The following is a 540,502-nucleotide window of genomic DNA, read 5'->3' as shown; positions in this document are numbered from 1 at the left end:
CACAACCACAACTGCAGGAAACATTTTATTTCTCTATCTCATCTTGGAAGCAGCTGAGATCTCCTCTTGCTGGAAGAACAGGGAGCAGTATTATGAAGAGAGAGAAAAGGAGGAATGGGGCCTGTCTGACACACACCCATGGCATTTTTGTCCTAATCCAGTATTTCTGCTACATTTTTCCCAAAAAACCAAATCAAGAGGAGCATTTCTAAAATTTTTAGTAGTATTATGCAGTTAGTCAGCCAGTTAAGAGCTATTTCTAAATGTATTTATAGTCCTTTGTAAATACTTGACCTTTCTTCTGTGTTTGCTTGCTTTTTTTCTTTTTAAACTCACACAGTTTCATATAATGACCCTACAGAGTCACTTCATATGGGTTGGCATGGCTGCAGTTGTGTGAGTAGGAACAAATGTGCTTACCAGGAATGACAAAGAGAATGTTTTGTTCACCACTTCTGCATCACAAGCATCTGGCTTGTGTGGCTGCTGCAGCTGGATCTAGACCAGCTCCTGGTGCTGCACAAGATGGTTTTGTAATGCACCTTACCCCACAAAGGTCCTCCCTGCTGATAGATGCTGGGAAGGTCTTTTCAGCCCCCTGAAAGACAGCGCAGTGGAAAGGCCTTGTTGTAGCCCAGTGTTTGAAAACTCCAAGCATGTAATTAAATTCCAATGACTCCCAAAACAGTCAAGGTTCAAGGTGAGGAACTGGTCTCTCTGGCCTCAATCCAGCAAAACACTTCAGTGCATGAGTAAACCTCCTTTGAATAGTCCTATTGGCAAATTGGTGGGAACTACTCATTGCTGCAAGTTAGGGATATGTTCAAGAGATTTGTTTGATGTGGCCACAGTGCCCCACAGTAAGTGCTGTTTGAACCAGAGCCTAAATCCAGTTTACCATGTGGTGCCTTTTTGGCGAGAGAATTTACAGGATTAGAAAAATATCATAAACATCTGAAAACAGTGCACATGCAGTTGTACTCAGGAGATACAAAGGTCTCAAAAACTGCCAGTAAAAACGGTGTGTTTGGTAAAAGCCTTATCCTTTGTCTTCATGTCTCACCTTTAAAAACAGTGTAACTAGAATTTTACCTCTTACTATGTTTCAGACAAATGGCAAAACATAAACGTCTTTTTATTAACTGAAGGTGAATTCTGAAGCAGCTGAAGTTGAAGACCAAAGTTAGCAGCATGCTTTTTCTGCTCTTTTACCTTTCAGAATGTTCTAGGGACTCAAATTTTCCAGAAACAAGTTTGCTCAAGTAGATGGTGAGATGTGCAAGAGCCACTAAATTCATTACTGGTAAAGCAGTTCTAATATTCCAGCACAACCACTTTGGGTTGTTGAAACTCAACCTGTGGTTGGAACCTTGCCCATGCATTAGGACACTCTTCTGAAGCCTGATACTTCCCCTATTCAGATTACTTAACCTAAATACAAGGAGAAAAATAGGAAGAGAACACTCGTGCTTTCTTTTAGAAATGGGTCACTCATTAATACCAGAGTGTATGAGATTTAAGGCATATTCAAATTTACCAGCAAAAAAGAGGCACATTCATCAGTACTGTGTTATTTAAAGCTTGTAGGACTCTTAGTTATTGTACCATTAAATAAGCACTGCAAAGTGCCTGCAGTTGGTCAGTACTGTCTAAAGCCATACAGGCCAGATTTCTAGGTATGTAAATCCAGCTGAACTCCAAAAGTTTGAACAAACAATCACATACTTGATAGAATCATAGAATGGTTTGGGTTGGAAGGGACCTTAAATCTCATCCAGTTCCACCCCCTTGCCATGGGCAGGGACACCTTCCACTAGACCAGGCTGCTCCCAGCCCCATCCAAGCTGGCCTTGAACACTTCCAGGGATGGGGCAGCCACAGCTTCTCTGGGCAACCTGAGCTAGGGCCTTACAACTCTCACAAGGAAGAATTTTTTTCTGAATAACCAATCTAAACCTACCCTCTTTCAGTTTCAGCAATAATTTTTAATTCTGAGCTCTCTCAGCTTTTGTAGGATGCCAGAACTCATGTAACTTGGGTGCCTCCTGTTAGGTGCTTTCAGCGTTAGGTGTTGAAAACTACACCTCCATTGGAGTATCTCTAGTATCTTAAAAATATTGGGTACCACTCTTTGTGTAGTTTCAGATAGTGATAAATTTGCACACTGACCTTTACCTAGTTATATAAAAATTATTTGCTATAAATAAGTAAATAAAACTCCACTTGGACAAACATAATTGTACATTTTTAGGTATCTCTGCTTTGTAATAATAATGTCCCATTACCCACCAGAGGGAGCTCAGTCAAATGTAAGGGTCTGTTCCACCAATGTAAATTAGTGAGAGATATTTGAAGGGTTATAAATAGATTTAAGCACAATTTTAGCAGTTAGTGCATAGCTGGATGTAATTTATATTAGCTGGGAACTAATGTGGGTGGTTTGGGTTTTTTGCTTGAAAGAATCTTCCTTTTTTGAAATTATGTCAAAAAGAAGTGTTCACATTCTTGGCACAGATAATTTCATCAGAAAGTACTTCTTCATATGTGAGTTTCTGGCTTTTATATTCACAGCCATGGAGGGAACACCTTGAGTAAGTCTATTTTTTAGAACGGCATTCATGAGAGTATGTCTGAATGTGCCTCTGTCTTCCATGAATATTAACATTGGCATTTTTTGTACTGACGTCTAATCAGGAAACATCTCTACTGATGTACTTGCTGACCAGGAACACAAAAGGGTCTGACCACAAGACAGTCCATTTCCTTAGCAGATAATGTTAAATGATGCATTTGCTTCTGACTGCTTCAACAAGTTCAGAGTAGTTGACTTATTTCAGCTGTCCACGCACAGCAGAGGAATGTGGGAGTCAAAGACCCAGGCTGGGGAGAGCACTGTGATGAAATGGCTGTGAAGAAATCTGTGGTCACAAGGCAATCTGGGTTGTGCACTGACATTTGTCATACACTTGTAAGAAAGTTAAAATACTGACGTGAAAGTTTTTCAATCACACAACATCACACTGCTGCCATTCCTTCATGCGGGAAACTGGGGATCTAGTTCATCAAAGTACCAAACTCTGCTTGTGCAGTGAAAGCAGCAAAAGACCATTAGTGTGGCTGCAGTTATTTTAGTACTGAAGTGCTCTGACTTCAATGCAGTTTTTACTTTACATAGGCTATTTATCAAGGTTTTATTTATCTTTAATGCAAATACAACAGGGTTTTATTTATCTTTAATGCAAATACAACAGTTGGCATAGAACTGGGCTCAATGACCCTTATGGGACCCTCCCAACTCAAGATTTCCTATGATTCCATGATTAGCACAATAGTCATATTCTCATACTGGTTATTCCTCTTTCTGGAGAAGAACCATCTGCAACACTGTGACATCTGTATCACATCATCACTCTGTTAATTCTAGACAGAGCTGACAAAAACATTACCTTAATGAAGTAAATATTCCAGTATAAAATTTTAGTGTAAACTAGGCTTGGAAAGGTGCTGGGATACATAAAAAAAAAGCTTCTTAATGCTGAGCTAAGGACAACAGCCTATACATTCTATTGGTGCAAGCCATAAGCAGCCAGAAAGCAAGCAGTTAAGGGAACAGCTCACTCACCAGTTCCTCTTCCTAGCTGTACCTACTTCCTTTCCATCACTTAAAGTTCTCATATCACTTAACTCATTCCTTGCACCCAGAGCATGGTTTGGCATCTGGCTGCACATTTGTTACATCGGCACACACATCCTCATTTCGTTTCCCTAATTCCTGTATTAAAATTTAGTATAAGATTAAGACAAATAACTAAATCCACAGACCACCTACTCTCATATTTTCTAACCAGTTCAAGGAAACCAAGCATGTCTCACAGCAGACACCTGAAGGCTGGTAGAATTCCTTGCTGCCACATACCAGCACCGAACCACAAACCATCACACACAGCACTTGGAAACCACCTTAAGCACATGGTGATCATCAGACTATGTCATAAGATTGTCAGACAACTGGATCTGAGCTCTGGGCTGATGCTGCTTACTCATTGGGGATGGATTGTGGTCAGGGGGATTGAAGGAACTGAGGTTTAGAAGGGGGAACTGATAATTGGCGTGTAGAAAAGCAAAGTGACTCATCTGCTAAATCTTGTGCTTTCTGCAGAATAAACCATTCAGTGGAGGAAGCCTGGGCTGAGGATAACGGTGATTTGTGAATGGTTGTCATCTTTCATTCATATGGCTATGAATAACATATGACATTACTTGTCAGGAGCACTGAAAAACCTAGAGTTGACTGGCACTGTCCCAAGCAAGGTAGATTTTTCATTCTTATAAAACAATCTACTTTGAATTTGAAGTGTCAGCCTCACAGTTTTGGTGTGCACCTGAAAGATCACCTTGATAACTCCCAGTTTAACATTGCAAAACCAGTGAAGGAAATGGTGAGGCTGAGGCAGCCCCTCCAACTCTGCTTTGCTACCTTCCCTTCCTCCATAGGGTGCCCCGTGGTGCAGTCATGCAGTTGGTGTCTGGTGTTGTTCCACAGAAGAACATCAAGATGGACAGCAGGGCCCAGCTTTTTGGTGCTTGTTCAGTCCTAGTCTTTCATTGCTGCACACCTTCCAGGCTGTCACAAAGACAGTTAATAGTTTCATGGTGGGTTTTCCAGGGATATGTATCACCGTCTCATCCATGCATCTGCATGCCATGACATCCCACCAGGAGGGAGAAGACCTTCAGATCTGTGGGTGCACAGGCATGACTGTGGAAGTGTGAAGATGGGAGACAAAAGTCATGGCAGCATCCAGGTTTTGCCAACTCTCCTCACATTCCTGCTGGACAGGGCCAGTGCTCTTCCTGTTACATCACTGCCTGGACCAAACTTCCTTTCCCTGCAGCCCTGTTCTTCCACCACTGCACATCTTGTACCCACCACAGAGAGGCAAAACTCTTCCAGAAAAGTGGTGTTCACAGGGGTCCCAGGATGAGGGAAGAGATGAGAATCTTGACTCCATGTTTCAGAAGGCTGATTAATTATTTTATGATATATATTATATTAAAAGAAAATTATATACTAAAACTATACTAAAAGAATAGAAGAAAGGATTTCATCAGAAGGCTAGCAAGGAATAGAAAGGAATGACAATAAAAGCTCGTGACTCCCAGAGAGTCTGAGCCAGCTGAAGGTGATTGGCCATTAATTAAAAACAACCAATATGGACCAATCAAAGATGCACCTATTGCATTCCAAAGCAGCAGATAATTATTGTTTTTATTTTCCTCTGAGGCTTCTCAGCTTCTCAGGAGAAAAATCCTGGCAAAGGGATTTCTCAGAAAATATCATGGTGACACAAGTCTCTCCTGTTCCTTTAGACACTTCCACTTTGTGCGTTGATCAGTAAAAGAATTTTAGATAGGGAACACCACCAAGTGGCTTTGTGGTTATTACTGTGACCAGCTAATTTCTGCAAGGTGTCCAGTGACTGCAGATGAAGCAGCAAAGAGTCACGTGGCAGAGCTCCCCAAGCACACAACCCAAAGGAAGGCTGAGAACACCTCTCTGTCCCACCTGTCCCCATAGGTAACAGTGTGTAATCTTTACAAAGGCCTGGATGATGGAAGCCTCTGGTGGGAGGTGACACACTTCCAAAGATCATCAATTCACAAAATCAGACAGAATAGAGATAATCCTGAAAAGGGAAACTTTTTTTTTTAAAAAGGCAGCGAACTCAAACTCACATCTCCTCATCTTCCAGACGTTCCAAGCGTCAAGTCACCCTTGGCTCTGGCTGTTTCAAGCCCGCATGAGTCATATCCTTGCTAACTGGAAGCTTAAATTGAGTTTGTTCAGCATTCTTTACGACGGAAGGAAGTTGTTTAGCAATGATAGAAAATGGAAAGCACAGGTCTTGTTTTTGTTTCAATCCCATGTACTTCACTGTGCCTTAAGTGGTTTGAAGAAAATGAATTTATCATAGTAGTGGCATGCTTACTTTTGCTAACCTGAATAACCTGGATAACAGCAAGAAATACACTTTGTCTGCAATACAGCTGCAGTTCTCACAGGTTGTAGTCACATGTTATAAAATTGAACCTTTCATTGGTACTTGATTTCAAAAACTGGCTTCTAAGTTTTTGAGCTTCTAAAATCATCTGTGAAGTAATTGTATAAAACTTGTTTTTATAGTGTGATAGATACAACATGACCTAACATGCAGATCACTTCAATCAGAACACAAACCATATTGCCTACATGGAAAATAGAGGATCAGTATGATAAATACTTTATTAAAAGCCTAATTTCAGCTATTTAGTCAGCAGAGCTCCATTATATCTAGAGAAAAATGCAGCATGTCCAAATTGGAGACTTATTGAATGTGAGAATATTTTTCACTATTATGCTCTTGATAAACAAATCAAGAGATGGATGATAGATACAGCAGTTACCTCTCAGAAGGTTGTTCCAGCTACCTTTACTCTTTTCAACACCTGGATGATTTTCTGCATGATGTAGACTATGCTACATTTTAATTTAACTTGCCTATGAATATTTTTGGAAAATTCCATTTCCCTACCTTCCTGCCTTTGAATCCCACTTCCCCAAATATTAAAAAAAATAATTTTCAAGATACACTAATTTTTCATCCTTGGTACTTCTGTATCAGTTCTACTCATTTGTATTGGGAAACAATTTCTCTGATCTCCTGCTCTCAGGCTCATGAGCATGTATGCAGGCAAATATGTTCATACAAAGCTGTTATTTTTTACTTTAACCATAACTAAAAGCAGGAGGAAAATTTGATTGCACATAGCTAAAGTCCAAGTTGAATATAAATCTTTGACTTAAATTAGTTTGGGATGGTTTAAGAATTTCATATTAATCCAGGCTTGTAGGCTGGCCCACATAAAAAATTTGGCATCTGCACACCTGTAAAATATTTCTTGAATTCTTCTATACTGGTCAGTACCTACAGGTTAAGAAAAACATATTCCATGACTATTCTCCAAGAGCTGATTGCCACAAATGAGGTCCAGCTTTCCTCCTCCACCTGACTGTGGCTCTCTCTCAGGTTTTTCTCCCAGCATATGGTCTGTAATTTTTCTGATATCTAAAGCATGGTGACTGTACTTAAATAGAAAATTTCAAGGTGAACACAGTTATTTGTAAGTAAAGGTCTGCTGTCTAATCCATTTGCATCCAAAGATAGTCCGTCAATAAACTAATTTTATGTACTTTATATGGCTTTCAATGAATTCACTGAAATCATCTGACTGCATGATGTTTTTCAAGGCTAGATGGAAAAACCTTTGACTAAAATGACAAACTATTTTAAAATGAGAATTCTCTTGTTCAGAACACACAAACACAGGCAAAAAAGGGTAATTCTAACTTCTGTGGTGTTCTGTGCTCAAAGCAAAGCTCTGATTTCTCTTCAAGTTATGCTTCCCAACAGTGCAAAACTCAAACAAGACTTCAAGACTTTTCCAGCATTTTCAGGCCTAATATTCCAAGTGGTTTTTATTAACTATGTTTTTTTCTCTACAAAGTACAAGGAAAATTGGATGCTCAGATAATAAGAGGAATAAATACAGTATTAAACTGCTCAGGGAGCATTCCAGCAGGAAGCCCATGCCTCAGGAGTGGTGATATCCCAGGTACAGCAGGAAGAAGTGCCAAGTTTGAATGCTGACAATGCCCTGGTGGCTCAGGAGGAGAAGTGGAAACAAGGTTGTCCTCTCCTGCTACCTCTTCATGCTCTCCTGCTGCAGTGCTTGGAGTATCACAGAGCCACTTTTCCCACCTGTGCTGCAGGGAATACTGTAGGCAGTTAGCACAGATAAATTACAGGCAGCTTGTAGTTCTTTTTTTGTCCCCTTTGCTGCCAGGAATTGTTCTGGTTAACATGAAGTTCTGTTTTCATGGAAGATTAATGATAATAATCAAAGCTAAAGTCCTGGTGCAAGTCTTAACTTCATAGTTTTCAATTACTAAGACCCAGTACTAATAACACATTAAGTTGAATTCTAAGCTCATGAAGATGTAACAAGCAGCATCTGACAAGCAGAGTTTAAAATACAGGGTGATTTGAGAACATTTAGAACAAGTAAAATGTCAGTTTTATTTCCCAGTTATTTGTGTATCACAGAACTCCTGTCCCTACTTACAGCCACTTATGTTTCAAAATAGACCAGAAAATAAGAACAAAAGAGCCTTACAATAATTTTACACACATAGTCTCAGTTGAAAGTATGATGAAATTATGATTCTTATATTAATTTTTCATTTCTTGCATGCCTAAAAGTACAATTAAAAGGCACTCAAGTAATCTTTACACTTAAGGCAGGAAAGTTTGATCTCATCTGTTTCCTTTTAATTTTATAACTTGAAAATTACCACTGGCAGTGCACTTGTTTGATAAAAAATAATTTTGTTACTTCAGTTTTTAATGTGCAGTTTTTCAGATTTTATACAACAGTGTGAAGTTGACATCGAGTATGGTTTCTACTAGTGAGGACATCTGCTTCAAGATAACTTCCAAACACTTTATGCATGAGGAAAATAATTTAAAAAGAATTTACCAAACTAAGATTAACATACATGTATTCCATATATTAACATTGTCCCAGTCCCTAGTATGATCCAAATTTCCAACACTATTTATATAATTTTCTAGTGTGTCCATATCTTCTTAAATTGGAAGAAATATGTTTAGAAAAGAAACCTGATCCACTAGAACATATAATGGGGACAGATTAACTTCAATTATGTTACTTGAAATAAAACATTCATTATATAATGGATGAAATATCCATTATATTAAGCTACTGGGTGGCAAGCATTAAATCAAATTCAGACTTCTACATACTCTGCATCCGTAGTAAAGTGTTGTAACATATGAAACAGATCTTTATTTTAAAATCTGTTTTCCATTCCTGTAAGAAGTGCCTCCCATGAGCTGGTTGGGAGTTATGAGGAGCCCTGTCTCTTTTGGTACTGTATCCTGAGCTTTTCCAGCTGCTCCACGCACTGTGTCTGGGCCAGCTTCAGCGTCCGGTTCTCCTCTGTCAGCTGTGCGTACTCCTTGGCCAGCCGAGCAGCATCCATGCTCTCTTTCTCCACTTGCTCCAGCCTGGCAATCAGCTCCTTTCTGATTATTATGAAAAAAATCCCAATTATTACAAGTGGCAGTAGGCAAAAATTTGTTGTCCTGTGTTAGGTCAAAGGTGGGCTGTGTGTTGTGAACTTAGTTTTTATTACTTGAACTTGTGTGAAACGAGGACATAGAAAATGAATTTTTCAAAGTTCTATTTTTTCCCTTTGTGAAAAATGCCAATTACTTGTTTTTAAAATTTTAATAGTAATAAAATGGTTATAGAAATAGCAATATAATTAGAGTAATAAAAATTTGGACAATTAGGGTTAGGACAATATGAGACTATAGGAACAAAGAGTTATGGACAGTTCGGGTACCTCTTTCTGGGCAAAATAAGCCCGAAAAAGGACACACATTAACAGAGGATTAACCCTTAAAAACAATAACCTGTTGCATATTCATACACCTCATACATGATGCATAAATTCCATTCTAAGAAAGGATTCTGTCTGGTCAGTGACAACTTCTTCCTCTGAATCCTAGGCAAGGAAGAAGTTTGTTTCTTCTGATGAAGAGCAATAAATTCTCTTTCTCTGAAAGATTTAGGTGTCCTGTGGCTGCTATCTCGCTGCAAGTCCTTTCTTTTAAAAAATATCCTACATAGCATAGTTTCTATTTTAACATTTTTTTACAACCTAAAACTATATTTAACACTTAAGAGAATTCATACAGCATAACTTTTGAACATTACACATATAATATTTATTTTAATATCTGCGCAAAGCCAATCATAAAATACACTTTTTTCATACCTTTAAAAGACTAAGCTTCCATAATCTCAGATTAGTTTGCTGTTCAGTGAGCAAACCTGAAAAATGCTGTTTTCATGTGTCTGTATTTGGGACTGTTCAGCAGAAGAGAAGGCTTTGGGGAGACATTAGAGCCCCTTCCAGTACCAAATGGGGCTCCAACAGAGCTGGAGAGGGATTCTTGACACGGGTGACATGACAAAAGAATGGCTTTAAACTGAAAGAGAGCAGGAAATGGGATATTGGGAAGAAATTCTTTCCTCTGAGGGTGGTGAGGCCCTGGCACAGATTGCCCAGAGAAGCTGTGGCTGCCCCATCCCTGGAAGTGTTCAAGTCCAGCTTGGATGGGGCTTGGACCAGCCTGGTGGAAGGTGTCCCCGCCCATGGCAGGGGATTGGAACTGGATGAGTTTTAAGGTCCCTTCCAATCAAAACTATTCTATTGATTGCATGATTCTGTGATCTCTAATTTCAGCAAGAGTTGAGTGCACAATTCATGGTGGAGAATCAAGTTTCTAGAGATGACTTGCTAAAAGATGACTTGCTTCTTCGCCAGAAGAATAACAATTTATTTTTCTCTCAATACCAGGTATCACTGAAAGAGCATGAAGTGTTCTTGTTTGGCTGGTTAGATTTAGAAATAAATAAAGTTTATTTATTTTGGTTGGTTGGTAAGTTCTGTGAAGTGCGCCTGGTTTCCTTTTCTCTACTACAAACAAATCCAGTAAGTAGTGGGCACTGAATCTGAGCTATATATATTTCTATAATGTGTTTAGACTCAGATCTTAGCCCTATTGCTGAGGAAGAGTTGCAAAGCTGACCCCTCCTGGTCCTCTTAAGTACAGACACAAGAGGATTTAAGCTGTGACTTCTTCTGGATGGAGTCACACAGTGCCCTGTATTCCCAGAGCTGGCCAGGAGCTGGAGTTTCCTGTATAGTATCAACTGAAATTACCTCAGCACAAGTGGAGATAAAAGAGGTCTTAAAACACGCTGAAGGCATGAGTAACTCACAGAGAATCTAATTACTCTCCCCTTAGTCACCTACCAGGCCAGCCTGGCCTCTGGGTTTCTTTTTCCCTTTAAGTCAAAAATTCACCCATTACAGGAAGTCTCTTCTAAAAGGTTCTTTTGATCATTCTATCTCAGAGATTAGTTAATCTTTTAACTGTTCATAGCTCTGTGACTTTATGTCTCAGTCATGTCAAAACAGCGCTGGTAGATCATCAGTGGGAAGTTGTTCATGCCTTCACAGTGGATAGATTTCACTGCAGTCCTTAAAGGAGCCCACTTGTCAGGCTAGACCAGTGCTTTCAGACAGGAAATTCCTAGAGATCAGCAATTCCATTCCCACAGGTCAGAGTGTTCATGAAAAGATAACATTTCTGTGTTTGCTGATCACTTATGTTATACAGAGCAGCAAAACTGTAAATCTGCCTTTTAGAAAAACACTTCTGAGTGGCCTTCATTTAGGATCAGGTTAACCTTCTGTCTTTGCTGCAGCTTTCACTGATAGCAGAGTTTGCCCATGGTTTAGTTGACTGTTTACAGTCACAGTTACTGCAGTTCAAGGAGTCACAAGTTAGAACAGACCTTTGGTACAGCCATTTCTACCAGCTGTGCTTCCCATAGATTAAAAAAAAAAAAAAAAAAAAAAAAGAAAAAAAAAAAAAGAGAAGAGTTAGCAGCTGTTACAGAATTTTTAAATCAGCCAAAGAGGCAGCACATAGGCATCCTCCTATATGATATCTTTTTTTTATATTACTGAGGTAAGGCAGAGCAAAGCCTCTTCTGTTTCCTTTCACCAGGTGACAGGTGCATTCAATCAGGCCTTTGAGAGGAAACATCAATACATTCGTATTTTTGCTCAGTAGAATTCTGTTTACATTTAACACGAAATAGCTGTACAAGTTTTAAACACAGCAAGACACTAACAGGTTCATTTCTCTGTGCCTGGGCCATTCTAGATCAACCAGTTTTCACAGAAGCCAAGACGATCTTGCAAGACAGCTCCTATTCATGGGCCTGAAACCATGGAGGAATGATTTCATGTGAAAAATACATTCATGGACAATGAATTTTTAGAACTCTCCCAATGTTTGGTTTTTTTTTGTTTATTGTTTGTTTGTTTGTTTTTGTTTTTGTTTCTCCCTGGACTTCCTCTGGAAGACTTTTATCTCTGGAGACCCAATAAGAACTTATGCAATATTTCTTTGCAATTATTCTGGTGTAATGTTGGACTGAAGGGCTAAATTAACTCTTTCAAATTACAGACAGTTAAATCAGAAGTGTCCAAACAAATGAATTCAGAATCATTCTTCCTTACTTTTCTTACGCTCATGAGCTTTTTGAAAGGGAGATGCAGTGAACCCACTAGTAGGGAATCAGCATCTTAAAAGCAGGTAAACCTTTTTTGTGGGAACTTTCAGTACTTGAAAAGGAATGGCACTGACTCTCCTGGACTTGAGCCAGGAGAGGCACAGACAGACAACATGCAAACTCAGACAGCTCCAGTAATGAAGGTCAGTTCTGATTTGATGGCATTCTCTGCAGGCTTGTCTTTCATGCTGCTCTCCAGTAATATTCAAGCAGCACAGAAAACTCCTCTCCCCCCTCCCCAGGATTTAGATTCTCTATCAAACAAACTATAAATGCATTAAAATCAAAATACACTCATTGCTGTAGTCCACACTCTTGGACCTCCCTCACAGAAAGCAGTTTCCTTGCACTGAGGTAGTAAAATTGCCCACTTCTGAGTCAGCAGAACCTACTTAGTCCTTTCCCATCAGGATCAACACCTGTTTACAGGATAGGGTGATGTTTCAGGCTAATACTGTCAGCCTGCCACAGATCTAAAATTAGAGTACCAGGGAATTGCTAAATGTTATGAATGGTGTAGTTTAGGAAGCTCACAAAAGGATGAGGACAGTAACTAACATTTACATCTGATCTAATCCTAGATTTGAACTTAGCTTTCAGAGGTTAAAGAACACCATGCTAAGCTCTTGCACCATCTAGACCTTGTTGTGGATGCTTAATAAATAGATGTAGCACTGTGTAATCTGTGCTTTCTGTTAATGGTTACCCCAAGTTTAAACATTAACAGTATTGATAAGTTATTTTCAAACTAGTGCTGAGGTACTCAAAGCTTTGAGCCAATCTGTAATGGGTACTTGGAGTGTTCTTTTTTGGGGAGGGGTTTGGGAGGCAACATTAGTGATTTGCATCATAAACACATCAACCACAAGCAGGAGAAAAACATAGCACTGTCTTAGGGAAGTTATTTCTCTTGTTCTGGCCTTAGTGACTAAACATGCAGAGAACACAGCTCCTTGAAACTCATATTCACAAGGAATAAATACAAAGAAAAGTGACAGACTAAGCAGATAAATCTGCCTGGAGATAAGTGTATTTAGAGATGGACTGACACAAGGAGAGCAGTTTCCAGAATACAAAGACTCAGATTTGCCTTTTCCCCATTGTGAACAAGGTATTCAGGATCATGCATCTGTGGCAGTACAGTAACTTCTCCAACAACTGCTGGGCACTGGTGGCCATAAGGGCATTTTCTCTTCCCACATTTGCCATGGCTTTCCTATCAGGGGGAATTATGAGACCCTGCAAGGTAACTGCTGTCTTGAGGCAATTGTTCTTGCATAAGTCTACTAATAAATTAAAAACCAGCACCATTAAAGTCTGCTTTAACATAAATGAAAATGTGTCTCAGATGTCATAAAATGTCATAGAATGACAGAATAGTTTGAGTTGGAAAGGACCTTCCAAAGGCAAGGACACTTCCTCTAGAAGAGGAGGTCTCTCTTTGTATTAGAAAAGCTGTAATTTAATTTCTAGTATTTGGCAAGTAACATATTCATACATGTGAGATGATGAAAAAACAGGTCTAGAATGGGAAAATTATCGAGCTAAAACACTGCCTTTAAGGTTTACACCAATCTTTTTCTGAAGTACCTAGAAGTCTGAAAACTACTTGTCTTCACAGTGTTGGGAAAGTCACTCAAGAAACAATGTACCTGGAGAAATCCTCTGGACTAAAAAGCATAGAAATAGTCCTATGGTCATGAGAGCAAGCTAAAACATAGGAAAGGCTCCCACAAAATGAAGCAGTCGTCTCCACTGCATGCCATTTGCCAGGAGGGGCAGTGGGATGCTGGATTTTATCATCAACAGCATGTCCAGCAGGAGCAGGGCAGGGACTGTCCCACCGTGCTGGGCACGGCTGAGGCCATTCCTCGAGTCCTGAGTTCTGGTCCAGTTCTGGTCCTCTCCCTACAGCGAGGGATTGGAGTGTGTCCAGAGAAGGGAACACAGCTGGGGAAGGGTCTGGAGCACCAGGAGCCACAGAAGGAGCTGGGGGGGGGCTCAGCCTGGAGAAAAGGAAGCTCAGGAGGGAGTTTCTCACTCTCCACAACTCCCTGACAGGAGGGTGCAGCCAGGTGAGGGTCGGGCTCTGCTCCCAGGGAACATGGGACAGGGAGAGAGGAAATGGCCTAAAGTTGTGCCAGGGGAGGTTCAGATAAGATATCAGGAAAAACTTTTTAATGGAAAGGTTTGTAAAGTACTGGAATGGGCTGCCCAGGGAAGTGGTTGAGTCACTATCCCTGGAGTAGTTAACAAAACATGTGGAGGTGGCAGTGGAGGACACAGTTTAATGGTGAACAGGGAGGTGGTGCTGGGCTGGTGGTTGGACTTGATAATCCTAAAGGTCTTTTCCCATCTTAACAATTCCATGATTCTCTGTCTACTCTAACGTGTAAAAGAAGGAAAAGAAATCATATCCATGGCCAAGAGAACGAGTGATCCTAAACCAGGTGGTGATCAAATGATCTTTTCTGTAGAGTTATATTAGAATTGTCTGGGGGAGGAAAAGGAGATAACCATGCAGTGCTAAGAATATAAGATACAGCCAGCAACCATGGCAACTCTAATATTTAACTACATAATCCAGGGTCATTATCTAGTAATAGCAATATAACAAGTGCTCAAAATAACCAGCCATCTCATCCCTTTCACCCAAAGTTAGATACCCAAAACCATCTGTTATGGAAATACGTGTGTGTTTCTGGAACATAAATTAAATTACATTCTGTGCCCTAAATGTGGTGTGTTCTTGCTTCCACACCCTTTTCTTTATTTTCAATCATGTCTCCCATTCCAGAGTGGTTTTTTCCCTTACACCACGTATTGCTGGCATAAATGTGAAGAGTGTGAGTGAAGACAGCAAATGACGCTATGATTAAATTAGCAAAAAAATCTACCCAATGTTCTTTCAAATTCTTGCTTCCTTTTTTATTCCTGAGTAACTTCTTTTCCCATCTTTATTTGCTTTGTCCTTTGATTTCCCCTTTTTTGATATTACAACCTCTTTTTCTCTCTCACATTTCCCGTTTTCCTTTGGAACACTTGTCATCTTCTCTCCCACTGCCATCCTAGTACGTTCTCTTGCCATCTATATTGCACAAAAGAGAACAAGTAAGTTGGTTCTCACCTTGATGAAAAGCAGCCCTTGTCATCTCACTTCACTGACTTTTTACTTTGGCTGTACTTGATGCTCACATTACACATCAAGCTAAGCAGAAGTAAAAGCCTTTGAAAAGTTGTAAAAGATTCAATGTTTTTCACTGTTGTTAAAATAATGTTTAAAGCAGAATTGACTCTATAGTTTTGTTGGGTTTTTTGTGTTTTTTTGTTTGGTTGGTTTTTTTTGTTTGGTTGGTTTTTTTTTTGCTAAAAGGCTCTAATACCTGTAGAGATATTTTTCAGGTTAACATTATTTCTTTCTCCTAGCCAACAAAGAAAAAATATTTGCTCAATCAATTTTCTGCTTTTTTCTGTCAGTCATAGCCTTCAGCATCCTGTATGCACTGTCACAGGCACCACAGGTACAGAAACTGCCAGGTGAGCCTTGTCATTGGAATGACACAGGAGAATTGATCTGTGGAGAGGAGTTGGGAGCACTGGGAAGGATACCATCCAACAGCATTTGTGATTGCCTTTGGTAAAAGTGTACACTGAAAAACACTATAAAAGCTGTTTGTTCCCATTACAAGGGATGCAACTTGATCACTGTCCATTTTATCAAAGTATTTAAGAGAAATAGACAATAGATAGTAGGTGTAGTAGACAATTTGGAATCTTCATTTCCATACATTCAAACTCAAATGTAGAAGAAGAAACTCACAGCAAGGGCAAATTTTAGGAAATTGCAACTCTATGTTTTCAGTTTGATTTTAATTGGTTTTGAGGCTAAAAACTTGTGCATCTCATCAGACTTTTTAGACAAGTGAAAGCATTCTTCCCTTTTTAAAATGGAAGACTCAATACTTCCAGTGATGGGGCAGCCAGGGCTGTCTGGGCAACCATTTCCAGTGCCCTAACATCCTCACAGGGAAGAATTTCTCCTTTTTATCCAATCAAAACCTTCTCTCTATCAGTGTAAACCATACTGCCATGTCCTATCTCTACATGCCCTTGTAAATAGCCTCTCTCCATCTTTCTTGCAGGCTCCTTTCAAGTAGCGAAAGGCCACAATTATAAGGTGCATATATAAGTGTATACATATATAAGAATATACACATGTATTTATATATATATATATACACACTTATATGTACACACACAATACTTGTTTTATGCATGCCACCCCAGCCATTATAATCTAATCTTCATTCAGTATATGCTAGTCCCTAAACTGCTTTTAACTCCCTTACTGTAAGTGCTGAGAATGTTTTTAGACATAAATTAGTGAACATGACAGCAAAACTCCCTTTTACTTCTTGCTTATTCCTTTGCCTCCACACTTATACTCCCTTTCTGTCTAGTTTTAGATAAAAATCAAGGCTGTCACGTTCAGGTTTGTTTGCTTACATGTGTGCAAATTTACATGTGTCCTAATAATTTCTAATCCACCTTTCCATTTCAACCAAACCATGTGGTAAAGAGGTCCCAGTTGGTTTCTGGAGGGTTTCATAAAAACAGACTGCTCCAGAAAGGAAAGATACACAATGGTGGAAGGCATGAGACCCGTTCCAAAATACTACAAAATGGAGAATCTTCTTGGAGGAAGGAGTTATAAACAATCTACATCTCGAGGAAACGTATCCTAAATTTGTACTTGCAGCTTAGTAAACCTCAAAATCAGGCAACCACAGTGCAGCAGCTTGTAAGGAAATGAAACATCCTTGATCCCAGTGCTGAAGGATCACTTTTTCAGATTAAGACACATGGGAGGTGTGAAAGGTGCTGCCCTGATATTTGTTATGTTTAGACATTTCACAGCTATACAGCATGTGAACAAAAGGCTACAAATATGTAATTAGAAAGTACATGTAAGTATCAATAATATAATTCCATCTGTTGCCTTACACAGCCACTCAAACATCTGTTTACTGGGGCATGGTATTCCCAGAACAGGTTCAGCACAGACAGCAGTGGTGGAAGCTTCCTGACATTGTTCCACTGTTGACATCCACTGGTGGAATGAAGGAAAGTGCCAGCCTGAAGCCCTTGAATTCATCCAAGATAAGCACCTCTGAGAGGCTGACCTCTGGGCTCAGAGGTTGATTAGGATAATTGTGAGTTCAGGTAAATAACTTCGTGCATGTACCTGCCATTCTCAAGAAGCATTTCTAATTTAGCTAGTACCACAGATTTATAGATTAAAAATTTGCATTCAAACAGCAATTTTTTAATTCCAGAAAGTGCAAAAAAATATGTGAATGTCTCATTTTCATGGGTTCCAAGCATTCTTCATAAATAGGCATAACTGATTCAGGGTTGTGCCAATAATAATGAAATTGGATTTATATTAGTAGACTCTAAAACCAAAATGATTGAAGCCTACCTTTGGTGTTTATACAACTAAAGTCAAGCACTTAAACAATCATTTAATATTTTATATTGTGCTTGGATTTTCAGAGTAGACGGACACATGGTTTCCACTGAATTGATTGCTAAATATGTAAGCAGCTTGTATCAGACAACCAAATTTGAAAAATCATTGCAAATTTAAAACAAATTACTTATCTTCTAATCTTTTTAAAAATACTAATTACTTTTGATTGACCAACTTCAATTAATGGTGAATCAAATGCAAATACTGCAAATATGAATCAAATGCAAAACACATTTTCCCATGACATTGGTCATCATCTTTTTTAGCTTTTGTTCTAATCTGTCAGCATCTGAGTGCCACACTGATCTTCCAGTGGAAGGGGATTTGCAGGGAAACTTCAACTAGCTTTGACACTTTACGCAAAAAATAACTATATTGTGGCTCTAGCCATCAACCCAGATAAAGACATCTCACTTTCTTACCCTGCATAGTTTGGATTCAGGGAGTTCTTTGGCTGTCTTGTAAGACCTACAGGATTTCAAGTTTCCCTCTTGCTTCTGCAGCTGAAGATTCCCATGGATGCAAACTTGGCTGAGCTGCAGGGTCAGCTGGGCAGAGATTTCACTATTCACCGTCTTTCCTCTCTCTAAATTTCTTTTTCAGATTTCTTGTGGAAAGGGACTGACAGCCACAGAGTGCACTTTGCCATTTAATAGTCAGGCAAAAGATGACAGAGCTGTGAGTACAGGCCATAGACAAGAGAAAAATCCTCCAGCTTATTCACTTTGGGTATGAACAGCTGAGATGCCAGTGTATATTGAACCAGTGTACACAAAACCAAAGCAGCTCACAGAAAGATGTTTACTAACATTGTCAAGGATTCTAAGCCTAAATAAGGATCCATTTTGTTCTTCATTAAAGCGTGCAATGTTTATTGAAAAAACTAGAATTGAAAAGGAACCTACACCAGATGAGCTGGATTGTTATGTGACCTGGAGGCTGCCAGTGAAGCTTTTAAGGGACACCCACAAAGCTGAACTGTGACAGCCCTTAGTGGCCTCAGTAGATCCTGTAGAGCAATGACCAACTTGTGACCATCAGGCAGAGGCATGAAATCATGGAATCATAGGATGGCTTGGGTTAGAAGGAACCCCCAAGATAACCCAGTTTCAACCCTGTGCCACAGGTAGGGACACTTTCCACTAGGCCAGGTCGCTCTAAGCCAAGCCCTGTCCACCCTGGCCTTGAACATTTCCAGGGATGGCACACCACAGCTTCTCTGGGCAACCTGTGCCAGGGCCTCACCACCTTCAGAGGGAAGAATTTCTTCCCAATATCCCACCTATCCCTGCCCTCTCTTTCAGTTTGAAGCCATTCTCCTTGTCCTGTCCCTCCAGGCCCTTATAAATAGTCTCTCTCCATCTTTCTCCTAGGCTTTCTTCAGATACTGGAAGGCCACAATTACAATATATGTATAGATACATATACAAGCATATATGTATAGAAGGTCAGAAAATACAGTGTTAAGCTTTCATGTTTCAAACAGGGTTTTGCAAAGAGAATATAGGACAGTAAATACTTTGGGAAAATTACTCACTTTCTTTCTTCCAGTAGAGCAATTTCTTTCTTGACCTCGTGGTACTCTTCTGCTATTTTGCAGTGCTGTTTATACACCTGCATAGATTCCTTAGAGTCATGACAAGGAGGCAGAGGCTTTAAGAAAAAGAAGTTTTTAGAATGAAATATTAGTTTAAACCCCACATATTTTGAAAGTTACAATATTTATCTAAATTCCTGTGAAAATACCTAAAGAATTTTTTCCCTTAACTGCAATATATGTCCAACTATTCCTAGTGAAGGCCTTTCAAAGAAGGAAAAAACCCAAAACAGTTCCCTGCATAAGAATATATGTAAAATTTCAAACATATGTGTAAAACTTCAAACATTGTGAGAATTTTCAGAACTCTCCTTGTCAGCTTTGCAAAATATCCTGAAGATTTTTCAAAGAAGGATTTCTCCCTTGCCACCCTCTTTTTCAGTAAGAGTGATATGGAAATCCTAAAGCTGATGCACTGATCAGACCTATCACACACATCTTTACACTGCCAGGAACTGACATCATTGCAGCAACATCATCTTTTTTTTCAATGCATCCTGAATGTAATAAATATGGCAAATAAAACCAAGCTGTCCTAGGACTCCTTATGTAAATTTCATCAAAATTCTTGAAAATACATTTTGGTTAAATGTAGGTGCTTTTTGCTCCTTAAAAAAGAATGCATCTTAATTCAGGCTTCAGGTTTGACTGTCACATTTTGGTTATAACACTTTCAGGAAGTATTTTTAAGTTATTAGCCATGAATCTATTGACTGTAAATGAACTCCAAATAGCAAGCTTGAGCCACCTGTTTGAAGTAAAAGGAAACACTTAAAATAGTTAATTTACTGCCCATTTAAATAACACCCAATTGCCTTCCACAATATTAGTAGATTACTTTGCATTTCTTGCTGTCCTCCTACCTTGACTCTTGTGTGTAATATAATATTCCCTTAATGGCATTATTAGGAAAAGAAAAGCCCAAGTAGGCAGACTTTTCCTATTTATGATCTTGTAATCCTTTTTTTTAATCTAAACTGAAAATTTAAATTTTACTAAACATGCTCAGAGACAGAGATGTAAAACATTTTTGTTTGGGAGACAGGGTGAGCTGGCTTCAGACATAACCCAAAGCACAGATGTAAGCAATGTATGGAGCTTGCAAGTACTTGTGGTTGGTATGTGATTCCTCACTGAAATTTTAACAGACACTCATATTCCATAGTCTAAATTTAAAACTGCTGCAGCAGGATTGTTTCATAGCACATTGTTTAATTCTCCCTGATCTTGGAGATTTTGGGAACCCAGGGAAAGGGCAGCCCAATATTTGATGAGTCTAATCCCTAGAAAAGGGCTTTTAATTGCATTTCAGTGAGGATGAGCAAGAGCACCATTCATATAGCCACCCAAATAATAAGCATAAATTTAGCAAGACTGAATATAGAAGTCTCAGTGCTCTAATCCAAGAATGTGTGGATGAGCCAAAGCAGCATCTCTGCTATCTACCAGAGATCAGCCACCAAGTGTGTCACAATAAAACAATTTCAAACAGTATCAAGGGGAAAGTCCCCAAACAGTGATACTTCAAAAGAAAAACACAACAAAACAAAGCAGAAAAGACCATTTGCATTTGCTTCCAATTTAGTTTCCACTAATCTAGCTGGTTTAAACCAGTTTAAAAATTAAAACAGTGCTCAGTTTCTATATTCCAGCTTCCCACTCAAAAGATATATATAGAGAGCTAAAAATTATCAAGTCATGCTGAAACTTAGTATCTAAGGCTCACTTAGAACCAGTTGCTGACTTTTAAACCCCTTCCTATTATTGTTTCCTCTTCAGTGACATTTTCTCTTACACTGATATTTTAGCACTTAAATTAAACTTAAAATGAATTAAACAATCAGTTTTCTAATTTCTATTCTTAAAATTCTTCTCAATTTGTCTGATGGTAGTAAGCACTATACAAGAATATTTTAAATTGTTAGTGTATTATTTCTTTAAAACATTAATGTTACAGTGTTTTCAAATGACTAGATAGAATACCATTGGATCATGTCATAGAGTGGTTTGGATTGGAAAGGACCTTCAAGAGCATCAAGTTCTAGCCCCTCCACCATGGGCAAGGACACCTTCCACCAGGCCAGGTTGCTCCAAGCCCTGTCCAACCTGGCCTTGAGCACTTCCAGGGATGGGGCAGCCAGAACTGGAGAATTTGCTTTACTCCTCTGTAATTTGGAAACTACTAAGAAAGGCTCCAGAGATATTATCTACAGCATCCATGAGCAGTTTCTGGTCAGTAGCATGTGAAACAGGCTTATTTAGCAAACACTTTCTCCTGCAATAACATGGGAAAAGGAGAGATACAAATCTCCATTCCATGTGGAAGGACTTTTTTAACAGTCTGTGGCCAGGCAATGGGAAGTACTGCAGATACTGCACTACAGAATGCCCAATGGCATTCCATGAAGTCTGCATAACATCTTTATGTTAAGGGATTGCTAGTTTACCAAGGTGACTAATTTTAGAAGGCCTTAATGAAGTTCAATTTGCAGTATGCTTTTTTTTCAGTCAGAAGTAAACAGCCATACTTTACTTTCCTCTTAGAACAGCCTGAGCTTGCTGTACCTTACCTGTCCATAAATTAATATAAATAAAAGTATACCTACTAGACAAGCAAAAAACATCCCTGCCAAAGTAGGTTACATTTAATGGCCACAGTTTCTGCTTTTAATCCTGTTTACTTCAGGCTTCAGTGTCATCCACCCTCATTTTCCTGTGCTGGCAAAATATGCACATGCAGCATGTCTGATCTTGTTCACAAAGCTAGTACAAAAGCTACAGCTGTAAGTTATATTGGTGGTCTGTCCTATTAAGCCTGATTTTCAACAAGGTCTTTTTCCTTTTATTTTGTTGAGTAATTCACTGTAACATTGAGAAATGTTCTACAGAATTCAGCAAGTAGACACTAAGAGATCCTTTTATAGACCATCCTGAAACTGTACATACATATGTAGATCTTTACAAGACATATGTACTGTTTATTTAGACTTTTGTTCAGAATCCAGACATGAAAGATGTTGGAAGCATGCAAAAGCAGTTCATGAAGAAACAGAAAATCACAGAAGGTTTGGGTTGGAAGGGTTGGAAGGGACTTGCTTTCCTTGCAGGAGAGGGGCTCCATTCTTTTAATCATCTGGGTAGCCTCCTCTCTGCCTGCTTTTTAAGGTACATTGAAGGAGATCTTCTAAAGAAAATCTTTTCTGGGGTGACACAGAATGAAAGTTTTCAGGTTTGGGCTTTTTTTTTGCTTCACTCACATGACAAGTTCTTTTGCCTTGCCATATGAAAATCAGCATTACATATCCACAAAAGCTGTAGAGTTGGCAGTGCCACTCAACTGTTCCAAAGCTTTAAAACAGTTGATTTTTTAATTCACCATCATTGCACTTATGTGTTTAACTGTGAAAAACATTTAAAACTTTCTCCTGAAAAAGTTGAAGCTTCAAGAAAAAAATGTATCAGGCAGTTTTTCCAGCTCATGTGAGCTTGTCTAGAAGTCTTCAGCACTGATCTAATTTAAGAGTGGTGTCTTGCTTTTTGTAAATTTGGTAACTTTCAGCTGAACTCTTCTGGAAAAGTGGAAATCCAATGCTAATATTTTGAATGTGGCCTATGTTCATTATATGGCCTTGTGCACTTTTCTACGATAGAAAAACCCACATTTTGCCAAGTAAAAATAGCACATTGCAGTTACTTTTTGTTGTGCAACTGGAACTCTCCCACCAGTTTCAGATACCCATCTTAGGGTGCATCTAGTCTAGTCTGGTTTTACTATGAAAGTAAACAGTTCTCTTTCTTCCAAACAATTCAGATCAACTGGATGAGAGCAATTGTGAGTTTTGCTCTCCTTTCTGGGAGATTTTCCATTCTTTTCTAACCTTAGTATGATGCTCTGACTTGGTGAACATGCATACATGTTAACATACATGCATAAAACGGTCTTACATAATCTAAGACCAAAGTTATCACAGCAGCATTACAGGAGACTGATCAAGTTCATAGGCAATCTGATCTAATTATAGAGCAGCAGAGTCCTCTAGGAATTCTCATGGAAACCAATACATAGTAAAACAATTGCAGCATCCTCTTAAGAAACACAGTATGCTTTTAAACTTTCTAAATTAATTTATGTGTCCAACAAAAATCCTGGCATTCAGTAGAAGCAATTAAAGTTCCAGAGTAAACAAGGTTTCTGCTAAATGCTTATATCACACAGACCCCACTGCCCCTTTCATAACATTTCCATTACTTCTTTTGTATGAGTATTTTCTACTAAAGTGAGAAAAACAATACTTTGTCTTAAGGTTGGATGTTATAAATAGTTGGGGCTTTTTCTATGTTGCAGCAATTTTATAGTCATCTAATGACACAGATTTGTAGCACGAAATATGACATAAATGTCTCTCCAGCTCACAATTTCATGAGAGAAGATCACAGAACCATTGAATTGTTTTGTGTTGGAAAGGACTTTAGAGACCATCTCCTTCCAAGCCCCTGCCAGGGACACTTTCCACTAGACCAGGTTGCTCAGAGCCCCATCTAACCTGGTTTTCAAAGATAAAGCACTATAGAACACCCTGTAAAAACATCCATATGTGATTTGTGTTCTTTCCTCTTCAGGATCAAGATCTCAGCTGGAATAAAGGTTTTGATGGGGAGCAGAGAGATGAACTGAGCAAGTCCCAGGAAGTGTTGGAATGGGACAGGGCATGAACAGGGCATAGCAATGCAGGTATGAACACCAGATACCCCCTGTCCATTACAGCACATAACCCATAGCAAAATTTCTGTCAGAGGGTCACTGTGCAGCTCATCAAGGAAGTGCCTTGCAAGGACCCATCCAGACAAAGCAAAGGTTAAATTTTCCCAGTGCCAGAGTGCCAGGGGTAACCAGCCCACCCTTGCTGCACTGCCCACCACATGGCACACACACATGGGACAGAGGAAAAACACCAAAGCTCAAATAAGCAGTATTGCTTGTCAGTGGGAAGCAAAAAATTTCCAATACTGCAAACAAAAGGAATTGAAAACAAGAAGTTTATTAATATGAGTTTTGTTTCACTGATAACTTAGCAGGAAGTTATTTTAGTTGTGTGTGTTTGTTTTTTTTAAATAATAATAAAGCTGCAAATATAGCTCAAACTGACCTGTTCTCATATGAAGGGCTTTCATGTCTGGTTGACCACAGATCACATATAAATTTTGATTTAAAATAGTTATTTTTTTACAAATTGCTTCTCTGAATGTGTAGAAAATGTAACAAGTAATTTGAAAATAAATTTTCAAGTAATTTGAAAATAAAACACATTAGTCTGAAGATAGCCAGTACATTAGAACACACAGACTGATCATTTTTATTCTTTGGAAAGAAACTGCAGGTAGAACTGTCCTTTACTAGGAGTCCTTACAGAGAATTAGCTTTTTTTGCTAAGTCTCCTAGAAAGACCTTCTCTCCAGGCAATTCCACACGGACCTCTGTAGAGCTTGGCCAGCAGGGTTTGTTACCCTGCCGAGGGGAGGCTGCACTGAACTTTGCCCTGCCATTTGATACTGCTGCCCAGGGAATAGGTATGGAAGAATTGTGGGAGGAAAAGTGGGACCACTAGGTAATTCTGCCCAAATAGCCAAGTTGTCTGCCAAGGCCTAACATAGGAGGACGAGAGCCTGAAGCCTAAAACAGAGGTGCAAATTGCTTGGTACTCAGGCTGTGGTCTGCTGCCTGCATGCATAGAATTCTAAGGCTCTGATTTTCCAAGTGACTTGCTGAACTTACATAGCTTTCAAGCTGCTTTCAAAATCCAGCTTAAAGATCAGCTAATTTAGGCTTTTTGTTTGTTTGTTTTTAAAACAGGTTTCAAAATTTTCCTTTGTATGCTTGAAATCTGTAAAGTTATAACTTTTTTTTTAAGGTGCCTGTTACTATACAGCCACATAACCTGCATTTATAGTTTGCTTCTTTAAATAAAATTCAAATGTTTTTGACTATATTTATGGCACACTGATGAAAATCTTGTGGCTCTCAGATATGATATTTTTATTATGAACACATGTACCAGCATTCTTGCAGATTCAAGCATTTCAGGCTGCTATTGCCACAGTTGATTAAAAGGTTCATTTACACGACCCTTCATGTGTGTGCTCTGTATTAATGCACTTCAGGACAGAAAAAACCATGGATGGAATGACAAGGGACACCACCATTCACTACTTCTGCAGGTCCTGGTGAAGCCCATTTTACCTGTTTCTGTAATACAGGAACTACCTGTTTCAAAACTGGCATGAATTGCAAGCACATACCATAGAGTTCTGACAAACCCACAGCAGTTTGGATTGCAGCAAATGAAAAAAACACAATTACTAAGAAAGGTAATGAGGTAAATAATAACTTTGTAACAGGTATTGCTTGTTTCAAATTTTAAAGATTAAAAATACTGTAATTACATTAAATAGTTATCACATGAAACTGTAATCCAGATTGACAAAAGCAAGGAAATTCAAGTTTTTATTGCTAAATTTGAATGCAATGTTATCTTTGCATCAGCTCAGATCCCTGCATTAACTTCACTGCCCTTGGGTTAACATAAAGGCATTGCAATATAAACATGCACATAAGCTTGAAAACAAAAGGATTAAGTGCTACCACAAATTTTATACTTTTAAGTGGTTGAGTCAGCCAGGTAGTTCTCATAAGTTATCCTTCCACCTACCCTGATATTACTGAGATTATGAAGGATAATAAAAAGAAAATTACATTAACCAAAGCCTTTGATTGTTTCTTTGAATTTGTTATCATATTGAGATTATGAGAGTAAAGAAAGGCTTTCTGAAATAAATGCCAAGTACCTAACAGACCAATTGGGTACACTTAGAGGGATTGTGCTAGAGTGTACTTAAAAACTTTTACTGAAGGGCTATTATATATCCAGAACATTTGAATGCTTCCACAAGAGCATTTTCAGCCTATCATGAAATCCCATATTTAGAGTACATTATAGATTCCAGAAATGTAAAAGTAATAAAAGTCTTAATAGAAAAAAATCATCACTTGTCCTTCAAAGTACTTATACATAATGCTAGCAATATTGTTTTTATGTATCAATAGCAGCAATAATAATCATACTTTGCTCTTTTAGAGCAATCCTTACTTACTGGTCTTAATGATCTTCAACAAAAAAGGTAAAAATTATTAACCTAATTTCAGAGATGAACAGAGAGATGAAGCAACTCCTGGATTAAGCAATGTGTCACTGAGAGAGTTGGAAACAAAATGCAGATTCTTTACTTTCATTTCAGTGCTCCAGCCATGAAACATGATTGCTTTTCTCAAACTGAATTTTTCTAAGGAAAAAAAATACCAATCCTGCTTGCTGCACTGGAAGGTTAGTGGAACAAAGAGGTTAGCATACTACCTGGTTCCTTAATTCCTATTTATGCCTAAAGAACCTGCCCATATCCTCAGGATGAGAGGGATAGAGCAAGAAGAGTATCTGTCATCCTCCATTCCTTTCTCAGTCATCCTTTTGGTGAGAGCAGCAGGACAGAAGCGTCACCCTTGAAGCCAGCAGCCACCCCGTGCTGCCTCACCAGTTGATGGGCACAGGAAACATGACATTATTGCATCAGAGTGGTCTACTAATGCCCTTCTCAATTTACAGTCAGGAAACAACTGCCTTCAGAGTGAAATATCAGAGGAAGTCTGAATGCTCCTGGGAAAACAGATGACCTGAAGTAATCTACCAAAGCCAGCAAACACTCCAGAACCAGCATAGAGGAAAGGGAAATAATCCCTGGATGCAGAACTGGCTTTGTGCCTAGAGAACCATGGAGTTGCCATCAATTGCTCACTGTCCAGAATACTGGAGGCCCATCATTCTGTGCTGACAAATCAGACTGGCCACCAAAGGATTCTCTTGGAATGCATCTGAGAAAACTGATGACATCAGTCATAGCACAGCCTGCAGGCATTAGAGTGTATAATGCCCCTCTCATTCCTCCTCCCATCAGTTGAAAATGAACTCTCTTCATTGCAGTGCAGCAGCACTGCAGGAATTGGATGGAAAATCTTAAAAGCAGGCAAGATTGTTAAAATAATAATTTCCCTGTGGTTGGACTAAAAATTTTCTGTAGATCTTGAAAAAACAATGTTTTCTTCTATGGATATATGCAGTCTTATTAAATGTTAACAGGCTAGAAAAGTACCAAGAAAACCTTCCACTATAGTGTAGCAATCAGAGTCTTTTAAATAGTAAATGTGAAGTAGAACTGTCATAAGAGAAGAAAAGTTTACCTGCAGCTGCTGATCTAGTTCTGGAAATGCCAAAGAGAAGTTTTCAGGGGAAGCATCATCTAAAAGGTAAACACAATGTTAAAAGTTGTTGTCTAACAAAGAGGGCATTTCAAGGTATCTGTTTCATGAAGTTCTATACTGCATATATGGACAGTAATATTGGCATCCTGAAAACACGCCCACATCTTATCTTTTACACCTCAGTAGAATCCTTGAAAATACTAGTGGATTGGTAATAAGAAAAGTTTATGTTCTAGAAATATAGAAAGTCTATTTTGCACTGCAGTGATTAAGAAACAAAGGAGTTGTTCCAGTAGAACATGTGATATTTTAATAAAACAAATAAATCTAAACTGTTTTTCTTCCTGAGCTCTCTCCATTACACTGCTGAGTAAAGAATTGTCTTAAAGGACTTTACCTGTCAATTACAAACCTTATGGGCTAGAGTTAGTTCCATCATGACAACAAACCAAGCTGTGTTTTTATTTATTTGTTTGGGATTTTTATTTTTGTTTATTTTTAGAACAGGCTTCCAGCAAAGGTGGGGGACAGATTGCACCAGTTATGTCAGGGTTGTGATGTGGACACCTGCCCACTAGTAGCTGGCCTGAGATCAGAAATACGAATCGCACTTGGTAGCGCCAGTGCAATATTTCTTTCTCAGTGACTTTCACACTCTCAGTTTTGCATTGGACTGTGATGACTGTTTATTCATCGTACTACAGGTTATGGGAGGTGAGGAGAGTGTTACTATTAGCTTACAGTCAGTTATTTGTAATGTGTCAAAATTAAATAAGGATTTCTCCTTCTCTTCCAGGAGAAAATTGCTATCACAGTTCAGATCCTGCAACCTGCTGTGTACTTGTAGGCTTGAACACAGCAACAAAACCCCAACAAGACCAAGAGGACCTCATATCAAAGAAGTATTCTAAAAGAATATAGACTAGGATCTAAATTATTTCTCTAATATTTGATATATCTTTCTCCTGGCCTCTGTGGTTATACAGCAAAGGAGGTTGGGGGGAAAAGTAAAATAAGTCACCTTTGTCCATGAAAAATAAACATACTGGCTAACACATGGTCAGAGCTTTACTCAATAATATAGCTAGAGCTGGGCAGCCTCTGAAAATAGATGCTCAGAGAAGAAAAGAAGTATAGTGATACAAAAGCAAAAGCTCTTCATTTTCCTCAGGAAATAAAGTGAAGTTCCTGTTATTTTCATGGAGTAGTTGTCTTGCTACATTATCAAAAAGTCATACCCGTGTCAGGTGAGTGTCACCCTTCTTTCTTCACACCATATGTCAAGCATGCCCATTCTGGAAAATACTTAAATTGCTTTAATTGTACAGAATTGTATCATGCTAGTATGCAAGTGTTTATTTTTAATTTGCTATTGCTTTCTCGTACAATATATAAATAGACTAATATTCTAAAAGGAGAAAGATGAATCATATGGCAAGGCTAAAAGGAAGGACGGAATAAGACTCGGTCTGACTAGGGCTACAGCTGCTCTGCAGGTATTTGGCTGAATAGCTGTTAAATATTCTGACAGAGATATTGGACCAGAGTCATGGATGGCACTTAAACTGCTATTTGATTTGGCAATTCCAGCAGTACAATCTTTGCTACAGGAGCTTTACTGAGGGATCTAGAACATCTTTAAAATTCAGAAAAACACAGCAAAAGCAACACTCCATATGATTAAAAAAATTTGAAGAAACATCAGAGAGTAATTACATTTTCACAGGATCAGCTATTAATAAGAAAATAAAATTAATGCAGTGTCAGAATATTGGAAAATAATACGCTGAAAGGAACCAGTTAAAAAGTTTGGAATACATTATAAAGGATGGAATAGAGAGAGAAATTAATGTAGAGGAAATCCTTTCAATAAACAGATGTTCCCTGCTTATTTTTTGAACTCAAGTGACTGAGTCAATGGTACTAAAAATAGAATGCACTGGTATCCTAACCATTATGACATACCATAGTACATTTTATAATGGGCTTGCCCTAGCATCTATTGAACAGCTGCTAGGGGTTTTTTTTAGTTATACTAGTTTAAGACTTGTTTAGATCATCATCTGATGTGCAGAACATCATCGAGAAATGCTGCAGGCTTCAGTGTTTTGAAATTATCCTGAGTTCCTAATTCTCTTTGGCTCTTCTGAGAATTTCAGCTGAAGTATTTAGTTTACAAAAAATAACAGAAATCCTCATAGCTAACTACAATCTTGTTTTTCACAAAAAGAACAACAAAAGGCTTTCCCCACAGCTTTCAGCGAAATAAATTATTGCCCCAGATCAGTATTTCACTGTTGTCAAAGTAACAACCACAACAATAACAATAAAAATCACTTGGTAATAATGAAAACTTAAATTTCACACAAGGAGAAGGCAAATGAAAGCAGTCATTCACCTCCTAAAACATTTTTGAGGATGTATTCAGGATGTCAAGAGGAAAGATAGAAACTCTTGCATTTTTTTCAGAAGAATTGCTATTGCCCTTACCAGCAGAATACCAGTCAAAATCACATTGACTTCTAGTCTTAAAAATATATTGACTCTGAAAATCAGATACACAAATGTCTGAAATTCCAATGAAATTATTCTGAAGATCAAAACATTCTCAAAACTATCTCCTGATCTGTGTTTATTTTCTACTCTACCTCTCCTTAACTAGAAAACAGAACTCTGAAATACCTCTTTTCTCCCTTTTCTCAATTAACTATCAATTTTTAATTAAAATCTAGATTATTATAAGGAATCACTTATATAATCAAAGACCTCTTTTATAATAGAGTTAGTGGCTTCTCTGTACCACAAATCTCTGAAAATATCTAGGCTGATTCTTCACCAGTTACAAACAACATGTTATCCCTATAGTCACTATAAATAAACACATAAGGAAAAATTATTTGTAATTCAAGCTGGACGTTGAAAACTTATTTCGTTTAAAATAAAAATATATTTTAAAAGGAGAGACAGCAACTCACTGCACCTGAAAATGAGTCAAGATTTTGGTCAAAAGGAAATAAGAAAGAAGGAAAAATGTACATGTGCACATTATGGCCATACCAGCAAAGTCAGCAGCACTATCCTGTGATACGAAAGAATCAGATCAGGGATTTCATTACAGGCACCTAAGTTAATGTATCTGTCACATGATTTCTAAATGAGTAGCATTTCCTGATTTCCCATAGATCCCACATCTAATTTTGAAGTTCTATATTTAAAAATGCCCTAAAGACAGGTACCCTGATTAAAACCCATGTGGTTTTAGCCAAAGACTCAGTTTGTGTGCTTGAAATAGTGTGATTTTCATGTTTGTTTTATCAGGTTCACATGCTCACTTGGCTTGCTGCTGAAAGCTGTCATTTGCTACAAAGAGTATCTGAACTCTATTAACTCTGAGATTGGCTTTGTACAAAAAGCTCACTACTAGCCCTGAGGCAGCTGATTCATGCTGAAGTTGCACATTTGAGAATGAAGCTTGATTCTGGAAAGCTTCACTTATTTAGTCGTGTTCTGGGCTCCTGGAGATTCCAATATCCCAGACCTCCACCAGGTAGTCAAATGAGAGAAATCCTTCACATGTTGCTGAGAAAAGATTTGGGTCTGGCACAATGAAGTGTAGTACCCAAATCTTTTCCTATATGGCTGTTCCATTTAACTGAACTGTGAGCTAAAGGCAGTAAATCCTTTAAGAACAACATCTGATTCACTTCCAGTATAATCTTGAAAATTAGTTTCTCTATGATCTTCACTAAGATAGACAGAAATAGAATATAAAAAATTTAAATGTGTTGAAAGCACATTAAGGTTGCTAAATCAAGCACTTGAAACTTAGGAAATGCCAATCACAGCTCTGCTTCCTTGAGTAACTGAGTTATGATCCAGTATTTAATTATACAGTCAGGTCCTATTTTTTTCCTCCTACATGTGTGGGCCAATGTATTCAGATCTCTTCCTCCTAAATTAAAGAATTAAATTGGTAACATAAGTAGGCTGCTATCCTGTAAGTGGATCAGCCCTTGCACAGGAAAAGTGCTCAAACTGAACTGCAAGCACCACAACTTGCACCAACAACAGTGGCAAAGCGCCTGTCAGGGTCCAGCCTTGGCCCTGGGAGGACTGTGAGATGCAGCAGCTCTGGGCCTGGGCACTGGCAGACAAGCACAGACTCATCAGATTCATCCTGGAAGGCTGTGTGGCTAAGTGACTGCAACTTGGCACTGCTCTGTGCAGCTCCAGGGCTTCTATTCCCAGCCCTGCCTGCCACGACCTCGCACAACCTCACAGTTACCTCACTGGTAAAATAGTGGGGAACGGCCACTGCCCCACCCAGGAATAGGATGTGAAGGCTTGCTCAATAATGAGAGTTGTGGACCTACAAAAATAGAAACAGTCCATAACAGAAGAGGTAAGAGCAAAGTCCTTCTGCTTCATATACCTTCACTGAAACCTAAGCATCCTCAGATGAATGTCCCTTTGAGGCTGTCTCACCTGATTTCCCATCTAATCCCCCAAGAACCAAGCCCTGTAGGTTGGGTGTAGATTTATGAAATTAGCTCTGTAAATTTTAGCCATATATATTCAGCAATCCTGGTTGTCAATCAATGTGCTGGAAAACCCCTGGAGCCATCACAACCAATATGAGAGTGGGGTAGGAATTTGAAGGTTGCTTTTGAGGAAGCAACCACTGCAAAACAGTCTAGCATGATAAACCAAAAAAGCAAAAAATTCCTTGTAGTCACTAGTATAATGAGCATAAAGAAGAGTAAAATGAGTAATTTTGCCATGCTTGCAAAAATATGACGCTGTTCCACTGTCTGATAGGTTCATTAGGTTCATTGGAAGATCTATGTTTTGCCTTTGTTGTCAGTGATTTTTCAGTAAAGTGCTGTCAGAGGTAGACTAATTTCAAATTAAAGAACTCACTAACAATTTCAGACCCAGTCATTTATCACCACATACCATGAGCAGAACTTTTCAGCTAGATTCAAGCCTTTATTTGAGAAAGCAAGGTAAAGACAGATGAACCTACAAATCTTCCCTTTGAACTATTACACAAAACAAACCCAGCTGTCAAAATCCCATGAAGTTCATGTATTTGTAAGATTGATAAAAATTAGGACATATTCAATTTCATGGTTAACATGAAATTGATGCTGACAAACCACAATGAATTTTCAACTTTGGAACACTTATTTGAATCTTGGAACACCACATTCAGTTCAAGCTGCATTAGTTTCCAAGTGATATAAGGTAGGTTGAAACAGTATGTTTCCAATTCATTACTTTAAAATGGTACCTTAAGTCAAACTGCTGTGATAGAGTGCACAGACACATCCTGGGAAATGTGTTAGTGAACTTGAGTGAAAGGGCCAAACGTAGACATTTATATATACAGGAATAAGAGATACACAATAAAACTGTCTTCTTATATAGCACCCTCTGATGGGCTGCTCCTGAGACTTTTAAGGAACTGATTACTCTAGTATCACATTAAAAATACCTCACAAAGCTGGCCAGAATTTCAGTCATCAGGTGCTGACTGACAAATAATGTAAGACACATTATTTCTTGTACACTCAGAACAGGCCAGCTCTGGTTTTGTAGGTCAGTTAACACAAAGTAATTTCTTTTCATAAGCTGGGAGTAGTTTTGCCTTTCAGTGCTCCTCACACCCACTGCTTGGTTACAATCCTAGCCAGTGAGATAATCACCACCCAGAAGAAACATTCCATTTCCTCTTTTTATATCCAGTTATGCTGTCAGTTCCTCCTAGTAAGCAGTTGCACAGCCCCCGGAAGGAGAATGCAGCCTTTCTTGGCAAAATGTGTCACTGTGCCTTTCAAGTGAGGTAGAATTTAAGGAAAAGCTTAAGTCAGAGAGATTTCCTCACCACTTAGCCCTTGCCAAGAACTTATTGTATCCTAGCAGTGCATGAGCTTCAGCTGATGCTTTACTATCACACATCAGGTCACTCCTGTTTGGACTGAAAACAAATATCACATCAAGGAGAAAAAAAAGGTGAAAAAATATAAAAGAGTAAGGGAAAAAAAAGCACCTACTACAGAATACCTAATTGTCTATCTTCTGAATGTTTTTGTAGCTCATCTTAAAAAAAATGTGTTAAATACTTGTTTGTACTCTCTTGATTCAATTATGGTTTGCTGGAAATTTTTACACCTATTAAAAGCTTATTTCCTTTGCCTTCTTGAAATATACCTAACATAAAAGCACTTGAAATTCTTATGGTATGGTAAAGCAATAGTGTTAGCACTATTGTTAGCACTGGCAGCCCCCAAACAGATGTGATGCAGAGGGGAGCATGGCACTCACTCTACTGGTTGCTGTTCTTTTTTATCAGTACTCATGAAGATTCTGGATAGCATACTGTAGGAATATTTGGACAATACAATAAAGGATTCAACATTTTAACAATTTTAACATTTGGAACAATTTAACAATATGCAGAAGAAAAAGATTACCTTTCCCTAACTGAGTTTATTTTTGTAAAGGTTAAGAAAGAGGTTGGAATTATTAGCAGGATAAAAAGGTAGAAAATAAAATATGATGCAATGTTAAGGAAGTTAGGCTTCCTGCCTTTCATGTTCCCTTCTTGCAAGCTATTCACAACCTTGTCATTTCCTACTGCCGTCTCTTGTCACAAACCACTCTGCTCTCTTTGATTTTCCCATGGTCTCAGCTTTCCCTGACTTGTTTTCAGTGTCTCACATTAGCATTCTTTTTTCATCATTTCTAAGAGCGTTCCCCTTTCTTTTACATCTCTCTTCAAGACCTATCTATGCCATAATTCCTGCAAGAAATTTATCATGTGACTGTATCTTGAGAGATTTGAATGATTCCTTACTGGTCTCTGTAATAAAAATATAATTACCAGGTTATTTTAATTTATGAAAAAGGCACATAGATTATCACATGTTTCTTTATATTCCTTGTCCTAATCTTTCTTTGTCACTCATTTTTATGAATTGAAAGTTAGGTTCAATAATATATGAAGATGTTTGGTTTTTAATTCCCTTGCTTAAGGGATGAGATTGTATTTCAGTATTGTAGCTGAAAATTAGTAGTACACAACAATTAGCTAGGAAAGATAATGCATATTATAAAATATTTTTAAAATAGCAAATTGCATTCAAGCTGAGATTCTGTTCACACAAACCTCAGGCACCAACCATCACATTATCCTACAATGCAGAGTCCCATAAAGCTCTCAACAGCATAGGTTTCAGTTGTCCTTACACCTCATGCCATAAACACATCTCAGCCCTGACTCCAGGCACTCACCTTTAGCAAAAGCAGCAGCCCACTTTTTTGGGATGCTTTTAAGCTTCCCCTTTGATTTATTTAATTTTGACTTTCAGTGTTTGGCAACAGCTCCCTGGTCCTTAATAATATTGAAGGTCCAAACCAATAATATTTATCTACTCCAAAGGGTCCATGTGTGTACAGGGTATGTTTGGGGAAATTAATACTCCCTCAGCATGAGCTGATAGGATAAACATCAATGAAATTCTGCTGCTGTCTGAGAGAACGTGCCATGTGGGGCACCTGTTTCCTGAAACCTTTCACCAAACTGGGCATGTGTGGCACTTTCCAACCTTCCCCCTAGGAAAAGTCTCTTCCTCCTCTAGACAAATTTATCCTTTTACTTTTCCTGTTTTGCAATTCCACACAATAAGACGTACTGCACATGCAGGTAAATTTGATAGTTAATTACCATCCTAATTGCATTCCACAAACCACTGAAAGAAAGTAAAGATTGAAACTGTCAATCTAGTGGATTTAGTCTAATGAAATTGTTAATGGAAACATTAAAAGTTATCAGACAGGAAAACTGACCACAAGATACCACTCATGAAAAAAAATCCATCCATTTCACTGGACTACATTAGATATTGTAAACACTGGTAAGTTAATGTAAAATTTAAAAGCAGTTGTGGTTTAAATTTAAAAGCATTGTGTTTTACTCCATAAATTGAACTGTACCTGGGGAATCATTAAGGCTGAAGGCAATTCGTACCGGCTTATCAGCAGGTACCCTGGCCGTGGTGATCATGTGGGCACTTGAGTCAATGCTTTTACTTGTTTGCTCCAGCTGCAATAGTACAAAAAATATATTTATTACAGAGCATGTGACATCATTCAACAAATGAGTTTTAATGCTTTTCATGCACTTTCCCATCCTAGCTAGATGTTTAGAATCAAAGTCAAGGGAGCGCCATTTCTCTTTTCCATTTAAAAAGAATTTAAGTGAAATTCAGTGCAGAATCTGCTTTTATTTTTGCTATTTATAGATTAGAAAGAACAGTGGCAAAGGAAGCTGCCTCTCTTCTCACCTGCTTGCTCCCCGCCATTGCCCCTTCAGCCAGCCTTGACTCGTGGCAATACTGCCTGGTTCTGAAGGTGAAGAAGGAAGAAGGGGTGGGGAGTTGAGAGTAACATGACCCCAAGGCTGCCCTGTGATTGGAACCGTGCACACCACTCCACATGGTGTCAATGAGGAGGCACTCATCCTCCTACCTTCCACCACTCCCCAGCCCAAGTGCTCCTGCAAGTCACACACTTCATGGCCAAAAATACATGGGGGTCTCCAAACCTTGGTGGTGATTCTTCAGTGGAAGCCTGTGCAGGTGTAGGGGTCTGTCTGCATGGATTTGGCTCCTGGGTTGGGACCTTACTCAGTCCTCTGCCTTTCTTCTGAGACCATCGATTCCCAAAAGTGATTTTACTGTGATGAAACCCTGTCCATTAAGAAAACTGCTAGTTCATTTCAAATATGGCACTAAAGAACTGTTGAGCAATAAAAAAATTAGCTACTAAGAGTATAATTAAAACATCTCTGTGCCCACAGAAGTTGTACTCTGAGCTCTACTAAGTAAATTTAACCTTTTGAATGAACACTTTTGGCTAAATTCTATTGAATAGCTGAATGCAAACAATCCCTTTGATTATCTACCACAAAGCTGCTGAAATTCAAAGATATTAATCTTCTGATTAGCACCATGTGTGGAGAATGTGAAGTTAGTGGGACTTTGTGCATGCAAAAGATCTGCCCATAAAGAAATTATTTTAGGACTCTGGACTGCTATCCAGCAGTCCACCATTGTATTCATACCAAATGGGTGGACAATTATGCTTTCAAATTACCATGCAAACTTCTTAGGGAATTAGAAACCAAATTCATCAGGAAAATACAATGAATTTACTAACTCATTGTGAGCAGACAACAGAGCATTTAGCTGGTGAAAACAAGAGCCAGTTTCCCAAGCCAATAGTCTTGCAGTTTTACAGTAAAGTAGCTATTGTACTGCATGAAAATGCTACCAAGTCATTCAAATTCATACTGAATTATTTGGCAGTCTCAAAAAGTCAATAGAACAGAACACTATTTCAGGAGTATAATCTTCCTTGGTGGTGTACAAGTGAATCAAAGACTTCTCTGGCATCAATGCCATGCAATCAGTGGAAGGGGATCAAATTTGCACTGGGTCCATTAATTTCAGCATTTCTTGTTTATTTGCTTTGTCTCTCTTTATATTTAGCTAGCAGAGTGATACGATTACTTTTTCTTTGAAGTGCATAATCTTTTCTTACAATAACAACAAATAATCTAAAATCATTACTTTGAAAAAATTTTATTTGAAGTTGAAAGTGTCTGTTTCTGCTAGTATATGAAGGATATCAGGGAGTGCTCTTAATTTCCCATTACTAGTATTCAAGACCCACAAAAACAGATCTGTTATCTGTGGAGCAGAGGCAAAGAAAAGCCAAATAAATCACAGCCGCGTATATTTTAGATTCAGGAAAAGACCCTTGGAATCAACTGAAATATTTTATTTTGCATTGCATCAGTGTAAATAATTTTTACCTTCTGCTCATTCTTGATCTCTTCCCCACCCTCACTTCATAAGAAACATCTGAGACATCTGATTGTTTTTAAAATACAACAGAATTACCAATGCAAAATTCATAAACATATTTCCCTTCCTTACTTCCCAATACAAGGTAAAGAAAATATCCTCTCCAAGTGAAGAGATTTTAAGTGGTAAGCAAATCCTTAAAAGAAGGCTTTTCATTGTTCTGTGCTGTTAGTACACTTTCTCTGACACTGACTATCTCAAGTGGTCTTCCACATAAGAGTATACTTCACATTTCACATCATAGCCTAAGAAATTAAAAGGATGCCTTCTGCTAGAGTTTTTAAAGTTGCCACAACAACATTGCTACAAGACTGTTTTTTATCCCAATCACATACTCTGTGGTCTGCAATGTTCTTAAATTAACCCTTTTAACCATCTACTCTGTGAGGGCAAAAATCAATACCCTTTCAGTAAAAAATGATGAATTCTATTGAAACACAATAGAAAATTTTCATTTTATTCTAATTCAGAAGAAATCTTATCCTTATACACAGCATTTACACTGTTATCATGTTTTAATGTTGCATTTATCCCTTCTCTCCTTTGCGAAATCCTCAAAAAAGGATTTTTCTTTTTCTCTTCATCACAAAAAGCAATCACACAGAAAAGAGAGGAATGGAAAAAGTCTGTGTGCAAACAAGGTGATACTATGAAACATGCAGACCAACTGCCCCTAATTCCCCACATCCTTTCCCCATGAATGAAGAACAATGTCTCTGTGGACAGAGATGAGAGTGAGTAGGCAACCTGGAACTTAATCAGATTTAATGAGCAGCTCTCATCCTCCCAACAATTGCCTATAGAGCTGGCTGGCTGCTGTTCCTCTGTAAAAAACCTGCAGCAGAACTCAGATTAAATGCTCTAGGTTAGAGCTCTATGGATTTTTTCACACCTGTTGCCTTACCTCACTTAGCGGAGTGTCTGCACTTGTATAATCCAGGGCCAGCCACTGCCTTGGCTCGTCGTTGCCTTTATGGAGTAAAGCTTCAATAAAAGAAAAGGCTGCACCTGCTGCATAGCAACAAACTGACAAGGTCTGAGGAGCTGAGACAGCTGTCAGGGCAACATGCTGCTACCTGCACTTCCCATAGGCTTTGCTGTCCCAAAAGATAACCCTTTTCCACAATTCTGATTTTCCTTCCTCTCCTTGCCAGGGATGAGAGATTATGATGCTGTCACACTTCAGGGAGGAAAAAATCCTTCTGTTACAGGCATTATTAAACAGCAAACTGTGGTGAGCCCAAGATTTTTAATTCATTAGTCCTGGCAAACCTGAAATACAAACAGACTTGCTTCATAGGACAGGAATGTTTTCAGCATGACCCAATCAGTGTCTGTGTCTATTCCAGCAAACTGGCAAAGATAGCATGACTCCAGTCAGCAAAAATGTCTGCAGCTCCAATCAGCTTGGGCTGACTCTGCCAACTTGGACTGGCTGCAAGCACACTCTCAAATGATAGCAGGGACTATCAAAGCTAACAACAACTGATGCACTCGGCCTCTTGGGCTTAGGTTTGTGTTGGCTTTGACTGAGCCAGGCTTGTTGAAGAGAAGCCACTAGCCCTTCTCTTCTGAGAAGATAACAGGCAAATCTCAGAATGTGTAGACTGTAAAAGCAGATGTATTTATAGAGCAGCCAGTGATGGCTGTGATAAATGAAGCTGACTCAGAGATTTGACTGAACTCAGAGGATTTCCCAGTGTGATTTCAGATAGCTTTTTTTTTCAAACTACTGGCAAGCAATTTAATAGATAAATCTTGAAGTATTGCAAGAGATGAATTTCTTCAGTTTAAAGTTTTATTTTCTGTTGTCAGAAAATAAAAGTTTAATCCCTGTCATGCACATTTACTACCTACATGACTTCTTTGATTGAGTGCTACCACTGTCATTGAAACAAATGGAGAAAAATGGAGAACAATTACAGAATGATTTTACAGAATATTGTTTTGTGCTTGAAAAGGGGGTCTCCTTCAAAATGTATGTGAAGGTATATTCCATCTTTAAATTCCTAATAAAAAGAGCTCATCTAACCCAGATCTGTATAGACACATTCCTAGATTCCCTTGGCTCAGCTGATATATAGAGAGATTGCTGGACAAATAAAGACGTGAAGGGTTAAAGTAAAATTTTCATCCTTCCTCACTCTCTCACCTTCTGACCCTAGACCAGGACTGATCTCACCGGGGCAAAACTCTGGAAGCTGCTAGTTGCTGTTATGGCCTCAAAAGACCTTTTTTATACTTCAAAATTAGTGAACTGCAAAAATATCCGACCCACACTACCTTTACCCCAGGAATGACGTGGGAAGGCATTGGACAGCTACACCATTAGTTAGGTATCTCCTGAGGCTGCCTTTAACTGCAGTGGGATTTCAGAGCTCTGGCCCAAACAGCTGGTGGAAAGCTGGACTGCACCTATGACTACACTGACCATTTTCTCTTCTCTCAATGTATTTCTGAAAAGATTGAGGGTTCCTCCCGAAATGTCTCCTTTGGAAGGGGCAGAAGACAGATTTGCCTCTGATCACAACCATTATAGCAAATAACATTCTACAGCTCAATATTATCAGCAGCTGGTATTGATGTCCAGCTCCACATCCAATTACTGTGAAAGTATTGGAAGATAAGAAAATCCTGGCTCCAGTGGAGTCACAAAAATATTCTGCATCAGTTTTCATGGAGCCAGGGTTTACCCCAAATTGTAAAATATTGCTTTGTATGGACAAATGGTACTTCAGATGGTGTTGATACTTTTGTTACATGCCATTACAGAAAAGCCTAAGAAAGGCTCCCTACATGAAATCTTAAGACAGGCAAAGTTTCCAGTAGCCATGACAGTAAGGGTCTTGGACATAAATGATGTCTGAATAGGGCAGGGTGCTTTTCACCAGATGGCTCTGACACTCCACATTTCCAGACTGACATTTCAGTTGCACTCACTTTAAATAGCATGTCCACTTGCAAATTAAGTAGATCATCATTTTATGTGTTGCAGCCACTGTGTCCATGTTTTTTTGAATTTCACTGTTTCTAGTTAAATCTGTATTATTCACAGACTCATGGAATCACAGAACTTTTAGGCTTGGAAGGGACCTCTGGAGATCACCCTGTCCAACCCCTCCTGCCAAGGCAGGGTCTCCTGGAGCGGGTGACACAGGAATTTGTCCAGGTGGGTTTGGAATATCTCCAGAGAGGGAAACTTCACAAGACTCCTGGGCTGCCTGTTCCAGTGCTCTGCCTCACTCCATGGAAAATGTTCTTCCTCATGTTTGGGTGAAATTTCTTGTGCAGTTTATGGCCATTGCTCCTTGTCCTGTCACTGGGCACCACTGACAAGAGCCTGGCATCATCTTCTTGTCACCCTCCCTGGAAATATTGTATGGGTTATTGAGATCTCATCTCATCTCATCTCATCTCATCTCATCTCATCTCATCTCATCTCATCTCATCTCATCATCTCATCTCAGTCTTCTCCAGTCTAAACAGGCGCAGCTCCCACAGTCTCTCCTCCTAAGAGATGTTCCAGAACCCTCATCAGAGACCATCTTTGTGGCCTCTGCTGGACCATCTCCAGAGGCTCCATGTCTTTCTTGTCCTGAGGAGCCCAGAACTGGACACAGTTACACACTTCTATGAAATGTGCTGCCTCTGAATTGTGAGCTAAGATCCAAAACTGCACAAAAAGGCCCCCAATTTGCATTTAAATATCAGCTCTGTGCTATACTACTGAAACTGCTACTTTATGGGAGGTGGCATATTTTTAAAATGTGAGACTGTTATAGCATTCTGCATACAGAAGATCACAGCATCAGGATGAATGATTTGACTGTAATTGCTTTATCAACTATCTATCCTTGGGATAATTGTGCTAAAACTCTCAACAATATAGACTCAAACAGCATATTTTAAAAAGTTCTTTAAATTACTTTGTAAGAGTAAACTAGGGAAGATCTTAATTTTAAACAATGGGGAAATTGAAGTCTAGGATAATACACGTTGTTGACTGGCTCAAATTAATAGTCCAAGGCATTTGGGTAGAGATAAATCTCACAATTCTTACTTACTAAAGAGATGATTAAAATAATTGCACCAAAACAAATTAATCTCCAATTTCTAGCAACACAAAAAAATACTTCTTCCTGACAGACTGCATATACACCTTACAGTCATCTCTGTGAAAATTACAGAATGCTGATTACTCCAGGGTGTTGTGGGGGTTTTTTGTTTTTTTTTTTGTTTGGTTTTGGTTTGTTTTTTTTTTTGTTTGGTTTGGTTTGGTTTGGTTTGGTTTGGGGGTTTTTTGTGTGTGTGTGTGGGTGTACAGGACAGCCTGCCCTGTTCCTTTTTCAGAATACTCTTAGTAATCAGGTTCCTAGTATCCAACCAAAAGTCTTTAAGTCCTGCATCACATTATGAAACTGGTGATGTGCTAGAGGAGGATATCACATTTTATTAGTCAAAAACACCTTAAAGGAATATATACTACATTAGGAACAATGGGACTTACTGATATTCAGTAGTGGAAACATGCAAATTTTCAAAAAGTTTTAGGATGAAGCAGCAGTTATTTTACAGATGTTTAAAAAGCCAATATCTGCAATCTAATAAAGCACCTGTTGCCTTCACTTTTTAGCTGTGCTACTTTCAATTCATCTCAGTGTCCTAGTATAAGTATATTTTAGTAGCATATTATCTCATTGAAGCTAAAATGGTGTTTTGCAGATTGCCAGTCACTATTTAAAAATACACTTTAAATATTCTAGCATATGGAAGATGTTCCAAGAAGAAATCAACTAAAAAAATATATATATATTGCCTGAAAACAATCCAACATCCCATATCCTGACAACTGGAGCAAGCAACAGAGCATTTCCTTAGTTTTCTTGGGTATAACCTCCAGTGTCCTTGCCTAGGTAGTGTTTTAACACAGGTGAAATAATGTACTTTCACCAAAATTCTATTCTCTGAAAGGCTGACCCCCATCAGATCAAATTAAATCATTAATACCAGCAGGAAAATACATTGTGCACTTACTTACAAAATTTGCTTATAAATAAGCAAATTTATAATTAATGACAAATTGATATGCAGTGGCTGAATTCACTTACATAGTATCACACAGGTTTAATAAAGGATATCATTGCCAAGAAATTAAAGATTGGCTTAATCAAGGTAATGTGGATTTAAAGGAGCTGAACCCAGCAACTCAGCAATTTTTACATCTGCCTTAAGATCATCAGCAAGTAACTACACTGTGAATTATTTGAAAACCTCAGTGGTGAAAAACTCTATCACTTCCACAGCAAATTCCAGGTAGAAACTGTGAAAAGCTAATTCTGCTGAAAGAAAACTGAAACCTTTGAGATATGATGCTGCCAAAGACCCTTGAGAAACTCTGCAGGGAAAACAAGACGAAAGTTGAAGTTAGAAATATTACTGGAAAAGATTCACTATTGTCAGAAATCAGCGGGTGCAAATTTACACACTTTATTCACATCAGCATAGAGATGCTGCAGGGTTATTGACAGCTTGGCATTAACACTCTCAAACATATGATTTACCTTTGAAAACCAATTATTTCAGACAACAGAGAATAAGCTCTAACTTTTTAATCCCTTCCTTACACCTAATCCCTAGTATGACTAGAAGTAGCTGTTTACAGAAACCTGCTCTTCAATGCTGCCCCTCAGAGGGCACATTCTAGAAATTCACAGTATCACAGAATGGCCCGCGACGCCGGCAATTTATTTACAGCCTGGGTTGGGAGAGACCCTAAAGACCCTCTGGTTCCAAACCAGGCATGGGCAGGGACACCTTCCAATAGACCAGGCTGCTCCAAGCCCTGTCCAGCCTGGCCTTGAACACTTCCATGGATGGGGCAGCCACAGCTCCTCTGGGCAACCTGTGCCAGGGCCTCACCACCCTCACAGGGCAGAATTTCTTCCTAATATCCCATCTAAACATCATCTCTCTCAGTGGGAAGCCATTCCCTCTTGTCCATCACTCCCTTGTCTAAAGTCCCTCTCCATCCTCCCCGCAGATTCCCTTCAGGTATTGGAAGGCTGCAATTAGCTCACCCTGGAACCTTCTGTTTTTTCAAGCCGAACACTCCCAGCTCTCTCAGCCTTTCCTCACAGCAGAGGTGCTCCACCCTCTGTCCATCTCTGCAGCCCTCTCTGGACTCATTCCAACAGGTCCAAGTCCCTCCTGTGCATTTGAAACTTACTGACCGTGCTGCTGCTGACTGCTCACCAATATGCACATTAATGTAAAACTCCTTAATTGCTTTAAAAAAATTGCTTTTGCTACAGCAATTTTTGTCCAAAAAAGAACCTTGATGCCCCATTCCACATTCATGCCAGCCCCTAGTGATAACCTTGTTTTGATTTTATGATTTTCCTCATATTATCATCCGTAATAATCTAAAACCAAAATGAAATCTCCAAACTAAACCTGTAATAATTTTTTTAATAAGCTCCACTGGCAGTACCAGCTAATTGTTTTAAGACCATGAATTAGAGACAGGCTGCTGTAGCTCTGTTTGAGGCATCTAAACCCTGTTTCCAAAAAAAAAGTGTGCACATATATTTCTTGGGAAAAATTGTATGTTCCAGGTTACAATTTAGATGATCAAATTGTCTGTTACTTGGGAATTTCAAGTCTTCAAACAAAATTAGAAAATTACTACTGAACTAGCTAAAAGAGAAATAGCTCCCATCCCAGTTACCTAGTTCTTAGTTTTACAGCCATAAATAAAATCAAAGTGGTTTAAAATGAACTTAACCAGCAATTAATATAGCTCACAATTCTTGGAAAGTTTCAGAGTGCTCTTTGTGCAGAGAACTGACAGTTTGTATTACCACAGCTTAGCAATTGATGATATTTAACTTTAAAGCATTACTTTCAAAAGTTACAAAAACTGTGGCAAACAGACATGACAGACTGGTTTTGAATTTTAAAAATTTCAAAAAACAAGTATAAGAAAACAGTTTGAAATATTTTTCCTTCTGCAAATTTTTTACAAGCCATAATTTGTCATTAATGATTACAAAAAAGTGAAAATTAGGAAACATTGTCTAATTTCTTGCTGATGTACCCCCTTTCTTTAAAGTTCTGTATACCCATATATGAGATGGTTTTGCTATTCCTCTTCACACCACCATTCAGAAATTTCACCATAAACTCACTTAAGCTTCCTTAAACCAAGAAATAGACACAAAAGGTTATAGCAGCAGGTTTCTGTGAGACTGTTAGATGCTGTGTGAAGACTCCTTGTTTTAATCTATTCAGGGAGAAACATCTAAAGCATGTGTCTGGAATCCTCTAACACAGGCAAGTAGAGATATATGCCGAACTGAAAATAATCTATTCTTCAGACTACTGAGAAGTCTGCAGAACATTTTCAGCCTTTTGGAACCATACATCATGCAATGGTGTCATACAGCTGGTAATCCCACTTGTTCTAAGATCTCCCTTATTTTTACTCTATTGATGGTCTGGGATATTTTATTATAACTCTAAATTTGACAATGGATTAATTGAATAAGCCACATTGTTGTTAGTAACTTAATCTACATCATCAGTGAGTAAAATCATTAAAAAAATTTTAACAGTAAAAATATTGAACATGGCACTCTTTCATTGTTTCAGCTTGGAGTGTGATTCTAGTATGTAATATCAATTACTAGCTTTTAAATTCATTTTTCTTTGTAAGTCTCATAAGAACAGAGCATTTTCTTTTGTAGTTTTTTTGTACATGCCAGCAGTAATAGAAATTCAACACTGAAGACAAATTGATGATTACACCGTATGGTAGAGAACTAGAATCATGGAGGCACAACTTCAGGGAAAAGACAACTTTCTAATATCCAGCCCAAACCCTCCCTGACACAGCTTCATGCCATTCCCTCAGGTCGTCTCACCAATCACCAATCGTCAAGAGAGAGGTGCTGCTTCTCCACTTCCACTTGATTTGAGTCAGCTGTAGACTGTGATGAGGTCTCCCCTCAGTCTTCTCCTTGATGCTCACATTTTAGTCACAGAACTCAGAACCTGAGGCATAAAGATGCATAATAAACATTGAGACATTCACTTTACTGTACTATGTTAAAAAAAAGAAAAAGAATGCTCAAATACATCATGGATAAAACCTATTTTTGATAAGCAATGAACACCTAGCCTGCAGAGTTACTAAGATAAGCAATACTGATAATGAAAAAGAGTTTGGAAAATTATCCTTCAAAAGAAAAAAGGCAGAGATTTCTTTATGGCTCAATTACTGTTTCAAGAATCTTAACCCCAATACAGGGTTTGAAATGAAATCTACCAGATACTACTGAGTCATGGAATCATTAAGGTTGGAAAAGAGCTCCAAGATCATTGAGTCCAACATTTGACTGAACACCACCATGTCACCTTCGCCTTGGAACTTCAGTGTCTGGTGACATCCTTTAGCTAATATCAGTGAGCTTGGGGCTTAACAGCAGGATGTCAACTTTTTTGTTGTTGTTGTACATATTACAGCACTGGTACATTCACAATGACCTGTTTTGAAGGTATATTAGAAAATGTTCCCTGCTCATTCCTTATATGTAAAGTGTACTGCAGTACTTAAAGGATACCTTGGTTAACTGTCTGTAATGATTTTATTTATTTATGTATCTATATATATATATTTATATTTTTATAGAGGTAATTTTATTTTTAAAAATACATAGTACAGTCTTCAACATAACATGTTTTTTAGGCAGTGTGTGTGACAGCTATAGTGGGTCTATAAACTGCAGAGATTATTTGGTTTAACAGATACCAGCTTGACTAGCTTAGCTGGAAGTAAAAAGTCCCAGGACACAATAATGAAAGGTCAGATTCAAACCCAAACAGAACAACCTCAGCCAACCCCTCTGAAGCACAGATGCACCCATATCATTAACCAGTGAGCTAGGTGGAGCTGAGACCCTTAACCAATCATGTCTGTAAGGGAGGGAAATTTGAAAGCCCTATAAAAGGAGCTGCCCCATAATAAACTTAAGCTGTTACTGCATGAACCTTGTTGTGTGCCTGTCACTTGCCTGTCTCCAAAACTGTAACAGTGTGTATCTACTGTTCAAACACTAAATCCACTTTGGGGATTTAGCGTGCAAGGCTGAGAACAAGTCCCATGCGATAGTCTCAACTTTGGTAAGAATCCATTCTGTGGCTTTTGGCCCATACTGCATTATGGCATGATTCCCTTATTTGTGCAACATGGTGTAGTATCTCCTGCTTTGCATAAGTGCACAGCGTTTATTCATTAACATTTCCTTAAACACCTCAAGAACCATGTAGGAAAGACTATGCATTTTCCATAGTGTGGGCTATCGTAAAAGCAGGCAACCCCAATATCTGGGAAGAATGATGCATCTGACTCCATGATATCAGAAGGGTAATTAATTATTTTGTTATACTATATTATTCTATACTATATCAATTATTCTATACTATATTATGCTACATCAAAACTGAAACTGCGCAAGAACTCAACTGAACAAAACCTTGTGACTGTCTGACAGTCTGGACATGCGCTTGGCCCTACAGGCCAAGGAAACAAAACACCATCACTTTGGGTAAACAATCTCCATGTTGCATTCCACTTTGGCACAACACAGGCACAGCAAAGGAGATAATAATTGTTTTGATCATTCTTTTCTCTGCTTCTCTCACTGCTTCTCTCAGGTTCAGAGAATGTGAATCCCACAGTGGACTATGGTTCTTAGTTACAACTGGGCAGGATTTGCAGTGCAGAAATGAGAGCTGCAGGAGTGTGTTTACAGTTCTTTTGATTCACAACCAGGCACAGATTCAGGCCAATTTCTGGGCTGCTGGCAGATACATGGCTGACAGAGTAGCCAGGAAATAATGGGACACGCTGAAGTTCCCTAGGTCACGCTGGTGGGTCACATTCTATGCTGGCAGCAAGAAGGACAGTGTCCTTGCATACCCTGGGCAAGAAGACTCCCACTGACCTGAGTTCTGGAGAATTAATTAATTTCTCAACAGGTATAGTCAGATGACACATGATGAACAACCCTAAAATTAATCCTCAAATGATAATGGGGACAGAATGAGAAACAAAATTTTAGTTATTTGGGGAAGGCCTTTAAAATTATTTAGGCAGATAAACAAAGGACTAAAAACTGGAAAAGCCTCTGTCTCTATCCTGAAGATCTAGTACTGGTCTAGACCATCCTTAGAAAATTCCAAGATGAGCATCAAGGTCAAAATATGACAAAGTGAAGAAGGAAGACTGCAGATGTCAGTGGCTCAGGCACTAGACAGCATAAGCTGTGGTCTTGATCTCAGAATCCTGCCTTTTTAGCTACTTATTTTTTTGCTTAGTGTTTTCAGAGGTGAAAGAACTGCAAATCAGGTGTGGTAGCAGCTTGTTTCCAGAAGGCTACAGATAGGTGTTATTTATTCTACTCTTCCTTATTTCATTTGGGTATTATTTCTGCAGAAATCTTCATTTATTCAATGCTGGGTTTGCCCCTCTCTTCCACTGTTTTCTATCTTTTCCAATTACAGCCTAAAATTCCTATTTCCCTCATTCCTCAGTTTGGTGTTCTCCAAGTTTTCTCACCACACAGGTCCTGGTAAGTCCTTCCCACATGACAAGAACAGCTGAACTTTCAGGAGCAGTAGGCATTTATTTCCAGGTATTTCCAGGCTTCTGTGCATCCTGTTGGATAAGAGTTCCCATACGACCAAGCTGAAAACTGAGGAAAACTTTTTGATCACAACAAATGCACCCTTTATTGAGTGCCCACAGCAAATGCAATAGAAGTATCAGAAAGGAGATAAAGGATAGAGAGAGATAGAGAGAGAAAGGGGAGGGGGGGTATAGCTACCTATAGACAGACAAAATCCTTAAGGTCCAGCCAACAGACCTGTCTTGTCTTGTTGGGGAGAATCTCAGAGTCTTTGGTTAACTCAGGGGTCTGTTATAGTCCTCCAGGGGAGGGGAACAGGTACAGGACAGTGGAGAATAAGTCCATTGAGAACAAGCACAGACAGTCCAGTTCTGAAACAGGACAAACCAGTCCCAGCAGTGAGCAGGACCCATTGTTTCAGCACTGGTTTCTATGGGAAACCAGTCTTGGTCCAGCGAACACATCTGCAGGTAACATTTGGCAAACATCCTGCTTCACTCAGCCCAGCACCCCCATGTTAGAATTATAGGGGTCTCAGACTCAGTCTTGGGGGGGCCTTCAATCTCTGTCCTTGACGATAGTTGTGAGGCAAAGGAGGGATTTTCCGTGGGGGAAAAATTGCCCCAGAAAGTCAGACTTTCTCTACAGCGGCTGGCATCTGACCAATTTTTTCAAAAAATCAAAACAAATCACAAAAATCAAAAATAATTTTCACAAGATTACAAAAATTATTTCAAAACACACATCCAAATTTTATAATCTATTTGTAATCCATAATTATGGCTCTACTCATATAGTTTGCCTTGCATCAATAGCCTTGGGGAATATCCACAGGGAAGAGGACATTGGCCAGGTTACAGATGGCATTAATTATAGATGTTAATACTGTTAACTGTTTCATCATTCTCCAATTCATAACGAATAAGATTGCTGATAAAACAAAACCAATCAAAACTAAAATAAAAAGGACAATGATGGGACGATACAATTTGCTCAGGACACTGGCAGTAGGTGACCACCTAAAAAGAGTATCCTACCACCTGTGTGTGGCATCTTTTCTTACCCTTTCTATAACACAATGTGTTTCTTTCACGTTGTGATGAACAGTTACCAGGGTTTTCTGTCCATTTTTCTTGATCTTTTCCAAAATTTCGATGAAATCTTGATGAAGCAACAATTACTTTACCAAAGTAAGTTTCATCCCAGTGGGGGTCGGCAATAGTTTGTGAATCAGTGTGTAATTGGATTGTAAAAGATGACAAGAAGTAACTGGGGCTTCACAAGAAAAATCACATCCTGTGATTTTAGTAAAGTTACAAGCACATAAACTTGAATGATTTTTAGTATCCACTACTATGTTTTCTACAAACACAATATCACAAGCAGTTCTAAGGCATGCACAGCCATTGCCTACATATACAAGGACTGTTTCAGAAGTCTCGTTAGGATGAATTTCAAAATGACAGATATTTTGCTCTGTGTCCAGACTAACATCTTGAGCTATAATTGCATTACTTTCACAGATGAACCCCTATTGTTCTTGGACAATACAAGTTTCTAAATTAACAGTTTGCCACTTTTCACTAATTTGATGGGCTCATTCCCTATGCTCGGAAGGACAGAAAATAGCTCCATCATGATTCAGCCCTAATGCAATAACAGGAAAAATCAAATGCACTGAGGCATTACATATGGTTAGTACAAAGGCTATCGCTGTGTTTGTGATGGGGTGGTAAGTAAAATTCCCTAAGTTCCACCAGGATTGGAATGCTATTTCAAACCAGTGCCACTGACCCAAATTATTTTCCAAATTTCAGTAGGAAAAGTGCCTTCTTCACCTTCTCTTATAATTGAGGCAGCAACTGACTGCATCCACAATTGAGCCTGGATACAGCTAAAAGCCAAAGAAATGTTGTTTTGTGTAGCACCGAGTGCATCAATTACCAATTTGTGGTGATTCATATTTATCTTTTTCCCAGTTCGGTAATATGTTTGATAGCAGCCACTGGTGCGTTCACAAAGTCAATAAGGATGACCGCAGTGGTTGTTGTAATTTGGCCAAATCTCTAGTTGTGGCAGCCAATTAATTCACTGATACTTCTGAATCAATACTATTTAGAATTCCCAAACCTGTTCCCACAACACCAGTTATGTCTCTTGGTGTCTGTCTTTTAAAAGGGTTCTGCTTTCACAACCAGGTTGTCCAGCTCTAAAAGGAAGTTTGCAAAAGAGGTGAGCAAGGTGGCTGAATTTCTGAGACATTATTTTGCATCAGCAATTTGACTTGTTTAAGAGACCATGCTGCATTGAACAATATGTGTTGTTAACCTGTTTTCCTGATTATATATGGTCCAATTAAAAAAAATTCTCGGGCTTAGCATAACTGGCGGTTGGGTGGTAGGTGTTACCATAAAGGGAGGGAAAACATTATTTTTGTCATCCAACACTAGTGTTATCATGGTTTATCAGGTCTTCATGCCCCTTGGAATTCTTCTTTGAAAAAGTAAACACAACAGAATTCTGCCACCAAGAGACAGAAAAAGTTAGAATGATGGAATTATCCAGTGTGTGTGTATTTATCTGATGCTTTCCCCAGAGCATTAGAGGCTACTTATGCAGGTTTATTCTGAGGGGTTTTTAAAACAAGTGGTACTTGCCCTATAGTAAGGGAGGTCCAACAGAACAGGTTGTCCAGAATAATGTGCTGGATTCTTAGGATCATTTGGTACACAGCATAGGAGTCAGTGTAGATACAGAAAAGAGAGGTATTCTGTGCCTCAGGTTGGAAAACACTGCAAACAGCTATCAGCTCCCCCGCCTGAGCACTGCCTTCTCCCTCAGTAATAATTCCTTCACCAGAGGAAATGTGGAGGGCTGCTGCCCTGTACATCCACACCTTTCCCTCTCGTTTAGCAGAGGCATCAGTGAACCAAGAATTTGCTGATTGTTTGGGGGAGAAAAGAGGCGCTACTTTAATTACAGAGGCAGGTTTGTCACGGCTGCTACCCAAGCTCTCAGTTTCTTGTATCACTAAATTTTTTACAGCTCCTTCTGTTATTGAGAAGATGCTACAGTAATGTTCCATCTGAGCATACCACTTTCCAACTGAGGCCCTCTGGCCCACTCTGTCAGGTGGGGGGGTCCCAGTAGTGACTGTCTTAATAATTTTGAAAGGGCCTCTCAACACAATTGGTTGTTGTCGTGCAGTTTTTTCCACTCCTGAGGGAGTTAAGCAATCCTTTTTCCCAGGTAGTGTATCTTTTCTCAGCATCTCTGAAACCACAGGAATAAAAACCAAGAGGCCTCATCAAACACTTAGGACCCCGCTGCCATATGTGTACTGACAGCCTTGAGGACGCAAATCCCCATTCCACCTGGAAAGGATCTCTGGGATGGATAGGACTCAGTGCTTGATGAGCTGCTGCTTCAAAAATCAGCAATTGCAATGCTTTCTTGTGAGAAGGTGTTCAATCCCATTTCACCCCTTTGCTCAGCAAATCATAAAGGGGAACAAATGGGTTGTTCTGGTTACTAAGAAATCTGTCTGATCCTTCTACAGGAGATATAGCTGCTATGGTTATTTGAAGGAGAATTTGCTGTGGGTTTAAGTGATTCTGGAAGGCCTCAAATTAAAGGGGTCATAATTTCAGGTTTTACAGGTAATTGCATGGGTGACTCATAGCCTGTAGTTAATTTTCTTTCATGCATTATTTGCAAGCAGGCAGCTTTGTGAATGCTTGCCAGGAGTTGGTTGGGGGTACCAACTATGGCTCAAAGGTCTCCCCTGTCCAAGGGGCTCATTCCCCTGGCCCATAAAGCTGTGCACTGTGTCAGGGACCATGTGTCACGCTTATCTCCTGTTGTTAAGTAAACTCCATGGCCCCAATATCCACTGGCCTCCTGTTCAGACAAATGAATTTGATGTTCCCCAGTGAGAGGCACTCAAAATATGTATTCTGTCTCAGATTTGTGAGGGAGACTCCCATGCTCCTTTTTTATGTGTGGGTCATGACCCTTGTCATCAATATGGCTGTATTCTGTTTTAACCAGAGGTCTCAAGCTAGAACAGCAGTGTTTCCCACAATTTTTCATCAGAGCTAATTCTTTTTGAGGGTAATTTTGATTAATGCGAGGAGTCTCCTTCTCCTCTGCCTCTGCTGAGGAATCAGCATTCTGTGAAATTTTAAAATATTCATCTCTCAAGGCAGCCCGTAATAAATGATTTTCATTTCTTTCTTCATCTAATTGCTTTTGAAAAATTTCCACTAAGTTTTGAAGGGAGTCTATTGCTTTTTCCTCACTTCTTCACTTAAAGTGAGTTTCTATAGCTGCTGTAAGACAGGCTCCCAAAATTGAGCATAAAAAAGTTTTATTGTTGCCTAGTTTAAATTTTGTTTTGTGTTGTAAAGAACATACTCTATCAATAACATTTTCCAAATTAAACCAGTTACTTTGTGCCCATTTTTCTCCTCCTGGAGAAGGTTTGGCATTATGTTTAACTAGTGGAGCATAAAATTCAGCTTAACTTTTGCGCTGAGGTTTTCAGTCATTTTGTGAAGGGACCAGAAAACCACTACAGGGAAATATAGACCTAAGTTACACAACCACACAGCCTTTGCTGTGTTTCCCTTCACTTCCCTGGGTGGGAGAAGAGACCAAATCTGCCTGGCAGGTACTCCTTAGTTTACTGGTTGTCCCTTCACTTCCCAGACAGTGCAGATCACACATACACAAAACCAATTTCCCTTTTTTGCACTATGAGTCTCTTACACCTGTTCAGCTTGCAATCCTCTGCACAAGTGAGAGAAGCCCAGGATGAGGGTAGTGTTTAGCCCAGGACCTGTAGAGCAATGACCTAAGTAGTACTTAGCTGAGTGGATGTACTCTAGTTGATTAGTCTGCTCCTTCCCATTACATTCCAAATGACAATCTGGGGGAAAGCTAAAGTAACTGCTGCTGCTGCTACTAAGAAATTATTCCAAATGTTCAGCACTATGTGGTTCACAATTTTCTTTTTCAGGTTTAAGCATGATTCTCTGCAAACTCAGCATGACCCTTAGCCTTCCCTCAAGATACCACTCACATTTTTTTCACTGACCAGCATTATTGGTGAAACACAATTGTTCTACTCACACTTCAGCAGATGCTTTTCAAACCCTTCTGTTCCACAGCTGAATAAGCAAGCAAAAATTAACATTCTCTCCTTCTTATGAACTTCCCAAGACCGTGTTAAAATTTTACCCTCCTAGAATTTGACAGACAAGCGCCTACAGATAAGCTGGGGATTTCCATGTGCACAATTATAGATTTTGGGTGGTGAAAGTGCAGCCAACGGCCAATAGCCAACCCTCTGACCTTGGCATGGTCCTTTAGCATGTCAATGTCTATGCAGAAAATAAATGGTGTAGATGCATAGCTAAAAAAAGATCAAGGCCAAGTCAAAGTTGTGATTAGACACTCCCAAAGAAATCCGGGTTGTAACATAAAGAGATGTTTTAGTGTTAATTCAATACAGCTTAATACAAAAATATTCTCTATATTCATAGTCATAAGCATACATATATATATATATTATGGTTTTAGTGGTATTCTGGCTTTAAAAAAGGTAGGTAGCACAAGCTTTGATAAAAGCACTGTGCCAAGAGGGCAGTTCAGAAATCATAGCATTGAAGAGTATCCTGAGTTGGGAGGGATCACTGAAGTCCAGTGGATTAAGTGCTGTGGAGGGAGCAGTCAGGTATTGTCTGCTGTTGGGGGGTTTCTGTGTCGATTGCTGATTTCCTCTGTCAGAAGTATTGTTGCCGTTAGTGCTTGTTTTATAAACTCATTGGTGTTCCAGTAAATTGTTCTTACCTCAGCCTGTGATCTTTACCTTTTATGCTGCCTGTTCTCCTCTCCAGCCCACCGTGTGGTGGGGTAGGGTGGGAAGGAAGGACAGTGAGTAGTGCATGGTTTTAATGGAAGTGGGATCAATGAACTGGGGAGTACCATTCCTAAATGGCAACACTTCTCAGCCACCTCTCCTTCAGGCTGGACAAGCCAAGTGACTGCAGCCACTCCTTGCAGGGCTTCTTCTCAACACCCTTCACCATCTTTGTAGCTCTCCTGTGGATGTTCCCTAATAGCTTTATATCCTTCTGATATTGGGGTGCCCAGAACTGCCCCCAGCACTTGAGGCGAGGCTGCTCCAGTGCAGAGCAGAGCAGAGCAGAGAAGAGCAGAGCAGGACAATCCCCTCCTTGGCCCAGCTGGTGATGCTGTGCCTGATACCCCCTAGGACACAGCTGGCCCTCTTGTGAATCATATCCAACTTTCTGTAGCCCAGAATCCCCAGGTCCCTTTCCCCAGTGCTGCTCTCCAGTGTCTTGCTCCCCAGTCTGTCCATACATGTGGGGCTGCCTCATCCCAGGTGCAGAATCTGGCACTTGTATTTGTTAAACTCCTTACAAATACCTGGAGACCGCAGAATACAGCAATGGCACAGAGAGAATGTAAATTATAATGAGAAAAAATTATACAAAGACTTGTAGAATTAGGGCAAAGTACAAAGAGTTATTCAAGCTGTATGCATCAATTAGCAGACAGACTAGCAGACATTCATCAATTCATAGAATCTAAAGTTTTCTGTGCTGACTTAGAAATACCTCCTCTGGTCTCCATGGCTAACATTAGATTAGGGAAGTTGCTTTATAAAGTGTCTTCACCCTAGAACAGGATGGATATTTCCCTCTTCCCTTGCTGCAGTGTGGTTCAAGATACACTGGAAAAAAAGAAGAGAGGGATAAATGGGGTTGTTCCCCAGAAAATCTTTTTGGAAATCCCCACATTCCTTGGTCATGACAGACATGGCTGAGTAAGTTCCCTCTTTTGCTTCAAGTGGCATCTACCTCCAAATACTTCTGGCAAAACTGCATACGGAACTTTTGAAGTTAATTTGTGGGGCAAGTTACGTAGTTTCCCTCTATCATTATTCTTTTTAATACTTCTGGGGCAGTGTACAAAACTGTTACCCTGTTTTACAGGGTGAAACAATATAATTTTAAGAATTATGGGACAGTAAAATTAAACTGTGTTTTTCTGAGGTTACTTAAGCAACACATATCAAATGATTTAATGAACCTTGCAGGCAGCCTGCTGTAGAGGTGGGGAAACAGTCTCTGTTGGCTTATAGGCTCAGGTACTGCAGTATTATTTCTAATGCCCTGAACTTCTGGTCTTTAAACAGTGTATTTGATTTTGTGTGGCACAGAAGCAAAGTTAATAAACTTGTCAAACTTAAAGGAGATCTACTGTCTCCTGGCAGGACCTCAACTACCTGCAGAGGTGTCCAGGTGGGCCTCCAAACTGCTCTTTGTCATATTTGCAGTGAGCATATCACTTGGCATTACCCTGGATAACAAGTACTGCATCCAGCTCTGGGATCTCCAGCACAGAAAGGACAGAGACCTGTTGGAGTGAGTCCAGAGGAGGCCACCAGGATGATTAGAGGGATGGAGCACCTCTGCTGTGAGGAAAGGCTGAGAGAATTGGGATTCAGCCTGGAAAAGAAGCCTTTCAGCACTTGAAGGGAGCCTACATGGAAGATGGGAAAGAGATTATTTACAAGGGCATCCAGTGACAGTTCTTCAAAACACGGAATATATAAAATTCTCATAAGAAAGGATATTCCTTCATATTTGGGCTTTGTATACTTTCAAGCTGAATCAACAAGAAGGGAGATTTAATCCCTGAAACAGGTAACAGCTAACAAGCAAGTTCTCAGTGATGTCCAGGTGTCAGAAAAGCAAATTATTTGTTGTTAGAATTGCCTTGTTAATGTTTAGGGCTTGACATGCTTTAATGAGCTCAGATGTAGGGGAAGGAAAACAAAGGGAAGAAGGATAGCCACTGATACTGGACACAAAAATGCAGAATTTATGGGCCAAAAAGGCAACTGGCAGAAAAAACCCAATAAAGCCAATTCAGCAATTTTGTGGAAATCAGCTCGAACTGGGTGAAGGGTAAATCTGGCAGGAGGAGATCATTACTCATGGACCACCAGCTCAAGAAACTCAAAGACTCAAAAGACTAATTGGCATGAGAAGCAAGAATCATTAAAAAAAAAGCAGATAGGATACTAATTAATAAGAGAACTGTGTAACTTGCAGCCAATGAACACTAACTCCCTCCTTTGTTTGCTGAAATGCATTTATAGTAAAAAGTTTTCATAGTTAGCATTCATTATTTGTGGAAGACCATTGAGCACCCAGGTTTGTGCAATTCTGAAATAAATTGTCGATCTTGAGCGTTTAATTATTGGCATGTGCACACCAAGTAACGAGTCTGATTTTTGTGGACAACAACAGGACAAGGGGAAATGGCTTTGAGAGGAATAGTGGATTGGTCTTTACAAACAAGCTGTGGGTCTGCCGGTAGATAAAACTAGCCCTGAGAGATAAAAGAAACAATGGGAAGAATTCCACTGATTGATGAATGGAAAAAGATATTTGCTTTTACAAATAAACTTTAGGTTTGCTGATAAACGAAATTAGACATTAAGAGATGAAAGAAACAATGGGGAAGAAAAACCCCTAAATTCTGTAAGAATTAAAAATTAAAAGGGAGGGTTATACATTAGAGGGGAATCTCTGGTATCAGGTGTTCCAGGAAGTCTGTATCTCTCCAGCACCTCAGCCAATGGGAAAGAGAGAAGGGAAATGTGCCCAGCAAATTAGGATAAAAAGGAGGTTGCATCCTCCAAAAATTTGAGAGACCCCAGGGGAATGCCCATGGCCTCTCCCTTTATTTGAATAAAGCCAGAAAGGACTGCTCTGCCTCCTTTTTGGACATAAACCTCTGGTGTTTGTGGATTAATTTTCCTAACAGCTTCAAAATGAAAGCAAGCAGATTTAGATTTGGTATTGGAAGAAATTCCTCCCTGTGAGGGTGGTGAGGCCCTGGCACAGGCTGCCCAGAGCAGCTGTGGATGCCCCATCCCTGGAAGTGTTCAAGGCCAGCTTGGACGGGGCTTGGAACAATCCAGCCGAGTGCAAGCTGTCCCTGCCCATGGCAGGGGTTGAAGGTGGATGAGCTTCAAGGTCCCTTTCACTGTGTGGTTTTATGATGCTTAGTTTTCCTATCTGTGCATTGCGCTTCCATTGGACAAGTAGGCACTAAGCGAAACGCTTGACAGGAGTCGGCTCAGTTTTATGACGTTTATCATCCGTGGCCATGAAAACTCCGCACTGTTCCTGTAACTTCCATCGCAAAGTGTAGCAAGGAACGCCTGGGCGACAGTCTCCTGAACAGCACAGGGACAGAAAGATGGAGCCAACCGGCGAGCCCAGCCCGGCCCGGTCTACGGGGGCCCGCTCGGCCTGAGGGGCGGCCCCGTCCCCGTCCCCGTCCCCGTCCCCGTCCCGCCCGCCCCGCGCCTGCGCGGCCCCGCGCTCCCGCCGTGCCTCGCGCGCTCCCGCCGCCGCCGCCGTAGCCGCGCACGGAGCGGAGCGGAGCGGAGATGGCGCTGCACGTCCCCAAGGCCCCGGGCTTCGCCCAGATGCTCAAGGAGGGGGCGAAGGTGAGGCCGCCTTTGGATGGACGCGCGGACAAATGGACGGACGGGTGCGGGAGGAGTCTCGGGGTGGCGGTGCTGGAAAAGCCGCGGCGGGCCAGCAGGGCCCGGCGGCACCACGTGTGCCGCGGGGCGGGGGCCGGGGGTTCGGCCGTGCCCCGCTCCCGGCCCGGGCTCCCCCCGCTCCTTGCCCGGGGCGCTGCGGGGATCGGGGCCTGCCCGTCCTGCGGGGCGGTGCCCGGAGCACGCGGCCTTCCAGAAATCTCTGCGGGCCGGGATCGTGTGCCCGCCCTTCCCGGGGCCCGGCCCTGCCCTGCATGCCGGCCTCGGGGATGCGCCAGGGCCCGACGCTGTTCCCAGAGCTCTGGCAGGGGCTGGGCAGCAAACGTTCAGCCTGTAGCTGAAGCTGCTCAGAGGTATCCGGGTCGTTCTGCTTGTATTTTTTTTCTGATACCTTTGTCAGCGATGCAGAACAATGGAATGTTTTCTGTACATTTCCTTTCCAATAAATCCGTTTTCACTGTATTTAACATGAACGTAATTAAGGTTTTTGTAGAGTTGAAGGACTGTGTGTTACTAAAGGAGAAGCTTATTTTGAAAAGTGGGCAGAAAGCGAGAAGGTGTGGCATTTTTTCTTTTTTATTCATAGAATCAATAGAAGAGTTTGGGTTGGAAGGGACCTTAAAGATCATTTAGCTCCAAGCCCCATCTGGTCTTGGACGTTTCCAGGGTTGTGCATCTACAGCTTTTCTGGGAAATCTGTGCCAGAGCCTCACTACCCTCATAGGGAAGAATTTCAGGGCTTCCTAACAAACTAAACATACTTTCTTTCAATGTGAAGCCATTGCCCCTTGTCCTGTCTCTCCAGGCCCAAAGTCCCTCTCTCCAAGAAAGAGGGGAAATAGGAAAGTTTTCCATTTGCTGCTACTTAATAGAAAGAAGAGTGAAGGTAGCAGCTCTGAAAGCCCTTTGTGTTTCTTTTTAGAATCCTTCTTGGAGCCAAATAATGGCATACATTCAGGGCAGGGGCAGAACAGGGAAGCATAGTGGCCTCAGTGTTAGAAAATTCAAGGCCAGAACAGCAAGGGTTGTCTTCTGCAAAATGAGGAGGCAGCTGGCCATCTGAGATGTTTGGTTATTACTACTTTTCTCCGTTCTCTAACAGGCTGCACAATACTTTTTATCCTGCTTTTTCTTTCTTAAGACCCTTTCTGGGGATCCCATGTTGTCTCAAGGTTTTCAAACTGAAGCCAGGCTGATTGCCTTCTCAAGCACAGATATTTTGCTTAATCATTCTGCTTCTGAATTTTCAAACTGTACGTTTTGAACATAGAACTGAGTTAAATTATTTTTGTACCATACAAAGGTGTGAGTAAAGAAGCATGTACAGAAACCCTTGCCCCTCTCCAGCTGGGTCTTGGTTGTTTTCTGCTTCTTTTTGGCATGTCACAAAACTTTTTTAGAAGGCTGAAGGGATGCAACCTGTATTGCAAGTCAAGTCACTGTTCAGATTTTCTCTTTGGAAGCTTTTTGTGCCTGCTGAGCTGCCTAGTTGAGAAGGTGTACACACTAGTTCTTGCTGTCTTTGGGTAAGGTTTGGTGTCTGTTCAAACTGTATGTGAAATATAAAATGTATATTAATAAGGATTAATAACTTTGAGGGACTCAGTAGATTGACACTGCTTTGATGAGAAATTGCTAGTTCATCACTTTTTTTTTGTTAGCCTAATTCTGATCAGTCATTGTTCTCTTTAGCATTATTCAGGACTGGAAGAAGCTGTCTATAGAAACATCCAAGCATGCAAAGAACTTGCTCAAACCACCCGTACAGCATATGGACCAAATGGTAAATAAATCCTGAAATTATTGCTGCATTTTGAGACAGATGTTATGTTTGGAGGCTAAACATACCCTGACAAAGAAGCAGCTGTTTGTTTCTGGGGGAAACACATTGGACTTGCTCTAAAACTGCAAATATGTGACCATTTCTTTGTGACTGTAGAAAACAGATTTTTTTTTTGACAGCTCTGGAGTTATGCTCAGTGTCTGCTTTTGCCAGGTTGTTGTAGCAGTTACTGTATTCTCTTTGAAACATGGTATAAAATATATGAAAAAGCATAAAAATTAAAGGAAACATGATAACATTTTGGGTAATCATAGTGAACATAGTCTTGTTCAGTCAGATATATGGAAACAAGATATTCTCCTGTATCATTTAATTAAATTATGTGCTGATATTTCAGAACAGAAAACTGCTTACTCCGAAATTACTGATTTCTCCTTCATGTCCTACACTTCAAGTATTATTTCACAAAAATGTTTTGAAGTTCTGAAATTATAAACAGAGCTAACCATTTTAATGTGTAAGATACACCTGAAAGTTAGGAAACAGTTTCTGTTTCCTAATATTCATAATATTGTTTGCATACGGAATTATTTTTATAATTTTTTTGTTTTCCCATTTAGGAATGAACAAAATGGTTATCAATCATCTGGAAAAGCTTTTTGTTACAAATGATGCTGCTACTATCCTGAGAGAGTTAGAGGTAAGTTTTCTTGCTTCAGATGATGTCAGTTGTGGACCAGTGTTTCTGCTCATGGGCTGTTGTAGTTCTGACTGTCAGTAAGGAAATGTCACTCTGACAGATTATTTACTTATCTCACGTTGGAAGTCATTTACCTTTTCACTGAATTTGAGGTCCACAGTGAAGAATACAATTCTTTTGTGAAGCAGCTTGAATAACTGTAGGAGATGCTTAATAATTCCTTACTTTCCCCCAGAACCAGTAGGATTAAAAGAGGATATGTCTAGAAATGCAGTGGTTTGGAAAAGTCTGCATGACACAGCTGTTGAGTTCATCTCCCAGTGGTGTTGCTTGCCATGTTCTCCTGACTGGTAATTCAACCCATCAATTGCATTTAAGAACCTGAGGCTCTAGCAGCATCCTTCTGTAGATACTGTGAAGGCATGAAAAGACTTTCCTAGTTCTTCCTACGACTTCAAATTTATATTTGTTACATAACACAAATAATATTTTACTGAATTTTATACTTCGTTATAGAGATTATGTAAGTATGAAGTATTTACTTATTGAATACATTGCATTGGTGTTCATTTTGAGTAGAGTAACTGTGGAAGTCTCAGTTCTGTTTTTAAAAAAATATAATCTGCATACTAGTAACCTAATCTAATATATTTTGCATGTTACTTTCTGGTATAAAATGGCAGGTATAAATATTCAGGAATGTGGTATTTTATTGAATTATTTGAAAGAAAAGTGAAGCAGTGCAATCTTTAGGCAGAACCTCCCACACTCTCCCCCCTTAAAATGAAACTGTTATTTAGATGTGTATTTTGTGTGTTACACGTGAATTCAATCTGAAGATCTAAACTCCAGAGTGTTTTCCCGTCACAGAACTCAGTTGTGGAGCCACTGCATCCTGTGAAAGTAGCTCAGAACCAATGTCAAAGGATATCTAATTTATGTTGTAGTGGCAACGTTCAGTTCTCTGATTTTTTAAATATGTATTTCTGGTTTTTCCTACTAGAGAAGCTGGCCAATTAAGAATATCTGTGCTGCTTTCTTTTCCAATTTTGTGCATTCTTCATATCTCTAGGTACAATTTGAAATAAGAGAGCTTAGAAAGAAGCATAGAAAATGCCTGAAGCTGCAGTCTTAGGTGGTGTGTTAGTCACCAAGATGTGGAACTTCTTTTAAAGGTCCAGCATCCTGCTGCAAAAATGCTTGTGATGGCTTCACACATGCAAGAACAAGAGGTTGGAGATGGAACAAATTTTGTCCTTGTTTTTGCTGGAGTTCTTCTGGAGTTAGCAGAAGACCTTCTGAGGATGGGGTTATCTGTCTCAGAGGCAAGTTACATTCTCATTACAGTTCACAGAGCTTGAATCCAGATTGCTGCTGATCAGTGTTCTTGGGTCATAATAATATGAAATACCTGCTTTCTTCCCTCCTCATTTTTACATAAGGATGTTTCAAGGGAAACCATGTGTGATTGCTTGCTTCCCTCGTAAACTTTTGCATCTGTTAAAGTTTTATGGCTATTTGAAAAGCAGTTAAAAAGCAGTGTGAAGTCTTGTAGTGAATATTTACTGTTTGCTGCACAGGTGATTGAAGGATATGAAAAGGCTTGCAAGAAAGCCCTAGAAATTCTTCCAGATCTGGTGTGCTGTTCTGCAAAGAACCTTCGAGATGTTGAAGAGGTGGCATCTTTGTTGTACACGTCAGTCATGAGCAAACAGTATGGCAATGAACGGTTCTTGGCAAAGCTCATTGCTCAGGCCTGTGGTGAGTGGGGCTGGAACAGCTGAACGCTGAGTGGGTTTGGGTATGGTCCTTACATTTCATGGAAGAATGGAGGTAGGGTTAGTTCAGCAGGTTGGATTGGATAGAATACCTCTGAAATGAGGGTAATATTCTTCATGTTGAACTCTGCATTGGCATTGTAGCTCAGGAAAGGTTTGCCTTTCCTACCAGGCATTGCTGGAAATAGCTTTCAAGTCCTTTTAGTACAGAAATCTGTCTTTCTCCCTCTTATTATATTATAAGGTGGACGTATTGTGCTTCACATAAACTGGTTTTAGTCTCAGGCACAGAACAATGCAAGTAAGACTGTAGTTCTGTTGAATTGTTATCCCTTTAGATTTTTGGGATAAAACCTTCATTTATAATTCCAGTGATTTCTCTAAATACTCTGGATTAGATTTACCTCTTGACTCCACCTGTATCAGTGCATATTTGAACTTAATTAACTGAGCAGCCTGAATAAATGTTTCATTCTGATTATTACTTGGTAAAAACAAAATTTCTCTTTCTCTTTATGCCAGTTATTAGCAGGTTGTATCTTGAATTTAGGCACATATCTCAAACTACTGAAATTAAAATTTCAGAAAAATTCCAGGCATTATTTATGGTGTCATTGTTCTACTTTAGTCATAAGGCAGGACATATTCATTATTTTTCTTATTTTTTTTCCCCAGTTTCTATTCTTCCTGATTCTGGTCATTTCAATGTTGATAATATCAGAGTGTGCAAAATTGTGGTAAGTTTGAAGTAGCTGACTTTACTGTAATTATTAAGGTAAATAGTGTAATGAGGGTTAATCTTTGAACTTCCTGAGAGTCTTTTCTAATGTTGTTGTGGCAGGTGTATTAAATTTTGGAAACTAGTCTTTCTCTTGTTTAGTGCCCAGTAGCAGCATTCAGAAACAAAAGTCATTAATATTGGAAGTAATCTAAAATGGGAACCTGTTAGACAATGTTTGTTGTTGCTGAATGGGCTGAAGGCTTATACCTAGGGTGTTAAATCCAAATGCTAGTGAGGTCTGCTTTTCAGGCAGGGTAGTGAAGCTTTCTGACCACAAATGGTCAGTAATACAATCTTCCCCCATTCGTAGAATCAAAGAACAGTTTGGTTTGGGCTGGAATGTGTCTTAAAGATCACTCAGTTCCAGTTCCAGCCCCCTACCATGAGCAGAGACATCTTCCACTAGACCAGAGCGCTCCAAGCTCTGTCCAGCCTGGCCTTGAACACTTCCAGGGATGGGGAAGCCACAGTTTCTCTGGGCTGCCAGGGCCTCACCACCCTCACAGGGAAGAATTTTTCCCTGATATTTATCTAAACTTACTTTCTTTCAGTGAGAAACCATTCTCCCTTGTCCCATCACTACTTGCCCTTGTAAAGAGTCTCAGATTCCATTTATTTCCTTTCAGGGTGCTGGTATTTCTGCTTCCTCAGTACTGCATGGCATGGTTTTTAAAAAAGAAACTGAAGGAGATGTTACTTCTGTCAAAGATGCAAAAATAGCTGTGTATTCCTGCCCTTTTGATGGTATGATAACTGAAACTAAGGTATGTTATAGCTCAAAATAAGTTACATCTCTATTTATGCATATGTGCTCTTATTTTTAGACTTAACTATAAATATTGTTGACACTTGGTGATTGAGATACTTTGGTGAATATTGATTTTCTTAGTATAGAAAAGTTCTGAACCTTGATTGCTTCACAGGGTTTTCAAGATAGGGGAGATGGTTTTGATTTTTTTGGGTCATTTGAGCCAAACTACGGCTTGAATTTCTGAACCCCAAGGTTGTCTAGAATTGCCTGGTGATTTCCTTTTTTTTCCCCCTCTTGTTTTACCCTGTTGCTTGGGGAGCATGTCAGTATTACAAAACAGGATGACTTAAGTTTTACAGATAGGTTGGGAGACAAAATGGTTTGTCAGAAACTTGTAGCTATGTGGTTTAATGCTGAATTTTAACAGTGTATGTGTTTTACTAGGGCACCGTCCTAATAAAGAATGCTGAAGAACTGATGAATTTCAGTAAAGGAGAAGAAAATCTAATGGATTTGCAAGTCAAGGCCATTGCTGATAGTGGTGCAAATGTAGTAGTGACAGGTGGCAAAGTGGCAGATATGGCTCTTCATTATGCCAACAAGTACAATCTCATGTTAGTAAGGTAAGTACTAGGAGAGCATTAACACATCTGGACTACCAGATCTATGAAATGTACTTGCCAAGTTAAGACAATACTTCTGCATGTGTTAACATTGTTATGGAAACTTTTTTTTAAAGGTTGAACTCCAAGTGGGACCTGAGAAGACTGTGCAAAACTGTTGGTGCAACAGCCCTACCCAGACTGGTATGTACCTCCCGAATGAGGTGCAGGAGGATGAGAACTGATGAGCAGGTTCAGTTCTTAACTCACGTTTTTCTTTCTAGACTCCCCCCACTCTTGAAGAAATGGGTCACTGCCACAGTGTGTATTTATCAGAGGTTGGGGATACACAGGTTGTGGTGTTTAAGCATGGTATGTATGTTCTGTAGAACTGCTCACACTGCTGTTCTAAAGTGTGATTGTATGTGTTTTGGATATAAGATTAATGAATTAATTCAGTAATGCATGTCTCTGAACAGAAAAGGAGGATGGAGCCATTTCCACTATCCTCATTCGTGGATCTACAGACAATCTGATGGATGACATAGAGAGAGCCGTGGATGATGGTGTCAATACTTTCAAAGTGCTCACAAGGGTGAGTAATGAGAACACTTGGGTTATCAAAAGTGAGCAGTAGGTCAGTTTGAGGCAAGGCTTGAGCCTGCTCTGAGCTCATTTGCTACCAAAGGCAGGAGATATTAATCTGCCTAGGTGCCTTCTGGAGCTGGAGAGTGGCTGTGTGGTACTGAGGTGTGGAGGGCTGTGCAGGGAAACAGCTCTTGTTGTGAACACAGGGGGCATAGAAGGTGGTGTTTAACATGGACTGCACTCAGTTTTCCACTAATGAGTGAGTGCTTGGAGGTGGATTACCTTTACCACTTTTTAAAGACAGTCAGCTCTTTTTTACTTACTCCCTAAATGCTTTGTGATGTTCCTTGGAAACCAGGCACAGAAGAAAAGCTAGATAGCTTTGTCACTTGGGATCAGGAGAAACTGTTTGGTTGCAGACTCAGTTTCTAGTTCATTGGTGATAATTCATGCTTCCTCCACATAATGCAGGTAGGTTTTTATGGATGGAAGAACTCGGTTTTACAGAGGATTTTTTTGTGTGAACAGATTATGTGGTCTTAAATATTATTATTTAATTTTTCTTCTTTTTATACAAAATGAAATGTTCCTGTATTTACTTGGAAAACAGCATGCAAAAATTGTTAAAACTGTTAGAATCTTAATATCCTCTACATACCAAGACATGGACATTGGTTTTGAGTACAGAAATGCTGTGCATTTGTGATTGTCTCCAAGAGTTGTCCTGTTTTAAGATTTATGATAATTACTTTGTGGGCTGAGAGACCAGTTAATATGTAAATTCTGGTTTGCCAAAGGATGTACAAAACGTTTAATTTAAAATGCAAGAAAACAAAACAAAAAGTCCCAACACCTTGTAACACCTGTTGAGATATTAAACTTAGTGTACAGTGGATTGGTTTCCTGGATGATATTTCCCACAAAAATAATGGAAAAAATGAGAAAATCTAGGAATGCTGTTACAATTAACCGGGAGTTGAAGTTTTTTTTTTTAAAAATCTGATACACAAAACCCTCTGCATTATTAGTTTGGTTTTTACAAAAGAAGCTGTTTTTCTTGAAAGACATTGGAGTGAATGAGTAAATCATGGTAGATTTCCCTTATAATGCATATTTGTTCTGAAGTGGATTGTTAACAAGTCTGTGTGGAATAAAGTTCTGTTGCATTCTTGATAGACTAGAAAAATCCTAAAAAAATAAGAAGCAATAGATGCTTTAAGAAAACATTGTGTTTGGGTGTGGTCTTTCCACAGGATAAACGTCTTGTTCCTGGAGGTGGTGCGACAGAGATTGAATTAGCCAAGCAGATCACATCTTATGGAGAGGTGAGGCAAACAGGCTTCTTGGCTTTTCATCTTCACACACACATCTTACCAAAAATACAAATATTATTTCATACCAACATACATATGTGTATAATAACAAGTGGGGGGGGGGAATGCCTCCCAGTCTTACAGTTTTTGAAATGCTAACGTGGTTTTCACCTTCATTTTAGACTTGTCCTGGGCTTGACCAATATGCCATCAAGAAGTTTGCTGAGGCATTTGAAGCCATTCCTCGAGCACTGGCAGAAAACTCTGGAGTAAAGGCCAATGAGGTCATCTCCAAACTTTATGCCATGCATCAGGAAGGGAAGAAGAATGTTGGATTTGATATTGAGGTAAATAGTCTCTGATGTTACTTGTTGCCTTGCAGTGCAGGGTTGTACTTTATAGTACTTCTATCAGTATGAAGTATTTATAGATTATTTTAAATTGCTGGGAGCTGTGTGTTGCACAGTTTAGAATAATAACTTTTTGGAACTGAAATCCTTACATGTTCTTTTTATCAGCAAACAGTTCAGTCCAGTATAGTATAATGGCCTTATGTCAGAGGTGGAATGGGATACTGAACTAATGTGACAGGCAGTAGGTCTTCAGAAATTACTGACTCTGTTTTCCTCCTAATGGTTTAGGAATGAAGGTTTTCTAAAGAGAGAGGATGAGATTAGAAAAGTGATACCACCTTGCTAGGTGAAAGCCTGAGAAGGTTTTGAATGATCTTTTTTCCCCATCTGACAGGCTGAAGCTGCTGCAGTGAAGGACATGTTGGAAGCTGGTGTGTTGGACACATATCTTGGGAAATTCTGGGGTATCAAGCTAGCTACAAATGCAGCAGTAACTGTCCTAAGGGTTGATCAGGTAAGTTTATGTGCATTTAGGTGCTGAATTAATACCTGGCAGAACCCTCCTGCAAATAGGTGGAATCTCCTGCAAATGCAAGGTGTAAACATAATGCTACTTGAAAATGTGGTTTGTTCATTTCTGGAAACCAGGAAGGCATTTGTTCAAGAGCTTGTAATCTGGAATGTGGCTGCTTCTATTGCAGTACAATTAATGTTTGTTAGGATATTGTTTTTTAAAGATTTTGTTGGTATTTTGAAGACAGTTTATATTTGTATCCAGAGAGTGACCCTAACTTCTGTAGGAACAACCTTTAGTAGAAGAAACTTCTCTCCTATATTTTTACATGAAAATCCAATTTTTAGGAAAAATAGAGGTTACAGTCTCGAGGATAAAAATCTTTCATTATTTTGTGAAACTTCAGCAAAAATGAATTTGCATGTAAAATTTTTGTAGATTATTATGGCAAAAACAGCAGGCGGTCCAAAAGCCCCTAAGCAACAAGGACATTGGGATAAGGATGACTGGAAAGATGAGCCTGAAAACTAGAGTGCAGTAAGCTCTGTGTCTCTAGCAGAGAGGTATCTGTGAGTGCATGCATGAGTTCATTGACAAGCACATGGAGATTGTATGCTCCTTGAGAACACCTAACACTGCTGTCTTCTGCTGTGTGCTGATTGCTACATCCTGTATTTGTGCCCTTTGCTAATGGATTCTGCTCCTGAATCCAGATTGTCATGGAAGGGATGATAAGTGCAAGTTCAGATTTGCCTTACTTGTCCATGTAGCCAGGGCAGATAATGAGCTTTAACGTGGTGGGACTGATGGACTTCATGGTTTTAAAGTGTGATACTTGGAGACAGTAACTGAGAACAATGGCTTTGATAATCCTTGTTGTAGTGTGCACCCTGTAAACTAGTCTGCTGTTGGCCTATTTAAGCACTCACTTTCTGCAGACTAACTGAAGTCTTACTTTGCATGCAAAAATGAGATAAAATACCTTTTTTACTGTATCAGGGCTCAGCCTCTACCATTCTCAAAAAAAAAAAAAAAAAAAGTTATTTGTATGTCAGGTAGATGGATATTCACTGGCTTGGGTTCAGAGTAGGGAAATTGCATGGATGTAGTGAATGCTAGCAGTCAGCATTATGCAGCTGTAGGAGAAGGGTGTACAAGCCTGATTTTAATATTAGCTTTTTCTGCTTCTCTGTTCTCTTCAAGATCATTATGGCAAAACCAGCTGGTGGCCCAAAACCTCCATCAGGAAAGAAAGACTGGGATGAAGACCAAAATGATTGAACAATTTAACTGTATTTCTTAAGTGACATGACTTTGTGAGTTTTTTAATATCCCAGTTGGAGCCTGTCACAGTGTTTTGCTCTTGCCTTTAAATTATGAACAGTGTCCACTGGAGTGCAGAACTTCAAACACCTCAATAAACATACTCACTGTTAAAATGTTGACTTACTTCATTTGGAGCTGGCATGACCTGTCGTTCCCAATTTGTGAATGTGTAGGGGATGAATGACACTGTGGGTGTGATGGGCTGACCCTTGGCTGGCTGCCTGATGCTCTCTCCCCATGAAGAGGGAGGCAGAACTTCTCAGGAGTGGCAGGTCACATACCAATTCCTGTTGCAGGCACAAGAGACTCAATGTGCAGGGAGGGTGACCATGAGCCTGCTGCAGAGAGCTCATGAGCCACAATTGTGGCTCTTTGTGCTCTTATTTGTGCCAGTACCTGAGTGTAAACAGTCAAATGGATGTTGAAATAATAAGTGTTGGCAGCAGGTCTCCTGCATTAAGTATCCCCTTTCCTGAGACCCCACTTGGAGCACTGTGTACAGATGTGGTGCCTCAAACGTAAGAGAGACAGAGCACTGTTAAAAGGAGTCCAGAGGAGGGTCACCAAGTTGATGGGGGACTGAGCCCCTTCCCTATGGACAGGGGCACAAAAAGTCAGGGCTGTGCAGCCTGGAGAAGAGAAGGTTGTGTGGAAACCTTACAGCACCTTCCAGTGTCTGAAGGAGGTTACTGGGAAGCTGGAGGGGGACTCTGCATCAGGGAATATAGTGACCTTACAAAGGGGAATGCCTTCAAACTGAAATATAGGGGAAATTTAGGGTTGATACACAAGAAGAAATTACCCACTGTGAGGGTGGTGAGGCCCTGGCACAGGTTGCCCAGACATGCTGTATCTGCCCCATGCCTGGATGGGGTTTGGAGCAACCTGGTCTAGTGGGAGATGTCCCTGCTCATGGCAGGGGTTTGGAACTGGATGATCTTTAGGGTCCTTTCCCACAAAAACCAATTTATGATTCTATGATTCATTTTTTTGACTTGCATCTCTCACCTCACTCTTTTAATTCCCCATGCTCTCAAAAGGGCATCCTGGCAGCAGTGAACTGCATCACATTCTAATGACCTTAAAAATAAATGCTGAGCAGCACTAGCCAGCATGATGCAGAGGACTGGAATCTTTCAGCTGAAGCCCTCTGTTAAGATTAATCTTAGGAAGTAAACAGCTTATGTGTCTCCAAGTAGCTTGAAAGGAGAACTGCACTTGAAATCCAAGCCACTTCAATAATTAATCCTTTTACTACTCTTGCCAATGCTACTCTATCTCACAACCAGAAGGGAGTGGAAGGCTAAATCAAGTCTGGAGCTATCTTATGCCCAAATAAGGCTGCCATACAACAGCTCTACTAATGCTGGCTTTATAGTCAGTTGTTGGTGAGGCTGAAAAATAAACTCAGCAAGTTTTCAGAAGGATTGGCATACTGCTGTAGTCAGCTGCACAAGGGCCACTGCTCATAGCTCAGGGTTACAAGAACAAGATGCTCATTTCTTAGTAAGGCTGTTGTGAAAAATGCACTGAATGCAAGCAGCTGCTGCTCTAGCGTGGCAAACAAGATTTTATTCACATGAAAGCTAGCATGAAGCTTGTGGAGAAGGGAACTTCCAAGTTACAAGTCAGTGCAGGACTACTGGTCCTTATGCCTGCTGTGTGGAAAGGTTACATGGGACTCCGTGTAGTGAGAGTGGGCCAAGCACTCAGCCTTGCCAAAGCATCGGCAAAAGAATTCCTGGAGCATTTGCAAACTTGAGAGCTCCTCTATTGGACATAAACCAATAGTGAAAAGAGAGCTGAAGCTGCAACTTTTTTGGCTCTTAAGATGAAGATACAGCTTCTTATGCTTGGAACCCAGGTCTAAAAAACGCATGGGAACTCATGACAGCCAACATTAACTACAGTTCAAAAGTAGAGCCAGTTGTTTTAAAGTGAAAAACCAAGATTTATATCAACACTAGCAATTTGCATGTTCCTTCTCAACGATAAATATATAAATGTAAATATAACATCAGCACAATATCTCAAAGTGGCAGAGACTCTGTTACAGCGAAGCATTTCCAGCTGCAGTTCTGACTGACAGATGTTCCAGGACAGAAGGCATTTGCCAACCTACCCTCTTCTCTGTGCAACCTGCCATTCGCAGTGCAAATATTTTCACATTCTTTCATTGTCACCATGTCCAAGCAGCTAGAGGTCACACAGGTGGAAGTGTCAAGGGAGATGTTCTCAAAGCACTTCCTTTTCTTAACAGCTTTAAACTGCACACAATGCTCTGTATCTTCTTTCCCAGATAGATCTGCTGTCACTTTTTCACTCTCATATTGGAATATTTACCAGTATAGTCAGATGGGACGTGCCTGAGCTTGTCTGGCCCTTGGTGCTGAACCAAATAGCAGCACTTTGGTGTTTTCACCTCAGAGACACTTTTGGTGAGCTGTGTGCTGCAGTTGAGCACGTGGAGGCAAGTCCAGGCATGCAGGAGCTCTGGTGGTGGCGGGATGGAGCTTCCTCTCGTGAGGTTTACCTCCGATGGAGAAGCTTTAAGGCCATGGTGAAGGAAAGGAGTCGGTTCTGATGGAGGGTTTGGATCCAGAGCTTTATGCTGGCCTACAGGCCTCTGAATGCAGCAACAGCTCCAACAGAACTCTCCGGACTGCGTGGTTGCTGTTCCTTTTAACTCTGGGGAGAGGGGGAGGGAAGGGGTAGGAAGCCACCAACCAGATACATGAGAGGAGGTCTTAAGGGACAAAGGACACCTGGATGGCCCAATGCCCCCCGCCCCAGGGGTAGAGGGCATCCTTTGAATCTGCCTTCTGGAATTCTAGGATTGACAGACAGTGCTGGGAGGGGAAAAGAGAGGTAACTGACACACCTGGGAGGGAATTATCAAGGGAGGGACCCGAGGTTCTGAGGTAAACCCTGAAATCACAATGCAACACTCTCACATCTTTGTTGCAAATGTCCAGCAGCTGTTTGTGTAGAAAAAGGCTCTAGAAATAAAAGCCAGTGCAGGGCTGCACTTTCCACATGGCCCATCTAAGCCACATCAAACTCACCAGTGCACTCTGTCCTTCCCTTCTCCACTGCATCCACCATTGTGTTCTCTGGATCTTGGAACCTTAAGGCAGGCACAGTTTTCCCACAGAAGGGTTGGAAGGGCCATAGGTAGCAGCACAAGCAGCTCTCACTGAACTTTAATCCTTACCACTGGCACCGTGAGTTTGGTTGGTGACCAGTAACAGCCACGCTCCTTTTACAGCTGCAGCCACCAGCCCAGTGCTCTGTGGCTTCATTCTTCCACTCTTGTAACCAGTCCTGCTTTTACTCTCCCATCTATTTCTCATGCAGAAATAAATGAACTTCAAATATGGGATTATTTCCTATTAACTGTGTGAGTCATAGGGGATGGATTTGTAAGAAGTAGTTGTATTATTATTGTTTATTATGTACACATAAGGTTTTTTTCCCAAAACAAATCAGATTTTGACTTCTGATACTAGCTGTTTGTTTACCATAGGGGAAGTATTAAGAATAAAAAAAAAGGCAGCTGGAATGAATCTATGCTTTTTGAGAAACCTTACCCCTCAGTTGAATGACTGTTACCCTGAAGCAGGACAAAAGATTTGAACTGGTTTTACCTTTATGGAGAGATAAAACCTAAACCCAAAAATTTTTGCCAAATGTCTGGGGAAACTGCAGTGCAGTATTTGCATTCATAGAAACTACAATGAAATATATGATGATGTCAGTTCAATACTTTTCCATATCTTGAGAGGCTGGACCTTCAACCATCTACATTTCCATAACAAAAAGGAGAAAAAGAACCTATTTTATTTGTTCTACACTGCAGTTAAAGAGCGGCCTATGTTCTTAACAGAAATTGTATAGATTGGTTTGGACTAAAATGAAGCTTTAAAGATAATAAAAAATATGTCATTTCACAGGGACAAAAATGTTCAAGGAAATGACATAGACAAAGCCATTGAAACAGCATGGCAACCAAGTCAGATGCACTTTAAGATGAAAAGTAGAAACTTCATTTTCTCCTTCATTATGAAATTAAGGAACAGTTGATACCGTATGGTATTATTTCATGACTCATACAGAACAGTCTGAGTATCAAGAAGGGATGCATCTGATTTCAATAAAAATTTCAAAAGAAACAGGGTTTGGGTCCAGTGTAGATACTGGTCTGTACCTGGCAGTACAGTTTGCCCTACAGATGGAATAAAATGTTTGACCCTCTGAAATTCAACAAAATTCATTTCAGTGCAATCTAAGAGTTGTGGGAAGTAAGATAACTCTATAGACAAACACATTATTCATGGTTAAAGAAATCGATTTTGATGCAGTTACATGTTATTGTCTGTAAGGGACACTTCTTTGATCTCAGGCTTTGATAGGTTAGATAATAGGGATTTTTATGTTTATTTAAATATCAGTGAACTTTACCTTTGAAGAAATCACAAGTTTTGATTTAAAAAAAAGAAAAAGATATGTGTGGGTGAAGAGTTAAAGTAGTCTGTCAAAAAAGACTAGTTCTGTCTAATAGATAACCTGAAAGGACACAGATGATAATATTATTCCATCTAACTCAAAATCATAACTGCATTTTAAGCTTAATGGGAAGTATTAATATTTAGCAATACATACTCCCAACCTATACTTACTAGAGATTAATGAGCATTCAAAGAATGAGCAAAATCTGCAATTAGAAATCATTGGTCATTTGGATGGTGTCATTGATCAACATCAGCTTTCAGTAGTATTTTCATTTCTATTAAAAATTATTTATTTTCTATTCTTAGTAAATATCCACAGGAAGATCCTTCAGCTCCCATTCATGTGCACACCCTGTGATCATAGGCCAGACAGGGGTTGTCCATTTCTGAGGTCCTTTCTTGATAAAATTCGCATGAGCATGCTTAATCATGGTGAGAAAACAGTGTATGCTTGGTGTCCTAAAAAGAATTTTATCTAAAAGTGCAGCCCAATACTTGTACAGCCAGCAGAGAATTCCTAGTTTGTTAATCTGATATGTTAGTTTGTCTCCTTTGATTCTTCTGGGGAGCCTGGTTTGATCATGTTTCCAGATATGCCAGGTGCCTAAAGTGAGATTGAAGGTTTCTACATTAGGAAAGACTGTGGCTACAACAAATAGAAAGATGTTTGTGTCACTAATGCTTTTCCACTCTTTTTGGAAGAAGTCAGTTTTTATAAGTAATAATAGTAATGGGGAAAAATTCTCTCAAGTCCTCAAGGAATGGAGTTGGAATTTTTATGCAAATTTTTCATCTTCACATGACTTACGCAGTGATGGAAAATTGTGCATTGCCTCACTGCATTATCACAAAGCATATTTATCATGATTAATTTGAATGACAAATTTGCCATTTCTTTCTCTGTTATTAAGATTTTAAAAACTGCAAAACCTAAACCAAAATCAAAATAAAGATAAAATAATGATGTGAAACAAGCAAAGTAGTGTAAGTAGATGTACTGTTTAAATAGCGTAATTAGATGTACTGTTTAAGGAGGTATATTCATTGAAGCAATGAAATTATGTTGCCTGAAGAGAATATAAATATTTTCCCATTAATCTGCCATTTTTAGCTGTTTTTAACATTCAAAAGGATCTGGCCAAAAAAGCACAGGAGCAGTTTTGAGAGCTTCAGTGTCATGGAGGAGTCTTCACAGCTGTACACCAGTAGGGGATGCCAAAAGAAAATATAAAAGTCATCTTGTCTCATGAGCATATACCTCATACCTTGGTCTTTGAATTCTGAAGCCAGAAGGCTAAAAAGAAGAGTATTAGGAGAAAAAAGAATCACATAATAATCACTACTATGTAGTGATTACTAATCAAGATACAATAAAACTTTTTAATTGAAGAAACAGACTACATTATCGGTATGCAAGTAGTGCTCTGAAAAATTTGAAGATAAGACGACTACTACACATAATAAATAGTAGGGTTGTAATGAATCAGCCAATATGTATCACCATAGGAAATATATCCTTTTATTTTTTCTTTAAGGAAGTATCTAGGTTTGTATTTATGAGTTTAAGCCATCACAAGTATATATTAATTCATTGACATTTCTCTCTGAGTTTGGCAATTGGTTTATAGGCTCCCCTATGATTTATAATTTATAGCATATCACTTTTAATACATTTTTTCTAATTTAAGTTCTATTTATATACCATGTGGTAATTAAAACAATTACTTTTATTAAATGACATATTGGGTTGAAATGTCATTTTGCTTTATGAATTCCTATTGACTTGTTTGTTGTTTTTAACATAGCTTTTCTTTGCAGCATTAGCATTGTGCGGTGCAGTTGCATTAAACTAACAGAGCTAGGCAGGCATTCAACCAAAAGACTTCAGTGATATGATGCTCAAAATTGTGAAATGTCACTGCTCAGTTCCAGCAGCAGAATTTACAATGCAGATGATTAAGTTTGCTTAAACACTGATTTCCATAAGCCTCTTTGAATATTGGAGAACTCCACATAGAAAACAGAAAATAACAAAGGGATAGACTCAAGTGGGTTGCCTAAACTGAACTGGCGTGGTCTGGGAATCCCAAGACATGAAAGATATGAACCCATTGAACAAATCCAGAGGAGGCCATGAGGGTGATCAGAAGTCTGGAACACCTCTCCTATGAAGGTAGGCTGAGAGAGTTGGGTCTGTTCAGCCTGGGAGAACTTACAGCAGTCTTGAAGTATCTAAAGGGGTCTACAAAAGGAACTTTTTCCAAATGCACGTAGTGGCAGAACAATGGGGAACATCCAGCGAATTACAGATCCATCTACTTTCTACTGATCTTGTAAGACTAATCACCCCAGCTAGCATTTACACCTCTAAAATTATGGGAGTTTCAGAGAAGATGCAGCCACAAAGAAAAGACAGCTTTGGGAAAGAATGTAAATGAAAAAATGAACTGGTGTCCATATGTATATATTGTACAGCTATGTTCACTATGGCTCAATTTGTTCAGCAGAGAGCTTTTTATAGTGTCAAATGACATTTTTTATGGCTTGTAACTTAGGTTTCAGTGCTGTGCTAATCAGATCTTGGTGTCATAAATACTTTGCAGAGAGTGACATATCTGACTTTGACAGAATAGGGTACTGTCACCTTGACACTTCATCTGCCTCACATATATGTGTCCTGATACTGCCTTAAATTTAGCACAAGAATCTGAAAATTACCAGGAAGTAGAAACAGATGAAACTAAATTGGTTATACAAAGGATACCAAAAATATTTTTATGTTTTATGTAATATGGTATCTTTTCAGAAATAAAAAAATAAATCCTGTAACTAGCAATTATATTCTCTTCCACAGTTCAACAGGCTACATTAAATTATTATTTCCATTATTCAAATTATATTTCTTGAAGAAAAATGCCGAGTATTTTGTATCTACAAGGTTATTCTTTTCTAATCATCTATTGCACAAATGGTAGTTGGTTGTGCTGCATTGCAGCATCAGTTCAGTGCATCAAAAATCTGTGCATAACAGGGAGACTCCAATCTTTAGGATTTCTGCTAGCTTTTATCATGATTAATTTGCTTCATAATTCATATTAGTTTCTTTCTGATTTCTTAGAAGTTGATAAAGAAGAATACACAGACTACTTAAGTAATAAAAGTGCAGAACCATTCTTCTATACAAATTAGCTCCTGAAAAAGTTGCCTGAATTCTGAATGTGGGTTATTGCCGCTTAAAAATAAAAATAATATTTTTGCTTTCATATCAGCTCAGAACCTAATTATTTATACAAAAAACCCCCACTTTATACTATGTATTATGATGAGAAATTATTTTACATTTATTCAGTAGCATATCTATTTTCAAATAAAAACTATTTTCAAAAGACCTCAAAAAGAAGCACACCATAGACTTCATATGCTTCCTACTAGAGAAGGAAAGTGCTATTGCCTGGGAAGTGTCAGGATCAATCCAGTGTTTTCCTCACAGGCCCTTAACTCACCAGTGAGGATCACACGTGTTACATAGGGACAACTCAACTCTGGTATGAGCCTGAAACTTTAATATTATACCACTCCCCCACAGGAAAAGAATACACTTTGCCCAAGAGCTCAGCATTATCAAATTGAATTAATTATAGAAAATAATCTTTCAGCAGCTGAGAACACTTAAAATTACACCTGACACATTCATACTACATTTACTTCTATGACAGAATCACTGTCACCTATTAGGTTGGTGTGGGAAGTGCTGACAGAAAAAGTAAGTTTCAGGGCAAGTCTCAAATTACAAAACTTAGCCTATTTACTTACACTGTGTGAGACATTCCATTCCAATCAAACCCTCAAAAAGCAAAGAAATACAGAATGCCCAACAGGCTTGTGCTCTGCCTTCTCATTTTCTTACCTCCCTTTGAAAAGCAACTCTTGACCTTGTTGGTTAAGACTTGGCTTTCCATTGGTTGCCTGAGGTGAAGTTACAAACTTAGAAATCTGAATGATAAATTTCTCAAGCTACAGCTTAAAATCCACTGGCACACTTACAGCTTATACATATGTCACAGACATATTTTATGAAAAATCCTTTTGTTAGGATCTTTTCTCCTGAGAAGCCGAGAGGCCTCAGATACGAAACGTAAACAATAATTACCTGCTGCTGTGGAATGCAACAGGTGCATTTGTGATTGGTCTCATGTGGTTGTTTCTAATTAATGGCCAATCACAGTCAGCTGGCTTGGACTCTCTGGTCAGTCACAAGATTTTATTATCATTCTTTTCTATTCCTTGCTAGCCTTCTGATGAAATCCTTTCTTCTATTCTTTTAGTATAGTTTTAATATATCATTTTCTTTTAATATAATATATATATTAAAATAATAAATCAGCCTTCTAAAATTTGGAGTCAAAATTCTCATCTCTTCCCTTGTCCTGGGACCCCTGCAAACAACATCACATACATGTGTTAAGCAGGTCTTGTATTTAATGAATTTTATCAGTAACAAGAACATGCAGAGATAAAATCTTATCCACAGCTTTTCTTCTTAGCTCATCAGCTTCATTCAGGATCAATTTTTATTAATTGCACAGCCAGAAATGACAATGCTTGAGGAAAACCTGCTCAAAGGCCTTCCATGATCATTGCTGGGCCTCATGTCAACAAGCTTAAAAGACAGAAATCTGACCGTAAGCACTGGTGTAAGGTGTAGATGACGACTCACTGATTATTTTATTAGTTTTAGTGATTCTAATTTCAATTTTTGGCTGTCCCACACCGGGATGGCACCACACAGGCCACCAAAGCCAGCCCATGCATTCAGCTGTCATCGAATTCCACAACTTGGGAGCACACCCTGCCACCCAGCAGGATGAAGTGGGTGGCAGTGCCTTTCCTTGGAGCGTGTCCTTGGCACCCAGCACTGAATCCCTCCTTCTGCCCAGTGCTGGGGTCACGGCCCTGCTGTCCCCTGCTGCTGTGACAGATTGCCACACAGCCTCTGTGGGGAGCAGGGTTATTAACTGCAGATGTTACCATTGTCCTGAGCTGCTGTGAAGCCTCTCTCTGCACTGTCACTAAGTGCCACATTTCACCTCAGAGGCAGCACAGAAGCTCCACACTCTCCCCACTAATTAACTGGTTATGATAACCACTGCTATGGGCAGGTACTACCTTCCTTACTTTTATCTCTTAACCATTCTGGTTTTTGGACATATTTAGTTTTCCAGTGTTTTCAGGTTCATTGTCACTTATTATTCAGCCCAGAGACAGCCCATGGATTCATACAAATTATCTGAGAAATCTCAAGATCTTTTAACCTAATCTTAAAGCCTGAATCCTCCAGCATTATAACTGGTGATGCAACAGTCTTCATTACAGACAGGAACTGCCACAGGGAAAAAAGCAAATAACTTTGGGTTGCTGGGTTTGACACAGTAGAAAACTTCATTTTCTTCACAAGCTTTTTTAATTGTTTCAGTTTGAGAGGGATAATTTTAGGCACTTTACTGCAAAGGGACAATAACTGCAATTGCATAGGAGTATAACCAAAGGGCCTCTTTTCATCTTGTTTCATGCTGTGTGTTTTTATTCACAGAGTACATAGTACGTACTCAGTAAATACTAGATATTTTGGTTAGAGCTCTCTGAAAAATAAGCTTTCTAGGGTATAAGCTATTTTCACAGAATCACAGAATGTTCTAAGGTGGAAAAGACCCTTGAGATCATCAACCAACATGTGACCTAACACCACGTCATCAACTAAACCATAGCACTGAGTGCCACATCCAGTCTTTTCTTAAACACATCCAGGGATGGTGGTGACTCCACCACCTCCCTGGGCAGAATATTCCAGAGCCTAATCACTCTTCCAGTGAGGAATTTTTTCCAAACCTAAACTTCCCCTGGAGCAGCTAAAGACTATGTCCTCTTGTTCTGTCCATTGCTGCCTGGAGAGAGAGAGCAACCCTCACCTCACTGCAGCCACCTTTCAGGAAGTTTTAGAGGGTGATAAGGTCACCCCTGAGTCTCCTTTTCTCCAGGCTAAACATCTCCAGCTCCCTCAGTGGTTCCTCACAGGGTTTGTGTTCCCAGCCCCTCTCCAGCCTCGTTGCCTCCTCTGGATGCGCTCAAGAGTCTCAAGGTCCTTCCCAAACTGAGGGGCCAGAACTGGGCACAGCACTCAAGGTGTGGCCTCACCAGTGCCCAGGGCAGGGGCAGAATGACCTCCCTGCTCCTGCTGGCCACACTGCTCCTGACACAGGCCAGGAGCCCTTGGCCTTCTTGGCCACCTGGGCACACTGCTGGCTCATGTTCATGTCAGCCAGTGCCCCCAGGGCCCTTTCTGCCTGGGCACTGTCCAACTGCAGTGTCCCCAGCCTATAATGCTGCAGGGGGTTATTGTGGTCAAAATGCAGGACTTGGCACTTGGATTTATTAAACTCCATCCCACTGGACTCTGCTCATCCATCCAACCGATCCAGGTCTCTCTGCAAAGCCCTCCTGTCTTCCAACAGATCGACACACTCTCCCAGCTTAGTGTCATCTGCAAATTTACCAATGAAGGGCTCAATCCCCTCATCCATACCATCAATAAAAACATTGAACAGAACTGGCCCCACACAGACCCCTGAGGACACCCCTGGTGGCTGCCCCCAGCTGGATGCAGCACCCTCACCAGCACTCTCTGGGCCCGGCCATGCAGCCAGTTCTGAACCCAGCACAGAGTGCTCCTGTCCAAGCCCTGGGCTGCAGCTTTTCCAGGGCTGTGCTGTGGGAGACAGTGGCAAAGGCCTTGCTGAAGTCCAGGCACACAACATCCACAGCCTTTCCTGCATCCACCAGGTGGGTCACCTGGTCATAAAAGGAGATCAGGTTGGTCAGGTGGGACCTGCCTCTCCTAAACTCACGCTGGCTGGGTCTGATACCCTGGCCACTCTGGAGGTGCCATGGGATGGCACTCAGTATAAACTGAGTTGTTTTCCTCATTGGCTCATCTTTTGACACACGGGGACAGTCTGTTCCTGTGCCTTCAAGAATTCTGTTTTGAAGCATGTCCATCCTTCCTGGACTCCTTTGTTTTTAAGGGCTGCTTTCCACGGAACACTCAAAATAAGTCTCTTGAATAAGCCAAAGTCTGCCCTCTGGAAGTCCAGTGGGGAAGTTTTGTTGATGCCCTTCCTTGCTTCACCAAATATTGAGAACTTTATAATTTCATGATCACTGTGCCCCAGAGGGCCTCCAACCCCATGTCTCCCACCAGCCCATCTCTTTGCAAACAGCAGGTCTAGCATAGTCCCTCCCCAGGCTGGCTCACTCACCAGCTGTGACAAAAAGTTGTCCTCCACACACTCTAAGAACCTCCTGGATGACCTCTTCTCTGCTGTGTTATGTTCCCAGATGTCTGGTAGGTTAAAATCACCTACAAGAACAAGGGCTGGTGATCCTGAAACATTCTCCAGTTGCTTACAGAATAAGTTGTCCATCTCTTCTTCCTGGTTGGGTGGATGATAACAGACTCCCAGTAGGATGCCTTCCTTGTTGGCCTTCCTCCTCATTCTTACACATTCTTACTTGACTTTATCATCAATAATCTCAACTCCCACAGTGTTGAGATCCTCCCTAAGACAAAGAACCTCTCCTTCACCTCTTCTCTCTCTCCCGTCTCTCCTGAGAGCTTGTAGCAGTGCAGGACTCCAGCCATGTGAGTCATCCCACCACATTTCTGTGATGGCAGCTACATCACAGCTCTGCTGCTGCACCGTGGCCTCCAGCTCTTCTTGTTTGTTACCCATGCTGTGTGCACCAGTGTACACGCACCTCAGCTGGGCTGCTGATTTCACTCCTGTCTCAGGCTTATCACCCTCGGGCCTGCTTCCAGACAGCCCAGCTGCATCCCCTTCCCCCTTCTAAACGAATTTAAAGCCCTCTCAATCAGCCTTGCTAATTCATGGGCTAGAATCCTTTGCCCTTGATAGATGAAGCCCATCTGGCTCTAGCAGGCCAGGTGCTGTGAAAGTTGCCCCATGATCAAAGAGCCCAAAATTCTGCCAATGACACCAACCCTTGAGCCACTTGTTGGTAATGTGGGTTCTCCTGTTCCTTTCATCATTTATCCCTGTGACCAAAGGGACTGAGCAGAACACCACCTGTGCTCCTGCCCTATCAACCACTTGATCCAGTGCCCTTTTAATTACCCTGACACTCTTCTTTCCAGTCTCATCACTGCCAGCCTGGAGTATCAGCAGCGGGTAATAATCAGAGGGCTGAATCAGCCCAGGCAGTCTCTCAGTGATATCCCAAACCCAGGCCCCAGGGAGGCAGCAGATCTCCCTGTGGGATGGGTGTGGTTGACACATGGGGCCCTCTGTCCCCCTCAGAAGGGAGTCATCCACTAGGACTGCCCTGCTTTTCTTTTTAATGCTAGAGGTAGTGGTCCCTCTGACAGACCAAGTGTAATTGGGAGGCTCCCTGGACAGATAATTTTCTTCTACATCATCTGGCTGACTCTGGATCCAGGGCCTCAGACCTATTCTGAAGTGGCACCTGGGTAGGTGATGGGGCCGAGAGGAATTTTTGTTACATCCTCGAGTAGGGAGCCATTTCCACTCCCCTGCATCCACCAGGTGTCCTCCTTCTGCCTGATGGTAGGAGACAGGGAGTCCTCTCTCTCCTGGTGGGCTTTTCTCAGGGATGGAAAAGTGAAACTCCACCAATCTATTTCCCTTTCACTTTTCCTAATACTCCTTGGTCTTTCTACTTCCTCCTTTAGTTTTCTCATTCACTCATGAACGTGAGCAAAAGCAAAACAAGCCCCACTCTTCAGCAAACCCTGCCTGGCTTCCGTAACCTGAGGAAAAACCAGGACCCAAATAGAACAAAAAATGCTCCACAATCCCTCTTTTGGAAATAAGAGATCACCAAATTGAAGGCAGCTGCCCAAGGCACTCCCAGCTCATAACCAAATTATTCTTGGAATTGCAGGGAATAATACAATTACAGAGAACCCAATCAAAACACCTTAGCTCAAAAACTATGCACTGTAGCTCAGACTGCACTGAAAACCACGAGACTTTTCCTTAACTTGGCTGCTGCTCAAAATCATATGGGCTTTCCAGATCATGTGTCAGAACATCCCATCATCTTGAGCAGCTCAGCCAAATTTCTTTGCCTCCCCGCCCAAGAGCAGCACCAGTACTTCCTCCCCTTCCGCTGTTCCCCTCATTTTGCGGTTTCCCCCTCATTTTGTGGTTAGAGGTTTTTCTCAAATCAGCTGTTTCAAACCTACAGCTCCCAGTGAGGATAGACAGCACCTTCTTATGTGACAAAAGCAAATGCTCTCTCCTCTTTTAGATCTAACTCAAATCCAAATTGCTCTGCAACTTCTCTTTATATTATCAAGGCTCACAAAGCCCTCCCTTCCCTGAGCTGCCATCTTTGGCTTTAGAGTTTCATTTCTCAGAGGAAGGAGAGGAAGATTTTACACTGCAGTGCATCACTACAATAAAACTATCCAAACACTAATATTAATAATCTGCATGTAACACAGTTGTTAATATAAAGTAGATGCAGCATGTAACTAATTTTTCCAGATTTTATAGGTCTGTGATCATGCTAATCTATTTCACATGGAGGATTCATCCCTTTATTTTTAGATGAAAGCAAATGTCTGTGATTAGAAACAGAAAAACCAACTTAGGCAGACAAATACTGGACATATATTCATGAGACTGTAAAGCTTGAAAAAGGCTTGGAAAAATTCTCTGACTGAAGTGCTACTGAAATATTTTGTAACACCTGATTCATCTTCATGTCTCTCTTTCCAGATATAGTTATACCCATTAATGAAATTTAATCCTAAAAGGAGCTGGCAACCAAAACCACTACAACAGTTTTGACTACACCTCCCTGTAATTTAGAAATGAGATTTAAATTGCAGATATGTTTTTCATAATAATGGTTTCTTATCCCCTCCAGATATTTTTGCCATAGTTAAAAACTGAACTAAAGCATCCCAGAAGATGCTCCCACATGTAATTGCCATTTCCAAAATGATAAACAAACACCAGAAACATATATTCTGTTTGGCTTATCTATTTTAGACCATTTTTACATATAATTTTAGATTACATCTGTTAACAGGAATCCTTTGTCCAGTTTTCCATTTACTAAATATCCACCCACTTCCTCCCCCCCCAAAAAAATTGAATAAGTAATGCCCTCCTTTGTTTATCTGTTCTAAGTAAAAAGATGAAGAAAACAAAAAAGCAAACAAACAAACAAACAAACAAAACCAAACAAAAAACCAAACCAAACCAACAACAAAAAAAAAAAAAAAAAACCCAAAAAAACAAAAAACCCCTCACACTTTCTAGTACTGTCAGCATCTATGACATCATTAATTTAATTTCACCAAACCTAAACTTCATTTCTGACATGCATCTTTCTTTTCTTGAGAGTGAAGGAAATGGCAAAATTTCACTTAGCTCAAAGGGACTGAAAATGCAGCAATGATGCAAGATGAGGCTTTAGGTAGCTGAAACAAAAGAACCAACAATTTAGTAATTTTGCTATGTCAAGATATTACAAATAATGGTAGTTAATATTTTATGGCTTTGTGTTGTAGCCCCCATGGTGCTGCTGTTAAGACTTTTCAGATACATCTCAATGTCATTCAGAAATCGTAAACCCAGGCACCTTTGCACTGAGTTGTCAAATCTACATAAGTCAGTCTCTCTGAGAAAAGAGCCCACTTACTTACTATTGGTGAAAGTATGATTAATAGATAAGCTAATTAAAATTCTATTTTGGAAAGCTTTACCAAGGCATTTTTAAAATTTTTTTCTCTTTACTCAAGACACATAATTCTTAAAATCAAATGCCCAAGGCCAAAGCAACACTGTGACAAAGACACAGTACTGGTCATAACACTCCAGGTATTCTGAAAGCAGTTTGTACCTCAGGAAAAGTGCAACATCTTTGGTTGCTTCAAAACTCTGCCCTCCAAACCTCAGTGTTGCTTTCTCTGATCCAAGTGACCTAATGATTTCCTAATAGTCAGGATAAATGAATTCAAAATCCCACTGTATATTTGCCTGGACCTGTGCTTCCTGCTGCTGTCAGCAGCTGAGAAAAGGGGACAATCCCCTGGGACCTGGCACAGTGAGGAGCAGTTCATGATGGCTTTTACCATCTTTCTGTTAGCTTAGGCCAGTCCTTCAGCCCAGCCTCTCACTTCTGTTCCAGCCCCTGCACGAAGGAGAATATGGCAGCAGAATAAAGGAATTCAACAAACATTTCATGTAGATAGAGGAGTATTCCCAGTGTGAGGAGCACACCTGGAAAGCTTTCTTGAGAAGGTACAATTAATTGTGCCAGCTCTGGCACAGGGGCAGACCCACAGTGTGGCTGCAGCACTGGCACAAAAGGAAGCATAAAAAGATTACTAACACTTATTTTCCAGCCTTTTGAGCAAGGCAGATTATGTCTGCTGGGAGGAATTAATCAGACCTGCCATTCCCATTGCTCTGGTGTGGGCAGCACCACCCTGACCCAGCCAGACACTGCAGAGCTTCTCAGAGCTAACAACAGAAACAGTTGGAGCTGAAGCAGCAGCTTCCAAGGACATAGTTCAGAGGGTACCAGAAAGATGTAAAGAATGTTTAAAGCTGTGGTAAGATGAAAAATGGCATTTTGGGTTTATAAACAAAGTCTAAGACAACTTCTGGAAAACCAGAAAGACTTGTTTGAAGACAGGTCTTCTCTATGGAGGGGTTTGAAGACAATCTGCATTTCAAGAGGAGAGGTTCCTGCAAAAGCCTCTCAGAGATAATGGGCAAACACTACTTGCTGGGCTATGTTTTCTGGATAGCTTTTTTCCTGGTAGATACTGACTCATTGAAATGCATACCTCATCATTCATCTCCTTTTACTAACTTTTTTACCAGATACTTAATGAAAAAATGAAATCAGTGACAATTACATCGTGACTTAGCCACCCCTATCATTTCTTGAAAGTCAGTTTCTCAGACAATGAAATAAAAAAGAAAGAGAAAGAGAAAAATAAAGAAGTTACCATGGTCTGTTAGGAGCCAGAAAACAAGTTCAGCTTCATCAGGAAATCCCATCAGGACTTTCCAGAGAGCTGCATGGGATTACATTTTCTAAAGGACTGAAAATATTTAGGAGCATGTCCCACTGATAAAAGTGATTTAAACTAACAACCTTAAGCATTGTTGCATGTCCTGCTTCATGCTCTGTCTTGCCCAGCCCAGTGAGGGGTGGGGTTCTTGCACAGCTCCTGACAGATCCAGTGCAAGGAGCAGTTTCTGCAGCTTCAGGGTGGAGGTGACTGTCCCCAAGCAGGAAGAGCAGAGGGGACAGGAACCTTTCCTGCCCAGCACAAAGCACTGGTGGGGCAGGATTGCCCTCCCAGGCTGGGCTGGGAATAGAGCAGCTCCCCTTCTGCTGCTCATGGCTCAGCTCCAAAGCAGAACTTAAGGAAACTGCACCTTCTGTGCTGCCAATCTCTCTGGCAGGGGCCATCTGTCACAGGTCACCACATGCCCAGCCCCAGACACTCTCAAAAGCAGATGTCTTGACAGTGGCTTGCAGACTCCCTGTGCCACATCCCTGCTCCAGTCTGTGGTTTCTTTCTTGTTCTAGCAAGAAGGCTTTTTAGGAGAGAGGCAAGGCACACAAAATACTTATGAAAGTAATTGAAAGTCTTTTATTCCACTTGCACTTCACACCTACCATGGTATGCTTGACCTAAATTCTTCAGTGCTGTTCCTTCATTTTGTGAGACTAGAAATAAGTCCTAAATGTGTAAAATTTTGAACATGAAACATAAAAATTGATGAACCTGGTCATGAACTCCAGTGTTCACTTTAAATGGATGGATTTTCTGGTGTTTTGTTTTTTATTGACAATAAATTACCATTCTGTGTCATGTAAGAACGCATGAACTTTCAGATGGGATAGGTAGGAGTGCAATTTTGGCCTAACACTTAAATTAGGTAGATGGTTCTGCTAAAATGTTTTGCATTACAGGAGCTTTTCATTTAGGAATTCAGTGGAACCATAATTTAAAAAAATGCAAGTAAGTGATTGGATGCCCTCCAGCTCTCAGCTGCTAGAAAAATCAAATAAATTTGGTCTAACCAAACTCTGAACTCCTGATAAATGCCCTGTATTCAACCACAAATCAGGTGTCAAACTGGAGTGAATGCACTGATATAGACTGGTTGTTTTTTCAGCATAGCTGAAAAAGGTATATAAAACCCAAGCCAAGCCATCAAGCACATGTACGTGGCCCACAAGCAGATTTTAGCAATAAGTTCTACCTATTCAAGCTTTTTGTTGGATCAAGACTCCAGTTTTTACCCATCCAAAGCTCCATTCCAGTTAAGAGAAATGTTGTCTGAATTATGGGGCTGAATAAGAAATTAATATGGAGCCTGACTTCTGGCCAGACATTGGCACCACATAATTTCTTTGCCATTGCAATTCTAATCTGCTGTGCTATCTGCTGTTTGAAACCCATCTCACTACAAGTTTCCTAGGAAACAAATTTAGGCTCACATGTACATTAATGAGAATGGCACGTCAGGTAATTTGGTTTCAGATGATGGACTAGCCCTGTCCTTCACTTTGCTTACATTCACCAAACCTGACACTGAAAATGGTCCAGAGCTCAGGGGAAAAACTGAAAGGTCTGTGCTGCACCTTCTTTGTTCACTGCACAGTTCTGTCTCTCTTCAGAAAGGTGAATCTTATTGCTTCTGAAAGTATGTTTTCTTCTTCCTGAGCTTTAAGTGGATGCCAGTTATGACAAAACCTGCCAGGGTTGCTGCTGTGCCAGAAACCAGGTAGGCAATTCCCAGGAATGGGTTACTTCCACCACTCCACACCACGGTTGAAAGAATCACATGCTTCCTCCCCTTGAATTTGGTAACAGGAAAATCTGAGAGAAGGATGTTAAGATTTCACTAACAAAGTGTACATTAAATGTTCAAAAAGCTTTCCAAGGCATAAAGAGTTTTGAGGTCTGCATTTGCTGCCAAAACTCCTTTAACTCATTGGTGATGTTTCTGCTATTCTGGATCCAAAAACCCAGCTGGTCTTTGGGAGGTGGTAGGCAGCTGGTGGTAAGAAACCCAGTTATTTTAGATACAGTCTTTGTGTGCATGTGGAAATACTTCCTTTTTCAAAACATTGTAAATTTCAGATTCATAATTTATAGGACTGCTACTGCATTAATTTGCTATGAAAGCTCAGTTGAAAATGGGCCTTTTGGGAAGCTTATCATGATACTCCACATAGTCTCTGTCAGGATAAGTGCTCAGCTCTACCTAATATGTTGTAGCCAGAATGTTATATGAGTTTACCTTTCATCTCTCCCATGGAAGCTTTCAGAATAGAACCATGACAGAACCTTTATAACCACATTTCTATCAGTTGAGAAAGAAGAGGAATTTATGGTCATGTTGACACAACTCCTGCTGACAAAAAGGAGTGCTTTAGTCAGCAGAGTTCCCACTGTTGGCTGTGAGGGGACAGATCACCAACACAAAAGCTCTTGTCAGTCAGGACATGGCCCAATCCCTTGAGGGCTCTCCTGACACAAGAGTGTTCTGCATGGCTTCTTTGCCAGTTGCCCACACAAATCCTATTCACCTCCATGTCACTGTAACTCTCTGGGAGCCCTGGGGAATGTAAAAGGATACTGTAGGAAATCTTGAAAGTGTAATTCCCTGCTGGCAGGCCCTCAGCAAAGCGCCGAATGCGTCTGAGGCGCCGGTAGAGATTCCGGAACGTGGCGAAGGCCGACACTCGCATCCAGATAATGAAGTCATCGTTCACATAACCATTGTTCCTCTCATCTTCCTCATCCAACAGGTACGCTGGCTTCTGCCAGTAAGGAGGTCTGGCTGTGCCTGGTCACAAAGAGAAAAAGCAGGGAAGACACTGTCAGTAAAAACGGTGGTTGCTGAGATTCTGGGCCTCACACAACCAACACGGAATATGAGCTGTGGAAGAGACATGAGATACTGTCCAAAATTATATATATACCAGGTAACATCATCTCCAAACATGTCCACTCACCTCAAACATGAATTTACAGTTTAACAGTACCCAGGGGCTGCTACACATTAAAACCTTCAATGCTACACACTAGAATCTTCTCCTGCAAAGGAGAAACAAAGTGACTTGCACAAGTGAAAACGCTGTTTACTCTGGATTCTTTTCTCTTCAGCAAGCAATATGTTCTCTATAATGAGGAGCTTGCCTTCATTTTTACACATTAATATATTCCTGTACAACCAGAAAGGCACCTTTTTGCAGCCTAATGGCACATGAAAACCACTTAGATCATTAGTTCTTGCATATTGCACCCAGCTCAGCACTGCCCTGATCCACAACAGGCAGGTTTTAGCCCCAACTCAATAGAGATCAACCATAACAAGGAAGCAGCCCTAGGAAACAAGTCTGAAAAAACAAGTGACAAAGGCAGCCTCTCATGTCTCACAATTGCCCAAGAATCTGCAAAGGCATGAAAGAAAGATGGGATGTGCAATTCTCTTTCACAGATGTTTTCAACAGCACCCTTGCTTTCTCTGGACAGATTAAGCATTACAAGAAAGTATAAAGAAGGGTGTTGATGTGGGCTAACTTCAGTCTTCCAAAGCCATTTTTTCTCAATTTCTATGGTCGCTGATTAAAGAAGTTAAAAGGTGGTATTTTGGCTAAATGTGCCTTCTGCTATCAGTCACCCTCTAAATCCTGCTTCTTCAACTTGCTTTCTTGCTATTTCTCCCAAAGGTGATTTTTCTGAGAATGGGAGACATATGAAGGGGGAGATAGGGAAGCCATTGAAAGATGAGGACCACCGGCAGAACCATTCTTACCTGCAAATGCAGCAGAGAGATTGGATGACTCAGGATTGCGAAATTTCACATTTTTGTCTGTCCACCAACTGTTTCCAGTCTTCAGCAGTGGCACTTGAATCACAGATGAGTTATAATTATAAAACAGATCAATAGTATCTGCAGGGAATACAAAAATCAACATCTGTGAGTCAAAGACAGTCATTCTAATTCCCAGCATGACTAAAAAAAAAAATGGCACATTGAAGCATCTTTCAAGTGGATAGAAAATCTGAACAACCCAGGTGTGAAGGAAGCACTGCACATTTCACTAGAAGAACTAAGGTACCAGAGTCTTAGAACTACTGAAGTTTTAAAGACTAAACATTTCCTACCAATCTCTCTGTATGTTGTGCGTGCTTCTCATGTCCATCAACTCCTGTGGGACCACCTTCTTTGCAAATCACTTTCTGAGCTCTCTAGCTAGTTACAGAAGTTACTGTTCCAGTTTCCCCTAGAATTTCTTTGACAGTTGTCCCAAAACTTTGCTGCACATGTGTTTTCAGGGACTAGGGTAGAGATAAAAGCACAATCAAGGGAATCCAGTCCTTTGGAAATAAAAATTGCTTTAGTTTTATGCCAGTTAGAGCTTGCTTACCAACTTGGACACAAATATTTTCTTCAATAAAAAACCATTTAGTTAAAATTGTGCCTAACCATGCCATCCAGTTTCAGTGGGTGAACAGCACTTGTTTTTATCCATTACTATTTTCCTACATAGATTAGTTTAACATAAGGGAAAAACATTATAGGATGCATGAACAGCTCTGTAAACCCCCAGGCGGTCAATGGGATGATGGGCAGGGACAATCAGATGATACAGATGGGGAGGGGTTGCCTTCTAGGAGACATGAAAAGCACAACTCAGCTGCATAAGCATCAATGAAAACATACTTTTTCTTTTGTTTCCTTCTAGAAAACCTATGTTCACACAGCTCCTTAAAACTCTTCTGGGAAATGCTCATTTTGTGGCCCACCACATCCCCAGCTATTTGTCACCACTTCATTAACAGGAATTGCAATGCTCTGAGCTCTGCCTGCTCAGTTGCTTGTCTTGACTCTCCCTCCCAGGCTCCAGAACAGTGTGAGCTGCACACAGCTGGGCTCTGCTGGCCTGAGTCCAGGTCTGAGCCCAGCCCAGTAAATCCCACTTCCAGCAGCAGGTGGGTAAGCAGGCAGACAAAAATCAAATGGATCTAGAAGTTACTGAATGCAACTGGTGTTCACAAGTCCCCTGGTATGGGTGGTGCAGCTGCTTGGAAAGAGCTGCTGCCTTCTCAAAACCTGCTGCATGGAACAGGTTAAAAAACAGGTGAGAGCAAGGAGTGGTAGAAACTGGAAGACAAAAACAATGGGGTAGTGGAGAAAAGCCTGTAGTTTTTTTGTTGCTTTTCCTTCCAAAGATAAATTCTGAATCTCCCAAGTGTATTCAGAAACCGATTATGCCCACTAGATTACTACAATGATCAAATCCATGATCAAATTAACACTATGTATGCTTCCAGCATTCTAGAACAAAAATGAAACTGAGTAGATACAAAGATCCAAAGTAAAGTGGAGAATGTGGAGAGTCCCTCCTTCTAAGCCCATGATGGTGGGAAGGCAAAATCTGGGCTCTCCCATCATGGTATAAGAATGTACTTTTTAGCACATTGTATGGAGAAAAGACTCTTTTCCCCACATGAAAGTATGGGGAGATCAAAGTGTTCAAACTGTAGATATCAAGCAAATGCCTCCACGCTAAAGTAAGCAGAGGTTAAAGTAGTTGTGATCCTATGAGAAGTTTGAACAGAGAAGGAGACAAGAGTGATGAAGATCCTGTGCTGCCAGGAAGAAGATGATTTCAGATACAAATAATGAGAAAATTTGCCTTTAAATAGCTCATCTTTAAAACAGTACCCCATAAGTTGACATGGCCCATAAACACAGCTGTGGGAAAAGCTTGTGGAGAATGGGAGGGATCTCATGATTGCAGATTTCCCCGGGCAGCTGCTATTCGTAGAAATTGAGAGCCAGGAGAGAACTGTCTTCTTGTAGAGAAGTCTCCATGACATTAACAACAGACGTCTCTCCCTAAGTGAATGAAGAAAGACTATTCTAGACAAGAAATCTCAAATTATCAAACCAAAACCACAACACTCTCCTTCTAAGAACATGATTGTGGGAAGGCAGAATCTGGGCTCTCCCATCACTGTACAGGAATGTGCTTTTAACAAGGAAGTACATGAAATCTGTTGTATCCTTGTTTCAAGAGGGCCTAAATTCCTCACTCCTGCTGTAGACTCACATGGAAGAGGGCCTTAGAAAATGAGAAATCTCCCTGAGTTTCCAAACAAGGGCCAAGTTACTAAACAGTAGGAAGCAGAGCCTCATGTTCATCAGAGCAGAACCACCAAACAAAGCCTTTTATGGGAGAAAGTGGAGGCCTTGCAGTAGCAGGTCTGCCCTGGCCTGGGGAAGGGAATAGTCTCCAGAGGGAGTCAGGAAGGGGCAGAGGAAGGTCCCACGTACCATTGAACATGCTGTTGGCAATGGCCCCGCACGGCGCCATCGGGGTCCCGTTCCTGTAGGTGCTGAAGGGCGCGCAGTAGCTCCTCTGGATCTGCATGCAAGCCCACACAACAATAAGGCACAGACCTGGGGTTTGCTTTTAATTGGTGTCCTCCCATGCCTTCTTCTGAAAAGCCACTGAACAATTAAGTCTCCAGTACCTTTTGGTCACATTAGAGAGACATCAAATGAATGGGGCTGTAGTTCAGGAACACCTTCCATATCTAGGCACAGAAACTTAAGGTCTTCACCAAATTCTGCTGCCGACTTGTAAGCTCCAGACTACAAAAAACAGGTTTGGGGATCTGCTATTGTAAAATGGCTACAACTGAAAATGTTCCAGTGAAGCCTTGGTTTACCTTATTTTACCTTCTTTTTAATTCTGATCTGGGCTCAATTAGTGCTGGAGAACAGCAGATGTAGTTGGCCAAATTACTGCAGGTCAACAAGGCCAAATCTTGATGTATGAAGATACAGAATGAAAATCAGAAGTCCTCAGCCTTACCACATCTTTCCTACCCCATTTCATAAGAAGCTATAAATCTTCAGGTTTGAACATAGAAACATTTCCAAGTAACTCCAATGAGCTATGTATCTGATTGGCACAAAAGCCAAAAGCAGCTGCATCTTTATGCAAACAAACAAGCTTACAGGACACCTGGAGAGTTTTAAGAAGCATTTTATAGAAATGAGAAACATGTCTTGAGAGTTGTAAGAAGTATTTTATAAAAAAAGATTACCATGGCACTACCACCACATATACTGAAAGGACATGTGGACTATGTGTATATTAAGAAATGCTACTTTTAAGCCAAGAAAATATGTTTTAGATTTGTAAGTAAAAGCCTGAATGCCATGATTGCATTCTCCAGTTTCTTTATGCAGGTCTGCTGCAGGTGATGCTGTCTACTCCCTCTTCAGACTTCTGAATTGCATACTTAGAATGCGACATGATCACTTCTTTCAGAACTAACCTCTTCCTGCTCCTTTTCCGCTTCCAAAGCCAGATGGAAAAACTAAAGACTTAGAATAACTTAATTCCCTAGCACAGCTTAAAACACTTCTGGCTAAGAAGACTGACAACACAAGAAGGAAAAGTTTTCTGCATATTTATTTGAAAAAGACAATGTATTTTTAATCAGCACTAAAAGGTGCAGGTTTGAAAACTGCAAGACAGGACTGACATCTTTTATTTACCCCCCACCCCCTTCAACCTTCCTCTCTTATTAACTTATTAGGCATAATGGCCCCAAAAAGCATAAAAGCCATGACCAAAGACTGAAAATCTGTACTTTATTACTCCCTAGAGCCACTTAAACACACTTATGGTTCTCCATATGGTCAAAGGCACACCTGCTGCAAGTGCTGCTGATCTCACAACAGAAAAAGAAAACTCACATTTACATTTCGGCCCAACAGCTGCGCGTCACTTCTTGATTTCACATACCGACGGTGGTTCTGATAGAAGTTTTGCAGACCATAGTACATAAAAACATCACCCTAGAATCCAAGGATAAATCTCTTCAACAAGGAGAGTTCATGAAGGCTATGAGAAATCTTATTAGTTGCTAAAAAAGAGGGGAGGAGAGTACTCATATTAAAATGTCTGTAACTACACCCTAAGCAATACAGCAGTCAGGGGCTAGAATCTAATCTTTACCCTAACTGTAAGTTTTTATGTTTTGGTACAAAATTGAACAAAATTTAAATCACCAAACAAAGCCTGATAATTATTTTACTCAAAATGGCATGGCTGGCCATGAACTTGCAATGACTATGAATCATATTGCAGAGACAGACATTCATTTTCCATTAAAGAAGGTGCACAAAAACCTTCACATTAAAAGAAGAATGGTGGACAGGCAAATCATGCATGAAAGGTAATTATGCAACTATAAAAAAACCCATTACTCAGTTAAATTAACTTCTCATCTCAAACATCACTGTAATCTGAAGAATTACAAAGTATTTTAACAGCCTTCTCAATACTGAAGAATCCTAAAGTGACTTTAAATTACACTGTCATTTTAAGGGATCATTTATTCAGTACTAAGTATAAAATCTCTTTGGCAGAATGTGAAGCATTTTAACAGTCTCAATAACATGACCTGGTAGTTTAAGGAAGGAAATTAGGGATATTTTTTCCAAAAGAAACTTCAGAATCACATTGCTAGAACTTGAATTATTTCAAGGACCTTGGGGATTAGCAGCACAACTCTTGTAAAAATGACTACAGGGGTCTACTTATGTAAAGTGGTCAGAGCTTCAGATTTCCTTCTCACTTGAAAGTTTAGCAGGGCAGCAACAACCAATCTCAGGCCCAGGGCAAGGCTTTGCCTCTGATTCAGAGAGAGACAGACAGAGGTCACCTCCACAATCAAACACCATTTCCTCCACCCCCTTCTTCTCCTTGGGCATCTCCCAACCAAGGGGCCTGGTCTTGATTACAAATACCAAAATGAACAACACAGGCAAAAGTGTACAATTTTGAGCATTACATCTTCTGAAAAAGTACAAAGCAAATTTAGTCAGGAGCTCTACAGAACAGAATTACTGTCTTTTATCATTTAGGGATATAAGTAACAGGTGGTACACAGCAACCTGAGCTGGTTTTTGCACCCACTTACCAATATATCTTCCTTTAGCGTGAAATTAATAGAACAGTGGCATTCCTTATTCCAGTTAGAGGAGTTTTCACGGAGCTTTGTGCAATCTGAGCATTTATCTGAATAATCTATCTGTCAGAGAAGTGAACAAGCAAAGATATTGCCATAAAGAACATGCTCATAGGGAAAGGTTAGTAGTTTAGGTTCCAGGCTTCTCAGAGCTGTTCTCTTCTAAGTGACCCTGGACAGCCAAAAACATTGTTGAAAATGAAGAGGCAGAGTGAGGACTTGGCCTCAATGAACAACCACAAAATGTATCCCTATTTTAAAGCTGGTTTAAAGCCTTTTGGTTTGCAGAACTTTCACGTCTGCTCCTCGGCAAAGGAGTGCTGAGTGAAGAACACTCCTGCACCTTGGGCTGGCTGACCAAGCAATGCTTGACAAATCCCCATGTGCATCATGGCCCATCCCACTGAACAGCCTGGGTGTAGTGCTCAGTGCTGGCTCCAAACAGGAGTTTATTCACAACACCACAGGTCTGAATAATCTTTTCTGCAGGAGGGATTTAAACATTAGGGCTCCCTGTATTTCAAGATTTTGCCCAGCAAACATGTATGTTCTCATAATGTCAAACACTCTCTGAGGGATTTGCTTATTTCCCTTCAAAACCCCAGAAGATAATAACAAGATTTTAGCAGTAATTATCACCCACATTTCAGATATTACCACCCAGTGCTCAGATTTTATTGATGCCTCTGAAGATTTGTACAGGAATACCAGCTGCTGGACACATGTCCAAGGCATAAAGCCATTGCTATCATCTTTATTCAAAAACAAAAACTCAAAGCCTTTTCTCTCCAAACCTGGCCTGGTTTCTACTTTAGAGAATATCAAAGAACAGCACTCCCAAACCAACCTGTACTTCTCTGACGCTGTTTGCAGACAGGACAAGGCAGACTCCCACAGTGAGGCAGAATGCCCCTGTCAGAAAGAAGCTGGAGAGCACAGATCCAATGGTGAGCTGGGGCTTCCAAGCTGGCAGCTTCTGCTGTTTGAATGCACTGTTATCTGGACACCTGGAAGGTTGGGCTTCTCCTTCTCTGGGAACAACACTTGTCTTGTTTTTCATTTTCTTCTTGGTGAGAGAAAGGAGTAATATCCTTGTGCTGGAGAGTGTTTCAGCTGAGATACTGTCTTTATTGTTGGGAGACAGTATTCGTTGCTCAAAGTTGCATTGTGGTGAGGAATTACTTATTAACTAGATCTCTCTCTTCCTTGTTTCCTGTACTTGTGCCTGGATCCCCATGATCAGCTTGTACCAATCAAGTGATTGTGTACTTTGATCAGGGTGTCCAGTTCATTCCTCCTGGAAAAGCTTAGATATATTTTTCCTGCTCCACAGCTCATTAGGATTTGTTATGACTTATTCCTTTGCAGGGATACTGGCAGCTATACTGGGATTTCTGTGTAATTTCAGATGCATTATTTCTTATCCCTTCACTTCCATAGCTGCCCAGCTAACAGGCAGGGCATACAAGGATTTCACTAGGGAAGGACTGAGACAGCACTGGACAGAGAACATGGCTTTGGAAGACCAAACCAATTTTTTTCACCTATTACATTCATTGCTATTGACTGAGATGCAATTAAAGGTTGTAAAAAGGTTGTGTGTTCTTTATCATAGAAGGAAAACTAATTTTTAAAATATCCAATTTGGATCAATGGCTTTTCAAGATACTGATGATTTCTTCATCTCTATTCATCTCATTCTCTGAAAAAGAATCCATCCATTCCCTACTATCTGCAATAACAAAAGAATCACCCAGAGACATCTCCTTTTAATTTAAATGGACAAACATAAGAATACTTTTTGCACACTTCAACAGTTTAACCAAAATAAAATCTCAGTATAATGCACAGATAATTTATCATGTAAGAGCAAAAAGCAGCATTTGGTTAGCTTCAGAACAGATAGGTGAAAAATACCTTTTCAACATGTTACTGAATTTCATACAACTTTTTCAAAGACCCCCCAAGAGCAAGTAGATTACCACTCTCATGAGAGAAATACACGTCTCATTTGGGACAGCACAGGGAGGGAACAGAAAACTGAGCTGTGCAAAAACTTTCACACCCATATTTGCTCATCTTCAAAGTCTTACTTGTGACATGTAGTAGTAAATCTAGCAGGTGAAAGCAGTGTAACTCTGGTTTCAGTATGACATTGCTCCTGCAATAAAAATAATAGAACTACAGACAAAACATCTAGGTTTTTATTAAAAGAAAACTCAGAAAAAGTTGCAATGTGCCTTCTGTATTGAGACCTCTGAAAAGTCAAAATTCAGTTGCAGCCAGGATAATAGTAAAATGCAGCTGCAAATTACTTCCTTGATTGTAAACTATTAAAAGAGTCCCAGCTTCACAGATCCATCTCTGCACAGCTTTATAATACTCTTCTCCAGTAGGTCAATTGTTTCTTTCTTTATCTGAAGAAAACAAAAATCCAAGAAAGCATAAGAAGTTACTGATAATGCTACCATTATTTATTTACTCAGGCACCTTACTATAGAAATTAAAGAAGAGATTCCTATACAAGGTCCTCTAGAACACTGCCAGTTTTTAAAAGACCCATCATTTGCCCTGCAGCCCTGAAGTCCCATTTCACATGGCTACAGAAAGTTTGTCATTGGCAGAGTTGATAAAGCACACCACAGCTAAAGGCCCATCCTGGGCTGCACAATCCCCACAGAACTTTGCAGAGCAACAATTGGCATAAAGCAGATGAAGAGCAGTGCAAGAGGCACAGCCCTGTCTGTCTGAGACACCTGAATGAAAGTGAGCATGAAGGTCAGGTCTGCTGTGCTGCAGTACAAAGTACTTTGGTTTATGACACTGATATGGCCGTGGCTTATGGTTTATCTAAAGATAAAACAAATGTATTACAGAGTAAATATTGACTTCATACTTCAGAGGGAACACAGGATTCTTTATCAACATGCTTAGTCCAAAGTTTCCTTATAGCTCCCTCTTACCACCTACAAATCCCTTGTTTGCAGGTTTTCTCTCAGAATTATATTCTTTCATGCCTTCACTTTGCAGAGGAATAAATGATGTAAGAAAGCCCAGCCAGCCTCAATTTCAGACTGGATGTGCTACATGAAGGTGAACACAGTTGTCTTTCTATCACAAGTCATTTTCTCACAAACCTTTCATTTTCATGACGTGTGCAACTTAAACTTAACATATTTTCAAATTTACTGAAGGCTTGGTGTGTGTATTGTTTGCAAAAAATACAGTATTGGGTTTTGTTCAAAGGAAGCTTGTTCTTTGGTCAGATCAAATAGTATACAATCCATTTTTATTTACACCTTTATGCTTTACTTCAACTCCAGTGTGCCAAGACAAAGTCTGATAAACTCATTCACTTCTCCTGTGATTTCTTTGGGAGCTTTCATCTCTTCCTCTCTCCATTGTTTGGGATGAATGAAGTGGGACACACAGGAACAGAGAATGAAAAATTCCAGCACCATTAACTAATGAGATGCTGAGGGAGCTGACAGCAGTGGATCAGGGCACCATGCCTTGTGTGGATATGATGGCATATAGAACTGCCACGTGGGATGATCTATGTGCTTTTAAATTCATATATTTATTAAAATATAAATACAATATTATAACAATTATATTATAATGTTATATATTATAATATTCTAATATATTAGAATATAAATATAATTCTGTGTACATAATTCTCCACTGAACATCATGTGACTACCAAAACAGCAAGTACAATGGGCGTGTGCTTCCAGTTGTTCTTGCTTTCTGGTTTAAAAATAATAAAACTCAGCAAAATTCTTAAGTATGCAAAGAAATTATTGATAATTGACATTTGCACTGAAAATAGGCCAGTATGCTGAGTTTCTAACTTTAAGTGTACAGTTTTGCCTCCATAACTAACACAGGTAAAATAAATTAGTACATCAAATAGCCTACTCTAAAAATTGCCTTTGCTACTGTATTTCCTCTCTTTGAGACAACTTATGAGTATTCATAGCATGTATTTGACATTTTTCTATACAATGAGAAAGGCTGACTAGGACTGTATTCCATATTTGAAGCCCACAAGTTGCTAGAACATCCCATTGGTTTATATGTGATGTTAAGATATCACCAAAACATTATTTGGGTGTCTTTCACTTTTGACATTCCTTATACACAACTTTAAGGAATCTGCCTGATGTCTGCAGTGGGATAAATACCTGCTAAATACTCCATTTATAAAGCCCAAGATGTTAAAAACCTTCCTTTATAATGTGTTCCATGAGCCAAGAGCAGTTTGAAGACTTTTCTGTTATGTATTCACTATTCTGTAATCACACACAAATATCTATTGCTTATCCTAACACAATATATGATGGTCCAGTGTTCTTACTTACCCAGGTTTAACTTCAACTAAGCTTTAAATTTTTATGCTAAGACAGCCTTAGGATTTTGCCTTCATAAAACAGACTTGGAGTCACAACTTTAGGCCTATATTTCTAGACAGACACACAGAACTACTATGATGCTGCCTACAGTGAGCTGAAAGATATACTTGAGGTTTGCAAGAGCCAAAATGAAATAGTGGCAACATAATTTCATTTTTTGGAGGTGGATCACCTATGATCTACTTTATTGATGTTGACTTCAGCTAACTTAAAAAATCCATCCCACTGCCATCAACACCTTTTGTACTGCCTGTGATTTTGTGTTGTACTGTCTGTGATTTCATGTTTTCTATTCTTTAAAAAACTTACAGGTAAGTGCAAGCCCCATACAAAAAAAGCCTTATGTATTATACAAAAAAGCCTTATGTATTAGCCACAAGAGGGAGCCTCCTTGCCGCCAAAAAAGCAAAGGCAGGGGATTTTTTGCTACTTCATTTCTTCAATGTATTTTTTTAGTTTTGTTTTGTGTATGTGGGGCTGTAAAATGCAGCACATTCAAATACTTAGACAAGTACATAAATGGATTAATGACTGATAATTTGTTTCACTTGTGAAACAGCTTAATGTTTATATGCAAAAGAATATGCAATCTTTTTTAATGTTTATATGCAATCTTTTCCCTGGAGATTCCTTCCATGTATGGGCCTGCTCTAAACGGACAAAACCTCAAGACACTGTGCAGGAAATTGGGAGCTTTCTAACAAGCATTAATGGAGGAAACTGCCTCTTCATCTGGCTAGAAATAGGTGATGCCCCCCCACAGACTGTAAACACAGCTTGCTACAGCAAGAAATATAAAAGCTGGATTACAGAACTGGAAAGAATTGGGAATTATCTTAGAAGGAGTGCACAAGTGATGGATGGGTCTAAGTTGTTTGTATCCTACTTCTTGTCAAAAGAAACAAAGAAAGAAAAGAAAAGAGAACTGTCTGCAGATTTACTCATGTGATGTTATTTTGCTCTCAGGTGGAGAAACATAGACGTTTGGCCATAGTTTTGTTTCGTTTTTGAGGAAACTTTTCACTGAGTCACAGCATATGCCGAGTTGGAAGGGATCCACAAGGATCAAGTCCAAATCCTGGCCTTGCACAGGACACCCCAAGAGTCACATCCTGTGCCTGAGAATGTTGTCTAAACACTCAAAGTCTGTTAGGCTGGTGCTGTGACCACTTCCCTGGGGAGCCTTTTCCAGTGTCCAACCACCCTCTGGATGAAAAACCTAATATCCAACTGAAACCTCCCCTGATACAACTTCAGGCCACTCCCACAAATCCTGTCACTGTCACCACAGAGCAGAGATCAGTGTCTGCCCATCCTGTCACCCTCACAAGGAAGCCATAACTGCAATGAGGTGTCTCCTCAGCCTCCTCTTCTCAAGGCTGAACAGCCCAAGGGACCTCAGCCTCTCCTCACAGGGCTCTCCGTCGAGGCCTTTCTCCATCCTCATGACCCTACTTTGGACACTTTCTAACAGCTTTATACCCTCATTATGTTGTGACCAGAACTACACACAATATTCCAGGTGAGGCCAGCCCAGCTCAGAGCAGAGCAGGACAATCCCCTCCCTGCCTGGCTGGCAATGCTGTCCCTGATGCCCCCAGGACAGGGCTGGCCCTCCTGGCTCCAGGGCACTGCTGGCTCAGATTCAACTTTCCATCAACCAGGACCTCCAGGTCCCTTTCCAGGGTGCTGCTTTCCAATGTCTCATTCCCCAGTCTGTCTATACATCCAGGGCTGCCTCATTCCAGGTGCAGAATCCAGCACTCCCCTTTGTTAAATTTCACACATTTGGTGATGCCCATCTCTCTCATTTGTCGAGGTTTAGGACTCTGTACAAAGTCCTCCTGCTGAGGAACTTCCTAGGGACAGGTAGAATATCCATGGAGCATAACCAGGTGAAACTCACAGCACAACCATAGAAGTCACAGCTGTGACTTGCAACAAAAAAGGAAAAACTCTTTTTCAGGAGATAATTTTGAGACCCAGGAGTACAGACTTCTCAGTCAATGTGAACTTCTTTGTGTTCCTTTCCCACTGAAGACAGCTTTACAGAAAGAAAACTTTACTGACCAAGACCTGAGAGCTACCAACTGTGTACTTAATACACAGAATAGAACATATACAATACCTCAGGGATGTCCATCATTCTCCTCAGTTTCTGATCTCTCCAGTTCCAATCCAGAATCATATATTTCACAGAGTTTAAGCACAGGGCATCTAAAAAGGCAACATAATTTTTATTACCAAGATAATATTACATGTGCTTATCAAAATGATTTTTGGCTTTTACATCTTTTGCTGTCTGTTTCCAAGGAAACTAATCTTTGAACACTTAAGTACTGCATTTGCTGCTTGGAAAACTAATGCACTGACACTGCAAACTCCCTTAGCCACATAATCTCATGCCTTTTTGGAAGATAAAAACAAAAGCAGAACAACTACTGCTGCCAGACTTGTCAAGAGCTTAACATCCTGCCAGAAAGTAATTCCTCAAGCTTCCTTTTGATGAAACCACAGCAGTTGAATTTCCACAGCTGATGTCACCGGTAAGTTACAAGGACCCTAACCTGAAAATTGATGTTAACAGGAATAGACAGTGTTCAGCAATTCACAGGACAGGGTGCTCTGTGAATATGAGTCAGGTCAGTGGTGCTGTTGAAGAATTTCTTTATCCTTCAAATAAGTGGTGGTGAAAAAGAAGGTCCTTTCTGAACTTGCTTTTCAGATGTTCTCCTATTTTTTCCCTGGTCTTCTACATGATGCTCACCATTTTTTCCCATCAGTTTTGATTCTTCTCCCTTCCCTAAGTGTCCCAGCACTGCAACACTAAACTGTCAAAAAAGAACTAGAACTTGGGATAAAATTTAACATTTCCAGGCATGGGCCATCCACAGCTTCTCTGGGCAACCTGTTCCAGTGCCTCACTACTCTCATGGCAATGTGCTGATGTGCTGAGCACCAACATTTAATCTTGGTGGAAGCAACAAAACATTACTCCTGCACTCTTTTGGAAGGAGCAGTAGAGTCCCAAACCCACTGCCTGATGTCCCTGACCAAGAGACCACAGTCAGAGCAAGACAGTGTCTTGCATATGAGGAATAGAAAGAACTGCCTTATCATCGTGTCACTTTGTTGTTTCTTTTTCTTTGTGTACATGCTGTCTATTGAGTAAGTAAAAATACTCAAAATTTAAAAGATTTAAAGAGAATAATTACTTTTATTACAGGCAAATGAGAAATAAGATCAAATCAGCAAGCAGATCTTTCCTACACCCCTCACAAAAGTTTACACTAAGCTCACAGTAACATATGATACAGTGACTTCTGCCACTGTTCCCTTTTGATCCACTTGCAGTGTTTGGTTTCCTGGAGCTTTAAATCTCACATTATGGTTTTGCAATCACTTTCAAGTCAGCATAAATCAGTATTTCTGCCAAAAGAGGAAGTCCCCCACCTCTGCCTGCTCATTACCTGGTTTTGGTTTAATCAGGGTAATTTCACTGAGCTGCCACACAGACTCTTGGGCTTGCACAGGGAGCAGGAAGAGGGAATAAGCACTGACTGGCAGGTGAGAGGAAGCATTTCTCTGCCTTTCTGTGCTAATACTGGCTTATGCCAGCCTAAAGTGATCATAAAACAAAATACCAGAACCCTGATCTTGTTTTGACTGACATAGCACAAGTGAAGAAACAGAACCATACAGTTTAGTACCCAAATCTACACATTCATGTCAACCTCAAAAAAAGCAGTTTAAGTTTCACTTCTCATGAGACCAAATAGAAAATGCCAAGGGAGGAAATCCTCCTTGTTCTCCTACCTTGCTCCACTAGTGCCTTTACTCTCCCAGGAGTTCCAACCCCAATGTGGAACATGCCTTTCTCCAACATATTCATTTGTTCCTTTATCTAATTTGAAGAGAGAAAGAAAAATCAACAGTAAACCCATAATTGTCTTAAAATTTCTTCTCAAGGAACTGGAAATAAATTCAAGATCTCATTGTACTTCTTTCTAGAACACCATCAAGTAACAAATGATATTTGCCTTTCAAACTATCAGATGATTATATCTGGAAGAAAGTTTAAGAAATATAGCAAGCCAGCTGGGCATCACACTTCTCTAGAGGTTCAATCTTTTTTAACTTTAAAAATCTGCTATTGCACCAACTATTTTTGGAGGTGAGAAGAGCAAGAATCCTTCAGCATTTAAACAAATGCTCTGGAATACTGAAAAACTTGAAGTAACTCAAAAATCCTTCAAGATGAAGATACTGGAAAAAGGTGAAATAAAGCAAATGACATTTGTGTGTTTGACAGCATTTATATCGAAGGCCAAATGTTCATTCATTATTCTCAGTAATTTGTGCTTTTTAACAGGTGTGGATACTGGGGATCCAGGCATTCAATTTTCAGAATCCAAGAGTGGGTGGTGGACAGTTTGCTTGCACAGAGCTGTGTGTGTGTGAGCCTGCTGGCACTGAAGGAGCACCTGATGGGGATGTGAACAGTGGAACTCAGCAGGTGCACCAGCATCTGCATTCTGCACAGGGTTGCACCAGAGCTACTGGAGATGGTGCTTAGTGAAATTCTTCCCACTGCAGCAATGGGCTACCAAAGGAAGCACTACCTAAAGCAAGGAACTTCATATGGACACTGTATGAAAGGCACTACTGCCAAAGGATTTAAAAAGAAAATCGTATCACTCTATTTAGCTGTTTATTTGCTCTATTAAAGTTGCCTACCTTTATGTGCTTTGCAAACAACTTGATGACTCTGCAATCTCCTTTAAAGGCTGTCATTGACCTAATAACAAAAAAAAAGAACGGTGAAGTACAAGAAGCAGGGCTGGGCTTAAGACCACACATGAGGAAAGAAAAACCAACTGGCATTTCTCAATACATTTGAGACACACACAGTCCCCCAGTGAACTCTGGTTGTACTCTGAACACTGTGTACATTCTTGTTTGCTACTCATCAACAGAGATCAACAACTGAACAGACACAGTGGAAGATACCAGGGCAATATTGTTTAGATAGATTGTCAGATAATATTTAATATTACGGCCTGTGCTTTCACAGCTAGCTTAGTTCAAAACTGGTTAATCACCAAATCCTAATTAAAAACCAATTCAGTTACTGAGATAAAGGCATTAATGAATATGAGTGTGTGTGCAGAAAAGGAAGGATCTGTGTATGGACAAATCTACATTTCAAAGTCTTCCTGCAGCATTGCCGCTGGGACAACCTAGGCTGCCACTGTCTTTACGGCAGACATTGTCCAAATTCCAATTAACCAAACTAATTTGTTAGAAACCTTGACTTGTTTTTCTGATACTCCTTTTGGCACACCACAACAACTCTATGTTCTGTATTCACCAAACAGGAGACAACATATTCAGTATTTGCTAAATGTCAAATAAGGCAGCTTGTTCTGTGTGCCTCTTGCAGTGCAACAAATTTTTAATTTGCAAAGCTAAAGGTTTATCTGCATCTAAACCCCTAAGTCTCCAGTGCTGGTCTCTGCATTCATGACTGGCACTTATCTGCCTTATCTATGCTTGTATCTGTGTCATGGAATCAAACTTCCCAAATCTCCATCTCAGTTTGTACTGACAGTTAAGTAGGGTCAAGACATAGAAGACAACCGTGAAATTTGTGAGGTATCCATCAATTCATCAGAGTCATCAAAACTCTTGGTATGAGAAGTGGGAAGATAGAGAAGGGGAAAAAACAGGGACAGGGGACACTGAAACTTGTCATCTCTGCCCAGCAGTTTAGCCAGCTTGAGCCAGCTAAGAACACTGACACAAACCTGAAGGCACTCAGGCCAGACACACCTTGGCATCTGAAATTCCATGTCCTCACTGCCTTTGATGCAAAGCCTTGACTTCTAGTGGTGGATCATGATGCTTTATGGGCTTACTCTGTTCCCAAGTATAACATGTTCCATGTTTCCCCTAAATTGATTACACTTTACTTTTGGTTTTTAACAAAAGTAAAGCTTCCCAGGCAACTGAAGTCCTGAGCATTACTTGAGTCCAAATCCGAACACCATGTTCCCAGAGTTTAAAGAAGGAAGGGATATTGCATCAGTTGGAGGCAGTGAATTTGCTGGCTAGCAGAGGACAGTGTCCCAGTTTTGCCTTTTTGCCTGTGGTTCCAAGCCAAAACTCCTGACCGACTGCCAACCTCAACACAGCCCTTGCTGCTGACATACTTGATGAGCTCCAAGGAGCGCAGGGCAGAGCTGCAGAGAACCAACATCACCACTGACTTCTTCTCCTTGTGGTTCCTCCGGAGCTTCGCCCACTTCGGACAGACTGCAATGGAAAAGCCCTTGTAGCCACACAAAGTACTGCATGCCACAGTTTTAAATTACTAGAGTACATGATGAATGGTAGCCAGCAGCAAGAACACACATGCTGACTCCTCTGAGGTCTGGAACTTTGGCATCGCTTTTGTATTTAGTCATGGCTGAGAAACTGGAAAATGGAATGCCCAAAATAAATAAAATACAGAAATATCACATAACTGAAAAAACTAGATAAGCATTAACAATCAACAGTTTTTAAGGTGATGAGCTTATTGTCTTCATTTGCCACATATGGCAATTTGTATCAGAGAAAACCATCTGCAAAGATACATTTACCAGACCAGAAGTTCTATATAAATATACAAAGAAAAAAAAAATTCACTTGGTTCATGTCAGCAGACAGCTGCAGGACTTTAATTCTAAGATAATACATACACCTACTCATGAAGCCACAATAAATTACTGACAAATAATCCCTAGAAATTATGAGAAAGCCTAGAACATTTTTGATTAAAAAAAAAAAAAAGAAAAAAGTGATAAACTAAATAAGAACCAGAAAAAAAAGACCTGTCATTAAAAAAAAATTAAAAGCCTTAAAGTAATTAATATTTCATAATAAGCAATATTTGGAGCTACATATAAAATTGCAGTAATATTGTCTTAACTATATTTTTCATACAACTTTTATCCAGACCAACATTTAAACTCACTTTCCTTCAGGTATGAAGAAAAACTGTGGGTAAGATCATTGGCTGGCAAAAAGCAGGAATCTGCAAACATAAAGGAAAAAATATTTTTGTGGTGTATTTTAACAGCAAAGGGAGAACATGTGTTTGCAGTAAAACCACTAGTTATGTTGATGGAATCCCACCTTCATAAATCCATCATCAATAAATTACCATTTCTGAAACAAAAATTAATGTAGAAGAAACTTTGTATGGGTTAAATCAATGAAGGTAACACCTCTGAATTGCAATTTCTTTTTTTTCACCCAGCCTGAAACCTTGAATACTGGGCTGCTGTACAGGTGTGATCACATGCTTTAAAGAAAATTTTCATATGTCTTTGCCACAATGAATCAAAGCCTCAGCCAAAAGCCTTACACCCCTAGACCGTTCCTCCAATGTACCTGAGATGAAATATGTTTGTACATCCCTCAAATGATTCATACTGTGTAAATGCAAGAATCTACCAATAATTTACTTGTCAGTAAGTTAAGTTTGTTCACCTTCTGGTCTTTCATATTGTGGCAATCCACCTAACTATATCAACCCTAAAGGCAACACCCCCACAGCATTTTCAGTGCTTTTCTCTTTCTCCATTTCTTGCTGACTTCCTTTTCTCTGGTCACTGTTAACAGTGTCTTTTAAAAGCACTCTGTGGCAGACATGCCATTTAATTTCATATAATGGCAATGGAGGTCCTAACAGGTTCTTTGGAAGGTCTGTTCTCATGCCTATACAGAAAATCAAAGTTCTTAAAAAGGTGATTAAAATTCCATGGTCTGAAAACTTGACACTGTTGTTAAGGGCTCTTTCCCTGATGGAACAACATGCTTTTGCAGAGCATTAACAATTCTTCTGTCCTTAAAGACTTACATATTTGTCACCATCTTGCACCAAGCACAGTCCCTCAGGGTGCCCATGGATGTTTGCTAACACATTTTCTAAACTAAGGAGTTTTCTTCAAAGACATTATTCATGCTCACATGGATGGTGTACTGTGCTAATGCTGAGAGCATCCATCCAAGATCTCCATCAGAACAGACAATGCAACAAACTTGCTTTGTAGCCAATGCCTGGCTCTAAGTCCCGGCTTGCTAAAACCTTTTATTTTGCACTGATTCCTATTAAATCCTGAGGCTGACATTTACTGGAACTTGAGCTTCAAAGGAAATAAGTATGTACAACTGAAGCATCAGCAGCTAATTTACTTTAAAAATCATGTTTAAAAGATGCACTTGATGCTGGTGGGGATGGGCAGGGGCTGATCTTCTGAATACATGTTCTCATTAATGACTGACAGCTCAAGAGGTCCTTTCTGAAGGACACAGCTTCAGTCACTGACTCCTCACCAACACTGCAGTATTCACAACAGTTTTAAATAGAAGTTTCAGAAAGGGGGGAAGAAACACACAGCTCCAGACTGCAGCAAGAGACCATGCTGACTTTCTGACCAACCCTGACCTTCTGCACTTTGCCAGTGAACAGGGACACACCACTCCAAAGTAGCTGCTTGTTATTTACTCGGTGCTTTGATGTGAATGACTTGACAGCTGTACAAGTTCATAAACTCCTTGGCACTCTAAGCCTTCAACTCCCAGCAAAAAAATTAAGGAAAAATATAGCCATCCAACACGTATGGAAATGGGTGACTTCAGTAGCCCAAAGGGCTCTTTTAACAAGAAAGAAACCAAACCAATTTATTATTTCCTAAAAATCTTATATACCAAAAAATTACTTAACACAAGCTTTTCAAAGAAATCTATATGGGATTTTCCCAGGTTTTTTTGATCCAGAAACAAAGCTGAGACTGCCCCACAGAAATAATGAAAGGTTCACCTAGAATCATGGGGATTAAGGAAGAGCACCTAGAGAGACAGGTTTATGCATTAATAAAGCAAAAGCACTGCTGGACTAGAAGGCTCCTGCATTGGGCACAGGTCACTGACAGTTCAAGAAGTCCCAAAGGTGAGTGCAGGTTGGTTACCAGGCTGCTGCTGTTCATGAGCTCTACCAGCAAATAATGGACAGTGTCTGCACAGGAGAGGCAGAGAAGTTCAACACTGCCATCATCTCCAATGCAACCTCCAACTGACAGAAGCTAAGCCTGCTCTGTCTTGCTTTTTGTCTCTTGTATCAGGCTTTTAACTGGAGGCAGGATACCGGGAACAAAAAGGGTGCCCATGGCTAAAATTTGGTCACTTCACACACAAACCAAAATTATCACCTCAATTCATGCCACTCCCTGAAAAACCACTGCATTCAAAATCTCATACCCATATGAGAATGATGCCTCATTATTCCTTTGTCTATTTCTGTCAGCCCCTTATTATGCATTGACTCAGATAATCCCAGGAACAAAATACATCTCTCACAGCAACTTGGGAGCTACTATTAGGAATCTTAAAATTATTATCAGAAAAGTCAGCTTCAGAAATGAATACATTATAATAAAAAGAGATATTTAAACAATGTTTCATTTCCATTCCTCCAAGAAACCTCGCATTTATTCCAAAGAAACTAACATTTCAACTTAAACAGCAAATTAATATACAGTAAAAAAGAAAAATAAGAAAATATTTTCATTAAAAAGTACAACTCAATTATGCCCCAAAAGTCTTCTTTCCTCTGCAGAAAAAGAAGTCAACAGTATCATGAAAAAACCCCATTATTTACATATTAAATAAAGGATAAGTTACCTGACAGCTTTAATTCCTCTATTTCAATCACAGAACGGTTTTCACCAAAATGTTGACTAAGCAGATTTTGTAGATCTGCAGGGACACCAGGTTTTGGAGCAGATTTTTGCAGAACATCAGAAATCTTCTTCTAAAAAATCCAAGTAAAATGGATTAATATGGTATTTTTTGTATAGCTCTTTGGCTAGCTAACAACACTGTACATAAATGTTCTTCATATCTTTATACAGCTATATCAGTTTAATTATGGCTTAATTGGGAAAACACCTTACAATGGGACAAGATTCCCTTTGTCTTCAGGGGGAATGCAGAGTTCAGATGCAAGCTGAGATACCTACACAGGATGGTCTGTGAGCCTGAACATTAAAAATCTTGTGCACTCACCTGAAATGCTGCTGTAACAAAAACACAACTGAAAGCTCTTTTTGAGTTTTGCTATTGCTACACTTTAGTATCAGATTGAAAGTTCAGGCTTTTTTCCCCCTAATTTGTTTTAGTTTATTATTGTTAAGGCATAACAACAAGAATCAAATGATGTGATGTGGTTATATTTTGATTTAAACAGGGCAACCTTCTATCTATATTTGGAAGGGAAGATGGTTAGCTATATGCACAGAATACCACACCAGGGTGATGAAAATTAGTTAAAACAGCAGAACCACAGGTCAAACAGCAGGAACTCACAGCTGCTTTGCTCTCCCACGCTCTAAGTTTTTTTAAAAAAGTAATAATTTTTAGAGACTGAACATGAGTTCATAATGATTGTGTTCTGCACCTTAGGAATGTTACCAAGTAACAGGTCTGAATTCTCACTGAAGCGACAGGATTGCTGTATTTTTTGCCGTAATTAAATGGAATATGTGGTTAGAATAGCCCAAGGTTCCCATTGCCAGCACTTAAGAGAAGCAAATGATAAGTATTTTAGAAAACAGCAAATTTGCAAGGACAGAGGCAGTCTGGAGAGAATGACAACAATGTGATGCCTCTCTAGTTCTTGCTGAGATGTGTTTAGATTTTGAAAGGACAGTTCAAGGTTTCTCAGCTGTGTAAGCTCAACTGAACTCATCATCAAGGGGACACGTGGTAGCATAAGTAGAGATGAAAAGGAGCAGAAGGGTGTGCTGAGGATGGAACAAAAGGGGCTGTATTTTTGAGGCAAAGTGGGATTTCACAGAGATGAGGTGGATCTGGAAAAATTTTTGGCAGCTTTGGAGGGACGGTGGGTACCTTTAGTTTGGCAGGCTGAGGTTCAGGACAGCAAAGATCAATCAAAATTTTGAAGAGAAGTATGTCAGGAATTGTAATGTCAGGGACAGACCTTCTTCCATCCATTCTTTCCCTCACTCCCTCTCAGCACCTACTTCCTCCTCTCTTCCATCCCCCATCATTCTGTCTGTCCCTCTTGCCCAATACACCCCAAACACTCCAATAACAGCAACATGAGGGGCAGAATGCTGAACAGGAAAGGGCCATCTGGGGGCTGCCAAAACAGCAAAGGCAAGGCAAGCACTGCCTCTCTCAGCCTTTTCCACTTTGGCACTGCCTGCTTCAGCCCTGCTAAAAGCCACATGTGGGTTTGCAAGACCCCAGCTTTGGCAGTGGGAGACATGGAGATGAAGTGGTTTTGCCTTCCTCTCAGTCTAGCTCTGGCCTGGTGCAAAGCCCTCTGCAGTCCCTGGAAGACTTTGTGGAGGACCTCTGGCTGTTCTGCAGGTTTCTGCAGTGCTTCCATCTGCAGCATTCCTTCCCAAGATTCCCCTTCACTTTCCACTGTTGTATTTTCCTGCCATGGAACAAGTGCCTTCCCAAAGCATGACCACAGGCTGTGGGAGCACAGCCAGCCTCTCTGTGAGACCCACAACCAAACCTCTCCATTGTTCTTCCCAACAACCCCAGACATTTCTCCCCAGCCCTGCCTCACAAGCTCCCTGTGAAATGACCCACATTTGGGAACCTCTGATTTAGCAGACAGCAAGACAGATCAGGCTCATTTTACCTGGTAATTCAGTGTAATTCACAGGACTGATACATTATTCATTGTGCCACTTGGTTCCTTCAAAAAATTATTGCCCTCTGGAGGGGAGAAGCCTGATAAATGAGAAATTTTTTAAGAGCAAGAGCAGGGACACCTGAGCAAACTCTCTTCCTTCAAGGAGTGCTGTGGGGAAATGTTCCTCATGCAGGAAGTTTTATTATTTTTCTTTCAATTCATTCCAGATGCTTAAAAACAAAAGGGCTTTCCCCCCTTTTTCGTTACTTTTGGAGACGGCACTTTGTTTGGAAGCCACAGATCAACATAATAAATGTTTCCTGATGGGATTTTTTGACAAGCTGTGTATGTCAGCTCAGTGGCCCACTGAAAGCAAAGGTGTAAGTAGGCAGCTGCTGTTGGCCTGAGAATGGGGTTCCTTGCTAGGTGGGTTTGCCAGCCCCTGCCATGGCATGCCTTCTCTCTGGCTCCAGTGGAGTGAGTGCTGCACTCACTCTGCCAGAGCCACATTGACAGCAAAATCCCACTCTTCCTTCTTCCCATTCCCTGGATGGTTAAGAGGGCTAACATAACATAAAAAGGCCACCCCTCAGCCTTGTGAGGGTGCCAACTATGCATAGTCTGTCCCCCTACAGAAAGACAATTAACTTGCCTGGTGCCAGATAATCTCCATTTAGACTGCAGGGTGTGTTTGTTGTTGTGGGTGAGGATGGAGCATGGCCAGAGGGACAATACAGAGTATTTATTTATATACTTATGCAGAGAGGAGAGGAGTGAACAAGGACAGTCCTTGGCTCAAAAGATGGAACAGCAGCTGGAGCCTGACCACACTGTGGGAATGGGTCACATTCTGCAGCAACTGAAGTTCCACCTTTCTTCCATACAGTCACCCTTTCCTGGTGGGCAACAATTGCAGGTGGGGTGTAGACATACACAACCTGTGGCAAAACCAGCTGCTGGTTTCTCTGGGTCTGGATTGAAGGCACTTGAGATGGCAGGTCATGTTCAGACTCAGGTGTTTACTGTTTCTTATCAGTAAAACAGTCTCACTACTGTGAGTTTGGCAGTTTTTCATTAGCAAAGCACAAAATGGGTAACAATCTCTGGTTACAAGGTCTTTTAAGACTAAACTATCCAATTAAGAACTGACACCTGGATTATTTTCCTTTTTAACCCAATAACTGATCCCAAAGAGCCCACAATGGGGACTTTTCTGCCCAATCACAAAATGCTACACAAACCCAAGAAGAAGAAGGAAGAAGCAGCATGAAGAAGAAACCCAGGACAACACCCTGTGCCCCTGTGCCCTCCATCTTTCTTCCATCCACAGCATACTAAAAATCCCAAAACCTAAGTTTCTCACCAAGTGATACACCTACACTACTCTCTATAATCTATTGCACACTTTTGTGGATTCTAGTATATCTTGAAGTCTAGGAAACTTTCTCCATTAACGAAGGTCAAAGTAGTCAGTGCTCCCCTGGGGGTCAAGGCACTCCACAGCAGACAGAGAAATATTCCCAGTGCCCTGGGTTTCCACAACAACCCTTGAGTGGAACAGAGACAATGCCACAGGTCAGGTTGGGAATAGGTATCTCAAGTAAGACTTAAAAATTAGGAATTTCTCTCCTTCTCTAAAAGAGGCTGCAATATTATGACCATGTTACTTCTCATCACCACGGGGTTGTCCCCATTCTCCATCTTGTAGCAGCATTTAAACCCACTTGCTAGACCCCAAACACACTCTGGGACACTCATACCTTCTTCCTCTTCTTTGCCTTCACAGCACTCTCTTGCTTTTCTTCAGGCTGACTTAAAAAACACTCTGTAGGCTGCAAAACACATTAAAAAAATAAGTAAGGAAAAAAGTCACCAAAGGAAGACAAAGGAGGTAAGAGGAGATACAGAAATGATAATGCTGGGCTAGGAAAAAACAATTAAAACTGAACTTCCCCACCCTTAGAAGGAATCAAATCCTTACAGTTATAGTAATTTTGTAAAGTAAAGTAATTTTGGCGTTGAGATTGCTGTTGCAACCAAGAGAGGGAATAAAAGAAGAGAAAATTGAAGCAATCAGGGTGTAGTCATAATTCCATAAAATGGTGAAAAGCAGGTTTTGATACATCAAAAAAATCACGAGGAAAACATGAACAAAATTGACTACTAAATTTATATTTTTTAATCTCCGCTATTGTGAATGATAATTTTTCTAAACTTTGCCAGTAGTGTTCTAAAATAACTGGGTCTAAGGTGATCATCCAGACAGTAAAAATAACATGGAACTGGGCAAGATTAATTAGAAACAATCATGCTCTGAAGTTCCTTCTACACTTGTAATACAAAATTTAGGAAAACATCTTTCAAATTTGTCCTACCCCATTCTTGCTTTGACTTTTCATAGCTGGCAGGGTCAAACACACACAAGAAAAATACATGGTGCTATCATTAACCCTCTTTTGTGCTTGAGTGCACAGGCTGAATTGGTCCATTTGTACCAGAGTCCCTGTTCACATAATCCAGGGCTAGGATTTGACCATAACCACCTAAAATTGTCCAAAACAGAGTAAACAAGGCACAGACTTCTTTTGTTTTGAGTGTAGCAATTCTCTTGCCTTTTTAGGGCCTTCTACCTAATGGAAGTGTACATTTATCTACATAGACAGACTTTGGAACTTAGTAAGTGACTTGCTGAAGAGCAATGGGAAAATAGGCTGAGCTGCAGGAAAATGCTCCACGCCACGATGATGCATTTGGCTGCAAAACTCTGCTCTTGTGAGAAAATGTGGAGAAGACTCATCACATGGAGCATTCCAAAGCTCAGGAACAGCAAATCCAGCACTCCTCCCTGGGGAAAGCCTGAAGGAAAAGTATCAGCAGGAAAGGGAGCCTAGCTGAAAGCCAGAGAAGCTGCTCCTGTGTTGCCTTGGGAAGGCAGCTTCAATCAGGCCAAGAGGGACAAAGGAAAGCAAAGAGGAGTTCAGAGTTTCTGGGCCTTTCTGAGCCCTCCCTGCACTGCCCCACTTTAGCAGGAGGACACTTCATGGCAACTGGTGCTAAATGACCCAACCCAGCACACTCCTGCCTGTCCAAGCCAACTCTCACAGCCTTATCAGGAGCATTTTTTTTGGGGTTTAATTGTTTATATTATGTCTTCATTTCTCTTTCCCCCCCCCCACTCCCCTTGCTAAATCAGCTATTAAAACAGGTAACCACCATGCTCAACACAAATAAAGAACCTCTTTCTGTGCTGTGATGCAGCCCCAGCCACTGCCCTTGCCAAGGAGGGAGTGTTGTACAGCAGTGGCTCTGAAACTGGTTGAGGATTGAAATGAAACTTAGGAATTACCAGAGAAGGTTTGGCTGGGGACTTGCTACAGCTAGCAAACCACCCTACAGCTACAGCTGGAATGTCATGCAGCCTGCATCAAAACCCATGAGAAGCTGTGATACGGATTATATCTTGTCTCAACAACAGAATTCCGCCCCTGTGATTTTCTCAGCTATAAACAAAGATTATCTTCACTAGAAATGAAGGGAATGACTGCAAGTGGAAACTCACTTTAATTAACAAAAGTCTTCCAGAGTTAATATAAGTTTTCTTGCTTTATTTTTGGTTTGTGGCTATTTTAAAAATCTCTGTCCTGACTCTGATTCAAGTGTTTTTAAACCACTACCATACGTTTCTTCATTCCTATCCCTATACCATTAGCATTCCCAGACACTGAGACTGAAACAGAGCTACCCTCTGCTCTACTCTTACACATCCCAGCTGTCCAGAGATACTTAAAGACCATTAGCCAGGTGTTTTAATCATAAATTTTATGTTCAGCACCATCTTTTATGCAGAGAACAAGCTTTTGCATTGCTTCAATCAAGGGCTACCTACAAGCAATCAAAAAGTCAGAGAAGGGCCAACCTGAAATTCTGTCCTCTAGTAGAGTTTGATGGTTCCCTATCCCAGTGCTGCTTCCAGCATACTGAAAAATGTCACTCATTCACTTTGGGCCCATTTCTCCCTTCTTATACATCATGACCTGCTTTACATAACTCTGCAAACACTCCCAACTCGTATCAGTAGGAGCAAAGAATGAAATGTGCCACACAGCTGAAAAAATTTCTCTGAAATAAAAAACTTCTCACTGTTAAGCCTTCATTCAAATATTTGAAAGTACCACCAAATGCCATGGCTTCCTTTTGGAAGGCAGTATGCAGCCCTTTCTTTCAACAGCCACAGAAACAGCAGGTATCACAAGCACACAGCAGGCTTGTAGTCAAAGCTTTGCTTCCTTAGAGAGAAGCATGTTAAGACTCAAAATTGCCTCCTTTACACTGCATATATATATTTAGGCATAGTATAATATGCCTAAATTATTAGCCCAGCAATAGTAAATCCATGTTATTCAGACATTAAAAATAGTGACATAAAAAGAGAAATTTTGTGGTGGTGAATGGCTGTAAACTTACATATCTTTGATGATCTGCAGTCTAAAGTATTTTTTTTCAGCATCTGATCTATCCTGAACTTCTGACCCTTATCCAAGCATTAGTTGTCTACCTACTCATGCAATAGCTCTTTGCATGCCACCCTTAGGAAAAGGTCATTTGCATGCTTTTCTTATGCAAGACACAAAGCAGACAACCACTGGTTTTTGACACTGCTCCCTCGTGCTCTGTGTTTTTATGCTATTTTTACATGGAAATTCTTAAAATGCAGAAAACAGGAAATTTGTGCCGAGACCGGTGATTTATGAACTAAAATGTCATAAATTCCTTGTTTGTTAATCATACACAGAGCATAAAATATTTCCTGTATTATATTTCTAACAAGCTTTTTTTCTTTACACGTTGCCAAAGTGATGGGAAATTCAAATGTAGAGTGAAAACAGTCTTGCATGTGTGTGAAAGTTTACATTCCAGGTCAACCACATACTCTGACTTTTGGGGTTTGTGACAAAGTAAACACATCACTGCATCACTCAGACTGGAGAGAGATCACTCACTTCACTGTAAGCCCGAGGACAGCCTGCAGACATGGAACATGGATGCTCATTACTCTGTTGGGGTGTCTCGTGACAGGCTCTGAGGTGCCAAGTCCATTGCAGAACAACTTCTAGCCTCTGAATAAGGCAGTGTGAGTAAAATGGGTTTTGTTATTTGCACCAGAACTACAAAACCACCAGCTTTCCATAAATAACTCTGATTTGGTATGTCTAAAAGACTGGCAATAACCCATCCATGACTTTGAGCTCCATAAAGCATTTCCCTCTAGCAGTTTCACATCTAAACATCAAATCACCTGATTCCAACATGCAGGCTGATATTCTTTATGTGACAGAAAGAGCAGTGGCAGGTGTTCTGCTACAGCTGAGCAGTGCCAGGCTACCTTGGTAAGTAACTTGTGTTGGCTGTCCTTCCTAAAGTTCTCATAAAAAGGGTCAAGCAACCCTTCCAAACTAAGTGTCTTAACCCACTTCTAAATGACTAAGTGAAAATGGTGATAAAAGGTGGCCCCATGAGAATTCTCACCCCTCAGCATCTGACCCCCTGGCAGAGCATGTACAAAGGTGATAGAGCTTTCTCCTGTATTGCTTGGTTCTCTTTCCTAATCAAAACATTGATCTCATTCAGAATATTTGGATCGCTTCACCTTTGGTCTCTTTGGAAAGACATCCAAAACCATAGTGATTGCTATCACGTTGTTTACACTTCTCTGTTACAAAAAGAGAACATCCCTGTAAATGGCTTTCACTTGGGCAGTTGCCTAGGCATTACAGAGTGAATTTACTATTGACCTTGGGGTCAAAATTGATATCCATAACCTCAAGGAGAAAGAGCTTCCAATGTAATTTTAGCTCTCTGACAGCCACTCAGTCAATTCTCCTGGGTGGTATGAGAAAGGCAGAATAAATTTACCTTCAAACATGAAATTTCATAAAATCAGCCAACCTCTAGATGACTTTTTCCCTCAAACTGGGGTGATGCTGATGTTCCTTGGCATACTCCACGTAATGCTGAACAACACAGTTCCTCTTGGCATTAAATGAAGATTTTAGCAGTGCAAGGGTAAGAAAACATCAATCCATGAAGACCTAAATTCTTTTTCACTTGGACCTTGAACTGGGGACATGCTTGGGTAGATAATCTGTATAACAAATAAATATGGCTTTCCAGACTTCATGTGTGCAGGGAAAGGGAAAAATTGCAAGGGAGGATGCTCAGTAGCACCATCCAGGCTTGTACCACTGGACAGTCACTTTGTAGGACAGGCCTGGCAATCTCAACTAACACAAAACAAGCATGAAGTTCTTGCTGAAATGTACTAGAATGTGATCACTTCCAAATAAGGCAACATAATTTAAAAAACCCCAAAAACTGAACAGATGAGACAGAACAGATCAGACAGAAGAAAAGGACATTATATTTCCCTATGCATTATCATTGTTGTGCTAAACAATTACTTAATTTACAAACCTGCTTTCTTTTCTTTTTCACAGCAGGTTTGGAATCTGAATCTTGACGTGTTGCTGTCCTGTTTTCACTTGCTTTTTCAATAGCTTCATCATCTGAAGGATCTAATCAAAAACAAAGAAGAGTTCTTGTTACTGCTTTTCAAATCCATTCACCCATCTTTGCATTCAAAACAGGTATAAAATCTCTAGCTGAAAGGTTGTCACCATAATACAATCTCACAATTGGCAATAAATACCAGATGCATTCTTCTTACTAAGTTCGCTGATACTTCTTTCAAAATAAAGTTATTTCCTCCTACTAAAACAAGTCTTGCAGATGAAGGAAAAAAGATCCAAGCAAACACATGCACAAAATCCCTATTCCGAGTTCACAAATGCCTTACTGACACACATTAAAGAGGAAAAATTACAAGGCAGGTATAATGTTCTATTGTATAAAAGATATGCACACTTCCTGCAAGTACATTTGAATTGTGTCTCTTACTTCAGCAATAATTAGACAAAGGCACCACTCCCAAAGTTTGAGCAGAATGTCCACAAGACTAAAACACACTTATGTTTTAAAAGACAACTAATAAAATTCAGGTGTCTCTACCCATTCTCTTCTTCATCTCTTTTACCTACAGAGAAACTTTGGGGAAAAAATAAATGCACAGCAACAGCTCCCTCCTACAGTGTTATAATAGTGCTTTAGATGTATTCAAACATAGACTTTTCTATTAGGAATTGAGTTACTTCCCTGATTATTGCCAGAAGTGTTTTCATCCATCAAACTGAATTAATTCAACTTCTGTAATTGGAATATATCTGCCCTACAGGTATTCAGTCATTATTGCAACCTCCTGTATTACAAAGCTGTAAATTCACAGCTTCAAGATTAAGTTATTTATTTTGAAAAGAGAGGAATAGAAGGATTTCTTAAGTATCACCTGAAGTATAGATGATATATCTGTGCATCACTAGTTGTGAACAGAGTAAACTGATGGTCAGAGAACACGAGAGAGAGAGAAAATCAGTTATAGCTGGTATTTACAAATTCCATGTTGAAATAGCTATCTACTGAAAAAGGTAAGTGAAAGGATACGTGAAAAAATGTGTGAAAAAATAAGTGAAAAATAAGTGAAAAATATGCAAAAGAATTTTTAAGCAAAAGGTAAGTAAAGGCATGAAAGAGGGGAGGGAAGAATCTCTATTAATCAAAAAATGTAGCATTATATATTATATGGCAATCAGGCACTGGCTTTAAAAATCTTAATGTGACAGAATGGGTAACAAAATGGTACATATTTATTCCTAGAAAAAGATACCATCTCATAATCTTCACTCCTTTTTTCCACCTTGAAAAGCCTGTGTAACTGTCAACACCCTAAAGTTGGGGTCTGACAGCTCTTAGGAGTTCAAGAAAGTTTAGGAAGTTGAAAGATAGTAAAGAAAATCAGCTTTATTTTAGGATGTTGGATGCCATTTGCCATGAAATCTTACTTGGTATAGACTAGATTCTTGGCAAACCACAAGAGCTTTAGAAAGAGAGCAGCAACTGAGAAGAAAATTTGTTTTCTGTTCAGTAAGAGACTAAGAGACTCCCAAGTGAAGAGGGTAGATAAATACGTTAATGAACTTAATTAAAACCAAAATAAATGCCATGGAAGAAATGACAGCACTTGTTTGCATCTCAGTATAGGATCAAATCATTCTGAAATCTTAAAATAGGAATTCACCAAGAAAAGCCCTCACTTTCCAGCTCTAGAGCAAATGCAGGAATGTGTGCAGCAAGTGAACATCACAAGCTCAGCTGACCTGTGTGTTTCACTCTCCTTGCAGGCACAGCCTCAATCAGAGCTGAACGGACTGTGGCCACACGAGTGCCAGAGCCCAGGCAGAAACGATGTGCCTAGTCCTGTACAGCCCAACACGTGGCAGCAGGTGAACAGGGCAACAAAGAAACCTCAAAGTTTGTTGGACAAAGCTTTTCCTTGCATTACAGAGCAAATATCTTTCTCTCGAGGATGTCCAAGTGCTCCTGTACCATTGTTCCACATTGCAAGGCAAGATGTATTCTATTACCATCTGTATGGGGTTGTCTTTTGTCAAGTGGGCAGTTTTCCTTATCTTTTTCTGAATGATCACAATCACTCCTCCCTCTGGGGATGCATCTGCTGATAACAGCCTATTGAATGTCACTGCATCACTGATAAGAACTACAGCATCCCATTGTGAGATGCTCTGCCCAGAGGGAGGAGCCAAGCATTCCTACCCAGATATAATCTGGAGATTCTGGAACACCAGCACGGCTTCTCCACTGGATTCCCAGAGGAACAGCTGCCTCTTCCACTGGATCTTCAGAGGAGGACTACACCCTTTTCTACAGGATTCCTGCTCCAGCAGAACCACACCTGACACTCCAGGAGTACTGCAGCCACAATTCCAATTGGACTGCTACCAACACCCTGACCAACAGGGTGTCAGGTTGTGTTCTGACTCTGTCAGTGTTGTTCTAGTGTACTGCATTGTTTTATTTTATTCTTTTATTTTCTTCCCTAATAAAGAACTGTTATTTCCTGCTCCCATATTTTTTGCCTGAGAGCCTCTTAATTTAAAATTTATAGCAATTCGGAGGGGTGGGGAGGGTTTACATTTTCTATTTCAGGGGAGGCTCCTGCCTCCCTTAGCAGACTTTCAGACCGAGACAACCATATGGCTGTCCCTGCACAGCAGCAGATCTTTCCTGCCTATTCCTCCCCAAAGCCACTGAGCAGTTATGTCCCCCGGCCACTTTGGAATCTCAGATACAACACTTTGCTAGAAGAAGCTGAAAAATCACATCATTCAGCATACTCCAGAAAGTTCAAAAGGTGTCTTGGCAATTCAGTGTTACCACTGGCCATTACCATGGCCTTGTTGCCCTGTGGATCACCCTTTCTCTGGCAAATTTATTGAGCTGTATCTTGGTAGAGCAGCTTCTGTATTTAAGGGATCCATCACTGACTTCTGTCTCATTTGCTCTGACTCCAGAGGTACTGAAAGAGCAGCCAACTTTAACACACACCAGCTCCACACCCCTGGGGTCTTGGACACACTGCATTGAAGCAGGCTGTGGAGAGATGATATAAATGAAGTACATCCAAGAAATCAGAATTGCCTCTTCATCCCTCTTTCTCACTGTGCTTGAGCCTCAAACACCCATTCCAAAATGAATTTGCGGATATTTCACTGAACTGAACTGCTGTGTGAGCTCTTTCCAGTGTTTCACATTGAAAATAAATTAGAATTGCATCAAATAGATTCAGGGGAAGCTGCCTGTGATCTGCAAGCATTTCTTCTGAAATCCCACTTGGCATGCTCTGAAAGGCAAACAGGAGTTGTGTAAGTCTTAAATAACCTCTTCTCTTTCTCACAACTGAAAGACATGCTGCTAGCAATAGCAATCTAAAACTGGACAAATGGTTTCCATGATCTGAAATAGCCTGACAATGTGCCACCTGTTCACTGCTCATTTGAGTTTTGGACAGCACTTCATGGTGCAATGTCCTCTGCTCTCAGCAAGAAGTGAGAGAAGAGGGCACAGACTCAGACTCAACAAACATCAGATCAGATTTGAGCATCTTTCTGCAGTATCTTTATTTCAGACAACTGGAGAACTTTCTATCTATTCCAGAAACAATCACCCACGTCCCAGTCAGGACAGCAGCTCATCTCAAGCTGTAATTGCTTGTGACACCATGTCAGCTCCTTTGATGACAGCAGCATTTTGTTACAGGCATCAAAGTACCACAGGCCAGACTCCGCCAAGCATGCTCACATTAAACTGTGTACCTTTCTCTGCAAATAGTTACCTTCATGTCAGTGGGATTACTCACAAAATAAATCATAACTTGATGCAAATCTATGCAGAAGCTCAGAGTTCACCAGCATGTCTGTAACAGACCAGCACTGTTTGCCCTGCTCTGAGGTGTTGAGCTTCCCAGGAGACCTCTCTCTGCCAGAACAGGAGAATTCACAAATCCTTCCTTAATAATAAGCTGGTGAAAATACAGAACCTAACTGATTAATACAAAGTTGACTTTCATCTGGCTTGAGGTGCAAAGGAGTGGGCAGGCAGGCGCTGACAGGACACACTGCTTGCAACGTGATGCTGTTGAGCACAGCAATTCTCTGCCTCTGCTTCCCTGAGACTTACACCATTTACACAGCCACAAGGTTGTCCAAGGCATCAGAACAGTCACAAAGTGCTCTCAATAAGGAAAAATAAATGGGAATTCCACAACTCTCCATGTGTTTTGCTTTGGTATTACATCAGCAGCATGGCACATACTAACAGGCTTCCCAGTCATGAAGCATTTATATTTGATCTTATTTTGAACCATGCAAAAATGGAAAAAAACCATTTCTGCTTCACAAATGCACACACACACACACACAGACTTTTTCATTTATATCAATCACTGTTTAAAATCATCCAGTGCGCTGGTTTGTAACTTCTTTCAAATTTAGTACTAACATATGCATGTAGTCTAAGCACATCAATATGTGTACTAATTATACACATGTAAACACTCCTATTAATACATACACATCTGCATGTTTATACACATTCACATAAAAAGTACAGAGATATTTGGATAATTTAACAGGTTCCCTCTAATAATCACCTTTATTAACTAATATATTCACAGCGAATGAATATTTTTTCATTATTTACTATGGTATTTTTAAAGGCAAACAAGACCTTAATGATATAGGATGTAATGACATGTGCTTTGATGTGAATGCAATTTTGTTCATACTAAATATCTGGTACATACAAATTTGCATTTGCTAGGCTGATTCACTCCTTCTGAGACTTTTGTCCTTAACATGCCACTTTTCGACTCTGAAATTATTAACACAGGAGTTATAATGACAACGACATAAATAATTAATTCCTGTAGGAACCAAGACTGACTGAAAAAGTGAAACTCTTCTAGGCAAGACACTTTCTAATGCCTCAAAATAAACAAAAAGTTATGACTGAAAATAATCTTAAAATTCTTTGGGAAATGCAGCTTGTGGTTCAAGCCAGCCTATGTCTGAAATAAAGATAAATGCAACTCACAGAAATTATGCCAGCCATGGGAAGTCTGTTACAAGACAGGAATATGAAGAAAACAAAAGGAGATTTTTGAGGGAGGAAGGAGGTAAGGTTCTTAGAACTCTTCATAATGTAGGAACAACCAACATGTAATTAAAAAGAAAACTTGGAAAAGAAATATGTTGTTTTGTATACATACCCAAAGATAAGTGAGAGAATAATTTCTGTTAGGGTTTTTTTTTTTAAATTTGGTTTTTTGTTTTGTTTTGTTTTGTTCTGGAGCTAAGCAAGATCAGGCTTGATTGGAGTCCAAAAGGCTCCCAGTGACAGAGGCCAGTACAGGACAAGTTCAATTCTTACCACTGAATTATTCTCTGTGACAAAATTTGAAGGGAACCTGTTTTACATGCCCACAAGGGAGAATCCCTCAACTTTTATTTGATGTATCTGTCTGCAATCAGACATATTCTGGGCCAGAAATCCCTGTTTTTTTCCTTTGTGCTTTCATCAGGGCATAGTATCAGTACTAGACTAGAATTGCATGAGAACAAAGTTTGTACAAAATTTATTATGCCTCTCCCATCCCTTCTCCCCTTTCTGATTTCCATCCTTCTCTGCCTGTTCTAAAACTGTCTCATATCTGAAACCACATTTTAAATAAAGCCTCTGTCCCCTAATTTTTAACCAGAAGTTCAGTACACTGTGGATACAGGTTTTGTATTTGTTATGCTCTCTTTCTAGTTTCAGATATGTTACAGGAAATTATGTGCTTGTCATTATTCTGCAGGGGCACATAGTTCAGTTTGGGTGTGCTGTGATGGATTAATTTCAGGCTGATTTGTAACTGGTATTTTTATTTACTGGTTGATTAAATTGTACTAATATGTGTTCAATAATCTGGGGCAAAATATTTAAAGTTCTCCCACCTCTAAATTCAGTAGATTGAAACACATTTGATGCCAATTAAAATGCCAAGTGTGTTGGGCACATCTTAAAACTTTTCCTAATTGCCATTCTTCTATGGGAGGAAGGGAGAAGAGGAGCAGAGAAAAAAATACTCTGATACTTCCTTATTATTCTCAGTTTTGCTATTAAAAACTGGCCTCAATCTTCAGTGAATCAGATTAAGTAATCTCAAGGTCAATGCACTACTTGAAATTTTTCTCATTGCATCTCTCCAGCATGTCCCATCAGGTACACACAGTGCAAGGTCAATTAAGTTTCTGTAAAATGTAACAGCTGTCAGCAGAATTGGCTCCCAAGTCGCTGTTCATCCTTGCTCAGCTGAGAGGGCTCCTGTTGCCAGCAGAGTTGTGCTGACCACAATAGCTGGGCTAAAAGTGGCAATGACAATATTTTACAGCACACCCCTCTCCTGGAGGCAGCAGACAACTCAGGGCTCAGGCCCTGCCTTGCTGCCCTCCAGTACTCAAACAACAGAGGAGCTCTTGTAAATGCAGCAGGCTTGGCTGGTGGGCTGGCTAACTAAGAAAAAAGGATTAACATACTTGCCTGACAAAAAGGAAAGGTTCTGCATAGGAGTGGGAGAAGGAGGAACAGAATTCAGCACTTCACACAGTCCAAACCTAAATTACTCAGCTGTGTGTCACCAGCACAGCTAACGCCAAAAGGAGGATCTCTTTCATGTCTACCAGGTCAATCCTCCCTAAATTCCCTCTCTGTAGGCAGTGGACAGCTTTGATTTTCTCTGTTGAGAAGGCTAAGAATAGCTTAGATACCCTGGAGCCCATGGTGTAAAGCCAACTGGGCAAGCAACAGCCATGAAGCTCTTCTGGGGACTTCCAGATCACAGAATGGCTAAGAATGCAAATTTTGTTATTAATATGGTTCTTCAGACAAATTGCTGGCTATTTATCATGGCAATACTTTAGAAATTTCTAGTAAATAAAATAAAAAATGTTAGATACAAAAGCAATCTGTCCTTGGGAAGATCACCACATAACCATTGCATCAAAAATAGCCATGACAGTGTCAGCATCCTTTTCTTTTCTCTGGCTAAATTAGAAAGGGTCCCCTGGCAACTCAAGAAAAATAAGTAATTCTCCCCATCACAGACATGCATCAAGTGCAGTGAGTGGCACAACTGAGAAATCCAGATGACACATTACAGAAAAAAAATCCCCAAACAACAAAACATCTCCTTACCTCCTTGACTAAGGATTAGCAAAATAATTTAAAGCAGTAAAGTAAGACAAGATCTAGTCTTAGAAATCAATACAAGAACATATTCTCACAAGAAATGAAAAAATAGTATTTAATTGTATAAAAAGACATAATATTACAGCTCAATGGAAAACTTAGGCAATTTTTGCAGTTTAGCTTTTGCAAAATGGTCACATGAATCACATGAAACGTCTTCATTCACAGGGCCTTAAAATATTTGGGTATTTTGACCATTTAGAACTAAAGAGGGAACACTGAAGGCACTGGTACCTGTTGTCGTCACTAGGGAGCACAAAGCTGCACAGAAAGCTCTCTCGCAGGTTATTACCAGTTAGCAACCATTCCTCTGACTTTACCAGCCTGCTGCAACAGAGACAGAGCTGCCTTTCTGCTCAGGCTGAGACAACCTCCATAGGAATTACACATGGTGCCAGGCTCCATCCTACCAAGCCATGCACAGTCCCCCTGGTCTGGGCAGTTCTGCCTTCCAATCACTACAAACTAAGGAGACCCTTCCCAAAACAGGTGCATTCCAGCACAGCAGTGAGTTTTGATGTCTGCAAGGATGCCTCAAACCTGCCAAAGTATCTGAAATAAGGTATTTCCAAGTGTGTTAGTGAGGCACACCTGAGGGGCAAACAGTGTGGGACTCAGCACAAACAGACACAGTCCTATCAAAGATTCAAAGGAGCTTCAGCTTTGTCCCCACAGGTAACATTCAGATAAATAAACTTCTTCACACTCCAGCCAGGCTAAGCCTCTGCCAAGCCACTTTATATGAATTCCTGTAACAGCTCCTAAGGACTGGCAAAAACTTGCACTACAAAGTCAAAGACAACATTCTTCTGGAAATGCAGATCCTTTCCTGGGGCAGTTCTAAAGACATATCTAGCACAAACAACTATTTTTGCCTGATAAATCCTGTGACAGGATATTCAGTTAGGTCTCTCTTCTTTACTCTGATGGATAATTTAAATTAAAATCACTGTCCATTCAATCAAAAAAAGAATAGGTCTTAATAGAATAATATCAAGTTTATTTTCATTATACTCTGATATGATAAAAAAATGGTTTTTTATCACAGACATAACTATCTGCAATGCAAGGGATTTCCCATAATACATTTCTAACAATTACATCTCCCCTTTTTTAAACACTTTTACTTTAATACTCAAAACAGGTACTTACAAACTAATTTCTGACATGACTTGCTGGCTGGGAGCGAATTAAGAGACAAAATACAGGGCATATCAGAGAATAACATCAGAGGAAATCCTCTGTTGCATATATGTAAGCACAGGAGAATAAATTTCATATGATCGAGACTAAGCCCAGCTTGTAGGATAGCTACAACCTCACCCTCTTCATAACTTATTCATTGTTATATTTTGCCTGTAAGACAGAAAGATGGTAGAAAAGCCACAGAACATGATTGATCGATCAGAGGTAAAAAGTAGTAGGCCACTCCCCTTCTAATAAGAATTAACTTTTTCACCTGCTAAGTAGAGGTTGAATATCCCACTTATGCCTTGGACAATGGAAAACAGCATCACCAAGATGAGCAGAGAGAACTCAGTATTCATTTAGTCACTGGAGTTTTAAAACCCATGGTTAGAAAGGACAAACATGAAGATCTGACATGACAGAACATGACAGGTCCTTTTACTGTTTGCCATCCAATTTAATTTCTTCATTATGAGCTTGCCAAAAAAGAGCAACCAGAGACTTCAGCACAGGGTACAAATCATATAAATCAGTTCTGTTCTTTTGTACCCTTCACCAATGGTATCATGAGTGAAGGCTGACATAACATCCACAAATCACTTCAGTCTACTCTTTTTCTTTTGTTCTCTCAAAAACTATCCTTCAAGCTGAAACTTCCAATAATCTCCTTATAACTCCAAGTTTAATTCAAAAGCATTTTATAGAGAGATAGGGAAGTGGGAGACTGTTTTGTTTAATCCTGTCCAACAGTTTATGCTCATACAACAACGTTGTCCAACTCTGAAAAGCAGAGGAACAGGACAAGCCAGGATACAGAGGATACAGCTGACCACACTGGAAATTGTCTGAGTCATTATGGTTCACAATCTCACCTTGTAAATGCTCTGTGGGATATTTTAATAACTACAAATGTCTAGGAATTTGGGGTTAATCAAAAGAAAAATCAGCTCACACATACTAGTTACAGAATGTTTAACAGTGTTGAGGGAGAATCCCACGAGCCTGGCTTGAAATAAGTCTCAACCTCAACACAGGCATTTGGGATAGGAAACTGCCCGGGCTCTGGAAAAGCCAGACCAAACTCATTCCACAGGAAATGCTACCAAAGAAAGCTGGACAGTTAAAAACTGTCAACAAATATGCAGAAAACCCATTCACAAGGAAAACACAAGAGCTCAGGAAAAGCTAGGCACAAACTAGGGGCCAGACTCTACTGCATTTTCCTCTTCATGATGCAGACAGAAAAATTAAAGTCATCCTAAAGAAAACTTGAGTGTATACAGCTGTCAAACCAAGCACTTTTCCATCCATCTTGATGAGCACATACAACCACTTTTAAAGCTTTTCCCCTTCCTCCAGGAAGTTTGCATCACTGGGGTTGGTCATGCAACATTTAGAGCCCTGTACACATGAACAGGGCCACTCTATAAAGGCCTCCCCAAAGATTAACTCCCTGCCCAAAGCCAACCAGTGTGTTATTGGTATGAGCAAGAAATCACTCCTTCTCCACAGTATTCCTATGGGAGAAGTGCATGGCCCAGTTCCTGCCAAAGAATCACTAAGCCTGTGCTTTAACACCCACCAAACGCTGTGATTCCTTCTTTTTTTAAGACCCATGAAGCTGCTGCTTGCTGCAGAGGGTGCAAAGCTGGTGAAAAAGAGGGTGAAAAGTATACTACTCGTGCTGGGGAGGAGTATATATTCCCTCCTTTATCCTCACCACCTTCCTGGTCTGAGTGAAGGGATCTGTGGTGAATTCAACATCCTGGCACTAGAGAGAGGGGTAGAATTGGCAGTGGCACTGTGGAGATGGAACTGGTAGGGTTGGTGTGGCTCTCATGAGGGTACCACCCTGGAGCACAGGCAGCACAATGCTACCCATGTTTAGTGATGCTGGTGACCTGTACATTCAGAATTTCACCACTTACACAGTGCTATTCAATATACATCTATCTGGAGGTGGATTTGTTCCTTTTTCAGGTCCTCTCTTCCAAATCAAACACCAGCATTCTTCATTTGTTAAAATATTAACTTCTGACAAACATTTATTTGTGTTAATGGGGAAGAAATAGGTAAACTGGGAGGAAAGATGAACTTGGATAAATCCATAAAACTACTTAATGGGTGGGGTCTAGCCTAGGTCTGTCTGTGACTGAGTTTCAGGCAGGAATGTAGCATGGTCCCAGATGTGATGTCTCCCTTAATACTGCCAGAGATTTGTGCTTTTTTACTGTTCTCTGTATTGGGAAGCAGCTGTAGCTCACAGCTGCAGTTCTTGCTGTGAGGGTAACACAGAGAGTCTGGCTGATGCTGTGCACTTCAAGTCTATAGATCATGATAAAATTACACAGTGGAACTTGCCAGAAATAGTAGGCTGCAATTTAAAGGATATATAGCACACGTCACAAAAACTTAACAGCAGAAATTATTGTTCACAGAGACACTGCTACTTTACTGACTACTGATACCCACTGATTCCCACTTTTTTGGCTCATGGATGTTTTGCAGATGCACACATCTGTAGTATGCAGTTATCACAGTCCTGACTTTTCTCAGGTTTTCTCTGTACATGGAAAACTGCACGCATGCATATCATGTAGCATACACTCACACAGATGTCAGCACCAAATAATACATCCCACTGAAGAACAACACTGCAAACAAATAAAGTCTTTTATCCCAGCTCTCCTACCCATCTTTACACACAAAATGAAATGACATTTTGAGCTGCTCTGATTTCTGAAGCTTTTTTTATTTAGAAGCCTTCATATGACATAGAAGTATCAGATCTCCATTTGACAGAGTATCAGGTTGACTGATATCAAGTTAAACTCTCCTTCAGGCTAAGAACAAAATACCCTGACATGTTGCCACACAGAGTTAGAGTGGCAAATTCCCCAGATTATAACACATCTGTTGAAAACCAGTTCCCTAGCACAAGGGTTATGTTTCTATGCCTCTTATGTTTTGCTTTCTCCTTCTCTGCATATACTTCACATTTCTCTGCAGTTTGATTTCTGATATTGCAGCTTCTCATCCCCTTTTAAGCTATCCTAGCATCCCAAATATATACAGTACTAGAATATACATTTGTAGATATAACTCACTTTTCCAAAAAGTCTTACTTATTATAAGAGCAAGTAAAAGAACGGGTAATTTTTTATAGTGAGAAGCATTTAGGGCAATACTGCACACTCTGACATGTTAAGGTTTTTGAGAGGAGGAAATGCATCGGGCTTGTCATCTATGTCAGTGCTCTGTATTTGAGACTAACAATTACAATGCAATCTCGCATCTGCACAGGCCTTTTGTGAACTGACATGCAGCTCATTTGTATAAATGATCAACTAAAGCACATTATGAGACAATCAGCTCTAACTACCAGGAAAATAAGAGCCCATACCTAAATTCATTTGCTGCAGGCAGATGGTGGATTGCTTTTCTGTCCCTTTATGCTGCAGTCCTGCTCCCTTAGATCTTCTCTCCTAAGAGGGGGACATACCAGGAGGTCAGTTTTCTGACAAGGTCATCTGCCTTCAGAGTATGAAGAGAATTGCACAGAAAGTGGGTTGGGCTATATTTAGAGTTTGGTCCAACTCCGTGCCAAGGTCCCCCCCGCTGTCTCTCTCTTGCAGCACCGTCTCAGGTTTATTCTTGCAGATTCTCAGCCCACAGAACACACGAGAATAGAAAAGTCGCTCTGAGCTACTGCTGGATTGAGGGTTTTTTGCAATTTGCTAAAAACAAGTGGATCAGCAGTTCAGATGAGAACTCCTTAAATCACTCACTCTTCCAGTTCTTATCTTTATTTAAGTGGATTTTCCCTTTTCAGTTGAATAAGGGGAGGAAACTGCCTGGGATAGAGCAAAAAGACTCTCCTGAGCTAAGGTAAGGTTGCTTCATTTTTGTATTGTCATTGTAATTACAGCTCAATTAATGATTTGGATCAGATATGCTTCTTCTGCTACACCAGTTTTGCATGTCAGTATTAAGAGTATTTTTAGATAATGAAATTCTCCATGTAGAAATATCAATTCTCATTATCACTGTCCATAAGAAATGGGAAAATAAAAGGTTATCAGCATGTGAAATAGAATATATACTATCTGATTTTTACCTGCTTAAATTACTGTAAAAAGCACACAGCTATGCCAATAGACTATATCATTCTGAAAATGAGAGAACCCCAAATGTGTGGCTATTTGCACATGATTACATATACAGGCATGCATTTAGATGTGCTGAGTGATGTTTCAGCCACATTTTTTTGCACAATATGAGCAAGCATGGCAGCAAGTTTGTGATATAGGGCTTGCTACAAATGGCACAGATATGAGTAAAAAAAATAAAATTAATAAATGAACATGTGCTCAAATCCCTTTATAGTTCCAAAGTTGCTCAGCTCCAGAGTACAGGCAGTATTACAGATCATATTGTATTTGATTTCCTTTCCACTGTATGCTATACACTGCTTCAGCATTGCTTCTCTTTTTAAAAACACATATGGCTCAACAATTTTCCTCATTTAAAAATGCTGTGGTTCTTAAGGGAAAAAGCCTCTGGGCAGAATACATCATTGCATACCTGTCTGTTAGGAGATCCTAACACACTTCAGGTCACATGGCCATCATGATACTGTAGTGTGGATCCAACATGAGGGGAATGTTGTCATGTAAAGACACTCTGGAGCCATGGATTTAGCACTGGCACACACACACACTTTCTAATGCAACATGACCTCAGCGAGACCACAGGAATGGTAACATGAAGAAACTGGGTAGGAAGGTCCACTTGATCCAAAGGTCCAGACACGGATGGGACAGCACCAACTCAGTGCACAACATAGTCACTGTGTAAAAGCCTTAGCAGAAGCAACTAAACAAAGGCAGATGGATTCTGCATTAAAATTCAGCAAAGAACAAGAGAACTCACCGTGAGTTCAGCTAAGGTGACTGGGTGAATTCCTGTACTTATTTCAGGTTGTCTTAATACAGCTGCTGGCTAAACAATGCCATGCATTAGGCTATAAAACATTCTAAGTTGGCAAAAGTCTTATCTGCTGAAAAACTTCTCATTTTGCTCACTCTCAACTATGTATAAGATCTTCTCATCCTTTGCTTCTGATTTTGCTTAGTAATTTATGCTTGGAGTCTTGAGTGTTAAGTTTATTTGACAGAAGTAATAAACACAATCCATTTCACACAAAATACTTCCTAGTAGTGCTAAGACTGTTTAACAAATGAAAATTATGGTAGCATGCCATGGAACCAACTTGGGCTGTGTTGCATGTGATAACTGATTCATCCAGAAGGTTTATATTGAAGAAAAGGCTGTTAAAGGAGGGTTGCTGAAATACTGCAAATGCATTTATCAAATTTATCAGCAAGTAAAAGGCGTCACAGTATAAAAGCACCTAGTGCAGTCTAAGATCCGAAGATCCGAAGAATCTTTTATAAACAGTTGTTTTACACTGATAGAAAAGGGGAAAAAATACATTTAAATAAATTTTAAATGTTCATTTTAAATGTTTGCCTGATGAATCAACTTAGTTTTTGTGACACACTGTGGTACTATTCTCCATCTGCACATGGGAAAATATTACTTAATCCCCCACCAATATTAAAGACATCAGGGATTTTTTGGCTTAAAAAAAAGCAGTAGTGCTGTCACTGAGCTTCCTAATGCAGTGCTCCCAAACACCCCTGGCAGATGGACAGGAACTGCTGTGTCAGTGGCAGACAGGACTGGCTTGTTTTGAAGGAAGGGTCATCACACCCTCCCCACAGTAGCTGAGCCTAAAATGTGTCTGTCACCCAAACTGGTGGGAGGTTTGTTGACATGGGGATGACAGGATGACAGCTTTGGAAAATGGCAGTAGGATGATGAATATGGGCATGGCAGTACCAAAAGAAGCTAGAAAGAAGCATATCTGAGTGAATAGGCCTCATATTCTAAGGTAGACAAACCTCAATCTGCTTCTAACCTTTTTCTGGAGCCAATCCTGCTTGGTGGGTTCTTCCTCCTCCTATTCTCTCCTCATAAAACTCCATTAAAAAATTCCAGCACAGTGAGCTAGCTTTGTCTTGCTAAGGTGTGGTCTCCAATGGGCACAATATGTCCATTCTAGTAGAGACCACTATACAAGTGAAAATAATTTAAACATAGTAAATTAAAAGGAGATTTTTTTTTCCTCCTTTCATGTAAGAAAGAAAGAAAGATTGAAACCCTTAATTTCTATTAGAGGGGCTGATGGGGCTGAAACCCACCTTCCTCCCTTGTGGTGGGAAGGCATGGCCATACATACTGAATGACATGTCCAAGGCTGTGGAGGAGGAGGAGGAGGAAGGGAAAGCTTGGCTGATGATGCGTGCTGCCAGCTGGCCAGGCAAAGCTCCAAGAGGACATTCACTCACCCCTTGCTTTGGCACCGTCCCTCTCAGCTGACAGGTGTAAGCAGGACCAGAGCCAGATGGGTAAATCCAAACAGCACCAGGGGGACAAGTCCCACCAGCATCAGATCCCCTGCTCCACTCCCTGTATTTACCTTCTGCCTTGGGGGCTTTCTTCTGGTGCAACCAAACAACAAACAACCCTGGGATTTTTCTCCCTCCCTGCCAAGCTCAGCTGACAGAAACAAGCTGGGATTTTGGGGAGAGTCAAAGCATACCTCAACAAAGACCTTTAACAAGAGGTCCTGCCAGCAGCAATGCTACACAGCTCTGCAGTCAACCTGCAGGACCCAAGACTCATCTCCAGCCACCACCACCAATGCATAGCTGGTGCTGCAGCTGGCATCGAGGCAGGGACACCCAAAAGGGGCTTGGAGAGTGTGAGAAAGGCAAAGGGAGCTCTTGAAGCCAGTCTGTGAGTACTTGGGTACAGCCCTGTGTGTATATCTGCATAGGGGAGGAACACAGAACTTGGTATGAAGACAGGTGGCTACAACTGCTGAAGGAGATCTGCCTTAAATCCTGCACTGAAATTTTCTTTCATAACCTTTAGTGACTATTGACACATATTCTGAATATACTTTCCAGAAAGGTGTGGATGATGATGTGCCAATATATGCTGTATAGGAAAGAGAGATACTTATAGACACAGAAAAATTTCAAAGCTTTAATTAAGCAAAGGGTTAATTAAAAAATTATAGTCATTCAGCTAAGCAGTACTTTCCCCTGAGACTTACTTGTAAAAAGGACAGGGAAAGAAATCAAAGTTTATACTCACAACCAGGCACATAACCCCAGTCTTTATCTGACCTGATTTCAGAAATCCATCTTTCAAAAATAGGAGGGGAAAAAGCCCCAACAACACAACTTTTCCATAGGGTGCCCTGCTGGTAGAGTGATATGTCTTTGTAGAAAACTGTCTGCACTGAGGATAGGAATAGACCCATCATTTCCATTTTCTTTCTTCTCCAAGTACAAGTGTTGGGACTGACAGAAAGATCTCCAGCACTGGTTTTCATGCTTTGCATTACAGAATATCACTTTTAACTGTGGCAAATTGAGTGTTGTCTACTCAAAGCACAATAAATCTTCATGCTCGCAGTAAGGCACAGGACAAGAAATGCACTGGAACAGTGAGGTACTCTTCAGGCCTGCAGCACCACACTGCTTGGCAGCTGCAAATGCCAGCCCTAAATTCAGGAAAACTGCAGGCAGACCACAATCTGCTACACCCAGTGCTCTACTTCTCACCCAGACAACTTTGTGGTCCTACTCAGTAAAATTTTCTATTTCTCAGTCCTTACTTTGGTGATTATTCAGGATGGGTATACAACCCATTCATTTGAGAAGATGAAGGTTATCAACTTTAAAACAATTTCCACTGACAATCTCACCTACACAGTGCAGCATTAAGCTATGCAGGAAGAAACAGTTAAAATTTGGATTGTACAAAACTGACACAAATTTCTGATTTTCCATTACATAAGCCCAAGTTCTTTCAACTGCAGCAAACTCACAGTGACCACTACTGATGCTAAAATGCCACAGAAAGGAATCCAACAACACACGAGTTCTTCTGTGTCAAACATCAGAGGGTGAAAGTGCATATAGACAGCTGCAAACCAGTAAATTACAATTTTACATAAAATGAAACATAGTCCTGTTAAAAGAAATCCTTGGAAGTGAACTTTCTCACTTTTCACTCATAGCCAGCTTTTTAGTATACCAATCTGATCTGCAGGCATTCACTTCAACAGGAGAACAGAATCCAATCCCAGCACAAATAACATTGCAAAAAAAGCCCCAAAAATCATTATTTACAACACGGTTGTATTTTAGCACAGTCGTCATGCACTTTTCTAATCACAAATAATATTATGGGTGAATATAAGAATGAAGGAGGGAAAAAAACCTCTAAATGGATGTCAAATAATTTAGATACTCTCCCTAAAGATACAATGTAAAAATCATGTACAAAGTACAGTAAAAATAGGCATTTTACACCATCTTGTCTGTCTTTAAGAACACTCAATTTAAATAGCAAATGAGCAGCAATCACTCTTCCTGTCACTGTGTTTTCCTCTGCTAACACAACCCTTAGAGATGCCATCCAGTCCAACTTGATGCATGTCTGCTCTCACAACACCTGCCTGAAAGAGGGGGACAGAAAGGAAGTCCCCCTTGGAAGAAAGTGAGACTGTACAGCATGAGCTTGTCAATATATGGCAAAATGAAGGGCTGAGATGATGTGTCAGGGCTCGTGCTGCTGTGCAGTTCTTCTCACCCAGCCAAGCCAAGGGGCTGCACGTTCCTTGCTGTGCATTCACCCACTCACCAGCACCAACCCACTGAGAAGGAGACACAACCAGGCTGTGTGTGGAAATGTTCCTCACTCGGGGTTCACCAAATGTGGAATTTTTCTTCACTTGGGGTCACCAAATGTGGTGGTGCTTGCAGGGGTCCCAGGGCAAGGGAAGAGACGAGAATCTTGAGTCCATGTTTCAGAAGGCTGATTTATTATTTTATGATATATATTATATTAAAGGAAAATGGTACATTAAAACTATACTAAAAGAATAGAAGAAAGGATTTCATCAGAAGGCTTGAAAGGAATAGAAAGGAAGGAATGAATAACAAAAGCTCGTGACTCTCAGAGAGTCCAAGCCAGCTGGCAATCCAATGTGACTGGCCATTAATTAGAGACAACCAACATGGACCAATCAAAGGTGCACCTGTTGCATTCCACAGCAGCAGATCATTATTGATTTTCTTTTCTCCTGAGGCTTCTCAGCTTCTCAGGAGAAAAATCCTGGCAAAGGGATTTTTCAGAAAATATCATGGCAACAGCTGTGATGGAGTTTCTCAACACAGACAAGCAGAGACCAAGAGTTCGAAATTATATGACCTTTTTTGCATCTTGAGGCTCTTGAAGGGGGAAAACCAGAGCCTTTGTTCCCCCTCACACTAACTTTCATCTAACTTTCAGCTGTCTGAAGTGCAGACCATGGAGTCTAATTATAGGTTCATTGAGTCTTCCCAGAGATTGGCTCCTTACGTGGGCAAAGAATTTCACAGATCTCTTTGGGAGCCTGCATATTCCTCCATTTTAGATTTCCTGGTCATAAATGTACAAGGTGGGTTTCTCATCAAGTTTGCTCCTTGACACTGCAACAAAAGGAAGAAATTCCAGGTTTCATCAAACACTACAGGGCATGGAGTGATCACTGCAGAAGGCACAGCTGGACTCTTCCCTACTGTCCTCTCCTGTGACATGTCATTTAAATAGAGCTGCTGAAGACATTTTTATTATTAAAAGTACAAAGCTATGGCATGTACTAAGCAGTCAATATTCTATTGTACAATTGCACAGATGAGCTGTGTTAGCTTTGTGTAAATGTCCAGTGCACATGGTCAGAGGAGGGAGTTCTAGAGGATTTATTTGGATGGAAGTCAGGTGCATGTGTGTGCTTTGTTATCCTAAAGAGATTGGGAGTAGGCATTGATGCATTGAGATGGACTACTTAGCCTTTAGCAAACCACTAGCACTTCTTCCACCTCAGTTTGTCTTACTGGAAAAAAAAAAAAGAACAAAAGAATGTAGAAATATCCCTTAATGGGGTTTGTTGGAGCCTAAATAACATACGTAAAGTTCTGTGGGATTCTGGAAATGCTATAGGGGACTATAATAGTTTGTTATATTCTGGCAGAAAGGACATGAAATCCCTTTCTTTGAAAAGGGATTGAAAAAGCATGAGTGTTTTTAAAAGTATTTTTGAGAATCCAAACCCATTGCATTCAGGTCATTAATACGAAGAACAAACTTGGGGCTCACTCTGTCAGAGCCACAACTCAGTCAGATGCATTTTGATTTGAGCTACAATCTCCAGGTTCCAGCACTGACAGCCACAATCAAAAGCTTCTTTGTCATGTCTTTGCTATTCAGCAGCTTTGGGGACAGTGCCCATGACATGACACAAGAGAGAGATAAGGGTGAGCCTTATCCAGAGGGTTTCACTACTGCCTCCAGCCCAAGGACAAACTGCTGACAGACTCTGCAGAGCTGGGGCCAGAACATCCACAGGGTGGGAGAGACAGAAGCAGTGCTTTATCTAGGTCCTCAAGCCTGAGCTTGAGACAGCCTCGTAAGGCAGATGTCCCCTGGTATCCCGTACAAATCCACATGATGTGAGCTCTTCCTTTGAGACCCTGTTGGGAAATGCAGTCTCCACCTTGTTGATTTACTCCAGGACTGCTGATAAGGAAACCCCTGTGGAGCAGAACACTGCCCACAGCACAACAGGGATGAGATAGGCAGCACATCTGCAGAGGGAGATCAGTGCCTTAGCCAGAGTTACAGAAAACAGCAACTGTAAGATATTCCATGCCTTACAGTATGGGAAACAGCGTAACCCTCACATCAGAGATACTTTGTCTCTCACTGTTTGTCTTTGGGAGCAGAAAGAATGGCTATATACAATTAATGATATCAAACAGAGACCAGGCATAGCAATAAAAAAACCCCAAATAATACATTAAGTATTGTCATGATCATTTTATCCTTTTGTTTTTGTTTTAAAGTGAACTAATTACTTAGCTCAGCAATGGTCAGGACTGGAGGGCTACATCAGGATGGTAATGAAGGTATAACCCTGGGGAACAATTTTTATTATAGTGAAGGTTTCAGCTGACTACATTTTAATTAATCTGAGTAGTACAGCATTCTGAATCCCCAGATACCCCAGATCAATTTGGAGACTAACATGACTCATTTTACAGCATACTTTAACATTGCTCTAAAAAATTCTTCAACAGTTCTTTTAAGTCTCAGAGGTAATCTAATTTCTCTTCTATTTTTATTATAGAGGCTTTCAAAAGACATTTCGACTACATATCATTAAAATTATGTGGCTGTGGAATGCCAAATATAGCATCTGAAACCAAATAACTCTTCCATACTTAAAAAGCACAAAGACATTCCTAATTACAAAAGAAGGGTTTTTATTTGTATTGATAAAGCATTTTAAATTTAAAATATGTCTCTGTTATAATAAAGATGAGCCACAGTAGCATTTGGTTAAAAAGCTCAGCAGTGAACTAATATAATAATATGAGATAACATGACAAGATAAAAGCAGGATATTCAGGGTTCAACCCATGGTGCAGTGTCATATATATTTTCTGTATAATCCAGGCTTAAGGAAGTCATGCTTAAAGTCTGACAAAACATGAAATACCTGGCAAAGAAACAGATCCCAAAATAAGCAAGTTTTGAGCTCATACATCATAAGACCCATAAGATGATGTCATTTATATCTTTAAATTCAGAAAACACAAATTTTCCTGTGCACTCTCCACTGCATCATTAATTCACCACTGTTTTGCTATAGTATGGAATTGAAAATGTTAAACTGCCCAGTACTCTCCCTGCTTTCACTGAGACACTGCAGACCCCAGTATCAGTTCAATGTGACCTGCAGAGGTGGCTGCACAGCACCAGCAGCATCCCCAGTGTCCCCATCCAGCAGCAGCATTGGGCAGTAGACAGCAGCAGCAATAGATATCAAACCTTCCTGCTAGAGGGATGTAAAAACCAGAAAAAGATCCAGACAATGTGAAAACTCCTGAAAACAGTATTCAAGCAGAAAGGGCAAAACCCAAGAGAAGGGCAGCCAGCACAGACCACTGAAGCCAGGGGCAGTGGTGGCAGGAAAGTGATTGAGGGCAAGAGATGCGGAGCTCTAATTCTGAGGCAGAACACTTCTCCTTGTTGTCATGTAGAAAATGCTGTGTTTCCTCCCTCTCCCCTTCTCACAGGGTGAGCTGCTGCACCCCCTGCTCAGGCTCTGGGCAGCCATGGTTCCTTGGTCCCTGCTAGAGGCATTGTCACACAGGGGTGGAAGCACTCTTGCTCCAGGCAGCTCCTACCCCTGCGAAGGGGTACCAAGTCCCTCCCTGCTACACCACCAGGCCAAATGCAGCCCAACTCTGCCAGCTGTTCATTGCTGCTACCTAAATCTTTCGAAAAGACAGGCACTGAAGAGGCTGGGGGAAAGAAAGAGAAGTAAATTCACATGTCCTGTAACCCCAGTGTATCTATAAAGCTGACAAAACCCAACCCAATTAAAACAAAGCATGAATTAGATTGGTTTTCCAGGGTGAAACTGTTCTGTGCAGGATAAAAAAGCACATCCCACTTCTGTGCAGGAGCAATGAAGTAAATGAGATTTAAGAGAATGATAATGGATTTCCTTTGACAACAGGCAAGGTACAGACCTATGGCCACATCTCTAATAAGGCACTTAGTTCATTATTTTGATTTCTTCTTTCTAACCCAACAGTACCACAGATATTCTATTTTGCAGTTGCAGTAATAATTTGTTACAGTAATTAATCACAGAATTGGGTAAAGGTAATGGCATTCTCTAGAGCATGTAAAGTTATTCCAGGCTGGAAACCAGCCATTCATGCTTAGCAGTAATTGTGAAACCAATATTTAAAGAGCTTGGACTGCAAACCTCAAAAAGGAAAAAGCATCAAATTATTACTGCAGAACAGGGCATAAAACCTGCCTGTTTTATTTGGAGAGGCAGTCTCTGCACAGATTTGCAAGCCTCAGTAACTTTAATTTTTTTCTGGGTTTTTTTTTTATTATTTTGTTCACACTGGGCAACCAACTGAGTATTCAGTTCAGGTTTCAGAAGAGCTTGAGTGATGTATTTAACACCCACTGGGCCACCACTTACACTGTGTTCAAGCCAGCAGGAAAGGAACAGCTGCTATTGCTCTCCCTGCCTCAGGTTAAGCATCAGCACTGGGAACCCTGTACCAGGAAAGTGTGAAAGGACCAGCACCTACATGCTGCAGCCTCAAGTGATCTAGAATTTCCCTCCTGATTTTCTGTTTTTCACTCATGCCATATCTTTTAATTGCATCCAAGGATGTGGAAAAGTAAATAACATGGTGCACTTCACCTTGGGCTGACCCTAAAAACTTCAAACTTGCTTCAAAACTGCAAGTTTGGGCAGATCATAGCCAGAACCTCAGAAGGGAGCCCAAAAGAGCTTGAGCCTACCAAGTTCTATCACTCCACGGCTCTGAACAATACCCTGGCTGACAAAAAAAGAGATAGCTCAAAAGCCTCCAACCTGTGTACAACACAGAAAGTATTCAAGAGATCAAACAATTCTCAACTTCCAAATTGAAAATGGGAAGCAGAAGTGACTGCAGAGATTTTAATTCAAAAAACTGCTGCTGTTCTGGTTTGTTGGTCAAGACTTGTGGCAGCATGTAAGCACACTTGTAGTCTGCTCTACAAGGGTGAAAAAAAGTTCCTTCTGCTGTATTCTTGTGTTCAGCTGTGGGGTCATTTTTTGTAAGAGAGTTTTGAAGTGTACAGAGCCGGGAACTGGACATGATCACACATCCATAGATCTGTGCTGCACTGAACACAGTCTGCTCCAAGGTGGGAGCAACTGGCCTGCAGAAGGAACAGGAGTCAATCCCAATCTGTCTCAGATGGTTCCCCTTGCTCCTCTCAGGAGGCCCAAAGCAGGCAGCTGCTCCTCCTCATCAGGAGGGCTTGCTGTGGCATCCCAACAGATCAGGCTCCATCCCCCATCAATCTATACATTATTAATCTTATCTGGAGCAGACAGTGCTGACGCCCAGCTTCCTCAGTGTCTGGAGGAATACCAGCTGTCTCCAGTTCAGCACAAGGAAATTGAATCTCTGCATGTATCAAGAGGAAATATTTCTTATGGATTCAGAGTCCTTCTCCTCTCCTTTCCCTGTGCACTACCACAGTAGCTGCCTGGGATTCATATGCCGCTCCATGGCAATGCATGTCCAGGAGCAACACACTCCTTTCTTTATCCTCTGCTTACAAAATGACTGTGCCACTTTCTCTCACACAAGGACCTAGCCCCATCCATTGGAGGTCCATCCATTGCCCATCCATTGGAGGTTTTTTTGGATGGCTTACACAACCATCTGCGTCTTTATCAGACCAACACAAGGAGATGCCCAGATTTTGCAGCCAGTGGAAGATAGGGCAGCACACCTCTCAGAGCACTAAAGGACACTAAAGAAAACTACTGTACTCAGCAACTCCTTAAAACGTACCTCTAAGAAGTCCTTCATATTCTTTGTTCTAAGGTTCAACAATTTCTGTGGTTCTTTTTATCAGCTGTGGAGCATAACAGACAAGAGACACCACACACTTGCTAATGTTGTAAATAATAGTTCATTGCTACTGAAAGAGAACCAAATTGAGAAACAATATCTAACCTTGAACTTAAGAGCAAGTTTATAAGGGGTAGCAGATAAGATTCATATTCATCAGCCCTTCTTAGAAGTGACCTTAAAGAACCTGATGGCAAATTACACGCACGAAAAAGGGAAGAAATAGATTTTTACTGACTTACAGAGCTTTTGAAGTCTCTAATCATCTCAGAGATGTTCTCATGGTTGTGTGGACACAACACAGACTGGTGCATTACAAAAACATGGTTTGATTAACTCCTTAAAATGGTAGATTAACTCCTTAAAATCCAAAGAGCACTAAGTACTGTAGCTATTTTTGCATCAGAAACTTGTTTCTTTGACCAGTTCTGCATTTCAGGCTGCAGTCCAGCAGTAAGTTGGTTTATGAACAGTCACATTAAGAGACACATATCTTGCATATCTTATCCTCTCAAGGAACTCAGGGGTCTCTACTGTGTCAACATCACATGTGAAGAAGCACTATTTTAAAATAAAAACATTTCACTCTGAGGTAAAAAGTTATTGCCAAACAGTTTTTGATCCCCTAAATCAAAGAGACTTTGCTAGCAAGTGAGAGTGTTTTCTACAAATCAGAAGGTTACAATCAAGTGTGAAAGCAACCTGAAATGACTCACAGACATTTTTAGTGTAGAAAGTGACACTCTATGTTCAGGTCTAATAAAAGCCCATCAGATGTTGTTATGAAAAAGACACTAATTTGACCCACTGTTTTCCACAGGTTTACAGCACTAATAAATCCATGTTTGTGTCATTAATCTGTAGAACTAATGACCAGTAAGAGTGCAGTAAGTGGTGATTAAAGCAATAGAAACGGTCCATTATGCAGATCGTATTGCCAGTGTGTGTGTGGTAAAGGAATATTAAATTCAAAAATTGTGCTCATTTTACGCAGTTAGGCTCTCCAGTGAAAGCTGGATCTGGATCATGTTAGTGTAATAACATGTTCTTAAGTGCTATTTTATTTTTTAAATTGCTAATTATAATTAAACACTCTGGCTGAATAATATTACCCACATACACCATCAAAACAAGATGTCAAATTTCCTTTTCCTACAGCTTGATTTTAGCAAAACAAGTAATCTGTACTCTCAGGTACTATTTAGAAAGCAAGATCAGCAGATTGAGCCATTTACCTCCTCAAATATTGCACTTTTTACATTGCCATACTTGCCATGTAACTTCAGCCATGGCAAATAAAAATGTGACATAAATCTGTGTTTGACAGGGCTCTTTATGCCTCTTGGAGCAGGCATGGTAAGTTCTGTATGCCCTGGTATGAAGTACTCGAAAAAAAATAAAGATTTCCAAGTAGAAAATTGAAACGTTATACATCCATACTCAAATTCCACAAGACAAATCTACTCACATAAATTTTCCTGGCAAACATGCATGAAGGTGCTTTGACTGTTTATCATTGCAACAAAGGACGACTGGATAAGCACTTATATCTCAACAAATTAGCTTTAGCCTATGGGCTTCCCCACACTCATATCTAGGTTTGACCCTTACAGTCACCTATGTATTTCTACCAAGATACTTTCACTCAGCCTTCATCACAAGGCAATGATAATTAGTTCCCATTAACTGATTTCCAATTAACCAGAGGTCTTAAGAATCTGATGTCTCACATTCTAATGTAAAGTTGGAGCCAAGACCTGCTTGTTTATACCAGACAAAGCAATTTAAATATACTAGTAAGAGAGTTAGATTTTAATCATGTAAGACACAGTATTTGTCCAAGCAAAAAGCACAAGAGGAATACACTAAAAACCAAAAGAAAATAAACCCCCAAAATGTGGCTGTTGAAAGAAAATTATGGTTGCATCTCATGTTAGAAATGTTGATATATGAGTTCAGAGTTGCTGCCAAAGTTATGGTCATTCTGTAGAACGGGTTGTTCAGCTTCTACCCACCAGATTTAAAGAATAAAACAACACAAAGGTTTGCATAGATCTAATACTTCATGTAAAACTAAACGAGTTGTTTGCCTTTTTTGTTGTCTTGTTTTGTTAAAATCAACTACCATTCTGTGTTTAGAAAAAGTCACATTTTTCAGGAGTCTTTTAATCAACCATAGCAATTTATAAACCCATTTCAAAAATAAATATTTAGAGGTCATGTAAGCAATGAACTCAGAGAATGGCTGAGATCCAAGCATTGTGTAGACTGAATGACATGATCCTCCAGACATTTTTCTGCCCATGTGGTGCCATCAAAGAATTCTGGGGGGGGGTGGGTGGTTGGTTTCTTTAAACATCATGACAAAAATTAGGAAGGAAATAGAGAGACATATGAGAACTGTGAAGTGAGACAGGAATAATGCAAGAGGGATCACATCCCCCATCACTCAAACACGGGTCAGCAGAAGGGAAGGAATGAGATAAGAAAAATCAGAGCAGCAATGGCAGCCAGGTCTTTTCTTGGAAAGAGCTTAAGAACAGAATTAAAATCAAACGCAACCATCACATTTCTCTTCAGACCTCAGCTACTCTCTGTATCTTCTCTTCTCACCAGTTTGGACATGACTTTTACCAGGAAATCATCCTCAATTGCCCATTTGGATTGTGAGGTGCTTGAGGAAAGCACTGAGGACTCGGCTGTCAGACCAACATTAAATGTGGTTGGCAAAATACTCTGCTCCACTAATTACCATTCTTAAATCAAAAAGCTTCCTGAAGGTGACCAAGAAAAGGGGAAGGAGTAACAACACCTCACTGCTGATAAATAATTTGCCATTTCAGACCACTGGAAAACTCTAGAGAAGTGCTGCTTCTCCTTCAGTTTAAATACAAGCACAAGAGACTGAGGCACCTTGAGTTTGACAGCCACACAAAAGATTCTTCTCTGGACTGGCCACCAACCATGCCAGGTCTCTGCAGCAATTTGCAGCAATATCCTTCATTGGATTATGCTGCTAAATTAGCTGCAGATGCTTCTGTAGTCAATCTTTCCTCAGCTGCGTGCTTCAGAAAAAATGAACTGGAAAAGTCTGCTTCATCGGCTCGGTATCGGCCACAAAAAACTGCATGAGACCATGAAGTCAAGCTCAAACACCCCTGGAGAATTCTGGAGCATCACTGTCACATCTGCATTTTACAATTTCATCCACTCAGCTGAAAGGATGTTTAAAACTAACATTTCTGGGGACAAAGAAAATCCAATTTCATTCTTCTTTCATTACTGTAGTGTGTCTGAAACCTTCTATTCTCAGAAAAGCCAAAAATAAATAAGTGCTGGTATATGCAGGGAAGTTTTAGCCTCAGAAGTGGAATTTCTCACAAGAACTGTTGAGCAGATGAAGATATAGGAAACCACATGATTCCGTCTCTCAGCTAAAGCAGTTGCTACCATGATTATATCATCTCCCTTTAAGGTTCATTTGCACAAAGGGAGGTGAGCCTATCAGTAAATGACAGACTAAAATATCACATGGCCATAAATCTCTCCTTCTATAACTGCTGTACACCAGAGGATCACCATGAAAGCAGATCCATACCCAAGGTGAAGACCTTCCTGTAAACCTGAGCTCCATTTCAGACCCTGAGATGCTGTTTCTTAACAGCATAACATGAGCCATTGTGCTGACAGCCAGGCTGTTTCTGACAAACACCACTGCACTTCCATGCCTGACTCTTCTCCTACTTTCTTAGGTTTACCTCCATATCTGAAAAGCTTGTTTGGTGCTCCAACTCATCCTATACCATGAGCTAAAACCCTACACCTTAAACCCTTTACTCCTTATTTTGGGTTTAAGAATGAGATTGAGAACCTAATAAAATCCAGGATACTCAACCATGTCCTGAAACTACAAAATACAATCCTTTTCCCAGTACCTTCTGTATATATACTGGAAAAAATACTACAAAGCTTATCAGAAGAAAAAGCCAACTTCTCTACAAGTAGAGTGAGATTTCAGAGGGCAGCCATAGTCTTTAGTGAAACAGATATGCCAGAGCATGGGAAGATGATTTTCCCCACATCCCATGCCAAGTCAAATCTCAACACCAAGAACAGTATGCAAATCTCACTGATGTGGTAAAACATCTGCAAGTCCATGTGTGGCTTTTCTGCTTATTCATGTGTCTCTACATCTTGTTATTTTTCACATGCTGAATTCTCAAGACTGAACTATGCCTCTCCCACACTTGGGAAGTGTTACATGGAACTGCTCGTTATTTTCACAGAGTAAATTACCACCAGAGTGGGAAACATACCTTGGGATAGCCTTTGTTCATCTAAAATTCTGTGTCTTTATGCTTGCAGTTACCATATTTCCCTTAGGGTTACCAGAAGTAGTACCATATTTCTCTTGTTTCTGAAAACTTTGTAGTTAAATAGGGCAAATCCTCCCTGTCGCTTACTACTGGTACGGTTGTTTCTCCAAGTGCCCACTGTGCTGAACTTGGGTTACAAGTTAGATCCCAAAAGAAAAAGCCACCAAGCATCCCCTATAGTGCTGGTGGCACATAAAGAGGGAAGCTCAGGCAGGGAAAGAGAAGGTGCTGTATTCCTCCTAGCCTCTGCTTTGTATGTGTAACATTCCCATTTCTCAGGACACTCTTGGTGACTCCCTGTCTCATGCAGAGCCCACAGTGTGGTTCCCACTGCACCTCCCCTTTTCTCTGCTTCCTAGGGAGTCAAGATTTATACATGACAACCACAATATGTCTGTGTGTATGTCTAAGTCTGTGTGTTGATCCCAGAGTTTCTGTCTTGGCCCACAGCCACTGAGCCAAGGTTTGTCAAAAAGCTGGGGAAAGCAAATTCCTGCAAGTTCTTACAAGTTTTGTGAAAAGAGGCAGGAAGGCATTTCTATAATTATCTTTGTGAAAGGCGAGGCTGGCATGTGTAATCCCTGAGAGAGGGGAGCATCCCAGCAAATTCCTCAGCCATGGGAAAAGTATCCACTGAGACTCACAGTCAACCACTGGACACAAATTTATAGGCAAGTAGGCATGTTCAACCCCAGTGCTCACAAAACTACTCATCTGGCTAGGCAGGCACTGCAAAACATAGTCATTTGAATGATTTATTCTATTCTTTCTTCTAAATCTTTCCCAGCATTGCATCAAGAGGGAGCAAACTGGTGGGTGACACACATTTCCTAGCACAGCAAGGATCTTTATAAAAGCAGATTTTGTATTTTCCAAATTAAACAGAAAAAAAGCCAATGACAGCGTGTGGTAAGGGATCCTGTTTGTTTCTAAGCCTCTTTTCAAACACTTTGCATGCATGTACATTCAAATACAGAACAGCATCCATTCTGAAATAAGCAGCAGGGTAGAGCCAATACATGGGTCTTGGTGTCTGTATTTCACAGCACAGATGTCTATTATGAATGTTTTCATCACACATCCCTGGTCAGCATTGGTTGTGACTGCTTAAATAAGAGGGGAAAGGGAAAGAGTGAGTCCATCACCACCCTTACTCAAGCCATGCCCCTTTAGTTGCCCACACACAGTTCAGGTGCACAAACCAGCCTGGCAAAGGCCCTTTACTCAGGCTGTTTACTGCTCACCCTGCTGGTGATGATCCAGGGCAGCCTCAGAGCAAAAGCAAGCCACTCACCTGGGAGATCTGCAGGCAACTGGAGGAAGCAGGCTGTGAAAATCCAGCCAGCAAAAACCACAGCAGGAAAACAGTGCTTGTACAAACCTTATCAAGCCACATAATACTTCCCTGCCAGTGTAATAATGAAGGGGAAACTATTTCCCACCACAGTTTACTATGTGAGGATGTAGCCTCAGTACAAAAGGACGTGTGAATTTCCAGGCTAAAACAGTTGTGCCAGACCAGACTCTCAAGGAGTTCAGACCTGGGCAGGCACATATCACACACATAGCCCACAGCAGCAGCAGTGCTAACAGAACAGAATGGAGGACAGGAGACTCAGACATGGACTGCACTGCCCAGAGGGTCTCACCAGTGAGTGAGAACTGAGTTTTGACACATCTCTTGAACTTTTATCGTCCCAGAAACTAAACACAGTGTGGCAGGAGAGCTGTGGACTCCCTACAGTTCTGTTCACCTACCCAAATTGCATCAAATCTTGCTACTTAATACCACCATCTTCTCTCCACCCCACAGATATCTTCCTTTCTTCCCCCCATGAAACTCTGAATGTTATTTTTCAGAAATTGAAATTACCAACAGTGATAGAATCCTTACAACTCTGTTTTAAAAATTATTTTTATAAAGCTTTATGATTGCACTAAATATATCTCTATCTACTCCAACCCTCTCCTCTCAATCCCTATCTATATATCCTTTAATGGGATTTATTCCATTTATTTTCTAGTTTCCCAGGTGATGACACGGCAGACCTTCAACCTGGTCTTGTGCAGTCAGCAAAGGAGAGGTCAGTGAATTGGCAATAACAAAGTATTTGAGAGCCAGTAACAGGGAGGGGGAGTTCAGATATTCAACAATAATGTGCTAGCACAATTGCATCCTTCCCTCTATGAAGACTCCAGCGTAAGTACAAGCTTCAGGAGCAGATTCTTCATAATTTCCTAAATTGTTTTGATGTGGTTACTTAAGAACAGTTTGATTTGCTTGCCTTCATCTGTGGCTGGGATCTGCAACAGAAACAAAGGTCTGGCGCCTGAGGTCTAGAGAAGGGACCAAAGTACAACAGGTCCTACACATCTGTGAAACTTGTAATTGGCAATCAGGCAAGGATCTGAGTTTAATCTTTTGTCCCTGTTTTCCTGTTGCTTTCACATTCCCCAAGTCAACAGCCACTTCTCCTTTCAGGAATTTGGGATGAACATGCATTTCTTGCCAGTTCTCCCAGATGAGCTCAGCTGGTGAGAGCACGGTGCTGACAACAGGTTGTGGGTTCAATTCCCATATGGGCCATTCACACTAGAGTTGGACTAGATAATCCTTGTGGGTCCCTTCCAACTCAGAGTATTCTGTTATGCAGGAGTTCAGGCATGTCTGCCACCATCAACAGGGGCACAGTGCCTCTTCCATGGCATACAGGGAAAAACAATTTCAGCAAAATTGCTCTGCCAGGGCTGGGTCATACTGTCAGTGAACATGGGCTACAGGGAATCCCTGAGCAAGTCAGATCCCTGATGTGAGAAAAAGTGGGCCAGAAAGACATGCATGGGAGGCAAGGGAATGGGAGAACACTTCTCCCCAGTAATATGAGATTTTGAAAAGGCTGATGTTTGACATTAGAAAAATGCAAGGCTGAAACATCTCTTTCTAAAAAAAATCCTCCATGCATGGACTCCTGCATAGCAACATGAAACTCCTGAGTAGGAAGTTCAACAAAACACAAACTTTCTCAGCACAGGAGAGCCTTGTTAGCTCACCAGTACGTGGGAATCTACATGAAAGAAAAAAGCAGTGAAGTATTTTTAAAGCATCAATTTAAATCCAGACCAGCTCTCCCTCCTCAGTAAGGCTTCAGTGTAGCTGCTCCTGTTAGTGAGGGACTGGAAGTGGTGATATTTCAGGCCTATTCTTCAGCAGTGCTCTAAAACCCCTGGATCTGAAGCCAGCCTGCCACTCAGGCACCTTGCTCTGTTTGCACACAAACCCAAGTTGAGTAACCTGAGGAGACATTAGCAACTCAACACTCACCACAGTTTCATGCTGTGGTCTGACCAAGTGGCACAGGCTCCTAACCACAGCATGCTGTGCATGCTAATCCCTCCTTGATACTTCATGTCAGCTCCCACTGTGAATCAGCACAGAGAGCAATGGATTTTGGCTTGACAAGTGGACTCAGTTGCACTTGCACTTTTTGGACAGAGAGAGATTGTCATTCCTATCTACATTACACAATGATCCTGCCTGCAGTCCATCAACATCCTCCAAATGGTGCCCTGGCAGAGCTAATGTGAAGCTAGGGGTGTCCCAGCTGAGACTGCCTGAACAGCTCAGCCATTCCCTTCAGAGGAAAACACCAAAGGAGCTGATGTCATTTACACTTTACCTGACTGTGTCGAGCAAACTTGCTGGCAGCCAACCACAACACAGCAGTGACACTTTAAAAGAAGTGTTCAGGACATGCTTTTCATTACCACAGTCAATCCAAACACAGCATTGCTGCCTCCACCTTATCCCCTTGTGCAAGACCTAAAAAAGCCAAAGCAAGAGCTACATGTGGAGGATGAAAACATTCCACTGGGAATTGGAATATGCTGAACACCACACAAGTACATGAGGTTGAATATTTTCTGTATCCAGAAGTGGTTTTTCGTGGTTGAATATTTTCTGTATCCAGAAGTGGTTTTTCGTGACATACTACACTTCCTAATTTTTACAATTATTCTTTGAAGTTCAAGTCCAGAGCGGGGTGAGCAGTGTGGCACAGAAAGTTGCACAGCCAACAATTCCTTTGACTTTGCCCATCCAGAAAGGCCAGATACTTTGAGAGGTACCAACAGCATTTACAGCTGCCTCATTGGAGGAAGCTGTGGATACAAATCTGTTCCAAGCAAGGCTGCTTCTCACTCATCTAGACTGGGAGCAGGTCTTTCAAACACTCCATAAAGAGCAAAGCCTTTGAAGGCATGACCGTTCTTAATGGATGTGCCAAGAAACCAAGAGCTCTGCTGTAATGGAGGGAATCACTTATCTGCAGACAAGATACTGTGCAGGATGACTTCTAAAACAAAGTCAGTTACTTCCTTCCAATTGCTATCTGAAATCTGCCAACAGCCATAAGAAGAGTATTCAAGAGAAAAAATAGGGGAGCACAAACATGGGGATTAGCTGAAAATAGATTGTCTTTTTTTTATTACCATTAGTATTTTTAATTGCAAATGGAATAAGACTACATTCTCCTAGTGATAATGTAATTTAAGCAGTTATTCAGCATTGTGTTGAATCAATATTCTGTAAAATGTTAACTTCCGTGCCAAGTTCTTCCCCCTATCCCATCCCTAATATACTTGTTCCAAAAAACCCACTATATTTAATTCTAAAGTTTATAAAGCAGATAAAAAAAGCTATTGCAGTCAACTCTAGAGAATTATTTGCCTGTTTTTTTCTTGAAATCTCTATGGAAACTCCTGCTGGTATACTATTTAAGACTTTAGTCCCTAAGGCAACATTTTCCATATGACCTCAGGCCTAAAGCTACCTATGTTGTGTCAAAACTGCTCAGACATGTTGATGCTGGCATCAGCTCAAGTTCTTTTAAAATACAGTTAAGATGTGCAATAAATAGAGAACAATGAAGTCACCACATGAGAAAAAATTTCAAAAGTTACCGATCAGAAAAACAGATCTTGCACAGAAACATGAGCAATCATTTCAAAGAGTGGCTGAGTGCCCTCCTCCCTCAGAGCTTGCTCAGCCATTTTGCTCTTCAAAGTACTGCCTGTCACCCTTCAGCTCTGTCAATGTGCTATAGATCAAGGATGGAGATACAGGTTAACATATATCCCAAGAGAGGTGAATATGTTTGAAATTCCATCTGATCCTCATCAAAGGAAAAAATTCTTCACCCTTACTTCAGAGTGCAAGAAGTTACCAAATGCCCCTGAGGATGATGGCTGCCCTTCTGAAATAAGGCCTTCCCCCCCACAGCAACACCACCAGCTCCAGGTGGACTATATGGACTCTCCATGGGATCTTCACCTTTCAATAGTGGCTCAGAACCAAGAATGTTACTATTGAAGAACAAGGGCGGAAGGGCTGAATCCCAAGATAAGCAGCAGAGCTGACCTCATCTGCTGTTCCCTAGGGCATTCCACTTAGGATTGCATGAAGTTCCTGAAACAGCATATGAAAAACAGACATTGAGGTTTTACTATTCATAGGCAGGAAGTAAACAACATTTAGCAGGAATTAAAACCACTTACTCAGAGAAATTTAAAACACAAACCCCACATACAAATCATGCTGGGGTTAAAGCAGTACTTTAATCCAATGAGGGAGCACAGGAGGAACGGGCCACAAGAAAATCCACACTTGTAGTGCACACACACACACACACACACACACACCTGTGAAGCTATGGAGAGAACTAGAGATGCAGGTATCCAATGTTCTTCAAGAAAAAAGGCCACTTCATTAGAGTAGTAAGAATTTGGTTCAGATCCATTCCCAGAGAAGTCAGTAGAAGATAAACAGCAACAAAACCCTCCAAAACAAACAACACATTTCAGTGAGCAGACAATCAAGTTCCTGATGAGCACTTCTGGAAGTCCTGGTCCTATGCGCATGCTCTGCTGAGAGAAACCTCACAGCTCACTTTGACAGTGTGAGCTGTCAAAACACTGCAGCTTTTGTCCACTTTGAGATCTGTCCCATGCAGATGAGTCTCATCCGAGTTTCCCTTACTATGTGAAAGAAATCTACTCTATAAGGTATGCATTAAATATTCTCTAATACTGAAGATTATCTTTCTAACATGCTGCAGACATTCAGGGGAAACTACCAGGGAAATGAAAGGTTTGAGAAACATCAGCAACACAGAAGAAAAAGCAGAAGATACATATGATGGGCCCAGAATTTCACACCTATCACTGCAGCAAGCCATGTTCTTTTATTCAAATCCTTTCACATTTTTTCTGATATGATGACCTCAAAGACAAGTATCTCTAGGCCTTAAATCACAGGCACCTCAGCTGCCTGAGCTGCAGCATTAGGACCCATAGATGAAGGCAGCAGCCATTGTTCTCCATTCACATAGTCTGTGACAAGCTCATGTGGACTGTATTGCAAACAACACAAGCCCACTATTGGTCCCCTGCCACCAAACTGGCCTTGAGATCAAGTCAAACTAGAACAACCATGTCAGGAGAACATCACAGAGCAACTATTCCAAGGAAAAGGCTTTTTCTTGGGTTAAACAGATTTACAGGGATCTTCCCCCAAATATTTATGCCCCCCATACTCCCCACCCTGGTACCCTGCAATTTGCTGCAAGCAGTTGAGAACTACTGAGTACTCAATACTCTGAGATCAACATTTTTGTGTTTTCTTCCCTTAGAGGCAAATTAACAACTAAGGAAGAAATAATTTTAAAAGTACAATACTCAGTGCTTATATAATGTCAGCAACTCAAAGAGGTGCATATACTACTTTTTAATGTACTTATCAATTACAATTCTAGAAAACTGGACATGCCTTTACTCAGCCTTTCACAATAGATACCTGTTTTTGGAGAAAAAAAAATTGTTTTTTCCAGTACCAGAGAAATCATACCATTCAGGACCTTAGAAAGATGAAGAAAAACAGCCTTTGATCAATCGCATCTAATGCAGCTAAAGTCTCACACCCAGCTAATAAAAAATAATTCTCTTGATGCAGCCAAGCTGTACTACACTGATATCTGGGTATTATCCTGGTGCTGGAAACACCTAATTAATAAAAATCTGGAATTCTATTCAAAAGCTGATAGGACACATGAATCTCAAGCGACAGGTATACCACAAACAGAGCACAGACAACATCTTGGTTTTGAGTCCACACATTAAAAACCATAAACATTTGCAGTGGGTTCTGCAAGAGAACAGACAGGGCATCCCATGGCCAACTTGCTGCTCTGGCCCCCTGTTGTAATTCTACATACAACTGAGATAAACCCAGCTCAAAGCACCATTGTGAAAACTCAAGGTACTCAAAAGTTGCTCCATTTACATGTTCTCATGTCCTAAGAGACAGGCAGAGAACACAACAAAAATATTAGGAATTGGATTTTAGGAACTGTGATCTCACAGATGAGAACAGAACTATTTCAAATGAAGTCAATGAAATTATACCCACAGACATGAGATCACAACGTGGCGCTCAAAAAATACCTTCAATCATAAAATCCCCAGATGCAATGCCTGTGGCCAACATTTATATTAGCCACATGTGCATTATCCTGAAAGAAGGTTTTAATTATTTTTATAGTGAGATAATGGTCCCTTGATGATCCTAAAGTCTAGTAGCATGTAGCAATTAAATTTCATTCTTGAGAAGACATTAGCAAACATCTGCTACTTTGAATCTATACAAAAATTAGCAATTTTTCCATTTCTTCACAATAATAGTGACTTTTCCACAATACCATAAAAGCTACTGACAAACTACATACAGAAATTTGAGGAGAAAGCAGGGGAAAATCTTCTCTGGGGCCAAATGCAAACTGGAAGTTTTACACTTTGCCAGTTGCAAGAAAAATGGCAAAGAAAACACTTCATTCTGTAATAAAGTATCAGCTAACACACTCAGCAGAAGGAAACACATTCATCACCAGCCAGATCTGACTTTCATTCAGTGAACTAAAAATACATCTAGAGAGGTTTGCTAATATGGTTGACCTCAAAATTTGGAACTTCCTTCCAGATGCAGAATAGCTCAAAAGTATACATTTTCAAGTAAGGATCCAAGGGCCCCTCCACTGTCTATTCCCCACAGAAGTTAATTACCAAGCACTACTGAACACATCAGTGCTTGGTACTGAGGAAACACTGTTATCCCCATGTATGGATAGAATATTGAGCAACTAGTCTCTTCTGTGTTTTCTAGGATACACTTTACAGAGAATATGCTTTTTCCCTACCATAGTTTAGAGCTGCAGTTGTTTGACTTACCAAATAAAAAAGATTAGCCCTATTAGGACAAATTCCTGTGATGAGCTGATTTTACACAGCAAATGATGTACTGATCTTATACTGTCAGGGATGAAAAGTGCCAGCAGGATTCTCCATGCACAGGGACATTAAAGGATACAACTCCAGCAGCTTTCCTTCTTGGGTGACCCTTAACATTAATCCAAGATAATGTGCTTACAACATTCCCAAGTACCCATGGATAATAATCTGGCAGATTATTCTCTGTTCTGTAGTTTTACCTCCAAATAATTTACAGGTTTGGATTTTTTTTTAGCTTCAGGATTTTTTTTTTAACTTCAGGGTAGATAGTGAGTGGTTCAATACTCCCCTCAGTTTTTGGCTATGTTTGTACAGTCCAGTAAAAGGATCTGCTCTAAAGTGGGCACATTTTTAAATTAGAAGGAAATTAATGGGATCCTACCCTTGATTGTCTAAAGAATTCCTTCAGCTGTTTTGATATATGTGGGGGTCTACACAAAACCATTTGGAAGCAGCAGTTTCATCCCAAACCAGAAATGAGACTTCTTTTATTGGCATGGTGGTGAGGAATGTGGAGTTACAAATTGTGCAGGCATTAGGAATAGCAGACATCTCAAAGACAAAATCTAAATAAATGGACTAAGCTTTTCTATAGCCACTGGCAAAGAAAGTGAGTACAATTATGTAGGAACAAAGCAACAGTACAGCTATTACTCAGTGCATAAACCCTGAGCAAAGGCGCTCGGTTTCATTATGCAATGTTTAATTCAGAGGAGTAAGACAGTCCTCCATCTGAAAACTCTAATCCAAAGCAAATTAAAATGCTAGGGAAATGTAGCAAGCAGTTTAAAACACATTCTAAATAAAAACACAGAAAAATTGATGTCTCTCTTAAAAGAGACAAGTATGTATACTTCAATGGGTTTTGTTTAATGGCTTAATTTTGAGGCCAAGACTCATTTGAATATTTATTTCATTCAAACTACAGATGAGGAAAAATATATTCACATAGTCTATAACAATCTTGTGTATAGCTAATCTTTACTTGTAACAGGGCTGCTTCACTCTACTTTTAACTTGCCCTTGAACTCCATCTTCTTAAGACACCTTTGCAGTAAAAAAAGGTGGTGAAGTTTGCATACTGACTTTACATTACATGGAAAGAGGAGCTCTTCACAGCTGGCTCACAGTAACACCCTCTGATCTCTTCTTGGCAACTGCTGTTGGGATCCACCACCTCTGTAAGCCATGAAGAAGCAAGAAGTGTGGGGAAAAACCCAACAGGTTAAGGTGGTGGGTTTTGTCATCTTTCATTCAGAGGTGACAAAGAGACACAGCTCATTATGTCTAAGACAGTACACAGCTTGTCACATAAAACCAATAAATTGCCTTCCTAAGGAAGTAGCACTAACCTAAATAAATTGTAGGCATCACAATGTCAGGACTTTTAGAACATGCAGACAGACTACTGCATTCAGAGTCAGGTAGGCCAGTATCTCATTTAAGTTTCTAAAACTCAAATTACGTGGTATTACACAAACCTTTTTCTACTGAAACATCTTAATTGGTTCATCCAGTTAAAAGGCTGCAGGATGAAACTGTGATATTGTGAAGGGAGTAAATTGCCATCCATTTTGTGTAGGAAGGATGATGAAGACATGGGAGGAGCACCCACAAAAGCAGTAAAGGAAGGTCCACTGTATATAATTGTACTGCTCTGCATTGCTGTGCAATCTAGTATAAAACTGGTTCTTGTTTTCTCCTTAGTCTCTCATCCTGCATCTGGCAACTCTTCCCATCCTTTGTGAATGATCCTGATCACTCACAGCTCTCTCACACCTCAACCTTATTAGCTCAGCTAGCCTACTGGGGGTCTTTATGGTGCCTTTGACTTAAATAGGAATTTTTCTGTTGGTGCAAAGAAATTCTGACCAAAGTCTTCAAATAGTGCCAATATATATGCTTATGTCTAAATACAACAATTGTGAAAAATGAGGCAATACAGCAGTTAGATCCATTACGTGTTCTTGCAGTGACTAATAATTTCTTTTGTGTTTCAGAAGATTTTTAATAGTCAACTGAAGCATGGGAAAATATTTAATGTGATTTTCCAAAGCACTGTATTTCTGAAGCTCTGCCAGTCATGTAGTAGATTGAACACAGCATTACGAAGTATTCTCACATGTAACCACAGAGACTCTATGACACAGGTCATTTAAAGTCTTGTGAGATTAATTTACAATTCTAGGTAAAGCACATTTCTGAAAGTATTTCACTGGCAACTCTCTGAATTTGCATTTCAAAAAAAGAGAGTGCAAATCTCACAGCCTCTAGCCCTGGCAATTCACATCCTATAAAATATTCAGAATTTTTATCTTTCGCAGAATAGCTGGAATCCCATGCTCCTGCAAGATAATTTTAATATTTTTTTCCTTAAACAATAAAAATAACAAGAGCTGTTAGCAGGTTGGAAGAGGGTCAACAAAACTAATGTCATAGGCTTTTTATTTCCTTTCTTTCAAACTCCATGGGGAGTCTAACGATCAAAACTTAGCGAAGTGCGTAAGTATGTTGAGTAACAGGATTGTTCGATCTCTTGGCTTCAAATGAAAAAATATAAACCAAAATTCCTATTATGGATATTTCTTCTTGCTTGGTGGTCTGTTATGCATTCCCAATACGGATAGTAATTTTCATCCTCTTGCCATTAAGATTTCTGATTAAAAAGCATTGCTGCAATACTTCCATGAAATTACTGTAATTTGGGAATTTTTCTTTTTTAAAGAATGTAACAGAATAATTAATGTGTCTATCAATTCCATTCTCTTAGTTAACGCCAAAAGTGGATGGGAAGAATTACAACCCCTTGCTTGCTTTGGCCATCACATTGACAAAATGTCATAGAATCAGGGAATCATTTAGGTTGGAAACAGCCTTTGTGTTGGACCCACTTGGAGCATTTCCACAATGGCAGAAGCTCCATCTGCTTTTGCCCACAGAGACCTGTCTGAATGGACGGTACAGACTCACAACAAACATCTGAAATAAAGCTGGGTCTTCCTAGAAACATCTGAACTAACATTTCACTGCTGATCTACAAGAAAAGGGAAAGCAGACAAATTTGAAGCATATTTTGTACTTATGCTTAAGCAATTCCTGGTTGGAGCTTCAAAAGCTGGTTTTGATCAATGAAGTTCTCTGTTTCTCTGTGCTACGTTAAGGAATGCCTCGCCTTTCTTTGATGAGATGGCCTGAGCCTTGCCCCCAGCAGAGCCAATCTTTCCAAAGCTTTCCTTATTAAAATGTTTCATCTGTTTGGAGGGGTTCTCTGTACAGTAACCCACTGCTGTGGATTGCAAGCAGTGAGCAGCAGGTTTGAGCTTCACCAGTGTGACTAAGAAAGGAATCCAGCCTGAGTGCCATAAACGCCATAAGCCAAATCTTAGTCACATGGAATTCAATGGCACACTTCCTACTGATTTTGTGGAACTCAAAACTCACTTTCTAATCACAGACATTTATCTGTTAAAAAACACAGAAAGAATCTGACATTAGACTTCCTTAATATATGTACTAATGTAAAGTTTTTTGCTACATTTTCACAAGCACCTAATGTTGAAACTTTTCTTCCAAAATTAAAATTTCCTTTGGTTCTTATACAGTATTTTACCTTCCCACTCTCTTGGTATTTTACAAGCAGATCTTAGCATCATAAAACAATACACCACATATAAATACACACCACATCAGATATAGCAGACTTCTCTCAAAGAAAGAGAATTCAGAAATTCAGTGGCCAGTTGAGTAGTTTCTCCTCTAAATAGCAACATCAGTCTCCCAATAAATGTAAAGAAGCATTTTAGGTCCTCATGTATTACTGGAACGTTATTTCTTAACTCTTCAGAGAAAACACAAATACTTAACAAGCTTAAAAAAAAAAAACAAAAACAAACAGACCCAAATGCCCCTGAAATCAAAATGACCAAAACAAGAAACTCAATCAGGAAATTAAGTAAGTTCCTAAATTTCTGCACATGGCTGGACTTGCCTCAAGAGGCCTTACATGCATCTGCAAAATATAAATGAAAGTTAGTTAGATAATCTTGTAAGTATAACTGTAAATTTCATTGCATATTTTGAATAGCTATTTGCTTTCAAAATATGCTAATATTTAATTTAACTGTTTCATTTATGTGTTTCTTTTTCCAGAAGTAAACATAATTCCTTGATTTTGATTATTGGCCCTGAAAACTGGGGTAATGTATTTCAAAGTCAGTCAAGCTGTGTCTGTCTTGTGGAGAGACAACTAACATCAACTGTACACTACAAACAAACCAACTAACTGCTACTGGGTTTATAATTTCTCATATTTTAACACACTGAAGGCAAAACACTTCAGGTGGAATATTAAAAAAGCAAAAGTCAACTTGTCCCAATCAGATGTACTGCATGATTTAATTTTGGTACTAGTCAGTGGTAACTGAAGTGCAGAAGTGTTAAGTAAATTTTTAATTATCAGGCAAACTGGGAAAAGATGACCAGAAAAGACTAAAACACAAATCAAGCTAATGATGTACAAAATTAAGATAAAGCACACACATGCCATATTATCCTTTGAAAACACCCAAGTGGCCAGATTCCTGTAAGAAGCAGTGCAGGTTTCAAGGAGCATTGTCATTAGATGAGTCCTTACTCTGCACTTGCACCTTCCACAACCCTTTGATGCACCAGAAGGTGTTGGGAGCAGCTGTGGTTTTGCTAATCCAAAACCCACACAATCATCAGAGTTAAATGAGAGCAGACTAACATGACAAGGAGTTAACCCTTTAAATAAGATGTTTTAGGGCTCCTCCTCAAGGGGTTTCTTGATTGCTATAAAAACAATGTTCTAAATTCAGCTTCCATTGCTAGAATAAAAACAAATGCTGCTTCAGTTACCAAATGTAATTATTTCAGTATCAATGTAAAAATAGGCTTCAAAATAACACTTTTCCAGAGGTTATGGCTCACAGATTCCAGGCAATCCATCATCAAAACCTTTCTAAAGCAGGAGCCAAATTTAACTTCAGCACCTGATAGGATAGTATTAAACAGACAGACTGGCACTAAAGGATTCTTACATAGGAGCTTACACAAAGCCCTCAAAAACATGTGTTATCATAAAACATACTTAGGCAGCTCATGTGACCTCAGCAAGCAAGCATGGGTGAGTTCACCTCATATGGCACTAAAATCAATGCTGCAGATTTACTGCTTCCTTCTCACAAAGTAATGATGAAAGCCATTCTTCTTCCATTTTACCTCCTCCACTGAGCTCTTCAGGCTGTTGTGTTCTGCTAAAGACATAAAACTTCATAAAACTTGGCCATTTATTTGCACTAAAATATAGAAACTGATCCATCTTCTGCAGCTGCTAGCTTGTTCAAACCCCAATTTAGATTGTATCTGCCTCATCAGATTTCCCCTTTGGTGATACCTGAGTAATTAGTTTTATTTTCTCCACACAAGCCTGTTTTTAACATCTTTTTCCTAATTGAACTGCCACAAGTATTTCAAATGGAGAAAAAGTCAAGCTAGAAACTTGTTTTGGGGCAAGGGAACTGCTTTTAATTTCAACTTTTAAAAATGCATTACATATATTATATATGGGTCATCCAAACGAGCAAGACTTTAAAATTCAGAGGAAAGTAACCGTGATTAACAGATGGTTTTACAAGAGCAGTGGTGAATAAAACCTAGCCACTAGGCAAATCCTAACAAGCCAAATTGACCAATGTAAAGGAAAGAGGTGATGGCATCCAGCTGCTAAATAAGCATCACTTTAAAAAAGTTTTTTTCAAAAACAATCTTTGGAATTTATTGCCAGATTTTATTTGCATATTTTCCACTGAATTTTATGATAATGTCCATCATGAGATGAAAGTTGCCATGTTGTGTTACTGTTCCTCTTATCCAAGTATTTTGGACACTGATCACAGCATTATGAGGAATGATATCCAAAACTCCAAGTCACAGGGGCATGAAGAGGTTATTAAAGGCCATTCTGTCACAGGAGAGTGAAAAGGCTTCAAAGAAGCACAACTGGATGTCACTGCTTGTCAATGCTCAAAAAAGTCAGTTTGGCCATATAATTTTCTTCACTGCCTATCCATACCACTAGCTTATTTTCCTCCTGCTCACATAACCATGTGTGTGTTTTTAGACTTTGTACGGAGCAGGAGGAGCATCTCTAAAACATTTCAGTTTGCATGTTCCTCATCTACTTGATTTTAGGTGGCTCTCAGCAGGGGAATAAGTGGAATAGGCCTGATCTGACAGCGCTGTCAGAAGAACTGAGGCTGCACAGCCCCAGGCTCCCAGGTGCTACCAGCAGCAAGGCTGAAAATGTGCTCTCAGTTGAGAACACACAGCCCCTGCTCAGCTGAACAGGAAGGGGTCTCCTAGTCAGAACATGTCTGTTTTGTATGCATACAAGTGTTCTCATTATGCATGTGTGTGTATATTGATGCCCACATATTTATTTATTATATGTCCACACACAAAAGCAACACAGATGCCTTCAGCTGCTGGGCTCAGAGTCTGCCCAGTAGCCACTCCTGGATCCCAGAGCTCCCAGCTGCTGGCACCTGGACAAACAAGCCCACTCCAGCTGCTGGCACAGACTGTTACACATATATCCAAATATCTCCAAAAAGTGCTCATTGACTCATCTTGATGGGTTTCAGATCTGAACTCTGGGACTGTGACTCTCCTCAGACAGCCCTGGAAAGGACTCCAGACCTGGTGTCCCTTCAATTGTATCTTCAGTTAGCTTTTTGCCTGTCATTGTGTCCCTGTGCTCCTCTGGGCCTGCTGAGGTGGGACTTTGGGGGGCTGATGGCTCCAGTGGTGGCCTGGCAGGAGGCCAGGGCAGGGTACCAGTTAGGATCCTCTGTCTGCCTTTGTTTGTGCTCACAAAATGTAGCAGATTGTCCCATACTAGAGCGACCTGGCAATTGAAAAGCCCTGCCCCACCTCCAGATTTCTTTTCCTTTTCAATTAATTTATTTTTGTGTAATTGGTGAACATCTGCTCTTCCTGCTGAGCATTTGGTATAATTTACAGGAAGAATGAAAGGCATCTGTATTGGAAGCACAAACAGAGGCACTTCATTTCAGACAAAACAATCCTCACAGAGAGCATGAAAATAAACTCCAAACAAATGCAAAGGTGAATTTTCCAAATGGCAATCCCCCTCGCTTTAGGAGATGCATTGAGCATTTGTGTGTGATTTTTGAAAACTTTTATTTTACTATCAGGCAAAGAACTCCCTAAACCTCATTCAGCATTCACCCTAATTGTGGGTACCTTCAGGCTGGTCCCACCCAGAGCTCCCAAGCTGGCTTTGCCACACAGGATGCTTTCAGCTGGTCCCTTGGGAGTAGAGGAGGAGTGGTGGCCAGCACAGCAGACAGGCTGCCCTGGCCCACGCAGGCAGAGCTGGGCTGGCTGACCACGGCCCTGCCAAGAGGTATTTTAGCTTTCTGACCAAGCACTGCAGGCAGCACTGCACTTGTGGGAAGTTGCTAAGTATTTCAACCAATTCTTTCCAAGCATGGGGAAAATTACTGCTGCTTATGTAATCTGTCTTTTGCCAAATGGGAATCTGGGAGCTCAGCTGAGCTGATGTCAGCATTTAAGTTAAGGAGCCAAAACATTTTTCACTCTGATGCTCTTTTGGTTTGCACCATTGACTACAGATTCTGCTAAAAAGTTACATCACAGTCCTAAATGTCACCTACAGCATTAGGATCAAGCAAGGTGTTTTGTTTGAGGTACAGTTTGGAAGGCAAATTTTGGGAATACAGGGACATCAGGTTGTACATAACAAAAGCAGCAGCACCAGCATTGAAGTGTGTAAGCTCCACAGGGCCCAAGGTACTGTGTGGCACTTGGTTATCCCATGTGACAGTGGCTCCCAGACACACCCCAAATGTCTTCAGACAACCTTCCCACCTTGTTTCTTAAACTGGAAACTTATTTAACCTCTTAATTGTCAGCACATAATTGCATTGATTTACGCTCACAGTCTGTTTGTAACATATCCCTTGAAGAAGCTGAGTTCACAGTTTTTATACCACTTAATATAAACATGTGTCATGGAAAGAAGATGTATATGCCAAGAGAAGAAAACAGAGACAATTAAGAAGGATCTCTCTCAACCAAAACAGCATACTGATTAATTGAAAGCCTGTTTCATAATTTGTCAGGAAATGGCAGCAATGAGTATCAATTTCAAAATAATAAGCATAAAATAAATACAGAAAACCAACTGAAGGAAGTCTGTTATGGAAGTCTTTTACAGCAGTAATAAACCCCAAATCCTGGAAAACTTTAAATGGTTCAAGACCACATGTTCTCATCAGGTATAAAAGCTGGCTTATAAATTGCATATGAATTAAGAACAAAACAATGGTAATACTCTTCAGATTACATCTGTGATGAGAAATGGCTCATCCAAAAGGAGGATGCCAACCCACCTGCCACTCCTGTAACTTGCATTTGGGTCAATTCTTACTCTCAGTCAAGTTTCTGCTAGCTTGAATGAGAGTTGCTCATATTGATGCTCAGAAAACTAATGTCTCAAGTTTAGAAACTTAACTCTTGTATATGTACACAGGAAAAACAGTCTCTTCATCTCATGGAACCTTAAAAGAAAACAAGCCATGAGGGCATTCTGGTACAGACAGGTGTGACAGAAATCATGAGCTCCCTCTTCTATAAATACCTTTTGTTGGCAAAGCATTTCTTTGCCCTTATATCTACTAAGGGATGACTTCAGCAAGGTTAAGGAAACAGCTGAAAGCAGCAATACTGTTTTTAACTGTTTTTAATTCAAAAGCCCCTAAACACAGTCCAACAAAAAACAAATTCAACTAAACAGACAGGTGGGTGTTTTGTGTATCCCTCTTCCTTAATTAAATTTCAGATGCCTTGTGGAAAGGATATAGAAGTGGTGCCACCCCCAAACCACCTCTGACTGTGTCACTGCTGTAACTGAAGGGGTTGAATTTTTGTCATTCTCAAACCCAGCATCCTGTGATAGCAGAAAATGCTTTTACAATTTTCTTAATGCATTGCTAATAAACTTGATGAACAGATCTACCACTCTCTCATGACTCAGCATCAGTCAAGTTTGTTTTGGTAGCTATGGGCTTCTTCCCTTTCACTATTTCCTCCAAAGCTGATCCATATTTTCAGCTATTTTAAAAAAACAAACAAAAAAACCCTAAAAAAAACCCCCACAAAACCAAACAAATAAACCAAAAAGGCAAGGCCAAAGAGATGCAAAGACAAGCCAGGTTTGCTTTGCTTGATCTAGCTAACCACAACAGAGCAACATGAAAATTCTGTCTTTCTTCAATACTATACTCCAGCTGAATGCCATGTGTAGGGGTAAGAGCAGGAGAGCCTTGTGACACTTGCAGCCCCTCAGTGCAGTTTTCTGTGTGATAAACAGCCCCATGGCAGCCAGTAAAGCTGATTCTCAGAGAGCCAACGACAGGTGTCATCAAAGTAACAGGAACGCGCAGCAGGGAAAAACCGCGGCTCAACGCCAGGGTCAGTGCCTCGGGCTTGACTCATTTCTGGTTATGCCAACACACTTCAGATTGTCACATTTACTTTGAAAACCCTACAGACTCCCTAAAATTATTTCTGTAATAGCAATAAGCTGGAGTACAGCGAGATTTGATTCCAATCAGTGTGATGACAATCTCACTAAAAAAAGAGAAAACATGAGGAAAACAAAGGAGAGATGGTTGATCTTGGCTATGGCTGCCACTGCTGTTGCTTTGCTGCACTTTATTTTAAGTAAAGCTGCATTTTTAAACACTGACAGAGCTCAGTAAAATTTAGTAGCTATAACTTACAGTTAATCTTGGTTAGATTCTCCATCACCTGAAGTCCTTAAATCAGTTTTGGGTACCTCCCCAGAAGATAAGCTGTAGCTCAGCCAAGTTTATTGAGCTGTATAAAAATCTACTAGATTAGGCTCTCTGGTTTGTGTTTTTGTAAGATTGCAACCATGACATAATGTCTCTAACCTTAAGTATCCACTAGGCTATAGAATCCCAAATTCAAAGGCTGTAAGTGGGATCTGTTGACTCTAGTGCATCAAAGGTGGGCATGTAAAACATCACATGACAAACAAGAAAAAACAGTGCAGTAACTCCAACATTGGCAACTTTGGTGAAGTATGGAAAATTACTGCACACACTATTATGCTGCAAATACAGTGCTGAAAATAAAATTCACATCTTATAATGAGACAAACAACTACAGAACATATCTGTCTTACCAGTGCCATGGCAACTGTAAAATAAAACACACACACTGACCTGAAATAGTAGCAACTTCTTCCCGTTAAGAATATTGCTTATAAGGGAACAAGCAAGAGCTGACTGACCACATATCCATAAAAGCTGGGAATGTTTTCTGTTTCCAGAAAGTGTTTCAATGCCTTTATTATTTTTACCAAACTAAAAAGAAACCAAAACAACCAACCAAAGAAAAAATTAAGAAAGAAAGGGAAAAAAAAAAAGATAAAGTGGGTTTGTCCCTGATTTTACAGTCCCCAAGTACATGAAGCTAACAAACTGAACATATGCACACTTCAGGGACTTTCCATAATCCAAACCATCCAGTTTCCACTTGCCTCAGAATGTGCTGATAAAAACAAACTCCCTTAACCAGACCCTGATCCCACAGGCTGACCTAACCCTTACACACAAGCATCCCACTCTTTTGTCTCACCAAAGAGACAATGACCTGCTCACACAAGTAGGCTGACAAAGTAAAAAAAGAACAGCTGCATCTGCCCAGCCAGGGATTAACTGGCATTTCAGCCCTGTCTGTCCACTGAACAGCTTTCACATTACTAAGATTCACCACTTTATTGCCATTCACTCCAGTGAATTTTTAAGAAATGCTATACACAATTGGATAGACCTGTAAGAAAGGTTCTACCAGGTTGATTGGAGACTCCTTCCTAAAGAAAATCTTGCACAGGATGTTTCACAACTGTATATCAGATATTGTCCCTTATCACTGCTAGCAAATTTCAAAAGAGAGAAGTCCTGAAAACAGCAAACTCCTAAAAATCTGGTAAAAAATCAATGCAGAGAAAAGAGACTATAATCAGAGCGTGTCAGGAAAAAGCCCCCAAATGTGAACTGCGCCATTGTCTGTTTTATTTGATGGTACAGCATCAAAACAGCCTCTGAGTGGATGTAGCAGACAATGGCTATTGCCCAGTGTAGTATTCAATAAGGAGAACAGTGTGGAGTTGGATGTATCCAAGCAGAAGAGGATACCCATCTAGTCATTATCCTATTTTCAAGCCACAAAGAGTTTGCATTTGCTCGTTTAACCATAATATATTTTTTTCTATTAGCAAATGACTATGTAAGTATGTTCACAAGTTCTCCACATCTGAGCAAAAATTCAAAGTAGAACCTCCTGCCTAGAATCAAGTATCAATTACCACCTCCTACAATAAATCTAACTGTAACAGAAATAGTCTTACACACTGCACTGGACATTTAAATATTGTCTAGCAAGCAAAAATAAGCGCTAAACATATCCTCACATATACCCCTTCATGTCTTTACTCTGACTAACACAAAAGTCTGATTTACAAGTACTCCATAAATTTGTGAAAAGTAACATGGAAACTGTTCTGCAGCTCAGTGACCTGTTGGCACCAACTCAACACAAGTGCTGCTCACACTGTCCTTCCCAGCAACACAGGCCTGTGAGCCGCCAAATAGGAAGGGAAAACAACAAAACAACAGGCATGTTTTTGCATTTAATAACCAGAAACAGTTTGGACTATGCTATAGACTTTGCTATTCTCTACCCTGTTCACTGACTTTCTAAGAGCTCCCATTTAAACACATAGAATAACTTCTCATGAACTACTTAATCCAGTTCCCCAATCTGAAAGTCCTAACAGCTGCTGCTGTTTGAAGCATCCAGAATATTACTTGCATATACTTTGTAAAAATGGCATTTGCTAGTAAAAGCAAAGCTTTTAAAGCTTAGGGGAAATAGCCTTGGGGTTTTCCCCTTCTGAGAGCCTAAAGTTTTATGAGTGAACCTAAAGGACTGCCAGACTTCTAAAGTGACAACACATTACAAAAAAATTTCCTATGTGTTTTGCAAATTTGAAGTCAGCCACATTTCACTACTGACATAAGGGTTTTTAATATCAGCTCTAATGAAATATAATTCTCCAATGACATAACTGTGAAGTACAGCATTTTCATTTCACTAGCTGGCAGAGAGGTTTTGGCCTTATTATTATTATTATTATTTCTTATGTAGAGCCAAAAGTGTTCTAGGCCCTGCACAGACATGCCTAAAGACAAAACCTTTTCCTTGTATCTGCTGTAAACACAGAGACTGCAGCATATTCAGCTTTACAGAACAGGTCATGCATTTTCACACCACTGCTATGGCCAAGTCATATGGCAGGACACAGAAATAAGACAAAAATGTAAGGAATAGTTTGCTTTCATCTTCTTTACAGTTTCACTAAATCTCTTTGGGTAGGACTGGATAGTTTCTGGTTTGGGAGAATGTCACTGTTAATTGGAAAAAATCCTACAGTCAATGAAGAAATTCCAGCCATCATCATAAAGGAGGGGGGGGCACAAGCTGAGGGTTAAAATGATTGTCTTATTTTTAAATCTGGTTCTTCCTGAGGTCTTCCTGGATGTGAGAGATGTTTATTTTAGAACTGATACGTGCACAGCTCACAACAGTTTAACCACACACCAATAAAAATTAAAAAGCTCCTCTTTGCAAATGACTGAACTGAGAAGAGCTCTGCCCTTCCTAGACCCTGAACACCCAAGAAACAGGGATGACAGAAAAAGCTACGCTTATCCCATCAGGGCCTACACCCCCTGAGATGAATGAGATGAAATTCAAGCAAGTCAGAAAGAGAGACTTGTCTACTCCAAAGTCCCTGAGTAGCTGGTAGGAGCGTCTGACATGGCCACTTTGTTCTGGATTTGTTGTGGGAACAAGCAACAACAATAACAATGCTGTACTCACCCCTTCACCTACAGATCCTCCTCAATGCTCATCTCTTCAGGTCCCCATGGTGTTACCTGGGACAGAAATTGCCTCAGTTTGGCTGGTGCCTGCATGCTGTGCTTTGGGATGGAGCAGTGACCCTGGTATCACCAAGTGACCCTCCAGTGACACCTCCACACACAGATCCAGCTCCAGCTTCAGAAAAAATCTGAAAGGGGTATCTCATGGCATAGTTCACAGTAACAAATCTAGGCCTGACCTCTAAAACACACACAGAAGGGATAAGCCATACTGACAGGCACAAAGGGGACACCTCTGCTGTGGCAACATCTCCTAGTGGCTGTCATGAGTGGAAGGTGACAGGACACAGTCTCTGCCACAGGGCTGATGCACACTCAGCTTGAAAAAGAATAAGACATCAGTACATTAAATTGAAAGGTGGAGAGAAAAGCCTCCAAAAACAAAAGGCAGATGGCTGGTGAAAGTTAACAATAAGGTTCATTTGTGGGGTTCCTTTGCCAGCTTCTCGTAGAAGTCTTGAGATAACACCTTGTTGGATTCATAAAACACAAATGAACTAGATCAGCAAATTCCCCTTTGGATTGGACTCTAATCATGGTATCTTGGTATCCCTGCCCTCCTGTTGCATCTTTCTGAAATCCCAAAGCACATTTCAATGGGGGTTTGCAGACCCTGAACTGCAGCCTGAACATGGTTTGAACTCTCAGTGAACCACTGACAGCTGCACATAACTTCCATTTGGGGCTACAGCAGAAGCTGAAAAAAAAAAAATCATGTTTGATTTTTCTACTTTGGGGGGCAAGTGAGGAGAACAGTCCACATAATGCAGTATGGTGCAGCTTGCAGTGGTGGTGGCTGTCTCTTTTGGTGCCTCAGCTCATTTCTGTAAAGACAGCTATGCAGGATGAAGTAAGTGTTATCCTTCAGCTTCTCTAGACTGCTGACAAACATTACACTGGTCTCCAACACTGATGGAACACAGAAGAGAAAACACAGAGCATGACTTCCCAAAAACGGGCAAAACTTTGATCCTCTCTGGAGGACACTCTGGGAAGAGGCAGAGGATAAATGGGGTCAGAACAGCCTTTCCCAGCTCCATGCAACCAAGCACAAATCAACAGCAACAGAGGTGTTACCTCTGAGGGGCTGTGTGAAGCTTGCAGCAGACAGCAGCACAGCAGGGAAAAACTGCAATGCCCATCTGCTCTGCACAGCCAGGAGATCACAGGCAGGACTAACACACTTGCTGGAAGCTTGGCCTCAGAAGGGAGAGAATCAACACCATGGAAGGGGGGCAGGGTTTGTCCCACTGTAAATGCTGGTATTTATAATGGAGAACAAAGTGTCACTGGATGCCTGTTGCAGACACGGTTTGCTTTTCACAATGTCATGTAACCGTGCTTTGTACTAAGATTTCATACAGTGGTAGTTCTTTCATTTAAGTAATTACATTTTCTGTCTGTAGGAAATGGTCTCCTTTGACCATACCAAATAAGCTATTGTCCCACCAATCATATTGCCATAATCAGCTACCAACATTTGTTTTAAGGCACTGCCATTTCTTAAGAGTTCTTACCTCTTTATTAAAGGACAATGCAAGTCTAAAACCAACAGAATACTCTTCCCCAAAAACAACATCCCTTTCCTCAAGCACTGATGCAATAAATGGCATAGGAAGAAGAAAAAAATAATAAAATAGTTACAAAAACTATCTAAAACCTCTATGAACTCAAAAAATGCTTCTTTTCACACAGTTCTAGAATCCTAATATATAAAGTTATACTAAAGCAGTATTAAATCCTCTACATCTTCCACCCACACAAACAAAGCAGTCCCCTCCTACCCCTCCACAGCTTCCAGCCTCAAATATCCTGGCGTAAAATGATCAGACAAAATAGGTGACTTATGTTTTTATTGGTTCCTCCAGACTATGACGACATTTCCTAAAACACTGAGCCAGGAAACTATTAATGTCTCTGAAAAAGTGGAAAGGGTCAGGCTATTTTAAAGGATGTGTTTGCTAGGAGGCTTTTGTTATAGATGCATAGGCCACTTAATATTTGATTAATAATAACAAAAGTATTTCACATTCCTGTAACATTTCTAGCTCAAAGCTATATTGTGAACATATCTGTAACACAACGTAACAAATATGTTCTTGTTTTTCTTGTGTTATGAATGCATTACCCCTTTTCACCTTTCTGAGAAATAAAATAAGCAGGTTAATAAGCTTGCCTAAGATTTTGTAAAGTATTATATCCATTCCAAGATCAGAATTACCCACAGATCTGTATGTGCTCCTAATCTCAGGCTTTTATTGGAGAGAGAAATGAAAATGGTCTCAGCTTATCACCACTATAATAATGAAAGACCTGGAAGATTTTCTAGATTTATCTCAGCTGTGTTGGCCTGCATTTGGCAGCACAAGGCAGGTCAGGCACTTGCAGGTGGGGCCAGGGATCCCTTTAAAAAGCTCTGTGTGTGTTATATATGAGCACTAAACCAGAGATACCAGTACTCTAACAGGAGCACAGCACAATGCAGGACAGAGAGATCCCACAGAGACTCCTCAAAGCTTTCTAGTTTTCTAGCACATACTACATGAACATAACTCTTCATCTTGGCTGCTTTATCAGTAGGTCTGGGAAATATCAAGGGAGACTTGCACAAAAGCCTCTGAAGTGAAGCTGCTCCAAAGACATCACCACTTCTTTTGTGGCCACACAATCTCACCCACAAACCCAGTTCTGATCCTGGCTGCATAAGAGTATGTGTGAAGGTCAGCTCCCTAATGCAGGAGTGCAAAGCAGATAGCACCATGTGTTTCACACAGGAGAGCATTGAGGCATCCTAAAAGAAGTACAAATCACTCTGTTTTTACTGAACTAAGGAACTTCACTCTTCTGTCACGTCTCAAACAATCACAGGGGATGAGATGACAAACGCTGCAGGTAAAAATCCCACTATTTCACAGTGCCACCTCCTGGGCAAGCAAGACTGGAAAAACACCCTCATGTGTCCCTTCTCTTCTGCAGCATCCAACGTTTTAGTGTCACCTCCCAAGCTCTGGCAGGCCAGGCATTACCTCTGTTCTCAGAAGGCAGGCCATGAATACATGGAAAGAAGAGCAGATTGTTTAAAGCTCTCCCCATGAAACGTGAACTGCAGCAATCCCACTCCTGAGTGAGGCTGTATCTGCATAGGCAAGCACCACACAAACCCACGGGATTAAATTCACTGTGGGTTGCTGGCTAATCACAAATTAGCAATCAGGGCTTCCTTTCAACATCCAAACAGGAAATGGGAGTGGGGGAAGTGAAAGCTCAATAATTTCTTGCATGTTAACAGATTACATGAGCCACTCCAATGAAAAAAAACTTTGCTAAGTGAATTAAACCTAGCTCACAGCCTGTCTCAAAATGGCAAGCATTTATCTTTAAAACCAAGCTGTGCATTTTGGAAAGACAACGGATACAGACATTTAAATCAGCAAAATTTAATTTCCAGGATAAGAGGACATCAAGCAGTGATCTGGAGGATCCTAGTTTATTGTAATCACTAGTGTTGAGACTATAACCCCCAAACCCAAGGTGGTAATTCTGGCATTCCTCTTGAAATTTAGTGAGAAAACAGGATTAGAAGGGAAACATTTTACTTATCACAGACTGTTAAGTCCATAATAACGGCCTCTGACAAAGGAGCAAGAAAATCAGCCCTAATGTTAGCTCAATTTCTTTCTGCTATCTTTTAGGAGTACTGTACTCTTTTGACAGTGCACACCCCTTAATTTTTACTTGGCCACAAACAGTTAAGTGTCAGGAAAGCTGGGAAATAAAGTCCCTGTAAGACACTGAAAACCCTAAAATGCCTAAAGGAGCACAGGACTTTGAGGCCTCCATGTCAAGCACAGCAAGGAACATCTCTCCATCTTTCAGTTAAGAGATCAGAGCCCCTGGCAACTGGGAAAAGCCTGGCCCATAACACATTCCTAATTTGGTACTATCTTCGCAGCAGGAGGAGGAAAAACAATTTTGTGCAACTGTTAAGCAATTCTCAAGAGTTCAAGGCAGAAGAAAGGCCAGTTTCTTGGTTGCCTGAAGATATTAAGACAGATTAGGGACAAAAGTAAGATGACTTAAATGGGTGGATGTAGACTGAAGTTTTGAGGGAACAAAACTGCAAGGTAGAATTCCTTGTTTTTTATGGAGGTACCCAATGAAAAAGAAAAATCTCTTGGAAGAACTCTGCAATACAGACAGAGATTATTTCAGTGGGCTGTATGAAGAACAGAACAGAAGCAAAGGAATTTGGAAAAGAAACCCTGCTGTCAATATAACCACTACACAATCTCATTATCTCCCAGAGATGCAAGCAAGAACAGACATACAGCATAGACAGTTACCATGGCCCACAATAAACTGGCTACAATAAATAAGGAGCTAAAACTGCGTGGGTGCATCCTCTGCATTATGGAGCGTGAAAGTAACTTTTTCCCCTACTTTCAGCAGTGCAGACATGGGCACTCCCAGTTCTAAGGCAGCATTTACCATGAAGTGCTGCCAGCCATGAGCTGCCTCAATGTACTTGTTACACTGTGCACATAGCTGGAAATGCAGACCTTGCTGTGGACTCTTACATTGCTCTGAGCAATAAAAAAGGGGGAAAAGTCTATTGTACATGAACATCTGAATTTCTATCTTGGATCCTTCAGACTGCTTTCACAGTCAGCGTTCCCTGTTTCCAAGGTGACAGGAGGCAGAGCAGATACTTAATCAGCCTTGGTTTTAGACCATCCATTTGCAAAAACTCTCCAGAAGAGTTTTGAAAGCTGAAAAGCAAGGAGTCTGTAAGGCTGCTGGGTTTGATGTTGGAGTTTTTGTTTTGTAAGACACAAACAGTGGTAGGTATTACATCTGTCACTGGCAACACCAATAACCTCTTCTACAGTACTCATATTGTGACCTGGCACTCCAATATTCCTGTATCACCTGTGTCCAAGAATTTATTTCTGTGGTTTATTTATTTATTTATTACACTTCTTTTTTAGGATGTTTGCATGCAGGGCAGCAATGCCACTTCCTACTACGTGATAAAGACCATGAGGACTTTGCAGGACTGCCACCTGCGCCATTGCCAACATGACGGCATCTGCCAGAACATTCAGGTTTCCAGCCTGTGATGCTCCAGCAGGTTAGCTCATCTTCACTTAACTTCTGCAGTACCAAATGGTATTCCTTAAGCCAGAGACTTCCAATTTTCCTTCTCTCTACTTCCAGTGAGAGGTAAGAGTTTCCAGACAAGGTTTCTTTGGTAAGGAGTGCTGATGAACTCATACCTGTTTAACAGCTGTCACTCTATCAACAATCCACTCTCAAAAATGGAGGAGGAATGTGCTTGAAAATGTGAGATACAAATTATAATCTGTGTGCTCCTTGCTCTACATTCATGTAAAATCCAAGGCTCACATGTGCCCTTCACTTGGGTGTCTAAGGAAGGTTTAAGCTGTGACCAGTTTCTCTGGATCAGACACCAGGTAGCTGTTAAATAATATTAAGAATTATTTCACCATGAGATGCTTGTACTGGATCTCACCCAAAACCTTTATATATTACATATACTACTGTTTTGCTGCAAATGTGGTCTCAAAGCAAAGTAAGAACTTTGATGAATATATGCATGAGATCATCCAGAGGAGGAGACTGCATGTTTACAGAGGTGTGGAAACACTTGACAAAATAGATTATCCTTTTCAGTCTGTATTCCAAAAAAAAGGTTTTCTTGGACAATGAACTCAGGAGTTTCCTGAGTTTTGTTCATGGAGGACAACCTAATGGGTGGGACATTCGGCTAGGTGCTGCATGACCAAAAAAGTTAAAAATGAAAAATAATCAGCAGGACAGTGCAGAAAAGCCACAATTTGAAAATTTTCCTGAGGGTCACATACTTAGCATCCTTCAGGTTAGTCTCTGGGAATCCCTGACTCAGATGTTGAATTCTTGTGAGGAATATGATTGATCCTTGTGTGGAGTCTTCCTCCTCAAGGACATGTTTCCAAAGGTTTTCTTTTTTTGTGATGACTACTGGGCTCTGTGTTACACAAACAGAAGAATGACAAGGCAAGAGCAGACATGCTAACATTTCAATTTATATGGTAGCTGTAAATGCTTGTATAAGCTCAAAACAAGTGGTAGTCTTACTGAGGAGGTCTCCAGCCCTAGAAGCAGCTCATATATTTAGGTGGTGGTGGAAGGGAAGGGGCTCTTACTGCTTAAATGTTCAGCAGACTTTTAAAGTTTATTTTCATAGTCTAAAGGCTTTGGAAGGTAAGGATAATTTGTCATATTCTTTAGAATACCACTGTCATTGTGGTCTTGTTATTTGCATGATTTTGTTCCTCTGTACCACAAACATACAAAAATTGGAAATATTTCTGCAATTGAGAGATTGCCTACAGAGGGAAGAGGAACAGCTGTGGAGATGACTGCTATAAAGATTATCAGCCTCCATTTACACCCCTTCAAGTGCAAGTGACAACTGTAAACTGTATCTAAGATTTGAGCACACAACTGTCCCAGTTAATAGTTTACTCATGGAAAAAGATAAAGAAGGCTTTTGGTTTGCTGGTGCTCTCCCACATTTAAACTTTCTGTGCACATTTTCAAAGGCCTCTCATTCCCAGCTGCACACAGATTTACAAAATAAGAGATGTTAGAAACTTGTTCTCCAGTCTGCAGGGATGGCTGAAGCTTACTAAACTTCTGGTAAATTAATGGAGAACATCTACCTTACTCCTTTGGTACAAGCAGGTGTAATGGAGAATTCCCTTCTGCCAAAAGAAACTACCTGAGGAACAAACTAGGAGTCTTTCTCAGCACACTTTCTGACTTTTAATTTAGATGTTATGAGGGGAAAAGCCACAAGTGAAATGGAGAAGCAAACAGATAAAAATCTCTGGAATGTCCTCTCTGCTCAGAGCTCAGGAAAACTCAGTTATGCAGGGAGACCTGGCATGAGCCCCACGCTCCCCCAAGACACAAGGGACTCCTTGAGGGTGTGAGAGCTGCAGTCCCAACCAAAAACCTTCTTTTGTCTCTATGAATCTGGCAGACCTGTCAATGAACTTCTCAACCTCTGGGCAGGGAGAGCACGTGTTGGGTCACGCACTCGTGTCACGCTGGATCACGGGTGCTGCCTGTGGCTGCAGGACTGTGTGACAACAAGAAAAGTGCTCTGGCATGGCTGGAGCACCCTGCTCAAAGGCCTCCTGTCAGCAGCAGGCACGACTGACTGGCAGAGATCTGCCTTAACTAAGTCAACTCTAGTTTTCACCTCATCCCACAGGACAGGTGTGGCTGGTTGGGAAATCGAGGCTCACAGCCTGCCTCCATACAGGGAGGAGGAAGCCCAGCTGCCTCTGTTGCAAACTGGGCACGGTCCAGGTTAAGCTGTGGGGTAACGTGAGGTCAAAGCCTGGTGTGATGATGGTCTGATGCTCACTGCAGGCACTGTGCCAGGAATGGTCAGTGAGTCACACAGCTCTCAGGAAGGTGCCTGGGCCATGTGAAATAGAGACTCAAGAAACACCACTGAAGATCAGACAGTGAGGACATACTGCAAAGTCACACAGCTGCTGTGGAAGCAAAGGCTATGCCAGGCAGCAGGTTTTCTAGGAGACAGCCAGCCAAGGAGGCTGCATCTGACCCGTGGTCTGTTTAAGAAATACAGCTTCACTGTCTTTGCTGTTTTATCTCATTCTGATCATGGGTTAAGCAAGGCACTCAGTCTATTGTTCTTGCCACGTGAAAAGTAACTAGCTACATGTAAACAAAGCAATTAAGCTCCATAAGGAACTGTTTGCCCTTCAAAGCCCAACTAAACATTGCATTTTGTTTTGGGAATCCAAATATGGTAAATTACTGACAGTTAACTATGACCATGGGGTTGTTTCCTGCACAGAAAGCGCGCCTGGAACATGCAGCACATACTGGAAAATCACCTTTCCTTCTTTTTACCCTGATATTAACCACCTAAAGACCCTGCTGTGCTCACTGCTAGCTGTCTTTTGCTGAGTATCACCTTAGCATAACTAATTTATGATAATTTATGATAATTTTAATAACAATTTATGATAAGAATAGAGAGAGAAGCTTCTTAGGCTGGCACAGCTTGTTGTAAACCCCTGATCTTCACCTGTAAAACCACCCGGCTCCATCAGCATCCCTCCAGGAGAACAACTCTCAGTTGTTAACTCCTTAATGTATTTGGTAGTCAGACAATTCAGTAGGGAGCAGCACAGAAATACACACCAACTCATTCTTTTCTTATTAGCTGTACTCCTGGGCACCTAAAACTCCTAATCAACATGGGATTCTTTCTTCTTGCTGAACAGAACAGCAAAAAGAAAGAATCCCATCCCAAATGTCTTAGAGACCAGATACCTTAAACCCAACACACACATCCAAATAAAAAAACCTTAACTCTCCCACTGCTACAATGTGTACATGTTCAGCTTTGTAGGCTGAACTTATATATTCATAGAATGTAGCAATGTAGCATAGACAAGGTAAAAAAAGGAACCATCAAAATAAAACTAGAAAAGAAACATTACTAAATCCTTTTGGGGCTTTTAAAAGAAAAAGTAAAAATGCATTCTGGCATAGCACCCATTATAATGTGCAGTTTGTTCCTTTACAAAGATTTAACAGGTATCTCCAGTCACACACCTGCACTGCAGCTCTCTGCTGTGTCTGTACTGTGGGACAGAAGTACCTGAGCTGAAGAAGGCACAGGGCTGAGGGAGGAAAATCAGGAGCTGGCTGGAAAAGGACATAGTGGGGTGTGTGCTGAGCCCTGGGTCAGAGAGGTCCCAGCACACCAAGGGGAAGGACACAGCCTGGAAGGTGATGGCAGCTTTCTGTTCACAAAGTTCCTGCTGGAAATCTGAGAGTTAAAACCACAGCCATGGTGGATCTTCTTATACCCATTAGTCACGCTCTCCCAACAAACTCTGCTATGTTGTATCTCTGCTTACACTGCCTCAGAAACATCCCAACCTCCTGATGAAGTTACTAGATAAATTGTGAGTTTTGAAATACAGATAGACAAAGGTTAAGAAAACAAACTGTCTTACTATTTACTGTGGTGCTGCAACACGCACGTCTCCACCTCTGATGAAGGGTGAAAAAACATCATTTTGTGCAACAGAATGGCAAGGACAACTGTTGGGAGGCTGAAGTGGCCTATTATGGTGGTGTTATCCAACTGACATATAGCTCTGGGAGAATGGGACACAGGCTGTGCAGGTGCTCCTTCCAGTATATTAACAGAAGCAGCACAACTTACATAAAGCAAAAAAAAAGGATACCAAAATACCTTAATTTAACTAACTTTTTAAATTCTGAGTACCAAAATGGGAGGCAGAACCAGGATGAAAGCCTTAAATTTCTTCCTGAGATTCAACCACCCTTATCAATACTACTGGCCATCAGATTTTCACAACTTACCTTCTCTATTCCTAGCAAATACTTACAGGCACACCTTCAAAACTACTCATATACAATGGAGGCTCTCTGAGCATCCCATGTAGGAGGCAACAGTGCCAGGAACACACAGAAAAACATTCAACTGTTTCTAAGTCCAAAGTCCATATCAACTTCTGTCCCTCAGGTTTCTACTTTTTGGCTACTGAAGGGAATCCTTCATTCAGCAGACAATAAAGACCTAAAGTTGCTTCTTGAGATATACCTTAGGGTGGGATAAGTTGGGAAGAAGAGATGCAGGCCTAGGGTGGAGCTTCTTTGGAGGCACATAGGGACCTGGAGAGTTTGGGACTTATCCTATGGAAAGATCAAGTTAACTCAGAAGAGGCAGAAAGCTGTGAAGGGCTGGACTCCAAAGCCAGGGGTGAGGGGAGCTAGACCTGGGACAGACTGTAGGACAGCTGTTGGTTCCTAGTCTCAGTGAACCTGGTGTCTAGGGAAGGATCCAATTCTTCTTACAGCCAACACAGAAACAAGACATGAGGTCTGCAGCTTTCTTATAACAGTGTAATTGCAGTATAGGAATTCTGATTGTGAAGGACTTGAAATTGGAAAGAAAAAGGAAAGCTGCTTCTAGATCCATGCAGTGACTAGGTATGCCAAAGTTCAAGCTTTCATCAAATGGGCACAACTACTTTCAGCAGGTGCTACTTGTCCTTTGGACAGTTCAGCATCCATCTTTTCCAATACAACATTTCAGAGGAAAATATTGCAGGAGTGCAGATCAAGATGCACTCTTTAAAATCTACAGAGTAGTACAAGCATTAGGTTTACCCTTATTCCTTACTTAAACATGGTGTTTCTCTGCCTCCGCTAACCTCTGCACCTTATTTTATTCTTGGCTCCATTAACTTGGCTCTTTCTATTCTGCCTTCATTCTCTCTGGTTTTCTTCCTCTTCATTACAACAGCCTTTCCTTCTTGCATGCTATTTCTGTACAACAAAAATTTTAACATTAATTTGATTTCACATGTGTAGCACAGTTGCTTTTTACTTCTGTATTCCTCACATTTTTCCTTCCATTAATACTGCCCACAAGCCCTCTAGAACAAGGCCTGCTCAAATTTAAACTGTGTTTAGCAAAGCAGCTCCCAGAAGATCTTGACTGGCCCCTCAGTGTGCCCTGGACAATGGCACTTAGCAACACTGGCTGTTGAATTTCTTACACAGCAAGTCCACCTCAGGATTTGAAATTTAGGCCAACACATTAGTACTGTGCCATCCCCCAGTACAGTACATGAGGCAATTTTCTTCAAGGTCACTTTGCCAACAACTTTTAAAGTGGTTGAAGAACTCTACCTCAGAATCCAGGCAACCAAAAACTCTGCTGTACCAGGGAAAACTGCCATGGCACAGAGCAACCTTCCCTCCCTAAGAAACATAAGGCACAGTGCCTACCCTGCCTCTGCAGGTCAGAGGGCTTGGCAAGCGTTTGCATCCCATTGTGTGGAGCATGGCAGTAACACTTAGAAAGGTCATTCAAACAAGGTATGGGCATCCCATTTCTCATGGCACCATCCTCAAAATATACAACCGCTACCAAACATTACACTATAAATTTCCCACTGAACCCAAAACGCTCTTGACAAATATCCAAAAGAAAAATAATAAAAATATTTATCTCTTTAAACATGCTGACTGGGTAAACAAGATTGTAGCTGGGCTTCTGTCATGTCCTGTTTCCCCATGTGCAGGCTGAAGCAGACATAAATGTTTACAGCAGACACTGGTGGCCCATGGGCTGCCCTTCCCATCCCTCTGCCTGGCAGGAGCAGAGCAAGGCCTGAACACAAGGATGGGTGCCTGCTGATGCTCAGAAGGTGATGACCCTTGAGCACTGTGCAGATGCTGACCTTCTCAGCCAGCTGAAATAAATAATTTCCACACTGTGTGAACACCATGCATGGCTACAGGTACAACTGTCAACTTTTCTTCAGGTCCCGAGTGCCTGAGGGACCCTGTTTGTAGCTACTGAATAATGCCTTTCTGCATCCTCCAAAAGTTATGATACTTCATAATTTTTTGTGGGGTCAAGTTACTCTCAAATAATTATCTAAAATTTAAATGAAAAATAAAATCATGACCAAAAATGGTCCTCTCCAGCTCTCACTGCAAGCATTTCAAAGTCCATCTGTCCATTCCATTGCCACCAGTCACCTTCCCCTTTATAATGCCTGTGTGCTGGAATTCATTATGTCTTTAATGTGACAAACCTAATCATCCATTACATTAATACTTATTACATTATGTTGCTTTTGGCCAAAACTATCATCATGCATAGAGGCATGTGCCTTTTATAACTCAACATCTTTGGAACATAGTTTTTCAGGGTACTTTTTATACTGAAAAAGATCTTTAAGCCTTCATATATCCTACCTACCTGCAATAACAGTCTTCAAAACTCTTCAAGATGACAACTGAAAATCTGTAACCTGTAAAGAGCTTGCAACATTTCAATCCCATGCAGAAAGTAACTTCTGTGTTTTAATGCTGGTAAGCAAACACAGGAAATAAACCTCCAAATAAAGGTACCTGAGGGACTTTTTCAGTTAGCACCTTAAAGAATACAATGTTTTAATGTAAGGAGAAGTCAAATAGTTAAAAATAATTTTGTGATAGAATTTGAGTTCAGGAGCTTAATTTCAGGTAAGCACCTGAATTCCTGACTTATCCTAGACTGAAGGTCTGACACATCCAGTCAGGTGTGATTTCCAATGACATCTCTGTATTTCCAGCCCAAGTATATACTGATATATGACTCTAGAGTAAAGAGGGAAGATCCTTTTCAAAGCTTCAAACATCTGAACTGCTTCTGAAATATGGATTTGCTACTCTAGTCAGAGCACCTCAGGTGCACTTATTCTGCAAATTTCTTCTTATAAACCACACCATTAATAGGAGGCAACTTGTAATCTATTTAACCCCCAGTAAGAGAACCAACAATAAAAATCAGTCAAGTGCTACTGTTTACCCAGTTTTTCTGGTTAATTCTTGTGGTGTTGTCAACACTGTGTTTTCTCCCCTTCCTCAGTGCCTGAAAGAACAAACACAGAGTGTTTGCCTATTTAGCCATGCAAACACTGCAATGGCAGAGAATATGCTTGGAAATTGTCTGAACTATTATAGAGAGACAAAATGCATTCTTTTTCTCTTGAGTAGTCACAGTCATTACTTGTAAGAGGAATATGCAAAAAACATTAAAGTGGATGTATGAACTCTTACTTGATGATATGCTGTAGTCCATTTCATCTGAGGAAGTGCTGTTACAGGGAATACTAGTGAGAGCATTTTGATATGGGCCACAGAACTGGCTAACACCAGTTTCACTGCTCAGTGTAGCATATTTTTCCTATTATGTAATGCTTATTGGAGGTATTATAATGATACATAGCTGAAAGCCATCAGTAAAAGCTTTCACAAGGGACCACGCAGAGAAAACTGATACAATGATAAAGAGACAGCACTTGATTGTTTTTCCTTATATCCTTTTGTACCTTTTGGTGGCTGTTAAATCAGTATGTTCTGATCAGATCTCTTAATCTCACCTGCCACCTTTATGATACCATTTGTCAGACCAAATTTAGAAAACAGCTGCTGGGAGAAGGCTGCTGTCTCATCACTTGTGCAAGGTCACTAAATAAGGAGGCAGCAGGAGGGAGGTCTCTGTCAGGTCACTTCACATCATTACAAGCTGTACAAGCTACATCTTTTCCAGGATGATTTCTTTCAGCACATGCAGATGCCAAAATGGTTAGAAAACAGACTAACTAGCTGGGGCAATTAGGGGGGAACCTCTCAAAGTATGAAACCATATTAGGTGGCCATTTATTGACTATGCCCAATTTAAAGTTTATATGTCATCAGGGCCGACTTGCAGAAATTCTCATGAATACAGTGTAATCAAGCTTTTATTAAAACTAGACATTTTCACCACCAAAGACAGGATTTCATTAGGAACCTTTCTCTGGTTACTCTGTTGAACTTTCTACATTTACAGAACCCTGTCAAAATTACCTCTTAAAGATTTAAGACTGAATTAACTGATACTTTCCAGGGTGCTATTTATCACCAAGAAAAAGTACACTAATTGGAATAGTTTAGGGTATTCAGATCTTATATATTTTCTTTTGAGAAACTTCAACTGAGCTGGTGAGAACCAGATGAAAAAGAACTTCTCAACCTCAGATAATAAACAACCATTTAATTATTAAAAGGAATAAAGTGCAAAGCAAATGAAAGTTCAGAAAGTAAACAGTTTAATGTCTCAAAATCCTTCTGTCACCAATAGACCACAAAGGTCTAAGAATCCACACCAAGTGGAATTTAATACAATAAACAGGGTGGAATCATTATTAAAAATTCATGTGAAATTAAATGACTGAGCACTACTTCAAAGCAGCTGGCTATACAGTTTACTCCACCAGTTTATTCATAATCCCATTTCTTGACCAAATACTCTGAAGTCAATACAATATAATTATGAAATGCTGAATTGCATGCAGAAGTCTGCCTATAAGTTCTTTAAAACATCACAGTGAAAGGATGCATATTCTAATCTCACTGGGTAAAATATAATTTTGGACCCCTCCTATAATTCCAGGATGAAATCACCACAATTGGTCTAAAAATGCAGTATTTTAAAATCGAATACCTCCTATTTTGGGAAAAAAATACTTGCATCTTACAAAGGGAGAGTGAAAGGCATCTCAAGTATGTTTATCCTTAAAAACAAGAGTGTAACCTAACGAAGAAAAAAAATCTCCCAGCTGCTTAAAGCAAAGAAAACATTCAGTTACGAGTCCCAGTCCATTTTGGCATCTGGTCTCTCTTGACAGCGCAGATGCAGACAGAGAGTACAAGGCGTAGGATGAAATAATGCCACTCTGCCCCATACAGTGGAAAAGGGATAAGACCTAGAACTATTTGCAGATAACAAGCCCATTAACTCATTGGTTCCAGATGATTCCTCCCCTTCATTTGCTTCTTTGGTGCCTTCTGGGCCACTAGGAAGGCAAGTTCCTTCAAGCAGAGATCTCAGTGAGGTCATGCCAAACATCAAAGGCACCAACAAAGATGACACACAAACAAATATGTGAAGGACATAAAAGAAGGCGAGTCTGGAGCAGCTGGCAGAATAAAGGAAGCAAGACTGAGGCTGGGCAGACAATAAGAGATCAGAGGAAGAAATGCTGGCAGATTAGCATCAAGCTGAGCAGTGAAAGCAGAAAATGAAAATTGGTTATTGCTCTCCCCTGGAACAGAAAAGCAGTCAAGCTAAGAGGAAGAACTTGGTGAAAGAACACAACTGTCACTATAACATTAGCCTTGCCAAACCCCAAAGTCCTTTAAAACAGGCAAAACCAATGTCTAAGACAACAAATGAACAGGAAGCACATACTATTTATCTTGCAGCCAATACTGAGAAAGCATGCAGGATGAAATGACAGAATTTTGTCCTCGTATGAATGCAATCGGAGAAGCTGGAAAGGAGGAAAAAGCTGAAGATGTTGCAAGCACAAGGGAAGAGAATTCAGAGCTCCAATTGCATGTGGGCAAGTGAGACAGCTCCAAAGACATGTCTAGACACACTGCAATAGCTCTTTGAGGGTCAGGTATGGGAGTAGCCCAGCTGTGACTACAGAACATAAAGCAGTTTATTAGCTCATATACCAACCTTGGTAGTAATCGACCTGGTGAGAGTGACTCTCTCAAAGTAGCAAAAATGTGGTGTAAGAGTATGGGGAACTTAATGCTGTGGGGGATAAGTGAGACCCTCCATTCCTATGTGAGTTTTTTGGAAACAGCTTCCAGTTGGGAAGGATTTGGAAACTACATCTCTTGGATTCAGTCCTTGGAGGTTGACAACAGGAGTTTTGGCTGCAAAGGATTCTGGAGTTGCTGAAAACAAGGAAAACAGCAACTCTGAGCTACAAAATCATTCACCGATTTTCTAATTTGTCAGTCAGAAACAAATTAGAACTCAGGCCTCCAACCCAAAATCCTTATAATAGCTACTGCAACCCCTATTTTTAGTAGGGTAAAATTTATATCCACACAACAATAAGACAGGATTGTGATTTGAAGTCAAATTAGTACCATAATGAATTCTAGATCAAAGAATTTGAGTCCTGAAGCCATCTCTTCTGTCTGTTCTCTCAGTTCTCCAAGCAGCTACATGATGCCCAACACTGTGGGTTTGGGTGCATGAAAAGCCATTCACTGGAGCTTGTCCAGCTTCAACTCAAGTGCAAGACCAAATCTTTTCCATAACAGTAACTACGTCAACAAATTCAGGATGGACATTAGCTCCAACAAAGCCATGAAATAGCCATATTTATATGAAGGCCCTGATTAATGTCTTACCATGTCCAAGTGCTTTAATAAAGTCAGGAATGGAGTATGTGGACCTTCACATTTGGGTAAATGATGACTCCATTTTGATGACAAAATGGAGTTTGCATCCCATCTGCCCTACAAACTAAAACAATGTGATCAGCCAGTACTGATTTTTGCTGTGCTTGTAGTCTATGTAAATCCAATCTACCTCAAGACTGAGAAGAGATCAAATCCAGCTGAAGATTTTTAAGAGGAAAGAGTAGTATTAGATATAGACATAGGAGAACTAAAGATCCTCACACAACAGAGATACAACTTGTGCCAGGGAAGCCTGGAGAGAATTGAACAGTCAGGCTGCCTAAGGCTTTTGGGCATGAGCAACATTTAAATGAACACTTCACCACACTCTAAGCTATTACATAGCTTGGATATCCTCAGAGCCATTGGAAGACAAGACTGATGGAAGGATGAACCATGACTCCATATGGGCAGTGTCACAGAGCTGGCAGAAGGCTGAACCATGACCTCAGTTTCACCCTCAACTCCTGTCCAACCCATGCACCTCAACAAAAAGGCAAACCCCTATATTAGAAGCACAAGCAGTTCTTCAAGAGGTGCTCAGACCACGGTCTGAGATACATCTGTTCTGTGAGGAAGAAAGGGAGGGAACGAAATAATCAGCCTTAGGGCATACTCCAGCATTTCCTCCATGACTTTTGTACATGAAGTCTTGAAACTTTCTATTGGGACTCCAGGCAGTTTCCATCACTTAAAAAGCAAAAAACCCCAAAAGTCAGCAATTAATGATGAGAATTATTTGGGTTCATAGGTGTTTGTGTTTTAACATATAATTAAAATGTTGAACTGAAGTGAATTAAAAAAACATTCTGTCAATACTATGGTGCATAGGCAAATATGGAATATATTGGTGAGCCTTCTTTCCCAATGTAAAAGCTTGGTCTGCATAGGAATTCAGTCTCCAAACCTGAATATTTTAGAAATCTATTCAATTATGTAAGTTAGACATTCCATTATTTTCTTTTATGGGGTCTAAAAGAGTATTAGTCCACTTTTGTGCTTTTCTATCTTGTGACAACTCCACACTGTGGAATGTCAGAAATGAGGCAACTGAGGTCAGGAGCAGTCCTTGCAGTTTAACTCTGTAGTCATTTAGACTGGAAGAGTATTTATTTTCTGCTCCTACACAGGCATGCATAGAAGCTTTTAGAGGGATCAAAATGTCCCATTAGCATTCCCCTGAGCTACTACAATACAATTCAAGGCTAAAGTCATTGAAATTTGGTGTCAAGAAGTAGACTTTTTGTAATTTTAATTGTTTCCTAATTAGAGAAGAGACTATAGGGCATGTGTGGCTTATAAAGTTACATAACAAAAATAGCATTAGTTTTAACAATTTTCTAAATGCAGATGTAAACAATTAGCCAAAATACTGCCTCAAATATTATCATGTCCAATTAAAAAAAAAAAAGCTTTAAAAAGCACTTAAATGCATTTATAGTAGGAAAGACATAAAATCCTATTTTAGTGATGTAACAAGTCTAATCTGAACCAGGTGCATGAAACATCAATCCTAGAATGCCTTTATTCTATGAGTTTATATAAAAAAGAGATGAGACCAAATCTGCACACAAATTCAACAAAACAATTTTTAGATAAATACAAGGGCTGAATTAATGGAAGATCATGTGGACAGGTCAACTGATTTTGTCACAATATATTGCTCAAATCATCAAATTGAGCTTTTCAGAACCCTGTCCACCAAATACACTTTGTTCTCTTTGTCCCTCCCATTTTTTGCCAAACTGATGTGTGAGATCAGGACAGGGCAAGCAAGATAAAGATCCTTGAGATGGGTGGTTCCAATCACATGCCATTCATTCAGTGTTCTACAACTGCATAATAAACTTCAATTTTTACAATTTTATTGTATTGTATTATGTATGCATATTTGTACATATCTATATATATATACACACCAATTATTTGGTGCATATACACAGATATGCACATATATAAAACAGGCATTATTAGTAAGCATTATGTCCTCACATACATTTTCCCAGCCTGCCTCGAAATCTCCCAGCATACATTTCCTCATTTTTTCTGTGCTTCCATGCCCAGTTTCACTGAGCTGTGTATTGTAAGCTAGAAATTTTCTTTCTCTTGTGCTCAAGGACTTCTGCGCTTCTCCCTGTGTTCCTGCACCTTTACCAATTCTTCCTTAGCAATAAAAAATTTACAATTGACTTTTCTCCTCTTTTTTACCCACATTATAAAGAGGTTCCTTCACTTATTGTGTGCCAGAGCAAACAACACAAAATTAAAGGACTAGGTATTCTGCTTCTGGCATAAATGACAGCCCAACTATTGGGACCTTTGCTTCTTCTCTAGAAGGAAGTTGTATAGGCCTTAGTTATTTTTTTAGGTTTTGTTTTTTCAGAGTGAGGAAAAAAAAAAGTATAGTTCTGTATCCCACCAGCAGTGTCAGGGTAGTCAGCTTGCTCCTAGGGATGTCAACAGCCATAGGACAAGCAACAACTAGTGACAAGTCATCACCAAGCAATGAAAGTACAAATAAAAGTAAAGACTGACAAAGTTTAGAGTTTGGAACAGTAAAAAAAGCAAAGCAGGAAACATAAATGTGGGATGGAGGATGCCAGCTGAAGGGAAACAGAGACAAGTGACAACATGAAGCTGTGCAGCCCATGGGAGACCAAGTCTGGGATTAAATCCCACAAAAAGCTTCCAGAACACACTCAGGTTTGTTCTGAAAAACTGATGGGTATATGAGAATTATGAATATCAATAAATATCTTATTGAAGCAGTTGCTTATTTGATTCAAAGATCAGGAAGTATAGGAATCAAATGCCAGCCAACAGAAATGTCACACTTCTCCAAGCTCAAAGAACATTGCAACCTTAAAAAAACCCACATTGGGTTGAAGAGCCTGATTTAATTCTAAATACCTGAAGAGGGAAAAAAAAAAACCAAACCAGGGCCAGTGCAGCAGTTGGGGTTGGAAAGCAAAGCAGAGTAGTGACAGTTTTGTTCTAGTTTTAGATGTGCAGTACACAGAATCAGCTGAAAATAGCCAGGCAATGATGCCTGTTGCATTCTGGAGATTAGGATCAGGCAAAGCCTTTATGCTGGCTGCCAGCACTTGAATAGTTCTGAGACATTTCAGAAGACTACGTGATTCCAGAAGACCTTTTTTGTTTTTAAACTCGAGGGTGCTTTTAATAGATGTTGAGTACAGTCAGGCCTTGTTTGAGAAAAGCTCTGCTTATCTCAAAATAAGCAGGATCCAGACAAAATGCTGCATTGGGTCACTGCCTCCTAAGGACATCTTTACATAGGAGCTCTTCCCATTGTGCTGAATAAATGCAACTTGAAGGTGAAGGCAGAACAACCTAACTGGTGGCAAAAGGTGTAAGCTGAATAGTCAGGGCAAGGGCAGTACTGGATGGACAGTAACTCCCGGACAAAAGCAGTGCCTGAAAAGCTTGTTCCTGGATTTCAAGCTGTGAATATCATCTGCCCTCAGCAGCTTGGACCAAAAGTGAGGAGGGAATTACTGTTAGCTCTCCCCCACCTAAGCAGGCTCCTCACCACATACAAGAGAACAGTCACAAGCACTGAGGGAAATGTGCTCATGTTTTGGCCAACAGGGCATGAGATTAACAAGAGATGATAACTGGTGTGATTTTAAAAAACCTGCACAATTCCTCCATTCTTTCTGTGAGCAGAGACAACTGGATGGCTACTGGATTCCAACCTGAATTGAACCAAAGCATCTGGAAAACTGAAACATAACAAAACACAGCACTTACTACACTTTTGACACACAGTAGTCAACAGCTATAGAAATCCTTCCCCCCCTCCCCTTTTTTTCCCCCCCCAAGAATTGGAAATAGTGACTCACTAGCTCTGCATCCTACAAGTCCTACCCCCTGCAAGAAGTTTAATCGTTCACAGCCACTCCCATCACACTGCAGTCCCTTGAAAAAGCTTTAGTTTTGAAAGCAAACTTGTGATTTTCAGAGTATTTTCTCCTCACACTAAAGGAAGCTGTTAAAATCTCTCTCCTTTATTACATGCTCCAGTACACCAGTCTGAAGACAGGGAAATGGATTAGATAAATAGAAATATTTTTGTTATGACCTAATTTAAGGATCTTAAAAATAACGCAATAACGTCAAAAACTGAAAGGCATGAAAAGGCTTAAAAATATTGCAGAGACATGAGAGTGCATGATATCTGGCAAGTATTGACAGAGTAACCCTTAACTTGAATGAGAAACAGGAGGCATTCAGAGACACATGGTTACCATTCACACAAATTTATTACCAGGGCATTTCTGTTACTGTAATACTCTTTATACCAGGAGCCATATGCAATGGCTCAGCTTTTTATGTGCAATGTCCCTTTATGTCATGTTGGTGAAAATTAAAAAAAGGTTTGAATTTGGAACTTGCTGCCCGCCAGTGCAATGTAAAACATCAAGGTAGTTCAGCTTCTGCTCTTTGCAAAAGGAATCAACAGCCCTAGGAAAAGCAATCTTGTGGTTTTTACAAAATTCATAGTTAACAATAGAGGAGATGGCACAAAATTATACTTGCCCCATAATACATGCAATTAACATCAGTCTAGTACACTTCAAATTGCACCTTTAATAAAGCTGCCCAATGTTTCTAATGCAAACTAATGAATGCACTGCTTCCTTGATTACCTGAAAAATTCATTTGTGCATTTCCACTAGCACTGAAACTTCATCAGCATTACTGCTTGTTCTACAGAATACCTTTAGTAAACCAATTTCTACCTCACCATTGATGGTTTTCAAAGCAGATGCACATTGCCATCTCTACTGCAATTCCTTCATTAATTAATTATACATATATAATATATTATTTTTCATAATGCATTCCTCCTTCTTAAGAAGCACTTAAGACATCACAGCAGCCTGAGTAAAAAACTCCAAATTATAAATAGCAAGAACTTCTCCTTATCAGGCAGTAAGTGTCTAGGACCCAAATAAGGTGAAGTAATTGTAAACTGGAGAAATAATGAGTTGTAAGGAAAATTATTCTAAATCTTATCACAAACTGCTTTTCCAGTGGGTGTCTGCCTCCACCTATACACCAAATTCACATCAGGAAGATACAATGGGAAGAACTCCTCAGTGACACGCTGCTCACTACCAAGTTCTTTGATTCTCATGTATGATGCCTGACCTCAAATCACTCCTTGGTTTGTTGCATTTATGGTTTCTCTTAAAGTAGTTTACTTTAGGAGAAGAAAAATACCATGCCTAAATCCACAGGAAACACCACTGCCCCAACTCTAACGTGCATTTGTGTTTCCCCTTACCGCTCCTTTCAGTTCCACTGCATGTGTCTGTACCTTACTGTCATGTCCTGTATTCCTTGGCATCTCTCTGAGCTTATTTGCACAGCCCAAAGCTGCACTGTAAAGCCCAGAATTTACACTCAGCTGGCTGCTGAGAGAAATGCCTTCCCTTTTGGATGATACAACATGCCAGTGGGGTTCTGTGCAATAAATCAGGGACAGAGGAGCTGCAACCAAGTGGAGCTCCACAGGACACCTGGCACAGTGGACAGTGGACAGTGCCCAGCCCAACACCTCTGAGAACTCCAACCTGACACAGTCACAAGAAAATTACATGTTATAATGGCTGCTTCCCTTTTCCTTTACCACAATGCAGCCAGAGACAAAAGCAGCAAGGCTACAGCCAAGGTTAAATCTAGATAAAACTCTTCTCATAGGTAAAGGGAGATGGGCTTATTACAAAAGTGAATTAATGAAACCTCAAAAGCAAAAGAACATCATTGCTCCAAAGAAAATCAAAGTATCTTCATGCAATACACTTCCTCCCCTAGTTTCCCTGACAATTGCTTCATCAAGACTGTCTCTTTTCCAGCATCTTTCTACTAAAAAGTTTTCTTTGGAGAATAATAGCGCATTGTACAGTTTGTTTTGCATCTTTCTTGGCTAAAAAAAAACCCAAACCAAACAACAAATGCAAAAGCCACCCCAAAGCAACAAGAAAGAATAATTTTTTACTCAGAAAAAGCATTCCTAACATAAGAAGAAAAAAAAATACCCCACGCACACAGCAGAAAGATTGGTGATTGTCTCACTCTGCTGGAATGCTTTACAAAATCCCTTATATCCCCATATGGAATAAAAGTCCCAGCAGTTCTTGACACTTCACCTATATTTTACAAATACCTCAGTTGAGAGATCATGTAAATTTTGCTCTCAGTTCTTCAGTGTGCTTAGGTATCTCTGTAGTATTTATAAGACAAATTTCAGAACACAATTTTCATTTAACCAACACAGAAGATCATAGTGGAAAGGAAAGAGGAAAGCTAATTCTAATTTCTAATTTCCCACATGAGTTACACATTGAATTCCATGACATTTCAATGGGATTGATAGTAAGACCACAACGACCTAACTGCTGCTCACTCAATGAACACACATCACTCTATCCCACCCCAGAAGTGACAGGTTTTCCAACCAGGGTTGTACCATACTGAAATAAAATACTGGCCACAGACAGTGCCTCTCACAATGTGTGTAAAGTGTAGGGGACACAGCATTATCTAAGTCACTGAGTGTTACAGACATCACAAATGCACATAATGGTTTATCTTACCTGTTAACTTGGGGGTTTTCACAGCTACAGTTCAATTCCTGTTCAAGGCCACAAAACAGAAAAACTTTTTTGCAAGTCTAGGCAGTTGGAGAATTTTAAGGGCCTATTCTCTCAATAAATACAATAATCTGAAATTGTTAAGTGAAATATTAAAAAGAAATGTTCTGTCCAGCTTTGCACACTCATGGAGATGGCTGCTTTCCTCCTCAGCAGCACCTGAGCAGCTGCTAAGGGAGAACTCCGGGAAGCTGCAGCGTTGCCATGTAAGACATTGTTACCTCAAACCTTCAACAACAGCTGAAGCACAGTGTAGGCTGGTGCAGCACAGTAAAATTGCACAAGAGATTAAGGACATGTCATTTGGGTAGGGCAATGTAACAATTTCACACCACTTGTAACCAATCTCTTGCTGCTCCTGTTGTGCAATTAATGCCATTCACACATTAACAAAGGAGAAAAAGAAAAATCCTCAAGGCTTCACTGCTTTTCCTACAGTGACTAACTACCCTGTTGCTCTTTTATTATAGAGACATTTCTATTGGTATGGATGACAGATTGAGGGTTTATAAATTACTAATTCCCAAAAGCTGCTTTAAAGCTTCCATTGCTCAGATTTTTTTAACTCAAGCTCCATATTAGAAGAGGGGATTAGTGTCACTGTTCTAGAGATTACTGAACATTAGTATAAAGACTTACAGAATTTTGAGTCAGTGCCATCAAAGCAGAGCACTGTGCTGTATGGAAAACTGTTACTACTCTTATAATAGCTTATAATGTGCTCAGAAATGCAACAAATCTGAAAAAAAAAGAAGTCTCAGCTCTAATTCATTATATTCATAAACTTAAAATAATGCATGCAGTGCTTTACAATCCTTTGCTCTTCCATAAACATGGTGTAATTTTGAAATTTAAGCAAAAAGACTGCTCTGATTTATTTGCAGATTAAGTTGTATTTTTGTGCTAAATGCTCAGCTGCTCTGCCCAACAGACCAAATCATGACATTTGTTCATATATGGTTATTCTCAGTTAAAAGCTCTCTCCATCTGCCTGGAGGTTTATTAATAACTCATCACCATGGTATCACAGCATCTTAAGGAAAATAAAACACAGAGATAGTTGCTAGGCTCTCCAGCCTCTAGGGCTGAAAGGGAATATTTCTTGAGGAAGACTGGGAGAACCTCTTTTCTGCATTCACTTATCACCCTTGAGGATAAGGCTAAGCCAAGAGATGGCCCCCATACTGTGCTCTGAAAGCTGCAAGTATTGTAGCCATCACTCAAACACGACACCCGTGATCCAATTCTCTGCACTAACACATTAAAAACAAATATCCAGAAATCCAAACTGTGAAGGAAACCTAAAGAAAAGGAGATTGGGGTGAAGGAATGCATCAATTTCTGCAGCACTCCCATTTAACCCTCAAGAGGACTCTGCAGCCACATCACTGCTGCCCCCAATCATATTAACCACACTAAGCTGTTTGCTAACATGCACTGAACCCTGCACTGCCTTGCTGCAAACACATCTGACATTAGTGGGGGAAACAGGGAACAGGTCCATGACACATCCTGCACCCAGAGGAGCTTCAGCTGTTTCTCACAGGTATTTTCACACGTACTGAATTTGAGAAGTGCAACCCTTTACCTGTAACACCCTACCCATCAGTACTGAGAGGAGAGGTCCCTGTGGTTCTGACAGGTTTAAGCTCCAGAAGAAACAGGCAGTCTGCACTCTTGTAAATTATCTGCTTCAATAAGTGAAGTCAGCTCTAAATATGCTAAGATCTTCAGAACACTAATATAGGGAAGCATCAAACTTAAATGCAGTGAAACACACAGAGCAGACAGGGTTGGCTTGCAGATCAAATCCCTTTGCAAAAAGCATGTGCTGTCAAGGTTGCCACACTGTTATTCCAGGAAACAATGCGACTGCAAAGGAAAATCTGTAAAAACAACAAGTATAATGCAGGGTAGAAGATTGTGCTTCCGACTCACAAATAACTACAGTATTGACTAAATGTCTTTAAGGCCAAAAAGCAATGAAGTCAGAAGTCACACCTTCAGCTGGTATGCTACTCTGATGAAGTGTCTCGTGAGCAGGAAAGCTTTACAGAACCATTACATCTTCTGTCAGGGAGAAACATCCAGCCATGCTAACTATCCAATCTGCCCTCTGAGAGAGGGACTGTCAGGGGTTACACCATTTCCTTCCCTGCTCAGACCAGAAAGCCAACATGGCTGCAGAAAGAACCATAGGATGTGGCAGATTCATCTCCAGCTCCATCTCATTAAAGTCAAAGCACTCATTTGTCTCTTCACATGTAAGGTTAACCCAGCACAAAGATCATGTGGCTCAGGGGACAGGGAAGACCAGGAACACAGAGCCTTTCCCACTGAAGGGCTGGCATGACACAAAAAGCCACAAGCAGCAAGCCTGGCACACTCCCCCAGAGACACTGCCATAGCTCAACATATTTCCTCTCAGAAGGGTTTTCACCCTGTTGTGCTATTTATTCAGTATTTTAGAAGAGGGAAAACTGCTTTTTATCACCTCTTTTTCACACTCATACTACTGCACACTGCAGCAGAAGTCTGTCACCTCCATTAAGTATAAGAGGCTGTATTTTGATCTCTCAGGTGGCCTCATGTTAAGTTCCAAGAGCAGTTAAGCACAGGAGGAGACTTGTCCTTGAGCTGCTTGGCTAATTAGTGCAAGCAACAAGAAACCAGAAAATCTTTTTATTTTTGCTAGATAGTTGTAGTTCTGAGAGGCAATGAGTCCATCAATGTGAAGCTGTGTGCTACTTAGAGTCCTCCTTTAGGGTGAAAGAGCAACATCAGGTCAAGGTAAAACTGTCTGGAAAACAAACAAACCACCCTGATGTAAACCTGCCTATCAGGGTGCATTTTGTCCATCTCTGTACCCAACACATATATAACTAATTCTATTTTTCTAGAACAGCAATTGTTGATTGATGAGTCATCTTTCCTGTAAATTTATTTTTTTAAGTGATTTTGGCATTGTTCCTTGAAATTCCTCTCTGGCTATGTAATGGAAATTTTGACCTCATACTCTGGTTTCTTTAACATCACAGATACAGAGATTATGAGTTTAGGAAGACCAAACAATTGAATAAAGGATGCAATGTAGAAATCTGTAGCTCAAAAAGAAAGCAAACTGTACTAAATAAACTCACAATTAAATATTTAACTGTGTGGCCATTGGGTTTTGTTCCTAATAATACAGCAACTCATTTATTGAAATTAAGAATTCATGGGGGAAGGGGTTGCTTCCCTCTTTTTTCTCCCAAAATTGATTATGTGGTTAAAGTTGCTGGCAACTGAAACTCACCAAAATATATAAAAATTTACTGTTTTCCTATTAATTAGCAACTCCCCATATTACAGCTTCTAAAGTATATTGCAATTAGTTGTCAGAAAACACAAAGTAGAAAAATGTAAGCCAGAAGAGAGTAGAAAGAAAACAAAAGCACCAAAGAAGACATTCATGAGATATAATTATTGCAGAGGGCAGCATAAAACTCTCCAGAATGCAACCATCAAGAGTAAGGGCTTCTCTTCCCTATTCTTCCTCTGTGTGGGGGCAATGGAGAAAGTACATTCATAGCTGAGCTCAAAGTTCTCAGCTATACTGAGTTCAAAACATACGACAAAGAACTCAGAATTTGCCTTAGTCCCACAAGAAGAATTAGATAGATTTTTATAGCAAGAATGAAAATGAACACATCTGAGAACTACTCCAATTTATCTAAAATATCATTAAATAAATAGAAGAGAATCACTTCCTTCCACTCAGCCTGGATTCAGCTGTCAGGAAAACTCCACAGTGCTCAGAAAAAGACAGTGCTGTAAGCACCTGCTGGAGGCCAGCATTTGCAATTAGTCAATTGCAAATCATCATGGTGAGCTAAATGGAGTGGCGCATCCATGGCTCATGAAGGCCAAGCCTACTGAAAATAAATTTACATGCCTATCTTCCAGCTGTTAAGTGGGATGGCCAAGGGACATGACAACATGAGCTTCAAATTATGCGTTCTTGGAAAAACTCTAAACAAGATTTCTCAGAATGACAACACAGTTATGGTCTCTGGTAATTCTTCATGGTCATGCCAGCGGGCATCCCGCTCCATCCCACCCATGTCTACCTTGCTCCACCAACCAGTTTTCATTCAGGCTGAGCAAAAGGGATCACATATTTGGGAATGAGCTCTGCTAGCTTCTCTAACCACAGGGCGGCCCCATGCCAGTTTCTTCACAGGTTTCATTTGACACTGAACAACCTAAATGGCCAATTTAAACCACAAAGATCGCAGCAAATTTGAAGCTTTGAAGACAGTCAGGGCTCTTGCCCATCAACAAGGCACTCTGAATGGAAACTGTGCACCCAGCAGTAAACTGGCTCTGCCTGGGTAGGCTGGGACATCTGACTGTGCTGCTGGGACTGCACACAGCTTTGTACCTGATTTGAAACTCATAGGAACATCTGTTCTCAGTCTGTTGACTTGAGGGAATGAGTTAACGTGACGTGTACAAGTGTGATGGCTGACTGATAAGGTTTCAGAAAACACTTGAGATAAGTCACTACTGAAAAAAAAATAATGTTTTGTAACATTCCCAGCTCTTATCATAACTTTAATGAGTTTGAGTTCCCAAAAGAAGACAGTAAAATTATTTGGTTATTACCTTTTCAGTCTCAGCAATTAACCTAACAGCTGGTAAAGCTCATTGTTATTTGGAAAAAAACCAACAAACTAACCTTCAGATTTACATGTAGAGAACATACATAAAAACCCAGTTCAAAGTTTCTGAGAACAGGTAACAGCCAAGTTGAAACTGTTTCTACATATATTAATATCTCAGAGATGACTGTAGATTAGTAAAATAAAGCCTCAGGTGAAATACAGAGCTTTAATACAAGCTAGTACAGACTCCCCTACATACAGTGACCACTGGGTGCAGGAGAGAAACGGCCAAAAGCTTTCTTATTAGATTGATGCAATTTTAAGTAAAGCATTTTCAAATTCCCCATATCATTCTCTTCAGCTTCATAGGCAAACTTTCACTGATGCAAATAGAAGTCAATACTGGGGAGATGGGCGTCCTTTTGAGTCACAACATACAAACATCTTAAGAATAGTTAGGCAGAACATGGGGAAAAATATTTAGCATCTGTGTAGTTCCTTCAGCTGCTAGGGAAACATCCACCAGATGTTCCTAGATGTTACCTCAGCTGCCTCCCAAACCACTATCACATCTGCTCTCTTCCTTACTGAATACCAGTGGTAACTGAATTAATGTTTCACTTAACTCATCTTTGTAAAATATTCTCAACACCCTTGAGGAACTCCTTTTTAAGGAGTTATGCTACCCACAAAAAGCAATGTGAAAATCCCCTGTGATTACATGATTGAATTTCCTGAAATTCTCTAGTTATTTAATATATAGGGAATACCATCATCTATACAAAAGTATTATTGGAAGGGATGACATCTTTTCATAAACACAAGTATTGAAATAGCAACAGAAATAATGATCCACAGAAACTACCAGAATTAAAGAGGAAAATGGGGAGGAAGAAACCCCATTGTTATTAAATGCTCCTCCTTATCAGGGACAGCAAAATTCTTCCTCAAGACCTTCCTTATACACCTAGAACTGAAACTATTTTCTGTGTCCAGCTACTGAAAATCCGCTCAACCTATCACCTTTGTGGTATGCAAGATTTGCTTACACTTAGCAGCAGTGGAAGAGGTGCAATTGTATCCAGCAGAGAAGAGGAAGGAACACAAAAAAAATCCCAAGCCACCAAAAAACGCCATGCACAAAAAAGAAAAAAACCCCAAACAACCAAACACAAACAGAAAGACCACATAGATCAAAATGTCTTAACACTTTCTATTCTGGAATTTTAAAAACTCAAGTTTACACATAAGCAATATAGAGCATTTGTGTATGATCTAAAAGAATCCAAAAGGAAGTATCTTCCTAAGACTGCTAGTCCAGTTTATCTACTATTCTCAATGAACATCATTTTCAAAATGTGTATGGAAGTAATGATTACTTATTCCAAACTCTCTCAAGTTATTCTCCAAACTTTGTATTTTCAGCCCAAAACATTTTTCTAGTTATTTTCCAGGTATGCTGCACTATGCTAAGTAATGTAGAGAAAAATACAATTAAGACATCAGAAAAGTAAAAAATGTACAAATCCATGTCACCACTGTGCTCTAGCTGATACCCTGCATGACCCCAAACAAATCACTTAGCTGCAATCTCACCAAAAATGGAGAGGGCTCCAGACTCTGAAAAATGACTGTCAGACCAAAAAATGTTTACAGAGCAGCTTGCAATCATCAGAGGGCTCTGCAAATGGAAAGTATTACAACATATGGGATGTTCTAGCCATGCGTTTAAAAAAAACCCAGAAAAAAGAACCTTCACAATCATGACTAGGCACATGTTCCAAACAGAAATTAAACTCCTGCTTCTCTGGTATAGCTCTTTGATTTTTCATTACTTATCCTTAATTAATAGTATATCTATAAACAAGAAAAATAAATCAGAAGCTCATTTATACCTCATTTATAGCTGAAATACTTTGCAAACGGCAGGCATGACAAGATTCTTGGAAAGAGGCAGTATCTAGTACCAGATTTCATTCCTATAGCTAGATGTTAAATTTCCAGGTACCGAGATCTTTTCTGCAGGTTTCAGTCACCTTTATAAATTAAGGGATAAAAGGAAAATAAACACAATGTGTGTCACATCAGGATGCAACAATACACATACTAACCTTTGATTTGACAGATGGAATGAGAAGCTCTCATCTTTTATTTGCACATGAGAAATGAAAATAACTCAATGTTTATTTGCAGATGAGAAATCAGGGTGTGTTTATTTGCAGGAGGAGAGGGGATCACTATTTGAAAGGAACTCAGAAAGGTTCTTTTTCTTCTCCTTCTTGGTAAAATTTGGATGAAGGAACAATGAAACCAAATGCCACTGCTTCCTGGTGAAATACTTGTTCAAGCAAACAAAGAAATACATTAATGATTACAAAGAGATACATAAAACCAATTCCACCTTGTTTCCAAATGCATAGCATAAGCAAAGCAAAAGCCTACTATTTTCTCCATAATTATTTTTTCTTATAAAAAAATCAGCCATCTTTCATTCAACATGTAAATCTAAATAGATAACAGAAATAAGCATTTTCTCTCCATGTGTGAAATTAGCAATTAACCTCAATAATTAAAAGCATCAGAGTGCTGAACACCCATTGGTTTCTCCAAGCATTCATCCATACTGCACATCTGACAGTGCTTTCAAAGAAAATCTGGATTGAATAATATGATTCAGATGTGAAGAGACTGACAATGAACAGCATTTTAGTACTGCTCAGTCACAAACCAGCAAGCTTTAGAACTGCATGTCCACATTAGGAAAAATGAAACAGCTTCTTCCGAGAACAACATGCTGGGTCTTTGACCCCTGTGCCTGCATTTTTCCTCTGAAAACCAGGGGAAATTTGTTATCCTCATTTCCCTTATTCCTTACAGCCATACAATCTAGTGTAACCACTAAACATATCACAATTTTGCTTTTAAAATCTTAGAAAAAAATGTTAATTAATTACCCACTTTTGTAACTTTTCATAGAATAACTTTATGATGTTGTTGTTTTAAAAGAAAAATGTTCACACAAGAATTAAAAACAAAGCCATAAAATACTTTTCTCAAAGATTACTAAGTGGACTGGATGGCCTATGATAATGCAAAAGCCACTCAGGGCAAGCATGTCCTGATGCCAGCATAAATGATTGGCCTACCCATGGCAAGGAGGCCACCACAGAGCTCTGGGAAGAAAACATGAAACACAGTGACTGCCACATTTTATAAGGGCCTTCCTTATATCCCTTCAAATTCCTACAGGAAAGGGTCTTTTGGCAGTTTTCATAACCACTAATTCTTCTATAAAATGAATGAAAGAACAAACACTGTAACTAGACTCATCACATTTCTCAAGTCTTTTAGGCTATGGTGGACAGACAAATTTATCCTGCTTTAAAAGAAACTTCACAAAATGCAAGTATATATCACAACATATCATTAGCAGATGGTGATTATAGAACATGTTTGAGGGAGGCTTGGGTGTGCTTAATCATGTAATTCACAAGAAAAGACAGATGACTATGGATATGTTCCCACAATGAGGCACAATTTCCCAAATTCAAAGCTGAAAATAGATTTCAGAATAGAACTTGAGCAGATTTTTCAAAACCAGCAAGACGTGACCAAAAAAATGACATGACTACAGACTTGTCCTGTCCCTATAATCTTTCTCTGGATAGATGACATACAAGACTAGGTGGTCAATGGTATGACAATCTGCTTCTCAATGCTCAGCAGAAGCCAGATATAAAGAAGTGATCCCCTTTCTTAGCCAGTCTATCCACGAGACTGATGGTATGATCTTTTTATTACTTCATTTTTTAATAGGAGTCCTTTTACTGTTAATGGATGTGGTTTATGCAAATCTTATCCACCACAGATACAGATTTATAAATTACTCTAAATTACAGTGTTGTAATGGGACAGTGTTGACATGAAACTCAAGTAGTGTAGGATTTTCCAGGGGCACAATGCCTAGAGCCAAAGTTTAATTTCAGCTCTGAAGCAGATTCCCTTTGCACCTTTAGGTTACTCACCTCCATTTCCTCCTCTCTAAACCTGCCTCCCAGGATGGTGCTGGAAGCTTATTTAATGAACGTGAATCATCTTAGCACTGCCTCCTGAAATCCAGATATAATCAATAATGAGCCAAAGCTTTACTTGGGCAAAAGCTGCATTTGAGGAAAAGCACACCTTCCATTATGCCTGTCAGAAGTGGTCTCACAAAACACCAAAAGCAAAGCTGTGCTGTTTTTATCTCTGCCAACAAATGCAGCAGTCTGTCTTTAAGTGTGCTTAGCTTTCCTAGAGCCACACTCTGACCTGGCGCATCACAGCTTCTCTGCCAACCAGCTCGAGCTTGCAATGCAGGACACAGCAGCCAGGTGATAATCTGTGTGCACCTGCCTTGACAGCCCCCAGAGACATCACTGCCTGTGAGCATGCATCCCCTGCCAGGAGTCACCTCTCCTCAGAGGAGATGTCTCCCTTTTCCACACACAGCCAAAGGGCAGATCAACACTCCTCAAACTTGCCTAGCTGCTTGCATGATCATTCTCTAGTCATTTCCAACCAAGACACATTAGCACAGATGATCACCCTCAACTTTTTTGGCTGTTCTGGGCTGGCTTGGTCTGACCAAAACAAGCCAGGAAACAATTGCAGCTGAGAAAGTGGGTATGAGAGGGCAGAATTTTGCAAGAGATGTGGTAAGTGCTTGTATGTGACCAGCACACCATTAATCAATGCCCAAGGACTTGTTCAAATTATGCAGCTGCCAGATGTGCTCTTCCCTGTGTCATTCACAAGACTCCACAATCATGACACTCCCTGTGTACCAGATTTGATCACCTGCTCAAGTACTTTTGTATGCTGTGATCCCAGTTGGTTTTGGCATCAGTATCAAGAAAATAATTTTAGGCATGTGTTCTCGAAGAGACTGGTTTCTAATGTAACACTAAACAGCTTTACATTATAGAGCAAAAGGAAGGGGGGGCTATTTGAAGTATTCTAACTGCTACATCTGGTCAGCTCCTGGCAATTCCAAAGGTATCACAGCAGGCATGTTCATGTCCCACCTCCCGTTCGTTTCTCATGACAGTCATCATCACCCCCTTAACTTTTTGGCTATAAGGATCACTTCAGCATATACTGCAGGCTAAAGATACTCACAGAGTATTTTCAGTCCTTAACAACAGAGCTGTGAGACAGCTTGTGGATGAATGTCCAGTTTTAATGACAAGACAAAATGATGGAGAAGCTGTTATTACTGTCAGAGGTAAGCTGCTCCTCTAAGTTCCAAGAACAGTTTCTGCAAGTAAGTGTCACGAGAAGAGATGCAAAAAAAAAAAAATAATTAAACCTGCATCAGTCATTTAATACACAGAAAAGAAATAAACTGCTGTCAATTGTAAGTTTCTCCAGGTCTGACTGTTTCTGTACCAAGTATATTGCCAGGACAAAACCAATGCATGTGCCCAGACACACACACTGCATGACAGCCACCTCACTCAGACCTCTGGGCAAGACTGATTTTAACTTCACTGATTTACCATCCTGGAAAAGAGATTATAGTCAGATTTGTAACTGATAATAAAAAAAACCCACCAAGAATATATTAACACAAGACAAAACATGAGCATCTTACAACAGAATTATCTGAAACCTACCACTTATTTAATTTCATGTCATCAAAACAAGAGAGGTGCTCTGCTCATAAGCAAATGTTGGCTGTTTACTGACATTATGTTACAATCAAGACATTACAGGCCCCTGTAACTGACACCAAACCAGAGACTTAAGTGTTCAAAGAATTAATGCTTTCACCTTATTCTAGATGGCTAAATTTAGTTTCAGTTGGCAATTTTGCCAGGTCAAAAAAAGAGCAGATGAACTCAGACATGCAATCTTTCCACTGTACATATAATTCCTTACCAAACTGGTGCACACTTTCCATCCATTTACATTCATTGGCACCAAAGAACCAACAGAGTATGGACTTCTTTTCCCTTTCCCCCCAAAGCAACACTGTCACCAAGCCTCATTACCTAAACTGAATATACTTATAGGACAACTACAGCAGTTACACATCTAAAACCAATATATTAGTCAACAACTGATTATATTAAAAATGTGATACTCATTTGAGAATATCATTATAAAAAGCCCTAAGAAATCCCATGACTTTTTATGAGTCTTTAAAGCTGTAATCAGTTTATAGCATAGAAACTGAGTCAGCTGCTATATAATCAAGGCTCCTCATGAGAAGCACAGCTTTGCAATGACACATTGTGCATTGTTCTCAACCTGCACGAGCCTGAAACACTGCAATCACCACTAAGAGCAGCTCACAGAATCTTCCCACTGAAATCCACAGGAAGGTATTTTCACCTTCCCTTCCCAGTCAGAAATTGCTTTGTTAGAAAACGGAGTCTGCCTTCCTTTACCACAGCTACTGCCTTCTGAACACCATTCCCACCTTTTGATATCACTAGGTCATAAAGTGCCTCTAGTATAACTGTGACACCTCCATGCCTTTATTCTTGTTCCCTCCCCAGCTTGCTGTGGGGGCCTTGGCTGAAGCAGTCTTGACACCTCCACAGAAAGAGTCCCACAGCCCTGAAATGGCTTAACCTCTTCTTAACCTGCTCAAATGAGCTTGGCAGGACAGATCATACCCAGATCCACCTTCAGTTGTCCCTTCCTCCATATTCTGGTGTGTGTTGGCCCTTTGCCCACAAGTCAGATCAGGAATGCTGGTAGGAAGGGATGTTGCTCATCACTGCAGAAGGCCTGCTCTGTAGGAAAATGCAGAAATCCTCCTGTGCAAAGCTTCCTTTTGCATTTGGAACAGACTTTGGTTTAAGGAAAGGCAAATTTTCCTATTCAAACGGGAAACAAGCCGAAAATGCAATGCATATGAGTAAAAACTCATGTGCGTGACAGCTCCCACTCCTAGTAAATAATTATTACCTGCAGTAACAGGCAGTGCAGATGCCACACCTCTCCTTTCTTTGTGTGTATGTTGGTTGGATTTTTTCCCTGCTTTTCCTCTCCCCTCTTTTTCTTCAATTACAGCACCAAAAGAAAACTAAGATCTTTTGGAGACATAAGTGAAGCATTCCTGCTCTGGAATGGCATCAGCATCTGGACACCTGGCAAAATATAGTTTAATTCCTACTGTATCTATTTCTCACCACCCCCCCTCCCCCGACAGCAAGCATGAAGAGTCTTGCTTTTCTTCTTATTTACCAACAAGAATTAAAGATGAGAATGTTCAGAAGTCCATTTCACTAGGTTTTGTTCTGGTTACAACAATTTGCTTTGATCTGGGGAGAGGAAGGAGGAGAGGAGCAGAGCACATCTTAAGTTCACAAAGCTACAAGCCAAGATGCACAAAACTGAAGCATTCCAAAGTTAAAAATAATCATCTTTAAACTGCAAGAGCAGAGCTGTAATTTTGAGCAGTACAGCATGACATCACAGTTTATGTGGGGCCAGCTCCATAAATCAAACTGTGCCTAATTACAGATCATACTGCAAATCTACATTATTTGGATGAATAATTAAAACAGGACAGTCCATAACACAAGCCAGATATGTTTACTAAAATATGTTTTTTTCAAACTTTTATGTTCACTACTGCTCACAAAGCTTTCACATTTAGAAAATTATAGACTCCTAAGCTTTTATTTTAGGCTGACTCCACTTTCAAGGAATTCTTCAATTAACTTTATGTTGCTTTAAGCTCCTCATCCAATGAGAAAACAATCTGTGGTTTCTTACTTCTCCCAGTGCTAATGGCTGCCCTCCACGTTTGACTTGCAGACTTACTGTCTTTTTAGAGCCAGGATCTGTTTGTCTAAAATCAGCCTAGTTGTCATAGTATTTTGACAAGTCCTCTATAAAAGGAGAACAAACCTTTGTGGTGGGTTAACTGCTAAGAATAATGAAGGTTGTTCTCACAATCTCAACAGATGAGTGCCAAAATTAAGGAACATTGAGCAATACACCCTGAGCTGAAAGCCCTGACTACCTCAGTTGCTCTTCTTTCCCACCTACTCCAATTTTTCCAATTTCTGCTGCTTTGAGTGTTTTTCTAAAATGTGTGCTTTTTCTCAAATCTAAAAGCTATGACATACTCACACATTTGTGGCATAAAAAAGCCCCCAGTGCTATCAAACATTACTAATTATAGATGGTCAGGACGCCTCTGGAATTGTTGGAAACGCTGTGGAGACTTTGACTATCAGTTACTGGGTAGATAATGTCAAATCAAGAGCCAAAGAGCTTAATGAAAAGCATTAGCTGAACAAAAGGGACAGGATTCATTCCTAAACTGCACATTTTTCCTCCTAGAGCTTGAGAAATTTGTGTGAAACTTTTAAATCTCAGAAATAAAAAAACAGGGGAGAGTTGGCAGCTCTTCTTCCTTTTCTCTCCTGGTATTTGGCTTGGTAAATGGACCAACATACAGATGATTAAAGGAACTCTGAAGACAATGACCAAGAAGTAAAATGTTTGACAGTCTCAACCAAAAAGGACTATACAAAAATAAGAGTTATGTCTCTTAGTTCAGTATTATGTTGTGTAAGTAATTTTTTTCTGTAGAATGTTAACTAAGCACAGATATGGAGAAAGCATCATTCACTTCTTAATACATAGATTTTTAGATAAAAAAAATCCATGGGGTTTTAGAGAAATCAAAACACATTAAACATTAAATACATAGCACAGCAATATTTTAAAAGACATGACAAATGAGTCTCCCTCAACCACAGCCACCATGATCAGCATATCCTTAAATAGGAATGTATCTTTCAGACCTCCATTTCAATTCTTTGTTACAATAAATAGACATCAAACTTGCAATTTCCATTTTTTTAAATTTAAGACTGTCTCTGTGGCCAGAAATATTATGACTGACCTCTGTTAACTGCAAGCATTCAGAGCCATAGCGATTCCAACTCCCTTACATCCTCAGTGTGCAGCAACAGTTTACTCAGAAAAAAAAAATCAACCAAAAAAAACCAAGCCTGTAAGTATTTGGACATACTTCTGAAAGCAACAGTGAAAATTAAGAAAGCAGCCTTCCCAAAGAAGTATCTATTTTTGAAATGTGTGCTTTTAAAACACAATGCTTATGGAATGAACTACTTCAGTTCTCTTGTGTAAACTTGTGCAGATTGTTTGCTATTGATCTTTTGAGTCATATTTTGGCAGCAAACTGGTATCCTTGTAGAAAATATAAGTACTGCAGAACAAGTGATGTAATCTACTTCTACACTTAATTATTTTTTGGGGTTTTTTTAAAGTTAAATTTATATTTTAAAATAAGCTGAACTGCATACCTCATTTCTTCCCCAGATGAGGAGCTTTATGATAGTGAAGACCTTCAGAGGAGACAGTTTGTCTGTAAGAATGTGTCTCCTTTAATTCACAGGACTGAACTCAGATCAAAGAAAGTAGTGTTTCTATCTGTACTCAAATCTAGGTCTATTAACTGTTTTTTTAACTGAATGACATAAAGTGACTCTATAAAACCAGTGCAAAACCTGATCTCAAGGTTGAAATCCAGGGCTTTTTCACAGTGTATTGTTCTTTCCTCCCTGCCCCCAAGCTGCTGTCCATTCAGAAAACAACACATAGAAGAGAAAAAAGAAAACTGCACTGTAGCAAGGCTATCCACATGGCCCAGGCTTGTGCTGTGTGTGCAGTATACATACAAGTACTGCATGCTGATGTGGCCCAGAGCAGGGGCACAATTTTCTGGTATTTGTGGACAACACTGCCTGGCAGTTGGACACAAGCAGGGTGAGAGAGCATCTGGAGGTGGGTAGCTGACAGAGTGAAACTAATGCAATACTCCAGACAGGTAACTAAAGCTGTGCTCAGCCTCAAACTCTCAAATATGGTAATTCTTTAACCAACAAAAGAGATTGCCAGGAAAGGACAACAGTGAGTGAAAGTACATAAGCAAGATCATGTGCAGGACATGGAGCCTGAATGCTTCCCCTTTCCTCCTCTCAGGTTTCTCCCACTGAGAACCACTACCTGATGGCCTCAATCTCTTCTAAGTCTGGTTACTCTAAAAATAAGAACACAGTCAAGGCAGTATATAGAGAACAAGTACAGGAATCCTACCTTTTAAATCCTAGATCAATGTTTTCTTCCCTCTCTGAAGCAGTGATTGATGACAGCTTTCTCACACCTTTTCCTCACTCTCATGTCATCAAGTGCCACCACTTCTCTACCCCACTGTCCTTGTTACACTGCTTCCCACCTCTTCCTCAGTGCCACCTGAGATCCAGTCTCATGTGGAGCCATAAAGATAAGGACAAACACCATACACCCACCTCTGGGAAACTACAAGCTTTGTCTCTAGAAGCATAGCATCTCAAACTTCTCCTTTCAGAGCATCTCCAATGGCCCTTCAGATAGAATGGCAAGGAAGGAGCATATTTAAGACTTGGGAAAAATGAAAATTAACACAGCTTGCAGTGACTTTATTAGAGGCTGGAGCCCACGTAAAATCTGTTTGAATAATGAGCAAGAGATTTTTGCCTTACATTACACAAAGGATCAGACTAGATGACTCCAGAGGGTCCTTCTGACCAAGTTGTGATAATACATATGCTGGAGAATTTTAAAGATCAGGGTTATTTCCCAGTATGAATTACACTATTCCTTGTTTTAGTTTTGATCTTCTAAAACTAGACAAACCCCAAAGGAATATTATGCACACAGCAGAGCCTACCTTTAGATACTGTCCAAATGACAAATTTTCTGACCAAGGAGATAGCAATACCTCTGTTTTCATTAATTCTCTATTCGGAATCACAGGATTCAAATTGTTGATTTCCAGCATTACCTCATGCTGGGCCTCCCTCTGATTAATTAAAACTGTATTTGCAGAGGAAAAAGAACAAAAAAGCAGAACTGCAGTAGTTTGAACCAAGAGTGTCCCTGATAAAAGAAATGGTCTGCTGTTCCAACTACTTTCCATAGGTTGATTGTGAATTGTAACCAGACAAGATCTTCTTTTTCAAGCTTCCAGAAACTGGCAAACATGTCTACTGCACAGGAAGTCATATTTATAGTTGCATTACTTTCCACAATAAAGCAATTCTCCTATAATCAGAAGGCTTGCTAAATGAAAGATCTTCTTCCCTGAGATTGCAGCCTCTTTACAGAAAGCTTCCAACTCTACAGTTAGTAATGGCTGAGGAGGGAAAAACACAGTTCAGTACAGCCCCCACATCATTGTTATATAGCAAAGACATACCAGGATTTTTTATTTCAAAAAAGAAGAAACAACTCTTGAAATTCTGGTATTGCAGTGTGTATTAATTACCCTGTTGTGGTACCATTTAAATTTCAGTGTGTGTTTAGCTGACCTGCTTTTTTCTATCTACCTTTAAATTCTTCTTGGATATAGAAAGACAGAGAGCTTCTACTATATAAGCCTTATTATATACTTGGGCAGGGCCTTTGAGCATGCAGGTATTCCACAAGAAATCTGAAGCAGTACATTGCTTCATTTAAGGGAATAATATTTCAAACCCCTCCAAATTACTACAGGGGACAGTTAATAACTTGTACATTTTTACTATCATCATGCATACAGAAAGTTATTAAGAAAAACCCAAACACCTACTTGAAATTTTCAAATTCTCTTTCAGCAACTGTATCAGAGTATTTAAAAGGGCACAGCACTAGCTTTGGCTAAGAATTCCCCCTCTTCCCTTAAATGCAGAGAAAAAGAATACCATTTTTTAAAGGAAGATAGAGAGCTTAATACTTTACCCAAGCAGAAATTCTTCAAAACCAAGAAATCAATGCAAACTCATTCTTACCTAAAATTAGAAGAAAAGAGAGAGGAAAAGGTAAGAAAGATTAAGAATCACCCCCTGGAGTATCAAATCTTCAAAATAGAAAGAATTCCCAAACAAATCTAAAGTAAACAAGTTACATCAAAACAGGAAATTGCAATTTCTTTGAAACAGCAATTAACCTTGTGAGGGAAACCACTACTAATATAAACAAATAAGCAATAAAGGAAACCATTTTAGCAGAGGGAAACCTGTCTTGAAGCAGCGTGACAATGGAATATAAAAACACTTTGCCTGACATGATGGGTCTCTAAAGAAAATCACAGCAATTCTGTAGTAAGGATTATGCAGACACAAGCCTCATATAGGTAATTTTCAAGGTTTCAAAGAGGAGGCTGGACCACAGAAATTCAGAAACTTTTAAATACAGGACTCAAATATAAACTGAATGTAATCTCATACTGTTGTCACACATAAACAGGAGGATTTTGAAGGATGTCCATCAGGCTAAATTGCTTTTATATTCATGGTTTTCCATGCCCAATCCTTGTTGTTTATAAATAACTACAGCTAAAGTAAGCACAAGCACCATGGTGATTATTTCATTATATTAAATGGAAAAGAAATAAGAAAAGATAAAAAATCAGAAACTTGAACTTTCATCAGAAGCTGATGTTTTCAAAAATTTGCCTAAGGAACATGCATACAGAATTGAAAACAGATCCAACATTCAGAATGTAAAATCATTACTTTTAGATAAAAACTAATTCTCAAATCTGAAGTCGTTTTTACTTTCATTGCTTGCATTTCTTAAATAGCTGCAGTGAGCAGTAGTCCTCTTGTATTTATTTGGTGGAAGAAAAGAAGTTCATAGTAGTGTAAGAAAGTTATAAATAAAATAAATACCAAAAACAGAAACATTTTTTATTTCAGATTTTAAGTCAACTATCTGCAAGAAACAGCATTTCAGACTCTCCTTATTTGTTCTTGTTTATTACACTGGCGCCCTTTGTGGCTTCTTGTATTTTAGCAACTGGAACATACACAGTAAAGCTAGCAACACAACAGAAGTTTAGCAAAGGCAGACATAACTTGATTTTAAGAAACCACCACAGAAAAGAGCAAGAAGCTCTACAAACAGTGGAACCAATGTGGTTTGGCTTCCCTTGAATTTGCGTCTTATGGGGATTTGAAACAATGTAAGAAGGTCCACAAGCTCACACCAAGCTCTCTCTCTTCTACCTGGGAAGCCACTGGAATGAAATTTGCTAAAACTTATTATAATAAAAATCTGTTTCTCAGCTGGTCCATCCCCAACACTGGGAATGACTGCCTGAAAAACAGATAAAAGTCCTTCTTCCCTAGAAGAACAGGTCAGTGACAGAAGTATCAGATCCAATACTTTTAAACAGGTTCATTCCATTTTTACTAAGTGGTATTCAACTAAGGAAACAAACTCTCTTCATATCTGAAGCAGCTTCTAAAATTCTATAGCAGTGTTAAGTTTTGTGACTTGTTATCTTTTTCATGCATTTAGGAGAGAGAAACCTTTATATGATATTAAACAAATCCCCAGTCAGCACATTCCAATATTTACAACCGGGGGGGGGGGGGGGGTGGGGGGGGGGGGTGGGGGTTTAATAAATTCAGAAATGGAAAATATTTGTTATAGAGATCTAAAAGACAAATACACCACCTATGCCTCACTACCCACACAAAGCAAGTTTTTTCCTACCTCTCCTAAAGAGATTTGGGAAATGGAAATTTCCAATGCTAGAGAAGTGGCAGAAAATAACATGTACAAATTAAAAATGTCACAGGGTTGCACTCAGGAAGCTTAAGAGGTTATCTCTGGAAACACCTTCTCAAATGGAAAAATGGTGGCAGCAGCAATCATGGGAGATGAGGGAAAATTAGGGCAATCTAAAAACAAGACAAACTCACCAAAGCCCAAGAGGAAATCTGGAACAGGAATGAAGGAAGATCTCTGACAGTACATTATGCACTTTTCTCATGTTGTTAAACCAAAGAGCAAGAGAGCACTGAGAAACTCTGAATTCCCCTGCCATTACCTATCTGCAGGAGCTCAGACTAAGGACTCCCACAGTGAGCCAGGAGTCAGGCAGCAACAGCCCTGAAAGGGTTTCTTCAATTCCACTTGTACTACTCAGGGGTGGTGTTTTTGTTTTGTTTATTTGGGCTTTTTTTTAAATTTTTGGTTTTTTGTGGGTTTGTGTTTTTTTAATTTATTTTTTAACCCTGAGATTCCCCACATCCTTCGGGATCTTGTAATATGAGACTGTTGAACTGATGAATGGGTAGCATGAACATCCAAAACCTGAAAGGAGACTGGAAAATGCATTTCTATGCACTCTTCCTGGAAGATGTGATGCCAACACCCAAGTGAAATAGTTTGCTGCAGGCTTCCTGTGGTGCTGGTACAACTAATATAGTAGCAAAGGCCACAAGAAGAAAGAATATACAGCAAAAATAAAATAGTAAATCTTCATTGTTTTAGAGACTTCAAAGGACTTTTTCTGAATATGTAAGACTCTGAGGTTGTCTTTTTGCATCACCCTATGCATGGTGATCTTTGGGCACACAGAAATACCCTAGCAAGCCTTTGAGAAAGGTACCTAACTACACACAGAAACACATGGTGGGTGACCTTGGTGTTATCAGACAAGGTCTCTGCAGCTTGACAATACACCACAAATGCCAAACAAAGAAGAGCATGTGCAAAAGGCACAGTACTCCTTCGGGAAACCTGGATTCCTGGATTTAAGTAGCCAAATAAATAAGATCAAGCTACAGTTATAGCCATTTAACCCACTTAGTTATTTTGGCGTGGTACATTTGTTATCTGGCTACCTGAGCCAGGACACTGCTGCCAACATCTGTTTCCTGCCTCTCAGGTCCTTCCTCAATCAGAGGTTCCTCTGGATTTGTGGGCTTGCCTGAGCCAAGGAGCCAGACAGAGCTTGCTCTCTCTTTCTCTCCAGGGCTGTTTGCAACCACGACCTGATGAACTGGAGGGTGGTGATGTCCTGCCTCATAAACCTGCACAAGTGAAAGTACAAGTTTTACAGAACAGTTACTTTTTACACTTCTACTACATTCAGTGCCTTTCAATTTTGGGAAAAAAAAAAAAAAAAAAAAGACATTTTAAAGCCTTGTTTAATTTTCTAATTGCAAGCATGAAAAAAGAAGGGTTTGGACATAAAGCAAAAAATCAGTTCTATAGCCAAGGCACTGGCTATATCACCAGAAGAAAACAAAAGCCAGAAATACCATTTCACTGCTCAAACTGAAAGATTCTAGAAACATAGCTTACATAAAGGCACGTGTCAAACAATATGCTTATTTTTTGCCTAAACACTGACTCACTGAATGAAATCTATGTTACTCTTTAATGTAAACAGTTCCTTTAAAAGCAGGAAAATTAAATACAGACAACATTAAGCTGAACACGAACTTTTGCCATCCCCAGGCATCTGGGTAATTATAATCATTAACTCCATTAGCATGTGCTGCAATGTAGGTAAAAGCATTCACATTACATTAGAGAACTTTTAGATATTTTAATGAGATGTTTACAATAAGAATTTACTTGTCTGGTGCATCTTTTGAGATTAACAGATCATAGGATGTTTGTTTTACTTTAAGATATGTTTGCAAAATGTAATGAAAGTGCACACATAAAGTTTTATCTAAGGCATCAGTATAGCCTTTATTAGTAGTTGAGCCTTTTAGAAGTAAGTTGGGTTGGTTTTGGGTTTTTTCCTGGCTAATTATTCAATTTGACCATTCTTTTCTCTTAAGGCAATATTATTTCCAAGAAATGTCACTTTTCCACTTATCAAGGTTGTTTACATTCTACACAAATGTTATGCTCTCAAGCTTTCATTTTTGAAAATTTCAGAAAGTAAAGAGGATGAAGCTGTGCTTGTAAAAACATTCTTTAGTAACAGAATGAGTCTCAAGGCATTTTAGGTTTCCCACAAGACATTTTTCTGTCTATCATTTTAGAAGTTTTTCCCACACATTGTGTTCCCAATATAGGCTTTGGCAGGTTGTGAGATACAAGCTGGCTGGAAAATGATAGTCTGCTTTCAGCATATTCTTGTGCAGTTAAACATTAAGCACTTTTTGCACAAGATAATTCAGACAGCAGCTCACACGGAGAAAAGGCGACAGTTTCAGCTGAGGAAAGCTAAAGTCCTGAAGGATGCCAAAGACTTTGGTGACAGTTCTACAGAGAAAACAAAGGGATCTTGAAAAAAAATCAGCATTACTTGAAAATTCTACATTAACTTAGTTTTGGTCTTTTAAAAGAGACTTGAGAGCATGTGACAGTTAATGGACACACAAATAAAACAAATATTGTCTGTGTGTACACTCTCTTCAAAGAGTATCAGAGAACATGCCTGTGTTTTCATATCAGTAAGAAGAATTTCCCAAATGCTTCATTAAGGAATCAATAGGTGAACCAAATTTGATGGGAACTCTTGCACCTGCAAGAGTTGCTGTTTGTATTTTGTAAGCTTTTCTCTGTACAAATACACAAGAAGAAACAGGAGAGGGACGGCAACTGACTCACAGTCCTATTGCAAAGCTCACTAATGTCAAAACCTTATCACTGTTAAACCCATGAACATGAAAAAAACTTCAGTTGATAAAAATCAGAATTCATGTAAGGACAGAGAAAGTTTCTAAAGCTGTCTGGATCACAGATATCTAATGGCATTTTTCATTTAGCCTTATGGTCAGCTATCTGCAGAAAGTGTATTGAATGTTTCATAAACAGTTTAAAACAAAAGTGCTTCTAATCAGATCTGGCAGGAAAGGGAGAAATGCATACATAGAATGAGGTAAGTGTGATCTTGCCCAGCTGAAGAACAGGGAATGGCAGAGCTTCAGGCCATGACTCACACAGACACTAAACAGTAGAGAGCTACAGATAATTCTCAGGTAAACTTTGCATGAGCCACTACGTCACCCTCCTGTACCCTTCCTGCATTAATCATGTCATTAGTAACCTGACGCAGCCCAAGAAGAATGTCTGATTTACAGGGAGCCCAGCAATGCTAACAGAACAAACCCTTTGGCAGGTCAAAAAAAAGGAAAGACCAACCTAAATTTCATTTTAGTTTGAACCACACCCTTAAAGAACATGGAAACTAGGAAAAAGGAAAAACAGAAAAAGGTATCTTCCCACCATGAGATTACATACTTCATTAAAATCTCCCGATGAACCAGTTAGGAGTACAAATACGAAGAATTTGCAAGAGTGGACGGATAAAATCCAGCCCAAACATGTACCTAAACAAAGCAAACGGGACAGGGGGAAATCCCCAAGCTTTCTTTTGAAGTTTTTACCACAGTTACGTAATTTCCATGTTAGTCTAGATGTTTTTAAACCTCTTTTACAGTGTACAGTTGGGAACTAATTTTACAATGAGTACAAAGTGTACTGTTAAGCAAGATTCATGTCTCAGGTATCTTGGTTACTCCAAAAATACAAAAAGGGTAAGGGGAATCACTGGGGTAAGTGAAAAGAAAAATGGAAACTTCAGAATTTATTTTAAAAATTATTGCTCAGTCTCAACTGACAGCAGTCACTTTGATAAATGTGGCTATAATCTACATTATTGTATAGGCTATTTCACCTTAAATACCCTGTAAAAGTAATGGTCACTTGAAGGAAGGGCAGATCACTGCCATTCATTCTGAAGCAAATGAAAAACCTTGTAGATTACCTTAAAAGCAGAATGGAATTACCCTTAGTTTCTTGACACAAACAAAATTATCACCCAAACCAAGGTGTGCAGGTAGTAGCAGCGGCTGTGTTAAAGCTCAAGTCCCACAAAAGCTATTTCATAGTAGCAATTTCCAGAAGAGCACCACAGAAAATGTGTTCTTAACCCTAAGTATATGGCAAATCCACTTCTTTTGTTGGAATTTTATCCAGTTTCTCATGGCTTCATCTGTTTCTAAGTCTTCCTAAGAAGACTATTTTCTTGATACTTCCTTCCCATTGAACACTCCTTTTCCCCTCACTTTCCTCTCATTTTATCTTAGCAACAATTCTGTGAACTGCCAAATTAATTTCTTACCTTCATGACTTTGAAAGACAGGGTTGCAGGTCTACTTTCCATCTTAAAGCCAAGCTCTAGAAATTGAAATCTCCTTTGTCTTTGACTCTCTACAAGAGCTGAGCTGAAACAGCTAAAATATGCCACCTCAGTTAAAACCAGCTAACTATTTTGTTCCTACTCATTATTAATGGCATTCTTTTCACAATATTTAAAGTAGTGTACAAAATATGACCAACTGTACAGCTAAAATGGCAGCATAATAATCACAATATTAGTGGAATGCAAAATAACAAAGAAATGCACTTATCTTCTCAAACCAGTTTGGAAAGCTTCTCCATCATGCCATAACAGTAGCCCTATAGCTCTTAATGAAAATTTTAAAAGAGATGTTCTGAAAGTTTTCTAAACTTATGTAAATGGCATGTCCCTTTCCTGGCTTCTTGCTTTAAAGCCAACAGTAACTTGAGAGAAGGAAAAAATTCTTTTGTCCCTGGTAGTTGTTCTATGTCACATGCTGGAAAACACAGATAACCCCAAATCTTAAATAGGCAGTAATCTGCCTTACAAATATTCCCTTTGTCATCAGTCTTTCTGAAGGTCAGGTAAAGACTGTGTAGACACAGTGAAACAACTCTCAGAAGAGTGTCTACATGGATAAACAGGGTTTGCCAGAAAACAGTAGGTGTTTGTGCTTCATTCAGCAAAAGTGCTAAGGACAGTTTCACAACTTAGGTTTATTTTGGGAGGAGTGGGAATATCTGGCTTGTCTTTTTAAATTTAAGACCTGAAATCAAAGAAAAGATTTAGAGATACAATGCCAACAACTTAATGAATATTCTGTAGTGTATATAAGCACCCTGGGGAAAACCTGCACTCAGATAAACAACAGATTCCATCTTCCCCTGCCCTGAGGAATATAAACCAGGCTCAAAGTTTACACCTAATTCAATAGTGGCTTTCAAAACAAACATATTTCAGACATATCTAGCAAATACTCCTCTTCCCACTCTGCATCCAAAACTTTCTCTTGGAAACAAACGGCCTCCTCCTTGACAAAGATTTCATGGGTATCTTCCAAATCTGCCAACAGCAGATTGCATTACATAGTACACCTAAAAATTTCAAGCTGACCTACATGCCCTCTTAGAAAGCTGTGTGTTCTAAATGGCCCACACACACTCAACAGAGAGCCAAAGCCCACAGACACTCTTTCAAACACGTTAGGTATCTGTCCCATGGAGAGAACCTGTGTGTGCCTCCATGCACGCACAAAAGGGTGAGAAGAGCTTTCTGCTGAAAGTGTTGAATATCCCACAGCACATATCTGGGTCCTCAGAGGCTTCTCCTATACCCTCCTCTGTGGCACTGCTTCTTTTGCCAGTACGGCAAGGAGGAGGAGCACTCACTGCCCACTCAGGCTGCACACCCACTGAAGGGAGCAGGAAGCTGCACTTTGCCAAAGGGAACATGCAGTGGAGCTTGCATGGTCATTATACACCCCTTCCAAGCACACCGAGTTTTCTGGTGGTGGGAACTGAATTTTATGCCTTCTGCCAACTTAAAAATCTATCCCTAGTGAAGAAAAACAAAACCAAAGAAACAAAGGAGACAATGGCTACAGAGACTCCAGAGGAATGTAATGACTGGAACAAAAGGCAGCAGCAATAGTGTGACAAGGGTTTATTAATGGGTCAAAAAACAAGCTCAAATGACTCAGGCACAGAATTAAATCCCAGCAGGATTTCCTTAAATCTCCTTTAGAGACTGCAGGCCTTCGTGCAGTTTGTATTCAAGCTCTCTTGGGATCATTAAAAAGAAGGCTCTATCTGGTCTTTCACCTCTTGATCAGAAGGATGCCTTACCAAAACAGGGCAGCATCACTGTCCCCTTCAGCAGAGCAGAAACAGGCTCAGGAGAGTCAAATGGTACCCTCTGAAAGCAGGGCAGAGTCAAAGCAGAGCACACACAACTCCTACCAAGCTGCCACAGGTGCAAAGCAAACTGTTTCCTTGGAGAGATGGTAAGAATTCTGTAAGAAAATGGTCAAGAGGGTTTGTGCAACTACTGCTCAAAAAGTACATCAATAGGCTGTAAGTGTGGAGAGATGTGACAACAGGGCAGTGATTTATGTATTTTATCCCATTCTTTCAAGGAAGGCATGTCTATAACCACCCTAAACTACAGCCTTGCTCTTTGGAAACACTACCTACCCATGCCACTATCGGGACTTTCATGCACCCTATGAACACTTTAATATTTCCTTTTGGTTATTAATTCATATGTAGGTGTCATTCCAAGTCACACAAGAGAGAGCAGGGTGTTGTGATTTTGAGCATTTCTACATTTCACAGGTAGCTACTCACAAAATTGACACCTTTAACTCATCTATGCCAGGCCTTATTTCAACTATTCAACTTTAAAAGCTCAGTAGCACAAAGGTTAAAACATTAATTTAACAAAAAAACTCAATTGCTTGGAATTTTAAAAAACCCCACCAAATAAATTCAGAAATCCTACCCTTTTCACCAACAAATCTGCAGATTTTTAAACAGAACTTTCCAAGCAGTAAGAAAATATATTCCTTGATGTTCTGTATATACCATGTATATACCATGCCTTTGATGAGGACAACCACAACAGCCTGGTTTTAGTTTCTTTTAGAATACCAAGACAATTTCTTCTATACATTTGATGAAGAGGCAAATGCTTCAGGTGCATGTCTAAAGATGCAGGAGAAAGATCAGAATATGCTGAGATCAAAAAGGGACAGTCACAGAACTGACTGGAATATGGACTGAACAGAAACAAAATCCACATTCACCGTCAAAACCAACCCAATACACTTTGAAGAAAAATACAAAACAAACACAAAAACCTTTAAATAACATAATTTTTACATCACTGTTACAAGAAAGCATGTTATTTGAGTTCCTTGTGGTAGATCTCCTTGAAAAACCAAGGAGACAGACTGATGGACTAACATAATTTCTCATATTTTGCATTGCTAGATAATTTTGTAAGGTGAATATTTGCGCTGCATCTCACAAAATTTTTTTCTTTTAACAAACAATTATTAAAACAGGATTCTGGTTTTATCTCCCTCCTGTGTCTGAATCTGTAACTGGTAATTACAAAAACTTTCTCCCTTTTGACTTTGAGAGTGAATTCTCTGCTTCACTATCAAAAATCAGACCTCAAACAAGAAAGCCTCTATAGATCTAAAATTTTGTGCCTCTAGCATTTAAAAGCAAAAACAAATAAAATGTAAGTGACAATGCAGGGCATCTGTAATTTTAAAAACTCAAACATGTTTCTTTTGTTAAAAGGTGTTATTGCAGCCTTTCTGGTATTTGTTATCTTATTAAAATAGCCAAGAGAAAAGTGATCAAATGGCACGTTACCTGAAAAAGTTTGAGGCAGACAATCATGGGAATACTTGAGATTACCTGACATTGACATGGAGACAATTCATCACATCCAGAAAGCAGTGGGAAATCAACATAGCCTAGCAGAACTTTAGAAATCTAAGTGTTCAAGAAATAGTTATCCAGAGCGCATGAGCTAACCCAGACTAACTGGTGCCTTCTCCCGCTACTCTGTCATTACCCATCAGTAATAGATGGTTTAATACTAGAAATGTATTATGTGGTTTTTCACTCTTGGCAATAACTTCCAGGAACAGCAGAAAAATCTAAAATATAATTCAGTTTGAAACAACTGTGTGTGTATATCAAATGAGCTGATACCAGCAAACAACAAAAAAAATGTCTTCCTGTATCTAAATGATCCCATTTTCCTTCCCTTTCTTTGCTGTTACATCCTTGGATCATTTTCTAAAAACACAGATCACACTTGTTTCATTCCTCAGCAGGCAGCAGGGCTGAGGTTTGCACTCAGGTCTTCCATCCCCCAGCCTGCCTTTATCTCCTCATGCACCTCACCTGAGTTCCCAGGTCACATCTCTATAAAAAAATCCCAACCTCTGCTATTATTCCATTCAGCATCCCCATGGTCCCTGGCCATGAGCTGCACTTCAAAGGGCCCTTCAAGGTCAGTGACCCAGCTTCACAAACAGGCCAATTCCCAAAGAGGAAATTACTACATGAGTTCCAGCAGCTCGAATGTGTTCACTCCCTACCAACATAAATTAATATTTTTTTAAACTACAGAAGAATATAGGAAAAAAGTACAGAAGAAACAAGTTTTTCAATGAAACAAAGAGCAGAGGCTAAATAGCAGTGCTTTATTTTAATACTCCTAGAAGCATCTGCTAGACCTTATTTCAGTTAATCATATTATTCATGTGCAACATTTTAAGCGGTAGAATCTTTCCAGGATCAAGTCCAACTCTTAATAAATTATTTTATAAAATTTTATCAAGCTAATGCTGAAATGAGAAATTCTGCAATCTAAAGAAAAAACCTCTCAAGCACTATTTACTTATGCTTGTTTAAAAATAATAATTTATTTTTTATTTCCACTGCAGATTCATACTATAAGAGACACAATTCTGGAGACAACTAAGAGGAAATTTAGGGAAAATATCCCTAACTATCAGCAGAAGAGCTCTGAACTGGTAGGAATTATTTTTATTTGCATGCTTTTATGTAGGTACTTCTGAAAAATATAAATAAAATACAAGCTTTCTCATCTCTGAACTTTTCAGTACAATGAAAATAATAAGAACCTGTATATACAGGACACTTTTTGCAGATAACTTGGTAGACTGACTGGTGAAAAATGTTAAATCTTTTAAAGCTAATTCTTTTAAATAATAAGTCAGAGAATGCATTAGGGGAAAAATGAGATTTTGTTCTGCTTACTAAGGAACTCAATTAAATTAGTGAAAAGCACATTAGATATCAAATCAGTCTTTGAGCATAAACTAAATGAGAAAATGTAAGTAGACTTGTATTTGTGTTTTACCACTTTTTCAAGTCAAAGATACCCCTTAAAATAGTAGACAAAACTATCAAAAATGATGTGAAGTCCTCATATGTTTAACAGGTAGGTTCATCCAGCCAGTAATATCATTATATTAAATACATACAGTGGTTACCACAATTGCTTTTCCCATTTGCACATTAGAGCAACAGACAATGTTTTTTCTGGACTGAAATGATGTTTCTGTAAACATAGCCTGGAATTTCACCGTTTCATTTAAATTAATATGGATCTTATGGTAAGTGGCCCCAGGAGAAAGCATACTTCTGATGTCTTTGCATGAAACACACACCTTCCTGAAACACTTCCTGTCTTGCACCCGTTTTTGGATATTATCACTGTTGTCTGACAAGAATGAGGTCAGCTAGGATTTGTAGCAATACTTTACAGCAGCTGTCCAGCATTTCTTTGGAACTCCACAAGCATTTAACTCCTTAACTGCCTCACCAAAACACACATTGAAGTCTTGTAGGAATACTGGAAGAATAATGACTTTCAGGGTGCTGAATAGTCTCAAAGGGTTTAACGGAGGGAAGTAAAAGACTGAGCTTTTCAGGTGAGCAAAAATGAGCAAGATCATGAGGAGGGATGAGAACTTAAGAAATGTTACCACCTTTGTGGCAGCCAGGGATGGGGAGGCAAGACAACATGATATATACAGAAGGAAGAGACATACTGAGTTTGAAAAACAGCAGAGAGACACCCAGGTTTAAAATAGTCAGGTTTATCAGCATTCTCCCACAGAGAGCCACTTGGCTGACTTTCAACAAATAACAGTCCATTTGCTCAGTAGCACCAATAAAGCTGCACTAAAATTGTATAAGCAGCAAAGAGAACTCTGAATTTGCACAGAACTTAGTTATAGGGTTACACAACAAACTTCCATGCCCAATACTTTCACAAAACTTCCTGATGTTTTAAAACTAGCTGTCTCAGGTCAGGCTGGGTGTCAGAAACCTTTTAAATTTGTATAGGAAGCAGCATTCACACAATCACTAGGATGAGCTCAGTGCATGAATTAATCTCTCAGTAGCAAGAATTGATTTGATCTGTATCAATCATGCCTATATTTCCATTAAACAAGCCAAAATCTGCACCCACGGTTCCACTGGCTGTGGGAGGGCAGACAGAGCCACAAAGATGCAGCATGGTATCTGGCATAAAAGCTTTACTTGTATAAAAGTTTATGTGTTTAATTATTTTTAAGTTCCACTCAAGTAAATTTACTTGCTGTCAGTTTCCTGAACTGCACTGGCCTGGGCTTCCCTTGGAGCAGCTTTAAGATGATCCAAACTTGCCATGTCACCAAACCCAAGTTTCTCTGCTTTGTTGCTTTTCCACACATTGTGTAAGAGCTGTGGGGGAGATGATAAGAGCTCCACACCACAATCTCTCCAATTCAGGCACCAGAAAAGGCTCTGAGGGAACAGCAACTAGGAGTGCAGAGTATGTGTTAAAAATGCTCCACTGTAAGACTGGTGAGAGACTGTGATCATGCAGCACAAATATCCTGATAAGAGAGATACCCAAAGCATCTTACTTTCCTTTCTCACTGTTTTTACAGGTGTTGCACACATCTCTCTCCTTTATGTGAGTGATCCTAGTTTGCATCTTTTTTCCAATAATACTGTGATGACTTTGTGATTTAAACCATAATTTAGTTACAATATTAATGCTGGCATAGTCTTAAAAGACCAGCATTCCTCCCTAGTTCCATACTGCTCACACTTTGCAGGGTTTTGGCAGCACATGACTTAGCTCATCTAGTATCAGACTGTGAAACACTTCAGAATTTACAACACATCTAAGAAAGTTACAAACTCGACTTGGGGGGAGAAAAAGATTTAAAACCAAATATTTCACAAAACTGATTCTGTGTTACAAAAGTCTCTGTGTGCCTCTGGCAGCTTCTGTTCCCACCTGAGGCAGGGCGTACCCACATGCAATGTGTTATACATGTGCATGCAGGTCTGCAGGACAATCTCCATGCTGCCTTCCAAATGGCAACTTTTCAAGAAGGAGCTGCCACTGTGCACCTTGTTGTGTACAGCAGCTCGAGTTAAAAGCTGAGAAGCAAGTCCACACACAAGAAAATAGCTCAGTAAACCAAGAAAAACAAAGAATGAAAAAGTAAGCAATTTCCAATAAATTCACTTGGCTCTAAATGTACAAATGCTTAGGAAGCAAATAACATTCAAATGAATGTTCCTTGTCCTATCACAACATTCCTGATGAATTTAGTCACAATAATCAGAGTAAATATGTATTTAATTTTATTATACATAATTGAGAGATAAAATAGAAGGAACAAAAGGAATTATAATAGACCATACTATATTTTGGGGTTTTGAAACAATTGCAAAAGCTCACATGTTCCTTGAGACTCATACAACAATTCAAATTAATTTGTCCTGGGTACCCAACAGTCCAAATACCAGCAACATGTTCTTTGGGGACAAATTATCTTTGATGAAATGGGGAACCATTGCCCAATCTTACAGGCAGGTTACATAATTAATTTTAGCTTTTGCTTACTGATAAATCATTGACTTCATCTTAGTGTAGCTTTAACTGCCTGCAATTGGCCATTCCATAATCCTATTGTGAGGCTTATGCACAAGTACCCTCAAGTTAAAGGGGAGAGGGGTGGAAGTGAGGAGAACGTGGGAAACCATTTAGGAAGGCTTTGTGTGAACACCTGAGAGAAACAAAAGAAAATGCAAAAAAAGAACCTCCGAGAGCTCCAGCTGCTTTACCTAATACATGCAGGTTGATTTAGAATGTTCACAGCAGCCCTCAGCAAAGTATCACCTATCCTAAAAGACTTGTAGTTTGAGGCATGAGAATGTTCACTGGTTCATTCAGTTGAACAAAAGCAGACAGGAGCAAGAAGGAAACTTGAATGATTTTGCCAAAACTAACAGGAAAGCAACCCCTGACAGTTTTGGTGTGGATTCTACTCTGGAAATATAATAACCAGGAAATATAAATAAGGAAAAAAAAAAATCACAAAGTCTTATGAGGACTGTGAAATAATTTCCACAGGACTGCAGAGGAAGTCTCGTCCCTTGTAATACCTTAAACTAGATGGAACAAAATAGTGGAAAGTAACTTAAGGGAAAAGCTAGTACTGGCAAGTAGACAGGCTATATGGAATACATTTTTTTTCTTGCATCTCTGACTTTGATTAGCATTTTTGTGGCTCTTGAGGCAGCAAGGTAGGAGCTTTGGTTTATACTCACTAAGCACAAGCCAAAAGCCTCCCACAGTTCTATTTGGTAACTTCAGCTTAACATGCTCAAAGATACACAGACTTCTGACAATGATTCAATTTCCCACTCCAACATAAACTATGCCAAAACACACCCAAGATTATTTCAACTAATAAACACTTGATTAAAAAACATGTCAAATCACCTTGGTCTTTACATCAATTTAAAAGCCTCTTACCACAATCATTGTCTAAACCATAGTGCACTGCAGGAAGCACCAAAAGAAAAAAATGATTGATAACATTCTCACAGCGTTCCTCTGACTTCTGTGGTTGCACAAAGCTTAGGACTCTACACTTGCAAGAGTGATTCTCCTAAGAATGTCAATGTCTTGGCTCCTGAAGACTAGGATTTGGGACAAATACTGTGACAAGGTTCTTAAAACTAAATAGATCAAAGTCCTGTGTCCTGTCATGGTGCACAGTTTCAAAGCCTTCTCAAAAAGCTGCCCTTTGATTTAACCTTGATAGACATCTCTTCACAAGAAACACAATACTTGAAAATATGTACACAGTTACCCCAACTTAATACAGATGCTGTTCAGTAGCATATTTATTTTCTTTGTAAAACAGTGGCATTTGAATTCAGATTTTTTCAAATTCCATCTAACTCCCCTACTAAGTTTGTATACGGAGTATTAAAAAGACAGCTGAAGCAAAAAATAAAAACAAAAATTTCAACACAGGGACACAAATGAAGTGCAAGGTAACTTGTGATATGCTGGATTTATAGATCCTGAAATTGTGTTCTCCAGATGGTTATTCTTTCTAAATTTTCACAGTTACAGTAATGCAGAAGGCATATCTAGTATGGTTAGCTCTTACCCAAGAGGCTTTTCCAATATAAGTAACATCTCTAATAGACCGTTCTGATGAGCAATATAAGAAAAGACAAATTTTCACCAGACATTTGAAAGGAATAGAGGAGAAATGTATGTCAGGTAAAACACTGATTGGAAAGCCATCCCCAGTAGCTGTTAGAGCAGCTAAAATCTGGGTTTTCTAATCAGGACTGAGGCACATTTGAGAGGCTGCACTGCCCATAAGAGCAAGCCTTCTCCTCCACAACTACCATTCTGAAGCTAATCATGGTCAAATAAATACTAAATTTGCTCAAAACACTTGAGATAGAAGTTCTTAGACAACCCAGTTCAACAGAAAACACATGTATCCACACAATGTCCTGTTCCTATATGTATTTTCTCCTACAGAATGGTGACAGAGCTAAAATTTCATTCCCACTGAGACATCTGTTGAGTACTCATGGAAAGATGAATCACTGTTCTCAATGGAAATAATGACTCGTGACAGCAGTTAACTCCTAATTTATAAAGCATTGCATGGGCAAAGTTAGCCTGACTCCCTAGTGCATATCATTAGTGGATTGCTACAAAGTGTATTTCTCTATCTAGCTTTAAAAGGTGCTGGAGAACTAATAGTCTGGAGTCTTACCTGTGCTGCAGGAAAAATGCATCAGGAAAACCAGAGGATTTTCTAGTTCAAGAACCTTTCTGACAGTGGCCAAAAGCAGAGGTTTCCAGAAAGACAGCAGTGGGAGTGATCCTTCTCCTAGCATGCTCTCAGCTGTCACTTAAGGATTTAAGCTGCCTTCAGAACATCCTTCTGAACTACCACAACTAAACCATTCCTCTGTAGATCTCCTCAATGAAAGCACTGACACCCCTGCTGTATCCTGTGGCGCTCACCTCGGGGCTTTAGCTACATGCTGTACACCAAATACTTCACTTTGTTTCAGCTCTGTGGCAAACCAATCCACTGAGTGTCCCCCATCAGCATGCTAGGAGCAAGTAACTATTTCCATTTACTTCATGGATACTGCTTAGCATGTCTGAGTTCTAAATCACATGTCTCTTGAACATTTTCTTTCCTATTTGAGCAGTCACGGTCTGCTTGTCACAGGATATAAGAACATAGGTAGTCTGGTGCAACTTTACATTTTGTGAAGATAGGGAATCAACTGCATCCCATACCAAAATATGTTTGCACAAAGGCATAATGATGCCTTCTGGTTTAGCTCACCTGCTGTGTTAAGCTCTCTGGTTTCTGAGCATTGCTAGAGACCAAGGTGAAGTACTCCCAGAACAATGACAGTGAATCGCCCACAAGCCCTCTTTGCTGAGTATCAGTTGCCTCAGGACTTTTTCTTAGAGATAGAAGTACTTAATTAAATAGGCTGATAAGTAATCTATTTTCACAATTTTCCTGCTACAATTCTGACAATTCTTAAGCAAGGCAAACTCTGGTATGTTGCACTGAACAAGAAGCTCAAGAATTCTGAGAAGCAACACATTCTTTTGAGGAGGAAGAGTGCAAAACAGGGAAGGAAAGACACTTTCATACTTCAGAGTTTAGGTACTTAACCAACCAATCTGCTGCTACACCTCATGAAGAAATCGGGGCTTCTCCCAAGTGGGACTCCACCTTTGGAATTGTGGAAGTGCCCTCTGAACACCAACTCCATCCCTTCACCGCCTACAGCCAGATAGGCTAGGTACATATGCAAAGCCAGTGTGAAAAACCTTCCTGCAGAAGCATTTCTGTTAAGTGATCTGATTGTGGACATAGAGTCATCCTTTTTTTACAAGGCATCACAGTCTCAGCCATTACACTTCCTCACAGTGGAGTGAGTTTGAGAACATGTATGCCTACATAGTTTTAGAGACAGGTAATGTTACATATGTAAATATATATATGTAAAATACATATGTAAATACATATGAGCTTTATTTGTGTCCCACAACAGGGCACAGAGTTATTCAGAGCTTTCCAGATGCTCTGTCCAGTTCACCCTGCATGCACAACTTCCCTGACACAACCATAACAATGACACTCCAACATTGATGACATGGCCACTCCCCCAAAAGTGTCAGATGTGTTTTGTCAAGAGCTTCTTTCCTCCCTCCCTTCTGTCCCTTCATGCTCCCAAGCCACACTGCTGTCCCCAGTGCCCAGGTGCAGAGGAGCTCTGTGGGCACAGCAGCAAAGCTGGAGATGGCTGGGGTGGGGAGCACACCAGGAACCTGAGGAACCCGTGGCAAACACCGCTGCTCCAGCAGCTGGACAGTGACCAAAAGCTGCCTTTGCTGGACCTGCCAGGCCAGGGAGCAGATGACCAGGGTCCATGCCTATCGATGCAGCTGCAAATTCCACAAAGCTGTGCCTTACAAGTGTCCTACAGGCCCTTTGGGAAGGCAGCCTTAAATCTCCACAGGGTTATGTCTTGCACAGGTGGCCTGTAGAGATTCATGGGATACTGATCTTAATATTTTTTACAAAGCTTGCTCACTACATTTATTACTGCAGTAGTGACTAAGCCTCCAAACTATTTTTACAGGCCCTGAACAATGGTAATCATTTAGGATCAAGTTCTGCTTGCTAAACTGAATTGTATCTTAAAACCCCACATCTCTGACAAACTCTGTTGATCACAGAACATAAAGGATATCAGTTGGGATAACACTGGCTTAACAGACATTTGAAGAACCCTAAGAACAAGAATTTGCAGTAAGGCTTCTTCACTGTTCAGATCCCAAAGAAATGCAGTGCATTGCAATATCTCCTTAGCAACAACTTCATTTTGAAAGGCACAATGAAGATGCAGTAAGGTAAAGATGATCAGGTTTCTGAACGATCACTCTTGTCAATTTTTTCAGGGGCATTTGGGAACCCTATCCAGGACCTAGCAGGACATTAAGAAGCTGTATATATCGTATTCAAATAATGCAAAACTAAATCTAGAATGTACATTTGCAAAAGGCTACTTTCATTTTATCCCAAAAAGACTGGATTTTACTTAATTCATAGGAGAGCAACTGATTCCAATTTAACTCTATTTCTAGAAACAAGAAGCACTAGTATTTACTGTTGAAGCCTTTATCTGTCACCACTTATATTTTAAACAAATCACTAATGTTTAAGAGATGGGTAAATTTCAACAGCTCTAATTTGCACAAAGCTGAAACTATGACCTAATCAATCTCACTATGTAAATGCTCTGAGGATAAACCTACATAATTTGTCTTAAGCTCATGCAAAACCAGAAAATTATGATGAACAGTATTCCTGACATTATTAAGGCTGGTGTTAAAAGCCACAATCTACACCATATTTATCATATACAAGCATTTCTTCTGCATTTTTCCTTCAATTCTATCCCTAAAAACCAAACCAGACAGTTTACTTCTCAGTTATGAATGAACCTATGAACCTTCCCCTCTCAAAACTTAAACATCTTACTGTTTGTACACTTGTTTCTTTAATTAATAAATGTTTGTGTTAACAAGAGACCTTTAAAAAGCTACATTTTGAGACTGTCCAGACTACACTTAAAGGAAATACATGTACTTAGAGTTATAGGAGCAGTAAGAGTCACAAAATACAGTCCCTAACCCTGTAATCCAATCTTGCACATGCAGCCCCACAGACTTTTTTGGGAAAAAAAAGGAAAGCTTGCAGAATCCCACCATGTGCACTCTGATTTTTACTGGATATTTGGTATTAAATGATACTGGACAGATTCTCTGGCCTTTCATTTAAAAGCCTTACCTTTATTTTACCTCTGGAAATTTAACTTAAATTTTGGTGTCAGAGAAGTACTAGGATCTGTGATTGTTGCTCAAATGGAACTGCTTGCACATACAGGAACATTTAGCTACTCAATGCTGTGTGTCATCTTAATCAAGGTAAATCACTCTACTGTTAACACTTTCTAAATACACATTCACTCAAACAGAACTGATTTGAACAGAGCACTATGAAAAAATTATCCTCTTAGAGAAAGAACATCAATTACTATTAATGCATGGGAACATATGGACAAATACATTAAAATGTGCATTAAAATGACTCTTTAACCACCCAGTAATCAAAAGGGGGAAGGGGTGTCCACTTCAGAATTGATCTTCTTTTTTTCACACAAAGCAAATGTTCACAAACAAACTTACAAGTCAGAAGTTTCTTACAAGTTAGTATCTTCTCTCTCTCTCTCTCTCTATATATATATGTACTATATCTATAGGAGAGATGCCTGAATGTTCAGATGATGAGGTGCACAGGCACTGTCAGAAGCGGCATTATCCCACTGGTTTAATGTATAACAAATTAGCATTATTTATGTGCAGAAGACGTACAGTGCTCTCAGGAGCTAAATATTAAGCTTCTGATAAAATAATTTTGGCGAAGTCTTGCTTAGCAGCAAGTTAAGGATCTGTGCCTGCAGGATATGACTCACTGCTTCAGCAGGAAGGACTTGCATGTTAAATGCAAACATTTGGAGTCACCTGTTCATGCCCTCCTCAACACACCTAAAGAACTGTAGACTTCTCAGCTGCCAGGAAAACACCAGCAGAAATGTTCTATAATAGACCAAAAAAGCAATTTCCAACATGGCTCTCCTGACAGATCACCCCACTTATGGTAACTGCTGCTCAGGGAGCAGTTCCTTCCCCAGAGTTGTTATTACAATTGCAGGCAGGAGGAGGGTCCCTGCTGTGTCCCCCAGGTCCCACCTTGCTCCACACTGTTTGTCACTGGCCATCAGAGGCTGGTGGACAAGCTTTCTGCACGTCTACAGCACCAACACACATGTAACAAAGCCACACCAAAATGTAGGATAACTGGTGCCCAGCAATTAAGATGGGCAATACAAAGATTGTGCTTTTATTTAATGTACCATTCTTCCACAAGGATAAGCAGATGTTTCCAGTGGGCTTTCCAGAGAGGCCTTTAGAGGGGTGGGGATGAGGAAGAAGGCATCCAGACCTTGGTGTTCCTTTCAGACCTCTCTGAAAATCAGACTTTGCAAAATGGTCATAGATGCTCTCACTTAGATCAGCAAGATCTGTTTCCTGCACTCTCACTGGCCACTGAGCTAGCAGCTGGCCAGAGACACATTTTATTTGAGCAAGTGGAAAACCAAGATAGGAACAAACAACAGTATGTGCTCTACATCACACACCTTGCCCTTCCCCAAGGACTCAGCTACACTATCATCAAAACCAGGATGAAGCCACAGCTTCAGCCACAAAATCCACAACTTTTGCCTTTTTGTGTGCACCTCCTGTGGCAAAACTGTGGGTGCTTGTGGAGCAATGAAAGGAGGACAGGGGTTTTCTCTACCTGCCCTACATTAAAACACAGGTGATGGCCTAAAGACCAAACTGCCAGTATGGGGGAAAAAGAAGAAGAAAGCACAGCAAGTGACAGAGAGGAGGGACATTTACCTGGCTCACTGACCTGTGCCCTACTTCCTTTATACTGGGAGGAGGTATTTTAACTTCACTGCTCACAAGAAACTTGCTATTAGAAAGCTGAGGTTTCCAGTGTGTTTTCATTGCATTTTCCAAAGTTGCATCATCAGAGCAGGGCATATTCCTACAGGAATACTGTAAGGCATTATAATAAATCATAAGGTGTGTCATGGCTAGTAAAACATGTAATGTGAAAACATACAAAAATTAGTTTCACTGTGTACAGTTTCTTTTAAAATTCTGTGCTTTTCATGTTTTCCTGTCAGGCACATACAGGCACAGTCACTAATTAATATGAACAGTATAGAAAAATGTAAGCCATCCCTGTAATTTTACTTCCACTTATTTAAGCTAATAATCAATTTTAATGAAAAAAAATTAAAAAATGAAGAAAATATAAAGATGACTTGAGAATCTACAAAGAAGCTCACATTTCCTGTGTGTTCATTTGTGTGGAGGTGAACATGTAGTAGATAACTTAAAATATCCTGCTGCCATAAGATCAATAGGTTAGATGTTAATAAGAACAAAAAGAAAGAATAAAAGAAGACAAAAAAAACCCAAAAGAAAAATACTCCAAAGCAAGAAAAAGCAGAAATACATATTCCTGTCACAAAAAGGAGTTTTGATTCCAAAGACCAACACAAGACTTACTTCCACTTCCACCAAAGCCTAGGAATTAATGTTTTCAAAATTTCTTAGGATGACCTGGTAACCCCAGGGCATTCTTACCAAAATCCTGTAATTTCTCCACAGGCATCACAAGAGTCTTATGGCAGCACATGAGGAGCTGCATAAGCAGGACACAGGGCAGTGCCAGCCATCACTCCTAGCTCAGAGCTGAGGAGGGAACTCCTGCCATTCATCCCCTTCCTAAACCAAAGCCCCAAACCTAAACCCACTATATTCCATAGACAATAAGGTGGAATCTGCATAGAAAAGTGAGAGGACTGGAGATCTGAGAGAGATAATATTTTCATTAAACTCCTGGGAAAAATATTTCAGATATTTAGCCAACTATTCCTCTTGAATATTAAACATGGAGGATGTGAGCATGGGAAGTGAGTTGAGGAATCTTCCACGGCCATGCATGTGTTGTTATTTTGTAGCTGCAGCCAGAAGAGGAAAATGCCAGAGCCAATTTTTGGTACAGCTAAGAATTATTCCAGTCAGACAAAAACATGTTAGCCTGCTGTTACATACTGAGGTATTGTCATAAATGAAAAAAGAAGCAAGGAAAAAATAAACAATATCACATCACACTAGTTTTGTATTATAGACTACAAAGAAAACCTTGGTATTGCTCCAAAGTACTAAATCACAGAATGTAACGAAGATCAAAACTTTAGGATATACAAGAAAAATCCAGTCCACAGCTAAAAGAAAACCCTAATATCTACAAAAAAAAGAAAATTAAATTATTTCATTTATGATCAGATAAACCAACAAAATATTATTTTCCAATTTCTAGGTAACAGTAGAACACAGTCATTGGTGGAGAGGGTATTAAAAATGTTTGGCTTAAACCAACAACTAACAAAAAAATCCCTAACCTACCAACCAACCTGGAAACCCTAGGTCTATATACAAGCCTGAAGTCCTGCCTAGAACTCACAGATGCCTTGTGGCAGCATGACAAAACCAGTAAAATGCTTCAAAAGAGAAACACTGTTCTCAACAACTTCTAAGAGTTAAGAGCTCTCTACTATCAGAGAGCCTATAAAAATTGGTCAGAATGATAAAAGATTCAGTTCACAAAGCAAACAGACATAAGAGATAGACAAGAAAGAAAATCCGGGCCTTAAAGGATAAAAATAAATTTTCCTGAATGCTATCTAAAGGTGGGGAATTCCAGCTTAGGGAGAAGTTCACAAACTTTCAAAGCTTAGCTCATATGTGCTGTGTTGTTCTGATAGAAAGAGATTTTTGGACAAATCAAACCAAAACCAAGAAGCAAAAAACCAAACCCCAAAACAACTAAAGAGAAATGAAACCAAACCAAAGAAACAGGCAAACAAAGATGTAAAATTTCTGTGACGTGAAAGTCATACCTGGACATTTCACTGAACGCAATAGCCACAAAAGCAGATAAAATTGATAAAAAAATGTCAATTGACTCATTCTTACACAATCCTCTTATACATGCACTGTTTAAGACAACTGTTTGAAGCAGAGCAACCCACTGTAGGGGAAAACCCAACAGAGTTGGCTTTTAAAAGTTATTTTATTCATGACTTTCTTGGTAAAATTAGGAGCATCTGTGGATTCCCCCACCTCCTCCTTCTTCAAATAAGGCATCTCCTCTCAGAGCAGGCTGCAAATGATCAAATCAATGGAATCATGATCTTGATTGTCTTAACCAGCTCTCCATAGACATGAGTTCACAAGAGAGGCAGCTTCCTCAGACATTAGTAAAGACCTTTGATCTGTCTTTGAAGAAATATTTCTCAGGATATTTAAAAGTCTGTGGTTTATTTTCATGTGTGGAGAAAAGCAACACTGAGGTGAACACTCCCACACAAATGTCTCAACAAATCTATGCTTGTCAAAAATACCCTTGAAGAAAATTAACATATATGCACTTTGATGGTGTACATTTTTATTCCATAGTTCTCACTGTAGCCTCTGCTTCTTATTTCACCACTCATGGATACAGGGCACTCCATACAAACAAGCAATTTTTTTTGCCAAGCAGGCAAAAAAACCCCCATGAGTAAATTGGAAATGGAGATGGCTGCAAGGGTTAAGAAGTTTTGGTCTCAGATATCCAGACCAATTAGTGTGGGGTAACAAATTAACTTGCACTAGATAATATATCCTAGATAACCCTTGCTTATTAACCATACATTTTCACTGAAAACAAAAACAAGATACTTCAAAACTTTATGGAATTTTTCGGGGCTTTTGACAGAAGTATCTTATAAAGGCCACTTATTTTGTACTTGCTGTGAGCACCAAGCATGAGAGCATTAAACAGATACACTCTTGGTACATGACTACATCATTTAAAATATCATATGTATGTGTGTGAAGACACATATACACACTGAAATACAAGAATTATCACTGCTTTCTTCCTTTTCTTTTGCTCACAGCTGTTCTAGCTAATAACACTGTAATGTTGTATTTCTGGAGTTGGATTCTTTTTGAAGAATTGTGATTATAGGCTGCTTTTCAAAGTGACCTTGTACCACATTACCAGCATGTTGAAGGGCACAGAAAATTACTATCACAAGCACTTTGACAGAGAAAATTTACCTTCTGTCAGAAAGGTGGGACCTCATTGCAGTAAAAACCACTGGAATGGTGCTGGTGTGTGCAACTGTGTATTTGTAGGGGAAGTTAACCCCTGAAGTCAGAGGTGTAAAAATGGCACCAGGCTGAGTAAACTTCCTTTGCCTTTTATTCTTACCAGCTTCTCTTACATATATTCAAATTTTGCATCGGAATCTCCTCTAAAATGAGATCTGTCATGCTGCTAAAAACATGAGAAGAAAAATATTCAATTTATAGTGGTTAAATCCTTCTTAGATTATTAAAATAGAACATTAAATATTCCCATTTTGGCAGTGACAGGATGTTTTGGAAAGTGAGAGAGAATACTACAAAAATGGGATTTTTAGTTGTTTTTTTTAACCTGCTATCACAAAACTCACCTTGAAATATTTATAGACTTACCACACAATGATGGTATTTTGGCTGCATCCAGTCTGCTGAGGGCAGCAAAAGAAGTTTGGGCAATTATCTAACCTATATTGTCAGGAAGACAAAAATTGTTGCTTTTGTAGGTTAACCTACATTAACCAAAATCATGTTGAAGCCAGGGAAGAAAGGGCCCATCTGTGCCTAAGCAAACACATGGAACATTTAGGAGAGAACTTGTGCAGTAAGAAACTTTCCCTGGTTTTTAAATTCTGCCAAAACATTACACAAAACTAATGCCATTGCTGAGACAATACATTTACTGAGTTTCAGAAGAGAGGGGGAAAGCAAAAGCCAGGAGCTTTTGTATTAGGTATTATAATATCTAAGTATATGTATAATGTGTAGGTTTTGACCTGAGAGGCACATGGATCTCATGTGAAAGTGAGTGAGAATGAGATATGAATATATGAATGAGATCAGATTGATAACCTGTAGAACATAAAAGCCAGGAAAAACCCTGGCTTTTTTGCAAAAAACCACCCTTAAACCGCCTCAAAACAAAAAGCCTCCACCATTCAGTAGACAGAAGGGGTATGACTTCCCATACAGAAAATTCTGGCCTATCCTGAAACCCAAAACTTAAGACAATTTTGGTTTGGGTTTTTACCTTGTGTAATATGCAAGACTGAAACCAAGCAGATGGAGACTCCCTCTAGCATCCTAAAATACCTCACTTGAGCTATTGCCTGGGGGATTTACAGTAACATGTCACGCATGCAAAAACCTAATTGTTTCACAGGTCTGAATATCCTACCCTTCACTTTCATGAAGGTCTCCATGCCAGATGAATCTGGGAAGGGCCAACCAAAGTTCCCAGAGCATTCTTGCTAAGCATAGCCTGAGCTTGTTTCTCTGCAGCAAGGAGGCTGCACATTTGTTCAATGTCTAACCAGGGGTCCCAGCCCGAATCAAGGCCAGTCCAAAACAGGGCAGAGAGAGGGGAAAAGGTACTGACATCTCTACAAATTTCAGGGAAACTGATGCCTGCAGGGAATTCAGAGATAACCACAGCAAGGAAAAACAAATTATCAACTGAAACATTGAATAATCTAGCTACAGAAATGTCTATGGTCCAGGTAGTTTCCAGATATTCAGGGAAAAGGACAACTTCAGACACACTGTTTCTAAGATAGGAGCATTTTTGTTTCAAGTAGCACTGTATCATGGTTTTGCTTCAGGGAATGATGTAATTACAGAGCAATTATACATTGGAGCCAAAATTACAGCAGCTGAATAATAAATATTAAACCATGTTTATAATAGTTATAAATACTAAATTCAATAGTAAATTAAATATTAATAAACATTAAACTACAAACATTGTATTAAATTATGTTAACTATTTCTTATGTTCATACAAAGAGAAAATTCTATACTTGGAAAGAAAATTTATATAATTGAAATTGGAGCAGCTGAATTTTATTTCTTTTTAATAATAAAAATATGTCATACAGATTGTGCAAGATTCACATTTTTTTTGTTTAGCAAGAGAAGCAGATTGAATGGCATTGCAGAGTTTACCTTTTCTAACACCTGATATTAGAGCGGCATTTCTTCACCAAAAATCTCTCTTGCACTAATCCTTATAAATAATCCACCATTAGTGTCTAATTACAAAATAGGTATGAAACATTTTACTTTAAAAGCAAAGATAAAACAAGCCTGAACCCAAGTGAGCATTCAGAACAAACACTCAAACCCTATTAATCTCAGAGGCATTCAGCTAATTGTGTAAAATTCCCCTTCACCCTCTATTCCCAGCAGTACAACACTAAAGACATTCTATATATTTTACTTTTGATTCCTCCTCAACTTTCTGAACCCATGAAAATATGGGTTCAGAAGGTTGAGGAGGAACCAAACATATTTGGTTTGTGCAACTGCAACTTCAGAGTCCTCCCACTGCTTGGCTTCACACTGTGGCCTCATGGCAGGGGTAGCACCTCACAGAGAAGACAAATCCAGCATGTCCACTGTGTCTCAACTACTTGCTACAGGAACTGTACACTTGTAATGTGATAAATATACTGTCCTCTTCCAAGACTACCATCAACTTGGCAAAATGCTGGACCACAAACTAGAAGAGCTGAATTCCTGTGGAGGAGAGAAAAGGAGGGTTTAGCAGAGGTTGTTTCAAATTATTACTAGAGAGAAGGGGGAAAAAAAAAATCAGTCTGTGCTTTAAAGTACTGATTTCTGAGCTGGAAGCTTTGTGGAATCCAAACCTTCATTTCAAATTTCAAAACAGACACCTAGGTTTGCCAAAGAAATGTTGTGCAATGCAACAAGGAGCTCAAACTCTTGATTTTCTCATGGATCATCACAAAGAGGTCTATTACCCAACCATCTGAAGAATCCTATTTAAAACAGAATTTGACATCTGTGAACAGGAGTATATTCCTAATGTGAAAATTTCAAATTTGTTAAAGCTTTCATGCTGTGCACCATGAATTGTGTGCTTTAAACTGCCAAAATATGTGGGCAAACACCACCTAAGACTTAGCAGGACATGGACTGAGATCAGTTATTCTACAGAAGGGGCTTAACTTGAGCTCAAGGCCACAAAACCAATAACTAGTCACATAGCACAGGTTCTTTTCTCTACTTTTCTCCAGGCACAAAATCCAGTGGAGGGGGCGGGGGGGAATGTGTGTGTTTATCTATATATCTGTAGTTTGAGGCATTACAAGAATGAAGACCAGATCACAAATTCACACACCAATAATGAAATTACAGGCAAGTGATACAGATATATCCTTCAAAAGAACCTGGTCAAAACCTCCCATGCAGACTCAGCCTTCTAAAGATGACTAAGCTGCACATAAGCAAAATGGACCTGGGAACATCTTAGCTACCCCATTCACAACATATCCTGCAAAACCCTACAGGATGGGAAGGGGGAGGAGGAGGAGGCAGCAGATGGTGGAAATCTCACAGTACCTTTACCACGATACCGTGACAACTCTAACACTGTTCAAAAGGCATCTTACTGTCTCAGAAGAGGCTCCCTGTAGCCAAGGGATGAGCAATCTGGCTTATGGTCAGATGAACATAAACCACAACCAGCAAAAAAATGACATCCAGTTCTCACACATACACTTTTCCTGTCTGGGAGTGTTCACATCCTTGGCTGAATCCAAACTTTCTTCCCATTTGAGTTACTGCTGCACTTGCAGGATCCCCAAGGGTTCAAAGACCAAAATTTGACAAGACCCTGTGAGGGAGGAAACAAGCTGCTAATTTATTTTCTTTCTGCTGCTTGACTTCCTGCAACTCTGCATGCCAACAGATGCACCAGGATACACAGCACTCTTGCATCAGTCTTCCCAGAAAAATGGCTTCATCTTGCCATCTCCCTGCCAGGGTGAAACACACATTTTCCCACATTCCCTGAGTGAAGAACCTGTTAAATGAGTCTCTTTTCACTAAATTACCATCCTATGCACCAAAACAGCATAAGGTCTACTGAGAATTAGAGCACAGCTCAAATGAGACAGCTGGTCATGGCACAGACCACCCCTCTGAACTGAACATCCCTCTGGATAGAAGCCACTTCAAATGGTTTTCAGGAAAATACTAATGCAGTCTACCCAAAAGGAAGGGCTATTTTCTTTGGAAGTGGGGCAAATCTACCACAAAGCAATATATTTCACTTAGGAAAAGAATAAATGTCCTAAGCACATTCTGTCAGAAGGCACCAGTTCCAGAAAAGGCTCCGTGATGGTGTGAAATGGCCATATCCTGGGATTCTAATTATTAAAAAGACTTTTTCATGTTCTACCCCAGTTCAGTAGGTGCATTTGCTGGCCTAAAGGTCCCATCAGGACTGCATGAGATGAAAAAGACAAACCTTTGTGGGACCCCTTTTCTTCTTGCCTCAGTCCACAGTTACAGTGATGGGCAGAGGACTGCAGACTTCTTTCCAAAAGACATGTGCTCTGCACTCTCCCATTACATTGGTTTGCCAAACAATCAGATCTCAACTCCTTTTACAAGTCAGTCTGTTGGGAGGAGTCCTATCCATTTCAGCAAATCACAAGCACTGCCCTTTAAGGGATGATAAAACCAGAGCAATGTAATTCCTTGGTTAGTCATGGATTTTTGCAAGAAGTAGCAAGTTCTTAACAATTCAGGGTCCTCACCCTGGGATTAATAGAATATGTAGTCCTGTAAGGGATTTTGCTAGCTCATAAATCTATCACTGACTAAAAAGGAAAACACCAAAGGTGAAAATAAATGCCAAAATATCTCTTAAAACTCTAAGATGAAGCCATCTCTGAAGGATATTTCAGTCCTTCCCACAAAAGTTGCAGGGATTTAAGAACCACCTGCTAATTCACTGCTGCCAAAGAGACATATGCAATTTAACCTCTACTTCAGAATATGATTGAGAGGGTGGAGACCGACTTAACATCATAGAAACATTTGGTCCTTAAGTCACCTGGCTCTTAAGGAAAGTATATTTTGACACTTCAGATTGCTTATTCATCACCAAGAAAAAACGTCTCCTTTATTTGCAGAAGGACATCATTCAGTTCAGAGATGAACAAGATCTTTAAAACACAGAAAAGAACAAGAACAACTACGAACAGATGCAAACTTTGCTGAGTCTCTCTAACTTGCAATTACTTGATTTACCAGAGTGTTTCACTGTAACCTAATGTCATTCCTCTTAGAATCTGGACCTGGCCTACCAAGCTGCACACATCTGATGAGCTTGAGAACCATCACATTGTAATTTCAATGCAAAATCTTCTGTAAAACTGGCACCTCATAACAAGAAGGAAAGCACAACAGTGCAGAACACAGGTTTTGGGCTATTCCATTAGCACAATGACAGAAAACTAATCTCTGTTAAGTACCCACAGCACAGTAGTCTGTGATTTCAGGAGATGTGACTTCATGATCTGGACGCTCCCTTTCAATCTTCTTTTAATTTTGATGCAAGCAATGGTACATAATTTATCCTATGAGAATGCTGGCAAATATCCTTGCCTCTTCTGTTTACATAGCTACAATACTTGCTGATTAGTAATTGAGCCAAAACAGATGAAAGATCACAAATGCAAAGCACACACAATCAATTTGTTTTTAGCACTTGTTGTTTACTGTATTCCACAGCATCTTATATTGTCATCCCTCCTGGTGGTACAGAGAAAAAGGGCTTAAATTAACTTCTATAAAAGGTCTGCCACAAGACACAGGAGTCAACTCTCCAGGAAAAATCACAGAGCCTCTGCGAATGACAAACTCTGATACAAGAAGGAACACTTTTTTCTTACCTTTCTTGTACGCAGATGCCATCATTATAGAATGTAAGTGTTGCTTGAGACAGATATGCAAAAAGGCAAATTTTACGCTCATTAGTCTAATCTTGAGAATCCAGGCTCACTGTTTTGGGTGCCACAAACAACATTTATGATACTCATAAATTTTATGGGTCTATTTACATTTTTACCTTGTGGAAAAAAAACAACAAAATAAAACGTTGCTTTTCATTCACCCTTCAAGAACACGGAAAGAGTCACTCAAAACAGAAAATAACCCAATGCACCAAAACACACTGGTGAAAAATTTCAAATTATGCTACTTCTGTCTTAAATGTCTCACTAGAGTCATTCCGGGGTCTAACAGCATTGCAGAAAACCAGAACCCTCTGGAATAGAATGGATGTTTTTTATGTTTTGTGCCATGATGTGGGGGCATGAGTAGCTGATGTTCTGTCCAAAAAGTCAGGCGTGTTTTGAAGGTGAATCCCTCAGGTGGTGGCACATCTAGAGAGTCTGAAAATTTGAAGGTGGTGAGGCGTTTCAGGGTAGGTGAATGGGATGTTTGATTTTGTCCATTTCTGAGGTCCCACTTTGCTTGCTAGACCAGCAGTTACATTGTACATTTAAAGTTTTAAATTACCGTTCTGTTACTCATACCTACCTCCTCTGACAACCACATTAGCACTAACAGCCTTCTGTAGACAAGCAATGCTATAAATAATAATGCCTGTCAGTGTACAGGTAGTTAAGAAAGTTTAAATAAATGAACTGAGGAAGAATATGTTAATAAAGCAAGCTACTAACACCAGAGTGCTTGTGCCTCTCGTCAGCTACATTCAAGTACCATATAAAAAGTGCTTGAAGTATACTTCTAGTATTTCACTTCAACCTCTAATAATTCACATTAATTGCTTAATTGGATAAATATTTGCATTAGCAAATTTGGTAGTATGCACTGGCATTCAGGAAGGTAAGCACAGAATACAGGTAAAGCGTACGCAAATGCTCTCAACAAGAAAAAGAAAAACTACGTCCAGAGAGACTGAAGAGATGCCATTCTCTATAGGAGCACAGCCTGTCTGGCAAGTCAGCTGGCCTTCCCAGGGACCAAGTGCCTTTAGCCAGTGCAATAAGGACTGATCTACCTGATTAGGAAGTAGGCATGACAAACCTGAAAGGGAGTCACAGGTAACTCTCTACAGCTGTGAATGCTGGGTGGCATGTGGCCTTGAAGCCAACAACATACATACAACTGCAAGAGTAAATGCAGGGGAGGATGTCCTTCTTGGACTATTTTTCCAAGTTCAGGATTTCCAGGTGCACCCAGTCCCAAAGACTGAAAAGCTATGAGGCTCTTCCTGATATGCTGGTTTCCCTTTCCTTCCACAAGAAATGTCATATTGACATTGGTTGTCAACAAGTTTGATACTAGCTTGATGTCCAGTTTATACCACTGCTGCAATTTGCATGCATGAAGGAGATTTCTTGGACTATTTATGCATTTCATAGTGTCCTGTGCTTGTGGTGTCAAAGCCCACAGACAAGCTCAGAGTACATTCGGGTTACCTGATTGAGCTCACTACTCCTGCATTTGAACTTAAAAGCATAAGCCTTTAACTGCACACAAAAGCCAAGTAGGCATCCAGCATCTCACACTCAAAGGTAACCAACAGCCTTCTTCCCAAGTAATAACAATCTGTAAGCAAGAGGCAAAAGGTGAGTATCCTAATAAACACACCACAGTGAATAAAGAGCATCTGCATTTGACTGAAAAAAACAGGCTGAACACCAACTAAAACTACTCATCACCAGCTAACATTGCTGCCAGCCTGCTATGAACAACTCTTGGTTTCCTACATGCACTAGAGTAAGCTCCCATCCTAAACTGACATTGTTGATGCTTCACAAAATAGTTTCCAGAGCACACTGCCATGCAAATCTGACACACCTTAGTTTTCTGAGACCTGGAGGAACAAGTTTTTCTTATTAATAAGTGCTTCAAATCAACGTTATAGGAAATGTCACTTTCTTTTTTGGTAATGTTTCTGATCAATGCACCCCACTCTCAGACGTCATCTCTTATAAACCAAAAGCTACTTCCACCTCCTCGGTTCCTGCAGAAAAACAACAAAAGGAATCATTCTTAGCATTCAGTGGAAAGTTACTACAGTTAACGAGTGTAGTCACAGAGTTTAAGATTTAGTCAGAATCTGGTGGGAGTAGGGGAGGAAGCTCCCCAAGAATTTTATCAGCCACAGAATTGAGGCAAAAAAAGCAGCCAAGAAATTATATAGTGCCTATCATAGACCATAATGATTTTCTGGACTTTTCAGCAATTAGCTTGGCAGTTTAATAAGAAAAATTGTGCCTTATTTGTGTTTGGAACATGCTGAATTTCACCTTTGAATCACACTATTGGGTTATTGTTTGCTAGATGGTATCCATGACCACAGTTTTCCAGCAGAGGTGGACTATAATCCATTCATTCCTTAATCTGAGTGGTGATAACCAAAACATGAGTTCCTGAGTTTAATCAATATTTACACAGTGTTAGTAATTTATCTGCAAAGGCATTAGAGTATGTTTCCTTAACTGTGGCACTTCAAAGGGGCCTAGTTAGGATAAGTCTCCCTTTCACCAGGTACTAATACCTCTAGAGTGCTGGACTCAAGCACTAAAGAAGTAGCAAGGTTTTATACTGCATGGTTTTAAGAGTGGACAAGTCATAATCTGCAAAGAAGTAGTTTGGCTTTGGTGGTGATGGTGCTGAGGAGGGAGCATTTACACTGCTGCTCACTTCTTGCAGTCTGGATGTTTGTTAGTCCCTATATTTTGTCAAACATGCATAATGCAGCCTCCATACCTTGTAGTAGTAGGGGACTGCTTTTGTGCTCTCCCTTGGGTAAACAAAGGAAAACAAAACACTACTAAAGTGGAACAGAAAGATCTTCCTAGTGAAAAGCTTCTGAGCCTAAATCTGCCTCATCATAATAAGTATCTACCTGAAAGGTGAGGTAGGCCTTGTCACAAAACAGGAAATGTGGTCTGCAGTGATGCACCCAGCACTGCTGCTAAAGATGCCTTTGAGGTATCAAGGAGGGAATTGCTACAACGGCATAAGACCAGTAAACACTCACTTCACTACAGACATCCAGTAAAGATCACAGCCCAGTCCTGTTGGTTTCCATAAGGATGTCAGCTTTTGTCAAATGACAAATAGCCTTGTGTGGAAGGAGAATTACCATTCTGGAGGGAATAATACCCACCCATCAATTATAGTAGTAGTTTTAAAGTCTCTGTTAGCTAAAACAATTACTTTTCTCCCCAATTTCCTTCAGCTTCAGAGATATAAACCATGCATTCCAGAACTAACAGCACCGAAAGCCCAACCAGACCAAAGCTGAGCCAGCCGAGGGCAAAAGACCACCACAAAGGAGAGGTTGGTTACAGTGGGAAAGGAAATGCACAAACACAGCAGAAAGAGAAGGACGATGTATCGCGAGCCAGCACCATCCTGAGAAGTTCAAAGGCAGAGAAAAACCAAAAAAGTTCTGTCAAGAAAAGAGAGGATCTCTCTCGTGATGACTTGCTATTTCTTCTCAGTGTCCTCGAGGGTGAATTACAGGTAATGTATTGTCCTGCTTTATACTCCGAATTAAAAGACACTCCACCCTCCACCCCCATTATCCCTCCACCACAAACATATGCTGCTTTTATGTTAAGAAAACACCTCACACAATCTGATACAGGACATATATGAACTGCAGTATACAAAAACACCACAAAATTATAGCTATTATAGCTATCAGACAGGAAACATGATCTTTGTACCACAAGTAACTCTCAAAGCAAACAACTCATAAAACTTTCTACCTGCGCTGCTCCATTCCAAGTATCTTGAATACAAAGTATTTGTCATTGTATGGTTGATAAGGAGACCATATTACAGGCCTTTAAGATATTTGATTTAATTATCTCTTATCCTCCCACTCCTATGAAGCCATGAGCTTTACTCCCTATGAAACAGTACGTGCTACTTCACAAGAAATAACTCATTTAACAGTATTCTAACACTTATGGCTAGAAAAATCAAAATACCCATTTTATTTCCCATAACACAAAGCAAAAGTGTTACATGCCACTTAGCCCACGAGTTACTGCATTTTAAAAGTGAGCAATTTTCTACCTAGAAAAGGAACCATCTGTCAAGTGGTAAATGATGCTTAACCTGGTCAAACATCATTTCAGGAAGTGGGAACCAGATTTCCAGTGAGCAGGGAAAATATTTCTGTGGTAGGCATATTACACAGAAGTAACTTTAAAACTGCTCACAGGCACAGAAAAAAGCAACCTGGCCAAAGTGCCCTAAATGGGTGTAGCACATGGTGTCAGAGTTTATTACCTAAACAACACCTGGGCAGTTCTATTCTTAAAGTGTGTGTGTATGTTTATATAATAATACAGACATGCTGAAAAGAACACTCATGGGATATGAATATTTAATAGCTGCACCAATATTTGAGGGTAGATTCAAGGCAAACTTCTACAGATTGCTTCATTATCCAAACAGAACAATTTCCATGTTTGCAAAACATTTCTCTCCTGCCCACTTAACCTTCTTAATTTAGGTTAAAGTTCAGATGTCATGTATTTTTATATATTTATTTATATTATACACAGATTATTCATTATATGTGCATCATATAAATATAAAAAAATATATACACACATACTCTTCAATTATTAAGGTTTAAAGCTGGAATAGGGAAATAAGGAACTGGAAAACAATGAGCCTGACATGAACACTTTAAATCACATCTGAAATTTAAAAGGAAGCAGCACTATAAATGAAAAATAAAGGAAGTCATCTTTTATCCCTTATTTTCCACCTCTCGTACTGCCAAGTCAAATCATTGAAGATCAGCTGTCAATCCAACCATAACTAAGTTTTTAATTTAGATGTCATTCCTTTCCAAGTTTCAGAACATTCAAGGTGTACAAAGACCACTCTTCTATTTTTTTCTGCTAAGGATTAGAAACAGACTATTTTATATTTTAACATTTGTTTAAAGTCATAAATGGGGATACAGAAGTCTTCCCCTCCCCTGGTATATCCTTCTCTCTGATTCCCTTCCTTCCTATTCTATCCTTCTAGGACTACTTGTTTTTAACTCAAATCACTGCAGAGCACAGATGTTTGAGACAGTCCATGTAGTTTGTATCACTGCAATAAAGGCAGGGAGGCAACCTTCACCACCAGAGGATGCAGACTGGGGGGGGGAAACCCAAGAGGGACACATCTGTGGTGGGTTTATACCACAGAAGTCATCTACACCCAAAACATACAAAATGTACAACACTTTCAGGTTTCAAGAAACATCCCACCACCCTGCACTAACAAGTCAATTTCTAATACCACAAGACATTCATTGCCCTGAAACTTTCTTGTGAATGCTACACATTAGTCCAGAAACAGCAAAATAATCTAATAATAAAGAAGTACTTAAGCTTTGATGAAAGGTCTGAAGATCTTGGAGCTTATGATGAACTAAAAAAATACAAAGACCAATACTTCCCTCATGCTTTTCAACTGTCTTCATATTACTGACTGTTTTGGAGCACTTTACACACACAGTGTTATTTTAGAAGTGTTCCAGTCTTCTTAAAATCAAAAGCAGAGAGCTAACCTGTAAATACATAAATACAGTTTAACAAGATAAAGCCTTAATTTGTGTTTCTGCAGGCTCAAGATGAAGTTATAGGAGTACTTAAGGCTGAAAAAATTGACTTAGCCTTGCTTGAAGCACAATATGGCTTTGTTACTCCCAAGAAGGTGTTAGAGGCACTCCAGCGAGACGCTATTCAAACAAAGGCTGAGCAATGGCAAGAAGATGTCTATGAAAAGCCTATGGGAGAGGTAAGAATGAGTAATTGATATTTAACTATAGTTCCCACCAAATTCAACAGAAGATCTCACCCACTGCTGGGGAAGGAGGCAAATGAGCTGTAAATCTGGAATGGAACATGAGTGTGAGTGAGTGCAGAACAAAGTCCAGGGTCCAGCTGGGACCTGAATCCAGTGATCCTCACTTATACTGCAGACTCGGGGCTTTACACATCAACATACATGATTCTGTCTAATTCAGTCTAAACCATCTCATTTTTCTTTTCTTGTCCCCTTCTGTTATCCACACTCCCAGCCCATACAAGCAGAAGCCTCACCAGTCCCCACTTGTGTCATGGAGGCCCATCCAGCAGCAATGACACAGCTGTGCACCTCTGCATATCCCTGCTCCCATTAATTCAGGAGCAGTCATGGGGATACCTGCTTGGTCTGAAGAGTTACTATCATGAGCTAGCATTAGAAACTTCATCCAGGCAGAAATCTAATATTCTCATGTTATACCTAAGTAACCTTTAGTTTAATTACACTGCAGCAGCAGCTGCCATACTTTCTGAACAATGTTATCTGATTCATTTCTGCCCTGCAATGCAAATCACTGGGTATTAAAACACCTTCACATCAGATTGTGGTTTTTTTATCCCAGGTAGTTGTCTCCAATTCAGAAGAATATTTTTTAACATACTACTCAGTATAAACATCACAAAATAAAAGCAGAAATTATGAATAAAAGTCTTCTATCAAATGTTTTCCAAATTTTTTCAACAGAAATGTACCTAAGGACACAGAGATCATTCCAGTCAAAATCATGTCAGGCAAAAGATCAACTCTCATTTCAGAAGCTCAAAGGTTAAAATCTCTGGTTGTAATCTGAAACAGATAAAGTTCACTTGTTAAGCTTAATTTATTTTAGAACATTGTGGTATTATGTCACAGAAACTTTGAGCACAAATGGAAATAATTTGAGGAGAAGTTCAAAACAGTTTGAAAACATAAGCTCAGTCTGTTACTTTATGTAAGTTGATACACTCTTTCCTTCTTACATTTAATGGTAGAGAAATCATTTCTAGCACCACCAAATTTGCCAATTTCAAAAGGCAAAGTTAAACACCTGTGAGCAACTGAAAGGGTAGAAGGACCACTCCACTTCTTGGTCTTGGTAAACCAAAGAATTCTGTAATAGGCAGGCATTCCACAATTTCAGTTTCAAAATCCCCCTGAATTATGTCAGAGATCCATTCTCTGACATAATTCAGGGGGATTTTTTGTTGTGGTGTTTTTTTTTTTTTTTTTGTTTTGTTTTTTTTTTTTTTTTTTTTTTTGTTGTTTTTCCAGAGGTTTTCTTTTTTTTTTTTATTATTTTTAAAACACATATAAAGACCAAAGGAGAGGTGGAACCAGTCAAAGTCCAGGAACAGGCCATTTAAATTCTCCCTTTGGTACTAGGGCAACGTACCTTTGTATCTGCATGTGCATCTCACCCTTGAGAGTTTTGCCTGGTAGCTCTGAACACAGAATCTTCCCAAAACTCAAGTGAAATTACAATTAATTTCACAAGGCAACTGTAAGCCTTCCAGTCCTTTAACATTCTCTCACAATTCTCTTATCTATTCTAAACAAAGTTTCTTGGCAAATTTGATTAAGAATGTAGTGGGAAAAATTGGTGACTGGACAACTTTACTCATTGGGAACAAGATTCATAGGTGAAGAAATGTAAAAAGCAGCATTAATACATCTTCCTCTGCAAAACTTATAAGAAGTGTGACAGACCAAAACCATTTCTTCCTTGGCCATGAGGAGAGAGTAATTTTTTATTTATTTTTGAAAACAGGTTTATTCAATCAAACTTGCTCTACAGCTATTTCTTTCTGCCTAAAACCTAAAAAAACCCCTAAAACCTAAAAAATTTCAGATAAGATTACTGTTAGCACTCATATTTGAGTGCCATAAAAGAAATTAGACTTTTATTTTGGTTTTTTTCTGATTCAAAGGCCTGAAAAGGTTTTCCATTTCTGTGTGGTTTATAAATTTAGAAATAGTCAGTTTTTTGAAAAAAAAAAATCTGTCTTCAGATCAATCTCCACTTCTCTTGAATAGACAATGAAGAGTATTCAACATTCTAGTAAATGCAGAATAACAATGTAAGAATAATTTTCCCTGATTCAAAAATAAACCATGTTTTTTAAAGGAATCAAAAAATCAGAGATGGTGATGTAGGAAAAGAGAGGTAAAGATGAAGACACTGCAGAATTTGTGGTGTCTTTTTCTCTTCATGGCATCAGAAGGCAGATTCTGGTTTCTAACTTTCCCAATAATATAGCCAAAGATTAAAAAAAAATCATGTGCCTCACTGTTCAAAATAGAACAAACCTCCTACCACTTTGAGAGCTCCTATAAAAGAAGTGAAATGAGAGGAAAGCCTGTATTTTGCACCCATCAAGGATAATTAAAAACTGAATCCATTTTTGAAATCGCATTGCTGATCACCTTGGAGAAAGATGCACCCTCATCAGTATTTTAACAAAGTCTATTCAATTGTGTTCTCACAACATCTGGTAAGTCTTGGTAAAACTCTCCTTGGAAACTTGCCCTCCACAGCTGTAGGGCACCAATAAGTCAGTCACAGGAAGAGACTCAAACAGCAGTGCTGACAAGGTGGTACTCAGGGAAAGACCACCAATGTATCTGCATGGAAATTTGGCTCAGTTAGGGTTGAAAAAGGGAAGGGAAGGAGCACTCCCAAAATCTCTGGTAATCCTAAACTCAGGATCATACATTTATAAACAATGACTGTGAGGATATTATTAAAAGGAATAATATTACACTGCACTTTGGATAAAAAATGTAACTACCCTGGATTTTCTTCTGGCACACCACCAAACACAAAACAATCTAAAAAGAGAAAGATGAACAGTTCAGTTCTGATGTAATGGGTATGAGATACATCATCCTAGTTTGACTTCAGTCAAGAGTTAGAGGCTGTAGTTCAGCTATTAAATTCATGTGAATTTTTAGCTTGCTCAACTATTCACAGTTACGTAAGGCTATGCCTCTGATTTTCCATTGTATTGTACAGAGTGTTCAAGCATTAATTCTAGCAAAAAGCCCATATGGTTAGCAAGAACAAAACAACAAATCACTTAATATTTTATCACTTTAATTTTCAACAGAAGACATTTATACAATTAATATTTTATCACTTTAATTTTCAACAGAAGACATTTATACTGCTGCTCATTAGTCCTCTGTGGTTTTTAGCTAAGAACTGTGTAGGCTGAGTAAACTTGTGTGCATGCATATAAATGGATATTTCTGCATGGGCAGACCTAGCATTTGGCCAGAGCAATCTGAGGAACCCAGGGCTGTTGGAGACGCTTCTTCAGCAGCAGTCTCAAGCTGCGCCAAGGGAGATACAGGCTAAGAATTAAGGAGGAAGTATTTTACAGAAAGAGTGGTCAAATACTGGAATCATCTACCCAGGGAGGTGGTGGAGTCACCATCCCTAGATGTGTTTAAAAAAAGACTGGATGTGGCACTTGGTGCCATGATCTAGTTGAGGTGTTAGAACATGGGTTGGACTCGATGATCTTAAAGGTCTCTTCCAACCTAGAAATTCTGTGATTCTGTGTGAGGATCTCACACCAGCAGGGGTTGTTCACATGACTTCTCTCTCTTCTCTGTTGGAGACATGGGAGTCAGCCACAAGATCTCACAGGGAAAATGCAAGAGTGAAATTTGCTCCCAAGGGAGGTGCCCTTATCTTGCAGAGGGCCGCATCATTTTCTCAACAAACCACATGGAAATGCAGCAGCCCTGTCCCAGGCTCTGCTCTGTGTGGTCAGACAGAGAGGGAAAGGTGTGCTGCACAGGGACACACAAGTGTCACAAGGTCAAATGCCCTTTCCTGGTATATATCTCACACACAGATCTCAAGTGTGTGCATCAATTGTGATATAGGATTGCTGTCTCTCCAGTTTTCTCCTTTATGAGCCACCTGTACCAGGAGACAGTCCTAGCACTTCTTCCCTTCCCTCCCGAGCTCACAATCTCCACCTTGGTCCCAGCCACAACAGCCAAATGCTCACAGTAAAAATGATTTGACAAGATATTTCAAAGAAACAGAAATGCATCTTCTACTCCCAGCAACAGGGGAAAACTGCAGCATGCCAACTGCTTTAATACAGCAGCTCATACTTTTCTCTTTGATATGAGCAGGTCTCCCCAAGAGACGTGCTCTTCTTTTTCCCATTTAAAATTCTTTGCTTCAACTCCCTGCCTTGAATACACACCTCACCCATCCTGAACACTAGCTGTTGTAATCTCCACAGTGACAAATGTGCTACTGTGAAGTGTAAAGCATGGAGAGCTGCAAAATAGCACCCTGGAATTAATAACTTTTCTTTTTGCATACATGCTGCTTAGATTACTGCTTGAATTAACCTCTTGTAGCCATTCAAGAAGTACTCTAAAGCAAACAAAATATACAGAACATATAAAACTCTCCTGGTGGGTCCCACATCCTTTACCAAACTGCAAGAAGCAGGACTATTTTATACTTGGTTATGTTGCCTGGCTGATGACTAATCCCCATCTCAATCAAGCATTTACATGTTCAGAACAAGGATAATTTAATTTATGATCAGATTGTAGCCAGAAATGTCAGTGCTTTCTTATGACAGCAATTTACATATCTCCTCAGATTTTTACATATACTTTCTCAAAGTGGTGGTCCAATCCACATAAATACCTTTACTTTCTCAACCCCACCCGTGGAACCTGCCTCACCTCACACTGAGGGCTGAGACCAGCAAGCACCCCTGCAAAGCTGATGCCCAGCTCATATCAATTTAAGCAAAACAGAGCCACAGTTGCAAGCAGCACTGCACCAGAACTTGGTCAAAAATCAGGAGCCAGATTGCTTCCTGACAACACTGTATATTCACCTGACAGCATCATCAGGATTAGAAAACAGGGATTAGAAACTTAGGTGATGGCATTTATGCATCTGTAATACCTGTTCCAAAAACCCTTCTGAAATCTTGGGTGGTGGGGTGGGGAGAAGGTTGATAAAACATCTTTTTGGAAGTTAGAAGTTAAACAAAATATTTCAATTTTTAAAATTTCCACCTCTGGTAAAATAAGGGAGAGTGTGAAGAAATTAAAATGGACAGTTTTCCTCAACCTGACCTTTTAAGGCAAACCAGTTTCCAACTGCTTTAAAAGACATAGAAAGCACAGCCAAAAGATTCCTGTATAAGGCAACTCTTGCTTACTAAGAGAGATTGCATATGCAAGAGTTTAGGTAAGAAATGTTTTTCCAGGGGAGGTCCTGCTTCAGGATCATGATTCCAGAAAGCAGTCACCTTGCTGGGGAAAAGCATACAAATGACCAGTGAACAAGGTAAAAAAACCTTAATCATCTGCTGTAAGAGCACCACAAAATAGCAGCAAAACAAATAATCACAGGTTTCTTTGCATTACTTGATCATGCATGAAACAAGCTCAGCTATGTTACATCAGAAAAGACTCTCTAATGCCATAAGTGCAGAAAAAAATGGCTAAAAATTTTTTTGTTGGAATATTTTGGACTCAAACTATCTTCAAAGCCTTGTCAATAGCTCCTTCTTCTTCATTCACAGCATTGTCAACAAAATGTTAACAATTATTTAGGAAGGACATAAGAGAATATATATATATTTAAAATAAACTGAGATAGGCAGGGGTAAGCTTGGAAACCTAAGCAGAAATTGATGATATCCTCACTTAGTCAAGAAAGTAATATTTAGGCATTCCAGCTCTCTCTGTCATAATTTCTATTGGCCAAATTGTGAATAAACATGAGGAAAAGATAATTAATCATACTCCCTGGAATTAAATTGTCCAAAACAAGCAGTGGCCCTAAGAATCTGAAGCCCCACTGTTTCTTGTGGCACATAGAATTCCTTGTGGGGGAAACATCAGAGAACCAGAACCAGCTTTTGCTTCCCACACTGCCCATTTGTGAATTCTTTCCTATTAATAGAGTGAAACACTACAATCAGATTGGCCTACTAGAATAGACTGTGGTTAGAAGGAGGCACTGGGCTGTGAGCTCAAAATTTTTTTTTCCAAAAAGGACACAAGGATTCCTATGTTGACCTGACGAGGGAGGCAGTCTCCAAAGGGGAACAAACAGGGAACAAAGTTGGTCACAAATACAGACTCTTCCCAGATCTTTTGATGGCCTCCAGTGATCCTCCCTGAAACTTCAGCTAGATCAGTGATGCCCAAGGAGGAAAACCACTCATGGTTTCACACACACACACACACACTTGTTCAGTCACACACTGAACTCAAAATTGTAACATAATCTTCACAATTAGTTCTCTCTTCTAATCACAGTTTTTGTGGAGTTATTTTAACAGCATAAGTCTAGTGAACAGTGATGCCAATATCTCTGTGGTTTAGCAAAATTAAAAATTATTGCCAAAAGCTAAAATAGATTATTTATATTAAAATATCACTATATAGTAATATTTAGAAAAATAGAACATTTTTTACTATAAGGGTGGTCAGGCATTGGAATGGGCTGCCCAGGGAGATGGTGGAGTCACTATCCCTGAAACTGTTCAAGAAATGACCGGTCATGGCACAGTGCTATGGTTTAGTTGGCATGATGGTATTTGGTCAAGAATTAGAATCAATGATCTGGGAAGTTTTTCCCAAGCTTATTGATTCTCTGATCAGGTGTTAAGCAGAAATCCTTGAGGAAGGGAATTTTACACTCAAACTGTGCTATATAGGTGCCATATAAAAGAAAAAAGACCTCAACAACATGTGCAATCTGAGGAACATAACAGGAAATGCCACCATTAAAAAGAAATACTTCTAACTATTAAAAAATTCAGCACTTACTTATTCCAGAAAGCCAGAGCTATGCTCAGAATAAGCACAAGAGACAGGATTGTTCTGCACTCTTGACACAACCATGCATTTATTGTGAAACCAGAAAACTGCTTTTTGATCTACCACTACCTTAGAAAAGCAATTTAATGCTCTTATTTCCTAGGCAGCTATAAATGAGGCAGCTATTTCTACCCAACCAAAAGTCAGTCATCCACCATGGTGTGAAGCATTGGACAATGCTTCTTCTGCCAAGACATCTGGTTCTCTACCACAGTGATCTATGAGAAAAGCACAACCCTGGGAACAGTAACTGTTAATTAGTTAAAAAAAGTTGAGAATCACTCATTGCAGGAGGAAGAAAGGAAGGCAAATGAGGGTCTTGAAAAACAGTACCTAATTTTTTTGGGATTCGACTGACAGAATTAAACTGATACCTGATGACCTTGCTACCAGGCTTATTATTATTAATTATATTTTTAGCTGCTCTCAAAATTCTTTTAGTAATCAAAGTCCAAAAAAGTAAAAGTTTCAAAATATTTCAGGAGTCTTCCCCCTCTTTTTGCAGCTTGATAAAGTTGTAGAGAAACAGAAAGAAGTTCACAGAAGAATGCTGGAACAACTTCTAATGGTGGAAAAAGCACACAGACAGACACTGCATGAACTAGAGGAAGAGAAGAGGAAGCACAGCAAATATATGGAAAAAAGTGATGAGTTTACAAACTTGCTGGAACAAGAATGTGAAAGGTAAGGTTATCTCTTACCATAGCACTAAGAAATATGCACAGTTTAACATTACATCTAAGGATCTCTCTGCTTTATTTTGCATCCACTAAAAATCTTTGTGGAATTGTACTTTGAGAGTTCAGCTGGGAAAACATGAATAATGACTTCTAACAAACAATTATGTCTACATCTCCATCAGCCAGCAAGGTAGGTCAAACAGTCGGGAGATTCTTCAGCACTGTTGCAGGAATGTCAGGGATGTTACACTGCAAAGAACACAGGGAGACAAGCAGATGTATGACATTACAACCAACAGGAAGCAGGTGAACCTTTCAGTGTGTTTTAGAAGCTTGGTACACTCTGCGGTATGTAAGGAACAGAACATGTCATCAGACATGCAGCCTTTCATGGCAGAAGAAAAAGACATAAGGAAAAGTAGATATTTGGACAAAACACAGAAATACATAGTGAGAAAGCAAATGTCCAGAAAACTTTGAAAGTAACAATGACAAAGGTCTCATATCAGACTTGGCATAAAACCCATAAAAACAGCTTTATTTTTTAAGAGTAACCTAAAAGTGCCACAGCTTTTAAAAAAAGTGTTACAGTTTCAACACCAATTCTCAGAAGAATTAAGAATTAAATTTCATTTACTGTCTTTAAAAGAAGCCACTTTAGACTGTGCCTTCTTTGAATCTGCAATAGAACTGAACACATCCTAAGGAAAAAAAAAAAATCAAAGAACATTTCCTATTCCCTGTATAGCTAGCCCAGAAGATAGGAGAATATTGTTTCAGTTTCCTTTCGTTTAGGAACAGATGGAAATGTTTGGGTGTGAGAACGTCAAGCCTATTCTAAACTGACACTATGCACAGATAATTCTTCCTCTGCTTGGCCTGTGTAAGATCATGTCCTACGTATTCTGGCAGCATTCCCCCGTGTGCTGCACCTCTCTCCTGCACGTCCATCAAAGGCAGCACACACTGAGCACACGGCCGGATTTACAGCGCACAGCTCAGAGGCCGGGCAAGAAAATGCTTGGCTCCTCAGAAAAATGTGTACAGATACAGGCAAGCACAGACACAGAGAAAAGCACATACTAGGAACTGTTCTTGAGAATCACCATCAATCAGGAACCAAACGCTGAGACCAAGGGAAGTTTTCTACTCTGCTGTCGTCTTCTCAAAATACAACACATTCATCTCTTAGAGGCAGAGCTAGACAACTCCACTTGCTAAGAGTGGCAAAATGTTACATTAGACAATGTGCTCACACTGTGTAAAGCTCCACACAGGGAAAGACTAAGCATTGGAGTAATTCATTTATTTTTTAAACAGGACAGACATTGGATTAAAACTCTCTTCCCTGCCCCTTCCCTATACCCCTCTATCCCTTCCCCTCTGCTCCACCTCTGTTCCCATTCCCAAGAAGACTGTAAAGCATTTACCACTATTGACTGCTACTTTTAGTCAAACCGCCTGGAAAATGGTGGGAAGAGAGGGAATGCTGAGGTGCTTAAAGAGCCCTTAGAGGATATAATAATAGCTTTAAGATTAAGTCTTTTTTTTTTTCTTTTTTTGAGGATGTATTTTATGTGGAAAACCTTAAGGGGGTGCGATGTCACTTACTGAGCTGATTCCAAATTGTTTGCCAAGTAATGTCACCATCAAGATCTCCACACAATTGCCTGCCATAACAGAAAAAAAAAAAAAAAAAAAAAAAAAAGAAAAACCCACAAAAAAACCCACAACCAAAAAAACTTTCACTAAGTTAAGATACAGAGACACAGTTTGTCCTACATGAGCCTGCCTGACATGGCAAAGTGACCTTTTCTTCCACTTGAAAATTCTTACTCCAATTTGCATTTTCTCAAATGCAAACTTTGCATTTGGATTAAGAACAAATAGAACTCTAGAAAAAGTTTCACACATAAAGCAATGACACAAATTTTTGCTTACCTCCAATACAAGTTTAAAAAAAAAAAAAGCAGGAAGTATTCACCAATGAACTTACTATTCTTTTTTAGCCAGATTTAGCCAGAAGCAATATCCTCTTCTATATGATGGATATATAGCATTCCAAACAGTATTTCAGGTTCAAAGCAAAACCCCTGACTTTCAATTAGCCAAAGACATGCCTGGCTTTTATCAAAAGCAAGACTACAGCATATGCTAAAGATATCCTTGGAGGATATACAATGTATACAAGCCAGAGAAGGTACATGTGACTGTGATCAAAAGGAAAAAAAGCTTAGATGCTATGAGACAGTGATGCTGAGATCCTGAAAACAAGTTTTTATGGCAAGATTAAAGAAATCATTAGTTAGATCCAAGTCTTACAAACTGTTTTGGATATATCTTCAAATAAGGCAGAAAGAAAGCACAGAAAGCACTTCCTTTCTCTTGCCCGTGTGCTCAGCAAAACAGAACTGAAGAATTTTTACATGAAAATTTTAGTGATGAATTTATCAGATGATCTTGTTTTACATAAAATGGACAATCCATCTCTACAGTCTTTGTTTTTCCTTATGCCCTTCATTGATGGCATTTTTCATTGAAAGAGTCAATGTTTGGATTGTGCAAAATGTAAGAGTCTTCGGGGACTCAGTAAAAGCTCTTCACCTTAATGATTCAAGAATTTGACTCTCCAGTAAGGTAACAAGACTGTCCTCAGCAATTGTACATTGTCAGATTTGGGAGGTTAAGCTTGTGACAGGATGAATGAAAACTTTCTAGATATGAGAACCAGATTAGCATTCAGGGTTAACCCTTTAGGCAATTTAAGTATTTTTCTTGCTGCCTGCGAAAAACTGATCCTCCATAGTCTTGCTGTAGTTCAGAGACAGAGTGATCTTCAAAGTGACCAGTCTCATTCCTAACAACAGACATTTACCAGCAAACAAAGAATAAAACTATGCTACTGTCACTGTAGTGATTCACCTTCAGTCACACTTTTAAGGCATGGAGCCACAAATGAGCCACAAGCCTGACAAACTCCTGGCATATGAGGAAAAGTTCTGGGGAGAAAAAGAGGCCAATGGACAACTGGATAGGTCATTCCTGCACTTCAACATGAATGATTCTCTGTGTGTGCCTGCAGACCAGACAGGAACATCAAGACAAACAATCTGTGCATAGTAGTAGCAGACCAAGTCAACTAGAGTCCAGAAGGGAAAAATTGGTTTTATTGTTAAAATGTAAAGAAACAGCAGCACCAAGTTCAGAGAAATGTAAGAAATAATAAATCCAGAAGCTGGATACACAGACAACAAGGTGCACCCTCAAGAATCATACCATAAAAGCTACTGGCCTCATTTAGAAGCTCTTGCATTTCATGGGGTTGGAAGATGGAGAGCAGGATTAAGGACTATGAGGAATACTTACTTCAGGTTCTAATTGAGTCCACTGCATCTTCCCTGAGGATGTGTGCATTTGTCCAAAATCACTTATCCACATTCCATATTTTTGTAGCACAGTTAAATAATAAAAGTTGCTGTTTTAGAAAACATTTTACAAGGGTAAAATATGAAACTGGAAGGTTTTCCAGATATGCATGTTTCCCGTTTGAAAACACATGCCATATGTATACAAGTATTTATGCATATACATAGTACTCTCCACCCCATACAAAAAAAAGAAACAAAAAGGCAAAATAGTAGAATGTTTAGCACTTACACAGTCCTTTTCCACTGCATATCTCAAAGAGCTTTAAATATTATCTAAGCACAGCTATTCCCCATTTTCCATTTACTGAAAGGAAATGGAAGTATGAGGAAAATCAATCAATCACAGGTACCTGAGAGTTAAACTGTATGAAAGGAAGAAATGTCCCAATGTATAGGTGAGTTCCACCTTCAAACCTTCTATATTCTACACAGACTCTCAAGTATACAAAGAGTAAAGTTTTATTACAAAGATACACCTGTTAAGAGGTCAATGTTATTCAAGAGGACAGAGGGAAAAAAGCAGTTTGCTAATATATTATATTTAATTTTTAAAGGTAGCTATGATAAATTTTGCTCACAGAATTCAAATATTAGCACAAAACTCTGCAGTTTGGTATAGAAGAAATTAGTAAGATCTTAAGGTTAAGGATCATCCATTAATATGAGGGTATTTTTCTATGAAACCTAATCTGCACAAGTCTCACATCTGTAGTCTTTCTCATCTAACAAAACACTACAAAACACTGCTTTTTGCTCCAATTGCTGCCAGTGTCAGTCAGTTAATAGAACAAGATATTGAGTGATACAGGTTGCAAGTGGTCTCTGGAGGCCTCCAGCCCAACCTGCTGAGTGCAGGGCTAACTTCACAGTCAAAGCAGGTTGCTCAGATCTTTGTCCCCAAGGTAGTTGTGCTGGCTGCCTGGGCTCCTGATGCAAACTCAGACCTCTTCACCAAAAGACCTGCTCCCTCACTTCCATTGCAGGCATCATTCTGGTCTGGCTTCCATGTTCAACCAAAACTGCTCTCAATAAAAGCTTAACAAAATCTCTTCTTCTGGCAAAGCTCTGAACTTAATCTTCACTTTCTCTGATAATCTGGCTGCCTTGGGCACAAATGAGCATTTAGCACTTCCTTACCATCTCACCCATACTGTTTCTGTGACTCCAGCTTGGGCTCATTTCTCTGAGTGTTTCACAGGGTACTCTGAGTTGGAAATTTACCATTGTGTACCTCTGCTCTGTCCATAGCATTCCATGGGTCTTATTTTTAATGTCTTTCTTCATCCATTCACTCTCTGTGCTTCTCCTCACAGAAACTCAGAGTCAAGCATAATTTCTATGATGATGACTCAAGTGTACTCCAGCCATCACCAACACAACAAATTTCACCATATGAGCAACCTGTCCTCATTCCCAGCTTCATGAGAACAGAAGGGAATCTGTCTTTTATCCTTCAGCCCTTGGCTTCATCCTCACAATTATCTAATACCTCTATTCTCAAAACTGGGGTAACTTGTCACTCAGCCTGCTGTACCTAGACATTTTTACCTGAGCCTTCCTACATTTAAGTCTCTCAAATTCTTGTTCATAGCACCCCCAAGAAAAAAAATATTAAAAAACAAAGGAACAAACAAGCCAAACACACACAAATAAGCCAAACATACCTTTCCATATTTCCAAATAATTAAATCATTTTCCAGGCCCTCACTTAAAAAATACTTTTTGATCATTTCCACATTAGCTATTTCAGCCTCCTCTGTATCTTCCTTGGATGTACACTCGATACTGAATTAAGGCTACAGTTCTCTTGTGTACCTTCTTATGCTCTAATGCAATGTTATTACATGGACTAAACATCACCCTAGAACTGCACTAGAATTAAATGAGATTATAAGACTGCTCAGGGTTTGAGTTGGTAAGAAAGGTAATTTCATGAAACTGAGAGCTATAGGCAAAGTGTTTTGGGTTTATTTTAAAGTGTCAGACGAAAGTAATTGCTACCCACAGTAGATCAAGTAAACGGTGCTTGAAATTCAGGACAAGGTATCAAGGAAAGAAGGAACCATTTTAACTAAAAGGTGAAGTGTATTAGTTGCCAACATAACACTGCTATACTTTAATTCAAACACATTTACACATTGGACTAGTGATATTTTCCATGTCCAGCTCTGGAAAATTTAATATTCTGGAAGAATGAGTATAATTAATATTTGCTATTTTTCTTAATGAAGCCAATTAAATATTATAAGAAGCAGGACTTTATCTCTACAGAGAGCTGCAGTTAAAATAAACACTGTCAACTTATTTATTCTACACGTGTTACCAGAGGTTTTTCATTTCATGCACACTGAACTATTGTTGTAGATTGCATTGTACTCAAATGCAATCATTTCCTTTTAGCTTTCTGGCAATGAGTTATATGTATTACATATGCTGGAGACTATGTCTTGCAAGTTGTGAAATGGATGCCAGATCTGTGTACATTTGACCTTTTTCATGGGTATCTTGTGTTCTGAAGGTGAATAAGAAAGACCACCACAAGCACAACGTTAACATTCTTATTCTACATTACACTCCAATGGGACAGTCCCACTAATAACACCAGTGAGGCACGAAGGGAGACTCGAGGAAGTGATGTACACAGATTAATTACCTCATGCTCGTATGTGGAAAACTATGTACTGTTGCACTACATAACTTTCAACAGATGTTGTGAAATTGAATCCTTGTCACAATTCAAGGATTTGAAGATGCTTACAACAGCCTTCATGCATGATGAAAGATAAAAATACTTTATCTTAGAGCAAATAAATAGAATTGAGGGTTAAGATCCCAAAACTGTCAAACAAGGTCACATTATGTTTTTTCAATGCAATATTCCAAGAACAAATACAAATAGGACTCAGTGTTAATGTAACTGGGAAATTCTCTCTAGATTGGTGGCGCAATTCAAAATTATTCCACCTACTGTCATTAGCAAGGAGATGTGAAATCTAGATGACAAACATTTCTCATGCAACTCCACTGACATTGGTGGAATGACACAGACAGACTCATATTTAGATATTTTAAAATTCTGGGCACACAACATGTCTGTTCACTGTTTCAGGCACACTATCACTATTAGGAATCAATACTATCATTGCCCACTTTGGGAGGATGAGGAGAGCACAATGAATAACCTTAGCCAAAGGACATTCTCCTACACTGCTACCCTCTCTCCCCTCATGTGTGGGGAAAGAGATTCTCACTGCCCTCCTTGCAAAAGGACATACATTCTGAAAGGGACAACTGTGGAAAGCCACCCTTTACCACCATGGTGGTGGCCCTGGTCAGCTCTTTTAACCCTCATAACAGAGCTCAAAGGGAGGGATGACCTTTCTAAGCTGGCAAGTCTCAGCATATTTATGGCTCTTGTAAATCAACACCTAAGCAGTGACCAGCACAGGCGATGAAGCACAGGCCAAATATGCTCATGGGGAGGCACTGCCCTCAGTAATGGGGCACTCGCTCCAGTCACCCATTTACATTTCCAAATAAGACTGAGGGCACCACTCCATGTGTGGCACGGCACAACAAGTCTAATCATAAGCAACAATAGAGGCAGATGACTGTACCAAGACCTGTGACCAAAAAAAGACAGGGTGCACTTCTGATTCATTGCAGGGTGGGGCTGTGAGAGAGGGAGAAACTGGCACAGGATTTTGTAACTGTAACTTTGAAAAGCAAACACACAACATCAGACAGAGAGAAAAATCCCTAAATCGTTGTCCAAGATAGAAAACTTGACAATCTCATAATTTTCCAAAAAAAGCCATTGCTATGGGAAAAGATGTACTCCTATTTGAATGTGGAGGAGGAGAAATCTCAATGAAGTTAAGATCTTTCTTGTGGCAGAAAAATTTAGGCGACTTACATGTGCTATAATTAGTTTCATATCTTAAAAACAGGCAGGAGAAAATGGCCATGAGAACTCAGAATGCAGGTCACACATCAGTTACCAAGACTTGTGATCTAAACTCAACCAAGTTTCCCATGGCATGCTGTGAGCTTCAGTGCATTTATGCTGAGCTAAATAACCTCTGAGTATTATATACACACATATGAGAGAACCATGCATGGGAGGCTGCTGCAATTTAAGAAAAATGCCTTAGCCTCAGTCTCTGTACTGACACAGTAATTTTAAACAGAGAATAAATAAAAACATCAGAAGCACTAAGTTTGTTAAGAACAGAGATTACATGAAAAAATTGCTAAAAATAAACACCAAAATCTTCTCCCATGGCAATTTTGATTTTCATGTAAGTACATTATTTTGCTTCTTGAGCCTGAAATGCACATTTTAGTGTATTTTAGAAAAACACCACACACTGGGACAAGGTAACACAACCTACTTAAGAGTCTGAAGATTGTATCTTTCTACTAAGAAGATTGGAAAAAAGTCACAGAAATTATCTAAACATTTGGGAAGGACATATTGAACTCTGGTCTTTAAAATTTGTGATTCAGACTTGTGTATGTTTCAGTGTGTGTAATGGTGAGGCACAGGTCAGGTGGATGGCTGAGCAGCAAATGGGAGTAGATACAAGAAAACCTAGTGGACCATGTTGTCTCTCCCTTGCAACAGAGTTGTTCTCCAAAAGCAGTGTCAACAATTTTACTTCTCATTTCGGATGCCCAAAGTACTGAAAAGTCCTCATCTCCCTAGAAATGTTCTATAAAAGTTGCATTGTCATAAACAAAATTATACTTTTCTATTCGTTCAATAATTCATTCCCTTTAACAGCTCAATACAGTACTTACTCTACTGAAAGATGCCAGATACTTGGCTAAGACTGAAAAAGAACCCTAAGGTACCCATTTTGGCAACAGAGAGATCCACAGCAGATAGAACTGTAGGAGGAGAGTTGGAGTGGGCTGCAGTAAGGTCTGATGCTTCAGGGTGATTCCAAATGGAGAACTGCCTACTCTCCTTCTGTGGTAGGTCTCAGCTGCACACCCCTTGGGATAAAATCTGACACAATGGCCCTTGTGAAGTGCAACTTGAAGGAATTCCAAAGACTGAGCAGGCAGAGAATTAACCAGCCCCTTCATGCTCCCACAGAAAGGTTTATGATGGGAAACATGGCTGGTAAAAGCTGAAGCTTGTACAGACATTCTGACAAGGGAAGGCTCCAGCACTAGACTCCTGAACCATAATTTGATCATCAACAACAGCAACAAGCAAATAAAAAATCCAAACCCATCAGTCATGATGACTACTGAGAGATGTTAGGGGAATTACTCTGCCACAGAAAACTTTTATTCCTCTCCCCTCCCCAAAACAGAGATTAAAAGTTCAAAAGGGACAACACTGAAATTATTTAGTTAACTGATTTCTGTCTGCCAGATTTGGCCTAGCAACAGTTACCTTCTCCAAGACCCTGCCTCTATGTTGTAGAAGGGAAACTCACTGAATCTAGAAACATGGTTGTTTTCAAATGTGTTCATGAGCTTGATGAGATATACCTTGCACAGGTTTGCTCTCATTCTCTGACCAAGATCCACTAGCATCTTCAGCAGAGACAGAACCCAACTTAAGGCACTGCGAAAGCTCATCACTAAAGGTGCTCTTTGCCTTATTTACTTCCTTGCCAATACCTTCCAAATCACACATTTTGCTAGAAATTACATGAGCTGATTAAAAACCTGCAACTTAAAATAGAGCTCTTCACTTTTAAAAGCAGCCAAGGTCTTTGGCTTTTATATGATACAGGGAAACTCCTTAGTCTCAGCACCTTGATTCACAGCATCTTCAAGTCACTGGGGAAAGGCACATGCCCCACAAACATCAGGTGCTAAACCCTGTTTTTCTTGAACTACCCTTCCATCTCAGTAAACTGTAATGTTTACCACCTCACCTGCACTTCCTTACACATGATGCTAGCCTCCTTCCTCCTCATAGTCTGAGCAAAACCAGAGAATTTTGTGGAAAAGGAAATAAAACTTAGCAGAAATGGAGACCTTGTACCCTCCTCTCCCTTCACTGTGATTTGTCTGCTAAAAATGTCAGGGTTATCAGGAAATTCTGTGCACTGTAAACCTTATTCTGATGTATAAATTTACTACTATTAAAAAGACTTTTAGGAATGTTCAGATCCTACAATTTGCGTTTAAGTCATCAGGAAATTGGGACATAATTTATTAAATGTTTAGACAAGATTTCACATGTTTCTCATTTCAAAATTTCATCTTGCATCCAACTGAGGAACTGAGAAGCAAGACCCACTCTCTGAAATCCTAAAATTCTCCCTTTTTTTCAACAGTCTTGCCAGCTAAACTCTGGATGTCTTTTTGTTCTGTCAGACAGGAGAATGAGTCAGTCTGTCCCTAACTGGCTTTCTAAAAAGGAAATTGAGAAGTTTGACGACATATTTGGATAAACACACTCACTGGATAAAGTTACTTAACATTTTATATCTCTAAGTTTGGTCTAAACCTCCAAAATCCTTATAGACCAGATTTAAGTATAGCCAATAAATACTATAGGTTATAAATAAAGTTAATGAAAACCACTCTATTAAAACTCCAAGGACCTTGTAAACATGCTCATCAAAGCTTATCAAAGCTTCACCACTGTTATACAGCACCACACCTATAAATCCATGTTATTAATTGCTATTATTCCCCACCTGTTATTGAAATATCAATCCAATACAGATGGCCTTTGGTTCAGAATCCAGTTTTCTCATGGTGTCTGAACACAATGTAGCAGCCAACACTAGCTCTGAATGAAGAAGCAATGAGTAAAGTCTGAGTTTACACAGTTCAATTCTCCTGAAAAGAATGAAAACTGCTGTGATCATCTGTATGTGCTTTAGGTCTCCCTGAGTGTAGCATTTGGCCTAGAAATAAAGGATGATTGAAATACACAGAACTGAACCTACAGAAGGGCACAAATGCTGAGCTGATTTAGCTTCCTAAGCCCTCAGTTTACCAGAGGGTAAGGAAGTTTGTAGTACGACTTTGGAATGCATCATTTCTTGCAATAGCAAATATCCAACAGCATGGTGTGTAACTCAATAATGTTATCACAGGAATATATCTTACAGATTCAAAATCATGATTTCTGTGAATTCCCATCTTTAGGTCTGTATTAACTTCAGATGCCAAGTAAGAAAAGCAGGAATTCCAATACAAAGAAAAAAAAGGAGTTCCAAAGAGAGCTTTTACTAGCTGCATAACATAAAACATTATTTACATGAATCATAAGGATTATCAAATTTTAAGATTAGTTTGCTGTAAATGTCTTGTATGCAACCAATCTTAAAATTCAGCTAATTCCATATAATATCAGATTTCACTGCCAGCATTTCATTAAAGTCTGTTGATTATTTAATGGTCACATGTGCAAAGATCTGAGTCTCAGAACAGTGCACAGAACCTTGCCCTTGTGTATTCTGATTACAAAATGCAAAGACAGGTGGTTTTATGATACACAGCAGATATCCAGAGAATTTCTTGGAGAAAATGAAGAAGGAGCTATTAATGATAAGAATAACAACATATAAAAGAATGTTTGAAGTGCCTGGAGAAAAAAAAAATAGCTTTTTAGCCACCTGACAACAAGACTGTCTCCATGGCTACATCTTTGAAATAGCTCTAGTACCAAAGCACAGGTTCTGGCATTACAGTTATATTTCATAAATAAGCTGAGAAAATGATGCAGAAAGAAAGAATTCAGTTTTATTAGACTGTGGAAGACTTTTGGAATAGGATGAACAACTTTACCTAAAAAAAACCCAGAAACAGGCTACTGGTATTTAAGCTTAAAATTAAGATGAAGACTATTTAAACTTAACAGAAAGTTGGCAGATGCAAGCACAGTTCAGGATGACACACCAATTAGAGATGCAATCATTAAAACTTTGTATTCTTGGAAATAAAGCATTTAAGCAGCTAATGAAGTTTGACAGGAAATAGCAAAGCTCAAACCAAAGAGCATTTCAAACAAGCAGCATTAAAAAAAAAAAACCCTACAAACCAAACAAAGAACAAGGGTGCAAGGGCTTCTATGCAATTTCAAGAATCCAAATAAGTCTGTCCAGTTGTAAATTTGGCCATGGATAGAATGTGATTTTATACTTCTACACTATGTGAGAAGAACATCCAGAGAAATATGATTAGACTATTGATAAGTATTCAAATCAAAACTAGAGAACAGATTATGCTAATGTAGGAGCTGTAGAGCTGCAACAAAAAAAGGTAAGCAGAAAAGTGGAGCTGAACAAAAGAAATGTATTTAACTGTGTAAAAACATCTCCAGACCTTCTGTGAGTTGAAGTACATATATGAATAGATAATCATATAAATGCTAGACTACTGATCATCAGTCCAAAATAATGACGAGGGCTGAAATCACAATCTGGAGACCTTTCTCCTCTGAACAATAAAATATAAAATTAATTTGGTTCATCTGTCACAATCTCTTTTATATTTGTATTGACTGACTAACAGTATTGGATTCCAATGTTTTGGAAGTCAGAAAGGTTTCTACATTAGACTGTTTATGGAGAAAGAGTCTGTGAAGCCATCTGAATCCAAACTGGTAGTAGAAAAAGCTTTAAATCAAATTTGTACAACACAAAGCAGCAAGTTTACTAGCACTTTACCAGGACTAAATGGTATTTAAGTACTCTAAAAGAACTTGTATGAAAAACTGATGAACTATTAGCTGATGGGTTCTTAAAGCTGACAGGGAAATGGAAGCACTAGTTTTTAACAAGAAAAGACACTACAGTAAAGAGACCTGGCATGCATCTGATGAACACAAAAATCTCCAGCCATTTGAGGGCAAAGCAGAATGATGTGGAAAGTCTGCTCTCCTTCCCCACCTGTCAAGTAATGCTTTGCTGTTCTGTCCTGTAAATCCTGGTGTCTTAACTGAAGCAAGACTAACTGGGCTTAGAGCAGTTCATTTTCCTCTCTTCCAGTATGGATATGTTTCTCTTTAATGTTCATAAAAAAGCCCTTAAGGGTTTGACTATTTACATACAATTGTTTGAAACAGATATTTCCAAAGGCCAATTTTAATTGAGTTTCTTAGCCTGTGCACCTATCCATTGTCATCCTATTTTTTCATCCATAAGCTAACTTCAACTAAAATGCAAGAAAGAATCTTCTGAATTACTAAATGTCTACTGGGCTCTTGAAAACAGGTTATCTTTTAGTGTCCAGGATATTAAGCAAGAGTGCAGTTTGACCTTGATATGAGTATATTGCAGAAAACCTTTGTGTTCCTCCCAACAGTGTGGAAAATCTGGTAGCTTGCAAATTATTGGACAAGAAAACAAATCCAGTCATGAAGCAGACTTACATAACTAATTTAGTTTCACTATACAAAGAGCCACCTGTTTTCTAAAACAAATAATGCTGTTTTCACAAAAAGCTACCTATCCTTATTGCACCCAAATGTAGAAGCAATATCAGAAGTTTGATTTGCCATTGCAAAAGCTGAATATTTGGATAGCTGTAGAATATCACAACCTTCACTTTTAACTTCTTTTCTTTCTAAAAATCAAGGAATGAGATCATGGGAACCCATGCACAAGTCTCTTGAAAATACCTATAATTAAATATTTAGTCAAACTTGTAAGAAATAAGTACTAGCACGTGGCGTCATAGTTTGAAAGCAGTTCAGGCATGCAGCCTTCATCCTCCTGCAGAGCCACAGCCAGACTTCCCAACGAAATAAGGCATGCAGCAGTTCATAAAAATAATGGGGAGAGGAATAAAGATGCTGAGCTCAAGGGAACAGTTAGGCTTTTAAAAATTATTCCAAATAAAGCAGAGCTCTCCTACCTCCAAGAAGAAAGGGAGAGGCTGTTTGTTTTTAAAAGGAAAATACTAAAAATATCTTCAATTATATTTATCTCAAAAAATGCTGGAGAGAACATATCACAAGTCCTCTTCAAATGAACGCACACAAATAAAAGAGCAATTAGACAAAACATTTATGATGAATATTTAAGACACTGAAATTTCCTTAAGAATTAGGACAGATGAATACTTGGATACCAACACAAGATGACACTAAGACCAGGAACGCAGAAAAAATCCGTCCTGAACCATTTGAACACCAATCCACTTCCTTGTAGCATCCAAACATCAACCTTTATTATTTAAGAAATTTCTCATGTTATGTTGTTTGTTCAGCTGTTATAATTGCAGTGGGAAAGAAAAAGCTGATGATTTGCTGTAACGCTCAAGAAGTCCTTCCTGATTTCTCACAATATCCCTCACTTTCCTGCATAAAATGGAATGATGACACTGTAAGTCATTACAGGTGCCAAGCCTTACTCACTTGTCATTGCATTCAGAACAAACACAAAAAACAAGAGTATAAACAATAAGAATGCTAGAGGAATTTGCAAATACTTCATAAGGTATATACTAAGCAGACATTCATATGCAAGTTTTGTGCATTGGTTTCTTCTTTTTTTATACATGTTTATTCTATTTGATCCATCTGTTCTCAGATACTTCAGTTCTTAGTATTAAAATAATTCAATTCAATTTCCTTTTCTGTTCTTATCATTAGCTCTATAAAGAGTACGTATTTTTGCCATTATTATGGCAAAACTTGTAGTTTTGGTTGCAGCTCAAAAAAATTCCCAACCTTCTCTTCCTATTCAGATTATGTTACTGTTTCTCCCATTTTTAGATGAGATTATCTTATGACAGGTATATCACAGCACCTCCTAGTAAGCCTAACATGGAGCAAGCTCTGCCCTCCTACTGCTCATGTTCCCCCTCTGCTCCTGAGTGTAGCTGTAAATTATGTTCAGAAGCAAAAAATGAACTCTGTTCCATGTTTGGCATTAAAGGCAGGGTTCAGCCTATAGATCTAAAGTGAGGAACTTTGTTCAGACGCCTCCACTTTAGGGCTGGTGTGAAGATCCAAGTGTTGTCCATGGAAATACAGCTCAACTCAAATGACAGGCATCTTTACACACACTGAAATCCCACTCCATAAGTGATGACTTGTAGATAATGTAGCTGGGTCACTACTCCTTTCCATAACCTCTCTTTGATGAAGCAATTTGCAGGGTAAATCTGTCCCGGGCTCTTTTTTTTACACCACAATATCTTGCAGCACAGTTCCTTGTACATCTCCCTCATGGGCAGGTATTAACCAATGGCTCTCATCCAGCTTATCTGTTTCACATCTACAGCATCTGCCCATTCAGATTTCTTACCATTCTATTTCTGCCTGCACATTTAGACTTCACCTTTCAGTTTTAAGGAAACACCCTCTTGAAAGAAAATGAATTCAGTAAATTGAGGGGGAAAAAAAGGCAGAAATATCTGAAAATTATACATTTCATAGAAGTCTACTAAATTGCATTTTGCATTCTGAGTTTGGACCAAGTGGAATGTCATAAGCAGATATGCCATGTATGGTGGAATTTGTGTCAGTTCTCACTAAGATATGCTTGGTAGTAAAAAATAAAACAGTTAGGAAACTGGTGCCAATGTCACATGGTTAAAAAAAGAAGAAATGTGAGAAAAAAAAAGTTCTTTGATTACTGCTGCCTTTTCTCATTACTCATGTAGAGATATCACTATTTATCAGCAAAGGAAGGAAAAATATATAATGATAATGATATTTTCATGGGAAGGGGAAAAATACAACCCCTATTTGATTCTTAACTGTTATGGCTAAGTTTAGAGTTACAAAATGTGTTTACATTAAGAACCTGAGGTTTGTTTGAATGTTTACTTTATAAAAGTTCTGAGTTGAGAAGCTTGCAGAGTGAATTGCATGATACTGTCAGTGTAAATTACAGGTTTTGTTTGCCACAGCCTGGTGCAATGAGCAACTGGCCAAGAGCCAAACAAAAAGGCATAATTTAAAACACTCAATCAGTTATATTCTGAGACATTTTGTTTAGTGTTTAATAAGCTCTCCAGGGATGGAGAAATTACTAAAGCACATTGTCCTGACATGAGCTAAAATGGTCCTCTCTTGCCACCACATTTCTGGGAATTTGACATTAATGCAGTATATGAACATAAATCCATATACATATAGACATACACACTCATATTTTTGCACATACGTATATTGGGATAATTTTATTTTACAGATTTGCACATCTGATGTTTGTTGCTTTCCACCTTTCAAATGAGGCATCCATAGCCAGTGAAAGTTCCATACTCATTTATATATTCACTCATCTACTCTCTCTGCACAATTTCTTGTTTTATATGTTAAGAGAGGACACAATAAAATGCATCACACACAAAGCATTATGAATGGAGAACGAAGGCTGTTTAGGGAACTGTTCTCTACCTTGCATTATGGAAAAAGAAAGTCTCTATTAATATGAAAACAGGGTAACTCCAAAACTAAAAGTACATCAAAACACTTGTTTCTTTTATTGATAAAGAGATTATGACACTTCAACCAGAAATTTCTAAGTCCAAAAGTTTAGAAAATTCTACTGTGCCTTTAGATGCAAAATTAAGGCACTGAAATGGTTGACTTTTGTTTCTGAGGATTCAGCAGCATGCATGAAAAAGAAGAGAAAAATATTATTTTGAAATCAAATGTATTTCTGATCAGAAATCAAAATGAGACATTATTATAGAACAAATTATTCTGTCCATGCTTACCCTACAGTGTGCCTCTTGCACTTCTGTTAAGCATCCTGTGCTAAGAGTCCTGATGTTATGCTAGAACAAGTGTACTAACAGGCTTTACAAATCTTTTTATTCTCTGCTTCCAAGTCACTATGAAAGAGCAATGGCTGCTGTTGGCGCCCTTAATACACATAAGTCAATATGAAGAAACTAAGATATTTTGAATTCCTAGAAGGAAGCAAAGAGAAAGGGGTTTGTAATGCCTATTCCCAGGCAGGGAGGAATCAATCAGAAATGTAAAATTCCTGTCCTGGTGACCACAATCTCAAGTGCATTTAGGTTTCAATTACTGTCATCTATTTATGTTGTTGAAATATTTATTTCATTAGTATACAGTAAGGTATTTTTGCACACTTTAATTTCTCCACATTAATAAGCTAACATCCTAGGAGTTTACATCTTTTAAAAACATACAAACATTCTGCTTAAAAGGAAATGGTATAAAACATCATCAGAAGACATTCTAGACTTTAAAGCCTAAATATTTACATATTATCTCTACTCTACTCAAGTTGCATCATCCTCTTAGAATATTTACAAACTTCAAATTATAATTTGCAATAAACCCCAAAGCATTAGATTTGTTGTCTCTTTAGTTTATTCAGAGAGCTCTTCAGAGTAGGCAGTTCCTAATCATCTCTAGGCAAAACTTCATCACAGAAAACAATCTGCAACAGCATCAGCACTGCAGACTGGATGGGGAAGTAAACAACAATACTGATCCCCAAGACCTGTAGAAGAAACTCATCCCAGTACGGTAAACCAACACAGCTTATATCTGAGACTGAAAAAAACAACTCCAACGACACTGGATAAAAGGATTTAAAGAATTTTGAAGAAGTTCAAATCTACTCCTCTTAGAAGTTGCAGCTAAGAGAACATCTCATCTTCTCACCATTAAAAAAAGCAGACTGACCTCCACCATGATATCCAAATCCAAATAATTTGCAACTATACTCAATACAGTTCATATCCACTGCAGTGCACCAGCACATCCGCACAAAGCTTTTTTCAAATATCCAAAGTTATACTTTAAGAAGCTAATAGTTCACTAATAACAAGAGTGACTTTTTACAAGGCAACTGATTGCCAATACTCCTGGTAAGAACAGGATCCTAAAGAAGGATATATCACTTTATTAGGAAAAGACAAGATATTGGTGGATCTCACCTAAAGATAGGTGGCATAAAAGCATAGATTTCAACCTTCAGTCAGGGAGGGCAGACAGCAGTGGCTGTCTGTCCTCCAGCATTTGCTATATGGTGACTGAAGTAAAATGGAGCAGTAGAACTTCTGCTCAACTCAAGAAAAAGAAAGGGGAAAAGGATGAATTCACTGGTGGCATTTCACAAGAAATAACTATGTGTGCACATGTGCTCCCTACCCAGCAAGCAGTCCACACATGTCCCTTAGAAATCTGCCCTTCTACTGGATGGCTGCTACTCAGGGCACACAGACAGCAACAACCCTGCTATTTAAAAAGCTGTACAAACCACTTGGAGTTTCCCACACCATAAAGATGTCACACCTTGAGACCAGAGTTACAGGGTGGTGGAGTGTAATGACATAAGGCCATGTCCTGATTCCTGACAGTGGGTCACTGTGTGTTTTAGCCAATGTACTGAAGCAAAAAGCTCTTCCTCAAACATGACAAGTCCTCACAGCATTTTTGCTGGTGTGATGGCCAATCCAAGGAAACACTCGAATCAGCTGAAATATTTATAATACAAAATGTAGTTCTCTCCTTAACCATTAGCTGGCTGCTCAAAAACCAAAACATGACCAGAGCAGCAGCAGGACAAACCTCTTTAAATGCACTCTTCAAACTGATGCATGATTAGGAGGCAGGGCCTCAGAAAGGATGCATGTCCTTGTCCCTTCTGACCTGCATCACTGTAGTCCACGCATTTGCAGGATTCTGCTTGCACCAAAGTCAATTTACTAAACTAAAAAGCCAACAATCAAATAAAATAACCCAAATTACAGGGCAATTGAATGCCTTTGCAAGTAAGTAAAATAATACAGAAACTATCAAGTAGAAAATATTAATAATTTTCCTAAAACTTCTTTAAAAATGTCTTCTCTTTCTTCCCAAACAAGCAGCACATTAATAATTTTTGTTGCACAGGTTCCTCTCTCTACATAGTTAGAAATTCTCTTCCTTTTTAACTCCAAAGATTTCTTTGAATTTCATCTGCATTTTCCTGGTTTTTTGCTAACATGGGTGACAACCAGAATAACATAAATAGGCTTCCTTTCAAAACATTTGCTTTAATTCATTTTGCTGACAGTATTTGTAATGTCATTTACCCTGGTAGAGATAGTAGCTCAGGTTTCTCAAGTTTTCAGAGTGTTACTTGTTAAGACAATACTAAATATGGAGGCTGTTTTCATTGTTATGGTTTTGTTTTTTTAAAAAGCTAGAGCTGGCTTTTTAGCTATTTTTAGAAGTTTAGAAGCATACTTTCTGAATTTAAATAAGATTGGTAAGGCATCTGCCCTTCACTCCCCAGAATAAGCTACAATTGCTAGCATAATGCAATCAACTTACCAGTAGTTATAATCTCATGTAACACTTAGCATCTCAAAATTAAACCACTAGACCATAAAATCCCAGAGCCAGAAGAGGTCAGAAAGGAGAATGAACAAAATTAAAACGTCATCTAGTCAATTTTCCTTTTCCATGCAAAGACTAAGATCCCCATGGAGTAAGGGCCATAACAAGACCAATCAGTTGCCAAGTTACAGTTCTCCCAAGGACTCACCACTCTTCAGAAAACAGGCCACATTTCTGAAGGCAAATGTGGTGGGAGACACTCTCACAGGGTTTTGATAAATCATTTTTCAATAGAAAGACTGATTTTCTCCTAAGCATTTTTTGAGATTATTTGGATTGTAGAGTTTTCAGCTTCAGGTCAAAAGGCATTCCTAAACACACATTTTACCTGTCATCAGAAGCTCCACAGGACTGGGTTTGAGCCTGACCTTCCCAACAACACTCTCCCTTGAAATGAATTATTCAACTCGGGGCACAAAACTGACTGAGGAAACAGAAAGAACTAGCCACATTCTCTCCCCATCACTTAAAGTTTGAGATTCTGCATTTTGCTTACAGTTGTGCCCAGCTGTATGCATGGGGAGAAATCCTCTCAGAGTAAAGTCAGCAGGTTACCTCAGCATGTACTGCACACTGGAAACACTATTTTGGATGATTCCTGTTTCCAGGACAGCTATTCCATTCATTAAGCAGTACACCTTATGTTGCATTAAGCCATAACCATTTTAGCTAACTCAATATAGTAAAATTTAAAAAAAGGCACAAATCTGAATATTACAATAAAGGAGGTTTTCAATTCTTCCTCTTTTAAAATGAGAATATGAATGAAGGTTGGTTTGTCTATTTGCACCCAGGTTTCCCCCTCTATTCCTTGGCTGAGGCTCTGAACCTCTCCTATCACCTTCCACTCCCTCAGAAGGCAGAGAAATTATGAAGGCACTGTAAGATGAAGACCACGTATAGAAAACCTGAATAAATGAAGGTTAAATTTTTGTCTTTAAATAAATCAGTCCCTCAGAAGTTAAGTGTACCAATTATGTGGCTAACGTTAGGGCAATGAATTTTTCCTTGCCCTCCTATTGCCATATGCTTGTCATTTTTTTCCTACATTTTCCACTCACTGTTTCAAACATATGTTGCCACTTACATGCCAAGAAAGGAATCTCTGAATTACCCCCTTCAAGTATGATGGAATGGCAGACTGAATGGAGCCAGAGAGAGCACCATTAGCAGTTGTTCACACTTGTTTTCTCTTAACTTCCTCTTCTCCAAAGTTTATTCTTCCTATGCAAGGTGACATAGAACTATAAAGCCATCTATGACTCATGCTGCAAAATACATAGCTGCAGCCAGGTACTAGAGAAGCATTTTTTTACCTTTTTATTTTTAAGGCCACCTTAAAGAAACTTTTTCTCCTTTCAGTTTCCAGATGGAAGATTCCTTTGTGAATCGCTTACCCAAGCATCAACACTGGTGATCCAACAGTGTTTTCATGTGAACTCACTGCTCAGTTTACCAGTGGTTTGCAGTCTCTCTCTCTGCAACTCCTGCTTCCCAGGGTCAGCTTGGTCACACACTTCACAATTCCAGAGTAGTGCACCTCAAATAACATCTATAACACTGCACATGCCCTTGTTTTTGTTGTCAAGAGAAGAGCTTGAAAAGCTAAAATCACACAGATAATTCTTCAGAAAGGTGGGCAGAAAAAAATATTTATACAGGGGGAAAAAATGGATGTATCCACTAAAAGAGAAGTGAGCAGTTACCTTGGTACCATTAAACAGAAGTAATTAGTCCATCAAGAAATAAATTTTTTAAACAGGTTTAAAATAACCAAGCGTTTCCAAAAGGAGTCACTTGATGACAAACAGCACAAAGGTAGATATGTTGGCCAGCTTCAAGAGAAGTTTAATGAAATAAAAAGTGTTACTAAACTAAATAGAATCAAAGGAAAACTTCATTATTTTCCTCTCATCAGTGCTCTTGCACTGATTATCAGCATCACAACATGACAATACTTGATCTTTTCTTTTTCTGGTTTTGTTTTTCATTTCTTTGGTTGGTTGATTTCAGGTTCTTGGGATTTTTTTTTTCTCATTTGGTTAGGGGTTTTTTGATTGTTCCTTTGTTTTTAATGTGAGGAGATGCAGACAGGTTTCCAAATGAAAAAAAGGAACCAATGTCAGAAAATTACCTAAACTTCATAATCAGAGACTACACATTTACCTTTTACCTCCATTTAAAGTCTCAAGAGCATAATGAAACCAAGAGAGGTGCACAGCCTGAAACCTGGTGCTTTCTTAAGTTTGCAAAGCCACTGTTAGTTCCTTAAAAACATGGGTTTATGCTAAGAATGGGAACTATCCAGCACATCTTACTTTTATTTACAGTTTTGTTATTGAGTGACTCGTCTTGGACATGCTAGGTTATTTTACCTGTTTTTGTAAGCCTAATTTTCATCCCAGAGTTTGTTGTTTGTTACTTCCAAGGTATCCTATGAAACTGACTGCAATTCATGCAGAATTATGCTGTTCCTTAAATTTCTGTGTAGTATTCAGGACTAATTCAGAGAAGACAAAAAGCAAAAGGCCATGTGGCAAGCTCCACTGTCAAAAAAAGAAATCCTACAGGCTGATGCTTCCCTACCAAAACCTGCAGAGTGTTTGTGGTGGTGTTTTCCTTAACACATCAGCCACATGTATATTTAGCTCCCCAAATTAACCAGTAATCCTTTGTCCCAATGTCTGCTCCCCCAGTGGTAAAAATATCACTGGGAGACTGAAACAGAAAGATGCCTACATGACTAACTGTCAGGGAGAAAATGTCACACAGGCTCATCCCCCCACCCAACCCTCTCCTCTCTACTTTTCTAAACAGAACTGCTAATAAGTAAAAGAAAAGCAAGTTGGTAGGATGTTAAACATCAGCCATTGCCCATCCAATGAATAACAGCTGAAACTTGCACTCATGAAAAATTTGCATATTAGCTTTATTAAGTCCACTGAGTGCTCATCCACACTCTGTCCTGGGTATGCATTTCAAAAAAAAACCCACAAGGAATTACACTGTGATTGGACAAAAATACAAGGAACTTTTAAATTCTGCTGTGTATGCCTTCCTTTTCACTTGAGGACCTTCAGTACTATACACAACCCTGTCCCAGTGGTTCTTGAAGGATCAAGGGGAGTATTTTGAGACCAGTACTTCTAAAATCAGTATCTTCTTTCAAGATTTTTATGGGAGCACTGTCCATCTGAAACTGATGTGGTAAAGAACTGGGGGGATTCTGTGAAATGACCAAATCCAATTTTTTATTTTTAAGGATATGTTGGAACAGGCACAATAACAAAAAACTTGTCAAGCAGCCCCCACTCTTCAAGAAATATACCTCAAAAGCAAAGGCAATATTGATGGATTACTCATACTGGAGCCTAATTTAGTCTGGGAGTAGCACAAGAGGGAAGAGAGGAACAAAACCCATGGCCTTGGGTTCAGCATTTTCCCTGAAAAACAGCTTCCAGCCTCAAAGGCACACATACCCAGAGGCTGACTAGCAGTTTTAATTTGAAAGTTCAGTACAACTTTACCCTGAAGCCACATACAAAAACTGCATTAAGACAACACAGGAAATCGCATGTAGATCATCATAACATAAAGCTCAGAATTTTTAATGTAGGGGTTTTGTTTGGTTTTTGTTCTTTTAATGTGGTCTCATTTCCCTCAGAGTAAGGACTTACCTGTTTATTTAATTTGGTTTATGAAATCCAGGTTCATTAAAACTAGACTGAGATCACAAAAAATACCAAGACAACCAATAAAAGACCAAACTTTGGTATCACTTTCATGTAGCTTGAGAATTAGAAGCTCTATATTATACCTTTCAAAAAAAAGTTCTTATTAAAAACCAGATCAGTTCTGAACTGGACCAATTAAAATCACCAGATACATATTTTGCACATATGGTCCTTAACAAGTGAATAACTCTAAAAAGTACTTAAATTAGCTTAGAAATACAAACTTAATATTCCATAACCAAAAAAATAATTATTTCCAGTATTTTTAAATGGATCATTTTCCAATAAATTAAAACCACAGACTGGGTGGAAATTGGTCTACCTCCTTTAAATTCACTAACAACAGGAATTATACCACATGAAAGTTCAGCAAATCAGTCTATAAATACATCCATAAAACTCTTCTGGTTCTTTCTGTTTGTTTCAATACATTTAAGTGCATTTACAGAAAGATGATGAACTCATTAAACCAATTTAAAATCTTATTTTCTTAGCTACACTTTTCCCAAGTGAATCCTATCCCCAGGCTATTAATTCACTTCACAGCTGCTGATAGGATGGTTAGGAAATGGTTAAGTCTGCAAGATTATGTCTTCCATATGTAACTACCATTCAGCATCCCCACCCTAAGGGTACAATCAACCAATAAAGGCTTTGTTCTGATTATGTAATGCATGCATTTGATATCCCACTTGAGAACTCTGTTGGATGTAAAGACAGCTATAGCCTAGTGACCAAATAAGATGATGTAATATTTCTTTGGAAGTAACAAAACATCTGAGCATGCCCACAGAATTCAGAAGCTCAAGCACTTCTCAGTCTGAACCACTCAGCCACTCAAGAGCTGTGTCCCCCTTCATGGTTTGCTTGCTCTGTAGCACTTACAAACTTTCTGACACCAAGAACAGAATCACAATTTTGTTCCCAACTAGTCACACCAAAAACCACACAGAACAACCCAACTTCACCTGAATTTACAGGTTCTCAAAAAAATGGAACAAAATTCTCTCACAAATAGCATTTATGAACAAGAAAAAAAAAATGTTTTCTTTAAGCAACTTTATAAAATGCATATGCCCAAAAGGCAGCAGCCAAAAGAATACCTAAGAGATCTGTGCAATTCCTAAGAGAGAAATAACATGTGGAATTCCAGCTTGTATCACTCATAGCTTAAGAGTTATGAAAGTGTTTAACTTAGGATTTGCATTCAAATGTTGCACATGAACACATTCCTGGTACATTCATTGTTCATCAAAGTGGAAACAGTAATAGTCATATGACACTGTAAATGTCATAAAATCATGCACACAAACATACACTTTAAAAGGACTGTCACCTGATGAGGTTTTAGATCTAGCAGCTTTCATAGTTCAGGTCAATGAAGAAGTGACTTTTAAAAGAGAAGAAAAGTTTAGTGCAAGTAAAATATTAAATATTCACCAGAAAAATGACACAACAAAACAATAAGGTCCTGTTATAAAATCACTGTCACTTAAGAAATCACTATGAGAGAGATGGAACAATGTCAGGGTCAGAAGAGTGAAGACAGAAAAATCAAAGCCAAAGTTCTACCAGAAAACAAAGTGAACAGTTTTCTTCATTAGGAAAGATGTGACCATTTTCTCTGTCCTCAATGCCATGCAATGGACAGTAACAAGTTGGCCCTATTTGAAACACAAGATTTCTAAGATAATTCCATGCAGAAATGCAGTATCCAGGCATTCTCCTTTCTAAGCTGAGATTAATGTCAAAGTGAAAAGCATTTGAGATTCTGTGCAGATCACTTCCTGATTCTGGACCTCTTCCCTTTCCCATTGATCTCCCTCAGGGAACAAAAGTGCAACCGATGAGCCTCCCTGCATTCCAGTACAAATGCTAAAAATGCCTCTAACCATTCCTACCCAGTCACTCCACTGGACATTGGCATCTTCACACAGCCCTCCCTCCACCTTCCAATAACCCACTAATGGATTTTCTTCTTCCAACATGACAAAGACAAACTGGAACCTCACCTGACCAACATTAGCCTCTTTTATTGGTTTTGGCTCCTAGATGCACATAAAAACCAGAGAGAGGAACAGAATAGCACAAGAAAAGAAAAAAACTTGTTAATACAAGTTAAACAAACAACTTCACTAAGTGATTTGGTCTCTCTGTTATACTGCAGCTATGAAAAGAAACCAATTATTGTACTTGCAAAAAGATTCACAAACATGATTCCCCATTTCTTTTTGTATTACCTATGTTAATGCTATTCCCTGAAGTCTGTAAGAATTCCCTAACCAAAAAAGGGCAGCTTTGCTGCTTTTGCTAAGTACCTAAAATAGAGAAAATGCTTCCAAGAAAGCCCAATATTGAAGAAAAAGTAATGAGTTTGACTAAATGACCCAAATTCTATGACATCAATACACATGGAACATAGACCAAGACATCATTTAAAGCTAAGGTATCACAAACAGTCTTCAGTCATTCATTCTAAATATTAACTACTGAAAGAAGTCAAAATCCATTGGAACTATCGTTCATTGACGTTCAGGCACACCCAAAACTCCTTTGTGTAAAAGTGCACAAACTTTTCAGAGTGATTCCCAACAGATCTGGAGACACTTAATAATTCCCTCCAACTCAGACCCTGCTCTCCACAAGCAAAGCCACAATCAGGATCTCCACAAGCCCCTGAGCAATTTGTGCTTCTGCTCCAGGGATACCTATACCTACCACAACTGCTCCAAGAACTGCAACCATCTGTCACACTGACTGCTGAGAAAAATATACTTAGCAACATTTCTGGGCATGACTTGCTTTGATTTACATACACACAGATAGCTGAAAGTTAAGGCTCCACTTAGGTTCCCAAGCCCCAAGGTCAAAGCAATTTTATAGCTCTCAAAGTGTTTATTCTTGTCAAGCTCTGTATAACCTTATGTCACTCTGGACACATCTTGGGCTTCTAGCAAAATAACTCCTCCTGTTTTGGTAGTGCTGGATTCATGTATGCTGCTACTCAGCAGCAATATTATTAAAGACTGATTTGTTTTATGTGAGACTAGCCTCTGTCCATCTACTATGGATATTTGAAATAAAAACAATTAAAGTCAGAAAAATAGAGTAAAACAGAAAAGAACTAACAAACTTCACGTGCTCCAAACTTGAATCAAACTAAGAGGTCATGCACAACTAGATCTGGATTTAACCAGTACAACATACATTAGGAATTTAAAAATATACTTGTTTTTTGCTGCTTTCTAGTTCTAGGCCTCTGTCTATTGTAAATGGAATCGAGACATTTCTGTATAATTTTAAAAGCTAAACACAAAAAGGCTGCATAAGTACTATCATAAGTACTACATTAAAATAACTAGAACCACTTTTCTCCTCTGTCCTTGCTACTGGTTAGAGTTATGCACAAATATTTACTTATTCTATAGTTCTGTATTTACTGGAGAGGGGCAGGGGGTAAATAACCCGAAGATCTACAGATTTAGGGTGCTTAAATTTTCTGTAGAGTCACCTAAAAGTACTAAAGTCAATGTTCTTCTGTTGAATCCATTTAAGAAATTAGCTTATTTTTTCTTGAGTAATAGTACAGTCTGCTTATAAGATAAATTATTAGCAATTATCAAATGTACTACGTGATTTCATAGCAGAATATGTCACTACAGATTTCACTTACAAGAAACTGTATCCCTACTAGAACCCAATACATTGCTCTCTTTAATCAATTCTATGCAGTTCATCCTGACTACACTCTTTATAAGTGCAATTTGTATGGACTGCAAGTATCTTTCATCTAATTAATATTAATCTTCATATTAGAAGCTCCTGAGTTCACTGGCCAGAGCAAAGAAAAGACAGTGCTCTCTCAAAATTCTTTCAATCAAGTTATGCAGGGGAAACAATGTTAAAAGGTACAGAAGCTTCTTCCTTACAACTAAAAATAGGTAGCTGAACAAAACAGGTTAAAAATAAAGTACTCAACAACTAAAAAAACTCCACAAAATAAAGCAGACTATAAAGCAGTGGGAAGGGTTGCAAGGAAGACTGTTTAAAGAGCGTAAGATTTTAGGGACTAAAAGAAAATTTTGCCTTTCCTTCAGGTGCTGGAAGAGAATTTCCTTAAACCCCTTTTTCTTGTGCTTTAGTTCAGTTTTCAAGCATGAAGCAAGCTGTAGGCTATTCAAGCATTTAGTTCATCTCCTAGAAGACTTTCTTAGTAATGGTCCATCCTGTTGACATAACACCTGAGACATGAGATCAATAAAAGTGTTCCCAGATAACGACACAACTTCAATATCGCCGAGTTAAAAGTAATGGCTCTTAAGGCTGATATGTCTCATGCCAGCTGCTGTAAAAAAGCCAAATTAATACCCTTTTGTATTTGTTCTCCTTCCTCACTCCAGGGCTTTGTAAAATTTTTGTTGCAGACTCTGGAGCTGTGGAGTGTCTGAGTCTGCTAAATGCATTTCCCCAGGCCCAAGAGACTCCTTGAACAGTACCTGCTGTGGGCAAGGCTCACACAAAGAGCTGCATGTGACTGTACCCTAGGAGGTCAAGAAATTCTGTAAATACTTTTCCAGACCAGAGAACTGAACCACACAACTAAGTCACATTTCTAAACTATGAATCCATCAGATAGCTCAGCAATTCTGAATCCCAAAGGGATCAAAGTTTTATGAGCTACATTACATCCCTAGGAATTCACAATCTAAAACAGCCTGTATAGGATTTTGCCTCTGCGTTATTTCAACGCCTATTCCTTGAACAGGTACCAAAATCACCAATAATTGAAGCATTGTGCTTTAAACAGGAACTAACATATAGCTACTGAAATTACAGAGAATAAGAAAAGCCTTTTTGAATGTATTTCTTACCAGGAATCCTAAGGGAGGGGGGGTTAATCAAGGCAGAAAACATGTCTGTTTTTACACAGATTTTGTAACATAGATGCAGCATCTTAAGACCCAAAGAAGGGGCCCAAGAGCATGTTTGTATTTTACTCTGCTAATGCAGGCAGCCCAATAAAAAATACTTTCTCTCCTTGCAAATTTTACCTTCCTTAGCATCCATACTCATTCTTCTACAGCCTTACTCCCTTTTAAAAAAGCTCTTTAACAGCTCTGTTTTCAATGGGTTAGTCAGTAGGAGGCAAGAGAAGCCTGTTCAACAGAATTATAACAATGACATGTAGGCTTAATGATACATTTTAATTCTGGATTCTCTCTACTTAACCACCAAAAAATAAAATAAAGCATAACAGCTTTGTACTCCACTTTGCATAAAATCAATGGCACCAGTGAGCCTTCTTCCAGTTCTGATGCTGCATTCAAGCCCAGACTCACCTGTGTGCCTGACAGGCTTGTGCTCCCAAAGGAGCCATGGCCTCAGGAGGCTCCTGTAAACCTGCAACCCCCAAGAAATGCACTGAATGCCAAATCCCTGCTACCCGTGTACTTGGCTTTGCTCTCCAAGCCATTGGTGGAACACCTCACCCAGCAACAAGTGCAGGAACAAGAGATGTGAAGGGAAAAGCATAAGGGTGCCTGATAGGGAGGAACTGAAAAAGCCTGCAATAACTTGATCTACTTTTTCACTTCATATCATCAAAGCTTTGAAAGAAACATCCTCCACTGGCACCATGTTCAATACATGGCAGTGTGAAAAGCTGAGTCAACAAACGTGCACAGTTTTTATTCAAACAAGAATTACACAGCTCTGAAAAGGAGTTGATCACTTTTAATAAAATGACTGAACTCACAGCTTAGATTAATACATAAAAAAAGAGACAGGGATTCCTGTGGAGTCAGACTTCAAGCTCACAATATTTCAGCCATACCACTTCCCTGAAGTTCTACAAAAAGAATCTTGCTTTGACTGAATTCAAAGGAAAAGGATAAAGCAAAGCAGTACGGTGTCATTTTTTCTGCAGTCTAATGACTAAAGACAGACATTTAAAACATGTTCTACTTTCAAGCCTGTCTACAGACATGAAACTGAGCACCTTCCAAGCTCCTAAGTCTTCACAGGATTACAACTCACTTTTGCTATTGCATGAACACTGAAATGGCTGTCGTGCCTCCAGAAATAGCCCAACTAGACAGGCATACTTGTGGGTGGGGGTGGGTTGATAAAAAAATTTCTCTGCAGAACCCATCACAAACAAAACAAATCTCCAATCCCAAACTTCTTAAAATACACTCTTGTACAGACCTTTCATGAACTAAAGAACATTATCTCATTTTGTCACAGAGAAAGGATTACTTGGCTATATATGTATGGTTTATATGGAGTAGGGGAAGGCATACAAACTAAATTCTATCCATCCTTGTTCATGATAAACTCTGCCATGCAAAAAGTTGTCTTTTACATAAAAAATTACCTTGGTCCCACATATACAAAATGAAACCATCTCACAAGCAGATATGAAACACTTGCTAAGCACTTCTCCTTAGGAGTCATTAATAGTTGAGAGGCGCAGTCCTCCACTTCAACATAAAGGAATCTAATTATCCTTAATAGTTGGCTAGGAATTTTATTTGTATCTGCAAAAAGAAAGGGAGAATAATGGAATCTGTAAACAATAGGAAAGTTTGAAAAAATATTTCTCCCTGCTGCCAAAAAAAGTTAAAACCACAGAGTAATGGAGATCTGAATCTCTTTCCACCCATGGTCCATAGTAAAAGACACATGAATCTGAAGAATGTTATCTTTAGAACTTTCCCCTGCTTCTGTCCCTTGCCTCCCACATCAGTTGTCAATACATTCCAGACATAAATAAGCCATAATAACCTCCAAATTTCTCTTTGCAATATTCAAAAATTAGTCTATACATTAGGATATGAAACTCTAAAACACTTTACAGATGAAATCCAAGAGATCAAACATAATGCTAGAAGAAATAATAAAGATAGATTATTAGCATCCTTCAAAACTTTTCTAATTTAAGAAATAATTAGAGTGAATCTTCTTCCACTGAGTAATTCCAAACTCCCACAGATTTTGGAGACAAGGCTGAGCACACAGTGGAGAAAAATCCTTGAAGTCACATGAGTTATTAAAACATTAAATATCAGCTCCTATTTATGCAAGGCAATAAAATTCAGCTTGTCAATTCTGAGCACATTTCAGTTCTCTGGGTATCACATGCAAAACTTAAGCAGACCACCTCCAAAAAAGCAAACTGTTCTAAGTAATGTAAAATACTAATAAAAGCTTTGACAGTATTTGTACTTCAGTAGATGTTTATTTTTGGAATATGAAAGTAACCTAAGGATTTAGACCCCAGGGAGAATTTCAGAAGCCTCAAGCTTCAACAACATCTACATGAAGCAAATGTGACCAAGAGCCTGATTCAGCCAAACATTTCAATATATCATTAAAATCAGACGTCTGCTGAAGTCCTTTCCTTTTTCAACAAAAATACACAGGGCTATGTTTTAAGTGCTTTGTTGAACTCAGGCCCAAGTCTAATTTCCTTTATTTATCTTAGATACAAAATGGCCAAAGGAAGGGGTCAAATGCTGCAATAGATAGGTTATGGGTTTAAGGACACTGGAACTGCTGCTATGAAACGCCATGGGAAGAAAAAGAGAAGTTTAACGGTGGAAGTAATGGGAGGAATTCAGATAGTTTAAGATAAAGTCTAAACAACTGCCTCAAAGTCTTCTAGCTTATTTGTCCTATCTTCTCCTGGCCTCATATAATCTTCCATCTTCCCAGCTTCTATTTTTCTAAAGTAAAATCTTGAAAGATTTTGTGGGCACAAAGAATACAAAAGGATAAGTAGCAACTAGAAAAAAGTCCCTGCAAGCAGCTGCAGAGAGCAGCCCTGCATTGACAGGAGATCCACCAATGATTTAATTAGATTTTCTTTTGGTCTCCAATTTCCACAAATCAACAATCTACAAATCAGCTTTTGCTGTCACAATACTTGCAAATGCACCAATTCTGTGCAAAACTATGTGTAGTAACTAAGGAAACAGAATTCATTTTCAAGGAGCAATGGAGAATGAGACAGGCATAGCTGCCTGCTCAAACGCTTTTTTTTTTCCTCCTCAGTGTAGTTCACCAGTGCCAGGATTCCACCTACAGATACTGAAAGAAACTGTAAAAATACAGTAAAGGAAGGCTCCTTTGCAACTCAATTCATTGCCTCAGATAAAAATGAATTTTTCATGTAATAGTAGTCCAGAACTTGGAATTTTTAATAAAATATCCAAGCCCTTAACAGGGCTTGGGTAGCACTGTACAATGTCCTTTAAGTCATAACAATATAAAAGAAGGAAGTCAGGTCATTATACACTCAGCTGATGCTCTTTGATAAAGTTGGTTTGCAGAAGGTCACAGATGTGCACTTTTGTATTGCAGAGAGGAATTAACTAAGAAACGAGGAGTTTGTATTTTGGCCATTCCCAGATGTAAACACAGACTTATAAACAGAAGGACTTGCATTCTCTATTCCCTGTTCCCAGACTACCAATAAACTTATCACCAGCACTATCTGAGCTGTGTTCCTTGGAACTCCAGAATAGAACTAGATTGTGAGGGTGAATTTTTGATTACCAGCTTTTGAGAAATCCTCTTCTTCAAAGCTGCTTATGGCCTAAAACAACTGTTCCATGAGGTAGAACAAAAATGCAGGCAATTTTCATACAGACTACAGAAACAGGGTGTGTGCAGGTGAAGGGAAAGTTGCAAAAAACAAAGCATTTGCAAAGGGAAGGGAAGAAAAAAAACAAACCCAGGACAGAAACAGTAGTTTTCACCTCTAAGGATTTATATATTTATGCTCACATACATAGATGTAAAAAAGGATGCATTAACATTTAACTCCTACCTACCTTGCACTGAATAACTTCCCTGACTTCCCCTGCAAATGAGAAAGGGATACAGCAGTACCTCCACAGTGTGCCCTTAGGCAGCACCTTGCACCATCAGCTGTCCTGCAATTTTCAACAGTCCCAGCAGAAAGGCTGAGTTTGCAGCTGAAGATATTTCCCATACCAAGGTCACCTACATGAGCTTGTATTTCAAATGATCCATATTGGCATAATACTTTTGATAAAAACTAGACAAAGTGTTAGCCTCCAAAAACATTAGCCAAGGAACTGAATAGGCCAGTATCAGCTAAAGACAGGTTACTTTGCTTTTGTTTGGATTTGATTATTAACTCTCCTAGAGCAGCAAATGAAATATTATCCTGGTCTGTCCATTGGTGTACTCAGATGTTTTCTATCTCCAAAACCATTTGGGAAGGGTTTGTATTAAATAATTTGAAAGTCTCCTGACAAGGTACCCAAATCTGAACTTTCTCAGAAACTTACAGAGAGGACACAACAGGATCAACCATGCAAATAAGCAGCAGAGTTCTGAGGAAGTCTTTGCTCAGTAACCATGCGAGGGGTTGCTGCAATTTGTCAACTAAAGAATAAGTACCTTTTTCAGGCTACACTCAGGGTAAATATATGCAAGATAGCTAGAAGATGTCTGTCTTGTTAGTGAAATGCAAACATCTTAATCACCATTTCTCTTCATACCTACAGACAACACTCCCAAATAAGTAATTTGCCTTATTGTTAGTATTATGTTCATTATGACAAAACAACTAAAGGCAGGCAGAGAATGGCTTAAGCTACAGAGATGAAGATTAAAATTCAAATACTGGAAATAAATTAATTGTGGATGCACCTACTACTTCAATAGTGTAGAAAGCCTTTCAATGGTCTGATTTACCCACCAACATAAAAGGAGTTTGTTTCACTGACTCCTGTTATCCCTTAGTGGATTTTCAGTAACAAATTTTGTACACCTATTTCCAGTATTTCTTCCTTCTGTCACCAGTGTTGATTCAGAGTGTACACTAAAGAATGGGGAATACAAGAGATACATTTCAAGTTCTTCAATCTAAATCCTATTTTTTGGCTTTCTGCCTCTTTCCTAAATATTAAAACAAACAACTCATTTCTTCTAGACCTTCTTACTAAAAATAGTTGGTTGGACTGCTTAATTGTGTTAGCTGAAACACAAACAGATGAAAAAGGAAAGGGGTTTGTAGAAAAAACATTGAAGAGAAAAAAAAAAAATCAGATTTCATCTGGCCTTCCCATCATCACTTAAGAGAATTGTTTTGTAGTTACATCATCAGGAAATAAAATACTATCCTCCAAGGACCCCGACTCTTTACAGAAGGAAAAAAAAAGGAAGGCTCAAAGTTCATATCCCCCCTCAGAGGAGTTCAGTTAAAGTTGCATTTTTTGTCAATAAAATTAAAATAAAAAAACCGAACCAACAGAAAAAGCTCCCTTAGAACAACTAATTAAACAAGATGACTTGGAATTTAGATTTTCTGTTTTCAAACCCTAGGCTGCGGGACTAAGTGGAAAACATTGTACTTAATCAGTAACAACCTAAAATGACTTTATTATCAGTGCTAGAGAGGAACTGCCCTAACCCAAACCTTCCGCACATTCTTCTTGGCCCTGAGCTGGAGGACAAACGCAATGGTTCGCAGAGCGCGGGGCTGGCCGGAGCCAGCACCCACTGCCCAGCTGCCAAGGGCCAGCCTGGCTGCCCAGGGCCGAGCAGAGCTGCCCAGAGGAGGCTGAGCTCAGGTGCCCAGAGGTGGCCGGGCTGAGCTGCCCCGAGGTGGCAGAGTTGCTCAGAGGTGGCAGAGCCCGGCTGCCCAGAGGTGGCAGAATTGCCCAGAGGCGGCCAGGGCGAGTTGCCCGCAGATGGCCGAGCCCAGTTGCCCAGAAGTAGCTGGGCCGAGTTGCCCATAGGTGGCTGGGCTGAGTTGCCCAACTGCCCAGTGGTGGCCAAGCCAGGCTGTCCAGAAATGGTCGAATTGCCCGGAGGTGGTTGAACCCAGTTGCCCCCAGATGGCCAGGCTGAGTTGCCCACTGGTGGCCAAGCTGGGCTGTCCAGCAGTAGCCAGGCACAGCCGCCCAGAGATGGCCGAGCCTGGTTGCCCAGAGGTGGCCAAGCCGAGCTGCCCAGAAGTGGTACAGTTGCCCAGAGGCGGCTGGGCCGGACTGCCCACAGGTGGCACCGCTGTCCAGAGATGGTCGAGCCCAGGTGCCCAGAGGTGGCGGAGCCCAGGGGTGCCCGAGCCCCGCCGCACAGCGGCGGCCGCCGTTCGCGGGCAGCGGGCGCAGCGGAGCGCACCGGGCAGCGCGGCGGGGCTGCACCGCGCCTTATATGGCGAGGCGCTGACGTAATGGTGCATAGGCTCGGGCCGCCCGCGCGCCCATCCCTCATTGTTCCGCGGGAGCGCTCTGGGATAGCGCTGGGATAGCGCTGGAATGCTCGCAGCGGCCCCGATGGCACCGCGCAGCGCCCCGCAGCACCGCCTCAGCCGGGACTGCCACAGCCCGCCAGCGCAAGGTAAGGCACAGGGTGGGAAGCGAGCTTCTCTGGCAAGCACTGGCGCTTCTGGCTTTTTCCTGCTGAGATACCTTTTTTTTTAAAAAAGTCACTTCCAAAAAAAAAAGAGGGGCGAGGAACTGAGAAACAATGAGATACCCCAAAACAGCACCAGGAGATCTAGAAGATGTCTGGTGAATCACAGATAGGGTGACTATTTCAAGCGTTAAAAACTGTCTTTAAAACAATTCCTGCAGAGGAATTAATGTAACATTAAAGAAGGAGAGAGTTATGAATTACACACAATTTCCAAATGGTTGGATAAAATCATGACTGCATTTAAAGCAGTGGAAGGAGTCCAACAGTATTGTAATATATTTGGTAGAGCTACTGCCTCCCTTTCTGCTGCATTTACATGCATATGCTATATATTAGTAGACATGTACACACACATGTCTCTAAGCATTTACTATACTTTTGAACAACTTCTACTGTAGTTTTCAGAGCGATGTATAAATTTCCAATACATTACTTTGCAATAAGATCATGCTATGTCTAAAAGAAAGAATTGCAACTAGTTCAATTACTAACAAACTTTTCAACTCATCTCATACACACTGCTTCCCTCTTCTGTGTCTTGCGTGCAAGCGTCAAATCACAAGAGGGCAGAACTGTCAGATTTTTATGAAAAAACTTTAAATCCTGGTCAAACACATGATGAGTGTGAGGATGAGAGAGCACACTGCTCTCTTCAAGGCTTATTCTGCAAGATGTTCAACAGTATTGCAGCTATGAACTCCAGAACACAGGGAATGATAAACAGCTCTGACGAGGCACAGAGCACCTTGGAGGATTGGACTTCAGTGTGTTTATAGTTCACACCTGACTGTCCTCCCCGTTAATTAAGGGCCAAACCCTGTCAAATCTTCCTTCATAGGAGCAACTGCAATTAAGTTAATTGTATTGTCCTACTTGCAAATTAGAACTCCTGAGCACTGCTCTTCAGAGTCCTATGTGCAAATTGAAATGTTAGAAAAGTTAAACCTTAAGACCTTGAGTTTTGATCTCTTCTTACAGGTAAAACATTTTTGTGGTATGTTCTCCTTTTCCTTAGTTGAAAAACAAATGCAATTTTAGGAGAGAAGTAAGGGTTCTTTCTCCATTTATTTGATGTTTTAAATCCTTCAAAATTCTTGTTCAATTACATATTTAGGAAAAATCAAAGCTGGTACTAACAGATGCATTGTTGTAGTATCACGCATACACAGATTTAAAGGATGAGCCAAAATATCTTGTGTAAAATTTTTCATAACTTTTTTTGGCTTTAAACATGGAGAAAATAGGGAGCAGTTATTTTCAACATGCTTCTAAAAATGTAAATATAAAGAGACATTTCATTTCAAATATAATTCAGGTATTTGTGTATTATTAACCTGGCAATTAGATAAAAGTCACATCCATGTTTCCAATATATTCTTTTTTGCAACAAGCAAAGTTTATACCTCTGTTGAGAGAATCAGGGAAGAGGGCACTGTATAGTGTATATATAGAATGAAAAGAATCCTAGCAACCAGAACAAATGTAATTTCACAGTACAAAAACAATACCCCATATCAGTATCCTGAGCCCCTTAAAAAGTTTTCAGTTCACTATTCTGTCATATGTGCAGAGTCCTTGCAGTTTAAAAATGGTTACTTAGTTTTTTAAATATCCAGTGTCAAGTCATAAAGTAGAAAACTTAGCTATGTTGTGAACAGATGTGTTAGGAAGCAAAGTTAAGTGACAGTCCTCAAAAAGAGTATCTGAGTAGAAAGGATGAGCTGAAGAAGTCAAGAGACGACAATATGGCAAAGAAAAAATATTAACAGGAATGCTATGCATGCAATAAATTTGATAGAAGCACTAAGTAGAAAAAAGAAAAAAGTCCCCCCATAGGTAAGAGACAATTTAAATCCAGATCCAACAAAGAAGGTGACTTCTATCACTAATTACTGCTTTAGCAATATCTAAAGTACCATCTGTACTCTGAATACTGCTAGCCTAAAACAAATCATAACATCTAAAAAGCCAGAACTCTACTTCTCATAGTCTGTCTTCCTCAGATTAAAAAGAAAACATTCTTCACTTAATACTTACAGAACCAATTTTGCTCTCATTTATACTGGTAAAACTCCAAAATAATTAGATGGAGGTATAATGATTAAACTGTCTCACTGCTGTTCCCCCACCCCCCACTGCCTCTCTATTACACTCCTTTATTAGATCAGATTTCTTAACATGTTTTGGGTATTAAGTGATCGGTATTCCTAATTTTAAGTGATTAAAATGCTAGTTTCAATTAAAAGGACACAGTGAAAGAAAAGAATCATCACATGACTCAGTCTTAAACAATTGTATTTCTTCATCTAAATTTTTATAGTAATTTTTCAAACCATCCAATGTGAAAACATTCTAAGAACAAATATATCCTCCAGAAATGAAAGTCAACTTCCTATCAAACTGCATTGAGCCTTTGTTCCTTTCCCGTCACTTCCCTTTCCTCCACTGACAAACATCTGCTGACAGCAGAATTTCTAGAGATTTGATCCAGAATACAAGGGATAGTTTCTATTCCTCATCAGTAGTAGTAAAATCAAATTATTTCTTGATTTGTGCTGAGCAAGAGAATTTTCATACTATTTACCTGATACTATGATGAATTACCAATTTTGTGCTTGTCATGGTATTAAAAAAAAAAAAAAAGCCTGGTTTTCCTCCTGGTGAGTTTCTCCTCTGTGGCAGATCTTAAAAAAACTGCTGCTTTTCTTCAGGAGAAATTCTTTACCGCATGTAAACATGGCATGGGCAACTGAGCTACTACAGCTCCTCTGGACCTTTCCTAGGAGCAGCTGTTCTCAAATCCTGGGGGTGGTACTACCTGAATAAAGTTCATTTAAAAAGCAATTAAAATATCTAAATCTGAGAATCCTAAGGAGTTTACAATGTAGGAAGACATATCTTTAAAAACCATTGTATATAACTGTAGTTCTGCCTCATTAATAGTTTCCCTGAACACATTATCTTGTCACCAAGTTGATTTGCACTTAGAAACTGTGTCATAGTAATAATTTTTAATTGCTTAAGGTTTTTGTTTCATACTAAATAGATTCTGCCATGGCACCCTTAGTGCTTAAGTTGAGCTTTTTGATGTAGCTGAAAGCTTGGTTGGTTCAACCATTCACTAAAATGTATTACTCAGCTTCAAGAAGGTAAAAACCACTGCTGAAAAATTCTAAATATAGTGCCTAGTCTTGTGATTTAAGTGAAGTAATGGACACTTTGACTCTTAACACCTCTCAGTACCTTATGCTGATTTTGAGGTTTGCTGTGTTTTCTGTCAGCAAGACAAAAATCACTTTTACTGCATGTCCAGTGCACCTTGATGTTCCTGAAGTTCAGTAGCTGTGCTCACTCCAGTGCATCAATGGTGCATTCTCAGGCAGTTACAGCTCATCCAGTTACATCTCAAACTACTAGCAGAATGTATTTCAAGATTTGCTGAGGCAGCCTGTACCCACCAGTTAAAAACAGCACAAAAACCACCTCCCAATGCAGCTCCTCACCAGGGCTGATGTGATGTGAAGAGGTGAATTTTCATGCAGACAACGAATGCTGGCTGAACACTCAACAATATCACCATAGAACCCTCCTTTAGCAGCAATAGGGAAATACTGGGGGTGAACGTTCAACCCGACCTTGCTACACAACATTTCTACACACAACTCAAAACCATAACCTTGGTCATTCAAGCTGATAAATGCATGGACTTCTTGCCTGTTGCAGAAGTCATGCCTGCTGCTGCAGCTCATCGTGCACATGATGATGATGATGTAACACAGCTGCTTGACTTCAGGCTGGACAGGTGACCACCACAGCGGCTGCTGAGGCACAGCAGCAGAACCTGAGCCATTCTGCTTCATGCTGCAGGCTCAAAGCAGCTGAGAAACCACAGCAACCACCATTGCTCATGCCCAAACTCCCCAAAGCTTTACAGACAGACATCAGGTAGGGCACAAAGCTCTAGTGAACGTGAGTGAAAATATGGATGGGAAAAAATCCACTCCTGACGAGAAAAACACTCTTGCATACATGTCAGGGATGTGAACAATACATCAGATGTCATTGTCCTTTATAGATTTCCAAAGGCCTGGGAAGCAACACAACAACTGCACTTAAATGACGGATAGAGTTCTTAAAATCTGTCTTAAACCGAATATTCAAAGCATTTTCTTTCAAATTCATTGCAGACAGCTGATTTAAAGCTTGGTCTTTTTTTTTTATGAGAGACACAAAGCTTATCTAGTGTTTGCATAGCAACTATCACAATGACACAGTGAGGGAATGAAGAAAAATTTTAAAAGTGAAATGAAGCAGCATGAAGCTTCTGCCATAAAAAACCACATAAAACTGGCTGCTTAAAAATAGAAAGTAATGCACTCAAAGCTCATATTTTAATTATACACTGAATTTTAGCACATGGACTATCTAAGTCCACATGCTAAAGATAGTTTAAGATAGCACAAAACTAAGAGTTAAGTTTAAGCTGACTGAATTCTATCAGTTTTCAATGGATTTAATCTTTTTTGGATACAATTTATACAGCTTTCAGTCAGTAAGTCAAACTATGAAGAAAATCAAGTTTAAAATTTTATCACATATAAGTTTGGCCTACCTGAAACTAACATCACCCATCACATTCCCAAAGTTGATTCTATTCTACTTAGCCACAAAGAGGTTTCTCAGAAGAAGCCTAGTAAATGCCACAGGTGGTTTTGTTTTCAATTTCAAAATGCTGCCCCCCCTGGTCAAGCACATTGTACACCTCAGAAAAGCCATTCTGTTATCAAAAATGTATCATACCAAAAAAAAAAAAGGAAAGTGATTTATATTGGTCACTTGAACCTGAAGGTATAACAATGCCACAGTGGGGTAGCCAATCCCTAATCCAAATATCAGAAAACCAGTACTGAACACACTAACCTGGATGTAGGAGTGTGTGGGGAAGAAATGCAGTGGTCAAGTGTTAATGCTTAAATCTGAAACGCTTTTCTTAACTTGCAAAATACTACTATATACTCTCTCATGTGAAGAGAAAAGTTTTTTTAATTAGCAGCCAAAAACTAAATTCCAAAACAAAACACCGAATTGTCTTCAATGAAAAGGCCACCAGGAACCTTGGCAGCCCTAAAACCTCTAAAATCTGTGTTTCTAAAGACAGATCTGATGCAGAAATGAGCACGTTCATTTGCACGCATATGAGCAAGCAGAGCAGGGCGATGAAAGCCTCCACAGCAAAGTCAGCAAGCACAGCATCACTCACGACAGGCCAGTTCCAGATGACAAATCGCTGCCTCCGAGGCTGGTGCGGGGACGACACCAACCGGTGGGGAATGCTCATTAGGCTGCTGCTGGGAGATTCACACATTGCTTCCCTTTGGCAGAGCAGCAGGCAACAGCTGACAGGAACGGTCGAGCTTACATACCTTGCTAACCCATACAGAGGAGGAGGGAGGAGAATGCACTCTGGTGTTCCAGGGCAGCCACTCTGGAAAGGATCTTCATGCCCCTGCTATACAGGATTACTATCATCTCTGTAAAGAGCAACATTTCCTTATTTCTGTCAGGATTAACTGGGTGGGAGGAGTCAGAAATTGACACTGGTGACACTCTACAACGTGTAAATGACCCTCTCATATATCTAGATTAAAGCAGTAAACTAAACAATTTGCAAGTTCTGCTAGAGAGAGCTCCTTTATTTTCAGCATTTGAAACCACATTATAAATTAATGATAAAAGCTAAAATGTATTACATCAGAAACATACTGTACATGAAGGCATGCTACAGCTCCTTTAGTGACATCTGAAACAAGAAACTATAACCTGAATACCACAGACCAGCAGACATCAAGCAGGGCATGCAGCCAAATGTCACATAACGATACTGAGTTATAAATCAGTTTGGGGTACACTAACAAGGCACAGAATGTTCAACTGAATTCACAGTTCCTTAAAGAACAAGGAACTCAAAGTCTTCATAAGAAGGCACAAGGGAGGCATACATGCACATGACCCTGCTCTTTCCTAAAAAAGCCTTTTCCTATGACAGTTTTTGAAAGGCAAAGAACACTGGAAAACAACTAAAGATGGAAAAAGTCAGTATCTCTCTTGGCTTTAGAAAGACTGCTCAGACCAATTTTAAAAGAGTTTAAGAAATCATTGATCACAGAAATGCTAGAACTAGTTAAATCCACTTTTTAAATCCCAACAATTTAGGATTTTCCCCCCTCGGAAATAGAGAAACATTGATTTTACAAAGCAAGGAAGTTACTCCAGCTGCTGAACACACATGCAAGTAGCTAAAAAACCCAAAACATCACAAACACCATAAACACTGCTGTTGACACTCTGAGTGGACATATGACTAAAGGATGCAATTTCTTTTACTCTTAAGCAGGGTATTTGATCTTTAACACAGTGAACAACCAAGGCTGCACAAAAATGGAAAAATCTTACTTCAACACATCATAATCAATAGACCTGAGAGTAAAAGATGTTCTTCAGTTAAACAGTTCATCACAGGTGAAGAAGCTACTTAAACTATCATTTGCTATTGAACTGTGAATTAAATCTGTGAAGGAAACCTTAGTTAGAACTATAACTATTTCAAAAAAATCCCAAACTATCACCTTTAGGTCTCCAATGTAGCTTCCTGTCCTGTAATCTAAAACAATGTGTTAGTCCTCTTTGAAGAGGATCTGTTTGGAGAAGCCATATAAACTTAAATGCTAAACCAGAGCACTTTGCTCAGGATTAACATGTTTTAGATAAAACTTGCATTGATGTTGCACCTTTAGATAATTCACCAAGTGCTCCCAGGTCTATGTGGCCAGAGGCCTACTAGGAGAAAAGAAAATACAACTTCCAAACACTTAGCAGGTTTACAACAGATAGCAAGAAAATGAATTATCTGCTAGGTCACTAAGTCACCAGAGCTACAGAGGCTCAGTACCTAGAACTGTATGCAGAAGCAATTTGTAATGCATAAGGAAAAGTTCCAATAGAATTTCCAAAGGTCACAGAGTGAAAAGCAGGAAACTAGCAGGATTCTTATCACTTGTAGCTTTGAAGTTCAGCTAGTTAACCCTGCCACAATGTTTTGCTACCATCTCTCACCTGGCCTCCAACATGAAGTGTTGGCCAAGCCCATCTCAGAGAAAATGGGCACCCTCACATTAGCAGGTATATGGGAAAAGATGCATATTTAGCTTCAAAATGAACTTCTGTTTGATATTAACACTATTGCTGTTAACATTATTACTTAACAGTCTTGGCTACCAGAAAAAGTTGTAACTGAATCAGAAAATCTGATACAGTTTATCTGATAAAAGCCTCAACTGCACTGCTTCATGCAACTTAGCATCAAGGAAAATTTAAATACCTCAAGATAAATTTGCAGTAACAATAAAGATTTAAGTTTTCTGACAAAAAAGAAGAAATGGTGTGCCACCCAAGCTCAGTTTCAAACACTCCAAGTTTATTAAACATACACAGAGCTTCTTCAGGAAATAAGCATACTTTTTGTCTGAGGATGTATGTATGGTTTATAGGTATGAACAGAACCCTCAAGAAGTAATGGAATTTGAATCCTGCAAAGCAGTGATACCCCCTATATAATTTCTGAGGAATGTTTGTCTAATTGTTTACAACCAGCCTTATTCCTCCAATTACTGGCAAACTCTGTCTTCCCTAACAGTGCCATTCAGTACTGAAGTATCTTTATTTAACTTACCATGCTTAATCTGTGTCATTTAAATTACAATTTCAGCACATAATTTTTTGTACACTGAGCATGAAGAGTGCATAATAAAGTTTTCAGACAAGTTCCACCTGTCTAGAAGCAAGTGGCCACTGAGCAGCTTATCCAGGGCTGGCAGCATGAGTAGGATGCCTTCAGTCCAAAAGAATAAGTGAGCATGGCAGTATGGAAAGTTCTAAATTTTACCACTGCCGATGACTGATAAAATAAGGCCATGGTTAGTATAAGAGATAGGCACAGTGCCTACTCTGCCCATGGATGAAAATGCAACCCCAGACATTTATTTTTGTATAAAATGTGTGTTAAAATTGTTTTAGAGAACATCCAGTTCCTGTAAATGTTATGGGAAAATGACATTTATGACTAACCAGTCTCCTCTGACTGATATGATGTGGCTGAGTGCCATTTTCTGTCATACCAAAAATATTAACTAATTGAAGTTAAAAAAAGTCTGCATAAATTAGATCCTTGCACAATTATGCCCAATTCTGGTCAAGACAGCAGCACAAGCACTGCCTCAGGTACCTCAGAACAGAACCCGTTTTCCCACCTGTGCCCCTCTTAAAACCATTCCATAAAAGATGTCCACCACGAACCTAGGCACTATGAAGTTGCATACAGCTAAAAAAAAAAACCCACAGGATTTATCTATAGAAATTGCTTAAAGAAAACTCAAACCCTTCTCTTAATATAAAACAGTATCATTAAATTGAAGTGTAAAAACATGATTTAGGGGTTACAAACAGCGAGCTGAAGCAACTGACTCATTCAGAGAAACAGAACTTCTGCAAACTCCTCAATCAACTGAAGGATGCAGAGTAAATAGCCAAGACAAAAACTCACACCTCCAAATATTACTCTTCCAGCAGCAGTAAGCACAGCAGAGCAGTGATAGCAAAGTAGTATTTGCCTTACACAAACCAAACACACGTGGCTGAGATCACCATCTAGGAGCAGCCTCACCAGCAGTATCCACAACGTGAGCAAGCTGCACTCTCTTCTTTGTGCCTAATCTTTCCATGGGGAGTGGGGTGAAGACAGGCAGGGCTCCAAAGGACACTTGTCAGGAGCTGAGGTAACTCCTGTAACAGATTTTCACTTGTTAAACCCTAGCAGGAGGCTGTAACATTATTGATTCCTGGTACTGACACTGAATAGAAAATGCAAACTCATTCACCTGCCCACAGGGTAAGGGGTGGATTAAGCCCTGACCTGTTTATCTCTGCAGGATTGTGTGTGTTTTATCACATTGGTGATTTTAAAACAGCTCAGTAACAGTGGTCAAGCAGTAACATTCCACCAGGAATAATGATTCAAGTATACACTTGAAACAAAAGTCAGGTTCATAAAGACACACAATTTTTCCCATCAATTTAACTCGTTAGCATGTAACACCAATGCAATCATTTCAACAACACTGTTGTTTAAAAATCACAAATTATAAGAAACAGTAGTTGTCTTGGTTTATTTTGTGTAAGTACTGCACTTAAGACCTATTTGGATTAATAATAGTTCTCAAAATCTGCTACAGTAAGTTAACACTGTTTTTCCACTGTAATAAATCTGATGATCAGGCACAAAATTTCACTTGTTAAAGATGAAGACAAGACAGAAGCAGGACCTGGATTAGTAACTGAAGAGTTCTGCCTCAGTCTTGTTACTTTGACCCCTATACCACATCTCTTGTGGTTCATCTTTCCATTTCCTTCAGAAAGCTTTCCATCTGCAAAACTATAATTTGCTGGCTGACGTAAATTTGAAGAGTTCCAAATTCTGGTGTTGCATCTGAAATTACTGGCTTTATTTCTGACTCTACAGGCAGTATGGTGGGAGACCTTGAGAGAGATGAGGGAGGAAGGAGAAGGCAGTGAATACACAATATATTTTTAAAAATTTCTGAATTACTAACTAACAAAACCTAAGTGCTGTTCCTGTGAGCTGGTTACCTTATTGAGGTATTTAGATTCAGAACAGAAGAAGATTAAGTCATGCTGTGTGCAGAATCATATGGCATTGAAATGCCAACAGTAATAGACACTGGCTTCAAAGAATACCTGAAATAGATGTTAAATCTAGAAAGAGGAAAGGAGAAAGCAGAGTGCATCTCAAAAGCAGTGACATATCAGAGTCCAGCTCACAACTCATTGTGCCATGTTTTCTAATAAGCTGAATGCTGGGACCCGGAGTTTTTAAAGCTAACTTCAAGTAAAGCTCATTAATATTGTGGTTTCTCAGGTTAGCATTGATTTTAAATGTTTTCAGGATAAGCAGTCAAGCCAAAAAACAAACCAAAAACCTGCCAAGAATTTATTAGGGCAGCTCTTCTTCACTCCCACCTAAAAATCCCACTCCCACCTCCCCATCATAATCTCAAACACTGTAGATGGCTGCCATTTGAAGATTAAAAACAAACATCAGAATTCATAATTTTCACTCTGACATTCAAATCCTTACTGTCACAGAAGGCATTAATGCTTTCCACACAAGACTGATGTTTTGATAGGTGACTTCCAAGAGCATCTAGATAAGGAAGGAATGTAATTCAAGATAGAAATTTTTTTTCTTAAATTGAGATTTCACAATAAAAGAAAACTGAGTTTTAGTGCTGAAGTAAAATTACTTGAACTGGAAGTTAATCCAGTCTTAAATCTTAAATGAACCAATAAAAATTTGTTAAAATTTTCTCAAACCATTTACTGTCATCAAATTTACCCCAGATTTTGTAACATTTATGAGTGCAAATATCCCCATATCACCAGTAAGACAGCAGCTTAGTAGTTGTGAAATCATGATCACAAACAACATCAGTGTTCCAGAACAGTTGATTTTTAAAAGTTATTATCTACATATGTTTATTCAGCATCACAGCTAAATACATCTGGTTATCCATGCAAAATTTCACCCGTTAACCCAGAACTGGCAATACCATTCATTTTCTATGGCTTTCATTAAGACTTGTAAAGCAAGTCAGCATTTTAATCATCAGATAAAATGATAATTACTTTTGATAGTCTGTGGAGTAATAAGAACTCACACCCTTGTCATTAAGATTTCTCATTTTATAAAATAAATTTTCTTATTGGGAAATTTGCCTTACACAGCCTCTTGCAGCTGAGACACCCTTTGTGGAGGTTTGTATCCTAGCATAAACGAATTCCTTGAAATTTACAGATGTAAATTAATGTAATGGAAAATAAATTTTAAAATAAGTATTCACATTCTGCTGGGAAGTGCTGACTGGTTCAGATGAAGCCAGTAGATTACACAACAGCTATGGTATGTTGTTGCTGCTGTAATTTCAAAGGCTTTTGACTTTCTTTATGACAGGGGAAAAAGAAGCATTAATAAAGATAATAGAGAGCCATAAAAAAAAGCTGTAACATATCTTCATAAAAACCGCACATCAATAAATAGAACTGTAAGCAATGGAAAAGAAAAAAATTTAAAAATGCATAGCCACACCGAGACCAGAAATATATTAACAAACACAAAATTTGTTTCAATGAACTGTGGGAGGCACAGACTGGCTTTCTTACAAAAATAAATATGTAACTGCACTGGTGTAAAAAAAATCACAACAACTTGTAAGATTTACCAGAAATGAAGAAGCATGTTTCTTCTCTTATTAAAGGCCAGACCATGTCTTATTGCTGACTGGGAAGAGTGCCTTAAAGGAAGAGGCATGACTTCATCCACATTTAAAAGCTTTCAGCTTAAAACTTTTACTTGCTTTGTACCAGGGGAAATTCAAGCATATGTCCAAAAACTTTAGAAGTGAGTGTCCCATGTAATAACCTGTAGAACCTCTCATAAACCACATCTTTCATCTGTGGAAGGGTAAAGAGCACGACCTAGTTAAAAATATGGATCTTCATGGTTAAAAAAAAATAATCACAGAAATTAAAATTCACTATAATTTCTGAAGAATGGTCTGATACAGATATTGACAATATGTACATTAAAAACTCCACAACACTGGAGAGGAAAGACAAAAGCTGAGCTTTACAAGCCAGTATCTATTTCACTTGTATCCTTAGAAGGCAGCCTTTTCTAAAGTTGTGACTACAACATTGCTTTAACAAACAAACAAACACCAATTTTTATTCTTATCATCCAAAGAATAACTCATTCCAGAACTAAAAAAAAAAAAAGTTAAAAAAACAAAGTGTTGCAATCTCAGTCTCCAGTACTTTCTTTGGTTTCTGTGAAACTTAGAATTCTGTAAAAACATAAATTAAACAATCTGCATGTAATACAGGTCACCCCAGGAAAATGGAAAGTCCCTCTTAAAGACAAAATGTTATGACAGTGAACTGTTATGGGAGTCTCTACATTTTGTAGAGAATACAGTCATTTATGTTGCCAAATATAATGTAGTGTAGCTCAAGTTACATGCACTTGGAAAAAATGAAGAAAAACAAGACAACACAATTAAATGTCCAGTGTTAACACCAAGAAGCTGTAGCCTGCATGCTGAGGGAACCAATTACAATGAACAGAGGAGAGCTGAGAAATACAATTTCTTCCAGGAAATAAAGAAGCAGTTAACTGGTACTGCAAGTAAGTACAATATTAAGCCACAACAAAGCAATAATTTATAACAGAAGCTCTGAAGTAATAAGACACTGCCCTGACTCTTTAACTACCTATCAGTCATGTTCATAAAAACAATTTTCAATGTCTGTTTTTGCTGGCCTCAGTTCATAAAGGGTTGTTGTAGTCCTATGAAGTCAACTGCTTAGAGCTGTGCAAAAGCTTTGTCTAAATGATATATCTACCTTTCCCTGATACAAAATTACATGATCATGAAATTTAGCTGGCAAAGAAAATGGTAAAAATATTTTATTGGATAAGGGAGTGTGTGTTCTTTCAAAAAAAAAATATTATTTATTTGAGCCAACTTTTTTTGACCTTTGCATATTTTCAGTAAAATTGTGCTCTCAGGTACCCTGGATACTGTTCTTCAGGAAGACAGCATTTTGGATGAAGTTAACACAAAGTATTTTTACCCTATCACCAAAGTCACTAAGTGCTATTATCAGTTAAAGCACTTCTTCAAGCACATGACTTCTTAATTCAGATAATTTACACAGCCAAGCACTGACCCACAGAACTCAGGTTCCAAAAAAAAAAGCCCTGACCAAAATGAAGCAGTTAATTTAAGAACACAAGCAAACAAATAAATAACACCAAAAACCCCAAACATTTTAGGGTCCACAGTCACTGTGACCTTCTGAACCATGAAACAGGAACCCAGCAGCCAAGGAAAATTCTTTGCAAATATTAACAGATTCCCAGTTGACTTCTTAAAATATCAATCTTTGTCCAAGAAATCACTATCTATTCAGCGGTGTTGAGGGTATTTTCTGTATAGGAATATATGACTAAGCATACAATTACCAAAAGCAAGTGAATGACACAGTATCAAAAATATACCATGCTTAATACATTCCCTTTTTCTTTATAGATACATATTAAAATCCTTTAACTCCTAGTTGCTGAGCTATGGTCTTCACTTCAATCAAGTGATTTTATAAAAGTATTCTTAAAAAATGAAACAGATCTCCGTTATTACAAATATTTACTTGTGAGTCTGTTTGAATGTTAAAACTGCATTTTGTCTTTTGAATGAAAGAATCATTTTTAAATACCCAAGGTCTTTTGGCATGACCAAAGAAACAGACACTCTTGAAAATCCTTACACAACAATCCAGGTACCAGTAATAAAGGGACTTTTGTTCAAATAGCCCATGCAACACAGACTTCACCAGATTTGACTCGATTGTCAACTTATATTTATGTAAAATCATCTATTTGAATAATAAAAAATGCAGACAGCATCTCTATGAAAATTACAATTGTTTGTTACTATTTGGCCTAAGAGCCTCTTTCTAAAGCAATGTAAGAGGCATGACTTGCCAGATCATTAAGACTTTGATTTGGCCAGAGAGGGATCAACTAGTTAATATGGAAGTGTTGGGTAAAACACTGATTACCTAAGGCATTAATGACCACAGCTAAATCTGCCTTAAAAAAATAAATTACAGTGAAGCAAGCTAAAATAAATCAAATGCTAGTAAGTCCAAGTAACCATATTAGTATGTCTTAACTTCATGCACACACTCAAAACCTGAGTTCATTCCAAATGAAATTGTTAGTTGTGCTTCTGTTATGGTTTTATAGCTATGGCAACGGTAAATCATCAATTGAACTTCACTACTAAAGCATTCAGAGACAAGGGTGGGGAGGGAAAAAAAGACTTTTACACTAGAAAGAATTAGAACTGAAAGTAGCACTGAAAAGGGGACTGAAGTTTATATACCATGAACACAGTAAAAAGCTGCCTTTGAGATGATGCAGTCATTTATTTGTTCTGTCAACCAACAGCATTCCTTCAAACTCATTTCACAAACCTTTCTCCCTCTCCATTTATATATTTTCCTATCTGCTTCCCCCATTATATTAATTGACTGTTGTACAGAATTTGTGACTGCTTCAAGTCTTTGATGTTTATGGCTACTTCCCATCCCGTTAATTTTTCATACAAAGCATTTTATTACATTCAACATAGTGCAACTTAGGCACTAAAATACAAACAGTAGGGACTGTGAAAATGTTATAAGAAATTTCATCATCATGGATTTCTGTGCAACATCACCATTAAATCAGACAAGTCTCATGGAGTGTAATACAAGGGCAAGGACTTCCTCTCTGTGCAGGAAAATTACATTGCTTCCAAAGGGGATGCTGCTGAGGCAGCCTATTGCCCAGGAATAGATGCCTTCAGTCAGTCAACAGTTAATTAAAAGCTGTGCAAAGGAGGCCCTTATCTAAGCTCCTCCTGAACTAAAAGGGAGGCTGCAACAGGAACTTGTCAGTAGGAAGTGGTAAAGACTCATCACTTGGACATGGACATCACTACAGTGACCCCAGACAAATGTGGAACAGGAATCCTATGTTTCAGCAGCAACTTCTAGACAGCTGCCATCATATTTCAGAGGGGGAAAGAAATAAGATTTAATGGGTGCCTAAACAGTCATTCTGTACAAGTACAGTCTTGATAACCCAGTCATTTCCTCCACATGATCTACACAACTGAGTCTGTACCATTCTTATAAACATCATACAAATCCTAATTCTTTATTACTTCAATCTAGGCTTTTCACATTTTATTTAAAACCAGAATATATTTATCTTGACTGTAGGAAAAATGTAATTGAAAGGAGGCATATGTGCTGACCAAACCTAATCACACTTTAGATGAACTCCACAAGCATCTTTTTGACAAAGAAAGGTCCACAAAAGAACTGAAGAAGTTTAGGTATTTGAAGGTTCTTAGGCTCTTGCATAAACAAACACACAACCTTATCCCAAGTCTCTTGCTATTTAAGTATGTTGTATCTCAATAAAGACTGAGTACTAACAAACTTGTAAAACTAATTTTGGAAAATCATCATGAAAACCTTCAAGAATCATGTAAAAGCAGCGATGCACTGAGGCATATCTGCAAATCCAGGCCTAACACACATTAAGACAGTTGAGCTTTGTTAAGTTCAAAAAGCACTACTGAATACCTGTTTATCTGCTGACTGCATTTTTGTGTGTATGTGTGTGTATTAGACATGAAGTCACAAGGCCTGCATTTTCACTAAGGACAGACTTACCTCATTTTGCTCTGGTGTGCTGCTCAGGAATTCACATTAGGCAGTCTAACTGCCCTTTGTGGCTACATTTCCTTCACATACTCAAATGTCCTTAAGGTTTGATTTTAAAACATCAGGATGGTTTATAAGTAACAAAGCTAGGAGGTTTATGATGCTGTAAATTATATCTGCCCTTGAGGGCTGCACTGACCTAATTTCTCAAGCATTAGAATAATCACATTTCTTTAAAAATAAAAAAAAAAAAAGCACACACAAAAAACCAGACAAAGTTTGCACACATGTACCTAGCCTCAGCAAACAGCCAAGAGAAGCACAGTTCCAGTGCAGAATAACAGAACAGTTTTGTTGCACTGATCCCTGTCAAAAGTCCAAATGTAATTAAAGAGGCACAATAAGAAGTTGCTAAGTCTAAATGATCTTGCTGAAGTGTTCATTACCAAAGAACTTCTGAATAGGAAGTAGGACCAGTGGGCACTTCCAAATAATGCTGCAAGGAGAGGTCTGCTTGTAGTTACAAGTGGATGTTCATGGACATGTGGCAGAAATGTAGTATTTCAAGTGTGTTTTTAAATGCCCACTAAAATGGCTACAAAATACAATATTATTTCCTCCCACAGATTGAAAAAGCTTCTTGAAAAAGAGACAGTATATCAAGCAAAAAAAGAAAAGGAAAACAACAAGAAAATAGCGAAACTGAAAGAAGAATTGACTAAACTGAAATCCTTTGCCTTAATGGTGGTGGATGAACAGCAAAGACTCACTGAGCAGGTGAATCAACAAAGTAAAAAAATTCAAGAATTAACCACTTCTACAGAACAAGCACACGAAAAGCTGACTTTTGCTGAAGCAAAAATTCAAGAAGAGAAACAGAGATCCAGCAGGCTGGAGGCTGAAATTCACGCCCAGAGCAGTAGGATTTCCCAAGACCAAGAAGCAATGATGGCCAAGCTAACCAATGAAGACAGCCAGAATCGCCAGCTCCGGCTCAAATTAACAACTCTCAGCCGGCAAATTGATGAGCTGGAAGAGACCAACAGATCTTTACGAAAGGCAGAAGAAGAACTGCAAGACATAAGGGATAAGATAAATAAGGGAGAGTGTGGGAACGCTGCACTTATGACTGAAGTGGAAGAACTACGGAAACGGCTGCTGGAGATGGAAGGAAAAGATGAAGAGCTCACAAAAATGGAAGATCAGTGCAGAGAACTTAATAGAAAGTTAGAACAAGAAGCATCACAGAGCAAGAACCTTAAAGGGGAAGTGGATAAACTTAATAAAAGAATTATGGAGCTGGAGAAACTAGAAGATGCTTTCAACAAGAGTAAACAGGAATGTTACTCCCTGAAATGCAACCTAGAAAGAGAAAAAATTTTAACAAAGCAGTTGTCCCATGAGCTGGATGGTTTAAAAGCTAGAGTTGGTGAGCTTGAAGCAATTGAAAGCAAGTTAGAAAAAACTGAGTTTACACTTAAAGAAGATTTAACAAAGCTGAAGAGTTTAACAGTGATGCTGGTGGATGAAAGAAAAACTATGGGTGAAAAAATAAAGCAAACAGAAGAAAAGCTGCAAGCTGCAACTTCCCAGCTTCAGGTGGAACAAAATAAAGTGATGTCAGTTACAGAAAAGCTGATGGAGGAAAGTAAAAAGGCACTGAAATCAAAATCTGATGCAGAGGAAAAAATGTCCAGTGTTACAAAAGAAAGAGATGAACTGAAAAACAAACTGAAAGCAGAAGAGGAGAAAGGAAGTGATCTTGTTTCCAAAGTGAATATTCTAAGTAAAAGACTTCAGTCCCTGGAAGATGTTGAAAAAGAGTTTCTTAAAAGTAAACGTAAGGAGAGTACTAAATCCAGCACCTCCTTGCAGCAGGAAAACAACATAATCAAAGAGCTTTCTCAAGAAGTTGAGAGGCTTAAGCAGAAGCTCAACGAAATGAAGTCAGTAGAAGATGATCTTATGAAAACTGAAGATGAATTTGAGTCGCTAGAACGAAAATATGTCAGGGAACAGGACAGAGCCAGGCTCCTCTCAGAGGAGTTGGAGGCTGTGAAAATGGAATTGGCGAGGTATAAATTAACAGAAAAGGCAGAGTCCAATCAGGAGCGCCTTTTCAAGAAACTCAGAGAAGAGGAAGCTAAATCGAGTCACCTTTCCAGAGAAGTAGATGCACTGAAAGAGAAAGTTCATGAATACGTGGCAACAGAAGACCTAATCTGTCACCTGCGAGGTGATCACACAGTCTTACAGAAGAAACTCCTGCAGCAAGAAAACAAAAACAGGGAGTTAGCAAGAGAGATGGAGAGCCTCACCAAAGAGCTGGAGAGGTACAGATCCTTCAGCAAGAATATTAGGCCTGGTCTCAATGGAAAGAAAATTCCAGATGTGCAAGTTTTTTCTAAAGAAATCCAAACAGATCCAGCCGACAACGAACCCCCCGATTACAAAACCCTCATGCCTTTGGAGCGAACAGTCATAAATGGGCAGCTCTATGAAGACAGTGATAATGAGGAAGAACAAACAGCGTCTTTCAAAAGCAACTCATCCACAGCAAATGCCGCCAACAAAAAGTTATGGATCCCTTGGATGAGGTCCAAAGAGAGCCATCCTCAAAATGGGAAGATACACACAAAGCAAAATGGAAACTGTGCACAGACTGGAGATCTAGTGCTCAGCCATACACCGGGCCAACCCCTTCACATAAAAGTAACTCCAGACCATAGACAGAACACAGCAACCCTCGAAATAACCAGTCCTACCACTGAAAGCCCTCACTCCTACACCAGCACAGCAGTTATACCCAACTGTGGCACTCCAAAGCAAAGAATAACCATTATTCAAAACGCCTCCTTAACACCTGTAAAATCAAAAGGAGGAGAAGGTTACATGACCCCAGAGCATGTAATTTCTCCTATTACTATGACTACTACTTTTTCAAGATCTCAAACTCCTGAATCGTGTGGTTCTCTAACTCCTGAAAGAACAATGTCCCCTTTGGCTTTGCCCGGCTCAAGTTCTCAGGAACAAACACTCTCCTCGGAGCCTCTGGAAACGGGAGCCAAGCACACTCTTTTTAGAGTATCCCCAGACAGGCAGTCATCATGGCAGTTTCAGAGATCTAACAGTACAGGATCAAGTGTCATAACTACTGAGGATAACAAGATCCACATTCATTTAGGAAGTCCTTATGTGCAAGCTCTCACCGCTTCCAAGCCCACCAGCCCATGCAATGCAGTGCAAGACAGCAGAACTCCAGCCCTAGCTAATGGCCTGCCCACTAAGCCCACCAATAAAATCACCAGCAGTATTACTATCACACCAACAGCCACTCCTCTTCCACGGCAATCACAAATTACAGTAAGTAATGTCTATAACTGACCCCCATCCATGCTGACACCCTTACCAGCAACCCATCATGTTTTTCATCCCAGCAAGAATTATTTGGAACGGCCTCTTTGGGAAAGATCTGTGCATGAACTATCAGCAGCATATGGAACTAACGTTAAGTTTTGCCTGCTTAGTGTTATCAAGTGTGCACTTACTGTATATCTTCTCATTGAAATACAGTTATGTACAATATTTAGTCTTGCACTTGTATAAATGCATCTTTATGTATTGCCATTTTCAAAATAACTCACATTACTTTTGACTGCAACTTGCCTTGGTGAAATATTTTAACATTACAAAAAAACCAGTAAATGACTGATTATTTTCATCATTGCTTGCTGAATATTTTTTGTTTTTTATGTGTGGTTTGTATTTTTTTCTGCATGTATGGTAGAATTTGAATTAAGCCATAATACTGCCTGCTAACTTCAGATAAAACTTGTTTCATTATCTTCCCTTCTATTTTCCAACTCCTTCTAGCCCTCTCATTTCAGGTAATTATCACTACATCATACACAAAATATGTATTGTATAACAGTGTTTGGGTAAAACTCTTTTTAAACCCCCATGCAAACTTTGCTTGTAAGTGAACCAAGTTCAGAAGCTTGTATCACAAAGTAATTCTCCCCAAACAAGGGTTTTTTCCCAATATAATAGAAAACCTGCAATAATTTAGGTATGCTGTAAAACAAGAAACAGCAACATTTATATTTCTAAACAATAATTCAGGAGAATAGATTTACAAACAATAATCAGATTTAATCTTAACTCCTAGTCACAAATCTGACAAACAGTACACATTACACAAGTACTCTGAAGAAGAAACAGGAGCACCAAACTATGGCATACCTTCATGTTTTTTTACTTCATAGACAGAGAAAGTTTGGCAGAAGCATTAAGAAGCAATAGTAGATCAAGTCTCCAAAGATGCAGGCCTCTGGGTCTGGGATAAATAGAATTGACAAAGCAGGTTAAGGTATTTCAGTGACAATTACAGTATTTGTGCCTAGGAAAAGCACAGAAATGTAATGTGCCCAAGCAGTCCATTTTAATTTCCCATGAAATATTGCTAGTAGTGGAACAGCTTCACCTGCAACATAAATCAGTCCAGAAGATCTGGAATGCACTTTCAAACTCCTCTTTTTCACAAAAGCTGTATACTCCAAATCTAAATTGCAACAATTGCTCTTATTCTAAAAAGTTCTATTCTATTTTCTATTCTATTCTTTTAATTCTAAAAAAGTTCTATTCTAAATGCCTATAAATTTAATGCTTTCAGGGTAATGGTGGTAGTATGTATTAATTTTAAAAAATTAAAAACTGCAACCTTCTGCAATGAACAAGGAAGTTGGCAAGTAAGCAAAGTCCCTATTCACTAAGCCCGTACCTTTATTCTGCCTATATTCCCCAGAGGAAAAAAAATATTTCTGCAGTATAACTTAGCAACAGATTCAGCAAAGAACCTTGGCCCATGATCTCACATAACAAGGGGACTTGTATCATTTTAAGTCCTTTTGATTGACAGGAAATTAAATGTTTATGGCTGTAGATAATACCTACTTTTAGAACAGTTTCTGTTGAAAAGCAAAGTCCACTGCCCATGTACACTTTTTTCCAGTAAACAGTGGGAAGAAAGAATTATATATGTGATAGAAATGGATAATAACATATGTATTACAGTTGAACAATAGCAATTTCAAAAAGAGAAGTTGTTTGTGGAACTGCATAACCCCAGTTTATATAATCTGACGTTACTAGGCTTCATAAAAGGTTTTTCTTCCTTGTTTTTTCTCCCTCTATCTCCATGGCTGCACAAGTGAGCTCTGACCAAGACCTAGGTCAGAAGGAGTACATTGTTTTATTCTGCAAAGCAAACTTTGACTCACATCTACTTCAGCAAAAATTGCTAAAGAAGACAGCAGCCAGACCCCAGGAAAAGCAAAATCATATAATTTTTAGAGCATGTTAATTAAACGAACAAGTTACCTAATTAAATTCAGGCTGCACATTCTTAACTGCAGGGCTCAGTTAAGAGCCCAAAAATCAGTACCTTCAAGATACCTTCTCTGCACTTCTGTTCTTTAGGATTCTGCATATCCTGCTGATCTATACCTGAGATCTCTGCAGGACCACATTACAAGCATGGTACTAAATAACTGTGTCTGAAGCAGTCACTTGCTAGCATAGTAACAAACACCAAATTCTCCCGAAATTAAAGGACTAAATGCTTGTCCTCCAGAGACACTAAAATTTTCTTCAGTTAGACCTACAAAACATGTAGGAAAAAAAATTCAGATCTACCTTCAAAAATACACAGAAGTGTGTTGATCATTAACCACCGGGCCATCTATTAGAATACCTTATAAAAGAAAAGTACAAATAAGGGCATAGCAATAAGCACACATAGTCCTTTGGACACTTACCAAGCTCTTATGAATAAGGAAGGTCAGCCTTTAAAGCTAAGATTTGACTACAAACCTAGATGAAAGGTCACACCATTGATAAGTATAATCATTTAACAGGCAGTACTTCTGTCCCTGCCTTACACTCATAATGATTCATCAGTAACTAATTAACAAAAGACAAAGGAAGCAGCCACTCATGACCATTAACTAAGAAGCATCAGCACTGCCTGGAGATGAAATGAAATTGCTACATTTCCTGAAAATGCATCTTGATTAAGAGACGCTTACATCCCCCTACTGATGAAACAACCTCTGTGTAGGTTTAAGTGACTTCACAGCAAAATTTTTGTCAGTCATTCCAACAGATAAAAAAAATCAATTAATTACTTTTGCCTGAAAATAAGGTTTGCACAATGAAACAGGTTTGTTTGGTTTGAATTGCCAAGATCAATTTCAAAGCAGAGAAAATAAGCACCTGGATGTATTTGCTGAGAGCTGAAACGTAATTGTTTAAACAGAAAGAAGTTAGCTGTAACTTTATCATAAAATAGCAAATAGAAAGCATAGCTTAAGGAATCAAATTATTGATTTACAAATTAACCTCGAGTTGTTCAGATCACCACTCCATATTTCAGAGTATTTCATTCTGCTGAGTGGGAATAGCCACCTGCTTCCTTAGCAGACAACGAGAAAACAGCAGAGCAAGGAGAAATGTGACTAAGTTATCTGCACATTGATTCAAGCACGCTGAACAAAAACATCAAGCATAATCACATTAAAGTTTGACAAGTAAGGCAGCTTTTCTAGGATTTCAACTACTCTGTAAGTGGTAAGTATTGCTGTTAATTTGGAGGCTGAGACACTTTTGCTTTCAGCAGTTGCTCAAAAGCCCAAAGTCTGACAGGTATGTAATGGTTCATTTAAATGTTATGGGGAAATAAGGTCACATAACAAGAAGCATATATCAGAGGGATTAAGCTGTGAAAGAGAGCATAAAAACAGTTTTCAGCAGATCATAATATCAATTCTTCTCTTTTCCAAAACTCTTGGCAAGCGTCTCTACAGTCTAAAAATCTACCCTTTCTCCCTTATGTTTAGTTCCCAGCAAAAGGGAGAATTAACTGATTAAAAAATGACAGCAGTTACTAGCCCACTTTCCTTCACCATGTTGAGTTTATTTCCGTGAATGATCAAATAGACACAAGAGAAGGCAGCACCAACACTTTGGTGTTTATATGTGATTAAATTTCTCAGAAGAAATACTTGCAATTTTTGTCCCTTCAGGGAGGATGGATGAGGGGAGGGAGGGAAAAGGAGGAAAAGCAAAAAGAAGAGAATACCAAGCAATAATGGTAATCTGAGACCAAAGCACCCATCCATCAACTCTGAGGTAGTATTTCAAGTTATTTAAAGACCTCCTTTAAGCCACTAATTAAGAAAAAGAACTGACAAAAATCACAGGAGCAGACTGCTAATCTTCCTGATCCAAAGCACTGTAGCCAATACAGTGTCTGGGGACAGTATGTAAGGCTGTAATAAGAAAAAGATCTGTATGTAAGCATTTCATGCAGGGATTAGGAAGGCATGCTCCCCACACTAGGGAAAAAATAATCAGAAACAGAATTGTACAGCTCTATTTTCTGAGTAAGATTCAATGGATGCTGCAGGGTTAGATGATGGAAATGGAAGAACCATCTGCAGGATGACTTTGTCCCTAGGAAACAGATATTGAGACAGGCAAAACAAAAACTGACAACTGCCTAATCTCCAGGCTTAAGGAAAGACTACCAAAACATTATGTTACCAAGAAACAGAAGAGAAAAAGATCTTATGGTTCAAATACAGCGCAAGTGGGTGTGTAAAAATGTTTTAAAATTAACACCAAGTACTTATAGTGGAAAATTGCTCAAAAAAAAAAAAAAAAAGACAAACCATAAGTTTAAGCAGCATGAAGTGTTTTCACAGATCTGCAGCCAGTGGCTGTGAGATGAAGCTGAATTCTCTCTGTGCTGTAGCTAGCACATTACTCAATGACCCACCATACTGTGGGCACTCAGAAAGCCTCAAATAGCAGAGCTGCCAACTGAATAGTATTCTCTTCTGACCACAAAGCAAAGTACTCTTGAGAAACATTTTTTGAGTACAAGTGAAAAGGCCTCTTTTAATCAATGTCTCTTCATTTCCCATGCAGTGGTCTGACATCACAGGATCTTCAAACAGGGATAAGCCAAAGAATCTCCCTCCTCTTTTTTGCCCCTACCTCAACCCAAATTACAAAATAGTGCCCTTTCAGTTGTGCTGTCACCATAGCACAGAAGGCAGCACTGTGAACCAGGTCAAGAAACTAACCTGGATTTAAAAACACAAAAGCAAAACCACCAACAAAAAGCCATATGCCACAAATCCTCATTAAACAAAACAGAACAAACCCCAAACAACCTCAACAAAACAGGATCCATTTCACAGCACAGCTTTATTAAAGAGCTACATCAGCATAACTGAATGGACAAGCAAAAAGGAAAAAGGAGCATTTTGTAGTGCAATTGCTGCCCAAGTCCTGGACCCATCACCATTGCCTGCAGAGATACAATCTAGCACACAAAATACATCACAAAACACTTCAAATATACAATAAACATTCAGCAGTCCCATTTAAATAATTCTGTATCTCTTGGGAGAGAAGTTAATTGATTTTTGCAAAATCTGAGCAAGGCAGCTTCAATGTGATTACTACCTACATTTTATTATCCTTAATTGTCTCATACTCAAGCCACTATAGGTCATGTTTTGTCCTGAAAAAACATCAACCTTAGCTGGACAAAAGGTAGAGTCTTTTGTTTTAATTAGCATTTTATATATATTAGGACAAAATATACATAAACTGAAAATAGGACTCTGATTAGCACACCTTTTAATGTGGCCTTCCAAGAGAAAAAACAGCCTACTCACAGATAGAAAAAAGCCATGATGGTAAAAGAAGGTTTTTTTTCCTCCTCCATGCAGAACTTCCCACCTTTTCACCACAAAAATTTGCTAACGTGGGGAAAACATACTCAAAGCTTTTGAACAGACAATATTGATAATGAAGACATTTCACGTTAAAAGGCATGTATGCATAGAAGAGCAGTTTCAAACATTTTTTAAAACTGCCTTAAAAATACCCAAACACAAATATCCCCACAAATATCCCTATGTACCTCCAGTCTGTACTGAACGATCCTCCACTGCCAAAAATCTTTCTCAACAAATGGCAGAGCAGCTTTAAACCAAGGCACTGCTGATCTCACCCAGGGCCATATTCTCTCCAACAGCAGTGACACCTAGGCACCTGCAGGAACACACAAGTGCCAGCACACCCCTGTGTGGGACACAACTGCAATTGCAGCGTGTTCAGTGTGCTAAAAAAGCCACACTTCTGCTCCTCCATGCAGAACTTTCCTCCTCCATGCAGAACTTCCCACCTTTTCACCACAAAAATTTGCTAACGTGGGGAAAACATACTCAAAGCTTTTGAACAGACAATATTGATAATGAAGACATTTCACGTTAAAAGGCATGTATGCATAGAAGAGCAGTTTCAAACATTTTTTAAAACTGCCTTAAAAATACCCAAACACAAATATCCCCACAAATATCCCTATGTACCTCCAGTCTGTACTGAACGATCCTCCACTGCCAAAAATCTTTCTCAACAAATGGCAGAGCAGCTTTAAACCAAGGCACTGCTGATCTCACCCAGGGCCATATTCTCTCCAACAGCAGTGACACCTAGGCACCTGCAGGAACACACAAGTGCCAGCACACCCCTGTGTGGGACACAACTGCAATTGCAGCGTGTTCAGTGTGCTAAAAAAGCCACACTTCTGCTCCTAGGGACCCCCAAGTGCCCTATCAAGGTGCCTGAGACCCCTTGGACTTTCAAGGGGCAAAAGGAAGATTAACAATGAACAGTTGTTCATTGCAGCTGCATGATGACGCTGATCAGCCAGCCCCAGGTAAACTTGTCCTACTGGAGTTAACCCACAACAAAACCTTACCCACCCCTGCATCTTGTCAGTTATCTACTAGAAAGGAGTCTAAGTTATCCAAAGTTTAAAATAATATCATCATACTTGTCAGTGAAGACACGTCCCAAGAAAAAGCAAGGCACATAACAGAATTTTAGAAACTGTAAATACAACTTCTGCCTCCAACCATTCTTCTTTTCCCCACTCCCAGAAAGTAGATTTAAACTGCATTCAGGAAATAAGATCACAGCAACACAATCAAGCGCATTAGTGTAAATTGAGCCACATGTATGGAAATAATTTCTAATATTTATACTGATTTTTCTGTCAAAAATGCCATATTAGTGAAATCAAGAGAGCTGTAATAAAGCAAATATCAGCAGAAGACACATAAAATAGAGCTTAAAAAGGATGTCAGGACATTTTTGAGCCTATTTCCTCACTATAACTTGACTTAAAACTTTAAAAAACAAAACCTAGTTCATATAGCTCTAAAAAACTTCTGCAATGCCACCTTTACCCAGGAATCTGGAACAGGGCTGGAATACACTTGTCACTAAGAATCTTGCTAATTTTTAAACTAAATTTATGTTGCTGAAATTGTACTCCAGTATTCCCTTTCCTATCCCTTCATTGGACTTTGAAAATTATTCTTTCTGCAACACATATTAGAAGACAATTATCACATCACTTCTCAGTTTTGTTTTCTCCAGATTAAACAAACCCAATTGCTCTTCCACTTAATAGCTCAAGTACTATGACTCTAGATTATTGAGAAGTCACTTTCTCTCTGCTGAGCTGTTTATGTGGTGTGACAATGCAGTGAGCCAAGCCAGACACCAGCCTGGCACAGCTCTCACCCTGAGTGAGACAGTGAGAGTCAGGATTACACTGCTCCTGCTCACACATCTCAGTACAGTCACACACACAGGTGTGCTGCATGAAAAGGAACTCGGAGCAACTGAGACTTCTCACTTTGGATTCCTAGAAAACAAATGCCAGGGTCTAGCAAAAGAACAGTAAAGAAAAGGAAGTATCTAAATGCTCTGTGCAGCTGAGAATGCCTAACCAGAAATTTCAGCCAAAGCTGTCTGGCTTGGAGACCAAAGGGAATATTCAAGTTTATCACTTAATCTTAACTCGTTGTCACTTGCAGACCTGGCTTTCTTTCTGACTGTGTTCAATCATCCAGGAACAAACTTAAGTCTGGCAAGAGGCACGCTTGTGCACATACAGACATGGGCTTCTGAGTAAAGGATCTTCAGCACCATCCCCTGGACACTTTCAGTACAGCTGCAAATGATAGTCAAATTAGTCAAATTTCTTAAACTAAAAATTTAAGCACTGAGAAAGAAAGTTATTTCTCCTAAATCAAGTGCTACAATGCTGTAAAAAAAAAAAAAAAAAAAAAAAAAAAAAAAAAAAAAAAGAAAACTTACAGCATAAATACTACACGCTCCCCCCATTTAAATGAATAAAGTTGAAACAGGAAGCAAAGCACATGTCATACTTTCAGAAGGAAAAGGAAAGGATTAGGACCAAAAGTAGGAGGACTACTTCAACAGCACAGAAACAAATATTTTCTCTCCTTGACACTCCCACACACACTTGCCTTAGCCCACTCCCTAAAGCAAGCATTGCATTGTGTTAAAATCTGGCCCATATAAATAATCTGCCTCTGTTCCCAGTGGAGGAGAAAAAAAGGTGGGTATGGAACATATATCCTGATATTTCAGAGCATGCTTTCTCCATTGTCTTCTTGAAATTAGAAGGGCTATTTTCACAATAATGTGAAAGTTTCTCATTTGTCACCTGTGCTAGTATTTGTCCCTATCCCTGACAGTACCCACTGTCATTTGCTGAGAAAACAAATGTAGTCCCTGTGTAGAGTTCTCACTCTAGCAGGCCTTCTTCTGCCAATTCCTATTACAGGCAACTGATGTCTGCTTCAGTGGTAAATTTAAAAATGAAATTAAAATGCAGCCTTCTTGAGCCTTAGATCATCGCTTGCCTTGAAAATTAGCTTTAACTGTTAATTTCTCCAATTTAGCACTGTTATCTTCCAAGCCTAATGCCTTGAACCAATATGGTGCTACTATACTTACAGACAGACATACCACATAATCTAATTTAAAAGTGGTCAGTTTAATGCTTTTGGGGTTGTCATTGTTGTTGCAGTAATTATTTGCTGATGTTCACTTAGACACATTAGGTAAAGGAAAACTGCATAACTGCTCAGGCAGGTTAATCCTGGGCAACATTTTGTTTCTGAGGGTGCTTCAAGAGCATTAATGGGAACTCACAAGGGATCCCCAGACCATGACAGGCAGTTCAGCTTGTTTTTTGAAGAAGAAACATATCTTTTTTTCTCTTCTCTGACTTAGAAAGGTAGCAGATAGAAAAAGTGGCCTACAGATGGGAAGTTAAGAGACATAGCTAAACAGCAATGATGAACACAAAGCCAGCAAATTCAGAATACAAATGAGAGTTCAAAAAAGGATGAGGAAGACTAAAAACATTCATCTTGAAGGAGAGAATGAGCTGGTAGAAAGGATGCATACATCTGAAGATAACTGAAGTAATTCATGGTGTGCACACAGATTTCCCATACATAGTTAAAAATCAAATTGAGAAGGCCCACCAAAATCTCTATGCAAGAGGTTTTCAGTCATTCAGGTCTGTCTAAAAACCAAATCAGACATCTGGAGATAGAAGCCTGCTATGGCCAATGTACCTCTTCACATGCCTCTACACTAAGCAGCAGGGGAGGACCTAGGAGTATTGCACAAGGATTAAAAATAAACCAATTTTTAAGTACAGTATGATGAGGAAGAGAACCAGATGGGCAGGTTGTTAAATCCTTGCCTTTATCAGAAGTTAGATTGGTACAAACACTGAAGTGCAAGTTTAGTTGTTTATTTGCATAGGAAAAAAAACCCCTATAATACAACTGTTATCCTCAAGTTTGAGCCTATGCCAGGAGTTAGAGCAAGTCAGTTATTGTGGCTACAATCAAACATGACACAAGCAAAAGGGAGCACTACAAACTCTGTATGCAGATAAAACCTTGACAAGTCCATCAGTTATAATGCAGCTCTAGGCACCAAATTATAATATTGTAGATGTATTCAATAGTGTCATTCAGAACTGCAAAATAGATAGTTTTGAATTACAAAGAAGAAATATGTTTGAAATGAAATCTGATGGCTCAGAACACCACACTGTCAATGGGTGGTTTTAATGAGCTAGACATTGGTGCAAACTATAGGTCAGAGCACAGGGATATTTCAGCACCTAACTTTTCATTGATTCAATAAAAGCTTACAGCCTGAATACCATAATCAGATGGACAAAACCTGTAAAGATCTGGGCCTACAAACACCTTCCTGAAGTACTGACATGGCTGATCAATCAACTCCAGACAACACTCCAACCACTTTGTAACCTAAGGAATCTCTGGAACACTTCTCAAAAAGATCCTGAACCAAACAGCTCTTAGAGATACAATCTCACTTTAATATGCAAGACTTTACATAAATATTTTTATCTATTCACCTAAATATACTTAACTAATGCAATTCTTTTTATAGATGGGAAACAGACACGTTTTCTATCATTGCTATAATTACATCAGGGAGTAGCACTGCAGTAACAGCCCACCCAAACATTTGATTCTCAGTACCATGCCTCATCTACCAGGCCATACCACAGGGTCAGAGGCGAACACTTCCAACTCAGTACTCATGGAAAACCACATAGCAATAATGCAATTATCCCCTCCAACATCAGTTCCTTTCTTAACACATCACCTTTAGTAATTGAAGAAAAATGCTTTTCGATTTGGGGACAAGGAGTGAATTCTCTTTTTTTTTGCTTCCTTTCCTACTAACAATATGTATGCTAAAATTCCAGCCTACTATGAAAATGTGTGTTGATTTTGTTTATTCAGCATTTAACGAAGAGTTTCAGTCGGGTTTAAGTGAAATACTGGGATGCAATACAAAAGGAAACCGCTGCCACCTAGAGGTAAAATCTTGGAGGAACACAGGGAAAGAAACACTCATCTCCTTTTTCTTCCTCACTTTCGAAGTCAAACTCTTTCTCAGTGCCTTAAAACAAAAATTAAAATGCTAGAAACATGCTGATTTTAAGAATAAAAGCATGAAAGAGGTTTTAGACACTCAGACTACATATCTCCTCTTTGGTAGTGACCAGTGTTAAATGCCTGTGAACATTAAGTAGTACCATGCACACAGAGTAGAAAATCCAGCCTTTGGCAGCCTGCAACTTACAGCAGGAATCTCCACACATCTTTGTGTTTAGCAGTCCTTGATCGATGCCCGGAATCAGCACAAATTCTCTCCAAACCAATTTATATCATCACCTCAAAAATTGTCTATCCCAATGAGTTTTATAGCTCATTGACAAGGGAAAACACTTTTCATATACCTTTAATCCACCCCCAGGGGATGCCCCCTCAAGCATACTAGAAAATTGCCCTAGTCACCATAATGCTACATTTCTGCTGTTTATTTTTCTCACCACCATCTATTTTCCAATCTTGAAGAGGTTTAGCATGTGTTATTAATCTTCACTCAGAAGACATTTCATAATTGATAGTCTTTGCCACCTTTTTTGCATTTTGGCATAGCCTTTCTTGAGCTGTTTGGCAAAACCCAGCAAAACATTCACAATGTAGGACAGGATGGTTTGGCTTCACACACTAAAAAATGATGGGATTTGTTTTCTTCTATTCTTTTCCTAGTAATTCCTAACTTGTCTGTTACCTTTTTGACAAGTGCCAGTTGCTGAGCAATGAGGACAATTCACAGGGATTCCAAGATCTGTGTTCTGACTGACAATAAATGTCACTACTGTACATGAACTAGTTTTCCCTACATATATTATTTTTCAATTGTTAACACCGAACTGACACGGTCTTTTACTCACTAACATAAGTAAAAAACTAACGTGTCAGCTCTTGCTTCTAACATTCTCCCTGTTATACCATATGCAAATATTATAATTTCAGTACTGTCTTCCTGTGCAGTTTATGAATACATTGAGTATCAGAAGGGTCTGTGACATTCAGATGCTATCTCCACTATACTATTAAAAACTCGGTCACTGCTCTGCTACCTATCCAAATGCCACTTATTAACCTTGAGAATTTTCCTTGTTCTTCCACATTTTGCACACAAAATCTGCTTTCACAAGATTCTTTTGTTAGAGATCACTATCAAGAGTTGTTTTTTAAACTTAACCTAGGTCTTTCCCTCCCACATGGGTCTCATCATCATTAAACAATCCAATAGCATGTACCTATATAACAATATCTGAATAACAGAGCTGAATATTATCCCTGACAAGAAATGTGGATGTCTTCACAAAATCAGTAATCATGTGGGCAAACCTATTACTTAACTGACACTTTGAACAGTTCAACAGTTACATTTATGAATCTTCTGTGAAGCTTTAATCTAAAGCAGCATTGCACCCCTCTAGCATCACCAACAATTTCAGTGGTAGATTGCACATCACTAACAAGGATTCTGCATTTTTAAAAATCATCTCCTTCAGAACTCCTAGAAACAAACCACACTGCTCTGGGAGATAGTTACTATTTTATCTCTTTGTTATCAAACTTCAATTAAGCCCAGGCTGATTTTTTTCCTTATTCATGATCCATTAAGCACATCTGTGATGTACGTACTTTCCCCAAATTCCTCCACACTGAGCACATGCAATGATCTGATGTTGGTTCAGCTTTATGCTATTGAAAACCCTATTATAAATAATTATCTACAGTAAATAGCAAGCTTTTGATTTGTGATTACTTTTATTTTTTTAAACCTGGCCAGACAGATCATTATAGCCACTAGGGTTTGTAATCATCATATTGCAAAGCTCCATAGCTTCTCAGTGACTTCTCATAGGCAGCTCCTCACAGCACTGACTCCTTCTCCACAGCACAGCCAACAAACTCCAACTCCCTCCTCACCCAGCTAACCCACTCTTTTGTAGCACTCCTCCTTACTGGACACAGCTGTGGCCTGTTAAGGGCAGCCTGCTCCTAATCTTTGGTGATTGGCACAGCTGCAACTCCTCAGGTGTGAGACTGCCTTCTGCACTACCTTTATTTTCTTACATTCTATCCCTCCACAAGGGTTTTGATCTAGCTCATTCTTACTCATAATTAAGTCACCATAATTCCAATTTTTTATTGTCCTCATTTGAACACAATTTCCATTTTATTATCTTTAAAAAAATTAAGTGAAGTTCTCTTACCCTTAGTTTGACTGAAAAACTAATATAAAATGCTTGTGATGCAAAAAGGTTTTCTCATAAGTACAGTATGTATAATCCTGGTTTCAGATAATGGTACTTTTCAAACAAACTTCTTGCCTTTATAGTCCTTCACCCCTTTTCCATGCACATAAGAACTTTTTTGGGGGCATATTCACATTTTTTGCAATTAAATATGACTACAATCATTCTGGAGGGGGAGCTGTCTCACAAATACAATTAATTTTGTGTACAGTGGTTACTGATGAGAGAATCATCTCTCACAGTAAAGTATGACCTGGGCATTGCCCTCTGCTCAGGATTGAATCAAGATTTGCTTCTGCATGAGGAATTTCACCCAAATTCATGATTAATCACCCAGAGAACCCACACAGCTCAATACTTGGCACTGCATCACTCACTCAGCACCTAGGGCTGATAGTCAGATGACAGACAGGAAAACCCTCTTACTTATACTCTGAGTTTCAATCCATTGAGATTCTTTGATATTCCCCAATCAAGTAGGTAAGTTAAATACAAAGCTTCTGTCTCTTTACAGACAAGATAAATGAAGTTTAAACAAACAAAGTTCTCAAAAGTTCTAGAAGCAATGCATTCAGGTTTGCAAACTGGAAAAAGCACTACAAAGCTAACACCACCTCTTGTTTCTCCTCCTTAAGGCATGGTTTATTTTCTTGTTTATTTCCAGATTACCAATACCTTCCGTCGTTCAATTCCAACTCGGATCCCCAAACCAAAGCCTGCAAGCACAACCAAAGCCCCTGTCAAAATTCCTGCTGGACATCCCAACAAGCCACTCCAAGAGAGTCCTTCTGGAAAGATACGTATTGTAAGGACGGTGTCTAAAGCCTGCCTTCAAAGTGGAGGGAGAAGGTAAATACTCTTCTGTGATCTATGACATTAAAAATGGATTTAAGCCATCTGAATCTCAGTTGTTTCAACTGGGGAAAAAAACAGAAACCATCCACATGGTCAGCACATATGGTCACCCAATCACAGGACATCAAGACAGCTGAATTCTTAGAAGCCAAAGCTAACTGCAGGGACCATGCTCTGCTCCATTTTTATAGTGCATTTCCAGATTTTGCCACTCACAGTACAGAAACACAAGACACAAATAACTTTCTACTATAAATTCAGTTCTGACATGTTCTACAAACAGTAAAGTATCTCAGCAGATTTATAAAAACATGGTCAAATCACATGAAGAGGGGTTGCAGAAGGTGTCATGTTTTCAAAGTTGGTCTAGCCAAGAAGTGTCTCAGTATGGATATCCTGAGTTCAACATTAAGGGTGGAATGAAGAAAGGCATGGAAAAATCTGCTCTTGTATAATGCACTGAATATAGAGAAATGCAGAGCTCCTTGCTGTGCCAAGCATCACTTTAAAAGCATGATGTGAAGATAGGTATTTCCCTCCTCACTAGTGTGATTATCTCCACTCAATTCAGGCAGATGTTAGATCAGGCAAACAGATGGGAGAATCAAGGTGGATATTGTTTGCAACAGCTATATAAACTTTCACCATTTGGACTGCAGTATTTAGATTTCAGTTCGCTTAAACAGTATTTTAGAACTGATCAAAATTAGTATCAAGCTTAACAGTAATTTGTGGCTTACTTAGAAGTGCAACTTTATTGCATTCCTCCACTATTTTGCCCTTCCTTACAACTCCTCACATTCACTTAAAATATGTAACCAGATGCATTGCTCCTAGTGTTTTTTTTAACTGAACTCTTTGCACAAGAAATTCCAGTTCATCCATGAGAGAATTTGCTTTTTTTGCTTTTCTTAAAGCATAACTTCTTTAAAAGACTTAAAATTCAAGTTTTCCCTTCAGCAAATACTCATACACACAAAAAAACCCCTCAAACAAAAACCACAAACCAAAATATTAGAAGAGACTCCATGCTTGTTGTTTCCAATTTTCTGAAAAATAGCAATGGTTGCTCTGCAAGAAAATTTCTCACTGTTCTGTAGAATGCTAAGACTAACAAAATACTACCACAACAGTAAGGAACCCCCACACAAGAATCCTGTAATACCAACTAACACTAGTTACTGCTTTAAAATATAAAAATTAATGTGTTTCTCTGGTATTAATGTCTCACTCATTCTTCTTCCCCAACAGAGTGCATTCCAACAGTCTAAATGGCTCAACTGACAATACATGGGAAAACTCCTTACACATAGGTGTTTCTTTAAGAACTGCCAAATCCTAATTCCTAAATAAAGCAAAAACTGGTGGTGATCACAGTGCCATAACCAAAACTGCAATCCTTTTGCTGAAGCAAGGAGAGATTCTGATGCATTCAGTTATACAATTCTTCCCTTTCATTTCACAGCTAAAAGTTTAACTTAACCACAGACAGTACAACACACAGCACTGCTGTGTGACTGTTTTTGCAAACCCACAAGAAACCTATGCCTTCCTCAACAGTTTCACAAGAAATTCTCTATAAATACTTTAAAAGAAGTTTTAAAAGATCAGTCTACTGAAAAATTATTTCAGCTGTCCTACAAGACACACCTGGGTTAACATGCAGACACTAAAGAATTACTTTGCCACAGTAAAAAGGAAAGGCTTCCCATTTTATTCACTAAATCTGCAGCTATCAAGTTCTGAGAGTCCATATCAGCTGTGCTCAGATCCCAACACAGCTCACAGAAATACACTACTGCAACCTGCAGAATGAATGCTCATTGATGTGAAGAAACACAGATTTCAAGAAGCAGCTGTCAACTTGGCATGCTTCTCAGAAAGATCTTCAAGTACTGACCACGTTCTATCACAAGGAACAGCAAATCATTGATGAGCCTGAAAAAAGAGATTCAAACCTCTTCAAGCAGAGTCCAGCAACAGAACCTCAGCTCTGACCAAGCAACAGTGCTCCCACTGAATGCACTACAGTGAAGAGTCTGCTTCTCAATGGCTGCAAATCACACACTACAAATTGATGTTAACTGGCACCTTCACTACAAAGAAAGAAAAGACAACCCCTGGCAGAAGAATTCCAGCAATTCTTGCAATAGCATCCTTTAGAGCTTTAGAGCCCACACAGGACCCCACAAGCACTGCCAAATCATCCTCTGTGGTCCCATACTCACCTATTTTTGCTGCTGATATACATGAGTTTTGCTCCTGTCTTGTAATGACACAATTAATTTTTACCTACGAGGGCCATGGCCATCATAGGTAGATCCTCTTTAAGGATCTAGAACTGACAAATGGGGATACTACTCCTACAGGATTAAGGGTGATACAGAAAGCACAGAGAATGAAAGACAAGGAGGGGTAACTAAAAAGGAGGAAACGAAGAATTTCTGAAAAATAAGAAGTCCATCCCTCTCCCTCAAACTGACTGGGAGATGAGGCACGCTGGCTACAGGCAAGATCTGGACATTGACAGAGAATGAGAATTGCTCTTTTCTGCTCACAGAGGGAAGAGGAGAAAGTTGGGGTCCTTCACCAGTATGAAATAAATTCCTCCAAATTCCTTATCCTTTCCCTTGTAATTCTGAATGCAATATAAAAACCACATGAAAGTCTGGACAAAGTTGTGGCACAAACTGGAAAAAAGGAAGGTAAGGAAGTCCTGCAGCTGCATGATGTGGGACATATGTAACACTAAACTATGCTGCTAAGTGGAGAATAATCCCTAACAGCTACCTCCACAAATCTCATCTCAAAGGTTTGCTGAAGATGTTATTAGGCAAGATTGTTTAGTTTTTGTCATGTGACAAGATACAAAGATGGGTAATCCTTTTAGCATTTTTTGCCTTGGGTTTTGTGGGCTTTTTTTATACCTATAAATCATTTGCAGCAGGGTAAACATCTCTTTAGGTGAGAGTAATTACCTTTAATTTTTAATATGGACTCTAAAATAACGACTTCCAATGATATGGCCAAAGGCAAATTTATAATTACATATCCATACACTTGGATATATATTTATATCTATTTTGTGTTTTCATACTTTTTAGGTGGAGTGTATGAATGATGTTCACACTCATTTTAAAAGTAGCCTTTTCTAATTACAAGTGGCTAAAATCTAAAACAGTTTTGAGAGCTGAATTCTGATGAATATTCTGAAGGTCAGAGCTTATTCTAAGGTTAATTTTAAAGGATCTGGCAAAAGATTATTATTTCAAAAGTACATCTGAATTCTGCTTTGCACCTGCAGTTATGGCAGAGATGGTATTTTTAAATAGGTCAGCAAATGAGGTTGGATAGTATTTTTGTAACAAAAGTTCATTTTTCACAGAAATGAAATTGACCAAGTCTTTCAAAGGTGCTCACTAATGTGCAGTTATTTTCTTGTACTGCTGCCTGCATCATACATTGTGAACCATAATTTCCTCTTTTATGCCAGCTGATTTGAAAACATTTTACAGTATCAATAAGATGCTGAAAAAATTAACCCTTCATTTTACCTGTGTTACGTGACAAATACTACACAAAATAAAAGTACCAGATGTTTTATGTTTACTGTTAGCTCGTGTCAACTTCATCCAACAACAAGCTCCATAAAAGCAGCCTGCCAACAAGTTTACAAAGGTGGGCTGCAGACAGCAGAGTTTTGCACAACACTCACCTGTAATTACCACTCATAACACACTCAAAGAATGTCCTTGGAGTAAAGTATATTGTGTTAGATACCTCCAGAGGTTATTTTCCACCTGAATTCTTTCAGTAAGTCAAAAATGTTATTGCAAAAATCCCAAGTTTTTCATAACTGGAAGAGCTGTCATTCACAGTCTCACCTCAAATCACCCCTCATATCAAAAGTTTACAATCAAAGTCCTGCTCTGTATCCAGTTTCTAGAGGAAAGCTGACAACATTGTAACAGTCAGCTAACCATGCACCCCAGATGAAAGCTGTGCTGGCACAATGTGCAGGTAGGCTCTCAGGAAAAATTCCTAATGAAAAGCATTTACCATGGGAACTGGGACTGCTTAAGGAACCCACATGAGACTAAAAATAAAAATTAAATGCTCAGAAACCTAATTAGGTCTTGTGGGCCCTCTTTATTACATACATACAACTTTTATAGTGCTTCCTCTCTAACTATTCTCCAAGTACATTTTCACAGGAAATAAGGACCAATTATCAAGACACTCAAAAAACTGGAGTCTTGGCAGAGGTGCAGGTAACTCCCAGTAATGCCCAAATCTTGCCAATATTGTATTAAAAAAGAAATTTAAAAAACAATCAATAAAATAGGGCACTATAAAGTCTAAGGTCATTCTAGTTGCCTAGATCTACCTAAATTTTCACACTAAATGTAAGCATTACAGAGAAAACATTTTACAGCTTGTGGCTTCAAGACACATTGAAAAAATACAAGAGTATGAGCCAGGTATCATAACCATCAGGAAAGAAAAGACAAATCAGTCACAGCACCGTACTCCAAGGAGCAGCGGCTGGAGAGAGCTTTAACTCCTGCCCTTTTACAGTAACACATGGCAAAGGTGATGCGACACACCCCAGTGAGCACATGGGGGATGCTTTCCAAGTACCACAGATACTTTTCCCTCCAAAGGCTCTTGATTTGCTGTTTCCTAGGCCTTACAGGTAAGTTCATGCCAGTAATGGCAAACACAATCACAGGATAATCTGAGGTGGAAGGGACCCACGAGGATCATCCATTACGCAAAAGCCTTTCATCAAATAAACTCTTTGGAAGAAAATACAGTTTGGGAGGTAAATGAATGCAAGGGAGAGCTGAGCTCTGAATTCAAACCAAGAGGTTTTCCCATTCCCCTCGCTTTTCAAACTTCGCGTAAATGTATTTTGTCATGTGGGTTCCTGTTGTTACCTAGGTACTGCTATTTTCATTGCCGCTCTATCGTCTATCCCAGGGCTCAGACCAGAGACGGGACATCACCCGCTGCAGAGACTCTGCTTACAACAAATCCGCCCTCCGTAGCAAGCAGGGAAAAGCAGGCTCAGGGCAAAAAGCGAGTGAGAGTGGAAAACCTGGAGAAGTAAATTAAAAGCAGAGAAAGGAAAGGCGGAGAGGGGAAGTGGAACAAACACCCGAAATCCAACGAAAAGGAAGGAGGGCAGGAAAGGACGGTGGGGGGCTGTCTCTTAGGCAAAATGCTTCAATCCCAGCGTGCGGAGGGAGCCTGGGGAGAGCAGTACCTGGCGTGCCGCCCGTCCCGGGCTCGCTGTCCCACCACGGCTCCTCCAGCGTGTCGCCCATGCCGCCACCGCCGCCGCCGCCGCGCCTGCGCACTGCGCGCGGGGCCGGGCGGGCGTGCCCTGCTCTGCCGGGGGCCGGCGCTGCCCCGGGCACGGCCGGTGCCGCAGCTGGGATTTCTTCTTACACAAGATTCTTCTGAAAGAGAAGAAAGCTTTTAAATGCATGCTGTGAATCTCTTTTCCTTTTCCCCCTTCTATCTTTTGTTTTTTTTTTTTTTTTTTAGTGGAAAATACAGAAGCGAGAGAAAGAGGAAAGGCATTCAAATTATTACCCCGTTCTTCACAACATTCACTTAATTGCCTCAACCCGCTTGCACACTGTCAAATGCCTCCTTTCTTGGTTGAGGTAATTGACGGAATCTTTGCCGAGGAACTGATAGGTGCCTGCAGGGGGTGCGCGTTGCCTCGGAATGGCTGTTCCCGGCCCTTTGGCAGCGCAACCTGCAGGGCGAGCGTGCCCATCCTGGATCCCTCCCCGCAGGAGCCGTCCCGCTCAGCCTGGGCGTGACCGGCTGGAGCACATCCCGAATCCGGCACTTCTAGAAGTGAAACAGACCAGTGTAAGGACTGGAATCCCCCGTAAGGCGGCACTGTTATTCCGTGTATAACTCGCTACAAGGATTTTTCTCAACTTTCATTAAAGTATATTATTTTTTTCCCCCTTTGAGGATGCAGGTGGGTAAGGGACATGCTTAACAGAGTATTAGTATTGATCTGCCCAGGGTTGCTAATGGACGTCACCGAGTGATTTGCAGCTCTTGGAAACTGCGTGAAACTTGTCAATTTCCGCACTCGCAGAGTACGTCCAACCTGTGGCACATTAAACACTGTGGGGGAAGTCACTTAATAATCAAACCCACATCAGGCAGAGCAGTTCAGCTTTATGAAAACCGAAAACATTCGAATCTCCGGCAGAGCGACTGCCCTGCCCTACTCCAGGGGCGCTGCGCGACGGCTCCCTCAGAGTCCGTCGCTGCGCAGCTTCCGCGCTTTGCGGCCCGCGCCCTCAGCCCGGCGGCCGGGAAGGCGGGCACGGCTCCGGGAGGAGCGGCCTCGGGCAGGGAACGCCTCCCGAGCGCGCTTTACGGCCGGGCGAACGGGCACGTCAACAGCTATGGCGGAAGGAGAAGAGGCGCCGCCGCCGCCGGGCAGCTGGTGAGTTATGGGGGTGTGGGCGCCCTCCGTGCCGCTCGCCTCCCTCCCCTCCGCGGCGGAGACAGCGGAGAGAGGCCGGAAGGCCCCGCCCGCCGCCGCTCTCCCCCCGGGACGCGCCGCGCTGGGGTCGCGCTGGGAGCCCGCCAGGAGCCCCCGCAAACGCCGCCAGTGCTCGGCGGCTCCGGGTCCCCGGAGAGGAAGGGGCCCGTCAAAACACGGGCGAGACACAAAACGAGGGCCGTGCCCAGCCTGGAGCCAGGCGTCGCTCCAGTTTGAAATGACAGCTTTAATATGCGGTAGGAGCTGCTCCGGGAGTCTGCCTGGAGTGGAGTTGCTTTGTTCAGTTCAGCTTCCCGTTTCGCTGCATTCCTGCTCGCAGGAACAGGTGACAGCAGTGGGTCCTGCCTCGTTTTCTGAATGATTTTGCTCACCACCTTCCTTTAGCCCAGCTATTACTTATAATGGATTTTACGTTGAACCCCTAGGACAAGAATAGAGACTATTTCTGGAGCGTGTATAGGATCATTTTGATGGTAACAGTGATGTGATTTTAGTATTCGTTGCATGCATATTCACTCAAGATTGCCGAGGCTTAAATAAACATTGTGTTTAAACACTGAAGCTATTCTTACTGCACCCAGCATCTCCATTTGCGTCTTCACTTTGTTTTTGTCTTTGCGCTTCTGCATTGCATGTGATTTCTTTCTTTGGCTCTGTGCCACACCATTGCTCTTTGTCCTTTCCACGTATATGCTTTTCAAGCAATTACTTTACAGAACTGCTTTTTATAATCATTTCCAATCTGAGTTCAAATCATTTCCAAGGTTTTGCTTTTAGGGTCTATTTGATGTGGCAGATTCAAAGTTTCTTGTGCTTAGTTATGTCACTGTAGAGAAGCCAGAACACACACACAGGTGTAGGTGTAAACTTTACTTTGTCTGGTTTGGTTCTACAAATACACCTCTTGGTTAAAACAACTTTGTATAATTAACTAGAAAATGGAAGTTAGTCGGTATCACTTTTTATTCTTGAGTATTTTCTTTTAGTTATAGCCTCAAAATTTATTAAGTCCTTTCTATAAGCACAGTGTTTCATAAGCATTATTTCTAAATAAAGCCCTGACTGTTGGGCCATTTAATTACAAAGCAAGGGATGGATTCCCTGACAGTGCCCTCTCAACCCTTTGAAATACAACCCTGGACATTAAATAAGAACCATACCTCAAATACCTCTGAAAAAAATACTTGAGATGACTTCTATTACTAATATTGGAATAATATTGCTGTCTCCCAGATCACAGTCAACTTCTCTAGAATTTCTGTTGAGAATGAGGATGAGTGTGTTTCCACTTTCAAGGCACAGCCTGCATTGTTGATATTCTGATTGGCAGCTTCAAAACTATAGTCAATTTTATATGCTGATGGTACTAGAAAATGCAAACTTGAAGGCATTTGTTAAAACAAATGTAAGTCTTTCAGTCTTAAAGTGTTAAACAGATTTAATACTTTATGGGAACAATTAAAAAGTTTTATGCTTAAATGCTATATTAATATGTGACAGTGCATCCTGTTACTAGAGGTGTGTGCTGTGAATGACAAAATTGCATTCCTTATTGCTTGCTTAGAAACTTCACGTGGCTTTTGGGTTTGTTTTCCTGTTTTGGTTTTTGTTTAAAAACCAGTTTCAGTGGAGTATTTGCTTTTTCATTTATGGATTTAAAGCGTTGTCTTCTATTCATATTTCAGTTCTGTGAACAGTTGTTGTTGAAAGTGCTTTTTGATATAAATTGCTACACTGTCATATTTTGACGTATATAAGATTTCAAATTTTAAAAATACCCGAACATACAATGACACATATGTGTGCCTGAGCTCTATTGGGAGCAAAACTGGCAGTGCTGATCCTGTGTCCTCTCTTCACTTCCTTAGGAGGATTAAAAGGCAGATTGGAGTCTTGTGCTCAGAGGCTGTTGCAGCACCTTGAGTGTGATGAACCCAGATGTGCTCACTAACATAAAATTCCCTATTTGTTATCCCTGTGTTAACTTGTCATGTGGTGCTAGTTTGAATGGTTTGAGTGGGGGGGAAGTGTCACAAACGAATTATTAATTAGACCCCACAACATCTGTGCTGATTGCTTGGTGTTTTGCTCAACAAAAACCAGGGAACTTTGCCACTGCACAATCAAAATTAAAAAGAAAACCCAGCATCGCCACCATGCCAAACTTAAATATAGAGAAAGATGAGAGTGTATTTTTTTTTTCCTTCAGTAAATATAAGAAGCTGTTTTAACACTTTTGATTTTAAAATGAGCAAAATCAGGTAGACCTTGTTTGCTAAATGTTTCTCTTGAGCTATTTGGCATATACTCAAAAGCTAATTTGAGAAATTGCCAGCACTGTTTTGTTCTGGAAGACATTTCTGTCCAAAGCTAAGAATGCTATCAGAGACAAAGGAGGCAGGCTGCTTTCAAACTGCTGTAAAATCTTTTTTTTTTGGTCTGCTTATTTATTTTAATCATAATTTCTGTCAATGCAATACATCTAGTCAGTAGACTGTATTAGACACAAATAAGGTGGCTTGTTGTTAGTTAAAATGTTTGTAGTTGGAAGTTACAGATTTTTCTCGCCTCATTTATCAAGGAAATCGATGATTTGGACCTTATTTGTCTTGTTCAGATTTTCAAACAGATTAATGGTTATGAATTAATTTCTAAAACCTTTTTGCAGATGTTTGTTTAATACTCAAGCTTCAGGAAATGTGATCAATTAGTAATTTTTAAGATCTGTACTTGGGAAATCAGGACCTGAAATAACTAAATATAACTGCAACCACAGATGGAATTGTTCCTGTGCATTTAACTTTGCATTGGAATAACTCATTTTAAGGGTCCCAAAATGCACTGCAACTGCCTAAGACAACAGGGTGACTAACCTAGTTTCCATATATCTTTCCCATTCTCACAATCTGGCTAATTGGTACTTGGAGCCATAGTATTTCTTCTGAAAGCCCATGAACAGAAAAGTCCTTTCCAGTTAAGCATGAAATTGAAGAAAAAATGTCAGGGAATTGTTTTTCTCCAGAATCCTATTGGAGAATAAATGATGGTTCAGTGGTGTGCTGGATACAATGGATATTTTGAAGCAAATGTGAGGGATTGATTTTTGTTTGTTTGTTTTCAGTAGAGAACAAACACTCATTAATTTCAATTCAATATAGCTCTTGTTGAGGCTTTTTCCTGGGAGTCAGGAAAATCCTGAATTAAAAATAGGAACTGTAGTAATACCTTCTATAAAAGTATGAAATTGATTGTAGTATTCTTAACACTTCATGTAGTTTATTGATTATTTACTATTATCTTTTTCCTACTGTTCACATCCCACACTTTTAATCCCTTCTCTAGTATTTATGAGTGATTACCAAGTATCTCAGCATAAATAATACTTAGAAAAAAATACTTAAATTGTTGGGAATTCAGCTTTTCTTGCCACCAGCTTAAACATCTTAAGTTAAAAAAGGACCTGTTTAATGTCTGTGAATACAGCTATTTATTGATTATAATACGTCACCAGACTGGCATGAATGTAGGAGATCCTTCTGTAAGCATGGAAATTTACTGCAGATGCACTAATAGGAGCATTTTGTATTATGACATTTTGAGCACTGTATCATGTGGGAATTTACCTTTCAGGCCATGGCTTTGGTGTAGGCTGGAATTCCACACATCTAACCAAAATTTTGAGTGGCACCTAGAGATGGGCAGTGAAGCCATGGCAGAGCAGAAAGTACAGATGTTCAGGTCTGGAGGAATTTTGCATAGGGAGAGGTGCTGCTTTCTGTTCAAAATAAGTGTAATCATTATCCATGAGAACAGAAGACTTTCTAGCTGCTCTTTACTCTCTTCACTCATGAAAGACAAGGATCCAGATTGCTAGCAATTCAGTGGAATATTTATAGAACAACTGACAGAAATAAGTTCAACACATGTCCACTCGTGTTTTAAGTGTTGAAATCACTTTCATGTTTTGTACTTTGCAAGTTAGCCTGAACAGAAAGTTTACTAGAAAAGAATTTACTTAATCTTTGAGAAGTCCTTTCTTACAGTCTGTGAGCAATCTTGCAGCTGATGGAGGAAATGAGCACCTAATTGAATCACAGCAGAACAAAGCATTTTCCCCACCGCTGTTATTTCACTGAACTCCTTGTTGGGAATGCATCACATGGCAGATGGACGTGTCAGTGCCCTGCTTTGTGAGGTGAAGCAGTAAAACTGGCATTTGTCTCTCATCTTTACAGTGTAGAAAGTGGGGGTGGCAGCACTTGGAGGAAGTTTTTGCAAATGGTAAGATATTGTCAAGCAGCAGAAGCACACATTTGCAGATAACACGTTGAAGTTGGTGTTACATGCACAGCTTCTTGAATGATGGATGCTAATAACTGGTAGAATTTGTACTTGTGCATTTATGAAACATTCTTTGCCAGGTGATTCTGTAATTAGTGTAGATGTAGTTTTAAGTGTTGTTTCAAGTAAAATTTGCTTTCTTATTCTCAAAAGAGTTTCTTTGGGTGACATAGAAATGAAGTTAAATTACTACAATTTAAGACCTTTCTACTTGAAATGGAACGTGTACACAGCCTTCATTTCCATGTTTAATACTTGGATATAGGTGTAGCAACTAGTTGTAGTTCAAGACCTGACTGTTGCTCTCTAGTCTGTTCTTCATACACAGTGTTCACAGAAATGTGCAATGTGTCTAAGAGCACCTCATTCTCTCCAGCTGATGCTTGATGTTGGCTTCTGTTGAAGCTAGATCATCCTAGAGTTCATGCAGTTCTGCTGAGAGCTAGGAGGTCTCTCTGTGTAAATGTCCTGGAAATACTTGATTTTTATTCAAGTCTAACTGATTCATTCATGTAACTTTTCAGGCATTGAACATTATGTACACAACTGGGCAATAGGATAGGTGATTGAAGTACAAGTGTGCTTCCCCTCTGTTTCTGTCTCAGGAAAGGAATTGGCAACTTATGCAACATGTAACCCTATACAAAACAGACTTTGGGATTTTTTCTTCTTTTTTTATAATACAGAAAATGTGAGAAAATAAGGCAAGTCATTCTCTTTGTAATCAATGCTTTCTTTCATCCAGATTTGCAAAATTACTTGAAAAAAAATGGAGTTGTGCCCCAGTGTATATTTGAAGTAGGATTTAAAATGCAGACCAAAAAGTAGTGACAAAGAAACTGCCTGACACAATGCAAGGAAAATGCTGACTCTGCAGACCTGTAAATACTTTGAGAACTCTTAAGTAAAGCTAGCTAAGTATTTTCATACCTTCTTCCAGGTCTGAGATTTTAATCTTTTTGTCCCAGAAGATTAGAAATGTGTGTTTGAAGTTTTCAGGAGACCAAACTTGTGAACTTCTATATCAAGGATTTAGTTGTGGCTATGTGGAAGTTAAAGCAGACAAGAGTTCAACAGCTGACATTTTTTTCCTGTGTCTATTTGAATTGACTACATAGTAGTCATGGACTAATTGAGAATTATACTGATAACACTTTAACATCTGTTACTCCATGTGTATAAATAGATGTGTTATTCACCAGGAATGCATCTTCCTGGTGAATATCTGTCCTAGAGAAACAATCCTGTTCTTTGTTTTGCTCTGGCTCTAAACCCCCTGGATGTGTGTGTAACTCACCGGGTAACTGAAGAAAGCCTTTCTTAAGGCAGATGTCAGAGCAAGTGGAGAAGAATTAAAAGGATAAAGCAAGGGAGAAGTTTTGCCTATGGGACCTATGTGTCACTGCCATTGCTATTTTTCCAGTGAACCTGTTTTGCCACTGCTCTGCTACATGATATTGAAATCCTGAAATCATCACATGTGGCTCTCCCATTACTGACAGCATGGAAACATTGAACCAGTCTGTAGGAGCTGTCAGAGAGATTGTAAAGTAATCATTCCTGAATGCTGAATTTCTTCTTATCTATAACACTTGTGAACTTTTGTTGTCTCACTACAGCAATCATCATTAGTGTTTGTCTTGTCAATTTGTGTGTTTTGCTACTCTCTAGATTTTTAACATTTTTGTATATATTAATTCAGATTTCTGCATATGTCCACGCTTGAAATACCACAACTGTATAGTTAAATAAATTTGAGTTTGACTAAAAGGTCTTTTCCCATTTCAGGGAAGGTGAGGTTAAAAGCTGACTGTTCTAAACCTTTGAAATAAGTGTTCTGTTTTCTAGGCCATCTAATATTTTATTTAGAATAACTCCACCATCTAATTTAGGTGTAATATTTGCGCTGTGCGTGTGTGTGAAAACTTGCTGAAATTGAAAGTTGCTGAAAGCTGTAAACTGCAACTAAATTTGCATTTTTATGATACATTTTGCAACCTTGTCACTTAATGAAAAAAAAAGGCAAACTTTTTTTTCTTGTATGTAAGTTGAATGGAATTACAAGTTGAAGGAGCATCTTTAAAGTAGAGGAATAAATAACATTTTGCAAGTATTTCTTTTTAGTAATTTCCAAGTTGTCTTATACTTTTGCATATGTGTGGGATTTGCCTGACAATAGCCTTCAGTCTACATAAACATAGAAAAATAGCAGAATTAATTTTTTTAATTACATTTCATTATTTTAGGATAAAAGATCTTGCAGACACTCTAGACGAAGGAGGCTGTGATCTTGAAACTGTGAGAAACATCATTCAAGGAAGGCAGTTGCCTGCTGATCTAAGGGCCAAAGTCTGGAAGGTAAATATGAGCTTAAATCAAGAAGCAGGAAATACCTGAGGTTGTGTTTCCTTTGAGGTAAAAGATATAATTGCCAGGCATCTCTACAAAAGAGATGTACTGGAATTTTAATCTGCATCTATGTTGAGTCAGTTTAAGAATAGTTCTCTTCTTTGTTTTATTTTTTTTACTGAGTTCAGTAATTGAACAACTGCAGAAAGACACAAAAATATTTAAAGGGCTTTCTGTTTTATTTTCAGATTGCACTTAATGTTGTAGGAAAGGGGGACAGCCTAGCATCCTGGGATGGCTCCTTAGACCTACCTGAGCAGAGTATAATTCATAAGGATTGCCAAGAGCTAATTGGTAAGTTCTGTGCATTTAGACCATCAGTTTGAAAACTTCTGTATTCTTAGTTGTCTTAAGACTTTATTTCAATTAAATGATCTGAATGATGTTTACATTTTGGAGGAAGATGAAAGAGCAGGTAAAAATCAGTAAGAAAACAATAGTATCTTACCTATACACAGACTCTGGGAGGGTGACATCATGGGAGTTCAAAGTATTAGCTTGTAAATGATAGTTTGCATAGTCAGAAAGCTTTGTGAGATAAAAAAAATGGCAATTGTTTTCCAAGCTCCATCTTTTAAAGCAGACATTCTTTATTTAGTGTCCTTCAAGTTTTTATTTGTCAAAGGTCTGGTTCTGAATCTGAAAACCTGTTGGAGCATAAAAATGCATATAGTATTTGAGAGAAGAAATATATTAAACATTTTGGGCTTCAAAATCTGTTTTAAAGAAAGATACTTTTTAATAGCATTTTCAACAAAAAATGAAAGGCTGTGTTTGTGCAAACAAGGTGCTGCCAGGACAAAGGAAATAAGAATCTGGTATGTTGGCAAGGAGCTGCCACAGGATCTGCTTGGCAGCTCATCACAGGACTGGTAAAACCCCTGACATGATGCAACAGCATTGGTATCAGTGATCTATGGGTGGAATCAATGCTGACTCATAAATCAGGATACATCTCACATCTTCAATAAGAGAATCTTCTATTTTATTACCTATCATTTTATTTATTCTTGTGCAATTGAAAGTTAGGGCAGAGGATGGAGCTGGTGCATGCATACATACCTACCATTTATGAAATGCAGTTCTAGCCCTAAAATCTAGGAGTTATTTTCCTTCTCTCTGTCCTGTAAAGAGATGGGGGTGGAATATCCACTCTCTTTTTAAATCACAGTCTCTTTTCAGGAAGATGCAAATCTTCTGATTATATTCATAACATACAAAATTAAGCATTTCAGTGTCTGATAGTTCTCTTTTCATATTTATTGGCAAATATTTTGTGATATGTGAGGATCTAATCAAATGTAAAGTTACTTCAGAAAGAAGGCTATATGGAAACTTCAGTTTTTTGTTGGATTAAATGTCTCTATTTCAATGTTTTAGCATAGCAAGTAGTCTCCAAATTTTAAGTATATCCTCAGTTGGCATGTGAGCTTTATGTACTGTTTCATTTTCCTGAGAGATAAAGAATGCCAAACATTGACTGGCTTGTCAATATTCTTGATGGGAAAGTATTAAAGACTTTGGTAATAAAAAAATTTACTAACAGTCATGAGACTCATGATCTTGTAACTGAGGGGGAAAGATATTTCCTAGAAATTTAATGCTACTATGTTAATGTAGTGTGTACAGGTCTCTGTTCCCCATCCTGGACATAAAAGAAGTGATTTGTAAGTTAATGCTAAAATTTAAGTCTGTAAGCATAGCTGATCTCAAACTTCTGATTTAGATAAATTTACATGTAAGTCAACTTTTGAGGAATTGAAGATGTGCATTGTGGGTTGATCTGTGTTGATCTGTGAAATTCCAATGAATTTCTTGTAGACTTGAGCCTGAGTTGTGTGCTGAGCACATCAAGTAGGAGTAGAAGAGGAGCATTCTGTGCATTGAAAGAATCTACCTCTTTCTTTTGTACAGATCCTGGAAAGCCCAAACTTCTTTCATCCTGTTGTTGTGTTATTTAAATGATATTTAAATGTCTTATCCTACTGGGTTTATAGCATCACTTGTATTCTAAAATCTTTTTTAATTCCTTTCTGTAACAATTTAATTCAAATAGCCAGCTTTTTGTTTGTCTGGTTTTGCTGGGTTTTTTCTCCAATCAGTCCCTATTGGTGCAATTGTGCTATGAAATAATCTCATCCAATTTCCTTGAAAAGCTTTTAACCCTTGTTTTACTGTGCTTATTTCAGACCAGTTGTCAGTGCCAGGAGAAGAGAAGTCAGTATTAACTTTGGATATTGAGTCAGTTATTACTTTTTATTGTAAATCACGCAATGTTAAATACAGTTCCTGCCTTGGCTGGATACATCTGCTCAAACCTCTGGTGCACCTTCACTTGCCCCGCAGTGATTTGTACAACTGCTTCTATGCTATCATGAATAAATTCATTCCAAGGTAAAACCCTTTCTTTTCCATATGTGCTATTTGTGTTGGCAGTAGAAGTATTCTCTGAAAGATAGGCATGTTGGTTTTGGCTAGAGGAGCACTGTTCCTAGCTGTGTTGTCAGAGTCTTTCATATGATCATAAATTTCAATACCTGATAGTTTGAAATCCAGGAGATGATTGGGTTGGTTTAAGATACAAAAAGTTAGCTGAGTGATGTGACTGATCTAGATTCAATATGCCTTTTAAAGAGCTGTCCTTTCATGCAATATGAAAACCATTTTTTATGAACTAATTCACCTAGGTTATGTGAAAGTAGTTTTTTGTTCCCTTTCCTAGCATTTTCGATATCTAAAATACTTCTATCCCTTCAGAAACAGTAATTCGTAAGCACTAATGAAGTCTCAAAATCTCTACAGAAGTAGTTAATATTTTCCTTATGTTCTTTTGAGTTGGGACTGAATTTTTTTTTTATGTTGCTAGATATTTTTAATGACAAATACTAAATTTGAGCTTTTCATACTGTTATGTAGGTGCTCTCAATGTAAATTTTTATATATGTTGGAGCACCATGATGCTTCAGCAAGGCTGGATAGTCTGTAATTAAAGATCTTAGTCTGATTGCCTGGAGAGGAGATTCCAGCCTGGCTGATGGGTATGTGCCCAAAATATGAAAAATGCACGTTTGCTGTAGTAGCAGGAAGCAAGCATTTATCAGTCCTGTCACTTGACTCAGCTCGTGTCCCTTTCTGCTCTGAGACACTCTTGGGCTCTGTGAGCTGTGTGGGGATAGTGTGGATATGGCCACATAACACTTGTGCTTTCAGCTGTAGAAGGCTTGCAGAGAAGCTGCTATTTCAGCTTCTCAGGAGGAATCTAGGTGGTGTTTCAATGAGATGTAGACTATTTCCTGTTTTTTTTTTTCTCCTCACTGGGAGAATGAAAGACATAGAAAGGCAATTTACAGGAGATCAGTGAATCTCTGCTCTGTTGGTACCATGCTAGACTTGTTTTGCAATTTAAATCCGTTTTAAATACTTCTGTATTATATAATCTGTCAAGCAGTATTTTATTCTTCTGCCTTTTTTGTGGGGGTTTCAGGTTTCTGCCATAATTTTGTGGGGGTTTCAGTTTTGTGGGTTTTTTGTTGGTTTGATTTGGTTGGTTGGTTTTTTGTCTCTGAGGCAAGTTGACTTCATGATCAGTCCCTGTGAATTAAAAGACCAATGTACAGGAAATTAAATGATCACAGATACTAAAGAATTGCTACTGTAAGTCTGAAAACTGCAGTATTACAGGAGAGTTAATTGTTTTCATTGCTACTTTCTAGGGATTGTTTTATGAAGGGAAGACCCTTTCATCTGTTTAGACTGTTGCTTCAGTACCATGAGCCTGAACTCTGCTCCTTTCTTGATACCAAGAAGATGACTCCGGATTCATATGCACTCAACTGGGTAATAAAGTGAAAGTAGGGAAACATAATGAAAAATAAATTTATGTTAAAATTTAAGTAGATGTTGTCAGTTTATGGAAGAGTAGTACAAGCAATTAGAACTGCATATATTAAAATAAATTGCATGTTTTATTATAATGTGGGCTTTTTTGCTTTAGTGTTTTGCATAAGGTATGAGGGCTTGTTAATGTCACATTTTTATTGTACTGGGTGAGTCCTTATTGAGCCACTGATACTAGGAACTTCTTGGAGTAAGGAAGAATGAGAGCAGCTGATGTGCTCAAAAAGCAAAAAGTTAGTTTTGATTGTGGGCAGCTCTATGTTGTAGATATGGGTAACATCAGTCTAACAGGTATTTTAAAGCTTAAGAATGAATTGTTTTAGAAACCTCCCTGCTAAGGCATATATGTATGTCTTTTAGAATTTAGGCACATATATTTTATGGCTTTTGAAGCATTAGTCATTTCCTCTTCAAAACTGCCTCAGATTATGGGTAGTTACAAAGATTCTCACCTCAATCATTTTTTATAAATTTTGTGTAGCAAGACTACAACAAAATTTTTGTATGAGGCTAGTTAGTATATGCAATACAAAATCATGATACTGTGCTTGCACAGGCAAAGTCTGTAATTTAGTAGAGAAGACTTTGAACTTTCCTAGATTCTTCTTTCATACTCATTGGCTGTGTAAAATTTTTTATCAACCTTGTGAATTTTCAGTTAAAGAAGTGAAAATGAATGAATTATTAAACTGTGAGGTCTGTCTTTGGGGTGTTTTTTGTTTGTTCTTTTTTAAGGCTGCTGCCAATTTTAGTATGAAAATGTGTCTAGGAAAAATTTTCACATTCTCAAAATCTGCCTTTTGCCAGTCTCATGAGCCTTCAAAAGAGAAATCAGGTCCTTTTTTGTCACTCAATTTCAATTTTTTAATAGAATTTTCCTTAGTACATACAAAATTCTTTGAAGTTGTTTCTTCAAATTTTGAAACCTAATTAGAAAAAGAATCTTCTCTCTGAAGGTGATAGTGAAATAAGCTGGTGTAGCTGCCAGTCCTCAACACCATGCTTCTTGGTGTACAATTTTTGGAAAAAAATTTAAGTTTCATTTTATATAATGAGTAAAATTCTCTGTTTCATCTGTGAACAACCTGTCTATATAGGTGTATCACTAATACTTAAAAGTATGTAAACCTCATACTGAGACCTGCCATTGTCATCTTGTTCATGGATGTTTTGTCTTCAGTTGCATTTGAGCCAGAATTGAATAGATCTACCTTTTGCTATAAAACTATACTAGGAAGTGTTGAAATATTCCATGATAGTGTTTTAAAGCTTTTGAAAGCTGTAGCTGTGTTGATACATTTGTGAATGTATGTGGAATTTGTGTGCATCAGTGAGTACAATAAGAGCCCAGTGAAGCAAGGGGGTATGCATTTGAGTTAGGTGTGATTGTAGATCTGGCATGTATAGTAAGAAGTTCCTACCTTTTATCTGCTTTGAACTTTGTATATCAGAGAGGATGTATTTTCAAGTGGGAGCATGGGAACAGGCAGAGTGTCTTAAATGGTAATGAAAATTTTCTGATGCTTGCAAATGTTTAATTCCTCAGTCATAAAGCATCATAATGTAATGCTAAGTAAGTGATGTTATCAAACTAATGTTTCAACCATGTTCAATTAGCCCAATTCTACTGTGGAAAATAAAAATAATTATGTTTGCAGGATCCTTTCAAAGCCCTAATTGCTATGCTATTTGAGTAAATATATTCTCTTCTGATTGTCTTGTTGGTATAATTGGTATTTAGCAGTGGCTGTGAGCTAAACAGTACTCCAGCTTGATTGTGTTATCTGTGCTTGAATTTGCAAGGCTGGCAGTGTACAGCCAACTTTGCCTTCACAATAGTCATATTTATTCAAAGATAATCTGTAGTGTTGTGCGCTGTTTCCATAAAAGTTGGTTTAGAGGTTAGAACCATCGTTCAGTACATGGTGCAGATGTAGGCTTTATCATAATTTTGTTGGGTTTATTTTCTTTTAGATACCTTGTATCTCTGTTAAAAATGTATTCCTGGTATGATTGTTCCTGGTAATTGCTTTTTCTCACATTATTTTCCAAATTTTTAGCTTGGAAGCCTCTTCTCATACTACTGTTCAGCTGAAGTCACTCAGGCAATATGGGATGGATATCTACAACAAGCAGATCCATTCTTTATTTATTTCTTAATGTTGATCATCCTTGTCAATGCAAAGTAAGTGTACAGTTAATTCTTTTGGACATTCTTTGCTGACACTGTTTTGATCCAGGTTTGTTTCATTTTGGTTTTACTGACTTAATCTATGCCTGTGACTTTACTGTTTTCAGAGACGTTATCTTAGCACAAGAATCAGATAAAGAAGAAATGATAAGTAAGTACTTCTCTTACATAGCTGCTAGTGAAATATTTACTATATACTGTAATCCCCATTTATTACTATTTTTTGTTGCTAAAGAGCTAGATTGTTAATTTCCATGTGATTTTTCTGATTTTTTAATCCCTTCACCGCACTAATTCTTTCTTACTTTTGCTGCCCTGTCCTTGACCTTCTTTCCTTACTCCTTTTAGTGCTCCCACACCTATTTCTATACTTCAGTTTGAAGTACTGGAAACAGTCACCAGAAACTGGTCTTTCCAAGCCTAAAGCAACAGCTGGCAAATCCTTCTTTAAATCTACTCCACTTGTTGCATTTTCTGGATTTTCATCATTTGCACTTGATTTGAGCCTAATTAATTGTTTTTATAGAAAATGCATTAAATTTCAGTGGAAAATTTAAATAACTCTTGCCTTTGTATTTTTTTTACACACATAATACAATGTAATTAATAATCTCTAGTAATTTAAAATGAGAATGCTTGGAATTTTGTGTCTTTGCCATATACTGCAGAACTACACACTTGGGTTATCCTGGACAGACAGAGACCAGTGCTACTGATTAAATACTCATTTTAAAGGATTCTCATGGTCAGAGCTCTTTAGAAAAGTAGCTAAGTTAGAATTGAAAGCTAAAACTATATGGGAGTAAGAATGTGATAAAAAATATTTTGCATAGAAGTCTAGCAAAAAGTTTTCTATGGATAAGGAGTATTTCCTGTATCTTCACTTTTCCTCTGGAAAGTGAATCAATATTCATGCGTAGTAATTCATTAGATTGTTATGCCTTATTAAAAATAAGTTCTTTTATGATCTGTGCTGTTTGATTTCTGTGTCTGAAATAGTGTTGCATTTATGTTGTTTGTCTGTCTCAGAATTCTTAGAAACATCACCAGCCAATCTCGATTTAGAGGATATAGAAGATCTCTTCTCTTTGGCACAATATTACTGTAGCAAAACTCCAGCTTCTTTCAGGAAGGTAATAACAGTAATTTTGAAATTCTCTGAAATTTTGGCTAGTGTTTAAGCTCTTGCTGACAGTAACTTTGAATATTTCATTGCAATATTCTTAATTTTTTTAAACATTTTTTCATGTTGTTACTCGGGTGGTATTTACTGTTAGGATCTTTGAAAGATAAGGTTAACTGATACATGAGAGAAACTTCCTTGCAATATTCTCACTTCATGACTAATAATCTCATTTTCCAAATGAGGTTCTTGTAAGAACTGATGAAGGTGAACTTCATATTGACACAATTGCATTGTAGTACACTGCACAGCAGTGCTAGCTGTATTTGCAATAACAAAGAAGAAAAAGTCTCTTACTATAGATAAATCTATTATCACCTGCACTGTTTTTGCAGCTCTTCCTTAGTCATGATATCTGACTTAGCTAATGAATGAAATAAAAGTATTTGGTAGCTGTTGCCCTGAGATTGTATGTATTTCCTCTGATGTGCGTAGGCAGATATGGGAGGTTTTCTTGTGGGGAAAAAACAAAACAAACAACTAAAAAACAAATACCAGAGGCATGTTGGCATGGGGCAAGTGGTGAACAAGCATGTTTGTAATGGAAGTGCAGACCTTGCATGATTTTTCAGAAAGAATTTCAGTTGATCAAAAGTTTCATTACTATGTGGATGGGATACACGTGTGGAACTTGATGTTTGCAATGGATATGGTTTAATTTTAAACTTTCACACATAAAGACAATGGCTTCACTTAGTCTTTTTTTTCCTTGCCTTTTTAGGACAACCACAGTCTTTTTGGCAGCAGCTTGCTGGGCCTCAAAGATGATGACACAGACTTGAGCCAGGCTCTCTGTCTAGCAGTTTCTGTGTCCGAGATTCTGCAAGCAAATCAGCAGCAAGGAGTCAGTATACTGAATTAGCCTTCCTCCCCAGTTCTATAGAAAAAGGAAAGAATCAATCACTAACCACTAGTTTTAAATGCTAACAGTACAGATGAGTATTTGCTATTTCAGGAAAAATATTTTTGTCTTCAAATTTTCTTCCTTGTAAATGATCTACTGTCTTCAATGCATTTCTGCTGTAGCAAGGAGCATAGGGGAGCTGATTGGAATTTGAGGAGTGTGAGCTGAAAGTAGTATCTCACTAATTTGAATTCCTTTCCAAATAAAGCTGTTGTAGAGGAAAATTTAAAACTCACTACTCAGTACCTTTGAGAAGAACACTGTTAAGGAATATCTGTCTTTTGTCCATGAAAGGTTTAAAGGAAAAAAAGAAAATTTAACTTGTTTCAGTAGAAGTTAATTGCAGATGTAGATGCAGGGACTTCACTAGAAATATTTTTGGATCATAATGTAGTTATTGCAGTCTTTCTTATTGACCACTGACGACTTCTTGCAGTTTCTAGGCCCCGGTTTTGTCATGCATAGTTTGGGCATTTTACTCATCCAAATAAAGTTAAGCATCTCTTTACGTCCTGTTCAAGTTGGTGGAACATAAACCCATCCTTATGTGCTGTGCTGATTAGTAGTGGACTCTTGGATTGCCTCATACCCACTGTGTTTCCTCTCAGTAGAAATTATATAATTGCCCTTGATGATCCTTTCCCATGCACAAGGTGATGTATTAATGGAAAGCTGATACTAGAATCCTACTGGTGGTCTGGTAGCTGTAGACAAAGGTCAGATTAATCAAATGAAGTAAGATTTTTTTTTAACAGCTCTTAGCCCCTCTGAGCAGTTCCTGTAGTATTTGAGTTAGTATTAAAATGTAAATGCAAAGTCTTGATTTGGATGTAATTGTAAAGTCTTGTCTAATTGAATTCTGCCAATAATTATGCAATTTTTAAGTTGAAAAATTTCTCTTTCAGGAAGGAGTGAGATTCTTTGTAGTGGATTGTCGTCCTGCAGAGCAGTACAATGCTGGGCATTTATCAACAGCATTTCATTTAGACTCAGATTTGGTTTGTATGCTTTTTGTTTCTTTACTGGTATTTTAATCTAATTGAGATAGAAGGGGAGAGAAATGCTTGCCTTGAAAAATGAAGTATTCTGGTTTAGGCTTCAGTTTGTGGACTGCAGGGTCTAGCTATGTGATGATAAGACTTTAAAAATTAGCTTCTCTAAAGGAGATGGTAGAACCATCATTTTACGGAGAAGTTTAGTCCTTAATGACATAAGAATTTGGGATTCCAGACTTCCTGTTCTTTGGTTAGGAATGGAAACCCATACAGACTAAAGACTATACATTGCTCGGAGGAGAAATCTCTTTTTAGCATCCTAATTTCCAGTGAAAGGTGTAATTAATTTTTAAAAAGAACACTTATTTTGTCTCTTTTTTTTTTTTGCCACAGCCAGTCTTATTACAGTCTGCTTTTACAGGGCATATATCTTGAAAAGGATTTGGTTGCTTCTTTAAAATTTTTGCTGTACAATATGAAAGTGCATTGATTGTGGCACTGAGATATGCTGTGAGTTAATAACTTCAATGAAGATTTTGTATGATTTTTTTATTTGATTATGAATTCCTAATTGAACATTCAATCATATTTTTCTCTGTCCTTTTTTCCCCCCAAAATCACTTCCATTTCAGCAGTGTATTCATCACTTCTGGATTAGCCCTCAACTATTTTACTTTAAGCAGTCTGTGGGAGGTGTATGGAATGATTTATTTGAAATTACGTCATAAAAGACTCTTATACCTTAGTTAAGTTTAAGTTCAATCCTGCATCTAATATCTTTACCTCTCTAATTAAAGTGATGCATTATTCAGTATTATATGCACATGTGTAAATAAAATATTAAATATAATTGCATAGGAGATAAAAGGAGGCTGAAGGGCAAACTGAAGGAGGTTGTAGCAAGATGGGTGTCAGTTTCTCCTCCCAAGTAATGAGCTGTAGGACAAGAGGAAGTGGCTTCATGTTGCTCCAGGGGAAGTTTAGGTTGGATATTAGGAAAAATTTCTTCCCCAAGAGGGTTGTCAAGCATTGGAATGGGCTGCCCAGGGAAGGGGTTGAGTCACCATCCCTGGAGGTGACTCAATTTATTACTTGCAGACATGGCACTTGGGGATGTGGCTCAACAGTGGAGAGTTGGCAGTGTGAGGTTTGTGGTTGGAGTCAATGACAAAGGTCTTTTCCAACCTAAATGGTTCTTTGATAGTGTAGCTTTTAACCTGGATCAAAAATCATTTATCTGTCCTATGTGGGTGTTCTGCTAGTCTTAGTTAAATATCATATTCAGTGTAGTAGAAATAAGCATTTAAAATTATTTAGTAGTACAAATAGCTGATAGTATATGGAAAAAGAGTCCATGAAAACAAGTCTTAAATTAGATGTGATCAGTTCATATGTATTTAAATTGTATATTGGAATTAATAGTCTTTTATGGTGGATGAGTGTCACCAGGTTCATCCTTTATTGTAAAAGTCAATGCTATGAAAACATCATAAGGAAAAACCTTTGTGATGAAAAGTCATTAATGGAATTTTAATGCATTTAATATTCCTGTATGTGCAAAGTATGCAGAAATTATTGTGAAGAGAGACAATGAGGAGAGAGCACTTTGGAATCCACCTCATTTATAGTTAGAGGAAGTGGTGAGATTTAGGACCTGTGTAATAAAGCAGCAGCCTTTATCTCTAGGAAAACTCCAGTTAAAATTCAGCCTTACTTACTGATGGCTAGGTTGTGTACTTTTGACTTTGTCCTTCATCATTTGGTCCACTGTACAGACAAAATGATGAGAATCCCTTCCGGCCCCTCCCTGCCCCCTCAGTCCAGTTACAGATCAAAATTCTCTTATGAGTTTAAAGAAGTACCTTCCCCACAAACAGAGGTTCAAATTCTAGCTGTGTTGAGAAAGTCTTTGTTTCTCCATCTCTTTCATATGGAACTCGTATTTTTGCACACACAGTAGCCCTTCATGTATCCCAGCCTTAGCGGGTTTCAAATCTCCCAAGTTTGGATGTGTTGTGCCCAAGGATGTGTAAATATGGAAACCAGTCCCACTGCTGTATTACCAAATCAGTGCAACATGAAAGTTGCAAAGACTTGTTCCACTATTACTTGATGCCTTCAGAAGTAAACTAACAAATGTAAGCTGTGCTTCTTTCCTGGGATGGAGAAGTAAAGGACCATTCACAGTGTTTTTTATGTAATGCGAGGTCTCAGTCAGGTTCTGTGTGTGTGACTTGAGCAGTGCTGAGCTTGCCTTTCTTGTGCTCAAGGAATTGTAACCATTCTCAAAGTTTGTCTCCTTTCACAACTCATCTTACAATATCTTGGTGTCAAACGGCATTTTTTGTTTGTCCATTCCACAGATGCTTCAAAACCCATCAGAATTTGCACAGTCTGTAAAATCCCTGTTAGAAGCACAAAAACAATCTATTGAGTCTGGCTCCATAGCTGGTGGGGAGCATCTCTGCTTCATGGGAAGTGGCAGGGAAGAGGAAGACATGTACATGAACATGGTGTTAGCACATTTCTTACAGGTACTATTAAATTGATTTAACAGCTGGAGTAAAGGGTGTCTGCATGTGCCATTGATGGTAAATGGCAAAACATTTTCTCCTTAAAATCTGAACTGGTTTTTACATTACTCGAGTTTAGTTTTTAGTAAACAAACCCCTGTTCCATTACCATACTTGCCAAACTCATTCCACAGGTTTTTGCTCTGATCAGAATTGTCTTTTCTGTTGCAGAAAAATAAGGAGTATGTAAGCATTGCCAAAGGAGGCTTTATGGGTAAGCTTATTAATAATGAAATTTGACTTGAAAAATCCTGATATCTTAACACTTGGTATTTTTGAGGCTTTTGCTAAAAACCATCGAAATTAATAGCAACTAGGTCTCATTTGTCAGATTTTTGTTTTGTGTAAGTAAACACTGTGCACTTGCACATTTGTGGTTAACTCCTAGGGCTTTCCCAGATTTCTTAATAGTGAAAAATTAATGCAGAAATTGGAGAAATTCCTTCTTCCAGCTTGTCATTCTTGATATTTTAGCCACTGTTGATTGCATAATTCATATGAAGATGCAACTTCATAATTACTATTAACTGCTGTTATGATTTCTTAAATCAGGAGTTCCTAATTGATGAGTTGATGTTGCTGGAAATAATCAGGCTCTACAACAGTGGAGAGATCTGTGCTACAATATGACATTAATAACAATATAACAGAGGCATTATTAATCAATATATGTGGTGTTGTAAGAGCTATCTTCAAGATCAAAGCAGTGATTTATTTTTAATTGCTGCTGTATTCTCAATGTTTACTAAAATAATTAGTATATTAGGTAGATAAATAGGCATTAGATAATTAGATTTTCTTAATGCCTTTATACAACTGAAAGAAAAGCCAAAGATTATTATAGTGACTGCTGAATTTATCTGTTTTATTGCATTGTGGGGGAAAAACTGTTACTGATTAGTTTCAGGTATATACAAAATTTTCATCAATAGACTAAGTCCAGTGTAATTCTGAATGTTTTAATGGCCTTTTAACAGCCCTCCAACAGCATTTAGCAGATATCAATGTGGAAGGACCAGAAAATGGATATGGCCACTGGATTGCTAGTACCTCAGGCTCAAGAAATAGCATAAGCTCTGTTGATGTAAGTGGAATTTTAGTGTAAGTGTTACAGTGGGGTGGGAGCCCCAGGTGTCATGTGGTTTTTTCTTTGCATTCCTCATACTATTCCATAAAATGCATTATTGCAAGTCATGACTGTTTTCACTTGTGTGTTTAATTTCAAACTATGATCTCAGTCAAGTCATAGGTGACTTAAACATTTTTATCCTCTTGAGGGGAAGAGTTTGTAGGTAAGAACTTGCTGTAGTCATTCTCCAGCAAAATACTTGTAATAGACAACTCTTTCCCTGGCTCTTACTCGCTCTGGGAGCAAGTTACTATAAAGTGGCATACAATTTCATGGCAAAGCTCAAAATTGTATCTTTTCTACAGCTGGTGTATTATGTGTAGAATTTAGCTTATAATTTAGATGCAATGTATCACTAATAGGATTCTTTTGTCTAGATGTCCATAGCAGAGTGCTCATTAATGTAGTTTGTCAAGCTTGCTTTGTGGGATGATATTTTCCTCAATATCATTGCTGTTATTTGATAGAATTCTAAAGAAATACTCAGTTGTGTAATTGAGGTTCTACTGAGTACCAAAAAGTGAATTTCTCTTTTGTACTCTGTTTCCTTTTTAATAAATTCATTGAGATGAAATAACATATATGATTTTATATGATTAATCCTGAGAGGAGTTACTTTTACAGGGTGATACTCCTAATGGTTCAGGTGATGGAAAAGGAGTGAAATCCCTAGTGAATAAAATGACAGTTGCTTTGAAGACTAAATCTGTGAATGTGAAAGAGAAAGTTATCAGTTTTATTGAAAATACATCGACTCCAGTGGACAGGTGAGTCACTTATATCTCACTGGGCATTAGCTGAGAGAAGTGACTTCCCATTTTATGTGGCTGTTTGTAAGTGAAAACTGGGCTAATTAGGAAAAAGTTGTTTCCCATATTCAGTTTTTTAATTTTCTACCCCTATCCTCCTCACAATTTTATCATGACCCAGGGAGCCTACTGTGCCCCTTAGTATTGGAAGGCCAATGTGAGTCCCTGATGCCTTGAATGTTTATCTAGAATTTGTCACTTAACTTCACTTCTTTTAGTGTGTCAATTTTGTGTTTAGCCTGAAAGGGAAAAATTATTTCACTTTCATTTCCATTCCTCCCCATCCTGACTCTAACAAAATAGATTAATGACAGTGGGATTCTGGATAGGTTCTTTTGGTTGGTTGGTTTTGTTCTGTTTTGGTTTTTTTCACTGCTGCATCTTGGAAAATTGAGTTTACCTCTTTTAAAGATCTTGATTTATTCCAAGTCCTTATGTAAAGCTGCTTTTCAAAGTCAGAATCGATACTTGTTTGGTTTTTGTGTCTTTGGGTACAGCAGGGAATGAGAATGTGGAAGTAGACTGAAGAACATTTTCAAATTTGGAAGTGATCATTCCAAATAATTATCTTAACTAAATAGAAGAATAAGAGCATTCATCTGTCAGAGCTTTAAATGAAATGCTTGTTGTAGTTCTTTAAATTCCAGCCTTTGAAGGTGTGTGTTGAATACTAAGACACTGGTATTCAGGAATCTCAGAAACCTAGCATTTGTTTGATGGCAGGATTTAAAATACATGCCAAATGATGAGTAATTTTTAATAGTAGCTCAGATCATTCCTTCTTTCTGTGTTGGAAAATGATTTTCTAAAATACTATTACTACTTTTATTTCACCATTAGAGGCAAAAAAATCTTAAATAATATTTGGTAGCTTTTGCTTTGTGAGGAATTAAACTGAATGAAGATTTAAACTGAAAGAGAGTAGATTTAGATTAGATATTAGGAAGAAATTCTTTACAGGGTGGTGAGGCTCTGGCACAGGTTTCCCAGGGAAGCTGTGTCTGCTCCATCCCTGGCAGTGCTCAAGGCCAGGCTGAATGGATCTCTAAGCAATGTGGCTGCTGTAAGGTATCCCTGTGCAGGGCAGGGAGTGGAACAAGTTGCTCTTTAGAGTCCCTTCCAAGCCAGGCCATTCGGTGAAATCAGGTAATGCTTAGATGTACACCACAGGTAGCCTATGAAATGCATCTTTTAGTAGATTTTTTTGCACATATTTCTTTACCTCATGTCCAGCTTTCATGGAGCCTTGTTTTTATTTACAAGCATCCTCTCCGAAGAAGATACATTGCCAATATAGAGAATTTCAGCTATTTATCTAGGTTTTTCCTTTACATATTTTTAATTCTTTTGTTCTGTCCTCTGCCCCAATGTACTGTAGAATACCTTTCAATATTTCCTGGCCAGACAGAGCAAGCCTGGAGCGGTAAGCTTGACAATTCAGCAGTCTGACTAAAACCACCTTTCTTGTATTTAGCATGGCATCACAATGTTTGTAAGCATTGGTTACACTGACAAGATTGCTTGCATATTTTGCTATGAATTTAATTTCTTGAAATAGATTAAAACTGTTGCTTTTTACAAGCACTGGTCAAGAGACTAAAGGAAGAAAAAAGAATGTATTGGCAGTGCTTTCTTCTCTTAGTTTCTGCTTTGTTATTTCTGTTCTCTCCCTTACTATTGCTTTTTATGTTTTTTTTTACCTGTCATTTCCTATATACATTTTATTAGTAAACTGTACTAGTAGAAGACACCAGGAACGATCAGTGAACAAATTATGGCTTAAGGTTTTAACAAGAGAGACTATAATTATGAAAAGTAAACTTTTCATAAAATATCATTAGAACTTAGATATGACAGGGAATCCATACAGAAATTCTGTCTGGAAGCCTCAAATTTTTATGCATCTTATCAATTGGTGATAGAACATGCTGAAAGAAGCAGACATGCTCATTATTGGGAAAAAAAATCTGATAAGTAAATATGCTTTGCAATTCTACCTCATCTTGTTCACATAACTGCTACATTTCATGCAAATGTGGAGGCCCTTCACATTTGATTCACATACAGTGTCTTATAATTATTTCAGAAATAAAAATTGTGACTTGGGTTTTTATAAAATTACTCGTGGTAATTGAAGAGCAAGAGCAGCTCATGCATAATCCCTTTCAAACTTTGGTTATACTTTAGGAGTTCTGTAGCTTTTGACCCACTTATGCTGAAATGCATGAAGGTTAGTGCTGGATGAATTACTGAAAATTTTAAAAGTGGGTTTTCAAGGGTTTTTGACTAATTTTTCTTTCAAGTAGTTTGTACATAATTTGAGCTGAGAGTCACCCAAAAGCATCACAGAAAGGTGTTGTTCATGTGAGAAAAATCAGTAGTAATGCTCTGTAGAAGAACAATGGGAATGGCCCAATAGCCCATAGTATGTTTTGTTAATTTAGAAGTACTTAAGATCATGGGGATTGTACCCCACATTTTGTTGATCTGTTTCTAGAACATGGTAAGGAAGTGTTAAAATACCAAAGTAAATATGGTGATTCTTTGATAACTCTGTATTTGTAACCAAGAAGTTTTGATATATTGAGATTTTACTTTGGTGATTTTGTTTATTCCTTTTACTCCTATTGCATATCTTCTTTCATTGGGTAGATGCAAGAATAAATTGGCTCACACTTTATATCCCTATAGTATTTTCTTAAAATGACAGTTCTTAAAAACCTAGAATGGCATTTTTTTCCTGTATCAATTTAATTAGATCTACTTTGTGTTTATCACCAGGATGTTCTATTTGGCAGGTTTGCCACCAAAGGACATTGCATTCAATTTGTAACCATGTAATGATGGTCTTCCATGTAAACAGGTTAAAGGGAATAAATTTTTAGTTTGAGATGTTACCAGGCTTTTATAAAGTAGCTTTTTACTCTCTTGTCCACTCTTGTCCTGACTAACTTAATTTGATAAACACCAGTGAGATCTGCTTTTAGATCCTCTGCATAATTCAATTTGAGATTATTTAAATGTGCTGCTTCTTGCTCAATTGGTTGTGTGTTACTAAAGCATATTTACAAAAGCCTCCATATGGAAGCACTGCCCTCTTGGATTGTCAGTGTCATTGATGCTTATTGTCTTAAACACTAATGAGCATGTTATTGTATGTTTATTTTTGTGCCATTGTAGACCACATTTCTGTTTGTTTTGGTTTTTAAACTTTTCCTTATTTTGTTTATATTAGTAAATTTTACCCATAGAAAATGTTTTTTTTTCTTTTCTAACTTTCAATTCTATTTTCAGATATCCTTAAGTAATAGCATTAATTTACATGTTACTAAACCTGTTCCCTGTCCAGCTTGGTTCTACAGTAGCATTTAAACTGGAGTTTGTGAATGTACTTTAAACAGGAGCCAAGGCTTAGAGTTGGTAGGAAACATAAACACACAGTATGGGGAAGGAGGTTATTGAACTGGAGGAAAGGGACTGGCAGGTTTTCTGGGTTTGTTTTGAGTTTTTTAAAACTGCTAAGTGTTGCCAGTTCTGAAGGCTAAAATTATGAACTGTTTGGTTTTTTCAGAAATTGCCTGAATTGTTGCTTTCTGAACTTTCAGATTTTTCTCATATTTTTCAGGTATTCTTAACAGTTGAGGGCAAGAGCTTTTAATTCAGCTGTGACTCTCTAATTGCAGCATTCTGAGCTGGAGCTTTAAAATATCTCAGGATTTGCAATTTTACTGTCACACATAAAGAGTCAGTTGTGTGTGTTTGTGTCATTTGATATGATCGGCAGAAACAATTGAAATGTGATTTTTGACAACACATGAATATCACACTGCGACTGAGATTGTAGCAGTAGGAATTGTTTGAGCAAATATTTCAAGATTTGACTCAAACTGGGAGTAATTATCAGGAAGTCAGGGTTTAGACTACCACAGATGGTTTGTAGTGTGTAGTTCTTAAGGCATTTTGTTATCTTTTGAGGAATTAACCAGAAAAATGAATTTCCAGATATGTTAGTTGATAGTGTTTGTTTTTTACTTTATCTGAATTTGGCATCCAGATATGCTTTCGTTTCATGCTAGAAACGTAGTATGTTGTCAGTTTTCAGGTCTCTAATGTGTGCTGCCATTTGACAAGGTGAGCAGAAGATGTTTTTTTTTAAAACAGAACAGTATTTCTTTCCACTTTCTCTGTTACAAGAGTCGGGCTCCCAGAGTGACTGAACTATGTGCCTTCACTAACCAAGCTGCTTGGTGGGTCACTCACTTCTTCCTTGCAGGCAGCTTCATGAGAGTCTCTTGTCCTTCTCTGTTGCACAGCTGTGTTTACATTTTGCTAATATGTTACTGTGGAACTCAGACCATCAATTTGAAAGTTACTTTTCTTCTCCTGTCCTTTTCATTGCCCACAGACATGTCAGCAGCAGTGACAGAGTAGGAAAACCCTACCGTGGTGTGAAGCCAGTATTCAGCATTGGAGATGAAGAAGAATATGATACTGGTACAGTAGAAATTTTTTCTTTTACCTAGATTAGATTATTTAGACAAAGTTATTAAACTGGACTAAACCAAACACTGTATCTTACACCTTTGTCTTGCAATATGATACTTGTCTATTATTGTTATTCATGTATGTTATGGTAATACCTAGGACTGACCCTCTTCAAATACATAGGAGCAGATTAAATAAAAAGTAATTTGGGGTAAGCACCAAACAGCCAACAGGAAGAAATTGAAATAAGCAGATTTAGGGCATCTTTTGTCTTCACTTGTTATTTCTGAAGTAAAGATTGTTTTCAACACTGATCTTGTACATGTAAACTGGCAGTTGTGCCTTTATTACTCACAACAATAAGCAAAATATAAAGGACCTAGTTTGGCTGATAGATCTCAGTTTAAATGTCTAGTATTGTCATTTAGTGTAATGATCTGAATTTCTGAAATACAGTTGGAGCTAAACTTTAAATGGCTAATGTGTGCATACCTCTCCAGTGTTTCAGACTTGGCTTTTTAGCACTGAATCTATTAATAATTGATTCATCTCTTGATATGCATGCACATTGCTGTAGAAAAAAAAACATGAAATTTTTATTTAAAGTTTTATCTCCTTGAAAAACTACAGGCAAAGTTGGAATACCACACATTTCATAAAGGTTTGTTTGGAGGGTTTTTTGAGAGCAGCTCTAACATCAGAATGGTTCCAACCTACTGTTGCCCTGGTTTTGCTCTGGTAGTTTTAGCCCACTCCCAATCATCATCTCACAAATAACTCTTCTGTGCCAAAAGGCATGTTTGGCTTGTGTTGGAGAAACAAGTAACCAGTCTGAGAATCTTTGATATCAAAAGAAGCAGTTCAGGAAGATTAATGAGAGTCACAGGTTTAAATAACCTTAATGACAAACACTTGATCATCATCTGCAATAAAAATTGTGAAGGGGCAAAATGAAATTATCAGGCTTAAGCTTTAATCCTAACAAGATATTTCTCCAAATGCCATGTAATTAAGTTTGCACAGTTCTTTGAGCATCCATAATAGTGTTTTGCAAAGTCTCTGTAATTTCAGAAAACCAGCTCCTCCAAGACAGATTGTCTAGAACATATTTTCAGTAATACTTTTTTACTAAGTTCTATTTATTTAATATTTGCTTTTAAAAGCACTGTTACACTTGGTAAAGTAAGCAGAATCAGAGCAATTGGAGTAAGCAAAGCCAACACATGAACATATGAAATTAAATATATATGATCTTGATACAGAAGAATGCAAAAAGTGAATCTGTTTCTGAATAATTAGTTTTGTGAAGTTTTAGTGTTTGGGGTTTTTCTGTAGTAAGTAATTGCAGTCAGCTGTAGTTATTGCAGCCTGCCCTAGGTGGATCTGCTTGGCCAGGTGACCTCCAGAGATCCCTTTGGTCCTCAGCCATTCTGTGTTTCTGTGACATGAGGGTGGATTATTGTTCCATTTGCTTCAGTTCCATAATGTATTTTTCAGTGAAAATGTTTCCCAAAGTGTGTTTCAGATTCTGAATTGCATTGAAGTGAATAGATTTACAAAGTCTAGGAAACTGGCTTTGAAAAAGGCTCTTTGAAGAGCTGTCCTGAGTTATTTCTGGGAGTAATTTGTATGGAGTTAATATAGTTAATTGTGTTAGATAACTAGGTTGCTTTATTTCTTCTAATGTAGCACCAAAATGACTATGTAAACGTAATCACTATCTTTAGACATAAAAGCAGTATTTTGCAACTAAGTAATAACACATACAGAAGTTTTGGGTGTTTCACGGAGGTCTGTGCTGAAAATTTCAGGTTGGAATATGTTCTTAAATTTCCTTAAAGAAGGATGTGAAGGCAAAGACAACAATTTTTGCTAATGATCCAAGGTTATCTGGAATAGTATGGACAAGACTGAGTCTTTTGCTAATTGGCATGACTGGGTATTAAAATGGCACATGAAATTCAGTATGAATTTAATGCAAGAAAGACATTAAAAACCCCCCAACCACTTCTAGTTTCAGATCTAGTGGTGCTAGAATGATTTGGCTGTGTCCAGCTGCAGTGGGTTTATAATAAGTAAGCAGTCATTAACAGTCAGAAAAGCAAATCAAATGCTCAGAAATCTGCGATTCACTCACACATTAAATATTGTGTGTCTTCTGCCCTTGATGTCAGAAACAATGTTTGAACAGGACAAGGTTCAGAGAGGCATAAGTAGGTGAGGAAAGCTGTGATACAACTTTCACAAAAAGCACAGCTGAATTTTATGTGAAAGAGACATTTTAAGGGAGGAAAAGTGATCCACAAAAATAATGCCTATCCTTGAAAGAGATCAATGGGTGTTCATTTATTTTTGTAAAAGAAACTGGAAGCCACAAGAAGAGATTCTCCTGGACTGTAGTTGGCTGGCTTTTGGTACTCCTTGCCAAAAGATATTGGTGGTTTAAATGCAAAGGGTTTATATGGCTTCAAGGAAAGTCTGCACAAGTGACTACCATTGTGAAAGAAATCCATGAAACTCTACTGCATGGACAAATCAGACCAGCCTAAGATACCCCCTGACCTAAAAATGCTTGTCTGTTGAGAGAAAATTAAGCGAACTATCAGATATGCCTTTTTCTTTCTTCTCTCTCAATAATTCTGAATGGTTAGGTACAGTTGCTTTGAACCAGTCTAGCTACAGTGGATTTAAGTGAATTGAAAAGTTGGCTGATGGCTGTGAATTTTATTTTTTTTTTATGTTTTTCCCCCTCCATTCAAACCAGATGAAATTGACAGCTCCTCAATGTCAGATGATGATCGAAAAGAGGTTGTCAACATCCAAACGTGGATAAATAAACCTGATGTGAAGTACAACTTTCCATGCAATGAAGTAAAAGAAAATGGACATATGTTTCCCAGGTACTGAATTAAGTTCAGTGAAAACATCCCTCTTGATATACATTCTAAGAAACAAGTGTTGGTCCCTTAATTTAGCCTTTATATTAAACCAAGAAATGAAAGTGTGAAACAAACTGGAACAAAGTGTTACTGTATTTGCATTCTTGTATTTGCAGTGCTGTAGAATGGTAATTATGTAAAAAACCTGGTGTAAAGTTTTGCTTTGGAGAAGAAGGTCGTAAGGAAAACTGAAGGGGGAGAGAGGGGCTGTGCGCCAGTAATGCTGGCAATGCCACGTCTGTTTTCAGAATTGGCTGTGCTACAGCACTCAAGGAAATTCTGAAGTCTTTTGTAGAGCTTTCTTCATTAGATATTATGGAAGTGTTAAAACTGTTTCTTAGATCTGGTAGCTGTATTATCTACCTCTCTCCATGTAGTTTAGTCGTAGAATTTAACTTTCTAAATTGATGATATTTAATTCATTTACAAAACTAATTTGTATTTTTCTTTTCCTTCAAGTCATCTCCTAGTAACAGCAACCCATATGTACTGTTTGAGGGAGATTCCATCGCGGAAGGGACTGGCTTACATACAGTCTCGACAGGCACTCAACTCTGTAGTCAAAATCACATCCAAGAAGAAACACCCAGAACTGATCACCTTTAAGTATGGAAATAGCAATACTTCAGGCATAGAAATCCTGGCAGTTGAAAGGTAAGCCATCTCAGTAGCTGAGGTGGAAATGGTAATGATATCCAGGGTGCTGTACACTGGAAATCAGGGGTATGCCGTAATTCCCAGAATTGAGTTCAAAAACAATAGTTTTTATGTAGAATACATAAATCAGATGTGAACTAGGGAAAAAGATTTGCCAGTAAAATGATGGGTGTTTGAGACCCAGAAGAGAGGAACTGCACCTACAGTGTTGGGGATGGGATGTGTGCAAGTGTTTTCTTTTTGTAATAGATCTTAAATAAAAAGGAAGTTCTCTGCAGCAAAAGTATGGATTTGTGAACAGTGGGATTTAACAGTATGGTGGAGTTTTTTTGGTTTTTTGTTTTTTTTTTTTTTTTTTTTTTTTTTTGTTTTTTTTTTTTTTTTTTTACATCTGACTCATATTCTCTGTGCGTTGTGCAAGGAGTCCAGAGCCTGAATTCAAAACTCTGATTCCCTGAAACCTGATTCCTGGAAGTGACCTGTTGCCATGCTCAGTATTTGCATGCTTGAGGGGGAAGGGGTCAGAGGGAGTGGTGTGTCAGGCTTTTTTCCACTGCTGCAGCCTGCTGGTCTTGGCACTGTTTTAAGAAGGTTGCTGATACCAGCTGGATGTTTTCTCATCTTCCTTGGAGGGAACTGTGTCCAGAGGATGCTCTGATTTCACAAGAGAGGGGAGATGAGTTTCCTTCCTAACTAGGGATGTTCTCTGCCTGTTGGCTCCTTAGGTTTGTAAAGATAAATTAAAATTCTGCAGAGAACTTTACTGCTTGTTGAATTACTTAATCACCATCTTGAGGAGTGAAGCAGATTGATCTAGAGCTACAGGAATTGAAAAAACAAAAACCAAAATACCACAAAACAAAATCCAAGCAAGGACTTCTATGCTTCGGTCAGACAGTGCTATCTGTAGAGATCTGGAATGGCCTGACCTATCCCATTGTCAATTTTTCTTTTCAAGATGGCCTGTAAAGTACGCCTCAACAATTCTAAGTTCACAAAGAGAAAGTTTCATAGTATAATCAGAATTAAATGTTATTTTCTTATTATTTTTTTCATTTTAATATATTCCCTTCTTCCCCTCCTCCTAGACAGAGGAAGAATTAAAAGAATTCTGGAATTCATACTCAAAAATTTTACAGTGAATTAATGATGGCTTTTTCTAATTCTTTTTAAGGTATTTGATTCCAAATGCAGGTGATGCTACCAAAGCCATAAAACAACAGATCATGAAAGTATTGGATGCCTTGGAGAGTTAATAACTAAAGACTTTGTAGAGACCAGTTTATAAAGAAGAAGCAACCAAGATACTGTATGTGGACACAAGCTGACTGTTTCCCAACTGAATACTAACTTAAGAGAATTTTTCTGTTTGCTGGTGGGAGTGCCTGAGTAGCAGGCTTGAGATAGGGCAACTTATTATCCATTTCTGAACAGGATTTTTCTTTGGTTTTTTTTTTTTTGGTTTTTTTTTTTTAAATTATATTTTTTTTTGTTTTGGAGAAGTGTTTATTATAAAGGTCAGTTTGTTTCTTTTTAATGCAGCCTTAATGGGAGTGATGTGCATCTTTGCAAGAGCAGATGCAGCTGGGTTCATGTTAAGTATGTTAAAGGAATGAAAGACTGTGAGATACAGAGGAGCAATTGAAAACAATGGTTTTTAAATTATCATCCCTTGTAAATAAAATGTCTCCATTACCTACAGTCTAGAAATTGGATTTTGCCTACCAGGTAGTAGCAAAGACTAATTAAAAATTTAAGTTTTTGAACAAGGCAGATACAAATCTTAAAAACAGTTTTCACATTAAAAATGGTTACGTTTGGGCTGCAGATAAATGGAAAAAATACAAGCAATTTGTAAAATTAGGAGGCTTTTTAAGTCTTACCAGCTACTAGGCTAAATAAATGGAATTGGTGGTAATGATTATTTTTAAATACTAAAATTAATTGTAGTTTTTACTATAGGGTTGTGATTTTTTTTTAATTATGCAAAATTTTACATTTCATAGGTTCAGGCTGTTTCCCTTGTAAAGATGAGTGTGTGCATTGAAATGCATGTTTCATGACAGAATATGACAGTTGAAAACAACTTTCCTTGCTCCTCAGAAGCAAAATATCTAAGAATTTTAGATGTTTAAAACTCAGCACAAAAGTGAGTGCACACTGACCAAAGGTGTGTTCAGCAAGAAGATAAATGCACAGAAAACCAGGGGAGAAATTCCAGTGCTGCATAGCTGTGATAAATGTGTTCTTAACCAGTTACCTTCATTGATTCAAGCATTTGTTTCTATTATTTTGAGTAACAATTTCTAAATTAGTGAAGATTTGGGAGATGGCAACTCTATGACTGTTCATCATAAGCTTTCCATTTGTTCAAGAATGGTTCTCTTGTTCAAAGCTCAGTACAGGAATGTTCTTATGGACAAGGCAGAGCATCTTTGTAGACTGATGGGAAATCACCGAAAACTGTGAGATAAAGACAATGGGGATTAGCTTTGCTGCATGAGATCTTCTGAGTACTTGAATCAAAACCTATGATTTGGTACTTCATCAGAAGGTAAAACAAGTTAAACTGACCTTTATAAAAAACAGTTATTCTAAGTTATTTTACTAGGAATCAAGCTAGGGCACCTTAATTCTGGAACTAATTACCTTTTTTTTTTTCCTTCTTAGTATCTGAGTAAACACCAATAGAACTTGAACTGTTGAAAATATTTGCATGAAATTGCACCTGGGCCAATGCTCATGTATTTATAGTTTTGCCCAGCAGCTGTTGTATTACATTTTCCTCTTCCTAGTCCCTCCTGAAAATATCCTCAAGAATCTCTGACTCTGTGCCTACTTCAGCAATGAGAATTTTTCATGTAAAGATGTTTGTGCTACTGTTTATAAACTACAGTTGTAAATAAACCAGTACAATTTGAACATAACTTGTTCTGTCAAAAGGCTTTTAGTTGCATACTGTGTAAATTCTCTGAATCAATTAAAAGTTTTTCCTAAAGGTGTTTTGTAAATGGAAGTGAATTTGATCTTTGGAGTGGAAGATGCTGATTATGGATCATAAGGAGCTACTGCCAGTGACTTCTTAATGTAAGTACTTCAGAATTTAAGTTAATTAATTAAGGACTTTTGGGTGAGCATTCACAGAAAGGTCAAAGTGAATACACAAATAATCAAGTTATAGAAAAGGTTTCTGCATGAATTCCAGACTTCTCAACATCATATTTTTGTTAGCAAAATGTTGACAGAATGATACAACATATTTCTCCTAGTAAGAAGGGGAAAAGTGAAAATGACACTCAGTTGTTAAACAGGTGTATTGGAGTGTTAAATGTGGAATGTGGCTAATGTGTATGCTTCACTGTGAGGACAGCAAACACAGCAGACCTTTGAGATCTACAGCAAGTAAAGCAACAGGAAGTCAGTTCTTAAATCCCTTCTCTGTAGAAACATATAATCCAAGCCATTTAGAGGCTAATTATTTGTAAGTTTTAAGGCAATGTACAAGTTATCAACAGACCTCTTATCTTAAAAACCTCAGCCCAAATTATGAATCACTTCAATGGTGCTGGTGTATCTCTACCCACAGTTTCAGGGCCACTTTTGCCTTATATTGTACATACCTGTAGTTATTGGTTTTGTTACAAAACTTCTATTACTAAGCAAAAATTCTAATTATAATACTGCAGTGATACTTTTTGAAAAGAAAAATCAAAAAAGTTGGTATGCTACTTCCTGTCCCTTTTAGCTTCAAGGATTTTTTAAAATTATATTTGCTAGAGATGTGTTGGCTCTTGTTTTATTCTGCACGCACCATGGTCTATATTGTTGAATATAAGGTGACAGTTATGATGCAGGAGTGATAGAAATGAGGTCTGGAGTAGGAAAGAAAGTCTTGGAGTAAACTCCCCTGCCAAATGAAAACTCTTACCTTTGTGTCATAGTGGGAGTTGGTGCTTCTGTGCTCACTGATGGCTCTTCATTTGTCTCACAAATTCTTTTAGATTCTGATTTGTATGAGAATTTGTAAAGAACTTTGTGTATTACCCACCAAAAACACTGTTGATTGCAGAGTTGTAATTTTTAAAGTTGCCTTTTTCTGATAGCTCTAACACCTGTGATTGGATCTTTTCCTTCCAATTACATATCAGCTGTAGTTTCAAAACCAGGTACTGCCAAATTACTTTTTACAATATAGGTGTAGTCAACTGAATGGTGAAATGTTTCCCTTTAGGGAAGGAAAAAGACGGTACTATGTAACTTATTCTACTGGCTATACTTAGTGCTTTCAGATACTTTTGGTTGGAAACTTGAAAAATATATTTTATCTCTCTGACCCATGGGCAACTGGATTTTTGGCCTGTGTGTTGCCCCTTCAAGGGATGGTACTACTTGATTTCTTTTTCTTATTTGAGAAGAAGTTGGGGGACAGCTGTTTTTTGCACCTGGAGTCCTACAAAGTGTGATGTTTGGGGAAGAAAAAAATTTTTTTATAATCACATATGCTCTTTCTACCACCATGGGCATGTATGAAAAGGAGGGAGGCCTGCTAAGGGCTGCTGAAATGTCTGTTCTGCCATGCTTTGGCTAGGTCAGATTGGGATGAGTGGTTCCCTTTACTGCTGCCAGGGGCAGGTTGAACAGTTCTCTGCTTGAAAGAAGGTTTGTAATTGTTGCACACAGTAGTGGTTGTGTATTTTACAGTGGTTATGCACTTCCCATCCTTTATCTCTCTGCATGTTTCCTGAAAGGGGAGGTGTGTAAGAGATTGATCACCCTGGGTCACCCATTTTATCTTTACCCATTCTGCCATTATGTGCCTTCAGCTTACAGACATAATCTCGTGTGAGAAATAGTGGTACACAAAACCTACAATTCTACAAACATGCTTCTAAAAAGCCCAAGGCTGGAAAATATGTACATGAGACAGCAATGTTTTGTGCTGAGTGAAGGGGTGTTTAAAGCCAAGGAAGAGCAGCATGGTATGTAGTGTGTTGGTTTCACAGAGTTGCAGTGTTGGACATGAGCTCTGGAGCTCATCTAGCCAAGTTCCCTGCCTAGGCAGTGTCACCTAGAGCAGGTAACACAGGGTTTGGAATGTCTCCAGAAAGGGAGACCTCGCTGGGCAGCCTGGTCAGTGCTCTGCCACCCTTAGTGTAAGGAAGTTCCTCCTCATGTGAGGTGAAACTTTGTGTTTTAGTTCATGGCCATTGCTCCTTGTCCTGTCACTGGGCACCACTGACCTTAGTCTGTCACCACCTTCTTGACAAATGCCTTTGAGGTGTTTATCTGCACTGCTGACATCCCCTCCCAGCCTTCCCTTCTCTGGACTACACAGGCGCAGCTCCCACAGTGTCTCCTCATAAGGGAGGTGCTCCAGACCCCAAATCATCTTTGTAGCCTCCATGGCACCCTCTCTAGTCGCTCCTTGTCCTGGTTCTGAGGAGCCCAGAGCTGGACACTGCTCCGCATCTGGAGCACTGTGGAGATGTTTGTACCTTGGGGGATGCTGTTCTTGTAAAGAAACAGGGAGATGTCCCGGGTGAATGCGTTACCTGTAAGCTGGTACAGGTCCCTTGGGATGAGCCCTCAGCAGCCTTTGCCGGGCAGGGCAAAGCAGCGCTCGGCACAGCCGGAGTTCTGGGGGCTCCGCTGTCGCTGCCGGCGCTGAAGGGGCCCGGGGGAGCGCTGCCCGCTCGCTGCCCCAGGCAGGGCGGGGGTGCGTCAGCCCTGCATTTCGACCCTCAGGACGGTCCCGGCTCCAGCGGGGCCGGTCGAAGGCGGCGTGGGTGAGGGCGGTTCCGGCTGAGCCGGGCCCGGCACTGCGAGTCCCGGCAGCCCCCGCGGTGCCGGGCGGAGCCGGGAATGCGGGCGGCCGCCGGAGCCATGGCGTGTGAGTGCGGGCCCTGCCCGTCCCTCCTGCGGGCCGCGGGCCCGGCTGTGCCCGGCCCCGGTGAGACCGGGACAGGCTCGGTGCTGGGTCCTGGCACAGCCTGAGGAACAGTGCAGGGAGAGGGGAGCTGGCCTGGCGCTGCGCTGGGCACAGACCAGGATACAGAGCTCGCCCTGCAGGGTCAGCTCAGCTCCGCAAGAAACGCCAGCGAACCGGCCGTGCTTCGCTCTCGGTGCTTTAAAACAAAAAAACCAAGCGTGTTTTGTAGTGTAGTGGTACAAATGCGAACCATTATTTTACTCCGTTGTGCTTATACCTGGTTGTGGCCTACATTGCTTTAGATTTATGCTGAGAATTGGTTTTAATGAAGGTTTTGGGGCCGCTGGTCAAGGCTGGGAGCAGAGGTCTCTCTCTAAAGCCCTGCTGCACTTTTCTCTGCATTTCTGTTGCTTCCACATCTGAATGTTTGTTGACGAAACTGGCACAAATACAAGTGTTCTGTTGTGGCTGAGCTTCGGTTTTGCACCTTGTCGAACTTCAAACCTGAGACAAATAATGTTATATTTATATATAGGAAATTACCTTAATTACACTTCCCGGTGTTTTAAACATGATGGGGTTTTTCCTAGCGGTTTTTTTTTTTTTTGTTTGTTTGTTTGGGGTTGTTTTTTGTTTTGGGTTGTTTTTGTTTTTTTTTTTTTTTTAACTCTGAAATGTAATTATTTTAAGTGGCCGACTTGTCTGAACTCAAACACATTCCACAAATGCTGGGAAGTTTTTGACAGATCCTTGGTATGATTATCTCCGTGGGTCTGGAACCTGTGGTTACATCTGTTCAGAATACCAGATGAGCTTTGTTTGCTCAATAGAGCCAGCAGTAAAAGTCTCTCACAGGAAGAGGGGCAAAGGGAGCAGTCAATCATTTGCTTAACCTCTAGAAATTAGCTGCATAGGATCAAAGATGTATCTCAACTGCTCCTGACCCAGCCTCATCTTCGCTTGAATCAGCTTTTCCCTGACCACTGGGACTGTGTTGCTTCCAGCTTTGTCTTTTTCTTATTGTGATCTTTGTATGATGGGGGAGTTTTCCCCCAGACAGGAGAGGTGCTATGAAACTGGGATACTTTTTTTTTTTCTAAAGTCAGAGAGGATTGGTTGGTTGGTTTGTGTTTGTTTTAAAGAAAATAGTTCTACCTGATCGTGGTCAGGGTGTATTTCCCTACAACCTGGGGTACTCAGAGATTAATGGAAGGAAATAGAAGAGGTGTGCACAAAACTTGGCTGCTTGGAGAGCCTGCAGTTGTATATCCTGCTTAGAGGGAGTAGAAGCTGTTGATAACACTTGCAACTTGGCCAGAAACCAGTTTGTTAAGAAATAATCAGGAAAGATGTTAACCTTTCTTGGTTTTCATAGCCATTTCCAAAACTAGGTGTGAATTTAGGGATAAAAGCAAACAATTCCTTTATCAGGTGCTTTGGGGAATATCCAGTCCTTTGGTGTGCAACAAGATGGGCTCCCACAGCGCTCAGCAGCCTGGGAAGGAGGGGATGGGGCACCTGTGCTTTCCCTTTCTGTACCATGGTTCCTTCCCCTGCCACAGGGACTGGGTGTTGCTGGCTCATGAGCTCTCTGATCTTTGCAGGCCATGCATGGCTCCTCTTGGCAATGCTGGGTTTCAGTGCTCTCCCTGTGTTAAGAGACTGTTTCAGAGTCAGATTTAGGCTGCAGAATGAGTTGGTTTGTGCATATGTTTATATATTAACTCATTTGTTTTCTTCAGTGTTTGTTACTCAATTCAGATCTGGAAGTTTCCTGTGGGAATTCTGATGAATAATTTTTTTCTTTTCTGCCACCAGCCTTCCGCCTTGCTCTCATCCAGCTCCATGTATCTGCTGTTAAATCAGATAATCTCCAACGAGCCTGTGGGCTGGTGAGGGAAGCATCAGCTAAAGGAGCAAAACTTGTGGCTCTGCCAGTGAGTAAAGATTGTGGCCTACTTAGCCCTTGTGCTTCAAACCCTTCAAAACCTCTTTCTAATGTTATTAATGCAACAGATATTCCTCTTCCTCCCTGGATAGCTTAGATGCTGTATGAAGCTTCAAAATAAAACTAAAAGCTAAGAAATCCCAGGGGTTGTAGCTGGTGGGAGGTGGGGAGTGAAAAGGGAAACGAAAAATAGGTTGATCTTTTTTGTAGTGTAAGATTCTGGTAAAAGTTTTTGCTGGTTTAAATCCTAGGCAATGCCATCACTGAAATATTCTGAATTCAGGTAAGTGACAGTATAGTTTGAATCTTTGCTGAAGAAGTGTAGAAAAAAGGCAATTTTCAGCTAAAGAATGTTGACATGAAGGTGAAGGAGGGTACACAGTAGCTCTCCTTGCTGTAAGCATTCCAGATACATGAGAAACAAAACAAAACATATTTCCAGCAGGTCATTTGTGACTGAATTATGATTAAGACACATTCCTCTTGTGACTTCCATGTGTGGAAACAAAAATAGCCATTTTAAATGATCAACCACTCCTGACTTACTTTTTGAACTTTAGCCATAATTATTTTGGTGAATTTTCACACAATGGATGTGCTGACCACAGGATGGGCTTCTCAGTGCAGCTTTGAGCTTTCCTCCTCTCTTCGTGGGGGTACTTGTGTTACTCCTGTACCTCTGACACAGGAGTGCAAAGTTCATCTCTGGGTGAACTTTGGGTCTCAGTTTTACACACAGAATGTTTTCTCTCCTCTGTCATGGGGAAGCATTGAGCAACCTTCCCAGCGCCTCTGTGCTAAAGTGGTTCTTGTGTTGCAAATGTGACCATCCAGTGTTCTGCCTCTGCCTCCTGTGCAGAGATTACTGTTATTTACTGGCTTCATCATGTGTACAAGCATTGAAATTTCCAGACTTATTTAGCTGAGATACTCACTTTGCCAGCAAAGATTTATGCTTTTAGAATATGAGTTGTGGAACATGGGCAAGGCATTTCACAGACTTTTGGGAGATGCATTTTGTATTGACATTAGGGTATGGGCATGAAATGTTGTCTTCCCATTGTTTTGTTTCTTTGGGGTTCTTTTTTTGTTTTAATAACTTTATACAAAGGAAAGTAACTCACACTGAGTATATGAAGATGGAGGCAGCTGACTTTGCTTTCACTTCTTTGAAGTTCAGCCCAGATTTCAAAAGCCTGGGGAGCTCATTTTGACAGCTTGCAGAGGTTTCCCTTCCTGCTTCTTCCATCTACAGGTTGTGCTGTGGGTTAGCTGGGCACTGCTGGCCTAGTGCCCTGCACAGGGGGGAAAAACCCTTTCCAGCTTGGATTCATTTATCCCACTTCAGCAGAACCTACCTCAGTTGTTAAGAAGTTTGCTTGAGCAGATAAAGCAGAAGTGTTTACTGTGCTAGTAACAGCTTGATTTTCATTTTTTTTTTCTTTGTGGGGGTGGAGGTGTGTTTGTCACTTCTGGTGAGCAGAGGGAACAATGGAGGTGTCTGGGCTGGGAGTCCCTTCCTCACAGAGAGAAGAGAAGTTGCTGCCACACTTTGATAGCCTATCTGTGGCCTCCAGCTGCACTCCTTCAGGGTACAAGAAAGTGTTGGGTGGAGTGTCTCACTCCTCACAGAGCTGGCAAGTGCAATGCTGAGTGAAAGTTCCTCATATCTTGGGCATCTCAAATACCTCTAGCCCACCTATTTTAGGCATCTGATCTACTCTGTTAATCTGACTGTGCAAAGATTACATGCCTGGTTCTAAAGGGATGGCAAATCTTTAACAAGATTGACAAGGTGGAGGACACTATTCAGTTGTGAGGAAATAATGTTTAAAGGATTGTTTTAGCAAAACAATAAGTAATTTTGAGAAATGCATGCTTTTGCAAATGTCCTTTTAAAAAATAAGAAATAATGGGCTGTGGATGAGCATCTCAGAGTTTTGAGAGGATCTATTGGGCTTGTAGCTTGCTAAATGAGAACTGTGTAGAACTTGGCTCCTCATTCTGATGTGAGCATCCCCTGTGTTCTTGCTAAGCCCAGAGCAGTGAATGTGCTAGCCTTATAGCTTGCATGATAATCTTAGCTCTTGTTCTATTTGGCATGCACTCCACAAACACACCTGTTGTGTTTTCAACAATTGTTCAGGTCTCTCTGGCCTTCTTGGTTCACTTACTGAGCTCCTATAAACTAAACTCCTGTAAGCAAAGCTTGTTTGAGAACATGGTTAGAGAGGAGTTGAAAAAGTTAGGTACATCTCATTGTAGTGGTGTTACTGGATTTTAGTTTCTTTTTTTTCCCCATCTAATTCTAGGAATGCTTTAATTCTCCATATGGAACCCAGTACTTTAAGGAGTATGCAGAGAAGATCCCTGGGGAATCAACACAAAAGCTGTCAGAAGTTGCAAAGGAGTGCAGCATATATCTCATTGGAGGTAATTTATTCTTAGTGACCTTCTCACTGGGGGAAAAATGGGCAGGGTCTATTATTGCCATTGCATCAAAATTACATAAATAATTACAGTGGAGGAAATCTCTGTTCTTGCCTTTACAAAGGATCCATTCCAGAAGAGGATGGTGGAAAGCTCTATAATACATGTGCTGTCTTTGGGCCTGATGGTGCTCTTCTGGCCAAGCATAGGAAGGTAAGATGGCACAATATTGTTATGAAAAGTTTTCTAAGCAGTGTTGCACAAATTATTTCATCTGTACTTAAAGGAGGTATAAGTTAGTAGAGCCTTGTATTAATAATAAGTTGTGTACCATCACCCATGGAATTTCTTGTTACTTTTATTTGGGGTGTGTAAACACCACTTCAAAAGGTGGTCATAAATTTGTTCTGGGTAAGGATGACAAAATACTGGAAGGTGTAATTGGCTTTCCCCATATGCTGGGAAAACCATGGGAAAGAGTAAAACCTGATCCAACTCATATATCTCTGTACCCAGGCCTAAGTTTAAAACACAGTGCCACTTGAGTGGGATCAGGATTTTCCCTCAGCTTCCTGATGGATTTAGTCCTTCTGTGGTGATAAATACTGTTCTTTACATACTTTGTGCTAAACAAAGTATGTAAACAAACTGTGATTAGTGCAGACATGCAGAGTCCAAGTTAAGCTGTCTCTGCTGTTTGTAGTAGATGTTTCTGGCTGTCATCTTCCACCTCATCATTGCTTTGTGCCTTCTGGAAAACTGCCTCCCATTTATAACTCCAGAGTCAGCTTCTCTTTGTGGAACTGTTCTTTTTATTCTTATCCCCACTTTCTGTTCATGGGACTGTGCACACAGTGATCACTCCATGAGTGAGCAACAGCTTATTTATATTAAGGTTAAGCCAAAAAGATAATGCAGGGAACAAATAAGGTAGTGCAGGTATTAATTTTTAATTAAATAATTAATTAAATTTTAATTTTTTTATTAATTATTCTGTTTGCTGTTTCTACATTAGCATTGCTTACTCAATCACCTTGTGCAGTTCTGTGCTGCCTTCCAGCTGTCACAGCACAGCAGTCTGCAAGCCCAGGAGCTGTAGAATGAGTGAAGCCTTGTGCTCAGTGTGAACAAATAATGAAATAAAACCAGCTCTGTTGTTAGGAAGCTCCAGTCAGGAACAGCACCTTCCATTGCAAGGGAGGGGTGAAGGCAGCTGCAGGCCCTCAGAGGCAGCTGCATAGCTGAAGTCATGGCTCAGTGAAGGTATTTTCTTGAGAAGTTTTACAGGAATGGACTCAAATGTTAGACAAATCATTAGGTCAAGACATCTAGCTGTTTGGCATGTATTTTCAACTTTAGACATGTATATTTCTGTGTAGAAGAAAATACTTTAAATCATCTTTAACAATCTTAAGCAATGTTTACTTTGGATCCTGACAAAAGAGTAGTCTAGATAACAGTAGAAAGCACATGCCTAAAAAGGCTCAAATACCAAACAGAGAAGTTGTTAGTAATTGTTATTAATCATAATATAATTGCAGGTTCATTTGTTTGACATTAATGTTCCTGGGAAGATCCAGTTCAAAGAGTCTGAAACACTGAGTCCAGGGAATAGCTTCTCTGTGTTTGACACACGTGAGTATAAAACAAGCTCTCTCTTCAAGGAGCTCAAATAAAGTAACACTACAGTCACTCTGCAGTTCTCTTCCCCCTCCTCCTTTCCTGCAGTGGATGTGCATTTTTAGACAATCAGATTGAGCATTTGATGACAAGTATAGTTTAAGTTTGCTTCAAGTCTTTGGGTCACTTCTGAAACTTTTAAAAAGGCAGTGTGGTTGGAAAAGGACTGAGGAGTACAAAAGGTTGAAACATATGTCACCCCACTTGCCTTAATTAAAGAATGGCCCTGTTGATTTGTTAGAGGGAAGTGATGGTATTTTTAATAGCAGTTACAGCTTGAAAATTGTTCTTATAAAACACAGCCTAGAAAAGAAAGTATGTAACAGCTACAATGGTGCATTGCTTCACGTGAGGATAGTATAATAATGAAGACAATTAACTAAATCATTCCAGTCTTCTTGAATCAGCCATCTCAGATAAAAAAGCAAAATATTGACTCCTCCTCACCCCATATTGCTCAAAAGCTGACACAATCTGTTAACTGAGCTCTCCAAAGAGTCTTGTCTGCCACAGACACTTTCTTCTCCTTGCAGTGTGCATGCTCTAAGAAACTACATGACTGTTTTTATTGCATGAAAAGCAAGGAGTGTTTTCTTTTATTGAAAAAAAAATTAAAAATTGCAGCTAAATGAGAGAGGAATATGTTCCACAAAGACCTGATACAACATGATTTTTGTGGAAAAGACTTTTCTTAAAGGGTAGATAGGACTGCTTCTCACACTCTTTCTGTCCTCATGAAGCATGAATTCTCCCCCAACAATAGCCAGTGCTTGTTGGATGCACATTTAAATATAGCTCCTCCTGTTGCTGTGAGCCATGCAAAATAACAGTTGGCAGGATGGCTACAGGGAGTCTTGTGCTTGTTTTGTCTACTTGTGCTAGTGATACCATTTCTGTCTCTTGTGTTTTGAGAGCAGCATACTGCAAAGTGGGCCTGGGCATCTGCTATGATATGAGATTTGCTGAGATGGCTCAAATCTACGGCCAGAAAGGTGAGGCTGGGTCACCCAAGGGAGCCTGGGCAGCCCTAAGGCCAGGGCAGGTTCTGGGTGCTCTGTGCTGGGTGATCCTGTGATCAGGCATTCCTTGATCCATGTCATCAGGCATTCTTATCCCTGCCCAGAAACACAAAATGCATCCTGTGGCCATGACTTACTCAGATGAGTGACTTCTCTCAGGGAGTAAAGTACCCATCACTTCCTGATCCACATATGGTGGTGGAGTGGTGGAGTTGGGGTATCCCCACCACAGCTCTTGGCTGATGTAACCTGCTGTGCATGGACAGGCTTTGGGAGAGGCTGGGAAGTATGGAAAGAAACCTCACCTTGGTTTATCCTAGAGTGGCCCTTCACACTGAAACCCATCTTCCCCTTAATGATGCTTAGGTTCTAATTGTCTCTTAACAAAGGTTGCCAGCTGCTGATATATCCAGGGGCTTTTAACATGACTACAGGACCAGCTCATTGGGAACTCTTACAAAGGGGAAGGTAAGATCACAGAAAAAGGTTATTCCCCTGTTCTAGAGGAGTTTTGGTGCATGGAACTGAACTTTCTTGTGTTCCAAATGACACTTGTGTGTCAGAAGTGGTGCTGCAGGGCCACTTCACCATTGGAGCTGCTCCATCCCTCAAGCCTTGCATGGGACAGCAAAATGATTTTACTGTCAAGGAGAAAAGCAGGAAATTCTTGGCCTTTACTCCCTCCTGCCCCTGCTATGCCCTTTCAATGACCCTTTCCCATGGCTTTAAAAGCACCCTTCACACACAAATTCTGGAGAGAAGAGCCAGTAACCTGGGAAGTGCTCTAATTACAGGTAGAAATGGACTCTGAGATTGCTGAATGCAGATTGTTTATTCATTTGGTCAGCTTCAATCAATTCTGCTACATACTGGATGAACCTGTGAATTGCATGATATTCTATGCACTAACTCTGGAGCCAGGTGCTAAAGACTTCTCTTTCCAGGCTCTTCTTTCTCTGTATCTCTTTGTATCATTCACAGTTTGTGCTAGTCATTTAGAGGATATGTAGCTTGTCCTTCAGAGTGAATTCTTTCTCTTCTGCTTAATTAAATGGTATTATAAAAAACAATTCTTCTCACGTTTTCCCTCCCTTCCTTCATTTTTCTGTGAACACAGAGCTGTTGATAATCAACTCTACGTAGCTACTGTATCTCCTGCTAGAGATGAAAAAGCATCCTATGTTGCCTGGGGACACAGCACTGTAGTAAATCCATGGTGAGTTCAATAAAATAAAAAACACCATCTTTTCTTTGGTAAAAAAATATTTTAGTTGGCAGTCACACTTCAGTCCTACTTTTCCATCTACTGTTAAAAGTGCAAATTCTTGGTAAAAGCACGTGAGACTTGAGCCTGCATTCTCAAGATCATGATTTAAAACAGCCAAATTAAAAAAAAAAAAAAACAATAAATAAACTAGAATTAGTTTGAGTGCGTATTCCTTTTGGTAGTAAAGATACCACTTAGTACTGGCATTAAGCATTAGTTGAACTGCTGACCTTGTGACCTTGTCCCAGAAGTTCAGTCCATGATGTGCTATGCATAGGGTAATTCTCTTAAACAGCTTACACAGAACTATCTCATTTCCTTGAAGAACAACACTGCTTTGACATAAGAAAGAACAAGAAGAATGTCTTCAGCTAGAGAAGAGAGATTCTGACTTGAGCAGAGGTCACGCAGGTGCGCAGGAGGTAAAATGACCAAATCTTCAGGCAGTTGTTTTTCTTTCACATAAATCTACTGATAGCTCGGCTCCAGTTGTTTGCACAGTAAGAAAAACTTTGTCTATGTTGTGAGCTTTTAACTTTAAGTGATGCAAGCAGTGACAGAACACTTGGGGGAGAGATGATCATGTTTAGTAGCTCATGCAGAGTAAAAGTACACTTTTAAAAGCCAGTAGGGTCTTCAAAGGAGAAAGTGTTCATCTTTGCCAGTGTGGTTGTTCCTTTCCCCTTGAGCTATGCTGCATGCTCACAGGCAGTGGTTCTCAGAGTGGCTTTTACCACAGTTCTTCATCTTTGAAAGACACTTATGCTAAGTATGTATATGTCACATATAGAAAGTGCCATATCTAAAGCCTGGAAGCCATTTCTATCATGCCAGGGTTATGGATTATGATGCTATTTTTAGGACAGCCCTGTCATTACAGCTGTAGGCATCAAGGGTAGGAACTCCTTTTTGTACAAACAGCAGCAACTGCACTGATGCCTTGAAACCAGTGTCTAATCCTGCGAACAAATGTGCTTAATTTTGCAGGGGTGAAGTCATAGCCAAAGCTGGGGCTGAGGAAACAGTTGTATACACAGATATTGGTAAGGGGAAAATTGTTTTGGTTTTTTTTTCCCACTTTTTTTCTTGAGTACAGGTTATGACACTAAGGAGAGACAGTTTTTTAACTCTGTGGCCTTCCACATGCAACTCCAGGTGATGTGGCATTCCTCTGCCTTGTCCACCTGAGCTAGGTTAAAGCAAGAACCAGCAGCCCTTGGCTGTACTGTTCTATGCACAGTACTCAATAGCTGTACCCTTCTAGATCACTTCCTTAGGGACAAGGTGCCACCTCAGGAAAGAGCAAAGCTGAGGCTTCCTTCAGCCCTGGCTGCTCACTTGCAGTGCCCTACCACCCCATTCTCCATCAAAGCTGCTCTTTTCCCTGTCTTACCTCAGAGCAAGTCAGGAGCTTTCTCTTTTGGCTGCTGTTCTCTTAACTCTTTTCTTCTCTCCTGCAGATCTAAAGAAACTTGCAGAAATACGTCAGCAGATTCCTATTTTAAGCCAGAAGCGTAGTGATCTCTATGGTGTAGAGATGAAAAAGTGAAGCTGGGTGAAGAGGGAAGGTTCAGCTGTCACAGTGGCTGTTGCCTTCATCTTTGGAAGGATTTCCTTTTACTACCTAATGTGCCAGTTAAGAAACCATCACATAACAAAAAATTTGGTGCAATTCTAGTATGATGGAAACATAACTTTGGTATCTCCTCTCATACTTAAGTATTTCACAGTATTTTACTGTGATTTATCTAGGATAAAGATGGAGATGAAATCAGTTCAACACAGCAGTGATTAATATTGATTTTTATGCATCATAATGTTTTAGTTGCCTTCTGAGAGCTGTTTTGTAGAACACAGAAATCTTGTTCTCTAAATCTCCCTCTAAAGTCAGCTTTGGTATTATGAATTTTTCAGTGAATTGTCAGAAAATCTAGAAGCATGATTCTTCTTACTCTGTCCTTTTTAGATGTATATGACTTAACCAAGGTCTTTGAATGCCCTACTTCTAACTTGGGGAGCTTAAAATTTAACACACTGAGCAAAACAGGCCAAATTATGCTCTGTGCCACTGAGGACACCTCAAGAAGCTGCCAGACAGAGCTGCTCCTATAGAAGAATCTGTAGCAGTTTTTGGTTCATGTGTTTTGTCTGGGTTTGAATATTAAATTCTCCTTATGGCAAATCCTGTTCATTGCTGAAATGACATGGGTTGCTGTGTTACAGTAATTCACACATTGCCACACCTTTGCTCTCCATACTGCTCCCTTAACAGAATGCCTGAGTGGGTTTTAGTTCTGCTGCCTGGAAAAGGCAGGTTGGAAACCTGCTGCACTAAGTCCTGCCTAAGGCTTGAATGCATTATTGCTACTGTCCACTGCAGAGAAAACATTCCTTACTGTGCTGCTTTTGCTGGAGACAAACTGATTGTGAAAGACTGCTTTAAAATACTGCAAACCAGCCAAGCATGTTGCACTTTTGGTTTTGGGGTTTCTGTTTTGAAGGAAGACATCTTTTACTGTAAAAATAATGTACAAATTATGCTTTTTATTCCTTGAAATGAAAAAAAGAAGCAACTTACCAGCCTTCACTGATAAGCTTTTGGTTTTCCAGCAGCATAAAACAGCTGTAAGGCTAAAATACAAAAATGGGAGGGAGAGGAGGTTTTGTCTTGCTCTAGCTAACCACATTTTCCCCAAAATCATCTTATATTTTATTCATGTTCAGCAATCCTTCTCTTCCCACAGTTTTTTGGTTTTCTGGGGGTTTTTGGTTTTGTTTTGGCTTTTTTTTTTTAACATTTGGCTTCTCTGCAATGAGCTTGGTGTGTTTTATAAACAAGAACAAACACTCAGCCAAGCCCTGACACATCCTTCCCCTCAAAAGCCAGATCCCACCATTCCACTTGGTGGCATTCTGTATTTTTGGTCTGTACTTTTCACTGAATTTTGGTGTACATACTGCACTGGAATTTTAAGAAACAAGCCACAGAGCACAAGGTGAAATGAAGGTTTATTTGTTGAAAAATAAATATTAAAAAATTAACAATTTACCATTTGAGCCAAGTCTCCTGCATTAGATTAGTGCTTCCCACATACTCAACAACCCATATCCATGATGGCCACTCCTGAGCTCCAACTTCTAAGTCATAATAACTATTTCATCTCTTTCCCTCCCCTCTCTCTACTAGTTCAAAACACAGGAGTAAATAAATACTACCTTTGGAGGATTAAAGTGGTGCAGGGCTCTCATGGGCTGACCACTTAAATCTGAGAAATGCAAAGTGCAGTTTGCAACAGGTAACAGAATCTGTGGTCTGAACTCCTCCCCTGGAATCCCAAATGGAGAGGATGGATGAAAATCTACTACAAACTACTTTGGTGAACTCAGCTGAAGAGCTGCTATGAGCTCAGTTCTTTTCAGTCTATCAGGACAACTCCTAAGCACCTTGTTTTAGTAGGGTCTCCAGTGCACTGCACTCAGAAGTGAAGCAAATGGGACTGTGAATTTGTGAGGCTTTCCCTGAAAGAAGTACACTGTCAGTTCTTAGCCACAGTGCTTGAAGCAGCCACTGCTCAACCTCTGTGTTGGTAGAAAACAGGCACTTCTAGGTATCCATACGACACATGTGCACCAGTATTCTGTAAGTACAGGAAACTAACCAGTAACAACCCTGAAACAGTTCCAGAATTTCAGCCTGCAAGAATTTAAATTATTTTTGAAGAAATAGCGGAAATTGGGCAGTGTTAGTATTGCTGGGCTGGTTAAAGCTGCTCTTCATAGCTGCAGAGTAAGTAACAGTATAGCTTTTCAGAGTCTGTTAGTTCCCTCTTCCCTTTCCATCTGCAGTTAGATCCTAGTAATTCAAGTCTCAGCTTAGAACCATGGAATATGCTGAGTAGGAAGGGGCCCATCAGGATCAGAGCCCAACTCTTGGGCCTGTGCAGGACATCCCAAGAATCACACCGTGTGCCTGACAGCACTGTCTCCATGAACAACAGGGACCATGCAGGATGAAAAGTAAGTTGCTAGACAATTGTATGTAGAAGCAACTTCCCAGAGTGTCCCTCTAGGATACATTTCTTTATCCAAGTCTTCAGTACTAGCTTCCTAAATTTCAACTTTTTTTTTTTTTTTTTTAAATAGCAGTAATACTTGTCTCACTTCAAAGTTCACATGCACACCTGGTTTACAATAAAACCTCAACTGTATCAGCCATTCACAAAAAGTCCCTTTCATCACAGGGATGCAGCTACATACACACATTAACAGGGTCACAGCTCCTGAGATTCCCAGCCCTCCTGGCTCGACTTCCTTTCCCCTGTAATCTCCAGCTCTCAAGATCATACCTCTGTGGGTGATGGAAGCAAGCAGAGATCAGATTGTTGATTCCATGTCTCCTCCTCATTCTTTCTTAAAGGTTGAAGTGAGAGAAGATGACAAGGAGTCAATTATCAGCTCTTCCTAGACTTACAATATAAGCACAGAGCTCACCACTGCAGAGAACCCCTTCATCAAAACCTGTTCTTATACATGTCAGAGAGAGATACTTGAAGGTAGTATTTATTTTTTCAGTTTACAGGTGATATGTCATTTACAAAAAAATTACAGACAATGCATCCTTTCAGTGCAGTTTCAAACTAGTTGAAGAACAGGCAAAAGTCTGTGATGATTTGGAATGCTAGTAATTGACAGCACATGCTTTTTTCCCTTAATTGATTGGGTGGGGTAAGGAATGGGGTACAGATGGGGTGATGAGGAGAAAATGCCAATGTAAATAAGGCCATGCGAATAAAAACTCCTTGGAGAACAGGACTCATCAGCCTGGCATATTTTTGTTCTCAGGATATTGATGCAGAGATTGGAAGTTGGAGAAGACATTTCACACTTGTTCCATTCAGTGCCCTTAGAAGCTGCCAGTACATTCCCATATCTTCAATCCTACACCAGTGCTATGATTTCTGATCACCTAGTGAGCTACTAAAATAATGATTAAATCTTTACTCTCCACTGTAGTTGCTGGGAGAAAGGAAGGTCAAGTTGAAAATGCAAGCTGCTGCTGTATGGTGGCAAACTACAGACCAAGACAGTTTGACTACAGCATCAGTCACTTCTTTAAAGGTTAAATACATCAGACGATTCACCACGAACAAATCTATGATTTCAGGATGGAAAGAAGCCCAAAACTAGTGTGTCACAAATTAAGCTACATCATTTGCATGAGTTTTGTCCAGCCACATCAGCCCAGGGAAAGGCAAGATGGACTGACTAACTTCCACACCAGAAAGATCAACCCAAAGCAAGAGGGCCCTCTGTGAAGTTCATAACGAGAGGAAAACTGTTCATAATTTGCCCATCTGCTGTTTGCAGCACAATTGCTTCCTTCTACAGTATCTGAAATCTTGGACAAGACAGGTCTACAGAACAAGGAAATGAGTGCAGTTTACAACTCCATTATTGGAAGTTTGAGCCTATGCTTTGTTCCTTATCTCACTTAATCCTGCCAAGGGGCTCTTAAAAGGAGATCATAACCCAGCAGTATCTAGAGAGTGAAGAGACTTTAGATAGTCTATCAGCTGCTACACTTATGCAAAAACATCAGAGATTACAAAGATTATATGCAAGCATGACCTTACCTTCTGGAGCTTGAATCCCAGCAGTGCTTTCTGTTCTTGAAAGTCCCCCTGAACCCTCCAGAACAATTTCCCATGACATTCAAGTAAAGACTGCTGTACAGGAATACATTCTTTCTTCCAGTAAAGTCTACACTGAAGCAGTGTTACTGACCTCCTTCCCCAGCCAACCTTTTTCCTAGCTCTCCTATGTAGTACTCTAGGGCTTTCTGGGGTGAGAATAAGGACTATCAAATTAATTCCCTAATAGCTGCCACAGGACTATTTCTAAGTAAGTTATGCAGAGGGTGGAAGGAGATTTAAGGGAAGATTGTGCATGCTTGCATATATTTACAGGTATCCTCTCCACATCTACTGACTTAAAAAAACCCCTCTATTATTAAAGTTTGAAAATTAATTTTTGCAAAATTAAAATCAACCCTCAAGGATTAATTGGATATAAAACCTATTTTACAGCACTGACTAGTATTACCTTTAAAATCAACAGGAAAAAACCCACATGCTGTATTATTATTTGATAAAGCAAAAATCGCCCACAACATAATCACCCAAAATGAACCAGTGTGAAGTTTTTATTTGCATGGCCAAAATATGTTCCTTTGGTTCCCCTGCAACTTTATTTCCCTTAACACACTCTAAGGTTTCTGCTGCAGAAGGAACAAGATGCAGCACTGCATACTTCCTTGAACAACCACTCCCACAACACCTAAACATTTAACAGATGTAGCAAATGACAACACCACGAACGGGAAAAAACTTAAGTTCCACCATTGAGCATGTTCTGCAACAGCATCTTTAGGGCTGGCTGAAGTGGGCAACTTCACTTTGGAAGGTCATTTCCTCCTTGTTTCTTTACAGTGTCGGTGGTTTCAATCCATACTTCTTTGCAACTTCTGTCTGAGCATAGGCAGCATCACAGAGTGAGTAGAGGTGTGCCATCTCCATTTCTGATTTGGCCAGGTTGATAGCTTTGTTGAACATTTCAATGGCTTTATCCAGATTACCTCTGAAATAAACAAAAATTTAGCCCAGTTAAGACTGCCAAAGCAATCTTGTCATCTCTAAAACATCCTTTTTCTTTCAGGGCTTACACTCTCCACCATTAATAACTTAAAAGGACTTTGGGAGGACCACCACAAGAACTTGTGGTGATGCTGAGCTGAGTAAACTCAGAGCTGTTACCAAGCCTAAGCAACTAGGACAGCTGTGAAACAGCCTTCCTCTGGAGAGCCCCCATGGGTGATGGGGCAGGATAAAATGTTCTCCACAGGACACCAAGTTCACTACAGAGATAATGCTGGGCAACTGAATGAAGTCTCATCTCCCCTGAAAGGACTTAACATACAAAAGAGGAAAACTTGCACAGACAGAAGCACATTATTTAAGTAGGAAATGCTTGCAAAATTTCTCATGGCAATAGTTTGTTTGTCCTTTAGAGGACTAGACATATTTAAGAGACTCTCTACTGTACTGCCAGCTACACCCCAAACCTTTGCACAGTTGCAAAACAATGTTACAGAGCAGGGCATTCCTCTTTCCCCCAAGAACTGTGAGCTGGAGTCCTGTTGGCTGCAGAAGAAAACAGCACAGGATCCTCAGTACAGACAGTCCAAATGTCCAAGGACAACATCAGCTACACACAAGGCAGGTAATGATTAAGGAAGTCACTTTAAGTGCAGAAGGGATGTATTTAAACATACAGAGACTCCTCTACACGTTGTCCATTAAGTATGAAATTGGTGATAAGAAATTGTCAGATCATAAATCACAATTATGCCACAGAGAATGCATATGCTTTACCTAAGAGTTACAGAACAGAGATCAGGATTTTGGGTAAGAGCTGGCCTTACAGGACACCGGGGAGAAGATCCCAAGACAGGATCCATGAGGAAATTTTAAAAACTACTGTAACTTCAGAAATAACTAAGAACTCTTAACACTGCAATTCAGCATTACCTTTGCACTTCAATCGTTCCCATGGTCTCGTATGCAAAATCACATTTGTTATCAATTTCAATGGCCTTGCTTATGAGTTCTAATCCTTTGTCTAAATCTTGCTTCCACTGGAGCTGAAGTAAACTACAGAAGAGAGAAAATTTCAAATTGGCTTCACATACTCCTCCCAAAACCTTCACCATGGTAAACAAAACCATCCCAAATGTATAATGTATTTAATTTCTAATGCAGGTACACAGCAACTTAGTAACTTCACAACTTTTAAAAACACCTATGTGAAAGTCACTTTCAATAAGCCACTTTACTGCTTTAATGACTCTAAACAAAGGCAAATTTTTCCCAAGAGGACTTGGCACATGTTGTTTTATGAAAGAAAAAACTTCAACACAAAGCTGAAACGAACAGGGCTAAAGGAAAAGTCAGAAATACTTCAAGCAGATACTCAATTAGCAATGAACACTGATGAAACTTTCCTGAAACTTATTAGCAGCTTAGTCAAGACAAAATATAGAAATACATTTAAGAGCACAAAGATGCTTTCAAGTTATTTTTCCTGGCTAAATTTCTAAACATAAGCATTCAGTTCAGGGCAGTTCATCTAAATATGCCAACTGCTCTTGAGCACAAGGACTGCAAATTCAATACATACCCTTTATGAACATATGTAGTGGCATTGTCTGGCTCAAGGTCAATGCATTTATCATACATTTCATCAGCCTTGCCAAACTGCTGTTGATCAGTTAGTGCCTGAATCAAAAGAGAAACCTGTTTGTCAATAAGCACCCAAAGCATGCACTCTGCACTCAGCTAATTCTAATTAAAACTGTATTGACAGCATGAGATTGGATGTTCATTTATGGTAGAGCAGGCCAGGCACATCAGTTACCAGAGTTAAGTTTCAAATTTGAGGCTTTTTGGAAAGCTTCTGTGCTTTAAGTGCACAAATTACTGACTCCACTGCCACCTGTAATGGGAAATCCACAAGCTACAAGCTGTGTGCTGTAAATAAAAACCATTCTAAAAAAACTCTTCCTTTTTCAGATATAATTCTTTCAGAAGGAAATGCATATACATTGCCAACCTACTTAAAATCAGAATGTCTCATGCTTCCTACTAAAACCAGCAGTATGTTCTTAGAGAATAAATTACAGTCTCTGTTACAAGTGTACTCCCAACAGCTGTTCTAAACCACTACATGCCAATGGCAGCAGAACAAAAACGTCACCCTAGTTCCACACATCTGACTCTCCAATTACCCAGAGAATCCCTGACATTCACCAGCTGAGATGCCACATACATGCAGGAAGGAGGGAAGCATGCAGGAATAACCTCTGTCTCCTAATAACCACCCTCAACTCATTACTTACACCCTGCTCCACCAGTTCCCCCTGTACCTCCTCCGACCCAGAATACCCATAACATAAATGCAGCATGTCTTATCTCAGCACTTAGCATCACAAATCTTCATCTGTTATCTGAAGAAATGTTATATCCAAGACAAAAAGTACAAGAGAATGCAGCATTTTCTTGAAGAGAGAGAAAAACATACCTGAGCATAGAGTGCATAGCCCTCAGCACACCTGGGAAAATTTTTTATGACATCTTCAAAGCCCTTCATGGCTGCTTGCACAGTCAAAGCATTACTTCCTGTATAAGCTTGGCGATACTATTCCAAGGGAAAAATAAATGAAAAAAACATTAGGCCATCACCAGACTGAAAAAAGACTGATCAGGCCTCTGGCCACCTCCCCAAGAGCTGCCTGCATCATAATAATTCAGTTATTTTACATAAGCTGAGTGAATTGGGATTGTTCAGCCTGGAGAAGAGAAGGCTTTGGGGTGTCTAATTGTGGTCTTCACATACCTGAAGGGAGCCATGAGAAAGATGGAGAAGGATTTTTTACAAGAGTATGTAAAAAAGATTTTTTACAAGAACATGTAAACAGGACAAGGGGGAATGGATTCAAATTGAAAGACAGCAGGTTTAGATTTGATACTAGGAAAAAATTCTTGTAAAGGTGGTACACTGGAACAGTACCCAGAGAAGTTGTGGATGCCTCAACCATGACAGTGCCCAAGGTCAGGTTGGATGGGGCTCTGAGCAATCTGGTCTAGTGGAAAGTGTCCCTGTTCATGATGGGGGAATTGGAATGAGATGATTTTTGAGATCCCTTCCAACCCAGGCTATTGTACGATTTTGTGCTAAGCTCCAGAAGGTGACAGGCCTGTACATCCTACCAAATCTGGTTTTGGGAACCTGTCCAAGTGTCTGGACTTGGAGAGGAAAACAGATGAAAGAAGGAAGTCATGAGGCCTAATAATTGTGATTGCTTCCCTCTATTTCAAATGCTTATAAATTCCAAACTTGGCATTCCTCCTTGTTCACACCATGCAAAGCTGCCCTGACAAGATTCTTGCACACTGAGTCATTGTACCAGCTTGAAACAGTTTGTTTGCAATTTCTTGATGATAACCATTTTCCACAATAGTAAAGCTTTATTAAAATCAATTTTATTTGCTCCAATTAGAATCAAGATATTAGTTCCTCTCACAGAACAGAAAAAATGTTCTTCTGTTTGAACAATGAGTGTTTCAAAAGAAAAGCAGCAAATCCATACTCCAACTGAAACTGTTGCATTATTTCTTTACCTTATTATTAAAAGACAGAGATGTATGTTGCCCTACTTTCCTGTTAAATAAACCTGTTAAATAAACTTTCCTGTTGAATAAACCAGAGAACCAGAGTGTTTTAGAGAGCTCTTTAAAGCAAAAGCACCCAGACAAGCCCAGCACATTACCTACCAGAGCGAAACACTTCTGTGCTTGCGCCAAGGCAGAATTGGGTCGCAATCGGATACATTCATCAAAGTCTTCCACAGCCTCCTCAATTTGGTCAAGCAGGATTTTCAGCTAGCCAGAATGAAAGAAAAGCCTATTTCTCTATTTCATCTGTGCTTCAGACACTTACATGATAATTCAATTAGCATCAGTTACTGATATCATCTCCAGCTCAGTTGCAGAACTGTCTAGAAACCTGAAAAACCCATAACTAAAAATCACTGTTATAATTGTGTTATCAAAGCCACCAGTGAAAATTTGGCTACCTACACAAGCAGGCAACTGTGTAGGGATTGAGAATTCTTGCATTTTAGACTGTTATCATCATCATGTAATCATTATCACCAGTCTCCAAAATTATACCGTATTTTCTCAAGTTGTTTTGCCTCTCTGTAGCCATTATCTGTGGACTATTTGGACATTGAAACATTTCAGCTTTTCCAGCTTCTATTTCAACTTATTTTGATGGGTTGGAGTTTTTTTTTGTTTTGGTTTTGTTTTGACATTATTTTCCTCCACAGGAGCAGAGTTCACTTCATAATTCTCTTACTTTACTGTGAAGCTACAAATTTTCAATCTGCAGAACACTTTCATTCCCTTCAATGAACACACAGCAGGATGTTAATTTTTGAGCACTAAAGAGGTCTAACAAATTCATGGAGAAAAACCTTGATACATGGAAGTCTTCCTTACAACCATGATTCAGCCTATCTGCATAAGCTAGTGTTCCATTTTTACTTCCAGCACCATTCATCTTACAGGTCTGTGGCAGTCCAGGCTTCTCTAGGGCTAGAAATTACTCAAGGACACAGCAGTGTCACAAAGCAGAGAGGGATGAGCTGAAGAGATCCCAGTCCAGGGCCCAGGGCTGCAGGTGTTACCAGGGCCAGGTTAACTCTGCTGTACCAAAGCTTCCTGCAGTGCAGATGCTGCTCTGCCATCCAGGCCCCTTCACAGAACAGCTTTTATCTGCTGTAAACGTACACAAGCCTCCACACTTGTAAGTCTCAGTTCATACTATAGAGGGCTTTCCTACAGCTATAGAAATTAGTTGCTTCTGCATGACCTGAACCTCCAAAACAGCCTGAATTTTTATCCCACAAAGTTCCCAATCAGGAGTTCATATTTTTCTGCCACAAACAGTATAAAGCGTCTCCAACTACACCATTTTTCCTTTTAGCATAACTGAAATAGCCAAGTGTTGGGATCAAATCTCGAGGGTTCCTTACTTGTCCTCGATGGTGGTAAACATCAGCATTCTGAGGGTCGATGTCAGCAGCCATGTTGAAGTCCTGGGTGGACAGCACGGGCTGCTGCTGCTGCATGTACATGCTGCCCCGCTTGATCAGAGCGTTGGCACGCAGCTGCAAAACACAGCCAGGGAAACGTCAGCCACCCAGTGCTCCTCCTTCAGTACAACCACGAGGCATAAACTTCAGGGAATTTAGAGATTTTAGAGGAGCTAAGATTTTAGTTAGAGATAAGCTGTATTGGAGTTAATTAAAATAAATGGGTAGGCCTTGATGAAGTTAAGAGTTAGTGGTTAAGTAATGATTGCTTGTGAACACAATGTTTGGTTAGCTGGGTTTATAATGAAGAATATAGAAACTGATAAATAGCTTTTAGGAACATAGGACAATTGTAGGCCTCCTCTGTTCTGAAACCAGTTGAAGATGGGAATGGGAATTCTACCAAGGGTTCATTTGCCATATTTACATTGGAAAGGTAGAAAGGTCAGAACGAGGAAGACATCATTTACTTCCTCATTTTGGAACCCCTCCCCATGAAAGGGACCACCGACCCATTTCAAGGAACAAGCTACACATGCTTAATGGCTTTTGAACTAATTACCATACAGAGTGGGGAATGGGATGTACCAAAGTTATGAATATGCATTTGGATTTTGGGTATTCAATACTTGTATAGATAAAAGGACTCTGTAATCACCTGTAAATCACAGTGTGTATTTGGGAGCTATCCCACACACTGCCCACACTTTCTAACTATACACTGTTAGAGAGTCTTTGTCAGTCACAGTTCGATATCGGTACTAGATCAATATCCATATTTTTAATAAATCAATCACAGTCAATTTTTCAGTTGACTAGTTTCTCCCACTGACAGGTTTCAATTATTCTAAGCAGGAATAAGTTTCATATTGACCCTAAATAAATGAGCTCCCTTACTAATTTCAAAAATGTCAGCCTATGCTTCCATTTCTGTGGATTTCCAAGCCCCCCCAAAATCCTTCTCAATTCCTATGTTTACAAATACATCAATGTTTTTTGAACTAGCTGAATATGCAAGTGCAATTAAGGCTTTTCACTTATCCAGAGTGGATAAGTCTCCAATTCATTCAGCTTCCCTCTGTTCTTTAGTTTGTAGCACTTATCACCTTTAGTTTGCACTACTCAGTGCAGCTGTCTCAAAAATCAACAAGCCCATGAGAAAAACAGTTTGTCAGTAACAAAACAATAAATAAACCAGAATATTCCCATTAATACATCTGAAAATTTTGACAAACAACTTCTTGAAGTATATTGCAAGATTATCATCTAACTTCTCAACCCCAACTAGAATCCAGCTGTGGGAGATTCTTACCTTCACATTTGCATCTTCCATGCTGATGACCTGATCTAGGTCTGGCTTGGCAGCACTTGCATTGCCAATAAGTAAGTAGAAAGTAGCTCGCAGAAGCAAAGCTTCTGCCATGTATCTTCCCTTTGCTTCAATTTCTTTAGTGCTTTCACTGATAATTTTGTCATAGTTCTCTTCTTCCATGTATTGTTTTGCTCTCAAATAGCCAGAGCTGTAAATGATGTAAGAACAGTTATATATATACATGCATTCACTGAACACTGCAATTTCCATTCAGATGTTTCATCAAATCATTACAAACACTAACTTGTGCTATACTTTTACAACACCAGCATAGTCCCATTGGAACATCCATTCCTGGATGGAGCCATCTTAGATGGAAAACAATTTCCACAAAAACTGGCCAAATTACATTGGAAATAAAGAAGAAAAACATTTTGAAGATTTTGAACATGAGCTTCATGTCCCTTGAGGTTCTTTTTCACATGAAGAACAGCAATAACCTCTGGTTTAAACAAGAGTGTGGAATTCATGGACAGGAAAGTGAAATGTTAAACCTAGCAATGTGCAGCTTGTACGTGGAAGAAATTATTTAATAGCAAAAAATTACAGCACTGCCTTGTTCTCAGCTGTATCCTGGATTCAGTGAATCTGCCTGTAGATCAGGACATTCTCTCTTACTTAAAAAAAAAAAATCATAATGCTGTTTGCAATGGTTTCCAAACTGACAGCATAGCAATCTTCCAAAACTAATCTGGAAAGTAGCATAGTAAATTAAATAATGATTTATGTGGTGCTCAGGCTCCACTAAACAAAACACAAAACAAACCTACAAAACCAAGTTTTTCTATGCCAGAACAAACTTTTCATTTATGGGCAATTTGATTCCAGAAAGACAAAACACCATTTCAGCCTCAGTTGCTGTAACTGCATGTTTTCATTCAAAATCCCCCTTTTCCCAGCTCATCTTCTCCCTGCCAGTCCAAAGGCAAACTTGCTCTCTTCCTTGGAAATGATCCTTCACTATAAAATATTCCTTGCCCCCAAAGCTTCATTGAGCCCTCTCCAGTTCTCCCAAGATTTACTGTAATACTGTAGTAAATATTCAGCATATTTTCCCAGTCTCATTGTCCTTCTTCTGCTTAGTGCAAGTTTGGAACAAGCCAGTCAGCTTTCACTAAGGTTTCACTTGCAATATTGATATCATTTATGTCAGAGGAATCTCCATGCCAAGTACCACACAAACAGCAGCACATTACACTGAGCAGAACATCCAAATCACTGAAAACTCAATTCCAGTACCAAACAATTCTCAACTGTACTGTACACTCACTTTTCTTTTACTTCAGAAGCCTCTCCCTCCTTGTCCTTATCTTCATCTGATTTCTCACCCTTAAGCAAAGGTTGGGAAATGATATCATCTGTGAAAGAACTGAAGTAGGATTTAATGAACTGTGGTGAGGGCATCAGAGGCTCCCGATTCTGAAACAGAGAAAGGAAATTCCAAGTCATTAGGTGGTGGGATCAGATGGGAAGGATGGAAATTGATAACAAACATGATTATTAAAGAAAAAACTGATGGAAGAAACAATGTATGACTTTCACTCTCTCATCTGATAGCCTGATGTTTTGGATTTGCTATTTTGATGTTTGGGGATCTTTTAAGCTTCAGATCACAATGCAATACCCATCATCAGTGAAAACAAAGGGATGATTTTTGGGGGAAGGGAGATTGTGTCTTTCCACATATGTGGCTAGAAATAAGGACTCTTAAGATATCATAAGACATGTACTAAAGCATTGGGTGTGCACATAAACTGGGAGAAAAATGCAAGCTGGTGATTTAAGCATGACCCTAAATTCAATCAGATTCTGAATGGCAGCTTCCTCTTTTCTCCAGCCTGTCCAAGAGAAACTGCTGTCATTATTACAATGGAGACTAATGAGGCAATGCCCTAGTTCTGTGTGGAACTTGGCCAACATATTTTACCTAAAGTCCCAGAAGTAACACTTCTCAGGTAATCAGTTGTTTCTACAGCCAAAAAATACTTCTTGTTTAAAATAAACTGCACACAAGAATTACAACGCAGTCTCTCCTGCAGGACAACACTGAATGGACTCTTCCGAAGCACACCTATCTATGTCCACCACACTCATAACACTGTTGTCACCTCCACACTACACGTTTATGTGAATTTCTATAGGAAAGAAATTCAGCATCTCAAAACCAACACAGGATTTCAGTACTTCAACCACCATCAAAACACAAACAAGAATGCTTTAATAACAACAAAGAACATACTAATATATGTCCCAACCTTTTTGTAAACCTACAGTCACTTAAATTTACTGGTTCTGGCTACCCCTCAGCTTTCACAGTTCTCTGTTTTGCGGTTTCCAAACACTCATGCATAGATGTCTGTCTGTTCCAACACACCCAGTTTCCATGAAATTGCAAGCTCAGAAATGTCCTACATACGGCAGCACACCAACTTAGGGTGTCTCTTGAATGTCATAACAAATTCCATTTTTAAAGGGAAACAACTGCTAGAAGCAGATCTCTCTTCCCTGCTGAGGTTCTGAAAACTTTGGAGAGGTCCCACAGGGAATTAGCACTGGTACAATGGCAGCTTTGTAGGAACCAGTTTGTGTTGCTTCTTACACTTGAGCAGATGAAGACAGTGACTTGTTTACAGCAAGTGACAGAATGCCAGCAACCCACTTTTCAACAACTGGTCAGGTGAAATAACAATTACTCAGCAGTATCACAAGTCCTACCTTGTACTTCTCTTTGGCTTTTTCTTTTCCAAGGAGTTTAAGAACTTTATCAGCTAATAACATACTTTGCTGGTTTTGGAAGGCTTCTAAAATGCAGACTGCAGTGACATCTAGGAAACAACAAAAGTGAGATTAAAGGAATTCTGATAGTCATTGAAGTACACTATAAAATGTGCCACTGAGTACAATGAGGCACTGCCAAAATAATACATGTCCTGTTCTCAGGCCAAAGCCCCTGTTTCCAGTTTGCTGTATTTACTGTATTCTTCAAGACACAAATTTGTACCGAAAATGATCTTCCTGGGATAAAAGGATTTCATGACAGTGAATGAAAAGAAATTGGATTTATTTTTCTGTTCATGTTTTTATCCAGAGACAAACACACTTAAATCAACAGTGAAAATATAGACCTCTATCAGGGGCTTTCACCATTTTGAAACTTTGAGGAGAATAATTATGTTCATATGGTGCTTGCATTAAAAGTGCTAACAGAGCTTTTCTTCTGGGACTGGTCTTTGTTTTCTACTTCTAAAATTCACATTCAGTCCCATCACATCTCACTTACTCCTCAGTTTAAGCAATCTGCCTAAATTCTATCTCAAATTTTTCTGCCCACCTCGGTGACTTTGGAAGGGAGCAAGGAGAAATACCTTGCTGGCCTATTTGAAGTGCCAGCCCCTATCACATGGCTCTCATTCACACAGAGAAACCTCTGCATGTGTTAACCCACTGCTGCCAAGTGAAACTTCCCAGAGTGAAATGCACTCTTACCACTCACAGTTTCTCTGGACTTAATGCAATGCTACCATGGGTTTTCCCTGTTTTGTTTTCATTTAAATATTAGTGAAGATGACCAGAACCTGGACTTGAAATTCAAGCAGGGTGCAGTCTGAATATGCTTGAAAAGTAAATGTCTTGCCCTGGAGTTTTAGTATATCTCTCTAATTCTGCTGCCAGACAGACTATGAAGCCATCACTTATACAGAAACTGCCTGCACCTCTGGCATGGTCCTGAGGCACATCAGAGTCCCTGGGAAAGTATGGTACCCCCAGAAAGAATGTGTTCTACAAAGCCAGCAGACATTGCCCAAAGACTGCTGCACTCCAACATTGGCTGCATCAGCAGCATCCTCCCAAATAATACTGCCAGGGATCACTGGAGGAGTTTTCTGCTGGTAGTTCTGGGGTTTTGAGGTTTGTTTGGTTTTGCTTCCCTCCACTACATGGGCACACCCTACTTCCTAGGGTTTTGCTGGCCACATGTGGTTGGTAGGCAAAAGCAGGGTTATAAAAAAACAGTGTTGCTCAAAAAAAAAAAAAAGCAAGAAAGCTTCAGATCTGAAAAAACTGCAAGCAAAAAATCAAATAGAAATAAAGGCTGAAATTAATTGTCACTAGCATCACTGCTATTAACAGTAAAAAGAAGTTATATTTAAAACTGTCCTACTGTCACAGGGACACTTGATCTTTCTTGGGGCTTTTATCACCTGGCAGCTGCATAAGGTTTAGATTTTATTACAGCACCCTGGAAGTGCAGCTGATACACAGTGGTTGCAAAGGATGCGCTAAATGGACCAAGTTGTCCTTTTCTAGTTACTACTGTCTTAAAGGGCATAAAGGCATTCTGCCAGCAGATAAACAGATAGATAGATAAAAATTTCACATCTAATTTACCTTCTAATTTGGCAGACCTAACTCTTGTCTGTTACACATAATGAAACTAATTCAACAGTTAGATTTCCCATTATCTGTCCTTCTGTGATAATGAGCAGAGCTGAAAATCTCATTTTTCTTTTAACCTAACATCAGCAGGAATGATTTCACTTGATGAAATTTATATGGGTAATTTCAAGCAGTGTACTGTAGCTCAAAAGTGCCACGAGACAACACATCTGACCCGTAGTTCTTAACTTCCATGGTTTCTCAGTGACATCTTCCTGACAGTTCAAAATGTGCTCTGTTTACAAATAGCATTGGAAGGTTTGACACAGTAATTTCTTCTGAATACAAAGTATTAATATTAAAAAAAAATCAATCTGTTCTGTTTTCATAAACAATGCACCAGAAAAACATGCTATTGAAGCTCTTTTCCTTCTAATACCAGTCCAAAGCATTTAAATTACTGGTATACTTTTATTTCTGACCATGCACCTCTACCTGCAAAACCCTACATTTCTGCAGTAGTATAATTTCTCTAAAACAAACAAAGAAAAAAATCTCTTTACTGCATGGAAATAGAACAACTGGTTATCCACTCATGTTAAGATTAATTCTATCCTAAAGTGAAGGAGTTTCCTGGAAAAATAATATCTTGAGTTGCTACAGTAACATCAATTTCTCAGCAGTCGTTTCAGATGTGAGCAGATGAGAGTTTGAGAAACGTGAAAAGGTTTCTTCTGACAAGAGAGGAGTATGTATTTGCAGCAGCTCTGAATGGTTTTAAATACATAATGATTACATTACTGCATGACTGTAGCTACAGAAGTGAAAACAATTTCCAAAAGTTGCCATCTCCAAAGCTCTCCAAAGCAGCAGAACTAATTCCACTTTTAAGTGGACACAGCATGAGCCACTTACCTTCTAAACATTCCTTCTTATTGTCTAGCTTCTCATGGGCCTTTGCACGTCTGAAGAGAGCTTTGACATATTTAGGGTTGAGCTCAACAGCCTTTGTACAGTCCTGTGCCACTTCTGTCCATTTTTGCTGTGGGCAGGAGAAGAGCACGGTGAGAGGGCCCCCCCTGAGCTCCCCTGTGGCTCCCCCAGCTCTGGGGTCACACACACCCAGCGATGGCTGCGGCTCCAGGGCTCTGCTCCTCCCTGCAGCGCCACAGGGAGGAACTGCCTGGGCACAAAACTGCCAGCTCCTGCACCAGAAATGGAATTCCTACACAATACTAATGTTTTGGTGTACAAAAATTTGTAAACCAGACAGTGTACAAATCCCATGGGAGAACATAATGAGTTGATGCAAAGATGCTTGCAGGAGGTAACACTGGGACTGAAAGACTGGTGTAAAACAGCTAGAAGAAAGAAGATGGAAATATAATGGAAGCAAACAAGTTTAACAAAGTGCTGAAACTTTTTTAAAATATTTTTTCAATTTATCAAAACGGGCCTTTCTAATACAGGAACCATATACATTTGGGATTCATTATGGCATGAATTTGTGCTAGACAAGAACTAAATCTAATGTCAGATTCATGTAAGCACAGTCTCTCACCTGATACTTCAGACTTTTCCACTCCTTGATACAGCTCACCAACTCGACCCCATAAGCAAATCCATCATACCATAATAAGCAACACTGGCTGACTTCTAAAATAACACCCAGTATACTCAGCTGTCGAGTAAACATTACTTCCCCATGTGCAAAATTTAGGTCTTGGCCTTTACTAGGATTTCAGTGATATTTTGTTTACATTTTGAAGTAGCATCCTTCCAAAATATCTGGCCTTTCACAGTTAATCACTCAAGTAGAGAGAAGTAAAATAAACTTATATACAAGAAAATTCTTCCAGAGAATAAGAAATTAAAACTTTGTCTTGGAAGAACAAGATGCATAAGAATTACATAAGATCTACTGAGTGTGGTCAACAGAAAATAATTTTATTTACATGCAGAAAAGTATGATAAGCTGAAAAAAGCTGCAACAGCATCTTTTGTGAAAAGAAAACATCATCTGTTGTGAATGCAGCAGATGTTATCACTTGGGACCTTTCAGTGGATGAAAGTGACAAAATACAAAATTGATAATGCTACTTCTTACAATAAACACATAATTATCTTTAATTTCTTACCAGTTGTTCATAGGCAGCAGCTCTGTTTTGATAGAAGGTAGAAAGATCAAGGTTTTTCTCAGGAGGACACAGGCTGATAGCCTCAGTATAACACTGAATAGCTAACTCATATTTTCCTGCTTTAAAGTACTTGTTTCCTTTGTTCTTGGCTGCTTGGGCTCTACCAAGAGGACTCTGAAAAAGAAAGTCAGAGGTCAGTTCAAATTAAAAAGGCATCACAGCACACAAGCTATGCACTTTAGGGCTCATCTTCAAAGATATAAAAATGAACCTGACTTGTAAACTCTAGCCCAGACTTCTGAAAAATCTCACTGATTTCAGTTCCTGGAAACACATGAGAATTTTCTTTTGCAAGTGTATCAGATAGGGGATAACCTTGACACAAGATTCACTACAGTGGTAATAAACAATGCAGTGATTTCTGTTTGGAAAGCTGAGCAGACTGTAATCTTTTACATGGCTGGTGATCAGAACCAATGAGGTAAGTTGTTTCTCCAAAGGCTGAATGCGTAAAGACAACAAAGCCCTCAAAGCAATTCAAACAGCAGAGCCTCCTGAAATGCATACAGCCCTAGGACCAGACGTGATCATCACACTATGAATTAAATATGGAAAACACTTTGTGGAAAGACCTATTGAGCAAGACAAAACCTGTAAGGAAAATAAAGCTGGTTTGCCTTTCATGCTCTAGGCAAATCAACTTTACAGCTGACTCCTCTACAGCTTCACACACCCTGCTTCCTGTAATGACAAGTGTTGGACCATCAGCACCTCAGCAGGGGATGGGAAACTGCTGACTGGCCTGAGACCCTGCTAAATGCATCTTTATGTTCTGCACCACGTGTTGATGATCTGCATTTCTGCAGAAACTAACATTGCTACCTACCTGAAACCCCTGGATTTCCAAACCAGTTATCAAATCTTGTGCTTTGTAAGGGATTAGATGTAAAAATGTTCTATCAAAGAGCACTCAAGAAATAAGAACTGCAAAAGATTCTTATATTGATTTTCTGGATTTCTGCTCTTCTGTTACAGCCACACCTCATGGACAACATTTTGGGGCATTTTGCCAGACCAAAATGAGCAGAAGTAAGGGCACAAATGCCATTCCACCAACCCTTCTGGGCAGGGAAAGACTGGGGGCAGAAGTGCCTTTAACAATAGCTGCAAGATTCACCTCATATCCCCTGCACTTCAGATCACTGAGGATTTGTTGGGAATTGTCCCTGCTGCTCTTTGACCACACTTCTGACTCCTCTACCCAGTTATCCCCTGCCAGGGCTAAACTGAACGGATACAGACAACCAGACAGCTATAACACAAATTTGAAAACAACTTTGCATTTCAAAGCCCATTCCCCTTAATGTCTGCTCATTTCATACCAACCTGATCATTTTTTGCATCTAAGTCATTTACTTTAAAACTGAAAACCTGAGGGGAAGCCAGGACTTGCTCTATAATCTGTCTTTTAAGGTCTGAAAGCCTATCCTGGCAAGAGAGAATCAGATAATTGGTGCTAGTCTCAGTTCCTACCTAAAATTAGGCATCCAAATAGAACAAAAGTATCCTAGAAGCATTCTCCTGAGGGAAGACTTACAAGTGAAACCATATAAGGGAGAGAATTTCTTAAATATCCCTACTGCCAGCAAAGATTTTCTCTCAAGTCATAATCACTGCATCAATCTGCACCATCTTTATTGTTCACAGAACAAGGCAATCTGCAAGGTTTTCAGATTTTTCTATTGTAAAGCTCCAAATTTAATGTGATAAAAGATTATTAACTTCAGCCCATACACTGTGTAACTCTATGCTACTCTATGCCAAAATTAGAGTGCAACTATTTTTACTGAGAGACAAGTAACTGTGTATCTGGTAAATTGTTTCTTTAAAACTTAACCAAAGTCTCAAAAGGTTAAATTTATTTTGAGTAGGTCCCTAAATTCATCTCCAAATACGACAATGCTTTTCTTTTAACAAAGGGAAGGGTTATCCATGTGCTGCAGCTAAATGCATGCAAGTCAGCTTGAATTTTTCCTTGTACATGTCTAGAGCAAACCACATTAAAGATGCCCTTGTGTGAAAATCTTACAAAAATCAGTGCCATTCTATTAACTTGGGTTGAAAAAGAAAAACACATTATATGGGCCATGTTGTAACATTGACACATGTTCCCAGTGTGAAAATGATTTAAAATTGCAGAGATGAAGCCTAACTGCAGCAAGGTTACTACTACTAACCTACTACTAGGTTACTATCAAGCCTTCCCACAAGCCTACAAGTGCACACAACAGGGATCAAAAACTTCAGAAACTACAGACAGGATGCCCAAGTTATTGAAATCAGTAACTGTTATGAGAGTGAACTTTTAGGAACCATTGCAGGATCACAGACCACACACCCACTGATACAGAAATGAATCATGGAGCATCTGCTGACTCCTTGGTTACCCCCTGCTGCACCCATGGCATGAGGCAGGAAATGTGGGGCAAGGACTCACAACTTGGAGCACAGCATGCTCTCAATTCAATAATATCATTTAGCAGCATTGCCCAAGGCAAGGAAGAAATCAACTTGTTTGTTTATGCTGCCTTAAACTACACTGCTTGCTCTGAGACGTTTTGTTTCTGCACCCTTACTCAAACTACTCTGCTGTAGCCCTCAGTATGCACCCAAAACACCACCAAATACAATGTATGTTTTTGTTTGGTTTCGTGGGGTTTTTGCTATTCATGGTTTGCAGGTTTTCTGGTAGCTGTTTATTAAAAAAAAAAAAAAAAGATATTAAAGAACTCACATCACATTACATGCTGCCTTACCTTTTCATGACAGCACAAATAAGAAAAGAAAATTAATTCCTCACATCAGTTTCTGAAGGTTTGTCAAGACTTAAGTTTAACCCTTAGAAAAAATTTTAAGCATATTTTTAAAAATTCCTTCTCAATTGCTACACTGGACATACACAAGATAGTACTTAAGAGGTTGATTATGCAAACAAACTTCATGCACAAGTAATCAAAAACCTCATTCTTCTGTTTTCTTGCCAAATAATTCTACACATCATTTTCCAATTTCACTGCTTCTCCCAGCCTGACAGAGAGCCTGACCTTAACCATGTTATGTGGCACACTGGACACTTTTTATCCCCAAGGTGAAGGTCCATATAGAGCAAGAAAAACTCTCCAGTTTGTCATCTTCTGGTCAAAGAATCTGTGCAACAACCAAACCAGCTGAATAAAATGAATGTAAGTTCCTAACAGAGCAACAAAAAAATAACTCATAAGTTATTTGCAGCTACACAAAAAATAACATCTCAGTACTTAGGACTGCCTTCAGCAACTGTTGCTTAACAAGGTTTAGAACAGAGCTTAAGGTGAAATTGAGTTATCAGTTATTCAGGTACCTGAAGAAGCCGATTGCTAAGTGTCTAAAGAACAGAAAACACTGGCAAAATTTTCTGAACTTCTAATTTAACCTCAGCAAATGTGCTTTTCTCACAAAATGTCCAGAAACTGTGTGCAAACAGCAACAGACTGCCAGCTGCAATAACAATGCTTAGTAACTCCCTGCAATGGCAGTATTGTTAAACTAGCTGTTCAGAACCTTATATATTTGAGGGAGACTGTTATTCAAAGCAGAACAAGAAATTTCCTGCCAGCCAATGATGGCAGTGATTCACAACAGAAGCATGAGCAGAGTTTCAGCATTTTCTCTTGGTTAAAAAGGATTTGCATGAGCCCTTATCTGACAGATGACATGGAGGGCGACTACTGTTTCAGCCATCTTAATTCAACCTGCAAAAAAAGAAAGCCTTGGTCTAGGCATCTTTTTTGTCCTTTGCAAGTGAGAGAAGCCTCTTAACGAGATGAGGTACCAGGAAAAAAAAAATCCTGTTCTTTTCTGAATATCTATCTTTCCACTACATTTTTTTTTTACTAAGGTTCATCTCAAGTCTTTTTTCAAACAAAGGCATTAACTGAACATAAATGGTTTAAAAAGTCTCTTTAGCACTAAAACCACTATGACAAAAAGCACGTTTACATGAGCTTTAGAAGTAAATTCAAAGCACCAGCAAGGATGAATGACACTCAGAAAAAAGGTAACGACGTTTCCAGAACAAATTCACTGTATTCGCAGTCACCTTCCTGTTAAATGAATTTGCCATCCACACCTTCCATAAATAAGCCAAGAGTCTAACAGTTTTACTGCTACTGTACACACATCCAGGAGTTTTCTACACCTGTCCACCATAGCTAGCACGAAATAGAAGACTTAGAGTAGGTTGACAGTGAGATTTACTAAGCAACAGGTGCACAGTACAATAGAAATGACTTTTTAGTTCCTTTGCTTAGATCAATTTAGAGTAAGTACCAGCATGAGTGTATCTAGACTAAGGGGTTCAATTTGTTCATATCCTGATCTAATGTCACAGCAGAGAGAGAGGCAGCATTCAGCAATTGCCACTAAAACAGACACTGGAAAGAAGCCACGCTGGCTGGCTGCTGACCCCGGAATGTGGCACCACAAAGGCCGAGGAGTTTGTCACGTTCCCCCACACCGCACTCAAGGACAGGGCCCAGCTCACAGCAAAGTGTGCAGAGACAGGGACTGCTGTGACCCCAAGGGCTTTGTCCGAAACACACAGGGCCACCCAGCTGCCCTCCTCTCACACCAAACACAGGGTTACCCTGTCAGCCTGCTGAAAGAGTTAAGGGCTCAGATCTGCACTACCACAGAGCTGCAAAAGGAATTGATTCCAACGTCAAGGGGAAAAAATACTGAAGCAACCAACACATTACCCCACTGACTAACAACTGCTCACTCCTGTAAGACAAGGAGGGTATAAAACCTGTGAAGAATTTATCATGGAATAAGTTTAAAAAAAATTAATCAATTGGGTGCCAACTAAAGCAAAGCACTCCATATTTTAATTACACAATACTCCTTACAAACCAGGAGAGCATGTGAAAAACAACTGCTACTGAGTGACTAAAACACATTCCATCCAAATTACAAGAAACAATGACAATGTCATGAACAGATGCAATTTGGCTTTAGGACCTTTGAGCCATCATCATCATCACTTAACTGGCCCAATAACACCAGTTTACTGTACTGCTAAGGAGCTGTGCTTACAGGAGAAGGAACCTCAAAAGTAGTTCAGCTTTTCCCAATATAGCACCTGTGCCAAGGGCTTCTGCCAACACAGTGTCAGTCACAGATCACACACTTGGCCAGTGCATCGATGGCAGGACAACCCTCTGGTGCAGACACAGCCTGGGAAAAAAATGTGAGGCCCGTCCAGCAGGTAAAAGAAAAGCTTGAGCTGCATGCAAAAGAGAGAATAAAGAATAGGGAAGGTATAGGACCTTATTTATTTTTAAAAAACAAAGAAAAAAAATTTCAAGGTAATGTCTTCAGAAACAGTGACCAGAACATCAAATGGGTACAGGGGCTGATTTAATGAAAAGCACAGAACAGTGTGAGTCCTAAGTTACATTTATGAGTAAAAGAATAGTTAGCTGACACAGCTGTTGGTAGCAGATTCATTATTGACCTATGTGTTTTCCAAAGATTTTCCTCTTGTATTTCAACTGTGGAATGAATTACTGGCTCTTATTCACTATGCAGACTTGTACATGAAATCCAACTGAGTTTCAAAAAGTACCTCATCATGTTAGAGAGGCAGATTAATAAAATACAGGCAGTTTTACAAGTGAAGCATCTGCAGTGGCTGTATTTTCAATCATGGGTCTTATCACTAAAATCCATAACTAATAAAATATGAGAGGAAACATGGAATCTACATGGCATCATTGCTTTGGATATGAGTAACAGGAAGACAATCCTCCACACACACACAAAGCAGTCCTGGGAACTTGCAGCCACATTTCTATTTCTGATGCAGCCATATTTTGACCAGCTAGACGATTATCTCATGTAATCAGTCAAATCTGATAACTTCTGGATCTTTCCCAAGCAACACCTCTCATTTCTTTACAGTATAAGTAATGATATAAGGTCATACCACTCAACTTACCCTTCAATGCACACAGCCTTCTAGCAATTCAAATTGTGGAGCAACACACAATATTTTAAATCAAATGCTATGTAAGTGTTTTAAATGTTTTAAGTGCTTCCTTCCTACAGCTGCAGCATGACTACAAACTCCTGGATATTGCTGGAATTCAGAAACACAACCAAGAAACCCAGAGTGAAGGCACTAACAGGGAAGTCACTGCAGAAAGACAAAGGTCAGGAGCAGCCTGCAGACCTGCAGCAAGCACACTCCCATAAATACACCAGATGCTGCTTGCAGCCACGAGCCACAGCTACCACAGTAAACAGTGTGAATTCATCCTCTGTACACAACTTCTTCAGGACTGTTTGGTGCCCAGGAAGGAACAAATCAGTGCACTGAAGTAACTGCCTCGAGGTCCAGCAAAGGATTTACTGTGCTCTGGGAATGCCTGGGAGCAGCAATGATTCACCAGCTGGGGAAGTCGCCACCTTCCTCTCCACTGCCTGTGCACCTGCCACTGCCCGCCCCACGCGTCAGTCTGCACCGCTCCAACCATCAGGGCTAGAACGGACTTCTCCCTGTCTCCAAGAGGTGATTCCTCTTCTCTCCTCATCATTTCAGATGGGAAGCTCCAACAGTCTGACAGTTCAAAGCATTTTGGGTGATGCACAAGAACGGGAGAGGAAAATGCAGTGTGGGATACTCTTATCAAAGGCCATCAGTTTGTCAAATCCATTACTTTAAACATGCTTGTCACCTGCAACCTCACCTCAGTGATGCTGCATGACTGGCAAGGCACATCTGGGACTGCAGATGGGCAGAAAGTGCATCCTAGAGGCATTTTTTCCAACACCATAGATCCGATCTGGACTCCAATCTTACATGTTGTCCTTGAGTTTTTGCACAGATCATTTTATCTGAAAGTTCTCAGAATGGTAATTTACAACAGGATAGATGTATGCTTTGAGAGCATGCCTACTTAGGCAAATTCTACACTTTGAAGTCTCTGCTGCATGAACTGTGTGGCTTCTATATTTTCATGGAACATACTATTTCATTTTAAAACAATCTTAATTGTGTTTTCTTTCCACTCTGCTGTATACAGCATCTCACATACAACAGATCGCAGATTTCCTTTTCAAAACACCATTCCTGGGAGAAATTTATTCACAGCTACTCTAGACCTCAAAGACAGAGGTATGTTCCCCTCTCAGCAGCACAGATCCATGCTTAGCCAATTGATGAGAAGATGCATTTGGCAATGCCTGATCTTGGAACAAACTAATCCTGATCCCTGTGTGGCAAGGGCAGAACTGCAACCACGAATGCCTGGCTAGGAGCTCAGTGGGTCACACAGGCTGATCACAAAAAGACATGGAAATCTGGGAGCATATCCAACCAAGGGTGACAAACATGATTTAAGGGACTGGAACATCTCTCATAGAAGCAGAACCTAAAGGAGCATGGCCTGGTCAGCCTTGAGAAGAGATGGCTGAGAGGGGACCTCATCATTATCTATCAGGATCTGAGGAAATGCATCAGGAGGATGGGTCTGGGCTCTGCTCGGTGGTGCCAAGCAATGGGACAAGAAGCAATGGGCAGAAACTAATGCACAGAATTTCCACATGGACATGAGGAAGAATTTCTTTACCGTGCAGTGACAGAGCACTGGAACAGGTTGCTCAGAGAGGAGTCTCCCTCACTGGAGGTATTCCAGACTATCCGGACACAATTCTGTGCAATGCGCTCTGGGATGACCCTGCTCGACCCCGGAGCTTGGATCAATGACCCACCGAGGGCCCTTCCGACCCAGCCCGTGATTCCGTGACCGGCCGGGCGTGTCACGCAGAGCACGACCAGGATGTCACCCGAGCTCCATCCCACCACACGCTGCTCCTCGCTGGGGACCGGCGCCCCGGCAGCCGCTCTGCGGTCGGGCCCAGCGGCCCGTCGGGCCCTGCCGGCGGCAGTTCCAGCCCGGCCATCCCCGCGCTGCCCCGGGACCCCGGCTCCCCGCGCGGCGAGCCCGGCCCTGCCGCCGCTCCGGGCGGCGCCGCTCCCCGCTCACCATCTCCTCGTGTCCGGGCCCGTCGGGCTGCCCGGAGCCGCTTTCACTGCCGGGCCCGGGGCTCGCCCGCCCCTCGGGGGTCTTCCGCTCGCTAGCGCCCTTCCCACGCCGCGCCGCCCGCCGCCCCCACAGATAGACCGCGCCGGCTCCCAGCAGGATGGGCGTGCCCAGGACCAGCGCCAGCTGCCATCGCGACAGCCCGCCGGTGCCGCCGCCGCCCGGCACCTCCACGGGCTTCGAGGCGGCCATGACGCCCGGGAGGAGGAGGAGAGGAGGAGGGAGGGTCAGCGGACACGCGGGGCGCGCCGGGAGGGCGCGGGAGCGCCGCTGCTTCCGCCTGCCCGCAGCGCCCCCTGCCGGAGCGGAGGGGCTCCTGCAGCCCTGTGAGGGAGCCCGGGCGGGACCGGGCCGGGCTCGGGGGGGCTCTCCGGGAAACAGCGCTGGAATGGCCTCGGGGCCATCCGTGCCGATGGAGATCTGAGCCGCTCACACGAGAAGTGTCCAATGCTGGGCTCCTCAGTATCAGAGAGACGTGCAGCTCCTGGAGCGGGTCTGAGAAGGGGCAGCGAACGTGATTAAGGGACTCTTAAGACGAGGAAAGGCTGAGGGAGCTGGGGCTGTTCGGCCTTGAGGAGAGACGCCCTCATCAATGTCTCAAGTACCTGAAGAGGGGCTACCAAGAAGATGGATCCAGGCTCTTCTCGGTAGTGCCAAGCAATGGGACAAGAGGCAATGGGCAGAAGCTGATGTTCAGAAGTTCCACCTGAACATGAGGAGGAAATTTTTACTGTGCAGAAGCATTGGAACAGGTTGTCCAGTGAGGTTGTGGAGTTTCCCTCACTAGATGTGAAAAACGCCAATCACTTGTTTTCAAAATTTTAAAAGTTTTATAGTAATAAAATGGTTATAAAAATAGTAATACAATTAGAGTAATAAAAATTTGAACAATTGAGATTGAGGACAACACGAGACAATAGGAACAAAGAATTACCGACAGTCAGGCTCCCTCTTTCTGGGCAAAATAAGCCTGAAAAAAGGCACACGTTAACAGAGGATTGACCTTTAAAAATCCTTGAATATGCCTGTTGCATATTCATACACTTCATACACGATGCATAAATTCCATTCAAACACAGGATTCTGTCTGGTCAGTGTCAGCTTCTTCCTCTTAATCCTGACGGCCTCTTCAGAGCTGAGCGAGGCAGGAAGAAGTTTGTTTCTTCTAATAATGAGGCAATAAATTCTTTTTCTCTGAAAGATTTAGGTGTCGTGTGGCTGCTATCTCGGTGCGAGTCCTTTCTTTAAGAAAAGTATCTTACATAGCATATTTCTATTTTAACATTATGTTATAACTTAAAACTGTATTTGACACGCTACTTAAGAAAATTAATACAGCAAAACTTTCTAACACATACTGGTTTTAATATTTGCGAAAACCAAATCATAAAATACGCATTTTCACACTAGAGACATTCCAGACGTGTCTGGATACAAACCTGTGTTCTGGGATGGCCCTGCTTGAGCAGGGAGGTTGGACCAGATGATCCACTGTGGTCTCTTCCAATTTAACCTGGTTGATTCTCTAATTCTGTGAAGTTTCAGCTAATGTGACTGATTCAGACTTTCTAGGACTTTGTACTTAATAATTTTGGAGCAATCCTTGTTATAAATTAAATCTTCATGTTTTCTTCCCTGTTATTAATTGAATCTGTCATAAAAATAATATGTAATACTGGAATTTTGTTCATGTGTGGGTCTATGCCTCGTTAAAATCCTTACCTGTAGGCAGAGCAAGCTTATGTTCCTGTCTCCACTTATTTCCATGGAGCACTCAGCTGAAGAGGAGTTGTTTTTGATATATTTTTACAATCAGCCCCAGTCATCTCATGCAAAAATTTCATTGTAGGTAGGAGGGAAATGTGAGAAGACATATTGCAAAGAAGAAAAAAGGGCTGCAAATAAAAACAACAGTAAGATTGCAAAGCAAACACCTCAGGATCCCAACTAAAATTTGCCCTGCTGTACTCTGAGTCACTGCATCTGTATTCCTGGTAGTAAACAACTTGAGAAATGTCCTTTAATTGATGGATTATTACTATTTATGTAAGCATATTTGGACAAAGCTGTGGGACAACCCTTCTCCCTGTTCTCCCTGTCACCTCACAATAGAAAATATGTATCCAACAGGTCAATAGCTTCCTGCTGGGACAGCCTCAATAATTCCACCCACGTCGTGCTTCCTGCAGGCTTTCAGGTGTGCCTTGCCTGGGTGGCCTCCACGATGTAAGTCAAATTCAGGCTGCTTGAATATGGCCAGGAGGGACCTTCCCCACCTAGAAAATCAGCCTACACATCCTTTTCATTGCTTCAGGTGTCTCCTTACTCTGCTGTTTTGCAGGTATCCCTCTTGCTCCTGTCCAGGCTGCTGCAGGGATGATTGTGTCCCCAAGCTCTCATATAAAACATCTGAGGCAATGCCATCTGCCCACCCATGTACTCCGGTCACTCTGCTAATCACACTCTTTCCTGCCCTGGACAAGGTAAAATTGGGCACACAGACATCTCTGAGCAACCATTCCCTTCACCTGTGTTGTTGGGAATGAACAGTCCCACACTGTACTCATACCTCACACCCCCGTGAAGGAAACTGGAGTTTTGTAGCCACATCTGTCATTCTAAACATGTTGAGGGAAACGTTTAATGCTGGACCACTGGTTCTCTGTAATGCCAAATTACCAGCAAGCTTTTTGGCATATTTGTGGCCAGGATCAACCAGCATCTCCACAGCAATGTCTGGGCACCAGAAGAACACCAGCACACACCAGGCTTTGCTTCCAGTAAGTATAGTAACAAGACCACCCCTGTCTCCTTGGCAGGGAGAAATTATGAGGAGGATCCCATCTTATCAGAAGGCTAATTAGTTACTTTATTATACTATATTATTCTATATTATATTTACATTTTATTACTTTACATCTAAACTGAATCTGCCAAGCAGATCTAAACTCAAATGCACTCCACTACATCTTGTGACTGTCAGCCAACAGTCCCAACACACACACCTGGATTCAATTGGTCAGTGAATCAAAACACTCACACCAGAATCCCATTACCAATTCCCTTCAGGTAAACCATCTTCCACAAAGCATTCCACTTGTGAACAACACAGGAGCAGTAAATGAGATAAGAGTTGGTTTTTCTTTCTCTGAGGTTCAGAGAATGTGAAACCCAGAAATATCCTTGGGAAGAATTGTACCTTGCTTTTCTCTGTGAAGAGAAGTGTGGCAACAAGTAAGAAGTTCAATTTGGGTTCTTCCTGCCATGTAGCCTTCCACCACCAGCCCAACAGGCTCTACAGCCCCAGAGCCCTCATTGTCCTCCTGCCAGGCCCCAAAGCACATAACACATCTTCCAGTTTCATACCATGCAGACAACAGTTTAATGAAAAACAACAGTTTTTGTGTTATATCAGAGATTTTTAAATAAAGGAGGCGTAAAAATGACAACAAATTATTACAGCCACAGTGCAGTAATTGCAGTACAGAGCCCGGAGGAGACCCTCAGCACAGACACCACGTAGGGTACATGTGCTCAGTTTAGACACTTGGTCTGAGGGCCAGAAGTCATTCCCTGGCCCTGTTCTGTTGTGTGGGAGAGGCAAGGCCTGTATAGTTTACACCCAGGGCTGGTAAGGAGGAACCAGCACATTTTTACCCTGAGTGCATTCAAGTGAGGCAGGGCCTCCCATACCCCTGATATGGCAGATGAAATCACTTAGGTGAAAAGCAGCAGCTGCAAAATTTCCCTGTCTGTCATAACCCAAAAATGAATGAGCAGTTGCTTTAGGAAGGGTTTCTACCCAGGCAGATGATGTTTCTGAAATGCTGAAGGAGGAGCAGAGGCAGCAGAAGTCAGAAGAGAGAGAGAGAGCAGCAGAGAGAGTGGGCCCTTTGTGCTCCCTCCCACAGAGCCAGCCAGTTTCTGACCAGCATCAATATGTCAATGCTGCTTCTCAAAAATCACAAGCCCACTTTGGGCCTGCCCCCTGCAGGCATGTAACTGTGGGCAATTCTGCATTGGTATTGACAGCTGGGGCACTCAGCAGCAGCACAGGGAGCAGCCCCAGCCCTGCCACCCACCCCCTGGGGCAGTGTCATATTGGACATCGCTGCAATGGAAAGGTTAAAGGAAACCTAGTTGAAAAGAGATAAGAAAGGGCTGACTTTGTGTTTAGACAGTGCCTGGGGCTGCAGTGGGACGGGTTTTGGGGAGGGAGTGCAGAAAGAGTGTTTGAAACTGTGTGTCTGCTCCCTTTGTTGGCAGAACAGTGTGGAGCTACTGGCTTGGTGGTGGAATTTCACCTCTGTCTGGCTTTGCCTTGTCTGGCTGGGAGACCCCCCCCATCTCCAGGTTTGGAGCATCTGTGCATGGAATATGATGAAGATGATGATATTTTCTTTGCAAAATGGATGAGCAGCTTCTGGGGCCACAACTTGATCGATGAGGAGAAGGAAGGCAGAGGCCACAAGAAACGTCAGCCACAACTCTGGAGTGAGAGGAGAGCATCCCTGCCGGTAAGAGCTGTGTGCAGCTTTCTCTGTGTGTGCACTGGTGTATGTATAAATGTGAGTTCCATCCCCTGAGGCACAGCCCCAGGGATGTATGAGAAGTATCGGCCACCTTGCCAAGTAAATTCAGCTCCTGCTGGCAGCTGCTACTTGCTTTTTGAGTGTAGCTGTCTGACAGGGTCAAGCTCTGGGGTCTTAGCATACAGAAAACTGGCAAACTCCAAGAAAAGTGATGATAGGGCCAGAAATGTAAGGAGAAATGTGTAATAGCTGCGTAACTATGTGCTACAGTGTTGTTCTGGCTGCTCAGCACAACCTGGTAGACATCAAAACATTTTGCACCTGCATACATAAAGACTGCCAGTAACAAGGCTGTTCTCATGTGAAAAACTGTGTAATTCCATATGTATTAAAAGGGTTTTGACCTAATTATGCAACTATATTGTCTCCAGGAAGTTTGACCCTTTAGACTTACCTGAGACTTACCTGTTTTCAGGTAAGTGTAACTTCTGTTTTAAGCTAGAGGACGCAGTCCCTCCTGTTTTAAAACATCTGACTCTGAAAACAATTATACAACACATAAGCTTACCAAACTGTGAAGTAAGATTTTAGGGTAGAAGTACAATCTTAAATCCAAACAGTTGGGAAAGGGGCAGGTTCATGTTCAGAAGGTCACACACAACTGTCTAAGTGATTATCAAAATTAGATTAAACTGAAAACTGTTCATAGTCTTCTCTTTATTCAAATATTGTTTCTTTCATTTCAGCTTTTAAAAGAACATTTAGGTGGTCCAAACCAACCTGTCTCCTTTTTTTCCCAACTACATCAGTTGTCTTAACAAAGATACTATGTTTCCTTACAAACCATTTTAAAATTATATCCTTTGATCATTATGGCTGCAATGAAGCAAATGCTAATATATTGGAGAGGAGCAGACAATCTTTCCCAAACTTTTTTTTTGTGCCATTCTATGTTTCCACCTTGCAAGCTCTTATCCTCTGCAGCTGTCAGGTTCTAAGCTGTGGGATTTTTCATTTCCAAAAAAATTGGCTAAGAAAACCAATGAGTCCAAAACTACTTCCTCCCTCTTTGAATTCATGGGCAGGCTGGAGAGATAACCTTCATTCATAACTTCTGGTCTGATCAGCCATATTTGTTATTTACTCTTATATCTCACCTCAGCCACAGATTGCAAGACAGACTCTGAGCTAGAGCTTTGCTGCTGTATTCCATCAAAATGCTGAATACATAACATTTATTAATGGGAGGGGAAGGAGGTTAATTAATTTTATTGTATTTTACTTTTTTCTCTCAGAGATCCATACATATGTGATTTCTCTAGCCTCAAGAGAAACTGGAGTGTAAGAATGCACTTTAAATCTCTTTCTATTCAGCAAGGTGCTGAACACATCTTGTATATTTGTCTGTATTAGCATGTCCTTGTATTCTGTTTGTTCAAAAGCTATTTAAAGAGTTAGCTAATAGCTATTCAAGTACTTTGCTACACTTGCATTCCTGAACCCATTCCTTGAATTTAGATTAAGTTGGCTGACAGAAAGACTATGACTTTTTGATGTTACTGTTTAACAAGCTAAAGATATTGTGTATACTTAATTACATCTGACCTTTACATTAATGCTTCACACAAATTTGTCTTGCTCCACTGGTTTCATATAGAAGATGTAAATTTTAACTGCTTTATTTCTCAGTGCCAGATGTTGACTGGAGGAATGAGACATCAATATTTGTCTGGGGATTTTATAATTTGCGGATACATCTTGAAATGAACTCCTGATTTGGAAGCTGAGTAGTTGGTAGCAAAGAGCAGTACTATGTTTTGTCTAACCAAAGCCAAAAGTTAAACAAATGGGCACTACTGATGCCTTGTAAATACCTCCAGAAAGAGCATCTCCTTGTTGAGAGCAGTAACTTGAGAACTATTGCATCTGGATGTGTGGGTTTTGCACAGTTACTCCAAATTATAACTACTGTAAGATTCATTATTGCAAATTATAACCTTTGTAATATTCAAAACACTGGCGCTGTTATTTAAATATTGTCTTCATTTTATCAGAACAGTGCTAATTATCAGGAGGAATAATAACTGAGGTTAGAGTGCATCTCTTCTGAAAGCTAAAACCTCCACAGCAGGTCACAGCGTACCCTTTCTTCTGTCTCAGCACTGAAAATCAAGATAATTCCACTGTCTAAAATCAAGTCAGCAAGTTCTGGCACAGCTTTGGGAAAAGCTCCTTATGCAGGTACAGTGGTACTGCCAAAAGAGCACTGCCAGCTCACTTGGTCTCATATCCAAAGCTTTATTCAGGGCACCAGCAGCAGAGCAATTCTGCCCATGGGAACTGCTTCAGCACCCCCAGCCTTGTGATGCTGCATTGTAAAGTGCTCTCAGGGGAGCACGAAAGTTGGTTCTGCTGGAAAATCACTTTCAGCTCCAAACTGCTGTGTTGGTCTTTGTAGTTTTTCTTGTACTATAGTGAGACACTCAAGCCATTGCTTCCACCACAACGACAAAAATTAAATTCCTGTGGTATCCTATCATGGTACAGCCCCCATCCTAAGTATGGATATAGCTTTGAATAACTCCTAAACTAACAACAGTTTTCATATTTTTTCCCCCCCAGTATCTTTGTATACCTCACAAACGCCACTGAGATGAGCTTTGCAAAATGCTTTTGCCATTGTCATTCACACTTTGCAGAGGGGAACACAAAATTATATCCATCCTACACTGGGTCACTTGCAAGTCAAGCTAAAACATGTAACTCCAATCTGTCAGGCTAAAACAACATGTAACTCCACTGTCCTGGAAAGCTCAGAGCTCTGTGTGTTGCTGTGGGCCAACACTAAATGTAAAAATTGCCTGGGGACAATTAAGTCAGCTGTTTCCATCTCCTTTATTTAACTTGTTCCCCTGGCAAACTTTAGACAAATTAACTGTGATACCTTTTTTGAAGCCTCCAGCTATGACTTTCCTTGTCACATTCCAGTTACCTTACATCATTTAGGTTCAGAACATGTCTTACCTCCCAGACATTATATTGTAAGGAAAAGATTGGAGACAAAGGAGAACTGATAAGAAGTTTACAGCCCTATACATGGATCCACCTTCAAACAGACATTGTTTCTCACGGGGGAAAATTGCTAGGAGTGGCAGCAGAACAAATGACTGCTGTTGAAGTTACTGACATTTAATTTAAACTAAACTTAAACTGAACATCTACCACAACGTTGTTATTATAGACGAATTGAAGGCCAGACTAAAATATTTTAAAGAAATATATTCTTGTCTGTAAGCGTCTTGGAAGGAAATGAAGCCATGGGAGAGCATCTGAATGTCAGATGTTCCAAAATATCCCTAAAATACTCGGGTCATTGTGTGAACTCCAGCAAACAATGAACACTTGTGCTGACACACTGAAGATTAATGTTCTTACTGACAGCTGTGCAAGCTCTCAGATCAAGCCCAAAAGATGTAAACAATTAACTTGTCTACAACAGAAACTGAGAAAGAGATAAGACAAATTATACTGACAACAATTTTTGTTGTGTGAAGTATTTTTGTTTGTGTACCTTTTATGTGTTTGAGATTGGCAATTAGCAGAATATTAGCTCTTTTGTAAATAGATACACTGAACATGGGTGGCCTTTGCCCAACATAGAAAAAAGGAGAACTAATGGGAATAAGAAACAATCCCTGAGATCCCCGGGTGCTTCCTAGCACTGGCAAACAATCCCCATTTTGATAGTGGAGAATTGAATGTATCATGCACAGGCACTGTGAGAGAAAGAACAGTCACAGCAATATGATTGCATAGACCTGTCAGTCTATCTTTACCCTTAGCCCACTGAGGCAGATGGGCATTTCAGAGAAAAGCTTGTCCCTTTTCTGGACCATTGCTGCCATATCAGTAGGTAAACTGCAGTCTTTTTGCTAAGGGCTTAACTGTAATTCTATCTGTGAAGGGAAACTAAAAAGTAATGTCTTAGTAAAAGAAAACATTTACAGTCTTTGCAAAACAAGATTGATAGAACACAACCCCCCATTTCAGCTGTCCTCCTGTGTTTGGTTTGGGCTTTTTTCCCAAACCCTCTAGGAACAGATACCAGTGATTTTTACCATGAGACAATTTTTATTTCCAGGAAAGAATATATGTTGATGCCATTAAAATGTCAGAGAAGACATTTAGCTTTTTGAGCCTGGCATGGCATGTGTTCTCCTGTCCCTCGAGCACAATATGATTGCTTTGATGCTTTCTATAGTAACAATACAATATGACCTTACAGAACTTGCAGCTGTATTGACTGGTTTGAAACCAAAGTAAAAATACTACAGCAGAAATCATTAACACTACTCTCAGAGGCTGTCCATAATACTGATCATAATAAGCTTATGCCTGGGAAAAAAATGGAACCAGTACCATAGATTTTGCAAGCACTCTTCAAATATTAGGTACTTCTGTCAGGTGCAAGATTTATTATTTTCAGCATCTCTCCTCAAGCCTGTCTAATGTGATGCAGCCACAGCCATATGAATGCACAGCCTCTCTATCCAGAGAAAGGCTGCATTGGTCCCTGTTGTGCCAGTACATTTATAGGAGCAAGGATATGTCCTGCACACAACTTCAGAGTGAATAAAGTTGTCTGCAGGACATATTTCAGGTCCCTTGCAGTCCAAGGTTTGTAGATTCACATGAACACTATACCCAGTTGGTTTAGTTTTCCCCTGTTTGTTAAAACAACAAAACAACCAATACACACACCACAAACCCTGCACTGAGTGTAAGGATTTTCTTAGAAAGCATTGCAGAACTGGTGGGATAAACCTTCCTTTGTTAGAAACAATCACAGCTCCCTTAAAGTCAGCAGAACTTCTCAGGGTTACTTAGTAACTGAAGGCTCAGCACCAGGCCTGTACAAAACAGAGAGTCCCAGTATCAAATAGGTTGGAAAAAACCCCTGAGATCATCGACTCTGACCTTTGACCCATCCACCACCATTCAACTAGACCATGGCACTGAGTGCCATGTCCTGTCCTTCCTTAAACATCTCCAGGGACAGTGACTTCACCACCTCCCTGGGCACTCTATTCCAATGTGTAGTCATCCTTCCTGTGGAGAAATTCCTTATAATGTTCAAAACAAAGATGCATTCAGAAATGTATGCCAGCAGCTGGGTGCCTGGAGTGCTTTAATCTGACACCTGCAGGGGTGTAATTTTCAGTACCTCCCATCTCTCACAACTTTCACCATCTGCATCTTACCTGTGTTCATCTACTCATCCTGAAAATCATCAACAGGGTTTGGGATATCCCCAGCTGTGTGGTGTCCTTCTCATGTCTCTCTTCTACAGGTCTGTCCCTTTCTAAAACCACCAATTTATGACTGCACAGGCCACAGCAGTTCTGTATCAGTTTAATCTCCTTTGCAGGCATTCAATTAAACACAGCTGATGCAGATCAATAGCTTTTATCTGCATGCCAGGCCTTGGAAAATTGAATCACACAGAAACCTAACAACTATCTATTCATTCTGACTTCAGTCATGCAAATATAATTGTAGAAGTCTGTTTCCTACTACTTCTTTGGTAGAGATGTGTCCCTCAGTACCCTGAAAGTGCTTCTTCATTAGTTCAAGACAAATGTACCCAAAAATCCTGCAGAAAATTCAAAGCTGGGCAATAAAGCAATTTGTCTGCATGTAGACCGTGCTGAAAACTTGACAGAACTGGGTGAGAAATGGTTGCTGTCACACTCTAAACTCCAACAGCTGATAAGACCTGCAGCACTTGTGGGTCAAACCTCTTACCTGACTCGTCTGGCCAAAAAGGCTGGGTATTGCTTTTTGAGAGTCCTGCCTAAAAACTGCAACCAGGTGCAAGGCCTGAGTCTTTGAGGCTATGAAGAGTCCCAGTTCCTTTTCCTGTCAGTGAACACTAAGAGGACCCAGCACACTTTACATTTGAAATGTTAATTGTGTGCCAGAACTTATATCCTCAAACCCAAGAATCATAGGAAATTCTGCCCCTGCTGCGTCCAGAAAGCAAGTTCTTGGCAGTGTGATTCTCCTACACTTAAAAAGAAAGATACAGAATTCTGGGGAGGGTCTTTCACTTTGCACCACTGTTTGGGAGAGTGTCTGGGGCAGAAAAAAATCTGCCTTGTGTGTTCTGCTTTGCTATTCAATAGTCAACAAAGACCTTTTGTTTTTCAGGCCAAGCTTTCCTCTCTCCATACAACACGACTTCATGCTTCTGCCAAAGGCTCATCTTCAGGCCACCTCAGAGGCTCCAAGGAATTTCAAGAAGACCAAGATGTCAAATGTCACTGCCACAGGAAGGCAAGCAGAACACCTTCAGCAGACAGCTCATGTCCAGAGACAAGATCAAACTCCATTCAGGAATTTGCAGAGTCCTTTGAAAAGCAATTGCATCTCAAAAGCAAACGCTCAGTTTCTTTGGTAGGTAATAAGATCACTGCAGAAGAAAAAAAGCCCAACCAACCAAGTCAGCTTCATCCTTTGTGCAATTGCTGTGACTTTGCTGAGGGAAGTGCAGAAATAAACTCCAATTGTAATTTCTCATATTATATGGTCTCAAATGACTACGAGTAGCACAAACCAGGTTAAAGTTGTATCATTAGTGTGAGGATTCTTGATGTGGTGTTACTGCCCAGCTTATTCAGGAATGTTTATCCTCAAAATGAAACACCACACTGGCTCATGTGGCAATGTTTTCAGAGGTTTCTCTGGCTGTGGCCACAAAACATGACAATACAAACCCAGGTTTGCTTTACTTCTGCTGCAAGACTCAGCTCACTTTTTCACAGCTGCTGACCTGACTTGATCTATGTGGAGTTGTCTGTAACACTGCCAGACACTGCAGTGTTTGAGAGGCTTCTCATTTACCCCTCAGGACCCCATCCATCTGCTTTCTGCAGCGTCACCACACAGCTGCAGCAGCAGCTATTGCTATAGGTAGAACATATTTTATCTGCAAGGGCATGCAGGGGATTCTCTGCCTATTTCATCCTTCTCCCCATCATTCTGTCCAGAGCCATGAGCATTTTTTCTGGTGAGTGTTGATGAAATAGCCAATTGCCAATTTTTATCTAGACTTTAATATATTTTTATTATGATGCATAGTATCTGCTGTATCCTGCAATGGAAGAAAGGGTAATAAATCCCAACTCACTTTTAAGTATCAGGAAAACCCCAGCAAATTGTCACTCCATTCAAAAAGCTGTGCTTGAATAACCCCTGACATTAGCATCAAATAGCCATAGAAGGAAGTATCCTTTTTTTGTTCCAGGTTCTTGACACTGACAATTTGTATGGAAAAGTAGTTTTCAACTCTCTTTGCACAGCAAAAGAAGGGGAAAAATTTCTTTTCAATAGGCAGCATAATTACATGATCAGTCCCATAATTATAGTCCTTGCATGACCAATTGTCTAAAAATATGCAGAATTATGATGATGACAGCACTGTTACACCATGGTCAAAATTTCAAGTGTGCTCCCTAATCTTCTTTTTCCTCTTCAGGAACTACTCAATTGCTTTCATTTGGAAATTTACATTGCCTCATGTGCCAGCATTCACCAGTGGTTGTCTGCTTTATCATTTATAGTTTCTCAGAAATGCCTGTGGCCAGAAAGTCTATGAGTAGTAGTGTAGTAGTGAGTAGTAGTGTAGTTGATGTGTGATTAGGTATAGTGAGCACAATGCATTAATTATGGCTTCAGTTCCAGCTAAAAGCAGGGATTCCAGTGCCCCTCTGTAATCAGCAGTGAGATGTTTTGAGCTGTATTTTAATCTGTTTTTCAAGAAGACCAAGTTGTTGCCATTCCCTCAGTCACAATTGTAGTTTGGGAGATGTGAAGGACTTGTGAATCTCAAAGAACTGAGCAATAGGTCAGAGATCGGAAAGGAAATTTGGGCTTAAACCTGTGTCTTCAAATGGAGCATTTTTTTGCATTCAGAGCTGTGTGGGTGCAATTCAAACCACCATGATCAGACAGGTGAACACTTTGGGAAAGGTAATTCATCTCCTTCCCTGCATATTGCTTTTCTCATATAAATGTGTCTTTGAGAACCCTTCAGACCTTGTTTTCAGTGAGGTCTTTGCCAGCACTGAGAAGTCATCAGGGATGTAAAGATGGATCACATGAAAGGATAGAAACATGGAGTCTGGGCTGAAATCTCAGAACCCCTCTCTTTCTCCCTCCTATCTGCTCTCCTCTTCAAGTGCACTGAGCCTGTGACCCTTCTATCATATAGAGAGTAAAACCAAAGCATGTGTGTTGCTTCTTGCTGAGCTTTAGGGGGACTGGCTTGGGCCTTGAATTTGAGCCCATCATGGTAAAGCTGATCTTGGTGAGGAAGTTACTGGAACATTTTGTTACTCAGTGAAATAAAATAATGAGCTTTTTTGTTGTTGTTGTTCTTGTAGGAATCTCTTTTAATTCCCTGCTATTTTTTCCCTGTCTTTTAGCAACCTGAAGGTGCAAAAGAGAGACGAGAAAGAGAAAAATTGCATTTGAGAAAAAGCAAGTCTCATAAGAAAATGGGAGAGAAATCAGAGGCAAGGAGAGAGCGGGACGAAGCTGAAAGTTCAGAAGTACCTGCAAAACACAGTGAACAGTTTCCATCACAAGCAAGCAATCAGAAAGGTTATGTATCCACAGGCAGCTAGAATGCATTGAGAAAATCCATCTTAACACTCCCCCTGAAGAGCAGAGGGAGCATTTTTGTTCTGTTTTGACTAGAAGCAGCCTGTTAGCTAGAATAACCCCTAAGCTGTAAAATAAAAGTAAAAGCAACTGCATTGCTGGCACCATGTTACTACCTTCCTTTCTTTACTTTTGTCACTAGAAATATGACCTTTGTCATAGGAGTGTATCAGTAGCAAGATCCAAGTTAGAGATTAACCACCATAAGAGGATTTCAGGCATATTTAGCATTGTAGCAGGACAGTGGTGGATGCATTCCTTTAAGAGGAGGCCACCACCTATATGTTACAGAGCCATGCAAAGCCTTATGTTCCTTTTTTAATTGAAAACAGGCTTTTTGGTAGGTTTGGGAAGAAAAAAGTACATATAAACAGCCAACTGCTTCCTGACATTCACTTAGAATTGTCTTGAAAACAGGTATCTTTTTGCTCTGACAGTCTTTCAGCTCCAAATGTATGTAATTAAGAGAAGCCCATGTTCTCTTCTACACCTCCCTGATGGTTCACTTCTCACTGCTTTTCCTGTCACTCTGCTGTGTGACTCATTTCACTGGCATTTCCCAGCCCTCTCCCATGTCCTCAGTCCCATTTCCCCACTCACACAATTAGTTCTTTCTCTCAGCTTTACCCACAGAATTCACAGAATGACGAGGTTGGAAGAGATCTTAAAGATCAAGTCCAACCCATGCCCTAACACCTCAACTAAACCATGGCACTGAATGCCATATGCAGTCTTTTTTAAACATCACCTCATTACCTTGCTTCTTTTGTGACCTTTCCTCTCTCCCTTTACTAATTTACTGCCTTGTAGCTACCAACCTCTTCTGCTACAACTCTTGCTTCATTAACATCTGAATTCTCTAGTAAAACCAGAGATGTTCTGGTTCTCTTATATTTCCATAGAATATCTTCAAGGAGCTGATGGGGCATTGCAACCCTTTTTCCTTTTCCAGAATTTGGGCCAAACTGGCTGTCTCTGGTGAGCAGGACCATAGACAGGGAAAAGGCTGATCCTCTGGTTGAGGACCTCCTGAACACAGGTGTAAATCTCATCTCCACATGCTCACAAACACAGACACTCTCCCACAATCCCCCTATGCTCCCCTGTCTTCAAAGTGCCAGTGCTCTCTGCAGATACAACCCTTCTCTCTTTGGGAATAATCTTCCCAGGCCTAGTATGGAGAAAGCCTGATTTGGATAATACAGGGAGAAAAGAGTGAAGAGTAATGAAGTCATGAGCAAAAGTCAAGGTCTGATGGATATTCTTCCTGTGATTTTTCTGTAATTAACAAAAATCTTACTAATTTACCCTAGAGCCTTACTTTTGAATATTCAGCCCTTTAAAAGCTTAGGGCATCCTTAAGACTTTGTAACAGTTATAGACATTAAGGGATTGAGTTGTTTGGGGTTTTTTGTTTAGAGCTTTGGGGGATAGATAAGAAAGCAATTGAACCCTTACTGATGCTTGTAAATTGCTTCTTGCCTGGTAACATGTATTATAAACTAATAAATCTAATAATGGAAAAATGTTGTTCCTATGCATTGTTCCTGCCCTTCCCAATCCAGATTGAATTTTTGCAAAGTTCTTCTGTCAGCCAAAACTTAAATACTTTTCCTTTACGACCTTAATCAGAAGACTGCATTACAGAAGGTCTGGATAGAAATGAACATGGCCAGCTGTGTCTGAGCTCTCAGATAAAACCTCTCATGTACGTCTTTTCAGGTAGCAGCCTGTCCTCCCATCCTGGGAGAGCTGAATGCCATGGCTGCATCAGCTTTGCCTGCATTTCAGGTCATCAGCTGCCTCCTCCTGTTGAACAGACAGGTTAACTCAACAGGCCCCAGCAGAATTTGCTTGTGTTCATCAAATCAGTGTGCTGGTTGTACACCACACCTGATGGAAAGAAAATACCAAACAGAGCTAAAATAGGAGAGCCCTGTGTGGCTGCCTCTGGCTTGCTGGTCACCATCTCCCTGAAAGCACAGAGAAACCTCACTGCCACCAGGGCAGCTCTGCCTGCAAACAGCTCCCCTGTATTCCACCAAATCCCATTTGTCTGAAGGGAGGGTCTGGAAGTGTTCATGTGCTCTTGAACTGGCCCATCAGCCCCATGGTGTGACTCTGGAAACAGAAGCTTTCACACAGTGCTCTCTATTGACTCAGAAGTGTTCTCCTCCCTTGCTCTGTATCCTGGCTGATCAGACCAGGAGCCCTTTCCAGCTCTGTCCCTTCCAGTCTGAGCAATAGTATTACTTGGGTGGACTGAATCTTGCTTGATAGAATGAAATCATTCTCCGCAGAAATTAACAAGTATTCCATAAGAAATTGGGCATTTGGGAAGGCTGGTAACCATCCAAAGAGGAATCTGATTGCAATGGCACGTCTGATATTTCTGTCAGAAAGACTCCAGAGGGTTTCCATTCTCACAGTAGGTCACTAGTTCTGTGGCAAATGACATAAAAAATAGTCACTGCCTTGATTCCACCCTGAATTCCCAGGCAATGGGGCTGGCTGCAGGCAGTTTCTGCACAAACACCCATTCCTGGGCAAACACTGTTTGCTTTTTCTGCCCTTCCCAAGAGTGGGATGGCTGCAAGTTGTACCAGAGTCCAAACCATGGCCATGAAGGAAGTCAGGCTTCAGTGGGAAGTGAAGACAAAGGGATGAAGAAATCCATATGCTCACTAATAAGAAATATTGAAAACATTAAACAGAAAGGGGAGTGAGCAGGAAAACTGGTGTGATTCAAGGCACCCATGAAGGAAATATTAAACTTGCTGTGTTTACAAGTGGAAGACCATGGTCTGATGAAACACTCATCCCTGTGAATTCTTCCAGCAGTTCCGGCTAGCTGGAAAGTGCTCCTGTGGGAAGGGAAGATGTGGGTACATAGAAATCTTTCAAGAGCAGGAGAGATTTACACCCCAATGTTTTCTGAGAGGGCTGAGAAGAGGACATCAGTTGGGGTTACCTCATCTGTCAGGTGGGCATTCCCAAAGCAAAATATTTATGCTTGCTTCTCAGGTATTGTTTCATTGCAGCATGGTTTGGAGGATGAATTCAATTTTGAGTGCTGGCTAACTTATCATGTATTGGTATATGAAATGCCATATCCCACACAGGTAAAATGACGTAATAGCTGTATTTATGTAAATGCTCACAAGAATCCTTTCTGGGGAAAAAAGTAGGAGATATTTAAATGCAGGAATAAAAATGAAATAACCACAATGCATAACTGAAGAAGAATATAATACCTATTTTAAAAACCCATAAAATATTAAAGATGGAAAGTATTAAAATATTCTTTGGCAAGTTTTTGTTCTTTAGCACTAAAAAAGATATTTGGGTAAGCACAGCCCTGGCTCTGAATGCACCCAACGTACATGTGAATAGTATAAAACCATGTACAGATATAATCAGGCTTGATAACTGAAATTATTCACACAGCAATGAATCATAATCACAGGACTTTGAGCTTATCGCAGCTTTCTGCCAAAACTGTTGTAAACAGACAGGTCTTGAAATATTTCCAGAGCGATATTACAGCCAAAATCTAGTCATACAATGAGAGAATTGAACACTGAAATACAACAAACTTCATAAAGAATGCTCTGCCTGCAGTTGTTGTGCCAGAGCTTTAGGTAATTTTGTGAGAACAAATGTGAAAATAAACCCACTCATCAAAGAAAACATTGCTCGTAGCATGTTGATCTTCATTTTCACTGCCGTTTTAGACTGGCTTGACAGGTGCTATTGCTCCTATTAGGAGGATCCCTCTGAATCCCAGCTCAGTATCTACAGTTCTTTGGAAAAAGATAATTTCTCTCAGCTGTGTCATGTCCCTGAGGTCAGAGAGAAAATAAAGAGTGATACAATGAGCATCAATATTCTGTCATACGAGATGCATTCTTGTCCTTCTTATATGCTTGTCAAAATGCTTCAGTTCAGACAATTTCTAAACTGACAAAAGTTTTGGTGAATTGAGAAGACCAACCAGCTTGTGACAGTTGTACATGAATTTTCATAAAAAAGCCATCAAGGCCCCTACAGAGAGTCCTCAGGCTGGATAATTAGCACTGTTCCTGATAGTGATGTATCAAAAAAGAACTCTTTTATTGCTCTAAAGCTTGAGCAGAAGGATTCATGGACATGGTTGCCTGCAGCCACATCCCATGATATGAGGTGAATGCTAGGATTTGGTCCTTTGAAAACCAGCCCTTCCTGGACCATTATGCAATGGCTCTCATTTGATATGCTGCTCTTCCTGTATACACAAAATACATCTTCAAAGTTTCTCATGAGCTTTTTGAATATAGTGGGTCTACTCCCTGAGGACTCCTATATAGAGAAATCTGCCAGAAAGCCGCTACAGTGATTTCAGATTAGCACAAATTTATGCCTGCCAGAGAGGAATGATTAGAGCATTTCTTTGCTCTAGTGGTCCCAGCAGCAATAAAAGATCTTCAGGAAGAACAAAGTAACTTTGGGCTGCTCTCACCTATGCAGGACTGGCAACTGCACTTTAGCCAGCATTTGGGATAAATATAATATATATTCATGAATTCCTTTTTCATTGTGCCAAATTCTACACACCCACAGATGCAGGTGAAGCTGCTTCATCTTCTTTAATGCCTTTTGCATGGAACAAAAGGACTGTCACATTAGGATAATCCAGGTCTCAGCTGGTCAATGGACATCAACCATAATTTCCCTCACTCACTCAAGGTACTCACTGCAATGGGGTTTCCTAATCCAAAGCAATTCTGAGCTGAGATTGCTTAAGAGTGATAAGAAATTTCTTTTCAGTTGAAGCAAGATTTGGATCCATGTGCAATTTCCATGTGCAATTTCATGTCTGGTTCTACTAGAGAATTTTCAGCAAGGCTCAGATGTTGATGAAGCAAAAGTAGAATTGTAGCAGAAGAGGTTGGTAGCTGCAATTGGCGTCTTGGGGACTGACAGGAGCACAGAACTTCACTGCATGCACAGCTTTCATAAAGAGGGATTATGGCAAACCCTCAGGGCCTTATTTTCTTACTTGCAATATACAGAGTAGAGAATCTTGACTAAACCCTGAATGCTGGTGACTGAGAGGTGATACAACTGTGTGGAAGCTGCTGCAGTAACTCTGTGTTACCTGATGCTACTTAGAAGGTAGGAGAACCTTCAGCACTATCTTTAATGGCTTTTAACAATGTTTGCACTGATGGAAAGACCAAAGGTGAAGATGGTGGGCCACACTGAAGCTGCCACAGACACAGCCAGAGTGTATAATTCTTTAAATAGCTGTATTAGTGGAAAAGTGGAACACAGTGCTCCAAAAGAGCTGCAAGCAGCAGGGTGTTTCAATGTCTGCAGTTCAGAGCTGGCGCTGCAGAGAGGGAGCAACCAGTTCTCCTAAATTCCCTGCTGGCTGATGCACTGTGTTCAGCTCTGGGGCCCCAACATGAGAATGACACTGACCTGCTGGAATGAGCCCAGAGGTGAGCCACCAAACTGATAGACACTGACCTGCTGGGTGAGCCCAGAGGTGAGCCACTAAACTGATAGACACTGACCTGCTGGGTGAGCCCAGAGGTGAGCCACTAAACTGATAGACACTGACCTGCTGGGTGAGCCCAGAGGTGAGCCACCAAACTGATAGACACTGACCTGCTGGGTGAGCCCAGAGGTGAGCCACTAAACTGATAGACACTGACTTGCTGGGTGAGCCCAGAGGTGAGCCACTAAACTGATAGACACTGACCTGCTGGGTGAGCCCAGAGGTGAGCCACTAAACTGATAGACACTGACCTGCTGGGTGAGCCCAGAGGTGAGCCACTAAACTGATCACAGGCCTGAAACACCTCTCCTATGACAGCTGAGAGTTTTTGGGACTGGTCAGCCTGAAGAAGAAAAGGCTCCAGGGAGACCCTCATAGTCCCTGCCAGTACCTGAAGGACACTTACAAGAAATCTTAATAGGAACTTTTCACAAGTTCCTATTTCCTTCATGAATCCCTTGAATCACACCAGTTTTCCTGCTCACTCCCCTTTCTGTTTCATGTTTTCAATATTTGTTATCAGTGAGCATATGGATTTCTTCATCCCTTTGTCTTCACTTCCCACTGAAGCCTGACTTCCTTTTCAGAAGTGCATGGAGGCTGTGGACTCCCCATTGCTGGATGTGTTCGAGGCCAGGCTGGATGAGGCCCTGAGTAACCAGGTCTGTTGGAATGTTCCTTGCCCATGGCACGGTGCTTGGAACCAATCAGTCTTTTAACCCAAACCATTCTGTGATTCTATGAGATAGAGATAAGTTATATGGTCTAGTTGTTGCCTATATTGATATCATCAGGAAAGGCACCAAGCACCAAGTCCTCCTCTCTTTGGAAATTCTCTCTGTAGGTGGCATCTGAGACATTTTGGTGGGGTGGAGTGAGAGAAGCAGGCACAACTGCTGTGCTATAGTGGTGCTTTAAAATACAGATCTTATCTCAATACTCTTTTGTCTCGTATCAAATAAGTAAAAATAGAAAGCTCTGGATAACACATTCTTCTAGAAAAAAAAGTAAAGCTGTGTATGACCTGGATCCTGCTGAAGCTATTCTGATGATAAGAGGACTTAATCTAACAATAGTAACCTTCCTTTCCTTAAGATCAATGATCCAGTAAATAATTTGGACCAGGGTTCTTAATTTCTGAAAGGAATATATCAGCTCCACCTCTTAAAATTCCTGAGAAATAACAGGAATTCTTGCATTAAAATCCTGCTTGCAAGTGCTCTTTCCCACTTGCGTTTAACAGTGTGTTCAGAATTTGCTGCTAAAGAAACCAGCCTGTCCTACATGTCATGTCCTGGTGCACCTGTAAGGTTCTTGTCCTCTGTGATGAAGAGAGGGTCCTTTAGGATTACAGAGGGAACTATTCAAGGCTTGATTCTAAATACAGGAGAAAAGAGAAATCAGAACTTTACTCAGTGCATTAGTGCTTTATAAGGTTAGTGTAGTGGTGTGGATTTTTACAAAGTTCAGAGATGAACTTTGAGGATAAAACCTCCTAGCTCCTTACCAGTGATTAGGGAAGAAATCAAAACATTTTTACAATTCCTTGGACAGTGTAAGTCAAAATTGCACATTTGCTGCAGAATACATTGTTTGCAAGTTCTTTCACTTACAATCATTAATCTACTAGATAACCTTCATAACCTTCATTTTCCAGCAGAGGGAGTCTGTCCATACCAAGTGAGAACATGCACGATAGTCCAGGGCAAGCATGAGTTTGAGACTAAAATAATTACAGTGCCAGCAGGAGATAACTGTCATCAACAGCACAGGTCCAAGTGGTCACATTTTGCCCTGTGTTGTTCAAATATGACTTTTCTTAATATATAAAGGAAATCAATATACATTGCAACCCATGGCAGACCTTAGTCTGGTATTAGGAACGGCAGTTTTTACCCTGTGGTCAGCAGAAAACCCTGATCCAGCGCTCTCCCAGTCCTTACTATAGGAAAGATAATAAATTTCTTGCCCCAGGTTTACTCTGACAGAAGCTTCTCAGTGAGAAAAAGCAAGAGCATTTTTATTCTTATAAGCAGCACAACTACTTTTCACAGGCAGCATGGCTGAAATTAAGCCATATTTTAAAATACATTTCAAAACATCTCTTCATCAAATGCAGCCTCTCCTCTGCAACCCCTAAGGGACATGGGTGGCATGTGCACCCCAATTTTGGCTGGTCTGGTTCAGAGTCTGGGGTGTGGGGAGGTTTGTGCTGTTTTGCTGGGCTGAGAACTCCCATGGCAAAGGGCAGGGACACTCTCCTGTTGGGTGGCTTTGCTGTGAGGGTACATCTGGCAGTGGGACAGAAATAAGCACCTGGGTGTGGGATTCACATTCTCTGAACCTGAGAGAAGCAGTGAGAGAAGCAGAGAAAAGAATGATCAAAACAATTCTTATCTCATTTGCTGCTCCTGTGTTTGTGCACAAGTGGAATGCATTATGGAGGATTGTTTACCTGAAGGGATTTGGTAATTGGATTCTGGTGTGAGGGTTTTGTTTTCTTGACCAATCTCTGCAAGCTGTGTCCTGATGGTTGGTCAGGAGACAATAATGAGATTTTGTTGAGTTGAGTTGAGTTGAGTTCTTGTTCAGTTTCAGTTTAGATGTAGTGTAATATAGTGTATATAGTATAATAAAGAATAATCTAGCATAATAAAGTAATTAATATAATAAACATACATTATTATATTTTAATATGTTATACTATATTATATGATATTATATTACATTACAATATAACTATAATATATTTAATTAATATATAATTTAATTCATAATGTAAATTATAGAAATATAAAATTTTATGATATGATAGAATATAATATAGATACATATTTAATATAATTAAATAGAAATAAAATAATATAGCGTAATAAAGTAATTAATCAGCCCTCTGATATCATGGAGTCCTGCTCATCATTCTTCCCTTTGACAGGGAAGAATGCATTTATAATATGCCTGCATTTACAATACCTTGGGAGCAGCAGGAGTCTTAAACCACTCAGCTTCTTTGCATAGGTAAGGTGAGTTACAGTTCTTGGTCTCTAACTGTTATTGTAGAGGCAGTCTGCACTCATAAAGCCACACTGAACTTCATTTTCCAAGCACATACAAATGTGCTAATTGCAGGGGGATTATTCTGAAATAAAGCATAAATGGACACATTGGCACGATCAGTTCATATGTCCTGTCAAGTAAATGTATTTGCTAAGAAACAAAAAGCAGGTGAAACTACTGTATTTCATAAAAGAAAAAAGTAAGTCTCAGGAAAGTCAAAACAAAGCTGATAGCAATTGAAAAAGAATGATTTGGCTGGGAACTTCAGCAGGAGACATGGAATCAGAATTTACCTTCTTTTCCTTTTACACTTATCACTGGCTTACTAAATTAGTTGGTAGTTTCATTTGTATTGTGCCTGCTCACCAAGGTACAAAATAACTTTTTATGCATAGTTATATAACATAAGCACTATACATATATACCTGCACATATATATATACACACACAGAGACATGTGCTGACAATTGTGCATTTGTATCTCTGCACCTCCCAGGAGAACTGTGCTGCACTGTGGGTTTCTCTCCTCGTGCCTGGCCACAACTATTACTTTCCAAGCTGCCTCTGGGTTTCTCTGCTTTCTCTCAAATTTCTTGCTCAGAAACAGCCTCCTCCCCATCAATCCTCAGCTTCCCTACAACAACATTTTCCTACAGAGATGCTCAGCTGATTGCCTGTGACCCTATTTGTATCCAACATCATCTTGCAAGTTCAAACCCATGTTCAAGCATGCCTGTGCTGATATTGTGTCTATGTCAACATATTCTAACCCATGGGCAGATGGACATTCCCATGCTGAGGGAAATCTTGGGAAAAGGCAGGAACAAGTGGGAGTCTGCACTGTGGAAGTGGCAGTGCCAGCTGGATTAAAGCAAAGAGGAGGAGGACCCTGGTGAATGAATGCTGAAGCACCTCTGCAGCTGTGATTTGGTGCCTGGCTTGGGACCAGAGTTGGTGATGCCAGAGGTGAGGAGTTCAGGCTGAACTTTCTCCTGGGGTGGTCTGGTTGTGACTCCACTGATCCCTGGGGAGGAGTGTGGTGGACAGAGCCCAGAGCTGCCTTTGGGAACAAGCTGGTTTGTAGAGGTGCTTTGGGTTCATAGGGGCTCTGTAAGTTCAGATATTTTGGGAGGTCACAGTTTCCCTAAGTGACAGCCAGAAAGGAGACCAAAGGATCCCTTTCCTAGTGAGGTGGGACACATGGGCAGGTCTGTGAGGAGCTGGATGGGAGGACAGTGACTGAGGGGAAGGTGTTTGTCCCTGGGGATATTGCACCTGGTCACAGAGACTTTTGTGACTTGGATGGACTCCCTCCAAAAGAAAGATGGCTCTTTCTTTTCCCTGTAAGTGATAAATGTGTGTATTGGGGGAGCTTTTGTGCACCAAAGATTTTATGGCCCTGGTGTTCTGTGGGATGGAGACTGGTACAACGTGGCAAACAGGAGGACATTTTCCTTCTGTGCTGCAGGAGAGCCAAGGCAGAAGGGTCACAGGAGGCAATGCCTAGGCAGTGACACTGGATTCCCAACATCCTCATCACTCCACAGTCACCTTCCACAGCTGCGTTCCGGCTCTCCCTTTCCCTCTCCTGCTGAAAAAGCAATTTTCCCTCTTTCTCCCTAGACTGGGCTACAGCTGATGTTTTTCATATCATTGCTTAACTGGCTGGTTTCCCCATCCTGTTCTTTCTCCCTGGTGTCTCTGTCTGGAGGGTTGTTCACCCCATGGCTTTTCCCAGCTAACTCTCCTGACTCACCCGAGGTACGTGCAGAACCTCAGCAGCTGAGCCAGAGAGACTGGGAGAACAAAAATTAACAAAGCAATGAGCCAGATAAAACTGCAACTTTTAAAAATATGCAAAGAACCTCCCAGGTTTACAAAGTTAAACTCTTAAATGCTGGACAAATCCAGACCTAAGGCTGCCTTTGGAGGGATGGTTTGCCCCCCTTTTCCCTTCCCCCACCCAGTGTGTATTATGTGACATGATTTAATTGTTTGGCTGCATACTACTTTTCCCACAGGACTAGTGCCTCATTCAGTGTAAACCCAGGACAGTGTCTGGGAATGAAGCTGGTCTCTGCATTTCCTGGACCAAGTGTGTGACTGGGAGCCCCATTTATCATCCAGACACTGTGCTGAATTCGGAGCTGACAGCTTCTTCATGAGGTTTTCTGGGGTGGCTTTCCTGCAGCCTCTGACTATTTATCACCACATGTGCCTAAAGGTGAGAAGCTACTATTTCCAGGGAACTGGGAACTTTTTATTACAATTTGATGAAGTTTCTTTAATTATTCCATTGGCTCTGGCATTTGTTCAGAATACTTTATGATTTAACTAACTGATGTAGCAGACTTCATTTGCTGTTCTGAGTGCTGGGTGCTTCTATAAATGTATAACCTAAAATGTCTCCTACCAGGTGTCTAAAAGCAAGAAACCATAAGCCAAACATGTAGGGATTTCACCTAGATGTGACTAAGGAACTTGATAGAAGCAGGGAGAGTTTCTAGTTCTTTCAGCTGCCATTTCTTTGCCCTGCTAATAGATTATTCCATTTTCCCACAGCCCCCTGCCTTAGGTTTCCCTGTCCCAGATAAGCTAGGACTTGGCTTGATATTTGACCCTGAGTGAGCACACCAGATGAGTTCTCCAGTGACTGATGCTATTTAGAAGGTACATCTTGTAAACTTGCTTGACTATTCTGTTGCTGACTGTCCTTCATCAAAAAGTGCCAGGTCATTTTCATCAACTGAATAATCTCTTCTTTTCTAACATGAAATTTGCATCATGAACTGGAGCATAGCAAAAAGAAATTCCATTCCACATTCTCAGAGATGGTTTTCAGAGCTCTGTGTTGATATTTTCAGCTTTAAAGTCGTATTTTCTCTCATTTAGCTGATACCTGATGAGACAAGGAAAAGTAAAGATTCGTGCTGGGCACTGTGGGGACAGGGCTCAATCTTTTTATATGCATTTGTGTCATGGTTTAGCATGTACACAAAAGCATCATGGTACTGCAGACACGCTCACCTGCACAGCTCTCAGGGTTGAGATATATTTTCTTCAAACTCTGAGAAGAAAAACATTTGGAACCTGCAAATTGCTTTCTGCTTTTCCCAGATTTTTCCCTTCTTAATCATCATAATAAAGGGATAGGAATGTCTGGGGAGAAAGTTTTTACTGTTACTACCCCTGGCATTTCTGGCTTTATTACTCTAGATTCTCCGTGCCTAATTGCTGGACTAATTCAAAGGACTCTGCGCAACTTGAACCATAGCCAATTACCTGTGAGTTACAGATTGTTTCAGGAAATTCTCCTGAAGTTCCTCTGTTCATAGAGATAGTGTTAAGCTGACTTTTTTTATCACCATGATTGCTTTTGCATGCTGTTCTAGATGAAAGACTTTCATAAGGGGGGTACATTTTTATATGCTAGAAATCAGCTTGACACATTGCAAGGATAGGATAAAAACTCAGAAAAAGTATTCCTTTTGAAAGTTTCTTACAAAGACCTTATAGAGGTCTTTACCTTATAGAGATTTCTTACAAAGGTCTTATAGATTACTCCTAAAAAACCAAAAAGCAGACAACATAAATATAGCTAATAACTATTAACATTAAAAAACTTTAAAATTCCATGTATGATTTAACTACTTTTCTTCTCCCCCCCCCAGATTATAGGATTAAGCCTGGAAGCATTTTTAAACTTTGCAGATTTAAACCTGTACTTTCAAAATCCATGCAAGAGCAAATATCCCTAATAGCACTCCAAAGAATGGACTTTGGTAATGTGGATCTTTGTATTCAAATTCACTTTTTATTTATTTTGGTGTTACAAGTTGTATTAAAACCAGAATGTCAATATTTGTGTTTTTTCTGAAGTCATAGCAAGTGCATGCATTTCTCTTTATTCAATTGTTGCATGAACTTTGCAAGGCCAGAATTATTTGTTTGGCTTTCTGGGCACTCTATCCAGAGAGAGATTATTTTATCAGCCACACTCCTATGGTACATTTCATAAAGCCATAGAATGGTTGGGGTTGGAAGGAACCTTACAAACCATCAAGTTCCAACCCCCTGCCATGGGCAGGGGCACCTTCCACCAGACCAGGTTGCTCAGGGCCCCCTCCAGCCTGGCCTTGAACACTTCCAGGGATGGAAGCCACAGCTTCCCTGGGAAACCTGTGCCAGGGCCTCAGCACCCTCACAGTAAAGAATTCTGAGTAAAGAATTCCTCATATCTTCCTTTTCCCCTTTTGGAAAATGGGAGCAATGTTTCCCTTTTTTCCCGGTCACTGGGGACTTTGCCTGACTGCTGTGACTTTTCAAATATGGAGAGAAGTGGCTTGGCAACAACATCAGCAAGTCCCCTCAGGACTCTGGGATGCATCTGACCAGGTCCCAGACACTCATGGCTCTTCACCTTCATCAGATAGTCCTGAACCTGCTTTTAACTTATATGGTGGGAGGCCTTCACTCCCTCAGCCATAAATTAGGTGTGGTGCTACAAAGATAACTACGAACAGCCAACACAATCCTTGGATTACAAGTGTTAGGGGAACATGATCAACATTTCACTGCAGTTTTCACCCAGAAACAAGTCTGGATTTGTAGAGTAGTGTTCCCTGCAGTGCCCAGGCTGAAACCAGCTGATCTGCCCCCAGGTGCTGTTTTGCCTTCTGGACCAAAATGCAGATGTTGCAATAATCCTAAAACATCTACAGTTCTAATTTGTCTGTAATGTGCTCATGAATTATTTGGGTCAGGGCATAGATGGGTGACTTCATGGCTGATGTTAGTGCCTGGTATTTGTGATAACTCTGATGAAATAAAATCACTGGGCACCACACTAAGTGCAGTGTAATTGACCTGTGGGTCTTGGAGCCATGTGATGTTTCATTAGGCTAACCCCTGTGGAAAGTGGATCAAGCACTATTTGCAAATTCATCTCACACCATTTAGGCTTTGCTATGAAATAACATTTTAGCTCCTTGCTTCAGATGCAATGTTCAATATCAGCAGGGAGCAACCAAACAAATGATCTGTTTGGATGCTCTGTTCCTCCAGCAAGAGAAAAGCTCAATTGCCTGCCTGTGTGTCAAGCACGGATCCTAAGTTTGTAAGAGGAGTGTTGAATTAATTTCCTAACTAACTTTGGAATAAGGCAAACAGAGAAAGGTCAAAATGAAGGAAGGTCTGAACTTGACTAAAAGTGGCAGAACTGTTGGCCTTCTGCTGACCTTAGGTAAAACCACTGCAAAAGTTGTTTTGTTATTTCCACAGTCTCTAGCAGTTTTGTAGAATATTTTATGCATGCACTTCTCTGCGGTTACTTGGATGCACACTGACTCCCAGAAGTGCAGGATCCTTGCAGGCCCTGGGGATGCTAGCTGGAGTTTTTTACATTGGCAACATTGGTTGTCACTTAGAATGACTTTTAAGTAATTTTAAGTGTGGATGGAAATGAGGAATCCCAGGAAGTGATTGTTGCTCCACTGCCAAGACAAGCATCAAACCAGTGGTAAATAGAAGAAGAGGTTATTACAATTATCACTATTATTGAATGACTAAGCTCATTCTAACTGAAAACTCTCCTGCAAGAGAAGGATATCCATTAGGTAGGGATTAATGTTGTGATGTAAAATGCATTCTAATGTCTGGAAAAAAATGCAGAAAAAGTCACTCAGACTAGGAAGCAGCTTTCATAGAGGCTGGATTTCTGAAGCATTGTTTACAGGTCCTTCTGAGAAATATTATTGGCCTTTTCTCTGTGCTCATTACATCATCCAACCTGCAAAGGCATCTGCCTGCCAGATGCTGAGGGGTATTTGCTGGAATATTATTAATTTTAGAGTGAAAGTATCACTTTGTGCTAAAGAGCAGGCGTGGATGCAGCTGCCTGAGAAGATAAGTGAGTGTGACAAAGTTTTAATCCTTATAAGTAGTTGATTTCCCCCACAAATTTCCACAAAAAAGCTTCTGGATCATGAAAGTAGAAATCTTAAATTAGGGGACCTGAGGGGGGTGGCTCAGAATTCAGTCCAAGTTGTGATTTATTGGTAGGGAGAGTGGCACCTCTGCTTGGTTATTCCTGCAGCCACAGGAGGATCTGGTGACACAAGATCTTGATGCTGACAGGGGTAGAAAAGGGTCAAGGGAGTGTTCTGGCATAGCTTAAACAGAGCTTCAAAACCCGATTATCACAACTTCCTGGCGAATACCTGAAAGGAGGATTTTTGCACAATGAAATATTTGAGGCTCCATTGGTGTTCTCTGCCGGTGCTTTAAGAGAGGTGGTGCAGTGTGAGACGCCCTTCGTTCCACTGTGAATGATTCTCTAATGTCACTTACGTGTTCTACTACAGGATGGCATCTGCAAATAAAGCCGTGGTTTCGTTCTTTCAATTTTATTTTTAGACATTCTTCTTTTGGATTCAGGGCTGTAACCATAAATTCCTGCTAAATTACAGGAATTACAGCCACGGGTGCGCATTTTCGTGGAGAAAGGCACGGCTGTCGGTGTGTGTGTGTAAATGGAAAAAAAAAGGCCTCTGTTATATGCAGCGATCAAAGGAAGGTTTGTACGTCTGAGAGACTCTCTACTTTTTCTATTTTTCCTCTCCTGCCGGGCTATTGGGAGCCGCTGTCCCCGGCCGGCAGCCCTGCCCGCTCCCGGCCGCTTTTCCTGGAAAGCGGGGCAGGACAGGGGGCGGGCAGCGCCGGATCCCCCGGAATCCTCGCTTTCCCCTCGCCCCTTTCCTCTGGCTCTGCCCCGGCTCCTTCCCGGCCGGGCGGGGAGCAGAGCGCCCGCCCCCCGCGGGGCCGCCGGGGGAACATCTGGAGCGGCCGCGGCGCCAACATCTGGAGCGGCCGCGGCGCATCCCGGGCCCGCAGCCGGAGGGTCCTGCCCCGGCACTGCCCGGACCGGCAGCGAGACCCCCGGGAGGGGCAAGGAAGGAAGGAAAGAAGGAAGGCGGAGAAGGGGCTGCGCGGGAGGGCGCGGCGCAGGTAAGGGCAGCCCGGCGGCCCCGATCCCGGCCGGGGTGACGGCAGGACGGGGCCGGGCGGGGGATGTCGGATCTTGCCCGGGGAAAGGACAAATACTCCATGTTCGCCTCCGCTCGCTCCTCGGGGGCACTTGTGAGGTGAGCAGCGCGGACGGGACGGTAAATGAGCAATGGCTTCACCAGGCTGCCGGCGGTGAAATGCGAGCGCGGCCCCTGCAGCGGCCGGGGCGTTCTGCCCCATGGGCAGGGGGCTGCAGCCCAGGTTCTGGATGGTTTAACAAAGGGGAGATTAAGTGTTCGGCTCAGTTCTAAGTTTACTACTACTAAGTGATTTTTTTTTCCCCCTCTCCCTCCCTCCTGGATGCATTAAGTGGAGATGTAGATCCAAACTTGAATTTCCAGGCAAAATTAGAAGAATTTAAACGTACTTCCTACTCTATGAGAGAAACCCTAAAATTATCTCAGCCTCTTTATTTTATTTCGAAACGGAATAACCCTCAGAAAAACACTTTCCATCCCTGGATATGTTCCATATTGTTTCAACTTTTCCATCAATAAATCATATTTTACTCTAATAACACTTAGTACTTGACATGGTATAAAAGAAATATTATCTTTTTGATTAAGGGCTTTCTGAAGAGTTTAGGAACTGAAGTACTTAAGACCAAAGTATTTCTGCTTTTTACTTTTTAAACCAAGTGTTTGATTATTACCATGCATTTGCATACTTAGGACTTGTGATTTCTCCTCTATGTATAACTTTGTTTGCATCACCTTATATATTGCTGTTTCTGTGGAACTCTTTAAATTATGGCACAAGTTGTAGTCCAGAACACTGCAAGTACTTTGTAAAAGGAATGTTTCCAATATCCATTTTAGATGCAAATTCATCACTGACTGGAGTTACCTTTCAGAAGTTTGCTCAGATGTCTTTTGCTGCTTTTCAGGGTTGCTTGTGTGGCTTTTCCTGTATTTTTCTCTTTACAAATGAAGCTGGGCAAACCAAACAGATTTCTCTCCAAAGTTCTGGAAACTGTGGGTAGAAATAACTGCTGGGGAAGAAAACTCAGAAGAACCTTGAGTGGCTGGAATAATTATGCCTGTGTTTAGGCAAACTGCTGTTTACTCTGTTTCTGCACACAAATCTGGTGTAAAGATCATTTGAGCCCGTGCTGCAGATGGCCAGTGCAGCAGGGCAAAAATGGGCTCCTTGTTCCAGCCTGAGGAGGTGCATGAACCAAGACTTCTCAGTGCTGGAACTCCTGTCAACTGGCTCCTTTTTCTGACACGTGACCAAACACACTCGTGCTCACTTGCAGCTGGCAGCAGGAGTAATTTTGACTGTCTCTTCCAAGACGAGCTCCTAAACCAGGGAATTACAAATACTTTGACATTGGTTTTGAAATACCTTTGCTTTCAGTAGAGTGACTCTCTGCAGGGGCAGCTCTATCCAGACCTTGGGTCCTGGTGCTGCTTTTGGCTCCAGAAGGTAAAAAGGAGACTTAAGTCCCTTTTATCAATTTATGCCTTAATCAGGGCCTGCTGTAACACTTTAATGCTATCTGAGAAACACTCCTAAAACTCCTGCTCCAAATCACCTCGCACTTGAGACATTTCTAAGGCAAATTGTGTAGCATCTGTAATGCCAGTGGTTTTGGAAGAGGATCTTGCTGGGTTTGCTTTCTCTGTTAATTGTGTTGTTGGAGGGGTTGCAGGAGCTGAAGCTGCTGCTGCTGTATCATGGAGGACTCTTCAGTCTCTGCTAATGTTGTGTTAGCACAAACTAATCCCAATGTAATGAGTTTGAGGTCGTCCTGTAAAATGGAACTACACCTCTCAAGCATTTTGTCTCTTCTAGCTGGGCAAAGCCAGCCAGCCATTTCCCCCAGCTAGCAGCAATGTTTCAGACCGCCTTGCCAACACTCCCATTTATTTATTAGTTCTTCTCTTCCTGGTTTTCATCCACACAGCTTTCTGCTGTTGATAGTGTGCTCCCCCAGGCTATAGCTGGTAGGGGCAGTGCATTTGGCTCCCCTTGGAGAAGCAGTATTATCAGGTAGCCTGAGACAGACAGACAAGACTGCAGAGGAAACTTCAAGGTACAAAGGCAGGTTATTCAGGGCAAAGCTCTAGGTGCAAACCCCACCTGTTCTGTTGCACAGCTTTGTGGAAATTACTGATAAGAAAATTTTAATATATTTTTTTCTTACCACAGCAGAATGCTGTAAGCCCTAAGCACTCATAGAATTGGTTACAATCTTCAAATCCATAAAATTTAAACATTTATTTTTAATCACTTTGTTTGCAATGAGGGCTCACACTACCTAACTGTACTGCAAAGACAAATGGGGTGGCTGAAGATGGAGACACTCTTTTTAGTAGGGCTTGTTGATAGGACAATGGGGTTTTAAACTAAAAGAGGGTCTACTTAGATTAGGTATAAGAAAGAAATTTTTTGTGAGGAGGCTGGTGAGACACTGGCACTGGTTGCCCAGACTGGTGGAAAGGTTCCTTCCAACACAAACTATTCTATAACTTTATCAGAAAGTTATGAACACTTAAAGGAATAGCTTCAGAAAGCAGAGATTCATGAGCAAGTGGCTGGCTCTCTATGGGATGAGACAGCAAATGAAGCACAGTGTCACAGCAGAAGCCAATATTCTGGACATGTGTTCTATGTTTCCAGCCTTCTCCCCTGCAGGGGACCTGAGACGTTCAGCTCTTACAAGTGTCACCTGCTTGTTGCCCAAGTATGAGCTGTATGGTATGAGCTGTGCATTAGGAAGCTGAGTCTCTTTGTAGTTTTTCAGTAAGAAAAACAAATCCTTCGTATTAAAATCATCAGGGACTTAATAATGAACTCACATTTGTTGATGTGAGCTCCCTTCCCATTTTTGTCAACTTGAGACTGTCCTTAAGATGAAAGCTTACTAATGCACACAGCACAGATGACAATTCTGCTTCCCATATTTTATTAGTGTTTGGTGATTCCTTAAAACAGGGTCTTCTTTGTAATCCAGTTTATCATTCAAAGGCTCCAGTCACCCCAATATCTGGTCCTGTACATAACGGAGAGAAATTCTAATGCCTTTTCTGCACTGTCACCAGTAGTTGTTGTAAGGGAGAAACCCTTGCAACCAAGGAATTATAACTTATGGAGATCAGCAAGCCCTGTACTCCACACCTTGATGCCTTCACACCTCCTCTGCAACTCCCTGGAAGAAGGCTGCAGAAAGGAGTGGGTCTGCCTCTTCTCCCAGGCAAGTAGGGACAGCATGAAAGGGCATAGGAGAGGTTTCAGGTGGACATTAGGAAGAATTTCTTCACAGAAAGGTGATTAGATTGGACCATCCAGGGAGGTGGTGGAGTCCCTGTCCCTGGAGGTGTTGAAGGACAGGCTGGCTGTGCCAGTCAGTGCCCTGTGGTGTAGCTGGCAGGGTGGTGATCAAAGGCTGGACTCGGTGATGTGAGAGCTGCTCTCCAAGCTAACTCATTCTATGATTCTGTGACCTGTCCTCCTCTAAGCACAGAACTCTCTTTCAGATATGGCTTCTTTGCTGGTGGAAAATATTCATTAAAGACCACTCAAACATTGAGTTTTCTCAGTAGACTCCCCCCTTTTTTGGGGTTGTGTCTTCTTGTCTTTAAGTGTTTGGAGACATAAATAACAATTACAGTAACTTCTAAGAGTCTGTAAAGAGCTTTGTCAGTGCCAAATGCAGGATCTTTCACAGCCCAAGTGGTCATTAGTGTTTATTAGAAATATTTTCCATAGTCTAGTGTCCTGTCAGCTTTGCTATTTTATGAGACCATTCCACTGAAACCCCAACTGTACTGTCAAGATGCTGTAGGAGGAGGCCTATGAAAAGGATGCCAACAGAAACCAATCCATATTTTATTTCATTTCCTCTCCAGAGCAGGGCTCTGATCTCTAAATCATCAGTTGATACACCAAACTTTTGTTCTCTTGACATTTTCCTAGCCTAGGAAGCCTTTTCCCTCCTAGGAAGCAAAGAACATGTAAGTGAACACAACTGGGAAGACAAAGAGGAGTCAGAGATTACACCCTACAGAACTGGCTTTTGTGGCAAAGCCATGGAGAAATCTTCCTAGTGCTGGACCATGGAACTCCAGGAACAGCTAGAGTCCTGCAGAGGTTGGTCATTGAAGTGACTGGGGCTGTTTTAAAGAACAGGGCTGATTCTCCCCCACTAGTCTGCCCTGGTGAGGCCCCATCTGGGGTGCTGTGTCCAGTCCTGGGCTCCTGAGTTCAAGGAAGACAAAGAATTACTGAAGAGGGTCCAGCAGAAGGCTACAAGGAAGATTAGGAGACTGGAGCATCTCTGTTCAGAGAAGCAGCTGAGGGAGCTGGGCTTGTTCAGCCTGGAGAAAAGAGACAGCTGAGAGGGAACCACATCCAGGTATCTGAAGGGCTGGTGTCAAGAGGATGATGCCAGAATCTTATCAGTGGTGCCTGGTGACAGGACTAGGGACAATGGGCACAAACTGAAATAAAGGAAATTCCACCTAAACGTGATGAAAAACTTCCTTCCCGTGCAGGTGGCCGAGCACTGGAACAGGTTGTCCAGAGAGGATGTGGATTCTCCCCCACTGGAGATATTCAAGACCTGTCTGGATGCAATCCTGGGCAACCTGCTCTAGATAAACCCCGTTAGCAGGGGGGTTGGACTAGATGACCTGCAGAAGTCCCTTCCAGCATTACCCATTCTGTAATTTCATGATTTTGTGGTTCTGTGATAAAAGGAATTGACTTCAAAAGGAGAGTGAGTACATACAGGAATACCACTAGCCAGCACAACTGGGGTGAAAACAGGGAAGCACTAAGAGCTCCAGCTGAGCCCAGCTCTGGATGGCCAGGACAGGGGAGATGCTCTCAGCTGCTAGTGAAGAGCAGCAGGATGTCTCAGCATGTCCCTCCTCATGCCCTCTCTCTGGCAGCACTCTGCCACACACAGCCAAAACCTGCCAGGCTGGGAGGAGCTGCAGCCCCTCAGCTGGAGGGCAGCAGCCTGCAGTGACCCTCTGTGGGGCAGGGAACTGCTGCCCTGCCTGGGGGACCCATGGAGGGGCACCCCAGTGGGGCCTGGAAGGGGCTGTGGTGGCTGGAGCCAAACCTGGTCCCAGCAGAGGCAGCACTGCTGTACCTGCAGCAGTTCCCTGACATTTCACCCTTCATTTCAGCCAGTGCTAGGAAATACCAGGCTTTATGACCAATACAGGAACCATGAATCTTTCCTAGGAAAAAATGACTCTCGTGTGTCCCATGCACTTACCAGGTTTACTTTGTGTGTGTGTAAGTTTTTTGAACTTGTGGTGCTCAGAGAAAGGCTCGTTTTGGCAGTTCTGAGGACTAAAAATTTCATATGCCCAGAGGAGCAGCTGCTCAGATATCAGGAGCCAATGATGAGATTGTTATGTAGTACTTGTTGTCCCCAAGTAACCCCTGGAGATAGCCTGCTCATCTCTGGGAGCAGAAACAGCCAGCAGATGTGCAGGGAACAGGGAAAGAGAGCCAGAAAGTGCAGGGTCATGGGAGATAACAAACACAGTGAGGAGCACTCCGAGGGCTGGCAAGTATCTGGGGAGGAAGAATCTCTGACAGATGTGAGGCACTGAAAAAGAGTAGAGAGGTACAAGTTGTGGGCACAAACTCATCACTGTGGGAGGTTGTGTCCCAGAGTCCCTTCTTTCTAGGGCCAGCAGATAGATTTCTGGTCATTACCTCTGGGATTTTTGCTTCTCATCTAGGCCTGAAGATTCTCTCAAAGCTTGAATTCTTCTCCTACACACTTTGGAGATGTGTGTTTATGACATTTCTTTTTATTTTCATTACCTGAAAATCTTTATCTCCCACACACCCCTAAGCCAAACCCACCAAGGCTGTCTTGTCAGTTTCCAGCATTTCAGTCTTTGTCCTGCTTTCATTCATACACACAGTACACAGTTCCATCTAATTCTAAAGCAGCTGTAGGTGCCAGCTGAGCATTTCCTTAACACCAGAGCAGGGATCTCATCTGGAAACATGGAGCTGTAATCTCTGTTTCATGCTTTCAGTCATGACATGAAACCAGGAGTGGGTTTAGTGAACATTGTACTTGGAACAGACAGTTTTTCAATCAGCCTGGCTGGCTGTGGTGTTTGCACAAGGGCTGCAGGACAAAAGGCACTTGCCTCAAGAATAGATCTTTAGTTGCAAGTAGGAAACTTTGGTACTGAATTAAATTTGGCTGTGATTTTCTTTGTTTTATATGCATTTCAGCTTTGCTGGTTTCCATTTTTTGTAGAAGCTGTATGGTCACAGCTTGTGCACTGATTAGAAAATGCCTACAATTGTTATTTCCTCCTCTTATCTGGCTACATCATTCTCACCAATATCACAATCCATTCCCACAGCTGTTATGGATAAATAAACATTTCCCATCAAATATTATAAACTCCACATCATTTCTAACCTAGCATATGGAAGAAAAAAATGGTGATGCTTAACCTTTGAGCTTAACCTTTGTTGTGATGTGGTTGTGCAGCAGAAATGGAAGCATTGCAGCAGAGTGAGTTTGTGTCTTTATAGCTTGTGTCATTTCTGGAAAAGAAATCCACATTTCTGGTCTGCAGTCCTCTGTAGAATCCCCCAGGGCTTGACAAACACAGGAAATTGCAGGGCATAGTGCTGTGGCAGGAGTATGTGCAGGGAAGGGAAGCTGCCTGCTGCAGGACAGGCTCTGGCTCAGCTCCTGCTCATGTCCCTGGCCCATGGAGGTTGTGCTGCCTAAACCTCTGTCTGTCCTTTAAAGGGAAAAGGGATCAAAGAGAAGCTAACCTAGCTCTTCCAGAAATCAAACTGGTAAATATTACAAAACATCTCTCCCCAAACCATCTGAGGATATTTAAATCAACCATCTGTGTCCATTTCTTGCCTGCCTTTCATGCTTCTGATAGTGTGAGATAATTTTCAGGCTAAAAAGGCAGCTCTTAATAGCCACAAAAATGCACACCTTTTCTTGGGTGCTCACTTGGAAGCCTCCTGTTTCAGTGGAATGCCATGTTCCCTTCTGACCCCAAGGAGTAAGAACAGAGTAAGCCTGAACAGAGGGATGAGCAGCCCAGGTACACAAAGCTTTATGGCTACATGGGGAATTTGTTGGCAGCTGTGAACAGCCTATATTTGTTTGGCAAAGTGGGGATGTAAAACTTATTTTGCAATACCGTGCAGCTTTCTGATTACTGGAAAAACCTTAATCATGCTGTGCTTTCTGTGGTTATGGCAAGAAAAACTATGCTTGGAGTTCTCACATTAAAAAAAAAGCATCTCACATTCATGGGTACCTGTAAATTATTCTGTGAATTATTCCTGTTCTTTATTCCAATCAGCTGCAGAAACATTGGCTGGTACTTAAAATTTATAAACTACCTTAACAATTGAGTTTGTTGCCATAATTATGCCTAATTACCTTTTTCTCCAGTTCCCCTGAGAAACTGTCAAGTCCTGCATTTTGGCCACAATAACTCCCTGCAATGTTGTAGGGGGTGGCTGGACAGTGCCCAGGCAGAAAGGGCCCTGGGGGCACTGGCTGACATGAACATGAGCCAGCAGTGTGCCCAGGTGGCCAAGAAGGCCAAGGGCTCCTGGCCTGGATCAGGAGCAGTGTGGCCAGCAGGAGCAGGGAGGTCATTCTGCCCCTGCCCTGGGCACTGGTGAGGCCACACCTTGAGTGCTGTGCCCAGTTCTGGCCCCTCAGTTTGGGAAGGACCTTGAGACGCTTGAGCGCGTCCAGAGGAGGCAACGAGGCTGGAGAGGGGCTGGGAACACAAACCCTGTGAGGAACAACTGAGGGAGTTGGAGGTGTTCAGCCTGGAGAAAAGGAGACTCAGGGGTGACCTTATCACTCTCTACAACTTCCTGAAAGGTGTTTGTAGTCAGGTGGGGTTGGTCTCTTTCTCCAGACATCAATGGACAGAATAAGAGAACATGGTCTTAAACTGTGCCAAGGGTTGGATAATAGGCTGGATATTAGGAAAAACTTTCTTACAGAAAGAGTGATAAAAGTCTGGAATGTCTTCCCCAGGGAGGTGGTGGAGTCACCATCCCTGGATGTGTGAAAAAAGACTGGATGTGGCACTTGATGCCGTGGTTTAGTCAAGGTGGTAGGCTGGGTTGGACTTGATGATCATGAAGGTCTCTTCCAATCTAGTGGTTCTGTGATTCTGTGATGCCAGCTGTGTGCCTTTTGATGTCTGTGTGTCTTTTGTAGGCATCAGAACCACTACCTTTGTCTGGCAGGGTTAGGAGAAGGATTTGGGCAGAGTTGAAGTTGTGAAGCAGGTCACCTGGCTGTGGATAAACTCTGCTTACAGCTCTGGCAGACCACAGAATCACAGAATTGTTTAGGTAGGAGAAGAACCTTTCAGGTTATTGAGTCCAACCATTAACACAGCACTGCCAAGTCCTCCACTAAACAACGCCCCAGGAGCCGCCTCTCCATTCCTTTTAAATACCTCCAGGAATGATGATCCTGGGCAGAAGCTTGATAGTTCTTTCAGTGCAGAAATTTCTCCTGATATCCAGTCTAAGATGGTGAACTCTAGGGAGGGCTGTGGGCAGCAAGGAATGTTTGCTGCTGAGAACGTGGCTGTGGCTCTGCCAACAGCCTTGGCCCTGAAATCACTGAGGGTAAAAGAGAGGGTCTTGGCATTGCACATCCTGCAGCATCAGTCTGACATTGCAGATATAGACTGATAAGGCTCTGTAAAAACAAGCCCTCAAATCCATCAAGCATTGTCATAACACGCTGATGCCACCTTTATCCAATAAATAGCACCTGCTGTTCCAAAACTGTCTGGCTCTCAAGCTGTGCAGAAGACCTGGCAGATGTTTTGTCCCAGGCTCCACAGGGGAATGCCAAAGTGCCTCATGGAAACATATTGACATATTGTTCTCCTCTCCTTTCACCTCCCATTGTTCTCCTCTCTGCCTTCCACCTCCCAGATGCATCTCCGGACCCCACAGTGACTTTCCTACTGAGGAGTCTGGGCTCAGCCTCACCATATCCTCAGTTTCATGCTAAGCCCACAAATTGTGCAATATCCCCCAGTTTATTTGCAGACAAAACTTCTCAGTCACTTCAAAACAGTGGGTGTTGGCAGGTGACTTCTAGACTCACCAGAAGGAGCTCTCAGGCCTGAAAAGAGAAAACACATGAATTGGAAGTTTATTCAGTTTAAGGCAAGCCCTGTCATGATGATTTAAGTTCACTAAAACTTTAAAGGGTAAGTTGTATAACTCCTTTCTGAAACCAGCTGTGTTGAGATGCAGCATACCAAAGGTTTGCCACAACAGCTGGCCATCAGAACTGATCTGTGTCTTTCTAGAGAAATCCTACAAAAAATCCCTAACACCTTTGGATGAACTCAGTCTGAAGTTGACACCCTCTAAAGCTAATAATATGTGATTGCACTTCTTTTAGCAAAAAAGTAGTTTTTTTGTTCCATTTTGTTTACACTGGATGTGGAACATCAGCTGCTGTATCAGTCTTTTCTTCTTTTTGCTTGTTTTGAAAGGCAAAAAATTGTTCAAAACAAAGTTTCTTGATAGTTTGGTCAGATTTTGTGCAGAAAAATCCTCCAGTGTTTAAAAATCTAGGTAACCCAGGTGTGAATTTACAGATTAAGAATTGCTTTTGAAGTTTTACTACAAATGATCTCAACACAATTCTTCATTTCACTCCTACTGTAGCTGTACTCTCCTAAGGGAAGGTTATTCAGAGGTTTCATTTATCTTTCTAATCAATTGTTTTGCTTTGATGTGCGGTACAGGGCAAATTGTTCCTTTTGAACTGCTTTGTACCTGTGGTGAATCATAATGATAATGAATAAAGTCTTGTCAATGAGCTGTGCTCAGTGAGGCGAGATGTGGTGAGGAAAAGCCACTCCCCTCTCCTCCCCTCTTCCTTTCAGTCAAAGAAGGGAAAAGACCAATGTGACTGAAAAGACAGCAATACCTTCCAGGCCAGCATGTTAAAAAACCTCAGAAATTAAGGTTTGAATAGCAAAATAAGTATTTTAAAGGTTAAAGCAAAGTTTAGAGCACTGTCTAAAGCTGTTAGTGCTGCCCTTTATTGAGGCAAACAGCAGTGCAGTGAGTACTGGCAGGGATGTGCAGGCAGGTCAGAGTCTTTGAACTGAAGTTGTCCCAAAATGAAGAAAGAACCTCTTGGCTGAGACAGCAAGGGCTGGGTCCCACCTGTGGGGCTGAGCTTCCCAAACCTCACCAGTGAGAGCCCCACTGTGCTGTGGGCTGCTGCGGGGTGAGCAGTGCTTTCCCCACCTGCAATAAAACACACAGGCAGCAACTCATCAGAGCTTTAAGGGTGGTGGGGAGGCAGAGGAGGCAGAGAAAGGCTCTCCCAGCTCCTGGACCCTCAGCTGCTGGAGGCCTTCCCCACACAGCAGGAACCCCAAGTGGGAGTCCTTTATATTTTGTCCATAAACATGTTATGAATAAGAAGCTTGACTAGGCCAATATTCAAGCAACAATCAATTTATTAATTAATATGGTAAAGTATGAGCAATACAGTGCTGGGTACAGCGGGGGAAGTTTTCCCTCCAGCTGCACACCGACAGTTGAGGCTTACAGGCATTTATAGGGGTACTCATAAGCTTTCTCAGCTCTCCCATTGTTGGTCTCCACACATCTCACAATCACAAACACACACGTTGCCTGTTTGTACCCAACATGAAACACAGCTCTGTATTTCACAAATATGTCCCTTGTGCTCCCTTTGGCTGCCCCATGCCTGGCAGGGGATGCTTCCCGTCTCCACACGCTCTCCTTCCCAACTTCCACATGCACACACCAGACTCTGCAACACCTGCAGGGGCACACCTGCAGGAATGGTCTTGCTTGGGCAACCAGCATCACATTTCTCTGCTCTTGTGCTTCCCCAGTGCTTCCCTAGAAATTAGGTAAGACTTTATTCATTATTCATTACCCAGGGAAAGCTTTTAAAGCTCACCTCTCCCACCCAGCAGCCCTTAGAGTGGGAGAGTTCGGCTCTGGAAGAGGAGGGGACAGGCAGGGGCTGCAGGATTGCATCCTGTTTAAATCAGGCCAGACTCATGCTATGCATGAACAGTCATATTTTCTTTTCTTTGTGGCTATAGAGGCCACTTTCCTCATGCAGTTGGGATAGTCTTAGGAGAACTCCAGGGCCTGTGCATGTGGAAAAGTTTCTCTTCTTAAAAAAAACTCTAAAGCTTTCAGTGGAGTTTAACCTCCAGAAATAGGAGAGGGCTCACACAGACTAGACAGCCTTACATGAACCCTGAAAGTGCTCCATGGCCCAGAAGCTGCACTTTAAAACTTCTTATGCAGGGCTGACCATAGGAAATACTCATGAAAAAGAAAAATATACTAGAGCTTCCATGTTCCATTCATAGCCAGACAGCTCCAGTGCAGTGAGGCAATTGAACTTTTAGGTCAGCAACAATAATAACAGAAAGTGCAGACTGCCAGTCCTTCTAAAGATGTTATTCTTGAGTGCTGCTTGTGCAGAGACTCAGTGTGCCTTTGGGGCATGAGGCACAATAATTCAATTTACAATATTTTAAAGAAAAATTGCAATTTAATGTTAGAACTGTCATTTTAATGAAGAAGATACTGGCTCAAAGGCAACTATCCCAGATTTTGGGATGATGACCAGAATTACTAGGATTATGAATGGCACTGCTTTTAAATTACTACATAATCCTGACCAGGTAGTAACCTTGTCAAATTTTATGCACCCACCACTAGATATATATTATCAAGTACATCAAGTGCACTTTTGTGTGCACTTGATGTACTTGATAATATATATCTAGTGGTGGGTGCATAATTCACCCATAAAATAATGAGAATTACTTCATGTTAGTAAGTCATAACAAGACAACAAGGATTGAAATAAAAAAATACAATTTATTAGTGAATATTTACCCATTTGATGGGTACATAGTGAGTATATAGGTTCTCTCTTTTGCTAGCACAACTTCTATAGCAAGACACAGTGTGCCATGGCTTTTTCTTCTCCTTCCCTGCTGGCTGCCAGCTCTGCATTTCAGATCAGCTGCTCTGCTGCTTCTGCAAAGCTGTGAAACTGGGGAGAGTGGCTGGGAAGAGGTAACCAAATTTATTTTTAAATTAACTCTGAGTACTCAGTTCAGTGACACCTGTTTGATCTATGCAAGGAGATACTTTAGAATGATAACCCACAGAATTCTCCCACTATTCCCATAACCAGTCTCTGTTTCTCCCTCAGGTATTGCCTAGCAGAAAACCATGGGCAATTTCAAAGGGCATGCCCTCCCTGGAAGCTTTTTCCTTCTTTTTGGCCTGTGGTGGTCAGTGAAGTACCCACTGAAGTACGCCTGCAGAAAGAACAAGAACGTTTGCTACCTTGGTTCCAGGGCAGGATTCCAGCGCCTGGAGTTTGTGGAGGGCATCATCAAAGCTGTCTTTGCCCTCATTGGTAAGTGAGGTGGATTAAGGGCAGGCTGTACCTTCTAACACTTTTTGCTTTAAATTTTGTTCTCTGACAAAATGAATCTCCTTTTGTTCTGCTCTTTTGCCCTTTAACCACTGAGAAATGCTGTTATTACACAGCTGTGGCCATAACAGGGTTTCCATCCATAGTGCTCTCCTGGAGCTTCTGTGAGGTCTCCTGACCACTCTGGACCACTTGACTGCTCCTGACCCCATCTCAGTGCTCATGTACTGTTCAGTGTTCAGGGAGGGAGACAAGATGTTTAGGCAAGGGGCTCCATGTGCACAGCACCAGACAGTGAAGGTGTTGCTTTTCTATTTTGAATTCAACCACCTCAGGTGGTTGGAAGCCTCCACTGATTTATTGATAAAATATGTAAATTATGCAGATGATTTTTTGATTAATCTCAGTCAAAAGTGAAAATATTCACACAAAAAGACTGAACTCCAGCTCTTATTGCTGCAGGACTGTTGTGATGGTGTGTGGGGAGCTGTTTGTCCTTCTGTTGTGTCCAGGCCTGGTGCAAACCCACTGGGACGGTTTTGGGAGCTGTGTAGCTGGCTGAAAATGTTTTTTACATCCTGGCAGGCTGTGTGGTAGTGATTTGGCTTTAGAGGGTGAGTAAACTAAACAACAGGGGATCTGAGGAGCTCAGCACCTGCAGGTCAAGTTGAAAAATAGCTAAATTTTAAGCATTTTTGCACTCCTAGATTCTATTTGTCTACTCTTCTTTAGATGCCCAGAGTTGCCTCATTTCTAATCAAGGTGCAGGCTGTGACAAAGTCTTGTACTTGCTTTTCCTTCCTCTCTGTTAAGATATATCAGCACTGAAGGGATGTTGTGTCTACAGTTTTATCATTAGAAAATGATAAAAATCTAAATAACAGCATTCATTTTGAGGTGTGATTGTGGACACCTCTCCTACAAATCTACCAGTCTGTGGCCAGAGGTAGTTTGGCAGCTAAAACATTAATGTACTGGTTTTATTTTCATTTTGAAACCACAAGTTCTTATTTTAACATATGGAAATTCCAATTCCAATCAAAAGCATGGAAAAGCTGCTTGGCTAAGACAGACATAAAGGCATCAGGAGTAAAACCTGCTGTTTCCATGTTAGGAAAACTGGAAATAAAGGTGAAACAACACTGCATTTGCTCTACAGCATATGTGTTTTTACAGCAGGATGCTGGCCTGTGCTTTATAAACAATGTAATCAGCTTTTATGTTTTAAAAGCAGAACAACTTTTAAACCCTCCCCAAACTTCATTGATCATATAAAGCATTTAAAAGCAGTTTTCCCTTGCTGGAGTACCTCAGCTAGTTAGCAAAACACTGAGGGGCCAAGGTAAGGGAGAGAGTGGGGCAGTGATTCAAATTCTCACTCCCTGTACATTCCCGTGGGACTTTTAATAACTCTGCACGGTGGAGGGGTTTCCTTTTATGGCTTTAGAGGAAAAATCCCCTTTGAATTAAGACTCTGAACTCTGTCATCCTGCATGTGGCAGGGCACTGAAATGGTAAATCTTTCTTTTGGAGACTTCAGCATGTGTTATGCTCATGTTTGAACCATTGGAAAAGGCAGCTGAACAATTTGGTCAGAGGACTACTACAATAGCAATTGTTTAAAAGAAGAAAAAGCAGCACAGAATAAGCTGTTTCCATTTTCATTGCTGGAAACTGCAAGATGAAAGTAGTTCCACCAGGAGTGGAGCTGAAGCCTGATTTCCCCTGGCCCTCCACTGTCCAGATTATGCGATGCTAAAACCCCAAACTTACTGGCATTATGCTGCATGGGGATGTACTGCTGCCTCTACTGTTTGGGTAAAGACTTGCCATCAGTTTATACCTTAAGCACCAGAACAAATGGTTTTCCTTCTTGTTTCATGCACAGGGATGGTGGCTGAGCAGTTTGTTCCTGATGGACCTCATCTGAAGCTCTACAACTACGAGAAGAAGCACTGGGACCACTTGATGAACTGGCAGCATGCCACCATGTACCTCTTCTATGGCATTTCAGGGCTGGTGGACATCGTGGCTCACGGCACCAACACGCTGCCAGCAGCCATGGACAGGATGATGCTGTCCATAGCAGTCTTCATTGAAGGTCAGTTTACCTCTCCCTGCAGGCATGTGCATGAATCCTGTGGATTGATCATTGGTCTGTGTCTTGGTTTGGAAAGACAGGTGTCTGCTAAGGAAGGCAGGAGCCTTCCCTGAAATGGAAAATGTAAACCCCCTCCCTCTGAATTGCTATAAATTTTAAATTAAGGGGCTCTCTGGCAAAAATATGGGAGCAGGAATAGCAGTTTTTATTAGGGAAGAAAATAAAAAGATAAAATAAACAATGCAGTAAACTAAAGCAACACTGACAGAGTCAGAATACAACCTGACAACCTGTGGGTCAGGGTGTTGGTAGCAGTCCAATTGGAATTGTGGCTGCAGTCCTCCTGGAGTGACAGACACTGTTGGAGCAGGGATCCTGTAGAAAAGGGTGTAGTCTTCCTCTGAAGATCCAGTGGAAGAAGAGGCAGCTGCTCCTCTGGGAATCCAGTGGAGAAGCCATGCTGGTGTTCCAGTACCTCCAGATTATATCTGGGTAGGAATGCTTGGCTCCTCCCTCTGGGTGGAGCATCTCACAATGGGATGCTGTAGTTCTTCTCAGTCATGCAGTGACATTCAATAGCCTGTTATCAGCAGGTGTCTCCCCAGAGGAGGAGCGGTTGTGGAAGAGATAAGGAAAACTGCCCAATGAACAGAAGACAACTGCCACACAGATGGTAAATATGATAGAATTTGCTTGGCAATCCAGGACAGTCTGGGAATCTCAAATCAGCCTTGCAGAATGACCCTCTGGGAGCTGCCTGTTTCACTCCCTGAAACACTTCAAGGAGATCACAAAAAGATCAGTCTTGGCCCTCCTTACACTGCCCAGGTCATGATCCTGCATTGTAGAGGTGTATCCTAGCTTTCCTACCTGCTTAGACAGCAACAGAAATGTTATGGAAATAGCAGCAAAAGCCTGTTTTGGGTAAGGGCTCAGTAGCTCAGGCATGTGTTTGCTGCAGGTACTGACATGGTGCGCAACTGGTTAGCTAAAGCCAGTGTGAGTGAAGGTGATACTGGCATAAAGAGAAATGCCAGAAACGTTTCACTGTTTTCTAAAAGCAGATGGAGGGAAATTACAAGGGAGGAAATTATCTTAAACTGATCACAATTTATTCCAGGTTTTCTCTTCTGCTACCATCTTCATGGGAGAGCCATGCTGGATGTCCATGTTCATCAGTTACTGCTATTTGCTATCTTTGGAGCTGCTGCCTGCATATTTTTGGAAGTGTTTTTCCGTGGCAGTATCGTGCTAGAGATGCTCCGTACAAGCCTCTGCATATTGCAGGGCAGCTGGTTCTGGCAGGTGGGTGACTTTTCTGCCTTTGTAATTTCTTCCTCACCAAAATTTGTCATTTAACCCTTTGCAGATGTTTCACAGGTTATCAATAAGCCTTTTAAACACAGACCTCCAAAGACTTACAAAAAATAAGTTACTTTAAAGAGATGCAGAAAAAAAAATCCTTTTAAGAGATAAAAGTACTTCTCATAGCCATCTTACAGAAGAAGAAGAAGAAGAAGCTTCTTCTGTAAAATGGCTATGAGAAGTACTTTTATCTTCAAGTGCCTTTTATTTGAATCAATAAAGAAGCTTAAGTGTTTTCCTTGAGTTCTCCATGTTACAGAGCTCTCTGATCCCTGTAACATCCTGTTCCAATTTTGCCAGCCAAGTGGCAGTGATTTTAGAGCATGGAAATAGATGTTGTTCTTTACAAAGAGAGTCTCTACTGTCAGCTGCTGGACCAGACACCCAGGACAGGTGAGGCAAAGGTCTCATTAACATTGCCAAAAGGTACTTAAATTACAGATTCTCATTAAGAGACTAGGTAGTGTAAAGCCTCCTGCTTTTCTAGTGCTCTGGCAGCTGAGCAGAAAAAAGAACAGCCAACACTTTGATATTTCAGGGATGTGGCTCCTGAAAGGACTCTTCAAAATGCAGCTTCCATGCCCTCACTTACTCGTGAGTCTATCCAATAACAAATATTTGACAGTGACTCTTTCTCTGCTGTCAGAACAAGAGACAGATTTAAGGAGCTGCTAGGAGTTTGTAACAGAAATAGGAGCCCTGGTGCTGATGGTGTTTCATCTTATAGTGGGGAATTGAGGTCACTCCAGTGATTTTTCCTTCCGGCGTGTCTAGACTGGCTTCCCTTTTTCTGTGCTGGCCAGACAAGATGAATAAAAATGTTTGCTGTTTCTTAGGAGAACTGGACACTCAGCACCAAATCAAATATTTAAATGCTTTCTCTGGCATGGAGACAGACCTCAGAACTGGCTGTATTTTTCTATAAGTGAACTCAAGAATGTGATGCTGCAGCACTTGCTGTTTTATTTTCTTGTTTGCAAACTTCCAGCCAGTGATTTAAGAAACTTTACATAGGAGGAATAGATGCAACCATTTATGCATTGTTTTCTGCCTAATCTAATTTTAGAACAGACTATTTCTTTAGCTCTAGAGACAATGTGGGTTTTGTTTCAAAGTAAAAATCAAAGTACTAAAAATAGAAGAAATTTAAGTGTGGCTTTTTTCACACCTTCATCAGACTTCAACCGTCTGTGTGACTGAAAACCACACACTGGCTGCAGCACAGGAAATTTGTAAAAGGTTAAGGGACTTTCTTTCTGCATCATCAACACCCTCATTCATTGAATTCTCTGCATGGAAATGCAAAATTCACTCCCCTCCTTCTTCCTCTACTCTTCCCAGTTTCTAAATTCCCAGCTAAACTGCTGAGTGAGGACTTTGAATAGTACTAAGCAGTACAGAGGGTTGGTGCTTGTAATGCAAACCCTGCATAGCCACAGGATTCACCATTTTTCCATTTTATGCACAAATATGAATCTGATCTTTCCCAGCTCTGAATAAAAAATCAGCTATGTATTTCACATGAACTTACAGTCATGCATGAGGAAGCTCCATTTTTATGCCATTTCTGACCTTTCCCTTGGATGGCCCAGAAGAAATAGAATTGTTGCTCCCCTTTATTTTTTCTTTGATTATTCATCTTTCCAGTGCTGTAAAGCATTCCCAGCCAGTGCTGGGAAGAAGGGAGGCAGTGCAAATGGCCAGGCAGCTTTTCTGATCCATGAGGAGATTTCAGTTCAGAGCACACAGGGCTGAGCACCAGCCCCTCTCCTTGCAGTGCATAATTGTGATGGTTGCAGGGCTGGGATGTTGGGCAGGCTGCTTAATTTTCTGGGCAAGAGCACTGGGTCTCTGGGACTGTCACTTTATCTTCAAAGGCATTTCTGCACAGAGCTGTTTAAAGTGTTCCATCACACCTGAAATTGACTACAAAATTGTTTTTAATAGTAAACACAGAAATAAGCAACACCATAAGAAAATTAAATGTCTGCCTTGTGATGGGTAGCATAAAACACGATATGGCAGAGGATGCTCATCAAATTACATGTACTCAGTCTCTTTTATTTTATTACAGATTGGCTTTGTGCTTTACCCTCCAAATGGAAGCCCAGAGTGGAATCAGACAGATCACACTAACATGATGTTCCTAACCATGTGCTATTGCTGGCATTATGCTTTTGCTTTTCTTATACTTGCAGTCAATTACACAATTGTCAGCTGGTAAGTTACTTGAAACACTGAAACTTTGGTGATTTGTCTATTTAGTCTAGTAGGTTTATTTTAGAAAAGTTTCCCTGACAAATGAAAGGGCTTCTATGAAGTAAGTAATTGTTTTGCAAGGTAAAATAAAAACAGTTATTAGTAATCAATGAAAAGCACATGAAATTGCTTCAGTAAAAAGGGGAAAAAATTCATCCATAAATGCAGCTCTGATAGTATAGCACATATACATCTCACATAAAATGAGCACCAATAGTCTTCCACATTTGTAAGTGCCTATAAAGTCAGAAGTAGGAGATTTTTTTACCTGCAGACTCCAACTACTCATCTCTGCTAATTTTAAGTGGCTTAGAGAGCAGGCTTCATGGCTTTACTGTGAAGATTATTACACAGAATTCCTGGTAGAAACTTCCTGTGATCAAACCTGATTTTTTTTTCCACTGGTCATTTTCACTGCCTAACATCTAAAGTTTGCCCTTTTCCTCACTGCCCAGTGCTAATTCTGACAAAATTCCAACTGCAGTGTTAATTTGGCTGTAAAAATACCTCTGCCATCAGATCACAGAATGCAATCACCTTCTGTCCACAGGACATTACCAAGCCTTTTCCTGCAGTGTCCTAAACATGCTTCTCACCCCTACCATCCTAATAGTCCTATTTAATCCTGTTAAATACATAGCTCTTCCAGTCTTGATTTGCACTGAGGTGCCAGTTCCTTTTGTGTCTCAGTCTGAAAGGCACCAGCACTCGAGGCTGGGTAACTGCTTTGCTGTGTAAAGAGGGGCAGCTCTTGAGAAAGGGGCAGCAATCTCTGGTCCCTTCTGATGCTGGGACCAGTGGCTGCTGCAGCATCAGATGAGGCCCCAGAGAAGGTTGGACACGGCACACTGGCAGAGTTCCCCTCTGAGGGTGGTTTGGCCAGGCTCTTTCTCACAGCTTTGTGGTCCCTTCCCAAGAGTGCACAGCTCCTGCATGACACTGAACCTTCTGGAGGGTTCACTGAGGTTTGTTTGGAGTGCTCTGGGATATGTCCTTAAGAACAAGAGCTTGCAAGCTGTACAGTCAGGATGGATCAGTAAAGGCAGCACTTCCTAACGACAGAATGAGTCATCCTAACTCACTGAATGTTGGAACCCAGGAAATTCCTCTGGCTGCCCTGGAGGGCTCGAGCCCCTGCCCAAGGGGCTCACAGACCTTGGCACAGAGCTCAAGACCCCTGTGCCTTTGATTTAGCCCTAGGAAAAAACAGTTACCAACCTTATCTGAAGAATTACAGGCCACAAAAGTTTAAGTAGAATGATAGTGAATTTATCACGGGGTGAAAAAGTAGATTTTGGGGTTTTTAGAATGGGGGTTCAGGGGGCAAGATGGAGGAATCTGGGCGTATCCTGCCTTTCTCCTTCTTCTTCTTGGCCTCCATGTTCTGGGTGATGTTGGCACTTTTAGATTGGTTTAGAGTAGAAGCTCACTGTCTAACATAGGTGACAGGTATTGGCAAGTAATTGTAGTACGCATAGTTTTTAGTATAAAAAGATAACACCACCCTGGGGGCAGGCAAAGTGCCTTGGACTGTCTTGCTGGGCAGACCTCAGCAGAACAGGAGAAAGAATTTTATGGAAAAGGAACAATAAACAACCTTGAGACTGAGAAATGAAGAGTTCTGACTCATTCTTTGACTGCCAGGCTGGGAAAAGAGACTTTCTAACTCTTCTCAGGGTCAATCTGACCAGCTAGAGACCCTGAGAACTGATGAGATACCAGAGTTAAGCAGGATTTTACAATATAAAAAATGGTCAGATGAGCCTTTGAGTTACTATTGACATCTTTTGTTGTTGCTGTTTCCAGGGCGGTCCATTCGAAGGTCAAGCAGTCCCAGTCCATGGAAATGGGTTTACTGAAAACATCTGAACGAGATCATGAGTCAGAAGAAGAAATTTAGCATGAGTTGGTCTTGACCAGTTTGCCCACTCCAACCATTAGGCTAATTGATACCTCATTTCTACTTTTTTTTGCCATCTTATTCGTTCTTTACTATGACTTGCTTTGCAAATATCAATCCCCTATGATGTCTTCATCTACACAGTTGTTGGTTTTGGTTTTTTTTGTGAAGGGTAAGCTTGATATTGATTCATGGTGGTTGCACTAGTACATTGCTTATCACATGCTTCACAGAAAATCAGACTAGTATTAGACAGACTTGATGTGGATGAGGTGGCACAGTGAAGTCTGTGTGTTTGCCTTATTAAAAGATAAGCAAAATGTCTTTCAGCCACTGCTGGACATGAAGTTTCCATAATCAGGGTGTCTAAATATGTGTGTTGGTTGCCCTGCAAGTACCTGTAGATAAATAACTGTGCAGACCTGGATAACAGTAGAACAAGATAAAGAAACCACAGTCTTGCAGCTGTTCTGTGTAACAATTTTGTGTCTCTGCTTGTGGCTTTATGTTAAACAGGAAGAACTTCTCACTGTGAACCCATTGAGTGGTTCACTGAAGAATGAGCAGAGACACCACCAAACCTGGCAGGAGGACCAAAGATGTGCATGGTGATCAAAACCCATTGTGGTTGTTTGTGCTTGTGCCTAGCCAGTCCTGTCTCTTTGCTATCCTTGGAATTTCCAAGGCAGTGGAAGTGACCCTGCCTTCCCTTAGTGCCTGGAACAATTTCTTTTCCAGAAAGGCTGAGGGGTGTCCAGTCAGGCAGCACCTGCCTGCAAAACTAGTTTCTTTCCCAAAGCTGTTTCCTTTCCTCAGGTGGAATTTGGTGGTTTTCTGCAGGATTCACAGCAGATATGTGAGCCACCACCTGAGTCAGGAGAGGGTAATTCTGCTCTGTGGGCAGGATGAGATGGTTTTGCATCCCTTTCCCTGTATCACCCTTCAGCCACCAGGCAGCCTGCACTGCTGCATTGTGAGCTGTGGGAGGGCAGATGTTGACTTTTAGTAGCTCCATACCAGCTACCAACTCCAGTGAGGGAATTAAAAAAAAAATCACCACTTTTGATTGCATTTATTTTCTCCATACAAACTGATTTGGTGAAAAACATAGTGTTCATGGCCAATGGCAGCAAGAGGATTGCTTAAAAAAGCTAGCTAATAAAATAGTTTGTACCTCAAAGGGATCCCAAAAAATCCTTACAGGCTTTTTCTAAAACTACTTTACCTTCAATACAACATAAATATTTATTTCACTTTTAAGATCTACCTTTTATCTCCCCCTTTTCATGGAGCACCTTTACAAGCTGCACATGCTGTTAATGCTGTATTTTAGTCTGTCATCTTTGTCAGCGCCTTTCTAAAATCAGTGGTGGTGTTTATTCTGAAGGAGATCATCAGAAACTACTTTGCTTCTCACAGGCAGGAACAATGCAAATTTCTTCACTGCTTTTCTTGATAAATACATTTAATACCATGTAAACATCAAGGTGCTGCCACCATGGGTCTGGTCACCATCCTGCCTATCGTAGCTTTTCAGGAGCCAGCCGGTCACTCCCTGCAATAGGCGCCCAGACACAAAGCTCGACCCATTTCCATGGTAAACAAAAGTAAGCTGCCCCGCTTCTGGATGGCAGATTGCAGGAACCACTTGGTACTATCAAACGAGCTCGACTTGGCACTGGTGTCACCTTGGGTCTGGGAACCATCCTGCGTATCGTGGATTCTAAGGAGCCAGCCGGCCACTCCCAGCCACAGGACCCCAAACACAAACAACAGCGCTTTTCTCTGGCAAACAAAACTCAGTTGCCCTGCTTTTGGATGGCAGATTGCAGGAGCCACTTGGTACTATCAAACCAGCCCAACTTGGCACTGGTGCCTCCATGGGTCTGGTAACCATCCTGCCTATCGTAGCTTTTCAGGAGCCAGCCGGTCACTCCCAGCCATAGGCCCCAGACAAAAAGCTCTGCCCGTTTCCCTGGCAAACAAAAGTAAGCTACCCCGCTTCTGGATGGCATATTGCAGGAGCCACTTTGAACCATCAAACCAGCCCGACTTGGCACTGGTGCCACCTCTGGTCTGGGAACCATCCTGCGTATCGTGGATTCTAAGGAGCCAGCTGGCCACTCCCAGCCACAGGCCCAAAAACACAAACAACGGCGCTTTTCCCTGGAAAACAAAACTCGCCTGCCAACTTTTTGATGGCAGATTGCAGGAGCCACTTGGTACTATCAAACCAGCCCAACTTGGCAATGGTGCCACCATGGGTCTGGTCACCATCCTGCCTATCGTAGCTTTTCAGGAGCCAGGTGGTCACTCCCAGCCATAGGCCCCCAGACACAAACCTCGGCCCGATTCCCTGGCAAACAAAATTAAGCTGCCCCGCTTCTGGATGGCAGATTGCAGGAACCACTTGGTACTATCAAACCAGCCCGACTTGGCACTGGTGCCACCTTGGCTCTGGGAACCATGCTGCGTAACGTAGATTCTAAGGCGCCAGGCGGCCACTCCCAGCCACAGGCCCCCAAACACAAACAACGGCGCTTTTGCCCGGAAAACAAAACTCGCCTGCCAACATTTTGATGGCAGATTGCAGGAGCCACTTGGTACTATCAAACCAGCCCAACTTGGCACTGGTGCCACCATGGGTCTGGTCACCATCCTGCCTAGCATAGCTTTTCAGGAGCCAGGAGGTCACTCCCAGCCATAGACCCCCAGACAGGAACCTCAGCCAGTTTCCATGGAAAACAAAAGTAAGATGCCCCGCTTCTGGATGGCAGATTGCAGGAGCCACTTGGTAATATCAAACCAGCCCAACTTGGCACTGGTGCCACCATGGGTCTGGTCACCATCCTGCCTATCGTAGCTTCTCAGGTGCCAGCCAGTCACTCCCTGCCATAGGGCCCCAGACAAATACCTCGGCCCGTTTCCCTGGCAAACAAAAGTAAGCTGCCCCACTTCTGGATGGCAGATTGCAGGAGCCACTTGGTACTATCAAACCAGCCCGACTTGGCACTGGTGCCACCTTGGATCTGGGAACCATGCTGCGTAACGTGGATTCTAAGACGACAGGCGGCCACTCCCAGCCACAGGGCCCCAAACACAAACAACGGCGCTTTTCCCTGGAAAACAAAACTCGCCTGCCAACCTTTTGATGGCAGATTGCAGGAGCCACTTGGTACTATCAAATCAGCCCAACTTGGCACTGCTGCTACCATGGGTCTGGTAATCATCCTGCCTACTGTAGCTTTTCAGGAGCCAGCCGGTCACTCCCAGCCATAGGCCCCCAGAAAAAAACCTCGGCCCGTTTCCCTGGCAAACAAAAGTAAGCTACCCCGCTTCTGGATGGCAGATTGCAGGAGCCACTTTGCACCATCAAACTATCCCGACTTGGCACTGGTGCCACCTCGGGTCTGGGAACCATCCTGCGTATCGTGGATTCTAATTAGCCAGCCGGCCACTCCCAGCCACAGGCCCCCAAACACAAACAACGGCGCTTTTCCCTGGAAAACAAAACTCGCCTGGCAACTTTTTAATGGCAGATTGCAGGAGCCACTTGGTACTATCAAACCAGCCCAACTTGGCACTGGTGCCACCACTGGTCTGGGAACCATCCTGCGTATCGTGGATTCTAAGGAGCCAGCCGGCCACTCCCAGCCACAGGACCCCAGACACAAAGCTCTGCCCGTTTCCCTGACAAACAAAATTAAGCTACCCCGCTTCTGGATGGCAGATTGCAGGAGCTATTTAGTACTATCAAACCAGCCCGACTTGGCACTGGTGCCACCTTGGCTCTGGGAACCATCCTGCCTATTGTGGATTTTGTGGGGTCAGCCGGCCACTCTCAGCCATATGCCCTCAAACACAAACCACGGCCCTTTTCTCTGGCAAACAAAACTCAACTGCCCCACTTCTGGAAGGCAAATTGCAGGACGCACTTGGTACTACAAAAACAGCTCAACTTGGCACTGGTGCCACCTTGGGTCTGGGAACCATTCTGCCTATCGTGGATTTTCAGGGGCCAGCCGGCCACTCCCAGCCACAGGCCCCCAAACACAAACAACGGCGCTTTTCCCTGGAAAACAAAACTCGACTGCCAACTTTTTGATGGCAGATTGCAGGAGCCACTTTGTGCTATCAAACCAGCCAACTTGGCACTGGTGCCACCATGGGTCTGGTCACAATCCTGCCTATCGTAGCTTTTCAGGAGCCAGCCGGTCACTCCCAGCCATAGGCGCCCAGACACAAAGCTCGGCCCATTTCCATGGTAAACAAAAGTAAGCTGCCCTGCTTCTGGATGGCAGATTGCAGGAACCACTTGGTACTATCAAACCAGCCCGACTTGGCACTGGTGCCACCTTGGGTCTGGGAACCATCCTGCGTATCGTGGATTCTAAGGAGCCAGCCGGCCACTCCCAGCCACAGGACCCCAAACACAAACAACAGCGCTTTTCTCTGGCAAACAAAACTCAGTTGCCCTGCTTTTGGATGGCAGATTGCAGGAGCGACTTGGTACTATCAAACCAGCCCAACTTGGCACTGGTGCCTCCATGGATCTGGTAACCATCCTGCCTATCGTAGCTTTTCAGGAGCCAGCCAGTCACTCCCAGCCATAGGCCCCAGACACAAAGCTCTGCCCGTTTCCCTGGCAAACAAAAGTAAGCTACCCCGCTTCTGGATGGCAGATTGCAGGAGCCACTTTGAACCATCAAACCAGCCCGACTTGGCACTGGTGCCACCTCTGGTCTGGGAACCATCCTGCGTATCGTGGATTCTAAGGAGCCAGCTGGCCACTCCCAGCCACAGGCCCACAAACATAAACAACAGCGCTTTTCCCTGGAAAACAAAACTCGCCTGCCAACTTTTTGATGGCAGATTGCAGGAGCCACTTGGTACTATCAAACCAGCCCAACTTGGCACTGGTGCCACCATGGGTCTGGTCACCATCCTGCCTATCGTAGCTTTTCAGGAGCCAGCCGGTCACTCCCAGCCATAGGCCCCCAGACACAAACCTCGGCCCGTTTCCCTGGCAAACAAAAGTAAGCTACCCCGCCTCTGGATGGCAGATTGCAGGAGCCACTTGGTACTATCAAACCAGCCCGACTTGGCACAGGTGCCACCTTGGCTCTGGGAACCATGCTGCGTAACGTAGATTCTAAGGCGCCAGGCGGCCACTCCCAGCCATAGGCCCCCAAATAAAAACAACGGCGCTTTTCCCTGGAAAACGAAACTCGCCTGCCAAATTTTGATGGCAGATTGCAGGAGCCACTTGGTACTATCAAACCAGCCCAACTTGGCACTGGTGCCACCGTGGGTCTGGTCACCATACTGCCTATCGTAGCTTTTCCGGAGCCAGCCGGTCACTCCCAGCCATAGGCCCCGAGACAAAAAGCTCTGCCCGTTTCCCTGGCAAACAAAAGTAAGTTAACCCGCTTCCGGATGGAAGATTGCAGGAGCCACTTTGCACCATCAAACTAGCCCGACTTGGCACTGGTGCCACCTCTGGTCTGGGGACCATCCTGCTTATCGTGGGTTCTAAGGAGCCGGTTTGCCACTCCCAGCCACAGGCCCCCAAAAACAAACAATGGCGCTTTTCCCTGGAAAACAAAACTCGACTGCCAACTTTTTGATGGCAGATTGCAGGAGCCACTTGGTACTATCAAACCAGCCCAACTTGGCACTGGTGCCACCATGGGTCTGGTCACCATCCTGCCTATCGAAGCTTTTCAGGAGCCAGCCAGTCACTCCCAGCCATAGGCCCCCAGACACAAAACCTCGGCCCGTTTCCCTGGCAAACAAAAGTAAGCTGCCCCGCTTCTGGATGGCAGATTGCAGGAACCACTTGGTACTATCAAACCAGCCCGACTTGGAACTGGTGCCACCTTGGGCCTGGAAAACATCCTGCGTATTGTGGATTCTAAGGAGGCAGCCGGCCACTCCCAACCACAGGGCCCCAAACACAAACAACGGCGCTTTTCCCTGGAAAACAAATGCGCCTGCCAACTTTTTGACGGCAGATTGCAGGAGCCACTTGGTACTATCAAACCAGCCCGACTTGGCACTGGTGCCACCTCTGGTCTGGGAACTGTCCTGCGTATCGTGGATTCTAAGGAGCCAGCCGGCCACTCCCAGCCACAGGCCCCCAAACACAAACAACGGCACTTTTCCCTGGAAAACAAAACTCGCCTGCCAAATTTTGATGGCAGATTGCAGGAGCCACTTGGTACTATCAAACCAGCCCGACTTGGCACTGGTGCCACCCTGGGTCTGGGAACCATGCTGCGTATCGTGGATTCTAAGGAGCCAGCCGGCCACTCCCAGCCACAGGCCCCCAAACACAATCAATGGCGCTTTTCCGTGGAAAACAAAACTCGCCTGCCAACATTTTTGATGGCAGATTGCAGGAGCCACTTGGTACTATCAAACCAGCCCAACTTGGCACTGGTGCCACCATGGGTCTGGTCACCATCCTGCCTAGCATAGCTTTTCAGGAGCCAGGAGGTCACTCCCAGCCATAGACCCCCAGACAGGAACCTCGGCAAGTTTCCATGGAAAACAAAAGTAAGCTGCCCCGCTTCTGGATGGCAGATTGCAGGAGCCACTTGGTACTATCAAACCAGCCCAACTTGGCACTGGTGCCACCATGGGTCTGGTCACCATCCTGCCTATCGTAGCTTTTCAGGAGCCCGCCAGTCACTCCCTGCAATAGGGCCCCAGACAAATACCTCGGCCCGTTTCCCTGGCAAACAAAAGTAAGCTGCCCCGCTTCTGGATGGCAGATTGCAGGAGCCACTTGGTACTATCAAACCAGCCCGACTTGGCACTGGTGCCACCTTGGATCTGGGAACCATGCTGCGTAACGTGGATTCTAAGACGACAGGCGGCCACTCCCAGCCACAGGGCCCCAAACACAAACAACGGCGCTTTTCCCTGGAAAACAAAACTCGCCTGCCAACCTTTTGATGGCAGATTGCAGGAGCCACTTGGTACTATCAAATCAGCCCAACTTGGCACTGCTGCTACCATGGGTCTGGTAATCATCCTGCCTACTGTAGCTTTTCAGGAGCCAGCCGGTCACTCCCAGCCATAGGCCCCCAGAAAAAAACCTCGGCCCGTTTCCCTGGCAAACAAAAGTAAGCTACACCGCTTCTGGATGGTTGATTGCAGGAGCCACTTTGCACCATCAAACTATCTCGACTTGACACTGGTGCCACCTCGGGTCTGGGAACCATCCTGCGTATCGTGGATTCTAATTAGCCAGCCGGCCACTCCCAGCCACAGGCCCCCAAACACAAACAACGGCGCTTTTCCCTGGAAAACAAAACTCGCCTGGCAACTTTTTGATGGCAGATTGCAGGAGCCACTTGGTACTATCAAACCAGCCCAACTTGGCACTGGTGCCACCACTGGTCTGGGAACCATCCTGCGTATCGTGGATTCTAAGGAGCCAGCCGGCCACTCCCAGCCACAGGACCCCAGACACAAAGCTCTGCCCGTTTCCCTGACAAACAAAATTAAGCTACCCCGCTTCTGGATGGCAGATTGCAGGAGCTATTTAGTACTATCAAACCAGCCCGACTTGGCACTGGTGCCACCTTGGCTCTGGGAACCATCCTGCCTATTGTGGATTTTGTGGGGTCAGCCGGCCACTCTCAGCCATATGCCCTCAAACACAAACCACGGCCCTTTTCTCTGGCAAACAAAACTCAACTACCCCACTTCTGGAAGGCAAATTGCAGGACGCACTTGGTAATATCAAAACAGCCCAACTTGGCACTGGTGCCACCTTGGGTCTGGGAACCATTCTGCCTATCGTGGATTTTCAGGGGCCAGCCGGCCACTCCCAGCCACAGGCCCCCAAACACAAACAACGGCGCTTTTCCCCGGAAAACAAAACTCGCCTGCCAACATTTTGATGGCAGATTGCAGGAGCCACTTGGTACTATCAAACCAGCCCAACTTGGCACTGGTGCCACCATGGGTCTGGTCACCATCCTGCCTAGCATAGCTTTTCAGGAGCCAGGAGGTCACTCCCAGCCATAGACCCCCAGACAGGAACCTCAGCCAGTTTCCATGGAAAACAAAAGTAAGCTGCCCCGCTTCTGGATGGCAGATTGCAGGAGCCACTTGGTAATATCAAACCAGCCCAACTTGGCACTGGTGCCACCATGGGTCTGGTCACCATCCTGCCTATCGTAGCTTCTCAGGTGCCAGCCAGTCACTCCCTGCCATAGGGCCCCAGACAAATACCTCGGCCCGTTTCCCTGGCAAACAAAAGTAAGCTGCCCCGCTTCTGGATGGCAGATTGCAGGAGCCACTTGGTACTATCAAACCAGCCCGACTTGGCACTGGTGCCACCTTGGATCTGGGAACCATGCTGCGTAACGTGGATTCTAAGACGACAGGCGGCCACTCCCAGCCACAGGGCCCCAAACACAAACAACGGCGCTTTTCCCTGGAAAACAAAACTCGCCTGCCAACCTTTTGATGGCAGATTGCAGGAGCCACTTGGTACTATCAAATCAGCCCAACTTGGCACTGCTGCTACCATGGGTCTGGTAATCATCCTGCCTACTGTAGCTTTTCAGGAGCCAGCCGGTCACTCCCAGCCATAGGCCCCCAGAAAAAAACCTCGGCCCGTTTCCCTGGCAAACAAAAGTAAGCTACCCCGCTTCTGGATGGCAGATTGCAGGAGCCACTTTGCACCATCAAACTATCCCGACTTGGCACTGGTGCCACCTCGGGTCTGGGAACCATCCTGCGTATCGTGGATTCTAATTAGCCAGCCGGCCACTCCCAGCCACAGGCCCCCAAACACAAACAACCGCGCTTTTCCCTGGAAAACAAAACTCGCCTGGCAACTTTTTGATGGCAGATTGCAGGAGCCACTTGGTACTATCAAACCAGCCCAACTTGGCTCTGGTGCCACCACTGGTCTGGGAACCATCCTGCGTATCGTGGATTCTAAGGAGCCAGCCGGCCACTCCCAGCCACAGGACCCCAGACACAAAGCTCTGCCCGTTTCCCTGACAAAGAAAATTAAGCTACCCCGCTTCTGGATGGCAGATTGCAGGAGCTATTTAGTACTATCAAACCAGCCCGACTTGGCACTGGTGCCACCTTGGCTCTGGGAACCATGCTGCGTAACGTAGATTCTAAGGCGCCAGGCGGCCACTCCCAGCCATAGGCCCCCAAATACAAACAACGGCGCTTTTCCCTGGAAAACGAAACTCGCCTGCCAAGTTTTGATGGCAGATTGCAGGAGCCACTTGGTACTATCAAACCAGCCCAACTTGGCACTGGTGCCACTGTGGGTCTGGTCACCATACTGCCTATCGTAGCTTTTCCGGAGCCAGCCGGTCACTCCCAGCCATAGGCCCCGAGACAAAAAGCTCTGCCCGTTTCCCTGGCAAACAAAAGTAAGTTAACCCGCTTCCGGATGGAAGATTGCAGGAGCCACTTTGCACCATCAAACTAGCCCGACTTGGCACTGGTGCCACCTCTGGTCTGGGGACCATCCTGCTTATCGTGGGTTCTAAGGAGCCGGTTTGCCACTCCCAGCCACAGGCCCCCAAAAAAAAACAATTGCGCTTTTTCCTGGAAAACAAAACTCGACTGCCAACTTTTTGATGGCAGATTGCAGGAGCCACTTGGTACTATCAAACCAGCCCAACTTGGCACTGGTGCCACCATGGGTCTGGTCACCATCCTGCCTATCGAAGCTTTTCAGGAGCCAGCCAGTCACTCCCAGCCATAGGCCCCCAGACACAAAACCTCGGCCCGTTTCCCTGGCAAACAAAAGTAAGCTGCCCCGCTTCTGGATGGCAGATTGCAGGAACCACTTGGTACTATCAAACCAGCCCGACTTGGAACTGGTGCCACCTTGGGCCTGGAAACCATCCTGCGTATTGTGGATTCTAAGGAGGCAGCCGGCCACTCCCAACCACAGGGCCCCAAACACAAACAACGGCGCTTTTCCCTGGAAAACAAAATGCGCCTGCCAAGTTTTTGACGGCAGATTGCAGGAGCCACTTGGTACTATCAAACCAGCCCGACTTGGCACTGGTGCCACCTCTGGTCTGGGAACTGTCCTGCGTATCGTGGATTCTAAGGAGCCAGCCGGCCACTCCCAGCCACAGGCCCCCAAACACAAACAACGGCGCTTTTCCCTGGAAAACAAAACTCGCCTGCCAAATTTTGATGGCAGATTGCAGGAGCCACTTGGTACTATCAAACCAGCCCAACTTGGCACTGGTGCCACCATGGGTCTGGTCACCATCCTGCCTATCGTAGCTTCTCAGGAGCCAGCCGGTCACTCCGGGCCATAGCCCCCAGACACAAACCTCGGCCCGTTTCCCTGGCAAACAAAAGTAAGCTGCCCCGCTTCTGCATGGCAGATTGCAGGAGCCACTTGGTACTATCAAACCAGCCCAACTTGGCACTGGTGCCACCTTGGGTCTGGGAACCATGCTGCGTATCGTGGATTCTAAGGAGCCAGCCGGCCACTCCCAGCCACAGGCCCCCAAACAAAATCAATGGCGCTTTTCCCTGGAAAACAAAACTCGCCTGCCAACTTTTTGATGGCAGATTGCAGGAGCCACTTGGTACTATCAAACCAGCCCAACTTGGCACTGGTGCCACCATGGGTCTGGTCACCATCCTGCCTAGCATAGCTTTTCAGGAGCCAGGAGGTCACTCCCAGCCATAGACCCCCAGACAGGAACCTCGGCAAGTTTCCATGGAAAACAAAAGTAAGCTGCCCCGCTTCTGGATGGCAGATTGCAGGAGCCACTTGGTACTATCAAACCAGCCCAACTTGGCACTGGTGCCACCATGGGTCTGGTCACCATCCTGCCTATCGTAGCTTTTCAGGAGCCCGCCAGTCACTCCCTGCAATAGGGCCCCAGACAAATACCTCGGCCCGTTTCCCTGGCAAACAAAAGTAAGCTGCCCCGCTTCTGGATGGCAGATTGCAGGAGCCACTTGGTACTATCAATCCAGCCCGACTTGGCACTGGTGCCACCTTGGATCTGGGAACCATGCTGCGTAACGTGGATTCTAAGACGACAGGCGGCCACTCCCAGCCACAGGGCCCCAAACACAAACAACGGCGCTTTTCCCTGGAAAACAAAACTCGCCTGCCAACCTTTTGATGGCAGATTGCAGGAGCCACTTGGTACTATCAAATCAGCCCAACTTGGCACTGCTGCTACCATGGGTCTGGTAATCATCCTGCCTACTGTAGCTTTTCAGGAGCCAGCCGGTCACTCCCAGCCATAGGCCCCCAGAAAAAAACCTCGGCCCGTTTCCCTGGCAAACAAAAGTAAGCTACACCGCTTCTGGATGGTTGATTGCAGGAGCCACTTTGCACCATCAAACTATCTCGACTTGACACTGGTGCCACCTCGGGTCTGGGAACCATCCTGCGTATCGTGGATTCTAATTAGCCAGCCGGCCACTCCCAGCCACAGGCCCCCAAACACAAACAACGGCGCTTTTCCCTGGAAAACAAAACTCGCCTGGCAACTTTTTGATGGCAGATTGCAGGAGCCACTTGGTACTATCAAACCAGCCCAACTTGGCACTGGTGCCACCACTGGTCTGGGAACCATCCTGCGTATCGTGGATTCTAAGGAGCCAGCCGGCCACTCCCAGCCACAGGACCCCAGACACAAAGCTCTGCCCGTTTCCCTGACAAACAAAATTAAGCTACCCCGCTTCTGGATGGCAGATTGCAGGAGCTATTTAGTACTATCAAACCAGCCCGACTTGGCACTGGTGCCACCTTGGCTCTGGGAACCATCCTGCCTATTGTGGATTTTGTGGGGTCAGCCGGCCACTCTCAGCCATATGCCCTCAAACACAAACCACGGCCCTTTTCTCTGGCAAACAAAACTCAACTACCCCACTTCTGGAAGGCAAATTGCAGGACGCACTTGGTAATATCAAAACAGCCCAACTTGGCACTGGTGCCACCTTGGGTCTGGGAACCATTCTGCCTATCGTGGATTTTCAGGGGCCAGCCGGCCACTCCCAGCCACAGGCCCCCAAACACAAACAACGGCGCTTTTCCCCGGAAAACAAAACTCGCCTGCAACATTTTGATGGCAGATTGCAGGAGCCACTTGGTACTATCAAACCAGCCCAACTTGGCACTGGTGCCACCATGGGTCTGGTCACCATCCTGCCTAGCATAGCTTTTCAGGAGCCAGGAGGTCACTCCCAGCCATAGACCCCCAGACAGGAACCTCAGCCAGTTTCCATGGAAAACAAAAGTAAGCTGCCCCGCTTCTGGATGGCAGATTGCAGGAGCCACTTGGTAATATCAAACCAGCCCAACTTGGCACTGGTGCCACCATGGGTCTGGTCACCATCCTGCCTATCGTAGCTTCTCAGGTGCCAGCCAGTCACTCCCTGCCATAGGGCCCCAGACAAATACCTCGGCCCGTTTCCCTGGCAAACAAAAGTAAGCTGCCCCGCTTCTGGATGGCAGATTGCAGGAGCCACTTGGTACTATCAAACCAGCCCGACTTGGCACTGGTGCCACCTTGGATCTGGGAACCATGCTGCGTAACGTGGATTCTAAGACGACAGGCGGCCACTCCCAGCCACAGGGCCCCAAACACAAACAACGGCGCTTTTCCCTGGAAAACAAAACTCGCCTGCCAACCTTTTGATGGCAGATTGCAGGAGCCACTTGGTACTATCAAATCAGCCCAACTTGGCACTGCTGCTACCATGGGTCTGGTAATCATCCTGCCTACTGTAGCTTTTCAGGAGCCAGCCGGTCACTCCCAGCCATAGGCCCCCAGAAAAAAACCTCGGCCCGTTTCCCTGGCAAACAAAAGTAAGCTACCCCGCTTCTGGATGGCAGATTGCAGGAGCCACTTTGCACCATCAAACTATCCCGACTTGGCACTGGTGCCACCTCGGGTCTGGGAACCATCCTGCGTATCGTGGATTCTAATTAGCCAGCCGGCCACTCCCAGCCACAGGCCCCCAAACACAAACAACGGCGCTTTTCCCTGGAAAACAAAACTCGCCTGGCAACTTTTTGATGGCAGATTGCAGGAGCCACTTGGTACTATCAAACCAGCCCAACTTGGCTCTGGTGCCACCACTGGTCTGGGAACCATCCTGCGTATCGTGGATTCTAAGGAGCCAGCCGGCCACTCCCAGCCACAGGACCCCAGACACAAAGCTCTGCCCGTTTCCCTGACAAAGAAAATTAAGCTACCCCGCTTCTGGATGGCAGATTGCAGGAGCTATTTAGTACTATCAAACCAGCCCGACTTGGCACTGGTGCCACCTTGGCTCTGGGAACCATGCTGCGTAACGTAGATTCTAAGGCGCCAGGCGGCCACTCCCAGCCATAGGCCCCCAAATACAAACAACGGCGCTTTTCCCTGGAAAACGAAACTCGCCTGCCAAGTTTTGATGGCAGATTGCAGGAGCCACTTGGTACTATCAAACCAGCCCAACTTGGCACTGGTGCCACTGTGGGTCTGGTCACCATACTGCCTATCGTAGCTTTTCCGGAGCCAGCCGGTCACTCCCAGCCATAGGCCCCGAGACAAAAAGCTCTGCCCGTTTCCCTGGCAAACAAAAGTAAGTTAACCCGCTTCCGGATGGAAGATTGCAGGAGCCACTTTGCACCATCAAACTAGCCCGACTTGGCACTGGTGCCACCTCTGGTCTGGGGACCATCCTGCTTATCGTGGGTTCTAAGGAGCCGGTTTGCCACTCCCAGCCACAGGCCCCCAAAAAAAAACAATTGCGCTTTTTCCTGGAAAACAAAACTCGACTGCCAACTTTTTGATGGCAGATTGCAGGAGCCACTTGGTACTATCAAACCAGCCCAACTTGGCACTGGTGCCACCATGGGTCTGGTCACCATCCTGCCTATCGAAGCTTTTCAGGAGCCAGCCAGTCACTCCCAGCCATAGGCCCCCAGACACAAAACCTCGGCCCGTTTCCCTGGCAAACAAAAGTAAGCTGCCCCGCTTCTGGATGGCAGATTGCAGGAACCACTTGGTACTATCAAACCAGCCCGACTTGGAACTGGTGCCACCTTGGGCCTGGAAACCATCCTGCGTATTGTGGATTCTAAGGAGGCAGCCGGCCACTCCCAACCACAGGGCCCCAAACACAAACAACGGCGCTTTTCCCTGGAAAACAAAATGCGCCTGCCAACTTTTTGACGGCAGATTGCAGGAGCCACTTGGTACTATCAAACCAGCCCGACTTGGCACTGGTGCCACCTCTGGTCTGGGAACTGTCCTGCGTATCGTGGATTCTAAGGAGCCAGCCGGCCACTCCCAGCCACAGGCCCCCAAACACAAACAACGGCGCTTTTCCCTGGAAAACAAAACTCGCCTGCCAAATTTTGATGGCAGATTGCAGGAGCCACTTGGTACTATCAAACCAGCCCAACTTGGCACTGGTGCCACCATGGGTCTGGTCACCATCCTGCCTATCGTAGCTTCTCAGGAGCCAGCCGGTCACTCCGGGCCATAGCCCCCAGACACAAACCTCGGCCCGTTTCCCTGGCAAACAAAAGTAAGCTGCCCCGCTTCTGCATGGCAGATTGCAGGAGCCACTTGGTACTATCAAACCAGCCCAACTTGGCACTGGTGCCACCTTGGGTCTGGGAACCATGCTGCGTATCGTGGATTCTAAGGAGCCAGCCGGCCACTCCCAGCCACAGGCCCCCAAACAAAATCAATGGCGCTTTTCCCTGGAAAACAAAACTCGCCTGCCAACTTTTTGATGGCAGATTGCAGGAGCCACTTGGTACTATCAAACCAGCCCAACTTGGCACTGGTGCCACCATGGGTCTGGTCACCATCCTGCCTAGCATAGCTTTTCAGGAGCCAGGAGGTCACTCCCAGCCATAGACCCCCAGACAGGAACCTCGGCAAGTTTCCATGGAAAACAAAAGTAAGCTGCCCCGCTTCTGGATGGCAGATTGCAGGAGCCACTTGGTAATATCAAACCAGCCCAACTTGGCACTGGTGCCACCATGGGTCTGGTCACCATCCTGCCTATCGTAGCTTTTCAGGAGCCTGCCAGTCACTCCCTGCAATAGGGCCCCAGACAAATACCTCGGCCCGTTTCCCTGGCAAACAAAAGTAAGCTGCCCCGCTTCTGGATGGCAGATTGCAGGAGCCACTTGGTACTATCAAACCAGCCCGACTTGGCACTGGTGCCACCTTGGATCTGGGAACCATGCTGCGTAACGTGGATTCTAAGACGACAGGCGGCCACTCCCAGCCACAGGGCCCCAAACACAAACAACGGCGCTTTTCCCTGGAAAACAAAACTCGCCTGCCAACCTTTTGATGGCAGATTGCAGGAGCCACTTGGTACTATCAAATCAGCCCAACTTGGCACTGCTGCTACCATGGGTCTGGTAATCATCCTGCCTACTGTAGCTTTTCAGGAGCCAGCCGGTCACTCCCAGCCATAGGCCCCCAGAAAAAAACCTCGGCCCGTTTCCCTGGCAAACAAAAGTAAGCTACACCGCTTCTGGATGGCAGATTGCAGGAGCCACTTTGCACCATCAAACTATCCCGACTTGGCACTGGTGCCACCTCGGGTCTGGGAACCATCCTGCGTATCGTGGATTCTAATTAGCCAGCCGGCCACTCCCAGCCACAGGCCCCCAAACACAAACAACGGCGCTTTTCCCTGGAAAACAAAACTCGCCTGGCAACTTTTTAATGGCAGATTGCAGGAGCCACTTGGTACTATCAAACCAGCCCAACTTGGCACTGGTGCCACCACTGGTCTGGGAACCATCCTGCGTATCGTGGATTCTAAGGAGCCAGCCGGCCACTCCCAGCCACAGGACCCCAGACACAAAGCTCTGCCCGTTTCCCTGACAAACAAAATTAAGCTACCCCGCTTCTGGATGGCAGATTGCAGGAGCTATTTAGTACTATCAAACCAGCCCGACTTGGCACTGGTGCCACCTTGGCTCTGGGAACCATCCTGCCTATTGTGGATTTTGTGGGGTCAGCCGGCCACTCTCAGCCATATGCCCTCAAACACAAACCACGGCCCTTTTCTCTGGCAAACAAAACTCAACTGCCCCACTTCTGGAAGGCAAATTGCAGGACGCACTTGGTACTATCAAAACAGCCCGACTTGGCACTGGTGCCACCTTGGGTCTGGGAACCATTCTGCCTATCGTGGATTTTCAGGGGCCAGCCGGCCACTCCCAGCCACAGGCCCCCAAACACAAACAACGGCGCTTTTCCCTGGAAAACAAAACTCGACTGCCAACTTTTTGATGGCAGATTGCAGGAGCCACTTGGTACTATCAAACCAGCCAACTTGGCACTGGTGCCACCATGGGTCTGGTCACAATCCTGCCTCTCGTAGCTTTTCAGGAGCCAGCCGGTCACTCCCAGCCATAGGCGCCCAGACACAAAGCTCGGCCCATTTCCATGGTAAACAAAAGTAAGCTGCCCCGCTTCTGGATGGCAGATTGCAGGAACCACTTGGTACTATCAAACCAGCCCAACTTGGCACTGGTGCCACCTTGGGTCTGGGAACCATCCTGCGTATCGTGGATTCTAAGGAGCCAGCCGGCCACTCCCAGCCACAGGACCCCAAACACAAACAACAGCGCTTTTCTCTGGCAAACAAAACTCAGTTGCCCTGCTTTTGGATGGCAGATTGCAGGAGCCACTTGGTACTATCAAACCAGCCCAACTTGGCACTGGTGCCTCCATGGGTCTGGTAACCATCCTGCCTATCGTAGCTTTTCAGGAGCCAGCCAGTCCCTCCCAGCCATAAGCCCCAAACACAAAGCTCTGCCCGTTTCCCTGGCAAACAAAAGTAAGCTACCCCGCTTCTGGATGGCAGATTGCAGGAGCCACTTTGCACCATCAAACTAGCCCGACTTGGCACTGGTGCCACCTCTGGTCTGGGAACCATCCTGCGTATCGTGGATTCTAAGGAGCCAGCTGGCCACTCCCAGCCACAGGCCCACAAACATAAACAACGGCGATTTTCCCTGGAAAACAAAACTGGCCTGCCAACTTTTTGATGGCAGATTGCAGGTGCCACTTGGTGCTATCAAACCAGCCCAACTTGGCACTGGTGCCACCATGGGTCTGGTCACCATCCTGCCTATCGTAGCTTTTCAGGAGCCAGCCGGTCACTCCCAGCCATAGGCCCCCAGACACAAAGCTCGGCCCGTTTCCCTGGCACACAAAAGTAAGCTGCCCCGATTCTGGATGGCAGATTGCAGGAACCACTTGGTACTATCAAACCAGCCCGACTTGGAACTGGTGCCACCTTGGGCCTGGAAACCATCCTGCGTATTGTGGATTCTAAGGAGGCAGCCGGCCACTCCCAACCACAGGGCCCCAAACACAAACAACGGCGCTTTTCCCTGGAAAACAAAATGCGCCTGCCAACTTTTTGACGGCAGATTGCAGGAGCCACTTGGTACTATCAAACCAGCCCGACTTGGCACTGGTGCCACCTCTGGTCTGGGAACTGTCCTGCGTATCGTGGATTCTAAGGAGCCAGCCGGCCACTCCCAGCCACAGGCCCCCAAACACAAACAACGGCGCTTTTCCCTGGAAAACAAAACTCGCCTGCCAAATTTTGATGGCAGATTGCAGGAGCCACTTGGTACTATCAAACCAGCCCAACTTGGCACTGGTGCCACCACTGGTCTGGGAACCATGCTGCGTATCGTGGATTCTAAGGAGCCAGCCGGCCACTCCCAGCCACAGGCCCCCAAACACAATCAATGGCGCTTTTCCGTGGAAAACAAAACTCGCCTGCCAACATTTTTGATGGCAGATTGCAGGAGCCACTTGGTACTATCAAACCAGCCCAACTTGGCACTGGTGCCACCATGGGTCTGGTCACCATCCTGCCTAGCATAGCTTTTCAGGAGCCAGGAGGTCACTCCCAGCCATAGACCCCCAGACAGGAACCTCGGCAAGTTTCCATGGAAAACCAAAGTAAGCTGCCCCGCTTCTGGATGGCAGATTGCAGGAGCCACTTGGTACTATCAAACCAGCCCAACTTGGCACTGGTGCCACCATGGGTCTGGTCACCATCCTGCCTATCGTAGCTTTTCAGGAGCCCGCCAGTCACTCCCTGCAATAGGGCCCCAGACAAATACCTCGGCCCGTTTCCCTGGCAAACAAAAGTAAGCTGCCCCGCTTCTGGATGGCAGATTGCAGGAGCCACTTGGTACTATCAAACCAGCCCGACTTGGCACTGGTGCCACCTTGGATCTGGGAACCATGCTGCGTAACGTGGATTCTAAGACGACAGGCGGCCACTCCCAGCCACAGGGCCCCAAACACAAACAACGGCGCTTTTCCCTGGAAAACAAAACTCGCCTGCCAACCTTTTGATGGCAGATTGCAGGAGCCACTTGGTACTATCAAATCAGCCCAACTTGGCACTGCTGCTACCATGGGTCTGGTAATCATCCTGCCTACTGTAGCTTTTCAGGAGCCAGCCGGTCACTCCCAGCCATAGGCCCCCAGAAAAAAACCTCGGCCCGTTTCCCTGGCAAACAAAAGTAAGCTACACCGCTTCTGGATGGCAGATTGCAGGAGCCACTTTGCACCATCAAACTATCCCGACTTGGCACTGGTGCCACCTCGGGTCTGGGAACCATCCTGCGTATCGTGGATTCTAATTAGCCAGCCGGCCACTCCCAGCCACAGGCCCCCAAACACAAACAACGGCGCTTTTCCCTGGAAAACAAAACTCGCCTGGCAACTTTTTAATGGCAGATTGCAGGAGCCACTTGGTACTATCAAACCAGCCCAACTTGGCACTGGTGCCACCACTGGTCTGGGAACCATCCTGCGCATCGTGGATTCTAAGGAGCCAGCCGGCCACTTCCAGCCACAGGACCCCAGACACAAAGCTCTGCCCGTTTCCCTGACAAACAAAATTAAGCTACCCCGCTTCTGGATGGCAGATTGCAGGAGCTATTTAGTACTATCAAACCAGCCCGACTTGGCACTGGTGCCACCTTGGATCTGGGAACCATCCTGCCTATTGTGGATTTTGTGGGGTCAGCCGGCCACTCTCAGCCATATGCCCTCAAACACAAACCACGGCCCTTTTCTCTGGCAAACAAAACTCAACTGCCCCACTTCTGGAAGGCAAATTGCAGGACGCACTTGGTACTACAAAAACAGCTCAACTTGGCACTGGTGCCACCTTGGGTCTGGGAACCATTCTGCCTATCGTGGATTTTCAGGGGCCAGCCGGCCACTCCCAGCCACAGGCCCCCAAACACAAACAACGGCGCTTTTCCCTGGAAAACAAAACTCGACTGCCAACTTTTTGATGGCAGATTGCAGGAGCCACTTGGTGCTATCAAACCAGCCAACTTGGCACTGGTGCCACCATGGGTCTGGTCACAATCCTGCCTCTCGTAGCTTTTCAGGAGCCAGCCGGTCACTCCCAGCCATAGGCGCCCAGACACAAAGCTCGGCCCATTTCCATGGTAAACAAAAGTAAGCTGCCCTGCTTCTGGATGGCAGATTGCAGGAACCACTTGGTACTATCAAACCAGCCCGACTTGGCACTGGTGCCACCTTGGGTCTGGGAACCATCCTGCATATCGTGGATTCTAAGGAGCCAGCCGGCCACTCCCAGCCACAGGACCCCAAACACAAACAACAGCGCTTTTCTCTGGCAAACAAAACTCAGTTGCCCTGCTTTTGGATGGCAGATTGCAGGAGCGACTTGGTACTATCAAACCAGCCCAACTTGGCACTGGTGCCTCCATGGATCTGGTAACCATCCTGCCTATCGTAGCTTTTCAGGAGCCAGCCAGTCACTCCCAGCCATAGGCCCCAGACACAAAGCTCTGCGCGTTTCCCTGGCAAACAAAAGTAAGCTACCCCGCTTCTGGATGGCAGATTGCAGGAGCCACTTTGAACCATCAAACCAGCCCGACTTGGCACTGGTGCCACCTCTGGTCTGGGAACCATCCTGCGTATCGTGGATTCTAAGGAGCCAGGTGGCCACTCCCAGCCACAGGCCCACAAACATAAACAACAGCGCTTTTCCCTGGAAAACAAAACTCGCCTGCCAACTTTTTGATGGCAGATTGCAGGAGCCACTTGGTACTATCAAACCAGCCCGACTTGGCACTGGTGCCACCTTGGATCTGGGAACCATGCTGTGTAACGTGGATTCTAAGACGACAGGCGGCCACTCCCAGCCACAGGGCCCCAAACACAAACAACGGCGCTTTTCCCTGGAAAACAAAACTCGCCTGCCAACCTTTTGATGGCAGATTGCAGGAGCCACTTGGTACTATCAAATCAGCCCAACTTGGCACTGCTGCTACCATGGGTCTGGTAATCATCCTGCCTACTGTAGCTTTTCAGGAGCCAGCCGGTCACTCCCAGCCATAGGCCCCCAGAAAAAAACCTCGGCCCGTTTCCCTGGCAAACAAAAGTAAGCTACCCCGCTTCTGGATGGCAGATTGCAGGAGCCACTTTGCACCATCAAACTATCCCGACTTGGCACTGGTGCCACCTCGGGTCTGGGAACCATCCTGCGTATCGTGGATTCTAATTAGCCAGCCGGCCACTCCCAGCCACAGGCCCCCAAACACAAACAACGGCGCTTTTCCCTGGAAAACAAAACTCGCCTGGCAACTTTTTGATGGCAGATTGCAGGAGCCACTTGGTACTATCAAACCAGCCCAACTTGGCTCTGGTGCCACCACTGGTCTGGGAACCATCCTGCGTATCGTGGATTCTAAGGAGCCAGCCGGCCACTCCCAGCCACAGGACCCCAGACACAAAGCTCTGCCCGTTTCCCTGACAAACAAAATTAAGCTACCCCGCTTCTGGATGGCAGATTGCAGGAGCTATTTAGTACTATCAAACCAGCCCGACTTGGCACTGGTGCCACCTTGGCTCTGGGAACCATGCTGCGTAACGTAGATTCTAAGGCGCCAGGCGGCCACTCCCAGCCATAGGCCCCCAAATACAAACAACGGCGCTTTTCCCTGGAAAACGAAACTCGCCTGCCAAGTTTTGATGGCAGATTGCAGGAGCCACTTGGTACTATCAAACCAGCCCAACTTGGCACTGGTGCCACTGTGGGTCTGGTCACCATACTGCCTATCGTAGCTTTTCCGGAGCCAGCCGGTCACTCCCAGCCATAGGCCCCGAGACAAAAAGCTCTGCCCGTTTCCCTGGCAAACAAAAGTAAGTTAACCCGCTTCCGGATGGAAGATTGCAGGAGCCACTTTGCACCATCAAACTAGCCCGACTTGGCACTGGTGCCACCTCTGGTCTGGGGACCATCCTGCTTATCGTGGGTTCTAAGGAGCCGGTTTGCCACTCCCAGCCACAGGCCCCCAAAAAAAAACAATTGCGCTTTTTCCTGGAAAACAAAACTCGACTGCCAACTTTTTGATGGCAGATTGCAGGAGCCACTTGGTACTATCAAACCAGCCCAACTTGGCACTGGTGCCACCATGGGTCTGGTCACCATCCTGCCTATCGAAGCTTTTCAGGAGCCAGCCAGTCACTCCCAGGCATAGGCCCCCAGACACAAAACCTCGTCCCGTTTCCCTGGCAAACAAAAGTAAGCTGCCCCGCTTCTGGATGGCAGATTGCAGGAACCACTTGGTACTATCAAACCAGCCCGACTTGGAACTGGTGCCACCTTGGGCCTGGAAACCATCCTGCGTATTGTGGATTCTAAGGAGGCAGCCGGCCACTCCCAACCACAGGGCCCCAAACACAAACAACGGCGCTTTTCCCTGGAAAACAAAATGCGCCTGCCAACTTTTTGACGGCAGATTGCAGGAGCCACTTGGTACTATCAAACCAGCCCGACTTGGCACTGGTGCCACCTCTGGTCTGGGAACTGTCCTGCGTATCGTGGATTCTAAGGAGCCAGCCGGCCACTCCCAGCCACAGGCCCCCAAACACAAACAACGGCGCTTTTCCCTGGAAAACAAAACTCGCCTGCCAAATTTTGATGGCAGATTGCAGGAGCCACTTGGTACTATCAAACCAGCCCAACTTGGCACTGGTGCCACCATGGGTCTGGTCACCATCCTGCCTATCGTAGCTTCTCAGGAGCCAGCCGGTCACTCCGGGCCATAGCCCCCAGACACAAACCTCGGCCCGTTTCCCTGGCAAACAAAAGTAAGCTGCCCCGCTTCTGCATGGCAGATTGCAGGAGCCACTTGGTACTATCAAACCAGCCCAACTTGGCACTGGTGCCACCTTGGGTCTGGGAACCATGCTGCGTATCGTGGATTCTAAGGAGCCAGCCGGCCACTCCCAGCCACAGGCCCCCAAACAAAATCAATGGCGCTTTTCCCTGGAAAACAAAACTCGCCTGCCAACTTTTTGATGGCAGATTGCAGGAGCCACTTGGTACTATCAAACCAGCCCAACTTGGCACTGGTGCCACCATGGGTCTGGTCACCATCCTGCCTAGCATAGCTTTTCAGGAGCCAGGAGGTCACTCCCAGCCATAGACCCCCAGACAGGAACCTCGGCAAGTTTCCATGGAAAACAAAAGTAAGCTGCCCCGCTTCTGGATGGCAGATTGCAGGAGCCACTTGGTACTATCAAACCAGCCCAACTTGGCACTGGTGCCACCATGGGTCTGGTCACCATCCTGCCTATCGTAGCTTTTCAGGAGCCCGCCAGTCACTCCCTGCAATAGGGCCCCAGACAAATACCTCGGCCCGTTTCCCTGGCAAACAAAAGTAAGCTGCCCCGCTTCTGGATGGCAGATTGCAGGAGCCACTTGGTACTATCAAACCAGCCCGACTTGGCACTGGTGCCAACTTGGGTCTGGGAACCATGCTGCGTAACGTGGATTCTAAGACGACAGGCGGCCACTCCCAGCCACAGGGCCCCAAACACAAACAACGGCGCTTTTCCCTGGAAAACAAAACTCGCCTGCCAACCTTTTGATGGCAGATTGCAGGAGCCACTTGGTACTATCAAATCAGCCCAACTTGGCACTGCTGCTACCATGGGTCTGGTAATCATCCTGCCTACTGTAGCTTTTCAGGAGCCAGCCGGTCACTCCCAGCCATAGGCCCCCAGAAAAAAACCTCGGCCCGTTTCCCTGGCAAACAAAAGTAAGCTACCCCGCTTCTGGATGGCAGATTGCAGGAGCCACTTTGCACCATCAAACTATCCCGACTTGGCACTGGTGCCACCTCGGGTCTGGGAACCATCCTGCGTATCGTGGATTCTAATTAGCCAGCCGGCCACTCCCAGCCACAGGCCCCCAAACACAAACAACGGCGCTTTTCCCTGGAAAACAAAACTCGTCTGGCAACTTTTTGATGGCAGATTGCAGGAGCCACTTGGTACTATCAAACCAGCCCAACTTGGCACTGGTGCCACCACTGGTCTGGGAACCATCCTGCGTATCGTGGATTCTAAGGAGCCAGCCGGCCACTCCCAGCCACAGGACCCCAGACACAAAGCTCTGCCCGTTTCCCTGACAAACAAAATTAAGCTACCCCGCTTCTGGATGGCAGATTGCAGGAGCTATTTAGTACTATCAAACCAGCCCGACTTGGCACTGGTGCCACCTTGGCTCTGGGAACCATGCTGCGTAACGTAGATTCTAAGGCGCCAGGCGGCCACTCCCAGCCATAGGCCCCCAAATACAAACAACGGCGCTTTTCCCTGGAAAACGAAACTCGCCTGCCAAATTTTGATGGCAGATTGCAGGAGCCACTTGGTACTATCAAACCAGCCCAACTTGGCACTGGTGCCACTGTGGGTCTGGTCACCATACTGCCTATCGTAGCTTTTCCGGAGCCAGCCGGTCACTCCCAGCCATAGGCCCCGAGACAAAAAGCTCTGCCCGTTTCCCTGGCAAACAAAAGTAAGTTAACCCGCTTCCGGATGGAAGATTGCAGGAGCCACTTTGCACCATCAAACTAGCCCGACTTGGCACTGGTGCCACCTCTGGTCTGGGGACCATCCTGCTTATCGTGGGTTCTAAGGAGCCGGTTTGCCACTCCCAGCCACAGGCCCCCAAAAAAAAACAATTGCGCTTTTTCCTGGAAAACAAAACTCGACTGCCAACTTTTTGATGGCAGATTGCAGGAGCCACTTGGTACTATCAAACCAGCCCAACTTGGCACTGGTGCCACCATGGGTCTGGTCACCATCCTGCCTATCGAAGCTTTTCAGGAGCCAGCCAGTCACTCCCAGCCATAGGCCCCCAGACACAAAACCTCGGCCCGTTTCCCTGGCAAACAAAAGTAAGCTGCCCCGCTTCTGGATGGCAGATTGCAGGAACCACTTGGTACTATCAAACCAGCCCGACTTGGAACTGGTGCCACCTTGGGCCTGGAAACCATCCTGCGTATTGTGGATTCTAAGGAGGCAGCCGGCCACTCCCAACCACAGGGCCCCAAACACAAACAACGGCGCTTTTCCCTGGAAAACAAAATGCGCCTGCCAACTTTTTGACGGCAGATTGCAGGAGCCACTTGGTACTATCAAACCAGCCCGACTTGGCACTGGTGCCACCTCTGGTCTGGGAACTGTCCTGCGTATCGTGGATTCTAAGGAGCCAGCCGGCCACTCCCAGCCACAGGCCCCCAAACACAAACAACGGCGCTTTTCCCTGGAAAACAAAACTCGCCTGCCAACCTTTTGATGGCAGATTGCAGGAGCCACTTGGTACTATCAAATCAGCCCAACTTGGCACTGCTGCTACCATGGGTCTGGTAATCATCCTGCCTACTGTAGCTTTTCAGGAGCCAGCCGGTCACTCCCAGCCATAGGCCCCCAGAAAAAAACCTCGGCCCGTTTCCCTGGCAAACAAAAGTAAGCTACCCCGCTTCTGGATGGCAGATTGCAGGAGCCACTTTGCACCATCAAACTATCCCGACTTGGCACTGGTGCCACCTCGGGTCTGGGAACCATCCTGCGTATCGTGGATTCTAATTAGCCAGCCGGCCACTCCCAGCCACAGGCCCCCAAACACAAACAACGGCGCTTTTCCCTGGAAAACAAAACTCGCCTGGCAACTTTTTGATGGCAGATTGCAGGAGCCACTTGGTACTATCAAACCAGCCCAACTTGGCTCTGGTGCCACCACTGGTCTGGGAACCATCCTGCGTATCGTGGATTCTAAGGAGCCAGCCGGCCACTCCCAGCCACAGGACCCCAGACACAAAGCTCTGCCCGTTTCCCTGACAAACAAAATTAAGCTACCCCGCTTCTGGATGGCAGATTGCAGGAGCTATTTAGTACTATCAAACCAGCCCGACTTGGCACTGGTGCCACCTTGGCTCTGGGAACCATGCTGCGTAACGTAGATTCTAAGGCGCCAGGCGGCCACTCCCAGCCATAGGCCCCCAAATACAAACAACGGCGCTTTTCCCTGGAAAACGAAACTCGCCTGCCAAGTTTTGATGGCAGATTGCAGGAGCCACTTGGTACTATCAAACCAGCCCAACTTGGCACTGGTGCCACTGTGGGTCTGGTCACCATACTGCCTATCGTAGCTTTTCCGGAGCCAGCCGGTCACTCCCAGCCATAGGCCCCGAGACAAAAAGCTCTGCCCGTTTCCCTGGCAAACAAAAGTAAGTTAACCCGCTTCCGGATGGAAGATTGCAGGAGCCACTTTGCACCATCAAACTAGCCCGACTTGGCACTGGTGCCACCTCTGGTCTGGGGACCATCCTGCTTATCGTGGGTTCTAAGGAGCCGGTTTGCCACTCCCAGCCACAGGCCCCCAAAAAAAAACAATTGCGCTTTTTCCTGGAAAACAAAACTCGACTGCCAACTTTTTGATGGCAGATTGCAGGAGCCACTTGGTACTATCAAACCAGCCCAACTTGGCACTGGTGCCACCATGGGTCTGGTCACCATCCTGCCTATCGAAGCTTTTCAGGAGCCAGCCAGTCACTCCCAGGCATAGGCCCCCAGACACAAAACCTCGTCCCGTTTCCCTGGCAAACAAAAGTAAGCTGCCCCGCTTCTGGATGGCAGATTGCAGGAACCACTTGGTACTATCAAACCAGCCCGACTTGGAACTGGTGCCACCTTGGGCCTGGAAACCATCCTGCGTATTGTGGATTCTAAGGAGGCAGCCGGCCACTCCCAACCACAGGGCCCCAAACACAAACAACGGCGCTTTTCCCTGGAAAACAAAATGCGCCTGCCAACTTTTTGACGGCAGATTGCAGGAGCCACTTGGTACTATCAAACCAGCCCGACTTGGCACTGGTGCCACCTCTGGTCTGGGAACTGTCCTGCGTATCGTGGATTCTAAGGAGCCAGCCGGCCACTCCCAGCCACAGGCCCCCAAACACAAACAACGGCGCTTTTCCCTGGAAAACAAAACTCGCCTGCCAAATTTTGATGGCAGATTGCAGGAGCCACTTGGTACTATCAAACCAGCCCAACTTGGCACTGGTGCCACCATGGGTCTGGTCACCATCCTGCCTATCGTAGCTTCTCAGGAGCCAGCCGGTCACTCCGGGCCATAGCCCCCAGACACAAACCTCGGCCCGTTTCCCTGGCAAACAAAAGTAAGCTGCCCCGCTTCTGCATGGCAGATTGCAGGAGCCACTTGGTACTATCAAACCAGCCCAACTTGGCACTGGTGCCACCTTGGGTCTGGGAACCATGCTGCGTATCGTGGATTCTAAGGAGCCAGCCGGCCACTCCCAGCCACAGGCCCCCAAACAAAATCAATGGCGCTTTTCCCTGGAAAACAAAACTCGCCTGCCAACATTTTGATGGCAGATTGCAGGAGCCACTTGGTACTATCAAACCAGCCCAACTTGGCACTGGTGCCACCATGGGTCTGGTCACCATCCTGCCTAGCATAGCTTTTCAGGAGCCAGGAGGTCACTCCCAGCCATAGACCCCCAGACAGGAACCTCGGCAAGTTTCCATGGAAAACAAAAGTAAGCTGCCCCGCTTCTGGATGGCAGATTGCAGGAGCCACTTGGTACTATCAAACCAGCCCAACTTGGCACTGGTGCCACCATGGGTCTGGTCACCATCCTGCCTATCGTAGCTTTTCAGGAGCCCGCCAGTCACTCCCTGCAATAGGGCCCCAGACAAATACCTCGGCCCGTTTCCCTGGCAAACAAAAGTAAGCTGCCCCGCTTCTGGATGGCAGATTGCAGGAGCCACTTGGTACTATCAAACCAGCCCGACTTGGCACTGGTGCCAACTTGGGTCTGGGAACCATGCTGCGTAACGTGGATTCTAAGACGACAGGCGGCCACTCCCAGCCACAGGGCCCCAAACACAAACAACGGCGCTTTTCCCTGGAAAACAAAACTCGCCTGCCAACCTTTTGATGGCAGATTGCAGGAGCCACTTGGTACTATCAAATCAGCCCAACTTGGCACTGCTGCTACCATGGGTCTGGTAATCATCCTGCCTACTGTAGCTTTTCAGGAGCCAGCCGGTCACTCCCAGCCATAGGCCCCCAGAAAAAAACCTCGGCCCGTTTCCCTGGCAAACAAAAGTAAGCTACCCCGCTTCTGGATGGCAGATTGCAGGAGCCACTTTGCACCATCAAACTATCCCGACTTGGCACTGGTGCCACCTCGGGTCTGGGAACCATCCTGCGTATCGTGGATTCTAATTAGCCAGCCGGCCACTCCCAGCCACAGGCCCCCAAACACAAACAACGGCGCTTTTCCCTGGAAAACAAAACTCGTCTGGCAACTTTTTGATGGCAGATTGCAGGAGCCACTTGGTACTATCAAACCAGCCCAACTTGGCACTGGTGCCACCACTGGTCTGGGAACCATCCTGCGTATCGTGGATTCTAAGGAGCCAGCCGGCCACTCCCAGCCACAGGACCCCAGACACAAAGCTCTGCCCGTTTCCCTGACAAACAAAATTAAGCTACCCCGCTTCTGGATGGCAGATTGCAGGAGCTATTTAGTACTATCAAACCAGCCCGACTTGGCACTGGTGCCACCTTGGCTCTGGGAACCATGCTGCGTAACGTAGATTCTAAGGCGCCAGGCGGCCACTCCCAGCCATAGGCCCCCAAATACAAACAACGGCGCTTTTCCCTGGAAAACGAAACTCGCCTGCCAAATTTTGATGGCAGATTGCAGGAGCCACTTGGTACTATCAAACCAGCCCAACTTGGCACTGGTGCCACTGTGGGTCTGGTCACCATACTGCCTATCGTAGCTTTTCCGGAGCCAGCCGGTCACTCCCAGCCATAGGCCCCGAGACAAAAAGCTCTGCCCGTTTCCCTGGCAAACAAAAGTAAGTTAACCCGCTTCCGGATGGAAGATTGCAGGAGCCACTTTGCACCATCAAACTAGCCCGACTTGGCACTGGTGCCACCTCTGGTCTGGGGACCATCCTGCTTATCGTGGGTTCTAAGGAGCCGGTTTGCCACTCCCAGCCACAGGCCCCCAAAAAAAAACAATTGCGCTTTTTCCTGGAAAACAAAACTCGACTGCCAACTTTTTGATGGCAGATTGCAGGAGCCACTTGGTACTATCAAACCAGCCCAACTTGGCACTGGTGCCACCATGGGTCTGGTCACCATCCTGCCTATCGAAGCTTTTCAGGAGCCAGCCAGTCACTCCCAGGCATAGGCCCCCAGACACAAAACCTCGTCCCGTTTCCCTGGCAAACAAAAGTAAGCTGCCCCGCTTCTGGATGGCAGATTGCAGGAACCACTTGGTACTATCAAACCAGCCCGACTTGGAACTGGTGCCACCTTGGGCCTGGAAACCATCCTGCGTATTGTGGATTCTAAGGAGGCAGCCGGCCACTCCCAACCACAGGGCCCCAAACACAAACAACGGCGCTTTTCCCTGGAAAACAAAATGCGCCTGCCAACTTTTTGACGGCAGATTGCAGGAGCCACTTGGTACTATCAAACCAGCCCGACTTGGCACTGGTGCCACCTCTGGTCTGGGAACTGTCCTGCGTATCGTGGATTCTAAGGAGCCAGCCGGCCACTCCCAGCCACAGGCCCCCAAACACAAACAACGGCGCTTTTCCCTGGAAAACAAAACTCGCCTGCCAAATTTTGATGGCAGATTGCAGGAGCCACTTGGTACTATCAAACCAGCCCAACTTGGCACTGGTGCCACCATGGGTCTGGTCACCATCCTGCCTATCGTAGCTTCTCAGGAGCCAGCCGGTCACTCCGGGCCATAGCCCCCAGACACAAACCTCGGCCCGTTTCCCTGGCAAACAAAAGTAAGCTGCCCCGCTTCTGCATGGCAGATTGCAGGAGCCACTTGGTACTATCAAACCAGCCCAACTTGGCACTGGTGCCACCTTGGGTCTGGGAACCATGCTGCGTATCGTGGATTCTAAGGAGCCAGCCGGCCACTCCCAGCCACAGGCCCCCAAACAAAATCAATGGCGCTTTTCCCTGGAAAACAAAACTCGCCTGCCAACATTTTGATGGCAGATTGCAGGAGCCACTTGGTACTATCAAACCAGCCCAACTTGGCACTGGTGCCACCATGGGTCTGGTCACCATCCTGCCTAGCATAGCTTTTCAGGAGCCAGGAGGTCACTCCCAGCCATAGACCCCCAGACAGGAACCTCGGCAAGTTTCCATGGAAAACAAAAGTAAGCTGCCCCGCTTCTGGATGGCAGATTGCAGGAGCCACTTGGTACTATCAAACCAGCCCAACTTGGCACTGGTGCCACCATGGGTCTGGTCACCATCCTGCCTATCGTAGCTTTTCAGGAGCCCGCCAGTCACTCCCTGCAATAGGGCCCCAGACAAATACCTCGGCCCGTTTCCCTGGCAAACAAAAGTAAGCTGCCCCGCTTCTGGATGGCAGATTGCAGGAGCCACTTGGTACTATCAAACCAGCCCGACTTGGCACTGGTGCCAACTTGGGTCTGGGAACCATGCTGCGTAACGTGGATTCTAAGACGACAGGCGGCCACTCCCAGCCACAGGGCCCCAAACACAAACAACGGCGCTTTTCCCTGGAAAACAAAACTCGCCTGCCAACCTTTTGATGGCAGATTGCAGGAGCCACTTGGTACTATCAAATCAGCCCAACTTGGCACTGCTGCTACCATGGGTCTGGTAATCATCCTGCCTACTGTAGCTTTTCAGGAGCCAGCCGGTCACTCCCAGCCATAGGCCCCCAGAAAAAAACCTCGGCCCGTTTCCCTGGCAAACAAAAGTAAGCTACCCCGCTTCTGGATGGCAGATTGCAGGAGCCACTTTGCACCATCAAACTATCCCGACTTGGCACTGGTGCCACCTCGGGTCTGGGAACCATCCTGCGTATCGTGGATTCTAATTAGCCAGCCGGCCACTCCCAGCCACAGGCCCCCAAACACAAACAACGGCGCTTTTCCCTGGAAAACAAAACTCGTCTGGCAACTTTTTGATGGCAGATTGCAGGAGCCACTTGGTACTATCAAACCAGCCCAACTTGGCACTGGTGCCACCACTGGTCTGGGAACCATCCTGCGTATCGTGGATTCTAAGGAGCCAGCCGGCCACTCCCAGCCACAGGACCCCAGACACAAAGCTCTGCCCGTTTCCCTGACAAACAAAATTAAGCTACCCCGCTTCTGGATGGCAGATTGCAGGAGCTATTTAGTACTATCAAACCAGCCCGACTTGGCACTGGTGCCACCTTGGCTCTGGGAACCATGCTGCGTAACGTAGATTCTAAGGCGCCAGGCGGCCACTCCCAGCCATAGGCCCCCAAATACAAACAACGGCGCTTTTCCCTGGAAAACGAAACTCGCCTGCCAAATTTTGATGGCAGATTGCAGGAGCCACTTGGTACTATCAAACCAGCCCAACTTGGCACTGGTGCCACTGTGGGTCTGGTCACCATACTGCCTATCGTAGCTTTTCCGGAGCCAGCCGGTCACTCCCAGCCATAGGCCCCGAGACAAAAAGCTCTGCCCGTTTCCCTGGCAAACAAAAGTAAGTTAACCCGCTTCCGGATGGAAGATTGCAGGAGCCACTTTGCACCATCAAACTAGCCCGACTTGGCACTGGTGCCACCTCTGGTCTGGGGACCATCCTGCTTATCGTGGGTTCTAAGGAGCCGGTTTGCCACTCCCAGCCACAGGCCCCCAAAAAAAAACAATTGCGCTTTTTCCTGGAAAACAAAACTCGACTGCCAACTTTTTGATGGCAGATTGCAGGAGCCACTTGGTACTATCAAACCAGCCCAACTTGGCACTGGTGCCACCATGGGTCTGGTCACCATCCTGCCTATCGAAGCTTTTCAGGAGCCAGCCAGTCACTCCCAGCCATAGGCCCCCAGACACAAAACCTCGGCCCGTTTCCCTGGCAAACAAAAGTAAGCTGCCCCGCTTCTGGATGGCAGATTGCAGGAACCACTTGGTACTATCAAACCAGCCCGACTTGGAACTGGTGCCACCTTGGGCCTGGAAACCATCCTGCGTATTGTGGATTCTAAGGAGGCAGCCGGCCACTCCCAACCACAGGGCCCCAAACACAAACAACGGCGCTTTTCCCTGGAAAACAAAATGCGCCTGCCAACTTTTTGACGGCAGATTGCAGGAGCCACTTGGTACTATCAAACCAGCCCGACTTGGCACTGGTGCCACCTCTGGTCTGGGAACTGTCCTGCGTATCGTGGATTCTAAGGAGCCAGCCGGCCACTCCCAGCCACAGGCCCCCAAACACAAACAACGGCGCTTTTCCCTGGAAAACAAAACTCGCCTGCCAAATTTTGATGGCAGATTGCAGGAGCCACTTGGTACTATCAAACCAGCCCAACTTGGCACTGGTGCCACCATGGGTCTGGTCACCATCCTGCCTATCGTAGCTTCTCAGGAGCCAGCCGGTCACTCCGGGCCATAGCCCCCAGACACAAACCTCGGCCCGTTTCCCTGGCAAACAAAAGTAAGCTGCCCCGGTTCTGCATGGCAGATTGCAGGAGCCACTTGGTACTATCAAACCAGCCCAACTTGGCACTGGTGCCACCTTGGGTCTGGGAACCATGCTGCGTATCGTGGATTCTAAGGAGCCAGCCGGCCACTCCCAGCCACAGGCCCCCAAACAAAATCAATGGCGCTTTTCCCTGGAAAACAAAACTCGCCTGCCAACTTTTTGATGGCAGATTGCAGGAGCCACTTGGTACTATCAAACCAGCCCAACTTGGCACTGGTGCCACCATGGGTCTGGTCACCATCCTGCCTAGCATAGCTTTTCAGGAGCCAGGAGGTCACTCCCAGCCATAGACCCCCAGACAGGAACCTCGGCAAGTTTCCATGGTAAACAAAAGTAAGCTGCCCCGCTTCTGGATGGCAGATTGCAGGAGCCACTTGGTACTATCAAACCAGCCCGACTTGGCACTGGTGCCACCATGGGTCTGGTCACCATCCTGCCTATCGTAGCTTTTCAGGAGCCCGCCAGTCACTCCCTGCAATAGGGCCCCAGACAAATACCTCGGCCCGTTTCCCTGGCAAACAAAAGTAAGCTGCCCCGCTTCTGGATGGCAGATTGCAGGAGCCACTTGGTACTATCAAACCAGCCCGACTTGGCACTGGTGCCACCTTGGATCTGGGAACCATGCTGCGTAACGTGGATTCTAAGACGACAGGCGGCCACTCCCAGCCACAGGGCCCCAAACACAAACAACGGCGCTTTTCCCTGGAAAACAAAACTCGCCTGCCAACCTTTTGATGGCAGATTGCAGGAGCCACTTGGTACTATCAAATCAGCCCAACTTGGCACTGCTGCTACCATGGGTCTGGTAATCATCCTGCCTACTGTAGCTTTTCAGGAGCCAGCCGGTCACTCCCAGCCATAGGCCCCCAGAAAAAAACCTCGGCCCGTTTCCCTGGCAAACAAAAGTAAGCTACACCGCTTCTGGATGGCAGATTGCAGGAGCCACTTTGCACCATCAAACTATCCCGACTTGGCACTGGTGCCACCTCGGGTCTGGGAACCATCCTGCGTATCGTGGATTCTAATTAGCCAGCCGGCCACTCCCAGCCACAGTACCCCAAACACAAACAACGGCGCTTTTCCCTGGAAAACAAAACTCGTCTGGCAACTTTTTGATGGCAGATTGCAGGAGCCACTTGGTACTATCAAACCAGCCCAACTTGGCACTGGTGCCACCACTGGTCTGGGAACCATCCTGCGTATCGTGGATTCTAAGGAGCCAGCCGGCCACTCCCAGCCACAGGACCCCAGACACAAAGCTCTGCCCGTTTCCCTGAAAAACAAAATTAAGCTACCCCGCTTCTGGATGGCAGATTGCAGGAGCTATTTAGTACTATCAAACCAGCCCGACTTGGCACTGGTGCCACCTTGGCTCTGGGAACCATCCTGCCTATTGTGGATTTTGTGGGGTCAGCCGGCCACTCTCAGCCATATGCCCTCAAACACAAACCACGGCCCTTTTCTCTGGCAAACAAAACTCAACTGCCCCACTTCTGGAAGGCAAATTGCAGGACGCACTTGGTACTATCAAAACAGCCCAACTTGGCACTGGTGCCACCTTGGGTCTGGGAACCATTCTGCCTATCGTGGATTTTCAGGGGCCAGCCGGCCACTCCCAGCCACAGGCCCCCAAACACAAACAACGGCGCTTTTCCCTGGATAACAAAACTCGACTGCCAACTTTTTGATGGCAGATTGCAGGAGCCACTTGGTGCTATCAAACCAGCCAACTTGGCACTGGTGCCACCATGGGTCTGGTCACAATCCTGCCTCTCGTAGCTTTTCAGGAGCCAGCCGGTCACTCCCAGCCATAGGCGCCCAGACACAAAGCTCGGCCCATTTCCATGGTAAACAAAAGTAAGCTGCCCCGCTTCTGGATGGCAGATTGCAGGAACCACTTGGTACTATCAAACCAGCCCAACTTGGCACTGGTGCCACCTTGGGTCTGGGAACCATCCTGCGTATCGTGGATTCTAAGGAGCCAGCCGGCCACTCCCAGCCACAGGACCCCAAACACAAGCAACAGCGCTTTTCTCTGGCAAACAAAACTCAGTTGCCCTGCTTTTGGATGGCAGATTGCAGGAGCCACTTGGTACTATCAAACCAGCCCAACTTGGCACTGGTGCCTCCATGGGTCTGGTAACCATCCTGCCTATCGTAGCTTTTCAGGAGCCAGCCAGTCACTCCCAGCCATAGGCCCCAAACACAAAGCTCTGCCCGTTTCCCTGGCAAACAAAAGTAAGCTACCCCGCTTCTGGATGGCAGATTGCAGGAGCCACTTTGAACCATCAAACCAGCCCGACTTGGCACTGGTGCCACCTCTGGTCTGGGAACCATCCTGCGTATCGTGGATTCTAAGGAGCCAGCTGGCCACTCCCAGCCACAGGCCCACAAACATAAACAACGGCGATTTTCCCTGGAAAACAAAACTGGCCTGCCAACTTTTTGATGGCAGATTGCAGGTGCCACTTGGTGCTATCAAACCAGCCCAACTTGGCACTGGTGCCACCATGGGTCTGGTCACCATCCTGCCTATCGTAGCTTTTCAGGAGCCAGCCGGTCACTCCCAGCCATAGGCCCCCAGACACAAAGCTCGGCCCGTTTCCCTGGCACACAAAAGTAAGCTGCCCCGATTCTGGATGGCAGATTGCAGGAACCACTTGGTACTATCAAACCAGCCCGACTTGGAACTGGTGCCACCTTGGGCCTGGAAACCATCCTGCGTATTGTGGATTCTAAGGAGGCAGCCGGCCACTCCCAACCACAGGGCCCCAAACACAAACAACGGCGCTTTTCCCTGGAAAACAAAATGCGCCTGCCAACTTTTTGACGGCAGATTGCAGGAGCCACTTGGTACTATCAAACCAGCCCGACTTGGCACTGGTGCCACCTCTGGTCTGGGAACTGTCCTGCGTATCGTGGATTCTAAGGAGCCAGCCGGCCACTCCCAGCCACAGGCCCCCAAACACAAACAACGGCGCTTTTCCCTGGAAAACAAAACTCGCCTGCCAAATTTTGATGGCAGATTGCAGGAGCCACTTGGTACTATCAAACCAGCCCAACTTGGCACTGGTGCCACCACTGGTCTGGGAACCATGCTGCGTATCGTGGATTCTAAGGAGCCAGCCGGCCACTCCCAGCCACAGGCCCCCAAACACAATCAATGGCGCTTTTCCGTGGAAAACAAAACTCGCCTGCCAACATTTTTGATGGCAGATTGCAGGAGCCACTTGGTACTATCAAACCAGCCCAACTTGGCACTGGTGCCACCATGGGTCTGGTCACCATCCTGCCTAGCATAGCTTTTCAGGAGCCAGGTGGTCACTCCCAGCCATAGACCCCCAGACAGGAACCTCGGCAAGTTTCCATGGAAAACCAAAGTAAGCTGCCCCGCTTCTGGATGGCAGATTGCAGGAGCCACTTGGTACTATCAAACCAGCCCAACTTGGCACTGGTGCCACCATGGGTCTGGTCACCATCCTGCCTATCGTAGCTTTTCAGGAGCCCGCCAGTCACTCCCTGCAATAGGGCCCCAGACAAATACCTCGGCCCGTTTCCCTGGCAAACAAAAGTAAGCTGCCCCGCTTCTGGATGGCAGATTGCAGGAGCCACTTGGTACTATCAAACCAGCCCGACTTGGCACTGGTGCCACCTTGGATCTGGGAACCATGCTGCGTAACGTGGATTCTAAGACGACAGGCGGCCACTCCCAGCCACAGGGCCCCAAACACAAACAACGGCGCTTTTCCCTGGAAAACAAAACTCGCCTGCCAACCTTTTGATGGCAGATTGCAGGAGCCACTTGGTACTATCAAATCAGCCCAACTTGGCACTGCTGCTACCATGGGTCTGGTAATCATCCTGCCTACTGTAGCTTTTCAGGAGCCAGCCGGTCACTCCCAGCCATAGGCCCCCAGAAAAAAACCTCGGCCCGTTTCCCTGGCAAACAAAAGTAAGCTACACCGCTTCTGGATGGCAGATTGCAGGAGCCACTTTGCACCATCAAACTATCCCGACTTGGCACTGGTGCCACCTCGGGTCTGGGAACCATCCTGCGTATCGTGGATTCTAATTAGCCAGCCGGCCACTCCCAGCCACAGGCCCCCAAACACAAACAACGGCGCTTTTCCCTGGAAAACAAAACTCGCCTGGCAACTTTTTAATGGCAGATTGCAGGAGCCACTTGGTACTATCAAACCAGCCCAACTTGGCACTGGTGCCACCACTGGTCTGGGAACCATCCTGCGCATCGTGGATTCTAAGGAGCCAGCCGGCCACTCCCAGCCACAGGACCCCAGACACAAAGCTCTGCCCGTTTCCCTGACAAACAAAATTAAGCTACCCCGCTTCTGGATGGCAGATTGCAGGAGCTATTTAGTACTATCAAACCAGCCCGACTTGGCACTGGTGCCACCTTGGCTCTGGGAACCATCCTGCCTATTGTGGATTTTGTGGGGTCAGCCGGCCACTCTCAGCCATATGCCCTCAAACACAAACCACGGCCCTTTTCTCTGGCAAACAAAACTCAACTGCCCCACTTCTGGAAGGCAAATTGCAGGACGCACTTGGTACTACAAAAACAGCTCAACTTGGCACTGGTGCCACCTTGGGTCTGGGAACCATTCTGCCTATCGTGGATTTTCAGGGGCCAGCCGGCCACTCCCAGCCACAGGCCCCCAAACACAAACAACGGCGCTTTTCCCTGGAAAACAAAACTCGACTGCCAACTTTTTGATGGCAGATTGCAGGAGCCACTTGGTGCTATCAAACCAGCCAACTTGGCACTGGTGCCACCATGGGTCTGGTCACAATCCTGCCTCTCGTAGCTTTTCAGGAGCCAGCCGGTCACTCCCAGCCATAGGCGCCCAGACACAAAGCTCGGCCCATTTCCATGGTAAACAAAAGTAAGCTGCCCTGCTTCTGGATGGCAGATTGCAGGAACCACTTGGTACTATCAAACCAGCCCGACTTGGCACTGGTGCCACCTTGGGTCTGGGAACCATCCTGCATATCGTGGATTCTAAGGAGCCAGCCGGCCACTCCCAGCCACAGGACCCCAAACACAAACAACAGCGCTTTTCTCTGGCAAACAAAACTCAGTTGCCCTGCTTTTGGATGGCAGATTGCAGGAGCGACTTGGTACTATCAAACCAGCCCAACTTGGCACTGGTGCCTCCATGGATCTGGTAACCATCCTGCCTATCGTAGCTTTTCAGGAGCCAGCCAGTCACTCCCAGCCATAGGCCCCAGACACAAAGCTCTGCGCGTTTCCCTGGCAAACAAAAGTAAGCTACCCCGCTTCTGGATGGCAGATTGCAGGAGCCACTTTGAACCATCAAACCAGCCCGACTTGGCACTGGTGCCACCTCTGGTCTGGGAACCATCCTGCGTATCGTGGATTCTAAGGAGCCAGCTGGCCACTCCCAGCCACAGGCCCACAAACATAAACAACAGCGCTTTTCCCTGGAAAACAAAACTCGCCTGCCAACTTTTTGATGGCAGATTGCAGGAGCCACTTGGTACTATCAAACCAGCCCGACTTGGCACTGGTGCCACCTTGGATCTGGGAACCATGCTGCGTAACGTGGATTCTAAGACGACAGGCGGCCACTCCCAGCCACAGGGCCCCAAACACAAACAACGGCGCTTTTCCCTGGAAAACAAAACTCGCCTGCCAACCTTTTGATGGCAGATTGCAGGAGCCACTTGGTACTATCAAATCAGCCCAACTTGGCACTGCTGCTACCATGGGTCTGGTAATCATCCTGCCTACTGTAGCTTTTCAGGAGCCAGCCGGTCACTCCCAGCCATAGGCCCCCAGAAAAAAACCTCGGCCCGTTTCCCTGGCAAACAAAAGTAAGCTACCCCGCTTCTGGATGGCAGATTGCAGGAGCCACTTTGCACCATCAAACTATCCCGACTTGGCACTGGTGCCACCTCGGGTCTGGGAACCATCCTGCGTATCGTGGATTCTAATTAGCCAGCCGGCCACTCCCAGCCACAGGCCCCCAAACACAAACAACGGCGCTTTTCCCTGGAAAACAAAACTCGCCTGGCAACTTTTTGATGGCAGATTGCAGGAGCCACTTGGTACTATCAAACCAGCCCAACTTGGCTCTGGTGCCACCACTGGTCTGGGAACCATCCTGCGTATCGTGGATTCTAAGGAGCCAGCCGGCCACTCCCAGCCACAGGACCCCAGACACAAAGCTCTGCCCGTTTCCCTGACAAACAAAATTAAGCTACCCCGCTTCTGGATGGCAGATTGCAGGAGCTATTTAGTACTATCAAACCAGCCCGACTTGGCACTGGTGCCACCTTGGCTCTGGGAACCATGCTGCGTAACGTAGATTCTAAGGCGCCAGGCGGCCACTCCCAGCCATAGGCCCCCAAATACAAACAACGGCGCTTTTCCCTGGAAAACGAAACTCGCCTGCCAAGTTTTGATGGCAGATTGCAGGAGCCACTTGGTACTATCAAACCAGCCCAACTTGGCACTGGTGCCACTGTGGGTCTGGTCACCATACTGCCTATCGTAGCTTTTCCGGAGCCAGCCGGTCACTCCCAGCCATAGGCCCCGAGACAAAAAGCTCTGCCCGTTTCCCTGGCAAACAAAAGTAAGTTAACCCGCTTCCGGATGGAAGATTGCAGGAGCCACTTTGCACCATCAAACTAGCCCGACTTGGCACTGGTGCCACCTCTGGTCTGGGGACCATCCTGCTTATCGTGGGTTCTAAGGAGCCGGTTTGCCACTCCCAGCCACAGGCCCCCAAAAAAAAACAATTGCGCTTTTTCCTGGAAAACAAAACTCGACTGCCAACTTTTTGATGGCAGATTGCAGGAGCCACTTGGTACTATCAAACCAGCCCAACTTGGCACTGGTGCCACCATGGGTCTGGTCACCATCCTGCCTATCGAAGCTTTTCAGGAGCCAGCCAGTCACTCCCAGCCATAGGCCCCCAGACACAAAACCTCGGCCCGTTTCCCTGGCAAACAAAAGTAAGCTGCCCCGCTTCTGGATGGCAGATTGCAGGAACCACTTGGTACTATCAAACCAGCCCGACTTGGAACTGGTGCCACCTTGGGCCTGGAAACCATCCTGCGTATTGTGGATTCTAAGGAGGCAGCCGGCCACTCCCAACCACAGGGCCCCAAACACAAACAACGGCGCTTTTCCCTGGAAAACAAAATGCGCCTGCCAACTTTTTGACGGCAGATTGCAGGAGCCACTTGGTACTATCAAACCAGCCCGACTTGGCACTGGTGCCACCTCTGGTCTGGGAACTGTCCTGCGTATCGTGGATTCTAAGGAGCCAGCCGGCCACTCCCAGCCACAGGCCCCCAAACACAAACAACGGCGCTTTTCCCTGGAAAACAAAACTCGCCTGCCAAATTTTGATGGCAGATTGCAGGAGCCACTTGGTACTATCAAACCAGCCCAACTTGGCACTGGTGCCACCATGGGTCTGGTCACCATCCTGCCTATCGTAGCTTCTCAGGAGCCAGCCGGTCACTCCGGGCCATAGCCCCCAGACACAAACCTCGGCCCGTTTCCCTGGCAAACAAAAGTAAGCTGCCCCGCTTCTGCATGGCAGATTGCAGGAGCCACTTGGTACTATCAAACCAGCCCAACTTGGCACTGGTGCCACCTTGGGTCTGGGAACCATGCTGCGTATCGTGGATTCTAAGGAGCCAGCCGGCCACTCCCAGCCACAGGCCCCCAAACAAAATCAATGGCGCTTTTCGCTGGAAAACAAAACTCGCCTGCCAACTTTTTGATGGCAGATTGCAGGAGCCACTTGGTACTATCAAACCAGCCCAACTTGGCACTGGTGCCACCATGGGTCTGGTCACCATCCTGCCTAGCATAGCTTTTCAGGAGCCAGGAGGTCACTCCCAGCCATAGACCCCCAGACAGGAACCTCAGCCAGTTTCCATGGAAAACAAAAGTAAGCTGCCCCGCTTCTGGATGGCAGATTGCAGGAGCCACTTGGTACTATCAAACCAGCCCAACTTGGCACTGGTGCCACCATGGGTCTGGTCACCATCCTGCCTATCGTAGCTTTTCAGGAGCCCGCCAGTCACTCCCTGCAATAGGGCCCCAGACAAATACCTCGGCCCGTTTCCCTGGCAAACAAAAGTAAGCTGCCCCGCTTCTGGATGGCAGATTGCAGGAGCCACTTGGTACTATCAAACCAGCCCGACTTGGCACTGGTGCCACCTTGGATCTGGGAACCATGCTGCGTAACGTGGATTCTAAGACGACAGGCGGCCACTCCCAGCCACAGGGCCCCAAACACAAACAACGGCGCTTTTCCCTGGAAAACAAAACTCGCCTGCCAACCTTTTGATGGCAGATTGCAGGAGCCACTTGGTACTATCAAATCAGCCCAACTTGGCACTGCTGCTACCATGGGTCTGGTAATCATCCTGCCTACTGTAGCTTTTCAGGAGCCAGCCGGTAACTCCCAGCCATAGGCCCCCAGAAAAAAACCTCGGCCCGTTTCCCTGGCAAACAAAAGTAAGCTACACCGCTTCTGGATGGCAGATTGCAGGAGCCACTTTGCACCATCAAACTATCCCGACTTGGCACTGGTGCCACCTCGGGTCTGGGAACCATCCTGCGTATCGTGGATTCTAATTAGCCAGCCGGCCACTCCCAGCCACAGGCCCCCAAACACAAACAACGGCGCTTTTCCCTGGAAAACAAAACTCGTCTGGCAACTTTTTGATGGCAGATTGCAGGAGCCACTTGGTACTATCAAACCAGCCCAACTTGGCACTGGTGCCACCACTGGTCTGGGAACCATCCTGCGTATCGTGGATTCTAAGGAGCCAGCCGGCCACTCCCAGCCACAGGACCCCAGACACAAAGCTCTGCCCGTTTCCCTGAAAAACAAAATTAAGCTACCCCGCTTCTGGATGGCAGATTGCAGGAGCTATTTAGTACTATCAAACCAGCCCGACTTGGCACTGGTGCCACCTTGGCTCTGGGAACCATCCTGCCTATTGTGGATTTTGTGGGGTCAGCCGGCCACTCTCAGCCATATGCCCTCAAACACAAACCACGGCCCTTTTCTCTGGCAAACAAAACTCAACTGCCCCACTTCTGGAAGGCAAATTGCAGGACGCACTTGGTACTATCAAAACAGCCCAACTTGGCACTGGTGCCACCTTGGGTCTGGGAACCATTCTGCCTATCGTGGATTTTCAGGGGCCAGCCGGCCACTCCCAGCCACAGGCCCCCAAACACAAACAACGGCGCTTTTCCCTGGATAACAAAACTCGACTGCCAACTTTTTGATGGCAGATTGCAGGAGCCACTTGGTGCTATCAAACCAGCCAACTTGGCACTGGTGCCACCATGGGTCTGGTCACAATCCTGCCTCTCGTAGCTTTTCAGGAGCCAGCCGGTCACTCCCAGCCATAGGCGCCCAGACACAAAGCTCGGCCCATTTCCATGGTAAACAAAAGTAAGCTGCCCCGCTTCTGGATGGCAGATTGCAGGAACCACTTGGTACTATCAAACCAGCACAACTTGGCACTGGTGCCACCTTGGGTCTGGGAACCATCCTGCGTATCGTGGATTCTAAGGAGCCAGCCGGCCACTCCCAGCCACAGGACCCCAAACACAAACAACAGCGCTTTTCTCTGGCAAACAAAACTCAGTTGCCCTGCTTTTGGATGGCAGATTGCAGGAGCGACTTGGTACTATCAAACCAGCCCAACTTGGCACTGGTGCCTCCATGGGTCTGGTCACCATCCTGCCTATCGTAGCTTTTCAGGAGCCAGCCGGTCACTCCCAGCCATAGGCCCCCAGACACAAAGCTCGGCCCGTTTCCCTGGCACACAAAAGTAAGCTGCCCCGATTCTGGATGGCAGATTGCAGGAACCACTTGGTACTATCAAACCAGCCCGACTTGGAACTGGTGCCACCTTGGGCCTGGAAACCATCCTGCGTATTGTGGATTCTAAGGAGGCAGCCGGCCACTCCCAACCACAGGGCCCCAAACACAAACAACGGCGCTTTTCCCTGGAAAACAAAATGCGCCTGCCAACTTTTTGACGGCAGATTGCAGGAGCCACTTGGTACTATCAAACCAGCCCGACTTGGCACTGGTGCCACCTCTGGTCTGGGAACTGTCCTGTGTATCGTGGATTCTAAGGAGCCAGCCGGCCACTCCCAGCCACAGGCCCCCAAACACAAACAACGGCGCTTTTCCCTGGAAAACAAAACTCGCCTGCCAAATTTTGATGGCAGATTGCAGGAGCCACTTGGTACTATCAAACCAGCCCAACTTGGCACTGGTGCCACCCTGGGTCTGGGAACCATGCTGCGTATCGTGGATTCTAAGGAGCCAGCCGGCCACTCCCAGCCACAGGCCCCCAAACACAATCAATGGCGCTTTTCCGTGGAAAACAAAACTCGCCTGCCAACATTTTTGATGGCAGATTGCAGGAGCCACTTGGTACTATCAAACCAGCCCAACTTGGCACTGGTGCCACCATGGGTCTGGTCACCATCCTGCCTAGCATAGCTTTTCAGGAGCCAGGAGGTCACTCCCAGCCATAGACCCCCAGACAGGAACCTCGGCAAGTTTCCATGGATAACCAAAGTAAGCTGCCCCGCTTCTGGATGGCAGATTGCAGGAGCCACTTGGTACTATCAAACCAGCCCAACTTGGCACTGGTGCCACCATGGGTCTGGTCACCATCCTGCCTATCGTAGCTTTTCAGGAGCCCGCCAGTCACTCCCTGCAATAGGGCCCCAGACAAATACCTCGGCCCGTTTCCCTGGCAAACAAAAGTAAGCTGCCCCGCTTCTGGATGGCAGATTGCAGGAGCCACTTGGTACTATCAAACCAGCCCGACTTGGCACTGGTGCCACCTTGGATCTGGGAACCATGCTGCGTAACGTGGATTCTAAGACGACAGGCGGCCACTCCCAGCCACAGGGCCCCAAACACAAACAACGGCGCTTTTCCCTGGAAAACAAAACTCGCCTGCCAACCTTTTGATGGCAGATTGCAGGAGCCACTTGGTACTATCAAATCAGCCCAACTTGGCACTGCTGCTACCATGGGTCTGGTAATCATCCTGCCTACTGTAGCTTTTCAGGAGCCAGCCGGTCACTCCCAGCCATAGGCCCCCAGAAAAAAACCTCGGCCCGTTTCCCTGGCAAACAAAAGTAAGCTACACCGCTTCTGGATGGCAGATTGCAGGAGCCACTTTGCACCATCAAACTATCCCGACTTGGCACTGGTGCCACCTCGGGTCTGGGAACCATCCTGCGTATCGTGGATTCTAATTAGCCAGCCGGCCACTCCCAGCCACAGGCCCCCAAACACAAACAACGGCGCTTTTCCCTGGAAAACAAAACTCGCCTGGCAACTTTTTAATGGCAGATTGCAGGAGCCACTTGGTACTATCAAACCAGCCCAACTTGGCACTGGTGCCACCACTGGTCTGGGAACCATCCTGCGTATCGTGGATTCTAAGGAGCCAGCCGGCCACTCCCAGCCACAGGACCCCAGACACAAAGCTCTGCCCGTTTCCCTGACAAACAAAATTAAGCTACCCCGCTTCTGGATGGCAGATTGCAGGAGCTATTTAGTACTATCAAACCAGCCCGACTTGGCACTGGTGCCACCTTGGCTCTGGGAACCATCCTGCCTATTGTGGATTTTGTGGGGTCAGCCGGCCACTCTCAGCCATATGCCCTCAAACACAAACCACGGCCCTTTTCTCTGGCAAACAAAACTCAACTGCCCCACTTCTGGAAGGCAAATTGCAGGACGCACTTGGTACTACAAAAACAGCTCAACTTGGCACTGGTGCCACCTTGGGTCTGGGAACCATTCTGCCTATCGTGGATTTTCAGGGGCCAGCCGGCCACTCCCAGCCACAGGCCCCCAAACACAAACAACAGCGCTTTTCTCTGGCAAACAAAACTCAGTTGCCCTGCTTTTGGATGGCAGATTGCAGGAGCGACTTGGTACTATCAAACCAGCCCAACTTGGCACTGGTGCCTCCATGGATCTGGTAACCATCCTGCCTATCGTAGCTTTTCAGGAGCCAGCCAGTCACTCCCAGCCATAGGCCCCAGACACAAAGCTCTGCCCGTTTCCCTGGCAAACAAAAGTAAGCTACCCCGCTTCTGGATGGCAGATTGCAGGAGCCACTTTGAACCATCAAACCAGCCCGACTTGGCACTGGTGCCACCTCTGGTCTGGGAACCATCCTGCGTATCGTGGATTCTAAGGAGCCAGCTGGACACTCCCAGCCACAGGCCCACAAACATAAACAACAGCGCTTTTCCCTGGAAAACAAAACTCGCCTGCCAACTTTTTGATGGCAGATTGCAGGAGCCACTTGGTACTATCAAACCAGCCCAACTTGGCACTGGTGCCACCATGGGTCTGGTCACCATCCTGCCTATCGTAGCTTTTCAGGAGCCAGCCGGTCACTCCCAGCCATAGGCCCCCAGACACAAACCTCGGCCCGTTTCCCTGGCAAACAAAAGTAAGCTACCCCGCCTCTGGATGGCAGATTGCAGGAGCCACTTGGTACTATCAAACCAGCCCGACTTGGCACAGGTGCCACCTTGGCTCTGGGAACCATGCTGCGTAACGTAGATTCTAACGCGCCAGGCGGCCACTCCCAGCCATAGGCCCCCAAATACAAACAACGGCGCTTTTCCCTGGAAAACGAAACTCGCCTGCCAAATTTTGATGGCAGATTGCAGGAGCCACTTGGTACTATCAAACCAGCCCAACTTGGCACTGGTGCCACCGTGGGTCTGGTCACCATACTGCCTATCGTAGCTTTTCCGGAGCCAGCCGGTCACTCCCAGCCATAGGCCCCGAGACAAAAAGCTCTGCCCGTTTCCCTGGCAAACAAAAGGAAGTTAACCCGCTTCCGGATGGAAGATTGCAGGAGCCACTTTGCACCATCAAACTAGCCCGACTTGGCACTGGTGCCACCTCTGGTCTGGGGACCATCCTGCTTATCGTGGGTTCTAAGGAGCCGGTTTGCCACTCCCAGCCACAGGCCCCCAAAAACAAACAATGGCGCTTTTCCCTGGAAAACAAAACTCGACTGCCAACTTTTTGATGGCAGATTGCAGGAGCCACTTGGTACTATCAAACCAGCCCAACTTGGCACTGCTGCCACCATGGGTCTGGTCACCATCCTGCCTATCGAAGCTTTTCAGGAGCCAGCCAGTCACTCCCAGCCATAGGCCCCCAGACACAAAACCTCGGCCCGTTTCCCTGGCAAACAAAAGTAAGCTGCCCCGCTTCTGGATGGCAGATTGCAGGAACCACTTGGTACTATCAAACCAGCCCGACTTGGAACTGGTGCCACCTTGGGCCTGGAAACCATCCTGCGTATTGTGGATTCTAAGGAGGCAGCCGGCCACTCCCAACCACAGGGCCCCAAACACAAACAACGGCGCTTTTCCCTGGAAAACAAAATGCGCCTGCCAACTTTTTGACGGCAGATTGCAGGAGCCACTTGGTACTATCAAACCAGCCCGACTTGGCACTGGTGCCACCTCTGGTCTGGGAACTGTCCTGCGTATCGTGGATTCTAAGGAGCCAGCCGGCCACTCCCAGCCACAGGCCCCCAAACACAAACAACGGCACTTTTCCCTGGAAAACAAAACTCGCCTGCCAAATTTTGATGGCAGATTGCAGGAGCCACTTGGTACTATCAAACCAGCCCAACTTGGCACTGGTGCCACCCTGGGTCTGGGAACCATGCTGCGTATCGTGGATTCTAAGGAGCCAGCCGGCCACTCCCAGCCACAGGCCCCCAAACACAATCAATGGCGCTTTTCCGTGGAAAACAAAACTCGCCTGCCAACATTTTTGATGGCAGATTGCAGGAGCCACTTGGTACTATCAAACCAGCCCAACTTGGCACTGGTGCCACCATGGGTCTGGTCACCATCCTGCCTAGCATAGCTTTTCAGGAGCCAGGAGGTCACTCCCAGCCATAGACCCCCAGACAGGAACCTCGGCAAGATTCCATGGAAAACAAAAGTAAGCTGCCCCGCTTCTGGATGGCAGATTGCAGGAGCCACTTGGTACTATCAAACCAGCCCAACTTGGCACTGGTGCCACCATGGGTCTGGTCACCATCCTGCCTATCGTAGCTTTTCAGGAGCCCGCCAGTCACTCCCTGCCATAGGGCCCCAGACAAATACCTCGGCCCGTTTCCCTGGCAAACAAAAGTAAGCTGCCCCGCTTCTGGATGGCAGATTGCAGGAGCCACTTGGTACTATCAAACCAGCCCGACTTGGCACTGGTGCCACCTTGGATCTGGGAACCATGCTGCGTAACGTGGATTCTAAGACGACAGGCGGCCACTCCCAGCCACAGGGCCCCAAACACAAACAACGGCGCTTTTCCCTGGAAAACAAAACTCGCCTGCCAACCTTTTGATGGCAGATTGCAGGAGCCACTTGGTACTATCAAATCAGCCCAACTTGGCACTGCTGCTACCATGGGTCTGGTAATCATCCTGCCTACTGTAGCTTTTCAGGAGCCATTCGGTCACTCCCTGCCATAGGGCCCCAGACAAATACCTCGGCCCGTTTCCCTGGCAAACAAAAGTAAGCTGCCCCGCTTCTGGATGGCAGATTGCAGGAACCACTTGGTACTATCAAACCAGCCCAACTTGGCACTGGTGCCACCTTGGGTCTGGGAACCATCCTGCGTATCGTGGATTCTAAGGAGCCAGCCGGCCACTCCCAGCCACAGGACCCCAAACACAAACAACAGCGCTTTTCTCTGGCAAACAAAACTCAGTTGCCCTGCTTTTGGATGGCAGATTGCAGGAGCCACTTGGTACTATCAAACCAGCCCAACTTGGCACTGGTGCCTCCATGGGTCTGGTAACCATCCTGCCTATTGTAGCTTTTCAGGAGCCAGCCAGTCACTCCCAGCCATAGGCCCCAGACACAAATCTCGGCCCGTTTCCCTGGCAAACAAAAGTAAGCTACCCCGCTTCTGGATGGCAGATTGCAGGAGCCACTTTGAACCATCAAACCAGCCCAACTTGGCACTGGTGCCACCTCTGGTCTGGGAACCATCCTGCGTATCGTGGATTCTAAGGAGCCAGCTGGCCACTCCCAGCCACAGGCCCACAAACATAAACAACGGCAATTTTCCCTGGAAAACAAAACTCGCCTGCTAGCTTTTTGATGGCAGATTGCAGGAGCCACTTGGTACTATCAAACCAGCCCAACTTGGCACTGGTGCCACCATGGGTCTGGTCACCATCCTGCCTATCGTAGCTTTTCAGGAGCCAGCCGGTCACTCCCAGCCATAGGCCCCGAGACACAAACCTCGGCCCGTTTCCCTGGCAAACAAAAGTAAGCTACCCCGCCCCTGGATGGCAGATTGCAGGAGCCACTTGGTACTATCAAACCAGCCCGACTTGGCACTGGTGCCACCTTGGCTCTGGGAACCATGCTGCGTAACGTAGATTCTAAGGCGCCAGGCGGCCACTCCCAGCCATAGGCCCCCAAATACAAACAACGGCGCTTTTCCCTGGAAAACGAAACTCGCCTGCCAAATTTTGATGGCAGATTGCAGGAGCCACTTGGTACTATCAAACCAGCCCAACTTGGCACTGGTGCCACCATGGGTCTGGTCACCATACTGCCTATCGTAGCTTTTCCGGAGCCAGCCGGTCACTCCCAGCCATAGGCCCCGAGCCAAAATCCTCGGCCCGTTTCCCTGGCAAACAAAAGTAAGTTAACCCGCTTCCGGATGGAAGATTGCAGGAGCCACTTTGCACCATCAAACTAGCCCGACTTGGCACTGGTGCCACCTCTGCTCTGGGGACCATCCTGCTTATCGTGGGTTCTAAGGAGCCGGTTTGCCACTCCCAGCCACAGGCCCCCAAACACAAACAATGGCGCTTTTCCCTGGAAAACAAAACTCGACTGCCAACTTTTTGATGGCAGATTGCAGGAGCCACTTGGTACTATCAAACCATCCCAACTTGGCACTGGTGCCACCATGGGTCTGGTCACCATCCTGCCTATCGTAGCTTTTCAGGAGCCAGCCGATCACTCCCAGCCATAGGGCCCCATACACAAAACCTCGGCCCGTTTCCCTGGCAAACAAAAGTAAGCTGCCCCGCTTCTGGATGGCAGATTGCAGGAACCACTTGGTACTATCAAACCACCCCGACTTGGAACTGGTGCCACCTTTGGCCTGGAAACCATCCTGCGTATCGTGGATTCTAAGGAGGCAGCCGGCCACTCCCAACCACAGGGCCCCAAACACAAACAACGGCGCTTTTCCCTGGAAAACAAAATGCGCCTGCCAACTTTTTGACGGCAGATTGCAGGAGCCACTTGGTACTATCAAACCAGCCCGACTTGGCACTGGTGCCACCTCTGGTCTGGGAACTGTCCTGCGTATCGTGGATTCTAAGGAGCCAGCCGGCCACTCCCAGCCACAGGCCCCCAAACACAAACAACGGCGCTTTTCCCTGGAAAACAAAACTCGCCTGACAAATTTTGATGGCAGATTGCAGGAGCCACTTGGTACTATCAAACCAGCCCAACTTGGCACTGGTGCCACCATGGGTCTGGTCACCATCCTGCCTATCGGAGCTTCTCAGGAGCCAGCCGGTCACTCCGGGCCATAGCCCCCAGACACAAACCTCGGCCGTTTCCCTGGCAAACAAAAGTAAGCTGCCCCGCTTCTGCATGGCAGATTGCAGGAGCCACTTGGTACTATCAAACCAGCCCAACTTGGCACTGGTTCCACCTCTGGTCTGGGAACCATCCTGCGTATCGTGGATTGTAATTAGCCAGCCGGCCACTCCCAGCCACACACCCCCAAATACTAACAACGGCGCTTTTCCCTGGAAAACAAAACTCGACTGCCAACTTTTTGATGGCAGATTGCAGGAGCCACTTGGTGCTATCAAACCAGCCAACTTGGCACTGGTGCCACCATGGGTCTGGTCACAATCCTGCCTATCGTAGCTTTTCAGGAGCCAGGTGGTCACTCCCAGCCATAGGCGCCCAGACACAAAGCTCAGCCCATTTCCATGGTAAACAAAAGTAAGCTGCCCCGCTTCTGGATGGCAGATTGCAGGGACCACTTGGTACTATCAAACCAGCCCGACTTAGCACTGGTGCCACCTTGGGTCTGGGAACCATCCTGCGTATCGTGGATTCTAAGGAGCCAGCCGGCCACTCCCAGCCACAGGACCCCAAACACAAACAACAGCGCTTTTCTCTGGCAAACAAAACTCAGTTGCCCTGCTTTTGGATGGCAGATTGCAGGAGCCACTTGGTACTATCAAACCAGCGCAAATTGGCACTGGTGCCACCATGGGTCTGGTCAGCATCCTGCCTATCGTAGCTTTTCAGGAGCCAGCCGGTCACTCCCAGCCATAGGCCGCCAGACACAAACCTCGGCCCGTTTCCCTGGCAAACAAAAGTAAGCTGCCCCGCTTCTGGATGGCAGATTGCAGGAGCCACTTGGTACTATCAAACCAGCCCAACTTGGCACTGGTGCCACCATGGGTCTGGTCACCATCCTGCCTATCGTAGCTTTTCAGGAGCCAGCCGGTCAGTCCCAGCCATAGGCCCCAAACACAAAGCTCTGCCCGTTTCCCCGGCAAACAAAAGTAAGCTACCCCGCTTCTGGATGGCAGATTGCAGGAGCCATTTTGAACCATCAAACCAGCCCGACTTGGCACCGGTGCCACCTTGGATCTCGGAACCATCCTGCCTATCGTGGATTTTCAGGGGCCAGCCGGCCACTCTCAGTCATGTACCCCGAAACAACAACCACGGCCCTTTCCTCTGGCCAACAAAACTCAACTGCCCCTCTTCTGGATGGCAAATTGCAGGAGCCACTTGCTACTACAAAACCAGCCCAACTTGGCACTGGTTCCACCTTGGGTCTAGTCACCATTCTGCATATCGTGCATTTTAAGGAGCCAGCTGGCCACTCCCAGCCATAGGCCCCCAGCCAAAATCCTCGGCCCGTTTCCCTGGCAAACAAATGTAAGCTACCGCGCTTCTGGATGGCAGATTGCAGGAGCCACTTTGCACCATCAAACCAGCCCAACTTGGCACTAGTGCCACCGTGGGTCTGGGAACCATGCTGCGTAACGTAGATTCTAAGGCGCCAGCCGGCCACTCCCAGCCACAGGCCCACAAACAAAAAAAACGGCGCTTTTCCCTGGAAAACAAAACTGGCCTGCCAACTTTTTGATGGCAGATTGCAGGAGCCACTTGGTACTATCAAACCACCCAACTTGGCACTGGTGCCACCATGGGTCTTGTCACCATACTGCCTATCGTAGCTTTTCCGGAGCCAGCCGGTCACTCCCAGCCATAGGCGCCCAGACACAAATGTCGGCCCGTTTCCATGGTAAACAAAAGTAAGCTGCCCTGCTTCTGGATGGCAGATTGCAGGAACCACTTGGTATTATCAAACCAGCCCGACTTGGCACTGGTGCCTCCTTGGGTCTTGGAACCATCCTGCGTATCGTGGATTCTAATTAGCCATCCGGCCTTTCCCAACCACAGCTCCCAAACACGAACACTGGCGCTTTTCCCTGGAAAACAAAACTCGCCTGCCAACTTTTTGATGGCAGATTGCAGGAGCCACTTGGTGCTATCAAACCAGCCCAACTTGGCACTGGTGCCACCATGGGTCTGGTCACCATCCTGCCTATCGTAGCTTTTCAGGAGCCAGCCGGCCACTCCCAGCCATAGGCCCCAGACAAAAACCTGGGCCCGTTTCCCTGGCAAACAAAAGTAAGCTGCCCCGCTTCTGGATGGCAGATTGCAGGAGTTATTTAGTACTATCAAACCAGCCAGACGTGGCACTGGTGCCACCTTGGATCTGGGAACCATCTTGCCTATCGTGTATTTTAAGGAGCCAGCCGGCCTCTCTCAGCCGTATGCCCCCAAACACAAACAACAGCCTTTTTCTCTGGCAAACAAAACTCAACTGCCCCTCTTCTGGATGGCAAATTGCAGGACGCACTTGGTACTACGAAAACAGCCCGACTTGGCACTGATGCCACCTTGGGTCAGGGAACCATGTTGCGTATCGAGCTTTTTAAGGAGCCAGCCGGCGACGCCCAGCCATATACCGCTAAAAACAAACCACGGAACTTTTCTCCAGCAAACAAAAATCCGCTGCCCCGCGTCTGGATGGCAGATTTCAGGAGCCACTTTGCACCATCAAACCAGCCCGACTTAGCACTGGTGCCACCTTGGGTCTGGTCACCATCCTGCGTATCGTGCATTTTAAGGAGCCAGCTGGCCACTCCCAGCCATAGGCCCCCAGACACAAAGCTCTGCCCGTTTCCCTGGCAAACAAAAGTAAGCTACCCCGCTTCTGGATGGCAGATTGCAGGAGCCACTTTGCACCATCAAACCAGCCCAACTTGGCACTGGTGCCACCTTGGGTCTGGGAACCATCCTGCGTATCGTGGCTTCTAAGGAGCCAGCCGGCCACTCCCAGCCACAGGCCCCCAAACACAAACAACGGCGCTTTTCCCTGGAAAACAAAACTCGCCTGCCAACTTTTTGATGGCAGATTGCAGGAGCCACTTGGTACAATCAAACCAGCCGAACTTGGCACTGGTGCCACTATGGGTCTGGTCACCATCCTGCCTATCGTAGCATTTCAGGAGCCAGTCAGTCACTCCCAGCCGTAGGCCCCCAGACACAAACAAAGGCCCGTTTCCCTGGCAAACAAAATTAAGCTGCCCCGCTTCTGGATGGCCGATTGCAGGAGCCACTTGGTACTATCAAACCAGCCCAACTTGACACTGGTGCCACCTGTGGCCTGGGAGCCATCCTGGGTATCGTGGATTCTAAGCAGCCACCCGGCCACTCCCAACCACAGGCCCCCAAACACAAACAACGGTGCTTTTCCCTGGAAAACAAAACTGGCCTGGCAACTTTTTGATGGCAGATTGCAGGAGCCACTTGTTACTATCAAACCAGCCCGTCTTGGCACTGGTGCCACCATGGGTCTGGTCACCATCCTGCCTATCGTAGCTTTTCAGGAGCCAGCCGGTCACTCCCAGCCATAGGCCCCCAGCCACAAACCTCGACCCGTTTCCCTGGCACACAAAAGTAAGCTACCCCGCTTCTGGATGGCAGATTGCAGGAGCAACTTGGCATCATCAAACCAGCCCGACTTGGCACTGGTGCCACCTCTGGTCTGGGAAACATCCTGCGTATCGTGGGTTCTAAGGAGCCAGCCGGCCACTCCCAGCCACAGGCCCCCAAACACAAACAACGGCGCTTTTCCCTGGAAAACAAAACTCGCCTGCTAGCTTTTTGATGGCAGATTGCAGGAGCCACTTGGTACTATCAAACCAGCCCAACTTGGCACTGGTGCCACCATGGGTATGGTCAACATCCTGCTTATCGTAGCATTTCAGGAGCCAGCCGGTCACTATCAGCCGTAGGCCCCCAGACAAATACCTCGGCCCGTTTCCCTGGCAAACAAAATTAAGCTGCCCCGCTTCTGGATGGCAGATTGCAGGAGCCACTTGGTACTATCAAACCAGCCCAAATTGGCACTGGTGCCACTATGGGTCTGGTCACCATCCTGCCTATGGTAGCTTTTCAGGGGCCAGCCAGCCAGCCCCAGGCACTGGCCCCCAGACAAGAATTTCGGCCCCTTTCCATGGCAAACAAAAGTAAGCTACCCCGCTTCTGGATGGCAGATTGTAGGAGCCACTTTGCACCATCAAACCAGCCCAACTTGACACTGGTGCCACCTCTGGCCTGGGAACCATCCTGCGTATTGTGGATTCTAAGCAGCCACCCGGCCACTCCGAGCCACAGGCCCCCAAACACAAACAACGGCGCTTTTCCCCGGAAAACAAAACTCGCCTGCCAACATTTTGATGGCAGATTGCAGGAGCCACTTGGTACTATCAAACCAGCCCAACTTGGCACTGGTGCCACCATGGGTCTGGTCACCGTCCTGCCTAGCATAGCTTTTCAGGAGCCAGGAGGTCACTCCCAGCCATAGACCCCCAGACAGAATCCTCGGCCCGTTTCCATGGTAAACAAAATTCAGCTGCCCCGCTTCTGGATGGCAGATTGCAGGAGCCACTTGGTAGTTTCAAACCAGTCCGACTTGGCACTGGTGCCAACTTGGGTCTGGGAACCATCCTGCGTAACGTGGATTCTAAGACGACAGGCGGCCACTCCCAGCCACAGGGCCCCAAACACAAACAACGGCGCTTTTCCCTGGAAAACAAAACTCGCCTGCCAAATTTTGATGGCAGATTGCAGGAGCCACTTGGTACTATCAAACCAGCCCGACTTGGCACTGGTGCCTCCATGGGTCTGGTAACCATCCTGCCTATCGTAGCTTTTCAGGAGCCAGCCGGTCACTCCCAGCCATAGGCCCCAGACACAAAGCTCTGCCCGTTTCCCTGGCAAACAAAAGTAAGCTACCCCGCTTCTGGATGGCAGATTGCAGGAGCCACTTTGAACCATCAAACCAGCCCGACTTGGCACTGGTGCCACCTCTGGTCTGGGAACCATCCTGCGTATCGTGGATTCTAAGGAGCCAGCCGGCCCCGCCCAGCCACAGGCCCCCAAACACAAACAACGGCGCTTTTCCCTGGAAAACAAAACTCGCCTGCCAACTTTTTGATGGCAGATTGCAGGAGCCACTTGGTACTATCAAACCAGCCCAACTTGGCACTGGTGCCACCACTGGTCTGGGAACCATCCTGCGTATCGTGGATTCTAAGGAGCCAGCCGGCCACTCCCAGCCACAGGACCCCAGACACAAAGCTCTGCCCGTTTCCCTGACAAACAAAATTAAGCTACCCCGCTTCTGGATGGCAGATTGCAGGAGCTATTTAGTACTATCAAACCAGCCCGACTTGGCACTGGTGCCACCTTGGCTCTGGGAACCATCCTGCCTATTGTGGATTTTGTGGTGTTAGCCGGCCACTCTCAGCCATATGCCCTCAAACACAAACCACGGCCCTTTTCTCTGGCAAACAAAACTCAACTGCCCCTCTTCTGGAAGGCAAATTGCAGGACGCACTTGGTACTACAAAAACAGCCCAACTTGGCACTGGTGCCACCTCTGGTCTGGGAACCATCCTGCGTATCGTGGATTCTAAGGAGCCAGCCGGCCACTCCCAGCCACAGGCCCCCAAACACAAACAACGGCTCTTTTCCCTGGAAAACAAAACTCGCCTACCAACTTTTTGATGGCAGATTGCAGGAGCCACTTCGTGCTATCAAACCAGCGCAACTTGGCACTGGGGCCACCATGGGTCTTGTCACAATCCTGCCTCTCGTAGCTTTTCAGGAGCCAGACGGTCACTCCCAGCCACAGGCCCCCAAACAAAATCAACGGCGCTTTTCCCTGGATAACAAAACTCGCCTGCCAACTTTTTGATGGCAGATTGCAGGAGCCACTTGGTACTATCAAACCAGCCCAACTTGGCACTGGTGCCACCATGGGTCTGGTCACCATCCTGCCTATCGTAGCTTTTCAGGAGCCAGCCGGCCACTCCCAGCCATAGGCCCCGAGACAAAAACCTCGGCCCGTTTCCCTGGCAAACAAAAGTAAGCTGCCCCGCTTCTAGATGGCAGATTGCAGGAGTTATTTAGTACTATCAAACCAGCCAGACGTGGCACTGGTGCCACCTTGGATCTGGGAACCATCTTGCCTATCGTGGATTTTAAGGAGCCAGCCGGCCTCTCTCAGCCATATGCCCCCAAACACAAACCACGGCCCTTTTCTCTGGCAAACAAAACTCAACTGCCCCTCTTCTGGATGGCAGATTGCAGGAGCCACTTGGTACTATCAAACCAGCCCTACTTGGCACTGGTGCCACCTTGGGTCTGGGAAGCATGCTGCTTATCATGGATTTTCAGGAGCCAGCCCGCCACTGCAAGCTACAGGCCCCCAAACACAAACAACGGTGCTTTTCCCTGGAAAACAAAACTGGCCTGGCAACTTTTTGATGGCAGATTGCAGGAGCCACTTGATACTATCAAACCAGCCCAACTTGGCACTGGTGCCACCATGGGTCTGGTCACCATCCTGCCTATCGTAGCTTTTCAGGAGCCAGCCGGTCACTCCCAGCCATGGGCCCCCAGCCACAAACCTCGGCCCGTTTCCCTGGCACACAAAAGTAAGCTACCCCGCTTCTGGATGGCAGATTGCAGGAGCAACTTGGCATCATCAAACCAGCCCGACTTGGCACTGGTGCCACCTTGGGTCTGGGAACCATCCTGCGTATCGTGGGTTCTAAGGAGCCAGCCAGCCACTCCAAGCCACAGGCCCCCAATCACAAACAACGGCGCTTTTCCCTGGAAAACAAAACTCGCCTGCTAGCTTTTTGATGGCAGAGTGCAGGAGCCACTTGGTACAATCAAACCACCCCAACTTGGCACTGGTGCCACTATGAGTCTGGTCACCATCCTGCCTATCGTAGCATTTCAGGAGCCAGCCGGTCACTCCCAGCCGTAGGCCTCTAGACACAAACTTCGGCCCGTTTCCCTGGCAAACAAAATTAAGCTGCCCCGCTTCTGGATGGCAGATTGCAGGAGCCACTTGGTACTATCAAACCAGCCCAACTTGGCAATGGTGCCACCATGGGTCTGGTCACCATCCTGCCTATCGTAGCTTTTCAGCGGCCAGCCCTCCAGCCCCAGGCACTGGCCCCCAGACAAGAATTTCGGCCCATTTCCCTGGCAAACAAAAGTAAGCTACCCCGCTTCTGGATGGCAGATTGCAGGAGCCACTTTGCACCATCAAACCAGCCCAACTTGACACTGGTGCCACCTTGGCTCTGGGAACCATCCTGCCTATCGTGGATTTTGTGGTGTCAGCCGGCCACTCTCAGCCATATGCCCTCAAACACAAACCACGGCCCTTTTCTCTGGCAAACAAAACTCAACTGCCCCTCTTCTGGAAGGCAAATTGCAGGACGCACTTGGTACTACAAAAACAGCCCAACTTGGCACTGGTGCCACCTTGGGTCTGGGAACCATTCTGCCTATCGCGGATTTTCAGGGGCCAGCCGGCCACTCTGAGCCATAGGCCCCCAAACAAAAACCACGGCCCTTTTCTCTGGCAAACAAAACTCAGCTGCCCCACTTCTCGATGGCAGATTGCAGGAGCCACTTGGTACTATCAAACCAGCCCAACTTGGCACTGGTGTCACCATGGGCCTGGTCAACATCCTGCCTATCGTAGCTTTTCAGGAGCCAGCCGGTCACTCCCAGCCATAGGCCCCCAGACACAAACCTCGGCCCGTTTCCCTGGCAAACCAAAGTAAGCTGCCCCGCTTCTGGATGGCAGATTGCAGGAGCCACTTGGTACTATCAAATCAGCCTGACTTGGCACTGGTGCCTCTATGGGTCTGGGAACCATCCTGCGTATCGTGGATTCTAAGGAGCCAGCCGGCCACTCCCAGCCACAGGCCCCCAAACACAAACAACGGCGCTTTTCCCTGGAAAACAAAACTCGCCTGCCAAATTTTTGATGGCAGATTGCAGGAGCCACTTGGTGCTATCAAACCAGCCAACTTGGCACTGGTGCCACCATGGGTCTGGTCACCATCCTGCCTATCGTAGCTTTTCAGGAGCCAGCCGGTCACTCCCAGCCATAGGCGCCCAGACACAAAACTCGGCCCATTTCCATGGTAAACAAAAGTAAGCTGCCCCGCTTCTGGATGGCAGATTGCAGGAACCACTTGGTACTATCAAACCAGCCCGACTTGGCACTGGTGCCTCCATGGGTCTGGTAACCATCCTGCCTATCGTAGCTTTTCAGGAGCCAGCCGGTCACTCCCAGCCATAGGCCCCAGACACAAAGCTCTGCCCGTTTCCCTGGCAAACAAAAGTAAGCTACCCCGCTTCTGGATGGCAGATTGCAGGAGCCACTTTGAACCATCAAACCAGCCCGACTTGGCACTGGTGCCACCTCTGGTCTGGGAACCATCCTGCGTATCGTGGATTCTAAGGAGCCAGCTGGCCACTCCCAGCCACAGGCCCACAAACACAAACAACGGCGCTTTTCCCTGGAAAACAAAACTCGCCTGCCAAATTTTTGATGGCAGATTGCAGGAGCCACTTGGTACTATCAAACCAGCCCAACTTGGCACTGGTGCCACCTTGGCTCCGGGAACCATGCTGCGTAACGTAGATTCTAAGGCGCCAGGCGGCCACTCCTAGCCACAGGCCGCCAAACACAAACAAAGGCGCTTTTCCCTGGAAAACAAAACTCGCCTGCCAACTTTTTGATGGCAGATTGCAGGAGCCACTTGGTACTATCAAACCAGCCCAACTTGGCACTGGTGCCACCAAGGGTCTGGTCACAATCCTGCCTATCGTAGCTTTTCAGGAGCCAGCCGGTCACTCCCAGCCATAGGCCCCCAGACAAAAACCTCGGCCCGTTTCCCTGGCAAACATAAGTAAGTTAACCCGCTTCCGGATGGAAGATTGCAGGAGCCACTTTGCACCATCAAACTAGCCCGACTTGGCACTGGTGCCTCCATGGGTCTGGTAACCATCCTGCCTATCGTAGCTTTTCAGGAGCCAGCCGGTCAGTCCCAGCCATAGGCCCCAAACACAAAGCTCTGCCCGTTTCCCCGGCAAACAAAAGTAAGTTACCCCGCTTCTGGATGGCAGATTGCCGGAGCCATTTTGAACCATCAAACCAGCCCGACTTGGCACTGGTGCCACCTCGGGTCTGGGAACCATCCTGCGTATCGTGGATTCTAAGGAGCCAGCCGGCCACTCCCAGCCACAGGCCCCCAAACACAACCAACGGCGCTTTTCCCTGGAAAACAAACCTGGCCTGCAAACTTTTTGATGGCAGATTGCAGGAGTCACTTGGTACTATCAAACCAGCCCAACTTGGCACTGGTGTCACCATGGGTATGGTCACCATCCTGCCTATCGTAGCTTTTCAGGACCTAGCCGGTCAGTCTCAGCCATAGGCCCCCAGACACAAACCTCGGCCCGTTTCCCTGGCAAACAAAATTAAGCTGCCCCGCTTCTGGATGGCAGATTGCAGGAGCCACTTGGTACTATCAAACCAGCCCGACTTGGCACTGGTGCCACCTTGGCTCTGGGAACCATGCTGCGTAACGTAGATTCTAAGGCGCCAGGCAGCCACTCCCAGCCACAGGCCCCCAAACAGAAGCAACGGCGCTTTTCCCCGGAAAACAAAACTCGCCTGCCAACATTTTGATGGCAGATTGCAGGAGCCACTTGGTACTATCAAACCAGCCCAACTTGGCACTGGTGCCACCATGGGTCTGGTCAGCATCCTGCCTAGCATAGCTTTTCAGGAGCCAGGAGGTCACTCCCAGCCATAGACCCCCAGACAGGAACCTCAGCCAGTTTCCATGGAAAACAAAAGTAAGCTGCCCCGCTTCTGGATGGCAGATTGCAGGAGGCACTTTGCACCATCAAACTATCCCGACTTGGCACTGGTGCCACCTCGGGTCTGGGAACCATCCTGCGTATCGTGGATTCTAATTAGCCAGCCGGCCACTCCCAGCCACAGGCCCTCAAACACAAACAACGGTGCTTTTCCCTGGAAAACAAAACTCGCCTGCCAACTTTTTTATGGCAGATTGCAGGAGCCACTTGGTACTATCAAACCAGCCCAACTTGGCACTGGTGCCACCACTGGTCTGGGAACCATGCTGCGTATCGTGGATTCTAAGGAGCCAGCCGGCCACTCCCAGCCACAGGACCCCAGACACAAAGCTCTGCCCGTTTCCCTGACAAACAAAATTAAGCTACCCCGCTTCTGGATGGCAGATTGCAGGAGCTATTTAGTACTATCAAACCAGCCCGTATTGGCACTGGTGCCACCATGGCTCTGGGAACCATCCTGCCTATTGTGGATTTTGTGGGGTCAGCCGGCCACTCTCAGCCATATGCCCTTAAACACAAACCACGGCCCTTTTCTCTGGCAAACAAAACTCAACTGCCCCTCTTCTGGAAGGCAAATTGCAGGACGCACTTTGTACTACAAAAACAGCCCAACTTGGCACTGGTGCCACCTTGGGTCTGGGAACCATCCTGCGTATCGTGGATTCTAAGGAGCCAGCCGGCCACTCCCAGCCACAGGACCCCAAACACAAAAAACAGCGCTTTTCTCTGGCAAACAAAACTCAGTTGCCCTGCTTTTGGATGGCAGATTGCAGGAGCGACTTGGTACTATCAAACCAGCCCAACTTGGCACTGGTGCCTCCATGGGTCTGGTAACCATCCTGCCTATCGTAGCTTTTCAGGAGCCAGCCGGTCACTCCCAGCCATAGGCCCCAGACACAAAGCTCTGCCCGTTTCCCTGGCAAACAAAAGTAAGCTACCCCGGGTCTGGATGGCAGATTGCAGGAGCCACTTTGAACCATCAAACCAGCCCGACTTGGCACTGGTGCCACCTCTTGTCTGGGAACCATGCTGCGTATCGTGGATTCTAAGGAGCCAGCTGGCCACTCCCAGCCACAGGCCCACAAACATAAACAACGGCGCTTTTCCCTGGAAAACAAAACTCGCCTGCCAAATTTTTGATGGCAGATTGCAGGAGCCACTTGGTACTATCAAACCAGCCCAACTTGGCACTGGTGCCACCATGGGTCTGGTCACCATCCTGCCTATCGTAGCTTTTCAGGACCTAGCCGGTCACTCTCAGCCATAGGCCCCGAGACACAAACCTCGGCCCGTTTCCCTGGCAAACAAAAGTAAGCTGCCCCACCTCTGGATGGCAGATTGCAGGAGCCACTTAGTACTATCAAACCAGCCCGACTTGGCACTGGTGCCACCTTGGCTCTGGGTACCATGCTGCGTAACGTAGATTCTAAGGCGCCAGGCGGCTACTCCCAGCCCTAGGCCCCGAAATACAAACAACGGCGCTTTTCCCTGGAAAACGAAACTCGCCTGCCAAATTTTGATGGCAGATTGCAGGAGCCACTTGGTACTATCAAACCAGCCCAACTTGGCACTGGTGCCTCCATGGGTCTGGTCACCATCCTGCCTATCGTAGCTTTTCTGGAGCCAGCCGGTCACTCCCAGCCTTTTGCCCCCAGACAAAAACCTCGGCCCGTTTCCTTGGCAAACAAAAGTAAGCTGCCCCGCTTCTGGATGGCAGATTGCAGGAGCCACTTTGAACCATCAAACCAGCCCAATTTGGCACTGGTGCCACCTCTGGTCTGGGAACCATGCTGCGTAACGTAGATTCTAAGGCGCCAGCCGGCCACTCCCATCCACAGGCCCCCAAACACAAACAACGGCGCTTTTCCCTGGAAAACAAAACTCGCCTGCCAACTTTTTGATGGCAGATTGCAGGAGCCACTTGGTACTATCAAACCAGCCCAACTTGGCACTGCTGCCACCATGGGTCTGGTCACCATCCTGCCTATCGTAGCTTTTAATGAGCCAGCCGGTCACTCCCAGTCATAGGCCGCCAGACACAAACCTCGGCCCGTTTCCCTGGCAAACAAAAGTAAGCTGCCCCGCTTCTGGATGGCAGATTGCAGGAGCCACTTGGTACTATCAAACCAGCCCGACTTGGCACTGGTGCCACCTTGGGTCTGGGAACCATGCTGCGTATCGTAGATTCTAAGGCGAAGGCGGCCACTCCCAGCCACAGGCCCCCAAACACAAACAACGGCGCTTTTCCCTGGAAAACAAAACTCGCCTGCCAACTTTTTGATGGCAGATTGCAGGAGCCACTTGGTACTATCAAACCAGCCCAACTTGGCACTGGTGCCACCATGGGTCTGCTCACCATCCTGCCTATCGTAGCTTTTCAGGAGCCAGCCGGTCACTCCCAGCCATAGGCCCCCAGACACAAACCTCGGCCCGTTTCCCTGGCAAACAAAAGTAAGCTGCCCCGCTTCTGGATGGCAGATTGCAGGAGCTATTTATTACTATCAAACCAGCCCGACTTGGCACTGGTGCCACCTTGGCTCTGGGAACCATCCTGCCTATCGTGGATTTTCAGGGGCCAGCCGGCCACTCTCAGCCATATGCCCCCAAACACAAACCACGGCCCTTTTCTCTGGCAAACAAAACTCAACTGCCCCTCTTCTGGATGGCAAATTGCAGGACGCACTTGGTACTACGAAAACAGCCCGACTTGGCGCTGATGCCACATTGGGTCAGGGAACCATCCTGCGTATCGAGCTTTTTAAGGAGACAGCCGGCCTCTCCCATCCATATACCGCCAAAAACAAACCACGGAACTTTTCTCCAGCAAACAAAAATCCGCTGCCCCGCGTCTGGATGGCAGATTGCAGGAGCCACTTTGCACCATCAAACCAGCCCGACTTGGCACTGGTGCCACCTTGGATGTGGGAACCATTCTGCCTATCGTGGATTTTCAGGGGCCAGCCAGCCACTCTCAGCCATAGGCCCCCAAACGCAAACGACGGCACTTTACTCTGGTAAACAAAACTCAACTGCCCCTCTTCTGGAAGGCAAATTGCAGGACGCACTTGGTACTAAAAAACCAGCCCGACTTGGCACTGGTGCCACCTTGGGTCTGGTCACCATCCTGCGTATCGTGCATTTTACGGAGCCAGCCGGCCACTCCAAGCCATAGGCCCCCAGACACAAATCTCTGCCCGTTTCCTTGGCAAACAAAAGTAAGCTACCCCGCTTCTGGATGGCAGATTAGAGGAGCCACTTTACACCATCAAACCAGCCCAACTTGGCACTGGTGCCACCTTGGGTCTGGGAACCATCCTGCATATCGTGGATTCTAAGGAGCCAGCCGGCCACTCCCAGCCACAGGTCCCCAAACACAAACAACGGCGCTTTTCCCTGGAAAACAAAACTCGCCTGCCAACTTTTTGATGGCAGATTGCAGGAGCCACTTTGCAACATAAAACCAGCCCGACTTGGCACTGGTCCCACCTTGGATCTCGGAACCATCCTGCCTATCGTGGATTTTCAGGGGCCAGCCGCCCACTCTCAGCCATGTACCCCCAAACAAAAACCACGGCCCTTTCCTCTGGCCAACAAAACTCAACTGCCCCTCTTCTGGATGGCAAATTGCAGGAGCCACTTGCTACTACAAAACCAGCCCAACTTGGCACTGATGCCACCTTGGCTCTGGGAACCATGCTGCGTATCGTGGATTCTAAGGAGCCAGCCGGCCACTCCCAGCCACAGGACCCCAAACACAAACAACAGCGCTTTTCTCTGGCAAACAAAACTCAGTTGCCCTGCTTTTGAATGGCAGATTGCAGGAGCGACTTGGTACTATCAAATCAGCCCATCTTGGCACAGGTGCCTCCATGGGTCTGGTCACCATCCTGCCTATCGTAGCTTTTCAGGAGCCAGCCGGTCACTCCCAGCCATAGGCCCCAGACACAAAGCTCTGCCCGTTTCCCTGGTAAAGAAAAGTAAGCTACCCCGCTTCTGGATGGCAGATTGCAGGAGCCACTTTGAAACATCAAACCAGCCCGACTGGGCACTGGTGCCACCTCTGGTCTGGGAACCATCCTGCGTATCGTGGATTCTAAGGAGCCAGCTGGCCACTCCCAGCCACAGGCCCACAAACACAAACAACGGGGCTTTTCCCTGGAAAACAAAACTGGCCTGCCAACTTTTTGATGGCAGATTGCAGGAGCCACTTGGTACTATCAAACCAGCCCAACTTGGCACTGGTGCCACCATGGGTCTGGTCACCATCCTGCCTATCGTAACTTTTCAGGAGCCAGCCGGTCACACCCAGCCATAGGCCCCCAGACACAAACCTCGGCCCGTTTCCCTGGCAAACAAAAGTAAGCTGCCCCGCTTCTGGATGGCAGATTGCAGGAGCTATTTATTACTATCAAACCAGCCCGACTTGGCACTGGTGCCACCTCTGGTCTGGGAACCATCCTGCCTATCGTGGATTTTCAGGGGCCAGCCGGCCACTCTCAGCCATATGCCCCCAAACACAAACCACGGCCCTTTTCTCTGGCAAACAAAACTCAACTGCCCCTCTTCTGGATGGCAAATTGCAGGACGCACTTGGTACTACGAAAACAGCCCGACTTGGCACTGATGCCACCTTGGGTCAGGGAACCATCCTGCGTATCGAGCTTTTTAAGGAGCCAGCCGGCCACGCCCAGCCATATACCGCCAAAAACAAACCACGGAACTTTTCTCCAGCAAACAAAAATCCGCTGCCCCGCGTCTGGATGGCAGATTGCAGGAGCCACTTTGCACCATCAAACCAGCCCGACTTGGCACTGGTGCCACCTTGGATGTGGGAACCATTCTGCCTATCGTGGATTTTCAGGGGCCAGCCGGCCACTCTCAGCCATAGGCCCCCAAACACAAACGACGGCACTTTACTCTGGTAAACAAAACTCAACTGCCCCTCTCCTGGAAGGCAAATTGCAGGACGCACTTGGTACTAAAAAACCAGCCCGACTTGGCACTGGTGCCACCTTGGGTCTGGTCACCATCCTGCGTATCGTGCATTTTAAGGAGCCAGCTGGCCACTCCCAGCCATATGACACCAAACACAACCCACGGCCCTTTTCTCTCGGAAACAAAACTCAGCTGCCCAGTGTCTGGATGGCACATTGCAGGAGCCACTTCGCACTATCAAACCAGCCCGACTTGGCACTGGTGCCACCTTGGCTCTGGGAACCATCCTGCGTATCGTGGATTCTAAGGAGCCAGCCGGCCATTGCCAGCCGCAGGCCCCCAAACACAATCAACGGCGCTTTTCCCTGGAAAACAAAACTCGCCTGCCAAAATTTTGATGGCAGATTGCAGGAGCCACTTGGTACTATCAAACCAGCCTGACTTGGCACTGCTGCCGCCTTGGGTCTGGGAACCATGCTGCGTAACGTAGATTCTAATGCTCTAGGCGGCCACTCCCAGCCATAGGCCCCCAAAGAAAAACAACGGCGCTTTTCCCTGGAAAACAAAACTCGCCTGCCAACATTTTGATGGCAGATTGCAGGAGCCACTTGGTACTATCAAACCAGCCCAACTTGGCACTGGTGCCACCATGGGTCTGGTCACCATCCTGCCTATCGTAGCTTTTCAGGAGCCAGCCAGTCACTCCCAGCCATAGGCCCCCAGACACAAACCTCGGCCCGTTTCCCTGGCAAACAAAAGTAAGTTACCCCGCTTCTGGATGGCAGATTGCAGGAGCCACTTTGAAACATCAAACCAGCCCGACTTGGCACTGGTTCCAGTTCTGGTCTGGGAACCATCCTGCTTATCGTGGATTCTAAGGAGACAGCGGGCCACTCCCAGCCACAGGCCCCCAAACACAAACAACGGCACTTTTCCCTGGAAAACAATACTGGCCTGCCAACTTTTTGATGGCAGATTGCAGGAGCCACTTGGTACTATCAAACCAGCCCAACTTGGCACTGGTGCCACCATGGGTCTGGTCACCATCCTGCCTATCGTAGCTTTTCAGGAGCCAGTCGGTCACTCCCAGCCATAGGCCCCCAGACACAAACCTCGGCCCGTTTCCCTGGCACACAAAAGTAAGCTGCCCCACTTCTGGATGGCAGATTGCAGGAGCTATTTATTACTATCAAACCAGCCGGACTTGGCACTGGTGCCACCTTGGGTCTGGGAACCATCCTGCCTATCGTGGATTTTCAGGGGCCAGCCGGCCACGCCCAGCCATATACCGCCAAAAACAAACCACGGAACTTTTCTCCAGCAAACAAAAATCCGCTGCCCCGCGTCTGGATGGCAGATTGCAGGAGCCACTTTGCACCATCAAACCAGCCCGACTTGGCACTGGTGCCACCTTGGATCTGGGAACCATCCTGCCTATCGTGGATTTTCAGGGGCCAGCCGGCCACTCTCAGCCATAGGCCCCCAAAAACAAACCACGGCACTTTACTCTGGTAAACAAAACTCAACTGCCCCTCTTCTGGATGGCAAATGGCAGGACGCACTTGGTACTACAAAAGCAGCCTGACTTGGCACTGGTGCCACCTTGGGTCTGGTCACCATCCTGCGTATCGTGCATTTTAAGGAGCCAGCTGGCCAGTCCCAGCCATAGGCCCCCAGACACAAAGCTCTGCCCGTTTCCCTGGCAAACAAAGGTAAGCTACCCCGCTTCTGGATGGCAGATTGCAGGAGCCACTTTGCACCATCAAACCAGCCCAACTTGGCACTGGTGCCACCTTGGGTCTGGGAACCATCCTGCGTATCGTGGATTCTAAGGAGCCAGCCGGCCACTCCCAGCCACAGGTCCCCAAACACAAACAACGGCGCTTTTCCCTGGAAAACAAAACTCGCCTGCCAACTTTTTGATGGCAGATTGCAGGAGCCACTTTGCAACATAAAACCAGCCCGACTTGGCACTGGTCCCACCTTGGATCTCGGAACCATCCTGCCTATCGTGGATTTTCAGGGGCCAGCCGCCCACTCTCAGCCATGTACCCCCAAACAAAAACCACGGCCCTTTCCTCTGGCCAACAAAACTCAACTGCCCCTCTTCTGGATGGCAAATTGCAGGAGCCACTTGCTACTACAAAACCAGCCCAACTTGGCACTGATGCCACCTTGGCTCTGGGAACCATGCTGCGTATCGTGGATTCTAAGGAGCCAGCCGGCCACTCCCAGCCACAGGACCCCAAACACAAACAACAGCGCTTTTCTCTGGCAAACAAAACTCAGTTGCCCTGCTTTTGAATGGCAGATTGCAGGAGCGACTTGGTACTATCAAATCAGCCCATCTTGGCACAGGTGCCTCCATGGGTCTGGTCACCATCCTGCCTATCGTAGCTTTTCAGGAGCCAGCCGGTCACTCCCAGCCATAGGCCCCAGACACAAAGCTCTGCCCGTTTCCCTGGTAAAGAAAAGTAAGCTACCCCGCTTCTGGATGGCAGATTGCAGGAGCCACTTTGAAACATCAAACCAGCCCAACTTGGCACTGGTGCCACCTCTGGTCTGGGAACCATCCTGCGTATCGTGGATTCTAAGGAGCCAGCTGGCCACTCCCAGCCACAGGCCCACAAACACAAACAACGGGGCTTTTCCCTGGAAAACAAAACTGGCCTGCCAACTTTTTGATGGCAGATTGCAGGAGCCACTTGGTACTATCAAACCAGCCCAACTTGGCACTGGTGCCACCATGGGTCTGGTCACCATCCTGCCTATCGTAACTTTTCAGGAGCCAGCCGGTCACACCCAGCCATAGGCCCCCAGACACAAACCTCGGCCCGTTTCCCTGGCAAACAAAAGTAAGCTGCCCCGCTTCTGGATGGCAGATTGCAGGAGCTATTTATTACTATCAAACCAGCCCGACTTGGCACTGGTGCCACCTCTGGTCTGGGAACCATCCTGCCTATCGTGGATTTTCAGGGGCCAGCCGGCCACTCTCAGCCATATGCCCCCAAACACAAACCACGGCCCTTTTCTCTGGCAAACAAAACTCAACTGCCCCTCTTCTGGATGGCAAATTGCAGGACGCACTTGGTACTACGAAAACAGCCCGACTTGGCACTGATGCCACCTTGGGTCAGGGAACCATCCTGCGTATCGAGCTTTTTAAGGAGCCAGCCGGCCACGCCCAGCCATATACCGCCAAAAACAAACCACGGAACTTTTCTCCAGCAAACAAAAATCCGCTGCCCCGCGTCTGGATGGCAGATTGCAGGAGCCACTTTGCACCATCAAACCAGCCCGACTTGGCACTGGTGCCACCTTGGATGTGGGAACCATTCTGCCTATCGTGGATTTTCAGGGGCCAGCCGGCCACTCTCAGCCATAGGCCCCCAAACACAAACGACGGCACTTTACTCTGGTAAACAAAACTCAACTGCCCCTCTCCTGGAAGGCAAATTGCAGGACGCACTTGGTACTAAAAAACCAGCCCGACTTGGCACTGGTGCCACCTTGGGTCTGGTCACCATCCTGCGTATCGTGCATTTTAAGGAGCCAGCTGGCCACTCCCAGCCATATGACACCAAACACAACCCACGGCCCTTTTCTCTCGGAAACAAAACTCAGCTGCCCAGTGTCTGGATGGCACATTGCAGGAGCCACTTCGCACTATCAAACCAGCCCGACTTGGCACTGGTGCCACCTTGGCTCTGGGAACCATCCTGCGTATCGTGGATTCTAAGGAGCCAGCCGGCCATTGCCAGCCGCAGGCCCCCAAACACAATCAACGGCGCTTTTCCCTGGAAAACAAAACTCGCCTGCCAAAATTTTGATGGCAGATTGCAGGAGCCACTTGGTACTATCAAACCAGCCTGACTTGGCACTGCTGCCGCCTTGGGTCTGGGAACCATGCTGCGTAACGTAGATTCTAATGCTCTAGGCGGCCACTCCCAGCCATAGGCCCCCAAAGAAAAACAACGGCGCTTTTCCCTGGAAAACAAAACTCGCCTGCCAACATTTTGATGGCAGATTGCAGGAGCCACTTGGTACTATCAAACCAGCCCAACTTGGCACTGGTGCCACCATGGGTCTGGTCACCATCCTGCCTATCGTAGCTTTTCAGGAGCCAGCCAGTCACTCCCAGCCATAGGCCCCCAGACACAAACCTCGGCCCGTTTCCCTGGCAAACAAAAGTAAGTTACCCCGCTTCTGGATGGCAGATTGCAGGAGCCACTTTGAAACATCAAACCAGCCCGACTTGGCACTGGTTCCAGTTCTGGTCTGGGAACCATCCTGCTTATCGTGGATTCTAAGGAGACAGCGGGCCACTCCCAGCCACAGGCCCCCAAACACAAACAACGGCACTTTTCCCTGGAAAACAATACTGGCCTGCCAACTTTTTGATGGCAGATTGCAGGAGCCACTTGGTACTATCAAACCAGCCCAACTTGGCACTGGTGCCACCATGGGTCTGGTCACCATCCTGCCTATCGTAGCTTTTCAGGAGCCAGTCGGTCACTCCCAGCCATAGGCCCCCAGACACAAACCTCGGCCCGTTTCCCTGGCACACAAAAGTAAGCTGCCCCACTTCTGGATGGCAGATTGCAGGAGCTATTTATTACTATCAAACCAGCCGGACTTGGCACTGGTGCCACCTTGGGTCTGGGAACCATCCTGCCTATCGTGGATTTTCAGGGGCCAGCCGGCCACGCCCAGCCATATACCGCCAAAAACAAACCACGGAACTTTTCTCCAGCAAACAAAAATCCGCTGCCCCGCGTCTGGATGGCAGATTGCAGGAGCCACTTTGCACCATCAAACCAGCCCGACTTGGCACTGGTGCCACCTTGGATCTGGGAACCATCCTGCCTATCGTGGATTTTCAGGGGCCAGCCGGCCACTCTCAGCCATAGGCCCCCAAAAACAAACCACGGCACTTTACTCTGGTAAACAAAACTCAACTGCCCCTCTTCTGGATGGCAAATGGCAGGACGCACTTGGTACTACAAAAGCAGCCTGACTTGGCACTGGTGCCACCTTGGGTCTGGTCACCATCCTGCGTATCGTGCATTTTAAGGAGCCAGCTGGCCAGTCCCAGCCATAGGCCCCCAGACACAAAGCTCTGCCCGTTTCCCTGGCAAACAAAGGTAAGCTACCCCGCTTCTGGATGGCAGATTGCAGGAGCCACTTTGCACCATCAAACCAGCCCAACTTGGCACTGGTGCCACCTTGGGTCTGGGAACCATCCTGCGTATCGTGGATTCTAAGGAGCCAGCCGGCCACTCCCAGCCACAGGCCCCCAAACAAAAACAACGGCGCTTTTCCCTGGAAAACAAAACTCGCCTGCCAACTTTTTGATGGCAGATTGCAGGAGCTATTTAGTACTATCAAACCAGCCCGACTTGGCACTGGTGCCACCTTGGATCTGGGAACCATCCTGCCTATTGTGGATTTTCAGGTGTCAGCCGGCCACTCTCAGCCATATGCCCTCAAACACAAACCACGGCCCTTTTCTCTGGCAAACAAAACTCAACTGCCCCTCTTCTGGAAGGCAAATTGCAGGACGCACTTGGTACTACAAAAGCAGCCCGACTTGGCACTGGTGCCACCTCTGGCCTGGGAACCATCCTGCGTATCGAGCTTTTTAAGGAGCCAGCCGGCCACTCCCAGCCGCAGGCCCCCAAAAATGAACCACGGACTTGTTCTCTGGCAAACAAAAATCAGCTGCCCCGCGTCGGGATGTCAGATTGCAGGAGCCACTTTGCACCATCAAACCAGCCCGACTTGGCTCTGGTGCCACCTTGGGTCTGGGAACCATTCTGCCTATCGTGGATTTTCAGGGGCCAGCCGGCCACTCTGAGCCATAGGCCCCCAAACATAAACCACGGCCCTTTTCTCTGGCAAACAAAACTCAGCTGCCCCGCTTCTGGATGGCAGATTGCAGGACGCACTTGGTACAATCAAACCAGCCCAACTTGGCACTGGTGCCACCTTGGGTCTGGGAACCATCCTGCGTATTGTGGATTGTCAGGAGCCAGCCGACCACTCTCGGCCACAGACCCCAATCAAAAACAACGGCCCGATTCACAGGCAAAAAAATCTCAGCTGCCCCACTTGTGGATGGGAGATTGCAGGAGGCGCTTGACACTGTCAAACCAGCCCAACTTGGCACTGGTGCCACCTTGGGTCTGGGAACGATGCTGCGTATCATGGAATTTAACGAGGCCAGTCGGCCACTCCCAGCCACAGGACCCAAACACATACCACAGCCCTTTTCTTTGGCAAACAAAACTCAGCTGCCCTGCTTTTGGATGGCAGATTGCAGGAGCCACTTGGTACTATCAAACCAGCCCAACTTGGCACTGGTGCCTCCATGGGTCTGGTCACCATCCTGCGTATCTTAGCTTTTCAGGAGCCAGCCGGTCAGTCCTAGCCATAGGCCCCAGACACACAGCTCTGCCCGTTTCCCTGGCAAACCAAAGTAAGCTGCCCCGCTTCTGGATGGCAGATTGCAGGAGCCACTTGGTACTATCAAACCAGCCCGACTTGGCACTGGTGCCTCCATGGGTCTGGTAACCATGCTGCCTAACGTAGATTCTAAGGCGCCAGGCGGCCACTCCCAGCCACAGGCCGCCAAACACAAACAACGGCGCTTTTCCCTGGAAAACAAAACTCGCCTGCCAACTTTTGGATGGCAGATTGCAGGAGCCACTTGGTACTATGAAACCAGCCCAACTTGGCACTGCTGCCACCATGGGTCTGGTCAGCATCCTGCCTATCGGAGCTTTTCAGGAGCCAGCCGGTCACTCCCAGCCATAGGCCGCCAGACACAAACCTCGGCACTTTTCCCTGGCAAACAAAAGTAAGCTGCCCCGCTTCTGGATGGCAGATTGCAGGAACCACTTGGTACTATCAAACCAGCCCGACTTGGCACTGGTGCCACCTTGGCTCTGGGAACCATGCTGCGTAACGTAGATTCTAAGGCGCCAGGCGGCCACTCCCAACCACAGGCCCCCAAACACAAACAACGGCGCTTTTCCCTGGAAAACACAACTCGCCTGCCAACTTTTTGATGGCAGATTGCAGGAGCCACTTGGTACTATCAAAGCAGCCCGACTTGGCTCTGGTGCCACCATGGGTCTGGTCACCATCCTGCCTATAGTAGCTTTTCAGGAGCCAGCCGGTCACTCCCAGCCTTTTGCCCCCAGACAAAAACCTCGGCCCGTTTCCTTGGCAAACAAAAGTAAGCTGCCCCGCTTCTGGATGACAGATTGCGGGAGCCACTTGGTACTATCAAACCAGTCTGACTTGGCACTGGTGCCACCTCTGGTCTGGGAACCATGCTGCGTAACGTAGATTCTAAGGCGCCAGCCGGCCACTCCCATCCACAGGCCCCCAAACACAAACAACGGCGCTTTTCCCTGGAAAACAAAACTCGCCTGCCAACTTTTTGATGGCAGATTGCAGGAGCCACTTGGTACTATCAAACCAGCCCAACTTGGCACTGCTGCCACCATGGGTCTGGTCACCATCCTGTCTATCGTAGCTTTTCAGGAGCCAGCCGGTCACTCCCAGTCATAGGCCGCCAGACACAAACCTCGGCCCGTTTCCCTGGCAAACAAAAGTAAGCTGCCCCGCTTCTGGATGGCAGATTGCAGGAGCCACTTGGTACTATCAAACCAGCCCGACTTGGCACTGGTGCCACCTTGGGTCTGGGAACCATGCTGCGTATCGTAGATTCTAAGGCGAAGGCGGCCACTCCCAGCCACAGGCCCCCAAACACAAACAACGGCGCTTTTCCCTGGAAAACAAAACTGGCCTGCCAACTTTTTGATGGCAGATTGCAGGAGCCACTTGGTACTATCAAACCAGCCCAACTTGGCACTGGTGCCACCATGGGTCTGGTCACCATCCTGCCTATCGTAGCTTTTCAGGAGCCAGCCGGTCACTCCCAGCCATAGGCCCCCAGACACAAACCTCGGCCCGTTTCCCTGGCAAACAAAAGTAAGCTGCCCCGCTTCTGGATGGCAGATTGCAGGAGCTATTTATTACTATCAAACCAGCCCGACTTGGCACTGGTGCCACCTTGGCTCTGGGAACCATCCTGCCTATCGTGGATTTTCAGGGGCCAGCCGGCCACTCTCAGCCATATGCCCCCAAACACAAACCACGGCCCTTTTCTCTGGCAAACAAAACTCAACTGCCCCTCTTCTGGACGGCAAATTGCAGGACGCACTTGGTACTACGAAAACAGCCCGACTTGGCGCTGATGCCACATTGGGTCAGGGAACCATCCTGCGTATCGAGCTTTTTAAGGAGACAGTCGGCCTCTCCCATCCATATACCGCCAAAAACAAACCACGGAACTTTTCTCCAGCAAACAAAAATCCGCTGCCCCGCGTCTGGATGGCAGATTGCAGGAGCCACTTTGCACCATCAAACCAGCCCGACTTGGCACTGGTGCCACCTTGGATGTGGGAACCATTCTGCCTATCGTGGATTTTCAGGGGCCAGCCGGCCACTCTCAGCCATAGGCCCCCAAACACAAACTACGGCACTTTACTCTGGTAAACAAAACTCAACTGCCCCTCTTCTGGAAGGCAAATTGCAGGACGCACTTGGTACTAAAAAACCAGCCCGACTTGGCACTGGTGCCACCTTGGGTCTGGTCACCATCCTGCGTATCGTGCATTTTACGGAGCCAGTTGGCCACTCCAAGCCATAGGCCCCCAGACACAAATCTCTGCCCGTTTCCTTGGCAAACAAAAGTAAGCTACCCCGCTTCTGGATGGCAGATTAGAGGAGCCACTTTGCACCATCAAACCAGCCCAACTTGGCACTGGTGCCACCTTGGGTCTGGGAACCATCCTGCGTATCGTGGATTCTAAGGAGCCAGCCGGCCACTCCCAGCCACAGGTCCCCAAACACAAACAACGGCGCTTTTCCCTGGAAAACAAAACTCGCCTGCCAACTTTTTGATGGCAGATTGCAGGAGCCACTTTGCAACATAAAACCAGCCCGACTTGGCACTGGTCCCACCTTGGATCTCGGAACCATCCTGCCTATCGTGGATTTTCAGGGGCCAGCCGCCCACTCTCAGCCATGTACCCCCAAACAAAAACCACGGCCCTTTCCTCTGGCCAACAAAACTCAACTGCCCCTCTTCTGGATGGCAAATTGCAGGAACCACTTGCTACTACAAAACCAGCCCAACTTGGCACTGATGCCACCTTGGCTCTGGGAACCATGCTGCATATCGTGGATTCTAAGGAGCCAGCCGGCCACTCCCAGCCACAGGACCCCAAACACAAACAACAGCGCTTTTCTCTGGCAAACAAAACTCAGTTGCCCTGCTTTTGAATGGCAGATTGCAGGAGCGACTTGGTACTATCAAATCAGCCCAACTTGGCACAGGTGCCTCCATGGGTCTGGTCACCATCCTGCCTATCGTAGCTTTTCAGGAGCCAGCCGGTCACTCCCAGCCATAGGCCCCAGACACAAAGCTCTGCCCGTTTCCCTGGTAAAGAAAAGTAAGCTACCCCGCTTCTGGATGGCAGATTGCAGGAGCCACTTTGAAACATCAAACCAGCCCGACTGGGCACTGGTGCCACCTCTGGTCTGGGAACCATCCTGCGTATCGTGGATTCTAAGGAGCCAGTTGGCCACTCCCAGCCACAGGCCCACAAACACAAACAACGGGGCTTTTCCCTGGAAAACAAAACTGGCCTGCCAACTTTTTGATGGCAGATTGCAGGAGCCACTTGGTACTATCAAACCAGCCCAACTTGGCACTGGTGCCACCATGGGTCTGGTCACCATCCTGCCTATCGTAACTTTTCAGGAGCCAGCCGGTCACTCCCAGCCATAGGCCCCCAGACACAAACCTCGGCCCGTTTCCCTGGCAAACAAAAGTAAGCTACCCCGCTTCTGGATGGCAGATTGCAGGAGCTATTTATTACTATCAAACCAGCCCGACTTGGCACTGGTGCCACCTTGGCTCTGGGAACCATCCTGCCTATCGTGGATTTTCAGGGGCCAGCCGGCCACTCTCAGCCATATGCCCCCAAACACAAACCACGGCCCTTTTCTCTGGCAAACAAAACTCAACTGCCCCTCTTCTGGATGGCAAATTGCAGGACGCACTTGGTACTACGAAAACAGCCCGACTTGGCACTGATGCCACCTTGGGTCAGGGAACCATCCTGCGTATCGAGCTTTTTAAGGAGCCAGCCGGCCACGCCCAGCCATATACCGCCAAAAACAAACCACGGAACTTTTCTCCAGCAAACAAAAATCCGCTGCCCCGCGTCTGGATGGCAGATTGCAGGAGCCACTTTGCACCATCAAACCAGCCCGACTTGGCACTGGTGCCACCTTGGATGTGGGAACCATTCTGCCTATCGTGGATTTTCAGGGGCCAGCCGGCCACTCTCAGCCATAGGCCCCCAAACACAAACCACGGCACTTTACTCTGGTAAACAAAACTCAACTGCCCCTCTCCTGGAAGGCAAATTGCAGGATGCACTTGGTACTAAAAAACCAGCCCGACTTGGCACTGGTGCCACCTTGGGTCTGGTCACCATCCTGCGTATCGTGCATTTTAAGGAGCCAGCTGGCCACTCCCAGCCATATGACACCAAACACAACCCACGGCCCTTTTCTCTGGGAAACAAAACTCAGCTGCCCAGTGTCTGGATGGCACATTGCAGGAGCCACTTCGCACTATCAAACCAGCCCGACTTGGCACTGGTGCCACCTTGGCTCTGGGAACCATCCTGCGTATCGTGGATTCTAAGGAGCCAGCCGGCCATTGCCAGCCGCAGGCCCCCAAACACAATCAACGGCGCTTTTCCCTGGAAAACAAAACTCGCCTGCCAAAATTTTGATGGCAGATTGCAGGAGCCACTTGGTACTATCAAACCAGCCTGACTTGGCACTGCTGCCGCCTTGGGTCTGGGAACCATGCTGCGTAACGTAGATTCTAATGCTCTAGGCGGCCACTCCCAGCCATAGGCCCCCAAAGAAAAACAACGGCGCTTTTCCCTGGAAAACAAAACTCGCCTGCCAACATTTTGATGGCAGATTGCAGGAGCCACTTGGTACTATCAAACCAGCCCAACTTGGCACTGGTGCCACCATGGGTCTGGTCACCATCCTGCCTATCGTAGCTTTTCAGGAGCCAGCCGGTCACTCCCAGCCATAGGCCCCAGACACAAAGCTCTGCCCGTTTCCCTGGTAAAGAAAAGTAAGCTACCCCGCTTCTGGATGGCAGATTGCAGGAGCCACTTTGAAACATCAAACCAGCCCGACTGGGCACTGGTGCCACCTCTGGTCTGGGAACCATCCTGCGTATCGTGGATTCTAAGGAGCCAGTTGGCCACTCCCAGCCACAGGCCCACAAACACAAACAACGGGGCTTTTCCCTGGAAAACAAAACTGGCCTGGCAACTTTTTGATGGCAGATTGCAGGAGCCACTTGGTACTATCAAACCAGCCCAACTTGGCACTGGTGCCACCATGGGTCTGGTCACCATCCTGCCTATCGTAACTTTTCAGGAGCCAGCCGGTCACTCCCAGCCATAGGCCCCCAGACACAAACCTCGGCCCGTTTCCCTGGCAAACAAAAGTAAGCTGCCCCGCTTCTGGATGGCAGATTGCAGGAGCTATTTATTACTATCAAACCAGCCCGACTTGGCACTGGTGCCACCTCTGGTCTGGGAACCATCCTGCCTATCGTGGATTTTCAGGGGCCAGCCGGCCACTCTCAGCCATATGCCCCCAAACACAAACCACGGCCCTTTTCTCTGGCAAACAAAACTCAACTGCCCCTCTTCTGGATGGCAAATTGCAGGACGCACTTGGTACTACGAAAACAGCCCGACTTGGCACTGATGCCACCTTGGGTCAGGGAACCATCCTGCGTATCGAGCTTTTTAAGGAGCCAGCCGGCCACGCCCAGCCATATACCGCCAAAAACAAACCACGGAACTTTTCTCCAGCAAACAAAAATCCGCTGCCCCGCGTCTGGATGGCAGATTGCAGGAGCCACTTTGCACCATCAAACCAGCCCGACTTGGCACTGGTGCCACCTTGGATGTGGGAACCATTCTGCCTATCGTGGATTTTCAGGGGCCAGCCGGCCACTCTCAGCCATAGGCCCCCAAACACAAACGACGGCACTTTACTCTGGTAAACAAAACTCAACTGCCCCTCTCCTGGAAGGCAAATTGCAGGATGCACTTGGTACTAAAAAACCAGCCCGACTTGGCACTGGTGCCACCTTGGGTCTGGTCACCATCCTGCGTATCGTGCATTTTAAGGAGCCAGCTGGCCACTCCCAGCCATATGACACCAAACACAACCCACGGCCCTTTTCTCTGGGAAACAAAACTCAGCTGCCCAGTGTCTGGATGGCACATTGCAGGAGCCACTTCGCACTATCAAACCAGCCCGACTTGGCACTGGTGCCACCTTGGCTCTGGGAACCATCCTGCGTATCGTGGATTCTAAGGAGCCAGCCGGCCATTGCCAGCCGCAGGCCCCCAAACACAATCAACGGCGCTTTTCCCTGGAAAACAAAACTCGCCTGCCAAAATTTTGATGGCAGATTGCAGGAGCCACTTGGTACTATCAAACCAGCCTGACTTGGCACTGCTGCCGCCTTGGGTCTGGGAACCATGCTGCGTAACGTAGATTCTAATGCTCTAGGCGGCCACTCCCAGCCATAGGCCCCCAAAGAAAAACAACGGCGCTTTTCCCTGGAAAACAAAACTCGCCTGCCAACATTTTGATGGCAGATTGCAGGAGCCACTTGGTACTATCAAACCAGCCCAACTTGGCACTGGTGCCACCATGGGTCTGGTCACCATCCTGCCTATCGTAGCTTTTCAGGAGCCAGCCGGTCACTCCCAGCCATAGGCCCCCAGACACAAACCTCGGCCCGTTTCCCTGGCAAACAAAAGTAAGCTACCCCGCTTCTGGATGGCTGATTGCAGGAGCCACTTTGCACCATCAAACCAGCCCGACTTGGCACTGGTTCCAGTTCTGGTCTGGGAACCATCCTGCTTATCGTGGATTCTAAGGAGACAGCGGGCCACTCCCAGCCACAGGCCCCCAAACACAAACAACGGCACTTTTCCCTGGAAAACAATACTGGCCTGCCAACTTTTTGATGGCAGATTGCAGGAGCCACTTGGTACTATCAAACCAGCCCAACTTGGCACTGGTGCCACCATGGGTCTGGTCACCATCCTGCCTATCGTAGCTTTTCAGGAGCCATTCGGTCACTCCCAGCCATAGGCCCCCAAACACAAACCTCGGCCCGTTTCCCTGGCAAACAAAAGTAAGCTGCCCCACTTCTGGATGGCAGATTGCAGGAGCTATTTATTACTATCAAACCAGCCCGACTTGGCACTGGTGCCACCTTGGCTCTGGGAACCATCCTGCCTATCGTGGATTTTCAGGGGCCAGCCGGCCACTCTCAGCCATATGCCCCCAAACACAAACCACGGCCCTTTTCTCTGGCAAACAAAACTCAACTGCCCCTCTTCTGGATGGCAAATTGCAGGACGCACTTGGTACTACGAAAACAGCCCGACTTGGCACTGATGCCACCTTGGGTCAGGGAACCATCCTGCGTATCGAGCTTTTTAAGGAGCCAGCCGGCGACGCCCAGCCATATACCGCCAAAAACAAACCACGGAACTTTTCTCCAGCAAACAAAAATCCGCTGCCCCCCGTCTGGATGGCAGATTGCAGGAGCCACTTTGCACCATCAAACCAGCCCGACTTGGCACTGGTGCCACCTTGGATCTGGGAACCATCCTGCGTATCGTGGATTTTCAGGGGCCAGCCGGCCACTCTCAGCCATAGGCCCCCAAACACAAACCACGGCACTTTACTCTGGTAAACAAAACTCAACTGCCCCTCTTCTGGATGGCAAATGGCAGGACGCACTTGGTACTACAAAAGCAGCCCGACTTGGCACTGGTGCCACCTTGGGTCTGGTCACCATCCTGCGTATCGTGCATTTTAAGGAGCCAGCTGGCCACTCCCAGCCATAGGCCCCCAGACACAAAGCTCTGCCCGTTTCCCTGGCAAACAAAGGTAAGCTACCCCGCTTCTGGATGGCAGATTGCAGGAGCCACTTTGCACCATCAAACCAGCCCGGCTTGGCACTGGTGCCACCTTGGGTCTGGGAACCATCCTGCGTATCGTGGATTCTAAGGAGCCAGCCGGCCACTCCCAGCCACAGGCCCACAAACAAAAACAACGGCGCTTTTCCCTGGAAAACAAAACTCGCCTGCCAACTTTTTGATGGCAGATTGCAGGAGCTATTTAGTACTATCAAACCAGCCCGACTTGGCACTGGTGCCACCTTGGCTCTGGGAACCATCCTGCCTATTGTGGATTTTCAGGTGTCAGCCGGCCACTCTCAGCCATATGCCCTCAAACACAAACCACGGCCCTTTTCTCTGGCAAACAAAATTCAACTGCCCCTCTTCTGGAAGGCAAATTGCAGGACACACTTGGTACTACAAAAGCAGCCCGACTTGGCACTGGTGCCACCTCTGGCCTGGGAACCATCCTGCGTATCGAGCTTTTTAAGGAGCCAGCCGGCCACTCCCAGCCGCAGGCCCCCAAAAATGAACCACGGACTTGTTCTCTGGCAAACAAAAATCAGCTGCCCCGCGTCGGGATGTCAGATTGCAGGAGCCACTTTGCACCATCAAACCAGCCCGACTTGGCTCTGGTGCCACCTTGGGTCTGGGAACCATTCTGCCTATCGTGGATTTTCAGGGGCCAGCCGGCCACTCTGAGCCATAGGCCCCCAAACATAAACCACGGCCCTTTTCTCTGGCAAACAAAACTCAGCTGCCCCGCTTCTGGATGGCAGATTGCAGGACGCACTTGGTACAATCAAACCAGCCCAACTTGGCACTGGTGCCACCTTGGGTCTGGGAACCATCCTGCGTATTGTGGATTGTCAGGAGCCAGCCGACCACTCTCGGCCACAGACCCCAATCAAAAACAACGGCCCGATTCACAGGCAAAAAAATCTCAGCTGCCCCACTTGTGGATGGGAGATTGCAGGAGGCGCTTGACACTGTCAAACCAGCCCAACTTGGCACTAGTGCCACCTTGGGTCTGGGAACGATGCTGCGTATCATGGAATTTAACGAGGCCAGTCTGCCACTCCCAGCCACAGGACCCAAACACATACCACAGCCCTTTTCTTTGGCAAACACAACTCAGCTGCCCTGCTTTTGGATGGCAGATTGCAGGAGCCACTTGGTACTATCAAACCAGCCCAACTTGGCACTGGTGCCTCCATGGGTCGGGTCACCATCAGTCCCAGCCATAGGCCCCAGACACAAAGCTCTGCCCGTTTCCCTGGCAAACAAAAGTAAGCTGCCCCGCTTCTGGATGGCAGATTGCAGGAGCCAATTGGCAGCCCACAAACCAGCCCGACTTGGCACTGGTGCCTCCATGGGTCTGGTAACCATGCTGCCTAACGTAGATTCTAAGGCGCCAGGCGGCCACTCCCAGACACAGGCCGCCAAACACAAACAACGGCGCTTTTCCCTGGAAAACAAAACTCGCCTGCCAACTTTTGGATGGCAGATTGCAGGAGCCACTTGGTACTATGAAACCAGCCCAACTTGGCACTGCTGCCACCATGGGTCTGGTCAGCATCCTGCTTATCGGAGCTTTTCAGGAGCCAGCCGGTCACTCCCAGCCATAGGCCGCCAGACACAAACCTCGGCCCGTTTCCCTGGCAAACAAAAGTAAGCTGCCCCGCTTCTGGATGGCAGATTGCAGGAGCCACTTGGTACTATCAAACCAGCCCGACTTGGGGCTGGTGCCTCCATGGGTCTGGTAACCATCCTGCCTATCGTAGCTTTTCAGGAGCCAGCCGATCAGTCCCAGCCATAGGCCCCAAACACAAATCTCTGCCCGTTTCCCCGGCAAACAAAAGTAAGCTACCCCGCTTCTGGATGGCAGATTGCAGGAGCCACTTTTAACCATCAAACCAGCCCGACTTGGCACTGGTGCCACCTCGGGTCTGGGAACCATCATGCGTATCGTGGATTCTAAGCAGCCAGCCGGCCACTCCCAGCCACAGGCCCCCAAACACAAACAACGGCGCTTGTCCCTGGAAAACAAAACTCGCCTGCCAACATTTTGATGGCAGATTGCAGGAGCCACTTGGTACTATCAAACCAGCCCAACTTGGCACTGGTGCCACCATGGGTCTTTTCACCATTCTGCCTAGCATAGCTTTTCAGGAGCCAGGAGGTCACTCCCAGCCATAGACCCCCAGACAGGAACCTCAGCCAGTTTCCATGGAAAACAAAAGTAAGTTGCCCCGCTTCTGGATGGCAGATTGCAGGAGCCACTTGGTAATATCAAACCAGCCCAACTTGGCACTGGTGCCACCATGGGTCTGGTCACCATCCTGCCTATCGTAGCTTCTCAGGTGCCAGCCAGTCACTCCCTGCCATAGGGCCCCAGACAAATACCTCGGCCCGTTTCCCTGGCAAACAAAAGTAAGCTGCCCCGCTTCTGGATGGCAGATTGCAGGAGCCACTTGGTACTATCAAACCAGCCCGACTTGGCACTGGTGCCACCTTGGATCTGGGAACCATGCTGCGTAACGTGGATTCTAAGACGACAGGCGGCCACTCCCAGCCACAGGGCCCCAAACACAAACAACGGCGCTTTTCCCTGGAAAACAAAACTCGCCTGCCAACCTTTTGATGGCAGATTGCAGGAGCCACTTGGTACTATCAAATCAGCCCAACTTGGCACTGCTGCTACCATGGGTCTGGTAATCATCCTGCCTACTGTAGCTTTTCAGGAGCCAGCCGGTCACTCCCAGCCATAGGCCCCCAGAAAAAAACCTCGGCCCGTTTCCCTGGCAAACAAAAGTAAGCTACCCCGCTTCTGGATGGCAGATTGCAGGAGCCACTTTGCACCATCAAACTATCCCGACTTGGCACTGGTGCCACCTCGGGTCTGGGAACCATCCTGCGTATCGTGGATTCTAATTAGCCAGCCGGCCACTCCCAGCCACAGGCCCCCAAACACAAACAACGGCGCTTTTCCCTGGAAAACAAAACTCGCCTGGCAACTTTTTGATGGCAGATTGCAGGAGCCACTTGGTACTATCAAACCAGCCCAACTTGGCTCTGGTGCCACCACTGGTCTGGGAACCATCCTGCGTATCGTGGATTCTAAGGAGCCAGCCGGCCACTCCCAGCCACAGGACCCCAGACACAAAGCTCTGCCCGTTTCCCTGACAAACAAAATTAAGCTACCCCGCTTCTGGATGGCAGATTGCAGGAGCTATTTAGTACTATCAAACCAGCCCGACTTGGCACTGGTGCCACCTTGGCTCTGGGAACCATGCTGCGTAACGTAGATTCTAAGGCGCCAGGCGGCCACTCCCAGCCATAGGCCCCCAAATACAAACAACGGCGCTTTTCCCTGGAAAACGAAACTCGCCTGCCAAATTTTGATGGCAGATTGCAGGAGCCACTTGGTACTATCAAACCAGCCCAACTTGGCACTGGTGCCACTGTGGGTCTGGTCACCATACTGCCTATCGTAGCTTTTCCGGAGCCAGCCGGTCACTCCCAGCCATAGGCCCCGAGACAAAAAGCTCTGCCCGTTTCCCTGGCAAACAAAAGTAAGTTAACCCGCTTCCGGATGGAAGATTGCAGGAGCCACTTTGCACCATCAAACTAGCCCGACTTGGCACTGGTGCCACCTCTGGTCTGGGGACCATCCTGCTTATCGTGGGTTCTAAGGAGCCGGTTTGCCACTCCCAGCCACAGGCCCCCCAAAAAAAACAATTGCGCTTTTTCCTGGAAAACAAAACTCGACTGCCAACTTTTTGATGGCAGATTGCAGGAGCCACTTGGTACTATCAAACCAGCCCAACTTGGCGCTGGTGCCACCATGGGTCTGGTCACCATCCTGCCTATCGAAGCTTTTCAGGAGCCAGCCAGTCACTCCCAGCCATAGGCCCCCAGACACAAAACCTCGGCCCGTTTCCCTGGCAAACAAAAGTAAGCTGCCCCGCTTCTGGATGGCAGATTGCAGGAACCACTTGGTACTATCAAACCAGCCCGACTTGGAACTGGTGCCACCTTGGGCCTGGAAACCATCCTGCGTATTGTGGATTCTAAGGAGGCAGCCGGCCACTCCCAACCACAGGGCCCCAAACACAAACAACGGCGCTTTTCCCTGGAAAACAAAATGCGCCTGCCAACTTTTTGACGGCAGATTGCAGGAGCCACTTGGTACTATCAAACCAGCCCGACTTGGCACTGGTGCCACCTCTGGTCTGGGAACTGTCCTGCGTATCGTGGATTCTAAGGAGCCAGCCGGCCACTCCCAGCCACAGGCCCCCAAACACAAACAACGGCGCTTTTCCCTGGAAAACAAAACTCGCCTGCCAAATTTTGATGGCAGATTGCAGGAGCCACTTGGTACTATCAAACCAGCCCAACTTGGCACTGGTGCCACCATGGGTCTGGTCACCATCCTGCCTATCGTAGCTTCTCAGGAGCCAGCCGGTCACTCCGGGCCATAGCCCCCAGACACAAACCTCGGCCCGTTTCCCTGGCAAACAAAAGTAAGCTGCCCCGCTTCTGCATGGCAGATTGCAGGAGCCACTTGGTACTATCAAACCAGCCCAACTTGGCACTGGTGCCACCTTGGGTCTGGGAACCATGCTGCGTATCGTGGATTCTAAGGAGCCAGCCGGCCACTCCCAGCCACAGGCCCCCAAACAAAATCAATGGCGCTTTTCGCTGGAAAACAAAACTCGCCTGCCAACTTTTTGATGGCAGATTGCAGGAGCCACTTGGTACTATCAAACCAGCCCAACTTGGCACTGGTGCCACCATGGGTCTGGTCACCATCCTGCCTAGCATAGCTTTTCAGGAGCCAGGAGGTCACTCCCAGCCATAGACCCCCAGACAGGAACCTCGGCAAGTTTCCATGGTAAACAAAAGTAAGCTGCCCCGCTTCTGGATGGCAGATTGCAGGAGCCACTTGGTACTATCAAACCAGCCCAACTTGGCACTGGTGCCACCATGGGTCTGGTCACCATCCTGCCTATCGTAGCTTTTCAGGAGCCCGCCAGTCACTCCCTGCAATAGGGCCCCAGACAAATACCTCGGCCCGTTTCCCTGGCAAACAAAAGTAAGCTGCCCCGCTTCTGGATGGCAGATTGCAGGAGCCACTTGGTACTATCAAACCAGCCCGACTTGGCACTGGTGCCAACTTGGGTCTGGGAACCATGCTGCGTAACGTGGATTCTAAGACGACAGGCGGCCACTCCCAGCCACAGGGCCCCAAACACAAACAACGGCGCTTTTCCCTGGAAAACAAAACTCGCCTGCCAACCTTTTGATGGCAGATTGCAGGAGCCACTTGGTACTATCAAATCAGCCCAACTTGGCACTGCTGCTACCATGGGTCTGGTAATCATCCTGCCTACTGTAGCTTTTCAGGAGCCAGCCGGTAACTCCCAGCCATAGGCCCCCAGAAAAAAACCTCGGCCCGTTTCCCTGGCAAACAAAAGTAAGCTACCCCGCTTCTGGATGGCAGATTGCAGGAGCCACTTTGCACCATCAAACTATCCCGACTTGGCACTGGTGCCACCTCGGGTCTGGGAACCATCCTGCGTATCGTGGATTCTAATTAGCCAGCCGGCCACTCCCAGCCACAGGCCCCCAAACACAAACAACGGCGCTTTTCCCTGGAAAACAAAACTCGTCTGGCAACTTTTTGATGGCAGATTGCAGGAGCCACTTGGTACTATCAAACCAGCCCAACTTGGCACTGGTGCCACTACTGGTCTGGGAACCATCCTGCGTATCGTGGATTCTAAGGAGCCAGCCGGCCACTCCCAGCCACAGGACCCCAGACACAAAGCTCTGCCCGTTTCCCTGAAAAACAAAATTAAGCTACCCCGCTTCTGGATGGCAGATTGCAGGAGCTATTTAGTACTATCAAACCAGCCCGACTTGGCACTGGTGCCACCTTGGCTCTGGGAACCATCCTGCCTATTGTGGATTTTGTGGGGTCAGCCGGCCACTCTCAGCCATATGCCCTCAAACACAAACCACGGCCCTTTTCTCTGGCAAACAAAACTCAACTGCCCCACTTCTGGAAGGCAAATTGCAGGACGCACTTGGTACTATCAAAACAGCCCAACTTGGCACTGGTGCCACCTTGGGTCTGGGAACCATTCTGCCTATCGTGGATTTTCAGGGGCCAGCCGGCCACTCCCAGCCACAGGCCCCCAAACACAAACAACGGCGCTTTTCCCTGGAAAACAAAACTCGACTGCCAACTTTTTGATGGCAGATTGCAGGAGCCACTTGGTGCTATCAAACCAGCCAACTTGGCACTGGTGCCACCATGGGTCTGGTCACAATCCTGCCTCTCGTAGCTTTTCAGGAGCCAGCCGGTCACTCCCAGCCATAGGCGCCCAGACACAAAGCTCGGCCCATTTCCATGGTAAACAAAAGTAAGCTGCCCCGCTTCTGGATGGCAGATTGCAGGAACCACTTGGTACTATCAAACCAGCCCAACTTGGCACTGGTGCCACCTTGGGTCTGGGAACCATCCTGCGTATCGTGGATTCTAAGGAGCCAGCCGGCCACTCCCAGCCACAGGACCCCAAACACAAACAACAGCGCTTTTCTCTGGCAAACAAAACTCAGTTGCCCTGCTTTTGGATGGCAGATTGCAGGAGCGACTTGGTACTATCAAACCAGCCCAACTTGGCACTGGTGCCTCCATGGGTCTGGTAACCATCCTGCCTATCGTAGCTTTTCAGGAGCCAGCCAGTCACTCCCAGCCATAGGCCCCAAACACAAAGCTCTGCCCGTTTCCCTGGCAAACAAAAGTAAGCTACCCCGCTTCTGGATGGCAGATTGCAGGAGCCACTTTGAACCATCAAACCAGCCTGACTTGGCACTGGTGCCACCTCTGGTCTGGGAACCATCCTGCGTATCGTGGATTCTAAGGAGCCAGCTGGCCACTCCCAGCCACAGGCCCACAAACATAAACAACGGCGATTTTCCCTGGAAAACAAAACTGGCCTGCCAACTTTTTGATGGCAGATTGCAGGTGCCACTTGGTGCTATCAAACCAGCCCAACTTGGCACTGGTGCCACCATGGGTCTGGTCACCATCCTGTCTATCGTAGCTTTTCAGGAGCCAGCCGGTCACTCCCAGCCATAGGCCCCCAGACACAAAGCTCGGCCCGTTTCCCTGGCACACAAAAGTAAGCTGCCCCGATTCTGGATGGCAGATTGCAGGAACCACTTGGTACTATCAAACCAGCCCGACTTGGAACTGGTGCCACCTTGGGCCTGGAAACCATCCTGCGTATTGTGGATTCTAAGGAGGCAGCCGGCCACTCCCAACCACAGGGCCCCAAACACAAACAACGGCGCTTTTCCCTGGCAAACAAAATGCGCCTGCCAACTTTTTGACGGCAGATTGCAGGAGCCACTTGGTACTATCAAACCAGCCCGACTTGGCACTGGTGCCACCTCTGGTCTGGGAACTGTCCTGCGTATCGTGGATTCTAAGGAGCCAGCCGGCCACTCCCAGCCACAGGCCCCCAAACACAAACAACGGCGCTTTTCCCTGGAAAACAAAACTCGCCTGCCAAATTTTGATGGCAGATTGCAGGAGCCACTTGGTACTATCAAACCAGCCCAACTTGGCACTGGTGCCACCCTGGGTCTGGGAACCATGCTGCGTATCGTGGATTCTAAGGATCCAGCCGGCCACTCCCAGCCACAGGCCCCCAAACACAATCAATGGCGCTTTTCCGTGGAAAACAAAACTCGCCTGCCAACATTTTTGATGGCAGATTGCAGGAGCCACTTGGTACTATCAAACCAGCCCAACTTGGCACTGGTGCCACCATGGGTCTGGTCACCATCCTGCCTAGCATAGCTTTTCAGGAGCCAGGAGGTCACTCCCAGCCATAGACCCCCAGACAGGAACCTCGGCAAGTTTCCATGGAAAACCAAAGTAAGCTGCCCCGCTTCTGGATGGCAGATTGCAGGAGCCACTTGGTACTATCAAACCAGCCCAACTTGGCACTGGTGCCACCATGGGTCTGGTCACCATCCTGCCTATCGTAGCTTTTCAGGAGCCCGCCAGTCACTCCCTGCAATAGGGCCCCAGACAAATACCTCGGCCCGTTTCCCTGGCAAACAAAAGTAAGCTGCCCCGCTTCTGGATGGCAGATTGCAGGAGCCACTTGGTACTATCAAACCAGCCCGACTTGGCACTGGTGCCACCTTGGATCTGGGAACCATGCTGCGTAACGTGGATTCTAAGACGACAGGCGGCCACTCCCAGCCACAGGGCCCCAAACACAAACAACGGCGCTTTTCCCTGGAAAACAAAACTCGCCTGCCAACCTTTTGATGGCAGATTGCAGGAGCCACTTGGTACTATCAAATCAGCCCAACTTGGCACTGCTGCTACCATGGGTCTGGTAATCATCCTGCCTACTGTAGCTTTTCAGGAGCCAGCCGGTCACTCCCAGCCATAGGCCCCCAGAAAAAAACCTCGGCCCGTTTCCCTGGCAAACAAAAGTAAGCTACACCGCTTCTGGATGGCAGATTGCAGGAGCCACTTTGCACCATCAAACTATCCCGACTTGGCACTGGTGCCACCTCGGGTCTGGGAACCATCCTGCGTATCGTGGATTCTAATTAGCCAGCCGGCCACTCCCAGCCACAGGCCCCAAAACACAAACAACGGCGCTTTTCCCTGGAAAACAAAACTCGCCTGGCAACTTTTTAATGGCAGATTGCAGGAGCCACTTGGTACTATCAAACCAGCCCAACTTGGCACTGGTGCCACCACTGGTCTGGGAACCATCCTGCGTATCGTGGATTCTAAGGAGCCAGCCGGCCACTCCCAGCCACAGGACCCCAGACACAAAGCTCTGCCCGTTTCCCTGACAAACAAAATTAAGCTACCCCGCTTCTGGATGGCAGATTGCAGGAGCTATTTAGTACTATCAAACCAGCCCGACTTGGCACTGGTGCCACCTTGGCTCTGGGAACCATCCTGCCTATTGTGGATTTTGTGGGGTCAGCCGGCCACTCTCAGCCATATGCCCTCAAACACAAACCACGGCCCTTTTCTCTGGCAAACAAAACTCAACTGCCCCACTTCTGGAAGGCAAATTGCAGGACGCACTTGGTACTACAAAAACAGCTCAATTTGGCACTGGTGCCACCTTGGGTCTGGGAACCATTCTGCCTATCGTGGATTTTCAGGGGCCAGCCGGCCACTCCCAGCCACAGGCCCCCAAACACAAACAACGGCGCTTTTCCCTGGAAAACAAAACTCGACTGCCAACTTTTTGATGGCAGATTGCAGGAGCCACTTGGTGCTATCAAACCAGCCAACTTGGCACTGGTGCCACCATGGGTCTGGTCACAATCCTGCCTATCGTAGCTTTTCAGGAGCCAGCCGGTCACTCCCAGCCATAGGCGCCCAGACACAAAGCTCGGCCCATTTCCATGGTAAACAAAAGTAAGCTGCCCTGCTTCTGGATGGCAGATTGCAGGAACCACTTGGTACTATCAAACCAGCCCGACTTGGCACTGGTGCCACCTTGGGTCTGGGAACCATCCTGCGTATCGTGGATTCTAAGGAGCCAGCCGGCCACTCCCAGCCACAGGACCCCAAACACAAACAACAGCGCTTTTCTCTGGCAAACAAAACTCAGTTGCCCTGCTTTTGGATGGCAGATTGCAGGAGCCACTTGGTACTATCAAACCAGCCCAACTTGGCACTGGTGCCTCCATGGATCTGGTAACCATCCTGCCTATCGTAGCTTTTAAGGAGCCAGCCAGTCACTCCCAGCCATAGGCCCCAGACACAAAGCTCTGCCCGTTTCCCTGGCAAACAAAAGTAAGCTACCCCGCTTCTGGATGGCAGATTGCAGGAGCCACTTGGTACTATCAAACCAGCCCAACTTGGCACTGGTGCCACCATGGGTCTGGTCACCATCCTGCCTATCGTAGCTTTTCAGGAGCCAGCCGGTCACTCCCAGCCATAGGCCCCCAGACACAAACCTCGGCCCGTTTCCCTGGCAAACAAAAGTAAGCTACCCCGCCTCTGGATGGCAGATTGCAGGAGCCACTTGGTACTATCAAACCAGCCCGACTTGGCACAGGTGCCACCTTGGCTCTGGGAACCATGCTGCGTAACGTAGATTCTAAGGCGCCAGGCGGCCACTCCCAGCCATAGGCCCCCAAATACAAACAACGGCGCTTTTCCCTGGAAAACGAAACTCGCCTGCCAAATTTTGATGGCAGATTGCAGGAGCCACTTGGTACTATCAAACCAGCCCAACTTGGCACTGGTGCCACCGTGGGTCTGGTCACCATACTGCCTATCGTAGCTTTTCCGGAGCCAGCCGGTCACTCCCAGCCATAGGCCCCGAGACAAAAAGCTCTGCCCGTTTCCCTGGCAAACAAAAGTAAGTTAACCCACTTCCGGATGGAAGATTGCAGGAGCCACTTTGCACCATCAAACTAGCCCGACTTGGCACTGGTGCCACCTCTGGTCTGGGGACCATCCTGCTTATCGTGGGTTCTAAGGAGCCGGTTTGCCACTCCCAGCCACAGGCCCCCAAAAACAAACAATGGCGCTTTTCCCTGGAAAACAAAACTCGACTGCCAACTTTTTGATGGCAGATTGCAGGAGCCACTTGGTACTATCAAACCAGCCCAACTTGGCACTGGTGCCACCATGGGTCTGGTCACCATCCTGCCTATCGAAGCTTTTCAGGAGCCAGCCAGTCACTCCCAGCCATAGGCCCCCAGACACAAAACCTCGGCCCGTTTCCCTGGCAAACAAAAGTAAGCTGCCCCGCTTCTGGATGGCAGATTGCAGGAACCACTTGGTACTATCAAACCAGCCCGACTTGGAACTGGTGCCACCTTGGGCCTGGAAACCATCCTGCGTATTGTGGATTCTAAGGAGGCAGCCGGCCACTCCCAACCACAGGGCCCCAAACACAAACAACGGCGCTTTTCCCTGGAAAACAAAATGCGCCTGCCAACTTTTTGACGGCAGATTGCAGGAGCCACTTGGTACTATCAAACCAGCCCGACTTGGCACTGGTGCCACCTCTGGTCTGGGAACTGTCCTGCGTATCGTGGATTCTAAGGAGCCAGCCGGCCACTCCCAGCCACAGGCCCCCAAACACAAACAACGGCACTTTTCCCTGGAAAACAAAACTCGCCTGCCAAATTTTGATGGCAGATTGCAGGAGCCACTTGGTACTATCAAACCAGCCCAACTTGGCACTGGTGCCACCCTGGGTCTGGGAACCATGCTGCGTATCGTGGATTCTAAGGAGCCAGCCGGCCACTCCCAGCCACAGGCCCCCAAACACAATCAATGGCGCTTTTCCGTGGAAAACAAAACTCGCCTGCCAACATTTTTGATGGCAGATTGCAGGAGCCACTTGGTACTATCAAACCAGCCCAACTTGGCACTGGTGCCACCATGGGTCTGGTCACCATCCTGCCTAGCATAGCTTTTCAGGAGCCAGGAGGTCACTCCCAGCCATAGACCCCCAGACAGGAACCTCGGCAAGTTTCCATGGAAAACAAAAGTAAGCTGCCCCGCTTCTGGATGGCAGATTGCAGGAGCCACTTGGTAGTATCAAACCAGCCCAACTTGGCACTGGTGCCACCATGGGTCTGGTCACCATCCTGCCTATCGTAGCTTTTCAGGAGCCCGCCAGTCACTCCCTGCCATAGGGCCCCAGACAAATACCTCGGCCCGTTTCCCTGGCAAACAAAAGTAAGCTGCCCCGCTTCTGGATGGCAGATTGCAGGAGCCACTTGGTACTATCAAACCAGCCCGACTTGGCACTGGTGCCACCTTGGATCTGGGAACCATGCTGCGTAACGTGGATTCTAAGACGACAGGCGGCCACTCCCAGCCACAGGGCCCCAAACACAAACAACGGCGCTTTTCCCTGGAAAACAAAACTCGCCTGCCAACCTTTTGATGGCAGATTGCAGGAGCCACTTGGTACTATCAAATCAGCCCAACTTGGCACTGCTGCTACCATGGGTCTGGTAATCATCCTGCCTACTGTAGCTTTTCAGGAGCCAGCCGGTCACTCCCAGCCATAGGCCCCCAGAAAAAAACCTCGGCCCGTTTCCCTGGCAAACAAAAGTAAGCTACACCGCTTCTGGATGGCAGATTGCAGGAGCCACTTTGCACCATCAAACTATCTCGACTTGGCACTGGTGCCACCTCGGGTCTGGGAACCATCCTGCGTATCGTGGATTCTAATTAGCCAGCCGGCCACTCCCAGCCACAGGCCCCCAAACACAAACAACGGCGCTTTTCCCTGGAAAACAAAACTCGCCTGGCAACTTTTTGATGGCAGATTGCAGGAGCCACTTGGTACTATCAAACCAGCCCAACTTGGCACTGGTGCCACCACTGGTCTGGGAACCATCCTGCGTATCGTGGATTCTAAGGAGCCAGCCGGCCACTCCCAGCCACAGGACCCCAGACACAAAGCTCTGCCCGTTTCCCTGACAAACAAAATTAAGCTACCCCGCTTCTGGATGGCAGATTGCAGGAGCTATTTAGTACTATCAAACCAGCCCGACTTGGCACTGGTGCCACCTTGGCTCTGGGAACCATCCTGCCTATTGTGGATTTTGTGGGGTCAGCCGGCCACTCTCAGCCATATGCCCTCAAACACAAACCACGGCCCTTTTCTCTGGCAAACAAAACTCAACTACCCCACTTCTGGAAGGCAAATTGCAGGACGCACTTGGTAATATCAAAACAGCCCAACTTGGCACTGGTGCCACCTTGGGTCTGGGAACCATTCTGCCTATCGTGGATTTTCAGGGGCCAGCCGGCCACTCCCAGCCACAGGCCCCCAAACACAAACAACGGCGCTTTTCCCCGGAAAACAAAACTCGCCTGCCAACATTTTGATGGCAGATTGCAGGAGCCACTTGGTACTATCAAACCAGCCCAACTTGGCACTGGTGCCACCATGGGTCTGGTCACCATCCTGCCTAGCATAGCTTTTCAGGAGCCAGGAGGTCACTCCCAGCCATAGACCCCCAGACAGGAACCTCAGCCAGTTTCCATGGAAAACAAAAGTAAGCTGCCCCGCTTCTGGATGGCAGATTGCAGGAGCCACTTGGTAATATCAAACCAGCCCAACTTGGCACTGGTGCCACCATGGGTCTGGTCACCATCCTGCCTATCGTAGCTTCTCAGGTGCCAGCCAGTCACTCGCTGCCATAGGGCCCCAGACAAATACCTCGGCCCGTTTCCCTGGCAAACAAAAGTAAGCTGCCCCGCTTCTGGATGGCAGATTGCAGGAGCCACTTGGTACTATCAAACCAGCCCGACTTGGCACTGGTGCCACCTTGGATCTGGGAACCATGCTGCGTAACGTGGATTCTAAGACGACAGGCGGCCACTCCCAGCCACAGGGCCCCAAACACAAACAACGGCGCTTTTCCCTGGAAAACAAAACTCGCCTGCCAACCTTTTGATGGCAGATTGCAGGAGCCACGTGGTACTATCAAATCAGCCCAACTTGGCACTGCTGCTACCATGGGTCTGGTAATCATCCTGCCTACTGTAGCTTTTCAGGAGCCAGCCGGTCACTCCCAGCCATAGGCCCCCAGAAAAAAACCTCGGCCCGTTTCCCTGGCAAACAAAAGTAAGCTACCCCGCTTCTGGATGGCAGATTGCAGGAGCTACTTTGCACCATCAAACTATCCCGACTTGGCACTGGTGCCACCTCGGGTCTGGGAACCATCCTGCGTATCGTGGATTCTAATTAGCCAGCCGGCCACTCCCAGCCACAGGCCCCCAAACACAAACAACGGCGCTTTTCCCTGGAAAACAAAACTCGCCTGGCAACTTTTTGATGGCAGATTGCAGGAGCCACTTGGTACTATCAAACCAGCCCAACTTGGCACTGGTGCCACCACTGGTCTGGGAACCATCCTGCGTATCGTGGATTCTAAGGAGCCAGCCGGCCACTCCCAGCCACAGGACCCCAGACACAAAGCTCTGCCCGTTTCCCTGACAAACAAAATTAAGCTACCCCGCTTCTGGATGGCAGATTGCAGGAGCTATTTAGTACTATCAAACCAGCCCAACTTGGCACTGGTGCCACCTTGGCTCTGGGAACCATGCTGCGTAACGTAGATTCTAAGGCGCCAGGCGGCCACTCCCAGCCATAGGCCCCCAAATACAAACAACGGCGCTTTTCCCTGGAAAACGAAACTCGCCTGCCAAAATTTGATGGCAGATTGCAGGAGCCACTTGGTACTATCAAACCAGCCCAACTTGGCACTGGTGCCACTGTGGGTCTGGTCACCATACTGCCTATCGTAGCTTTTCCGGAGCCAGCCGGTCACTCCCAGCCATAGGCCCCGAGACAAAAAGCTCTGCCCGTTTCCCTGGCAAACAAAAGTAAGTTAACCCGCTTCCGGATGGAATATTGCAGGAGCCACTTTGCACCATCAAACTAGCCCGACTTGGCACTGGTGCCACCTCTGGTCTGGGGACCATCCTGCTTATCGTGGGTTCTAAGGAGCCGGTTTGCCACTCCCAGCCACAGGCCCCCAAAAAAAAACAATTGCGCTTTTTCCTGGAAAACAAAACTCGACTGCCAACTTTTTGATGGCAGATTGCAGGAGCCACTTGGTACTATCAAACCAGCCCAACTTGGCACTGGTGCCACCATGGGTCTGGTCACCATCCTGCCTATCGAAGCTTTTCAGGAGCCAGCCAGTCACTCCCAGCCATAGGCGCCCAGACACAAAACCTCGGCCCGTTTCCCTGGCAAACAAAAGTAAGCTGCCCCGCTTCTGGATGGCAGATTGCAGGAACCACTTGGTACTATCAAACCAGCCCGACTTGGAACTGGTGCCACCTTGGGCCTGGAAACCATCCTGCGTATTGTGGATTCTAAGGAGGCAGCCGGCCACTCCCAACCACAGGGCCCCAAACACAAACAACGACGCTTTTCCCTGGAAAACAAAATGCGCCTGCCAACTTTTTGACGGCAGATTGCAGGAGCCACTTGGTACTATCAAACCAGCCCGACTTGGCACTGGTGCCACCTTGGATCTGGGAACTGTCCTGCGTATCGTGGATTCTAAGGAGCCAGCCGGCCACTCCCAGCCACAGGCCCCCAAACACAAACAACGGCGCTTTTCCCTGGAAAACAAAACTCGCCTGCCAAATTTTGATGGCTGATTGCAGGAGCCACTTGGTACTATCAAACCAGCCCAACTTGGCACTGGTGCCACCATGGGTCTGGTCACCATCCTGCCTATCGTAGCTTCTCAGGAGCCAGCCGGTCACTCCGGGCCATAGCCCCCAGACACAAACCTCGGCCCGTTTCCCTGGCAAACAAAAGTAAGCTGCCCCGCTTCTGCATGGCAGATTGCAGGAGCCACTTGGTACTATCAAACCAGCCCAACTTGGCACTGGTGCCACCTTGGGTCTGGGAACCATGCTGCGTATCGTGGATTCTAAGGAGCCAGCCGGCCACTCCCAGCCACAGGCCCCCAAACAAAATCAATGGCGCTTTTCCCTGGAAAACAAAACTCGCCTGCCAAATTTTTGATGGCAGATTGCAGGAGCCACTTGGTACTATCAAACCAGCCCAACTTGGCACTGGTGCCACCATGGCTCTGGTCACCATCCTGCCTAGCATAGCTTTTCAGGAGCCAGGAGGTCACTCCCAGCCATAGACCCCCAGACAGGAACCTCGGCAAGTTTCCATGAAAACCAAAGTAAGCTGCCCCGCTTCTGGATGGCAGATTGCAGGAGCCACTTGGTACTATCAAACCAGCCCAACATGGCACTGGTGCCACCATGGGTCTGGTCACCATCCTGCCTATCGTAGCTTTTCAGGAGCCCGCCAGTCACTCCCTGCAATAGGGCCCCAGACAAATACCTCGGCCCGTTTCCCTGGCAAACAAAAGTAAGCTGCCCCGCTTCTGGATGGCAGATTGCAGGAGCCACTTGGTACTATCAAACCAGCCCGACTTGGCACTGGTGCCACCTTGGATCTGGGAACCATGCTGCGTAACGTGGATTCTAAGACGACAGGCGGCCACTCCCAGCCACAGGGCCCCAAACACAAACAACGGCGCTTTTCCCTGGAAAACAAAACTCGCCTGCCAACCTTTTGATGGCAGATTGCAGGAGCCACGTGGTACTATCAAATCAGCCCAACTTGGCACTGCTGCTACCATGGGTCTGGTAATCATCCTGCCTACTGTAGCTTTTCAGGAGCCAGCCGGTCACTCCCAGCCATAGGCCCCCAGAAAAAAACCTCGGCCCGTTTCCCTGGCAAACAAAAGTAAGCTACCCCGCTTCTGGATGGCAGATTGCAGGAGCCACTTTGCACCATCAAACTATCCCGACTTGGCACTGGTGCCACCTCGGGTCTGGGAACCATCCTGCGTATCGTGGATTCTAATTAGCCAGCCGGCCACTCCCAGCCACAGGCCCCCAAACACAAACAACGGCGCTTTTCCCTGGAAAACAAAACTCGCCTGGCAACTTTTTGATGGCAGATTGCAGGAGCCACTTGGTGCTATCAAACCAGCCAACTTGGCACTGGTGCCACCATGGGTCTGGTCACAATCCTGCCTCTCGTATCTTTTCAGGAGCCAGCCGGTCACTCCCAGCCATAGGCCCCCAGACACAAATCTCGGCCCATTTCCATGGTAAACAAAAGTAAGCTGCCCCGCTTCTGGATGGCAGATTGCAGGAACCACTTGGTACTATCAAACCAGCCCAACTTGGCACTGGTGCCACCTTGGCTCTGGGAACCATCCTGCGTATCGTGGATTCTAAGGAGCCAGCCGGCCACTCCCAGCCACAGGACCCCAAACACAAACAACAGCGCTTTTCTCTGGCAAACAAAACTCAGTTGCCCTGCTTTTGGATGGCAGATTGCAGGAGCCACTTGGTACTATCAAATCAGCTCAACTTGGCACTGGTGCCTCCATGGGTCTGGTAACCATCCTGCCTATCGTAGCTTCTCAGGAGCCAGCCAGTCACTCCCAGCCATAGGCCCCAGACACAAAGCTCTGCCCGTTTCCCTGGCAAACAAAAGTAAGCTACCCCGCTTCTGGATGGCAGATTGCAGGAGCCACTTTGAACCATCAAACCAGCCCGACTTGGCACTGGTGCCACCTCTGGTCTGGGAACCATCCTGCGTATCGTGGATTCTAAGGAGCCAGCTGGCCACTCCCAGCCACAGGCCCACAAACATAAACAACGGCGATTTTCCCTGGAAAACAAAACTGGCCTGCCAACTTTTTGATGGCAGATTGCAGGTGCCACTTGGTGCTATCAAACCAGCCCAACTTGGCACTGGTGCCACCATGGGTCTGGTCACCATCCTGCCTATCGTAGCTTTTCAGGAGCCAGCCGGTCACTCCCAGCCACAGGCCCCCAGACACAAAGCTCGGCCCGTTTCCCTGGCACACAAAAGTAAGCTGCCCCGCTTCTGGATGGCAGATTGCAGGAACCACTTGGTACTATCAAACCAGCCCAACTTGGAACTGGTGCCACCTTGGGCCTGGAAACCATCCTGCGTATTGTGGATTCTAAGGAGGCAGCCGGCCACTCCCAACCACAGGGCCCCAAACACAAACAACGGCGCTTTTCCCTGGAAAACAAAATGCGCCTGCCAACTTTTTGACGGCAGATTGCAGGAGCCACTTGGTACTATCAAACCAGCCCGACTTGGCACTGGTGCCACCTCGGGTCTGGGAACTGTCCTGCGTATCGTGGATTGTAAGGAGCCAGCAGGCCACTCCCAGCCACAGGCCCCCAAACACAAACAACGGCGCTTTTCCCTGGAAAACAAAACTCGCCTGCCAAATTTTGATGGCAGATTGCAGGAGCCACTTGGTACTATCAAACCAGCCCAACTTGGCACTGGTGCCACCCTGGGTCTGGGAACCATGCTGCGTATCGTGGATTCTAAGGAGCCAGCCGGCCACTCCCAGCCACAGGCCCCCAAACACAATCAATGGCGCTTTTCCGTGGAAAACAAAACTCGCCTGCCAACATTTTTGATGGCAGATTGCAGGAGCCACTTGGTACTATCAAACCAGCCCAACTTGGCACTGGTGCCACCATGGGTCTGGTCACCATCCTGCCTATCGTAGCTTTTCAGGAGCCAGCCGGTCACTCCCAGCCACAGGCCCCCAGACACAAAGCTCGGCCCGTTTCCCTGGCACACAAAAGTAAGCTGCCCCGCTTCTGGATGGCAGATTGCAGGAACCACTTGGTACTATCAAACCAGCCCAACTTGGAACTGGTGCCACCTTGGGCCTGGAAACCATCCTGCGTATTGTGGATTCTAAGGAGGCAGCCGGCCACTCCCAACCACAGGGCCCCAAACACAAACAACGGCGCTTTTCCCTGGAAAACAAAATGCGCCTGCCAACTTTTTGACGGCAGATTGCAGGAGCCACTTGGTACTATCAAACCAGCCCGACTTGGCACTGGTGCCACCTCGGGTCTGGGAACTGTCCTGCGTATCGTGGATTGTAAGGAGCCAGCAGGCCACTCCCAGCCACAGGCCCCCAAACACAAACAACGGCGCTTTTCCCTGGAAAACAAAACTCGCCTGCCAAATTTTGATGGCAGATTGCAGGAGCCACTTGGTACTATCAAACCAGCCCAACTTGGCACTGGTGCCACCCTGGGTCTGGGAACCATGCTGCGTATCGTGGATTCTAAGGAGCCAGCCGGCCACTCCCAGCCACAGGCCCCCAAACACAATCAATGGCGCTTTTCCGTGGAAAACAAAACTCGCCTGCCAACATTTTTGATGGCAGATTGCAGGAGCCACTTGGTACTATCAAACCAGCCCAACTTGGCACTGGTGCCACCATGGGTCTGGTCACCATCCTGCCTAGCATAGCTTTTCAGGAGCCAGGAGGTCACTCCCAGCCATAGACCCCCAGACAGGAACCTCGGCAAGTTTCCATGGAAAACAAAAGTAAGCTGCCCCGCTTCTGGATGGCAGATTGCAGGAGCCACTTGGTACTATCAAACCAGCCCAACTTGGCACTGGTGCCACCATGGGTCTGGTCACCATCCTGCCTATCGTAGCTTTTCAGGGGCTTGCCAGTCACTCCCTGCAATAGGGCCCCAGACAAATACCTCGGCCCGTTTCCCTGGCAAACAAAAGTAAGCTGCCCCGCTTCTGGATGGCAGATTGCAGGAGCCACTTGGTACTATCAAACCAGCCCGACTTGGCACTGGTGCCACCTTGGATCTGGGAACCATGCTGCGTAACGTGGATTCTAAGACGACAGGTGGCCACTCCCAGCCACAGGGCCCCAAACACAAACAACGGCGCTTTTCCCTGGCAAACAAAACTCGCCTGCCAACCTTTTGATGGCAGATTGCAGGAGCCACTTGGTACTATCAAATCAGCCCAACTTGGCACTGCTGCTACCATGGGTCTGGTAATCATCCTGCCTACTGTAGCTTTTCAGGAGCCAGCCGGTCACTCCCTGCAATAGGCCCCCAGAAAAAAACCTCGGCCCGTTTCCCTGGCAAACAAAAGTAAGCTACACCGCTTCTGGATGGCAGATTGCAGGAGCCACTTTGCACCATCAAACTATCTCGACTTGGCACTGGTGCCACCTCGGGTCTGGGAACCATCCTGCGTATCGTGGATTCTAATTAGCCAGCCGGCCACTCCCAGCCACAGGCCCCCAAACACAAACAACGGCGCTTTTCCCTGGAAAACAAAACTCGCCTGGCAACTTTTTGATGGCAGATTGCAGGAGCCACTTGGTACTATCAAACCAGCCCAACTTGGCACTGGTGCCACCACTGGTCTGGGAACCATCCTGCGTATCGTGGATTCTAAGGAGCCAGCCGGTCACTCCCAGCCACAGGCCCCCAGAAAAAAACCTCGGCCCGTTTCCCTGGCAAACAAAAGTAAGCTACACCGCTTCTGGATGGCAGATTGCAGGAGCCACTTTGCACCATCAAACTATCCCGACTTGGCACTGGTGCCACCTCGGGTCTGGGAACCATCCTGCGTATCGTGGATTCTAATTAGCCAGCCGGCCACTCCCAGCCACAGGCCCCCAAACACAAACAACGGCGCTTTTCCCTGGAAAACAAAACTCGCCTGGCATCTTTTTGATGGCAGATTGCAGGAGCCACTTGGTACTATCAAACCAGCCCAACTTGGCACTGGTGCCACCACTGGTCTGGGAACCATCCTGCGTATCGTGGATTCTAAGGAGCCAGCCGGCCACTCCCAGCCACAGGACCCCAGACACAAAGCTCTGCCCGTTTCCCTGAAAAACAAAATTAAGCTACCCCGCATCTGGATGGCAGATTGCAGGAGCTATTTAGTACTATCAAACCAGCCTGACTTGGCACTGGTGCCACCTTGGCTCTGGGAACCATCCTGCCTATGGTGGATTTTGTGGGGTCAGCCGGCCACTCTCAGCCATATGCCCTCAAACACAAACCACGGCCCTTTTCTCTGGCAAACAAAACTCAACTGCCCCACTTCTGGAAGGCAAATTGCAGGACGCACTTGGTACTATCAAAACAGCCCAACTTGGCACTGGTGCCACCTTGGGTCTGGGAACCATTCTGCCTATCGTGGATTTTCAGGGGCCAGCCGGCCACTCCCAGCCACAGGCCCCCAAACACAAACAACGGCGCTTTTCCCTGGAAAACAAAACTCGACTGCCAACTTTTTGATGGCAGATTGCAGGAGCCACTTGGTGCTATCAAACCAGCCAACTTGGCACTGGTGCCACCATGGGTCTGGTCACAATCCTGCCTCTCGTAGCTTTTCAGGAGCCAGCCGGTCACTCCCAGCCATAGGCGCCCAGACACAAAGCTCGGCCCATTTCCATGGTAAACAAAAGTAAGCTGCCCCGCTTCTGGATGGCAGATTGCAGGAACCACTTGGTACTATCAAACCAGCCCAACTTGGCACTGGTGCCACCTTGGGTCTGGGAACCATCCTGCGTATCGTGGATTCTAAGGAGCCAGCCGGCCACTCCCAGCCACAGGACCCCAAACACAAACAACAGCGCTTTTCTCTGGCAAACAAAACTCAGTTGCCCTGCTTTTGGATGGCAGATTGCAGGAGCCACTTGGTACTATCAAACCAGCCCAACTTGGCACTGGTGCCTCCATGGGTCTGGTAACCATCCTGCCTATCGTAGCTTTTCAGGAGCCAGCCAGTCACTCCCAGCCATAGGCCCCAAACACAAAGCTCTGCCCGTTTCCCTGGCAAACAAAAGTAAGCTACCCCGCTTCTGGATGGCAGATTGCAGGAGCCACTTTGACCATCAAACCAGCCCGACTTGGCACTGGTGCCACCTCTGGTCTGGGAACCATCCTGCGTATCGTGGATTCTAAGGAGCCAGCTGGCCACTCCCAGCCACAGGCCCACAAACATAAACAACGGCGATTTTCCCTGGAAAACAAAACTGGCCTGCCAACTTTTTGATGGCAGATTGCAGGTGCCACTTGGTGCTATCAAACCAGCCCAACTTGGCACTGGTGCCACCATGGGTCTGGTCACCATCCTGCCTATCGTAGCTTTTCAGGAGCCAGCCGGTCACTCCCAGCCATAGGCCCCCAGACACAAACCTCGGCCCGTTTCCCTGGCAAACAAAAGTAAGCTACCGCGCTTCTGGATGGCAGATTGCAGGAGCCACTTTGCACCATCAAACTATCCCGACTTGGCACTGGTGCCACCTCTGGTCTGGGAACCATGCTGCGTATCGTGGATTCTAAGGAGCCAGCCGGCCACTCCCAGCCACAGGCTCCCAAACACAAACAATGGCGCTTTTCCCTGGAAAACAAAATTCGCCTGCCAACTTTTTGATGGCAGATTGCAGGAGCCACTTGGTACTATCAAACCAGCCCAACTTGGCACTGGTGCCACCATGGGTCTGGTCACCATCCTGCGTATCGTAGCTTTTCAGGAGGCAGCCGGTCACTCCGAGCCATAGCCCCCAGACACAATCCTCGGCCCGTTTCCCTGGCAAACAAAAGTAAGCTGCCCCGCTTCTGGATGGCAGATTGTAGGACGCACTTGGTACTATCAAACCAGCCCAACTTGGCACTGGTGCCACCTTGGGTCTGGGAACCATGCTGCGTAACATAGATTCTAAGGCGCCAGGCAGCCACTCCCAGCCACAGGCCCCCAAACACAAACAACGGCGCTTTTCCCTGGAAAACAAAACTCGCCAGCCAATATTTTGATGGCAGATTGCAGGAGCCACTTGGTACTATCAAATCAGCCCAACTTGGCACTGGTGCCACCATGGGTCTGGTCACCATCCTGCCTAGCATAGCTTTTCAGGAGCCAGGAGGTCACTCCCAGCCATAGACCCCCAGACAGGAACCTCGGCAAGTTTCTATGGAAAACAAAAGTAAGCTGCCCCGCTTCTGGATGGCAGATTGCAGGAGCCACTTGGTACTATCAAACCAGCCCAACTTGGCACTGGTGCCACCATGGGTCTGGTCACCATCCTGCCTATCGTAGCTTTTCAGGAGCCAGCCAGTCACTCCCTGCCATAGGGCCCCAGACAAATACCTCGGCCCGTTTCCCTGGCAAACAAAAGTAAGCTGCCCCGCTTCTGGATGGCATATTTCAGGAGCCACTTGGTACTATCAAACCAGCCCGACTTGGCACTGGTGCCACCTTGGATCTGGGAACCATGCTGCGTAACGTGGATTCTAAGACGACAGGCGGCCACTCCCAGCCACAGGGCCCCAAACACAAACAACGGCGCTTTTCCCTGGAAAACAAAACTCGCCTGCCAACCTTTTGATGGCAGATTGCAGGAGCCACTTGGTACTATCAAATCAGCCCAACTTGGCACTGCTGCTACCATGGGTCTGGTAATCATCCTGCC

The 540,502-nt window shown here is 42.7% G+C and overlaps 10 protein-coding genes across 13 annotated transcripts; 6 read left to right on the top strand and 4 right to left on the bottom strand.

The window, feature by feature from the left end:
- Positions 1-8,262: 8,262 nt before the first annotated feature.
- On the bottom strand, positions 8,263-36,392 carry MAP3K7CL (MAP3K7 C-terminal like). The gene is made up of 5 exons (XM_058018425.1): positions 36,326-36,392; positions 35,716-35,824; positions 27,697-27,755; positions 19,350-19,465; positions 8,263-9,146 (listed from the first exon to the last, which is right to left on the bottom strand). Exons 2-5 carry the CDS (start codon positions 35,783-35,785, stop codon positions 8,966-8,968), a joined length of 426 nt encoding a protein of 141 aa, XP_057874408.1. The 5' UTR covers positions 35,786-35,824; positions 36,326-36,392; the 3' UTR covers positions 8,263-8,965.
- A 21,379-nt stretch (positions 36,393-57,771) lies between these two features.
- Positions 57,772-68,552, top strand: CCT8 (chaperonin containing TCP1 subunit 8). Its single transcript, XM_058018680.1, has 15 exons — positions 57,772-57,893; positions 59,643-59,733; positions 60,354-60,433; positions 61,609-61,758; positions 62,014-62,194; positions 62,887-62,948; positions 63,619-63,756; positions 64,188-64,366; positions 64,483-64,549; positions 64,630-64,717; positions 64,825-64,940; positions 66,187-66,258; positions 66,429-66,593; positions 66,994-67,113; positions 68,317-68,552. Exons 1-15 carry the CDS (start codon positions 57,834-57,836, stop codon positions 68,392-68,394), a joined length of 1,647 nt encoding a protein of 548 aa, XP_057874663.1. The 5' UTR covers positions 57,772-57,833; the 3' UTR covers positions 68,395-68,552.
- Positions 68,553-85,616: 17,064 nt separating this feature from the next.
- LOC131080177 (cell cycle control protein 50C-like) lies at positions 85,617-95,375 on the bottom strand. The gene is made up of 7 exons (XM_058018310.1): positions 94,943-95,375; positions 94,048-94,158; positions 92,819-92,920; positions 91,382-91,472; positions 88,853-88,990; positions 87,671-87,880; positions 85,617-86,907 (listed from the first exon to the last, which is right to left on the bottom strand). Exons 1-7 carry the CDS (start codon positions 95,153-95,155, stop codon positions 86,717-86,719), a joined length of 1,056 nt encoding a protein of 351 aa, XP_057874293.1. The 5' UTR covers positions 95,156-95,375; the 3' UTR covers positions 85,617-86,716.
- Positions 95,376-95,844: 469 nt separating this feature from the next.
- Positions 95,845-319,412, bottom strand: CMSS1 (cms1 ribosomal small subunit homolog). 2 transcript variants are annotated; one of them, XM_058043521.1, is made up of 11 exons: positions 319,341-319,412; positions 128,582-128,663; positions 116,704-116,804; positions 111,993-112,064; positions 108,243-108,372; positions 105,532-105,591; positions 104,726-104,828; positions 103,251-103,311; positions 102,330-102,417; positions 100,642-100,730; positions 95,845-96,512 (listed from the first exon to the last, which is right to left on the bottom strand). In XM_058043521.1, the coding sequence occupies exons 2-11, from the start codon at positions 128,589-128,591 to the stop codon at positions 96,429-96,431; spliced, it is 798 nt and encodes a 265-aa protein (XP_057899504.1). In that variant the 5' UTR covers positions 128,592-128,663; positions 319,341-319,412; the 3' UTR covers positions 95,845-96,428. The 2 variants fall into 2 exon arrangements, with proteins under 2 accessions (XP_057899504.1, XP_057899495.1); XM_058043512.1 differs by lacking the exon at positions 128,582-128,663.
- Positions 128,589-317,678, top strand: FILIP1L (filamin A interacting protein 1 like). 2 transcript variants are annotated; one of them, XM_058043488.1, is made up of 9 exons: positions 128,589-129,066; positions 170,613-170,755; positions 215,251-215,340; positions 237,562-237,848; positions 239,967-240,140; positions 247,576-247,754; positions 297,708-300,444; positions 313,881-314,065; positions 315,323-317,678. In XM_058043488.1, the coding sequence occupies exons 4-9, from the start codon at positions 237,579-237,581 to the stop codon at positions 315,411-315,413; spliced, it is 3,636 nt and encodes a 1,211-aa protein (XP_057899471.1). In that variant the 5' UTR covers positions 128,589-129,066; positions 170,613-170,755; positions 215,251-215,340; positions 237,562-237,578; the 3' UTR covers positions 315,414-317,678. The 2 variants fall into 2 exon arrangements, with proteins under 2 accessions (XP_057899471.1, XP_057899481.1); XM_058043498.1 differs by lacking the exons at positions 128,589-129,066; positions 170,613-170,755; positions 215,251-215,340; ... (1 more) ...; positions 239,967-240,140; positions 247,576-247,754 and adding an exon at positions 281,478-281,592.
- A 1,050-nt stretch (positions 319,413-320,462) lies between the features above and the next one.
- Positions 320,463-356,948, top strand: TBC1D23 (TBC1 domain family member 23). 2 transcript variants are annotated; one of them, XM_058019209.1, is made up of 20 exons: positions 320,463-320,555; positions 327,203-327,314; positions 327,554-327,659; positions 329,555-329,759; positions 331,079-331,202; positions 333,323-333,447; positions 333,561-333,604; positions 334,483-334,586; positions 335,358-335,480; positions 336,446-336,538; positions 338,899-339,069; positions 339,280-339,322; positions 340,086-340,192; positions 340,862-341,004; positions 342,425-342,469; positions 345,452-345,540; positions 348,296-348,431; positions 348,930-349,124; positions 350,302-352,214; positions 356,875-356,947. In XM_058019209.1, exons 1-19 carry the CDS (start codon positions 320,515-320,517, stop codon positions 350,381-350,383), a joined length of 2,088 nt encoding a protein of 695 aa, XP_057875192.1. In that variant the 5' UTR covers positions 320,463-320,514; the 3' UTR covers positions 350,384-352,214; positions 356,875-356,947. The 2 variants fall into 2 exon arrangements, with proteins under 2 accessions (XP_057875192.1, XP_057875191.1); XM_058019208.1 differs by lacking the exon at positions 342,425-342,469 and having other exon boundaries at positions 320,487-320,555; positions 356,875-356,948.
- On the top strand, positions 354,981-365,582 carry NIT2 (nitrilase family member 2). Its single transcript, XM_058019211.1, has 10 exons — positions 354,981-355,017; positions 356,875-356,993; positions 359,317-359,437; positions 359,559-359,647; positions 360,976-361,069; positions 362,032-362,106; positions 362,523-362,601; positions 363,251-363,349; positions 364,388-364,443; positions 364,861-365,582. The coding sequence occupies exons 1-10, from the start codon at positions 354,990-354,992 to the stop codon at positions 364,947-364,949; spliced, it is 849 nt and encodes a 282-aa protein (XP_057875194.1). The 5' UTR covers positions 354,981-354,989; the 3' UTR covers positions 364,950-365,582.
- Positions 365,583-366,391: 809 nt separating this feature from the next.
- On the bottom strand, positions 366,392-391,364 carry TOMM70 (translocase of outer mitochondrial membrane 70). Its single transcript, XM_058019210.1, has 12 exons — positions 391,088-391,364; positions 383,001-383,174; positions 381,778-381,904; positions 379,201-379,310; positions 377,756-377,904; positions 376,426-376,633; positions 375,054-375,188; positions 373,789-373,896; positions 372,536-372,652; positions 371,636-371,733; positions 370,987-371,109; positions 366,392-370,036 (listed from the first exon to the last, which is right to left on the bottom strand). The coding sequence occupies exons 1-12, from the start codon at positions 391,334-391,336 to the stop codon at positions 369,883-369,885; spliced, it is 1,752 nt and encodes a 583-aa protein (XP_057875193.1). The 5' UTR covers positions 391,337-391,364; the 3' UTR covers positions 366,392-369,882.
- Positions 391,365-395,505: 4,141 nt separating this feature from the next.
- Positions 395,506-404,363, top strand: LNP1 (leukemia NUP98 fusion partner 1). Its single transcript, XM_058019196.1, has 3 exons — positions 395,506-395,661; positions 401,887-402,132; positions 404,163-404,363. Exons 1-3 carry the CDS (start codon positions 395,515-395,517, stop codon positions 404,361-404,363), a joined length of 594 nt encoding a protein of 197 aa, XP_057875179.1. The 5' UTR covers positions 395,506-395,514.
- Positions 404,364-432,334: 27,971 nt separating this feature from the next.
- TMEM45A (transmembrane protein 45A) lies at positions 432,335-440,167 on the top strand. Its single transcript, XM_058018538.1, has 5 exons — positions 432,335-432,524; positions 434,431-434,643; positions 435,764-435,948; positions 438,083-438,228; positions 440,074-440,167. Exons 1-5 carry the CDS (start codon positions 432,335-432,337, stop codon positions 440,165-440,167), a joined length of 828 nt encoding a protein of 275 aa, XP_057874521.1.
- The last annotated feature ends 100,335 nt before the right edge of the window (positions 440,168-540,502 follow it).

This window comes from Melospiza georgiana, chromosome 2 (assembly GCF_028018845.1).
Source record: "Melospiza georgiana isolate bMelGeo1 chromosome 2, bMelGeo1.pri, whole genome shotgun sequence".
Lineage (NCBI taxonomy): Eukaryota > Metazoa > Chordata > Aves > Passeriformes > Passerellidae > Melospiza > Melospiza georgiana.
The sequence above is the reverse complement of the archived record's forward strand: the minus strand, read 5'-3'. Positions and strand labels throughout refer to the sequence as shown.

Excerpts from the sequence above, each read along its gene's own strand:
- MAP3K7CL (XM_058018425.1), bottom strand. The coding sequence starts at position 35,785 with ATGATCACCACGGCCAGGGTACCTGCTGATAAGCCGGTACGAATTGCC. Across the intron at positions 27,756-35,715 it reads CAGCCTTAATGATTCCCCAG|ATGATGCTTCCCCTGAAAAC; the intron begins GTACAGTTCAAT and ends TTTACCTTTTAG. Across the intron at positions 19,466-27,696 it reads AACTAGATCAGCAGCTGCAG|CCTCTGCCTCCTTGTCATGA; the intron begins GTAAACTTTTCT and ends TTTTTCTTAAAG.
- CCT8 (XM_058018680.1), top strand. The coding sequence starts at position 57,834 with ATGGCGCTGCACGTCCCCAAGGCCCCGGGCTTCGCCCAGATGCTCAAG. Across the intron at positions 64,367-64,482 it reads TACAATCTCATGTTAGTAAG|GTTGAACTCCAAGTGGGACC; the intron begins GTAAGTACTAGG and ends TTTTTTTTAAAG. Across the intron at positions 64,941-66,186 it reads CTTTCAAAGTGCTCACAAGG|GATAAACGTCTTGTTCCTGG; the intron begins GTGAGTAATGAG and ends GTCTTTCCACAG.
- LOC131080177 (XM_058018310.1), bottom strand. The coding sequence starts at position 95,155 with ATGAAAAACAAGACAAGTGTTGTTCCCAGAGAAGGAGAAGCCCAACCT. Across the intron at positions 94,159-94,942 it reads ACAGCGTCAGAGAAGTACAG|ATAGATTATTCAGATAAATG; the intron begins GTTGGTTTGGGA and ends CTTCTCTGACAG. Across the intron at positions 86,908-87,670 it reads CACTTTCAAGATTTCCTACA|ATTTTCCTGTTACCAAATTC; the intron begins GTATCCTTTTAC and ends TCCTTCTCTCAG.
- FILIP1L (XM_058043488.1), top strand. The coding sequence starts at position 237,579 with ATGCATTCCAGAACTAACAGCACCGAAAGCCCAACCAGACCAAAGCTG. Across the intron at positions 237,849-239,966 it reads TCCTCGAGGGTGAATTACAG|GCTCAAGATGAAGTTATAGG; the intron begins GTAATGTATTGT and ends GTGTTTCTGCAG. Across the intron at positions 240,141-247,575 it reads ATGAAAAGCCTATGGGAGAG|CTTGATAAAGTTGTAGAGAA; the intron begins GTAAGAATGAGT and ends CTCTTTTTGCAG.
- CMSS1 (XM_058043512.1), bottom strand. The coding sequence starts at position 319,401 with ATGGGCGACACGCTGGAGGAGCCGTGGTGGGACAGCGAGCCCGGGACG. Across the intron at positions 116,805-319,340 it reads CGGGACGGGCGGCACGCCAG|ATCCTTCAGATGATGAAGCT; the intron begins GTACTGCTCTCC and ends GTTTTTGATTAG. Across the intron at positions 105,592-108,242 it reads AGAGGAATTAAAGCTGTCAG|ATTCCTGCTTTTTGCCAGCC; the intron begins GTAACTTATCCT and ends TTATGTTTGCAG.
- TBC1D23 (XM_058019209.1), top strand. The coding sequence starts at position 320,515 with ATGGCGGAAGGAGAAGAGGCGCCGCCGCCGCCGGGCAGCTG. Across the intron at positions 334,587-335,357 it reads CTCCAGCTTCTTTCAGGAAG|GACAACCACAGTCTTTTTGG; the intron begins GTAATAACAGTA and ends TTGCCTTTTTAG. Across the intron at positions 341,005-342,424 it reads ACATCGACTCCAGTGGACAG|AATACCTTTCAATATTTCCT; the intron begins GTGAGTCACTTA and ends AATGTACTGTAG.
- NIT2 (XM_058019211.1), top strand. The coding sequence starts at position 354,990 with ATGCGGGCGGCCGCCGGAGCCATGGCGT. Across the intron at positions 355,018-356,874 it reads GGCCGCCGGAGCCATGGCGT|CCTTCCGCCTTGCTCTCATC; the intron begins GTGAGTGCGGGC and ends TTCTGCCACCAG. Across the intron at positions 362,107-362,522 it reads TCAAATCTACGGCCAGAAAG|GTTGCCAGCTGCTGATATAT; the intron begins GTGAGGCTGGGT and ends CTCTTAACAAAG.
- TOMM70 (XM_058019210.1), bottom strand. The coding sequence starts at position 391,336 with ATGGCCGCCTCGAAGCCCGTGGAGGTGCCGGGCGGCGGCGGCACCGGC. Across the intron at positions 372,653-373,788 it reads CACAGAAGTGTTTCGCTCTG|TATCGCCAAGCTTATACAGG; the intron begins GTAGGTAATGTG and ends CCCTTGGAATAG. Across the intron at positions 370,037-370,986 it reads GGAACGATTGAAGTGCAAAG|AGGTAATCTGGATAAAGCCA; the intron begins GTAATGCTGAAT and ends TGTTTATTTCAG.
- LNP1 (XM_058019196.1), top strand. The coding sequence starts at position 395,515 with ATGGAATATGATGAAGATGATGATATTTTCTTTGCAAAATGGATGAGC. Across the intron at positions 395,662-401,886 it reads AGAGGAGAGCATCCCTGCCG|GCCAAGCTTTCCTCTCTCCA; the intron begins GTAAGAGCTGTG and ends TTTGTTTTTCAG. Across the intron at positions 402,133-404,162 it reads GCAAACGCTCAGTTTCTTTG|CAACCTGAAGGTGCAAAAGA; the intron begins GTAGGTAATAAG and ends CCTGTCTTTTAG.
- TMEM45A (XM_058018538.1), top strand. The coding sequence starts at position 432,335 with ATGGGCAATTTCAAAGGGCATGCCCTCCCTGGAAGCTTTTTCCTTCTT. Across the intron at positions 434,644-435,763 it reads CATAGCAGTCTTCATTGAAG|GTTTTCTCTTCTGCTACCAT; the intron begins GTCAGTTTACCT and ends AATTTATTCCAG. Across the intron at positions 438,229-440,073 it reads AATTACACAATTGTCAGCTG|GGCGGTCCATTCGAAGGTCA; the intron begins GTAAGTTACTTG and ends TGCTGTTTCCAG.